Source organism: Lepisma saccharinum, chromosome 1 (assembly GCF_977018435.1).
Source record: "Lepisma saccharinum chromosome 1, izLepSacc3.1, whole genome shotgun sequence".
NCBI classification, from domain to species: domain Eukaryota; kingdom Metazoa; phylum Arthropoda; class Insecta; order Zygentoma; family Lepismatidae; genus Lepisma; species Lepisma saccharinum.
This window is the reverse complement of record NC_139229.1, coordinates 20,523,220-20,950,674: the sequence shown is the minus strand read 5'-3', so window position 1 is coordinate 20,950,674 and position 427,455 is coordinate 20,523,220. Positions and strand designations below refer to the sequence as shown.

The 427,455-nt window shown below is 39.5% G+C and overlaps 4 protein-coding genes across 9 annotated transcripts; 1 reads left to right on the top strand and 3 right to left on the bottom strand.

Moving 5' to 3' along the window:
- Positions 1-8,337: 8,337 nt before the first annotated feature.
- Positions 8,338-325,093, bottom strand: Syn1 (Syntrophin-like 1). 2 transcript variants are annotated; one of them, XM_083129446.1, is made up of 7 exons: positions 323,969-325,093; positions 147,582-147,794; positions 84,964-85,184; positions 38,246-38,397; positions 18,045-18,247; positions 16,021-16,211; positions 8,338-11,417 (listed from the first exon to the last, which is right to left on the bottom strand). In XM_083129446.1, exons 1-7 carry the CDS (start codon positions 324,414-324,416, stop codon positions 11,325-11,327), a joined length of 1,521 nt encoding a protein of 506 aa, XP_082985572.1. In that variant the 5' UTR covers positions 324,417-325,093; the 3' UTR covers positions 8,338-11,324. The 2 variants fall into 2 exon arrangements, with proteins under 2 accessions (XP_082985572.1, XP_082985573.1); XM_083129447.1 differs by having other exon boundaries at positions 147,582-147,770.
- A 381-nt stretch (positions 325,094-325,474) lies between these two features.
- Positions 325,475-345,680, top strand: LOC145993470 (Fanconi anemia core complex-associated protein 24-like). 4 transcript variants are annotated; one of them, XM_083129444.1, is made up of 5 exons: positions 325,475-325,592; positions 332,770-332,928; positions 336,327-336,466; positions 341,137-341,289; positions 344,551-345,680. In XM_083129444.1, exons 2-5 carry the CDS (start codon positions 332,808-332,810, stop codon positions 344,818-344,820), a joined length of 684 nt encoding a protein of 227 aa, XP_082985570.1. In that variant the 5' UTR covers positions 325,475-325,592; positions 332,770-332,807; the 3' UTR covers positions 344,821-345,680. The 4 variants fall into 4 exon arrangements, with proteins under 4 accessions (XP_082985570.1, XP_082985571.1, XP_082985569.1 ...); XM_083129445.1 differs by having other exon boundaries at positions 325,475-325,603; XM_083129443.1 differs by having other exon boundaries at positions 325,476-325,584; positions 332,733-332,928.
- A 2,801-nt stretch (positions 345,681-348,481) lies between these two features.
- LOC145993454 (purine nucleoside phosphorylase-like) lies at positions 348,482-370,192 on the bottom strand. The gene is made up of 6 exons (XM_083129441.1): positions 370,063-370,192; positions 359,326-359,420; positions 357,105-357,283; positions 351,678-351,853; positions 349,794-349,984; positions 348,482-348,857 (listed from the first exon to the last, which is right to left on the bottom strand). Exons 1-6 carry the CDS (start codon positions 370,140-370,142, stop codon positions 348,649-348,651), a joined length of 930 nt encoding a protein of 309 aa, XP_082985567.1. The 5' UTR covers positions 370,143-370,192; the 3' UTR covers positions 348,482-348,648.
- A 23,295-nt stretch (positions 370,193-393,487) lies between these two features.
- On the bottom strand, positions 393,488-426,291 carry LOC145986371 (purine nucleoside phosphorylase-like). 2 transcript variants are annotated; one of them, XR_014441592.1, is made up of 7 exons: positions 426,065-426,291; positions 401,734-401,828; positions 399,686-399,864; positions 397,507-397,682; positions 395,488-395,678; positions 393,626-393,948; positions 393,488-393,590 (listed from the first exon to the last, which is right to left on the bottom strand). XR_014441592.1 is itself a non-coding variant. In XM_083120328.1 (6 exons), the coding sequence occupies exons 1-6, from the start codon at positions 426,217-426,219 to the stop codon at positions 393,740-393,742; spliced, it is 1,005 nt and encodes a 334-aa protein (XP_082976454.1). In that variant the 5' UTR covers positions 426,220-426,291; the 3' UTR covers positions 393,621-393,739. The 2 variants fall into 2 exon arrangements, 1 of the variants encoding a protein (XP_082976454.1); XM_083120328.1 differs by lacking the exon at positions 393,488-393,590 and having other exon boundaries at positions 393,621-393,948.
- Between the last annotated feature and the right edge of the window lie 1,164 nt (positions 426,292-427,455).

Here is a 427,455-nt window from a genome sequence, read left to right as displayed (position 1 = left end):
CATATTTGTCTCTTACACATCTCAATCGCTTCGCATAATACGTAAATATTATTGAACTGAAAACTAATGCACTGCACGTACGTCATCTCTTTCCTTTTTTTTTTTTTTTTTTTTTTTTTTTTTTACAAAAACAGCCAACACTCTGAAGCCAGACAAAAAAATCCCCTTTGCAGACTCACAGATTATCTTCACATGGTCAAACTTTGCTCTGATTGGCTGTTCCACAGAATCCAGTAAACATGTCCTATTCCTCCAAACCAGTCAAGCTGGCAGCCATCACATCCAACCAGGTAACCAGTTCAGCACCAACTAACTATGTCCAGTTCCGTGTGATTCGGTCTTAAATTACTATTGTGACAGGAATTGTTTTTTTACTTGCACTGTAGGACCATGCACAAAATATAGCAATTTTTATGGTAAGATCACTCCATGTTCATTATTTTTGTTTACACTGTAGTACAGTAGGTTTTATTGAATTGTAGGTTTGTAGAATTTATTGAAATTCACATTTTTTCATATCCCTCGGGAGTTTGAATTAAAGTCCACTGTATTAAAAAATTGGATCAAAAACAGTATATAAAAATGACATTTTTGTTTTAAAATTGTGAATATAATCCTAAATTTGATTTAAAAACTGCACTTATTACACAAAATAAACTCCCTTCTAATAGCACATTTATGTAGTTACCAGAGCACGAAGGGGGTTTTGATAAGTTTCCGATAATGGTGTCAGTGGGAAATGAATGTCATTTTATTCATCATAGTTCCCTTTCAGGCTGACACACTTGGCACCATTCCTGCAGCTATTCTAACCCATGGTAATAGAAAGTTATATCTTGGTCTGCAAACCATGCCTCTTCTGATGAAATGACGTTACTGGTGTCCCTAAATTCAGTACTTTTGAGTTTGGGGAAAAAATCGTCTGAGGGGGCCAAATAGGGGGGATGGTCAGCGAGTTCATACTTTAAATCATGAAATGCATTATGATGCCTGCCTTGGGCAAAGAGCATTGCCTTGGAGGAAGGGGATGCCTTTTGACAGTTTCCTTCCTTCAAAGCTGAATGTAATTGGTGCAACAAGACCACATAACATTCAAGGTGGTGCCATTTTTCAGATATACAATGAATATTATCCTCTCACAATCCCAAAAGTCGCACCCGTTTCTTTTCCTGCAGATTTCTATCTGCGACATTTTTTGGGTCGTGATGATTCACTATGGTAGCACTGCATGGACTGATATTTGTCTCAGGATCATGCATGCAATGGAGTTTCATCCACTGTCACTCTTCGTTCAATAACACTGGCTGCACTGCGTGAAAAACAGCCCAACAGTGCCTCAGCACTTGTAACTAAAAAGTATTGCTTGCACTATGTCAAATTTTGCACATTTTCTGAAAGGTTGACTCACAACACACTAAAAGAATTTTCATCTATTCCGATACTTTCCCTGTCAGGCTGGAAACTTATCAAAAATCCCCTCTTATAAGTTTATTCCTGCATAAAGGGGGTCCATTTTTGCTTCTCAAAAATTTACAGCAGAATTAATAAATTTTCAGTGAATTGCGTAACTTGCAGGATATTCCAAACTTCAGAAAGTGTTGCGTCTGTAAATAAACTTCGAGTTTTAAGAGTCCATTTCACAACAAAACAGGTAGGAAATTCACCTCACCTTTCAGAAACATGAAAAATTAACATTACAATGTGTTATTTCACATTTCGTGTTTTCATCAAAAACAATATGCATGCCTCTACACATAGGTAAAAGATTTGCGATTAGCCAAAAGTGCCAGAAAAGCTAAGTAAAATAAACCAAATCAATAAACATGGTAAAAGAGCAGGAGCAAAAAATCAGGTGAAGCCAGGATTACCTCAATAGCTCGGCTGTATGCCACACACGCGCACACCTGTGTTTGAGGCCTGCTGGAGCTTATCACAGCTACTGAAAGTTCGAGGGTTACATTCCAGTTGGGGCATGGGTGTCAGTTTGCGAGTATGCCAATTGCACTTAATCATCACAAATAGCAAAAGTGGCACAAAGCAAATCAAATTAAGAAAAAAAGTGAATTGTGATGAGTTTCATCCAGAAGGTAATGAAATATTGACAGGTGCACTTATGTGTCCAAGAATGAGAAAATGTAACTACAAAGTTTCTCATCGGTGTTTTTATTGCATGAGCTGAAGGAGCTTTGCAGTCTTTATGAATCCTGTATTTCTTACAAAATTCTCGCTGGTCAGTCACAAAACAGTCTTCGTAAACTGATATTTCACTGCATTATCATTGCAGATTTACACCAATTTTTTTCCCCCAAAAGAGTGGGGTGAAGCTTTTTTTAAAAGGCTACAGGATGCACATAACAGTTGGGCTGAAAAGTTCATAGGCTGACTCATAGATGGCGTTACTAGAATTAAATCCATGTGATTTTTACTTAGTACTAACCTTCAAAAGATACGTGTATAAATTTCACAGCTGCCGGATAATTAGTTCGTGAGATATAGCATTGTGAGTGAAGCAGCTTTTGTTATTGTGAAAAAATGGATAAAAAAAGAATTTCGTGTGTTAATAAAGCATTGCTTTTTGGCGAAAAAAATACTGTTGAAGCCAAGGCTTGGCTTGATAAACATTATTCGGACTCTGCACCAGGAAAATCAACCGTTGAGAAGTGGTTTGCTAAATTTAAACGAGGCGAAATGAGCATCGAAGACGATGCACGCAGTGGACGCCCCAAAGAGGCTGTTACCGACGAAAACATCAAAAAAGTCCACAAAATAATTTTAAATAAGTCCACAAAATAATTTTAAATAATCTTAAAGTGAAGTTGATCGAGATAGCTGAGACTTTAAAAATATCAAAGGAACGTGTTGGACATATTGTGCATGAATATTTGAACATGCGAAAGCTGTGTGCAAAATGGGTGCCGCGCGTGCTCACAATCGATCAAAAGCAACAACGTTTTGATGATTCGGAGCAATGTTTAGCGATATTCAACCATAATAAACATGAATTTTTCCGTCGATATATTACAATGGATGCAACATGGCTCCATAACTACACTCCAGAGTCCAATCGACAGTCAGCCGAGTGGACTGCACGTGATGAACCGAATCCAAAGCGTGGAAAGACGCAACAGTTGGCTGGCAAGGTTATGGCATCAGTATTCTGGGATGCGCATGGTATTATATTCATCGATTACCTCAAAAAGGGCCAGACCATCAACAGCGATTATTACATAGCGTTGTTGGAGCGTTTAAAGGATGAAATCACGAAAAGACGGCCCCATTTGAAGAAGAAAAAAGTGCTGTTTCATCAAGACAATGCACCATGTCACAAATCAATTAAAACGATGGCAGAATTATATGAATTAGACTACGAATTACTTCCCCATCCACCATATTCTCCAGATCTGGCCCCCAGTGACTTTTTCCTGTTTGCAGACCTTAAAAGAATGCTCGCTGGAAAGAAATTTAGCACTGATGAAGAGGTAATCGCCGAAACTGAGGCCTATTTTGAGGCTAAAGAGAAATCGTACTATACAAATGGCATCGAAAAATTGTATGACCGCTATAATCGTTGTATCGCCCTCAAAGGCAACTATATTGAATAATAAAATCGAATTTTGTCAAAAAAATATTTTTTACTATGTTAGCCTACGAACTTTTCAGCCTAACTGTTAGGTTCAAGTTAAGTACTGGTACTTGAAATAATTTATTACGTCTTTGGTGGAAGATTAGGTATATTCAGGAGTATTCCATGCATCCTAAGTTGAAACTAAATAAGTCCAAATCGGTACATATCATTTCTTTGTGACAGTTTTGCAAACATTTTTTGGTCCGAAAAAAGTTAACACCATTAGTTATTGATTTGTGCATTATAGTCCAAATATTACACTTGTAAAAATGTGCTAGTGTTGGAAAATATGGACTTACAAAATTTAATGTATCCAAAGATCCTCTGCAGCTATCATTGGTTTTATTATCTGATGTGATGATTACACGATGAAAGGTTACAAACCAATTTTATTGACTGACAAAACAAGATGCGGCAATAATGCAGTGAAATATGGTATGTAGTGAACCAGTCCACAACTCTATTCTAAATACTGTGGAACGTCCTAGAAACTGGCAAGTCCCCCCCCCCTCCCTTTTCACTGGAAAGGGTGGGGAAATAAAGTTGTCAAATTATTTAATTCGCTCGTGGACCCTGTACAGTCGCCGACTCTTCTGGGTTGTAACAATTCAATTGAATCGTTACAATCCAGAAGTGTCTGTGATTGTACAACTGGTTTGTAGCAAACCCTTGCGATTTTTGCTCTAGGTATTGGTGAACTTCCATCTTTTTCAGCAATCAAATGTTGTCCAAGTGAACCAAAGTCTTGTACAGGGTCAACAAAGTTAGTAGTAAGTTGTGTTTTATACAGCGTATGTATATTGATACACTTGTAAGTTGAATTGAATCTTCTGCCAACATGCTGTATAAAGAAACAAACTGCTGGAGTACTAAGTGAGGTGAGTGTACAGTGCCAGAATCATCAATGGATAAAAATACATAAAGTACATTCACACCTCAAAACTGGAAAAACTTTACTTTCTCGTTAGCCAGATGCTTTCCACAGTCCAATATAGATTGAGACCTTGAGTTTTTGCAAACGTGATAACACCAAAAAAGGTTGTTGCAAAAACTGCAAAATAATGTGAATTTGGCATAAAATGTGAATAGTCCTTTTTTGCGAATTTCAACACGTCGTGATATTTAAAAATGAAAAATACCACAAATATCCATTCTTGTGTTTTAGGGTGTATATTGTCACTGATATGTGCAATGGGGAGGGGGGCTGATGGGGCTACAGCCCCTTCTGAAATTTTGATAAAAAAATCAAAATTTTCAAATAGTGTTAAAAATTTAAACATACATGAGCACTTGTTTTCATCAGTTTTTGTGACAATAGTGCCACAGACTGACGATAGTCAAGAAAAGTATTTACTCAAGTTTTACCATGAACTTGTTAAATCCTTTGGATGAGCAACTGCAGTGCAGATGATTAAAAAACAACGTTTCTTCTTTAAAAATAACAAAAGTGCTCCGATACGTTCAAAGTATTCAACGATAGTTCGACTTGCGTTGTACATTTTCAAACCTAAGGGGTAGATGGCAGCACTAATTATAGTCTAATTGCATGCCTATCTTTTCTACAACCTTACAAAATCTCATACGCTTGATCATACGGAAGTATTCTACAAACAAAATATAATAATTTGTTGTTCTGATAACTTCACAACAAAATGGTGATTTAATTAAGACTAAACCACATATATTTGTCTTGTAATGAGCAGGTGTTCATTTCATCAAGCAATATTTAAAGGTATGCTGTAGAGTTATTTGTTCAGGTATATTCAAACATACAAGTTCTCGTGTATTTATTCTCTCTCTGTCCTTCGGAAACCTATGAAGTGATATTTGACTCAATAAATTTGCAACCATATGCTGCACAGCTGGCACCCTTTTTCCTTGTAAAAGAATCTCCACTTCCTCGCTTCATATTAACGTCCATAGAACCGTCAGCGTAACTCGAGGTTTGAAGGGAACCAGATGAGTGTGCATGCTCAGCAGTAGCTCCGCTTTAACACCATCTATAAAAGCAATGAAACTAGTGTAGTAAATGCAAACCCCCTTAAAATGACCCACAATTGCAATTTTTGAGAGTAGAAAATTCTAAATATACATAATATATTACTGTGGATACTGTCCCCCTAGAAAGCAGATATGCAGTATCCACCTTTAGAATTTCAGCACCCCCAGAAAAAAAATTCTACGTATATCATGTATGTTTTCAAAAACATTATCCTCCCCCAAAAAGTATGGTGCACGTTATATATATATTTGGGAAAATTAACAACAAATACGTAGGTCTCTAGATATTGTCAGTGAACAACAGGGATAACCCTCTGTGGTTCGTGCATGGTGTCAGAGACAGGGTTTTCAAAATACATTCAATTAGTGGTCTAAAATGCCAGACCACCAATTATTACGATTAAATTTTTATTTACAAATAATTGAGATTGTATACAACTATGAAATGTATATTTTAGTAATAAAATAATTATAGAGGATAAAATAAGTAATTTTCCACATTATCACCATTTTCATGTTGCACGTGCGGCCCAGAACTATAGCCCGTGGGCAACCTATGCAGGGTTAAGGAACATTACACAAAAAATAAAACAACAAACAGCCTTCTTGAAAATTCTGTTATTACAACTTTTCTTATTGCTGTGACAGTAACAATTCTTATGGCTAGGATTTTTTTAATGCAGATTTTTTTTTACGTTAAAAGTCCACACAGGAGAAATAAGTTGCTCTTCGGTTTAAAAAGTATACATGCATACAACATTTTCACAGGGGGAAACCATTGTGAAATATAACAACAAACTTATAATAATGGTGTAACAATTATATACAGTAAGACAAGAGACCAGAAGAGATTCCGTAGAAGACAAAAAAAATTAAAGAGATTTCTTGTAATGCAAACATCAGTTTCGCTGTTCACCTGGGACAGAGAAGGCAGGCAGGAACAACGTTGTGCTACACACAAAGTCTCGCAGCGGAACATTCAACACGAAAGCCATACACGCACACAATTAACAACTTCTTTTGGAATTTTGCACCTCTACACTCTGCTTTCATTTATTACTTTGTAAACCAGTTTCATCCCTTCAAAACACTCATTTTTTTTTTTCTCAAAAATATCATTTCATCAATATCGTTAAAAATAATGTTGTCTTGAGAACATACAGATCGACCAAGACCATCACAATAATTTCACATATTTCAGAGACCTCTGTATCTGCTTTTGGTACATATTGCTAAGAAAAAGAACATTTGCGCATTTGAAAAATAATGCAGAAAAGAGTATTTAGGCAGTGAGGATCTTAATTGCAAATGAGAATACTTCAAAAGGAAATTGGCAAAGAAAAATAAAGGCTAAGATGGCACTTATTATTTTCGAGAAACTGAGTGTGTAGAGCTAGCCCTACATCAATGTGCCTGTATGGTGTAATGCTCAAGGGAGAACTTAGTTTTTACCTCGTTGAGCTTACCAATGAGATTTAATAGGATAAAGGTGCCATTTAGCTCAAGGCAACTGAGATTGCACTCACCATGTTTTATCTTGTCTACACATCCAAAATAACATGTGAGAACCTTGTGGGAGTGATTACATTATATTGAGGTGAAAAGATTTTGTTTTATGTTGGAAAACTGAATGAGAATATAGCAGACTTTACATGCATACTGCAGTGATTCAGTCAGTAGGGTGCCTGACAACCATGTGGGAGAACATGATCCTTACATAAAGTGGCTCTGAGGCTCACCCAGCCTCTAACTGTTCAGGCAGTCGGGGCATGGTGCTAGTTGCATCAACTTCAAAAATGGCCCAAGACAATGATTATCTAGGGCCCTACCTCCACATTTCCCTATGTATCTTCATGGCATGGCACAATGAACCCAAGACCTTCCCGATGGTAAACTGGTAACACCATTGCCTTGTAATGAAAGGGTACCAGGTTCAATACCCGGTGTAGGCACATAGTGGTTCACTCTATACTGTAGGTCATCCCAATTAGCCTATCAGTGCATTAAAAAAAACAATGAACACTGGGAACATTACCTTACACAAGTAGGTAGGGCCTCCATAATAGCATTGTGATTAACGTTCTCATCTTGTGATCAAGGATTTCGAGTTGGAAGCATGTTTCACTGGCTAGTATCCCATTTCAATCACTACATCCTGTCCTGATTAGCCTACCTAGTATGCATAATTGAGACTTAAAATAAGTTTTACGTGGACATATATATATATATATATATATATATATATATATATATATATATATATATAAAACACAGGAATAGGGTTAGAAATGGTGCCAGAAGGGCGGATAAATACAAATAATGAAGGAGACAGTAAACACTTACCACTCGAATAGAAATAATTCAATATTTCGCGATCTGAGTCGCATTTTCAAGAAGGTAGATAAAAGATCGACGACACTTTGTGTACAAAAAGTGCACTTAACCATTTTACAAGGAGTGCCAGTTTCCATGTAACAGCTGCTGTGAGCAGTCATAGACAATTTAACTTATGGCAGCTACACATTCGGTTCCCTACAACTAATTTTTGCAGATGTGGGCTTCATAGTGCTTCAAGTGTCGTCGATCTTTTATCTACCTTCTTGAAAATGCGACTCAGATCGCGAAATATTGAATTATTTCTATTCGTGTGGTAAGTGTTTACTGTCTCCTTCATTATTTGTGTATATATATATATATATATATATATATATATATATATATATATATATATATTGTTCTGTTATTTCTTGTTTCACTGAAATGACTAAAATGTGGTGTTCTGCATCAAACAAGTACAAAAAGTGCACTTAACCATTTTACAAGGAGTGCCAGTTTCCATGTAACAGCTGCTGTGAGCAGTCATAGACAAGTTAACTTATGGCAGCTACACATTCAGTTCCCTACAACTAATTTTTGCAGATATGGGCTTCATAGTGCTTCATACTCGTTAGCACTTCTTACATTTAATTATCCAGAGGACTAAAGCATTTGCGCCAATTCATATTTTCCCAATTTGCAATGTAAAGAAGGAAATATTTGCAATTTTAAAAAGGACCATATTCTTCTGTAAGAAAGTGTATCATAATGCGAGACTGAAATAGCCTGCAAATAAAAGTTTATTTTCAAAATTGATTTCTAGGTTTACAGAAAGAGTTTAGTTTTTTTTTAAAGTTTTAAGTAATAACAATCAAGTCTATAGAGCTGCAGTTGTAAACATAAATTGATTCAGTGTCTTAATTTGGTAAGTGGAACACAATCACATTAGCAAGTAATGAACTTCTCTCTTAATGGTCCCACTTACTCTTCCATTGCTATATGTTGATTCTGCAAGTAAATGTATTTTGTATGTAAAATCTAACAATGACCTTGGAAATGCAGTAACCGTTCTTGCTGCTATTAAGCACATTTGCACCATACATATACAATGAGCATTTGGATTACTTATTAAGAGTTAAAAAGAATAATGATGAGATTTTTTTCAGAGCATGAAACAAATTTAATTAATGCTAGCATCTACTGTACTTGTAAGACCAGTATCATCAGAACACTATGATAAAAACACACACCTTTCTCAGTGGATGCATAAGTCAACTGATATCTGGGAACTTTATGATATGTTTTCCTATACAGTGGAACCTTGATTTTACGTTTTTCAGGGGACCAAGTTAAAAGAACTTAAAATGCGGGAAAATGTAAAATCTGGGTAACTTTTATAGCAATTTGCTCTATTGGGACCATGAACATTGAATGTACAGTGCAGGAAAATGTAAAACCGGGGAATGTAAAATAGGGGTTCCACTGTAATTACGTATAAGCAAGACAAGTTCCTAGATCAATTCGTATCCTTATACTTGCCAAGCAAAATAGTGAAAACTTGATTGTATGCACACACACATACCCTGGATATTGTTTTCACACTAAAGGCCATTCTTTATTTGAGTATGAACATATAATACAATTAATCATATATATACTGAAGGATTACTCTTGAGAAATCTTTTTGTTTAAGATGAACCTTGAATGCCTTATCTGACTTCTGGGGATAACATGGACTCTATTAGGTTGTGGAAATAACAGAATTTATTGAAAACGTCTGTACTAATATATATAATATTGATTCTGGATATTCTGTGAAGTTTGCAACAAATGCCAGAACATTATAGCTAAATTGGTTTTCAAAGAATCATTATGGTAAATGAAGTGAATATGTGAAAAATTGAATGCAAAAAAAGACTGAGGGGCTATTGTGTTATGATGATGGTAGTTCTGGTTTAACAATAATTAATTACTTAGAGTAATTTTATACTGCTAAAATATTTATGTACCGACAGGAATTGGTTTCATTAAAAACGTACAATACAGCTGATAACAGTGTGTCAATATGAGTGTACCAAGTGAACACAATGCTATTGCAGAATGGGCATGTACTGTAACATAGGCACGTCGAACTCAGAATAACTAAATGAAAAACTGTGTTCAAAAATAGATTTATTTAAAAATAATAGATTTTGTATTATTTTGATGATATAAATTAATCTCATAGCAGCAGCAAAATTTTACTGTATTATACAAATCCATTAAGATTCATTCCAAAGTCTTTGAATGTTTAGAACAGAGGTGCCCAAACTTTTTATATGAAGGTCCAGTGAGGCTGTTTAAAAAAATGGGTCATGGGCCACGTTGCATCTTACAGGAGGGAAGATAATGCCTCAACATTATAGGAGGTTTTATAAGTCCTAAGATGGGCCACATAAAACACATTGGTGGGCTGCGTGTGGGGTGTGGGCTGTGGTCCATAGTTTGGATGCACCTGATTTAGATTTAGAAGTATTAGCAATAATTAATACAAATATTGGTGGTAGTGTCAGATCACAACGGTCAAACATCAAAATGACTTAATCATGGAAAAAAAAATGCAATACAAATTCAATAGAAAACTCCCGAGACATTTTTTTGAGGCTTGTGAATTGAGCATTCCTTTCCAGAGTTTTCACAACAAAAGCAGCAAATGAAGTGAAATTATTGTGTTGGCTGTAGTACACAGTAGATATGCTACTGCTGTACGTACACACCTTTTCCCCTTAATCTAAGAAAAAACCAGCATATAAAAAGAAAGTACCTTTGGCTTCCCCATGTTAATGGTCATCTTACCAGGAATAATAATAATAACTATAACTCCGTGTTTTATTATACATTACCGTGATTACTTCTGCCTCTTACGAATTGGCATAGCTTCATAAATAGAAAACACATTAATATCTTCTAATGCATGGCGAGTCCTAATGCCACACGACAAATGCTACTTTTTATTACAAGTAGACAGTAGCAGAATAGTCATCGTGTACTTAAAAAGCAAAAAATTATTTTCTTTTATGTTTAAATTTCTGGAAAAGTATAAAAGAGTTGAAAGTATAAAACACATGCAGCAAAGGCACAAAAATCCCACAGACAACCCATGGAGCTCACAGTAAAAAACTTGCTACCACAGAAGTTTTCTTTTTTCCCAGAGGAAATGGTATAATATACACTGTACATAAAGATCGAAGTGAGGTATGGGGGGGAAGACTGGATTTTGTACAAGGGGGTATGGACAGATAAAAATTTTCTGTTCTTCCTCAGTCGTCATTTCTCTCGGTTGAGTTTCTCTCACCCAGAGCATCGATTGGTTGCAAGTTGAGATGCCTCTGTGACAAGTTCACTATGCGTACAAACCAAGTCTGTGGATCTTCGCTGAGAGGAAATTGTGCAGAATGAAGACTATTGGTTTGGGGCAAGCTTCGAGATCCAGCTCCTGAAATAAGGATTAAAAAATTTGGATCACGTTATACACAGACCTCTGTGCATAATTATACCCTTTAGAGTTACATGGTGTATGAGTGAAAATAGGTACGTACCACAGTACTTCAGGCATATCTGCTTATTATCACTGTAAAGAGAATTAAGGGGGGGAAAAAAAATCTTAAAATTGGTTGGGACGTTTGTTAGTAACAGAGGTGAGTTTCATGTGATCAAAGGAAAGGAACCGAGTGCAATTGGTTCTGATGCTTGGGTTCCTGTCAATATAAAAAAGTACAAGAGATGGAGCTGTATAAATGGTGTTAGGTAATGGACATTGATGCACACCAATAAAAATGAAGGCTATTGGCTGAAGTATAAGAATCCAAAAACAGTCTGGGTTGACAGGATGGAACAGGACTACAGATTCAATGACAACATGATCAATTCAAATTTGGTTCTAGAATTAAAAGCCTTCATGTACCCCTCGCAGGTCATTTCATTCTCTGCAGTCGCTAAAATAACATGGACATCAACTTGCAGCAGGATGAATGCAAATTTGCCATTCTGTTTAAAATGTGCATATGGCATTATTTTCTTTGTTCTATTGGGTAATTTATAGTATTACAGAAAATGCTGTATATTTGCTTTAAATATAATAGAACTATATTTTATAATTGACATTAGTCAATACTAAGAATATTTTTATGGCTCTTAATGCAGCTGTAGTACTTTCATAAATAATCCTTCAAAATGCCAATTTCCAATTTCCTGATTTAGACCATCTTTGATTTCCAAAATACACCTTACCTTTAGCCATCACCATGATATGTAGTACCTTGCATATCCCATCATCACAAACAAATCACATACACTATCTGTATACCTGTATATCTGCAATAAATATACACTTGATGATCTTCTTGCAGAAATGTTAGCCAGTGAAACAAGCAAGATTTTTTTTCTCTTTTTACATTTATTAATATTCATTGGGTACTGAGCTGACCCTCCCTTTCCCTAGCTATGGCTCTGTAACACAATGGTGAAGGAAAGAAAGTTTCCTTTATTTTTTTTTTTTCAGAGTTGGAACTGATCGAAATTTTATCAGTATTGTCTAATACAGGTATATTATACTGTATTAGTTAATGGGTTACATTTAAGATATCCTTAGCTATCAAAGATTTCTGTATATTATTCAGAGCCATAGTCTTATGGGCATCATTAGTAGAGGAACAGGGAAGATGCATTCACTTCAATAAAATGGTAAAATGTACTATATACATGCAAGATACAGATGTATTTTACAGCATGTCCCTTTGCAATAACTCAAAGGTAACACTGCTTATACATGGTCACATACATTAATTGCAGAGGTGGGGAAATACTTTGTGAAATGTTGACATTTTATATTGAATCAGTATATCAGTTCTCAATGCTGTTATTACATTGGAGGTCTATTTGGTAGAGTGTCTGCAGTGGCGTATTCTCCCATGTTACTTGGTTTACTGGTGGTCAAGCATTTTTTTTCATGTGTGTAGAAATTGCCGGAAATTTTGGAAATGTTAGACTTCTGTTTTTGTTTTACTTGCAAGCCTGCATTTGTGTTTCATTTCCATTCTATGTAAGTAATACATAATAAATATATACAATAAAAAGGAATTGCTGAGGTAAACCAGGTCAAATTTTCAGAATACACCACTAGATGTCTGACCCAGGTTTGATTCCTGAGGTGGGTGATCTAAGGTCGGAATTTTTCCAGCCTTGTCCTTGCATAGAGAGGCTCTGGGGTTTACCTAGCCTCAAATAGATGGATACCTGGAGAAGTAAAGGTGCTAGTTACATCACTTCCACAAATGGCAGAGATCAAGAATCCCCCAAATGTGTCTTAATGGCATGGTGCAATATGCATAAGGAAATTTTTACCTTACCTTACTTATTATGAGTCAAATGAAATGTTCTAGATTTCAATCTGGTTTGATTGATTTCACTTCACTTTTCTGCCACTTTTGGCTAATCACGAAGATGAGGATGAGTGATGATATGGTGAAATTAATGAAGGGACACTCAAAAATAACACCCATGCACAAGCTGAGATTCGAACCTAGGACCCCTAGCATCATAGCATGCTGTGCTAACCACTCTGCCGCATAGGCTGGCCTTTTCAATCTGTTATTTGGCATAACAACATTCTTGCAACAATCAGTAGTAATCTGATTTCCAAAGGCAATATTTATTGATTATCTGAAGAAGAGATGTATGTGTCAAATATATGTTCTCTGTATATTAATATTATAAAATTAAAATTCCTTGTTTTTCTACAAGAGTAGTTTCACAAATGCCTTGTCTGCATCATTAGAGCTAATGGAATTGTAAGTAGAAATACATAAATGAATTTGGCAAACAATTAACAATCTTGGAAATGATTCAGTAAACTACGTAATTCATAGCAATTTTCTTCTTTTGACTTGTGGCAATACGGCTGTTCGTAAACTCCAGCCAAGTCAGCCGAAGCTGGCTACATCTGTTCTTAAACTCAATCCAAGTACGACTAGATCCGCCCACTTCCGGCTCCCTGACGTCACGGTGACGTATCCGGCTTACTTGGCTCGTAAGATTCGTAAGCCGTCCTCGATGCGACTGAGTTGGCTGACTGCAACAGCTTTCAATGGCCGGCAATCATTTATTTGATGCCTTCGTAAGTCAGAAAGGCAGCTGAAGGAAAAGATGTAATTAATATTATCTTATCATTCTTTCCGTAGATGTATATATATGGGAAAAATATGCAAAAACTGTTATCCGAAGAGAAAAAAGTATAAAACAATGAAAAAGTAGTTTTTGATCTGAACTGTAATGAAATAACTATTTTTGAAACCATTTCATTTACCATAATTCAACATTATTAGTTGGTGTTAACACACGGTATACTAAACTAAATTCACCAACCAATAAAATACTACAAAATAATTATTTTTGATGTGTAGGCATACGTATGATAATTTTTTTTCGGTTATTTTTTGTGTCAATTTCTAAATCTTGTCAAAATATTCTATTAATTTATATTAATGTAGCCGAGCTTTATATAGAAGTGAGATTTAGTGCCATTTACACCTAATACTACTTCCAAAGAAAGTCAACTGCTTTTAAACATGCTCAAGAGTCAAGCAGACGAGACGATCCACCACGCCATAATCCATGCTGTTCGTAAACTGCAGCGTGGAACAGCTTGGCTAGTGACGTCGACATGACGTTTTGTGTGACGTCTGCTTAATCCACTCGTAAGATCTGCGCTAAGTTGGCCGGAGTTTACGAACAGCCGTCATGTAAATACATAAAGAATCCATTCATCCATTAGGGAGCTTTCAGACTGAAGTAGCAGGCGACAAGCGACACATGTCACAATAAGCAAACCCTCAGTAGTCAATGCAACGTTTTGAACTGAAAGACCATGACATGGTGCATGTGTTGCTCAGACTGGTTCATTTTCTTGACACCACATTGTGTTGCCTCGGTCTGTTGTTCGTGCATGCACAGTGAATGCTCTCTCGTAGACTTGTTGCTTGTCTCTTTGGTGTGAACCACCGCTATTGATTTGATCTGAAATCTCCCTCAGAATTAAAAAAAATATGTAAATATATATTATCTTGATGAAACTGTGAAGAAAATTGTATTTCTGGAACTGGAAAAATCATACTTTTTTAAAAATTTTAATTTAGCCAGAGAAAATATAATTCTGGAATAAAAAACAATCTAAATGAACCTAATTAGAAGAAATTATGCCTGTCTGTATATTTTTTGTTATTAATTTTAAATATATATATAAAATGTGTATTAAACAAATGAGATGGGTTCGAACTAATTCATCCTCCCAATACATACAACCATGTTTCAACTCCTTTAGGTCTAATGACGCACAAGCTGCTGTAAGACATGATTCTCTCTTATAAATAGCATTCTGTAATAACTATTAGCCAACAGAAGTATGAAATGTTCACATCATAATTAATAGGAGATTTCTAGATGAAAAATCAGAAGTTCCTCACTTGTAGCACTTGCATATCTTAGTCAAATATAGAGAAGTTGGTAATAAACTTAGCATCCTCTTTATCTTCGAGAAATAGGCAATGTATTGTCTTAGCTGGTGTTATTCCTCCTGGGCCTAAGAGGCAAGTCTCACAAATTTCATTATCATGTTATTGAAAGGTGTTAAATAAGCAGTTACTTAAAAAAATTGCAGGATGTAAAAATTGCTCTTCGCAATCATTCATGTAACTTCATGGTAGAAAAACATTTGCCAAGTCAATAGTGCAAAGTAACAACTTCCTCCTTTCAGTAAATGCTGCCATTCAGCCTCACTGATGGTGCAGCAGTTACGTTGTAGCTGTGGAATCAATGGGTCCCAGATTCGATACCTGGTGGAGGAACATAGTGGTTTCGATCCCACTTTAAACTGCAGATACAGTCCCACTTAGCTTTTCTGTGCATAAAGTGGATTTTAAAATAAACTCAATAACAACAACATATGTTGCAATTCAAATGTCATAACTTGTTCGTCCAAGTTGATTTTGAAGAGTATACCAACAGCAATTAGTAGAGTTAACAAATAGAAGAGTGCCACATACTTGTTCACCATCCTCCCCTCCAAAATCTAGCCACAGCAGCCTCGCTCCATCATCTGCGGACGTCCGAAGCTTCTCGAATGGAAATTTCCAAAAGACTCTTGGTTCACGACCTGGGGCTGGCATCTCCGTCAAACTGAATCCATTGTCATAGTGCAGGATGAACTGAGCAGCTTGGCCTTGCCAAATACAACCTGTGAAATAATAATAATAATAATAATAAAAATACATGCTATAAATTTGTGCTTTTAGTTTTAAAGATGAATGCAACATATGCAAAATGAAATTACGTACAGCATTCATACTTGTATTTTTGCTATTTAGCGTAACTTTTCCACCACTTTTAGCTCAGTGCAACAATGAGCATGAGTAGAGATTAGATGAAATAAATGAAGGGACACTCAGATAGAACACACAGACCCAGGCTGGGGCCTGAACTTCTGTGGTGAGATTGAAAGCAGACCATCCAATGTGCCTGGCCACAAGGCAGCTAAAGCATTATGTAACCAATATTATATAATATCTGAAAATAATATATTAGCCTGAGAAGCCAAGCCATTATCAAACATACAATTCAAGAAAATACCACTTTGCAGTGTTAACCAGTCAATTAGTACTCTGCCAGTATGTTTCTTTATACAGCATCAGTGGCGGCGATTGGGTCCCAAAACAGGGGGGGGGGGGGGGCAAGGTGCCAAAACTAGGGGGGCAAAGACAGTATATTTCCCTTTGTAGATAAGATTTAGCATAGTGCGTGGGCAAAAATTGCGAAAATTCGGGAGCAACTGCCCCCCTTGCCCCCGCCACTCTACAGCATGTTTGCAGAAGATACAATTCAAAGTACAAGTGTTTCAATAAGATACAATTCAACATACAAGTGTTTCAATATATGCTGTATAAAACACAACTTATTAATAACTTCCTTGACCCTGTACAGGTAGCAATAGAGTGGCTACAAAATTTCCTGTGCAAATTTGAGTAGAAATAAGCTGACAAAAAAACCAAAGCTCCACAAGAGAGCATGTAGATTACAGCGGCAATAATAATAATAATAATAATAATAATAATAATAATAATAGGGGTGTAAGGGGTGACCTTCCACGTAGGCGCCCAAAAGTCAACCTCACTTCCACATAGTGCACCCTGGACTAAAGACTAACGAGGCTCTGGCGACTGGCACTATGGCCAGTATAATTTTGTGTGTGTTGTCCTGTTTGTTGTCCTTGTGTGTGCTGAGTGCCCGTTTACGGCCTCAGCTTTTAAAAGAAGTCAGAACATTTTAACATTTTTAGTTATGCAACGCTAGAGTTGTTATTTGTAATGATAAGGGGCTGGCCCCCGTATAATGTGACGGGAGCAAAATAGCCTAAGTGCTGATGCTCCCAAAATTTTAAATTCAAAATCAAAAAATCAAAAATAATAATAATAATAATAAAACTAGAGCAATTGTGCTGAAGAGCTGTGTCTATAATGTTATACAACATTTGAAAATGATTTCTAATATTACATGGCTGTAAATAAGTTCTTTCTACCTTGCTTGTAACATTACAATAATACCGGACATTTGCTCATGCAGGAAAAAAAAGATGCATGATTATGAATCAATGAACATCAAAAGATGCTGATACCAAATATTAAAAGTAAAGGATATTCTCTAATCATCAACACTTTCTGCAGCAATAGGCCTCCTAGATGGTACAGCGGTAACATCATCACCTTGTAATCAAGAGGTCCTGGGTTTGATAACTTGCAGAGGCACATAGTGGTTTAAATACCACTTTAAACTGTACGTCCAATTCTTATTACCCTATCTGTGAATAGAGTGTACTTAAAGCAAACTTCAAATTCAACTAGAATTCAAACATCCTGCACCAATAGAATGCAAAGTTACGATATTAAATCAAATTTCATACACCACCATAATTTGCTCCTTACATCTTAGTAAAGGGCTTTTGAAAGTATTCCATTATCTCTGTCAGCCACTAATTCCTCTTACTAATCCAGAATCTGATCTAAAGAAGACTTACGACAGGAGAGCTCCCTCTGGGCTGCCGCAGCCGTGTGGCTTCCTTGAACAAGAGCCCTCGCCCAGTTGGCCAAATCCCTGTGAGTCTCCACTCTGAACTGGTGCGTTAAAACTCCCTCTGCCGTCCCACATCGTAAACTAATAGTGATGACGTCTGTGATTCCTGGAACAAGGGCACTGCCTCTTCTGCTTGAGCTAACCAGCCTGAAAGAAAATGGAAAATGATAAGAATATAAAAGATTAGATGGTGTATTAGTCTACAGAATGATAAGCAACATCAATTAAAAGAAATGTTACAAAAAATTATATTATCTGGGTTTTCACTGCTGTACTAGTACGAGAATGAATTTTTCCCACATCTGCAAACAATAATTTGTTACATGTTTTTCCATGTAAGAAAAAAAAAAAAGAATACTGTAAATGCTGACTTGCAATTGGAGCCAATGCTTTAATAATATCAATACGTACTCTAAAAATTAGGGCTCAATCTATACCACTTTGAACTGATATCTATACCAATATTTTCACAGATTGCCACCGATATCAATACCAATGCTTCAAAATTATTGTAATTAAAAATTGTTCAAAATATTAATTAATATTAGTGAGTGAGTATTCTACACCAATTAAAAGCATCAATTTACCCGAGTTTTGTTTAAAATATTAAAAATTACATCAGAATATTAAAATACTTGGAATGGAATCACAAACTACAGATTTCCACTTAATATTGGTGCAAAATCAATAGAAACTTCGAATTTTCAATAACTTATAGGATAATTACACTCCGTGCAAATTTCAGGCGGCATTATTGCAGACCCCACAAACCATCAAATTGCCACAAAAGTATCACACAGTATAAGTAAATAAAATCTAACCGATACTTTCTAATACAATACCGATACATCAGTATTGGCTCATTCCTACCAAAAATATTCTGTATGAAAGTCACTGTAAAGTAAATTAAAACAATACAGGGTGGTTTGGAGATTTGGTCAAGAATAGAAGAAACTAATAATCACATTTTTTTTTTATGTGAGTGATAGATTAACTTCAACGATAGGACTAAATGAGCAACAAAGTGGCAGTAAGAAAAATGGGATACATGTTCACGGATTATCACTGCTGAGGTTAGTAATTGGCCTACATTATTTTCAATTTGATATATGGGGTGGACGAAGAAATCACACACTGATAAACGGGAGACTAAATTGGACCAGACCAAGGCTCTGCTACAAGATATCAAGTAAATATCTACCTGAACACATGTTGTCTTATGTCGTAACATAGTTAGCGTAGGGTGCAGATTTTCCTCTGCTTTTTTATTCCTTTGTATTAAAACACATACTTTTGTTTCATGTTGTTTTTGAGATGGATAACATATTTTAATAGTGCCTATGCATGCCTACATCTTTCCTAAAAATGTCACTTTGAGGATTTTCCCCTCATTTCTGCTTTCTTTCATTGCCTTGACTCTCTCTTCAGTATCTGTATTTTTGTTAATTTACTTTGTTTTTATTGGCTAATCGTGACAATGAAGATGGGTGATTAGATGAAACTGAAGAAAGAACACGTATGTCCAGACCTGGATTTGAACCGAGGACCTTTGGTGGCAATATCAAAAGCTGACCACTTAATGTGCTCGACCGCTGAGCCAGTACAACAGTACATTGTATGAAGTAATCTCTTGTTTGAGAATGTCACCAACCATTTAATCTAACCACCAATCATCACCACCTTTGCAATTACACACAATTAACAGAAAAGTGACACAAAGAGATTTTGGAGTTTTTGTTTTGAGTTCAATTTATGCACAGATAAGCTAATTGGGAGTGGAATTATAGTATAAAGTGGGATCCGAACCACTTGTGCCTCCACCAGGTATCGAACCCAGGCAGTGGCGGATTACCAACTAGGCCCACTAGGCACGTGCCTAGGGGCGGCAAATCTTTTTTTCAGAATATCAAGAATAATAAAAAGTGTCTTACGTACACAGTGACAATTTAGACCTATGAAACCAATGTTTCAAATCAACGGTTTGCAACACTTTCGCTTCATAGGAAAGAAACCTTGATGTATCGGACTTATGTGTTACCAAAAAATGTTTCGTTGCTCTGCCTCCTTCAGGCGCCAATCAATTTGTTTTTAACCCGTGCTGTGGCTTTTATCGCTTACAATGACAATGCAAGCCGCCCAGCCTTTGTTGATTTGTTTTTGTAAATACATACCCCTCGATCTTCCACTAAGCTTTTGTTAATGGCCAGGCAGGAAAGAAGACTAATTGTTTGAAACTCGCATCTGTAACAATGCCAGTCTTAAAAAAAAAAAACAACACATAAACAAGGCGAAAGGAAAAAGTGATTTCCGAAAGCAGTCCAAAAATTGAAGTGGAAGCGGCTACATCGAGTGACTCTGTGAAACGCAAAATGTCGAAAATATTTTGGGTTTAGTGGAGGAAGAAAGTGCACCTGAGGTTGTGTCCCCTCAGTTCGTAGGAGTTCCTGAATGTGACAGTGAGAGTGCAAATTTCGTTAGTGACGATCCTGCCGAGTGGTGTCTGAATGAGTCTACAATTGACATTCTTCTAAGACGTGGAATTAATCAGAATGCTTAAAACGATTTTTCTAAATCGCAAAGACTCATAGCAGGTAAGACAAGATTTTTAAATAATAGTGTTTTTTTCGTAAACTTGTAAATGGAGAATCAATTTTTGCGGAATTATTTGGTATATTCGTGCAGCACTGGTGCCGTTTATTGTGCATCATGCAGGTTGTTCAAGGGCAAGACAAACATCGCAACTCACGGCATTTCAGACTGGAAAAACATTTCAAATATTCTAGCATCACACGAAAATTTTGAAGAAACACAAAAACTGCGAGTTGGCACTCTTAACAAGGCAGAAATCTGTTGGGACCTTGGGGAACCATTTTCAATAACATATTCAGACGGAACTTACGTACTGGGTCAGTGCAAATAAGTTACTACTTTTCTTTTGAGAAGGGCGCACATTAAGTTTTGTGCCTAGGGGCGGCGAGGAAGCTTAATCCGCCACTGAACCCAGGATCCCTTGATTACAAGGTGACGACATTACCACAATGCCATCGGGGAGGCCCCAGACTGGGATGCAAACCTGGGACCCCTTGCATCATAGTATGCTCTGGTAACCACTCCACCACGAAAGTCGGCAACTGACTAAGAAAATAAATGACATGACACTGCCTATTTTGGTAGGTTTCTTTATTCTGTAGAGCCTAATTCCATAATTTTTTGTGTTTATTTGCCTATTTTACAGTTTTTAGTGTCTATGTATGCGCACTCTACACAACAAAGCCAGCGATACTTAGATTGAAATACTCTCTAGCCTTCTCAAACCCGAAGGTTCATGACTGCAGCAACACAGGCCTTCCATCTGTCCCTATCTTGAGCAAGATCTATATACTCTTTTCCATCCCTACCAATTTCCTTCATAAAATATTTATGTTCCTCTTCCAATTCGCCCTTGCAGTTACAATTAACCTAGGAAAGTGAATACAAGTTCTGCCAGTTACACCATTGTTCTGTTTCACACTTGATTCCCGAAAGAGGTCTAAGGCTACCTTAAATGGTAGCCTTCTTCCTTTCCAGTGATGGAATTCTGAATTATTTATTGCCTGTGCTGATGGAGAGATAATTGAGTTTGACAGAGCTCATCCGATTAGGTACCGTCTAAGTGCTGCAAAAGAAAACATTTGAGCACGTAATGATCGAGCTGGAGGCAAAATTTCTCCCTTGGTTCAATTGGATTTGAAGCCCCATATTTCTTTGTCGAAGAGGAACATACAACTTACTCAGCAATGGACAGTTGTGACAAAAAATGAGGTGGAGTTCTTTAGTAAAACAATACAGAAAAGTGAATTTTTGAGTTACATTCTGCATTGCACACAACTTGGAAAGATTTTGTTTCAGCGAAAAATGCATGCTTGACCAGGACTCGAATCCAGGTCTCTGGCATACAATGCCTTGCTCTACCAACTTAGCTAACGAGCTGGCCTGGTTTCACCTGATTTTTCGCTGCTGCTGTTTTACCGGTGTGGAACAGCTGCTAGTAGAGAAATGATATGCCAAATGTATGCCAGAGACCTGGGTTCGAGTCCTGGTCAAGCCTGCATTTTTTTGCTGGAATGTCTACATAGTACATCTCCTGTGTGTGCCAAATCTTAATTGTAAAAATTTGTGTTCTCTCTTCCATGCATCATCCGAGTATTTATCATAAAATGCAGATAACATCAAGCCAGGAAAATAATTCCCAACACAGTAAACACCACAGTACTGCTTGAGGTAGATAAATAATTTCATGAGGACTTACTTTGTCGAAGTGCCATTTTGGAGTTCTTCAGACATTTTACAATTGCCCTTCTAGTGGGGAAGAAATTCTAGTAAAAATACAGGCCATCTTCTGGTTTGTAAAATTTAAGTATGAATTTTCCTAAGTTTAATGCATTTTATTCATTAAGTACAACATACGAACAATACATAGAGAGTCATGAAACAAATATATTTACAAAATATGGAGAAACTTAAGATGCCAGATGGTATAAATTGTTATTCAGTTATTAGGAGATTTAATGTACATAAAGAAAGTGGCAGAAATAAAAGTTAGTCATTATGTAATTTTTAATGCAATGAGCAAAAGAAGATATTGTTGAAAAGATGACAAAGAAGGGCAGAATTACGTAGAAATTTCAGTGAAAAATTCAGACTCGAACAGGACTCAAACCCAGTATCTGGTATACAATGCCATTGCTTCACCAGCTGAACTACCGACCCAGCCTTGATTTCATCTGCACCTTTGTTCTTGCTCTTTTACATGTGTGTAGCTGTCTCTGCTAGTGTCACTTTCAACGAGTCCTGTTGCCTTTGAAACACTGATGATAGTGACTAGTTTCTCCCAGATGGAGCTCTATATTATCTTAGGACTGGGTACACCCAGGAGATGTACTACATAGAAATTTCAGCAAAAAATGCAGGCTAGACCAGGATTAGTATAGCAATGTCACAGTATGCCAGAGATACAGGTTCTAGTCCTGATTGAGCTTGCATTTTTCGCAGAAATTTATAGTCAAATAGTAAGGTAAGGTAACTAGGTTAGGGATAACCCTCTTTGGTGACACACATATTTGCAACAAGAAGGCAGATTCTCTCACATCCCCCTTACAAGTATCACTCTTGCTTCTCCATTGCAAGAGATATCCCAGCAGGCTATGTAATGTGCCAATTTGTGTGAGCAGGTGTGTAGAGCAGACTTCATAGCTTTCACACTCAACAGGAAAATAAGGCTGATTTTGTCACTGACCTACCTTTGTTTCATGTGACTTGAAATAAAATGTTCGTTAGAAATCTATAATAGACTAATCTCTGCTTGAAAGTTTCAAGTGCACAGCTAGACATGAAGAAACTGTCAGGCGGATATGCAGGCACACCCTTCTCACTAGAAGTTCAGCAAGGATTTACAATAAAAAACTCCAAAAGTGTACTTGAAAGTTTGTTTACAAACTTATTTTTGTTCTTTACTTTGTTTTCAACAACTCTGGAAAAATATATGAAAATTAAGCCAAATCAGGCAGCCAAAAAAAAAAATCCTACAAATCCACTCACTATTTGGAGAAAACCTATGGTGGGGGTACAGTGGAATCCATGAGTATTACCGTGCAAATTGTCCATGACTATTTTCATTAATTTTTATCTTACATCCTGTGTGTTTTTAAGCGATGGATTTTTAAGTATGCTGGTGCAGAAGTTGTCAACAGCTTGTTTTGAGTTTTTCTTTTAATTCTTGAAGCTCTTATTGTGTCAAATAAAGTGCACGAACATGGTGATGGACAATTTGCACGGTAATACTCATGGATCCCACTGTACATTAGATGTTTAGTTACGGCTAAAGGGCATAATTGGGGGGGGAGGGAGTTTGAGAACCTCTGGTTCAGTTGATGACTGCTATTGCAAGACTGTTTTGCCAGTGTTGTATCTGAATTGTATCATAATTGTGCAACAATCAATCACAGGTTCAATTTTATTAATCGAGGAAACTGGAATCTTTGATGGTAGTAGACAACTGCACAAACATAATGGTAATAGTGGTAACGTCATCGCCTTGTAATCAAGGGGTCCTAGGTTCAACACCACTTTAAACTGTAGGTCCAGTCCTGATTAGCCATCTGTGCATGAAGTGAACTTAAAACAATAACTCAAAACTCAAGCATAATGGTAACAAAGACAATTATTACACGAAGGTATTTTCCTTAAAACTAATTTTCATCGAATTATGTCAAACATTAATTATTCTTTGCATAAATAACATGATTTCATAAAATCGTCCAAAAGGAATGTGAAAACGTATTGAAAACACCAGGCCATACTAACTGAGGAGTTTCAGTATATCCAGTTTCCTGAGACATGGGAGAAATTGGAAACACAGCTTTCAAGTTATTAACTAATGTAGGGGTATGCGGGACAGAATTTTTTGGGTCGGGACGGGAATTCTTTTTAAAATTCCGACATTCGGGACGGAAAAAAATTGCAATTTCCCGAAGCTTTGGAAATCTCGAATTCTACACGTCATTTTCAATTTATGTGATTGTTTTTGTTTGAATTTCTAGAATAGAAATTTACAATTTCAAATTTCCGATAAGTTCCTGAAACGTACAATGCAGAAAACGTCGAGAATTAACGACTTTTTAAAGTGACCATTCGGTATTTCCCGTCTGCTCGGGATCCCGAAAAGTCGGGAAGTCATTTCCCGAAGTCAGGATCGGGACGGGAATTTTTTTTCCCGATCCCGGTCCCGACTTTTCGGGATCCCGTACACCCCTAAACTAATGTTGGGTTACTCGACTTTCGAATCGGTCTGCATAAATGATTCTCAAATAAAAGTTTCTCGTGCGGAATTTCTGCAAAGGCAACTTTAGACAACTTAGCATATCTTGGTTTGCATTTCTTTGCTAATTCCCGTATCTTTACTCATCGACCAATGCGAATTCTGAAAAGTAAGATAACACCAACAGTCCGTTCGTTTTCCTTCACGGATCGCAAATGAAAAAGCGAAAACTTGGTAAAAAAAGCGGCGATATTAGCATAGCATCCCCACACTATGTAAAAACACATTTGATATGCAAAGCTTAAAAAGAAGTTATGTTTATTTAAGATATTTTCTAGCCCTCGCAAGCAGTCGGGTACACGGTAATCATTTCCCATACTTGCTTACGTTTTCCCTTGCTGCGTTCTTATATTCAGCTTCTTCTGACGAAAAGGTTCTTTTGGTGTTCGTCCTTCATTAAAGTATCTCTTACAATACAAACGGCAAAGTTACAAAATTCGCTGGCATAATTTTGAGTTAATTCTGGAAAGCTCCTGAGATAGTGCAATTTTTTGACGAACTGTGTGTGAAAATGCGTACGTTGGTTCCAATCATTCATGCACATGTGCAGCACAAGTGCAAAAGTGTGTAAGATCTGTCAGAAGTGCCCAGTTCATTATGAAATTCCAATATGGTCAGAAAACTACGCAGATCGCAAAACTGTCAGGTTGCCCGATTTTAAAATCTCACAAACCATGGTTGTGTTTTTATTTGAAAAGAGAAAAAAATACAAATCTTTAACGACACATATTTAAATTGTTTTGCTATGCTGACCCTAACTTAGAGAGCACACGATGTAAAACTCTTTAAAACCAAGTGCATCACGATGGGACGGACAAAGGTATGCTGTAAAACACACCGTGAAATAGTGTTAGTGAAAACGTGAAAGGAGCGTATGAAGAAACACCTTAGGATAGGTGAAGAAGATAAAGATATGAATGGCATTAATAAATCAGCGAGGGTGGCAGAATAGACAAAGAACGTGAAAATGAAGTGTGAAGAAATGACCCGAGAAACGTGGGGAAAGATGAAGATCAAGGGTTAAATGGTAACAATGTGTCTTTGGGTCTATAGTCAAGGTGAAAAAAAGTGTGAAGAAATACTAGACGATAAGTTGGTGAGCTTCCAAAGTAGACAAAGACTGGAAAGTGAAACAAGGCTTTAGACAAGATGAGAAGAAGGCAAGTCCGTTAGGTGTCCAGAGTGCTTGAGAACTTAAGGCTCGGCTGGACCTTTGGCACGCAAATGGGCGATTTTTTTTCAAATTTTCCTCTCCATTCGAAAAACTTCTTGGATATTTCAAAACAAGAAACATTACATCAGCTTAGAATTCCTTCTAGAGCATTGACGTGAATTTTCATGTAGTTTCCTTTCATTGTTGTCTAGATATTATCAATAGTTTAATAGACTTATGTAATCACAAAACTATTGATAATATCTAAACAACAGTGAAAGAAAACTTCACGAAATTTCACGTCAATGCTCTAGAAGGAATTCTAAGCTGTTGTAATGTTTCATATTTTGAAATATCAAAGAAGTTTTTCTAATGGAGAGGAAAATTTGAAAAAAATCGCCCATTTGCATGTCAAAGGTCCAGCCGAGCCTTAAGACTGGCAAGAGACGACGATAGTTGAAGAATATGGATAGAAGTAAAAGTTGAAGAGGAAACTGAAAAAATTGACAAGTTGGTGAACTTGGAAAATGGACAAAGAACGGAAAGTGGAATGACAAGAAGGCAAATCTGTTAGGTTTCAAGAGTGCTCGAGAACTTAAGACTGGCAAGAGACGACGATAGTTGAAGAATATGGATAGAAGTAAAAGTTGAACAGGAAACCGAAAGATTTGACAAGTTGGTGAGCTTAGAAACTAAACAAAGAACGGAAAGTGGAATGATAAGAAGGTAAATCTGTTAGGTGTCAAGAGTGCTGGCAAAAGACGACGATAGTTGAAGAATATGGATAGAGGTAGAAGTTGAAGAGGCAGCCTAAGTAGCGATGACTGCAAATCACTCTACGAAGAGTTCTATCACCGTAGCGATCACTACTGTTAAATCACAAATCACGCACAACAATTCCATCCTCTTCGTCTTGCCGTACTTCCCCCAGAGTCGACCCGCCGGCTGCAAAGTGTTTCTGGAGCACCACAAGAGAGCCTCGACGGCGTTCGTGAGGAGCAGATAAAGAGCGCGATATGTTGATGGTTATGTACAGAACGTGTTTGGGAGACGTGCTCCCCTGCGACAAGCCAAACAGTTCCTTGACACGACGTGCAAACCCAACGCAAATTAACGACTCATCCCGGCGTTCTGGGGAAACCCGATAAGGCACATACTCCGGTCCTTTTCCTCAGACGACCTCCGAAGGAAATAGAAGATGGGAGAAAAGTGTTGTTACCTTTCTCCGAAGGTCGTTCTCTTCGCTTTTGCATTCGAAGCATGACCGAGGAAGAAAGGAAAGGGGGGGGGGGGGGCAGACTAACGTGAAGTTTCTTCCTCAGCTTTGGAGATCTTTTTTTTTTTTTTTTAAAGGAAAAAGTAGCTGCGGCAGCTGTGTGATAAGCTAGACGCTTCAACGCAGAAACTTTTTTGAGGAGAATTCAAGTGACGCCGATCATTTTCACTCTGTACACAGGAAGATCCAAAAGAGAGTTACAGGAATTTGGAAACAAGGTTATGATAAGTGTAGCTGTTCTTTACCATTTATATATAAAACAATAAAATAAAAATAAATATAGGGTGGGCCATCGGCTGATTTCTTTTTAAAAGTGCGATAAAATAAACACCGTGCAATATTTTTCCAAGTCTGTTGCTTTATTGACAAGAGTACACCTTCCGATTAGTTATGGAATATAATTTCATTCAAATGGCTGGCGCGGCTCGCTTCGCAGTAGCCCATCCTGGCAACCCAATTTTGCAGGACATTATCGATGGTTTGTGGCTCTATTGCACGAATAGCATGATCAATATTGTGCTTAAGTGCCTGAATCGTTTCTGGATTGTCAGCATAACATCGATCTTTAACGGCACCCCACAAAAAAAAGTCGAACGGCGTCAAATCGCAGCTTCGAGGAGGCCAGGCAACATCACCAAAACGGATGCTTACCCGCTCATTGAACTGAGTGCGCTAAAGAGCGATTGTTGGACGGCTTGTGCGGCACGTAGCGGCATCCTACTGGAACCAAAACTCGCCCACGTCTAAGTCAGCAATTGCTGGAAAAAATAAATCGGCTATCATGCCTCTGTAGCGCTCTCCGTTGACCGTAACGTTGTTGCCATCGTCATCCTCGAAGAAAAATGGACCAATAATGCCGCCACTCCATAAACCACACCAAACAGTCACACGCGGAGGATGCAGTGGCCTCCCTACGATGACGTGTGTGTTTTCCGAGCTCCAAATACGGCAGTTTTGCTTGTTGACATAGCCGCCCAGATGAAAATGCGCCTCATCCGAAAAGATGATTCTTTTTTAGCAAACTCGACGTCGCGTTCGAGCTGCTCTGAAGCCCACACAGAGAAGCGATAACGAAGCGGGTGGCCATTTTGCTGAGTAAGTTGCACCTTGTAAGCTAATAATCCAAGGTCTTTATGCAGAATTCTCCCCAGGCTAGTCCGGCTAATGTTCAGTTGCTGAGATCTGTGACGAGTTGAGGTTCTCGGGTTTCGGCGCACACTTTTGGCAATAGCAGCAATATTCTGCACTGAGCGCACTGGGCGAACACGAGGATAACTTGTGTTATCACATAGCATGCTACTCTCACGAAATTCCGTACAGCAGGCGCGGTTGGTGCATTATTTCGTCCGAAATTTCCTTTCAACATTCCTACTGTTTCGGCAACACAGCACTCACTTTGGATATAAGTTTTCAATATTTCCCACCGTTGTTCCAGCGTAAAATGATTCATTTCGTACCGCGGAGATATGCTTCTGTGTTTCTGTCAAGGTTTTGAGCGCGAATGAGTTGTCAGTGTCAAAATAACATGTACTTTAAAAAGAAACCTCCGGATGGGCGACCCATTATATGCATGGCATTATTAAGAAATAGCAGGCACTTTAATAGATCCTGAATTGTCATTCATACGTATTTAGTTAAAAGCACAGAACATTTGTAAGCGATGAATACATTATAAAATACAAATGTTTCCTTATTATAATGAATTCAACATATTTGTCACTATTTTAGTTAAAATCGTACACAAGATATCTTTCTCAGCCAAATTTCTTGACTTTTCTAGGATTTCCAGATATTTTCAAATAAATTTCCTGATCACTCTGTAATGCTTTAATGTAGTAACACATACAGGGTGATTCAAAAGTATTCAACAATGTTGGATATAAGAAAATATTTTAACATAAAATATGTGCAACCACGAAGTTAGTACGAGGATTTTTTTTTCATTCTGGTAATAGCAAAAAGGAAAAAAAAACTGTTCAATGTATCAAACTGTTGAATGTATTTAGAAAATTCTCTAACATTTTCAAAACTCTTCACTTCCAAGATGAATTGCAAGACTATTCCAGGATTTTATAATCAGTGGATAGAAATTCTTTATTGAAAAATTAACCCTTTTCAGTAGACCAAATGAACGTATGTAACATTTATCTTCTTGAGGTATATATTAGTCACGTAGGTATGAGTTTTCTCGCAAATATAGATAAAAATGGCTCCTGTTGAAAAAGAAAGTGATTTATTTGAAACTTAGATTCGAGATTGAGCAACCTCGCAGCGAGTGGAAGAAATTGGTGCTACAGAGAGGCAGCGAAGCTATCCGTCCACGGTGACCAATGAGGCGAGGAAGGGATTTCCGTGCGGTCAGTGGGCCCTTTCGACGATGCTTTTGGAACTGCCAACTACTACTGTACCTCTCTGGATGCCCACACACACTCTGCGGTGAAAAAAATAGGGGTTGTGGGGGGGGGGGGGGGTGAAAATAAACTCGAAGAGGAAACTCTGTGGAAACTTGGGTAATTGCATGCAAACAGGGCAAAAATCGAAGCCATTTTGAGAAGGCCAGACTCCATGAAGATTCAGTTCCCTAACAACCATGATGCGTGCTTCGCTTCACTAACAGGATGTTTTCGGCAATTCTCGAAAGTAAAGAAGAAATCTGGATTTCCCAGCTCTGAATAGCTTGCGTGGAATAATTTCGAGATTTAACAACCATTTCCACTTTTTAGTATTTTCCCGCCATCGGTAATATCGAATATACTGATATTACCTTACACCTGATTTGAAGAGCGAGAATAAATTATATGTAACACTGAGTGTGAATATGGATTATTCGTAACTTAATGGTAATTTCCAAGATGTGATTACTCCCTCCATATTTTCTCAAAATTAAATTTGTTTTGGAGGGAGATACAGCCACTTCACCACCCCATTGGGCATGCCCTTGCATTCACAACTGTGAATATGCAATTGATTGTCTTCAGGAAGGAACGAAAGGGGTATTGTTACCTTCAATCATAAAACACTTAGATGCTGGGTTCGATTCCCGACCTTGGCATAGGTAGTGATTGTACCTCCATCATTTTCATCATATCATCACTCATCAAATCAAAAATAAATAAATAAAATACTTAGAATAAAGACGGACTAATGAATGAATGAATTTGTTTATTTTACCTCGCTTTTCTGCCACTTTTGGATAATTGCGAAGCTGAAGATGAGTGATAATATGAAGGGACGCTAACAAAGAATACCCATGCCCAGGTCGGGATTCGAACCCGGGACCGCTGACGTGCTAACCACTTTGCCACGGAGGTCGGCGAAAGAGGGACTATAGAACGCAGATCTAGATAAATATGAAGATGATATCGCTGTGACATAACACGACTCAGGGGCATGTTTTGATTAAGCATCCGGTCCTATAAACGGAGCTCCAACACGATTTCCTTTGAAAAAGGTAAGGCTAATCACATTTCTTCCCTTACAATTCTCTCTTTAAAACCACTTCGCCGCCCCACCCCATTGCGCACGAAAACTTCCGATTCGCTGCATACGTCCCCCAGGCAAAGAGAAGCAGCAGGCATGTAAACACAATCTCAAACGGAAAATCGAATGGCAACCGTCTAATCTTAATCTAAAAATCTCAAAGGAAGATTGCATATGAAAGGGAAAAAAAACAGGCACGACTGTAATTTCTGTGTATTCTTTTTATGAACAGCACTCGGAAACTCGCCCGTCTCTCTCTCTCTCTCTCTCTCTCTCTCTCTCTCTCTCTCTCTCTCTCTCTCTCTCTCTCTCTCTCTCTCTCTCTCTCGTGTGGATAACAGCTGTAACCTGACAAAAAAAATTGGGGCTTTTACTTTGTTAAATATATTTGCTGTTGTTACTAGAGGCTCGGATCTTTATGTAGCCAAAACATGAGAAATATGTAGTACATAAGTATGTACAAAAAATCGCTGAAATATGTAAACATATCTAATATGCTTATTATTTCTCATTTCCAGGGTGCGAAATCATTGAAGACTGGTGGGGGAGAAAGATCTTAATCTACAACCCCCTCTCCACACAAACATATGTATAAATTATACGATAAATATATTTATAATGTTATTAAAAGTACAAAAATACTAAATTAAAAATATATTGTTATTATTATTAATTATAAATAAAGAAATCAATTTGTTACCTTTATATATCAGATATCATAAACTGGCAAATTAATTCCTTTATTACTAGTTAAGGATGTTAATAAATTATGAAATAGTTGAAGTGTTTTTATTATATGTAAGCTTTTAATTAGTTTTTGCTTTATGTTAATGCAAATCAATTAGATTTCATAATTATTACTGTCTTGCATTCTTGTTTTACTTTTATTGTGCATATTGGCATAGATATTGATTAGATCTCTTGAGAGAGAGAAGGATTGGACACTCACAACCACACTAATTTGTGTGTTTTCGATATTATTCGTAGTAAATTATATTTGAAATTAAAATTATTCCTGATCTTTTGTTGTAACAAAAACTCTCCTCCCCCGGATTTTTTTTGGTGGGGGGATTTTTGAGGCCAAGATTGTTGGTGGGGGGAAATCCCCCGTCCCCCCCAGGATTTCGCACCCTGCATTTCTCACATGCTTTTTTAGGTTCCTGGCAGTACTTATACTAAATTAAGTTTTCAATATTATTACACAGGGTGTACACACAGTCTCTGACACATTTTAAATATTAATAAATCAGAAACTAATGAAGATACAAATTAACTGGTGGCAACGATAGATGGATACACTCAAAAAGTTTTATGTCCTGTATTAGTACTTTATTTTATGTGCTAATTTTGTCACACGGAGAATGTCAAGACGATAATCGATTTTTTTCCACGTTCGGGTCGGCATGTCGACATCCACAGTGGCTATCGAGTTCTTTATTCTGGCTTCCAGTTCATCATCGCTTTTGTCTTGTAAACAATGTCTGTCACATGTTCCCAGAGAAAAAAAAATCCTATGGGATTGTGTCGGGTGACCTCGGGGGCCAAAGAACCTGACGCATTCACCTTCAATGCTTGTACTGGGACACTCCCCGTTTCTAAAGTCCATTTTCTTCAGTGAAGGATTGTGCTAATATGTTCTGAAGTTGATTTTTTTTTTAATTTAAAATTTTGGGTGCGTCAGCACTTAGGCTATGCTATTTTGCACCCGTCACTTTATACGGGATCCGGCCTCTTACCTGAACTACAATGTAACTAATAACATAACTGTAACGTTGGAAGACTAAACTATTCTGACTTAGGTTAACAGAACTAAAATAAACATAACTGTAATGTCATGTCGTAACTAAAATATTCTGACTTCCGTTAAAAGCTGAGGCTGTAAAGAGGCACTCAGCACACTTAAGGACACGACACAGGACAAAACACAGAATTATACTGGTCAGAGCCAGTCGCCAGAGCCTCGTTCGTCTGCAAAATGCAGTCCAGGGTGTATTACGTGGAAGTGAGGTTGACAATTGGGTGTACTACGTGGAAGGTCACCCCTTACACCCCGTGTTGTGAAGTTTATCTCCGTTTGTGTCACCGATTTTGTTTCTAGAAACCAGCACACAGCTTGAGCGTTCTCCTGCAGTCTTTCCATTTTCTTCAATTACAGTAAAATTTTCCTGGTAGCCTAGTCTATGGACAAACTTGTGATATGGAAAGAAAGAAATACATTTTTTGAGTTTTCTGTCGATTAATACCAATACTTCGCTTGTATCTACGTCTAGGCTGATATTATTCAACACTGAAAGGTGTCGCACACTTTGTGTACACCCCCTGTATTTTAAGAAGTATCTTCAAATAATGAAATTGCAATGTGCCAAATTACATTGTAAGATTCATAATCCGATAAATTGATAAGTGAATGACAACAGGCACTTTTTCAAGAATCGGCAGCAGCGAAGAACAAAGTCATCTTCAATATGAATTTCGCGATTTAAGTGACGTGAAGCGAAAGTAAGGTGTTTGCAAACATTGCAACAGGCTGTGAAAGCTTATGAGGGGATTCACGACATGGGACATTTCTGGAGGTGATGTTATCAGCACCACGCTCCAACCATCTTCTCCCGGTGCCCATTTATTAGAGCACCCTAGAACCGTTCCATGAAGGGTGCTTGAAAAATCCCACCTTCAGGAATCGAACCAGTCAGCCTCCCACTATAATAATAATAATAATAATAATAATAATAATAATAATAATACTGTGTCGAAGGTTCGAGTCAAAACTAAAAATTCACATTCATATCATAAATGTGGTAAGCTCAACCCAACGAGCTGAGACCATTCTTAGCATCTAAGAAAGGAAAGAAATAACTTTTGGAAATCCCATTAGACAAACTTCATCAGACGATGCTCCTAATTGTAGAACTCTGGAAAAGCCATTTCGCCGATTTCTTCGATTAAGAATGACTTTGTTTTACATCACCGAAGAGACCAGATATCCCCAGAATGAAAACCAAAGCACTCCCAAAACTTGTTCCAGTGACTTCATATAGATTGAAAAATCACCTACGAAATTGGGGGAGAATCTTAGATGGGTTTTGCAGACGAATATCGTACTGGTGATGAGGAAGGGGATGGGGGGTGTAGCTACATGCAAAATGTAGACGGTGGAGAAGGTTCAGGAATTTCGTTTTTGTTTTTAAATTTGTTAAAAAAACCTGTCACCACCTACCTGATAGAATGGAGGTACATAGGGGTTCGGATCCCACTTTAAACTGTAGCTCCAGTCCCGATTAGCCTTACTGTATATAAAGGGAACTCAACTCAAGTACCAGACAGATGTCTTAAGTCTTGCCAAAGCACAGCTTATGTATCCTTATCTGTGGCCAAAGTTTGTTTCAAGTTCAGTTTTGGCTCAAATAGGCCACAAGGGAATGAAACAGTTTCGGCACCAGTGTGTGTGTGTGAGGGGGAAGGGGGGTAGGCGAACAATCTCTGGTCGACCATAAGTGTCTCTACTATCGTATACTTTCTTTCTGGAAAATACAAGAAAACATCTTCATAGTATCTGCAATAGTGTAAGAAGAGAGGGGGGGCAAAATTTCGTCCCCTTAACACATTTTCGTACCTGGTGACCGTATTAAATTACGTACCAACTCTGAAATTTGACTTCACCTTCGTTAACTATCACTTTACCTGAAAACCAAGCCAAATCGCCTGTAAAATAATTTTCTAGTAGCAAAATAAATTAAATTCAAAAGTACATGTTCTCGGTAAAACCAAAAAAAGGTGTTCCTAATATCGTCCCTCCTAAAAAGTTCCCAAAGAATGAAGTAATTACGATTTTTCAATGTTTTTTTGTCAGCTTTAATAATAAAAAAAGGTAAAGTGCTCCCCTGTGCTTAGCACCACGCCATGAAGGCGTATAGGGGGTGTGGGGGTAACGCCCCACACTTTCTTGATCCGGTCGTGAGTGGGGGTGATGTGATCAGCATCACGCCCCTGACCGCCTTTACCCCCCAGGGTTTCGCCCAGGTACCCATGTTATTCGACGCTGGGTGGACGCCGGGGCCGCTTCCAACGTTAGAAAAGTTCCCGGATTTGAACCAGCCGGGGATCGAACCCGTTATCGACTGAGCCACCGCGGCCAGCTTTAATAATATCCCTATTATTTGCAAAAAAACATTACAAAAATGAACACAATTAGTGGGATGTAGTGAATTGATACAAAATTTTATAGGTATAGAAAATTAAAAACAGAAATTTATCAACATTCAGAAAGAATATTAGGTTTACTTAAAAAAATTAATAACCTTATCATTATTTCTTTAAGATCCCATGTTCGCAGGGCCCGTTTTAATCAAAAACGAAAAAATATGAGGGGACGAAATTAGGAACAAAACAACCTTCAAACTAACGCATTCTCAGCAAGTGAACCTCACACATCCTTAGCTACATTGGCAAAATACCCAAGCCGATGAAATGCAGATAATATAAAACAACGATTACATTAGACTAGACGTAAAGGACTTGTAATTATGATATTGCAATAACTCATCTTGCCAAGAAAACGAAAATCTTCGTAAACCCGGAACAGGAGCTTCCTGGATCACTAAAAGTTCACAACTGGCCCTGTTTGCCTTCCCCTACACACACGTGCTGGCGCCGATAGCGTTCTTAGCGGCAGGACCAATAAACTGAAGGGGACGAAATTTGGGCCCCTTACGTTATTGTCTTTTGGAAAATACAGTAAGGAAACACCACGAGGGTCTATCCAAGAGTGTAGTTTCCTATTGGAAAATACAGTAGGAAAACAAGATAAAAGTGGAGTTTCCTACTGGAAAATACAATAAATAAACACCACAGGAATCTCTACAAAAGTGCAGTCTCCTACAGGAAAATACAGTAAGAAAACATACGGGAAACTCTCCAAAAGTGTAGTTTCCTAATGGAAAATACAGTAAGAAAGCGCCATAGGAATCTCTCCAAAGGTGTAGTTTCCTAATGGAAAATACAGCAAGAAAATAACACGGGAATGTCTCCAAAAGTGTAGTTTCGTACTGAAAAATACAGTAAGAAAACACCATCGGAATCTCTCCAAAAGTGTAGTTTCCTAGTGAACAATACAGTAAGAAAACACCACTGGAATCTCTGCAACAGAGTCTTTTTTCTTTTAGAAAATATACGAGCCTCAGACATGTGAATATACACGATGATTTGATCGTAACTGGGGCTGACTATGACAGCTTGAGCTGTTCCGCTGTAATTCTGTCACCCCAGGCAGAAAAAAGTTGCGTTGCTATCTGTGCCAAAACCAGCAGTGCCTCGTTCGATTTTAAAGCCCTTTTGTTTGGTCCCATCCCTTCTTCCCAGCAGAATTTAACCTGATGTTATACATAAGCGAGATTCAATAAGCAAACAACTCATAATTTCATATTAGTTTAACCACATCAAATATATTTCTTCACCGAACAAATAATACACTGAAAGAAAAGACTGGGTAAACTCCTGAGGTGGTCATTCTGTTCCATGAACGTCACTGGCAGACATGATATTAAGCAAGGAGGTGTGTCTTTGTACCAAGAATCCATTTTCTTCTTCTTTGTCTCTCAGGGAAATAGACATTTTTGTTCCTCAGGCAATTCCTCTCTTTCCTCTGTCTTATTTTTAGATCATTCTACGAGATAACCCTTTTCTCTTCTAGGAGCGACGTCTTCTTTCTTTCCTTATTTAATTACCAGCTCCGATAAAGAAATCTTTCTTCCCAACAGCCTGCTTTGCTTTGTTTCTTTTTTTACATAAAAAAGAGCAAACTTATATAATTCACGAGAGCACAGAAAAAGGATTGTAGTTTTCATCGTAGATAACCCATTTCTTCTTCCTCTTCATGTTCTGGAATCTTAGGAAACGAGCTGTTTCTTCTCCCTTTTTAAGGAAGGAAGTTTCTAAGCAAGCGAAGAATATTGCAGACGAAGCATGTTCCATCATCGCTCTTCACTTTAAACTCGGATGTGCTGCCCTCTTTTGTTATTTTCATCTCGAACTGTACCTTTGATGATGGAAATGTTTGTGATAATTAGGACCCGGATAGTTATGCAAATGCAATGCATATCTTAAATATTGTTTTTAGGAGACAAGACTTCTTTCGTCCTGCTCATGGGAACACTCAACAACTACTCTTTTTTGAGAGAGAAAATACATCAATGCAATGAACTGTCTATAAATGATGTTGAACTTGACATGACATATATTGTAGCCTTAAAATATTGTCCAATTGTATCTTGTGCAGTAGAGCGAGTTTCTGGGTATAAAATATTCTTGCAGAAAACAGGAGTTTCAAGGTTGAAAATTTGAGATATCATGGTGCAATCAAGTGTAATCATGATATATATAAAGAGTTCGATTTTTACTTTCATTTATAAAACAGTTGTGTAAAGTATAAGAATGTGTGGAAGAATTTTTCATATTGATTGATTGAGTTGGTGTTTTAAGTCCACTTTATGCACAGTATGGCTAATAGGGACTGGACTTACAGTTTAGTGTCCACTATGTGACTCTTCCGCGTATCGAACCAGGGACCCTTTGATTACATGTTAAATCGTATGGGCTGAAAAAAAACATCTGTTTACATGTAGGGCTTTTGCGGTAACTGAAAGAAAAATCTAAGAAAAGGGTAAGGTGTTTTCAAAAATGCATATTTCTTTGCATATTTTTCACCTTTTTGGTGCTTATTTTCAGACATATTTTAGGTATTTTAAGTGCATAACTATCCGGACCCTAGCGATAATGTTTAGGTTCTGCTGTGAAGGCAGGGAGCCCGTTAGTCTAATACTTCTGTTCCAAACGCTGGGAAGCAGTCAAACGCTATACAGACTAGGCCACAGTGGCTCTAACACGCACAGGTACAGTGGTGGTTAAAAAAGTTCAAACAATTCTTCATCGAATTCGTTGTCAGTTACACTTCCACGAGCAAGGCATTATTATCCTTCTCTTGTCATCTTTGTAACATAAGTGACACAGATTTCAATATTAGCCCCAAACAGAGAATTGGGTTAGGGTCGAAATCATGGAATTTCGTTAATTTAGAGGAGGAATTCTATCGGTATAATGTTGGCAGCATTCTCTAAATATGCTCTCCAGGGACCACCGGCATCTCATCTTGCACAAGCGGGCGACGAGCGACTGCTATTTTTGTACTGGACTGGATTGAGCGCTGAACAATTGATTCAAATTTAACAATGGAAACAAACTTACATATCTAAAAGGGGCAGGTAAGAAGAGTAGGCACTATCTCACAGGGAAATAGGCTCAGCCGCCCCTCCAAGCCAGCCACGCAGCGTACACGAGAAACTGAAAATATATAGTGTGGAAACTGTGAGGGAAAGTACACGGTACCTGGTGGAGAGGAGAGGGCAGATCTCCCTCGGAGACAGCCACGCTTCCAGGCTCCAGGGCGCCGAACTGTAGAGGCGGAGTTCCCGGTCTGTGACGGCGGCGAAGATAGATTGCCACCGCTCTTCCTCGCTCTCCGAGTTTACTTCTCCATCCTGCAAGGGAAGACAAAAACTCTTAGCATCTTGTCGCTTGTCGGGAGCACCTGAAGGAAACAGACATTCAGTTTTTCCCTGCTAACTGGATCCCTCTTTCTTTCAAATACATGTGTCAGTAAGGTTTTCGAACAAGTTTTAAAGGGCATTTCATGAAGGGGGGATAGCTTCGAGCCTCCATTCAGAGTCTTGACAAAGCATAGCGTCGAGCCTCGACAGCATTGACAAAGCATATAGCGTCAAGCCTCGATACAGAGTATTGACAAAGCATAACATCGAGACTCGATACAGAGTATTAACAAAGCATAACGTCGAGCCTCGATACAGAGTATTGACAAAGCATAACGTCGAGCCTCGATACAGAGTACACAAAGCATAACGTCGAGCCTCAATGCAGTGTCTTGACAATGTACAGCGTCAAGCTTCAATACTGAGTTGACAAAGCACAGCATCAAGCCTCGATAGAGTTGATGAAGCATAGCGCCGAGACCTGACGGAGTCTTAACAAAGCATAGGATTAAGCCTCGACGAAACCTAATTCTAGACACGAATAGCTTCGAACCTGGGCACAGAATTCTGACAAAGCATATGGTCGAGATTTGGCACAGAATCCCGTCAAAGTCTAGCGTCGAGGCTTTGCATAAAGCATGAAAAAGAATAGTGCTGATCATTCGGCCAGAAAGTATAGCATCGAACCTCGGAACAGAAACTTGACAATGCATCCTCAGTCTCGAGATACGTTTCTCTTGTCCACGGAAAAAAGAGAAAAAAGAAAAGACATTTGAGAAACGTACCTCAATTAACATGAGCAAGCACCATTCATCTTAGCTGGCAGAAAACCCCCGGCAGATAAGGCGGAAGACTCTAAGGCAGTTACGGGTGTGACAAAAGTCCTTCTTGAATGCGTCTGGCAGTTTTACGTGTCGCTAAACGAGGCCATCAAAAGACAGATAGGCGATCATTAAGGAACAGAGGAACCTTTCGCTGTCTTCCGATCAACACTAGGGATTACACCCACCTAGCCCCTGCGCTGCCGAGTGAAATCTGATGTGATACTTCGCTGATTAGAGAGGGGGGGAAGTTCACATATCACCAATGACACACGATGTCCTAAGACTCCCGAGGGGACGAAGAAGTAGATTTCGCACCCCCAGACTACCGTGGAAATGGTGGAAGGGTGTGGATAACTTGAAGATGGCTCTGCCAAATCATATGACGGTCTTCTTTATTGATCATGGCGACTCCATCCTAACAGGGTGACTTTATGGAAGTAAAATTATGAGCATCTTACCACGGACACGTTGAAGAACTTCCTCGGTACTGGGAAATCAAAATTAAGGCCGAATCACACGGAACTGGATTTCCAGTATTGGCGTCAAACTGGCTACCTGGCTGGAAAAGATGGCTGTCACGCTGACTGCTAGACTGGTTTTGATGACTAAACCGTGTTCTAATTGCAACTGACTTTCTCTGCTAGATTCTGTTGAGCAGCCAATCAGTTTTTATTTTAATTTTTAATAACAGGATAGCTATTCAACTACAGCGTTCTACAAATCGCTCGTCCATCGTTTTAGCTTTGTCTGCTATGTGCAATGCTTTGTGGTAAAAGAAGTATACCGACAAGTATGGTAACAAGTATCGTGTGAGGTGAAAACTAGCACCCCACTATTACAAGTCCAACTGGAAAATCCAGCAGGAAATCGAGCCTCGTGTGATTTAGGCATTATATCTGTTGTGTTGGAGCTATGGAAAATCACCAAGCTCAACTGTTGTTAGTAATGGTAAGTCTGATCAAAATACTAGATTTATTGGCCGAAAGTTGTATTACACTTAGGATACATATCCAGTTCGCTTCCCTCTCCTCTTCTACAAAATATAGGAAAATATCCGAGTGACTCTCAAATCGTAAATCAACAAACTCAAGCAGGACTCATTCTGTGGAAAATATCAACATTGTGCGGCCAAGAAGCCTACCTACATAATGGGTAAGAAAAACGTAAGGGTGTTTTCTTTAACCTTCCTGTTATCCACAAAATAGGACTTTGATGTGCTGACCACGCGTCAACCAATCAAAAAGCCACTTGGCAAGTCTTAGCTCTAAAAGAGCTGTTGCGCCACGAAGTTTAGTTTCTTTAGTTTTTAGTAATAATATAAATGATATCAGAATTGTTATTATCAATTAATAATAGAAAATTACTATTAATGTTCTTCTCGGTCATTAGTATTTTTCAGTATGTTTGCATTTCACTCCACGGCCGTTTTAGTGGATTTTGTTCGTATTTAGAAACTTGTTAAATGAAAAATCATTTTTCTTCAACTTAAGTTGGGGAACAGAGAGCATTCACCCTTAAATTGTAGAGTTCAAGTTTAAAAATAAAATCCACGCTTTTCCTATTAATTTCAATAGTAAATTACTAAACATCCAGCTGTATCAAATTATTCAAATACTTTCACAAGGATGTGACTCTCACGTTTATGAGAAACTCGAAGCATTTTACTACACTGTCTACAAGTAACTTTACAGAAGATTTTCGTGGGTCAGCTTAGGTCCCTGTTGATAATTTTCAGGTCATTAAGTTCCGAGCCTCACTTATGAGGTAAAAATTAATATCGAGGGAGGGGCAATTTCCAGTTTGCCCCTTTCTGGACGCCCTTGACGGTACTTTCGTCGTTTAAGTGGGAAACGTTCCCGGTTAGAATCGTGGCATGTGTGATTTTGTGAGTGTCGCTTCACCAGTTTCATCATACCATCACTCACCTTCGCGGTTAGACAAAATTGGCAGAAAAACGAAGTGAAATAAACCAAATCAAGCAAAAGTGTTGCCAACTTATCGTGCATTTGACGTAGTTTCTGAAGAGAAGAGAAGCACAGATGGAAGGATGGGGGCATTAAGACCTGGTAACAAGAGATGAAGGCTGTTACCGCCCCGCGTAAAGCAGATGAGTCCTCTTTTCCCCCGGCTAATTGTCCCCGTGCAATAAATTACTCGTCAGGAGCTTGACAAATCATTTCGTTGACGGTGCAAATTACTTGACGGTTTGTTTCCCAGCGTTCATCTCTCGGCGACGTCACTGCGGTAGCCAGAATGGGGGAGAAGGTTACCGGCAATAAAAAATAATGGATGCCCCGTTCGCTCCCTACGTTACCTCGTTCCCGGGATCGGACCTAACGAATGGGGGAGATCATTGAATTCATTTGCCTCTCAAATGTCCCAAGATCGTGTCCCAGGCGTTTCTTCCGCCTCCTAGGACTTCCGGTTTCTGTAAGTGAATATTTGTTCATTTTATCTGTCAATATATAACCGCGTTTCCTTGATATATCTACGAACGAGTAATTTTATTTGCTTTTTCAGTTCAAACTTGTAAACAACCACTCAGGAAAACTAGGGAAGGCAGTGGCTTTGCATTAGTAGGAGTGCTGGTTCGAAGCCGTTACGGGTACGTTAAAAATAAATGATCTAAAATTTTGAATCTTGTCTCTGTTTTTACGTGTTTAAACATTTAAATTAAACATTTTCTGTAAGGAGTAGCCTTTCCAGACGACAGTCGTGTCAACTTCACTTCGACTGCATTTTGTAGACTAACGAGGCTATGGCGTCTGGACTCGCAGCCACTATAATCGTCTATCCATGCGTCTTTGTGATCATCCCTTCAACTATTTCATCCTATTCTTCGTGATTGGCCAAAAGTGACAGAAACGAAAAACTAAACCCAACGCTCCTCTGAGAGTCAGGGCCTGTTTAGCGACTGTTTTATTGGGTAGCGCGTGGTCAGCGCATCGAGTCCCACACCCGCGGTTTTCTGGCTTTGGAGAAAGGAGCTAGCTGCTACTTCTCTTCAAGTAGCTTCCCAAGCATCCTCACGATAATAGGTCAAAATCCGACATTTTGGGGTACTCGCCAGGAGTCGAACCCAAGATCGCTCGCGCCGAAAGCGAGAGCGCTAACCATTTGGCTGCGCGTGAGATAAATTAGCATAAAAGCGAAATAAAATTGAATTGAATTTACATTTGTCCACTTTATGCACAGATAGGCTAATCGGGACTGGGACCTGCCGTTTAAAGTGGGATCCCAACCACTGTGCAATGTGCCTCCACCAGGAACCGAACCCAGAGCCCCTTGATTACAAGGCGACGAAGTTACCACTACGCCATCGGGGAGGCCATTGCGAAGTACAATAAATCGAATCAATCAATCAACATTAACGCGTTGTTACTAGTATCAATGTATTTCATTTAGGACTGAGTCGATACAAGTGGTATCGGTATCGGTAACTGTAAGTTGAATTTTCGGTTTAATTGCAACACTTTAAAAAGGATTGCAACACTGAAAAACTTCTTCTTCTTCTTTTTCTTTCATCCTCCGGGGGTAGAAATAAGTTCACATAAAATGTCACAAGACATTCTAACGAGGTATAATGCTACATGAGAACAATTTGGGAGTAATTTAATGCCATTAATAGAATGTGATGTAGTGAGTTTTGTGACTCGCTAACTAGCCTTTGTTATTTTAAACTGGAATTATGCATGTATCAGTATCGGTTGGGACCGGTCATGCTATCGGTATCAGCAAATGGTGGGATCGGCTAAGCCCTAATTTTATTTCATTTCTAAACTGATCACATTCTGAGACAGGGCATGCTTAAAGCAGTAAACATTTAAACATTTTTAACATTTTTAAAAAAAAAATCACCAGTACAAAACTGGTCAAGTTCCTTGAACACCTCAATTTGTCAGTACACAAAGTCCTGTCAAAAGTAAAGCTATGTTCACAACGTCTCCAGCTTGCTGAGCAAGTTCCAGGCAAGCGAGCCTTGTTGAAGAGTAAAGCGTGCGCACGAGTGTGAGCGATTGGTACTGGATTGAGATGACGTCAGCGTCTCACCGGGATCCATGCTACCGATAGGACGATTCAAGATGTGCCACTCGCACCCAGGCTTCAAGTGCTAAAACGACCACATGGCACCCTACCTACATTCCGTCTCGGGAATCTGTAAAGCAAAGTCGTGCAGAACGGAGAGAAGGGGAGAAAGTGAGAGGCGGAGCAAAGTCGTGCGCTGCTGCAAACGGCTGGTAGCTGAAGGCACGTTTGTGCATTCGAACGTTACGTGTGTGACATTTCACACACAAAATGTAAAGTTCTAGACATGAGATTGAATTAAAATATTCAGAATGAAATTTGTGGTGTCTGCTAAGAAACGGGATAAAAAAAAACCTTGAGTATGATGACAGCGCGAATGCATGAAAAACAAAGAAAATGTGTTAGGTAATATAGTAAAGTTTGACTTCATTTGTCTGTGAAGCATATATTTGCTACGGATGCTAATAATTTTTGTTGGTGAAATATGCAAATTATATTCATTTACAAGTATTTAAACATTAATGCAATTAAAACCAATAATTAATTAATTTTGTTATTTACATGGAATAGGACAATTTTTCGTGGAATGCACAGTTTCTTTCTCCATGAACTCACTTCCTCTCTCACGGGTTCTTGGTCGAGCCCTCACGAGTCACTACTTGCACAGTGACTTGTTTTCGTTTGCTTGCTCCAGAGATACCCGGGACAGAGTATAGCAATATACACTACTCGATTCTTCATTTCGAGTTTCATCGTATAAAGATCATCTAAGCGAAGCCATTTACTTTTCTAAAAAATACAAATAAAACATGTCTGAAACAAAAGCACAATTTCACCTACGAAAGTTCAAACAGAATCTCCTCAGCTACTTTGCCTCGAGAACTCATAACCTTCCTGAATTGCTTTTTGGGAAGAATTTTGATAGCAAGCTGCTTGGCAACATACCAGCACAAAGTACAAAATAGATCATATTGTACGGAGTACGCAGGCGTTTCTTGTTTTAAAAAGCAATGCATAGCAAGCGTAATAATTTGGTAACCTTGGCAACGGCCTGCAGCATTTTCCCCACATGGCAGTTTGGATCCCGTTAAAAGAGATGTGTTACTTGGTTGCTGGTTGCGTGGTGATACGACTCCTGGAATGTGCACATTTCCTTCGCACCCATTAACCCATTCTATGAACCCATTTTACCCTGGAGAAATATCAACAGTCAACGCTTTTCGTAGGCCTCCCTCGTTTTATTCCTTGGTCGGACCCTCACTTAGTGAAGCAGTTAATGTGATCGTCTTGTAGATTACAAGACCGAAGTTCGTTTCTTCGTGAGAACAGATTTTAATAACTGAAATTTGTATTGTGTTTTTCCTGTAAGATTAGTCTCCAGTATTACTCTTCGTCGCTATCAGGGTGGATGAAAATAATCATTTTTATTTAAAAAAAAAAAAAAACATTTTTGATGATATTATTTATTTAAATTGAATATTTTTAAAATTTAAAACAAAAACACGCTTAAAATTGCTTGCATGTTTTCTGGCACCATAGATATACCGGTAGCAGTGGCGTATGCTGAGTGAAAGACCTGGAGTAGCTCACTATGACACCTGGTCCTAGGCTATGCAGGAAGCGAGAAGACTAGGCTCATTCTTGACGTCTTCAAGGAAACCACATTGCCATCTCAACGGTAGTCAGGTTGCAAACTTATAAAAATTCAGGTTGCCAACTTCTAAGAAATCAGGTTGCCAACTTCTAAGAAATCAGGTTGCCAACTTCTAAGAAATCGGGTTGCCAACCCCTAAGGATGCAGGTTGCCAACCCCTAAGGATGCAGGTTGCCAACTCCTAAAAATTCAGGTTGCCAACTCCTAAAAATTCAGGTTGCCAACTCCTAATAATTAAGGTTGCCAACTCCTAATAATTCAGGTTGCCAACTCCTAATAATTCAGGTTGCCAACTCCTAATAATTCAGGTTGCCAACTCCTAATAATTCAGGTTGCCAACCCCTAAGGATGCAGGTTGCCAACTCCTAAAAATTCAGGTTGCCAACTCCTAAAAATTCAGGTTGCCAACTCCTAAAAATTCAGGTTGCCAACTCCTAATAATTAAGGTTGCCAACTCCTAATAATTCAGGTTGCCAACTCCTAATAATTCAGGTTGCCAACTCCTAAAAATTCAGGTTGCCAACTCCTAATAATTCAGGTTGCCAACTTTAGTATTGCCATTTTCTTCTTTTGGAAATCAGCTTAATTCACAGTTTCTAATCGATTGTTCTTCAGTATTTTACTTTCTAGGATTCACGCTTCGCAGATAGCCTGGAATATACGCTCCTGACCGGTAGATATATCTTTTTTTATATACAAAGGCTATTTCCGGTAAACGGCCTATAAAATATTTGATTTGTTTTTGTTTCATTTGATGTTTTAAGTTCACTTGATCCACAGTAAGGCTAATCGGGACTGGACCTACAGTTTAAAGTGGGATCCGTACCATTTGTGCCTCCACGGGGTTTCGAACTCGGGACCGCTTGATTACAAGGCGACGACAAGAAACACTGCGCCATCGGGGAGACAGATGAAATATTTGAACAGTTTGATTAAAGCAAATAAAAATTACAGTAGAGTCTCGCTTATCCGACATAAACGGGCTGGCAGAACGTCGGATAAGCGAAAATGTCGGATAATAGGGAGATGTTAAGAAAAAGCCTACTAAACGTAAAACTAATGCTATAATTTTACACATTACGAACCTAATACAGTAATCATGTTTTACAACAATACAGAAAAAATTAACTGGAAAAATGAACTTACAGTTCTTGTTGCCGATTGATGATTTTTTCCGGTGGTATGTCGGATAATACGGAATGTCGGATAAGAGAAGGTCGGATAAACGAGACTCTACTGTATATGTAAATATACATTTTTCTGTTTCTGATATTGTATAGTATGTGAATGTAGCTACTATGGAAATATGTGTTGATGGTGTTAATGAAACTATAATTATTTCAGTAACTTATCTTCCAGTGAAAATAAACATTCTGGATGTACTATATAGTAATTGTAACTTAAAATAATTTTGTAGTCTTTTTAGCTGAATTCCGGCATTTTTTAATGACAGTTTGCAAAATATCAGCTGCCATGTTTATTCACAGCTCAATCATAACGACACTATTTAGCACTTAGCATGATTAGTATTTTGTTTATTATTATACACAAAATGTTTGCTATTTTTGCCTATAAAAATCATTGAATTTTAAATCACGAGAAATTTAAGTGTGTTTACAGTTAACATATTACATTTCCTTTCGTACGAGCTTCACCATCAGTATATATATTGTTCTCTTTCATAGAGCCCAATAAACACCATTTAATGATTACGAGCCACCTTGGTCGCTGTTGGTGTTACATGTTATTGGCTGGGTTAAGATCACCTGTGAGGCCTCCCCGATGGCGCAGTGGTAGCGTCGTTGCCTTGTAATCAAGGGGTCCCGGGTTCGTTACCCGGTGGAGGTACATAGTGGTTCGGATCCCACTTTAAACTGTAGGTCCAGTCCCGATTAGCCTTACTGTGCATAAAGTGGACTTAAACACTCAATCAATCAAGATCACATGTGCTCAGATAGGCTAATAAAGACTGGACCTACAGTTTAAAGTAAGTTCTGGAGCAATGTGCCTCCACAGGGAATCGAACCCGAGACGCATTGATCGGAAGGTGGCGTTCCGGGTTCAAATTCTGGGCAAGAGTGCGTTATCATTTGTTTAATTTCCATCGTTACGTTTAACATAACGAGGTAGAAAAAGAGGACGAATTAATATAAATACAGGGTGAGTCAATTAGGTAACATAGGAAAACAAATACGTGCACATTACTGACATGTTACGGTTACAGTATGTGTTCAGTGTGCGCAACATCTGCTTGAATGCATGCTTCAATGCTAGTGTGGTGGAAGTGCTTTGGGAGATGGCGTCTGTGATACTTTCTTTCAAGTGGCTGAGGCTATTAGTTTTCTTGGCGTACACGATGACCTTTACGTGTCAACGCAAGTAAAAATCCAGGAGTGTTAGGTCAGGCGACCGTGGTGGCCATTCTGCAATGTAACCTCACTTTTGGCTCACCCTGTACAAACAAATAGGAAACATTCAACATCAAAAGAAAAAATAAGCAATGATCAAAACAATTTAAGCTGGAATCAGAAATACCAGACAACCAACGATGACTATCCTAGATGAGGTTCCAGCGCCATATGAGCGTTAGGTATCTCCCCGAAATCATTTCGAAACTCCAGACGTTCGTTCTCTTTAAGAAACAGCGTCTCAAGGACGAACCAGGGATTTATCACCGCTGGGGAAAGTATTTCACCAATTCATCCCGTTTCTTCCAGAAATTTAAGAAGCCGGGGAGAGTTTAAAATCAAGATTTACTACCTTAATAAATTACGCTGCAGAAGCACGCGAATTACGGCCCTGGTAATCGCGGATAAATTGCAGAAATAGAAGATGTTGCCCCGAAATGTAGTATTTTAATAGCCCGCAATTCGCGAACCCAACATACATAGAATAGGATCGGTGGTATCGCGCAATATACTATCTTTTACATTTAATTGACACCAACCTATGGTGCCATCTACCTTACTTCTCACTCCTGAACATATTCTGGATATTATTTCGTCCCGGACAATTCATTTTAGAAATAAAACTTTTGCCGAGATTTTTCAAGCTTTTCACGCGGGCAGATTTATCGATATGACTCGTGTCTCAAACAATATTTGTGTATGCAGTTTCATATTTCTGGCTACTACAGTTCTTGGCTTGTGATGATGATTTAATCTAAGTGTGTGTGTGTTTTACAAAGGCTTCCCAGCAACTTTTTCCCGAAAGTATCTAACGTTCGGAAGAACTAAACAAATTCTACAGAAATACACCTGGGTACATAAATATATGTAGAAGGGATATTCGGAAAGTAAGTTTTGTTTACGCTTATAACCGCCACGGTCGCCATTTGCGCATGCGCAGTGACTTTCTTGTTCTCTGTCAAAGACAGTGCTGCAATTACAAGAACATCAGGCCATGTTATTGTAATGTTTTATCATGTTACAAATCAACAAGATTTCTCCACAAGAGGGTCTCCCTGATGGCTTATTAGTAACGCCGAGGCCTTGGAATCAAGGGCTCCAGGGTTCTATACACGGTGGAGGCACATAGTGGTTCGACTTTTACTTTAACGATAGGTCCAGTCTCGATTTGTCTATCTGTGCATAAAGTGGGTCTAAAAACTCTAAACCCATTTCTTAAAATAGATATGCATTGTTGTTGTTAGCTCACAGATCATGGTTCTCTTTCATCCATTGAGAACACAACACTAGTCTACATTTCAGTCTTACGGCAGGCGCCCGGAAAAAAAAATTAAACAAATCTTAAATGTCCTACACTTTTAACATCATATAAATTACATTAAGAAAAATCATTGAGAAAGCATTTATCTTCTGAGATGATTTAGTACTCTCATATAGATTTAGGAAAGCATACTATAGATAAATTTCACATAGGATCTCTAAAATGTTTGGTATTGGTTCAGTACAGTTTCAAATATATTAACTGTTCAGTGATTGATAATTACATTATGACCAAAACTGGAAACCTGAGTAAGATTAGTTTCACCGAGCTTTCTTGAAAACACACTTAGTAGTGTCATTAATTGTAAGCCTGTTTCTTTTTACTAGAGAAATCATTTTAAAAATTATTATTTTTTAATCGAAATTACATCCATTTCACATTGCACGGAAAATAGTCTAAGATTAAAAATTACTGACTTAATTGACAAAAATGCCACAAGAATTGACCAAAAACCTAAATACTGACTATTTACTTAACAATTTTAATATAGCATATCGATGAAAATAACATCTGAACAGTGAAACTGGGTTTTTTTTATCCAGCATCCAACATCCACATAGCCAGTGACAACAAACACTTTTACAAACACAAAACTAATATTTTTTATGGAGACAGGACAGGATTTTCATAATTGTACTCTATGTTTTTATTTTGCACCCAAGAAGATTAATACACTGTAAACATGATGAATAACATTAGGAAGCAGGGAAGAAACAAAATTTTCAGAAGGAAAACAAATGGCCAAGAAACTATTCTATAATTGGCCTACTTTGTCTGTACAAAAATAGCTATTAATAGGTTAGGAAAACTATAAAAAACAATGTCTTATTTTAATTGAACTGGAAAACAATTTCTCTCAGTGGGAAGTAGGCATTCGAATTGATTTGACTTTTGTCACTTATCGTCGCTTTCCTGCCATTTTTGGCAAATTTTGACGATAAGGATGAGCGATGATATGAGGTAATTGATGAAGAGATACTCACATGATCAGGCCGGGATTCGAACCCACAACGCTTGGTGGCAAACCGCGGTGTGTTAACCACTCAGCCACTGAGGTCGGCAGGGGTGTCGTCCCGTGTAGCTCAAACGGAATAACAAAAATTTTAAATTACAAATCGAAGCCATGAAAAGAAAACACATTAGTGGAATATGTTATGGGATGTCCATGAATATTTAAAATAATTATGATCACAAATCTGAAAATAACTTGAGTCGAAGATAGCAAAAATATTCCCTAAATACGAATAAATGAACGTTTCTGTCTACAGGTGCGAAAAAAATAATTTTTCATACCAGAGCACCAGAGCTGTAGCAAAAGATTCTGCTCCCGAAAAACTGATAAATTACAGACCAAGATAAAAAAAGCCAGACCACTTTCCATCCCTGTTACTGTGAATGACGGTGTCATAAATTTTGACTTTAAATCCCACATTTGGGGCTAGTGTTCCCTACTTTTTTCTTACAGTGATCTGGTGACCCTATACTGCACTTGTGGAGCGTCTGAGGATTGCGGTGACGCGTCAGTGCTCTTTAAGTGCAACAGGTTACCACACACGAGAACATTACTTGAAGAGTCACAAAACGGAGGACTGAAAGGTTGAGACAATTCACTTCCAGCGAGACTGGAATGCCGCCTGGAGCTTACGGGACGGAAAAGATCCACTAAAATCCTGCTCTACGGCGAAATGCGTCGCTGAGAAGCAGTGTTGCCATATGCTGGTTGCCCAATTTTCCGTACGCTTATAAATTATCAACATCATCCATCGCACGGCTATGTAATAGGACAAAGCTAGATGGGTGATATGGTTCATGCACGTAAGCAGACACGTACAAAGAATACTTTTATTGGAATTAAGTACTTTGAACCTCGAATTTCGGGTTTTTAATTGATAAATTTGTTCTCGAAGAGTACAAAACGACTGATTGATTGGTTTGGTTTATTTTACTTCGCTTTTCTGCCACTTTTGGCTAATCGCGAAGAAGAGGATAAGTGATGATACCATGGAATTCATAAAAGAACACTCACAAAGAAAACCCATGCCCAGGTCGGGATTCGAAACCGGGACTCCTAGATTTGTAGCGCGCTGTACTGATTATTATGTATTACGTACTGAGTATTATGCATTATGTAACCTTCTCTATTCGCCATTCTCTTTTCATTCAAATACATATATATATAGTATATTGATGTGTTATTGTAGGTTTAGTTTTACTTACGCCACAAGCTCTAATGTAGTAAATGGTTTAACTTACATATGATACAGTGTTTACACTTAATGATTTACCTTGCTATTTGCACGTAAGTTGTACAATTTTAACGTGCCTCATTGAATGAACTCTGTACTTTATAACACCGATAATGAATTACTAACTGATTGAGCCTGAATTGTGAGGGATTGAGCACCACTGACGAGGCAAGCAACTTCATATCAAGGGCGGATTTGGAGCCTCTATCCTGGGACAGGGATGGACTAATCTTATACGTCTATTGGCTTGACACGTTATCTCTGCCTACCCTCGTCACCTCAAAGTTTTACCGGTGCTGTCTGTGGCATTCCACATATCAAGAATACTCCAAGTCAATCGAGAATGAGATAATATCTTCCAAAATCTTGAAGGTTCCATCCAAGTTTAGCTTCAATATATGTGTTAAGGATTATTATTTTCAAGAAATCTTGTGTTTCTCTTTCGATGCAAGAGACCGCGGAAGAGAATTCACAATATTGAATTTCCAGTGCATTTATTCCACATATGGCAACATTGCTAAGAAGGATAAGAATGCCCGTTGTAGCTGGAGACCATGGCAGCATGGAGGCACACGAAATAACTCCCCAGACCGTTCCTTTAAACTCGGAGGCTACACAGCTACTTAATTATTGCCCCAACCAAGAGAACCCCGATGGTGGACAGATTGCGGCTTCCATTTCAGTGCCAGTTGCCGCCGCCTGCTGTTCCTCCGGGAAGGATTAAACCGAAAAGCTCTCAAAAGTACATTTCCTCAAGAACCACACCCTGGCCGGAACTTTCTCCCCGAGTGTTCGAAGTTACACTTGCAGACGCGGCGCGTAAGGCACTTTTTGCACAGACTAGCTCAATCGGGACTGGATGCGTAGTTTGCACTGTGATTCGGGTCGTTGGGATTTGAAGGCGGGTATTTTTTATTTATTTTTTTAGCCTCCCTGATGGCGTAGTGGTAATTCTGTCGCCTCGCATCGTAATCAAGGAGATCCGGTTCGATACCCGGTGGAGAGACATAGTGCTTTGGAGTCCACCTTAAACTGTAGGTCCAGTCCCGATTAGCTTATGCATGCATAATATAAAGCACCAAGATTTCAGTCTTGACCTAGCATAGTGAGGACAATTGGGAAGCTACTTGAAAAGAGGAAGTGAAATAGCGTACTTCAGTCTCCAAAGCCCGACCCTGCCCCCCCCAAAAAAAAAACAGCGGCGAATGGACTCGACGCGTTACCCAACGAAAAAGCTGCTCGGCAGGCCCTAGCCCTCAGAATATTAGAAGCAAGAAGTGCGCCTCGTGTTTATTTTCCACAACGAACATCAACGCTAAGAGGGGAAGTCGGTAAATAGATCACAAAGTGATATGGGATAGCCGAAAATACCAAAAAGTAGTTCCGGAAGGTGTCACTCGATGGCAGCACAATCCAACTTCATGATATTCAGTTAGCAGTCGCTAGATAGCAGACGCAGGCTTGAGCACCTCAGTTTAAAAATGACGACTTGTGGAGAAGGGACAGGTGAAGGGAATGCTTCGAGCTGACAGACTGGTAACGATAGGCAGCATAGCAACTGCAATAGGGTGTTCTCATGGTTTAGCCTACAGCATAATGCATGATCATTTGAATTTCCGAAAAGCGTGCGCACGGTGGCGGAAAACATTTCGCAGATGATGAAGATGTTGAACGTCAGGTGCGACTGTGGCTGGGACAGAAGGTCAAAAACATCTATGCAACAAGTCTTGGGGGACTGATAAAGCGATGGGATAAGTGTATCAATGTTGGTGGAGATTATGTTGAAAAATAAAAACTGTTTACAAGTCAGTATCTCACTTAGTATTTTTTAAATAAACGTTTGTGACGTACTTACTGACTTACCTATTTTAAAATTATTGCTCTCATACTTTGGTTACATTCCAGTATCATTCTTCAGTACATATTTTTATTAAGTTTAGGTACTAAGTTTACATATATGCGGCTGTGTCGAAAGTAGACACCGTTCATTCGCCATGATGATCCTCCCTGCAGGGGAGAGAGAGACAACCACTGTCCTGTCGAGCCATAATTGCAACCAACAAGCTTGTTTACATGCATCATAAAATCTCGGTCTGTCGCTTACCAACACTGTCACAACAAATGATGCATCAGCAATGAGCGCTCCGACATTATGCAAACGTTATCGTTTGCAATAATTACGTGTTGCATAGCTCTTGCTTGAACCGACTATGCCACACTTGAAGCTGACGGACTTGGAAGATCCAGCCCGGGGAAGGGACAACAGGAGCACTCGCCCGGGGTTTCACACATTACTGAAACTACAGTAAAAACTTAATCTACATGCTTCATTCTGTAGTGTAAACTACAGGGTGACACAAAAGTATGGACACATAGGTAATAATACGAATCACCTGAAGGAACGTATCATAAATGAATGTGGTAAGATAAATGAAAATGCAGATACCACGTCGTCTCAATGTGGAATTTCTAATGTAACTACTGGCAATACACTATACAGCTAAGCACATCCACCTGATTGTCCTCAAACCCTGATGCAATGGACCCTGCTTTATGGGCAAGGACAATATCGTGCTGATAGAGAAAAGTGTCCATTCCAAACTGTTGCCACAGTGTGAACAGCATGCTATTGCCTAAAATGTCCTCATCACCACCACTGTTCATGTTGCCATTGACCAAAACTAATGGCCCGAGACCAAACCAGGAAAAACAGCTCCAGACCATGACATTATTGCCACGTTCACTTGGGTGTCCGGTGACTTTTGGCTACATAGTGTACTCGGTATATCAAAGATTGATTTGGTGTTTTAAGTCCACTTTATGCACAGTACGGCTAATCGGGACTGGACTTACAGTTTAAAGTGGGATCCGAACCACTATGTGCCTCCACCGGGTATCGAACCCGGGACTCCTTGATTACAAGGCGACGACGCTACTACGCACCATCGGGGAGGACCAGGTATATCAAAGAAAAATACAGTTTGTCCACAATAAAAAAAATACTTGCATGTTCTTTTTTTCATTGTTCACAAACCTACTTTAAGTGCACTACAACAAAAATGTTGATTTCTCCAGAAACACAGTGAATTTCCATGACATTTCCAGGATTTCCAGACCGATAGACACCCTGATATCAGAATATAGTACGAGGTCGTTAGCGCAATAAGCTGGAAATGTTTCTCAAGCATGCCATTCCTTCCAGCGGCGAGAGAAGAGGCCATCCCCGCTCCGCTAGCGAAAGGAAGATTTAAGCGTCGTCGGCAGTTCCTAATGTTTTTTAACAAGCCGCGGCCGTTTCCCTGCTAACTAGCTTGACGTTAATTACCCGACCCTTGATGTGAATTTCAAGCAGACTCTTTCAAGCCGTGGATCATTTGGGAGGCGAGTCGCGTGTTTCTCCCCCAACCCCCACCCCCACCCTTCCTGCCAGTGTAACTCCTCTCGAGATAAAGACTCCGGATCCTTCGAATGAACCGGAAACGGAGGAAAAGTTTCCGTGTCCAGCACGACATCTCCGATTGACCACCCAGCGCACGCAAGGCGAATAAAAAGCGCATCGTTTCCCCGTCTAAGCTGATAAATCTGTTGCCATTATATGTCTGTGTGGGTAAAGGAATTCCACGTTAGGAAAATTAACACTCCTGGAAAAAAAAGTCAGTTCCCTCTTCCTGTATAATCCCCACAACTAATTGCTTCTACAGTGTGTTTCAAAAATCACACAACCAAAATTTCGACCTGCTGGTGTTGCCAGCTACGGAGACATGTCCCTAAAATGGCACTTTTTCACTCAACTCACAAAATAGCCAGTCATAAATCCATCAAATGCTGCACATATTGGCATGTCATCAGTAATCAGACGTCTAGTTATGATCCTTCGATAATTTCTTATGTATTTTTCTCACTCAAAAGTGCATTTCTGGAAAACTTTTAACGCTGTCTTCCACCAGTTATTAATTTATATAATTTCATGTATGGATTAAACTGATAAAGTTAAGCATTGAAAATTATCTCAATGGATGAGGCTTTATAATGAAGAAAACCCGGTGTAAATATCTCTTACGGTTTTCATGATATAAATTTTCAAACTTTGGGTTGCGAGACTTTTGAAACACACTGCATATACATCTCCACGCATGGAAATACTTGTATAATTTGTTGCTGCGACAAGCATTGTCAGGTAGTGCACCAAACACAGAAAAATACTAAATTTATCTGTTCCTTTGAATGTATTTTACGTGTAACTATCTCACAAGTTCTTGTGTTGATTAGCATGCGATATTAATTGAATATTATTCATTATCTAGGGCTTTTAACTATGTTTAATCTCACACTATGTTTCGAGAGAGCACCTCCTCTCTCCTTTTCAGGCCGAGCTCCATGGCGCAGTGGTTATCACTGCGTGTTTCGACGTCACGGATTCCGGTACGAATCTCGGCCAGGACATGAGTGTTCTTTGAGTGTCTCCCTTAATCAATTTCATATCATGACTTATCCTCATCGTCGCGATTACCAAAAGAGACAAGAATCAAATCACGTTCCGATAATTCGAAATGAACGGAACCAAGACTACAGCAGTTTTGCCTCTGATACGGAACATCGCATTATCGAGACTCTACTGGGGGTAGGAAGATGTTCATAGTGAGACGTTTGAAGCGACTGAGAGCAAAACTACGGAACAGCCTGTTTCGGGTTTGAACCAACGATCCACCGAATGCGAGTCCATTACCACGCCGATCAAAACCAGCTTTAATGTATTCACATTTCGCAATACAGAATTGACGAGAAGGGCGGGGAATGGCTGTATCAGGAAATTCCTTTCAGAAGGAAGGCATGCAGCTGCCTGGAACGGATGAGTTTATGAAACGCCATCCAGCAGCAGAAGTTCCCTTCCTCCTACCAAGCCCCCACCCCCAGCCTCTACAGGCAACTCACGGGAATCTCTTTTAATATAAACTTTGGCAATATTGCGCCCGCGCACCGCAACAAAGTTGCCCACGAAGAGAACTCAAGCGCAAAACAAAAGACGAAAGGTAAAAAAAGTTGGAGCGACAATGTTCGCGATCTGAAAACAAAAATCAAACCAAATTATTTTCACGAGATATCTTTCGGAAAGTTGCGTAGCGGTACCGCTCGAGACAACAAAGACATGTCTGACAAGTATTTTCTTCTTTGCAGAACGTGTCGGTGAAACATAACAGTGTTCATTCAAGAACATAGGTAAAGGTACAGTTCGTGGTGCATATAGCACCGTGCCATGAATGTACATTTAGGGAATGTGGGGGTAGGGCCCCACATATTCTCGATTTCGGCCATCTGTAGGGGTGATGCCATCAGCACCACGCTCCGGCCGCCTTTACCCCGCCGGATTGCCCCAGGTACTCATTGATTGACCACGCTGGGTGAGCCGTAGAGCCACTATATGCGGGGACAAGGCCGAAAAAATTCCGACCTTAGATTACCCACCCAGGGAATCGAACCCGGATGTCCGCATGGCAGTCAGACGTCTTACCGACTAGACCACCGCGGCTCTATTAAGAAGAACGGAACATAAAAGATTGATTATTGATTTAGTTTATTTTACTTCGCTTTCGGCTAATCGCGTCGATGAGTTTGAGTTTTATTAAGTTTTAAGTCCACTTTATGCACAATACGGCTAATCGGGACTGGACCTACAGTTTAATGTGGGATCTGAGTCACTATGTGGTCCCGGGTTCGATACCTGGTGGAGGCACATAGTGGTTCGGATACTACTTTAAACTGTAGGAAATGAGTCCCGATTAGCCTTACTGTGCATAAAGTGAACTTAAAACACAAATTCAATCAAACTCACCTGAGCCACTAAGTGCCTTCACCAGGTATCGAACCCGTGACCCCTAGGTTACAAAGCGTCGCTACCCCAACGCCACCGGGAAGGCCTGCGCGTCGATGATGATATTATGACACTGAGCCATTCACAAGGAACACCCATTCCCAGACCGGGCTTCGAACCAGGGACCCCTAGCGCCGTAGTGCGTGGTGCTAACCACTCCGCCACGGAGGTGAACATGATGTTGGTTGTACATGCAGTCCTGAATCAGAGTCTGCTTTTTTTCCTTTGGCAGATCCTCACCTTTTTTTTTTTTTTTTTTTTTTCAGCATCAAAAATCTGGAGCAAAAGACCTAACACGAGATTCAAACGCTTTCGCATAATGCTCAACGAACATTCATTTCTTAAATTGTATTTTCGTTAGTCGTTCCGCGTTGTTAATCGCGACGATCTGGATGAGTAATGGTAAGATGAAATTGATGAAGGGACACCCACGGCCAGGCCGGGACTTGAACCGGAGAACTTCGGTGGCGACGTCGAAAGCACTGGGCTGGATCGTCTGTATTGAATCCCGCTAGAAATAGCACAACGGAGCATTGCTTTCGAGACACGCTTCGGGATAATACCGCTTATCCCCTTACACAACGTCCACCAGCCAAACGCAAAGGAGAAGTCGGTTGCAGCACGATCAGGCGTACGCAATACCAGGAGACAAAGCGTTGAACGGATCTACTTTCTGATACGGTGAAGTTTCAAAAGAAACACAAGACCGTCAATCTCGAAGGCAGCTGCAGAAATTTATCCGTGGTTAGTGCCGATTTATGAAGAAACTGGATTGTCTTAGTGTTGCTATAATGGAAGAATTATGACCACTGTTAAATAGGGCTCCACAAAAAATAACTGAAGACTTTTTCTGCGTAAAAACAAAGTTCGATTAAGAATTAAAATTCATTAAAAACGTACAAGCAACGTGAGAGTGGTCCGCCAATTTTTAAGGGGAAAGACAGTAAATTTTACATACTGTTAGTGTTTATTTTCTTCCTTAGTATTACGCACTACAAGACGTGGAGACACGGGATGGGAAGGAAAACAAAGTCAAGGTAACTAAATACAAAGAAAAGGTGAGGAGATAAGAGGAAATGAAACTGAATGGGGTGCGATGAGTAGGAAAGGAATGAATGAAAGGAATCGTATCAAAAGGAGATAAAAATAATAGTAAAGAAAGGAAAAAGAAAAGAACTGCATGGAAATGAAATGAAAAGGAATAAAATAACATGGAAAGTTAACGAAAGAAAGGACATTGAAATGAAAGGAGAAGAATGACACGCAAATTAGAGGAAAGGAATGCATGAAAATAAAGAAAATGAAAGAAAAAGAATGCCATGAAAAAAAGAAAATGAACGGAATATAAAGAAAGCACAGCAAACAAAATAAAATTAAAGATATGGCAACAGGAGGAAAAGGAAAATAAAAGAAGAGGGAGAAAACAAAATAAAACGAGAAGAAAGGAAAAGTACTGAAAATCAAAGGAATCATATGGAAAGGAATACTAGCGAGAAAAGAAAAGACGCGTATGACATGGCATCGTAAGGGTAAAGAATGAAATGGCATGAAAATCAAAAGAAATAAATGCATGGAAATGAATCGAATGTATGAAAATGAATAAAAGGAACGATAAGGAATGGCATGGGAAAGAAAGCAGAGAGAAGTAATTAAAGAAATTGAAAGGAAAGAAAAATGAAAACAGGAGAAAAAGTAAGGAGAAGTGAAGAACAAGAATGAAAGAAGAGGAAGCAAAGAGAAAAATATTGAAAATGAAAGGAATTGCCTCGAAAGGAAATGAAAGGAATAGCACGGAAAAGAAAAAGAAAGGCATGGAAACGAAATGAAACAATAGGAAAGGAAAAGAAAGATATGAAATGGCATGACAAGGTAACGACATTACGTGGAAGTGAAAGGAATACCAGGTAGTAAAGAAGAAGGAACGGAAAGTAAAGAAAGCGCACGAAAAAGGAAATGAAAGATAACGAAAGGTAACAGGAATAAAAAGAAAGGAGAACCAAAGAAGAGGAAGGAAAGGCAATAAAACTAGAGGACAGATAAATATTGAAATAACAATCAGGAAAAACCCGAACCAACCCAACACCCGAATTCTATAGCGTCGCCCGGGAGCCAATCACCCATTTCATCCAACTGATTATGCCGTACAATGCCGTGTACGCACACTCCACAACCATGATCCGGTGCTCTTGTCAAATCAATAACCTTTCCACATGATCAACCAATAAAACATCGCAATAGAAGCCGAAAACTAGACAGAATGAAACATCCGAAAATAATTTCGAAAGCACAAAGCCGCATATTGTCGGGGGGAGATTGGCCTCAGTATACAAGAATATGATTGCGCCGCCCTCTAATAAAATTATGTCACGACAGCCATCCGATTGTCTGCCGGCGGTTGTCGGCATGAAAGGATTCGTGGCCCCTATCGTCTCCTACTGTCACATCCACGTGTCGGGAACAAAAGGGAGGAAATTTCACCGATGAGATGTCTGCGAACATGCGAGTGACGGAACAAAGAACAGTTCCATCTGAAGAGGAGAAAGAGGTGCCGCTCGGTGCATAGGCATGATGCGTATATGTGTTTGTGCTGTCGCTTCTTTTTCCCTCGTGGATATCTGCCTATACAGCCGTGGGACTCCCACAAGAACTCTTATTCGATTCTGGAAAAAGCGATGAGGAAAATTGAAAGGGGGAAGTAAATGAGGTTTTCAGCTGGTATGGCACGAGTATTGCATAATAGTGCATATCAAATAAAATTGATTTTTGGGCTTGGTAATTTATGCTACAAAGCTTTTGGTTGATTTAACTACACCAAAGTAGCTGTAGTTTCCGCTACTACATATATAGCTCAAGTTTCCGCATATGGTCGATTGAACTACACCAAAGTCCGCTAATGGTCGATTGAATTACACCAACGTCCGCTAATGGTCTATTTAACTACACCAAAGTCCGCTAATGCTCTACTTATCTACACCAAAGTCCGCTAATGGTTGATTGAATTATACCAACGTCCGCTAATGGTCTATTTAACTACACCAAAGTCCGCTAATGTTCGATTTTACTACACCAAAGTCCGATAATGGTCGATTTAACTACACCAAAATAACTAGTTTCCGTTAGTGATTGATTTAACTGCACTTTATGCACAGAAGGCTAGCCGGGACTGGACTTACAATTTAAAGTGGGATCCGAAAAAATAAGTACTTCCACCGGGTATCGAACCCGGACCCCCTTGGTTTCAAGGCGACGACGTTACCACTACGCTGTTGTTTCCGCACTCGCTATGAAAAAAAACATTTACAACCAAAATAGGATGAAATATCTTAATACAGTGCAATAATAGTCCATTTAACTGCACCAAAATAACTGGTTTATGCACTCCGTTGTTGGTCAATTAAATATTCCAAAGTAGCTGTAGTTTCGGCATTCTACTAATGGTCAATTTAAGTACAGCTGTCGCTGTCAATACTCCTCTAGAATGTCACAACATGACAATGGTCACTACTTAGACGTCACTGATACTCAACACTAAAACCCAAACCACTGTGTGACTCCGCCGAAGTATAGAAGCCAGATCCTTTGATTACAATGTGACGACTCCACTTCGCCAATGGGAAAACCGAGACAAGAATGAGGCAGGGGAGAGATTACAGTTACGGATGAAAACATAAATCGAAAAGACTTGAGAAAAAAAAGATAAACTTTCTAAAAAGGCTATTAAACTCAGGTGCAGTATGAGATTTTCCCAGTTGAAATGACCTTATTACAATACATACACAGGTAAACAGGCAAATTTCTTAGCCCGATCAAGAAGGAAATGATATAGAACCATGAAATTTCCCTGCTATTCCACTTATTTATCCGAACTTCAACACATTTATCACATCGTGTCTCAAGTTTCATTAACACTACTAAAATTAATTATGTTGTCTGATTCACAAAAATGTGCCTCTATTGCTAGTACCACCACTGAAAATGTCGGTTCTCTCAGTGTATTTTAATGATAGGAAACAGGAAATAGTCAGACAGAGCAAGATCTGGTGAGTAAGGTGGATGGCCTATGCACTGCAACCTCATATCCATCAGCCAGTGTTTTCCCAGCCTTACGTGAGGTAGCATTGTCCTGCAAACATCTAATACCTTTCCACGCCATTCTCTACCATGATTCCTTCAATGACTTAAAACAAATAAAAAAAAATAGTGTTGTGATCAAGGGAAGTGTCTCACTACTCTATGAACATTGTTTACGGCGACAGTGACAAAAAAATATACTTCTGAAAGGAGGTTGGGCCGAGAGCTTCTCAGCCTCCTTCGTAGATGTATTTTCTAAAGTGTGGGGCGAGTTCAAAGTTCGATGTCATTTTATTAAGATTGTTTGGAAATAAAAGAGGGGGAACTAAGGGGAAAAGAACGCCACTATCAAGTGGTCGCAGCTGGACGGCGGCGGAGGAAATAGAAGGGAAATTGCTGCCGCTCCCCCCCCCCCTTTCGACTTGAGCTTCAGGAGCAATTTTGCCGCTGCGAACCTTTGAACTCTAATATTGTGCCTGGTCAAGTGTGATTTTCCTCTCTGAAAGGGTTGCTACTGTCCTTCCCTTGGTCGGACACGATGCGAAGCACCGTCAGAAGTTCGATTTCTGCTTGTTTTAAAATAGAGTAATTCTTGAGTAGCAGTCTCATTGCCTTGCTGCATGTCCGTATTGTCATTGTTACATTCAGTGAAACGAAAAGCTTCATCGCTAGGATATTTTGGTGCTTGGTTTTATTATGTGAATTTGGCTACCTAGGTATGTGCTCGTAACTCACAAATAGTGAACATGGTAACTAGATTAATAACAAAATCTACTTTACACAGAAATTCTACCACTTCTCTACGACAATACACACTTCTGTTTACAGTAGTGTCTAGATAGTTTGATTCTTGATAACCCGTTCTTTCGTACAGTCCGAGGCAAAAATATAGCAAGTTTAATTTTGATGAATGCACAGGTAAGTGGGTTTGTCAATGAGATACGCTCGAGCGTATGCAATACAATATAATTTTAATGTGACAATAATACTACAGACCAGGCGCGGATCCACGGGGAGAGCGAAAGGGGGCATCACCCCTCCCAACTGCCATATTTATTGATATATCATTATGCCTAATAATATTCAGGACTCATTCGTTCTGTACTTTTATCACCACGTTTAACAGGCTCGAGAAGTCCACTCAATGCTCATGATACGCTAATCGGAACTGGACCTACAGTTTAAATTTGGATCAGAACGAGACTACAAGGTGCCTTAAAAGGGAATCGGATTTAGAGACCACCGAAGATAATGCATTTTTATCTCTTTGTTTATTCTTTTCACTCCTCATATCTGACCTTCTGTTTACCGTTACAATGGGAGGAATTATGATAAGAACAGAGGCGTAGCAAAGGGTGGGCGAAGGGGCCTAGTGTCCTATGGGTATATTATTTTCTTTAAAAAATATAATAAATAGAGGTGATAAAATAGATGGAAAGAGCTAATTTTTGTGAGTGATAAAACTACAACATTATGTTTTCAACCGGTTATAAATTCTACTTAAACATTACAATTTGAATGAATACGTCAAATATTTAATATTTTAAATATACCAGCGTCTGATTTTAGAATATTCAGGAAGCCAAACAACAACAATGAAACGTTCTCTTTGGTTTTGGTTTGATTTGAGTTGGTGTTTTAAGTCCACTCTATGCACAGTAAGGTTAATCGGGACTGGACATACAGTTCAAAGTGGGATCCGAACCACTATGTGCCTCCAACGGGTATCGAACCCGGGACCCCTTGATTACAAGGCAATGACGCTACCACTGCGCCATGGGGGAGGCCCCGAAACGTTCTCTTACAAAGGTTGATAAGCATAAACACAATTTTTGACTTCTCATAATTTAGCGGTTCGAGAACATCGAGAAACATTATACACAGCAGAAACAACAGAAAATTAAGGAAACCTCGCGTATTTGGTGAAATGTTTTTCGAAATATGACCAATTACCACAAGAACATTTCAGACGTACACAATAAAATGAGATTCATAATAATAATCCACGTTCTGAAATTCAAAATGAACTGATACAGGTAAAGAGCAACGATGTCACAATGGCTACATTAAAAAAAAGTAAAATTAGCTAAGTCCCGACATTTACCAACTTCACGTTCAGTTTCAATATTAACTTTCTTTGAGTTCGAAACCTCTTCTTTTACATTCTAGATACTTTTGTTAGTGAACGTGACCTAACACAAAACAGCACAACAATGTTTAACATGCAAGAGTTATTGTTCATTGTTGAAGCTCGTGACAGTCGCTATGAAACTACAACCAAAAACTGACGACCAGACACGCAATATCGGATTTCCATTCAAAAATTGAGATATGCTGGCAGCTGCAGGGTAGTACGTAAGTCTTTGAATTTTATTATTTTCAGTCGCTTTTCTGTAATTTCTGGCTAATAGCGACGATGCGATTTTAGTGATGTGATTAAATTAAAGACACTTACAAGGACACCCATTCCCAGATCAGAGATTCGAACACGGGAACTCCTGTAGCAAGATCGAAAGTCGGCCACTTAACACACTTGGCCACCGAACCGGCGTGCTTTTATGTTATTAATACTACACTGATTTGGCTTATTTTGGTTGATATTTCTGCCACTTTTGGCTACACGCGAAGATGAAGTTGATGGGACAGTCACGAAGAACACCCATACCCAGGCCGGCATTCTACCCAGGGACCCTTATTAATGCTATATATGTTCAAAGGTGTTGTCTGTAGAATAGATAAACCCTGTGGCCGACAGGTCATCGAGTGCCAAAGCCTGCCAACCAGATTTTAGTTAGATGGCGGGCGCCTAGTGAACTCATAGAATCCCATCACCGCTGCTGTATACAGCTTGATAGATTAGAGTGCAGAATTGCTAGTTATTCTCTTTATCTGCTAATTTATCTACTAGTTATATCCTGTGTCTTATATTTTGTTAGCACAAAATATAACACACAGGATTTTCCTGAAGTAACTTGGATTACACTGATGAACAAATTCAAACTTTTTTTTGCTCCTTTGAACGAAAATAGGTGATTATTTATAATTCGACCCCGCTGAATCCAAATCTGAAAGTAGAAATGCTGTATCACGTATCGTTTTCCCTGGATTTTCATTTTTTGTTTTTAATAAAAATTTAATTCCCTTTGTAATAATACATCGAAATTTGAAATTATTTTTGCTTGTTTGCTCATGAAATAAGATTTAAATATTGAAGTGAATAACTATGAAATATAAAAAAATTAAAAAATATATATAGGACCGATTTTGACTGTTCAATGAAGAAATTTCATGCAAAAAAAAAGGAAAAAAACACATTTTTACTCGCATTTTCAAAATTTCTTTCTTGAACTCTGCCGTTTGTAACTGCCACCAGAAACCTCTTCCTTGAGGTTCCAACTATAGTCTGCTAATATGGTCTGTACCGATTTTCCTGCATATCGTTTCTCCATGACAGAAATATCCTGGTGAAATCTCTCGCCGCATTCGTCACTAACCGCGCCCAAGTTAAGGGGGAAAATGTCCAAATGCGAATGTAAAAAGTGAATTTTCAAGGACATATTGCACCCCATGCGCTGATAACACTTCAACAAGTTCATAACAAGTTCCTTGTAGTTGTCAGCTTTCACATTTCCAAGAAAATTACAGCATACTTGTCTGAAAGCTAACCATGCGCATTTCTCTTTTTCTCAATTCCACAAAGTTGTCATCATGAATGATCTCACGGATTTGCGGCCCAATAAATATGCCTTCTTTTAACTTACTATCACTGAGTTTAGGAAATGTTTTTCTCAAGTACCCAAAACCCTCACAGTGTTTATCCAAAGCCTTAACAACATTTTTCATCAGCCCTAACTTTATATGCAACGGTGGTAACAAAATCTGGTCTTTCTCAAGTAGAGGGTGATTCCTAACACTCTTCTCTCTAGGACTTAAGTTTTTTTCGTATGGGCCAATCCACAGTGTTGTAATGTTTATCTTCTGCCCGGCTGTCCCATTCGCAAACAAAGCAACAAAATTTTGTAAACTCAGATTGCATGCCTAACAGTATACCAATCATTTTGAGGTCTCCGCATATCTGCCAACCATATTTTTCATAATTTATCACTTTTAATATTGTATCCATACTTTCATATGTTTCCTTCATGGTGGAAGAATAGGCAAGGGGTACTGATGGGTATATATTCACATTATGCAACAATACTACTTTTAAACTATTCTTAGATGAATCTAAATATAGTCTCCACAAAACAAGTTCGGGTTATTCACACATTTGCGTGACATGGCGAACTCATTAATTGACTTATAATATATTTCTTTAAAAAAAACAATTGTGGATGCTCTTATCGTCTTGTTAAGATACAACTTACACTTCACTTCACTATACAATATTACATTCACAATTTCACGAATCTACACAAACATGAAATACGGCTACTTGCGAAGTTATCGGAAAGGAAGTTAAGACTCGACTAACCCACAAAAGAACAAATTTTAACAGAGAAACAGGAAATTTCTCTACTGCCAGATGTTTCCTCCACTATATATTAAGTGCCAGTCATAAACACAAGGTCGCTGAAAAGTTCTTATCCATTTGTTTGCTAGGAACCAAACGTTAAACCGGAAGCGGAGCAGGGTGCGGAGACCTGAAACCATAAAACTATAAAATTTGGGTGTTCTGCAAAAAACTTAGGTGATACAGGAAAACGGATGCGATATTCGTTATCAGCACATCTGAATACATAAAGATCACTTAGTTTTATTTAAAGGAGTATTTCATTGTTTATCAGTGTTATTGCTGCAACAAGATTATGCCTGGTTTCCATATTAAACACACTAACTAGTTGATAACCAAGGCAGTTTTTTTTAAGCGCTTTACGCGTTACGTCTCCACCATATATCTCATGGATTATTGTTATTCGGATGGCAAGAAAAACTGTAGGATCTCTCCCGATAAGGTTTTTCCCTAACGTTTGGTAGGAGACCTCGTGGAAGTTCCACCTAGGACAATGGGCCTGCTTCTGCGTTGCTGGCCTTATTCTACGTGTGATAGTACATGAGGTTTTCCGAGCTAGTACGAGTTCGTATGCTCTGGAATATTGCTGGGTCGGGAAGGTCCTACTGTGGCTCAGCATTCACTGTTGTTATGCTGGGGTGAACTTGGCCAGCTTGCCACAGTAAAATTACAGTAATAACAGTAATCCCTGAGATTTTTCCATGTACTTCAGGCAAATGTAAGTGTGTAATGAAGTAAGTCTTGGCAATTTTTATTACGTACCTTAGATTTATGTATGTTAGTATTTGCAGACTCGAAAGGAAGAATGGTGTATTATAAGAGATCGCTGTGGACATGAAAGGGAGATCTTATTATACACAGATGCAATCGACATTTATATCGAGTGTATTTGCAAGCGATATATCAAGTCGATTGCAGTTGGTTCTCCGGCGCAAGGCTGTAAGGTACAATTGGCCTTGCGTCCCTCTTCCAACTGAAAAAAAGAGGCCATCACAGATGGTAGAGACGTTGACGGCGTTGTGAGGTTTTGAACTGACATCTACCTGTACCGACGCTAGTTGGCCCCATCTTTTCAGGACATTGAGAGACGTAGATTGACCACGAACCATATCAGACGGAAAGGACATCAGACGTCTAACTTCACGGCCTCAAAATCAACAACGCAAGGATCCATTTTAGGTCCCTAATTGTGGAATCTAAACATTGAGCCATCTCTCAAAAATTAGGAAATATTTCGGAGATAAAAAGCACAACAGACTTTGCAGATCACGTAATAATTGTTATGGAAGGTAATTCAAGAACAGAGTTTGAAAGATAGACCAGTATTGCGATAAACTCTTTCGAGGACTTCTGTGATACGGCGAAATTGACGATTGCCACACAGAAGACCCTAAAGAGTAAGCTGAATGCTAATCAACACCCACAGGTAAATTTCAGAGAAAAATCTTAGAAGAGTAAAGGAAGCTAAATATCTAGGTGTGAAATTAGGAGAAACGCAACGACGACATGGATTACGTAACTTCAAAAGCTGAGCCTGTAATAAATAAATTGATAGCAATAGGTTCGAACACATTCAGACCCCCTATGTCGCTTACAAACCCATACATATTCATAATCTAAAACTCGATAGGACCAATCTGAGAATACTACCTCAAATATACAACATATAACAAAAATAACATCATCACAAGTGAAGACCAAATACTCAAACACAGAAGAGAGAATTTAGAAATTAAATGGCAGATATGCCCTACCATTGCAGAATTAACTCCTAGATCATCCAGAAGTGGAAGTAGAGTGTACTACTTCTTTCCATGTATAAGAGAAAGAGTCTGATAACGACAGATTGCTGTCTTTGACCTCTCCAACGACGAACGAACACTTCACTTAAGGTAAACGGTCAACTGGATTCACAGTATCCAAATTCCTCAGCACACAAAATAATTTTATGTTTAAGTAATGAGTAATCATATGAGTAATGCTTCTGTCTCTCCATTTTTAATGTCAGTTTGATGCGCACTTTGCAAAATCTGGCTCACTGACTGCCTATTTACAGGAACACCAGCATAAGAACAAAGAACACAGTTCACTACTAAATATAGGCTGACTCTTTGTTGTGAAATGTTGATTGTTATAACACAACACATTTAAAGGAAACAAAATTTCGTTAAGGGTGATTTTTTTTTCCAATACTTGTACTTCGAGAAAACATCGAGAAAACTTGATTACTGAAATTTGCAATTGCTCAGGAGTCAGGAGCCAGCTCTTTTTTTTATTATTTGCAAATATGGTCTAAGAAAGCCATGAATCGAACTAAGATAAAGCTCCACATTTTTAAATATGATCTTAAAACATTTCATTTATTAATTGGATTGGATTAAAAGTAATTAACTCTTGCGCGACAGCGGCCTTCCTCAAAAAGGCTTAACTGGTAACATGAAAAACTATGCAATAATTCTAATAATGGCCGACTCTATCATATAGCCATATTCGGCTAGCAACAGTGAAAAAATTATAATGGCATGTTTATTATTATAATGTAATGTTACACGTGATACAGAAACCTACAAACATTGAAAAAATACATAATGTGCTCGTTATTTTTTTTTTAAAAAAAAGGTAATGGAAATTTCCATAAGCGAACTAGAAATATTAAAAAAAAAAACATTTCTTAGCACTGAATTTGAAAATTCATGCAGCAGGTGAAAATTTTCAGGCGTCCTGCATTCTTCTATCCGTGTTTATGCATACATACTCTGATCAATACGACATCGAATCCAAGGATCGCCTAAATTTTCAAGATCAAAGACCCAAGAAAAAGATGCGCCTGGAATTCGAAGAAACACGGTATTTAAATTTCATAATACCTTTGCTGACGTATGCCTGAAGATTTTGTATCTATGCACATTGAGATGTGAATTTTAAAGAAGGGATGGGGTTTTGCATTCCGATCTCGCCCAGGCCCCGCAATATGTTGCTACGCCATAACAATGTACAATAATAACCATCTATTCCACCCTGGACCCTTTAAAAGAGCTAATCCGTAGAACACAGTTGTCTCCTGCTAAAAGATTCATATAGCTATTGTTCATATAAAACAGTGCAGTTGTAGGTTCGGTGAGGTACCAGACTCTGAAATTCGACCCTCCCAACAGTAATTTCTGGATCCGCTATTGGTCGACACATATATGTAAAATCTCCGCCTTGGTAGTTTCAGCCCACATTCACCCAATTCATTTTCATATAACACTGTACGTACATTGGTAAGATAGCCTATAGTACAGGCTATTCGGTTTAGCTTGAGCTCTGGCTCTGAGCGCGACGATGGAGAGTTCCACCGAGAGCAGAGTTGCTAACTGCCTTAACAATTACCATAATCTGAATTCAGAACTTATTGGTATGTGTATTCGGTACTTATATACATTTTTTTTTTAAAAAAAAGCGACAGTTTGAGAAGGTGATAGTTCAAGGAAAAGAATGACAGGTGATTCATTTTGTCGGTGAAACCCCCATCGATTAAGCCCCTCGGCGAAAGAGGCATCTTCCCTCTCTGGAAGGAGGGGGGGGGGGCAGATCGTGTTACCACGAGTGCTGATTGTTGACCTGTGTTGCTTAGGGTGTTTTATTCAACGGAAGCTGAGGTGAAAACTGGAATGAATATTGGAGAAAGCAAAGTGATTCATAGTCAGAGTTGAGAAATTATCTTAACGCGCATAAGTTTATGAAGAAAGAAGCTGACAGTGGTCTTGCGTTGAACGTGAAACACGTGCAAAAGCGTGTTTCCGCATCTATTGATATGTCTGTAAGTGCTTTGAAATGAAACTGGAAAGATATTAGTAAAGCCTAACAAACCACGCAGAAGAAACAAATTTAAAGGTGATGTGGACGAATTTGACAATTTATTTTATTCTTAGAACATGTAACGATTTATGGCATGTTATTTCACATAAATCTTACAACTTCCAACTTTTTGGTTGGAAATGGCTACGCTCAAATACGCAATGTACAATCGCTTATTATTTAATTCTTACGATTCACGGCAGATGGCTCTACTAGTCACTTGCAAGTCATCAATCGTAAAATCACGCCCCCTGGTTCAACGGAAGTGAAAGTGTGCAGACATGTGCGTGGAGAGCATTTAGTCGTGTATTCCGTTTGGTACCACCAACAACTTTCTAGTCTAATCTGCGGAATGTCGTCGTCGGTAACGAAGTTTGAACTTTGATTGTCTGACTTGTAAATCGTAATACGCGATGAAATTGCCGAGCTTCGTTAAGTCTAATTCGATAAACTTTGTTGTAAAATTTGCAAGTATTACTTTGTAAATATGGTACCTAGTTGGTGAAATGGGCGCGTGTGTTTGAAAAAAGGCCGTTTGACAAAATGCTATTGGAAGTCGTATTGGATATCGTTGAACACGTACTACTTCGGAATTCCAGCCGAGACGTGCACTCATCAATGTGGATTTGACTGCCATTAATTGAAGGAATTTGTGTCCCATTTTCCAGGACCGAGAAGTTGCCACTATTAAAACAAGGTAGGCAAAAGTGGATTTTGATGTATTTTTGTGGTGAATAGTAGTGCGACGGAAAAAACCTGATTTTCTTATTTGACTACGAATTGTGTGAATAGCTTACGAAAGTGCGTCATGTTGCAAAATAAATCTTTCGTTAATCGAGTTGGTAAAAGCTCACTAAATTGCTAATCTGAATACCGCTCATCGTAAAAGTAATGGTTCATCACGATACCGTGATATACGTCTCCCAGTTTAAACGTGTGGACAAAAAGTTAAAAATGATAATATGAAACACGCGAGTGCAAAACTGCTTACTGTTTGATGATTGGCAAACGCTCCCCACATTTCCCTTTTGCTAAGAAAAGCCTTTACTTGGCATTTGTAAAGTACGTCGCAAATCAGTACTTAAGGTAAATCGCGACAATCGTCATTTAGCCCCCCCCCCCTTTTTGCACCACTTTCTTGTTCTTTATAATAAGATTTGATTAAGTTATTGTCGAACTGCACAAGGCAATAAATTATGTTGTTAGGGAATGAGCATCTAGGGAGAAACATTCTTCCTCGTACAAAAGATTTTTGTAAATTCTTTGCGCCGTCATTTCAAATGTGAATGTATACAGTTTTATGAATCTATAGTAATCATAATTGGTGGTTATTGTTATTAAATGATAAGAAACGTTTTTTGATTAAACAAGGTAATTTCGAGAAGGTTAAGCTTGGATAGAAACGGGAGTTGAATAAAATTGTAAGTTTCTTTGCACATTGAATCGAGGCGTTGTTCTTAGTAAAATCGTCTTGTTGAACAATTGATTAACATTGTGTGTGTTAAATAACATAGGCATTTAATTGACAAATGCGTTGAAAATTCTTATTGCACAAATTGTGTAGGTGTTCCGATTTTATGCGTATTTAAAAAAGAGGCATAACTTTGTACTTGACTTATATTTTACGGTATGATACTGGAAAACAAATATTGAATTGATTAATGTAATTATTGACGTAACCTGGTTTATGCTGTTACAAAGGAAGGGGTTAACCTCAAATTTATTGTTGATTGTTCAACGCCAAAAAAAAGTTGCATTGTTATTAAAAATTGTTAAAATTGGACAATTGCCTATTTCTTGACATAATTAACGCTAGTCACCTTCCCAATTTCTCCATGCGGTTAAGACGCATGTACGCAAGAATACATCAGGTATCGTAGTTAGTGATATTTGTAGAATAGCAAAAGTAGTAGTAGTGATATTGGAGTGTCATAAGCTAGTTTGGGTTACGGTGCGTAACGCATTTTTGGAAACTGAATAGTTGTACTATTTATGTTATTACATTACCCGATCTTACGAATCCTTCTTTGGTAAAATTTGTATTCTGTCGACCATTTACTAACCCCCCCCCCCTCTATAATTGTTTGCAATCCTGAAAACAAAGGATACTGAAGTTCATAGTAACTTGAGGCGTTGCGAACAACGCAACATTAACCTCCACCCGTTTGATTTTTGTGACGTTTACCGAGGTGCTTATAAAATAGATCCCGGCCTTAAGGTAAATATTGTAACAATGAGGTCCAGCAGCAATTAAACTAAAGAAAAGCTCTCGGCGAACTTGCACGTTACAAAATTCTGGCAGCAGAGCTTTGGTTGGAAAATTTTTTGGGGACAGACATAAAATTTTTTTTTTTGAAAGTTGTCACATTTTTTTTAATTAATCCTAAAAGATAAAGTTTTGGGGATTTTGTAATTGATTTCATACCTTTGAAATTTTGTAACGTATCAATAATTTTTTTTTTAACATGGCACCCCCGGATTCTCCCATTAAGGAAGACGTGACTATCGTGTCTCCAATGGATTCTGTTTCGCTCCCAAACCCTCCACCTCTACAAGGTCCTTATTTTCCATCCTCTTATCCTTCTCCTTTTCCTTTGACATTCACGCGGCCTGTTCCATCTTTAGTCCAGGCATCTGGGGCGAATATTAATTACACTTATAGTAATCCACTAGTAACTTTGTCAACTGCAATTCCAAACCCTATATCTTCTGCCTCGCCTTCTCCGCAGGCGTCGGTTGTTCCTAACCCTCTAACGCTTCCATCTTTCGCTAATTCACTGGAGAACAAAATGGACATCCGTAATCTAAATTTTGCGATTGATGACATCCCAATCTGTGATGGACAAACTCATGATGTTTTATTCGCCTTCATGAAGGCTTTACACTGTTTAGTGACATCTCAGCAATTTCCTCTCCAATGGATTTTGCGAAACGTCTTACGACGTACCAAGGGAGTTTTTAACTCATTATGGTTATCAATTTTGCCGACACATATGTCTTGGTGGGACATTAAGGTTTACGTTTGGCGTCAGTCTGTACCGATGTCCCTCTATTCCACCTTAGTTGATCATCATGTAAAACGTTCTCAGTATCCTAACGAAACTTTACATGTTTACGTATCAGATGTCAACAATTCTGCACAGGCTTTAGCACTTAATTGGGAGGATTCTATTCTCGTGACCTTCATTTTGCAACATCTTAATGCGGTTACTACGGCTTGCTTATTATTCTTCTCCCGTCCTCGTTCCATGCCGGAGTTGTTAAGTATGGCACAAGAAATTACTCCCATGGAAATGCAGAAGTTCTATGACAACCGTAATCCACGTTTACCTCATGTTTCTTTTCCTCACACTCAAGATGCTCGATTTGTTGAGACTACTCCATCACCATTTAATAGCCCTCAAACACCATTAATTTGTTCATTCTGCCGTAAAGCTGGACACAAAGTAAATACTTGTCGACTAAGACTTTCCAGAATGCGTACGCAACCTTGATCTATTTATGGGTACTGACTATACATAGAATATATACAACTCATGTTTTGAAGGATGTATGTATGAGTGTTCTAGTTGTTAAATGTTTCATTCTACAGATAATTTTTTTTTGTCATATTTAATGCTCTGTTTGACCATACTAGTGTATAGATTTCTTAAGGATTTTCTTATAATGAAATCCGGGTATTTATTATATAATGTATATATGTAATTTATTTTAATAATCTATGCCTTTACTATGTCATGTTATAATATGGTTTACAATTACCCTTTGTATAAAATCAATTTTCATAAAACGGCATCTTACAATTGATGATTTAATTGTTTGTTATCTGTTTACTAGGCTTTAAAATTAACTTCACTTGTTTTTGCATATATGTTTAATCATGACCTTACTACATTTGTAAAGATGCTCATTCCGTAAATGTCCCTTTTTTTTCAAATCAATCTTTCCTCTTTCTTTCCTATATCTTCTTCTTTTCATTATTTTAATTTAGGGTTATTTTTTTCTTTTCATGTATTTTTCGGAGGAAACATTCGTCTAACAAAATTGTTTTACCACAAATCGATCCAGGCATATTTTGGGACAACGTACGGATTACTACTCATTTTGCATCATTCTTCTGGTCTTCGTGTATGCAACTACAAATACAATAGTATGATTCTATACTGGATGTATTTAAACAATGTATATTTTACGCCTTGTCTTTTTCAGAACCAACATCATATTATTTGTATATATATATATATGTATTCTTATAATGTCACTGTGTGCTTTTTATGCTTATGCACAGGGTAATATAATACATGTCAAATTTTTTCCATCTAGTCTTTTTGGAATTGTAATTCCTTGTTGGTTTTTTTTTTTGTGCATACGCCATTAGTTTTTTATCATGTATATTATTTGTGTTCGAATATTCATATTTGTTGATAATTACCTAAGTTTTATCTATATTTATTTATATATCATGTTATAATTTTCTTATATTTGTTGTAAATAATTCTCTAATTGGATATTTAAATGCAACATATGTGTTTGTGGATACTAACTGTATGAGGTTCCCAAATTGTAAAGATGCTCACGCGCGAATCGTTTTCTTATTGCCAGTGGGGGGAGAATTTGTAACGATTTATGGCATGTTATTTCACATAAATCTTACAACTTCCAACTTTTTGGTTGGAAATGGCTACGCTCAAATACGCAATGTACAATCGCTTATTATTTAATTCTTACGATTCACGGCAGATGGCTCTACTAGTCACTTGCAAGTCATCAATCGTAAAATCACGCCCCCTGGTTCAACGGAAGTGAAAGTGTGCAGACATGTGCGTGGAGAGCATTTAGTCGTGTATTCCGTTTGGTACCACCAACAACTTTCTAGTCTAATCTGCGGAATGTCGTCGTCGGTAACGAAGTTTGAACTTTGATTGTCTGACTTGTAAATCGTAATACGCGATGAAATTGCCGAGCTTCGTTAAGTCTAATTCGATAAACTTTGTTGTAAAATTTGCAAGTATTACTTTGTAAATATGGTACCTAGTTGGTGAAATGGGCGCGTGTGTTTGAAAAAAGGCCGTTTGACAAAATGCTATTGGAAGTCGTATTGGATATCGTTGAACACGTACTACTTCGGAATTCCAGCCGAGACGTGCACTCATCAATGTGGATTTGACTGCCATTAATTGAAGGAATTTGTGTCCCATTTTCCAGGACCGAGAAGTTGCCACTATTAAAACAAGGTAGGCAAAAGTGGATTTTGATGTATTTTTGTGGTGAATAGTAGTGCGACGGAAAAAACCTGATTTTCTTATTTGACTACGAATTGTGTGAATAGCTTACGAAAGTGCGTCATGTTGCAAAATAAATCTTTCGTTAATCGAGTTGGTAAAAGCTCACTAAATTGCTAATCTGAATACCGCTCATCGTAAAAGTAATGGTTCATCACGATACCGTGATATACGTCTCCCAGTTTAAACGTGTGGACAAAAAGTTAAAAATGATAATATGAAACACGCGAGTGCAAAACTGCTTACTGTTTGATGATTGGCAAACGCTCCCCACATTTCCCTTTTGCTAAGAAAAGCAAAAGGTGTTCCGATTTTATGCGTATTTAAAAAAGAGGCATAACTTTGTACTTGACTTATATTTTACGGTATGCTACTGGAAAACAAATATTGAATTGATTAATGTAATTATTGACGTAACCTGGTTTATGCTGTTACAAAGGAAGGGGTTAACCTCAAATTTATTGTTGATTGTTCAACGCCAAAAAAAAAGTTGCATTGTTATTAAAAATTGTTAAAATTGGACAATTGCCTATTTCTTGACATAATTAACGCTAGTCACCTTCCCAATTTCTCCATGCGGTTAAGACGCATGTACGCAAGAATACATCAGGTATCGTAGTTAGTGATATTTGTAGAATAGCAAAAGTAGTAGTAGTGATATTGGAGTGTCATAAGCTAGTTTGGGTTACGGTGCGTAACGCATTTTTGGAAACTGAATAGTTGTACTATTTATGTTATTACATTACCCGATCTTACGAATCCTTCTTTGGTAAAATTTGTATTTTGTCGACCATTTACTAACCCCCCCCCTCTATAATTGTTTGCAATCCTGAAAACAAAGGATACTGAAGTTCATAGTAACTTGAGGCGTTGCGAACAACGCAACATTAACCTCCACCCGTTTGATTTTTGTGACGTTTACCGAGGTGCTTATAAAATAGATCCCGGCCTTAAGGTAAATATTGTAACAATGAGGTCCAGCAGCAATTAAACTAAAGAAAAGCTCTCGGCGAACTTGCACGTTACAAACAATTGACGAATTTCACGATCGTGAAGGACAGCGTGCTACTTCGTAAGTAATTCTTTTATTGAGACAACAACATATAGCTTTGTCTAGTAGAATTGTAACTTCCGCGTATTGCAACACTGCCCCTATGAGTTAGTTGACGTCTTCTGCAGACGACAAACATTTCCTGCCTTGCGCATGCCAGAGCTCAGGCTGTACATATTAGCATAGAGATGATGTCTTTAACTTCACGATACACATTTGAAGGGCAAATACCACACACAAAATACGGTTGGTTATACGTGTACAACTGGGCTTTGACGACTCATTTTCCCAATTCTAGCGTTATTCGCTTCAACGAAGAAGCTTACGCTATCTAGCGTCGTCCGTGCGAACTATCTAGCGCTCGAGCGAAATCCTCTCGTTGTAGCATGCAAGAGTATACACACCCGAAAAATTAACTCGCATCTTGGACAGGTTGGTATCCTCAAGGGATTTTTTAAAATTACCAAATTAGCGTGCAGACGGAGGAAGGCTAGTAAAATGGAAACAAAATTCACCTGATAATTATCACCGTCTGCTCTGCCGAAAGCAGATGAAAGAGAAGGACATACCCACCTGTTAGCTAGTAACCAAATTACTGGCAAGAGAAAACGGGATAGACATTAAACTGTGACGTAACGGAATGAAGTTGGCTGGGACTGGCGCGGGAAACGCCAAAGTTTAATGAAGTGGTAACAGTTCCCATCCCCAAGAGTGAAGAGGCTGAGAATACAAGAAAAAAATCAATGCCACGGAATAAAAATGTCCTCCCCGTAGTAAAACGGTCCGAAAACAGGAACATGTTTAAGAGAAAGGCGGTCGTAAGTTTGCACGCAAGAGGACAGGATGCCGAGGTAGACCCGCATCAAAATTTCATCGTCGCCGTCGAATTTTCAATGAACCACGTCGCGAAATGGAGAGGTTCCTTTCGGGCCCTGCTTGCGGTATTTAATGTGATAGCGACTACTATGGGAAGATAGGTGAGGGAATAAGCACAATGATATATCCACGTCTTATCCAGGAATCGAATTTGCCTCCCTTGGTTTCTTACTGCCTAGGCTTGCCATAAATACAGGGTGATTCATAAGTCCGTGAAACATTAGAAATATACAGCAGGTACAGTCGCCGGCAATAAAAATGGTACACCTAGATCCTAAAATACTCGCTTCCCTGCACGGCGTTAAGTGTGTTGCCCAACTCAACGGCGGTGGTAGAAGTTGCCACTGAAAATGTGTTATTAAAAACAACTTATTTGCGAAGAAGGGGATTGAAACTGATGAATGGACACTCACAAACATCCATACCCAGGCCGGGATTCGAACCCGGGACCGATGTGCTAACCACTCCGCAACGGGGGCCGGCAAAATCCACTTACTGCCGTAGAGTTAGGCAACACACTTAACGCCTTGCAGAGAAGCGAGTATTTTAGGATTTAGGTGTACTATTTTATTGCCGGTGACTGTACAAGATACAAATAACCGGAGGGTAGAATAATACAGAGCACCCGGTCGCCACTTTTCTGTACCATGTGTAACCTTAAATCAGAATATTATACATGCCATTATACATTCTTGCACTCTTTCTAGTCTATTTTTTAATCTGTGGAGATATTGTAGAGTCGTCCATATATTACAATGTATAGAGTGATCAAAATGTTACGCCACTCATGGAGGGACTATAAAAGATGTTGGAAATGGCCACCATTCAGTTCCTCACACATGTGCACCCTTTTGATCATGTTCCTCAAGACCCTCTGGAGTGTATCACATGAAATGTTGTCCACAGTACGTTGAATATTCGTCTTCAGTTCATCCAAAGTGTGTGGATGCGTTACGTAGGCCGCAGACTTCAGAAATCGCCAGAGGAATAAGTCCGGCGGAGTGAGATCGGGAGACCTGGGCGGCCACAGTGGCTTCGTAATGATGCGCCCAGGTAACACAATAAAAAACAAATGTTACATGGGTTGCGTGACTTTTTGATCACTCTGTATAATGTAGTTATTCGTGCTGTTACCGGTACAGTTTTCCTTTGGAAGGCCACCCCAGTGCAAGAATTAATTACTTTTAATCCAATCTTGAATTAATTAATAACATGTTTTAAGATCATATTTCAAAATGAGTAGCTTTTTGTTAGCTGGATTCAAAGCTTTCTTAGACAGTATTTATAAAAAAAGAAGAAGAAGAAGCTGGCTCCTGAGGAAAAGGGGCTGGTGCCTGATAATTCAAGTTTCTTGCAAATGACAGTGGTAATTCTGATGCTGATAGAACAACAAACTCTCTCGAAGTTCGAGTTTCTGTTTTTCAGACCACTTTATGCTCATAGAGACTAATCAGAACTGGAGTTTAAATTGGGATCCGAACCACTATGCGCATCCACCGCGTATCTAACCCGGGACAACTTGATTACAAGGCGACGACGACTCCACCACGGCACCGGAGAGGCGATTGGACAAACTCTCCAAGTTTTTTGTACACACCTCACAAATTCTCCATCGCAGTGGTTCCCAAAGTGTGCGCTGCGGCGCCCCGAGGTGCCTTGGCTGGCTTACCGGGGCACCGCGAAATGTTCCAATATTTTCACTGAAATCACACTTACTTGTAAATGTACACATGGTTTTAGATATGTTTGTTCCAAATATGTGCTTATTTAGTACTTTTACATGTAATATGTTTCTGAATTTGAAATATGTGTTCACTAACTGAGCACTGCAAGTGTTAGATAGGCCTACCTTCGCAATTGGGAACCGCGGGAAAATTTTGAAGTACTAAGGGCGCCGTGAAACGAAAAATTATGGGAACCCCTGCTCTATGGGTCAACCTTTGCTGATACGGCAGATATCTAACCGGCACTGCAATAGTGCGGTCCGTCACAGAGAAGCGAAGTAAAACAAAATCATTCATTCATTCACTTTACCGTCAACATTCGCTTACAGCCGTAACACCGTTAATGGGAACTTTGTCCTCGTCATTTTCAAGCGCTGAATGAATCTCCATAGTACTTCCCACAGTATATAATGTGCTAGTTCCAGTTTGCTTAAACCAATCTCTACAAAAACTCTGCTTGCTGACCGAATCGATAGCCATGCGTTTCAGCTAAGCATGCAAAATATTCATTACGTTAATTGTCCACTGGCCGAGCGGGTTGAATATAGGCCTACTGAACTCAAATAATCACTGGGAAACTTGAATTTCTGTGCAGTATACCATTTGTGGAAAATCGATAGAACTCGGAAGTTGACGACAAATCATCTTTTTCTTCTGAGCCTTGAAAAAATGCTAAACTTGGTATCACTCGGTTTCCCTTCAGTTAGAACCAAAAACATTATTTTATTTTGCATTTTTCGACCTTTTTTTACCATTAGGACATTTTCAGTATTTTTGCCGTTTTTATAGCATTTTCTTCATTTTTTATAACTTTTTTCTCCTCCTTTGTTGTTTCGTGAATTTTAAATGCATTTGCTAGCATGCGTTAAATATTCAGATTAGGTTACATATGGTTACATTAATCAAAAATACGGTGAATGGAAAGTAAAATATTATTTTAACTGAAATGTTTAGCAATGAATTAAATAACTTCTTGTTGTATATTTATTTTTCCTCCAGCAAACTTAAAATACTTTGTGTGTAGCAAACTTTGAAGTTTCCTTGATGGCCTCCATTATCGCTATAATCAGTGGTTTTGAAGTAAAAATTAGTCGCAATACAAAAATTATAATCTGGTGCATGCGATACACAAGTGTATACACTCTCTTGTAATTTATGAAAATCAAGCTTTAAAGAGCGAAAATTATTTTTCAGGTAATTTTCATTTTCAAAAAAATTTAGATCATTTTAAAGAATTTTAAGGTCATTCTATACGTCATTTTTTAGGTCATCAACTTCCGAGCACTAGCAATCGCAAAAATGGAGGTGAATAGTGACGAGGTGAAATTGATGAAAGGTAAATCAGAAACACACAAGCAAGTCCTACAGAGGATTATACTGGCTGTAGTTAAGATTACAGGGCTTTGTTAGTCTGCAAAATGCAGTCCACAGTGTACTAAGGTTGACATTTTGGTGCTGATAGGAGAGTCACCCCTACACCCAATGATAATTACTATTTCCCCCACCTCCGTGGCACAGCACGCCACGACGCCAGGGGTCCCGGTTTCGAATCCCGGCCTGGGCATTGGTGTTCTTTGTGAACGTCCCTTCATCAATTTCATCAAATCATAGCTCATCCTCATTAGCCAGAAGTGGCAGAAAAGCGAAGCTAAGCAACAGAAATCAAAATAAAAGATCAGATGATTATGATTTGCTTGATTTTACTTCGCTTTTCTGACACATTGTCTAATCCCGAAGATGAGGATGAATGATGGTAAGATCAAACTGATGAAAACTCGTATGGAAAGCAACAACTAAGGTACCACAGATGTCTGTCCAGACGCCCAAGCCTCGTCAGTCTGCAACGATGCAGCGCAGGGTGTACTACGTGGAAGTGACGTTAACATTTGGGTGTGTTCAGAAAGTCACCCTTTATACCCATCGGTATGATAAGAACATGCATCTTTATAAGGGGCCAGTTTAAGCACACGAAGAAAATAAATAAGCAAAAGCACATTATATTTTAAGTACGAAAAACTTAGGTAAGTGTGATGATAAACTAATTCAGGGTAATGGCATACCAAACTGTTCTTCAGCGGATGGAGCGTGGTCTGAGCATCGATTCCCATCATGCCTCTCTCCTTTTTCTCTTACTTCCTTTAGATTTCCTATTTCTTTCTTTGCTTCACGTTTGTCCATTCCTTTCAATGTATTTATTTATTTCTCTCTCTCCTTTCTGCTCTATTTCCCTTCACTCTCCTTTTCATTCTATCTTTACCTGTCCCTCGCTTTTCTTTCTTTTTCTGTATTACTCTCTCTCTCTCTCTCTTATCTTCCATTCTCACTTTTCCTTTAGTCTTTCATTTTTCTCTCTCTTCCATAGTTCTCCCTCTCTCTCTCTCTTAATTTCTGTCCTCGTTCCAATTCCTTTTCTAATTTCTCTTTCCTTGTCTCTTAATCTTGCGTATTTTCCTCTATTTTCTGTCTCTCATTCTCATTCTGAGTCTAGATTCATGTTTCAAGTTCATTCTGTGCAGCCTCCATATTTATAATGTTCTCACTCCTTTCGTGTGTGGATCTAGCTCCGCTACACTCGATTAACCGTAGAATAGTCCGGCAGACTATGCATGTGGTTCCGTTTTCTTGTTTCACCCCCTTCCACTTTAATCTTCCGCCCCCCGTCCCGTCTACCTTCGTTTGGATCGGAAAGACTGACAGGGAAGTATCGGTGCCCTTTTGCAAGCGTACCTTCAATGTGTTTTTAACGGTTTTCAATTGTGCGTGGTCTGGCAGACGGAACGTTAGTATCTACGTACACCAAATCTTCCACAACAACTTCGTAAGATTCTGCTATCATCCTGAATGTGGAAATGCGAAGAAACTAATGCAGACGCTCAAGAACAAAAAGGAAGGAAAATCTGTGCATTCTGATCCTCAAGCAAGAGGATGACCAGATTCTTCTGCTGCCATTGCTCCAAAGCCATGGATGGTGGATACCAGTCAAAGTGTTGTTTTGAGTGCACACAAAACTTATAAAAATGTAGTTTTGCATTCCTGCGATGCTATTTATGTATTTTGGAAGTAATTACTAACTGCTGTAGTAAATAACATAGATTTTGCAAAATTTTTGCTGTGTTTTAATTCTAAAGAAATCAGTAGTCCAGCAGACGAATGGTTAGCTTTAATGTTTGGCACAGGATAAGTTAGGTTTCTAGGGTTAAAAGATTAAAAAGCTTGTTGGAGTTCGGATCTACGTACGCGAGAAAGGTTCTTCAACCCACCCTAGCTTACCCAATGGCGATGTCCTCGAGAACAAGTTCATAGAAACCTTACGACTCTCAGGGCCACGTTACAATTTTCCGATAATTCCCGAACATTTCGACGCATCCTGTCTTTGAAGATGAGGCACAGCCCAGGAACTTGCAAGTCTTCTGCGAGAGCGGATAAGCTAATGCTGAGGTATTTCACAAAGCCCTCCACTCTTGTCTCAGAGTTCCATTGTCTCCCGAAAGAGGGCAGAGCTGGCACACGAGCGACGGTGTCGCCACCGCTCGGCATCTTAAAGAAAAAAATCCCCTGAAATCACTTGACGAGGAGACGGAGAAAGGAAGAAGGGACTACGGCCTCAAAACGAATCAAAAACGGGGAACCTTTTGCACTTGACAACTGCATTCTTCCTCGGCTCGGAGTCATTTCATTATCTACGAGATCCTTGTTCAATTATGCATGCTTAAATTACGATGAATGTAGTTCTCCGGGAACACAGCCACCGGGCCACAAAGCTTACACTAGGTGGCACGAACAAACGGAAGACGTAGGCAGGGAGAAGGGGCGAGGGAGGGATAGCTTTCGGGATTACTGAGCTAAGGCTGACACTAAAGATTTTAGCTAGGGCCACCTCCTCCTGAAAGCAACAGTGGTGAGTAACAGTACCGTGCCTTTGGTATGACGATGCGTGATGATTTCGTATTTCGGTCGTCGTAGCAACCGGTGTCCATTCACAGAGCAGAACGGTTATTTTGACAAAATCCTGTTTTCCTGCCGGCTGTTTTGAGGAGCGGGATTTTAACTTTGTCCCTTCTTGCCCGAGCATTAGGCCTAATTGGTTGTTTGACCGCGAGAACCTTCGTAGGTAAACGCGACAACTGAGGATCACTGCCATAAAGGTGCGCCGGATATAAGGACGGCGGGATTGTAGATGAAATTTATGAAGGTTTAGTTTCACTTGGTTTATCATACCTTGCTTTTCTTCCACCTTTTTCTAATCAAGAAGATGAGGATGAGTTATGATATGATGAAACTGATGAAGGGTCACTCACAAAGAACACCCACGGCCAGGCAGGGATTCGAGCCCGGGACCCCTGGCGCCGCAGCGTGCTACCACTCCGACACGGAGGTCGGATCGAAACTGATGAAGGAACGCTCACACAGAACACACACGCATGCCCAGGCTGTGACTCGAACCAGAGAACTCGATGGCGAGATCGAAAGATGGTCCTTTAACGCTCACTGCAACCGCATACGGTGCTGATCATACAGTCATCCGTGGATGATATCAAGAATAAGTGGATCCACATTCCCCCCTCCATTATACGCATTTGGAGAAAAAACTACAATTGACTCCATGCTTCAAAATCAAGCGATATGCACAACAACACGCGTACACGTCCAGTTAATGCCCCAAATGTACCTGCGAGGGTAGGCGTACTATTGTGTAATTATTCCGCAGTCAACGTTCCACACAGGCCAAACTGACACGCAGCGGAATATTCTCGATCGGTCGGTAATTGGCGTGAAACACAATTATTTGCATCGCGTGCGTGAGATGAATATGGTCATGAGTCATTGATGCCCATACGCTCCCATTTTCAGAAGAGGTTTTGTTGAAGATAATGATGCATGGCGACGAGAGTGAATTCCGAAACAAGTACATGATATTCGTATCAATGGCGTATTTACATTGTAATCAGCATGGATCGAAAGTGGTTGACCTTAAGGCGAAGAGTGACAGTTTCGCATTTATATCAACATCGTCAGAGAGAGTGAATTTCTCCCCATGTTGCAAGAGAAAGCTGTTTTTTAAGTTTATTATTAAGTATTAAGCTAAATGCAATGTTTAAAAGTATGATGAATAAGAATTTTCAGAATCCCATATACTCCTTATGGAGAAAAAAACACAACTTCAAGTTACGGCTAATCAAATTGCAGTTCTTTACTTTTTTCTACGACAAATCAAATCTTCAACGTGTCCTCTTTCCCCTCATGTGTTTTCTACGTCATCGGAAGTTTGGTATTCCCAAGAGAACACGTACAATAATACTCCCATAAGCATAATGCAAAGTTTTCTCCTCCTCCTACGATAATCTCTTTCCCTCAGTTCACCGCGAGGAAACGTCGGTGGAGGAGGATCAGTTAAGGTTCGTCGCGTCCGGATGGACACAAACGCTTCCTCATGCCCTATTTTTTTAAAAGTTGTTTTTAGGTATTAAATATCTACACTAGCATTTTCAAAAACAAGTCTATTTTGTTCCTTGGCCAGAAAATGTAAACTCTTAAGTTTAGAAAACATTTCAAGCTATTTCTGACGGGAATGCATGAGTTCTATAATGCCTGTTTTGCCTGTTTTAATCAGAAGTGCCTATTCTGAAGGTAACTGCCATTTCGAGTGCCTCAAGTGAAAAAAATGAAAAATCGATTGAATGTACGTATATTCGACTTCTTTTGCTTGCCTATTTTACCTTTTTCAGTACCTATCGATCTTCAGCCTATTTGAAGTAACATACGGATTTATTGTAAGAAAAACCTACCAAATATGAGCATAAATATGTAGAAAAATCACTAAAATATATAACATTAAAATTTGTAAAAATATTTTTGGTAGGCTTCTCCATTTCCATGTTTCCTAAACTTACTTTTTTTTGTTTCGAGTGTATTTCTCTAAAAATCCGCCAGTGGCACTACCTGAGGTGCTTAGATGTAGTCACTATCCCCAGGATTAGACATTATTTGCAAAATAATGGCAGTAGTGGAGAATAAAATTCACGTGGAGTGTGATATTTGCTGTGTGATTTTTGGCTTAAAGTGGACAAGAACGCAAAAATAAATATTAATTTATATATGAATAAAATACAATGAATAACCAAGGACAACAAAATGAAGTTAGGAAATCTAAAAAACGATTAAAATGGTACAAAAACCTGTCACAATACCCATTAATACCACAAAAAAAACAACATAGAAATTGACTGCCATTACGTTTAGCCTCGTCCCTCCACGCGCTCTTCAAGTGAATCAAATTTATTCAACAGTGTTGAAAATAAATGAACAACAAAGTAAAAATAAATATTCATTTATGTGTGAACTATATCCTAGAACAATATGAAATTTGACTTCAGTTTTCAATACTAACCAACAACCAAGAACAGAAAATTGCATTTCCCTGGGTTTTTCCACATTTTGTAAATGTATGTTTCTAGAGAATCCCTTATATTCCTGGTCTTCCAGATCAGTGAAGAACATTGAAATAATTGTCTCCAGCCACTCGTGACAAACCGGGCACTTTAGTCCTGTTCAGAGACAGAATTCAAAATGTCAGAGACGGAATTCAAAATGTCAACACAATCTTGTGTTGTGCCAATTGTAGGATACAGGTAATGCCCTCTGTGAACGGATACCTTATTCTAGACCAGCCATGGGCAACTCGCCCTATTTGTGTGAGAGCGCTCTTGTACGCATGCGTGGAACTCGGAGCGAACAGCGTTGTTAGAGGGATGCTAGGTATGAGCTGCCATTGCACGGAGCGCTCGCAATGCTCCACAAAAGCATACGAGTTGCCCAAGCCTATTATAAAAGCATAGACTACATGGTACATACCTGGTTGCCGACGCGACGAGCGAGCCATCCTATCTGCTGCAACTCGGATCCATCCAGCGAGGAAGAAAGCGCCTGATTGGTCGCGATCAGCGCTTGGTTTGTAAGGATGTTGAGCGCCGAGTGCAGCGTGTTGAACCAAGCCGCAGCTTCCGTGGGATCACTAGCTCTCAGCACGCAGCTATGAACACCATCTGGCGAGTGAAGCTCGAAAGTCCTGTTCTCTGAAACGAGAAACATAAAATCAGTTAGCAATGGATGAAATGCTCCTTTGGGAGTTTGAAACGATTCGCACGTTCCCGAAAAGAAACTCCTTGACGTAAACAAACCAGAAGGGGCAAGGAAGTTTACCGTTTGTGAAATATATTGTCCATTACACTTACTAACCTTTTCTCACTTTTTCCAACTCCCTATGATTATAAACCATTTTTGGTATCCCCAAATCCTCCTACATAAGCTTTTTAGCTTCGTTAATTTTGATAAAAAATATGCATAAATATAATTCATGAACTACCTTAATTCACTGTGACCAACTACCCATGACTATACACTATTTACAGTTACTCCAAATCCTGCTCTGATTATAAAAACTAGGCTATGAAATTCATGAACACGATTACTACAAATTATTCTTTAATATTCTAATCCACCGTCGACTTGTAATTAAGAGGTTCGATAACCGGTGCAGGCATATAGTGGTTCGGATTCCAATTTAAACTGTAGGTCCAGTCTTAAATTTTGCTCTTTCAAGTCAAAACCAAGACAACACACAATCCAAAGCCCGGATTTATTGGCATGGTGATCCTGTCGCACTGTAATCTTGTGTTTCTACTTTTATGTCGCTTTTCGGTCTCTTTAGGTCTAATCGAGATTACGAGGATGACTGATGTTTAGATGAAAGTGTTGAAAAGACGCTCACAAAGAAACACCTATGCTCTGACCTGGATTCGAACCGGAAACATCGGCCCGTTGACTTGCACCGAGGCTGCTTGTAATAAATGATGAAGGTTTCAATTCACGGTTTTAGTGTGATCAGAAACACGGTAGGTTTAGCTCAGTGTAAAGTATAATTTCCTAAAATTCCCTTACTACAGTATTTTTTCACCTTAAAATCTATTGGATGACTGACGAAAGGTAAAGGGCACCACACCATGAAGGCGTATAGGGGTGTAGGAGTAAGGCATTTCAGAATTGTACCATTTTTAGAATCATATTTCTGATGCCCTCTTATATGTATAATACTGTTTGTGCAGTAACGCAATGTAACGTAAAGTCAAATATGTATAATAATGCGGATTGCTGGCTGGGAGCTCTGAACGTTCCTACCAGAGCATAGGTAGGAATTGTAGCGATTTCGAAAAATATCGTTAAATTACCAAAAATGCTCACAATATTGGAGCACAGTCTCAGTTAAAATCAATGAGCAATATTTTATTAATCCTGTAAGTTTACACCATTTGCAGCAACACAATTGAATAGAAATTAAAATCAAACACAGCGACTCTTCCAGCAGACAATGGAGGTTATAATATTAAGTTTGCAAAATTCTTAGGATGCAGGGCAAAGTAAGTAGCCATGAAATACAAAATAAAAAAAATGATAAAACGAAAGGAGAACAAAAGCCAGAAAGTAGTTTGTTAAGGTGAGTGTGGAGCTTGTGGAGAATTCTCATCACAATCGGCATGGTCATTTGACACGAAAAGCAAAGCTTATTTCCAAAAATATTGTTAAGAATCCAGTTAGGTTAAAGCCGAAACCCAGCCATCATTTGGAGTAATAATAAAAAAAAGAACAGAAAATAACCGTACCTCTTTCCAATCATGTTTCCAAGGAAACCTGTTCTTGGAAAATTAAGCTCAGCCTTTATTGTGCAATAGAAGTTGCCTAATCCTTTATCTAAGGATACTTACTACATTTGTCGATAGGCTACTGCTTAGGTCTACGTATGTTGGTTGCGGTGCTCGCTTATGTAGACACTCGTAGATTGTATGTATATTATTGGTATACAGCTGATGTCAAAATATTTAAGGATATGTATTGATAAATAGTAGGCTTTTCCTTAATGAACATGAAGCTTGGTTTGAGATACGTAGTCTAAGAAAAAGCATATTAGACATTACGTGGAAAACTAAGCATGTGTGCCTATACGGCCCACCCCCTTCCCCTCCCTCGATTGACTCGCGTTTTGAGTACAGGACCACTCTATTGACAGCCTGAGGTTCGAGTCCTGATCTTCATGAGTGTCCCTTCATCAATTCAATCTACTCATAATTCATCCTCGTAATCACGATTAGCCTACATAAGCAGAAAAGTTATGTAAAATAAGAAAACTACACTTGATTTACTAAGGAAAACACTAAATACCTTCATACACATATACAATTTTTAACACAAATTTATGAGCCATAATTTTGCAACTTTTAACACGAAATGTCGAGGTACTACCTTGAATTTGAGCTACGAATATGAGGTTATCGCCTTGTAATCAATTGGGCAAGGGTTCAAATCTAAATAATAGTTCGGTTGCTACATGCCGAAGTAATAACTGATTTTGATTTTAACAGAGGAAGAGGGGTGAAACGGAAGATACAGAGGAGAGCTGAGACTTCAAAAACGGCATAACCTTTATGTATAAACAGTAACTGCAACAAAATAAAAAATGCGGGGTTCTTTACGTTAGCAAACATATATTTAATCTTCATTTACGACGTTAAGTATACCTTTTACCAAATAAACACATTCACCCGTTAATCCTCAAAAGTCAACGCGACAGTCATCTTATTATCAAAATGCAAATGCAATATCGCTTTAACATGATCAAGAGATGGTATATGGCGAGAAAACATCCACAAATATTAAAAAATACCCACATTTTGATGCATTTTGAAAGCCGTTTTAAGAGTTCGCTCTCCTTCAAACACTCTTTTCTTCTCGGCTGTTGTGGAAGTGACGAAATTGACAAGTTTATATTTTAATTCCCAAGGCTCTTCCCTTCAAGTCGACCACCTCGTCTCGACGTAACAGAATTTTTCATTCCCAAAGCCGAGCAGGCGACAAAAAAAGGGGAGGGGGGGGGATGGCGCCGGAAGAAATAGTGACAGCTACAAAATGAATTTGTGGCGCAAGTCGTCTACGCCGGCATCAATCACCGCCAGACTCTCAGACAAATTGGGCGAACGTGCTAGCACGCCTCACAATTCCTACGTTCATCTCGGTACGAAACATTTACGTTGTATAAAAAGTGCCTAAAGGACGTGAGAGATGTTATAAGTGCCTTCTGTTAATGTAAAGCCTTTTTAGGAAGTTTTCAGACCGAAGCGACACGTGTCTCTTGGTAAATTGGTCTAGTGTGGGGAACACCAATCTTCCACCACACGCCAAAACTAAATACTATAATGGCCGCGTGCACCAACGCCGATTATTTCGAAGTTCAGATGAACGAGATCAATTTTAACCCACTCTAAATGGACTTGGTTTAAAGATTTCCATTGCACCAACGAAAAACGACGTTCACGAGATTCCGTTCAACTGATCCCAGATTAATTTGTAAGGCTATACCTGATTGGTTGGCTAAAACAAATTACAATCAAGAACCGCATAGAGTAGTGTCATGTGCTAAAGTATCAACATGTTGGAAAATAAAGTAATTCGGGCTGCAAACTTCTCTGAATTTGAGATATGTACTAATCAACCTTGTCCACGAGTACAAGGATGTAGTAGAGTGTAGAAAAATAATAATATTAAAAAAGAACTGACGGCATAACACAAAAGGAGAAGGAAAAAGCATGGAATCTACTTCTACGGGACAAAATCTTAGCTCGTAACGCTTTAATGTCTTACGAAATGCATTCGATTTTGATGCTACTGATGATTTGAATTTTTCATTTCTTAATTCTTATATATTTATATTGTCGTGTCGTGTAAATAGCCAGTATACAAAAATATTTCCCACACCATGTAGCAATATCGTAATATTGTTTGGTTCTAATTTACCTTGCAAATGCACTTGCACGTAATATATGCTATTTATATATGTTTTGTGTTCTGGGGGCAGAAATGCACCACAGAACCACAAATTATAATAATAATAATAATTATTATTATTTTGGCAGTTTTTACACAGTTCTCGAATTATCAGCATTGTACGCCCAAAATCTCTAGCGTTTGCACGCAGTTGATATCACTTTCCACTCTTTATCTATTCAAAAACAACTGCCTACAGTCGAAGCGTCAGTATGGTGAACCAGGATCAGCCACCAAAACGGTGGCGAATGGCCGATCTGAAGATAAACTCGTTTTGATATTCCTAGATCGCGATCAAGTGTTGAACCGTCTTCGTGCAATGGAATTTTCCAATGATCCCTTCCCGATCCGAGTTTAAATTTTGATCTTCGTTGGTGCACTCGGCCATGCTAAGAGCTCTAAACGTGGTCCTCCTAACCTAACCACAGACCAAAGCGCAACTGTGGAAGCTGGGTGTGGCGCGGACTAGACCTTTTAGTAAATGACTCTCGGAAATAAATCCAACCTATCGAACCGAAGCGACACGACAAGCTGAACGTGTCGCTTGGGTGTCCCTCGGACTGGACGGTTTTCTAAATCAGTGAAACAGTCGTGTCCGTCTGTTGTTTGTGCGTATCTGGTGAATGCCTTTCTTGAGTGAGACATCAGACCGAAGTGGCAAGCAACACGGAGAATTCACAACAAAGCGACACGGGCTCCTTCAGTCTAAAGCAAAACATTCATAATGCATACGGGAACAGCAGACCCAGGCGACACAAAGCACAGTATTGAGAAATTGGCCCAGTCCGAGCGATACGTGCAGCTTGTCGTTACCATTCGGTTCGAAAGGTTGCAATTATTTCTGAGCCAACGAGCTTATCAGCAGCTACCAGCAGCTACGTTTCATGCCGTTAGGGCAAGACAGGCCAAGACAAAACTCCATCTTGCAGACTAAAGGGATGGCCATTTCATACAGATAATTTGCTATCGGCATATTGGATATTCTGATACACGGACATCCAAATTATTCGAACTGTCCGATCATCCGATATTCGGATTATCCGAACCATTATATGGTTCATCCGTTTTACGGGCTGTCAATATATTATTTTATTCCGTCATTTTCAAATTTCACTTTCGTTGCCTTGTAATCAAGAGGTCCCGGGTTCGATACCGGTGGAGGCACATAGTGGTTCGGATCCCACTTTAAACTGTAGGTCCAGTCCCAATTAACATTACTGTGCATAAAGTGGACTTAAAATACGAAATCAATCAAATTTCACTCTACGGGTCTTCTACAAATCCTTCATCTAATCTCTTCTCTCACGATATCCGAATTATCCACACATCCGAATTATCCGTTGCATCCAAAACGGATATCGGATAATTTGAAATCCGAATATCAGTTATCCGGATTTTGTGACCATCCCCAGTAGGCTTACATACAAGAAATTGGCCGTTGAAGACTAACCAAGATTTATTGCAATACACGAAACATGGTAATTAGCTAGGACCATTTCAGCTCCAATCACACTTCGAGTTTTCCAGCCAGTTCTTCGCTTCTATCTTTTGAACCCTCCATTCCTCCATTTCTTTTCGATCCAAAGCATAGGTAATGAGCAGCAATTTTTGACCCGGCTGATTATATTTAGATTATTGGTTGGCGAAGTGGAAAGAAAGGGGAGAGGGGGATTCAAGAAAAAAGAAAAAAAGAGGGAAAGGAGAAAAGAAAAGCAAATTAACTTCTTCCAGATTTTCAGATTTCCATGCACTTTTCGGAGAGCCCGTAATGAATTTCAACTTCCGTCTGAATATTTATCGCTCTTGTTAGCGTGGCTTTGATTCTCCGAAGAACACCCCTTGGGAAGGGGAAAGGGGGGGAGGGTAAGCTTTAAAAGGAAACGAACCTTACAGCGTTTCTCGACTTTTTGTGAGGGATAAGTGGGAAGAATTTTGGCTAACTATACAGGGTCTATCCCTTTCTATGATATTTATATAAACGAACACACTTAATGACTCAGTAAATCAGAGTACGACATTTTCAGATAATGGAATTCTGAAAATCAGGACTTCAGCCAGCAACTGATAAAAATACAAAAAATTAAGACTGCCTTCTGATTAGATTTTCATTTTTTTAATATTACTTCACTTTTCTGCTACGCTTGGCTAATCGCGAAGATAATGGTGATAAGATGAAATTGATAAAAGAACGATCACATACATATATAGACAGTACCTTACTGACACACGCAAGAGATGTAGAATTTTCAGCGAAAAATGCAGGCTTTACCAGGACTCGAGATTGGGTCCCTGGCATACCATATCGTACCCAAGGCGTTGGGTAAAAGTGCTAATATCCTTAACAGAGCAGGAAGCAGAGAAAGGAATGCTGAATAAGTAATTACTCAAACGTTAGGTGACTGACTTGAGAGAGCGGGAGTTGACGAGTGAACGGGATTGTGACAGGATCGGGGATGACGAGAGCAAGGGAGTGAGGAGATTGAATTCTATGATTGAGAGGACGATCTGTGGAAATAACCTTCATCCATACAAGAGGCAGGTAAAGTCCTTTTCCTAGAACTGTCCATATCGGTTCAGTCGTGGAGAGTACAAAACCCATTTACATGTTAATTCTTGCCACTCTTCTCAAGTGCGACCTTTCGCACATCATACTCTAGGCCAAGCGAGTAATGACTTTCGGAAGATGATGGATGAATAGCTACGCCACCCAAGAGACGATTCAGGGTATCTGGTTCGATCCCGACGCAAAAATAAGATTGCGTTACAATACCGCGACCAACGGAGCTACATAGCCAGCCTAAAAAAGTTATGACTAGGGTTAGGACTTAGCATATTTTTTTTTTCTGGAAGGGTGATGTGTTCCCTAAACATGTAGAAATTCATATTATGAAGAAACTAATTAAATTAAGGTGATTTTTAAGGGCATATTTTTGCATATTTGGCTATTTTACGTGATAGAGCATATTTTTGCATTTTCAAGAAATATACAGTCATTTTCGAAGTGGATTCGTTCTTACTCCCATTTTCACTAGTTTTTTTTTTTTGCACTGCTGCAAAATCCTTTTCATTTTTATTTGAAAATTTAGAAAAAGTATTCATTGTGCATTACAACTCAGGGCCCATAAAGTGAACTAAAAATAGTACATTTGTGATAATATCTCAGCAGTTAGATATTGATGTTTGAAACAGTCCAGTTTTAAGGGCATATTTTTCAAATTATAGTGCGCATTTTGTAAAATTTTAGATCATAAGAGCATATTTTATTTTGCATATTTTGGTGGTTTTTAGGCCATAAAAATCCTAGCCCTAGTTATGACATTCCAAAATCTGAAAAATTGCATCTGCTTAATTCCTTATGGAGCATTAATGTGAATCTTCGTGTTGTTTGCTTTCGTTGTTGTCCAGATATCCGAAATAGTTTAATAGGCTTACGGAACCATGAAACTAAGATGAATGTCTTGACAACAGCTAAATCACTCCACACAAAAATTCACGTGATTTATCTAGAAGAAATTCTAAGCGGGTGTAATTTTTCAGATTCCGGAATATCATAGTGGTTTCTCGTAAGGAGAGAATTATTCGAAAACAGCATCCTTGGAGTCTACCAAAGGTCCAGAGGTCTTTGATCTCTCCGCCGAAGATCCCGGTGTAGACATGGGTGCTATTCCTCAATTCCATCGCCCATCACCATCGTGCTCAAAAAGTGATGTTAATTAACAAACAGACAGACAGACAGACAGACAGACAGACACACACACACACACACACACAGACACTACAATTTAGAGCTTCTCCGATGGCGTAATAGATAACGCCAGGCTACAGCCGGATTGCGCACACTTTCCCGGTTTTATCAGTGGTATCTGATAAGCCGTTGACAAGCTGTCAGAATGTACAGGATTGCGCACAAAAAAATTAGGCGATGTTGTCAGATGTAAAATGTTCTCAAGCCGTTCTCACTTCTGTTGTGTGTGTTTGTGTGTGTGTAGACTTACACGTGTTTTTTTCCTGGAAGGGTAGCATTAGATAGGCATAGATAATGAACCTGATTGGTGGACTAGAATGTAATGGGTATCTCCGTATTTATACCCAAGGTCACGAGCTTCGATTGACAGAAGTGTTTGTTGTGCAGTCATTAACCCCTAACCTAACCTAACTTTTGAGTTAATTGGTATGAAAATTGTATCTTGAAAACATCAATAGTGACTTACTGTATTATGTAAATTGGTATGAAAATTGTATCTTGCCTTGCTACATTTACTGGTCAAATTATATTTTTTATTTAATCCTTAAGAGATTTTACTATTTTATTTCTAATTTCTCTCTCTCTCTTCTTGTCTAAAGAAAAAAAAACAGTTTTGCGCACAGACTTTAAAGCTATCAAAGTGGCAACGTTCGATCAAAATCTGTGTGCAAAACAGGTCAGTGAGATTTGTGTGTAATTCTGGATCTAAAGTGTGCGCAATTCGGTTGCGGTGTAACGCCGTTGCCTTGTAATCAAGGGATCCCCGGTTCGATCAACGCATAAATTGGACTTGAAACAACCTTTGAATTTTGACTGCATGGACTTTACAAGAGTAGGCCATAAGTTACCCTACAGGTGGCACCTCCTACATTGCAACGGAGGGCTAATACGGTGTGGCAATTTAAGCAGTGATATCATCGCTTTTGCATAATACATTCGAGGCGAAACGAGTTCTGAGTCACTAGGATGGAAAAGAGGGCGTTTCGATCTCCAACGTTGACGTGCGATGTGTAAGTGGGGAACCTACGCTGGCTGCTTCAAAAGCGGGCGCTGTGCAAGAAAACTGTAACAAAATGATGCAGAAGGAAACACAGTAGACGGAAATATCGTTATCAACTCGCGAAGTTAACCAACTGGTTTGCATATATACGAGGCTTATCCAGAAAGTAAGTTCCGATTAGACATATATAAATATATATATATATATATATATATATATATATATATATATATATATATATATATATATATATTTGTTTATTTTCGTTTTTTTTTGTAACATAGGCATGAAGTTGATGAAGGGACACTCACATATAATACCCACACCCCAGGATGGGATTCAAACCCGGCACCCTTGTCATCGTACCAGACTGTGCTAACCACTCCGCCTCGTAAGTCGGACGACAAGCGATAAAACAAGAACATCAGTAGTAATTGGCATTTATTGCATTAGTTACAGTGACTCACGGCCTACTTTTCGATGTATTCACCACTGTTGTTCAGGCATTTGTCGTACCGTGGCACTAAATTGTGTATGCCCGGGCCATGTGTGTGTGCCACCAGACTGGAACTTTCCGTACAGCACCGTCTCTCTCAAAACTCAAGTTCAGGGCTGTACGGTGGATGGTCGAAGATCTCCCACTTGAGGTGATGCAAAGAGCCCGCGTGCGTAGGGTAGTGCACATTGACTAGGCCTCCAAGGAATTGTTTGCACCAGATTAAAGTCACATAGCAAGTCATCCTTCCTGCCTACGATGTGCCTCGTATAAGAAAGAGGCAATGCTACCTTCTGCACATTGCAACATCATGCAGTGGGTGGAGGCATATAGTGGCAGGGCACCATACAGGCTCATTACAGAGGTGATGTGATCAGCAACACGCTTTAGCCGCTCTTGCCCCTACTCGCAGTTAGTGGTTGTGTGAACCCCAGATAGTTCAGTAATAATTATTGACTACAACGATCTAATATGCTCGTAACGGCTTCCACCTTATCCCTGTAGAGGGTACATCTACAGAGGGAAGAAGGTACAGTCTTGGACACAGCTGGCTTGTAACGAACCTATTGAAGAAGCAGTGAAGCAAGCCATCAATGTCTGACCACCAAGCGCCTTGTGACTAGACAACCCAAACAGCATTGCAATTTTGCGGCTTGTATACCAGTCACGGGTATACATCTCTGTAAATTGAGTAGTGATGCCAAAGAGAAATACGAGATGAAGATTGCCGATCGTAATGTCTCGTGTTCTCGACATGGAATAATACTCGGTCCACGTTACGTTCCATTATTTAATGTTGTTTGGGAATGAACATGACGGACTAGGTTTATATTTTCAATCCTTGCATTACAGTAAATTCCATATTTTACAATTATATTAATGCTTTGAACGAAAATAATGCCCAGAAAAACATCGAACACACGTTCACACCATTCTTCTCACACACATGCACGTGAAAACAAACACACAAAGCTAATTTTTAACTTCCAAGTGAATGTCCAAATAACAGTAAATGGAGAAGCACGATGTGCGAAACATGGGATTTTTCACAGAAAGAATGCGTCTATTTGTGACATACGTGGTTTCTATTAATAGACAATGAAACAATTATGAGAGAAATTAACATGCATTTTCGTCTTCAGGTGCTGAGGAAGGAAACAGACTGACTGGAAAAAAGAAAGCATGGTGCTATCGATAGGCTGTTGGTTAGCGTACAGAGCTTTCATCAGTGAGGTCTAGGTTCGATCCCCACCAAGGTCATTTATTTTTATTCTTTTCTATTAGTGAAGAAGTATTTAATATTGTTTTCTAGGCATTTTGACGAAAGGATACGCATCAAATTTGTTCGTTTAATCTGTATTTTCATTCTTCTAATAAGTTCTCTATCGCAATGGGATATAGAGATTCTCTATCTAGGCGATGGATATCTTCTCAATGGTTACGTAGCTGCGATTCTCCAGTCCCTTACACCCACTTGTCTTATTTATTTACTTCATTTCATATCTAACGAAAACACACAGATATAGTTAGAACAAGAAACACACCTCGCGTCGATGGGTCCCGGGTTCCAATCCCGGTCGGGCTTGGTTGTTTGTGAATGTCCATTCATCAATTTCATCATTTCATCATTTCATCACTCATCCCCATCTTCGCAAATTAGCCTAGAGGCACAAAACGCGAAGTAAAATAAATTAAATCAATCAATCAATCAAACACCTCGCGTCGAAGGTTCCAGACTCGAGTTCTGGCTTTTTTTTGCGAGGGTGATTATTCTTGTGTGTCTGTTTACCATCTTTGTCAAAAAAATATTCCTCATTATTGTCGTGATTAACCTAGGGAGAGACCAAAGCGACTGAAATAACAAAAGTACAGAAAATGCAAGACACATCTGCCTAGGCATGTTATACCTTAGGAATTAGCAATCTGAAAATTAACTTGCGTTTCAGTCGACTACTTGCGAAAGAGTTTCGTGTTGCCTCGTTTGGAGTGTTGGTTATCGTGTCGGACCAGCATGCGGGCAACCCGAGTTCGAGCCCAGCGAAAGGCAAGTTTTTTTGTTTTTTTTTTGTCTAATTTCATCCAACCTTATTTATAAAACTGAGGTTTCTGCAAAACCTTTTGAATTGCATGCCACTTCGTATGTTGGTAATCTGAAAGCATCAAAGATGAAAATTTGATGTTTCGAAGCGACGATGTATTTGCGTATGTGTTGAAAAAACGCAGTTATTTATTAACGAAAAACATGCAGCCACGTGATCATTGAGAGTGCTTCCTAGTTGTCAGTGCTAATATGGCAGTAACTACAGTCTGTCAACACACACCAACATTCACGTTTCCCGTAAAATTATTACCTTTCCACGTTTCAAAATTATGAGTGCTGTCTAAAGCAATACTTTGATACTTGCGTTTGCATGTTCGAATCTAAAGTAATACGAAACTTTTTTCCCAACAAATGACATTCAAACCATTAATAACTGTTTGAAATGTGATACTGATATCATATATGGAAAGAATAAAAATGGAGAATTTCGCTTAATACAACTTATAAATAGGGAGCGGAAGTTGATGAAATGTCATCTTTTTTTGACATCTCGGACACGATGCCCATTAAATATACACAATATTACACTTCATCTAGAACCCAAAAAAGGTAATTTTAAAGTGCATTTTTTTTTGCATTTGTTGCCATTTGTCAGGTTTTAGGTCATTTTCCCGGATTTTCGGCATTTACCCGTCATTTTTTGCAATATTCGGTATATTGTTCCATCATATTTTGTCACTTCTTTAATTTTGGTAATATTCTTGAATCTTTTCACCAAGGTATATATATCTCGCAGGATTGCAATTTACGAGCAAAAGAAATGCGGAACTAGTGACAGTCTTTGTTGTGTCGGGGGAAACCACCAGGTGCCCGCCTGGGGCAAACTCAGATTTAAGATCAGAAAAGGAAAGGCTTGAAATACCATAGCTAGACCCCGTTTGCACTGAAAATCCTCGTTGCATATTTTAATTGAATGTGCATGTGTTATCATTTGGTGCCCTTTTTTTAAAGCAAGATTGCATTTTGTTTAATTTCATTTTCATTTCAATTTTTAAACTGAAACTAACAAATTTGATGGTCATTTCTTGCATTTTACGTCATTTTTTCCCCATTTTTTAGGATATTCTATAGGTCATATACCTATATTTTTTAGGTCATCAACTTCCGCTCCCTACTTATAAATAAACTGCTCACAAAAAGTTTTGCATCACCAACAAAAACTGTATTCCTGGGAAGAAAATAAACATACAATTGCTCAATCAGTACAAGAAAGAAGAAAATATGGAAAACATGGGAATGGCATGAAAAAGAACGTTCACACTAATCCAAACAAAGAAAAAATGACACACTGCTGAAGTAGCAAAGGGAAACAAATGGCACAACAATGCTTTCTGCCTGTTTGTTATGTCAGACAGGATGTTTACCACCTGGTATGTCCCCCTCGAGCTGCAATGAGGTCTTCAACATGCCAGGGCATGCTCGAAATGAGATGATCAAGGTCATCCTGTGGTAAACGATCCCATTCCTCCTGTGCTGCCAAAAGAAGCTCACGTGGAGAGTCTGGGAGCACAGGACGGTGTGCCATTGCATTTCTCAACATGGCCGAAGCATGCTCGATACAATTCATGTCTGGGCTTCCTGGCGGCCAGGGCATTCTGTTAATTTGGGCCTGCTGCAGATAATCTTGCACCACCCCTGCACGATGTGGCCGGGCATTATCATCCATGAACACAAGAGTTGGACCAATGTTCCGACGGTATGGTTCCACAGTTGCTTGTAGGATGTCTCTGATGTAACGCGGTCCTGTCAGTGTAACTTGAATTGCAATTAGGGGCATTCGGCGGCCGTGCATAATCCCTGCCCAAACCATAATGCCACCTCCTTGGAATGGATGAACAGGTTGCACATGACGAAGTCTCTCCCGCGGTCCTACGCCTCTCCACACTCTCACACGTCTCGAATCAGGCCTCAGACAAAGGCTACATTCATCTGTAAAGAGTACACACGACCAATCTGCAGGTCCCCAATGCACATGTTTGCATGCCCACACCAAACGATAACGCTGTTGGTTTGCACTTAGAGGTTGCCAACGCATGGGTCTTCGGCAACGTAAGCCTCTTGCTCGCAGTCTATTGCGAACAGTTTGGGTCGAAACACGTATGCCTGAGGCTTGTTGGAGGTCATTTCGCAACTCATTTGCGGTCCTGGTATTGTTCCACAGGGCTGTGATTCCTAGCAAATGGTCCTGGGCTGGTGTTGTTACCCATGGTCGACCTGAACGGTGGCGATCTGCTACTGTCCCACTGTCTGTGTACCTTCTCCATGTTCTGCTGACATCGCTCTGTGCGATTCCCATCATCGCGGCTACCGCCCGTTGTGACATCCCACTCTGCACGAAGGCGATAACCCTTGCCCGATCGAACTGCGATATTGTACGCCTGGGCATGTCTACAATGCACCTTCACTACTTGAGTCTCTCTACGTAAGTGGGAGATATAGCCTTGACCATTACCACCCACAATACTGAGATGTTCGAACACACAAATATGCTCAGCTGGTCGTGGCTGTTGTCTGAAGAGCGAGTTATGCGGGGTTGAATGGGTATTTTACACAGCACAGTGTGCTTTCTCATAGCTGGCCCAGTGGGACATGTTGCGATTGTTCTTTCTATCATTTCTTGGGTGATGCAAAACTTTTTGTGAGCAGTTTATATTAAATTATGTGGATACCTGATGTGAAACGTACGATGCACGATCAGAGAGTCTGAATGTTGCATTGAAAACTGCAGAGAACAATGACTGACTTATGAACAGTGAAAGGTTTTTCCATGCTCCAATGGGATTTTATTTATAACTATAAATAAACAAGGGAGAAGGACACAGGTGGGTATGATGAACTAAATTGTAATCTAAAAGTTTTAATTGAAGAAACAAAACACGTTCGCGGTTAAAAATAGAGCATTCAATTTCAGACACATTACACTAACTGAAAGAGTATTTTCAAAATTAATAGTATCCTCGTTCTTCACCTTTTTCTCAGTTGTGACACATGTCAATTTCCTCTATATTATCTGTACTCTCATTGGGACAAACACCCACATCCATGCCCGAACCGAGTATTGGTAATATCGCACGCTAGCCAACAATTCCAGAGGAAAAGTTTGATACGCGGTTTAGTGGTTCCAAGTGGTTAAAATCCCACTTTAAACTATAGATCCAGTTTTCTTACTGTGCATAAAGTGGACTTAAAAGAAGGAAAAAATCGAGGAAAAGCGCTTGAAGGTTTCGATGAGTTCCAAGTGCCTTGATGAGGCGAAGCTATTATATGATTTTCAAGTGGTCAAGTGGCCCCGTGGTAGCGGATAAGTTTCACGTACAGAAGGCTTTGAGTTCGATTCCCGTTCTATTGCCCTATGTTTTTTTATATAACTCGAGCAACAAATTATTGCATTTTATTTAATAATTTATTTGAGTAAAAGTTAAATACATTTTTACTTTATTTTTGGGTGGAAATCTTTACTTTACTGTTTTAAATTTTATTTGTGAAAATTATTTTTTGCGATAGTTTTTTCCACATATCTCATCATTTTACAAACATACTCAACAAAATGTTATGCCTGGCGAAAAGTATACATTTATTTCGAGAAAATGATCCAGAAATACATATAATACTATTCACAAGAAATTATCGTAATCGTTTCGAAAACAAAATTCAACAATTCGCACAGCAAATAAAATAAGAATGTTCGCAATAAATAAATTCAAATATATAGTCGCTCGAGTTAAGAAAAAAATTGGAGGCAATCAAAGGGGAATCGAACCCAGTATCTCCTACGTGTCAAACTTAAACGCTACCAACCCACCACCTGGTCTTCTGTCAGTCGGACAATCTAATCGTCTTATGAGTAACGCTTGCTAAGTTTCTAATCTTTGAAGCGCTTGTAATTGTTGTTGTGTCTCACGGAGTTATGTTTACTGCAACATTTGAGCACACAATCCAAACATACGTAAATTTTATACACAGAAAACATGGGTTTTCTGCACATAATCACGGAGCATGCGCTCTGTCAAGGACTAGAAGGAACCTCGCAAAAGTTACTGAAGCTAGTCTTCGGTGCTGACAGTTGGCCCCGGATTCACGTGGTCTATCTCGTTATCAGTCGACATGACCTTGAGCCTGCAGAACCAGCACACTGAAGTGAACGAAGGTATTTTACGTGATTTGTAAGAAAACATGCCACGCGTTACAACAGACAGAGGTTTGTCTTCAGCTTCGGGACAGACAAACCACACTAGGCATACAGACAGAGTATAATGTAAGATAAAAGGAAATTATTTCTCCGTCTCCTCACACTGACAATTTTATTGCCTTTTTTTGGAGGTATTTGGCCACAGAAACGGGATTATATTATTGAAGTCGTATCTCGTGTGATGGCTTGGTTCAGTATGCTGATCAGGTTTTCTGACAAAAGCAGGACGAGCTACCCAAGAACAGTAATTGTCTATCTTTTATATCTGCTTCCTTCATCATCCGGTATAAGGCAGACAAGCACATACCACAAATATGTAAGAGAACTATTGCTAATTTGGTAACTTGTCTTGCAATTGAATTTCTGTCATGAACAGCTGCAAAGAAACAAAGGCTTTCCTTTTAAAGGATTACACTGAATAATTGTTATTTGATTAGGATACTAAAATGACTTCAGTATTTACATGCAGTACACAAGAGATTCTAAACACACACTAAAACATACTACTGTTCGTTTCAACGTATTATTTCAACAATCAAGACACAAAATAATGGGCATGCACAAGAAAAATTATGTTTCTTTGATTATCAAATGCATTACGTGGTTAACATCAATTTTGAAAATAGTCTTTCAGTTAGTGTAATGTGTCTGAAATTGAATGCCCTATTTTTAACCGATAACGTGTTTTGTTTCTTCAATTAAAACTTTTAGATTACAATTTAGTTAATACCAACCTGTGACCTTCTCCCTTGTTTATTTATAGTTATAAATAAAATCCCATTGGAGCATGGAAAAACCTTTCACTGTTCATAAGTCAGTCATTGTTCTCTGCAGTTTTCAATGCAACATTCAGACTCTCTGATCGTGCATCGTACGTTTCACATCAGGTATCCACATAATTTAATATATTTATAAGTAGGGAGCGGAAGTTGATGACCTAAAAAATATAGGTATATGACCTATAGAATATCCTAAAAAATGGGGAAAAAATGACGTAAAATGCAAGAAATGACCATCAAATTTGTTAGTTTCAGTTTAAAAATTGAAATGAAAATGAAATTAAACAAAATGCAATCTTGCTTTAAAAAAAAGGGCACCAAATGATAACACATGCACATTCAATTAAAATATGCAACGAGGATTTTCAGTGCAAACGGGGTCTAGCTATGGTATTTCAAGCCTTTCCTTTTCTGATCTTAAATCTGAGTTTGCCCCAGGCGGGCACCTGGTGGTTTCCCCCGACACAACAAAGACTGTCACTAGTTCAGCATTTCTTTTGCTCGTAAATTGCAATCCTGCGAGATATATATACCTTGGTGAAAAGATTCAAGAATATTACCAAAATTAAAGAAGTGACAAAATATGATGAAACAATATACCGAATATTGCAAAAAATGACGGGTAAATGCCGAAAATCCGGGAAAATGACCTAAAACCTGACAAATGGCAAAATATTTAATGGGCATCGTGTCCGAGATGTCAGAAAAAATATGACATTTCATCAACTTCCGCTCCCTATTTATAAGTTGTATTAAGCGAAATTCTCCATTTTTATTCTTTCTATATATATCAGTATCACATTTCAAACAGTTATTAATGGTTTGAATGTCATTTGTTGGGAAAAAAGTTTCGTATTACTTTAGATTCGAACATGCAAACGCAAATATCAAAGTATTGCTTTAGACAGCACTCATAATTTTGAAACGTGGAAAGGTAATAATTTTACGGGAAACGTGAATGTTGGTGTGTGTTGACAGACTGTAATTACTGCCATATTAGCACTGACAACTAGGAAGCGTTCTCAATGAACACGTGGCTGCATGTTTTTCGTTAATAAATAACTGCGTTTTTTTCAACACAAGCACAAATACATCGTCGCTTCGAAACATCAAATTTTCATCTTTGATGCTTTCAGATTACCAACATACGAAGTGGCATGCAATTCAAAAGGTTTTGCAGAAACCTCAGTTTTATAAATAAGGTTGGATGAAATTAGACAAAAAAAAACAAAAAAACTTGCCTTTCGCTGGGCTCGAACTCGGGTTGCCCGCATGCTGGTCCGACACGATAACCAACACTCCAAACGAGGCAACACGAAACTCTTTCGCAAGTAGTCGACTGAAACGCAAGTTAATTTTCAGATTGCTAATTCCTAAGGTATAACATGCCTAGGCAGATGTGTCTTGCATTTTCTGTACTTTTGTTATTTCAGTCGCTTTGGTCTCTCCCTAGGTTAATCACGTCAATAATGAGGAATATTTTTTTGACAAAGATGATAAACAAACACACAAGAATAATCACCCTCGCAAAAAAAAGCCAGAACTCGAGTCTGGAACCTTCGACGCGAGGTGTGTTTCTTGTTCTAACTATATCTGTGTGTTTTCGTTAGATATGAAATGAAGTAAATAAATAAGACAAGTGGGTGTAAGGGACTGGAGAATCGCAGCTACGTAACCATTGAGAAGATATCCATCGCCTAGATAGAGAATCTCTATATCCCATTGCGATAGAGAACTTATTAGAAGAATGAAAATACAGATTAAACGAACAAATTTGATGCGTATCCTTTCGTCAAAATGCCTAGAAAACAATATTAAATACTTCTTCACTAATAGAAAAGAATAAAAATAAATGACCTTGGTGGGGATCGAACCTAGACCTCACTGATGAAAGCTCTGTACGCTAACCAACAGCCTATCGATAGCACCATGCTTTCTTTTTTCCAGTCAGTCTGTTTCCTTCCTCAGCACCTGAAGACGAAAATGCATGTTAATTTCTCTCATAATTGTTTCATTGTCTATTAATAGAAACCACGTATGTCACAAATAGACGCATTCTTTCTGTGAAAAATCCCATGTTTCGCACATCGTGCTTCTCCATTTACTGTTATTTGGACATTCACTTGGAAGTTAAAAATTAGCTTTGTGTGTTTGTTTTCACGTGCATGTGTGTGAGAAGAATGGTGTGAACGTGTGTTCGATGTTTTTCTGGGCATTATTTTCGTTCAAAGCATTAATATAATTGTAAAATATGGAATTTACTGTAATGCAAGGATTGAAAATATAAACCTAGTCCGTCATGTTCATTCCCAAACAACATTAAATAATGGAACGTAACGTGGACCGAGTATTATTCCATGTCGAGAACACGAGACATTACGATCGGCAATCTTCATCTCGTATTTCTCTTTGGCATCACTACTCAATTTACAGAGATGTATACCCGTGACTGGTATACAAGCCGCAAAATTGCAATGCTGTTTGGGTTGTCTAGTCACAAGGCGCTTGGTGGTCAGACATTGATGGCTTGCTTCACTGCTTCTTCAATAGGTTCGTTACAAGCCAGCTGTGTCCAAGACTGTACAACCTAGTCAAACCTACGTTTGAATAGTCCATCATTACCACATAATATAGCAAATTGAATTCTTCGGAAAAGTGGGAGAAATCTTTGTGGTCAATTTTAAAAAAAAATCATGTTGCATATCGGCATGAATAATAAGAATAATACATAATATTGAGTCAGATCTACATAACAATATTGAGTCAGATCTACATAATAATATTGAATCAGATCTAAATACCTAATTAAGCACCAATGTCTCGTTGCTCCACATCGTTTAGCTTATTCAATACTAACGAGATAATATTAATGAATGCCGTATACGCAAATGTGGCTGAAAATTGAATGAAAATACATAGTTCCCAGAAACGAGGCAAGAACGGCGAGTGTATTAATGTTATTTATAAATATAAATGAGGATATTTGTGTGACAAATAATCACAAGCAATGTCACTGGCCCTCCATCCTGCAGATGATTTTTGTCATTTGAATATTTATGAATCGTTTGACTTCCCTGGAAATGTTTACAATCTGTGTACCAGATAATTTTAAAATTCACATCTAGTACAGTCGGAATAGCAAAGTGACTGTAGTTCGACAAAAAGAGAGGAATATATCAACATGTATCCTTAAACGGTAGACAACCAGAATTACACTGCAAGTTTATCAGGATAAACCTTACTAAAGGATGAACAGTGTGGGAAAGAGAACTGCAAGATGCATTTTCCTGTTGCACTTTTCTGCTACTTTTGGCTAAGATGAGGATGAGTAATGATATGATGAAATTGATGAAGGAACGTTCACAAAGAATACCCATGCCCAGGCCGGGATTCGAACACAGAACCCCTGGCGTCGTACTGCGCTGAATATAATATCATTGATTGATTTGGTGTTTTAAGTCCTCTTTATGCACAGTAAGGCTAATCGGGACAGGACCTACAGTTTAAAGTGAGATCTGAACCACAATGTGCCTCCACCGGGTATCGAGGCGACGACTATTATCACTGCGCCATCGGGGAGGCCGAATTGAGTGTATTATGTATTGTGTAACTTTTCCCACTCGACATTTCCTTCTTGTCATTAAAATTCATATTTATACACGTACTATATTGAAAAACACTAAGTTGCTGACCAAGGCAGTTTATTAAGATATAAAAACACTTAACAAGTAACGTTTCAACCCTGTATCAGGGTCTTCCTTAGACGAAGAACTAAACTAACTGCCTTGGTCAGCAACTTAGTGTTTTCTAATATGGAAACAAGGCTTAATTATATTACAATAGTATATTGATATGTTATTGTAAGTTTGGTTTTATTTACGCCACAAGCTATAATGTAAATTATTTATGTTAAACATGCTAGAGTGATTACATTGTATATATGTATGTATGATTAATATGATTATACTGTAAAAGTAATTACCACTCCTCCACGCAGGTAGGCGACTGCAGAATAAACACCTATGGAAAAGAGAACTGCAAGACTCATTTTTCTTTTGATAAATCGTAACATTTTTTACAACTATAACAAGCATTATGACACTAATGAAACATTCAAACCGCACTGACATCTCTCAGGCTTTCACTTTCTCTAGAAAAATAAAATATTGTGCTGTCTACGTCATCCCCACAAGACGCAAATTCAGGTCTCCAAGAAATTCATTGTGTCAAGAGATTTTAACGAAGGCAGCGAGGAAACCAGAAGTAGAAAAAGAACTTAACGAACGTATTACCATATTCAGACCAGATCCGTCCCGCCATCTCAACATGGCGCCTGACGACGGCCATGCTTGAAACGTGAGAGAGTGTTCCAGCACCTCATTTCACTTCCAAAAGAACTCTCCGGAACGCTCATAGTATCGCTGCAATTGCGTTAACTGAAAGCCGTGACATGTGCACACCCATTCTTCACAGAGAGGCAAGGCAGTGTGTCCTTTATGGACCGTAAACGCTTTAGGAAGTAGACTTCTTTTCCAGTTTGGGAATCCCGCTGGCTAACGGGCCAAGATGGAAATCACAACATTAATGGCGTCGTACGCGATAAGGCAAGAACGCTGAGGAGGAAGTTTGCACCGTGTTTAAGTGCGTTTGAAGGAACTCGTTAGACCCTGGAAACTGCCCGTATTCCAGTTGTCGTAATTCAGCTGTTATCTCTCAGTCTTTCTATTGTTGTCGTTGAAAGCAGTCTACAAATAAAAATAGCAGCCTGTTACAAGAGCGATAATTTAGGCTGGTTTTCAGCATATGCGCTTGCACACTCCAATTTGATGGCGCAGCTCCTGGTGACATTTTTTATTATTACAAACAAACTAAGCTTCAAAAGCGAAACAACACGTTTTGATACGTGTTACACTTTCTTCAATTTTATACCATCTAAAGTTAACCTATAAATATCACAGGACTAATAACTACAACATAGTATTGTACTTTTAGTGACTTGAAATTTTATCCGTCTCCTACGGCTAAATTTTGTACGTCCCGAAACACTCTTCTTCCGTGAGAATTCTGGAGATTTTGAGGTTTAAGTCAACTTTATTCACGGATAGGCTAATCGGGTCTGGGGCTACAAAAACCTAGAGGGGCACCAAAGCAAGCCCTCATCAACCCGCATACATTCGAGGATATGCGCTTCGTGTCCTGGTACCTTTATATAAACCAGGACGTCAGTTTCGGTGAATTTAGACGGTTTATTATACAACATATATATATATATATATATATATATATATATATATATATATATAATAAGAAAATGAATGATAATGCAATATATACTGTATTAATAATAAGAAAGAACATTTGTTATGTAATTAATTGGTTAGGGTGTCCAGAACAGATCTTATGTTATACTACTTGAGTAGCAGTCATTTAATTAACAGGTTAACTAATGTAAAAGTTAAGCTTAGTTACTATTCTGGGATCCAGAACAGAAAGGTCTGTAAAATTAAAGGAAATGGGGATTTCGGGGGTTGAATGATGGGATAGGGGTGTCATTTGGGGATGGGGTGGTTTGGTGAAGTTTAGTTGATGATGGTCTGGGCCTACAGTTTAAAAAGAGATCCGAACCACTATGTGCCTCCACAGAGTATCGAACCAGGAACCTCTTGATTACAAGGCGACGACCTTATTACGCCATCCAGTTTAAGTGTACTTTGTGCTCAGATAGACTTATCTATACGGAAACTACAGTTGAAAGTGGCATCCAGCCACTGGGGGGGATCGCACCAGAGATCCTTTGATGGCACGGCGACAGAATTACCACTACGCTATCATGGAGGTCCGAAACAAGAGATAAGGAGCCAATAGAAGCAAAAATATTGCTCGATGCTTTATTTAACTTCGCTTCTCTGTCACTTTTGGCTAATCGCAAAGATGAGGATGAATGATGCTATGATGAAACTTATGAAGGGACAATCATCAGGGTGGCTACAAACAAGCAGAAATTAAATTCCCTGACTTTTCCAGGTTTTCCAGGACAAAAATTTACATTTTTCCCTGACAATTACAAACTAAACTAAAATCGATGTTTTTACAAATAGAAATAATAAACTCACACAGATCCACGTATGGTTTTGTTAATTACCAATATTATCTTATATGAAATTGACTTAATTTCTCTATTCTCTATGATTTGAATTCAAACTGCAAAATAGTGAATTTGGAAAATTATTACAATTCACAAGCTAGGGAAGGATTACGGAATTTTGTCAGTAAGTTTAAAATAAAATACTTGATTATTTTCAAAGTTACGACTAAATGAGATAAGAGTGAAGAGTGAATGATTAAGAAATACAATTTGTAATTTATCAGTCTCCTTATACATTCTCGGTATTATATGTTGATATTTCCACTGAGGTTTGGAACCCTCTGCTTGCAAGAACCATGAGTGCGGACTCATTTTTCAATGCATAAAGCTACTTCTCTCTTCTCTGTAAAGCAAACAACTTAACTCTTGCATATAAGTGAAACAATTGAATCGAACAAAATAAAGTGTCATATTTCCTTACATTATCAATGGGATATCTGCTTCAGTACAGTATATCCAAGTGAAGTACTGCAGTTATATCATTAATGCTGACGAAAAGCGTATGTAGGTATTAGAAATTTAATGCAAGGAATTTATAGAATTGCATTGTATAGGTACCTGATTTAGCTAACCAACACATTAAAACAGGAACACTAATAATAAAAGCTCCTGAAAGTTCATATACGAGGGGCATCCTGAAAAAAGCTCCAATGGTGCCTATATGCAGCACTAGTTGTCGGAGAGCGACACACACACATGCAGGCAGGAAGAAATGTCATGTAGCTGTAATCTGGTACAGTTGCAATGCAGCCGTTTTAGGACAGTTCTAGGTTAAAGATTGCAGCTCTCATACAGTCTCCCACCGACTGTGATGTAGCCTACATTGCACGCTTAGAATTTGGCACAGAGCCACCAGCAATCGTGCGAGGTTTGCAGACCGGACGTCGTGAGTGATAGTATGGTCAGACGATGGTGCAGACAATTCACGGAAGGCCAATCGAATGTGCACAACCCTGAGTACACACGGGCCCTTTGCATCACTTCAGGTGAGAGATCTTGGACCACTCCCTGTACAGCCCTGGCCTTGAATGTACCAACTTTCATCTCTTTGTTTAACCGAAGAGGTTTCTGGCAGGACAAGGATTTGACAGCTACACTGCGGTAGAGATAGTTCCAGTCTTTGCTGTCAGACACATATACCATGGGCATACAAAATTTAGTGCCATGCTACGACAAATGCCAGAACAACAGTGGTGATTATGCCGAAAATTAGGATAGGACTCACTTACTAATGCAATAAATTACAACTGATATTCTTGTTTTATTTATGCCTAATCGGTAGGGACCTTGATTTCTTGTTATTTTTTTAAAATTGGTGTATATTTTTATTCTTTATTTGTTACTATTCGGTGTTATTTTCCCCAAAATTCACATTTTCATTTTAGCGCATTTTCTGGCAAATATCTGAAATTATACCTTCATGGTGTTTTTAAACTACTGTTTCAAATTGTATGTCACATGGCTTACGCCTCTTCGTGAGAGTTTGATATCTTGAAAGTTATTTTGGGAAAGTTATTTTCCATACCCCTTTTTTAATTTTAAGGTAAGGTTTTAGATAATGGAATTTTCCCTGTATATACTGAAGGGTGCATAATGACCATAAGTGGCGATGCACCCAAAAAATTAAAATCAATCAATCTCACGTGACAGATGCCGATATATTATGGTACCAAAAATTGGCATTATCTTCTTTTGACTTTTTAGTATTACGTTTCCCAAAATTCGCGTTTTTGTTTTAGAACATTAATCTGCCTATACCGCGTTTGTCACAACCTGTCCCGGTTCCCGCGCTAGTTGCTCCCTGGCTTTTCTCGGTGCTGGGGAAAGTCAAAACCAGGCAGCCAATTAAAATACGCAACGTCGCAACAGCGTCTACGTAAGCGCCTCTCTTCTGGCTTCCATTCGCTACTCGCTGCCCAGCAGACGATTTTTTCCTCGTTTCTCATTGGCACCGAAACTGTCGACCGCTCCCTAGCGCGGGAAAGGGGACAGGTTGTAACAAACGCGGTTTAATATACCGAAACGTAATACTCCATTGTGCTTTTAAACTATTATCTTAAATTGTAGGTCACATGGTCTACGTATTTTCGTGACAGTTTGATATGTTGGAACAAATTTTTGAGGAAGTAAAAGTAAAGTGATCCCCTGCAGTTTTCCATGAAGGTGTATAGTAGGGGTGTGGAGTTAGGGCCCTACACTTTCCTGATCACGGCTGAAGGTAGGGGTGACGTGGTCAGCACCACGCTCCTGGCTACCTTTAACCCTCAAAGTTTCCTCAAGGTACCAGTTTCATGAGATGCTGGCTCGGTACCGGAGCAGTTTGAATAGGTGGAAAACATCCCGGTTCTCCCCCGTAGGGGATCGACCCTGGGTCTCTCGCATAGTAGTCAGACGCCCTAACGACTGAGCTCCATTATTACTCACTCGACAAATGACGATGGTGCGAACTTAGCTTGGTAATTCAAAACATATCTCGTGCGACAAATACGAAGATGTGATGTTAGCACCCTGCCACTTTGCTCTGTGATGCAAATGGTTTTGATAGAAGTTGAAAAAATCGTGGGAAATACATGATTTAATGTGGCTGTCTGAATTATTCCATGTACGTACAACTCTAAAGTTTAGTCTTGAGTAAAATGTTGGAAAACTTGCATGTTCTATGTACACAAACATGGCCTAGAAAAGACAAGAATGTTGGATTTTATAGAATTTTTCGTTGTTTTAGGACATTTTGTTTAAAAAAAATAGCTAAAAACAGTTCGCATTTTATCCCAAATTCGCATTATTTCGATATTTCGCGGGCGAAAAATGTGTCCAGACATCATCACTGCACATTCCTAAACATAAATTCGCAGCAATTACCATTTTTCACGGTTTTGGCGTTTGCGAAAAATCAATGTCCCTACTAATTGGAAATTACTTTCTGGCCACCCGTCATATAAATCAGTAGATGGAAAGTGAAAATTTAGCAGGGCTGGCAGAGAAAAGTTAATTCTTGAAGAAAGTGATTTGCTTTTATGATTGAATGATTCGAGTAAATATGATATTAAAATATTTACGTATTTATTATTAGTATTTCATTTCATAATATTGGACATTAACCTTACTCAGTGAGAGATTAATGATCATCTCTCAGTAGTTTAAACAGACAGGACAGAGAATGGCGTTAATTTCATTGCAATACTAGTGTTGTTGTAAATTTTGAGGTTGGGAGCATGCACTTTCCAATTTTTATAACGTTCACCAATGCAGTTTATGTTTCGTGATAGTATTCAAGCACTGCACATTAAATAAGGTGAAGTGAGCCAGAAGAGTAATAAAATTTCAGCAGCATATTTGCAGTCTAAAGCTCTTCTTGTTTATCCATTCGATTTTTGTTGAATGTTGCAGTCCATGCAATTTCTGTCGCATGTTGTAGTGAGATACTTTGTCGGGTGGCGATATTCGACAAAAATCGTATGTATCAATGGAACCTATTTTTTCCATGTTCCTTCGGTTTACCCAACAAAATGCCTTACTACGACGTCCGACAACTATTGGACGGCGCCACCCGCTCTTATACCCTCCATCAGTTGACAGTCCCTTACTTCTCCCATACCGACAAGAAAAAAATGATAATTCAATGCATTTTCCACGTAATATTTAGAGGCTTAACCTTCACTGCCCCGATGATACCATATGGTATCATCAGAGTAAGGTCGTACTCGCCCGATGATACCATATGGTATCATGGTGCTGATTACGAAATGAATGTGCTTTTTGGACCTTCATACTCTTATGTTTGGGTGGAAACTCCGGCACAGGTCTGGAGCAAGCCTGGGAAATTCATATTGATGACCAACCTCCCCCCTCTCCGCAACATATCCATGCCACATTTCCGAACAGAATTTCACATTTTGGCTCGTTATTCTACTTATATGGCACCCAGGAACATGAAATATGTTTCAATCTCTTTGGAAACGTCCACTCTTTGAAGAGAATACTAAGGTTTGCGCCTTCTCCCCAAAATAGCGGGAGAAGAAGAGACAAACTCCAGATTTTTATGTCTCTTTCATTGAAATTGGGGGGTCGCGCCCCTCAAGCCCCTCTTCCTTGGTCTGGCGTTCTGAATTGTACACGTGCATGCTCTGATGTTATATCTGAAAAACAAAACTTATCCGAAGTATATTGCTCCCATAGTGCCAGAGTTATAACAATTTACCTCCAAAAATAAAAATTACTATTTATCGTAAAAAAAATCACATTTCGGCTTATTCTTCAACTTGTATGGCACCCAAGGACATGAAACATGTTACGTTCTCTTGAGAAATGTCCATTCTTTGAAAATACTAAAGTTCGCACCGTCTCCCCAAAATAGCGGGGGAAGAAGGAGCAAACTCCAGATTTTTTATTTTTCCATTGAAATTCGGGAGTTGTGCCCCCAAGCCCCCCTTCCTCGGTCCGGCGTTCTGAATTGTACACGGCTGCATGCTATGATCTTTTAGCTGAAAAACAAACCTTATCCGAAGTAGGTTGCTTCCTTAGTGCCCGAGTTATAACAATTTTCTGGGCAATATGCAAATTACTTATTTTTCGTAAAAAACAGAGTTTCACATTTTGGCTTATTATTTCACTTGTATGGCACCCAAGAACATAAAACATGTTTCCTTCTCTTGAGAAATATCCATTCTTTGAAAGGAATACTAAAGTTCGCGGCTTCTCCCCAAAATAGTGGGAGAAGAGGGGCAAACTCCAATTTTTGTTTTTTTTCCATTGAAATTCGGGGATCGCGCCCCCAAACACCCCCTTCCTCGGTCCGGTGTTCTGATTTGTACACGGTTACATGCGCTGACGATTTAGCTGAAAAACAAAACTTATCCGAAGTAGATTGCTCCCATAATGCCCCGAGTTATAACAATTTTCCTCCAAAGAGTGTGCGAATATAAAATTCCCGCCGAGAACCCCGGGCGAGAGAAATTTCTCTCTCTCTCTCTCTCTCCTCCTGCCATCACTGGTTTCTGGCGCCGTGGTTGTGTTGCGCATAAAAGGGGCCTAAAAGTTGAGGCCGAAACTTACGAACGAGATTTTTTGTTCCCGTGCAGAGTTCCATAACGATATTTTTAAATAAATAATAAAAAAAAGTCAATATAGACGAAATTCCCTGACATTTCCCTGACTTTTTTTGACACCTCAAATTCCCTGACTTTTCCCGGTTTTCCAGGTTTTCCAGGTCTGTCGCCACCCTGAATCATAAACCTACAGTATATGAACGACGCAACACATGCTCCACAGATAATTATACTGGCTGAACTAGGGATGGCTACAAATTCCAGATATCCGGATTTCTAATTATCCGATATCCGTTTCGTGTGCAACGGATAATCCGAATATTCGGATAGTATATATATACAGATGAAGGATTTGTAGAAAATCCGTACAGTGAAATGTGAACATGACGAATAAAAGAACATGTAGATAGCCCATAAAAAAATTAAAGTGTCCGGATAATGAACATATTTAGATATCGTATATCCAGATATATGAATACTTGAAATCCGGATAAAAAGATATCCGATATCAGGATTTGGCCATCCCTAGCTGAGATCAGGCGCCACAGCCTCACTTGTCTGCAAAATGCAGTCCAAGGTAGAAAAAAGACGAGAACAAGAGAGATGCGGTCTTCGTATTCACAGCACCATGAGACCTGAAGAGCAAGAGACCACAGACCAGCGCCCGGGTCCGAGAACCGCAACAATGAATGAAAGCTGTCTGTTGGCTCCGGCAACGAAGCGACACATGCATAAAGGCAGGCAGCGCGTCAAGCAGATTACCCGCAGGTGCAGGCCGAGAGCGCACGATCGATTACCGACCCAATCATGTGAAGATGCTGTCCTTGATTTTCGCATGTGCAGCAAAGCGTGGAACCGACCTACAATCGGACAGAGGCTCGCAACGAGTAATGGAGCATCCGATCGCAAGAGTCCAAGCGGGGGGACTACGCGTGCGATGCTAGCGGTCCAGCGGAGCGTGACGGAGCAGTACAAGGTGGGAAAATTAGCAACAAGTATGTTTTCCAAAGCCAAGCCTCGCTAAAACCACGCAAAAAGAACCGGGCTAGTGAACAGCGAGCGAAGGCGGGTAATCAGAGCTGAAGTTTTAACCTCTTTGTAAGCACAGCGGTATATTGGTCTCCTGCCATGCTTTGAAGCCAATGCTTCCTGATCCGACGGCATGGACCTTCGTTCACTCGTCACTGCACATGCATTGAAGCTGTTAACATTTGAACAGATAAAATAACACTAAATCACCAGTCCCTCTTTCCTTCCATTGATCGACTGAGTTTGTCTTTCAAGTCCACTTTATGCACAAATAGACTAATCGGGACTGGACCTACAGTTTAAAGTGGTATCCGAACCACTATGTTCCCCCAACGGGTATCGAACCCAGGAACCCTTCATTACAAGGCGACGACGTTATCATTACGCCATCGGGGAGCCCCCCCCCCTTTCCTTCGACATCTACTGAAGCGACACATGCTGCTTGCGAAACAAGCCAATCAGCAGCAACGTTTCACACCGTAGCGGCCAGGCCGCACAAGCCTTCGTTTGGCTGGTGAAATCGTCAAGCGCCTGTCGCTTCGGTGTGAATTCTCCCTAAAGCATATCGCCCACTCAGACGCGGGGAAACGCGGCCACAGAGCTTCTGTTGTCTGCAACTAGCCCCGTCTAGTTCGCTGCACTTTTCGACACTCGGTGTAGTGCAGGTGTACCCCGATGTCAGGCTGGTGCAAGGAAATGACGTTCGATCAAGTACACGAATAGCGGTGTTCAAGCACAGCCGATTCAACAAGTGCATGTCTGCTGCTTTAAAAGTTAATTTGATTATTTAGCATGCACCATGTGAGCATACACCACACGCTACACCGCTCCTGACATAGTGCAAATGGTGCAGACACCAAATACACTACTTGACACAAAATCGACGAAGTAGACGAGTCGGTGTTGCACGGTGTAACGCCCACTATAGCGAAACGTGCAGAACCGAATGGCGGAATTTCCATGCCAGAAGTCTGCAGGTTTCTAGGGGGGAAATTTTTCGTTGGCCGCGTGTCCAAATGCCCTCTCGTGTAATTCCGCGCCTGTTCGTTTAACTCCGGCTAGCGTCATGCTCGGCCCCGTTGTATCCGAGCATGGAAAATGTACCGCTCGGCGACGTGGTTCGGAGCGTGGAGCCGCGGTACATGGTCGGACTACCCTCGGAAAGATTGGCTGATTGATTGATTGAATTGGTGTTTTAAGCCCACTTTATGCACAGATAGGTTAATCGGAACTGGACCTACAGTTTAAAGTGGAATCCGAACCACTATGTGCCTCCACCGGGTATCGAACCCGGTCCCTCGGAAAGGGACATTCAATTTTCCACTCGGAGGTTTGGGGTGGGGAGTCCGGCGTCTCACTGGGAGTGAACTTTAACAGTCAGCGTAAGTTAGTCGCAGTTTTCCAAATCGCTCAGCACATCAAAACCGTACACCTGTGTAATATCAATGTATTTTTGGGATGCCCCTACGTGTGTGTGTGTGTGTTCTGCTTTCGAGTTTGTTTTTCTTAAGTCCACTTTATGCACAGAAAGGCTAATCGGGACTGGACCTATAGTTTAAAGTGGGATCTGAACCACTATGTGTGCCTCCATTGCGTATCAGAACTGGAACCCCTTGATGCAAAGTACAATTCAAATAAAACTGTCTCGCATTGATTGTTGGCCCAAGTATATTTTGTTATATCATAACGCTGAACTATTCATTCTGGTGAAAATTTAGTTTCAGAGTTCTTATTATTTGTGTGTATGAAAGAATTAGTTTGTCTGCTCTCTGGAACTGTGAGAGAACTCAGTCTGGTTACTGGGTGAAAGCTTACTGTTGTATGTGAACGATACACAGTTCACCATCTGGTAACAAAAACGTTTATATAAATTTTTTACCTGAAAAGACATGGAGCTATCATGAGGTATACTCACTAGTAAATTGATAAAACGCCTTGTTTATTGTTAACTCTTTCAAAAAATATCAATTTGCGTCATAGGTATACTTTACTAAATTGGTCTTCCAAGGTCTGGTGTCTTGCGTGGCCATAATTGTGATATTATGATGACATCTGTTATCACAAAATATAAAAGTAAAACTGAAAATCTCTCCTTAATATAAACACAATTTCCCGTTTCATAAAAGCTATTCCCTGTGCACTGCATCGAACCATCGCCACACATTTCATCTCAGCCATGGTGGAGTGATGTGATCAACACCACGTTCCAGTCGGTAAAAATCCCATGGAATTGGCACCGGAACGGTAAACAATGCAGCATTTCTAATGAACGCACACCGTAAATACTACTCGAGGCATGACTGGTGTAGATATGAACCCACGCCGCACTCTCGCTTGCCCTGATTGGTCGATTTCTTTCTCGGTTGCTGAACCGATGTCTGAAAGCAAATTATGCAGGAGGGACGGCGCAGTTTTAAGGAGGGCAGGATTTATTGTGCTTGAAAGGCTCTTAGGGATGCTGCGCCGGGTAAAGAATCAGTTTCAATATAACGCAATATCTCTCTTCCATATGCTTTCCTTAAGAAAATCTCCCCGGAGTGGATGGAGGGTTGGTCTTCGCTCCTTCCGAAGGAGAAACATGAACTCTATCCACCCATATATTTCCGCGGCGATCATAATTTACGCTCCTAGCCGAGATAAAGTTGGGGTGGTCCGTGGGAGCTTGGTCCATGAGATAACACCGGCGGACTAACTGGAGAAACCAAGCGACCGCATCAGCAGAAAATCCATCGCTCCCCGACATGCAAATGCCACCAGATAGTAAATTTCAGGTATTTCATTAGGGAACTTTTTTCTTTTGTTTCTTCGTCGCTACGGAACGGAGGGAGGAAAAGAAATCCGAAAAACTGGAAAACTATCGTGACTTTTCTCCTCTCTCTCTCTTCTCGTTGGAGAAACTCTCGAACGCCTGAATCGATCTTCTCTAGTCGACTCCCCTCGTTTCCGAGGATAAGAAGGGGGAGAAGGGGGCGCCCTCCTCCCCCAAACTCTGCACGAACATGATAAAGCAAGAGTATTTGTGAGATTTCGGGTCAGGTTTCCGAGAGGGAAAATCACCCTCCACTTCTTCCCGGAATGACTAAGGAAGGGAGTAAGTATCCACCGTCCTCTTCCCTCCCTCTTTCTCTTCCCCGGAAAAAGAAAAAGCGGAAAAATAGGAAAAGTACAAAGAAAAAAAAAGAAGAGTTCCGTGTGAAAAGTCTCTCGCTTATGCAAACTCGCTCTCCTCTCCGGAACCTTCCTTTATCCTCGAAAAGCATCAAATCGAGACCTGCCAATGCGAGCCTATATCGAGGATATCGACTTCGTACTGAGTGATTGAAGAGTCGCTTAAATGGCCATTATCTATATTGTGTATATGCTCTTTGAATAAAACAGGCGTTAAGTGGAAGAAAAATTCGTCCGTCCGATCACTTATTCAGCACATACATTCTCTCACCGATGGATCCATCACTTTTATCAGGAACAAGCACTGATGGATCGCTTTCGTAGAATCAGGATGGGAAATAGTACTATCTAGAGTGCTCTAGCGAGAAGTTTTCGCTCGAGCATCCAATAGTTCGCAAGAACGACGCTAGATAGCGTATGAAATTTGGAGCTCTTGGCTCATCGGTCTGTGGTAGGGATGGCCACAAAATCCCTTTCGGATGCAACGTATAATCCAAATATCCGGATAAGAATATTCTAATAGAACAAGTTTGATGCAGGATTTGTAAAAAATCAGTACAGTGAAATATTGAAATTCAAATAAAAACAATGCGTATATCCGAACATTTCGGATAATCCAAATATCAGGATAATTCGAATATCCGGATTATCCGATTTTAGGATAATCCGGATATCCAGATATCTGAATATCCGATATCCGGATATTTTAAATACGGATAGAAAATTATCCGATATCTGGATAAAATTTTATCCGGATTTATCCATCCCTAGTCTGTAGACATTGCATACTCTCGTATGTATCGTACTTGGGTAGAACATACAAATGCAATTACATGGAGTACTTTCCTTCCATGTATGGGTTTTAGGTTGACAGTGTGGCTTATTGGTTCTGTAATACGGGACAATCTCGCGCGTGGCGATAACACGAGCGTAACACGCTCGAAGGTGGGTACTCGATCGATTACGAGCGTGCGAAAGTGGTCCCCTGCAGGACTCTACTTCTGACAATATACAGGCCTGAATGATTGGTTCTGACAAAGGATAACATTCATTGCAGATGTGGGTTCCAATAACAACTATATTTTTCCAATGCACGATGTCCTAGAACCATTCTGCCTAAGTTAACGCAACTGTGGTAAATTAATCGCTACAATTTTGGCACGCACGTGACGTAAGATACAACCCTTGAGCGTATATGGAAATTCATTTTAATGTGACAATGATCGTAGACACATAGACTACATGTAAAATATACACATTGGTAATTTCAGCCCACAACCGTCTATTTCATTTTTACATACCAATGTGCATTGGTAAGATAGAGTACACTAGATTTTAGGGTGATGACTAGGGAACGTATTTTGAGGTGCACAATTATGGTCGGGTAAAGTGAACTTGTTTTCAAAAAGGTGCAAATAAAGTGCTGATAAAATGCCTTTACTCAATGCTCTCTTTTTCTGCGCCTTCTGTTTATAATGCGCGCGGACCGCATAGAGAACTGTGTATATAATGCGCGCGGACCGCAGAGAGAACTGTGTATATAATGCGCGCGGACCGCAGAGAGAACTGTGTATATAATGCGCGCGGACCACAGAGAGAACTGTGGTTCTGCCGAATAGGTTTTGTTGAAGTTTTTGTTTTCTCTCGCGGGTTTCGCTACATCATCTTGGGAATTATTGGGGCTGCAATGATTATATTATATTGTAGCTTTCGTTCTGCTCTACAAAATGAGACTATAGGATTTTAAGTAGCTGCTCGAGAAGAGTGAAAATAATTTATTTTTCTGTCCCATTTCTTAACAAAATATGAAAGGAAAGGAAGGAAAAAGGTGCTGAAGCATCAAAGAGGTGTAAAAAGGGGATAAACGTGCTAATCTCACGAAAAGGTGCAAAAAGGTGAAACAAAGTGTTTCCACCTTAAAATCCGTTCCCTACTGATGACTATATTCACTTGCGTATCAATTTCATTGCGTCTTTCACTTCGCGATTCGTATTTGAGGGCCCACTATCAGAGACAAGTTACGGTTATACGTGTACTGCTGCGATTCGAGTATATATCGCTTGTTTTGCCTATTCGAGCGTTATTCGCTCGAGCGAAGCAGCTGTCAATTTCGCATTGTCCGTGCCAACTATTTTGCGAAATCCTCTCCCTGCAGTACTCTATGGTCTACTATGTGTGGACATACACACACAAGAGCATATGTCAATCGTTTCGACTCTTCATATCCGTAGATATCATCAGTTGAGAGATTCCCATGCAATTTGCAAATGGAAATCCTGATCTGCCGAGCTCCAGTTACATGCAAGTAACCACATTCCTTTCGCTTAAACCGTACCGGCTTGATCAAAGACATTTTTAGCAACCCTTCTCCTTCTCTCTCTCTCTTTTTTTTTTTTTTAGCATGTTAGCATACCGGCACACTCCGTATCCAAGCCCTGAAAAGATCTCTCGTTCCCGGTACAGCTCTTCCAGGGGTTTCTAAAAGGACAACCTGTTGCTTTGTTGTCGGGGAATAGCCGGACTCTCAGAAGTCATTTCTTTTGTAAGAAACCCATTTCCTAGTCCTCTCCTTGGTGGATGGAGGCATAAAAAAAAGTTACCTTCCGGGCTTGTGGTGAATTACTGGAAGAAGACTGAACGTTACACTGAAGTTTCATTCGTGTGTTCCGAAAGAGTCAACTTGTACTAACATTTAATTTGTACTCTGGAGCGTACGACCGTGGCTGTATTTAAGGTTGATTGGGCTTCAACCCCCTCTCCACTCCTCTCTTAAAAAAAAAAAGCTGTTCAATTAATGCAAATTTCGAAACCAAAATCCGTAATCCATTGCCAAATACTTATTTAAGGTAACACTGTTAAGCCTTGTTTCCATGTTATTAAAACATTAAAATGCTGACCAAGGCGAACTTTTATAGTATAAACAAAAAATATACATAAAAACGTAACGTTTCCACCCTCTAACAGGATCTTATTCACACGAATATTCACAATAAAACCAAAATTTTCAAACGCTTGGAGGGCCTCCCCGACGGCTAGTGGTAACGTCGTAGCCTTATAGTCAAGTGGTGCCGGGTTCTGCTCTCGGTGGAAGCACATAGTGGTTTGGATTCCACATTAAACTGTAGGTTCAGTCCCGATGAGCATATTTGTGCATAAATTGGACCTAACCTAAAGAAACTCAAACGTTAGGAATCCTTGAAACTTGTGCGAAATATGTTCTATTTTTGGAATCACAATCTACCTGGAACCCCATCAGATTCATGTCTGGCCATCCTATTTCCAATGTTGCTCCTGGTTCAGACTGAAAATTCCCTTTCGGCCCTTTAAACTTCCCATATTTCTGGATAAGGTTTGAATCCCCTTTGACAAGAGTTCAACCCCGAGACTCCTGGCTTCGTATCGCGTTACGCCCCCACCCCCACTATCCGGGCGGTGAGGGTAGTATATATCAAGTAAATTTTATCATTGCTTTACTTATCCCTATTAAATAACCGATCGTTGATTTAGTACTGACGTTGATGTGCGAGACATTTAGAAGACTTGCATTCAGAGTACAAACTTGGGCATATATTCTTCAGAAATAAAGGCAAAGCTCTCTGCAGTGCACCGTGACCTGAAGTCCAATAGAGCAGTGGTATTCAACCTTTTCTCTCTGCGTACCCCTAAAGAAACTTTTCCACTCAAGTTATCCTTAATTCAGATTATACATATTTTATTTTATATATTATAAAATAAATTATGCAAATCGTTACCTATTAAATAATACAGTTTTACTATAAAAAGGAGAATTATAAAATAAATAAAACATATTATGAACTTTAATATTTCTTACCTGTTAACGAGATGGCTGAGCTTGTTTTCTGCACACCAGCTCCTCGATTCGTGGCTGAATCTTTGTTAGTGCGAGTATCAGTGGTGATTCTGGATTCAGGCGATTTCTGTGTTTCGTTTTGATGCAGAAAAACCCTGCTCACACAAATAAGTGGAGGGGAAGGGAAGAAGGTGTATGATGGCAGTGTCACTAAGTTCAATATACTTTTTGCATGCGTAACACCAGAACTTGGAAATAAGACACGTTTTCGAATTTTATTTCAAGTGATCTATCAGTGGACATTTCCAGCGGACTTTCTTTTAATTTTACAGGAAGATCAGAGGAATTGATGGTGGTGATAGAAAATGGATTTGTAATCCAATCTTGTGTGTTATCGTCTTTCTCAATTTCTGGAAAGTATTTCAAAAACTGTAACCTGAGATTTTCTAGGTGGAATTTGATTATTTCCAGAAGTTCACCAGCAATACTAACATCATTTTGTCCACAATATTCAAACACAGTTCGAAAAACTGCAATATTTCCTTCATTAATGCAATCAATCCAAAGTAATTCTTTCTTATAAAATCCCTTCACTTTCTCACGGACTTTAAAAATATTTTTGTCGAAGCCTTGGAGTTGAAGATTGAGATCGTTAAATTTGTTGAACATATCCGTCAAGTAAGTTAGTTGGCAAAGCCACTGTTCATTCTTAAAATACGTCATCAGATCGGATTTTAATTTTCAAAGGAAACATTTTATCTCATTTTTCAGTTCAAAAAGGAGAGTCAATACGCATCCTCGCGATAACCACCGCACCTCGGTGAGTATAAACAGTTGAGTGTGTGCGGATCCCATCTCCTCGCAATTTTTTTTGAAAATACCATTCGGAGCACGATTAGCAATGAGCGCAGCTGCAAGATTTCATTGTTGCAAAGAGTAAACAAAAGCGATTCTTGGAAATAGAGGATAATAAAAGTTCTGAGCATAATAATAAATCAGAGTTAGAATCCTTTAGTCTGGTGGTCGGTGAGGGGAGTAACATGAAATCCTCAATCGATTCCTTTTTATATTTACTTTGAGGAAAATGTTGACAGAAATGTCTATTTTCTTTGCTTCCCTTTATTACATTTTCAAGTTATCTCTGTCAGAAACAGTTTTCATTATTTATAATTATTTTAAATTGTGCCTACCCCCTAAAAAGTCTTCGCGTACCCCCAGGGGTACGAGTATCCCAGGTTCAATACCACTCCAATAGAGGGTTTGACTGATTGATTTATTTAGTTCATTTAACGTCACATTTCATCCACTTTTGGCTAATCGCGGTGATGTGGGTGAAAGGTGATAAGATGAAATGCATGAGAAAATTACAAACACGTATGACATGACGGATGATGGTCAAGATCGAGGACAGCCAACAATGTGGCCATCCTCACAAAGAGTACACAGAAATAAGTGTAATGAGGGTGACATGAAAATTGCCTCGCACGTTATGGAATTGACACAATTCTTATGAAAAGTATATATTTTAATCCATAGAAGCCACAGCAATTGTTTTATGACGACTGTGACACGAGGACGGCCTTTGAAAAAAAATTCTGTTATCACGTGTTGAATGGCCACGCTGTTTACAACATATTGTAGTCGGATGAGGCAGTATTTCACGTTGAGGGTTTTGTTATTTGTAGGGTTCAGATTTTTATGACCTAAAAACTTCTGTAATATGCATGCATTTATGCCCTTAAAATTAGCAAAATATGACCTTAAAAACTGAAAATATGACGAATAGGATATATGTAAAATTTAAAATGACTGACATTTACAAAATATATGAAACACAATTTACAAAATAAAAATCGGCCATCAGTACTGAAAAACTTTTCAACGAACTCTCTCACAAAACTTTTTAATTTCACACTCTCTGGGCACTTCACTTTCGGCATTTTGAAATTATAAAAACGTACGCGTTGCCTGCAAAAGTCGTTCCCCTACTTTCTGGATCAAAGATGGTGTCTGGATGCACTGCGAACTGGAAGCTTCAAACTCTAAACGACAGGATTCCTTTCTTCCCTTCCTTGGCACTGATACGCTCCCTCACTGAAAATAACCTACACTTCCAATGCTGTCTGTTTGCTGTGTATAGAAGGGGAGGGGAGGGGCAGAACAGCTAACGATAAGGAATGAACAATACCCTAACAATCTTTAAGCCGATTGCGGACAACGAAAGGAAGGATTGGAAAACAATTTCACTGTATATTTTTAAAGCACATGCAGGAAAAATACACCGTTGGTTATTTTCCAACCATGGTATAAAACAAACTGAAAAAAAAAAAAATCCGCCATTTAGATAAGTTTGCGAAACAAGCCAGGAATTTATTTTTAAACACTGGAAGTACTGTGTGTTGAACATAAAAATATGCTTTTATTCCATACTTTTGGGCCATAATATGCCCTAAACCGAAGATATAGTAGAAATATGCATTTATATGACCAATAAAAACAGTGTTATTGATTTCAAAACACCAAGAAACGTGCTTAAACTAACTTAAGTAACAGAAAACCAGCCCCTGAGAAAATATATGTCATAAAAATCCTAGCCCTAGTTATTAGGTACAACAATCAATATTGGGTGGGCGAGGATATTCACATTTGTGTTGAGAAGGCACAGGGACGTCCGGAGCTAACACTATGGAGTAGTACCATCCTCCACAGTTGTTGTACCTGTTCGATTATGAAAATTTGTTGGGAATGTTGTGGTTTACGCAAAGTTTTGAATTGTCTCGAACAAAGCCTCAGGGAGTGGATTGCATAACAACACTAGTTGGAACAGGATTGGTTAGCAAATAAAGAAGCTAATCTAATTATAAAATAGGGTGTGACTTGGTTGGTTTTACTTCGCCTTCTTAACTTTTGGTTAATCGCCATTGGCCATAGCGCGATGTGCGAGGAGAGCAGGGAGTGACTTTTCAGACACCCTATATACTTGTGGAAATTGATATACTTGGTAAGTGAAAAGTACGTGCATTGCAATTTGTTATTACAGTATTATTTTATACTAACAAGTATTCAACTCGCTGTTTTTTGGACACCCAAGATTTAGCTCCACCCGGAAAAATTCTCGCCATGTCGGTATCTTAACGGCGACAATCTAAAAGTCTTATATCCACATTCACCGCTCTGTAATTCTCAGTTTCCGAACAAATTAGGGAGGCATCAGATGAATAGAATAAAACCGAAGCCAAGGCCTGCGCCGAACTGCAGAGCTAGAGAAGCTTTCTTGCAGGTGGATCAGGGCGAAGAAAATGAGGTGAAAGGCCGACTTAATCCCCTCGAAAGACAAATTTCAATGCAGCATTCGCTCCGGCTTGCAGAACACTGGCAGTTCCAGCGCTCTCGTGTACCTGGAGCTTTCAGCAGTCGCTGGCTCGCCTCCAAGGTCCTTGTTTTCCAGATGCTCCTCAGATGACATCTGGCAAATCCAGCTCTTCTCTCCAACATGGAGATGCTTCGCGAGAGTTCAGTGCGCGATAATTTTTGCACCGTCTTTGAGCTGCGATGGAAAGTCTGTTACTTAGAGCTGCTGCTTCTTCTATCCCCCTTGACGAAATCTTTATGTCCCGGTGCATGTATTTCACCTCTCACATCTCGTCTCGGCTGTAGAGCAAACGGTACAGATAGGTGAAACAGCATTAAGGTAAAGTTGTACCGTTTGTAACCTTAGCTTTTTATTCTTTCAGCCACAATTAAGTGACACAATGTCAACACCAGGTGCTATTTCAGTGCTTCTACCATGGTCTTCTTGACAGTATGGGGTGTAAGGGGTGACCCTTTGCAAAGACACCCAAATGTCAACCTCAATCCACGTAGTATACCCTGAACTGCATTTTGCAGGCTAGAGAGGCTGTGGCGTCTGGACGTATGGCCAGTATATTCCTATATGGGACTTGTGTTGTGTGTTATCCATGTGTGCTTGTGATTGTCCCTTCATCTATTTCATCTTATCACCATTCATCCTCATCTTTACAATGTGTGTGTATATAGATATATATATAAGCTCACCGGACAAAAAATTAGTCACCCTCTGGAGACATCACTCTAATACGGAGTAACACCACCTCTGGCCCTGATAACCGCCTTGATTCGGCGAGGTAATTAGCCTACAAGGTTCTGCAGATTTTCCATATCCAGTTGACACCACTCGCTGATCAGAAGATCACGTAAAGCCTCCAAATTGACGGGATGCTGATTTCTGCGTTTCACCCGCTGTTCCAAAAAATCCCACAAATGTTCTATGGGGTTAAGATCAGGTGATTTAGCGGGTGAGGCGAGGTGCAACAGGGTGTCTTGAGTGTTCATCAAACCACTCACATACGCATGCTGCCCTGTGAAAACGCCAGTTGTCATCTTGGTAAATGAGGGTGTCCAAAGCGTGCTCATCAACAATATGTTGACTGAAGAGAAGCACCTGATCACCGAGAATGTTCAAATAAACATATTGGTTCATGTTCACGGTTATCTGAATGAGTGGGGCCAGTGCATAGTATGACCCCCCCCCCCCAACATCACAGACCCACCCCTCGCCTGAACTACACGCTCCACACACTGCAGATGAAATGCCTCATTTGACCATCGGTGCACTCGACGCCTTTCTTTTCAAAATCGCGTTTCATCAGACCACATTACACGCCTCCAGTCTGCCACTGTCAAAGTTCGGTGTTGTCTGGCCCATGTCAGACGTGCAACTTTATGTGTCGCTGTGAGCAAAGGCCTCTTTCGAGGTACCCAACTCCATATGTCCATGGCATGAAGTTCTCGTCACAATTTTCGCAAATTGGTTGGGATGGACCTTCATTCAATGACTGCAACAATTCCTGTCTTCTTTGAAACCTATTGTCATTCACAAGAAGTGACACTCGTCTCCGGTCCCTCTGGGTTAGGATCTTTTTCAGACCACAGTTCTCACGCCGTGTTTCATTGCCACCAGTGGTACACCATTCCTTGTACACACGTTGGACAGTTCGCGTCGATACACCTACAAATCCAACAACTTCACTCACTGTGTGACCATGCGCACGCCCAAACACGATAGCCCCTTTTTGCCACTCCCGACACATCCCTGGCTTTGCTCATCTTGACACAATATTCCCGTACTGGACAACGTCTTCCGCACTCAACGTTACTGCTATAGTCACACAGCACTAGGGTGACCAGATATTTGTTGACCAAAAAGATTGATTGATTGATATGTTGTTTTAAGTCCACTTTATGCACAGTAAGGCTAATCGGGACTGGACCTACAGTTTAAAGTGGGATCCGAACCACTTGTGCCTCCAACGGGTATCGAACCCGGGATGACCAAAAAGAGTATAGTCTATAGGTTGAAGGTGCGCATGCACAAAACATAAAAAGAAAACTAAAATAATGGTGGCTATTTGTTATTGCTTCTATTATAGCCCCTATAAAATAGGCCTACACTCTACAGATTCAAATTATTTATGGGTCTAATGTAATTAGCTAATTACAAATACTTCCTCACCAATGGGCACCATCATTCATACTTCTGGGATGATTTTGCTGTCTTGAGTATGTTCAAGTCGTCCTTTATTGCCAGTCCAACTCTTTACAGGTCATATCCACATTGAATTTCACTTTCATTACTTGTTCGAGTGTTGACACCAGGAGTGTACTTTTTCCTCTTGCCAATAAGTTTTCATAACACTGAAGAGTCTCACAATCAACATTTGTACCAGGCAGAGTAAACAAGAATTTTATAAGAGGCACAATCACTATTAAATTTTACTCAGCCTGTACTGACCTCCATTTACCCATCATTGTATCATTGTTTCTTTTCTTTCTGTGGATTTTAACGCATTGTCACGTGTAAAATAATAAATGAAATTAAATAGCAAGGAAAAGAGTATATTTGGGATTTTTGCACATTGAAAAGAGTATAGAGTATATGAACCTCTAAAAGTGTATAATACTCTTAAAAAGAGTATGTCTGGTCACCCTACACAGCACTGATGCACTACGCCACTCCTCTGCAACGCCATATGTAGGGGCATCAGGAAATCAAATTGCTTTTGCGCAGGGGTGACTAATTTTTTGTCCGGTGAGCTTATATATACCGTAGTTCTTCGAATCGAAGACGCCATCGAATCTAAGGCACACCTGCATTTTCGCCTCATTTTTAAAAAAAAAATCTTCGAATTTAAGGCGCGCGTCTGTCGACGAAACCTGACTACCGGTTTGTACCTCTATGTACCTTGGGTTTGTACTGGAAAACATCAAGATTCTATCTCCCGCGCTCTCCCGATTACGAAACTGATACCAATTGAATGACTACTTGTTGTAAAATGTTCATTGTTGTCCTAACAGCAAATTTAAAGTGGAAAAATTTTGTTGAGTATTTTTTTATCAGGAAAATGAAATGTTGATTGTTGTACTGCAGCTACCGGTAAATTTAAGGAAAGTTAAGAAAAAAATATTTACTCTTTGTAACTACCGGTATTACAGACTGCAGTAGATTCTATGTTGTACGTGCATGAAATACGTATATTGTAGTATATACGTAAAACGTTTTTTTTTTACGAAATTTGAACTTTGACGGACAATCACGTAGGCAATGCCAGAACGTGAGGGGAAATGCTACGATTTTTTTGTTTAATCACATTTCCATTTTTAATTGCTATATTTAAGTATAATAATAATAATAATAATAATAATAATAATAATAATCATAATAATACTCTTTTACATCGAAAAAGTGGATTTGTTTCAATGAACAAAAAAGATGAAAACAATTAAGCGCTATTGTACAATAAGACTTCTTACACACACTATAGTTTTCTCTCTTTGTGCTTGAGCAGAAGTGAAATATAAATTTCACATTGTTGAATTTTAGGACACTCAACTCGGACTAAATTGCACATGAAGCAGCAAAAACGTCAAAAATGATGAAAATGTAATAGGCAGATTTCAGACCGGTGACAGGCGACACACATTTGGAGACGAACCTTCAGAAATAAATGAAGGGTCAGAGGGGGAAAAGCAGGTAAATCAACGCTCGTCAAACTCCAGAATATGAAATTTTAGTTGCAAAAAGTTACTGAACATGTGAAAGAAAAAGTACAAAACACATGCTTTGGTGAATGGAAGTGAAAGTGCAGTACAGCTTCCACATGGCAGGAAATGACATCACTACCTCGCTTGTGACAGAAAATTGACTTACCTGGTTTTCCCCCCTTAACGCTTCCAATACAACCTTTCGTACCGAAGTTGTAAATGTCGCTCGGACTGGACCATTTCCTCAACAGTGTGCTTCCCTTTGACATTATTTTATTCAATTTTTGTTATCTAGAGTCGCTTTCTTCCACTTCTGGCTAATCGCGAGAATTAGGATGAGTGATGATTGATTTAGTTTATTTCTTTCGCGCGATTCTGCCACTTTTGGATATTCGCAAAGATTAGGATGAATGACGATAAGATTAAATGAATGGAAGGACAATCACAAACACACATGGACGACACAACACGAATCCCACGGAGAATTATACTAGCCGTCAGTCCAGACGCCAGAGCTTCGCTACTCTGAAAAATGCAGTCCTGCGTGTAGTATACTTTGTCCCGGGAATCTCTGGAGGGAGCATACGAAAACAAGTTTCTGCGCAAGCAGTGACGCGAGACGGCTCGACCAGTGAACACGTGCGAGGAAACGAGATTGGGTGAGGGAAAGCGACAGCAGTTACCAGCATTTGCAGCAGTGTGTAGTGCTTCAGCTCAGCCAATTCAATTTCTTCCATCACTGCCTTTATGCTCGGCCTTGTTCCAGAGACTCCCTGGATAGAGTATACGTGGAAGGGAGGCTGACATTTGGCTGTCTTTGGAAGCGGTCACCCCTTACAACGTAAATGATGATATGATGAAAGGATGTTCACAAAGAACACCCTTGCACAGACTGGAATTCGAACCCTGGAACCCTGGCGTCGTAGCACGCTGTGAACAGTGTGATTCGTGGTGCCACGGTCTGGTGTTCAGTGAATGCTTATTTATAGACTGAATGTGTCGCTGATCACTTCGGTGTGAAACCCTGTGTCGCTTCGGTTAAAGCTGCCATAAAAACTGCGAAAAAATACTGAAAATGACAAGAGACAAAAGTAAGTAAAGTTCCCAGTGCATATACCACCATGCCATGAAGGCACATTTAGGGGATGTGGAGGGTAGGGTTCCACATATTCTCGATATCGGCCATTTTGGAGGTAATGTGATCAGTACCACTCTCCGGCCGCCTCCAGGGTTGGCCGCAGGTACCCATTGATTCGAGCCCGAGTGAGCCCCAGAGCCTCTTTATGCGGGGACAAGGCCGGAAAAATCCCGACCTTAAAACACCCACCCCGGGAACCGTACGCGCGTGGCAGTCAGACGTCCTATCGACTACCACCGCGGCATAATGACAAAAGGGACCAAAAATATTTAATTAATTAAAAACATGTTATTTTAGTTCCAACCAAAGGGGAAAGTACTAAATATATTTGCTTCTTCTTCACGGTTGCGAAAAAAGGAAGAAAAACAAAAGCTTTTCATCCAACTTCCATGCTATATTCACAGTCTTAAAATCTCGACCATAAACACCCTTTACTTAGCGTGTCCATTATTCCTTCCCCATTTAGCCAAGTGTGGAATAGCCTACTCCTCTCCATATTTCCAGCGCCGTAATTAACAGTGGCCTATTTTAGAGCTTGTTTACGCATTTGGGAAGTTTAGGAATTCCGCAAACACGAGCTAAAAGGACCTAGCGACCACGCAGAAATCCCGCCCACTTCATTGGGCATCTTAAGAGGATAATTAGCTAGCTGCAGAGATGAGAAGGAGGAGGGGGGGGGCTGGTGCCCAAGGAGCAATGAAGTGAAAATTTTATCCCGTCATGAGCATGTAGAAACTGGGGCGTAAAGTACGTGTGTGAACTTAGCAACACATAGGAAACGAAACGCACATGGAGAATGGGCGTTTCTGTGCGCGAGTTCAGTTCTGACATTTTCCATATCTGCATGGTGAAACACTATCGAACAGCTTACCATGCCGGATTTCGTGGATAAGTTCGCCTTAGGACATGATTACATCACCGTAAAACAACAGCAAATATTTTGCAAGCATTCTTGACTGATTGATTAATTTGGTTTATTTTACTTCGATTTTCTGTCACTTTTGGCTAATCGCGAAGACGAAGATGAGCTATGAAAGGATGAAACTGATTAAGGGACACACACAAAGAGAACACATGTCCAGGCCGGGATTCGAACTCTAGTCCCCTGGCGTCGTAGAGCGCTGTGCTCATCACTCCGCTACGGAGGTCGCTAGGATGAATGATGATTTGATGCAACTGTCAAAGTGACTGATAAAGAGCAGACGAGGAGAAATTTAAAAAGAACAGCCAGCTCCTGGGTTCGAACGTAGAATCTCTAATATGCTGCGCGGTACGTTAACCTTAGGACTATGTTGAATTGTTGTTTTAAGTCCACTTTATGTATAGAAAGGATAATCTGGACTGGTCCTGCAGTTTAAAGGGGGATCCAAACCACTCTGCTATGTGCCTCAACCGGGTATCGAACCCGAGATTCATTGATTACAAGGCGACGACGTTACCACTACGCCATCAGGGATCCCCTTTAGGACTATGTGTAACAACTTTCAAACCTCTTCACTTCGTTGATTGACTTTACTGAATTTTTCTGCAACTTTTGGCTAATCGCGAAGATGAGGATGAATGGTGATACCATGAGATGGACGACACGACACAAGTCCTGAATAGGATTATCTTGGCTGTGGGTCCAGGCGCCAGAGCCTAGTTGGCCTGCAACATTGCAGTTACGGGGTATACTACGTGGAAGTGAGTTTGACTTTTGGGTCCACTCTCAAAATTCATCCCTTGCACCTGTATTAAGTTCCTTCCTTGGGTAAGTCCCACCGGATATTCTTGGGAAGAGGATATTATACGAAAAGAAGAAAGTTTCGCGACAAATTTTCCATCCCCGACATAAACTGCTGCTTTCTCCAGAGTTCCTCGGAAGCACCGAACGCCGAATCTAAATCATTGCCGCGCACGAATATCAGATAAGGTTTCTGAACAATCGATACGAAGTTCCGCTCTCTCTCTCTCTCTCTCTCTCAACAAAAGATACTTATTTGACGCCCTTCGTTCCAGATTGAAACTAGGGCTTTTTCCATCCCACGTCTACAGCGAACCCCCGGTTTCTACTTTTCTCCGCATCCTTGATTTCCCGCAAAAATAATCTCCAACACATCGACGTTTCTCTAGATGCGGAATTCCCTTCCTTGTTTTGTAGCTGTGTTTTTCTTTCTCGAGAAGATTTCAGCCTTGCTTAAAGTATATCTACTTCCATCTTTCTCCGTTTGATAGTTATGTATATAGACATGCTTCTTCCTCTTCAATCTTTCCATGTTCTGTTTGAAGAGCACTCACCACCAACAATGGAATATTAGTTTTTCTTCCGTATCGCGAGGGCGTGCGATCTTGTTTCCCAATATGAAACAGGCACTTTGTCAACTTTCAGGAAATTCCATCGCTCTCGGACCTCCAAGATGGAACGCCTCGTTCTTCACTTCGTTACATCGGTCTACCCTTCATCGTCAATATTCTTATAGCAGCTCGGATTATTTACCATAGCGAACAAGTTGTTGACGTTGCTAAGCATCCTTTTAACCTTAGATTACCCGAGGGGTGGGTGGGTGTTAGGGCCACCACCACTAGATTTTCGATTTTTAAACTGTGCATTTTTTTTAGAAAAAAATTGAAAATAAATTACATTGTTCCCTAGGGTGTTCCCAATATCTCTGTACTACTTTTGTTCATAAAAACATAAATGTAACGTACACAGCAGGAAGAAATCACTTTGTTGGACTATCAGGCAACCCCTTTGGATGCGTGTTATTCAAGACACATATGCCAGTGACAGTGTACAAATGGTTGGTAATTATGTTAATTTTTTGTAATTATTATATAGCTGCGCCTACATAAACAAGAAAGCACTGATGAGAAAATATGTTTGTTTCTTTAGGTTTAATGAATAATAAAATATGTGTGTGACACTCATGCAACAATTGGTTATTATTTTTATTAATGATAGTAATTATTGTAATTATTATAATTATTAAATAACTGCACTTATATACACAACAAAAGAAACATTGATTCAATAACAAAATGGTTTCTTGAAATACAGTGATAAAAAGTGTGAGCCTGTGAGACCCCCCCGTCAGGAAAGTAAGTTTCTCGTATGGCACAGGTAAGCTACGGTTAATAATTGCCAGCTCTTTAATATATGTGACAAAAGAGAAGCTCATGGGGAAAAAATCTCTTGGGTAACTGAAAGAAAATTGACCCGCATATTGATGTCGCTATCTGTTTTAATCCTTAGAAATGTCTTACTATTGTCTAGCAATTCTCTTTGTTATTAATATGCAAATTGTTTGATGATTGTTTCAAGTCTATTTATGCACAGAAAAGGAGAATTGTAATTACCCTAAAATTGAAAGTAGGATTCCAACTAGGGACCTTTTGATTACAAGGCGACAACGTTACCAATACACCGCCGGGATGGCCCACGAGCATACACCACATGGGAGTTGTAGAATATATGTCCTGAAAATATTCCTCCATCTTGTACAGGTTCGACTCTGGCACACATGGAAATAAAATTCTCTGGATTTTGTTTGCTTGATACATGACTGATTTGGTGTATTTTACTTCGCTTTTCTGCTGCTTTTGAATAATCGCGAAGACGAGCCACCCCGATGGCGTACTGGTAATGTTGTCGCCTTGTAATCAAGGAGTCCCGGGTTCGATACCCGGTGGAGGCACATAGTAGTCCGGATCCCACTTTAAACTGTACATCCAGTCCCGATTAGCCTTACTGTGAATAAAGTTTACTTTAAACACAAACTCACTCGTGATGATGAAGATGAGTGATGATATGACGAAATTGATGAAGCTCATGACTTTGACAAAGATCACCCATGCACAGACCAGGATTCGAACGCGAGACCCATCGCGTTATAGCGCGGTGTTTGGATTTGTTTGATTTGAGCTTTAAGTCCACTTTATGCACAGAAGGCTAATCGGGACTGGATCTACAGTTTAAAGTGGGATCCGAACCACTATGCGCCTCGACTGGGTATCGAATCCGCACTACGCCATGTGAAGATCCAATTACAGCGTGCTGTGCTAACCACTCCGCCACGGAGGTAGGTCCAAATCTGACGTGTTTTGTTTATTCAAACAAATCAGTTTCTTTCTTAGTGGTAGTAAACTGTAGCCTCTTATGAGACCATAGAATGGTTAACGGCACCTGTTGGAATATTTTAGCTTTTGTTTCAGTCGGTATGGCGTCTGATTACCACGTGGGAGACCCGGGTTCGATTCCCGAGGTGGGTTTGTCGCCGCAAGCGGCTCTGGGGTTCACCCAGCCTACAATCAATGGGTAACTGGGGGTAAAGGCAGCCGAAGCGTGGTGCTGATCACATCACCTAAAAAAAATTACAGAGATCGAGAATGTGCGGGGCCCTATCTCCTACATCCTTTAAATGTGCCTTAATGGAACGGTGCTATACGCACTGGGAACTTACCATTGTTTTAAATTCAATTTATGCACAGATAAGCTAATCGGTGATGGACGTATAGTTTAAAGTGGGTTGTGAACCACTGCATGCTCCATCGTACCCGGGATACTTTGACTACAATGTCAACATCCAAACTGAATTCTTCTCGTGAGATAATTGTGTTTCCTTCCTACGAACAGCCCTAAAGGAGTATGAAGAAAGATGCGAATTGCTGATTCTTTCCCGAAACTTCAACTTTTTATTTGTCTGTGTTCGCAGAGTGCTAATTAAAGAGGCACTTTTGCAGCAGCGACCGGCAAATAGTTTCAAAAGGAAAAGGAAGAGTCAGGTAAACTCCGTATTTTTCTTGAAAACTTTGCTTAAAAAAAGTGAAGATTCTAGGGGGGAAAAAAGGAAATGTTGCTCAATGCACAAGAGAGGACACACTGGCCTGCAATTAAAGGAAAATTAAAACACCGAAGCCGTGAATTCTCATGTGGAAAAGAAAAATACTCGTTAAAAAGAGCCTCTCTGGTATCGTCAAAGGAGCTTCCTGTTGAGAGGCACCCGGGAAGGGAGATTCCCTCTTGCGGAGATAATAGTAATCTTCTGGAGGAACCAGGGAAGCTAAGTTGCCCTTTCACCTCCTTCGTTTCCTTTCGCTTTGACGACGGGCCGAGGGAGAAAAAATAGTGGGACGAGGAGGAATCCTCAGCATGCCTAGAACTTGGCATCGGCTGCTTTTAATTACGTCACTAGAGCTCTTTTTAACAGTGAGGTGCATTGCAGAGTGGTTCTGATCTCAATATAAACTGTAGGCCCGGTCCCCATTAGTCAATCAGAGCATAAAGCGAACTTCAAGCAAGCGAAGGAAGGGCAATAAGCAGGGAACGGATATACATGTAGTAAAAATGTGCTAAAGATGTAAATACATATTTAGTTAATTTCACCAAAATATGAAGTTAAACATGGACTTAAAATTATAAACATTTCACCTTTTTAATAACATGACACTACACGAGCTACATAAAATACAGTACGCTTACATTGACATTAATTGTAAAACAACATAGAATGTGTTTTCGTTTTCTGTATCCAAAACAATAAATAACAAAATTTTGTTGTAAGTGTTCGAACGTGCTCTTAAGATGAATTTATATTCACTAAAACTGCGTTCAATGTCGCAAGAAGTAATGGGAGTGTATTTCAAATTTGTCAGTTATTCGCAAGAAATTCACTTAACTCTTTCGGTCACACGGGAACATGTAGCTATTGCGCGAATATGGAGTACAGGTTGAGAAATGTCCTGAAATATGGAAATAACATGTAAAAATAAATAAAATATGCAAGATATGAGCCAAAACCTAATATATTTATAGGGTAGGGTGGTACATTTTCGATATAGGTACTATTTCGATCACCCGTTCTAAAAAGTCGAATAATTTGCTTCCTACTGCCAACGCTGATTTGAGGAGTGGAGGTTCTTGCGTGGGGTGTCAGGTGTGTTGTGCAGAAACATCGAGAAATTCTACGGAAAACCCGGAGAACCAGACGTAATTTTGTATGGCAAGGTGAGTACGTTGTAGATAGAATAGGTGCTTTGTATATAAACGTCTGCCTGTCATTTTACGTGCCCCGTGTTTATGCTTGAACGTAGGACAGCGAAATTCAAGTCAAACGTGGACAAGCATGTGGTGGCTGTAGCATATGACATGTGTAGCCATGTGGTGAGAGATAAGGGAACTACAGAAATATTTATTTCCATGCACAAAGTTGTACATTTTCGAGCGGCGGAAATTGTACAATTTCGATCAGCGAGGTATACAGTTTGAGTTCCATTACCGTAACGCGTGCAACACATTACTTCACAAAGTTAGAGATGCCTCGCAAACGAACACCGAAGAAGGTATATCAACAGAATTCGTCCTGAGTTCTCGAAAATGCTGTGCAGAGTATTCTAGAGGGACACGTATCTATATGCGGAGCATCGCAACTTTATCATGCTCCATTTGCCACCCTCCAAAACAAAGTAGCGATGGCACGTCAAGAAGCAGCGGGTGTTCCTTCCCCTTCCAGGATTGACGTTGGCCATCCAACAGTTTTCTCTAAGCAGATGGAAGTCGCAATTGTGGAGAGACTGATGTATTTGGAAGGGTGAGGATTGGGATTGACACCGAAGGAAGTGCGGGTAGTTGAGTACCGTTTTGCAGTAGGAAATAATGTGACCCACCCTTGGGGTGAGAATAATATTGCTGGAATAGATTGGTTTCAGCGATTCATGAGATGACATCCCGCACTGACGTTAAGGTAACCGCAAGGCTTATGAAGATCTCGTGCTCAGGGATTAGAGAGAACATACACTGAACGATATTTCACATTACAATGTTATGGAAGTGAGTGGAGTGCTGGCAGAGTGTGTTTATAACATGGATGAATGTGGCTTCCAATTGAATAGCAGGCCTCCTAAAATTGTGTCCAGGAAAGGAAAACGAGAAGTTGTATCACTGACAAACGTGTAACTCGAAGAGAATGTCACGCTGTGTGCTTGTTGTAATGCAGTGGGGTGTTATGTACCCTCGTTAATAATTTTCAAAATATCATTTTCATACCGATCGTTTGAGATATGTATTTTAGAACATGAAATCAAGTAAAATGAACACACTCTGTTGGACCTTCTTACACCTTATCGTGAGATTAGTATATTTATTCCCTTTTTACACCCTCTTTGATACTTCAGCACCTTTTCCAATTCCTTTCTTTCATGTTTTGTTAAAAATATTAGACAGAAAAATAAATGATTTTTCACTCTTCTTGAGCAGCTACATAAAATCCTATAGTCCCATTTGCCAAATTCAAACATGGATTCAATTTGAGTAACAATCCGGCCTTTGCAACTTCGACTGAACTCCCTTTCCGTGTGCTTAGAATAGATGCTCCATTGGTTTTAGTTGATGTTGAGCGGACTTTCTCCATATGTAAGGATCTCCTGAGCTCAAAGTATCAGCAATTTACATTCGAAAACATAGAAATGTTGAGCGTACTCCGGTATACCAAGTTATTTGAAACCCAGTAAAATTCACGTTTACTTCCTAAATACTGGCCACTTTATGTAATTATTACTAATTATGTTATTTGATACAGTATTGAATAAAGATTGTTAATGTAACTGGTTGAGATCTGAATACAGGCATTTTATCAGCACCTTTTTTTGCACCATTTTGAAAGCATTTTCAGAACCTTTTTCATCTTTCCCGACCATAATTTCGCACCATAAAATCCTTTCCCTATTTAGTACAGTAAACAATATCGCACTGTTTTGGGGAGAGAGAGAGAGAGAGAGAGAGAGAGAGAGAGAGAGACAGCTGGGCATCTCAAATGAAACGAAACACTTACTTTCTTTTTTAACACGGATATTATAATTATTTTTATGGTAGTTTCTATACATGGATCAGAGGTACCATGAAGGAGAGAAGATTACGTGGTCTTTCTCTTTTTGATATTTGTGCTTCGTGAAAAAAGTACAAAAAGACATAGCTAAGAACTGTTCCTCAATACAGTGATAGATATTTATGGAAAGCAGCAAGTCGAAGTCGTTTCTATGTAAATAGTGGAGTCAAGTCTGATCTTGTCAACAACGCCATAGCATACTCAATTCATGTTTATGACTTGTATAATAATAATATTGTAATAATAACAAAAGTTTCGATGACTAAAGGCCGAGCTATGAAATGTTACTTTGCCCCCTTCCAAGGAAAAATCCTGCGGGCGCCCTTGCCCCTTACACCCCACCTATAATACTAAACATGTTTATGTGTGTGTGCATGTACACATATACATAATACAGTAATATGTTATATGTAAGTATATATACATGTTATGGTATAGATGCATTTGCAATACATGCTCCTTACCAAACGTGCATTCTGCACAACAGTTCCGTAGAGAGAACCCGCGATGATGACGTACACCGATGACGTCACGTTTCGCTATGCTAATTAAATCGACGCCCACCAGCTTGTGCAATTCGCAGTGGCAATCGGCACATTTCCCTAGCTTGCACGCATGCCGTCGCTGCGGAAAAATGCAAGCAACTGTTTCTGTTCGCTTCTTTAAAAAATAAAAATTGTAAAACATACATACCTACACCGCGGAATCGTTACTGAGTGCAGCAAGCTGTTATATACCCAGCGGCAAAACTGTATCTCCGGGTTTAGTGTCAATTTATTATATTCCCCTGCATAAACCGGGCGCTGGTTTGGTTCCATCATCGTCCACACGCCACCAAAGTGCAATTTGCATATTTTCCCGCTTTCCCACTTGAAAGGATGCGTCCCGCAGGTTGACTCGATGCATCCATCACTCTAACGAGGTCTGAGAGGTTGTTGTATCTGCACTTGGCATACTCATCTCGCGTTGGGCGTATTATGAAGTTTCATTATAGGAATTAACGCCTCGCGGAATTCCACAAGGAGTGCCTCTTGATTGAGTTGGAATTGTTAGTGTCCAGGCACGTCGACTTGCACAGGAGGGTAATCATGTTGGAGAAGGGCTTACTTCTCCTATATTATTATTATTATTATAACAAAGTTCAATAGATATATAATTTCTATTACATTTAAAAAAAAAAAGTAAAGTGCTCCCCTGTGCTTAGCACCAAGCCATGAAGGCGTATAGGGGGTGTGGGGGTAACGCCCCACACTTTCTGAATCCGGTCGTGAGTGGGGGTGATGTGATCAGCATCATGCCCCTGACCGCCTTTACCCCCCATGGTTTCCCCCAGGTACCCATGTCATTCGACGCTGGGTGAGCGCCGGGGCCGCTTCCAACGTTAGAAAAGTTCCCGTATTTGAACCGGCCGGGGATCGAACCCGGGACCTTTAGCATGGTAGTCAAACGCGTTACCGACTGAGCCACCGCGGCCACTAACTAATACATTTATCAAAGTAAAATCCAAGTGTGCCATAGGCATAAAGATTTGGGAATATTAATAGACTCCTCTCTATTGGTAATTGGCTGTTGGATAGGGGGATGGAAGCAACTAAGTATCAGGGGGTGACTTTTATGTAAAGGCCTCCCGGTGGCGCAGTCATCACCTTGTTATCAAGAGGTCCCGGATTCGATACTCGGTGGAGCCACATAGTGGTTCGGATGTCACTTTAAATTGTAGGTCCAGTTCCGATTAGCCTATCATGAGCATAAAGTGGACTTTATTATATTTTAATTATTTAATTCTTTAAACTTAAAAAGTATTCTCGAGCCTGTTAAACTTGCTGTTCAGAAAGAACATTCGAGTCTTCAAAAATACTAGGAATAAAAATATATATATATCCCATAAACTGGCACTTGGGATGGGCTACCACCGCTATCGTCCTCCCCGTGAATCTGCGCCTGAAGCAGATATAACTACTCAGAATCAGGTATATAATAGCGGGTTTTATAAAAGAGAGGGAATTTTTTAAAACGACTTGGACGGCATCGTCAAAAGTCCAATACACCATCAATCAGGACAATGTGAATAGATTAACAAATGAATCATTGGACATCAGTCGTAGAAAGTTCTGCAAGAACTCTAATATTTAATGAATGTCTTGCCTTACACACTTTTCCCACAATCTAGAAAGAATAGAATCTGATCATTATTAAAGAGGATTCTTCCAGGGATGAGACTAATTAAATCATATAGACCAATATGTATCTTAAGTTAGCTGGGCAAATTATTCGACAAACTCATACTCAAAAGAATCTAAGAATTCGGGGCACTCAGGGAAATCTCGGGACTGCAATACGATTTTACTGCGGGAACATCTACGGTGGACACACTTTGTCTCCTGACTGACAGCATCAAGGCAACCGATGCCAGATACATCCTAGGAATAATGATAGATATAGAAGGAGCGTTTGACAACCTGTGGTGGCCACGCCTTTTCAAAACCTTAAGAGATCTAGGACTGCCTGGATCCCTTTATAGACTACTGAAGACTACTGTTCAAACCGAAAAGTAAACATCAAATGTCCGGAATTTACTATCTCAAAAATTCCAACCAAAGGCTGTCAACAGGGGTCTATTTTAGGCCCCGAATTGTAAAACATCAATCTAGAACCGGCACTGACAACATTACAGGAATCACCAGAAATCCTGAAAACCATCGCCTATGCTGACGACATAATCATCATCATTTCAGCAAACTCACGAAGAGAATTGGAAACAAAATCAAACACTGGCATACACAGGTTGTCGAACTGGTGTGACCGTGCGAAACTAAAATTTCTCGGCAAAAAACAAAATTCATCTTTCTCAAAGGAAGCTTAAGTTTTTCGCAACAATTAAAGTTAATGGAGCAAGGGAAGTGACGTATCTAGGTGTTACTTTACAAGAAATGTTACTGTACGCCAAACATATGGAAACTTCACATACGTTAACCTCCACCAACAAAGTAGCTACAATGAACTCGACCACCTATAGACTTCCTATTTCCCATAGAAAAACATACTTAACAACTATTTACAATGCAATAGTCACATACGGAGGCCCGGTATGAGCCTGTAGTCTTTCAACAAAGATAAAAACCAAACTAAGATCATCCCAAAGGAAGATCATCCTTAGAAAGACGGGGGCGTTCAGCACAACATCAACAATGGCTCTCCTCGTGGTCACTGGTGTCTGACCCATTTACTTAATATTAACTTATCAAGCGAAGAAATACTGACTGAAGCTGGGACAGGAGGCTAGGTTGACGGAGGTTCTGGAAACGTTTTCACTAACGGCGGATGATATAACAACGGTTCTTCTCAACAGATGGCAGGAGGAGTGGGATAGGTCCCCAATATTCGCGAAAGACTGTGCTTGCACAATATAGATCCTACTAGAGACCTGATACACTACCTCACGGGACACGGTCCGTATAGCAAATACTTGGAAAGAATTCCAGCCAGACCCGATTCAACTTCCAGAGCCTGCCATAATACCCCAGACCACAAAATCTTTTACTGTCCCTACACAAATCTCCTAATACAAACTTTAAGAAATTTACTGCCTAACCTTGAAATCAACGACATCATCAGATCTAACCATTTCCAAACCCTCAACACACTAACAGACACTATCTCCAAAGAAGAACTACTCATATTTCGATCTCACAATCCTCATCCGGTTCCAGTACAAAATACACAGACTCCGCAGCCACAACAACCACAGCCACAGTTACGGCGATCCGAAAGGCTAAGACATAGGCAAATCCCTGCTACCCGTCCTCAAGAAGATGACCCAGTGTAAAGAGATGAACGACCTGAAGCGGAAGATCCGGAGCAAGCGCCGGGGGCTTCTGGTGGAGGGTCTCATACCATCTCAACTGGACGCCAGAAGGAAGTTGCGAGAAGGCGCACCAGACCACCAAGGCTTTCGGGAGAATCACATAAAGATTACATCCCAAGAATTCGAACTCGGGACACTTAGAATTTGAACCCAGAAAGGAAAAGTAACATGCCAAACGAATATCACAAATACCAAGACAGAATTACACACACATCTATAACTCTTTTAACTTACCCACTTCTAAATAATATTCTTCTATCATCTTCTTCTTCTTTCATAACCTCACCAAACATTAATACAACTCGTGAACACGTCTACACAACGTCCAAATGGTAAATACAAGTTGTCAAATTATTCTTGATATTGATTTGCTTTATCCTTTTCCTACCATTTTGCTTAATCGCGAAGATGAAGGGATGAGTGGTGATTAAATGAAATTTATGACAGACAATCACAAACACGCATGGACGCAGGCTTCACAGAGGATTATACTGGCTGTGAGTCCAGACGCCAGAGTCTCGTTAGTCTCCAAGTGTGACAAATTATAACACCATTAAGCCTTGTTTCCATGATATGAAAAACTCAATATGCTGACCAAGGCGAAATTTATTTTATTATAAAACATAAACTGAACGTAACGTTTCAACCTTCTAGCAAGGTCTTCTCCAGACTCTGCACCAAGTACAAATGTAACAAGGTACATTTGTGTATATGTATCGTCCTGTTTTGCAGCTTGTACTTGGTGCAGAGTCTGAAGAAGACCTTGATAGAAGGTTGAAACGTTACGTTTAGTTTATGTTTTATAATAAAATAAATTTCTGCCTTGGTCAGCATATTGAGTTTTTCATGACAAATTATGCAATTCTGATTTGGATTTTGTTATTTAGCGACTTTTGGCTAATCGCGACAATGAGGATGCGTAATAATACGATGAAATTGATAAAGACAGTCATAAAGAACACTCCATGCCCAGGCCGGCGAACACGGAGCCCCTGGCGTCCTAGCGCGACGTGCTAACCACGTTGCCATGGAGGTCGGCAAAATTATGCACTTCCACAGCATCATGCATCTATTTTACCTTACGAATCATACGTTTATTAACATGACTACGGAACTCCCTATTTCTGATCCGAATCAATGCGAGTGACTTTTTCGAAAACAACCCCCAACCCTCATCTTAGTATCCTTCCCGCTCACCCTTGTGTCATCGAATCTCAATTCCATATTCCTTTTCTTGTCTCGTCACAAAGAAAAATATTGTTCCCTGCGCAGGCAGACATCGGCATCTCATCTTCCAATTCTCTTTTGCCATGTCAAAGGCTTCCTTAAAAAATTCACGAACAGGGAAAGGACATCTTCTTTGTCGACTGGGTCACTGACAGGAAGATAAGAAAAACACACGCCCTTCTTTTTAATGGTGCGCGTTGCTTATTGAGCGTGTACTTCAAGACAATAAAATCATACACGGCGGGCCTCCCCGATGGCGCAGTGGTAGCGTCGACGCCTTGTAATCAAGGTGTCCCGGGTTCGATACTGGGTGGAGGCACATAGGGGTTCGGATCCCATTTAAACTGTAGGTCCAGTCCCGATTAGCCTTACTGTGCATAAAGTGGACTTAACACAAAATCAATCCAATCATACACGGTATGTGAAGAAACTATTACACAGAGAATTTTGTTTCGAGCAACCAATAAACAGTTTCTGGTAAAGAAACATTTGTGTTAATAATATTCGGGATGGCAACAAAATCTTGATAACGGATATCCGGATTTCAAATTATCCGATATCTGCTTCGGATTTGATGAAGGATTTGTGGAAAATGCGTACAGTGAAATACGAAAATGCCTAATAGAATAATAAGTGGATAGTTCGTAAAACGGATAAACTGTCCGGATAATCCAAATATCGGATAATTCCGACAATATATATATATATATATATATATATATATATCCGAATATCAAGATAATTCGAATATGCGAAAAATACGGATATCTGAATATCATGTATCCGGATAGCAAATTATCCGATAAATTTTATCCGGATTTGATCATCCCTAGAAAATAGGCGCCAAACAAATATCCAAATTCGCTTTGTAATTTCGACCATTTGTTTACGGATTACCACAAAAATTTCGTCAAAATTACGAAATTTAGTCAACGCTACCATTTTTGTTTGTTTATGGTAACGAAAAAGCTTAACCTAAATGTGTTTTGTTAATTAGAACAAATCAGTATTTTCTTTCGGGTATATTTCTTGAAATGGCATCGTTTTAATCCTAATATGGTATTTTTGTAAAGCTACGTAACTGACAGTACATCCTGGTAACAGTAGTTGAAATACAGTGTGTTTATAAAGTACCCATGCATTTTTGTTAAACACGTGGAATAATATAACGAAACCATTTCAATCCCGTTGAATTTCATTTAGCTTACTTCAGTTCATTTCGATGTTGCCAATCCGCACTCTTCCCAGAACTACTTTGTGGCACGAAACGCGCCTACTGCATAGCAGAGGTAATCATTGCAACATAATCCCAAATGCAATGAGAGAGTTAAAAATAAGGTCTTTCATATTTCCAGAAGTCACGAGTCACCTTGTTATGTTGCAGCAATTTTTTCATCCTCGCTTGGTGGGAGAAGGCATTGCTGAGACTAGTTTTCAGCAAGATGGAGCACCTCCACATTTTGCGATTGTCGTTCATGAGCATGACTACTTAAATGATGTGTTTCTAGACAACTACTATGGGTTGCACGTTCACCAGACCTAACATCCTTGGATTTTTCACTCATGAGTTTATGACACCCAACGTGTACTCAACTAAAGTTAATAATCTTGAGAACCTCAGGAACTGCATTAGTGACGTTGTCGCCAATATTACTCCAATTGTGCGAACAACATATAGAGTGAATATTACAGAGGGTAGTTTCGTCATGCACACTCAACAGAAAATTGTCGTTGTTAAGAGACGTATTGAAAAACAGACTGAAATTTCGATTACGTATATCCTACCCTGGAAAGCAATCTTACAGAGTGGGTTAAATGTTGATATTTAACATTATCAGGCTTGTCTAATAAAAACTATTAATTATAATAATGGTGAGTTTCAATGATTCAACAACAATGGCAATATTCTCATGACTGTATATCTGTGCACCATGATGGACACTTTCGGATGTTATATAAACATATACGCTATCTCATTTCTATCCATAAGGTTGTGTTACTTTATGAATACTGCATAGCTATATACCATGTGCCCTAGTTTAGTCACGTACATGAAAATAATAATAAAATGTTATTACTGGCTGCGTTAGTTTACGACCTCCAATTATTTACCATACAATTTGGTAGGCTATGTCCTCAGTCATGCTTATGCACAAAGTTTAATTAATAAAAACTTAACACGAGTGCAGAACAGAGAACAAAATATATTCACTGTTACCAAGCATATACTGAAGTAGATAAAACAGCAGTGACGTCACGTACCTGACTAATCTATATACAAGGACGGCTCCAATTCATTTTCCGGCTCTCTCTCTGATGTCGTGTGCGTGTGCGTGTGTATGAGAGAGAGAGAGAGAGAGATATTGCTGCAGCGTTTCGTAACCCAATTTCCATGCTCAAGCGTTCCGGGGGTTAATTTCAGCTGAAATGAATTACCTGTTGTGTCGAGTCGAGGATGTTGAAAAGAGGGAACGCTCGTCGAGGAGAATGAGACGCGTATGAATTTCAAAGCAGACCCGAGGGCATTGCTCATTGTGTCTGGAAAATATGCTCTCGATATGTTCGTGTTGTAGGAAAATCAGGTTTGGATCACTGATTCAATAACCTTTAAATTCGCAGGTTTCAATTGTTTCTTGTTGGATCGTTGAACATCACCACCACCTCTCAACAAATCAAGAATTTGTTTGAAATGTTCTTTTAAGTTCACTTTATACACAGATAAGCTAATTGGGACTGGGCCTACAGTTTAAAGTGGGGTCCGAAACACTGTGCAATGTGCCTCCGCCGGGTACCGAATCCGGGATCAAGAACTCAAAGATTGGATTCACGCATCCATCACCCTTTCAAGGGTGAAAATGTGTTAATAACCTCTTAATAAGCGTAAATGAAGTGTTTAACGGAAAAATAATTAACATTTTCTTTTTTACAAAAGACTGTACTGCCACAACATGTAAAAATAGGCAATTAAAGCTTTACTTTCGCCTATCCATTGCCGTAAAGGCGCATAGGGGAATGTGGAGGTGAGGGCTCCATACATTCACAATCCCGGACATTTGTGGAGATGAAGTGATCAGTATCACGCTCCGGCCGTATATACACCCCCAGGGTTGCTTCCAGGTATCTAGTTATTAGGCTAAATGAAACCACGAGACACTGAGAAAGAGGAAGAAATAAATAGATAAAAGTGATAGAAAAGTAGGACAAACAGACTATGAAGAAAGAGAAGATGGAAAAAATAGACAGATCAGGAAATAGAAAGACAATCTGAGGAAGAAAGAAAGAAAAGAGCAGATAATGAAACATGAGAAGAAAGAGAGATAGATATAAATGGAGAAACAGAGGTATGTAGAGAATCACAGTAGTGAATGGCCATCGAAGCAGGGGCCCACCTGCCACCACCTTCCGTGGTCAGCACCACACTCTTCGAAACCAGATTCCAAGGTTCATGTTTCTCCCATCGTCCCTTCCACCCATTCATACTCCATACTCGTCGTGGCGAATAAGGCTATGTGGGAGAGTTTAGCACCAGGTAGACAATTATTTCAATAACGTCGAAATGTGAAGCTACTGCAAAAAATTACAGAGGCAAAAGAGAGCATGAATTTCTCGCCACGTTGGAAGTTTTATTAAGTTGATTATTAAAACAGATACGATGAGTAAAAAGTATGATGAATAAGTATTTACCGGTATATTTCTTATGGACAGGCAATTTCAACTTCAAATTACGTATAATCAAATGGACATTTCCAACCGCAATTGAAATCTTGAGTCTGTTCTGTTTCCGTTCATATATTTTTCAACGCCATCGGAAGTTTGATATTCCCAAAAGAACTAATACAATAGTACTCATAAACGTAATGCTAAGTTTTCTCCTCCTCCTACGACCAGCTCGCCTCGGGGAAAGGTCGGGGCTCCTCGCGTCTGGCTGGACACAAACTGTTCGTTAACCCAAGAGGCGGAAAAGCGACGTGCGATAATAGATATAGAAGCAAAGTCCACATTGAAATTTTCCAGCCGCCCCGAAACTCCAGCGAAATTCCCTACCACAACGCTCGGTTGCACGGGAGAGAGATAGCACAGATTAGAACTACTATTTAAATCGGCGAAATAAGTTGTTTGTTTACCATCAGTCCCAGAATAAATTGAAAATCGGAAGCCAGGGGGTGCGACAGAGTCCTGTAATTAACCTACCACGCCACGAGTATCCTAATTTGAAAGCTATTGAAATTCCCAAAGCAATTTCGAATCCTGATTTGGCTTGCTGTTCGGAGAGAACCATGTACATTGGCTTTTCGATTAGGCCGGCTCACGGCGAGATATTTTCAACAACGACAAATCAAATAAAAGAATTACCAGGTTTAACACGATCTTTCAATTTAAAGGCATATTGCTTTGTTCACCGTGAAGGTCTGAGAATAAAAACATTAAAAGAAATATTAGCTCCAACGTACAAGAACATCAAATAACTATTTAAAGTGATATTCTCATGCATACCCTTCCTGGCTACTGGAATTTGGTTGGTTGAATGATGTGGTTCATTTTTACTTCGCTTTTCACAAACTTTTTCCTAATCGCGAAGATTAGGATGAATGATGATGTGATGGAACTTATGAAGCGAGACGCACAAAGAACGCGCACGCCCAGGCAGTGATTCGAACGCGAGACCCAAGGATTGTTTTAAGTCCAGCATAAAAGTGGGAGTATAGGTATCCCAACAAAAAAAGTCTGGCGCTGTCGTCTGTAAGCGAGCGAAAAAAAACTGCTTGCATTGTAATCCTGCTTGCGTTGCCAAAATATGCAATTTTTTTTCAACACATCATAGTCTTTATTCAGTGCCAAGGGTTTGTAACATCCGGATGGGGAAAAACGTACACAGCGAAAGTAGCTTGATTTGATTTGATCCTTGTTATTTAGCGTAGCTTTTCTGTCACCTTTGGGTAATTGCGACGATGAGGATTAGTGATGATATGATGCAATTGATGAAGGAACACTCACAAGCCGGGATTCGAACCCGGGACCCCTGGCGTTCTAGCGTGCTGCGCTAACCACTCAGCTACCGAGACTGGCGGTTGATTAAGTTCTTGACAACAAATGGAGGGAAGTTATACACAAGACGCTCGGGCACAATGAAGAGGAAGCCACTTGAGTTCGCGTTTTTCCAGGGTTTCTTCTCATCTTGGTTGGGTTGTAGCTACAAGGATGAATCACGTTCAAACATGTCTCCGATTTTCGAAAGCTTTTCGTAATAATGTTTCGTTCTATGCAAAGTTTATGCACCTATGGGAACCATATTTGGGATCACTGACGTAGAACTTCCTTCCAACTTTAACGTGGACGTCATGTATAAAACAGGGTTGTTAAAGGTCCAGGAATTTAAAATAAATCGAATTCCGGTCCAGGAGAAAAAAGCAGGACGCGTAAATGGGTTCTGGACCGTAAAGAACCTTTCTATCTATAAAGTATGTCAGTTTGGTCCAGGAACCTTTCTTCCGGATGAAATTAAATTAGGTCCAGGAACCTTTTTTTGGATGAATTTAAATTAGGTCCAGGAACCTTTTTTTCCGGATGAATTTAAATACGGTCTAGGAAACTTTTTCCGGATGAACTTAAATACGGTCCAGGAACAATTTTCCGGATGAATGTGAATACGGTCCACGGACCTTTTTTGGATCAATTTAAATACGGTCCAGGGATTTTTCCGGTTCAATTTAAATACGATTCAGAAACCTTTTTTTTCCAATGAAACAATACGTAATATGCACCGAATTTAAAGTGTGCGAGAAAGAGGTTCGAGTCCTGTTGCGGAACCCAATAGAACCCATTAGAATTTATGTGTTTCTGGACCTTCAACAACCCTGGTATAAAATACATGCAGATGCAAGTGCATTTTTTGATTAAGCTAAACGAAAGGTACATAATGAAAGATGCTCACTCACCTGGATCTGAGAATCTGAAGTTCCGGACGAGGTAGCACAGCTGGAGAGGGACGTACCGGGTGTCTGCACGCTGCGAGCGTCGGGGGCTGGGCGGATCTTGGGAGAGGAACCCCTTCTGCAGCTCCCAGCCGACTTCGCTGATGATGGTTGCCTTCCGGAAATACGGCGTCACCTCCCTCAGGTACTTCACTGTAACATAAAGCGACGTGACCACTAGGCGTTCCCCAGGGAAGATCGCAGGATGGTTGGTTCAACGATGCACACAGATGATTGACGAACATAGGGAAAGAAACAGGCATGCACAAGCAAATTAAAAACCAGCATTCGTACCCAGTCAAAAAACTAAGAAAAAAAATATAACAATGCCAGAACAAAGCTAACTCGTTAACAAAGAAAAAAGTTACATGTGTTAAACAAATTCAGAAGATGTTATTCTCGGTTGGTGTCAAATTTCATGTTTGGAAGCTGTATCCCACGAACCTATCGATAGTGACCAAATTAAATTACAAGCAATTATCTTTTGTGATCGTGAATAAATTAAGATTATTTCTGATCTCTCAAGAAAATTTCCTCATCACAAGATATTTATGTTTTTACTGTTACTTCTTTAGGTGGCCATTCTACAGAGTGTTCAAAAAATGTTTATCGTTTTTCTTTAGGTTTCAGTGATGAGAACAATTAACCACAAATAGCGATAATATTGCAATGTGATAACTCTGAGTATATCGTGTAATAAACTGCATTTAGTCTTTGAATGGTGCACAGAATGGTGACCATCATACAGAGCATTCAAAAAATATTTATAATTTTTCTTTAGGTGTCAGTGATGAGAAAAGTTGATTACGAATAACGATAATTACCAATATGTGATAACTCTATGAGTATATCGTGGCATTTTGTCTTCGAATGACACATTGAAATAGGCCGTGCTCCAATACAACACCAACAAATGTATTTTCCTTTTTTTAATATGTATGTATGTTATGTGCATGTATGCAAGAAATAAAAAAAAATATATGATTCTTGCTCCGTAAATAGTTCTTTTTGAGGTCTTAGGAGTCTCAAATGAAATTAATTTGGAATATGCTTAAAGTTTTGGTTCATGTAATGTTTATGCGATTGCACTGAGCCAACATTCTATTTAAATATTAACAAGAAAAGTGTTCCTCGTATCTCGTGTGGGCACTAAAATGGGTGTAATCAGTAGCATATCTATGTATTCGTATTTCGAATGTGGCTAAAGGTTTCCTTATAGACCACATCATCTCACTGTATAGCAGTTCTAGCTTACGACATTCATCTCGAAGTTCACAACTATGTCTATCTATGTATGTTCCAACGCAGGGGGGTATCCAGAAAGTAAATTTGGGGGCGGGTCCAGTCAGGGGTGCCCATCCCCAAGGTCAATGGCGCGTCACCCCCTCTGTAATAGTACGAGAATAATTATCTCGTTTTTTTTGTTTGTCTGTTTTTGTTTGTTTCTTGTTATTCTTGGAATCGTAATTTCAGAACTGAATGTCTGTTGACACTTTTCAGAAGCAGTTTGAAATATTTGGCTGAACTATTCATCTGAAATCTCCTGAAGTCTCTGAAGCAGTTCCGTGACGTCTCTTGGGTAAGAAAGAGCATAGGCTAAATTGTGATGAGGGCTCTAAACACTTTGACAACTTTACAGTGAAATTGAAAACCTTTCACAGAGTACAATTAACAAAGACCCCTTTTCAACTGCGGCTAGAAGATAATTTGCTTGGGATGATTGATTCACTCGCATAGCTCCATTTAACTGAAGTCAGATTTTTAGCTGGTGTATCACTACCCAGTGTGAAACTAAATAAAGAACTGTTAGTGGATGTGCACAAACAGTGCATACAGAAAGAATTTTCTATACCTGCAACATCAAGTGTCTCATTGGAAAGTATGCTGAATCTACCATAGTATTTTTTTACTATGGACCCCCTGGATAAGCCCTTGGTTCCAAGACATACTATCTGCATGTAATTAACCAATGCAAGTTGTTGTTTGACAAGAACTGATGACTTATTGGTGAACCAAAGTCTTAGCACTCATAGCTGAACATCAATAAAACCTTAAACGTCTGGTTTAAACCGCGCGGTTTTTAATAAAAGCAAATAAATATACGATTCACACCATCTTCTGAATTTACAGCAATTAAAACACAATAGCAACACTCGAGACAAAAATGAAGTTATTACACTGAAGATAAGACTAACACTAGAAAGACATGCGAACATCCTAAACTATTTCACTAAACGTTTTAAAAGAGTATTCGACACTAAATTAATAGCCAGCATTCCACTAAGCCTGCACATATCTTACGCACAGGAAACATGCGAATACAAGAAATCAACTACCATAGATCCACACACCGAACGCAGGCTACTCAATTTTTTCAAGTTCAAGAATCAACATCTGCACAGACAACATGTATATATTTACAAAATGTACAAAAGCAAGGTAACATGTTCACAAGTACACTTAGAAGAGGAGTCGAAACAGGAAATAGCAATGTAGGTGGAAAATACAATACAGGAATTTGAAATTACAAGAAAGTGTTCATTGAAGAAGTGAAAAGTTAATTTACAAACACTTGTTCACTTCCAATATAAACTAGTGCACTTAAAATTATTTGACACTTCCTGTTTCCGGTTTTCAAGAAAATTGGGTTTCGAAAACCGAAAATGGATGTAAAAATAGAAAAAGATAGAAACAAAAATATACTTTCTTGGGAGGAAGTGTAAGTGATGACAATTACCCCACACCTGAAACAATTTGAGCAGTGGATTGATTTTCTGTTCAAGCATTTTTTTTTCATTTTAATTTTTTTTTCATCGTTCGAGATGACTATACTATGGTTTGTATTGCGATTGAGAATAAAATTAATACATAATTGAATCTCATTTCTTCCATATATTTTCCACCTGCTTCCTTATGTCTTCACTGTGATCAACTGATAACTCTCCTTTGTTTTGACTCCTTTTAAATAGACATTCTAATATTTTGACCATTATTACTATGATGATAATCAATAAATAATTATATTCCAAACTATCAGAAACTATACACTGTGTCCAAAGAATATCGTATTTCTAAATCATCTATTCAGAACATTTCACCCCATACTTGTAATAAATTTAAAGAAATAATTATGAGACGTACTTTGAAAATAATTCGTACTCCCTCTGTCCCATAATTATTGTCCGGTACACCTTTGTTTGTTGTCTCATAATAATTGCCTGATATTCAAACTGTGGCATTGGTGTATACAGAAGAAGAACATGAAACAAGGGAATGAGTCATACAACTTTACTACTCAAGGATCAGTACAAATTGTGCTTTCCATCTGCCTCTTCCTCTGTCATTTCTGTACTACCATTTTGGCATACCGGACAATAATTATGGGACAGAGGGAGAAATAGGGAACACAATAAATGACTAGTCTTCTCTTATGCTCTGTCCCAGGAGTCGGTAGAGCAAGCGAACAAAAACAAGTTCTCCGCTCAAGTAGGACTCGAAAGGGCTCAACTAATGAACGCGTGAAAGGGGTTGCATGGAGGGGGCAACGCGTCTGCGTCTGCCATTGAAGTAGTGGCAGTGTGCACTGCCTTGCTCTGCTCATTTGCTTTCTCCACTTCTCTACTGTTATCAGCAGCGTTCCTCCACAGATTCCTGGGACAGACTATAATTATCTACTTTAGTACTACTTTACTTTCAGTTTTGAATATGATTTACCGTATACTTTTATTAATATTTTCATTTGGTCCACGTTTAGACACAAATACAGACATGTCTTAGACATACCAACTGGGTGGCTGGGCAGCTTATAATTGTTGTGTAATGTGTGCAAAATTATTATTTTTTTAGTTTTAATTAGTATCCGGGTTTGATTCCCGGGATGGATGATCTAAGGTGGGATTTTTTCCGACCATGTCTCTGGGGTTAACCAAGTCTCTAATAAAATGGCTAATCTTGAGAGGGATAAAAGGTGTTGTGTAATGTGTGCAAAATTCAAAAGATGTACAGTCACCGGCAATAAATATGGGACACCTTCACCTAGATCCTGAAATACTGGCTTCCCTGCAAAGCATTGTGTGTTGCCTAACTATACGGCGGTGGTAGAAGTTTATTAAAATCGTTTTTACTTTATCTTATCTTACTTTGTTTAAGTTTTAAAGTTTTAATAATCAATAATTGTTATACCTAGAAATTTTCAACGAAAAGTGCAGGTTTGACCAGGACTCGAACCCGGGTCTCTGGCATACCGTGCCATTGCTCTACCATTGAGCTACCGAGCCGGCCTGGCCTCGCCCTATTTTTCGCTATCGCTGTTTTACCTGCGTGGAATCGTCTCTGCCAGTGCTACCGCAAGGGGATCTGTTGCCTTTGAAACAAAGTAGATTGTGGCAATGGTATGGTATGAGAGAGACTCGGGTTCGAGTCCTGGTCGAGCCTGAATTTTTGTCGCTGAAAATTTCTACGTAGTACATCTCCTGTGTGTGCCTAATATTCAATTGTTATGTTTAAAACCTGTATATGTGAGGTCACACTTTCAAGAACTGACCAGACGTATTTTATTTTTAGATATCGCTTTCTATTTGGCTGCTGAGCTTGTGGAAGTATTTTCTGATTGGTGTGTGAGAGAGCACACCCATTTGTCATCTGTCCCGGAGCTACGCTTCTTGAATTTTCGCTTTGTTAAGTTTCTAGGAAATTCTTGATTGATTGAATTCATGTTTTAGGTCCACTTTATGCACAGTAAGGGTAATCAGGACTGGACCTACAGTTTAAAGTGGGATCCGAACCAGTATGTGCCTCCACCGGGACGCGTATTTACAAACCCTAAAGTGCTTCAGAACCAGATGTATATAACGCTTTCTGATTGGCTGTGCGCGTCCGGAAGTGTTTATGTTCAGTGTCCACCGTTCCTTGCTTGCTTGTTTACAGGAAAAGTATGGAAAAATTAGACTCGTGATTATTTCAACTAAGTTTGTAATTAAAATGTCGAAGTAATGTAAAGAAATATATATTTGTGTGGAAAAAATGTTAAAAATGGTATTCCATTGTTTTCTGATGATAAAATCAAAATGAAGCCTATGTAAAACAATAATGTTGAATATCTCTGAAAGTGCTTGTAATGTAATTTCTGCATTATGGGAGACGTTTTATAGCTTATGCTAAATAATACAATTTCTGTCCTGCACAACAACAATGTAGCAAGCAGTGAGTAATTAGAAGCATAATGTTGTTGAACAATAATTATGTTTCTCAGTGATCATAAGTAGTTACAATGTTTGTAATGATGTGACTTTAAATAGGAAAGCCATTCACTTCAAGACGAGTTCTGCCTTTCCTTCTTTTAAAACAATAATTCTAAAAATGTTCTAAAAATCATCTTCCGTTTAAAGGGGTTTCATATCTTATTAGGATGGAAATCTGAAATCTACACTGTGGTGCCATCTAGCGTTACCTTCAAGGAACACTGTAGTCTATTAAGTTCCGAAATGACAGCCAATCAGAAGTCAAATCTTTCTGGAGGTTCTGCAGCACTATAGGGTTTGTAAATACGCCACCGGGACCCCTTGATAACAAGGCGACGACGCTACCACGGCGCCATCTGGGAGGCCCACTCTTGGAAATTCTGTTTGTAACACAGTCAACGACACATTCACAAGACGTGGCAACCCGGTAAAACTTTAATCACATCTAACTCTTTGTGAGGTTTGACGAGAGAGCGGAAAACATGGTTAAAACAAAACAGAGCATGTACTACCTTTACAATCACTCTTGGCTGCGGGTCAACCTTTCAAGCCGACAGCATAATGGTCACAGGACCAGCAACCAAACACGTTGTAATTGATGACACGGGCACTTTGTGGGAGATAATTTACTACCTGCGATTTGCATGCGAGTGTAGCCTTGCGTCGCGGATCGAGAAGCCATTTAATACGTTCATTTACCAAACTGTAATTAATGCAGACTGGCACCGAACCGAGGATGAGGGGGAAAAAAGCAGCAGTGACGTTGCGCGTTTGTAATGTATGAAGCTCATTAATTTGCAGAACAATTCTAATAAAGGGGTTTTAATGTGTTCGTAATGAAAGGATTATTGATATGGACGTGGCATATGACACCCCCCACCCCTCCAGTGCAATAGCCACGAGAGGGGTCGCGAGTGGAACGGCAGCGGCGGAAGAGGAAGTTTCAATTCATCAGCAAGAATCAATGGTGATTCCTGAATCTCAGAGTCCATCTCTGGATGGTGTTGCAGATCCCTGTGGACCGATTCGTAGGCAATTCTCGAGGAATCACAAGGGGAGAGTACATTTCTTGGAGAGACTCTTGAAGGATGCCAATTAAAACTTGCCACTCCTACATAACATGTGACCGTAGTGGCCTACAAAAATATATTTGAAAACCCACTGGTAGTTTGAGGTCTAATAAGCCGCGTTCCCACCATGCCGATCGGCAAACCGAATAGATGGGTAAGTATCGTCGGTCTGTGCCGGACGATGATGTTATAGGGTGAGTCAAAAGACCCTTAACACCCTCCATGCTGTATGTATGTATGTATGTGCTGAGTACAATTGGTCTTGATAGAAACAGATTGGGCACAGGGGAAACCACATAAAGCCGAGGTTCGCCATATTGAATTCAACTCCAAAATTTTATATTGGAAAGAGGTGATATGGTATCAAATCAAGCTAGAATTCCAAGAGAAATGCAGTGTTGAAGGTTTCTTCGACGTATCTTTAACCAGTAAAAAGTTATGAACAAATGCTTGTACACATTCCTTCCCTCCTTTTCGAAGTGTCAGAAAAAACCCATTAAAATGCCTCTAACGAGTGAGTAACGCATCGAGATCATACTGACGTCTCGGGTGAAAAGTTTATGTGCCGCTACATCCCAGAAGAGTTGAATATTATGAATGGTTGTCTCAAACAATTACAGTCTGATGTTTCCACTGGAATGAAAGGTCTTTCACAGTGACAAGGCTTATGTTTACGTTCATGGGGAAGTTAAATAAACACAATATGGGAATTGTCCGACTAAATTTTTCCGACAATTTCTATATTTTTCATGACATTTTCTTTTTCACCCAAAATTGGATCCAGAAACGAGAAGGAAGGAGCAGTTTCCGCCAGCCAACGTTGTTTGCAGCGTTGGAGCTCAACACGTAGGGTGCGTATTTTTAAATATCCACTCGCACTCTTTCTTGTCGGTTCCATAGCCCTCCCCACGTACAATAAAGGTGGAAACCAGTTCCTCAAGAGATTGCGTTGGAGAACGATCAATGGGGTACACAAACAGGTCTCAGAGTTATTTAAATAATTGACTTAAATATGGGTTTGAAAGCTTGTTTCAATAGTTTGCATAATAGATAATGAGCGATTTCCCACATATTAGAGTTAAATGTATAGAAAATATACAGGGTGGACCATTGAAGTTGGTAACTCGAAATATCTTACAAACGAAGCGACTTCGAAAGAAATGTTTCTAATAAAAGTTAATTGACTTGAAGGGGAAAGAGAATGCCATTATACATGTTTTAATAGGCGGCCATTTTGAAGGCCATATGAAGGTCACTCATTTATTTAACAATGGTAACCAATATTTTTATACATACATTTTTAAAATTTTAATATTTTTATTTCGAAAACGCTTCGTTTGTAAGATATTTCGAGTTATCAACTTAAATGGTTCACCCTGTAGGTATATGATAGCAACGGCGGTAAACGCGGTAGCATAGAGAATACGCCACCGGAACAGACAAGAACTTGAGGATTTTCTTCAGTTCCTTCTGTGAATGGTTCAGTTCATTCTTTTCCTCCTGTATCATCCTCCTTGATGCCACACCATCATCTGTGCCATCAGTAGCGTACATCCTCTCTTTGAACAGGGCTTTTCTAGCTACGCATGAGAAGAAAGCACAATGCAGGGGCGTGACAGAAAGACGTAAGCCCCCTTACGAAACTTCTATACACGCCGTGGATAGTGAAATGCACAGAATCAAAATACGAGACTTATTTTAAGTTCTGTCGCTCTGGCCACGTAACGGAAGGAAGATCAGACGGTCCGACGGTCTACCCTTGAAGCCAGAAAGGGAGGTTGGAAGATGATGTAAACAAGGAATTGTAAAGAGAGAGATGGAACCTCCAAACAGAGCTAGTGAAAAGCTAAGGAACATTAAAGGGTTGCTCCACCCTCCTTTTGTTCAATTATTCAACGGAACCAAGGGAGAGGCCTCGGAACAAAATGACTGCGCAAGGAGACCTCAAGGCATATTTCATCGTTCTTTCAGAATCGATTCTTGGCGTCTCTTCCATTAATAAACACTCTGATGCACTTGGCGCTGTTTAATTTACATGACTTAATTATTGGCATAGTGTTACAGTTATGGGTGTTGGCCGAATATGCGCAGAGAATGAAAAACTGACTGCAGAATCAAATACTGGGTGGAACTCCATCTTGCCATCAGGGGGCAGAAAAACTTTAACCTCTACCGACTGACGCACCAAGCCGGCCTGGCTTCAGCTAATTTTTGCCTTCGGGTGTTTTACCTGACACACAGGCACGTATCTAGAAATGCATTTCGGGGTGGGTCCGACCAAGTGTCTCCAAAATAATAATAATAACAAGAAATTAGAAAGATTATATTAAATTAATTTAAAATACTATTAATTAAATATACAAATTAATTAATAGTGTATTGTTATTATTACGTGAATAGTGTAGATGGCTAGGGATGCTGGTGCACAACGTTTGCTTCCTGGTGTACTTCACATCCGGTTTCCTCCCGTCTGCTGGACTTGCATAGTAGAATTCCACAGGAAACGGAGGTTGCAAAGTACAGCGGAACTGGCTACTATTATAAGCGAAGGGTGCCCTGTAGCACGCTTTATTTTTAGTTACGAATTAGTTGGTGGATCATTGATAGTAGCAGCTAGTGCCGCCGCCAGGGAGCAAAAGGTAAGTGCTGGCACATCCCTCAGCCACATACCCTTCTCTCCCTCCTCTTATTTGTTTATCCAGTAAACAGTAAACACCATCTGACTTTTTCTCATTTCTCCCGAAGTAGGTGCTCAATCGATAATGGTAAAGTAAATGATTTAAGATAGATGAAAATATGGTAAAAGAATAGATATATAACAGCACGTATTCATTATCTAGCTTACGTGTAGTTAAGATCACCAAAATTTGTATAAAAACAACTGCCCTGGCAAGGAAATTAATGTCAAATAGATAAAGAATTGAATATTTATTGAAAAATAAAAAAAGGAGTTAAATCCAATTGACGTAATGTACAATCCCTGATTAATATTTTATGGATATTATCATAAGTAGTTGCATAAATCTTTGGAGCTGTCCCTCAAAGCCGTATTATTCCAATTCCTTGCCTTCCAATAAGTTAGGTGGAAATAAATAACAATCGATTATGTTAACAAATGCTAAAACGATTATACTTTCATTATTTAAGTATTTCGGGGAGGAGGGTCCGGACCCCCTGGACCCCCCTAAATACGTCATTGCTAATACAAACAACTTCGCACAGGTTTAACAGCGGAAGCGAGAAATCAGGTAAAGTCACGGCTGGTGGAGCTCAGCTGGTAGAGGAATAGTACGATATCCCAGAGTCCCAGGCATTTGGGCTTACATTTTTACGTCGTACCTCTTCTTTGTGTGACAAACCATAAGGTAATGCCTTACTTTCCATTTTAATTTCTTAAATGTACGAGGGTTCATTAAAGAAAACGGGACTGATTTGATTCTGTTTAAATAAGAGCGAGGCGCCACTGTTCAGTTGGTTACAGATGCAGCCATTCATTTAGGACGTGTTTACAGTACCCAGCACAGATTTGAAGCTACAGCAGCGCGTGGCAATCAGGCTTTGTTTGACAAAATTGTAATTGTTTAGGATCATGCGGTTCGTAAACAGTTTACAGTCAGCGCAGTACAACCCTGATGCTTCTCAAGCATCATGAGATAAAAGGGGTCTGTGGACGCCATTTTCAATCAGGCAATAAGCTGAACAGCACTGTCTCGGATGGGCTAAATATACCGTCCAAAAAAGGGCTTCAATTATTGTTTGAAAAGTGGACTGTACGTTGAAATCAATGTGTCACTTCAGAAGACAATTTGGAACTCTGTAATTGAAATTCAGTATAGAGAGCCAATAGTATTAAAATAATACCACTAAACCAGTTATTTTGATACCTCAATTCATAAACACTACAACGCCAGGGGTTCCGAGTTCAAATCCCGGCCTGGGCATGGGTGTTCTTTATGAGTGTCCCTGCATCAATTTCATCATATCGTCATCCATCATTATATTCGCGATGATGCAAAACATCTTAAGCAAAATAAACCAAATCAACTCTAAACATTCACAAACACATGGGTGTTGGTATAACAATGAGATGTATCTAATCAATATTTGTCTGTATACCACAGCGTTTTAAAAAGCACATATTTAGATATGTGAATCTTCCTATTCGAATGAACTTAACAGTTATCTTACCAAATGCATATATAAATGTGTAGGCCCTACTAGTGGACCCAAGAGAAGATGTCCACAAATGGTACGTACATTAAAGCCTTACCGATTCGAAGATCGCCGAAAACGGCAGCAGGAAAATAAAACGGATTTAGCCATACCTCCACATTCGACTACTTTACATGTGGCACCAACAGCACGGATGGTGGCGAATCCTCTTCCTTTATCCCTGCAGATGGAAACTTCACAAGAGTGCAAGCGTAACAGGTACATTAGGTCCATGTACTTTAAATCATTGAAGATGCCGAATGCATTTGAGTTCCCGAACATTCTTTCCTTTTACTTGCGGAGCCTTTTGAGCCCCGGATTCTAAAGTCCCTTTGCCGTGCACTCAATTTCCATCTCATTTCCCGGCCGAGTCCCCGGAATCAGATTACCCAGGTCACGTACGTCACGTGCAAGTCAATCCGGTCTTCTTCGACGCCGGACGGTTAATGCCCGAAAGGTTCCTACCATGCAGTAACACACAAACCAACTTTCCAAATTGATAATCTCTTTTTCTCTCCTATTTTTGAACACTCTCCAGAGTGTTTTTTTTACCTTCATTTTAAAACAAAACGAAAAATATACTACTGACGTTCACAAACACTTGGGTAATTTAATTAAGTTTTTAAAAGTGGCCGTAGAGCGTGTCGAGCAAGACGTCATAGCTCACCCACCTGATGAATCACCAATACGTCAAGATAAAGAAGTCATCTTAATGAAAAAAAACTGTACACTACACTGGATTATTTTCCAGTGTTCTGAGGGAGAAAATATGAAAATGAACTCTTCAGACAGCTAGTGATCGATTGACTCATTGAATTAAGTTATCTTACGTCGCTTTTCTGCAACCTTTTGGCTAATCGCGACGATAAGGATGAATGATGATATGATGAAACTGATGAAGGGACGCTCACAAAAAATACCCATGCCAAAGCCTAGATTCGAACCCAGAATCCCTTACGATAAAATACTATCCTTAGGATAACGTCTAGGTTCTACGGGGGCTTTCGAGAACTAACTAGCATCAATTTCATCTACAGGTACCGAAATGAAGAAAGTTCTTCGGGTTAACGCCCGAGGGAATTTTAAAGAGATAACGTCATTCTCATCTTTAAACACTAGTATCACTTTCCAGAGTCAAATTCACTCGCGTCTTCTCACTAGAAGATGTGAGCAGTATTAGCTCTCGAAATCTCAAAATCAGAATTTACCCGAGAAGTAGTAGGGCATTAGGTTGAACTTCGTCCAAGATTTTCTCACTTTAATTCTAATATCCATAACATAATTTCTCTCTCTGTGTATATATATATATGTGTGTGTGTGTGGGAGGGGAAGGGGGTGCGTGTGTGTGACTGTGGTACACCACAGAACTAAACACTTAGTCGAGTTCATGCGGCGACAAAACTGCAGACGTCTCTTTACAGGCATGTGCCAGCGAAAAACTATCAGATCAGCAAATCTACCTCCACATTTGACACAGCTAACCGAACGACCCCTTGGCAGGGTGATCGACTGCTAAATTTGCATGGTTGTTCCTCCTATTTTTTTACTGCGCATACACACTGTAACATATTCGGTTCGAATTCGAGGAAACGAATGCTGAATATACAGTAAAACATCGTTAATCCGGACCCCGATAAGCCGGACTTCGCTTAATTTGGACAAGCAAAAGGAAAAAAATAATCAGAATTCAAGATTTTAAATGTGGCTAGAAGTCAACAAGAGAACTTCACAAAGAAAAGGCAGTCAACCACTGATGAAATTCTGTTACCCAGAGACTTTGTACTGTACTGTATAGTGTATTTAGGCCTATACCCTTTAAATACACCATAATAAACGTGTTTTGTTGCCTATAAACGGAGTTTTGATGCACTTTCTACTGTCCTTTTAGGTTATTTCAGTTAATCCCGACTTTCGTTTAACCGGTCAACTTATTCCCCATTATTCCGGATTAACGAGGTTTTACTGTATACTCACATTGAAGATGATATAGAAATCAATGCTCGAAACAAACGTTTTGGTACTTTAAACTTTGTTCTGCGGACGAGGCGAATACGACGGCAACCGCGCTCATGTGACATAGCCAGTGGCGGGAACAGTACAAGGTTACATACAGCAAACAGTGTATAACAAGACAGTGCAGCCTGGAAGAACCGCGGTGGTCCGTCGGTATGCCGTCTGACCCCACTTCGATTCCCGGAATGAGTGATTGCAGTTCGGATTTCCATTTCAGCAGTGTCCCTTCATGCATCAGCTCTGGAGTTCACACAGCCTCTGTTAAATGCATTCCTGCTTTTTCTAAATTGTGCACACACATTACAGCAGGTTATTTATTTATTTATTTAAAGACATGACACTACAGGCAAATGCCCATTTGATTTTGATCAAACTATGGGGAAAAATCACCAAGGCCGTTTTAAAGTATTAATGGCTATTACATATTGAATCTAGAAATATAATTCTAATGGGCCAGTTTTCAAAATATATTAATGGTGTACTCAGATGTGATTTATAATTATTATCTCGTCCATAATCCAATATTCAGATTTAAATAAAAATCTGTTACGCCCGTTTATGTAAATTAACGTAAAGGCTTTTAAATTTTGACGGGGAAATAATACTGTACGAGGGGAGAGTGAAAAGTTTTGTACCTCACAGGGAAGGGGTGTGTAAGCTACAGTTTCTCCATTATGATTTCTCTACATAATCACACAATCTCTATAATAATCACCCCCCCCCCCCCCCAGATCAATGCACGTATGCACTCTGTGCTGCAATTTGTTTACAGTCATCCGGTAGAATGATTTGTCCTGACACTGAATGTCTGCCTTCGTTCGTGTGGAAGTGACGTTCTCGAAGTGAATTCTTCATAGCAGGGAAAAGATGAAAATCTGACGGGGGCAGGTCGGGGGAATAAGGTGGATGGGGAAGTGCGGTGAAGCCACACTCGACCAAAGCAGCCTGTGCATTGAGGTCCTTCCGACAGAGATACCCAATCACGGCCCTGTCGGCCACACTGCCACTTCATTCATTTTCAACCTGACAAAAAAATAGAAGAAAAACATGTGAATTTCATAAAAGTTCGCCCTAAAACTCACACCTTATATCTCCCAAAATTTTAACTACTGTACCTAGCATCACTCCTTCCATGTGAGGCTCAAAACTTTTCACTCTCCCCTCGTAAATTGTATGGTAAATTCTAACAATGTAGTAGGTACAGCGCTGAGGTTTAGAACAAAGAATTCAAATTTAAATTTGAATATTGTATCTTGAATCACGATAGGTAATGATTACAAATTGCAGTTGTCTGCAACATAAATATCTGCCTAAAAGTGAATAAGAAAAAATTATAGCTGTTATAAACTGAAACCGTCATTTTAAAAGTGCACAGTAAAAAGCTGACACGAGAAACAACGGTCTCAGACCGTTAATTTCCACTGCCATCCAAATACCGTTAAAAAATATATGGTCATTTGTAAAGTATTAATGGTAATTAGTTAATGGCAACATATTTATGGTTCTACCAACTGTAGTTTATGAAATCAAAAAACGGTCGTGCCTCGTTTTCCTCATTAATTTTAAATTTTAACGGTAAAATGTTGAAACTTCTAACAGTATAGCAGCGGAAACTGACGCCTTAGACCCTTCCCCCAGTCAACTTTTCACAGCGTTGACGCCACAACTCCAATTTTATTTCCAGGCATATCTTCACCCTGTAGCTTTTAGGGAAGGAATGAATTTTAACTAAGAGTTCATGAAACTCCGTCAGCTAATAAGAAGGCCCCTGGGGAGAAGAGGAAAAGACCGCCCCTTCACAATGAAGAGGCAGCTCTCAACGCAAGCCCAGCAGCTTGGCGGGGAGGGAGGGGACAACGCGCCATGCATTTAACAAGTTATCCCATTCGCACATTATCATCTCGAGACCCTTAATAAAATATAAGGTTTCTGGTGAGCGGCTGCGGGAGTTGACGTCGGGGTTCTATCTTTCGACAACAGGTCGCTTCAGCGGGCGGCTGAAACAAGGCAACGTTTTGTTTTTCTACACAGCGTGAAACTTTTATGTATTTATAACAAATATTAATAATCTAAAAGTAATACAAGGAAGTTAATAGTAGAAAATCTACGCTAAGAAATTGTCTTCCAATAATGATTCATTTGGTTTATTTTACTTCGCGTTTCTGTCAGTTTTGGCTAATCACGAGGATGAGAGATGATATGATGAAAGTGATTATGACAATGACAAAGAACACCCATTCCGGTACCATTAAAGAAAACAGTACCTTCTTCCTCAGTTGGAGGAATTCCAGCCAGCCATAATTTTTCAACAAGATGGGGCAACCCCTCATTGGTTCAAGGATGTTCGAGGTCTTCTGGATAGGCATTTCCCTGACAGATGGTTGGCTGATTGATTTGCACAGTAAGGCTAATCGGGACTGGACCTACAGTTTAAAGTGGGATCCGAACCACTGTGTGCCACCACCGGGTATCTAACCCGGGACCCCTTGATCACAAGGCAACGACGCTACCACTGCGCCATCGGGGAGGTCCCCCGACAGATGGATAGGCCGTAATGGACCTATTCCCTTGCCACCGCGCTCTCCTGATATCACACCCTTAGATTTCCTCTTCTGAGGGTATGTCAAAGATCGTGTTTACCGCACTCCTGTTACGGATGTTGCTACTCTTCGAAGAAGAATAACGGAGAGTATCCTAACTGTTACTGGTGACATGCTGGGGCGTGTATGGGCAGAAGTGAATTACCGCCTTGGTGTTCTGAGAGCAAATAGAGGAGTGCACACTGAGGTGTAAGGCATATAAAGGTGTAGAGTTTGTAGCTCATTCTGCAATCAACAGCATTGTTCTATTGTATGCAGTTTCAGAGCTACGTTTTCTTGTAATGGTACCGGGACTTTATGATCACCCAATATTTATTTCGACTCACTCCTAATGAATTGCAAAATAAGAAGGGCTTAAGCTTACTCAAAGGTGTGATTTATGTTCTGTGCAGTTTCATGGTTTAAAATTATGTATAGATGCTCGTGTAAACTACTTATAATTATTCGTTGCCTTCGAAATAGTTACCTAAGAAGAAAAAATCTATTAATTCATAAAATTATGTAGGACTATATGGAAAGGGCTTATCCAAAAGATGGCATTCACATAGAAACAAATTATACATACTGATTGATTGAATTAGGTTATTTCACGTTGCCTTTCTTTCACTTCTGGCTAATCGCGACGATGAGGATGGGTGGTGATGAAATTCAAGAAGTGACACTCACAAGATCGGGCAGGGATTCGAATCCGCGACCCCTGGCGTTATAGCGCGATGTGCTGACCACTCCGACACGGAGGTTGGCAGGGAAGTCGTCATGTAATATACACGTAGAATGCCTCCTGCATATCTCAACAAGAATATTCTTTTGGATGTACGGGTAGTTACTGCGAAGGTCTTTGCCGCCATCTGCCTGCGAGCTGAAGTCACCGTTGAACTCTCTCCACCATTCGTAAACTTGCTGGTGTGGTATAGAGATTCTAGATTTTCATTTGTCTGAGAATTTCTATTAAGTTGTAGGCTTCTAGAGGACAAGAAACCACTGTTCCTCACTGATGCGAGGCTGTGGAGAAGGCGTCATCTTAAAAATGGCATACTGAAGCTAACTTCATCAGTGTTGCAGCCTTGAGGTAGTTTTGTAAATAACAGTTTATACCTCACTTATAGTCTAGGCATTTTTAGGGTTGAACCTAGAAGTAATTGTAGACGGTATCTTATAGACAAATAAATGTCTAGAGCAAACAATGGCGAAAAGTCTACCACTCTTTGAGTTGACGTACATCCAGTACGGCGGATTTTCCAATATGGCCTGCATGTGTTGCCATATGCAATAAATCATTCCTGGCAGTGGTAAGAATTTATCATTATTGAAATGGATGCTTGAATCTGCGGAGAGACTGTACACGTCCTGTTAATTCGCACCGTGACCAACAGCCTGGGCAGGAATCGAGCCCGGGACCCTCGGAATGAAGGTAGAGTCGAACGTCCAAGCCGAGGTAAGGGGTGGGGGCACCGCTCTCGAGTGTGTACCGAAGATAATATTCCACTGATGAAATCCGCTTCTCTGCCCACACCCACAAAACGCCGAGAAACGTGGGAACAGCTTTCCCAATGAGGAAACTGAACATTCCAGCCCTCATCGCAAATAACAATCGGACGAATCCAGGGGTTCGAATTCTGGAACGGTGGCAAAACCGGCGTTTGGCAACTTTGAAAAGCGATCCGCGGCAACGTCAATCCAGACGATGGGTTACCCTCCAAACTTCTGCGAGCCACGGGATTCTCTTATGGCTGGGAATACGACGCGCAGGGGTGCTGTAGGGGGTCAATACGTGAGGATTTTCTGCGATGAGGCTGCGTGGGGTAGAAGAATTCGCAACATGCAGATATTAAACCCGAAGAGAAGGAAGGGCCAATCAGCATGCAGGGAGGAACTGATGTGCTCCACTTACAAACGTGACTGCAATAATGGACCATGGAATATTTGAATATTATTTCTTCCCAATGCCGAAGCGAGAGTACAAGTCCGTTTTTTCTAATGTCGGCGATATACAGTCCGTGATAACCATGGAAAAAGCTAAGTAACGGAGTAATGCTAGCTTCGGTTATAGAAGCTTAAAAGTGATGAGTAATGTAATTGGGAAATAAAATAAAATATTAACTTTGGTTTCATTGTTGCCAAGGTGAAATAAAAGATAAGTGGCGCTTAAGTGAAATAGCAGACGATGAATGCTTAGAATAAACTTGCACCCTACGTGCAAAAAAAGAAGAGATATTAACTTAGGCTTTAGTGCTGCCTAAGTGAGATAAAAGAGTAATAGTGCTCAAGTGAGGTAGTTAAGTTGCGCCTAAATGGAACAAGGAGGCGATATTTCGAGTTTGGGTTTTAAGTCAACTTTGCTAATAAATGCACACATAGGCTAATCAGGATTGGACTAGAGTTTAAAGTGGGATCTGAACCACTATGTGGAAAATGTAGTCGCTTTCCCCGCCTGGACGGAATTCCGTTCCTTTGCACGTATTCATTGGTCGAGCCTTCTCAAGTCACTACTTGCGCAGAAGCTTGCTTTCGTTCGATCGCTCCAGAGATTCCCGGGTCAGAGTATAATGTGAAGATCAGTCTGTACGCAACCGATTATACTTTAAGTCACTTTCTGTCGCAGGGTACGCTCCCAAAAGCCGGCCCTCCCGGTAAGTTGCCGTCCTCCCGTCAATCTTCACCGACAAACCCGGCCGTCCCCGACTCTTTCTGGACGAAATGACCAGCAACCGAGAAGCAAGTGTCCCAAAAAAGATGACAACAGGAACGATTCCTGGAAGAGGAACGTGCAAAAGCGCGCGGTTCCGGAGGCGAAGACGTTCCACTCCTGACCTCACCTTTCTCAATTCTTTTTCCGTCTCACTTGAGTCGGTCCCGGGCGAGAATTTCCTGCGGTCTGGTTCGTGAATTATTCAAGGAATCGATGACGACATGGGAAGGAGCAATCAGAAGGGAGGAGAATCTCCAGTTGCCCCAGCCTTAGCCGGCGAGAAGTTGTCGGCAAGGTCCAGAAGACGCCGGTTTGTGTTACCCGAGGAAGTGTTGCAGGGAAACTTCTGGTCTTCACGAGCGGGAAACCGGAGAAGGGTCCATCCATTCCAGCTTATTGCTACAGCAGGCGTACAAACTGGTTACACAGGGTGGGTTCTAGGACTACAGGGTAAAATTCAAGTACAGTTGCAGGAGTGGGGCATTGTACTAGTTAAATGATGGTTATGATTCCCCTTTTGTGTGTGTGTGTGTGTGTGTGTGTGTGTGTGTCTATATATATATATATATATATATATATATATATATATATATATATATGTATGTATGTATGTATGTATATAAAAAACTTTGCACCACGCCATGAAGGAGTAAAGGGGTGTGGAGTTAGGGCCCCACACTTTCTTGATCACGGCCGAAGATGGGGGTGATGTGATCAGCACCACGCCCCAGGCTGCCTTTACCCCCCAGTTTACTCCAGGTACCCAATTTATACGATTCTGGGTCGGCGCCGGAGCCGCTTGAACAGGTGGGAAAAATCAAGGTTCTCCCCCGCAGGAGATTGAACCCGGGTCTCTGGCATGGTGGTCAGACGCCATAACGGCTTTTTTGTAAAGTGTTATCCTCATACACCCCTCACAAAAAGTTTGGTATATTGTCATATTAGACAATAGGTAATTGTCTGGTGGACGTTTTCACAGACATATTCCACCGTGTACCACGCCAGGGGTCCCGGGTTCGAATCCCGGCATGGGCATGGATGTTTGTGAGTGTCCATTCATCAATTGCATCACATCATCACTCATCTCCATCTTCGCAATTAGCCAAAGGTAGTAGTAAAATAAAGCAAATCAATAAATCAATATGACACCGCGCCTATTGCCTAATATAATAATGTTCCAAACTCGTTGTGCTTAATATAACAAAATTCCAAACTTTTTGTGAGGAGTATATTATGAGTAGAATGATGAACCAACCATAGAATTACAAATACTTCTACACTGTAACGGCCCCATTCAACGCAGAAGTGTCCGAGACTGTGTAACTCCAAAACAATTGTGGGGTTTGCAGACTGAAGGGACATTTGCAAAGCTACACAGGAAACGAGAAAGGGAAAAGAAAAAAAGAATTGTAAATAATCCACTCATTCGGAATTTTCGAGGAGCCTCGATGACCAAGAGCATGGAGTCGTCTCACGAACTCGCTTCCGAAGGATCTGCGTTCGAGACCAAACATGGGTGTTCCTTTGCATCTTCGTCTCGCGATTAGCCAAAAGTGGCAAAAGGCCTTCCGCGGCCAATTTTCAACGTCATTTCTTTATGGAGTACATAATTATCAATTTCTAGAATATTAAATTTGAAATAACAACGATTAAAACCCATATTTACCACACCTTTAGTGTTCAGGCTAATTAGTGTAGTCTGAGAACTAAAGTGCACAGGATATTAGACGATGATAGCCAAAATCATCATTATATATTAATACGTTTTTATACAGAATATATAATGTTGTCGCCTTGTAGTCAAGGGGGCCCGGGTTCGATACCAGGTGGAGGCACATTGTACAGTACTGGAGTTTAAGATCCAGTAACGATTAGCCTATCTGTACTTACACTTGACTTAAAACAAAAATAAACAAAACAACAAAGAAGATCAGATCTATTACAGCGATGTTACTCCCATGTTTGATGCGTAGGAAGGCCTGGTCAAAAAAAATACCAAAACGTAATCTTAGAACATGAGATGAAAGAGATTGGCCTTGTGTATTATGAAAACAACCCATCATCTTACGGTAAACATACCTTTGCATGTACTTATTACACAGAAAGAGATCACACGTAATCGTGTAGTTAGCGCTCTCAGCTTTAGTGGGGGTTCTATTCCTGGTGGGGGCTCCAAACGGCTCCAGTCTAGAATGGCAGGAAGCAGCGGCGATTGGACTCGAATCACTGACCACTTGTCATCTTACGAAAAGCCGTTTGGAAAAGACCTACGCCATAAAAAGGCTGTTGTAGAGTTTAGTATTAGACAAACATGTAATGGCTATTAGTGTGAGTGCTATGGCTTCATATTCTGATACTCGTTGTTGCCCAGGGAGAAATCCATGGTGCCACCGTTTGATAACAATTTTAGTAAAAAATGCGAGAAGTTCCCCGAAAGACCTCAACGAACGTAGCTCGGAAACAATTCATCGACTGGATAGGGAAAATGCACTGGCTGGCCATACGTTCTTTGCTATGAATCTCGTGGATGGAATGTAACTACAATTCGTTACACTGTTGACTTTATGATTGAAGTAATCGCTTGACAAATGCAACAATAAAAAAATTATAGCAGTTATCTTCTGGCAGCCAGTAAATGATAAGTGTAAACACTTGGTGCAAATGCTTGAAATTTACGATGCTATCGAAGCGTTCATTGTTACCACAAGATAATGAATGTTACGGGTCATTTATTAAAGACAGGAGGACTCAAAGCAACAGAGAGAAATATAATTTACAATTTCCGCGTTCGGTCTCGTTAAACAATGGCATTGAAAGCAGAAGCCGTAAAATTAGCGTAATATAAATGTTAAGTGAAGGTTCGTGCCTTAATTTGAAATTCAAAACTTTTACAGGCACTGTAATGTTTGAACCTCTGCGAGCTATGACCTAAGGAGTTTATCCGAGTTCAATTTACAGAAAGAGAAGAGGGACAAACACTACATCATTACATCCACGAATAATTGATTTGAGTTTTTGTTTTAAATCCACACAGGAAGGCTAATCGGGACTGGACCTACAGCTTAAACTGGGATCGGAACCAGTATGTGCATCACCGGGTACAGAACCAGGGACCCGTTGATTACAACGCGACGACGTTACCACTACGCCATCGAGGAGACTCACATATCCACGAATAATAGTGACATAGAGCCAACCTCCGTGGCAGAGTGGTTAGCACAGCGCGCTACGACGCCAAGGTTCCCGCGTTCAAATCCCGGACTGGACATGGGTGTTCTTCGTCACTGTCCCTTCATCAATTTCATCATGTCATCACCCATCTTCATCTTCGCGATTTACCAAATGTGGCAGAAAAGCGAAGTAAAATAAACACAATCAATCAAAAGTGACAGTCAAAGATAAAAGTACGCAAAATAAGAATGTCGTTCTCTGTGTATTCCAATCACTGTTTCCGCATTGGTTACATACGCAAACATGATTTTTATCAATTATCACTTACATTCTGGAAAATATGGATAGGATGTACCATCCACGGAATGAAATGGTCACCACTTGGAGGCACTAGTGTCAATGTGAAAACGACACGGGAGCCTCTCTCTACTGTGTTCAATATAGCTCAAACTCTTACGGGTTTTTTGCCAGTTGGATTCAAGGAATGGAACGTATTCATTCCAACTTCACACTTAGTACCTTCAAATATATCGAATCAATTGTCCTGTTTATTTTATGGCTCTATAGCTACTGAATGTTGACTGGGACAGAACGTATGTACACGGTAAAATGAATGTAGTTGTATATTCATATTCATTAATAGTAATACAATCGAATCAAACTACTTGCCTAGTATATTGTATTTTATTAATGAGCAAACTACGAGGGTGGATTGAAAAGTTCGTGGCCTGACCTAGAAAATGAGAAGATATTTGGATAAGTTATGTTTTATTTTTCCACGTAATCCTCCTCGAGGGAGATACATTTACGCCACCTCTCCGGTAACGCTGCTATACCACTTTTAAAAATTGATTCCGCAAGGTCTGCAAAATACCCCAGTCCATCACTTTTCACCTCTTCATCCGAAGAAAATCGCTGACCCCCCAAAAACTTTTTCAGGTTTCCAAACAGGTGAAAGTCCGAGGGGGGCAGATCAGGCGAATAGGATGGGTGCGGCAACAGTTCGAACCCACAGGAATGAATTTCTGCCATGGATGCAAGGGACGTGTGAACGCGCGCATTATCCTGGTGAAACAACACCTTTCTTCGCAGCATTCCTGGCCTCTTAATTTTAATTTCCTCGCGTAAACGTCGCAGCAGGGTGCAGTAGTATTCAGAATTGATAGTCTTTCCTTTTTCCAAGAAATTGATTAAGATAACGCCCCTAGCATCCCAGAATATTGATGCCATAACCTTGTTTGCCGACAAAACCTGTTTGGCTTTCTTTGGGGTAGGAGATCCTTGTCGTTTCCATTGCTTTGATTGTTGTTTTGATTCCGGTGTATGATGGTGCACCCATGTCTCGTCCATAGTCACAAATCTGCCAATAAACTCCTCCGGATCACTTTCAAACAGTTCCAAACAATCACGGGAAAGGGTGAGTCGAGTGCGTTTGTGTTCAACTGAAAGCAACTTGGGTACCCATCTCGCAGACACCTTAGAAAACCCTAAATCGTTCACGATAATGTTTTGTGCTCGCTCATAGGAAATGCCCACAGTCTCAGCTATCTCCCGGATTTTGATTCTGCGGTCACTCGAAATCAGGTCACAAATTTTATTGACATTTTCTGTTGTGGTCGACGTTGCAGGCCTGCCACTGCGGGGGTCATCTTCAATGCTGTTTCTTCCACGCTTAAATTCAGCCACCCACTTTTTCACCATGGAATACGAGGGCGCGGAGTCTCCAAGCGTCTCTACCATGTCCGTATGAATTTGCTGTGGTGTTTAACCCTTTTTATGCAGGTACTTAATGACAGCGCGATGCTCTATTTTCTCCATGTCACAAATTTCCGTCACTTCTGCCCACTAAAAGTCCTCGCCTGAAACAATAGAGCAATGAAATGAAATGAAATTTTAACACGGTGACTACCAAAGGATATAGCTATGCAACTAATGTATGAAACTTAAAATTAAAAGCTTCCTTCCTACTCAGGCCACGAACTTTTCAATCCGCCCTCGTATTTCTCAAAGTCCTTATGTTGCTGTCGTTCTTTTAAATCCACAGGTAGGTTAATCAGTATTGGACTTACAGTTTAAAGTGCTAACAGGGAGGCCATTTGTTGTACCTGGGAAGGGGCTCATCACCCTAGTTTCACAAGGGCAGACGGTTAACTAATTCCGACCGTCACTGGCAAAGCATTATTCTTTGTGGTTGTCATTCATCCAATTCACTTCATCGTACGGTTGAATCGAAACCGTAGATAATGGAAGTAATGTAAACAAAGAAAGATACGAGGTGAACCCAGTTCTAACACGGATGTTTTCATAGATATTTGCACAGACACGACTCTCGGAAAGAATTAAGTTTCGTGAAAGTATCTAATGCATCGCGACAATGTCCGAGTCCACATATCATGCAACGTTAGTTATTTTATACTCAGTAACGACACAGCCTTCGTTACCAACTTCCCTACCGACCGGACTTGGTAATGTGAGTAACCTGTCCTATGATGGATAAAATATAGAGCTGTGCCCATTTGTAGATATTTGTGAACTTAAATGCAAGTGCTGGGTCCAATGCATCTCGTGTGGTTACGTAGTTAGCATTACCGTTGTCGAATGCGACGGTCCCGAGTTTGCACCGTCGAAACAACTCAGGGGACAAAACACTCATGCATCTTTCTAAAAACCACAGAATAATATAACCACGGCTTCAGTTCCAGAGAGGAGATACTTGGACAACGTGCAATATATTTCTTCCTCATCAGTCCAGGAATTTATTGACCGCCCCTCGTATAAATTTTTCTTCTATGAAGTCCTCGGCGACAAAAATTGACGCCTCCAGAACTAATGTGAGACTTTCTTGCACGGGGGGTAGGGGTATAGGGTAGCCACGCCTTACATACACAGAAAGACCATTCAAACGTCACATGAATCATCCCCATACATCATGCTACCTAGATATCACCTCTCCAAGGTGCCTTATGAATAATGCCTTCTGCTCCATGTCACACTGCGACACTGACATCAGCTTACATACTAAAAGCAAGCCGGCTAGATAAGAAACACGAAGGTAGTCGTTTACAAACCAGTGCACGGACAGACAATCGCCACGCGCAACATTAAAAGAAAAATAAACCTGTTAACAGGAACGCTAAAATACACAATTACGCTAGTTAATTGCGACCAGCCAAGATTCGAATTTTAGTTGGCTTATGGAAATTTCCCCATCGCACACGCACCCGGTGTGATTTTCGTGCGAACGGCCATGTGTGATGCGGAAATGCGCACAACACCATATGCGGCATTCAAATAACTTGTGTGCGCATTCTATTTCCACACACGAGCCACTTCCTATAAAAGCTGTATCCTCCCCCTGCATCCATCGTGGTACATCATTACCCACAGTAATTTCTTTTCTCATGCGTAGATGTATGCAAATTAATTTTACGGACGGTGGAAAAAAATGGGTTGAAAAATCAGTTTTATGGTTTGGAAATGGAAGCAAAAAAAAAAAAAAAAAAAAAAGGCTTGCTCGAAAATGCATAAAGTGTAACTTCCATCGCAAACATTGTGCAAATATCGTAACAGTTTCCGATTTATAGGATTACGATTGCGTGAAATCGATGCAGTTATAGATTCGAAACTCGTAACAAATATCCCTTCTTCCTATCAACTGCATTTGCGATTTTTAAATTTGTTTTGAGGTCGACTTCCTGCCCTTATAAGTTAATCTCGACAATGAACAACAGATTACACACCGCAGATGCAAGAAGAGGCATAAAGAAACATCCATGCCCTGTGTGGGACGCTGAACAAGGACCTTCATGGGTGAGTCAGTCACTGTGCCACTAGCAACGGTCTTTGATATCAGCCATAGTAATGTTCCGCCATTCTAATGAAGAATTTTCTTCGTACTTTCTGTAATAAAACACGCACAACAACAGTCAACAATATAATTTTATTCTCCAGAGTAGCAATTAGGGCTGAACGGATACTCTTGCCGAATCTCAAAGATACCCAACCGTTGCTTGAAAATTACAAGGGTCGTTCAAGGTTGACCGGGATTTTCGTACGTAAAAAATCGATGAATAGCCGGATCATGATGAAACGTGCGGGTGACGTAATGTATTCCTTCGCGAGTAACTAGCACCCGGCATGACGTTTTTCGCGCATGCGCAGCAGTTGCAGCGAACATGGTGGCAAGCAGTGTGTCTGTGGCTGTGGAGCAGCGGTGTGCAATCAAATTTCTCGTGAAGGAGAAAGTGAAACCAGCTGAGATTTTCAGACGATTGCAAGCACAGTATGGTGAACAAACGATGTCGCGGACAAGAGTGTACGAATGGTGTGAGCAGTTTCGCGAAGGACGGGAACTGGTGACAAATGAAGCGCATGGACACATTCGCCCGACTGCAGTCACACCAGTGAATATCGCACGTGTTGAGCAAATGATTCTTGAGAACCGGCGAGTAACAGTGCGGGATATTGCTGCCGAGGTGAATATCAGTGTCGGGAGTGTTGAGACAATCATTCACGACCACTTACGCTTCCGCAAAATCTGTGCAAGGTGGGTTCCCCGCCAGCTGACATTCGATCAGAAGTGGACACGCAGGACGGTCTGTGAACAGCTTCTGAATCGGTTTCGAGCAGAAGGTGATGAATTGTTGCAATCCATCATGACGTGTAATGAAACATGGTTGCACAATTCAACCCCAGAGACCAAAAGACGCAGCATGGAGTGGTGGCATAAAGGTTCCCCCCCCCCCAAGAAAAGCAAAACGCAGCCGTCCGCTGGAAAGATCATGGCAAGTGTCTTCTGGGATATGAAGGGCGTTATCCATGTGGATTTTCTGGACAAAGGGAGCACGATTAATGCCCAGTATTACTCCACATTGTTGAGTGGTGCTGTACGAAAGTCCATTCGCAAGAAAAGACCTGGGATGTTGTCTGGAAATGTCATTCTTCTCCATGACATTGCCCGCCCTCACACAGCCAATGTGACAACAACAACTCTGGCCGACATGCGCTGGGAAGTTCTGCCCCATCCCCCCTACAGTCCGGATTTAGCCCCCAGTGATTATAATTTGTTTGCACCCCTTAAAGACCATCTGGGAGGGAAGAAATTCACGACAGACGAAGCACTGCGGAGCGATGTCCTCCAGTGGCTACGACAACAACCAAGTTCTTTCTACGCCAAAGGAATTCGGGAGCTGCCAGAACGATGGCAACGGTGCCTCGGCGCGCACGGAGAATACTTTGAAAAACTGACATAGTTTGGTGTTTCTTCTGCTACCTATTTCCTCTGCAGAAATAAAAGTCCCGGTCAACCTTGAAGGACCCTTGTATTCAAAATATTGATTAGTATTAGTGTATACTATCGGATTAACGTGGCAACACCGCAAGAATTGAATCGCAGCGCCCGCCGGCAGTTTCAGCTATTCAACGGACATCGCTGTGTGACGCGTTGCCACGTTCCGAGAACAGATTTAGTCCGCTGTACAAAAATCTGTATAAAATCGGTTTCGCAATGTGAATTGACAATGATAGTGCATTTTGAAAACAGATGCAAAAACAAGACCAATATTGTATTTCTAGGACTACCAATACCAAAAAAAAAATTGTTTGGCAAAATTGAAAATAACGTGTTTTTTTTTTTTAGAAATTTGGAAAACCTAAAATTTTATAACGATCGGACAACCCGTTATTGATTTACAGAATTTCCAAGATAGCGATCGTTTGCAAAATAAAACAACCTTTTTTTGTTCTCACAACGATACAAAATAGAACGCATACTCGAAAAAAAAAAAAATTGCTACCATACAGGGCCAGATTAAGGTGGGTGTTATTGATGCTGCAGCATTCCTGAAATAGGCCCAGATGAAATCAGACGATAATTTTTCAAAAGCTGAACATTTTTCTTTTCCTGTATTAACATGAAAATAAATCTTAGAATGAAATTTGGAGCCCCAATTTCGGACGCCTAGATCCGGACCCTGTGGCAGAGTGGTTATCACATCGCGCTGCGACGCCAAGGGTCCCGGGTTCGAATCCCGCTCGGGCTTGGTTGTTTGTGAATGTCCATTCATCAATTTCATCATTTCATCACTCATCCCCATCTTCGTAACTTACCCATGAGGCACAAAACGCGAAGTAAAATAAACTAAATCAATCAATCGGACGCCTAGACACAGCTTACTATCATTCTTTGCGGTGTGGCGTAACTATAGCGTCGTTGTGTTTATTGTTCACCGAAGATTTCAAGCATCAGGCCCAATTTCGTCTTAATCCGGCCCTGCTAGTATAGATTAACGTAGAATTCAATAAGCTAAATTTTGATGAAGCTCGTTTTTACGTAGATGTAGTTCTACTGGTTAGTTTTTAATTGGAGTCCAAACTCGAGTATCTATAATTTATAATCCGATAGTAAGTATTGAATTCCAATTATAAGCATAAATGTATCAGTTTTTATTCAAGAATTCTATCAAATTATTAAAATACCTCTTATGTAATCACAAAATACAGTTTTCTCCACTCCATATTAGTGCAAAATAAATGTAAACTTCAAATTTTGTATAATTTCCAGAATAATTAGACTTAGCGAAAATGTCGCGTAGAATTTTCATGGATCTCTTGAAAGTATCAGCTGGAATTGGTAAATAAAATCCAACCGACACCGGTAATCGACATAGGTATCGGCTCAACCTAGTAGAAGTCGTATCATATCATCCAATTATTGCAAATATAATTATTCATTCGGATTAAAATGGTTGAATTTAATTTGCACACAAATAATTAGATTTGTGCATAAGTGTTCCGCTTTTAATTACTTGATGTTATTTCCTGTCCAAATCTCCATAAATGCAAAACGAAATTTCACGATTCACATAACATCATGACTCAAATTACCATGTCCAGCAAACATTATTCAATTTCTTAGTTATAGCCTACATTGGGTATAGTTATTTTGAATATTGGGTCATTCAATGTCAAATCAACAAATTCTAAAATAATTGGTTGCATGACCATTTTAGAAAAAAATAATTTTTAGTACATACGTTTGTACATGTTTCTAGATATCAAAACCAATGGTCAAAAAAAAAAATTGTCTATAGTTCTCCTGGGGCAGGCATTTTTCCAACATGGCGCATGGCTATATTTGCTCATGAAGCACTTTTCAGAAACCTTAATATCTCAAAAACCATTAGAGCTAGAGCCATGAAACAAAATTCATTTTGTATCTAATAAAGTATACTTTCTATGATATTCAAGTATGTTTTGCTTAAAATTGCATCGTAAGTATGAAAATTATGGTCGAAATTTGGGTAACAATAGTTAAAAAATTGGACTTTTAAGGCCGATTTTTTCAATGAAGGGGTTTATTCTAAGGCTTGATTTTTTTTTCATATGTAGACCTGCATGCAGGGTGTCTGTAAATAAAATATCAGTGCTTAGAAATTTCATTACAAAAGTTTGATTTATTAGGTAACCACGACCAATTGGTATTGTCAGCTCCAAAACTGAGCTTCCCCCACATTTTTTAAATATATCAGTGCATGCTCACGAATTTCGAAAGGGAGGGGAGGGGGTATTACAAATACATTTTTAGTATACAGCCCTGTTTTTGCCACATTATCCTGCCTTTGGCGTAATTGTTTGTGGAATACTAGGCCAAAAGTATTGGGTTATGACCCCCACCAACCCCTCTTTGGGCATTCCACTGAAAGTAGGCTATTGATTTTGGAGAGTCAAACCTGGTGGAATATATTATTTTTTGTTTCCTTTATTTTCCACGTTTCTTTCCCCTAAAAGAAAAGACATTCGTTGAAGTAGATGCGAGTCAAGCACAGCTGAAGATTCAGAGACATGTTTTGATAGGATGTGAGGCAAGCCTGGAATTGATCTGTGCATGGAGAATCTCTGCTGTCATTCTTCCTTTGCCTAATGTGCCGAGAGTAGGGACTTGTGAATGTTCGTTATCTGTGACTGGAAATGGAGTGTTCTGTAGGATTTTTAACAGGAGAGAACTGTCTTAATCTTAACAAACTTAGTGAAACTGATAAAACACTTCTTAGGTGAAGACTACAGGTGGATGGCTTAGAAACAATATGCAAAAATAATTGAGAAAAGTTTTTTATATGGTAAAGTATATTGTGATCTTCAGATGTACCACTTAAAGAAAAAGTTAAGTAAGGGAATTTTTAAAATCAATTTGCATCATATAATAAGGCAAAAAAGTGTCAAGTAAGCCTTATACCAGTTAAATCAATATGCCTGACATGTTGGAGTAAAATTTTCATATCTGGAGAAAGTGGCTCACTTAAATGACAGAATGCAAATGACGTCTTTGTGCCAACCCAAGAAAAACTAAAGGAAATGCATGAAGTCTGTTCTGTTTTTGATGTATCTCCTTTTTCAAAACTAAGGAGGCTGATGCAGAAAAACAATAAAGTGCTCTTGCTCGAAAAAACTATTCACATCATACAAGGAGTGCAAAGGAAACTGGAAAGTTGCTTTTCACAAAGTATTAGAACTGAAGAAAAGGAAGGCAAGTGTGACAATCCTTTGCATGGCCAGTACAATCACATAAAGGAAATTATAAGAAGAAAAATGTAAATTAGTGAAAACTAATGTTGAAAAGGTCAGAATCATGTTTGATTGCTACCAATTGGCCAAGAAAAATATATGTGATGAACTGAAGGTTTCTGATAATTTACTTAGGAACGTAGTGAAGGAACAAAGAATTCTGCCTGATTTGACAAAGAGAATGAATAGGAAACTGGAGCTGATAACACCAATAATAGCTACCTAATAAGTCAAACCTTTTGCAATGAGATTTCGCACCTTTTTAAATGTCATACATTGTAATTTCCATTTCTGGTAAGTCAAGTATTAAAACCTTATGTTACTATATTTCCTGAGACTTTATTTAACCCAAATTCAATAAAGAAAAATAAAAGACTTAATTATTCTAAGTATGGGATGTAGTTTGCAACGTCAGAAATTAGGTGACATACGTTACCTCATATTGACCAAAATGAGTTGAATCTAAAAGTTGGAGATTTTTACTGTGAGTTAGGTTCATCCAGGGCTTCCTTTGTGCAAAATTTCAGAATATTTCAAAATTACTCGTCTGAGATATTTAACCCCGAAAACTGTCAAAATTCAATGAACCACCATGTTTGAGCCCATGCTGTAAAAAAGGGTTGCATTTCTAAGCACTGATATTTTATTTACAGACAGCCTGCATGCAGGTCTACATATGAAAAAAATCAAGCCTTAGAATAAAACCCTTCACTGAAAAAATCGGCCTTAAAAATCCAATTTCTTAACTATTGTTACCCCAATTTCCACCATAATTTTCATACTTACGATGCAATTTTAAGCAAAACATACTTGAATATCATAGAAAGTATACTTCATTAGCTACAAAATGAATTTTTTTTTAGGTCTCTAGCTCTAATGGTTTTTGAGATATTAAGGTATCTGAAAAGTGCTACATGAGCAAAAATAGCCATGCGCCATGTTGGAAAAATGGCTGCCCCAGGAGAACTAAAGACAATATTTTTTTGAACATTGGTTTTGATATCTAGAAACATGTACAAACGTATGTACTAAAGATGAAAAATTTCTGAAATGGTAATGCAACCACCATTGGATGGTTTGGCATCGAATGACCCATACAGGGTGAGTCAAAAGTCAGGAACCATAGAACTAATGTGTGTTTCAGGTGCTGAGATTGTGCTGACCAGTTTCCGGGGAGATGGATAGGTCGGCGAAGCCCCATTGACCTCACACCCTACCTATAGGGTCACATGAAGGCAATGGTTTATTCCACACAGATTCGCAGCCTACACCATCTGCAAGGGAGGATAACGGAATGTACCGCGGAAATACCGCGTGCCACGATCCTCAGTGTCCTGGGACGTCTGAACATGCGCCTTGCTGAAGAGACATATTGAGGATATCATATAGGCAATATAAGCTGAAGTGAATCACACTATGGTTCCTGACTTTTGACTCACCCCGTATAATAAATTCGAGAGTTGTGGTGGTCCAGTCGGTGGTCCAGCCACGCGGGTTGGCTGATTTCAGGTAGAAATATTTCAAGCAATGTTCCAGCATAGAACGGCTCTGGGGTTCACCCAGCCTGTAATAAATGGGTATATGGGGGTAAAGGCGGCTGGAATATGGTGCTGATCACATCGTCCACGTTGAGATTGTGAATATGTGGGGTCCAACCTCAACATCACAGGAGGTAATTTTTCCTTTTAATAACATACGTAATTGTGGAATTATATGTAAATATGGTATTTCTGTGTAGTGGTTGGTGTTGGTCTACTTGTAAGAAATCTGATTATACAATATCGAAGAGGTGGTGATGGATTCACATTACCACTTTCTTTTTTAAGTCCCGAGTGATCTATATAATCTCACGGAAATACAAATGAAGAAGATAAAAAATTTCTCATTCAGGAAATTGTATCTGAGAAAGACTGGCGACTTCTATCACGAATATCACGCAACATTCAACAAACTGTTCTTTCACGATGCTATCCATCAAAAGTTTGTCCTAATTTTCCTGTTAAAAAGATTAACTAAACTAGACTCCTGGTTTAGCAGCACGATTTACCCAAAAACGGCGTCACAGAAGTAGGCTAAACTGAGGTTAAATATAGAAAATCAACTAGAAATTACAAACCAGAATTGTTCGGTGCAAAACAAAAGAAGTTAGTCTCACAGATTATATTTAGTTTTACACGTGAAGTTGCACAAATGAGAGATTAAGTTCGTCGTGCTGGAAAGAACAGCAAGGCCTTTTCTAAAAACCAAGGGTAGCAGAGTGCATGCACGTATCTAGAAATATGTTTCGGGGGGTCCGAACTAAGTGTCTCAAAATAACGTTTAAACAAAAATAATTATTATATTAAATTAATTAAAATAGTAGAAATTAAAATATTCAAATTAATTAATATTATATTTTTATAACATGAATATGTAAAAGGACGGTATAAGAATATTGATATAACAGCACGTATTCATTATCTAGCTTACGTGTAGTTAAGGTCGGCAAAGTTTGTAAAAGAAAAAAACTGCCGTAGCAAAGGAATTAATGTCAAATTGATAAAGAATTGAATATTTACTGAATATAAAAAAAGGATGTTATAGCCAGTTGACGCAAAGTAAAGTTCCTGGTGATATTTTATGAATGTTACGCTGCAAGTAGTAATAAATCTTACTCCCTCTGTCCCATAATTATTGTCCGGTACACTTTTGTTTGTTGTCAAAAATACTTGTCCGATATTCAAACTGTGACACTTGTGTATACAGAAGAAGAAAATGAAACACGGGAATGAGTCATACAACGTTATTACTCAAGGATCAGTACAAATTGGCCGATCAAGTATCCAAAAGAGCATAAATAAAAAGTTACCATTTTGGCATACCGGACTATAATTATGGGATAGAGAGAGTACATAAATCTACCTTACCGCTGCCATTCAAAGTCGTATGATCCCAAAATAACCCTTGCCTTCCATCAGTTTGGCAGAAATAAATACCCTCGATTCAAAAATAAGTATATTTTCATTATTTAATTATAGTATTATTATTATTTCATTATTTAATTTTTGTAATTAGTAATTCTTTCGGGGGGTTCGGACGCCCTGGACACCCCACCCCCCAAATACGTCCTTGGAAGAGTGTGTTGTTTGGTCAATGCATACGAACAAGCTACCGAAGGTTACGGATTGGAGTCCGTACTGGACATAGGTGTTGTTGCTTTGTAAGTGTCCCTTCATCAATTTAATTAAATCATCATTCATTATCATCTTTCCGAATAGCGTAAAGAGGCAAAAAAGTGACCTCAAACAACGAAAAAAATTAACAAACTAGGATTGATTGATTTAGTATATTGTTACCTCGCATTTCTGTCACATTTGGCTATTCGCGAGGATAAGGATGAATGTTGATAAGATTAGATTGATGAAGGGACAAATATATACGAACGACACAACACGAGTCTCACAGAGGACTATAATGGCTCTGAGTCCATACGCCAGAGCCTCGGTAGGCTACAAAATGCAACCAAGTGTGTACTACGTGGAAGGGAGATTGACATTTGGGTGACTTAAAAAAGGTTGATTGATTTTCTTATTCAGGTGGCCGCGGTGGCTCAGTCGGTAACGCGTCTGACTACCATGCTAAAGGTACCGGGTTCGATCCCCGGCCGGTTCAAATCCGGGAACTTTTCTAACGGTGGAAGCGGCCCCGGCGCCTACCCAGCGTCGAATAACATGGGTACCTGGGGGAAACCCTGGGGGGTAAAGGCGGTCAGGGGCGTGATGCTGATCACATCACCCCCACTCACGACCGGATCAAGAAAGTGTGGGGCGTTACCCCCACACCCCCTATACGCCTTCATGGCGTGGTGCTATGCACAGGGGAACACTTTACCTTTTTTTTTTATTCAGCGTCGTTTTTCTTCATTTTTGTTTAATCGCGACGATGAGGATAAGTGATGATATGATGAAATTGATGAAGGAACATTCACAAAGAATACCCGTTCATAGTCTGGGATTCGAACCCGGGACAGCTTGCGACGTAGCGCGCTGTGCGTCTTCGGAAAGGGTAGCACCTCACACCCCCATACAATGATTTGAGATAACAGAAAAATATAATTATTTCAGAAACATATACTAATCACTGTGCGATACCGATGTAAACTACACATAGAACTCAAAATATGTAAATTGACACAAATATGTATAATTATTTTCACTCCAGTAACATATTAGAGTGCCGTATTCGTGCATCTAATGGCACTTTTATCAGCCGTTGCTTCTTGTGATGCACTGGAATGCATCAATGGAACAGATAAGACACGATTATTTTAAATAAACCATATCTACACGTTTAGAGTGAGATTACTTTCGTAACATCTCTGGCCGTTTTGTATTGGCAGCTTTGGAGCGAGTCATAAGTACCGGAGCAGCCAATCAACAAACGAGCCGCTGGCGTCATCTCTACCCAGCAACTATCGCTATCCCTGTTGCACGCGCTCTGGACTGTTGGTAGGCTCACTAACTGGACTCGCGCAGTCAGCTTGAGTTGTTATAAAAATAATCTGACTAACTGTGGCAAGTGATGAAACAAAAGTGAGTTGATACGTTTCTGTTTGACCTTGCTTAGTTCAAGTAGAAACTACTGCAACAGTTTTCAGAGGAAGATTGCAATTTGATATTATATTCTGTGTTCTCTAACTAGTGAAACCGATATTATCAACATTGTTAAAATATTCCAGCAACAATCTCTGCGCATTATTGTAGAGGTGGACGTGTTGAAGTGGAAACAAAATTATTTATGAAGTTGATTATACTGAAGCGCTTTGTCGCAAACCGAATGTGAAATGTTCCCAGTGAATGCTTCATTACTCTTGTCACAAGTGTGAAGTGTACTGCTTCTCCGCTTTCCCTTAGCGTTAGTCCGAAGAGACGTACTCCAAAACTATGCTGAGCGATAATAGCGTACGTCAAACACATATACGTACCTAATAAGCAGGAAATGGATTTATATGTTAAGTACATATCTTCATATGATGTTAAAAATTAATGTTATTTTGTATTAACTTTGCGAATTCTGTACTTAAGCTCGAAAAAATGTTATTTTTATTTTCCATATTTTTACATACATTAGATTTTAGCACATATTTTAGTGATTTTTGCATACATTTACCATATTTTCAAACATTTTCCAGCATATATTCCATGTTCATGATATTCCTACACTTTCCCTTGTGTTAAATACCAAAGGTTTTCCGTTCATCTGTATTCTGTCCGTCTTGTTCTCTCAGCTCTTTATTTTAAATCTTGACAATATACATTCAATCTGTTCTTTTAATATTCCAGCCAACAATAAAATATGCACACTCAAATTTACGTGGTGAAATCCATTTTTTAAATATACCCCACCCCCATTACTTCACATGATATTGAACGCAGTTTCAGTCAATATAAATCTGTCTTTCGCGACAAGAGGAGACGCACGTTCCAGCACTTAAAATAAAGTTTGGTAAGCCATCGTTCTGATAACAAAAAATAAAGCTAATTTTGTATTACGTGCAATTAATGTAATGTAAACCTAGTTTGGTAATGTACTGTATTTATCCACAATCCTCTTTCGACGAATAGAACTCTGTATGCTTCAGCGGACATGTCTTCTTGACGATCTCTCTTGATTTCATGTGTTTCAGAGTATATAAACTGGGCTGTGTCAATCATCAGTCTCCTCCCATTCGCAATCTTCCTTCATTACATGCCCTCTACTTAGAGGGATGCGAGAACTTGCAGACATAGCAATTACCCTGCGGTCATACATTCCTCTACTAATTAGCAGACAGTGGGCGAGTCATGACCTCGCCACTTACACCGCACGCAATTTGTCCCTATCTGTTACCTCGTACTTCAGCATGCGCTTTACCTACCCGCTAAGATACCCGCTAAAGACCTATAGTGGGGAGCCCGTGGGACCGCGAAAATGATTAAGCGCGCGAAGCTTAAATTCTCGCTCTCCGCGTAGTATTGTAGTTAGCGGTATCTAAGAGAGATGAGGGTATATTCACCCACGTGAATACTCGCATCCTTCCTTCTGGTTGCAAATATTTACCCTCTGCGGTGATGATAATTGGGGGCGTGTCCCTAAGAGGTATTGGGGATTCCTATTCTTTAGTAGCTGATTACCCGGCGTTGCCCGAGTATTTATTTATCCCAGTGTTCTATTAGACAGGAAAATAATGAATTATAACTATAGTGTAAAACGTAAGTAATTTTATTTCATCCTGAATGTCACCAATTACCTTAGCGACTCCGAAAACTATGAATTCGAAACTAATGTAGGTCATTTTTCACCCCCACTCACTCCACACGTCGATAGGTGATGCACTTGGAGTTGAACGGCATTGGGAGTGTCACTATTCTTCTTAGCAACCCCGAAAACTATGGATTCCACATTAATATCGGTCGTTCTCGCAACACAAACTCATATCAGCCTGAATGTTAGACAACCCGAGAAACACTATCGCTGTGCGGGATGCGTAGGGTCACGGCTGATTTGTGCGGAATTTAATATCGGTCGTTTTCGATTATTTTTACATGTCATCCCTTCCCGCCTCCACCCCTATGCGTGCCAGGGGTGTCTTACCCTCATAGTATTTCTTTCCACATTGTAAGTGATACGTGTACCAAGTTTGGTTGAAATCGCTCCAGGCGTTCGAGAGTTATACTGGAACAAATATATATATATATATATATATATATATATATATTTAAAAATACATTATTTTATGTTACTTCGCTATTCTGCCACTTTTTGCAAATCTCAAAGATGAGAACAATTGTTGATGAGATGGATGAAGGGACAATACAATAAGAAACAGAGACAACACGAACCCCACAGAGGATTATACTGGCCATGAGTCCACACACGCCAGAGCCTCGCTAGTCTGGAAAATGCCGTGCAGGGTGTACTACCTAGAAGGGAGGTTGAAATTTGGGTGTCTTCGAAAAGAGTCAACCCTTACACACCAGGGATTCCAATCATAATAAGCCTTCCCGATCGCGTAGTGGTATTGCCGTCGCCTTGTAATCAAGGGGTTCAGGGTTCGATACCCGATGGAGGTACATAGTACTTAAACTGTAGATCCAGTCCCGATCAGCCTTTCTCTGCATCAAGTGAACTTAAAAAACAAATTCATAAGGGCTTCAAATTGCACAGTGAATGTGTGCTATATCCGTCACTTCCTCTACGAATAGTGTATCTTTCCCTTGGCTGCACGTAATTTAAAGATTTCTATAAATTGAATACGTTCCTCTCACACTAATAGGTAGGGACATTGAATTTTCGCGATGCGCGAAATGTGAAAAAAAAAAATGCAATTTTGAACATTCTGCACGTAACTACACCCCCAATGATGAAATATGCATGAGTTTTATTCGCGAAGTAGTGCGAAATGTGTGCTCTTCCACGAAATGAACGCTTTTTCGCTAAATAACTGTCAATTATCATCAAATTAAGTAGAAAACACGCAAAAACTGGCAATCGAGGTTGTGCGCGCAAACTGTCGATTTGTAACGAAACATTTGCCTAAAGTTTCCTACCACTTGCAGCTGAAGAACGTTTTATCTTCGATCACATCAGGAAGACGCTGAAAATTGGGGTTTCCCATGCACATAATCTCAGTTCGAAAACTCCGCTCCCTGTCAAGCTGCATTTCTTTCTTCCCCCGAATGTCTACTCAAATTCCAGTTTCATTGAACTTGCTAGCTGTAGCAGCGATAAGATTAGTCTTAGTCTGTTCCCGCACATCAAGGGAAACAATGGTGCCATTTGTGTTCAGTCATGAATTGAATTAAATTTTGTTTATCATCATGTGATTTTCAAAATGCGTTTGTATATTTGCAATAGTGATTATTTCATTTGTTGGACAGCAAGGATATCCTTAAAATACATACAATGAATAAATCACTTGAAATATGCAATTTAGAAATGAAGTGATTTTGTGTTGATGTTTTCTTTTTGGTTGGACAGCTAAGTACTTGTGTATGTGTACAGTATATAAAAATGAAGTACTTTATCAATTTATAGCTCTTTTGTATGTTGTTTCCTCTCATGATGAAAAAGTGTGTGCCAATTTTTTTTCCACCGCTGGTATATACCGCTGATCTAACATTTTATTTACTGCTCTCCTCAGTTTTTATTTACCATAAATTTGTCTCCCTACTAATAGGCAATGCACTGGTAAAATGTGTTAAGAAAAATTAATCGATTAAAAAGAAACGCATTATCCCACAAGTTATACAAATTGTAATAAATAAAGTGCATTAAAATTCTAACCAATTTCAGGGACGGCTGAAGTCAAATATGCCCTTTTATACACATGCGCACACACGTACCCCTATATATGTTGTTTCATAAGAAGTCACTGGAATATCTCCTCATTGGAAAATGTTTATAAGTGTATGACGCGGTCATACGAAAACCTGTGTCCAGTGCTATAAGTGCCTCAATACCATAGGTGCCTGTGTAGAAAAATAACAGAAGGTATGTACTGTCAGAGTAAAAATGTTTTTATCAACTTCCTTCGTCCTTTTTTTGATTAGCAAACTGGTACTAATCTTTGGACGTGCCTCGTATAATTACTATTATTATTAGGACTGTTCATTGCAAGTTGGGGAGTACCCAAAAATAGAAAATGACGTAGAAATATCCTCAACGACGATTCCCTAAAAATGCTCACGCACTTCGTACGTATATTTATTTGTATTTGATCATGCATGCGACGGTGGAAGTCCTCGGCCGCTAAAGAGGGAGGGAAATAAATGAGCGGAAAATTGGTTTCTGGCAAAAGCGCGTTCCCCGGAGGCGAACCGAGCACCTGCAAAAATCCCACAGCTCACAGGAACTTTCAGAGTAAGTTGTTGTGTTCTCGTGAAACAGAGCACCTCCCCCTTTCCTCTCCCAAGGCATTCTGTTCGGAAACTCGCACGAGGATGCGAATCTGTACAGGCGGGTTTTTAATTGCTTTTCATCTCAAACTCGCAAGAGATGGATAAGTATGCAAGTGAAACGACGTGTAATGGACTCCATTACTGTTTTACTTTAGTTTATTCTTCACGGAAAGAGCACATGGCGTGCCCGAAGGTAACGTCGTCGCCTTCTATTCAAGAGGTCCCGAGTTCGAGACCTGATGGAGTCACACAGTGTGTCGGATCTCACTTTGAACTGTACGTCCAGTCCCGATTAGCCTATCTGTGCATAAAGTAAACTTAAGCTCACAAACTTTCAAAAAAGAACAGAACAACTTCCCTTCACAAAAAAGTTAACAAATACAATTTATTGTTACTGACAACCAAGTTAGGATATAATTATCACGGTTTATAGCAGTTCAGAAATACAGATATTGAATACTTACTTAACTATCATCTGAATTATTTGGATATCTAGGATAATCGGAAATCCAAATTACCTGGATACTCAGTTTATCAGTGGCTTTCAAAACGGGACACAGCGTGATTTGAAAGCACAATATCCATCATCTGAATTTTCTGGCCATTCCTAAATTTTATATTCTTGAGATCTTGTTCGTCTGACTGCCACGCGGGAATCAAGGGTTCGATTCCCAGTCAATACAGCCCGAGACTTCGGTAGGAATAATATATAAGGATAATTCATATATATTAACATAGTGGCCACTTTGCACCTTATTTGCATTAATTTAGGATAAATTGCTGTTTTCGATGGCTCGTACTGTTGAAACGACACGCGGGGGGGGGGGAGTTAAGAAAAGTTGTTCCCCTTACTCAGTGCCACTTTGTGCTGTGACATCCTGTTTCGATTGACTGAAACAAGAATTTCGAGTGCATCAGCACTTGGGCTATTTGCACCAGTGACATTATAAGGGACCAAACTCCTTATCATAACTTAAATCAACTAAATTTTCTTTTCTTAGGTTAAAAGCTAGCGCTCAGCACACACACACACGCACACACAACACGGGACAACACACAGCTTTACAGAAGACTTTCTGACTGCGCAGACGCCAGAGCCTCGTTGGCCTGCACGACTGCAGTTACCAGGGTATACTACGAGGAAGTGACGTTGACTTTAGGGTGCCTTTTCAGGTCAACCCTTTCACACCGTCACGCTACTTTTGTCGCTTCTACTATGTTTCGAAACGATATCGAGAAAAAGACGAGGAGGACAATTCTTAATCGAGACGCGATCGACAATAAGACAATACTATCTTGTCTCGGGCTTGCATTCCAAATTGCCTCAAAATAAACATTTTGCGCGTACAGTAAAACCTCGTTAATCCGGACTAATGGGGGGGATAAGTTGACCGGTATAACGAAAGTCCGGATTAACTTAAAAAACCTAAAACAACAGTAGAAAGTGCATAAAACTCCGTTTATAGCAACAAAAAACGTTTATAATGGTGTATTTAAAGGGTATAGGCCTAAATACACTGTACAGTACAAACTCTGCGGGAAACGAAATTTCATCAGTGGTTTCTTTGGGAAGTTTTCTTGTTGACTTCTAGCCATATTTAAAACTTTGCATTCTGCTTTTTTTTCTATTTTGGCGTTTTGCCTGTCCGGATTAAGCGAAGTCCGGCTTATCGGGGTCCGGATTAACGAGGTTTTACTGTATTTACAGGTATAATGAATGTGACCATCCACTTCCCTATGCTCGTATAAATACTTTATTTCTCTGCCAGTGTCCCGCATTTACATTTAACAAAATTGGTTACTCACCCTGCGTCCATCTTTACGAATTCTTTTCAGCTCTATAGCAGTCTTTCTCAACCGCCGGGCCGCGGACAGGTACCGGGCCTTACCGTTACTTATACCAGGCCGCGAGAGGTTCTCGTGAAGTTTGCGACTTGCAGCCCGAGCTGGCAACCACGTTTTGGTTTTGACTATTCGAGGATAACAGGAAATACTTTCGCGACATTGGCGGTGATGGATCAAACTGTTTAACCGGTGAGCGTGTTGCTTCTCGCCTCCTAATTTGTAGATTGATGAACGGGCACCACGATTAAATTAGTTTGCGCAGCAATTTTCAATAACAAATAGCCTACGTATATTGAAGTGTTAATATTCGGATTAATTGGAATTTTTCGGCGTTCGAAATGAAACATGCCAATGAAAACCGACACTTTAAAAAATAATTTAACCTTTAGTACGCCGCGCGGGGCTGACGAAAGTAAGCCCAGTGTCGCCAGATTTTTTAACGCGAAATTTAAATTTGTATACTTAATGAATACAAATCGTAATAACTCTGGCACTATGGGATCAATCTACTTCGGATAATTTTGTTTTGCAGCTAGAACATCAGCGCATGCAAACTTGTAACCTTTGGAAGCCCCAACTGTCGGGGGGGGGGGGGTTGCGGGCGGGGGTCGCATCCACCGAATGTCAATGAAAAAAACATAAAAATGTGGAGTTTGCCCCCTCTTCTCCAGCTATTTTGGGAATAAAACCCGAACTTTTGCATTTCAACTAAAGGTTAAATACACCATAATATACGTGTTTTGTTGCTATAAACGGAGTTTTGATGCACTTTATACTCTTCTTTTAGGTTATTTCAGTTAATTCGGACTTTCGTTAAACCGGTCAACCGGATTAACGAGGTTTTACTGTAGTTGCCAACGACTGGATCTAATGGAATCTTTTAGTTTCCTCTGGCCAATATCATTAAAGGGCATAGGCCTAAATACAGTACAGTACAAAGTCTGCGGGAAACAGAATTTCATTAGTGGTTGACTGCCTTTTCTTTGGAAAGTTCTCTTGTTGACTTCTAGCTACATTTAAAACCTTCCATTCTGCTTTTTTTAAGGGGGGGCTTTTGCCTGTCCGGATTAACGAGGTTTTACAGTAATTTAAACCAAATTTTATATTTGACAAGCCTAGATATAATACAACTAACTCTACGATTATGCCATAATTTATTTATTAATATTAAATTTCAAGGGTACATATTAATTAACGAATACAAATTTTAAAAATTAGAAAGCTACTTAGGATTAAAATTGTTGGGATCAGGCATCGACTATTAAAAAACGAATTTACCGGGCCACGAGCTCACGAAGGTTGAGAACCACTGCTCTATAGTATAGCCAAGTACGACGAAATCCGTACATGAAATTACAAGGAGTTCCGTGTGAAACATCTGAAACGCGAGTATAACACAAAGCGAGCCTCAGCCAGACCTGAGGGAGGAACATGGTGATGCATCGCGTCCGGAGGAAAACGCGGGGATCTCGACTCAGGAAGCAATTCGGGGAAATTCCGGAACCGCCTTACCGGAATGAAAGAAAGAAATAAAAGCAAAAGCGGTCTCTGTATTGGAAGCTTCCTAACTTCGCCCGGTCCATGAATTAACGCCAACAAAAGCGCGCTCGAGAGAGAGAGGATGGAGGTGGTAATGTTTATCTCAGAGCGAAAAGCACACACAGCCGACTGTTTGCAAACCTACACCGCGATCGTAGCCCACTTACATTGTTCACTCCTCCCCCCCCCCCCCCAATCTCGCTCTCTCTGTAGAAAATATTATCCGTTACCTCCACGTTCCGACGCCCTAGGGATAGGAGAGCTCATTCAAACACAAACAATGCAGGAAATGTTAAGCTGTTAATACGTAAGCACAAGAAGGCCTTATCAGTTGAATAAACTAGAAGTGTGTGCTTCAAACTTTCTGGAACGTAGAACTGATTTTTGCGTCAGTGATATGCTTGCGGACATACGTATGTACGCGTGCGTGTAAGTACACAAGACAAATTCAAAAATATCCCGAAATTGTACCATAGATAGTTCAAATGTCTTGGGAAAACCCCTTCGTCTACTAATCGTTGCTTCGTGCAACAAGCCAACAATTTTCCCTGCCCCGCACCTCCACCACGTATCATTCCCAAGAATGATGGGGATCAAAACCAGTCACTCCCACAATAAGTCAATGGGTGATGTAACTTTTTCATCATTCATCCTCAATGATGAGAGCACTCGTCATTGACATGACAAGTCGTATGCTTGGCAGTGCGAAAGGCACAACTAAAACAAAATAGCTTAACAACTAGACAAGACAATGGTCACTCATTCGGTTTTATGAACCTTCGAACCTGAATCATAGCTGGGTTAGGATAATTACCTGTCTATCTGAACAGTGATGATTAATTCAAAGTAACGTCGAATAAAATAAAACTAAGACCTCTCTAGGCTTCGTTGCTCGTTGACCAGGCATCGCCTCACTTTCCCTCAACTCCTTTTCTCTAAGCTCCTCTCTCCTCAATCCAAAATAAAAGTCAGTCCCTTCTCAGTCTGTCTCACCTCTATATCACCCAGGCCATGGAGACCTTCCTCCATGCCGAATCGTGATTATTACTACCTCTATTGCAAACAGCTGAATCCATAGGCTGATGGAACTTCCTATGTCCTGAATGCATCAGGAAGTTTGCATAGGACAACACTGTGCATTATTCACATACAACAGAGGTTGAGACAACTGAAGTAAACAAGTGAATGCCCTGGTCAACATGAAGCATCCACAGAGAGTTTAAATAAAATATAATCTTATAGATGAATACGCAATATTGAGTTGCCTGATCTTGTACTGCTCCATGGAGAGAAAAAAATCATATTGTAAGGTGAATATGTGTGCTTGTGTGTGTGTATGGTTAGAATGGGACAAATATAGCTACTCATACGGCCAGAGAGAGTGAAGTTCTGTCTCGTGCGTGTGGTGGAAAGACGCAATTCGCAGACATGCAACGTCAGTTTCCTCGCGGATAAACATCACACTGGTACCGGAGTCGCCATACGCGCCTGATCTGGAAACTGGGGAATTTTCGCTGTTCCCTACTCTTACGATAGTGCTCCGCATTGTACGTTTCCCAACACTTGAAGACATCAAAGCGAGCACGACAGCTGGTATATAGTCCATACTAAAGCATGAAGGTATGGCAGGGTCAAGGGTGTCTGTGAAGAGGGACAGTACTTCCAGGATGATAAGACTTTCATTTGGACATTTATGAGCGAATTCTGGGAACTTTTTGATAATACCTCGTTAAATACTCTTTAGTAGAACAATTACATATTTGCGGAACTTTCTTTTACGATGCCAAATGTATAAACTACGTGAAATGTCTACGTCTGTTTTTAACAGTCTATCGATTTTCTGAGGCCATCTTTTTTACATACTTCTATCAACTCAATATTATCTCAGATGGGAAAACTTCTATAAATCAAAAGTTTTATCTTCTTGCGTGATCTTTGAGATATGATCAGCAGACATCTGCTCACCTTTCAATATTACAGATGAGAAGAGTTGGTACAAACTTCAAGCACAGATATAATCCTCTTAAAGGCTTAGACGCCACGAGGTAATGTAATAGTGTATGAACAAGAAAGCAAAGTTTCAAAATTAGCATACACTGGACAGTCGCACTGAGTACAGTAAACATGTCAAAATATTGTACAGTGAGCAGCAAACGTAGGTTGTACACACCCAGTAAAAATATTAATTTTGCTATGGCCCGTTCCAACGTGCATTGACTAATGACTACAGCGGAATCACACTATTAACATTCGTCAGGGTTTCCAACTCTAAAGTTATAACTCTTCAACTCTAGATCATTGATTTCTCTTCGCTATTGAAAAATCAATGCAGTTACTAACGACCGCTTATGTACTAAATGTTCACATGTTGGTACATGCTACAGGCTTAGGTTGCGACATGAATATCAAATACCAAATACTATTATAAACTAATAGTGTATATTTTGTAAATTTACTATTCTTATTGCTATATCCTTGGGAAACCTCTTGTATTCGCCACTGCAAGTGTTTTCTTTATTTGTTTACATAATTTAAGATACTGGAAAGCATAGTTGATCCATTAAGTTGTTTAACTTTTACACATCTTGTTCAACTAAAATATTTGAAGGTTATTGGAAATTTTTGACCACATAAAAAAAATCACTTTTGGAAATTGAAGCACTTCGTATTAAGGCCTTCCCGATGGCGTAGTGGTAGCGTCGTTGCCTTGTAATCAAGGGGTCCCAGGTTCGATACTTGATGGGGCACATACTGGTTGGGATCCCACTTTAAAATATAGGTACATTCCCAATTAGCCTCACTGTGCATAGAGTGGACTTAAAACACCAACTCTTTGGATTAAGTGGTAAAACATGTAACTCTAACTTGGTTCCTGTACTTTACACACATTGTTTTTTATCTGATGCATTCTTTTTATTTAGGTTAACCTACTGGAATACTATTCGGCTGAACTTTATTTTTGTTAGACGTTCTGATTATCACTTCGACACGGGAGATGGCTAGAGACATGCATGGATTATCCCTATCATTCACGAAAGATAATCTAATAAAAGCGATACAGGCTTTTACGCTCCTTGTCGCCTGAAACTGAAATCTAATTTAAGAAAAACGCGAGATAACTAGATACTCTCATAATGGGTTTCCACCCTGCTTTTTGGGGAGGGAGTGGGGAGGACCAAATTTAGATTTTTATCTTAAATGTTGACAAAGAGAGGTTTGCTTGCACCTGTTTTAGCTCGGCGAAATAATTGCAAAAGCTGCCAACCTCCTCTCCCCGTGTGTACAGATCTTTATTAAAATGTTCTGTCTGCTTTTCACATAATTATGAAAGGGCGTCCAAAGAATTTCTAATCTTCTTCCGTGTCTGCTTTTTTCAGAGGACGAGAGATGAAGCAGGAGGAGGGGTGAAGAAGACTAGGATGAAGGATACAATTAAGAAACTAACGCTACAAAAGAGCCCGGTTTACTTATAATCACATCTTCATGGATGTCGCTTTAAGGCATTGAGGAGCAGCTGATCGTTATCAGTTTCCTCTTGCATGTAATTTGTCTTTCAGTCGCTTGAAAAGATGTCGCTTGTATTGTGTCAACTCCGATGTAAGGAAAAGTAACAAAGGGCTTACTTTAAGTGACGCTGCTGAAGTTACCTTATTCACATCGAAACTCCGTCAGTCTGTCAATCCTATCCTTTCAGGGCTTTTAGTTTCTTGACTGAATGGCAGTCGCCGCTCTTTTCATGTAAATAGGCTACCGCGTGCTTGATGCGACAATAAATATCGACCATGTCGATATAAGTGCAATGGCTTATTGTGCGGCCAGAACGTGGCCCGTTTAGCGGCTGGAAACACGCCCCTTGCCGGCGGAATTCAGTTGTTCAAATGATGGGCACCGTGGTAGAATATGCAACCCGCGACTGCTCCCGCCTCTCCATACCCCTCTCCAAAGACTTTATGCTCAGTTAGGTTAATCGGGACTGGACATACACTTTACAGTGAAACTCGGACCACTGTGCATTGCACCTGTCAGGATTCAAACCCGGATACACGCACGATACTACTGATTGATTTGCTTTCTTTTTCTTCGCTTTTCTGGCACTTTTTGGGTAATCGCGAAGAAAAGAATTAGTGATCATATGATGAAGCTGATCAAGGGATAGATGCTCAGACCGGGAATAGAACTCGAGACCCATGGCGTTGCAGCGCACTGTGCTAATTACTCCGCCGTGGAGATGGACAAGGATATATTGTGCCTCTACCCTACCCCAACAGGCATAACCAATTATAAGTCACAAGTATAACAGATATTATCATTGGATTATCACCCCTTTCATACGCCATCAGTGCAATAGTTAACAACACAGTTGACAAATGTAGAACCAACAGCAAGTAACCAACATATTATCATCCAGAAATACCTAATATTTTAAGTTGAAGAGATTTTCTTCGGATATAGGTTCCAGAGTCTCCGAAGGCTATATTCACTCTCATTCTGAGAAACTCGCTTGATGAAGTTAAACATTTTAAGCATATATTTGTTATTCTTGACTAAAAGGTGTAATACTGTAATGCATTTAATGCCAGATTTCATAGGACTGGAAAAGAAGCACAATTAGAAAGCCTTACGTACATGACTGGAAGCATCAATTGTGTTGCCTAATTCTATGGCGTGATTAAATTTTAATAGTAAGTTCGGCCATTGCCATAGAGATAGGCAAAACAAAGGACTTTGCAGGGAAATAAGTATTTAAAGATCTAACGGAGCTCTCCAGAATCCATTAAGCTTTCCAGATTTCGCCAAATTTGATGTCATCTTTGGTTCACCAGTCTGATGCACGCTGGTGAATTCTCGAAAGCGCAGTAAATGTCCCAATTTTAATGCAGGTGACTGTACATTACAACCATATCAACATCTAAATTCACTTATTTTAACTGAAAAATATACACAGGCCCCCAACAATGCACTTTCATTGAGTTCAAAACTGCAGAGGCGGAAAATCTGATTACGCAGAGGATATTCCCCCGGCATGCAGCAGACCGAACAGGGGCACGCAGGTGCGAGGACGGATATATTGGAATTTACAGCATGGAATTTCCAAAGCCACATTAGCGCCGCGCGAATATCTCCCGAAAATCCAGCAGGATTCAAATAACTGCTAAGATCCTCATTTCCGGCCACAATCCTTGCGGATATCGAGACACTGAAACCCATCTGGCACCGGGTGGTGTCCGGTCCCTTGACGCGCATACCAATAAAACACAACGGGGTTTTCAGGTGGGGGAGGGCGATTCGGGAGAACAATTACAGGATGGATGCAGACCATTTCGGAACACTCTCATCCGCAATGGAGCAATAACGGAATTATCGGTCTGCCTTGTTTTTCCTACCCTTTCTCTTGTGCGATTGCCTGGTGGATGTGTGCGTGTGTGTGTGAAGTTCAATGCTGTGTTGAACGGGAAAAAGCGTCCACTTCTATAACCCTATTTGCAACAGATTTCGTGATGTTATAGGTTATCTCACTTGTGACAGTACTACGATCTACTACTTCTCCTTCCATTTCAGACTTGCTGCCGACCTCCGTGGTGGAGTGGTTATCACAGCGCGATACGACGGCAGAGATCCCAGATTCGAATCCCGGCCTGGGCATGTGTTCTTCGTGAGTGTTCCATCACCATATCGTCATTCATCCTCATCCTCGCGATTAACCAAAAGTAGCAGTACAGCGAAGTAAAATAAACCAAATCAATGCATTTGTCCTAGAATTAAAATTATGACATCTGACTACCATGCGAGAGACCCGAGTTCGAACACCGGCGGGAAAAACCAGAGATTTTCTTTCCACCAAGCGGCTCCGGCGCCCATCCAGCGTCGTATAAAGTGGGTACCTGGAAGAAACTCTGGGGGTAAAGGCGGCCAGGGTTGTGGTGCTCATCACATCACCCCCAACATTCGCCCGTGATCAAGAATAGGTTGAGGCCCTAACTCCACACCCACTATACGCACTCATGGCGTGGTGCAAAGCACAGGGGAGCACTTGACTTTAGTTTTCGAAAATTTGGAGAGGGCTGCCCAGGACAGGACTCGAACTCAGATCCTTCTAGCGATATTCTGAGTTATCCACTTAATAGGATCGGCCATCGAGGTGGCATAAAGTAATATGTAACTGTATTCCAGATACACCAAGGTTCACTCTTCATTCTGCACTGAAGGAATCATGTCAATCCTGGATTCAACATTTAGATAAATCGTAATAATTGTTGTCGTAACAATGCTTTACACAGGTTCCAACAAGCCACAATGAGCAAGAGAAACACGCGGTTCTTCAAAGCACTCCGGGTAGAACTGGAACACAGGGCCATCGAGAAATATCAATCATAAGAGAATATGAATGACGTAAAAGCTCCTCTGCTCGATTGCCAAGGAAAACACAAAGTCCCTGGCTCTGCCAACTGACAACAGCGAAGCGCCGACATCTTATGAGAAAAGCCAACAGACGGGCAGAGAGAGATTTCTGGCGCTCAGTCAAAAGAACTCCAAGTTGTCTCCCTCGGAGAAGTGTTTGGTAAACGAATACATCTGGAACAATCGTTCAAGAGTTTGTTTTCTGCTTAATCACCCTCACTCCAAAACCAATGCTTTTCAGCCGGAGCTGGTGGCTCTGAATTGGGTGTAACTATTGATCTAATTTTCTCTATTATCCCCATTTTCTTCCTACTACCTCCTCACCTAATTCACAACCAACACCCGCCGCTGGCATGTTTGATTTGTTGTTTTAAGTCCACTTTATGCACAGATAGGCTAAACGAGGATGGACCTACAGTTTAAAGTAGGATCCGAACCACCTTCACCGGGTATCGAACCCGAGACCCCTTGATTACAAGGCGAAGACGTTTCCACTACGCCATCGAGGAGGCCCAGCCACCGCTGGTGTGTTTACAGAAGTGCATAGGCGTTCGCAGACTAATTTATTTGTTCATTTTTATTTTTATTGCATATCTGGACAATGTTAGCCGAATTGTCGTAGTTTCATGTTTCTTTTTCACAGAAATTGTTAGATATATGAAGGAGAAATTTCAACATTATAATCTAGGTATTCATTAGCACAGGTTTTCCATCATTGTGACGACATTTACATTATTTAAATAACTAAATAAACAATTGAATATCAATATTGGTACAAGATTACCCACTGTAATCAATGTAATAAAATCCCTCTCATTAAACAAATCTGTAGAATGAGTATTTCCAGAATAGTCTGCTTTACTTCATTTAAAATTGCACCTGGTCACTTGATAGTTAATACCGTGTTACATATACGATTGTATAATTTTAAACGGTGGAGTTCCAGCTTGGCGTATCAAATTAAATGAATTTCCTTACTTTTTAACACGGATATTATTATCATTATTTTAATGGTAGTTTCTACATATTTTTTTATATATTTTGAGGACACATTAGGAGGTGCCCAGCACCTTGGCTCCCCTGTGCGCACGCCTATGCAGAAGTGGAAGAGTTTCCAATGTCTTCATTGCTCTTGAAGAGGCGAATCAATTAAAATCTGCCCCAAAGCACGCGGGCGGAATCCTATTGTCAAACGCACCCTGTGTAACCTGACCACAAAAAAATCACAGACGCTCTTTGTACTGCAGTACAAGCCAATATGACACGACATTCCGAAAGCGGGGGTTGAGGGGGGTGGGGGAGCAGAAGGAATGGGAACGAGAGGCAAAACATTTGCGCGCTAACGGCGCATGTTATCAAATAATTGGAATCGAATTGCTGGTAATAATTCTTTTGAAAGTCGGAACTTGGAATTCCAAGCAAGTAATTACAGGCCATTTTAGCAAATGAAAACGATATCAAAGGGAACATTAACAAAAACACATGTTCAATTTCGACCTACACGGTTACTTTCGAGTTTAAAAATGGATACCAAAGAGTAGCTTTTGTCTGTTAAGTACTGACAGAACAAACAGGCGTCTTGAGAGTCGAGGATTGTTTTTGTAATGGGCGAGCAGGACACTCATACGAAATTGATTTTACAGTATCAATAGCAGCAATAGTAGTAGTAATAAGACAATAAATTATCATCATCAATATATTCTTCAGAGAAACTTTTACTCGATGCACAAGACGACCGAATACCTGAATGAACAGTTTTACAAACCATTAATACACCGAAATACATCATTCTCATATTCTGTTACGACGTTTATACACTCAATCAAGGAAAATATTTGGAACTTAAAGGGGAATTGTATTCTGGAATCAAATATATGGTGTGAATTTTCCTGTTAGGAGTCGACTAAGTCATTAGGACAGGCCCTGCGAGACCTACATGTTATGAAATCACACACACACACACAAACACACAAACACACACAACTGAAATAATATTGTTCGAATTGAAAATCAACAGGGGAGATCGAAAGAGAGACAGCATTTGCTTGTTTTACATCAACTTTATGCACATACATGTACAGCGGGATTTGACCTACAGTTTTAATGGTCTTCGAACCACTATTTTTTCGCATGTCCATCTGCACTAACTCTTCAGGAGAGCTGATTGAAGTTGGATGTATGTGGATCTTGAATACACTACACGATTTGCACAAACATTTTATTAACTTTGGTAATTCACACCAATTTACATCCAAATACTTTGCTTCGGAAACTGGCTCATTAACTTGTACGGAACACGATAATGCCATCAACTCGTATCCCATGAAAAAAAGTGGAGATACGACAAAGTAGCATTCAGCCAGCGATATATCTATTTCCATGGTAAAGAAACATTTCTACTGACGATTTTAGAAACTTACTGAAATATGAAAAGTGAATTCTCTTTATATCTATCTCATAGTGGTATACGCTCTACCCTTGTAATCAAGGAGTCCTGGGTTCGATCTCCGATGAAGGCCTATAGTGGTTCGCCACTTAAATGTAGGTCAAGTCCCGATGTGCATGTATGTGCATAAATTTGACGTAAAACAAACAAATTCTGTCTCTCTTTCGATCTCACCTGTTGATTTTCAATTCCAACCATTGAAGTAAAGAAGGGGGGAAATGTTGCGAGGGTTCAGAACGCCCCTAAAAAATTAAATCCGAGATGAATCTGCAATTGGAATCTCCATATTAAGGATCGCAAATTCACACGAACGTAGTTTAGCCTCCCCGATGGCGTAGTGGTAACATCGTCGCCTAGTAATCAAGGGGTCCCGGGTTTGATACGCGGTGGACGCACATAGTGGATCGGATCCAACTTTAAATTGTATGTAAAGTTCCGATTAGCCTTGCTATGCATAAGTGGACTAAAAACAACAACTCAACTCAACTCAACGAACGCATTCTAACGTTCCTGGCCACTACTCAAGGAGAGGACACTTCAAGTACAGCATCTCCTTCCGACGACCTTTAACCTTACGGCCTATAAATGTTCAATTTGTACACCTGGGCAATTATTCAAACCGTGCTACCTTAGCTTGTCGCACATCATTAATCATTAGGCAAGAGAGGTGTGCTGGACTCTCGACAGCAGCTTGGGAAGCCTATGGAGGGGGCTTCACATCCTCTATCCCACCTGAGTCTCTTATGCTTCTCCAACCTGTTTCCTACTCCTCGTGAATCTCAAAGGAAATTAATTAATGCGACACACACTGCCCCGATAAATTCTCGCTCGTAATGTACGCACCGGTGTCACGATGTAATCGCTAGGATTAGACATGGTATCGAGACGAGACAAGACTTGATAGTCTCTCGGTTCCGTCTCGTTTATAAACATCCGTCAAGTCTCGTGCATAGTGCAAACAATATATACGGGGTTATTCAACAAAAATTCACTAGTTTCGTAGTCTTATTGTGGGAAACTTATGGAATATACAACCGAGGTTGATATATTCAGTTAGCAGTCGCTACATAGCAGACTCAGTTTTAAAATGGTGACCGTGCTCGAGGAGTGTACGTGGAGATGGCACAGGTGGACATGATTCGTTCTGACAGGTGAGTGACGATAGATAGAATAGGAACTGCAATAGGGTGTTTAGGCTGCAGAATAATGCATGATCATTTGAATTTACGGAAAGTGTGTGCACGGTGGCGGCAAACGTTTGATGAAGATGTCGAGCGTGAGGTGCGGCTGTGGTTGGGACAGTAGTTCAAAGACATTTAAGCAGCATGTTTTGTGGGACTGATACAGCAATGGATAAATGTATCATTGTTGGTGGTGGTTATGTTGAAAAATAAACTGTTTTCAAGTGAGTAACTCACTTAGTATTTTTCTAATAATCGTTTCAGACCTATTTACTAATTTACCTATGTACATGGGTCTACATCTGTGTCTGTTGTCACAAATTTGAATTTCGAATAGTCCCGCACACCGCTGTAAACAATAAAATTATTCATCACTGAATTAAGTGAAACATAATTTGAAGCATTTTATTTGATAACAAGTAACACAAAATGTTCATCTCCCTTAAGTGTTCACCATTACCCAACTCTCCCTTAGGTTGTCAAGATTCGTGTGGTTAATTGATTGATTGATGTGGTTTATTTTACTTGTTTTTCTGCCACTTTTGGATAATTGCAAAGATGAGGATGAGTGATTGATGATATGTTGGAACAGTCACAAAGAACACCACTGCGCAAGTCAGGATTCGAAGTGAAGACCCCTGGCGCCATACTGCGCTGTGCTAACCCTGCGCAACGGAGAACAGCTGTGATGTGTGTGTGTGTGTGTGTGTGGTCGAACAAAAAGAGAAAATGTCTACTAAGAAACGTTGTTTGGCTCAGTAAACCCTACATGTTGTGTGGTAATACGTTGCTTATACTATACTCTCGAGACAATACCGAGAACGAGTCAGGCACGTATGCTACAAGTCGAGACGAAACGAGATCTCGTCAATTCTTGTCAAGGTATCATCTCTAAAGGAGAAATACTGCCAATGTGGAACTTCAACTGTTTCGACGAGTGTTGCCAAAGCAGAGACGCAAGGCGAAGAGTCTTCAAACACTCCAAAATAAATTACAGGCAAAGGAGTCATCCCCGACACCCAAAGCAACTTTCTGACAGCGCAGAAATTACCTTTTCGGACGAGGTGGAGGCATTGTGGAGTCCCCGAGGAGCATAAAAGTGTGATGAAACAACCGTTCACAAGGAAGCAATTACGGAACTTCCATTCGGCCTGCCACTTCCGGAAGTTTACGAACACCTGGAGGAAATGGCTACACCGGATTTATGCAGTCAAAGGGGCATTTTGGACTTCGGAACTTTGGACGGCAAAAATCGAAAATACATCACGAAGCAAGATTTCTTGGCCGAGTGACCCGGGGCGTTCTGAAACTACAAGTTCCTTACACTCATAAAAAATATATGGTCTTGTGTGAATACGAAAATAGTTGGCTACACTGCAAGCTATATATCGGTAGACTGGGGATTTCCATACAAATGTATGTTTTTGTTCAAGTGGCACACCCAGAACCCAAAACATGTCAATTGACACATATTTTGACTCAAATAACATATTAGCTTGATTAAACTGCAAATGATGCACATTTAGGTGTGTCAATTGATACATAAAAAGTAAAATTTTGTTATCTTGGAAATGATCTTGTCTGATCTTCCCAATTGATGCATTCTAGTGCATCACATGGAACACTACCTGATAAAAGTGCCCTTTTGTGTATTTCTGTGTGTATTTTGACACACCTAATGTGCATCACTTGCACTTTCTGCAAGCTAATATGTTATTGGAGTCAAATATGTGTCAATTGACATGCTTTGGGTTCTACGTGCATATCTCAAAAATAATTTACACTGAAATATGCATTTTCATGTAATTTTTATAGTGAAAGTTCATATCTAAATTTTCCTTGTCTTAAGGGGTTCCAGGTGATGAAGATAAGAGACAAAATCGCATCACAAGTTCAAAATAAGGAACAAAACAGCAAAAAAACAGAATGTAACTAAAATAAGCTTTTCTATACAACTTTTGATCTTCAGAGCAGATGAAGAAAGTGAGTTATCGATCAGTTCTGAAGAAGATTTTATCTCCAGAATTTAAGACTACCACTTGTGAAAGCACACAATTCCTTGCAGTCTTCCACTCATATTTATAATTAACTGCGAATTCTGTTTATTAAAAGAATGATCAATTAGGATTCCTTTTCGTTGAAAGTGGATTCGAAATTAAGAATCTTATTCCCATACATTTGATCTTGGAAACTAGACTCTTCTCCAACGGAATCCAAAATGATTTTGAATAATTTCAGTATAATTAATTCATTCAGTAAAATGTCATAAATTAGCAAGAAATTCGACATCGTGAGTATAATAGATTGTGAAATAAAGTGCGAAGTTATGACTCAAAGTTGCTCGTGTTGGCATAAAAACCAAGGAAGTGGAGATAATATACTCTTGAATCGTATTCGTTGCATTAAACTTACATTACTTTTCAGGCACAAACTATTCATTAATGCACTGGTATTACAAAATGCGTTGAGCTCTTATTTCCGTTATTCATAAATCAAACAAAAGCACAAGAGACTGGGGAATGTGACAATGGCTATTCTTAAATGGATATTATCCATTGTCTAGCGCTCCTGTTACTTATGTTGCGAGTAGGGATGGACAAAATGCGGATAATGGATATCTGGATTTCAGATCATCCGAAATCCGTTTCGGATCCAACGGATAATCGAATATCCGGATAGTACAGATTTGATGAAGGATTTGCAGAAAATCTGCATAGTGAAATACGAACATGACGAATAAAAGAATGTGTGGATAGCCTGTAAAACGGATAAAAGACAAAACTGTCCGGATAATGCACACATTCGGATATCCGGATATTCCGAAAAATTCGGATAATCCGTACATCAGAATATCCGATATTCGGATATTTTTAGTCCGGATGAAAATTATCCGATATTCGGATAAAATTTTACCCGGATTTGGTCATCTCTAGTTGCGAGAGCGCATCTCTTCTCTCGTCTTCAGGGGAACAATATCTTATTGTCGGTGTTAGGGATCGAACCTACCGCAGACCTTTACTACAACACCTATTATTCTACGAGCCACCCCCCCCCCCCTCGAAATTCTATATTACTTTTCTGCTCCATTTAAGTTACTATTTCGTTTTAAAAAAAGGGGGACACCTTACTTGATTTTTACACCGAGATGGCTTATATGGCTTTTACAATACGTTTGGCAACATGCGGTGTATCCGACGCTCATCTGTTTTGTCCGACCAGCAACGTTCGGTGCCTTGTGACACGAAAATGCCCCATGTTAGTCGAAGAGAATTAAACTGATCGCTGATTAGTTGCTTCCCAGCCGCCAGCTGAAAATGCGAGCAGTATAGCTATGAAACGCACCAAGCAGAAGAACCAATCAGAGGCCGCCTCAGAAAACACGTGGCTGAAGCTGATTTGCTGCTTGAGCTATTACGTCCAACGTTTCGGCGGGAAGGGAAAACGTTAAATTGCACAAGGCTGTTGTGAGCGTGGGGACGAAGAAAAATAAATTACAGAAGAGGAAAACGATGATGTCTGAACCTTAGAATTCCATGTCCCCTGTCGCTTCGACAAACGGCGACTTACGACCTGCATTTTCTGCGCTGTTCCCAACGACGACGTGGAGAAAGCGGACAAATCTCTCCAAGAGTCAAGTCAGCTCTTTTATTTTATTTTCCTCGGCGCGGCCCTTCCGAGAAATGAGTCGATTTGTAATTTGATTAAAAAGTTCCAAAACTTCCGCCCCTTCCTCTCCAGGTTCTCCAGAGACGCCAGTCGCTGGAACTTCATTATCACATGACAACAGAAGACTTCGGCTGAAGGCTTAAGTGGAGCCACCTGGTGGCCAGGAACACGAAACGAGACCAACCTGCGAGCACGGTCGGAAGTCGATATTTCACACACCGCCCCGTCGGTTAAAATAACACGGCACGCTGCTCTTAATGGGGTTGAGTGCTACTACTGCTATTGTAAATTCCTTTACAGAATAGCCGCTGAACAGACTATTTTGGCACGTATAAATTTGGCTCATAATTATGGCAACTGTAAAACTGTTTATGTACACCCCTTTTCTAAGTCTGTAAAAAATCTAGGGGTGATAATGGATAAAAACATGACTTCATCTGATCATATTAATATACGTATGTAAGAAAGCCTGGGCATCTTTGTATCTAGTAACCAAATTTTACAAAAATCTTCCTCCTATCATTAAAGAGCGACTTGTACCAGCCTTCTTCATCTCTCACATTTTGACTACTGAGATGATGATTGTAGTAAGATGCTGGCAATGAGAATTCAATTGAATTGAATTGAATTGAATTAGTGCTTAAAGTCCACTTTATACACAGTAAGGCTAATCGGGACTGGACCTAGAGTTTAAAGTGGGATCCGAACAACTATGTGCCTCCACCGGATATCGAACCCGGGACCCCTTAATTACAAGGCACAACGACGCTACCACTGCACCATCGGAGAGGCAATGAGATTGTAACATATACATCCTTGTCTAAAAAGTTCGGTGAATGGTATCAGAAAAACAAAACAAATTATTTTTATTGGCCTTCAAAATAATCGCTATCCGCCACAACACACCTTTGGCAACGTTCATAAAGCGTCTGGAAACTGTCAGCAAAGACCTCTCGTAGAACCGATGTCACACGTTCTTCGATTGCCGCCACGTCCGCAAAACGTGCGATTTCATGACGATCTTCAGGGAATCTGGAGTAAGTGAACAAAATCAAGTTCTCTGCGCAAGTAGTGACTCGAGCGATGAACGCGTGATAGCGCAAGTGAATGCATGGAGGGGAAAACGCAGATGCAGCTACCAGCCGTTCGCAGCAGCGCCCGCCGTTTTGCTCCTCCCACTCGCTTTCTCTCCTTCCTCTACCGTTACGCGCGGCCTCGCTCCACACATTCCGGAGACAAGAGTGTAAGTAACCAGATTACCTAAAATCCTGCACCTAAGATTTCGCGCTTCCTCTCCGGGAAAATTAATGGACTTTGCGAATGAAAACGTCACGGGGACGACACCGTCTCGGTTCGCGGCGCGGGGTAGACGGATGACCACCCATTCATTCTCGACCCCCTTCCCTCCCCCTGGTCCCTTCCTCCTAGATCAGACCACGGGGGTTGCCATGGAAACGGGGGTGAGTTGACCGGGGTTTCCTCTGCCGCAAGTAGGCAAGGTCTTTCTTTTTCTCCGGATCTGGAACATCCTTCGCGGAAGCATATCCCACCCTTATTCCCAAGCCTGGCCCTCAAGCCACGGTGTTTCGCGCATCGATGCCCCGAATAAACTTCTATCCAACGCTGGGCATCCGAATAGGGATCCTTTACAAGAAACTGCTCGCTCGCTCTCTCTCTCTCTCTCTCTCTCTCTCTCTCTCTGGGACAAACGCAGTTATATATATACACACACGCACGCACACACTATGTATATGTGTGTGTGTGTGTGTGTGTGTGTGTGTGTGTGTGAGAGAGAGAGAGAGAGAGAGAGAGAGAGAGAGAGAGAGGGGGGGGGGGTTTGGAAAGAGAGGCCACATTAAGGTCGAGGTTTGGAGAAGGAATGGTTACAAAATCCGGATGTCAAATTATCCTATAACCGGCATAATCCGAATCGTCTCGTAGTAGGGATATCTGGATAATCCGAATATAGATAGTACAGATTTGATTACGGATTTTTATAAAATCCGTAAATACGCAGATGAAAAAAAAATATGTGCATAGCCCGTAAATCGGATAAACGATAAAGATTCTGTCAACCCCTATTACTAGGTTCTCTGCATTTTGTGTACGGAATATTAAAAAGAAGAGGAGCGTTGAATATCCATTATCAAAGCAACGATAGGTTCGGATAATATGAATATCTGGACGACGTACAAACGATGCACATTAATTACTTGGATATAAAAAAGTAATTGTTATTTTGGATATGAACTCGTAATATTGTAATCAAAGCGTTAAAGGTTTAATTCCCCGTTAAAGCCCTCTTCAGTGGTTGTAGCCTCACTTTAAAAGGCGTTAAATTCAGTTCAGATTAGTCCCATCAATGTAGGAAGTGTACTTAGAAGTAATAACGAACTCCGTAATTTGTACATTTATTTATGTCGCTTTTCTTCCACTCTTGGCTAATCGCGACGATGAGAATTACTGATGTGATGAAAATGATGAAGGAACACTCATAAAGAACGTTCGTGCCTTGGCCGGTAGTCGAACCCGGGAATTCCTATGGCGAGATCGAAATACGACCACTTAACGGCTCGGTCAACCATTCGGCTTAGTGACGTTTGCCTGTGGAACGTGTTTATTTCGAGTTTTATGTTTGCGTGTGTTCTAGTGAACTTCCTTGATAGCGTATACAGGGTGATTCAGTGAAAGCGTTCAAAAATTAAACAGGAAATAGGTGATGCGCCACTGAACGACTTGAGACAGGGAACCTCGGGTCAGACAAGCCAGCTTACCGAGATACGGAGCACCGCCTTACTTCAGTGTGGATATCCATAACCATCTGGGTGCTACCTTTCTTGTTCGCTGGATTAGCTGAGGAGGATCTATTCCCTGGACTGTGAGGTCACCCGACCTGAATCTACTACATTTTTCGTCTTGGCATATCTCAAATCACTTCTTTATGAAGTGCCAGTGGAAACGGATACGGAAGTCAGTTGCTAGGATTGTCGCTGCTTGTTATGTCATTCGTTAACAATCCGGGATATTTTAAACGGTGTGGTAGAATCTTGTACACCGCTGTCATGGTTGGTTGTCGTCATTTTGAACAACTCTTGTGAGGTGCATAATTGTACATAGTTAGCACCTGTTTGTCAAAGCTATGAAACTAGTTTCCAAACGTCAAGCCTTTAACTCATGCGCGTAAATCCATGTCAATAAATGGCGCTACTCATTGAACGTCAGCAATGTCCACACAGGTAACTTATTTGTCATTCCTATGGACAATAGTATAGGCTATACTAGAGATCGACATGTTCCAGCCTATATCTCGTTGTGGTGGCTTCTCGAACCCTAGGTTCCATATATCAAATTGTTCAGTGGTGCATCACCTCTCCCCTGTTTCATTCTTGCACGCTTTTACTGAATCACCCTGTATAGAGCAGTTTCATAAATGCATAGCAAAGGGAATACTAACACTCGAAATGAACACCTTCTAAAAAGTTTCTCTTTAAGATCACACCTCCAACAGCTCCAGCCTCTCTTTAATAATTCCGGCAGACAAATCGTTCTGATGCAATCTGCTATACAAGCGATGCAGAAGAATCGAAGATGAGGTGGGGGGATTGCGAGAAAGGAAATCGGGAAGGAGGGTGCCAAAAAGCAAAAAGGAACACCCCCGTTACCCTGGAAACTACGCCACCACCACAACACACGATTAAGCGGCGCGGTTTGTCCGTCAGGATTCCTTCCCCAGGCAGGCATGGAGATACATCAACTTTAATTTCTGCGCCCCCTCCCCCTTCCCGTGCTTCCACGAAAGCCTTACCGCACGCGATGGTCTCCCCCTCCCCCATACCTTTTCCCTTTCGCGATGTGTTATCCATACTCCCGGGGAACAAAAACAAGGTGTAATTACAGGCTGGAAACACGCGGAAGATATTGAAAGCAGGGTCGCTTGGAATAAATGATGAGTTTGGAATCCCTTAGCGCCGGCAAAAGATCTCTAGGCGGGGCTTTTTGGTTTAGGGAGCTGGTGCCTTATCAGGAGGGGGTGTCTTCTTTTCGCTTCTTGGCTAATTCAACGAATTAATAACGCAGTGGATGAATATTAAGGGGAAGAAGTACAGGAACGTCTTCATGGAAATCAAATTATTTCACTCTTGTTTGCTCCTCATTGGAACAGCTCTGATGTATCCATCCTTCAGGAATTCTTATACTGTTATCGGTGCAGAGGTGCCAACCCAAGAGTGTTGCCAGCAGGGTCATTTTTCTGCTTGTCCAAAGAGCCTGTGCGATACATATTCAACAGGCACTATTTTGACACAGAGTCCTGCAAGGGACCACTATCGCTCGCCCGTACTCGATCGACTCTCCCACCATCGAGCGTATACAATGGAATAGCATTTTAATGTGACAATAATCGTAGTCCCATATATGTAAAATATCCGTCCTGGCAGTTTCAGCCCACAATCATCTATTTCATTTTCAGATATCACTGTTTCAATTGATTGATTTGCTTGATTTTTCTTCGCTTTTTGGTGCCACTTTTGAATAATTTGCGAAGATGGGGATGTGATGATATGATGAAATTGATGAATGGACACTCACAAACATCCATGCCCAGGCCGGGATTCGAACCCGTGACCTTTGGCGTCGTAGCGCGATGTGCTAAGCACTCCGCCACGGGGGGCGGCATATATCACTGTGTACTGCTAAGATAGACTTAACTACATTCTAATTAAGTTTCAATTCCAATGCGTCTTTCGTTTCACAATCCATATTTGAAAGCCCACTGCCATACACAAATTACGGTTATACGTTTACTACTGGATTTCGAGTGTGTATCGCTCGTTTTGCAAGTTAGAGCGTTATTCGCTTGAGCGAAGAATCTCTCTATTCCGTACGCTATCTAGCGTCGCCCGTCCGAACTATTTGGTGCTCTGATGAAATCCTCTATCTGCAGCACTCTATAAAAAAAATAGAATAATCAATCATTAATAGTAGCTTTAGCAGAAGAACGCCTACACGCAAGGTTAGAGAGAGGGGAAAATAATTAGGCACATGTAGAAATACAGACGGGAAGAATAGAGAGAGAATTTTACGGGAGGGGAGGGAGGGAGAGTGAGAGAGAGAGAGAGAGAGAGAGAGAGAGAGAGAGAGAGAGAAAGAGAGAGAGAATGAACGAATTAAAATGTTTTGGTACGTCGGCACATTATGGCCATTTTGCACCTTTCAATGTATACGGGGAAATGTCCCCTTACGTAAAAACCTTCCCTCAGAGTTAAAAAGGGGGTGTAGAAACCCCCATAAGAAAGATTAAAAGTGGAAGATTGTAAAAGGACCTTCACAGGACAAACACAGCACAATAAAAAAGTAAGGATACATTAAAAACGTCCTCAGACACAAAGGAAAAGACCTATTCTTCTCAAAAATTTAAAACATTACTTAAAACACTGTCGTCATCTCCCAACAGGGATGATAAACAGTTGAGAAGTGAAAAGAAAATGGATTGATTTGGTGTTTTAAGTCCACTTTAGGCACAGTAAGGCTAATCGAAACTGTACCTATAGTTTATAGTGGGAACCGAACCACAATGTGCCGCCACAGGAATCGAACCCGGAACCCCTGTATTACAAGGCTACGACGCTACCACTGCGCCATAGGGGAGGCCGAAGTGGAAAGAAAAATAGGTAGATTCAATAAGAATATGAAATGGTCTTGTCTCGTTCATGTGTCAACCACCGAGACTTGTCTGGTGTTGGAACCATCCGAATATATTCTCGACTCAAATCACATCTTGTTAGTTTTATTCAAAATAAAGAACAGTGAAAACTGACAATTGAGTTTCGATCTTTGCGTAGTAGGAAAAAAGATTCATTCATTGCCTCTTAACTAAGAACAGTCCTACAGGTTCCCATCTTCGGACGTTTGTATATAATCTGCCAAAGGAGTCCGCTCACGTCGTTCAATACTTGGAAGCCACGAAGCTCAGCGAACTTAGAAGCTTACGTGAAGCCTCGCTCTTTATTCTTTTTAATGCTCTTACTCGCGTTTTTACTCAGTTTTCATTCTACTTCCTTGCAGAACGTCATTAGATTTCCTGAAGTGTATCGGACTCAAAAACAAAAGAAAAAGTCAAAACTCATATACCCGACAGAATGGAAGTTATCTAGTAAGGGCAGCAAAAACAGGAAAAGAGTTCAGATGGCATTTACCTTCAACCTCTACCTCTAGCGAGTGAATTTAAGTGAAAAATTCGGCACAGAGGTGGTTCTGCTGGAGTGGGCATCTCCATGTATCATCTTGACAGATCCCGAGAGAAAAGATTCATCTATGTAGGCAAGGCTCACACAAAAATTGCAGGTAAAGGTAAAATTCTCCTCCGTGTATTGGTAAACGTCTCATTACTCGTTGCACAGTGACACGAAGGCGTGTGCCTCCCCGATGGTGTAGTGTTAACTAACGTCGTCGCCTTGTAATCAAGGTGTACCGAGTTCGACACCCGGTGAAAGCACATAATGGTTCGGAAACCACTCTAAACTGTAGATCCAAATATGTAGTGCAAATAATATATAATTACAGTAAATGCTGTTCATACAAGGTTATTCAAAAAGAATGGTACAAAAGTAAAGTTAATTATTTTTAAGTGAAAAGAGATACAAAAGCAATTTTGGTGGAAAAGAAGAAGGGAAGGTTGTAAATTTATAGCTTTTGGTTGTAGTTGACGTAAAATCCGTTAGAGGCGCTACTTGTTGTTGATAGATAAAATGTCAACAACGAAGGTAGAGCACGCATATTGCGTAATGAAACCACCACATAAACACTGCATTACACGCAGGGTGCAGAAGTTTTTTTTATTGTAGGACGGGGGCAGTTGTTACAGTTCAGAGACACTTTAGTGCGTACCTCAATTCCACCAGACCAGGTCGTTGGGCCGTACCGTGGATCAAGATTTGGCAATGCTGACCTGGCCTCCACGATCCCCAGATCTTACTCCATGCGACTTCTTTTTATGGGGTATGTGAAAGACACTGTGTACGTTCCTCTGTACGTTCCTCCATTACCACAGGACCTGTATAATTTAAAGCAGTGCATATCTCATGCAGTGGAGCTGATAACCGAGGATAAGTTGGAACGCGTCTGGCAAGAAATGACTTATCGTTTTGACATCTGCCGTGTTACCCAGGGTGCTCATATCCAACATTTGTAATTGCCCAGGAAAATTTACAACCTTCCTTTCTTCTTTTCCACCAGAATTGCTTTTGTATCTCTTTTCACTTAAAAATAAATTAACTTTACTTTTGTACCATTTGAATAACCCTATAACTATCAACCTAAACCTCCTAAAACTTACAAGAAAGTTGAGTGATTGATTTGTTGTTTTAAGTCCACTTTATGCAAAGAAAGGCTAATCGGAACTGGACCTACATTTTAAAGTGAACTCCAAACCACTATGTGCCTCCACCGGGTATCGAACCCGGGACCCATTGATTACAAGGTGACGACGTTACCACTACGGCATCGGGGAGGCGCAACAAGAATGTGGTAAAACTAACAACTACTTATTGTAGTATACACGAGTTCAAAGCATAATCTCTTCTGCTAGTGTATTTAATATACAGGATGACCCAAAAAGGTAACCGAACACATGTACAACGGTTCTAAACTTCGGTTACATTTTTTGGACCACCCTGTACATTTCTACTCCAACTACCGATAATACTCAGTGTATCAAACTGAACAGCTGTTTGCCCACAACAAATTCCGTAAACCTACTTTTTACTCTAAAACAACGAAAATATTGATTTTTTTCACAATAAGAGTAAATTTCCCTGACATTTCCACTTTTCCAGAAAAAGTAATTTTCTTCAGTTTATTTTAAACTCTAGTTGCGAAAGGGAGTAGTAAGTGGAAGATAGAGTATGATCCTGAGCGAGATGTTCTAGAGAAAACCATAATGGAGCCTAAAGAACAAGGAGCTCTACGAGCTGAACGGAGATGTAGACAGCGTCGCGAACATCTGAGTAATAACGCCAATAAGGAAGGAACACCTGCGGCAAATGAACGTGGACAATGGATGTAGGAAACGGGTATATTCCACGGAAGATGGGGTTGGCCGCCCTGTGTTAAGGAAGACTACATCCAGATGGAGAGCAAAGGAATGTCACTAAAAGCTCACATCTGCATATTTAACGTTGGTAATAATTAAAGTGTGAGGCCGCTGTCACACGTGCGTTTCAACCACTGGTATAGCACGGCTCATGTAGTCCTCGTTCACATATTCTTTTTGCATTTGTCGCGAAAACGCTAACAAGGAAGCATCACGAGAGTAGCTCAAAGTTTTGAATCGAACCTTTCAAAATTATGTTAATGACATTAATATTCCAAAGCCTCTCCAAGTATAAAATAAATTATTAGTGAAATGCATGTCGTTACATGTATTATTCACATCAAGAGAATTATAAGAGTTAGTTTTAAGTCCAATTTATGGTTAGATAAACTAGCCGGGACTATGCCTTCAACGGGGAATCGCTCCACTGTACAATATAACTCCACCAGGAAACGAACCCAGTGCCCTTCGATTGTAAGGTGATAGCATTAGTAGATTTGTGTAATGGAAGAAGTTCCACGATGTTTATATTAACAATAACAACATAATAAAATAGATTGGTTGGAGAATTCATTTCCTCAGAAGAAACTGTCACAAACTTGGAAAATGTTTGACTTAGGCTCTGTCCGAAAGACCCAAAGTGCAGACTTGAAGTACGGTCTTGTCGGAAGTGACGTCACCTAGTGCAGTTCGAAAGCGTCATGTAAACGAGCATTCGAGTTCGCAGCACGCAGGACTCGGCAGTGCAGTCTTCTTTACTAGACTTCTGCACTCGTTGTTCACTTGTTTGAAATCTTGGAAGTCCAAAGTCAGCCAGTTGTTGGTTGAAGTTCTTCTAATGTGTGGAAATGTATGTTTAAGAATATTTGAAAATGCAACGTGATTTCTATGGTGAAAAACAAGTGTTTAAAACGCGGGGAAAGCAACGTGTCCTCAGTTTTATTTACTGATCGTATTTGGCGCTGCAGTCGAAGTGCAATTCGAAAGACTTTCATTTCCAGTCCACGGCTTCAAGACTGAACTGCGAGACCATTCTCGGAGGATGCTCGCTTCAAGTACGGTCTTGCACCTTTCGGACATGGCCATAGAATGCTCTCGGAGCTAACGTACCAACAAGTCCCGGATTCTATTTCCGGCATCGAATTACTTGTCTCGTAAATCGAGTCCCTATTTATGTATTTGTGCTAAACTTGGCTCTATTCTTTTACTATATGGAAAAGGATTGCTAGAGTATATTTTTGTTCTTTCTAACATAATGATATCAAAACTGTGTACAATTCTTAGTAACCCCTTTTTGGATGGTCACGTGCACCTGTGCCCCTCCCACTAAATCCGCCAACTATTGTAATGTTAATAAATGTAAGTAGGCTAGTCAGGTCAGGTTTGGTTACCATTCTTAATGCCCGTGGTGCATCAAGGCGAGGCTTGTGGAATATGGTTGTGCACGAAGACAGACCCGAATTAACGCTGATAAGGACGCATTCAACTCAACAATGTGAAAAACAACAATACTCGCAGAGAAGTTCTTTAATAGCCCAATATTATCTCTCTCTCTCTCCCTCTCTCTCTCTCTCTCTCTCTCTCTCTCTCTCTCTCTCTCTCTCTCTCTCTCTCTCTCTCTCTCTCTCTCTCTCGCTGGCGTCATTGTTCGTGAAGCAAAGGACGACAATGGCGAAATTACTTCCATCTTCCAGAGCCGATAATTATAACTTCAACCCCTACTCCATTCTTGAGAAGCACAGTGTTGATCCAAGCTTTGAGAGAAAATATACCCTTAGACGCTCCCCACAAACGAGCAGGTGGCCAATGAAAGACTAACGTAACGCTCCGTTTCTTTAGATTGGAATGAAACTATTCACGAAGGCATCGGAGCGTCAGATGACAACGCACTCTTGGTTACCAACTCGTTAGCACAAAAAACATTAACACACCGTCAATTTGATTTGATTTGAGTTAGTTTATTTTACTTCGCGTTTTGTGCCTCTTGGCTAATTTGCGAAGATGGGGATGAGTGATGAAATGATGAAATTGATGAATGGACATTCACAAACAACCAAGCCCGACCGGGATTCGAACCCGGGACCCTTGGCGTCGCAGCGCGATGTGCTAACCACTCGGCCACAGGGTCGGGCTAACACACCGTCAACAATGAGCCTATCGTAGGTCGAATTACAGCTTCAACTTGCAAAGCATACCATTGTTTCGATCTTTTAATGCGGGAAATATTTCCTGCAGATAAGGTTGGGTACTAGAGAAATATCAACTTGAAAGCTGTTACTGGCGAAACATAACAACCAATGGCCACATCAATGGAAAACAGACAAAACTGCTACCCTGCCGTACGCATGGGGGGAAGCTAATAGGGCTACAGCCCCTCCCGAAATGTTGAGAAAATCAAAATTGTCAAGGGCCTCCCCGATGGCGTAGTGTAAGGTAATCAAGGGGTCCCAGCTTCGTTACCATGTGGAGACATATTGCATAATGATTCGGATACCACCTTAAACTGTAGGTGCGGTCCCGATTGGCCTATCGGTGCATAACGTGGACTTTCAAAACAACAATTCAATCCAAAATTTTCAAATGAAAGTCGAAAAGAAGCCGGGAGAAAACAATGATAAATGCAAACTCCCCTTCCGGGTTCGAATCCCGGTCGGGTATGGTTGTTTGTGAATGTCCATTTTCATCCATTTCATCATTTCATCACTCATCCCCATCTTCGCAAATTAGCCAAGAGGCACAAAACGCGAAGTAAAATAAACTAAATCAATCAATCAATCAAGCAAACTCCCCTTAAAATGACGCCACATAATCCCCGTGAAAATGAGAAAAAAACATTCCTTAGCGCAGAGATCGAACTCAAGAACGTCTAAGTTAAAATCAGATAAGCGTGCAATGTTAACTAGACATTATCTATTGTCTAGTGCTTTAGCTATAAATATTCTGACACTATACGTTCAGAGAATTTGTGAAAATGAGATGCCTATGTGGATAATAAGAACTTGTGTCCCCGCAAATATCACCACGACCAAATGTTAAAAAAAAAATAGAGACTTCCTGTAACATTTGGCGATGAAAAAGAATGAATAAGATGATGCAAAGTAGAGACAGAAAACGAAATGTTTTCCTTGCAGTTCGAAGAAAGATCTCGTTCGGAAAAGAAGTGAGGTTGAGCTAGGTAAGAAATTAAATTAAAAGAGGAGCCGGAAGTTCTGTGAATTGCATTGCTAATTTCTCGATTTGCAAGTGCCTCATATCTTATGCTCCCTTTCGACTGGGGCCTTTGTTCTCTACACATTTCGTGCACAGAAAATTCTGCAACACTGTTTTTCGATCTCAGTTTCCTTCGCCAAATTTCAAGGGGGAGAGGGAGTGCAGAAATAGAGATGGATGCAGAAGTGGAAAATTATAAGGACAGAAAGAGAGAGAGGGGAGAGGGAGGTCCAAATGGACAGGAAAAGTGTGAGGGAGATAAATAAGAGATAAGAAGAAAGACAAATATGCGAGAGGGAGAAGGGTAGAAAGATATGTAAAAAAACAGGAGTAGAGAAAGAAAGAGATAAAAGGACAAAGAACGAGATAATGATAGGGAGTAGGGATGGCATCGAGACGAGACTTGGTCGTGTCTCGTTCTCGTCTCGAAGGGTAAGTCTCGGTTTTGTCTCGAAACATAATAGCATAAACAGCATATACAACATGTCATAACACAATTTTATTTTCGTTTGTTTGCTTTACAGCTCGTTTTGACGATACGAGCTCGAAAAAAAATATTTTACTGTGAATGTATGCAACCACGAAGCACAAGTTCAAAATTGTCACTAACTTGGTCTTTGCAAATTACTATCAACAAAAAAATATATAACCTATCCATAAATAAATAAACGCTTGGTACGCATAAGGAGTTGCAAAGTAAAGTCAATTTCGTTTAGGTAATAATTTTGATTGATTGATTTGGTATATTTTTACTTCGCTTTTCTGCATTCTTTTGGCTAATCGCGAAGATGAGGATGAGTGATATGACAAAATTCATGAAGGGGCACTCACAACGAATGGCCAGGCCAGGATTCGAACCAAGGACCACAAGCGTCGTAGGGCCGCTATACTAGCCACTTAGCCGTGGAGATTGGCGTAATAATTTTGAATATTACTCCAAAGTGTCGGACATTAAGTTTCAGGCAGATTTCCGTTGCGGAGTGGTTAGAACAGCGTCCAGCGAAGCCATGGGTTCATGGTTGAATCCCGGAATGGGAATGAGTGTTCATCATAACATCACTCATTCTTTTCTTCGCAATTAGCCAGAAGTGACAGATAAGCGAAGCAAAATAAATCACATCAATCAAAATCATCTCCAAGAAGTGATGTGTTTCTAGAAGAACATTTATACTGTACATTTCCCGTTCCGTTAACATGATGAACCGTTCCATATTGAGAGAATTCCCACGATCTTGAGGAACGTTGAGTGGAAAAACACATTGCGTGACGTATCTAGTCACAACAGTGCGTCTTCTGTAATTCATCTCAATGGCACGGAACACGGGTAAATATGGACCGTGCGACTTCTCAATGTCCAAAAGAAGGAAGACAGTATCTGCAACAGCGTTTCTTAATCGCCCGGCTCTGGCAACAATCATACAGGGTGGATAGAGGTTCTCTTGTCTCACTTTAGTTTGCTCACCAGTTTTCATTAACAAATATTTTGTAGTTGAAATACTCTGATTAAATGGAGCTTTTCGGTGTTCAAAATGCAATATGGCAATGAAAGTCAGCACTTAACTAATTTAATTAATGTTGGCCTGAGTAAACTTCAAAATTTCGTTAGATTCGGTGGTTGGCAACTAAATTAAACCTAATTTTATATTTGCCAACAAGACAACAGGATAGAACTATTACTGTTTATGATTATGCAGGGTATCTACCAAAATAACAAATCAAAAATTCTTGACTTAACTAATTTAATTAATTTTGGCCTGAGTAAACTTCAAAATTTCGTTAGATTCAGTGGTTGACAACTAAATTAAACCTAATTTTATATTTGCCAACAAGACAATAGGATAGAACTATTACTCTTTATGATTATGCAGGGTATCTACCAAAATAACAAATCAAAAATTATTGACTTTTTCATTACTTTTTCTTGATCTTCTTTTTCCTTTTTCTTAACACTTATTTAAATGACCCCTACTTAGGTATAGTTAGAAACTAAGAAAATATATATTTTTATTCAATGAAAAAACCCTACAACATGGCCGGTTAAGATAAAAACTGAAGCTGTGCTTAATTATTAATGCATGTAAAAATAAATGCATCAGACTTCATCGTGGAAGGAAAATGACCACGTTACTTTATTCAATATACAAAACTTAACTCACACAAGAATGTAAATCTTAAGCAACAAAGTGAACAAATCTTAACCACAACTCAATACAATTTTAGATTTCCAAATATTCAATTTTCTTCAAATCCCAGTACAGCAATATAACATTGTAAATTCACTATAGTGTAAAAAAAAAATAGTAAAATTTTTTGACCACAAGCATAATTTCTTGACTTTTTCTTGACTATCTTGACCTACCTATTGATTTCTTGACTTGTAGACACCCTGTTGTCTTAATTTACTTACTTTCAAGGGTACGTATTAATTAATGTATAAAGTTTTTTTTAGGACTGAGCCGATACCAGTTTGAACCGGTGCCGATACTCTTACCGATTCCCACCGATACCGACACTTGGAAATTGCAATAAATAACATTTGTTCAAAATAGTGATCAATATTGGTGTGTAAATTTTCTTCTCCAATTATATGCATCACTTTACAAAGAAATTTACTTTAGAATATTCAAGAATTGCATCAGAATATTAAAATAGATATTTTGTAATCTCAAAATATAGTTTTCCGTGCAAAAGTAGTGCAAAATGAAAAAAAAATTGAATTTTGCATAATTTCTAGGATAATTAGACTCCGCGAAAGTGTCGCGCGGCATTTTTGCGGATCCCGTGAATGACCAAAAATGCCGGAATACTATCGGCTGGTATCGGTACATGAATTCCAACCGATACCAATACATCGGCATCGGTATCGGCTCAGCCCTAGTTTTCTTTTAAAATTTAGAAAGTTATTTAGAAGTGAAATTGTTGGGATCGGGGCATCGACTTGTAAAAAAACTAATTTACTGGTCGCAGTCTCACGAAAGTTGAGAAAACACTAATACTGATATGAAACTTTTTTCTGGATCTAGTGTCACAAGTGGATTTCAAATTAGTACTGTACCATTACTTAAATTAATAAAATACCAATAGAAGATAAAAATGCAGGCGCTGCCAACGAGCAACATATCTAATCAAGATACTCTATTCTGCAACAGAGAGGATACATGGTAAGGCATAATAATGGGATCGAATTTCCGATCGTTAAAACCGTTGACGAGACCGCGTCTGCTATTAACGGTGTTTTTAGCATAAGGCTGAGTTTGCTTTATTTTTCATACGATTTCCGGTAGAATTCGTGTCAGCGGATTTTTCAAGATCCGTTGAAGATTACCGGTGTTATGTGCTTGAAAGAAGCTCTTTCCAGCTTCTTCAACCGGGCCCTTTATGAAGTGATTAGACTATCGAGTTATTACGTCAGGGGTCCCGGGTTCGAGTCAGGCCTTCGGCTAGAACACTGAACTGGAAAATCTAAAGCAACAATTTCGAAAAAAACTACGTTAATACAATAGACTGGGGTGAAGAAATTAAACGAGTTCCTACTATCGACATCATTATCATGAAGAATAAAAAAGGGAATATCGTACATAACAGAATGCCCAATAATTCGCAATAAAGAATTCGAAAAAATAACTTAGATGCATATCTGCCTTAGTTAGTGACAAGTGCAAAACTACCTATTAACATTTTATTATGTTTGAATTGAAGCAGACCCACCCAAATGCATATACGAAATACATTAAATAGGCCATATGCGTTTTAATTTGTAAACATGATATCGTCCGTTACTATTCACAAATCACAAGACTGCACTTAATTGTACCCAAGATACAGTTTACACAAGATTCCGACTACTACCATTTACGTGGTCGTGAATGCAATTCTTTGAGGGCTGATTTACCATAATAAAAATACAAAATTCATTTCAGTACGCTTCAGTTCATTGAATTAATACTAAATATATCGCAATTGATTACGTAAAATAATGTAATAATACGTCGGGGTATATATATTTCAAATACATGACACAAGTTGAATAACTTAATTTCAAATATGTGACATAAATTATATAGTTTAATTAGTTACTCTCAGGTGTCATCTAGCGCTAGATATCAAAACTACGTAATAACTAATAGTAACATTTTTGATAAAATTTCCAACCGGAGTGTCCAGTATAGCAGGTGGTGGGGTTATGCTCGTCTTTCCTCACATCTTACAAAAATTCGATCTGTGGGACGACGAAAATCAAAGAAGAGAGAGAGGGAAGGGGGGGGGGGTAGTGTCTACTCTTCTTTTATGAAATTCCTAACCACGTCTCAGCATTGAACTAGAACGGAAATACGTCTTCTTTAAAAATAGGAAAAGTAGCTAGGGCAATGTTTCAAGCAAAAGACTCGTTAGAAGACCGTCTCTAGAACGTGCTATTCTAATGTTCTAAAACGTTTTGAGCCTTGTATGCAGCCTTCCATTGGGAGTTGCGGTCTTCACCCCCAGGGGTGTATCAAGGATTCCCTTTCCGACGGAACACAACCTTCCATTAAGAGAAAATGGAAGTTTAATAACAACTTGCAATCAGGGTGCGAAATCATTGAAAACTGCTGGGGGGAGGAATAACTTAATTTACTCTCCCCATATACATACCTAGGTAGTATATATATATAAAGGAATTCATTTCTTACTTTTATACATATCACATATTTATAAAGTAGCAAACTAATTCTTTCATCAATATCAATAAATTACAAAATAGTGGAAATGTTTCTTTTATTATGTATATGTTTTTTTTAGTTTTTGCTTTATATTCACATCAATCAATTTCATACTTACATTTGTCTGGCATTTTTATTTTGCTTTATTATGCGTAGATATCTTAATGGTCGCTTGAAAGAAAAGAGAGATAGATAGAGGGGGGGATAAGCATGAAAAAACAAACACAGACATTATTATTCGTTCTTTGGTATGTTTTCGACATTACCTGTAAGGAAAGTAAGGCTATTTGAAGTCAAAACTAATTGCTTATCTTTGCTATAACAAAAACTCTCCCACCTGAGATTTTTTGTTGGGAAAATCCGTCTGCCCCCAGATTTCGCACCCTGATTGCAATGTATCTGTAACTACAACTACGAAAGCAGATTTGGCCAGAAGTTCTTGTCGTACCTAGCAGCGGTAACCTGGAATTCACTCCCGACGAAGGTCAAACTCAGTATCAGCAAAGCGCAGTTCTGTCGTCTTCTACATTCACACGCCTATAAATTCTAACTGACAGTAATATTATTTTCAGTGCTTACCCCCCCCCCCCCTAACGCACATATGCTTCAAAGTTTTCATCCCTATCCTTCCAACAGTAATTCTATACACACTCATATATCCAAACCCACACACCCGGACACCTTCGTTTCTTTAAAATAACACTCAAACTTTCTTTAATTCATTGCTACTATGTAACACCCTTACATATTAAAAAAAAAAAGTAAAGTGCTCCCCTGTGCTTTGCACCACGCCATGAAGGCAATACTCATGTAAATTCATCTCATTTTTCTTAGATGTAACTTTTGTATATTGTTTTACTACATAGGACATCAAGTCATTATTTGTATTAATATTGTTCTAAATTAAATGTTGTATGGCTTAATTGTAACCCTATTGATATAATAATAACATATCGATTATGACTACTGTATTCAGAACATACAACACACAGAAAAGTGAATGACTCCGTTCAAACAAAAAAATCATAAAGATGCAGTAAAGTGCAATTTGGCGTTACATTTACAAACGATATACAAAATTGCATAAAACAGTAAATCTTGTTCTTGGCAGAAACCAGAAGAATACAGTGTATCAATCAATCAATCTATGCATTTAATTTTATGTCAGAATTTTATTGAACTTGCAGAGCGGTGTTTTTCATAGGTATGTGCAAAATGTAGAATAATTTGTGAGAAACGCTAAAAAAAAAGCGTAAAAGTTACAGTTGCATTATTTCGCCACTTAGTGTGAATGACAAAATGTGTTTAGTATGTTATTTTATCAACTTATTAGCAATTTCAGACAACGGTTAATGTTTTTGGTGTTATTGCGAATGCAAAAAATACAGTCCTTTAATATGTATAAGGCAAGGCGTACGACACAAAATTTGATGATTCACGGTGGAACAGTTAGAGTGTAAAAGCAAAAAGAGACGAGGGGTTAACCCCTGACATTAGAATGTAATGTAACCCGCTAAATTATCCAACCTTGAATTAGCGATAAGCAATCACTGCCAGAGAACTGTAATTCAACCCGCAGTATCGTGTTCCTGGCCGGGTTAAGAATAGATTTAAACACGGGTCTCGGATGAACAAAAATTCTGCTTTATCTCCCAGCTCTATAATGGCTGGCTGTCGGTATCCTGGATCAATTCTTGGCTTCCTTTTGTCTATTCGCAGACAGCTCGTTTAGACGCACGTAATGAACGCGAAGAAGCGAATGAATGTAATGCTGACTCTTGCTTCTCCGCGAGCAGAGTGTCTTCACTGTACTTTCGTTTGTGATCACGTAATTATTTCCAGTGTAAAAAGAAACCAAATTTCCTACTTGGAAAACATACGTTTTGCTCAATCTTTTGTCATTCGGAAGGAAGTCTTGTCCACGAATGATTCCCGATAGTAAGGAAATATTATCCCCTTAAGTCATTTTTATTGGAGAAGAAATTTTGACCCGTACTAGTAAATATATACAGGGTGATTCAAAAGTCTCTTGACATTTTCCTTACATTGCTAATGAATGGTTGTCAGGATGGGATAAAAGACACTTGTTTTCCAGGAAGATGGTGCACCACCTCATTTCGCTAGAACCGTTCGGGACTACCTCGCCGACACCTTTCCCGATAGGTGGATCGGCCGTGGCTCACCAAGACTTTAGGCGGCTCGCTCTCAGACCTGACTTCCCTAGACTTTTTTGTCTGGGGTTTCATTAAGTTTAGGGTGTACCAAGTAAAGATCAACACCATAGAGCAACTGACAGCGAATAGACGCAAGAACAGGGGAGATCACGCCAGCTATGTTGGAGCATGTATTCCGGTCTACGCAAGAGAGGTTGGTGCTATGACTTGACTTCTAGGGCCACCACATTGAAATGTACTGAGTTTGCCTTCTATTCTAGAGTACTTTTCAACAGTACTGTCAAATTTGTCAATAAAATGCTTTTTTATTAATATGTTAAGCGACATCTGAATACATTTCAACTAATTTCTTCAAGTTAAATATATTCTGATATTGTCAATAGAAAGGAAATATTATCCTCGAAATTATGCTAGCTGATGGGAAAGTACCACAATTTCTTTCAAATCCTCTTCGTTGTGAAGGAATTATACCGTTCGCAAGGAAAAATATTTTCTCGAAATCTTGCTCATCTACATTCCTGAAAGTGGGAAACTCTACGGCGATAGATTTTAATAGATTTTCAATAGCAACTTCTACCACCGTCGTAAGGTTAGGCAACACACACAACGCCTTGCAGGGAAGCGAGTATTTCAGGATCTAGGTGTCCCATTTTTATTGCTGGTGACTGTACACTAGAACGACATGCGGAAGCTGTCCTCTCGGAGATATGACGATTGTAGAGTACGCAAACCAACCGACGAGTAGTTCCGCAGAGCAAATATTGCCACTGTTCGTTCTGTCCGAGTTAATCCATTTAATTAGAGATAAGTGGATTGAACGCGTCGCCATCCCGAATCTTCTTCACAACGTGGTCACTTGGGCGAGTGGTCTCTGTTTCTTAGCATCACTGCACCCTCAGAAGACATAAAGCTACATGTATGTCTAAACATGCATCAGACCGAAAGTATGACATGAAATGGACTGTGTAACTTGTACGCAACTAAACCAGGTCCCATATCAGCAGTTGTCTTGCACAAATCAGAGGAAAATTCCCTCAAAATATGACTACGAATAATGAGGTGATCAACAGTAAAACACGGACGGAGATTTTAATCTAGGTTTTATCCTTGTCAATTTCCATCAAACGAATTTAACGGTCCCAGAATCCCTTACGAGCCTCATAACGTCGGCTTTGCAGCACATACATGTAATTAATATTGACATAATAATAACAATATTTTTATGGATATAGCAAGTATGTTGTTATTATGTAGAGAGGTTAACTTTGGTGATCTATAAGCCTTAAGATAGTTGGAGAGACAGGGTTGGTTGGGAAAATATGAAACAATATAAGTGTCCGTCAATTTGAACATATCATAACTCATTCTCATCTTCGCGATTATCCAAAAGTGGCAGAAAAGTAGTGTTGCCCACGAGACGAGACGAGACGAGACTTTGGTCTGTCCCGTCCCGTCTCGTGTAAATGCTGTCTCGTCTCGTGTCTCGTCTCGAAAATATTCGTTTGTCCCGTCTCGTGTCCCGTCTCGAAGGGTTCTGTCTCGTCTCGTCTCGTCCCGTCTCGTTTTGTCCCGTCTCGTCTCGTAAAAGTGATCCGGGATATCATGCCAACAAAAGTCAAAAGTAGCAGAAACACGAAATATTTTTCCGGAAAGTGGGATAAAGCTCCAAATATTTTACTCATTGCGTGGTGAGAATAAATAAGGTTCGTTAATCATGAGGACATTAATATTAAAAATGTAGTTTGTTGGTTACTGATTGCTAGGTATCTTATGAAATCTACTTTGTGGTTTTTTCTCGCTTCATACAACTGTCTATGCATCGTACATTTATACCAAGTTTGTTAGAACCTGTCCCGTTTCCGCGCTAGCGATCGCTCGACAGTTTTGGTGCCAATGAGAAACGAGAAAAAAGTCGTCTGCTGGGCAGCGAGAAGCGAATGGAAGCCAGAAGAGAGGATCTTACGTAGACGTTGTTGCCACGTTGCGTATTTTAATTTGCTGCCTGGCTTTGGCTTTCCCCAGCACGGAGTTCAGGCGGTCTTCAGCAGCAACACCGCTTGGTTTATGCTAGAAAAGCCAGCGATCAGCTACCGCGGGAAGCCGGACAGGTTGTAACAAACACGGTATAAGTGAGTGCTCTTTTTCATTACTGCTATACCGTTTGGAAGTCTTGAAATGTTTTCCAATAGACCTTCTTTCTTTCTGAATGTCGAACTTCCATGCACTATGAAAATGTACATTTTTTTCTTTAAATTCTAAGCTTGGCGCTGGGGAGCAACAAAAAAGTTTTTAAATGTGTAGTACGAACACAAAAGACTATTTAAAATTTCAATATTTAGTATATTACAAATAGAAAGCATTTATTGTTCTTAATATTGTTAAACATCTTCTATGACATAAGTTTCAAAAAGTGTTTCTTTGTGATATTGTGCTGTTTCTTATGCCCAGCTTATGACGCACATACTTCTTTGTTTTCCCTTTAGCCTCTAATTCCGGTACCACCACCGCTTGATCTAATTTATCCTTCGGCAGGCACGCATCTAGAAATATATGTCGGGGGAGGGTGTCTGAGCCAAGTGTTTCAGAAAAAATGATAATAATAACATTAACGACAACAATTAAGCAAATGTTTAAATTAATGCATTAATATAATTCATAGGTCTATTCACTTGAATATGTAAATTAATCAATTCTATTATTGTTATTGCATGACATGTTACAAAGATGGTAGAAGAATAGTAATATAACAGCACGAATATTAGCTAATATCTAGCTTACGTGTAGTTAAGATCGTCCAAATCTGCATAAAAACAGCTGTCCTGGCAAGAAAATTAATGTCAAAAAAGGTGATGAATTGAATATTTGCTGAATAACAAAAAAAGATGTAACGTCCAGTTGACGAAAAATAAAGTTCCTGATTAATATTTTATGCTCATTATTATAAGTAGTAGCGTACATAAAACTTCATTGATACTGTCATTGAAAGCAGTATGATCTCAATAGAATCCTTGTTTTCTATTAAGTTCGGCAGGAATATGTAACCCTCGATTATGCTAAACAAATATATGTTTTGATTAGCTAGAGCAAGAAGCCTTTCCTGCAAAAGTGTATGTTTTACGAAGCGAAGAAACGTGACAAAACCACCACGTATGGAAGGCAAACCTGCATTAAGTTTATATCGCACGTTTACAGAGCCGTGCCTCCTGAAGTTATAAAAATCCCAACTTCAATGATTCTTTTAGACATGCTATAGTTGAAAAAAATATGTTTAGATGCACCCAAAGTGCATCATTATCAGATTATGCATATAACGTGTTATTGGAATCAACATATTTGTGTAAATTGGGTGCCTCCCCGATGGCGTAGTAATATTGTCGAGGTCTTGTAATGAAGTTTCCTCGCGTCGATACTTAATGGAGGCACAAAGTGGATCGGATCGCACTTTAAACTGTAGGTCGGTTCGCGATTTAGCCTATTTGCGAATCAAGTGGACTTAAAAAAAAAAAAAAAAAAAAAAAAAAAAAAAAAAAAAAAAAAAAAAACTATCAACCTTAAGAATATTAGAATAAACTAATTCACCCGCAGGTAAGTCAAATTTCACACATCCTTCTTCATCCTCGTTCATAGACTTCCTGCAATACTCTTGTGTTGCATCCCACCAGGTGCGAAAAATGTGAAGTTATTATTTCCCCGTACCACTTCTCTTTTCATAACAGTAAGGCTAAATTCTCGTTTTATCTGAACTTTTAAAAAATGTGCAAAATACGTCTCTATCTTTAAACAACCACCCTTACCCATGTATGTGTAAAATAATACCACTCTGTCTCAGAAAACCTCTTCCTACGATCAAATGAAGGAAACAACTCTCAAGTTTCAACAATTATAAATTTTTGCTTAAATTTCCTATCATTTATACAAACAGTAGCACATATCACGTCCTTTGGTGCAACACTGTCAACAGCTAATGTTACTTTCCTCGTCCTAATAAATGTACTTCCAATCAGTGACGGCGCCAGGGAAATATGACTGAGGGGGGGGGAAGGCTGGCAGCAAAATATTGTAAGGGGGCAGTCACATTAAAACGCCCGAAAACACTACACATATATATACTTATATAATAATAATTATAATAATAATAATTATTATTATTATAATTATTATTATATTCATGTATGGTGCTTTGTGTGTGTCTTTTATTTAGAGTGGACGTTTACTGCCTAAATTTACTTCTTGATTACGAGTTTATCTCCACATGATTCATTTTAATAAAGACATTAATTCTTTTTTTATTGGTAAGTTGCGTTGTCTCTATTGGCCTATTTCAGTATTGAAAGACATTCATAATTTTATAATTCATCGTCTTTCTTGAGATGAAACTACTGATATAAATATTTAAGTTATAAGATAATAATATAAATGATGAAAATAATGCTTCTAAGAGTTTAATTTTCTTGCAAAATAAACGTGACGTTGGAAGAAATGAATCTTCTTAAGTATTAGAAACAATGTGAGGCACTTAGTGAAGTGCAATTTTGCTTTGGAGAACACATTGCCCACCTTTGGTACGTCCAGGACTTGACATTTCTTCTCAATGTTAAGAACAGCCAAATGAGGCAGTTTGCATCCAGCATCCTGTTTCGAGCAAGCCTTTTCAAAGATTTTAAGGACAACCATCTTCGTAACGCTGAAGAGTTTTGGGCAAAATTTGTGTTTCACCTTTCAGGGAAATGATATCACAGGATAAAAAATCAGACAAAGGTTACAGTTATCTCATAATTCAAGAAATATTCTGACCCTGGCATTACTTACTCTTACTCTACAACTCCAACGTATGTCTGTGCTACCCAATTACAGGCACCTATGGAGTTCATGGGAAGAAGTTCTTCGATTTTGATATGTACGAGAAAGAGCGAACCTGCATTTAATGATTGAAGAGTGGCAAATCCTAATAAGCGTTCTTTTACCTGCCCGCGATATGTTTTGAATCGAATTTTAAGTGTAATTTGCATTTTAAGGTTCACGTTCAATATACATTTCCAAATAATATCCCCTCATTAGCTTCAAGAGTATCGAAGAAATCCCCTTTGTTAAGGTTTCCTCAGACTCATCATCTCGAAATTCAAGTCCCTGAATAGTAAGAAACCGCGATGAATCCACAACAACTGACATGTAGTGTCGGTTTTTCTCCGATCACCTTTGGTCCTGGGTTCGATACCCAGTGGATGCACTTTAAACTATAAGTCCAGTCCCGATTAGCCTTACTGTGCATAAAGTGGACTTCAAACGCCAAATCAACCAACCAACCAAATCTTGAATCAACTTTGAATGTATTTTAATAATTAGCGTTGTCACTAACGACCACGATTAGAATAATTTGCCCGTACTACAGATGATGTCTTGTGGTCCTGAAAATATTCGTGATGTTTTAAAATCATCCGCATTCAACACTTTTTTCCAGTTCTTAAGACTGGTTAAAACTTAGGTTAATCTCGGCTATTACAGGACATAAATGAATGAGAAATCACCTATGCCCAGGTCGGCGCTCGAATCTTTGACGAAGCAAATTAATATTTGTTAATCAAGTTGGTATTATAAGCATGAAAGTGATATCATGCAGAATACACCACTTTGAAAAGGTGAAAATCGTCATACTCTTATAAATTAACTCTCTTATTATTCGATATTTAATTAACTTCAGTTGGGGGGCCCGGGTGGGGGGGGGCGAAGTGTCTGACATGGGGCGTCCCCCTGCCCCTCTGGCGTCGTCACTGATTCCAACCCTCTAATAACCTTGCTGCTGATAGCCTCACCTTCGAAATGGAAGCTTGTGTGTCGGCGAATAATACAAGTAACTTGTGTTCACTGTCCCTCTTTCATTCAAAGTCTGCCGTTTTCCTTTTCAGCTTTTCCTGCAAAACTTCCTGTCAGCAAGCAAACCAAATTACATAATTTTTATTGCCCCTCCCTTGCATCAACTTTCATTCCTACTTTAGACCTGGATTTATGGCACGTACCCGCTACTGCAGGTCAACCTCGCCCTATGTTTGGTGTTTGCCCCCTGAAGCAACGGTGTCCATTGTTCAAAGCGAAACCTTTGTCAGTGGGGAACGGCGAAAAATAGTCTCGGAATACACCCTGGCCGTAAACAAGCTCCCGCCACCCTGACATTGCTGTCAGCTTCCCTCTGAAGTTCGATAAAACTACTTTGTGAAATGTGTTTAATAACGAGTGAAAATGTAGACAGTAGATACTACATGTATTTTGCTCATAAACTTGAAGGCTAAATTTACAGAATAAAAAGAACAGCTACAACATTCCTTCATCTGATTTACAGAAAGGCTAATCGGGACTGGACCCACAGTTTAAAGTGGGGTTCAAATCACAATGTGCCTTCACCGGGTATCGAACCCGGGACCCCTTGATTACAAGGCGACGATTCTACCACTGTACCATCGGGGAATCCCCTCATAGAACAAAGTTTCCTTCTACGACGATTATACAGAACTTAGTGCACTTCCTTCATTTGAAATCTATTCTATACTATCAGCCTCAGTATTTCGTTATTACAATCCAAGCAATAGTATTCTCCTTAAATAAGAAATAAAGAAATAAAAAAAAACATTGGAAATAATCTTGAAACTGACGTAAAAAAATCGAATCTAACCACCTGCAGAATGCCTGAGGGAAGCAACATATCCGAAATTTCCATAACATTCTAATAATTTCGCAACCCATGCAAATAATCATGTGGTAAAATCTTGTCGTGGTTCCCTGTAAACACTAAAATCACCAAATTACTTCTTTCCATATATCTCGTATTTTCTCCTCCTCTTTAGCTCTCAGCTGTTCGGAGTGGGATAATGCAAGATTATTTGTCCCTAATTATCTCCTTCTCTTGGTCTTGCTTATATCTTGGACTCCTTAATAACTTTCCCAACAACTCCTTATCAATTTGTACTGCCATGTTTCCTACAATGCTTTTCCTACTTCCTAATAACAATCACTTCTGTACACCCTTTGATGTAAAAATTAAATAATAAAAATAAACCATATCCGTCGGTCCGTTTATCTTTCCAACCTATAGAGCTGAGACTATTTTTACAAGATAAACCTCGGATGCAGACATTCCACGATCTTTTGGCCCCTCCTTCCACCTTCTCTACCTGCCCTTTTACTTGATGTTATTCAGAATTGTATTAGTATCTGGAGTACTATCGTAACATAAAGTTATTAACCTGGAATATTTTTTTTTAAAAAAAATGGGGAGTAACGCTGTGTTTCGAAAGAGTATAGGAAATAAGTTTAGGTATTTATTCATGCCTCTCTCTAGAATAGTCTTCTTATTTTGACTTAACACACGCTTATCAACGTTTCTAATTGAAATACTTTATTCCAAGCAAACAAGTATTTGCAACTGATTAAAAATTTTGCTTTTATTTTTTCGAGACATTCGAGACGAGACGAGACTTTTCAAAAGCCGTCCCGTCCCGTCTCGTGTCTCGTCTCGAAAACGAGACGAGAAAGGCATTCCGTCTCGTCCCGTCTCGAATTTTAAAAGTCTTGTCCCGTCTCGTGTCTCGTCTCGTTTTCGAGACGAGACACGAGACGAGACGGGACATGTCCCGTCCCGTGAGCAACACTACAGAAAAGCGAAGTAAAATAAACGAAACCAATGATTCATTTAAAATTTGTGCGTGTTTCGGCACTATGGCACTTTCTACACTGAATTTACGCGAGATTATGTTCCTACAAATTTTGCGCATTTTTAGTGGTGTGGCGTCACTCCGGCAAAGTAACTAATTTACATTTTATAACATACAGGTCACAACACATAATAAAAAATTACAAATGTGCATGTTTCTTAGTCCTGATTTATATGTATTTGTCCACTAATGCTGAAGAATCAAGTTTCTATTTTCATTATTTTGTGCAAATTAAAACAAAAACTCTTTACAGCTATACAATAACAATTAATTGCTTTGTACGAACTCCTATTATATCGGAATGAATGAATGAGATACGCGTATGCCGGAGCCGGGAGGATAATACAGAAACTAAAACGGGAGTTCCGCGAAATACGGGAGAATTGGTCACCCTATACGTGTGTATCCAAGACTATTAGAAGGAGAAGGCTGTGGCCATACCTGACCACGTGGTCCTTGACGAAAGCGTGACGTCACCCGGCGAACAGATCGCTCCGCGCCACGGTTTCGCAGCGGAATCAATGTAGAAATTATGGACCAAAGGAGCCGTCAATATGTCCAGAAGCTAGCTGGGACTGAATATACAGGTTCACTTAGAATCCGAGATAATGTATGTCTTCAGACTTGGATTATACAGCTATTAACACATGTATTGCATCGGTAGTTTTTAGGTCGTCACATTTCTCTCTGAAACCTAAAGTTTCATGTAAAATTGAAGTTAATATGCCTGGTCATGCGGTTTGTTAAATAAAGAACGGCAGAAAGTCAAAATTATGGATAAGTTGAATATGTAAACGAAAACAACCTCATCTATTGCTCTCTTTTAGGAGTGAAAGAGGAGCTGTTTTCACCAATTTGGTAACTTTGCTTCGACTATTGATATTTATTTCATCATTAATTTTCCTCATTCAGATTACAGTTCTGAGCTTTATGAATCTTTGAACTACACTAGGAGGAATGTGAGGAAGTTCCGTGTGTATTATATCACATACACTTCAAAAAATATGTCACGTACACTTCAAACAACTTTCGACTAAATGAAAACTTAGGACATAGAACTGAAGAAAGTCGAAGTTCACCAATATGTCAGTGGGATGTTGAACAGGGGGTGCCCACAGGCGGGTTTGTGGAAGCTGGTTGCGTCCACTTAACTTTGGGGGTAGGGGAGGCGATTGTGATGAAAATTTGACTCAATAAATAATAGCGCAATGGAGGACGGAAGTTGTACTACGTTGTCATTTAAGCATCACTCGTATATAAATAGCAAGTTGTGTATTTCCAAGGGAATTATAACAGTTACTATGTATTATTATTGTTGTTAACGAGACTAGACACGAGAAGAGATGAAATTTTCACGCGACGAGACAGACCAGCGTCGTCTCTCGGCAACACTGTATCTACTATTTGAGGTGCACAATATCCTACATATTAAACCTTCAATTGCCAAGTGAATTCTGGTGTGCAATTACCCTTGGTAGGGGAAGTTTCCAACTCTATAGTAAGGGAATTGAGCACTAGGCTGGGAGATAGCCGAGTCTTGAGTAATAATTACTATTGCGCTTAGACTGTTGTGGGAATTTTGGTGTGGCGATTGAGAATTAAATTTTTTGGACGGGGTCGAGATTCAACTCTTGAATACCAACGGTGAAACTAAAATTGACATAGGAATTTTGGTGGGGGACTGGATATTAAATTGGGGGGTGTGCTTGCAGTTCTTATCTTACTATAATCGTGAGAGTCTCTATTATAAATTACATTATTTTTTATTCTAATAATTGTAACCAAATTTAAGTGTATGGTAGCCTGATGTGTAATGAGACTATTGGTATTGCAATCCACTAACAAGTGTCGTTAGATGCGTTGTGTTGTGTTCAGTTATATATTATCACCCACTGTTTTTATTTTTTCATCGGGAATCACGACAGGTTGCAACACTTCACTGAAGACATTGTAAACTGCAACACTTCACAACTCAACAATCCAGAAATACAAGAAAAAAAGGAGCGAAAAAAACAAAACAGATCAGCCTTTCCACGTTTCTTTCCGTATAATCAGCTGGGTTTTGTCCGTCGATGACCGTCACACCCACGCTAGTCGCGAAAAGAGGCGTGTCTGACCCCAGCCTTTCCTTCTAGCCTTGGTGTGTATCACCTACGTCACAAATTGTTGTATTGTTGCTCCGAGCAGTCAGGATTGAGGCCAGTTCTTGTAAGCATTCGGAATTCAAGCGGGCGGGCCGGAGATATTAACGAATACGTTCGTGATTTAAAACAAAACGTGCAGGTGGCGCAGATGTAACGAACGCTATAAGTGGTGGAAATTTCCTTGCAAACGACAAAAAATTGGCCGCACACATGGCGGTTGTGTGCGTCTTGATATCACATGATACCCACCTATTCGGCATGGGTCTCCTTTATTATAAAACGTGTTTAGACGTCAGATGAGTTGTTAGGTTAGGTTTGTTTGGTTCCCTTAGCATAAATTCACAGCAAATATACATATTATTTATGCTGAACTAAACCTACCAAGCCTAACGTAACAACTTGGGCATTTAGCGTTATAACAATGAAAGCATTCCTCGGTGACGTCAGAACGCAAGGTTGCTCCCGCGTTGTGCGACAAGGGAGACCCATACGTATGGTCAGTTTGCCCATATACCAAACCAAACAAGTAAAATCCGACCCCTCTCAATTACTGTGGTATTTTTAAAGGTAAAAAAAAGGTAAAGTGCTCCCCTGTGCTTAGCACCACGCCATGAAGGCGTATAGGGGGTGTGGGGTAACGCCCCACACTTTCTTGATCCAGTCGTGACTGGGGGTGATGTGATCAGCACCACGCCCCTGACCGCCTTTACCCCCCAGGGTTTCCCCCAGGTACCCATGTTATTCGACGCTGGGTGGGCGCCGGCGCCAACGTTAGAAAAGTTCCCGGATTTGAACCGGCCGGGGATCGAACCCGGGACCTTTAGCATGGTAGTCTGACGCGTTACCGACTGAGCCACCGCGGCTCAGTATTTTTAGTAGTTCTAATTGCACAAACATAATAATTTGAAACGATGAAGCGGGCATATTTCACCATCTCCACACACCACACGAGAATAATCCCCAACCGCAGCGGCACCACGAAAGAGGCATCGTGAAAGAGCAAGCCTGTTGTCGGCGAACGAGGTCCCACTGACAGAACCCTGTCAGCCCTGGATCCCCGACGCAATTCGCACACGCTATCAAGTTTCGGCGCATCTGCTAGCGCTTAGCACTCGGGTCCCCACATCCCCGGCATTAATCAGAGCCAGTCACTCCGCCGGGCGCCGTAAACACGCGGCAACGTCGCACAAAATACGGAAGCAGCCTCCCTCTCGGGGCAGTCATCTGCAGCACAACGCACGCTACGTCACGCGATCGTATTTCAGTGGCCTGGAATGTTGAGCATGCTCTTCCTTTTTTACATTCTCATTTTTTCTCACTCAACTGTACTGGATGCAGGCTGGGTCTAGCTTTAGGATCAGTATGAACATATAGTTTCTGTCAAGGCTCGAAATGGATATTTTCATGAAACTGAACTATTTTTTTTCGTTAACATGGTGTTGTTTTTCTCTTGTCACTTATCTAGAGTGACGAGATAACGGCTAATGAAATTATGCGCTGTATTACAATTAATACTTAGTTATTAAAATATTTACATAATCATCAAATATTAAACCCGTGGCACAACAGCACACTGAGGGCCCTGACTAGTGTTGGGCGATATATAGTCTTTATTGAAAAAATATCGTCCAGTCAATATCATCCAGACGATATATCGTCACGATATTTCGGCGATATATATCATGTCGGCGATACATCGTTACGACATTTTGGCAATATATCGTCACGAAATTTTAGCGATATATATCGTGGAGATGATACCACGCTACGAAAATATGTCGTATCGTCTGTGACGATATTTTCTTGGCGATATATCGAGATATCAAATTTCCGATATCTTCCATCCCTTGCCCTGACCTACCTACCGACTGCCGGCCTCGCTCCCACCTGATGCTAGTCACTCACCCGAGGTGGGAGATCATGCAACCTGTTACAGCGTGAAGTGTGGTCAGCACGACGAACCCCAAGTCGTCGTTGTATGTTTCCATGACAGGGTTACGCTACTCATTCTTAGCTCCCCAATTTCCTCACGATGGTGGGTGGTCCCATACACAGGCCGAAATATCAGGAGATTCGAAAACGTCCGCGTTCCGTAGCCGGATCCCAAAGCATGGCGGCTTAGACCGCACTGCCACGGTGCGGGACATCATCAAACAGTAATGGTATAAAATGCATTTGACACGAGTCTTCTGGAAAACAGATGGAAATCGCGGATAGTAGTCAGCTCGCTCAACTGCCGATTTTCTTTAAATGTATTGAGCGGACACTTGTGGCTCATCGCGACGAAGCGGATGAATGATGAAGAGATGAAAATAGAGGAAAGTGATGAAAGGACAATCACAAACGCACATGGGCAGGGTACAACACATACCACACAGAGGAGATTGTACTTGGCTGTGAGTACAGATGCCAGAGCATCGTTAGTCTGCAACAATTTAGTATAGGGTTTGAGATTGATTGACACATGGGTGTCGTCCTCTTACACTCCAGAAACGAATTTTAAATACGCCGCTGATACAATGTGCTTATTTGAAAGTTAAAACAACGGCTCATACCACCTAAAAACAAAAAGGCAAAGTTCTCCTGAAACTAATACTTCTTGTGAAAATCTGGTAAATCTTGACAACAAAAGGTAAGGCTTTTAACCTGGGAACCCTCAACCAGTTATGAAGGTGAGTTCTCGGAGCGAGAAGGTGACTTAGATTGATTGATTGATTTGCTTTATTTTACGTCGTTTTTTGTGCCACTTTTGGATAAATTTGCGAAGATGGGGATGAGTGATGATATGATGAACTTGATGAATGGACACTCACTAACATCCATGGCCAGGCCGGGATTCGAACCCGGGAACCCTGGCGTCGTAGCGCGATGTGCGAACCACTCCGCAAAGGGGGCCGGCGAAATAACCGAAGGAAATACCACATGATTTTGCAAATCAGTTAAATGCTACTCTGTGCAGTAAAAATATATATATATATGCATTGGGGAACAAGACGCAACTAGTTGGCTATGCACCATTCTGCGACGTTACATGTCCGAACTGGCACGGCGGACCTCCTAATTCATGACGTGGTTCCTTGCTTGTGACTCAAGTATGCGATCCGCCGCCAGTTGCAGAATGAAGCGAACTTTGTTGTGCAGAACGTTAGCAAGATTCTTGGTTGGCTGTGATAACCCATAAAAAATAAAACAAAGGAAGAAACTCGACCTTCAAGCATTATTGTGGCGCCGGGCGTAGTGGCAGCAGGCCAATTGGAAAATGTCAGACTGCGGACGTAAACTTTCCCATGTGGAGACATCTGCATGCACTTCTTTCCTCTGCAGTAGGCTGAAAACTGACTGAATGCAGTGGCATGCTCAAGCCTTGCCGTGTACAGTCACGAACAAAAGTGGACTGAAGTTCAGATGAAGTTGGGACCATCCACCAAACGCTCACGTTATGCAACCCAAACTCGCACAGTAGATTAGCTGATTGCATACACCACCAGGATATTGGTTGCGGTGGATATTTTGGTTAAGAACATCGCATATCCATTCTCTAGCGTTGTGTCCCAAGATATTATATTGCGTTTTCGCTCTTTACTCATTCAGATAGTGCTCGATCGTTTTTCTCGTCGCCACTAGACTAAATCCTTGACGTTACAGCCATGGTCGTCCTCAAGGGATCCAGTGAGAGGTAGTACATCCAGCTGCTAACACGTCGGGAAAATGAGTTTCTAACAGCCTTAAACCTGGCCTCCTAACGTAACAACGCTGGCGTTATTAGAATTGTAATTGTAAAAATAATGCATGTACGTTGGTTAGGAGGGTTCAGTTTTGTGCTTTAAACAAATTTGAAAAACGTACTTTCGCGAAGTGTTAGCTGCTGGATTTTGCTTTGCACCAAACCCATATTACACATCTGCACTCCTGAGACAGAACTCGCTTCTGATTGGTTATGCTATGCTACGCAAAATGTTAAGAAAATTAGGACCGATTCTATCTGTGAAATATGCCATGGAATATGCTATGGCATCAAATGACTATAAAATTGCTTCACTTTACACGGTACAATTCGATCGTAGCACAAATGTTAAGAAAAGTGTCAAGGGAAATGAATTCGTCTAAAGCGGGTCTATCGCATCTTCTTTTACCATGAAAGTCAATTATGCCGGCATTTAAAAGCCTAATCGTTACAACGCCTATTAAGGCGAAAAGGCCATTACATATGCCCAGCTCCTGTTGTACTGGGTGTTGCCTCGTAACGGCTCAAGGATGAGTTGTGTGGATGTATACACACCCATAGAAAAAAAGAAAAAAAGTTTATGTGCTGTGTTAATGCTTGAAAAAACTACCGGATACGACAGAAGTTTTTGGAAACTTCGTGGCAGCAATTTCATGTTGGGGTGTCCCTCTACAAGTCCCAGCTCTACACGATTTACTGTCCTATTCACTCCGAATGGCCCGAAAGACCAACGCACACGCACATCTACGCACGTGTCTAGGAAGACTCGGTGGAGGTAGGTACTTTTCCTGCTCGAAAAGCAAAGTTTTCTTTCACGAAATCATTAAATCCCGAAACTTTCACTAATAAATTACGAAAGCTTTTTCTACAATCATACACATCCGACGTCAAAGCCACTGTTGCCAGGTATAGGAAAACGACGTCAACGACATGGTGATAATAGCTCTCTCGAACTTCCACACTAACACAACAGCTCCATTTTCTTTCTTTGTAGATCGAAACAGCTGAAATTATTTGAAAATTGGGTCCGTTTGTGTCACTCAAATGTGTGTGACAGTCAGATTTACCGTCATTATTATTATCATTATTATTCATGTATGTAGCGGTAAAAAGACGTGTTGATTCAAAGTGTTGAGTGTTTCAATTTGTAAGATTACATATTTGATTTTTGCCAAGCCGACGGGAGGAACGAGACATTCGCTTGTGTCAAGGGTGAGCACCTGAAGGGTCACGCTATGCGTGTAAAGCTTAGGAAATTCGACCGTAATGACAAACATTTAAATATCTCGGTTTCCAACGGTCAGATTCATGTGAAACTTATACCAGCGCAGCGGCATGTGTGCAAGGACGGATGTGTGGAGTTTCGACACGATCAAGCGACGATTACGGACGCCAGATCAAATCGGTTCTAATTGATCAGTTTGTGGACAGCGATTGCAATTGAGCTATGGGCGACAGCCAGGCGGAGGCTTAATCCCCACAAGTAAACTTCGGACACGGTCCGTCCTAGTTTGGAGACAATAGAGCGTGGTGGAATAACCTCTCCGGAAGCGTCGCTCCAACGTGCGCCTAGCGTCCTTTTTCAAAATCCAAATAAAACGAAGGACATGGTTTTTCGATACACAGTCTTACCGCGATCCTTGTAGTGAGAGCAGCTCCGTGCTAACTCTCCATATACAGTTTTGCCGCGATTCTTGGAACGAGAGCACCTTCGCGCTACCTTTCGTGTACAAGGGACTTTGTTGTGTTGTGCGAACACCAGTGTGTGTGATAGGCAGTAAGTCTACACGAGTGCGCCTACCTCAACCGCTGGGGGAAGTTGAAGCGAAACCGTGTTTCCGTGATTACCTTACGCCATTTATAATTTTTGAGAAACAAGGAACACCGGAAACTATGGCGGGCTAGAGGAAGAAAGGAGATGAGGGCGTTACGTCGATTCGCCCGACGTCAGAAGAAACTACGCCGATGATGCCTATCCGCCGCCATGGAGAGAGAGAGAACGTCGAACGCCGCCCTATTGATACGCCGACGACGCCTACCATCCGCCACGTTAACGCCCCGACGACGCCTACCAGCCGCGACAGAGAGACGTAGAGAGAGATGTTGACGCCCCGACGACGCCGACGACGCCTACAACGACCGCTCAGATGCGACGTCCGAACCGCGCCATACCACGGAGATCCACCGATCCCGAGAGGAAGAGGAGCCGGGGAACTAGGTGTTTGAATCCTTTTCGCATCTTCATCGTCGCGACCAAAGAAACCTTTCGCGTGGATACTATGTGTTTTCAATCGCCCATAAAGACGCCAGGATGCACCCCGGAAGCTGAGAGATGGTAAAGTATTCATCTGTGTGAACCTTAACACGTGACGGCCCGATTGATTTAGAGAACGCCCTTGAAATTCGTCGACATTTAGAAAACGCCCACTCAACTCGAACTTCATACCAAACTCCCGTCGCGCTTGTCATTTGTAATTTATTCGTCTCAGGTCAATTTTTCTTATTCCTTGTGATATTTTTTTATGATCTTAAATTCATTGTTGTTTGTGCTCCTTTGTATTTGTTTAAAGTGCGTACTATTAGAGAAAGCGCCGCCCACTTAATTGTTTAATCTACTGGAGGTTTGTTCATTTTTATGTGTCAATGCTAGCTACGTCAGGTCGCATATGTGATTGTTTGTTAAAGTATTTGACTGGTAATGTGAATTGCTCGTCGCGGCGAAGTGTTTAAGTCCCGCCTGCTAGAGAGTATATGTTTGCGTCACTCAACGGAGGTTATTTGTTATGTTTGGAACCACGTGAGGTCTTGTAAAAGGAAAACGTCCGCCCACGTGAATGTAATTGCCGTTGAGACGCCTTTGTTTATACTGGTCAAGTAATGTATTGTCACCGCGCCGACTAGTTTCTTTTTAAAAAACAAAAGGTGAACTTAAGTAAGGGCTGGCTAGGATTTAAGTAGCACTGGAGCAAAATCACAAATGACCTGATTAGACAAAAAGTAAGATAAAATTAATTGAGAATGCAATAATTAGGGCTTGTCGTCATAAAACCTGTACATGTCATGTATAATTTCTTGTGTCGATGACCCCATGAGGATTGAATCTGAGAGAGAATGTGAGAGTGCAAGTGTGGGGACCTGTAATAATTCCATTTTTTGTTGGTGATGAATAGAATATACTTTTTATTTTCATGTTAATTTTGGGCTATATCATTTTCGTATGCATGTCGCTACCCGTGATTTTCAGGTATGCAGCTAGCCGCTTCCCGGCTACAGGTAAAGAGGTGGTAATTTGAAAGTACATATGTCTTTGTTTTTATTCGATATGGCTTATCACTATGCACTGTCGGTCACCGGTTCCTACACACGAACTTAACCTGGACCGTAACGCTATTTCGCTTGTCCGAGGGAGATTATGCCGCCCCTATCTAGGTAGTGGTAGCATTTGTTTTCCCGGGCAAGGGAGGGCGTAACATACATTTTTGGCGCCGCGAACAGGGGACCGGTTTTTTTTAAAATCGAAAGCATCATCAGTGCAGGTGAACATTACATTTTTGGCGCCGCGAACAGGGGACCGGTTTTTTTTAAAATCGAAAGCATCATCAGTGCAGGTGAACATTACATTTTTGGCGCCGCGAACACAGGGACCGGTATATTTTAAATCGAAAGCACCCTCAGTGCAGGTGCATATGTCGTTTTTGTAAGGGCTACGTCAGGCGTATTTTGGTGTCATGTAACTGTGTTTCATTGTGAGATTTTATTGTGTTATTTTTGACGTGAGGTGGTAATTGAGATATTAGGCGTTTATTTTGTTAAGGTAGTAGGGCAGCTACTTAAGGCGTTAGGCATTTTAAAATTTTTGTTTGGCATACGGCATTAGGCGTTAAGTTGAGTTCTGGCAAAAGGGGAATCGACCGCCCTTATCTTTTTTCGTTTGTGAATTGTTTAAATACATATATTGGTATATATTGTGAGCGCTCACGTTTACGCTTGTCAGCGAGCATTGAGAACCGACCGAGGGTTGAATATTTGATTTCATGAAATTGCGCAACCGCCGCATCGAGAACTTAAACATGAGTGACGTAAGGGTGATTTGCGATATCTGCAGCGAGGAGTTCCCAGAAAGTGAATACGTCGGCACAGCTAGACAGGTTTGTTCCCGATGCGATCTCCCGTTAAGTCCACGTGAAGAAACCAGTCTACCGAACAGCGGGGGGCAAGCCAATGAGACCAGCGCGCAACAGGTATCTCCGGGAAGGGCAGAACGGGTCGATGAAGCAGCTAGCCTCAGTGGTACCAACTCCCAACAGATCATCGAGATGCTACTGCGGATGGAAGCGAAGATGGAGGCCACGCGAAGCGGAATCGAAGCTAAGATGGAAGCCACGCGAAGCGGGATGGAAGCCACGCGAAGCGGGATGGAAGCCACCCAAAGGAAGATAGAGGCCATCAGCACCCAGATGCAAGTGACGGAAGACCGCCTCCAGGAGACCATCCGTACTTCCGGTGAGGTGATAACGCAAGAACTCGTCACTCGGGTACAGGAATGCGAATCCCGTGTCGAAGCCAAAATCGCCGACACCAACGTGCGGATCGACCGGCAAGAGAACCAGATGGCAACACTGTCTCAGAGCGTGCGCGACCAGGAGGAAGGTATGCAGCAGATGGCCCGACAATGCGTGCAGCTGGAAGCGACATGTGACCGTGGCATAGACTCCCTGGGGCGACATGTGCGGGAAATTTCACTTCGAGCCGAAGGAAACTCCGAACGAATTGAGGACCTCGAGAGGAAAGTGCGTCAACTGAGCGTGACTAGCAGCGGCACTTCACAATCGTCGCGGGAGCCCAGATTGACGTCACCACCGGCAGCCGACGTCGCCACTTGTTCGAACGGGGAAAGCGACCAGCGAGCTCCAGGAACACCCCGCCCCCTTCGAAGAGAAGACGCTGCGTCACCACGGTTGAGTCCACGCCGCGAGCAGGGGGAGGAAAATTTACACTTTGACCCATCGTCCGCCAGGAGAGCTCTGTTTCCGCCCGAATACCGGAAGCACTTCAAAAAATTTTCGGGTGCTGACAGAATTCTTCCTTCCACGTACCTCGAGGAATTTAATTGTACCGCCCGTGAGTTAGGTCTGACAGACGAGGATAGGCTTCTGATTCTGAAAGGTTTAATGCAGGACCGGGCCAAGAACTGGATGGACAGGAACGAGGGGAACTTCAATTCATATGAAGAGTTCAAAGAAGCGTTTCTCACTTATTTTCAACGTCCCCTGCAGGTCGAGAGGATGCTGATGCAGGTGCGAAACGAACGATACGACAGGGGCCGAGGACTCACGTACGCCCAGTACTTTTGGAAACGTTACAATGAGTTCAAGTCTCTGCAACCCCAAATGACCACGGCGGAGATAATAGCCGCTCTGGTGTACCATTTCCCACACGAGATTCGTCGTCATCTCAATGGAGCATGCGTGTTTGACGCCGACGCGATGTCCCTCACACTGGAAAATCTGTTTCAGTGCGAGGAGGAGAGGCAGAAAACCAGGGGTGAGAAGTTTAGCAAGCGGCGCCGACCGGAAGATGATTCGTCGCACCGGAATAAACACCCGCGCGTTCATCTAGTCCAGCAGGGATGGAGAGGACAGCACCACGCTCCAGGGGTGAAAGGAACCGCCAGCTGCAAGATCCACCTTCACCGCGACGAAGACGCCCGTTCAGAGGCAGGAGACGGCGTGGAGGTCCGACTCGTGCGTCGCCAAGGAGAAACAACGGCTTCTTTCAGAACGGCCAAGTCCGAGACGGCTTTTATCAGCGCAACGCACATAGCAGGTCGGTCAGCCCGGAGTCAGATCGAGGAGATGCAGGACGCCGTGGAGCGAGAATCCCATGGAGCCCGGCGAGAGACACGAACAGGCCAAATTCGAGACAGGGTTCGCCCAGGTACGAGAGAGAGAGCGACGTAGGAATGCAAGCTGACACGTAAATGCTCACATCTTGTTCTTGTTTTGTGTACATACTCTTCGTGTTATGTTTATATTCAGGGTGTTATCATATATGTTATGTATCTGGAAGGTCACAGTGTCCGTACAGTCCAGAGGTCAATTTTTATATACAGGGTGTTAATGTATTTGTTCGTCAATTTATATACAGGGTGTTCATGTATTTGCTTGTCAATTTTTATATACAGGGTGTTCATATATTTCTTGGTCAATTTTATATACAGAGTGTTCAAGGATTTGTAAACCAAAAAAATTCTGTCCCTGTGTAGAGCGAATTTTTCACGCTTACGAAATCCTTGGAAGAAGGAGAGGGGCGAGGTTGTGACAGTCAGATTTACCGTCATTATTATTATCATTATTATTCATGTATGTAGCGGTAAAAAGACGTGTTGATTCAAAGTGTTGAGTGTTTCAATTTGTAAGATTACATATTTGATTTTTGCCAAGCCGACGGGAGGAACGAGACATTCGCTTGTGTTAAGGGTGAGCACCTGAAGGGTCACGCTATGCGTGTAAAGCTTAGGAAATTCGACCGTAATGACAAACATTTAAATATCTCGGTTTCCAACGGTCAGATTCATGTGAAACTTATACCAGCGCAGCGGCATGTGTGCAAGGACGGATGTGTGGAGTTTCGACACGATCAAGCGACGATTACGGACGCCAGATCAAATCGGTTCTAATTGATCAGTTTGTGGACAGCGATTGCAATTGAGCTATGGGCGACAGCCAGGCGGAGGCTTAATCCCCACAAGTAAACTTCGGACACGGTCCGTCCTAGTTTGGAGACAATAGAGCGTGGTGGAATAACCTCTCCGGAAGCGTCGCTCCAACGTGCGCCTAGCGTCCTTTTTCAAAATCCAAATAAAACGAAGGACATGGTTTTTCGATACACAGTCTTACCGCGATCCTTGTAGTGAGAGCAGCTCCGTGCTAACTCTCCATATACAGTTTTGCCGCGATTCTTGGAACGAGAGCACCTTCGCGCTACCTTTCGTGTACAAGGGACTTTGTTGTGTTGTGCGAACACCAGTGTGTGTGATAGGCAGTAAGTCTACACGAGTGCGCCTACCTCAACCGCTGGGGGAAGTTGAAGCGAAACCGTGTTTCCGTGATTACCTTACGCCATTTATAATTTTTGAGAAACAAGGAACACCGGAAACTATGGCGGGCTAGAGGAAGAAAGGAGATGAGGGCGTTACGTCGATTCGCCCGACGTCAGAAGAAACTACGCCGATGATGCCTATCCGCCGCCATGGAGAGAGAGAGAACGTCGAACGCCGCCCTATTGATACGCCGACGACGCCTACCATCCGCCACGTTAACGCCCCGACGACGCCGACGACGCCTACCAGCCGCGACAGAGAGACGTAGAGAGAGATGTTGACGCCCCGACGACGCCGACGACGCCTACAACGACCGCTCAGATGCGACGTCCGAACCGCGCCATACCACGGAGATCCACCGATCCCGAGAGGAAGAGGAGCCGGGGAACTAGGTGTTTGAATCCTTTTCGCATCTTCATCGTCGCGACCAAAGAAACCTTTCGCGTGGATACTATGTGTTTTCAATCGCCCATAAAGACGCCAGGATGCACCCCGGAAGCTGAGAGATGGTAAAGTATTCATCTGTGTGAACCTTAACACGTGACGGCCCGATTGATTTAGAGAACGCCCTTGAAATTCGTCGACATTTAGAAAACGCCCACTCAACTCGAACTTCATACCAAACTCCCGTCGCGCTTGTCATTTGTAATTTATTCGTCTCAGGTCAATTTTTCTTATTCCTTGTGATATTTTTTTATGATCTTAAATTCATTGTTGTTTGTGCTCCTTTGTATTTGTTTAAAGTGCGTACTATTAGAGAAAGCGCCGCCCACTTAATTGTTTAATCTACTGGAGGTTTGTTCATTTTTATGTGTCAATGCTAGCTACGTCAGGTCGCATATGTGATTGTTTGTTAAAGTATTTGCCTGGTAATGTGAATTGCTCGTCGCGGCGAAGTGTTTAAGTCCCGCCTGCTAGAGAGTATATGTTTGCGTCACTCAACGGAGGTTATTTGTTATGTTTGGAACCACGTGAGGTCTTGTAAAAGGAAAACGTCCGCCCACGTGAATGTAATTGCCGTTGAGACGCCTTTGTTTATACTGGTCAAGTAATGTATTGTCACCGCGCCGACTAGTTTCTTTTTAAAAAACAAAAGGTGAACTTAAGTAAGGGCTGGCTAGGATTTAAGTAGCACTGGAGCAAAATCACAAATGACCTGATTAGACAAAAAGTAAGATAAAATTAATTGAGAATGCAATAATTAGGGCTTGTCGTCATAAAACCTGTACATGTCATGTATAATTTCTTGTGTCGATGACCCCATGAGGATTGAATCTGAGAGAGAATGTGAGAGTGCAAGTGTGGGGACCTGTAATAATTCCATTTTTTGTTGGTGATGAATAGAATATACTTTTTATTTTCATGTTAATTTTGGGCTATATCATTTTCGTATGCATGTCGCTACCCGTGATTTTCAGGTATGCAGCTAGCCGCTTCCCGGCTACAGGTAAAGAGGTGGTAATTTGAAAGTACATATGTCTTTGTTTTTATTCGATATGGCTTATTACTATGCACTGTTGGTCACCGGTTCCTACACACGAACTTAACCTGGACCGTAACGCTATTTCGCTTGTCCGAGGGAGATTATGCCGCCTCTATCTAGGTAGTGGTAGCATTTGTTTTCCCGGGCAAGGGAGGGCGTAACATACATGTGACCGTTAATAGGTTTTGAAAACAGTAAGATATTTGTATTAAGATAAATCATAATACAACGTATCCATGAAGTTTGTTTAGAACTTAACACCCCAATAACATGACATGCAATTGACATACTGTGGTTCAGATGATGATGCATCAACTCAGATTATCTCAGATTCTAATAATATGTTTCGTTTCTTCCAGCTTAATTTGAAAATTAAATCCAACCTTTCCAGCATATTAGATCGAAAGGGAGAGTCCAATTGCTTGGCCTCCTAGGTGCCCTGATATGACACCCAGGGATCTTTTTATGTGTGAATTATAAATCTTGTTAATAAAGTGTTGAAATTATAACCAACATTTATAAACACGCTGTATTTTAATCTTCCACGCGCCACGTCATACTGAAACGTATGGAAATTAATGTGATTTATATCCACATATCAAAAATAAAGGTATTTAAAATATGCACATCCTTTTCTATATAGTAGGTTTAATTTGGTGATGACTGCAAAATACTTGTGGCTTAGGCATGCTACCAGCAAAGATGCTCTTGTTATTTTTATGAGATGGTGGTATTTAATCAATCATATATGTAGGGGAACTTTGCAGTCTAACTAGGCTCTGGCGTCTGGAATTAGCCAGCACAATCCTCTGTGGAGCTTGTGTACATGTATGGTTGATTTCGTGTTATAAGTCACTTTATGCACAGTAAGACTAATCGGGACTGGACCTAGAATTTAAAGTGGGATCCGAACCACTATGTGCCTCCACCATAGGCGCCGACTCCATGGGGCTTAGGGGGGCTCGAGCCCGCCCAATGATGTGGGGGCAGAGCCCCCCCCCCCCAAAAATTTTGCTTAAGAGGATCTAATGTATTATTTTTCTTCTCTTGTAAAGTTTACTGTGAATTGTGCCACATGAACTTAACTTTAAATACACATTTGAAATGTACTAGACCATCAACTTTGGGGGGCTGAGACCGCTAAACCATCAACTTTGGGGGGGCTATGACCGGAAACAGCAAAACATATGACATTACTATATACTAAGTATATAATTATTATTTACTATTATACATAAATTAATCAGAGACAATGAATTTAGCCAACGACTTGTTAAAGACTGTTTGGGAATCCCCTAAAAGAATGCAAATATTTAGGAATATTTTTGATGTGAATGAGAAGGCTGGCCATACTGGACTGCAACCACTTTGCCCTCGTCGGTGGACGTTGAGACCCTCCAGTATGCAACAGATCTTAAGGAACTATGAAAACCTTCTCAATTTTTTTGAGAAATTTCCTGAAGAAGATTCTACTGACGCAGCATTAAAATGTGCTGGATACCTGGAGACAATGCTTCACTTCAAGACATTTTTCTTTCTCTCCCTCTACTGCCATGTGATGGGTCCAATAGAAGAGGTAAACTGTAAGATTCAGTCTCCACGCATTGGTGCTACAGAAGTGGAATCAAAACTAAAATACTTGACTGACATCTTTCAAGAAAAGCGAATGTGTTTTGAGTAGTTCTGGCTGAAATGCACAGAGGGCAAACCGAGCCTCGTTGATGAGCCAGAATTGCCCCGGCAACGTCACGTCCCTAAGAGACTTGAAAATCCTGATGCTGCCAAACCTCACAAGTTTTACACTCCAAAATAGTATTATAAATCAATATACACTGACGTGTGTGACACAGAAAAATCATGTGTTAAACAAGGACATGAATCTACAGGACTACAAAAAGTAACAGCCATATAGATGCATCTTGGCTGTAAACAGTTGCACAACAAACTTTGAGCAAACTCGAGAATTCTTTCGCCAAGATTTGGATGCCATAGGCTCTCCTTACACATGTCCATGCTTGGTGATATCGCCAAACAGAAGAAAGTGGTTCTGACTACCATGCGTGACATAAGGAAGTTTCTTTTGGAAGATAGCATCCTCCAGGAGCCTTATTCATGATGGTCCTCCGCACTGTGCCAGTGACGACAGCCACAGCCGAAAGGTCATTCAGTGCTGCTATTAGCCGACTAAACACATATTTGAGATCTACAATGAGGCAGAAGAGACTAAGCAGCTTAGAAAGTACTCCACATACATCAAACTGTACTTGAAACCGCTCGTTAATGAGTTCATAAAAAAATAACCCACTGCGTAGAGCAACTTTTGCTTTATTTTTAAATCATGTTCATATGTTTTTGTTGTGTATGCCACTTTATATCTTAGTGTAGGCCTACATGCTATTTTTTTATTATTGCAAAATTAAATTTAAAAAGTAAAATATTGTAGCAACAACAAAAAAATAAAACTATTTTTCTGTAATTTGTGTTAGCATTTATGTAAATAATTAAATAAAACTGTTAAATATTGTAAATATTCGTTATTTTATGGGTTATTTGCAACCCATCAAATGTCTGTTGCGGGCATTAAAACACACCCATGCCCTCGAACCCGAAACCTCTGGATCAAAGCGAGTTGAGTCGACCACCCAATACGCTCGGCTACCGAGGCCGGCATAAATCTCTTAGGTTGGTCTCTTAATGTAAATACAGTAGAGCGTCGATTATCCGAACGTCGGTCAACCGAACGACCGCTTAACCGAACTGTGTACTCGCTCACTTTCAGATATCTGTAATGAAAAAAGTACGTGACTTAGCTGCTCGTAAGCGTGTAGGCTTGCTTAGACAGACCAAAATAAAGGATTTTTTTAAACGTTAATTTTGTGTACTGTGTGTATTGTTCATGCAAAATGCGTATGTAATATGTACATATTTTTGTTTAATAAACTGTACCACATACTATATATTCCTACTAAAGTTGCCTTTGTACGTTACTTTGTAATACATACTTAAAGAGATGCCTGTTTTTATGAATAAATTTACTGTACAGTACTTCTTTTTGGCAAATAAACATGTACAGTTCGATTATCCGAACAAACCAGTTTTCCGAACACCCATGTCCCCCAATTACTTCGGATAATCGACGCTCTACTGTACATACTTTTCAATAAAAACGTTAATTATCTAAAAAACAAATGAGCAGACACAAAAGACATAAAGAGACTTTGAAACATTTTCTAAACGTTTTTCATGTTACATTTCATTTGCATGAGGAATATAATAGCTGCTTAAAAACTGCTATACGAAGACTTAATTTTTATTTTTAAAAAGGGAGGGAGTGAGTCATTAATTCATTTCTTTCAGATCAGAGCCCCCCCAATAATTTTGACAAGTCGGCGCCCCTGGCCTCCACCGTGTATCGAACCCGAGACCCCTTGATTACAAGGCCACGGCGATACCACTGCGCCATCGGGGAGGCTTGTGTCCATATATGTTTGAGATTGCCTCTTCACCCAGCTCATCTTATCACCATTCAGCCTCATCTTTGCGATTAGCCAAAAGTGGCAAAAAAGCGAAGTGCAATACATGTAGAGATTCATAATGCCGCAAGTGTGTTAATGGCTGAAGGAATGAGATGCTATCGACACATTATTACAGATAAAATCAGTAACGAGTTTTTACAAATACAATTTATTGCATGATTGTAATAGAGCGAATGGATACAAATGCCTAATGAACAACGTGTGCTGGATGTAGTTCGTGACTACTTGTATCAAAACGCTTTCGACAATTCAAAGAAACGGTATCTGTAAGGGAAAATCGAAACAGGCTGTAAAGCGGCATGAAGAGTGTTTGTGTGAGGTGACGTAAACTTGCACAAGTTGCCTCTATTTTTTCGTGCGAAGAGAATCAGGGGAATGTCTGTGAGAAGGAACAAGAAGTCTCTCATTGCAGCTTCCAGGATAGAAGTGGCTCTGGCTTCCTTCCAAAAGCGAGGGAAGGAGGTTCCTGAAAAACATCTATTTAACAGTCCTATGCCACAAGTTTGGCAACTTTCCTCACAAGGGTGGTATGAATATTGTCAGGAAAAGATATGTTTTATAGAGTACCTCTGCAGCTTCATCAAGGGTTGCGGTAATTGATGGCATGTAGCTGAAGCAGACACTTTTGATATGCCAAAGGTTTTTTTGTTGTTTTTTTACCTGAAGATATCCTGAAGTTTCACATTACGTTCTCTGTGTTGCATTCGTTAGAAAATGAACACAGAAGCAAAAAAGTTAGACATTAAGAAGATTAATGCAATAGCAATACTATTGATTTTCTAAAAGTTTTTCATTAGGAAAAACCTTTCAATTACAAAGCATTTGAGGGAGATTTCAGACAGAACCGAAAAGCGATACGTACCACTTGAAACCGGAGGGAGGATGCTTTATGAAAATTTCCTTAAGGGGGCGAGGAACAGTTTCCATTTACAGCCAGATGCGAGGCCCTCCCTCACCACTGCGCTTATGGGAGTACTATTTTATTTGTTCTCTTGGGAATATCAAACTTCCGATAGTGTAAAAAAAAACACGAACGGAAAAAGGACAGGTTAAAGATTATGTTTGTCTTAGGAAAAGTTGACACTTTCGATTGATTAGCCGTAACTTTAAGTTGAAGTTGTTTGTCCACAAGGAATACATGGGAATCGATAAACGAATTCATCATATTTTGTACGGATCGCATTTCGCTTAATAATCATGGAAGGAGATTCAACATCTTGTGCTGTTGTTTTTTTTTCAATAGCAGTGCCAATTTCGACGATACTGAAATAAATGCACATCTGGTGCGAAAATGCCCTCAACGTTCACCCCACTTCGAGCACTTCTACCCCCCCCCCCCCGCCCCTTGCGAAAAAATCCTGCGGGCTCCCTTGTGTACATAATTATACAATCAATAATAACGACATTCTCCGTTATTAATAATGCAAATGTGTAAAAATATACAAATAAAAACTGAAACTACAACCTCAACCAAACAATGAAAACTCTTAAACATCCGTACATCCCAACTCCGCATGCAGAATCCTTCCTATTAGGGACCAAAAATAGACATGCAAATAATTCTCATACCACAATCTTCGCATATTAAAAGCTTCCGGTTTTTTCATGTCTGCATTTCTGGGAATCGTGCAAAAAAAATAATTCCATCCCAGAAATCAATTCCAAGTCAATTTTCTTCCCGGCCGCATCTTAAAAACGGCATTTATCAAGAGGATCTCCAATTTGCCGGCCTGACTGGCAATGCTGAACTTTTTCCTCGACATTTCGCTCACGTGACCTTTTCAATTATGACTTGGCCCTTTTGTTTCCTCCGACCGGATGTCTACTCTTGAAGAGGATCATTTTTCCGGTATTAACGTAGCAGGGAGTTCTTAACTTTCGACTTCACGATTGTCCATCATGTCGATAATAGAACATAAATGGAGTGAAATGTGCGCACACACACACACACACACACACACACACACACACACACACTCACTCACAAATATGTACATGCATGTTGACAGTACATGCTGAGTCGTCGTCCCCCAGAAAAGAAATATGGATCCTCCTATGTGTAGTGGTAATGTCGTAGCCTTGTAATCAAGGGATCCCTGATTCGATTTGCAGTGAAGGCACGTACTGGTTCGGACCAAACTTTAGATTAGCCTATCCGTACATAAAATGGACAAAAAATTTTCGACGAAAAGAGGCGTCAAACAAAACAACGTTATTAAAAAAGTTGTGTGTCTCACTTGGCTCCATATTCTGTGAAAGTTTGTGCGGTGAAACATTGTATATCCAGAGACTTGGAAAAACTTACAAAAACAATGTCAGTTGTTGTTACAGTTTTTGGACTTGATGCATGCATATTGGGCGCAAAATAATACTAGCTTTGCGAAGATGATAAAAAATTTCCTTCAATGAACACAAAACGTTTGGCTAAGCTTTTTGGTAACAGCAATAAAAAAAATTAATAGCCTTTATGAACTTCGGTACTTTTTTAACAAAATATTTTGGTAACTCTAGCACGCAAATGTGCAAGGTTACTGAAAGAATTTATTTCTGGTGAACAATCTTGTCTTTGTTGCCTATTTAAACAAATATTTGTTTACGAGTAGCTATTTGTTTGGTTATTCCAAACAAACATAACATTGTTTTTCTCTGTGTAGTAATATTTGCATATTTCTTACTTTGACTTATCGTGAAGAAAACTGACGAAGTAAGACACACACACAAACGAATCCAATTACCAGACCGGGACTCGAACCAGGGGCTTTTGGTAGTTAGATCGTAGGTTCAATACGCTCGAGCATCGAAGAGAGTATCTCATTTTTGGAACTTTAAGTTTGTTCATTTTTTCGATTTTCTTTTTCCGACTTACGTCAGGAAATAACGTGAGGTGCGATTATGCGATTGTGCTGGGTTGCCAGCATACAGGCGGCAATACGGGCTTCTTGAAAGTCTGTAGCGCCGAAAATACGCACCAACTACAAAAATGTTATTTGTTTTGATGTCCTCTATACTTTCCCGTGGTCCGCCATTGAAATGACACCTTGTATATAAGCTTCGGTGCAAAAATGTGATATACTGGGGACGAAGAAGAGGAGTCTGGATATTAAATTGGAGATTCGAACCTTATTTCTCCTGACAAGCTCAGCAGTTTCGTCATGCGGTATTCCTGCAGGAAACATTTGAAAGATCTCATGTTTACACACCCAACCTCTGTACCTGGCGCAGTGGTCGTTCGATATATTTCTTTTTTAACTTTAAAAAAAAAGTCTTGTAGAAGCCCCTCCCATGCCTGATGGATGTTGTGTACCAAGACTGATATTTCCGTCTGTTGATGTATGTGCTGTCAAGTGGCGTGAGACTTGCATGCACAGGGAAAGAATTCCGACGTTCTCCCTTGACCGGGTTATCGGAAGCTGATGCAAATGCCGCCGCTTTCCTTTGCCTTGTACGGCTCGGGAGTACGTGGGTGATTTGAGATCCGGTGAAAGCGGTATGCTTGTAGCGACATCGATAACCGTGTTGGCATTACTCTGGGAAAGATTACGATGCAAATATGAACTCGTGCCGGTGCTGCTGGGGACAGTATTTCACTGGCGAGAACCGCTGCACTTTCTGTTTTTGTTGCTATGAAGGTCGTTTTCTGAGTGTTTTGTGTAGGAGAGTCCCAACAGGAAGGGTGTCTACTCCGCAGTGAAATAGTTTCAGGTCACCCTATTGTGCATCAAAATGACCTGTATGAGAAATTTATCAGGATCATTAAAAGCAAGAATCGAGAGAGGGGCTGGGGGGAGAAATAGCCTTGCCGTATAGCGACTGATGCTGTGCGCCAGACCTGAACTATTTCATCGCTATTCGCCAGACCTGTTTAATGTACAGGGTGATTCTTATAGAACCGGCCTGATGATTTTGCTAATAATGCTGCAGGTGGTGCGTATAACAGCTCACAATTAAGACATAATAATCCGTGGGCTGTGCTGAGTAGAATGGTGTGCAGATGATCTGAAAGGTGGCAGCACTCATAGTGCAAGGTTAAAGGACACATAATGGTGCACGTACGAACGTGTTTGCAGTGTCAAGGCTTCAGGCCCCCAGCCAGCCCGAATTTTTCTTGTAGGGTTTACTGAAGGGTAGGGTGTACGCAAACAAACAGCGTACATTACAAGCTTTAAAGGACAACATTTCGGCTGAAATCGGGTACATCACCGGAGAACCACTGCGGCAAGTCACGGCGAATATGCAAACGCGGGTGGAGGAGCGCCTTCTTGAAAACGGCGGATGTTTTCAACATTTGCTCGGATCACAATCAAAGGCACACTATACAAGGTACGTCAGGAAGGTATCAGGAAAGGTCCGAAAGACGAGAGAGATTAAATAAGAAGTCAAATTATGACCTTAGGTGAACATTTACGCTCAGGAGATGCCAAGGCTGGAAGTAGAGAGTACTGTGCAATCTGCCTCCAAGGGAGTTCGAATCTGGGACTCTTTCATTATAACGCTACATCATCGGGGAGGCCGGAGAGATGGAATGATATATATATATAGAAGGTAAAACTACCCTTGAACATTTCAACATGCCGAGACACGAGAGACATTCCCAATCTCTGCTATTTGTGGAGATGTGATCACCACCATACTCAGACCGCCTTTACCACCTAAGGTCGCAGCCAGGTATCCATTTATTAGAGGCTAGGTGAGCCGTTCAATGCAGAGACATTGAGGGAAAAAATCACACCTGAAATTACCCAGCCAGGAGAATCGAACCCGGGTGTTCCGCGTGGCAGTCAGACGTCCTACCGACGACCGCGGCTCTCCACATATATATAACACAAGAAAGAGGTAAAGAAAGAAACACACAAAGACATACAGAGAGAGTGAGTGAGAGAAAGAAAGAATCTTTTTCAACAAATAATTGACCAACCAACGAATCAGAGCCTACCTGTAAACATTTCATCTACCCTTGAGCCCGCCACAAACAACATTCTATCGCAACGACACTTCAGGACTTGTTTATCTCTCCCGCTAACCTGGCTGGTTGCATTAATTAGGTTAGACGCAATGGAAAGGTCCCATCATCCGTGTCGGAGTGGTTAGCATAACGTTATGCCAAGCCAGGGATTCTAATCTGAAATTCCTGGATACGTCATGGGCATTTCACTGTGTTCGTTAGCTCATAAATTTCAACACTTCACCATCGTCATTATCAACCTAGAGAGAGAAACGCGGTGTAACATAGCCAAAAATACTATACACAAAGTTTTACAGCAGTATACCGGGTGTCCCAAAGGTCGCTTAACCGATTTGTATTTGTATTGTTGATTTAATAACACAAGTATTGTTTTCAAATACAAATATTTATTTCTCCGACAAGAGACTTTTGGGACACCCGTTGATTGCTGTATGTAAAATGCTGTATTCTTGGCATACGGTGTACTGAATGCAAGATCCACTGTCTCGAAAGAGTCTTGGCGTTCTCACTTCAATTATAGCGCCCAGAACGCATGATTGATTCATTAATTTGGTTTATTATACTTCGCTTTCCTGCCACTTTTAGCTAATCGCAAAGATGAGTGATGATATGATGAAGGGATACTTACAAAGAACACCCATACCAAGGACAGGATTTTACCCGGGACCCGTCGCACCGTCGCGCGGTGGGCTAACCACTCAGCAACGGAGACCGGTCCTGCACAATGCATAAGTCTTTCGAAGATAGTTTGCCCATATAGCGCACCGCTATTCAAAACCTCTGTCTGATGGGAAACTGTCAGCATTTGCCTTTTGGTTACCTCTACAGTGGATGCCGGAAGTACAGGAACACACCTAGAATGACACAAGCAAACAAGGTGCGGAGAACGGGAAACTTCTCTAGAAACATCCGCACTTCTGGCATAGAAATTCCGCAAGCCGCTGTAGTGAGAGTTGCAACAATTCATCAGAAGTTGAGCAAATTATAAATAGCCAAAGCGAGAACTAGAAAGTTTATTCGCGCGTTCAAAGTAACTATTATTAATTAAAGTCGTAGAGAATTAAGGATCGTGACGATTTGAGACCTTAGTTGTAAGAAAAATGAGAATCTAAACAAAATACGAGCACAACACAACCATTCTAAACTGATTCACTGATACATAAAAGATGCTTCTAAAAACATGAACGCCCGTTACAAGCTTCTGGAACAAAAACAAAACTCTTCGAAAAGAACAATAAAATTTCTTATGTCAGTCGTAAGATATCTAAATGAACTTCATGAAAACAACCAATCTATTACCTACACCTCACACCAAGCAGTCAGTACCAGTGAGACGGATGGAAAACTATTAAAGGAGGCAGCATTATAATGCGTCTACAGTATATCACAAGTAACCAAGAGGCAATAGACAAAGTTTTTAAAACCTTTGGATGAGCTAGAACTCGCTAAGCTGACTTAACCTGTCCTTGAGACATAAAAATGTCATTAAATAAAATGCAAACGTTTAGAACGAACATCAAGTCATTTAAGAGTTGAAATACGTCGACGCAAGCCTCTAAAGTCCATCGTAAAGTGAAAGTTACTCATGGCGTTAAAAACAAAGAAACAATGATTTGGCTGATATTGTTATGTAAATATCTAGATATGCACTAAACTCATTGCAGTCACCCGGTTGCACTTATTAGAAACTCTCTAGCACTCCTAAACCTGAAGGTTTATTGTCGCACCAACACATGTTTTCGATCTGTCCTTGTTCTGTTAGGAAGGTCAATCTCAACATTGCCTTGGGTCTTCGTAAATATCACTTACCATCAGGCTTCCCTGACAATGATCGTTAAACACTATCTTACTCATAAATGTACGCGCTTCCCCACTTCAGTCTTATTCATTTAATTACTCAAATAATATTAGGATATGAATAGATTGACTGATTGATTCATTTGGCTCATTCTGCCACTTTTGGCTAATCACGAAGATGAGGATTAGCGATGATATGATGAAGGGACACTCAGAAAGAACACCCATGCCGGGATTCGAACCCGAGGGCCTGCTGTGCTAACAATTCCGCGAGATGAATATAGCTCTCAATGCAACCTTCCCCACTCACCAGTTTCGTTCATCACTTTCGCGTTCAAAAATGTTCGCAGACGGTCTCTTTCTTTTCCTTTTTCTTCAGAAACTCTTTGTTTAGTTCCTCTTCCTCTTTTTACATTACACAAAGAAAATGACTGAACCATTCCGGCACTCCACGAAACATTTGCAAATTGATATCGGTAAACCTTGCCTTGGTATCAGTTTGTGTGTGTCCGTGTAGGTGCGCGCGCATACATCTTGGGCCACCGCGAGAGTGTAAACGTGACGCTTTCGCCCTGGAATCAAGGGGTTCCAGGTTCGATCCACGGTAGATCACAATGGTTCGGTCCAGGGCGGGAACTTTAGAAAAAAACAGTTAAGTTATACGTTCACAAAAATCTCATACATCCTTCCTTCCAGGTATCATGATATTAACACACTAACAATGTATTCTTAGTTATTATTTTTTTAAATGTTATTAACTGAATTCAACAAGCAATCTACCCCCATCTTTGGAATGATGATAACAAATGTAATAATAATAATAATAATAATAATAATTGTTAGACTAGGACCCCACGGGCCCATATGAGTTGACACCGCACGCAGTCTCACTTTAAACTGTACGTCGAGCTTCGATTAGCCCATCTGAGCATAAACTTGTATATTTCTGCACCTGTTCATCCAAACCAATCAAAACTTTATGACGGTGCGATTGCCTTAAGGTGTAGCCTTTTTTCACATCGATAGCATTCAATGCTATTGTAACGCACGTCCCGTAAGTTACCGTATATCACGTGCTGTGGCATACAGCAGCGCCTCTCCAGGAAAACACCTTCGCACGGTGAGGACCCCCTGCATCTCGGTGTACCGTGTCGTGGAATGCCGCCCCGTATCCCATCGGGAAACGGTAACCATGGCAACCAGGAGCGGGCATTCTTAGTCACCTCAGAGTTGGGGAACGAAGCAGTTGCCGATGCGTTAGGTGGAGTCTGTGCATATTTTCCCGTCGGCGTTTCGCGTTCTTACCAATTGAATGGTTATTCAGCCAATCCAATGACAATTACTGTCATCCACTGCTTAAAAGAAACTAACAAAAATGTATCCCCACTTCTATCTTCTTCTTCTTCCTCTCTCTCTCTCTCTCTCTCTCCCTCTCTCTCTCTCTCTCTCTCTCTCTCTCTCTCTCTCTCTCTCTCTTCAACCTATTTTCTTAGCAGTTTTCTATGCTTCCTTTCCTCTAATTTTTATTTCTATGTTACATCCTTAACTGTGACTACCCCCTCCCATCAACGGGAACGTTTTTAATATAAATATAATATAATATAAACATAAAACTTAAAAAATCTTAAGATACAAAAAATATGTAGCAATATAAGTTTGAGCCGATCTCCTTGCCGAACTGGTTAGCATAGCGCGCTACGACACCAGGGATCCTGGGTTCGAATCTCGGCCTGGGCATGGATGTTTTGCGAGTGTTCCTTCGTCAATTTCATCGCATCATCACTCATCCTCAACGTCACGATTAGCCAAAAGTGGCAGAAAAGCGGCGTCAAATATTATTTTTTTAAAATTCAGAAGTTAGTTCTGGTGTGACAGAAGACTCCCGGTAGTGGTTTCTGTGAGGCTAAAGATGTAAGAACATGGATCAGCAGCGTTCCGCTAGGGTTTGGCTTAATTGACATAACAATCCCCCTCCCCTCCACACACACACACACATACGCGCGCGTATAAGCTTTCCGAAAAAGGAAATAGTCGCCAACTTTCAAGTCAAATTATGCTCACCGAGACTAATCAGGACTGGACAGTTCATTAAATTAGAAGAGCAACCACTCTGGAATCGAACCCAGGACAACCTTCATTACAAGGCGACAGCTATGCCATTTCATTTTCATTTCTTTATTTGTCCATCACAGGATCGAAGTCCCATTTATGCTGAACATAATGTACACAAAGATAATTTTAATAATATACACAAATGTTAATAATGTTAATGTTAATACATAAAATAATGTTAAAATGTATGATAGTGTGACAACATATACAGTTACAACTCCTTTACAGACAAATCCGATAAAATATAATGTTTTAGAGAATTTTGCGCCTAATAGCATTACATGAATCGAAAAATATGTGCAAATCATGCACTAAGAATAACTCATTAAACGATTCCTGAACTCTTACTATTGGAGAGTTTTGTGTATGTTTATTTAACCTTGAGAATTCCATTACATTCATCGGTGAAGCCCTAGGGGAAAATGTCACATACCGGTACGTAATAAGATGGGGCAGAGTCACAGAAACTTATATAATTATTATTATTATTATTATTATTAATAATAATAATAATAATAGTAATACTGTTATTTTTGTTTTTATTTTTGTATTACATGACTACTACTTGTTTCTTTTAAAATTACATAGATTTGTAATTTCCACATTCTGTATACATATATACGTATATACAATTTACATAACAGTATACTTAACATTAATTCATGTAGGACAAAAAGCTGTTTTCTTATAGTTAGATCAGTTTTAAAATAGACTGTAAGCTTAAATGTAACCCTATTTCAAATAATAATAATAAATATAATAATAGTTGCTGTAAGTCACAGAAAACAATACATTTTGTAATAAAATATCTCTACAATTTCACCATTCGAATTACATTAACTCTTTCCAGAAATCTACGTGGGGGGGGGGGGGGGCAAGTGCCCCTTGCGGGCCTCCATGCTCGTCACAGTACCAAACTTCGTAACACACCACCATCGTTTTAACTCTGTAAAAATTCATTTCTCCCCCCGCACAAATCAAACAAACGAACAAGTAAGTTCGCGCCATTTGTAAGAACAGTTCTAATTAAAAACGTTTCGTATCGATAAACGCTGGTAAAAACAAAGACAAAAAAAAAAGTGGATAAATATGAGCAACGTTCCGCTTCGCATGTCACGTAATAGGGCATCGATTCGGCTGTCGCAACATTCTCGCAGCTATCGCAAACGGTCGCACTCGACGGAGCAAAAATTCCGTACGGAACAAAGAAGTTAATTTCTCCAGTGGATTCATTACGGCAGGTATATACGGGCGCTCGCAGCGTTCGGCAACGCAGATTAAACAAGCAGGATATTTTTGAGCCCCCAACGGAAATCAGACATTGTTTCCCATTCGGACGGGAAAGCGAGGGATACGACCCGATATTAATGCCTTCGCTCGCGAATTTCCACCGTCAGGTCTCGTGCGGCAATTACCTTAGCTTCATTTGCCCGTCCTTGCATCATTTCGAGCGCCATCTGTGGATACTTATGCTTCCCTCCTTCTCTTCAGCAACCCCCCCCCCCCCTTTACCCGTCGCTCCATCAGAGGTTTAAAAATGTAGCAGAAAACGGTTACACGAAAAGTCTCGATAACTCGAACGCACGTGAACTATCGATGTTCCTTCCGCGCTTTAAACCTCAAAGTAACTATACTCTGTCCCGGTTACCTCTGGAGCAAGCGAACGAAAACAAGTATCTGCGCAAGTAGTGGCGCGAGACGGCTCCGCCAATGAACACGTGAGAGGGAACGGGATTGCGTGGAGAGGGGAAGCGACTGCCGTTACCAGCCTTCGCAGCAGTGTGTACTGCTTCGCACTGCCCAGTCGATCCGCCCTTTTCTCCGCCGCTACGCGCGGCCTTGCTCCAGAGCAAAGGGACAGAGTATACAGGGTGTTTCAAAAATGTAACCACACTTCCACTCGCTGAAGGAATTGGTCATGCCATTCATTCAAAAGAAAGCACAGAGGTGAGAAGGTTTTGAATTGTTATTGAGCGTTGCTTTTGTTCCACTTTTGACTAATCTCGACGTTGAGGATGAGTGGCGTGCCCAAAGGGGGTTGATGGGGGTTATACGCTCCCATTTCGCCTAGTATCCCTCCCCCCAAAAGAACGTCAAAGGTAGGAAAATATCACAAAATGATGGCTAACTACCAAGAAAAAGTATACATAACCCCTCCCTTTCGAAAATCCTGGGCACGCCACTGAGGATGAGTGATGATATGATGAAAGTGATGAAGGGCGAGGCTGAGATTCCGACCCGGATCCTCTGGCTTCGTAGCGCGCTGTCCACTCACCTCACTTAGTACTCCGGCAGTTTGCTTTTTGTACAACATATTTGCAAACGATACAATTCAACCTACAATTGCATCAATATACGCTGTATAAAACACACCTTATTACTAACTTCGTTGACTGTACTAACACCTCCGCCACGGAGAAGAGATAGGGTGAGCAGAAGATTTACTTGAAGCAAGAAAGAGCCCCTCTTCACTACACCCTGAGAATAGAATAGAGCCAGACTTTTAGGTTCCAAATTGCGGGAGTTTCAAAGTGGAGAAAGCTTTGTTGGCATACACGTGATTTTCTCTCAGTTGTGGTCTCTCCAGGAGAGCTATTACTAAAGGATTCACGCGCTCTCTCCGGTCAACATAGTCGTCTGTTATTGGTAACATGGCGGACAGGGGCACGTGCAACACAGCTTTAAGAGTAAACTATAAACAAAGAGGTGGTTTCTTGTGAAAGTCATCAACTTTTACATAAATACAGTACATAACATTTTTCATGCCATTGATACACACATCGTCTGCTTAGCTTTCATAGACAGCTCATACAATTAGTCTAATCGCATTATTCGTTAAAGGGAAAAATTCAGAAATGTACCTAACGTGGCTGCTTGAGCAGACCACCACTACTTACACTAAATATATATATATATATATATATATATATATATATATATATATATATATATATATATATATATATATATATATATATATAGCCTATACTAATGAACTTAAGTTATTTCCAATGCAGTTTCTGAAGTATGGTCGGAATTTCCCCTCATACCCCCCCCCCCAAATAGCACGTCGGTTTGTTAATAACTGTTACATTTTACGTTTCTTGTACTTATGAATACTCGGAATCGTAGTGTGGACACCAGGAGATACGCATGTGTGCTAAAAGCCTTTCTGAGCATAATATATGCCTGCCGTTGTCAAGCGGTTAGCGTTACGAGCTTTGAATCAAGGATCAGTAGTTCGAATCCCGTGTAGCATCTCCTCCGTATTTGCTTTATCACCCATTTCATCAGTTTCCTTGGAGGCAGAAAACCAATATCATTACCGTCATGTCTACACCAACAATTCAAACTCAAGTCCAATTTTTGCGCGAAATACTCAAGCACTCTTCTGACACTGTGCACCAAATATCGAAGAAGTAATGGTCCATTCTCCCTCTCGCGAAAGCACTCTGGTTATCTCTCCCCATTGTGCACTTCCACTCCTTGCTTCATCTTCCAAGGAACATCCGCAAGGCTCCTTCGCGAAATCTCCTTCCCATCTCATTTCCATAAGCCACCTCTTCAATGTTCCCCTCTTGCTCAAACTCGATATATAAAACTAAACAGCCTCTTTTAACTACATCGTGGATCTCCTCTCGAGTGCAAGTCACGGCAAACTGCACAACTTTCCTTCGATGATGCTTCCTTTCCCTCCCGTACCTTGGTCGAAAACTCCGTTACGGTATTCCTCCCCATCTTGAGTACTTGTTGACTTCACGGCAACTCCGTTACCGCCAGGGATGGCTATCCGGATAAAATTTATCCGGACATCAGATAATTTTCTATCCGGATAACGGTTATTCTGATATCCGGATTATTCGGATATCTGAATTATCCGGATATCCGAATTGTGTGGATATCAAATATTCAGATTATCCGAATTATCCACATATTCGAATTATCCGGATTATCCGAAATGTCCGGATATCCGAATGTGTGCATTATCCTGACAGTTTAATCGTTTATCTGTATTACGGTTTATCGACATATTCTTTTAATTCGTTATTTTCGTATTTCACTGTATGTATATTCCTTAAATCCTCCATCAGATATTTTCTATCCGGATTATAGGGATATCCGAATATTAGGATTATCCATCCGGATGACCGAATTCTCCTGATATTCTGATTATCCAAATATCCGAATTCTCTAGATATCCTAATTAACATCCGAATATAGGATTATCCGAACATCGGATTATCCGTTGCATCCGAAACGGATATCTGATATTTGTGGCCATGCCTAGTTACCACCTCTTCCAACGAGGTGGTTCCTCATGTATGACCTCACAGGATGAGCATCTAAGAACCAAAATCGGCCGATCAATTTAAGGCGGTGAAGTTTTATTCTTCAGTTAGTAATTTCACACCTCTCCAAGTTCATCTCTTCATTAATAAGATCCCATTTTTTAAAAAAAAAAAAAAAGCTTGAAATGTTTGTTTTTGAGTTCGCTTAAGGCAGAGGTAAGCTTCGAAGTACTGGGCCTATAGTTTAAAGAGGATCGGGAGCTCTGAAAAATATAAGGTTTATATTTGAATTTGTAAGGGGACACAAACTAGATCCGAGTTCGTTTGGCAAGAGAACGAAACGAATGCCTCTGCGCAAGTAGTTACTCAAGGGTGCTCAACCAATGAGCGCATGAGAGGCGAGATTGCATGGAGGGGGCAACGCGGCTGTAGCTACCAGCCTTTTGAGCAGAGTGCGCTGCTTTGTTCCACCCACTTGCTTTCTCCCCTCCTCCAGCGTTATGCGCGACGTTGCTCCACAGACTCGTCGGATGTAGTGTAAGACCTAGCCTGTTGAGACGTTTCCGAGAAGCAAACCAGTTCCATTACCAAGACATTTTCTCTATTAACTTCGTGGCTTAGTGTTAGACGCCAGGGGTCCTGGTTGCACTTTGTTTAAGTCCACTTTATGCACAGAAAGGTCAATCCGGGCTGGACCTACAGTTTCAAATGGAATCCGAACGCCCTATGTGCATCCACCCAATATCAAACCCGGGACCGTCTGATTATAACGCGACAACGTTACCGCTACACCATCCTGGAGGCTCGGTCCCGGGTTCGAATCTGGGCATGGGTGTTCTTTGTAGAGAAGAATCAATTTCATCATATCGGCATTCATCCTCCTCTTCACGTTTAACCAAAATTGGCAGAGAAGCGACGCTAAATAACAAAATTATAAAATAAGAGCTACGAAGTCACCTTCGTCATTTGTCGCGGTCAACTTCAAAAGGCATGAATGCATGACTCCCAGCAGCTCATCCAACACGCCAGAGACCACGCAGTCCCCCTTTTGCACTTAGATACGCATGATCGCATGCTAATTGCGTCCCACCATCCCTTTCCCGAAGCTTATAAGGATGCAAATTATTGCTTTTGTAGTGCGAACAAGCGAAAAGATGGACCTTTCTGTTATCCATTGTGCGGAGGTAGTTCCGAATTCGGAAAGGGAATCAATTCCGCAAAACGCGTTTTCCCTCAGACACTGAAAGGAAGGTTCCGTTCGCATTCCCCGCCCAATCGAATTGAGGAATTCGGTTAGATGGGAACGTCCCTCGAGTATAGCCACAGGAGGAGCTCTCACAGAAGAGACGGCGGGCGAAAAAACAAAGATCTCGTACAGACAAATGCAAGGAATCGAGCCGGTGCCGTTACCAAAGCCGAATGGAACGTAGCCAATAGCGGTAACAGCCGTTCGACGGTATAAAATATTTACGTCGCTGCTCAGGATCTGAGAAACTCGATACTCCCTTGACACACGCTGTATGTTTGTCTAATGCCTTATTTTCTCCAAAGCGCTCCCGAAGCAAGATTAACAGCGACGATTGCCGTGGATGAATCAAAAGATGAGGATCAAAAAACCTAAAACGAGAGGTCCTTTCCTTTCATGTCACTTCGGTACGAAAGGTGGCATTTATTTCTAAATGTTGGTCTCCAAGTGATACGTGTAGCGCGTCGCTCCGGTCTGCAAGCTCCCTTAAGCAAGCAACCCAGTGCGAACGGTAGGCACGGCACAGATAGGTTCGGCTCAACACACACCGGAATTGAAAAATTAATTTTAATTTGATTTGGTTTATTTCACTTAACATTTCTGCCACTTTCGGCTAATCGCTAAGATGAGGATGAGTGAATGATACGACTAAATTGATGAACACTTACAAACACCCATCTCCAGACCGGGACTCGAACCCGGGATTCCTGGATTCGTAGCTCGCTTTGATAACCACTCATACACGGAGGCTTGCTTCAAAAAAATATTTAAAGGAAACTAAATAGGAAGTAAAGTAACCCATTATGTTCGCCCGATTCAATACACTTCGTTTTCATAGCCACATGAACAGAACAGCCGTAACGCTTCGCGGAGTATTAAAACCGGTCCGTTTACAACGGCCAGCTAGTTTTCTTGAACGGCCAGTACCACAGATCACGCTTAGGGTAAAAACACAGTGAAACACATCGCACATCACTAGAAACTCGCGAGGACAAGTTTCCGGTAATTCAAAACCATGGAGTTAAATGGGGAAAAACAGAGTAGAGCCCCGCTCATCGCGAGAGGTTCCCAAGAACAAACAAGGTTTGATCTTGGGTCCCTTGTTTCAGGTGGAAGGCTCTGTGATTGGTCCACTCAAGGTCAATTTTCCCTTTTTTGGAAGACAGCCTCCTTTTCCCCCAAAGGGTCCTTGTGCCTCACCGTGTTCTTACCCTTAGGGAAAAGGGAAAAGGAAGGTGTCTTCCAAAAAAGGGAGAACTCGGGATTCCTGACGTCGTACCTCATGCTAAACACTCTGCCACGGAAATATACTTTACTCTCGTAACTTATGATACACGTGTAGATTGAATTTTATCTTCTGCAAATATGCTGCATAAAGAAACAAACTGTCGGAGTACTTGTTGAGGCCAGTGTACAAGACTAATAGTATGTGCTACAGAAGAATGTGAAACTAATGCCTTTGAATCAACTTGTAGTATTCTCAAGTGTGAATACTAGTTTTATTTATTTACACAACAAACCTTACGCCAAATGAAATATGTCGCCTCCCCGATGGCGCAGTGCTTGCGTCGTCGCCATGCAATCAAGGGGTCCCGGCTTCGATTACCGGTGGCGGCACATAGTGGTTCGGATCCCACTATAAACTGTAGGTCCAGTCCCGATTAGCCTTACTGTGCACAAAGTGGGCTTAAAACACAAAATCAATGAAAACGAAATATTTAAATTAAGAGTAAAAATGTTAATAATAAATATAATTCCAATGCTACTCGTATTAGCAATACTATATCTATTCGTAGAATCATTGTTAATTCCATCCAATGATTATTTTATTCGTTAGATTTTATGTGTTGTTTCAACTTCCGTGGCGGAGTGGTTAGCGCAGCGCACCACAACGTCAGAGATACCGGGTTCGGATGCCGGCAAGGGCATGGATGTTCTTTGTGAGTGTCGTATTTGCACCCGTCACTTTATACGGAGTCCAGCCCCTTACCAGTACTAAAATAACACAACTGTAATGTCGTGTCGTAACTAAAATATTAAAATATTCTGACCGGTTAAAAGCTGAGGCTGTTAAGAGGCACTCAGCACACATAAGAACAAAACACAGAACAACACACAGAATTATACTAGCCATAGGGCCAGTCGCCAGAGGCTCGTTCGTCTGCAAAATACAGTCCAGGGTGCTCTACGTGGAAGTGAGGTTAACAATTGGGTGTACTACGTGGAAGGTCACCGATTACAACCCTGTCAATGGGCTGTTGTGCCACGGGTTATTAGTTATTATTAGGGCTAGGAAGTTGAGGAAATGTCCTTTTTTTCCCTAGTGTCCGAAGACGAGGCCGAACATTAATATATGTTCATTTTGGGTCATTGTAGGCCAGAAAAAGGTGGGTTTTATTTGTCCTTTTTTGCCTTTTTTAGGCGTTTTTTGGCTTATTGGTCCTTTTTTAGCCTTTTTTTAGGTCTAAACGGCTTTTTTTTTTTTGCAACTTCACCTTCTTTCGGCTACGTCTTTACTGCCCATTCTCAATTCGAATCATCATCAGTTCATCATCTCTTAAACATCCTTTCTGTAGTGAAGAAATAAAAATAAAGAAAGAAATATATTTGCATCCCTGAACCGAGAGAAAAACATTTTTGGACAACTGAAGCAGGTACGGTACAAGGTCCTTTAACCTTAACTTGTCTGGAAAGTGGCAACTTTCTCTGGTTTTGAACCTTTCAATTTTTTCGCACTGTGTGTTCCATACCACCAGAATTTTTTATTTTTTATTCATTAAATATGTAATTAAAACTGAAGTTATTAATTAATTTGGATCACATTTATACGTCCATTTTTCAGTTTTAAGGTCCTTTTTTTGATATTTTTAAGTCTTTTTATAGATCTTTTTTTTGGCAATTTATAGGTCTTCAACTTCCGAGCCCAAGTTATTATATTCAAACAAAGTGAGCCTAAATTTTGTAGGAACCTGAAATATCCGCTGCACTACGAAGGACTTCTCCACATATATTCGATCGCAGAATTAACAAACAATATATATGTTGTTGTAGGGAAGTTTGTTTGCTTCCTTACTACAAGTATAAGCAAAACAAAATTAGTTCTGTACGGATAGCTTCGTGAAGATTGCACAATAAGCATAACAAACTTCTAATATCTGCATTAACAAGACAAAAAAAGACGAGAGAGATAGAATGAGAGAGAAGTTAATGGAAATGTCAAATTAAAAGAGCAACATCAAAGAAACATACAAAAAAGATGACAAGACGGAAGAACATGAAAAGATAAGAACACAAAAAAGCGCCACGTTACAAACCGTGATGACGGTATGAAAAACAACATGGCTTCTTGAAAAGAAAAAAGAAACGGGACCATTTAAAAACTAGCAAAAAGTCATAAAAATAACTCAAACAAAACCTACAAAGAAGGATGAAAATACATTTAATTGGCAGAGGATCAACCTGAGAAAGGAAGATTAGAAACATATGAGAACGGAAAATAATTTTAAAGGGAGGATGGAACGTTACGTTCTCTTACTCGGGAAGATGCATTAATTTTTTTTCTATAGCATTAATAACACGAACAGAACTTGAAATTAATCAAATCAAAGTCGATGCTGCATCAACTGACACAGTTAAACTATATTTTGGTTTCATTGAAATTCTCTTGTCTGTTTTCATTTGATGCGTTTTTAGTGAATCACAGGGAACAGCAGCCGACAATAGCAACCTTAGATACATTTATGTGTTTTTTTATGCAAAAAAGTTAATCGTTATGCACGCAAACCTGTTAATGGATTGATTGGTTGATTTTTTAAGTATGGGTACAGCAGCACATGCGCTATTTTTCCCTGTCACGCCCCTAACAAACAAAATCGAGGACAGGCTCCAAAGAAGAAAATGAAATATGTCCGCTAAAAACGTCTTTACTGGATTCTTAAAACCAATTCATTCATTCACTAATAAAAACTAAAAACTATGATGTCCAAGGACTAAGATCTCCTCACCTAGATTATAGGCCGAGGCTGTAAAGGGGAACTCAGCACACACAGGAGCAAATACAGGACAACAAGGCCCGAACCCACAAAGATTGTGTTCTGGCGCAGGTCCAGACGCCAGAGCCTCGTTGGCCTGCAAGAAGTACACTCTTTCCCGGGAATCTCTGGAGAGAACAAACGAAAACAAATCGCAGCGTAAGTGGTGACTCGAGACTAGAGATAGACGATATCGGAAATTTGATATCGCGATATATCGTCACAGACGATACGATACGATATTTTTTGCGTATCGTGATATTAGCTATATATCGACTCCACGATATATAGGCTATCTCCAAATATTGTGACGATATATCGCCAAACATCGTGACGATTATGTAGCCAACACGATATACAGGGTGTTTCGTAAGTTCGTTTACAACGCTTGGGAGGTGATTGTACGAGTGAAAATAAGGTGGAAAGTTCATGTAACGAAATTCCGGAAACGGCTTTGTTGCCGAGTTATTGACGTTTGAAAACGTGGGAAAATGATTTTCCGAAGTGAATAATGGCAAAACGGGTGGAGAGAAGTCGTCCGTGTTGGGCGGTCCACTAAGAAATTGGGTACGCTCTTGTCAAAAAATCACGCGGCAATGTTGTGCAATGTCGGCGCAAGTGATTCCCCAAAGGACCGAACGAAGATGTTGACGGGAGTGGGGTGGGTGTGCGTTCTGCGTGAGCTGGTATCGACGAAAATTGGCATGTGTTGAATGGCACCAAAAAACAAAGAAAATTTCCTGAGCGAAGGGCACCATGACGTAAAAACGAAAAAATGAACTGTCATAGGTTGCATACCCTGAAGGGCACACAGTATGCTTAATGGAGATGTGAAGGGAACCTCATCACAGACGGTTTTCAAAGTGTCCACCATGTACTTCCAAGCAAGAGGCGACAACGGCGAATCAAGGATTGTCTAGTGCGACCCAACAACCCCGGCGTTTCTGCTATCGATGCTGCAGCTACATTGATACGGGCAACGAGGTCCTCGACTGACACGACAGGTGTTTCGTAAACGAGGCGTTTCATCTCTCCCCAGAGGAAGAAATACAGGGGCGTAATGTCAGGCGATCGAGGTGGCCATGGCACAGGCCCTCCCCTGCCAATGCACTGGTTATGGAATACGGTATTGAGGAAATGGCACACATTCCGATCGAAATGTGGGGGTGCACATAGGCGAACAGGGAGAATGTACGGTCCAATCAAATGGTCATGCAGTATCCCGCACCACACATCATTCAATGCAAATCTGTGCTGATGATGTGCCACTAGCAGTGCATGTGGATTTTCATGATCCCACACATGACTGTTTTTACTATTGAACACACCAGTTTTCGTGAAGATAGCCTCATCAGTCCATAGTACCGTATTCTGAAAATTGGGGATAGTTTCAATTTCATGAACAAACCATTGGCAAAAGTCCTCACGTGGGTCAAAGTCCCGAGGTGAAAGGTCTTGCACTTTCTTCAATTTGTACGGGTGCATCCCCTCTTCTGCCAGGACTCGCCACACATTCACATGGGAGGTGTTTCGTTCGTGGGCTAGTGCGAGCGTACGGGTGCCTGGATGATCCATCACTGCAGTTAGCACATCTTCCACAAACCGTCGTGTTCGCACACTTCGCGGTCGTCCAACTTCTCGACGAGGTGGCAACACTGATCCTGTTTCCCGAAGTCGAGTGTCTACAGTTTGAAATAAGGTGTGCGATGGTAACACCCTATTTGGAAAACGTGCCCCATACAGATGCCTTGCAGCACGGCTATTACCTCCAGCCTCCCCATAAATCAGATGCATGTCTGCCAGCTCTTGGGACGTGTATGCAGTCATCCCTTACACCGGGCTACAAGTGTTTATGGCCGTTAACACTAGTTCACTTCACAGAACACGATGGGCTGTGCCTAAGAATTAACACGTAACACTGCTGGGTCAAATGTTTGCCCAACACTATTGTCCAAGAACCTCGTGTCTTTCCATTCAACCGTGAATTTTTAACAACCTGCTGCTGGCACAGCACCTGAAGCACGAATGGCACAGACACGTGCGCTCCTTCATGAGGAAACCTACACTGTTGGCGCCCCTAGCGGGAAATGTAGTACTTAACGTCAGATCACACGGACACCCATCTGTCCTTCAGGGTATGCAACCTATGACAATTCATTTTTTCGGTTTTACGTCATGGTGCCCTTCGCTCAGGAAATTTTCTTTGTTTTTTGGTGCCATTCAACACATGCCAATTTTCGTCGATACCAGCTCACAAACAACGCACACCCACCCCCACTCCCGTCAACATCTTCGTTCGCGTCCTTTGGGGAATCCCTTGCGCCGACATTGCACAACATTGCCGCGTGATTTTTTGACAAGAGCGTACCCAACTTCTTAGTGGACCGCCCAACACGGACGACTTCTCTCCACCCGTTTTGCCATTATTCACTTCGGAAAATCATTTTCCCACGTATTCAAACGTCAATAACTCGGCAACAAAGCCGTTTCCGGAATTTCGTTACATGAAGTTTCCACCTTATTTTCACTCGTACAATCACCTCCCAAGCGTTGTAAACGAACTTACGAAACACCCTGTATATCGCCAAGCATCGTGACGATTCTATATCCAACACGATATATATCGCCAAACATCGTGAAGATTATATAGCCAACACGATATGTATCGCCAAACATCGTGACGATTATATAGCCAGCACGATATACAGTATATCGCCAAACATCGTGATGATATATCGCCGACACGATATATATCACCAAAATATCGTGACGATATATCGTCTAGTTCATATCGCGCGGACGAAATTTTTTCAATATTGCGATATCGCCCAACACTACTCGAGAGCGACCAATGAATTTGATAGAGGAGAAGTGGGTGCATCTACCAGCAGTGTGCAGCAGCGCGCACTGCTTCCTTTCTCAAGTTCGCTGTCTCCCATTCTCTACTTTCATGAGCGGCTCTGGTCAACAGATTTCTGAGACAGAATATAGGTACTGGGGTATATACTACGTGGTGTACCAGAAGGTCGCCCCTTCCGCCCTAATGTGTTGCTGGAATCAACACACTTGTGCCAATTGATAATTTTGGATTTTGCGTGTGGGATATCAGTATGCAATGTATTGTAGTAGCGTTCCATAAAGCAACACAATATCAAACACTACCCAAAGTAACAATATAATTTCGTGATAGGCCATAGAATTCCGTGCCTGGAATTGCAACTATCGACAAGCACTATGCCAATAAACAAGAATTTGACGCTCCTCTAATCCGAAATCGGACAACACAATAATGTTCACACATACATTAGAGTTGTACTGATGAGCAGAGTTAGGATTTTTAGGGGAAAATTTCATTGGGAAAAAGGAAGGGAAAAGGTGCTAAAATAAGACCCAAAAAGGGGCAAAAAAGGTGCTGATTGGGGCAAAAAAAGGTGCTGATAATTATACTACTTATTAAAACTTTCCCTCATATTTTATTAGTCTAAGCTATTCACTCGAAGCTGCGTACACATCACACACATATGTTGTGTTACAGTTATTCACCAGTCAGGGAAAAACACAAAGCATTTCCAAATTTTTAAAAGTGAGTTTGTTTCTTTTCGGAGATAAAATATCTTTATATAAGCTGAAGCTTCTCTCTACATCCACAGAAACAAGTGGAGCAAACTTAGTATTCACTCGGAATGGCAACTTTGTGCAAGTGGCAAATTCAACAACATCTGGATTCTTGTCAAGACTAGCCTCAAGTTTGTCTCTGGCAAAACCATCTAACTGCCCCCTCACAGTAGTAAAAATATCCAATTGTTTTTCCTTTTGGATGCCTTGTTCTTCTAAGCTTTGATGGCTGTCGACAGGTACATGTAGGAATGTACACAAAATAATTCTTTTTGCAAATCATCTATCTTGTCTGGGAGGAGAAGTTGCTGTGCGTGCATCGGTTGAATCCAGGGAAAGCATAAACTCCTTAATTTTTTCAAAATTTTCACACAGAAATGCAGCACACTCAATCCATAATCCCAGAGAGTAATGATGGGGAAATGGGGCAGGGGCAGGCAGGTAGTTCCTCTGTAGGCAAGAATGTGACTCGGGTCCTTAAGGAGTATTTTTTCAGATCATATATGAACTCATTTACAATGTTGTATTCGTTCCTAATAGATTCAGAAACCCTGTGAAGGGCATGAGCCAAATAGGTTACATGCTTTAACTTATGGAACAACGGCTTCAATTGGTTAAATGCCGAAAGCATGTAGGGAGCCTGGTCAGTAACTACAACAACAACTTTTTCGAACTGAATTCCACCAGGCCACAGTTTTTGACAGAAATCCATAAATGACTGCATCACAGTACTGGCATTGGTTTTCAGCAACTCTTACATGTTTAGTAACATGGGCTTAACTTCCTCACCTGTCAGAGGAAAACCAAAATGTTCAAAACATTGATTGAGTCTGTCGTCCCATCCAGTGCGACGGACTAAATAAGATTAGATTAAATTTAATAGTTTGAACCCAGCAGCAACGACTCAATAATTGAATCACATCAATCTTGCGACGAGCTACATGACATTCGTTCAAATTATTTGTTTAGCGAAAATTTGCCTGGTAACGCCGGTGACGCGCGCAGCGCACTGCGAAAGAAATTTTTATACCTTTGGATTTCAAAATAATTGATTTACAACTAACAATAACCACTTTCCATGGTAACAACACTAACCCAATTTACACATGCGAAATTCCCCCCTTCTGAAAAAGAAGAATTAATCATTTAAGCATTTACACATCAACGAAATACGAATGAAAGAAATGTTGAAGAACGCAAATAGAAACATAAGAAACAATGAACTTATTTATTGAGTTGAAAATAACAAATGTTTCTTGTTTATGAGAGCATTATAAATCAGTCCTTATTGTACTATGAGACGTGAAACAACTGTCTATACGTGACTAAAAAAATTACCATTTATGGTCATTGGGCATACACATTTTTATGTTATATAAAATGGGTTACAAAAGTCCATATTATTTCCTCAAATTGACGTAAAACCAATCTGGGAACATACTACTCATTTATTTTAGCATGTTTTGTACGTTTCTCGAACGAGAATAGTTCGTTTTGTGTGTGCACACAACCTTATTCAGACATGGCGTCGATGGCCATTTTGAAATTAACACATGGTTCGTAACGAGTACTAGTACCGTGTCAAATAAGTTCCAACACACGCGAGATAGCTATCTCTTAAACGAACTTTGCGTATCTGTAGATTCCACGATTTGCGAGAATTTTCTTCTTCTCAAAGTCACTTAAGGAAATTTAGTTCCCTTACCTTGTGTCTCCGGAACAAAGAATCCAGCATGCACGAGTTCACTCCTTACCTCCCTGGGAACCGAGAGTTCAACTCACTTCCAACGTTTTATCTGCGTTGTACTTTTACTCCATGCTTTTATCCGCCGTTTTATCCTAACAGCCGATGTCATAATCGTCCAGAAACCACTGAAAACAATTACAATTTCCTCAATCGTCGTGACATAACTTTCTTCACTCCATTTTTCTGTACCGGAAGTCCTTTTTCGATCACCACACCCCTATCGATAACTACCATTCTTTTTCGCAGAGCACAATTGTCTTTACCAAGCAACAATTTACATGATTTAGAACTCACACGTTAACAAATATGTGTATATGTTAAATAACCTATTATAATGCTTATTAAGATAAACTTTTTGCTGTTAATTAACCAATAGCATCTAGACCAAAACGCTGTAAATGTTATTATTTTGCGCCATTACCGCGAATTGTCCATGCGTGCAATGACCGACACATCAAAATGTCCTTGTGCATAAGGAAACCGCGAGAAAATCGGATATCAAACAAAGGAATTTACAATTTGAATGCGCACAACGGTCAGAGCCATCTAGCGATTCTTCGCGTAAGTACTAAAACAGCAAAGTTTTTATATTGCATAGGCATTCCACCTATCGTGAATTCTCTGCACTAGACGAGTTCATCGTCTTAGGATGTGAGATGGGCTACTTTACCCATACCCGAAACTCAAATTACGAGAAAGCCTTATGACAGCTCGTCATACCAGAATGACACCTATATCGCAATCTGACACTTTCACCTTAATTTTACGAACAGTTTCTTCACACACAGGTTAAATATAGTTTTTCTTTAACATACATGGCACTGACAACCATGTGTACTTTTCAAGGAACCCTTTCAAGGCCGGATGGTTCACCTTGTTGAGTGGAATCCCTGCCTGTGTAAAAGATGCACACAAGTCAACATTAAATTCCTTTAAATTTTGGTTCTTGGAAGAACACTGCTCAAATGCATTGCATAAGGGAGGCTGCCGAGATTTACTTCCTTGCAGATTCTTGTTCTTTTGATGCTTAGAGCTGGAAATATGTTGCTGGATGCGATCTCTCTGGTGTTTTTCATCTAATGTGATTCCCGTATCACAAACCGTGCATCGAATAACAGTTCCATCACCTTCCTTCTATCTTAATAAAAATAACGGCGATCTGGTGCATATCAGTAGCGGTCTTTCCATTGTTGATTTCAAATAGGCAACAATCAAGCACAGCTTAAATACATTCAATTTCAGTTAACAATGTGAAAACATCTTAAAGAGAAAAGTGTCGCGAAAAAAGAAAATAAAAATTCAATGATTTGCTGAGGAAATATATTTAACAACACCAGTAAAAGGACACAAAAAGGGGAGGAAAAGCGATTAAGAACACGAAAAAGGGGAAAAATAGATAAATGTCCCAGAAAAGGGAGGGAAGGGAAAAGGTTATCAAAAAAGGGGAAAAAAGGTGCCGGAAAATTAGCTCCATTCACACGTTGAGGCAACATTTCACACACTGAGTCCTTCCAGAGAGGTCTCACTTTCACTACGAAAAAAAGGTGCGCACCTAAAAATCCTAACTCTGCTGATGAGTCTTAAACACTGCCGTTAAACTTACATTATTAAACCGTACAAATTTACCAGTCTGCTTGTTAATTTACAAAATCGGGACGCAACAGTAGTACATGAAGCCCGGTTCAACGCCCTCATTTGGGGCTCGAATCATCATGTGGGGCTCAGTGTTGCCAACTCACCCCACGAAAATTTCACCAACTGATATTTTGAAGTTTTTTATGATGTATTTGAGGGCAGAGTTGGCAACACTGTGGGCCCACTGTAGCTTTTTATGTCTGGCAACACTGCCGTAGACAGAGTTGGCAACACTGTGGGCCCACAGTAGCTTTTTATAAGGGGGGTTTATTGCCCTGTTTACATCTGGCAACACTGCCGTAGACAGTGTTGGGTTCACTGTAATCAAAGGACCTGAGGGGTCCTGCCTTGTTTACATCTGGCAACACTGCCGTAGGAGTTGGCCTGTGGGCCCACTGTAGCTTTTTATGAGGGGTCTATTGCTCTGTTTACATCTGGCAACACTGCCGTATGACAGAGTTGGGTTCACTGTAATCAAAGGACCTGAGGGGCCCATGCACCTGTCTGCCAACACTGCCGTAGACAGAGTTGGCCTGTGGGCCCACTGTAGCCTTATGATGTATTTGAGGACAGAGTTGGCAACACTGTGTTACTGTAGCCTTTTATGAGGGGGGTCTATGGCTTTTTTACATTTGCCTACCCACTCTACAAAAATTCTACTATATGATCTTTCACAGGCTAAGCTAACCTACAAATAGTGGCAGCACTGACGAGGCTCGAATTATTATTTGAGGCTCGAAATCGAATCGCTAAATATAAAATAAAATAACAATGCCTATGAACCTGTTTGGCTTCAGGAAGCAGGCTATGGAGGTATTCGCCCAAAGTGCACCATCGCCACCTGCGAGCTGGGACCTGTTACCCTCCCTATCTAAACTCAACGGTTTGTTGATTATACACTTGAATAGCATCCTGACCCAGTACGACGAGGATGTGGGCAAGATTTTCTACATATTCAACAACAACTTGAATTATTACCAATTCCCCATCTCCGGCAAACTGCAGTTTGACATGAATCCCGAGAATAAAGGAGAGGCCAAAATTTCCTCCGGCAAGAACATCTATCGCATCAAACACTAGGATGATTTTTTACTGTAAACTTTTATTAAAGGGCCTGAGGGGCCCATGTACTCTTTATGTCTGGCAACACTGCCGTAGATTTTTTGACAGTGTTGTTAACCTACTAGGTTTTTTACTGTAAACTTTTATTAAAGGGCCTGAGGGGCCCATGTACTTTTTATGTCTGGCAACACTGTGGGCCCACTGTAGCTTTTTATGAGGGGGACCTATTGCCCTCCTGTTTATGTCTGGCAACACTGCTGTAGATTTTTTGACAGTGTTGTTAACCTACTGGTTTTTTTTTTACTGTAAATTTTCATCAAAGGACCTGAGGGGCCCATGTATTTTTTATGTCTGGCAACACTGTTGGGGGCACAGAGTTGGCAACTCTGTGTTACTGTAGTTTTTTATGAGGGGGGTCTATGGTTTTCTGTTTATGTCTGGCAACACTGCCGTGGATTTTCTGACAGAGTTGGCAACACTGTGGGCTTTTACTGTAGCTTTTTATGTCTGCCAACACTGTTGGGGGCCCAGTGTTGCAAACTCTGTGTTGTCGTAGTTTTTTATGAGGGGGGTCTATGGCCCCCTGTTTATGTCTGACAACACTGCCGTGGATTTTCTGACAGTGTTGTCAACCTGGGTTCACTGTAAATTTTCAAAGGGGCCTGAGGGGCCCATGTATTTTTTATGTCTGCCAACACTGTTGGGGGCACAGAGTTGGCGACACTGTGTTACTGTAGCTTTTTATGAGGGGGACCCATTGCCCTCTGTTTATATTTGGCAACGCATCCGAAGAAAATTCCACTATATGATCTTTCACTGGCTAAGCTAACCTACAAATAGGAATTGGCAACACGAGGCTCGAATTATTATTTGAGGCTCGAATTATTATTTGATGCTCGAATTATTATTTGAGGCTCGTCGGTGCTGCCTACCCATCCGAAGAAAATTCCACTATATGATTTTTCACTGGCTAAGCTAACCTACAAATAGGAATTGGCAGCACTGACTTATAAACCCACTGGGTCCTCTTGGCATGTTTTTTCATGATGTGTTGCTAGGCTATTGAGCATCTTGGCGTATACAATGTATATATTTTGAGAGGGGGGGGTTATGGCTTTTTATGCTGTACGAATACTGGAAGCTTGACAGTGACAACCAACAGAGTAGGTAAACCTACATCCAGGAACTGGCAACACTAGTTTCTGACAGTAAATTTGAAATAAAATATTAAACAAAATACACTGGGGGAAATAATTGTACAACAATTTGTACCTAATTGTACAACTTAGGCTGTGTCCCCTTGTAGTACGGTTGTTACTTTTCCCGCCAGGTGTCAGCCCGAATTTCACCCACAGCGCTCTGGGGCGCAGGCGCACAGTGTGGAAGCAGAAGGTAGACGCCAAACAAACGTCACAATGATTTCCACCTATTTACTAGTTATATTAAAAATGTAACGTGCTACTTTATCATTTACAATTTTTCTACATTCAGTATTATCGATAAACTGTTAAAGTTTTACATTGTTTAATTAGTAAATGTTAGAATATGACTGCCAAGCGCAGGGTCACAGCGAGTTCAAACGTGCATCTGTCGCGCCTCTCTGCTCTCCCCTTCAACTCCACGTTTGCCGCGAATTCGGACAACAATGAAAGCACATGTTTTTATGTTCTCGTAATACTAACCTTGCTCCATTGATTTTAAATTGCTTCCATCCGCTTTTTTTCTGTGTTATTTCTGTATGCACGCAACATTCGCTTTCAATAGTATTATCGCTCAGAAGCAGAAGGAGTGTTAGTATAGCAGGCTTCGAGTTTACAATTTATTAAATTAAACAATAATTTATGTAAGAATATACTTGTACTTACCGAACACAAAATAAAAGCACATGTGAATGTTTGCGTGTGTTTATGTTATATGACGACTGAGTAAAAAATAATGTTGACTCCTCGAAAAATAAAGTTTTTAGTTCGACATCAGATGGATGCAAATTTTATGTTCTCCAAAATCTTGATCATACAGCAAAGAAGAAGAGGGGAGAGAGAGAGGAGGTACTATTAGCGCCATCTATTAGCAAACAATAGAAATAAAAAGTAGGTCAAACTTTTCCAACACCCAAATATTTTAAACGTCCTCGCGTAGTAATACGATTTAGCTCAAGACGTTTAAAAGAGTACTCTTAGTCGACAAAGCTAATTGCTAGGGCCCTTATATTACTAAAATATTCTTTAATTTGCATATTTCTCATACCGCCATATGTTGTTCTAGTTGACTTCTTCCAAAAAAAATGCTAATTAGCGAGAGTTAATTAAGCAAGGCAAGTAAAAGAAGCAAAATAGAACATATGTGCCGGCGTGAGAATATGTAAAAAATCGATTCAGAGGTGGATCGGTTTAAAATTGGAGGATATTTTGCATTTTTCCCCCCTATAATGTACAAAACATTTACCGTACATAATTTTTTCTATTTACAACAGTATAAAATAAGAGGAATGTGTGACATGGCAAGGCAAGATAAGTGTGAATATTTTGTAGTAATATGCATTGTAATTTTCAATGAGCTTAGAGATTTGTGTACATAATAATATTTTATAACATTGTAGTGCAACTTAGTAATATTGCCTGACTTATCCTTAGAAAAATAACATGCCGAGTTCTGTGCGTGCGGGAAGGTCTCAGTGTTCTCCGAACTTGTTTTTAAAACACCAGCTAGGACAGCCTTTGAAAAGGGGTGAGAAACAGATTCTACTCAATATTTATGTAATGTTCTGTCAGTGGTATCCTGAGAAACCAGTAAATGAAGTGGCTAAGTTGGCATCCTAGTGCAGTGGTGTGTCAGTGTCTGCAGTTGTAAGGGTTATGAAAGAGAGAATGACCGGGAGAGTAACAATGTATGCGGCTGCATATTCGTCTGAAGTTTTGAGAGCGAGGTTCTCACATTCAGAGGCTTTTATATAAAATGAATAGGTGCAGCGAACTATGAGTGAGCAGATGATTGCGGTCATGGATCAGCTGACGCGGAGTGATACATTGAATCGGTGAGACCGTTTGTTTACAGAAGGTGTTAGGGTTTGTGATTTAGACCTTAGCTTGGATATGTTATAACCTTTTTTTTATAGAGAAAAGAGAGAGAGGGTCATGTAACTGGTGATTTGCTTGGCTAAGGGGAATTTTCTGAGAATTTTTTCTATTCCAAATATTTTTTGTATGTGTGTGTGTGTGAGTGTAGAGATTTATGCGCTTATGTATGTGTGTAAACATTAAGGTATTGATTTGTTAAGAATGTTACATCAATAATACTGTCTCGGGAATGTTATGCTTTTTTTTTCTATAAAAAAGAGAAATTTGTGTTGATTGTTTGGTTAAAAAGAATTTCCTAATTATTTGTTTTGTCACAAGAATTGTTTGCATTCCAAACATTCCTAAGTGTTTGCATAAAGATTGATACACTTACAGCTATATATGTGCATTAACTTGTTAAGAATATCACATCAATAATACCGGCTCGGAAGTATCATGTCCTCTTCCTCTATAGAAGGTTATATAAAATGTGCTAATTGGTTGGCTAAGGGGGATTTTCTGATTAGTAAATTGAGGTTATAAATACGTACGTATAAAGGTTTTGCTAATATGGAATGCTAAAGCTCAGTACTTGACTTTCTCAGGGATTCGAATTCTATTAGGTTAAACAGCATAGAAATTTCACAGCAAGAATTCTCATATTTACTGACGATATTCTTAACAACCTGTGTTGTGATTCCACTATAAACTGTATACAAAATATGCAGTTCCTAGAATGAGATGGACGAGGCTTATGAACCTCGACCTATACAACTTTGGCCTGTCTCGTCTCGTGGAAATGCTGTGAAATGCTGTCTGGTTTCGAAAATATTTGTTTGTCAAAGGGACACATGATCAATCTCGTCTCGTCTCGAATTTTTAAAAGCCTGTCCCGTCTCGTCCCGTGGGCAACACTAGCTCTGAGTACAGTTTTGTTCCAAAACAAAATGGCGCAAAATGTCCATGAGTATTTTCATTCACATTTCTTTCACATTGTATGTGCTTTTACTCTGTGGGTTTAGTACAGGTGGTATTACAAAATATACCCTGTGCTTTATCGACGGTTTTGTTTAGTTCTCGAGCCTAACATTGGGCACTCTGGATACACGTTTCTTTGGAACACGAGCGTCGTTTGTTAGCCATGCTTTCGAGTACTGCAAGGGCCTACATGTAAACTAATTGCACTCGATTTTCTAATGGGTAGAATTAGAGCACGTGATCATAAAATGCATGTTCAGCGTCTCCAACGTAGCTAATTTAGCACCCGAGACTAAATATGGCTGATAATTTTATTTCACATAAATGAGTGCGTGTTTTAATTTGAAATCCACCAAAAGTTGGTTTACGGATTTCAACACATGGTTATTTTGATACAGCGGTTGTGACAGATTTAACGTTGCGTCATTCTAATCGATTGCATTACAGGCGTCCGTCTGACTGCTACGTAGGAGAGACAGGTTCGATTCCCGGGGAGTGGGAATTTTTGCCTGCAATGTTGTTTTTAAGTCCACTATGGCAAATGTGTCAATTAACTGAAATTGAACAATATTTTCTTATTTCTTCATAAATGTACATGAACGTACAAAAAACTTAGGAAATGGTACACTGTTTTTTGTAAACATAAAGTGAAAAAGTAAAGTGTTCCCCCTGTGCATAGCACCACGCCATGAAGGCGTATAGGGGGTGTGGGAGGTAACGCCCCACACTTTTTTGATTCGGTTGTGAGTGGGGGTGATGTGATCAGCATCACGCCCCTGACTGCTTTTACCCCCCCCCAGGGTTTCCCCCAGGTACCCATGTTATTCGACGCTGGGTGGGCGCCGGGGCTGCTTCCATCGTTAGAAAAGTTCCCGGATTTGAACCGGCGGGGGATCGAACCCGGGACCTTTAGCATGGTAGTCAGATGCGTTACCGACTGAGCCACCGCGGTAAACATGCAGTAAATTTCTTGACAAGTAATTTTAGCTCACTATACTTTTGTTTTTTTACTCCATCGATACCAGGGACAGTGTAGAAATATCCGTACAATTCCCTCCATACAATCGGTGATGTGACAAGAAGTTCTCTGGGGAACTTTTGCTGATAATCTACGAGGTGCGGCAATTAAATAACGAGACTGCGCACCTCCTGTCGCGTAGGATAGTGGGGGGAGGTAGCTATTGATGTGTTGTTGATATTGAACCTTCACGCGCACCCACTGTTTGTTTTATGATTCTGAAACTTTTTCTTATTTTTGCAGGCTTGCTTGAAGAGGACAGTGTTTTGTACTAGAGCCGGAATCATGGTGGACAATAAAGTTGAGCAGCGCATTAACATCAAATTTCTGGTGAAATTTTAAAAAACACCGACGGAATGTTGTGCAATGTTAAAAGAGGTGTATGGTGATAATGCTATGTCACGTGCGCGAGTGTTCGAATGGCACAAACGATTTTCAGAAGGGAGGGAGGAGGGTGAAGATGATGAACGTCCCGGCCGCCCTGTGAGTTCAAGAAAGGACGACAATGTTCAAAAAATTCATGAACTTGTGCGGAAAGACAGACGTCTGAGCATTCGGATGCTCGCAGACATGATGAACATTAACAAAGAGACAGTAAGACAAATTTTGCATGAGAATTTAAACATGAGAAAAGTGTGTGCAAAAATTGTTTCGAAAAACCTCTCTCAGGACCAAAAAGACAATCGAAAGATCATTTGCTGTGATGTCATGGAACGACTCAAAGCAGACCCAGAATTGCTAACACGTGTCATCACTTGTGATGAAACATGGATTTTCCAATATGATCCCGAGACCAAGCGTCAATCCATGCACTGGAAGACTCCCACATCGCAAGAATGAAAAAAGCACGAATGAGCAAGTCGAAACTGAAGGCAATGCTCATTGTTTTTTTTTTCGATATCAGGGGTATCATCATGACTGAATGGGTGCCTCAGGGGTCAAACGGTGAATCAGACCTACTACAAAGAGACCAGATTTGTGGAAGAACGATGCATGGATCCTTCACCAGGACAATGCACCTGCCCATAATGCTCTTTCTGTGAAGCAATTTTTAGTCGCCAAGCGCATTCCTGTGCTCGATCATCTTCTGTATTCCCCAGACATGGACCCCTGTGACTATTTCTTCCCAAAAGTGAAAAGTGCATTGAAGGGAACACATTTTCACTCCGTGTAAGAGGTGAAACGAAAAACGGCAGAGTTGTTGAACAGTGTGACATTTGATGACCTACAGCATTGCTTTGAACAATGGAAGACACGTATGCAGCTGTGTATTGATAGGGGAGGGGAGTATATTGAAGGGGATACCAGTCAATTGTAACTTTTTTGCAATACATCACAGTTATGACACCAGTCTTGTTGTTGAATTGCCACACCTCGTATACTCCGGCCGTTGTAGCAACCGGTGTCCATTTACAGCGCAGATCGGTTATTTTGACAAAATCCTGTTTCCCTGCTGGCTGCTTTGGGGAGGGAGATTTATAATGTTGCCGCTTCTTGCCCAAGCATTAGGCCTAATTGACCGCGAGTTTCTTAGTAGGTAAACGCGACAACAGAGGGTCACTGCCATAAAAGCGGCCCCCGCGCCGCATATAAGGGCGGCGGGAATGTAGTGAAGACGAACGAAAAGAATGATCATATGGTAAGCGTCAGGGGTTGCAACGTTTAGAAAGTCGTTGATTTTGTTTCTGTATTTTCCGTCGTTGGGTTTCCTCGTCATGTCGATCGTCGCGAATCCGAAATCGTCACTGTTCCAGCAAGAAGAGCAGCGTTCCGAAAATTGATTGATCAACAGGCTGTTGAGTTTAGATAACATGGAAGGTAGAAATTCGTGATCTGCCGTGCGGTGTACAGTCTCCATTGTTTGCTTTCGGAAACCAAAGAGATTCATTGTCCTGAAAACAACGTTGAAACGTTTCGGTAAACGTTCTTAAACGTTGAAACGTAGCGTAACGTAGCGTAGCCTTTCACGGTGTATGTTAACCTCACAAGCAGTGTTGCCAACTCGGGGCGAGGCTCGAATCATCATTTGAGGCTCGCCCCGAGTTGGCAACACTGCTTGTGAGGTTAACATACACCGTGAAAGGCTACGCTACGTTACGCTACGTTTCAACGTTTAAGAACGTTTACCGAAACGTTTCAACGTTGTTTTCAGGACAATGAATCTCTTTGGTTTCCGAAAGCAAACAATGGAGACTGTACACCGCACGGCAGATCACGAATTTCTACCTTCCATGTTATCTAAACTCAACAGCCTGTTGATCAATCAATTTTCGGAACGCTGCTCTTCTTGCTGGAACAGTGACGATTTCGGATTCGCGACGATCGACATGACGAGGAAACCCAACGACGGAAAATACAGAAACAAAATCAACGACTTTCTAAACGTTGCAACCCCTGACGCTTACCATATGATCATTCTTTTCGTTCGTCTTCACTACATTCCCGCCGCCCTTATATGCGGCGCGGGGGCCGCTTTTATGGCAGTGACCCTCTGTTGTCGCGTTTACCTACTAAGAAACTCGCGGTCAATTAGGCCTAATGCTTGGGCAAGAAGCGGCAACATTATAAATCTCCCTCCCCAAAGCAGCCAGCAGGGAAACAGGATTTTGTCAAAATAACCGATCTGCGCGGTAAATGGACACCGGTTGCTACAACGGCCGGAGTATACGAGGTGTGGCAATTCAACAACGAGACTGGTGTCATAACTGTGATGTATTGCAAAAAAGTTACAATTGACTGGTATCCCCTTCAATATACTCCCCTCCCCTATCAATACACAGCTGCATACGTGTCTTCCATTGTTCAAAGCAATGCTGTAGGTCATCAAATGTCACACTGTTCAACAACTCTGCCGTTTTTCGTTTCACCTCTTACACGGAGTGAAAATGTGTTCCCTTCAATGCACTTTTCACTTTTGGGAAGAAATAGTCACAGGGGTCCATGTCTGGGGAATACAGAAGATGATCGAGCACAGGAATGCGCTTGGCGACTAAAAATTGCTTCACAGAAAGAGCATTATGGGCAGGTGCATTGTCCTGGTGAAGGATCCATGCATCGTTCTTCCACAAATCTGGTCTCTTTGTAGTAGGTCTGATTCACCGTTTGACCCCTGAGGCACCCATTCAGTCATGATGATACCCCTGATATCGAAAAAAAAAACAATGAGCATTGCCTTCAGTTTCGACTTGCTCATTCGTGCTTTTTTCATTCTTGCGATGTGGGAGTCTTCCAGTGCATGGATTGACGCTTGGTCTCGGGATCATATTGGAAAATCCATGTTTCATCACAAGTGATGACACGTGTTAGCAATTCTGGGTCTGCTTTGAGTCGTTCCATGACATCACAGCAAATGATCTTTCGATTGTCTTTTTGGTCCTGAGAGAGGTTTTTCGAAACAATTTTTGCACACACTTTTCTCATGTTTAAATTCTCATGCAAAATTTGTCTTACTGTCTCTTTGTTAATGTTCATCATGTCTGCGAGCATCCGAATGCTCAGACGTCTGTCTTTCCGCACAAGTTCATGAATTTTTTGAACATTGTCGTCCTTTCTTGAACTCACAGGGCGGCCGGGACGTTCATCATCTTCACCCTCCTCCCTCCCTTCTGAAAATCGTTTGTGCCATTCGAACACTCGCGCACGTGACATAGCATTATCACCATACACCTCTTTTAACATTGCACAACATTCCGTCGGTGTTTTTTAAAATTTCACCAGAAATTTGATGTTAATGCGCTGCTCAACTTTATTGTCCACCATGATTCCGGCTCTAGTACAAAACACTGTCCTCTTCAAGCAAGCCTGCAAAAAATAAGAAAAGGTTTCAGAATCATAAAACAAACAGTGGGTGCGCGTGAAGGTTCAATATCAACAACACATCAATAGCTACCTCCCCCCACTATCCTACGCGACAGGAGGTGCGCAGTCTCGTTATTTAATTGCCGCACCTCGTAGATTATCAGCAAAAGTTCCCCAGAGAACTTCTTGTCACATCACCGATTGTATGGAGGGAATTGTACGGATATTTCTACACTGTCCCTGGTATCGATGGAGTAAAAAACAAAAGTATAGTGAGCTAAAATTACTTGTCAAGAAATTTACTGCATGTTTACCGCGGTGGCTCAGTCGGTAACGCATCTGACTACCATGCTAAAGGTCCCGGGTTCGATCCCCCGCCGGTTCAAATCCGGGAACTTTTCTAACGATGGAAGCAGCCCCGGCGCCCACCCAGCGTCGAATAACATGGGTACCTGGGGGAAACCCTGGGGGGGTGTAAAAGCAGTCAGGGGCGTGATGCTGATCACATCACCCCCACTCACAACCGAATCAAAAAAGTGTGGGGCGTTACCTCCCACACCCCCTATACGCCTTCATGGCGTGGTGCTATGCACAGGGGGAACACTTAATTTTTTTACTTTATGTTTACAAAAAACAGTGTACCATTTCCTAAGTTTTTTTGTACGTTCATGTACATTTATGAAGAAATAAGAAAATATTGTTCAATTTCAGTTAATTGACACATTTGCCATAGTGGACTTAAAAAAACAACATTGCAGGCAAAAATTCCCACTCCCCGGGAATCGAACCTGTCTCTCCTACGTAGCAGTCAGACGGACGCCTGTAATGCAATCGATTAGAATAACGCAACGTTAAATCCGTCACAACCGCTGTATCAAAATAACCATGTGTTGAAATCCGTAAACCAACTTTTGGTGGATTTCAAATTAAAACACGCACTCATTTATGTGAAATAAAATTATCAGCCATATTTAGTCTCGGGTGCTAAATTAGCTACGTTGGAGACGCTGAACATGCATTTTATGATCACGTGCTCTAATTCTACCCATTAGAAAATCGAGTGCAATTAGTTTACATGTAGGCCCTTGCAGTACTCGAAAGCATGGCTAACAAACGACGCTCGTGTTCCAAAGAAACGTGTATCCAGAGTGCCCAATGTTAGGCTCGAGAACTAAACAAAACCGTCGATAAAGCACAGGGTATATTTTGTAATACCACCTGTACTAAACCCACAGAGTAAAAGCACATACAATGTGAAAGAAATGTGAATGAAAATACTCATGGACATTTTGCGCCATTTTGTTTTGGAACAAAACTGTACTCAGAGCTAGTGTTGCCCACGGGACGAGACGGGACAGGCTTTTAAAAAATTCGAGACGAGACGAGATTGATCATGTGTCCCTTTGACAAACAAATATTTTCGAAACCAGACAGCATTTCACAGCATTTCCACGAGACGAGACAAGCCAAAGTTGTATAGGTCGAGGTTCATAAGCCTCGTCCATCTCATTCTAGGAACTGCATATTTTGTATACAGTTTATAGTGGAATCACAACACAGGTTGTTAAGAATATCGTCAGTAAATATGAGAATTCTTGCTGTGAAATTTCTATGCTGTTTAACCTAATAGAATTCGAATCCCTGAGAAAGTCAAGTACTGAGCTTTAGCATTCCATATTAGCAAAACCTTTATACGTACGTATTTATAACCTCAATTTACTAATCAGAAAATCCCCCTTAGCCAACCAATTAGCACATTTTATATAACCTTCTATAGAGGAAGAGGACATGATATTTCCGAGCCGGTATTATTGATGTGATATTCTTAACAAGTTAATGCACATATATAGCTGTAAGTGTATCAATCTTTATGCAAACACTTAGGAATGTTTGGAATGCAAACAATTCTTGTGACAAAACAAATAATTAGGAAATTCTTTTTAACCAAACAATCAACACAAATTTCTCTTTTTTATAGAAAAAAAAAGCATAACATTCCCGAGACAGTATTATTGATGTAACATTCTTAACAAATCAATACCTTAATGTTTACACACATACATAAGCGCATAAATCTCTACACTCACACACACACACATACAAAAAATATTTGGAATAGAAAAAATTCTCAGAAAATTCCCCTTAGCCAAGCAAATCACCAGTTACATGACCCTCTCTCTCTTTTCTCTATAAAAAAAAGGTTATAACATATCCAAGCTAAGGTCTAAATCACAAACCCTAACACCTTCTGTAAACAAACGGTCTCACCGATTCAATGTATCACTCCGCGTCAGCTGATCCATGACCGCAATCATCTGCTCACTCATAGTTCGCTGCACCTATTCATTTTATATAAAAGCCTCTGAATGTGAGAACCCCGCTCTCAAAACTTCAGACGAATATGCAGCCGCATACATTGTTACTCTCCCGGTCATTCTCTCTTTCATAACCCTTACAACTGCAGACACTGACACACCACTGCACTAGGATGCCAACTTAGCCACTTCATTTACTGGTTTCTCAGGATACCACTGACAGAACATTACATAAATATTGAGTAGAATCTGTTTCTCACCCCTTTTCAAAGGCTGTCCTAGCTGGTGTTTTAAAAACAAGTTCGGAGAACACTGAGACCTTCCCGCACGCACAGAACTCGGCATGTTATTTTTCTAAGGATAAGTCAGGCAATATTACTAAGTTGCACTACAATGTTATAAAATATTATTATGTACACAAATCTCTAAGCTCATTGAAAATTACAATGCATATTACTACAAAATATTCACACTTATCTTGCCTTGCCATGTCACACATTCCTCTTATTTTATACTGTTGTAAATAGAAAAAATTATGTACGGTACATGTTTTGTACATTATAGGGGGGAAAAATGCAAAATATCCTCCAATTTTAAACCGATCCACCTCTGAATCGATTTTTTACATATTCTCACGCCGGCACATATGTTCTATTTTGCTTCTTTTACTTGCCTTGCTTAATTAACTCTCGCTAATTAGCATTTTTTTTGGAAGAAGTCAACTAGAACAACATATGGCGGTATGAGAAATATGCAAATTAAAGAATATTTTAGTAATATAAGGGCCCTAGCAATTAGCTTTGTCGACTAAGAGTACTCTTTTAAACGTCTTGAGCTAAATCGTATTACTACGCGAGGACGTTTAAAATATTTGGGTGTTGGAAAAGTTTGACCTACTTTTTATTTCTATTGTTTGCTAATAGATGGCGCTAATAGTACCTCCTCTCTCTCTCCCCTCTTCTTCTTTGCTGTATGATCAAGATTTTGGAGAACATAAAATTTGCATCCATCTGATGTCGAACTAAAAACTTTATTTTTCGAGGAGTCAACATTATTTTTTACTCAGTCGTCATATAACATAAACACACGCAAACATTCACATGTGCTTTTATTTTGTGTTCGGTAAGTACAAGTATATTCTTACATAAATTATTGTTTAATTTAATAAATTGTAAACTCGAAGCCTGCTATACTAACACTCCTTCTGCTTCTGAGCGATAATACTATTGAAAGCGAATGTTGCGTGCATACAGAAATAACACAGAAAAAAAGCGGATGGAAGCAATTTAAAATCAATGAAGCAAGGTTAGTATTACGAGAACATAAAAACATGTGCTTTCATTGTTGTCCGAATTCGCGGCAAACGTGGAGTTGAAGGGGAGAGCAGAGAGGCGCGACAGATGCACGTTTGAACTCGCTGTGACCCTGCGCTTGACAGTCATATTCTAACATTTACTAATTAAACAATATAAAACTTTAACAGTTTATCGATAATACTGAATGTAGAAAAATTGTAAATGATAAAGTAGCACGTTACATTTTTAATATAACTAGTAAATAGGTGGAAATCATTGTGACGTTTGTTTGGCGTCTACCTTCTGCTTCCACACTGTGCGCCTGCGCCCCAGAGCGCTGTGGGTGAAATTCGGGCTGACACCTGGCGGGAAAAGTAACAACCGTACTACAAGGGGACACAGCCTAAGTTGTACAATTAGGTACAAATTGTTGTACAATTATTTCCCCCAGTGTATTTTGTTTAATATTTTATTTCAAATTCACTGTCAGAAACTAGTGTTGCCAGTTCCTGGATGTAGGTTTACCTACTCTGTTGGTTGTCACTGTCAAGCTTCCAGTATTCGTACAGCATAAAAAGCCATAACCCCCCCCTCTCAAAATATATACATTGTATACGCCAAGATGCTCAATAGCCTAGCAACACATCATGAAAAAACATGCCAAGAGGACCCAGTGGGTTTATAAGTCAGTGCTGCCAATTCCTATTTGTAGGTTAGCTTAGCCAGTGAAAAATCATATAGTGGAATTTTCTTCGGATGGGTAGGCAGCACCGACGAGCCTCAAATAATAATTCGAGCATCAAATAATAATTCGAGCCTCAAATAATAATTCGAGCCTCGTGTTGCCAATTCCTATTTGTAGGTTAGCTTAGCCAGTGAAAGATCATATAGTGGAATTTTCTTCGGATGCGTTGCCAAATATAAACAGAGGGCAATGGGTCCCCCTCATAAAAAGCTACAGTAACACAGTGTCGCCAACTCTGTGCCCCCAACAGTGTTGGCAGACATAAAAAATACATGGGCCCCTCAGGCCCCTTTGAAAATTTACAGTGAACCCAGGTTGACAACACTGTCAGAAAATCCACGGCAGTGTTGTCAGACATAAACAGGGGGCCATAGACCCCCCTCATAAAAAACTACGACAACACAGAGTTTGCAACACTGGGCCCCCAACAGTGTTGGCAGACATAAAAAGCTACAGTAAAAGCCCACAGTGTTGCCAACTCTGTCAGAAAATCCACGGCAGTGTTGCCAGACATAAACAGAAAACCATAGACCCCCCTCATAAAAAACTACAGTAACACAGAGTTGCCAACTCTGTGCCCCCAACAGTGTTGCCAGACATAAAAAATACATGGGCCCCTCAGGTCCTTTGATGAAAATTTACAGTAAAAAAAACCCAGTAGGTTAACAACACTGTCAAAAAATCTACAGCAGTGTTGCCAGACATAAACAGGAGGGCAATAGGTCCCCCTCATAAAAAGCTACAGTGGGCCCACAGTGTTGCCAGACATAAAAAGTACATGGGCCCCTCAGGCCCTTTAATAAAAGTTTACAGTAAAAAACCTAGTAGGTTAACAACACCGTCAAAAAATCTACGGCAGTGTTGCCAGACATAAAGAGTACATGGGCCCCTCAGGCCCTTTAATAAAAGTTTACAGTAAAAAATCATCCTAGTGTTTGATGCGATAGATGTTCTTGCCGGAGGAAATTTTGGCCTCTCCTTTATTCTCGGGATTCATGTCAAACTGCAGTTTGCCGGAGATGGGGAATTGGTAATAATTCAAGTTGTTGTTGAATATGTAGAAAGTCTTGCCCACATCCTCGTCGTACTGGGTCAGGATGCTATTCAAGTGTATAATCAACAAACCGTTGAGTTTAGATAGGGAGGGTAACAGGTCCCAGCTCGCAGGTGGCGATGGTGCACTTTGGGCGGATACCTCCATAGCCTGCTTCCTGAAGCCAAACAGGTTCATAGGCATTGTTATTTTATTTTATATTTAGCGATTCGATTTCGAGCCTCAAATAATAATTCGAGCCTCGTCAGTGCTGCCACTATTTGTAGGTTAGCTTAGCCTGTGAAAGATCATATAGTAGAATTTTTGTAGAGTGGGTAGGCAAATGTAAAAAAGCCATAGACCCCCCTCATAAAAGGCTACAGTAACACAGTGTTGCCAACTCTGTCCTCAAATACATCATAAGGCTACAGTGGGCCCACAGGCCAACTCTGTCTACGGCAGTGTTGGCAGACAGGTGCATGGGCCCCTCAGGTCCTTTGATTACAGTGAACCCAACTCTGTCATACGGCAGTGTTGCCAGATGTAAACAGAGCAATAGACCCCTCATAAAAAGCTACAGTGGGCCCACAGGCCAACTCCTACGGCAGTGTTGCCAGATGTAAACAAGGCAGGACCCCTCAGGTCCTTTGATTACAGTGAACCCAACACTGTCTACGGCAGTGTTGCCAGATGTAAACAGGGCAATAAACCCCCCTTATAAAAAGCTACAGTGGGCCCACAGTGTTGCCAACTCTGTCTACGGCAGTGTTGCCAGACATAAAAAGCTACAGTGGGCCCACAGTGTTGCCAACTCTGCCCTCAAATACATCATAAAAAACTTCAAAATATCAGTTGGTGAAATTTTCGTGGGGGTGAGTTGGCAACACTGAGCCCCACATGATGATTCGAGCCCCAAATGAGGGCGTTGAACCGGGCTTCATGTACTACTCGCAACCGTTTTTATCGAGAAGGCATGCGCATTTATGTCGACACCTCTCTGTGTTGTTAAAATAAGAAGTAAGCATCGCATCGGTAATCGCTTGGAAACTGGAAGCACACTCATACAAGTTATACATATTGTAGAGATATGGAGACCATTAGACCGAGAAAACCTCGTCATGTTAATATTCACACTTGTTTATTTCCTGAACTTGTCCGACCAGCGAGTGATCCCAAGAATGCGCTAGCTTGTAACTTCCGTAAAACCAGGAACTGGAAAGGCAAACGCGTGGATCTAAACAGGATCTACCGCGTTTGAAAGGTTTAACAACCTTTCGACGCCTATAATGATAAAAGCAAGCTCCTATCCGGAGCTAGCTCTCTTTTGATTCTGACACTCATCGACGCTACATGGATAACTAGTCCGATTACTCTACAACACGTCACACTGCTAACTACGACGATGGAACACGGAGTTACCGCTGCCTAGCATGCTATAAGGCGCAAGGGATCGCTTGGCTTGGTGAACTGAGGGTCGCTGGATAGAACCTTGGAACTGTCACGATTCGGTCTGCGAGAAGCATTAGGACAAGACAACACACACATCTACCAGGTATGAACAAGCGTGAATAACCTTTTACACCAACTTTCCATATCTCTACCCTCCTACGGAGAAGGTTCAGCCATCAGACATTATTAAGCTCTACCTAAATGTTTAAATGAAACTTCCCTGTGACCTCAGAGCCTAGGTAAAACGGGCTTACAACATGGTGGAGGTGCTTCAGGCCCTTTTTTGCAATTAAGTACCCTCCTGTACGAATTGCTTTACATTAAATTATTCCCTCCCACCCCTCCCTCCCACTTTGGGAGCATTTTTAAAGTAAATTTTTAGTAATTCCAATTCATATTCCCACAGTACGCTTAAGATGCGTCAGACCCAGTGACAATTTTGTGTATTACCTTATGGAAAACAACCCCTCTTTTGCTTTTATGCCGAGCCCCCCCCCCCCCCTTTTTCAACAAAAATCTAGTTCTTCTGCATAACATGTATTCAAGCATCAGTCACACAGGAATGAGAACAATTGCTTATAATTATTTGACCAGCGATATATTAATGACATAAATAACTGTATACTCATACTTTCATTTGTTCTTTGGTCAGCACGACGAACCTTCGTTTATGAATAGGTCACAGATAGCGTTGCACGAACACCTAGATTCCTCCCTCGACCAAATCCTAGAGTTAGCAACTGCAATCACGGCAAATCCAATAAATTCACGACCTTTAACCCCAATTCCCTCCCCTCCACTAACACGGTTAAGGTCTGCTAATAGAAATTACCCTCAATTTGTCCTTGGACTACAAACACCCAACAAAAACCAACCCCAGCCCTTAGCAAGTACCCCAGGTGAAGTTCCTACTCCCTCTAAAGGTACTAATAACTCTGATCACTTAACTGTAGAAATTCCCACGACTAACATGGCTACCCCAATTCCAACTGCATTGTACCCGGCACCATTTAGCGGAAATGACCCTAAGCACATTGATTCATTTTTCCTTAAGTTTCAAAATGTAGCACACGCCGCAGGATGGTCGGAAGCTAAGCGTAAAGAGATGTTACCTTTATTTTTGACGGACACCGCTTTAACTTATTTTCATGACATACAGAAACGACCCAATTTTGTAGACTTGACATACACCCATATCAAAGACGAGCTAAGTACGCTATTTAAGGGATCATACTTGTCAGCAGATCCTGTACAGATAATACTCCAAAGAAAACAGGTGGTAACCGAACCCATTCACACCTACGTTATTGCTAAAAAAAGCATTAGTCCAGCAATACTTCCCGAACGCCACTGAAGAACAAACTCTCTCTTACATCATCACGGGACTGCGAGCCAAATACATTGGCTGTTTAACCAACAAGCATTTTGCCAGAACAGAAGAATTAATTGCCCACCTACAGAATTTCGAACGCCAGCAGTCATTAATTAATTCCCGTATGTTGGAAGAGAAATTGGAAATTGATCAGGCAGTCGCTCAGGCAAGCTTGCCCCAGACATTCACCCCGTCACCACTTCACAGCTGTTCGCATGCACAGGTCTATTCCCCCCTCCCCAGTAGTGCACACAACCCAGCTCAGCAGTTTGTGTCATACAACCAGTGTCCATCTCCTTCTCTCCCACCATTGACACATCAAGTCCAAAGTCTACAGTCCAATCCGGCTCTCGTAAATAGTTCCCACACAGTGTATCAAGGAATGTATCATATACCGAGTTCTGATAATGTCCGTTGCGCGGCGACACCAGCCGTACCCAGAGTAGAACACGCTCCAAATGCCGCCTCTGGTGATGAAATAAACAAACTCTCGTCACAAATATCGAGCATGTCTCTCTTTTCGAACGAAGAGATGAAAGCGAGTTCTCTCTTCAATCTTTGCTCAAATGTGCTGGAATTTGCGAAAACGGCTAATCAAAACGCACATAACAGAGGTTTCAACAAGGGGAATAATAAGTCCTCTTCCTACAGAAATAATAATAATTCTAGAGCTAATCACAGAGGTAACTTTCGATCGAACTCAAGAGGCCAGTTCAGAAGTAATGGTAACAAGAGGTTTCAACGTCGAGATCAGGCTAATCGCGACGATGCAAATACCTCAGCCTGCAAGTTTTGTGGTCGTTATAATCACGAGAGCGACAACTGCTTTTACAAGCCACAACGAGACAGTGTTTTAAACTAAAATCGTCTTCGACTTGCAGGAACGAAATCGAAGATAATACCAGATTAGATAAAGTTCCTATAATTGAGAGAAATGGCCTATACTTTATTAATAGTAGCATACAAGGAAAACAGGTAGATTTACTTATTGACGTGGGTTCCCAAATCTCAATTTATCCTTCCCATCTTCTCCCTACTGAAAGAAAAACATACAAAGTACAATCCACAATCCAAGGTGTGTCCGGATCGAAACTGAGTGTGTCTGAAATTGTCGTTCTTCCTATCATAATTGGAAAGCGTAAATATTCGCACCCATTTAGAATAGTAGATTCAACTAACGTCCCTCCCCTTTTAGGAAATGACTTTTTACGAACGCAGAGGTGCGAAATGTCGTTGAAAGACAACACAATAACTCTTTGTCATTTAGGACGTACTCCTAATTATAGTATTTTAAGATCAAAGTACAAGACTCACCAGCTGTCGCATGACATATTTACTCAAATTGAGAATGTAAATGTGTATGAGGGAAAAGCTACCCTTTCAAACACAGTTCAGTTAAGTCCACGATCCAAGACTTATATCAATTTGAACATTACCACTACGACACCTAATACCCATAAGCCTGTACTTTTTACACCATCTGCTTCCTTTATGAGCCAACATCCAGTAGTCCTTCCCAATGCTGCAGTAAACCCGCAGTCACCTGTCATTCACATACACAACCCTACGGAAACCACAATCACTTTGGAAAGTGACACAATATTAGGCGAAATATCGACATGTGAAATTTTAACTGACGTTACTTCCGTTTGGGAACATAAAAGTGAAGATGTTGCATTTTCATACTCTTGTAATGAAAATACTACAGTAAAGCAACAACTTAGTGAAAGTCAAAAGAAATTTGACCCCTCCCTCCTCACAGTTAACCCTGATATTCCCCGAGAAGAAAGAGAAAAAATCCTAAAGCTCGCATACACGTATGCAGATATTTTTCTCTGGCCAGGGGATAAATTGACTAAAACTAATGTTTTGGAATACGATATCAAACTGACAGATGACACCCCAGTGTATGCCAAAACCTACCCTATTCCTTTTCATTACCGAGAACCCATGAAACAGGAAGTTCAGAAATTACTAGACCAAGGTGTTATAGAGCGCTGTGAAGGGAGTCCCTATCGACACCCAGTCCAATTAGTTAAGAAACCCAATGGGACTTACCGTTTTATTTCTGATTTGAGAGCGCTTAATGACATAATAGCTCCGATTTCCTTGCAATCCCCAGACATAAAAACCATCATGACAGAGATGGCTGGAAAGAAATATTACTCAATTTTAGATATGTCCAGTGCATTTTTTCAAATTCCATTAACAGAGCGTTCTAAGGACATTACCGCCTTTTCTATTAACAATCTTGGCAGTTTTAGATATGCTAGGTTATGCCAGGGATTGAAAACATCCCCCGGTGTAATGAATCGCGTAAGTGAACTTGCCCTTAGCGGAATAGACAGTTCAGAACTTTCTGTTTACACTGATGATATTATTATTTACAGTTCAAATCTCCCACACATGCTTAACATACTGGACAGAGTGTTTCAAAAGTTACGAACAGCATCCCTTAAATTATCACCCTCTAAGTGTAGGCTAGCTTTTACCGAAGTAAAAGTCCTTGGTAACTTGGTATCTCAAAAGGGAGTTAAAATTTCAGAACACATTCTTAAAGCTATTTTGGAATATCCCACCCCTACCACCAAACGCAAGCTTCGAAGTTTTCTAGGACTTGTCAATTTCATTCGACGATTTGTGCAAGGTTTTGCAGGACCAACAGAATGTTTATTTAAGCTTCTTAAAAAGAATGTTAAGTTTCAATGGACTGATGAACACCAGAAAAGCTTCGAAACACTGAAAGAAATGATCACGTCCGCCCCTATCCTCCGCCCTTATGACCCTAAACGCCCCTCATATGTATACATTGATGCGAGCGGAATTGGCATCGGAGGATCGCTGTTACAGCCTGATGACGAAGGAAATTTACATCCATGTGCCTATTGTTCACGAGCCTTAACAGAAACAGAGAAAAGAGCTGACACATTTTCACTTGAAATTGCAGGTGCATATTATGTATTGAAAACTTTCAAATTTTTTCTTATGAATCAACATTTTGTGGTTCTCACAGACAACAAAGCCTTATCTTATCTTCGTTCAACTAAACACCATAGTTCTATTTTAGGAAGAAGAGCCCTTTATTTTCAGAATTTTGATTTCGAAATAAGGCATGTCAGCGCTAGTAAAAATGAACTTGCGGATGCACTCTCCCGTGCAAGTTTACCGCTTGACAAGACTAATCATGACAAGAAAGATGATGATGATGATGATGACTTATTCTTTCATCAAGTATTTCATGCACAAGCAGCAGATTTTGATATTAGTTCAGAACAACGTAAAGACCCCTATTTCAGAGACATTATTGACGTATTAGAAAACAAAGATAAAGCTAGTGACCCTAAACTAGAAAAGCTTTCGTATTCTTATGTACTCAAAAATGGAGTCTTATACAGGACTAATAAAATCAAAACTGGTAATAGGGATAGACTTTGTATTCCTCATGCATTAAGAAATCAAGTTTTCGATCTTATTCATGCACACAAAATGAATGGAAGTCATCAAGGTGCACAAAAGACATATAATTTAATGCTTATGCGTTACTTTTTCCCCAATATGAAGAAATTTGTGTACGATAAGGTTCGACATTGCATCCCTTGTCAGATTTCAAAGAAACCACAAGGTTCTAAACCGCATACGCTGCAAACATTTCAACCAGCCCAAATTCCTTTCCAACGAATCCATATTGACGTATGTGGTCCTTTAGTCTCTTCAAAAACGCACAAATACAAATATTTCCTATCAGTAGTCGATAGTTGTACAAGGTATGTAATTACAGCTCCTTTGGCTAATCACGATGCACAAAACATAGCAACAGCCCTAGTTGAGAAAGTCTTTTTAGTCCATGGCATCCCGGAAACGATCTATTTAGACCGTTCAACACCCAATTCAAGTTTACTCTTACGAGAGTTAGCTAATATTACAGGCGTACAACTAAAATATGTAGATACTTGTGCCCATTTCACGAATGGATTAGTTGAAAGTTCATTTAGTTACTTAAAGAAGGTTATGAGAGTCTTTGTGTTAGAAAAGAAAGCTTCGTGGTGTGACTATTTAGCTAGCGCAGCGTTCAGCCACAACGTTACAATCCATTCTGGATCCCTCCAGAGCCCGTACTTTACTTTGTTTGGCTACAATCCAAGGATCTTAGCTGACGCTGTCCTTCCTTCGAACCCCGACAATGTTTCCCAGACGAACGCACAGAGACTTGAACTCCTGACCTCCATACGTAAGACAGCACATGACAACCTGAACAAGCGTTACGAACAGCAGAAAAAGTACGTAGACCGCACTTCTAGGAAAATACAGTACTCACCAGGACAACATGTATGGATTCTAGATGCCACTCCAACTCCAGGCGTGTCAAAAGCCTTTGCGTCCTCTTATAAGTATAAAGGAACTATTCTTCGCAAAGTTAACGAGAATTCCTACGAAGTAACTTACATCGCCGGCAGGAATAAACAAAAGACTGACACTATCACTATTTCTAGACTCAAAGCCCGCTACGACTAGTGCCATGATAACTCCACTAACATTCATTAACACGCCATTCCGTTGTCACTCGCTTTAGCGTCCTCGCTCCTTGTTGCGTACATTGCACATGCTAGCATACCATGATCCAGCATTTTCTCACGCTCATCCACCTCCCCCCCCCCCTCCTTCCACTTCTCGTGCACGCACTTCATTTCTGCGATAGAACGAACTCATTTTTATTTTTAATACAACATGGTTATTTTTATTTTTAACAAGATCAGGATTACAGAATGCTATCTCAATCGTCGGAACATTTATAATACATCTCTTGCCTAATAATTATTTTTTTTTACAGATATTTTAATGTTATTTTATATTTTGCGTTTAAACGCATAGTAATAGTCAGAACATATCACTTAGCTGATTTGACTAATAAGTACTTAGTGTGTTTATGATTCTAACTAGCAAATATTTTTTTTCCCCATTTGCTGGTACATATACGCTCAAATGAAGAAAAGTACAAAGAAAGAAATAAATAAAGAACGAATGAACTAAGATAGAACAAGATCAATGATTTAAAGAACAAATGAACTGCGTAGAACTTGCTTGAACATTTGGCTTTTTGGCCATAGCAATTTTTTTTTATTTACGCTCAGGTGTACCGCGAACTGCTTCTTTGAAAGCTGCAATGCACTAAATATGTTAATAAAGCATATAATAAAAATAGGCAAATGTTCCCAATCTCTCCTTTAATTTTATAGTTCAAATATTGATAGCATACAACATGGTATAGCTCATATCCCATGAAATTACAACCTACTCTATTTTTCAGTGAACTATTACACAAATCTATTACTTACTCTTTTTCACTTCTTTTTCAATTTTTTTTATTAGCAGCGAATCGAAGGCGCTTGAACCTTTGTCCACAATACACGTAAAATTCTTGCAATTGCTTTTATAAACGACATTTACACATATTACAGAAGGAAATGTCTCGTAATCACTTAGTTCGTTCTATTATCGCTGAATTCTCCTTTCTTTTCTCATTTTATTCCCGGCTAAGCCAACTATTCTAATTCCCCCCCCCCCCCGTTGTGCCCCGGCGAACTTTCCTTACAACATGGAATTACTCCACCTACTCCCCCCCCCCCCCCCGTTGCCCCGGCGAACTTTTCTTCAGGTAAACCTGTTAATCATAAACAGGTCCCCTTAAAAACTCTACATCATACAAGTAATAACGCCCCTTCGCCGTCATTCAAATTAGATATTACCTCCCCTCCCCCCCAAAATAATTCACCAGTTTTAACTGAAAGTCCTTTTTCAATCGATTTTATAACCCGTCATCACTTATTGTAAAATCTGCTCCACTACCTTTTGCTTTTTCCTAATTTTTCCCTTCTTTTTGCGCTTGTTTCATTATCTCATCGCCACGGATGTTACTGGACCCATGACGACCACCGGCTTGTACCATCGAGCGACAGACCTAGGCTCATCGCAGAGACCAACATCGATCTTGTGGAGTTCCAGCACCAACCAGGACCCGTTCCCGTCTGGACCCATGGCTGATTTTTCCATCTCCCACGCCGCGACCCAGATGTGGAGCGCTTTACCCAGGACGTCTCTTGACCCAAAGCGCCATCGCAAATTTGACTTCCAGACGCAACTTCGCTGACGTCACGGCGATCTTCATCGACAGGCCCCGCCCACTCCGTGCATCCTGCTCTTGTTTACTGACGACACATGATACTTATTGTTATCTTACATCGGCTACAAGTGTTCCGGTGCTCAGCTACTTCAAGTACCGTAAGGCACACGCTATTAGTACAAACATATGTCATTTACAGTGCCAAAGTTTGTGCCCATGAATGCTACCCATATTGGATTAGAGATACGTCTCTTTCTTTTGTGTTTTTTTTTTATCGTCAGCTGCACAGCACGTCCAGCCTATGGCGGCATGCAGTTTACAGAGTTGCCATAGGTAACATACCTCAAGGCTCCGCCCAGCATTGTGTATGTTCCGCCGAGTGTACTTTGAACTCAGCAAACAGTGAATACCACCGCGTGTGGTTCCCGGCGTTTCCTCACACTGTGCTGACATGTGTTTTTTTTTTGTTTTTTTATTGTGCTGTCATCACTCAATCAAAACTAGTTCAGTGTTACACTTAAGCAATTATTTTATCCATGCCTCAAGACTTAGTTGTTGTGCTCGTACTTTTTGAGTTTATACGAGGCTATGACCTACAATTTAATTTTTTATTATTCTACGTGTTTTTCTATTTTTTTTTCTCAACGGTGTTTGGTGCCACGATATGATATGACTCTTCTGGTGATTTCAATTTTTTTTTTATGGTGATGCGATTCTTCTAGTGATTTACTATATTGGTTTCTCCGAGTTTTGATATGTTAATAAATCATAATTTTTAAATATAATCTACTCCGGCCGAGGTAGTCGACCATCACAGAGTGGTTCGATTATTTCAACAAGGGGAATGTAGAGATATGGAGACCATTAGACCGAGAAAACCTCGTCATGTTAATATTCACACTTGTTTATTTCCTGAACTTGTCCGACCAGCGAGTGATCCCAAGAATGCGCTAGCTTGTAACTTCCGTAAAACCAGGAACTGGAAAGGCAAACGCGTGGATCTAAACAGGATCTACCGCGTTTGAAAGGTTTAACAACCTTTCGACGCCTATAATGATAAAAGCAAGCTCCTATCCGGAGCTAGCTCTCTTTTGATTCTGACACTCATCGACGCTACATGGATAACTAGTCCGATTACTCTACAACACGTTACACTGCTAACTACGACGATGGAACACGGAGTTACCGCTGCCTAGCATGCTATAAGGCGCAAGGGATCGCTTGGCTTGGTGAACTGAGGATCGCTGGATAGAACCTTGGAACTGTCACGATTCGGTCTGCGAGAAGCATTAGGACAAGACAACACACACATCTACCAGGTATGAACAAGCGTGAATAACCTTTTACACCAACTTTCCATATCTCTACCCTCCTACGGAGCAGGTTCAGCCATCAGACATTATTAAGCTCTACCTAAATGTTTAAATGAAACTTCCCTGTGACCTCAGAGCCCAGGTAAAACGGGCTTACAACAATATACACATACACATGTATAAAGGCCTACACAGCAAAGCATTGAAACATACAAGAAAAACTTCCAATTTCGAATTTGAATATTTTATCGTGCATCAAAATATGTATATAATGGTTATAAATTGCAGTTGCATACCGTAAATATAATTTTCAAACACGAATCATTAAACAATTTTAGAAACAGTCACATTAATTCTTACGGTGTTTGTATGGCAGCAGGAATTGACGGTCTTGAACCGTCATTATCATTTTTTTCCCAGTTTAAAGTATATTATTTAGTGACAACATGTAACATAAACTTGATCTCCTCCCTCTTTCCTATCCACTGCCATTACCTGTTGTTTTTTTCTCCCTGAGTTTGTAATAATAAAATTCGAAAATGAATCTGTTCTCTTCCATGAAATGAAATATAATCAACAATATACGAAAATGGAACTTAATTTAATCACAATGGCAAGGATGAACTAAAAATCTCCGAAACCCATGCAAAAAGAACGTGATTCTAGCCCGGGCTCCCTAATGTCGTAATGTGCTATGAAATATCATAGTTTGGAATGTCGTAACGAATCTTCGACACCAAAGAAATTTCCAAAACAGGAGATAAATTTAGCAACATTTTTTTTATATTTTATATAGGCCTACATACATAAATGAGATATACGTATATATCATAATATCAAAATGCATTCAAATATTTTTAAAAGCCGCGGTGGCCTAGTTGTTACAACGTCTGAGGTCTGACTACCACTACCGATTTAAGGTGGGAACGTTTTTAGTAATACCCCACCATGGAGCGGCACTGGGATTCACCCAACCACTTACAAATATCTACTTGTGGGAAATTCTGGGGGATAAGGACGGCCGAAGCATCGTGCTGATCACGTCACCTCCACAAATGGCCGACTGATCATGACATGATAAGATGTGCAGGAGGTAGTTTTTACATCTACATTTAGCGTCGCGACGATGGGGATGATGACGATTAAACGGAGCTGACGAAGATGCAATGGCAAAGTACTCCCACGTCCATACCGGGACTGGAACCCGGCAATTTCGGTAGCGAGACCGAAGATCGATGACCTAACCGTGCACTGCCCAATCCCGGGTACGTATGGAATCCGTATAAAAACAAGAAGGGCGTTAATCTATCCACCGATATGAGAGCGGTTTGGACTGTCAAAAAATACGGACGGACCTTCGATTATATGCACGCTCATATATACACATGTGCTACTGGACACACAGAAAAACAACGAATAATGAAGTGTACATTTCTCTTTATTCTTTAGTTGACCATGCAGATTGCTGCTTTGAAATACTGCCAATTTATTATTTGCCAACGAACATTTCTTTTCCCTTGTCGCATCGTATGAGGTATATTTGCCCACAGCCAGATAGACAAAATGTGAGAGAGGGAAAGAGAGGGATGCGCACACGGGGAAGAGGGGGGGGGGGGGCAGACTATACACTGTAACACATTTATTGTTTCAAAAGCGCACAGACCGGCATGGATGGACAGCGAAGTCCAATTTGCAAGTAAAGCTAGTGTGCAAAAATGTTGCATACTTTTTTCTCGCATTCTCTCATGCGTGAAATTTTAGAAGATATTTACGCAGGGACAAAAAAAATCCCAGATTAACGCAAGCCGCGAAGCGAAATTGCAACAGTGTAAATGACGTGTTGAGGCAAAACCGCAAACAGTGAGAACATTTTCATTTGCTCGCTCTAACGACAGAAGAACGCTCCAAAACTTGGAAAACATTTATGAAAACCCATTATTAAGCAATGCTTTTGTCACGGTGCTGGGTTTCTTGCAGTACTTTTGCTAATGTAACTTGAAATGTGAGGTGCTTGTGTCATTCTTGCATGAAGTTTGACGATGTTGCTACATTACTCGGGCAGAAATCGCATCATCATGATCAAAATCTTAAGTGCCTACTTCAATTTCTTATGGGAAAACTGTTGTAAGTATGAAGTCCCTCCAACAAATTACGAAAAAGTAGTAATAGTGGCGAGTACGATAGCACCACACAGGCCGCTTTTTAAGCTCGCGACTGGAAAGCAACTACCAGTGATCGACGTTATTGTGTTCTACTTTCGTGTCTCCGGAAGCCGAACGCTGCTCGCGGACGAATCACGTGAGGGTCGGATACACCCACATGTTCCCAAACTTACAGAAAGCATTCATAGACAAAGTGGGACACAAAGCTCAGAAAATGTTTCAGGGAGGAAATGGTTAGTTTTACTCGAAGACGTAAACGACGTAACACCAGAATATGGCAGTATGGCGGCTGACTGCCACACGGAAGACCCGGGTTCAATTCTCGGGGTGGACGATATAAGGTCGGAATTTTTCCGGCCCTGTCCCCGCATAAAAGCGGCTCTGGGGGTTCACCCAGTCTCAATTAAATAGGTACCTATCAAACCTGGGGGGGTAACGGCGGCCGGAGCGTGGTGCTGATCAAATCACCTCCAACATCCAGATCCCCCCATGCCATGAGTGTACGGGGTGTACGGGGAACTTTATCTTACCTTTGCCTTGCATGGCGTTATGTGTGTTGGCTAACTCCACGGCGCTGGGCGAATTTAGTTTAGAACACAATTTCTTCATTTCTTTTATTTTTTTGGGTACGTCAACACTTTGGTTATTTGCGCCCAGGACCTTACCGTATGTAAAGTCTATCTCTGAGGACTAAAAATCTTCTTACCTACTTAAAAGCTGAGGCTGTAAAGGAACGCTCAGCAAAAATTAGGACAAAACATATGACAACACAGCGCCAGAGAGGATTACACTTGTCGTAGGACCAGACGCCAGAGCAGGTTGACTTTTGGGTGCCTGACCAGATCATCCCTTACACACCCGGGACCATGGAGGAGAAGAACGTGAAATGGCGTTCGTGGAAAAGCGTTATGTTCTTGGTACCTTGCCCAAGGCTGGGAAGACACTGGCTGCTTTGAAGGATTTGGAGATTCTATGTACAGACCTCCACCCTACTAACCAGATCTTGCTCCGTCTATTATCCATTTCCTAAAGACACTCGTAGAGTAGAAATTTTGCAAAGATTCAGGCCAGCCGCACACTGGTTCCGACGCGACGAGTCATTTTGTTGCAAACCGACTCGAGGGAAAGTTTAACATGTGGGGGGGGGGGGGGGGCTCTTATGAGCCGCCGCACACCGGGCGATACAATTGACTCGAGTCACATCGAGTCACGTTGCGACAAAACAGTGAAGTTCCCGGGAATTTGGTTTCGGAGGAGCACGATGCGACAAAACGCTCTGCGCATGCGCGAATCCTTTCCTCCCAGCACACCACCTGCGTGACTCATCACTGTATTGCTTGGCAGCACATATATGTAAGTTTGACAGTACGGTCAAGGTTATGGTACAATAATGACAAAATTGATGTGCTATGAAATGAGGTGGCACAGGAGCATAGGCGCCGACTCCATGCAGTTTGGGGGGTCTCGAAGCCCCCCCCCCCCAATGTTAACGATGTGGGGGCAGAGCCCCCCCCCCAAATAATTTTGCTTAAGAGGATCTAATGTACGATATTACTTTGCTTCTCTTGTAAAGTTTACTCTGAATTGTGCCACATGAACTTAACTTAAAATACACATTTGAAATGTTCTAGACCATCAACTTTGGGGGGCTGAGACCGCTAAACCATCAACTTTGGGGGGGGGGGGGCTATGACCAGAGTCAGCAAAACACATGACTTATTACTGAGTATTGTTAAAATGTTTACTAAAAAGAGTTTCAAAAGACGATGTGCATGAACTAGGGTAGTGGATGGGACGTTTGGGCTACAAATGGCTCTAATATGACATTCAGAACGAGATCATTGATATATTAGGGATATCTGTTTCGCGCTCCGTGGTAGCAGATATTAAAAGTCGGGAATATTTTGCTATTATGGTTGACAAAACTTGTGACATATCCATCCATGGACAATTAATATTCTGCATTTGAACTGTGAATAAAAAAATTGATATTTTTAAGGAATTCATGGGCTTTTATGAGATTCCGAACACTGAGGCGAAACCTTAAAAAAGTGAGAGAGTGAGTCATTCATTAATTTATTTCAGTGATCAGAGGCCACCTCCAATAATTTTGACAAGTCGATGCCCCTGCACAGGAGATGAATTACATTACAATTACATTACGTGAAAAAAATAGACTTATTAGAAATGATCTTGTAATGTACAAAACATTTCATAAATTGTACAAGAGAACGATGTTCAGGGTAGTTTGATATTTATTCCTCAAATAACTATGTCGTAGCAGTACGCGAATTAAACTTTTTTCCTTTTTTGAAGGGAAGCAGCGTTTAAAGTGAGCCGCAATGCACCGGAACTCCATTCTGGCAAAACTCAGTTCTTGCAGCGACATTGGACATCCATTTTATTTATTAATGCACCATACAAAAGTCCATTCTTTGTTACATTAATTCTTGTAAAGAATAGATGAAATTGATAAAAACTAAATTTTTCTCTTGTCGGTGGAAATGTAGAAGAAAAAAATATTGCGGTGAGCGCTATTCGTTTAAGATGTTAAGATGCAAATGAGAAGCTAATTTCCCTTAAATGACAGATGTCATAGATCTTGTGTTTATACATTTACTTTAGATGCAATAATAATAAAAATCAATGCTTTTTCAGGCGTACCGTTAACCTTTATATGTGAGAATGAAAGTAAAAAAAAAAATATTTTGTCGAAAGAAGTGTGTGTTTGTGGGTGTGTGTGTGTAAGTACATGTAAGTACATGATCATTAGATCTCGGATTTTTAGGTTCTAAAAATATACTTTTAGGTTCCTGGAATAGGTCCTAAAAATCATAAAATAGGTTTTAAAAATATTAAATTAGACTAAAAGAATCCTGAAGTAGGTTCCATAAAACTTAAAATGGTTCATAGTTCCTGAAAAATACTAATTAGATACAATTGTTAAAAACAAAATTTCAAAGGGACCGTGAGAAATTTTAATAGATATATAATCATCAAAAATATTAATTTTCTAACCAAACGTTTATTTATATGCATCATTTTCAAAATGATCCACTAATTGTTGTAAAACTAATACTTGTATCATTAGCAATTTTGCTCTCTAGAGTATGTTTCAAACAAGTTAGTCATTGAATTTTTTCGTTACGAAACAGAACTAATACCTCTGTGTGATGTAACAATAACATAAAACCTTAAAAAATATACAAAAGCTTAAGAAAAGGTTTGATTTGGGCACAAAAACCTAAAATAGGTTCTAACATGCAAAATAGGTTATTTTAGGCAGTATAAAACTTCATCAGTTGTAGCATTTTTTAATGAAACGCTGATGTAACTTTTATTTCTCATTTACCTGCAAAGGAAAAAATAGGTTAAATACCTAAAATTCGAGGTCTAATGATTATTTATTTACCACAATATTTAGAGCAGTTCTTATGATAAACACAATAACAAATAATAACAACAAATTAACTTTTACCGAAAACTTTCTTTCCAGAAAAAAACACTGATAAGAATAATTAATATTTGTTTCGTTTTGTCGGAAGCAAAGTGACCCGTCGTGTCAGATCCGGTGTGCGGCTGGCCTCAGAAGTAATAGCAGCAACAGAGCAGTTTTTTTCTGCAGACCAGAAAAAATAATTATTTTTATACGTTTAAAGAAACTTGAGACACGATATGCCAAGTGTGTTGAACTTCGGGGTGGAAATGCTGGGAAGTTCCATGGTTCTAGATCGTTTCCTTCTTAGTAGAGCCCACAACTTTTCAACCGACCCTCGTATCAAGTATGCTCATCACTGTAAAATTAGGCCACACACGTTCAGAGTGAGTATGCATCCGTTGATTAATTAATTCCCCAGTGTCACATCAAAATTATACTCAATGCTACTACAAACCATAAAATTAAAAACACACACAATATACTAGGGTGTAGTTACCCTAACAGAATTGTTAATTCACTCAAAACAGTGTCTCTACGTTTCCCAAGCTTGTCAATCAGACCTCTACATCAACGGAATTGAACGAAGTTTCCATCACAAACAAATCTCGGTGATGAAATAATGAAGTCACTAACTTTACACGAGGAACATTTACGTCTTCGGTGAAGACAATGGTGGCATTGAATGCGCCCGTACAAAGCTCATCCGGAACAAGCATTCCAGGAAAGCTCTTCGTCATCACAATCGAAAGCTGCGAGCATTCATCATTGTTACTTTCAGCGCTTGGATGCTCACTGTAGCTGAAATAATGCAGCAACCCATCACGAATGGATATGTTCAGTCACAACTTTGGTCCACTTCGAAATGGCAACGCGGATTTCCAGCTTCCGACGGTAGATGGCACCATGTTAGCAACGGCACGTTTAAGGGGAATTTTATGTATTTGGCACGTTTTTTCGCCTTATTTAAGGATCTAAAAAAAAAAATAGTAATAATATCAATACAGGGGCACAGTGTCCCATATACTATTACACATTATCCTTCATAATCAGTGGTTAACTCTCAGAAGTCACAAGTATTTACTTCTGACAGGTGGATAAAAGTACAAAACTGGAACCAAAAACTGCGCTCTTAGGATTACTGATCTCAATGTCACTTTCGGAAACTAAATACTTTAAACATCCTACAGGATTTCTCAGTTGATGTCTTCTTCAAAGAATGTAAACTCAGGCAGGGTTTACTTGACGCTTCCTGACGAAGAAGACTACTAAATACATTCAGTAAATGAGTCATATGAGCTTCTAACATCACATGAACATAATTAATTACTAACATAAGCCTAATGTTCAAATGCTGACCATTATGAGTAGTGCACAACAGGTATTAACCCTATCACTCACACTTAAACAAGTATAAGTTCAGAGTCGGAGAAAACTTCATAAATATCGAGTCTTCCAATTCTGGAATTGTGCTGAAGGGGAGGTCTTGTACACAAGGTATTTAATGACAAGAAACATAAAGAAGCACGGATGTTTCAAGCCCGGAAATAGTGGTGGCCAATGATGTGGTCCACGTCGACTTATCCATCTCTTGTAGAGTGAAGAATCGAATTATTAGTAAGTTAAAATTATTGGTTTGTTATCGGATGGGTCGACTTTACCTCGGGAATCTTAGAAAATAAAGAATAGAAACACACTGGTAAGAAAAGGACTTTGCTTCTGCAACACCCTACATATACCAAGAGAAACGTGGATTGTGTATGCCTCAGGGATATTTGAACGTTTGGAAACAATCATTTCCTTTGGGGGACAAACTTACAAATATAATGGAAAGAAATTGATTAATGCATATATCAGCTGAAGGCAAATATCACAATTGATATGCACAGAGATCTTGATATTCGCAAGAAAAAATCCTGATTTTTAAACTATATATATATATATATATATATATATATATATATATATATATATATATATATATATGACAACTCACTCACAACCTTACCCGTGTTTAGCTTCTTAATCATATTTTCTTTTCAGAAGACTGCTTATTGCCAAGGTGATAACTTCCAGGAGAATGGTTAATCATAGAATTCTCAATAGACAGAATAGCATAACTTAATCGCAACGTGCCCTGCCCTATTTAGCTTGCCCGCTCCACAAAAATTGCAAACAGCACAAGACCAAGTACTAACAGGAGGCTAGATCACAAAGTTAGCCAACTTTGTCGAGCGACCACTGTTATCTTAATGAGATGACAAGACTAGGAAGACGGTCATCAATTAACTCAGGAGAAAACAAATCGCGATGTTGAAACAGCATGCAGACTGAATCCAACAAATTCCACCAGACGAGCCAAACAAGACATCTAGAATACCAAGCTGCAGCGTGCTGAACGAACTCAAGTCTGAAACCATGGCATTCTCAACAGATCCAGGTCGAAGCTTCAACCCTAGGGAAACCTTCAGATGGAGTTTGGCACAGAGGACGCTACAGTTGGGAGAGAAATTGTGTCAGGCTGGCATGTGTGTTCAGTCAAATATTACGGGATTTCGAACGACTTTCTATTCCACGCAAGGCTTTCAGCCTTATCTTCTTGCAACCAATCCATTACAAGCACAATAATTATCTTCTATTCCAAGCTTTCTCAGGTGCACCCCAAGAATGCAATTATTCCTAAGAGATGACCAAAAATTCCCTTGTGTGCGTGCGCGCTCCATGCAAAGGAATAAACAACGAAACCTCAGAGTCTGGCTTCACGACAACGCCCGCCTTCATATGCCTGTGCATACAATACCCTGAAATCTGGGGCGTTGAAACATCCATCGTAGAGTACAGACTTGGCGCCGGCACCGGACTTTCACATGTGGAGTCGTAAGTTTGCAGGTGACAACGAGGTAATAGGTTGGTTCAATGCCACACCAAAAAGCTTTCTTTCAAGAGGGCATCCGCAATCTTGTAGACAGGTGGACCAAATGTGTTGTGAAGAAGAGGGACTATCTCAAAAAAGAATAAGACACAAACAAATTCTGTATGTACTGAGTTCGAATGGAAACAAAGGATTCTTTTTCGGGAGGGGCTGGAATTGTTAAGTGGATAGTACATAGCTTCGCATTTTGGGAGAAGGGGGATACATAATAAAATATTTGAATCTTTTCAGTCTATTAAAATTGTACTCAAAGACAAAAATGGTAATCGGTCTCTCGCAATTAAGAGTTTAAAGTATAGTGATTTCATCATAGGCACTGCAATTACTAAAACAATACAACAGAGTAAATACAAAAGATTTGCAGTTTGTCACATTATTTGTACGACTGGATACAAGTAATTTAACTCTGAAATTGCCCTGGATCGGATGGGATAATTGCAGATCCGCGTACAGCGCTTTGATTGGCTGACATTCGCGTGTTCCGTCTTATATATATCTGCAGCTGGGTTCGCGGATCATTTCAGGTTTCACCCGATTGTGACAGATGTGAGTGATGTGGTCGGACGAGGCGACGAGTTTCTTGCACATGTAGTTTAATTGGATGAACATTGACAAAGTGCGATACAACTGTGATGAAACACGACCCCAATGACGTACGACTGCACGCAATTGACTGAATTGAACGTCACACCCTGAGGGCTTTCGGTATGGTGGTTAGGTTTAGTAATTTCTCCTTGCGTATAAACCACACATACATAAATGTCTCCTACAACTTTACACCCCAACAACATGAACTGCAATTAACATACAAAAGCGTACTGTGGTTCATATAAAACGTTCTCATATCAGAGTTTTAATAATCTGTTGGTTCTTTCTGGTGACGAGAGGAGTATACTTTGCCAATGACGTCTACACAGGAAAAAAAGGCAGTATGTCGCATGGTTTGATGAAAGGAAATTGGACGCTCAGGTGCAAAGAAACTTCAAGGTGTGGAGTTTCTTTCGTGGAGTTATGTCAAGGACAGAGCGAACGTAATTCCTGTGATTAATTTCCATGATTTAAAGGTCAGAATAACCAATGCCGTTGCCACTGTTGAAGGTGGGGCATGCTTCAACGAGTAGGGAAAGTCTTCCACTACCGTTTAGATGTTTCACTGCAACCAGGGGTGCCGAATTGCAATTCTTATTGAAGTGTGAAATTGTAAACAATCTTTGTAAACACCCTGTACTTCTACTAAAGAACGCACAAAAAAACTGGATTTGAACCCGGGATCCCAGGCGTCGTAGCGTGCTGTGCTAACCACTCCAACATGGAGGCCGGTAAAAAGTACCTTGGGGAAACTGCCCAATCGCATGAGTTTCCTATTTCGGCAATCCCCAAAATAGCAACATTCAACTGATTCGACCAGCCTTAAGCCGTTCAATGCTCTTTTTTCGTAATTTAATCTGGAGGAGGCTGGAATTACCAAGAAACGTCTCTCCCGAGCCAGAAACAGAGACATTTTCCCTTGTTTCGGCAAATCCCTGGAGAATATAGAAAACTCACCGATCGCCAAAAGACGAAAGAAGATCTTCAACAATCGTCGTTCCCATGAACCCTCTGTCGCATTTGATGCCAACTAATAGATGTAGGCGACTTCATCCCGCAGGAGAGGGGGGATAGGGAAGGACACGGACGCGGGAGGCGCTAGACAACTTTATTGGAAGACGGGGGAAAGGGGGGACGTGACCGGTGTTGCATTATGGAAGGGACAGGGTGAAAACTGGCTCAAGTCTTCCCCGTTATCTCTTTTGCTTCCTGAATTTTTTCTCCAGTAGGGGTTGTCATTGGCGGGAAAAGAAGGGAAATTTAGTGAAACTCGGCATATTTACCGTAAAAACCGCCAGGGCATGAAACGAACACTTATTAAAGTTCTTATAAATTTCTTCTCTACTCTGTCCCGGGAATCTCTGGAGCAAGCGAACGAAACCAAGTCATCTGCCAGGGTGGCCACTCTAAGACCATGATACAATTCAAGTATAATTCCCGGGTTTCAAGGCGGGTTTCAAGGCGAACTCTCCAGAAAATAAAGCACGCAAGCAGATGTTTTCTCCATTTAAAATTAAAATTTACCTAATCTCTTCAAGATGTCTTATCTTGCAAGAATCTTCCGTCAGTCAGGTAGGTTTGTCTGACAAAATAAACGGATTGAATTTTATTTTCCACAAAGCTTTCTTTCCGTTCCTCGATAAAAATAAAAGCTAAACTGTGATAACTTCCTTCAGGCTAATGGGGTTTGGATTAATAGCTACAATTTTACACGTCTACGGAGAAAAATTCACGCAAAATGCAAGCGTAATTTCTGGAGCCAATAATTCAAGCATAATTCCTCGAATTCCCTGTCTGCGCAAGTAAGGCTCGACCAATGAACGCGTGAGTGCATGGAAAGGCTGCAGCAACCCGCCGATTGCAGCAGTGCACGCTGCTTTACTCCGCCTACTCGACGTCTCCCCTTCTTTGCAGTTATGCGCGTCCTTGCTCCACAAATTCCCGAGACAGAGTATATCTTTCTAGGAAGACCAAGCTAAAGATAAGTGGGAACTGTACGCAATCAGTTTTACTTGACTGAAGCCTATAAGGGGGTAAGATGTTCATACTGTAAAGAAATGGACCTCAAGAATAAACACAATCGTGAGTTCTAGGTTTGAGTCGTGCTTCTTCCTTGCGCGCATGCGCAGTGTGCAGCAGTACTTAAGGAACATACTCACTATTTAGAATACAATATACAGGGTGCGCATGTTGTACGTACCAAAATCAGTCGGCAACTCTGTCGGAAAACAGGTGCGCATGCGCGCAGATGCAAGTCTCGCAATCAGTCTGCCTTGGAACGTTCGCCTGTTCAGAGTAGACACAAATTGTGTTCATCCAAACGGGTTCCATCCAGGAGACGAAAGCGGGCACTGCACTGAGATAAAGCAGGACGAGAGGGAATACGCGGCCTCCGACCTGGAAACTTCTGTTTCTGCACGCTGCCATTGCCATTGGCTTTCTATTGTCTGACCAGTCGTATCGTGTTTTGACACACTGGCAGGGGTTGGTGGCGACCCTCATTGGACCATCGTGGCAGTTGACTACTCTTACACGGAGGCTATAATTTTAGCTGGATACAATTTAGTTTTAAGTATTTCGTGAGGGAATCATCTAATTTTAGAGCAAGAGGAAAGCGATCGGTTAATTTTAATTATAAGGATAGAAGGTCAAAACAAGGCAAAGCAATTGCCTGAACTCAGGGGGTGTGGAGTTGGGCTCCACACGCTCTCGATATGAGCCTCAATGGAGGTGATGTGATGAGTATCAAGCTCCGGCCGTCTCGTACGCATTGGTTAGAGGTCAGATGAGCCCCAGAGCTAGGATGAGACCACCCGACATAAGAATCGAACCCCGGGGCTCTTGCGTGGCGGCCAGGCTAGAGGGGAGGTGATCTCTATCTGTTAGTTCCATATGTCTGGAGGGGCATACACCTCCATTTAATCAGCCCATAATCTAATACGATATGCAAAGTGAGGAATGTTTTGTAAAGAAAAGAGGGAAATTTCAGCTACGTGGGTGGGAATTTCCGCGAGAAACGGGTTACCATCACTGAGCCTCGCTTTTCTATTCATTCCGCGCGCAGCCAGTTCCCCCAAAGACACGTTCTGGATCCTTGGCGGGAGCTGAAAGTGACCCGTAACGTATTATCCGCTAAACGGAAGGGAGGGAAACTTCAGGAACAGACGAGGCCTCCTTCGTCTTGGGAAGCCGCTCACGGTATTCACTTCCGGTCCGCCCGTGCCTCGGCAGTTCCGATGCAAACAGAATGGAAGGGGCTCCAAAACTACGGCGCTTCCTACCTAACGACCATAAAAGATCTCTCCTCTCGGCATCCTGTCATGATGGTGCGAGATATGTATCTGCAAAGCAGATGAGGAACTTAGAGACTCACACACGTGTAATTAGGTGTGTAGGCCGAGAAAAGGGGGTGTGGCTTATATTCGAAATAACTAAAAGCCACACCTCATTTTAAAACAGGAACCCATAAATTCTAATGCGTTCTATTGGGTTCCGCTGCAGGACCGGAACCCTTTTTTACCTCACAATTTAAATTCGGTCCAAGTTGCGTAGTTTCATTTAAAAAAAATACTCCTGGACCGTATTTTAATTGATCCTGAAAAAGATTCCTGGACCATATTAAAATTGTACGGGAAAAAAGGTTCCTGGACCGAACTTAAATTGATCCTGGAAAAAAGATTCCTGGACCGAATTTAAATTCATCCGAAAAAAAAAGGTTCCTGGATCGTATTAAGATTGATCCGGAAAAAGGTTCCTGGACCGAATTCAAATGCTTTAAATATGAAAAGGTTCTACACTGTCTAGAACTCATTTTCGTTTGCTGATTTTCTCTCCCAGTCCTGGACCTTTAAGAACCCTGCAATTTAGTGTTATAATTAGAGCCCGGAAGTTTGGCAAAATGCCTCTTTTTATCTACTGCATATATTGATAAAAATTTTCCGGATATACGTTTCTCATGTTGTTTCGAATGTTTTAGAAGCCTTTTCATTTTGCCTATTTTGGACCCACTGCCTATTTTTAATTATAATGCCTCTTTTTTGCCTTTTTCAATTAAATTTGACCATTTTTTTTAAAAAAAAATGTGTATATAAATTATTTTTCTCCCAAAAAAACGTTGTTGGCATTTATTTTTCTTTCGTTTATTATGTGAATAATTTTCGCCTTATTTAAGTAATATTGAACTCATGCATGTTTCAACATTGCTGAAGGAGAAAAGTGTGAGAAAAATGTATTTCATGCTCAGTTAGGACATTGCCTTTCGGTTAACATTTCCTTGTGCATGATTGACTGCTGAAGTGGACAGGTTGATTTCGAACACAAAGAAGATATTTCTGAAATCTCCCTCTCGAACCCGAAAATTTAAGGAAGTTGAATCTGAGCTTAGTTTACCTCCGCAACCAGTCTTGACCAGATGGGGAACCTGGATATCAGCAGCTATATATTATGCTAACAACCTTGAAAAAATCAGTGTGATGATAGATGCTCTTCCAGAAAATGAAGCGGCTTCAATTTGTGAAGTGAAAAAACTCCTGTGCTATTCAAGTTTATTTTTGCACATTATGGTGCATTCCCAGAGACAATTACAATTACAAAACTTAAAAAAACACCTTGTAGCATCCATGAAAATGTACGAGGAATCTATGCAGCAGATGATGGAAGTGCCAGGAGAAAAGGGGTCAGCTGTTGCGGAAAAGTGCAAGCGGGTAGTGAGTGCAAATGCTGAAAACAATTTGTGATATTCTAAAAGGTGAAAATGCTGTTACCGAAATGCGTCCAGCTACATTAGCTTGTTTTATGTATGCTCCAATAACTTCTGTCGAAGTAGAAATATCATTTTCTATTATGAAAAACATTCTCTCTGACAGACTACTATGTTGAGTAATTAAAAAAAACCACCTTGTAGTTATGTGCAATCAAGACGGAGAAAATTGATATGCTCTTCCCAATGTAGATTTTAACATGTTGCCAGAAAATATAGATAAAAGTAAGCGACATCCAAATGTGCCTTTTTTCGGTTTATTTTGCCTTTTTTTTTCATTTTTAGTGCCTATTTTCCACATTATAAATGCCTTTTTGCCTACCTATTTTAACGAAAATAAATGCCTGAACTTCCGGGCTCTAGTTATAATGAACAAAACACATCTTGAAAAAGGGCCTCCCGATGGCGTAGTGGCAGCGTCGTCGCCTTGTAATCAAGGGGTCCCGGGTTTGACACCCGGTGGAAGTACATAGTGGTTCGGATTCCACTTTAAACTGTAGGTCCAGTCCCAATTAGCCTTACTGTGCATAAAGTGGACTTAAAACACCAACTCAATCAATCAAAAGCAACAAATTTATGTGACAGATACTGCAACTTTCCGACATTTTCTTCTGTTCTCTCATGGCTGTCGGGAGGGGAAGTGGGGGTTGAACAGATCTGTCGAGCAACGTCCCCTAGAAACTGACATCGTTCATTTCAAGTTACAAAAGAGCAGAAAGCATGTTATTTTTATAGTTATTAACAGAAATAAAGTTCATTAAGTTCGTATTATAGCAGAATAATCTAAGTATAAATTCATGTTAAACCGAAAATTCAATGCTATCTCACAGGGTGAAAAGACGTGATAAATTTGTTTGGACTCAATCTTGCAGCGTGACGTCACGCTAATATGGTCCATTGGTTTTAATGGGAGTGTATATGGATATCATTTAGCTTTGCTTTATGGGGAAATGTTCAAACCTTCCCGACACTCCCACATAATTTCTCTCTGCTGTAATTATTTTCGGATTTCTTTCATTTTAAACTGACAATTCTCGAAGAACGTATGGAAAATATAGAGCGAAATAGTACCTCGCACACACACCTGGTTTATCTAACAAGTGTACCACGTCAACCTTTATTCGCCCTTGCACCAGCTGGTGACTTTGGAGTGTTGCTCACACTCCCCGATAATTCAATTAGTTTGAGCTTGTAGGTTGTCTAACTCACTTACGGCGGAATCACACGTTCCATCAATTCATCAACAGATGCGCACGTACGTGCATGCGCTCAGACCTCAACGCTGCTCTGCTGGTAAGACCCTTTTAACTCAATGATCTTTTCAATATGGTAGCTACCGAAGTGCTCCAGTATCAAAAGCAGTTGCAAGATCTTCGCTCTGCATGCTATGGTACATTGGCCCAGTACCTATAAAAAATTCATTTCTTTCTCTCTTGAAATCAACTGAAATACGATACTGACTTCCGCTTGCTTTCATATTGTTTATATACAGGATGATTCAGAATTCCTATTACACACTTCTAGAGGTTGTAGAGGGGACTTAGTAGATCAAGTTTTGATAAGGAACTAATCTCTATCATCATCTAATCGGGCAAAAATGCGGAAAACGCTCTGAATACAGCCGTTGCGCAGCTCCACCATTACGTCCAGTTTTGCCGTAAATTAACAACATGTTGGTGTTCTCGGCAAACATGTATTCAACCATACTGTACTGTCTTCCGAAACAACTAAATAACAACTGACGTGAAGGTTCAAGCACACCGGATTGTAAACAGAGGACGTTGGAAGCAGCTCACAGGACATCAGGTGACTGAAGACCTCCGTCAATGTGGGTTGCCTACCGTGAAGCGAGAGTTGTCAAATTTTGTGATCTTGTCATCTGTGTAGTACTAAAACAATACGTTTCCGGACATGAGTTCCTTATCAAAACTCGATCTACTAAGTCCCCTCTACAACCCCTAGAAGTGTGTAATACGAATTCTGAATCACCCTGTATATAAAGGGAGAACAATAATTCAAGCCGGAAATTTGATGAGTAAAATCTGCTCCACGTAGGAAAATATTCCTCTACACAAAGCCTCATCTGGATCATACATTTTGGGAATACAAAAAAATATTTTGAGTTTTGATTAATTTACGTGCGAAATCCTCGGTTGAGTTATTTAACGTCACTTTTCTACTTAACTAGCTTAATCGTGACGATGAGGGTGAAACAGACAATTGATGCCTGACCCAGGATTCGAATCCCTTGCTTTGTGGCACCCTTCGCTCCGACACGGGAGGCTACGGAGGGGAAATATAAAGGAAAATAAAGTAATTAACTATTCTGTGGCCTACAATTAATTTTAAAGTAAAGTAAAGCCAGTGTCAAAAGTCACACCCAAAAATTACAATCTTCGAACTTACTTACGGTATTAAAAAAAAAAAAAAAAATGGGATCTGATCCATTGTTCACAATCCAGCGAGAACTGAATCCGGACTGAAACCTCACCATTTCCATACTTTCAAGTTCGATTTCCAATTTTGAAGCGTAATGCAGACAAAATGAAAAATAAACGGGAAAACTGCCGTTACTTCCCTCCCTAGTTAATTCATTGTTGCACTATACAGTATTATGTAGTAGTTTAAATACAATAAAATATGCAATACAGTAATATTCAGCAGAGGGCCCTTCGGTGGTGGAATGGTGATGTCTTGTAATAACGGGATACCAGGTTCGATACTAGGTGCGGGAACATTGTCGTTCGGATCCAGCCTCTAAAACTGTTCGTCCAGTGCCGATTAGCCTATCTGTGCATAAAGCGGACTTGAATCAAACTTTTAAGCAACATTCAGCCATTCCTGAAGTAAATAACTCTACTCATCGCCGCCAGAGTTTGCGAATGCCTTATATAATTTCCAATAATACAACCGTTTGCCATCTGCGACAACCTGATGGCGTGACTCATCAGGTGTAGGAAATGGCAAGTGTGCCCCACTTGGTGTGCAATTAGTTGTAGTTGTCACACGTGGGCGAGGTTTAATGCTCGCCGTTCAAGGTCGAGTCAACACGAAACAACAATCGGCATGTATGGTACTGTCGCATGAATCACACTTCGTTTAAACGCCATATCTCGTATTGCATGTGCACACAAGTATGTGGGACTAGTAAGTGGTAGTGTGTTTGTAGTGAAAACAAGAGAGGAGGAGGAAGATGACGTAATTGGTTTGCGGGTGTAGATACCGGGATGCTGTTCTCCAAGAGGCGCCCAGCCCAAGAACATTCCTACATTTACTCTTCAGCTAAGTATGGACGAATCCAACCACGAAATGGGATGTAGGCAGAAACATGTACGAAACGGAGATGTTAAAGGTCCAGGCATACATAAATTCTATTGGGTTCCGCAGAACCTGGACCTTTTTTCTCCCACACTTTAAATTCGGTCCAAGTTGCGTATTGTTTCACTTCAATACGGAATTTGGACCGTATTGAAATACAGGGTGTATCATAAGTAATAGCGCAAACTGACACAGTTGAAACTACACGATAATAGAAGCAAAAAAGTCTCAGTAAACATGGGTCTGCAAACGAGCCGTTTTCGAGATAATTGCAAATGTGTGGTTACAAGCCGCCACTGACTTCATTGTTTGTAAACGTCGTCCTAGTTGGTATAATGCTAATAATGTGTGGTTAGAAGCAGTCACTGATTGCATTTTGTAAACACCGAGTGCTTTACTCCTTGCACGTTCCGAGGTTTGCTCTTTGTTTCCAAAACAGAACGTTTCCGAGAGGTGGCGTTGTAATCAAACAGGATGGATACAATCAGTACAGAGAATTGTACATGCTTGTGACCAATTCCGAAATGAACCGGGGGAGTTCGAAAGAATTCGAAACTCAATGCGTACAGTATTGCACCCACATGCAAGGACGACACTTTGAACACCTCCTTTAACAGGTACGAGTGTACAGTAATTGTAACATACTCACGTTCGTTGAAGTAAGTAGAATGTTCAATAAAAGTAATGAGATCTCCAATGACTTTTCTTACTGTATTATTAGCATTTTACCAACTAGGACGACGTTTACAAACAATGAAGTCAGTGGCGGCTTGTAACCACACATTCGTAATTATCTCGAAAACGGCTCGTTTCCAGATCCATGGTTACTGAGACTTTTTGCTTCTATTATCGTGTACTTTCAACTGAGTCAGTTTGCGCTATTACTTATGATACATTAGGAAAAAAAGGTTTCTGGACCGTAAATATATCCGGAAAAAAAAATCTTCTTATGGTGCTGCATGTCACGATATTCTCAATGTTTTTATGTATTTTAGCAAAAAGATATCACCATCTCAAAACCAGAAACAATACACGTAGATACTTCAAACTCGATCCACGATCTTTCCTACATCCAAGTCAAGATGGAGAAAAAACATACACTTAATAGAAAAAAGAAAACAATACAACTGCAGGTGGAAAATAATATTTCGTTCGAATCTCCGAATGACCGACACAGATACGAAATGAATCACCTGAGCTTCAGTAATTGATTGTTCTTTTAATTTGTTCCCCTAGCTTCAAGGTTGTCCGTGCGGTTGGTTACCCAATGCTCGACCTTGAACGAGAAACTGCATCGAAGTGGAAAATTAGTTGCGTTGCATAACGCAATGTCTGCAGGCAGCACCTACTGGTAATTCTTCACAAAGAAAAAGCAATTTCTAAATATAGGGACAGCTCTTGATTTACTTTACTTCGCTTGTCTGTTACTTTTGGGTAATCGCGAAGATGAGGATCAAGCACATATCTACAAATATTTTTCGGGGGGTCCGAACAAAGTGTCTCAAATAATAATAATAATAATGTTTACATTAAAATAATTATAACTATATTAAATTAATTAAAATATTCAAATTAATTAATATTATATCTATTACATGAATAGGTAAGAAGACTGTATAAGGAAAGTTACATAGCAGCACGTATTCATTTTCTAGTTTACGTATAGTTAAGGTCGACAAATTTGTAAAGAAAATAATAACTGCCATGGCAAGGAAACTAATGTGAAATAGATAAAGAATTGAATATTTATTTAATTTTTGTACTTAGTAAGTCTTTCGGGGGACCCCGGACCACCCCCCCCCCCCCCCGTTGCGGATAAGATGAAAGTGATGAAAAGACAAGCATTATCACAAATGGGCAGCACACAACACAAATCCCATTGAGGATTACACTGGCTGTGGGTGGGCCAGACGCCAGAGCCTTGTTAGTCTGTAAAAGACAGCCCGAGTTATGGAAAGAGGGGTTGACATTTGGGTGTCTTCATAAAGAGTCGGCCCTTACACTGCGAAGGGGAAGAGCACCTCCACATGTTGATCCATTCGTGGTAGCTTCGTATCTGTTCAGCGTGGTTGCATACATTCTTTTCTTTGTTGGACCATTCGCAGCGTCGAATCGACACGCCAAACAGAAAAAAAAGTTAAATTAAAATATGCTTGCCTTAATGAACATTATACGCTGTGCAAGTTTGTGCTGTGACACACAGCATGCATTATACTACATATGACGAGACGAGACAGTAATTTATTCACAACTCGAGACGTCGCCTTGTAATCAAGGGATCCCGGGTTCGATAACCCGTAGTGATTCGGATCCAAATGTAAAATGTAGGCTCTGTCCCGATTAGACTATTAAGTTGACTTACTCGAAAGAGTACACACCGCGATTTAGGTTTGGAATAAATATCTGTTAATAAAAAGAAACGGATTTCCAAACCTCTCCCAGCAGATATTGAACCCACGACCTATCTGAACACAATGAGACAACATTGGCTACTAAGCTATCGAAAAAATTCACTCTACAACAACTGCCACACTACATAGCATTACATTTTTGAATCAAAAGAAAGGCGTTAGTGTTGAAAGTGGTAGTAAACCCATTGCTTTATCCTTACCAACTTGCCAATCATTCTAGTCCAACTCCCAATTAAGAAACCACAAAAAAAAAGACAATGGGGGAAAGTTCTGCTTCATTCACTGGGCAATTCCCGTGGGGAGGCGCATTCCAGTGGTCCGTATCCAACCTAATCCGGCCGACTGGGCCCTGTGCATTAAAAAAAAAACAGACTTTTATAAACAAACTTCCAGCACAGAATTCCACCCGAAAACAGGAGACGAAAGACGGCTTCCATTTCGAGAACACTCCTCATCCTAGGCGGCCATGTTTCAATGATAACTCATCCCGAAAGATGCTATATAGCTCAGCACATCCAATAAATTCTGGCCTCGCGAAAAACTTTCCTATGTTATGTGCTGAATAAACTTAAAATACTATTCCCCAGAGTCGCATAATAGAAGCTTGCTTGGCGAAGATCACAAATCACAAGCCGTCCGACCTGGAGGTGAGCTTAGAATTCATCATATGTCTCTACTCTCTCCCCCATTCACCTGTTCTTCGTTTAAATTATGTCAGCCAGTTTTAGATACTGGCAGCGGTACAGCAAGAGCAAAGCATTATTTTCGGCAAACGAGTATCAACAATGCACTCCGAGTGATGCACAAAACAATACCATAATTTACAACTCATTGCCATCACTGCTTTGACCGGGCTGTTACAAAGGGCAATACTGAATGTGAGAGAAAGCTGAAATATCACGATAGTCGAAACTTTTCATTCTTACAGGAAGAAGTTGTGTTTGTAAAGAGTCCCACAATATTTTTAGAGGGCGGAAACATGTTAGATCTTTCAGCAAGGCTGCCCGCAGATTTTTCTTTCAGTGAGGGCAGCAGTGCTTAAAGGCGGTGTAAACATGTAGTGGTGCTTTCCCCCGGTTAAGAGAATTCTCATAAAGAATCCCTGCAACTAGGATAATTTGCGTAGGCACTTCATCTGCCGTCTTTCACGGCACCTCTCGTCTATGCTTTCACGCTACAATTTCAAAATTTGAATTGTACAAAGTCTTTCCAGAAATCTCAGGGGGGAGGGAGTTTTTTACAAGTGTATAACAAGTGGACAGCTTGCTGTAAGCATCGACTGTTAAGAACGGAATAAGCATTATGAAATGTATGTATTTTCCCTAAGAATGTCTTAATTCACAATACTTAGTTCAACCCGTAAATAAGAGTACTGGTGGGATTATAACAGACCACAAATAACTTTCTTATCTAATTCAAAAAAGTAGAAATGACCTTTATATGGTGTGCATTTTTCCATAATATTCCAAACGTTTCAATTTATATGTCTCCTTATATATATTTGGGCTCCCGCATAGCCAAATGAGTTATCTCTCTCGCCTTTGGTGCGAGAAGTCCGGGTTCGATTCCCGGTGTGGTACTTGAAAAGAAGTTCCGGTCTCGAAAGACAGAAAAGCAGCGGATATGGGACTCGACGCGCTGACCATGCGTCGCCCAATGAAAAGTCGCTTGCAAGGCAATTAGTTATCGATAAAGAACTATAGGGGTTGCGGTGACAATCGTCCACGCTTCTTTTCCATATATCACCTTCGAGCCTTTCTATAACACCAAAACAGCCTTTCAAAAAAGAATAATTCACCAGCGGCTGAAAACAGCTCCCTTCTGTGTAACAATCAGTAATCCACAATGACAGAAACACACAATTAACAACATTTTTTTTCCCGTAGGAATCTTTCGCTTTACAGCAGTACCGTTGGTAGTGTTGCCCACGGGACGAGACGGGACAGGCTTTTAAAAATTCGAGACGAGACGAGATTGACCATGTGTCATAAGACAAACGAATATTTTCGAGACGAGACAGCATTTCCACGAGACTCCACGAGACGAGACAGGCCAAAGTATCGTCTCGTGGGCAACACTAACCGTTGGGGATGGGGGGGGGGGAGAGTGGAGGCAGTGAGATGGGGACAGGACAATTACATCCCTAAATATCACACAAAAATGACTATTTGGAATAAAAGTTGGCTCCATTAACAAGTTTCCTCGTTGGCCGGGGGAGGAGAAGAGCGTCCGCCCTCCTGGCATCATCAATTACGGCAAAGTGTTGAAACACGAAAGGAAAAATGGTCTACAGAAGAAACTTCTATTGACGTGCTCGTTCAGTTAATGAAAAATAACTTCCCTCCAAGTTTCATCACCACGTGATAATTTTAGCATTTTTCAGGTAACCCTAGTTTCAGCCTTGTTATACATATACGAGGCACATGCCAAAAAAAAGGGCCGATATTTTTAACTTGGGACTGGCAACATTGACGAAGCTGCGCGTGCACGTAAGCATGCTTTAGTATTCTGTGCCTGCAACAGAGGTATATTTCTCAGTGTGTAGGTGCGTACGTGCGAGTAGTGGGAAGTGGAAATGGCTGCTGTGATAGGAAATCCCGTCAAATGCGAGGTGAAGTCGGTGATTAGATTTCTCAACGCAAAAGGACTGAGTGCAGCTGACATTCATCGGGAATGGTGTGCCATTTACGGACCAACAGTAATGAGTGAAGAAAAATAAGACAATGGTGCCTTGCTTTTTGGGAAGGACTGTCAAATGTTCATAATGACGAGCGGAGCGGGAGGCCTAGTGTTCAGACGGACGACCTTGTGCAACGTGTTGATGAGAAAGTGCGATCCAATCGCCGTTTCACCATTATTGATCTAGGCAAGGAGTTTCCTGAAGTGTCTGATAAAACATTGCACCGAATTATAACGGACAATCTGGATTATCGCAAAGTATGTGCGAGGTGGATGCCAAAAATGTTGACAAACACTCACAAAGATGAAAGAATGACATCAGCACGTGATTTTTTGGCCCGCTGGGAGAAGGATGGGGATGACTTGTTTTCTCACATAGTGACTGGAGACGAAACCTGGATATCGTACGTCACTGGTGAGTCGAAGCAGCAATCTATGCAATGATGTCACTCCGATTCACCGAAACCGAAGAAATTCAAGCAAACACCATCACATTGCAAAATCATGGCAACCATGTTTTGGGACCAAAATGGTGTAATCCTCGTGGAATTCCTGGAACCGGGACGAACCATCACAGCAGATGTGTATTGCCAAACACTGTCTAATCTGCGTCGTCCAAAACCAGCGAAGATGAATGGAATGTTACGGTCTGGAATTCTGCTTATTCATGACAACGCCCGCCCACACACAGCTGACCGTACTGTTGCGACAAATCAAAACTTCAGATGGGAATGTCCTAATCACCCACCATACAGTCCCGATCTTGCCCCAAGTGATTACTATCTGTTCCTTCACCTCAAACAATGGATTTCTTCGCAACGTTTCGATGATAGTGAAGTTCTCAAGACATCAGTTCTCGACTGACTGAGGTCCCAGACGGCAGATTTCTATGTAGAGGGTCTACGTAAACTTGTTCCACGGTACCAAAAATGCTTGGAGCGCCATGGTGACTATGTAGAAAAATAGCCAGGGTATACACTTGAATAGCATCAAAATAAAAATTCTCTCGCTTGATTTTTTCTCTGTAATAACCAATCGGCCCTTTTCTTTTACATGCCCCTCGTATATTAAAAAAACATATTTAGGTACACGGTCAAACACTGAATTGCAAGTTGCTTTTTAAAGCAAAACGTTAATATTAAGTATTGACGCCGGTTCGATGGCAGAGCCCGTTAAACCCTCAATTTTCGATCTCGCAGCCAAAGTTTTCGGAATCGAGTTCTGGTGCGCGCATGGGAACTCTTTGTGAATGTCCCTTCATCAATCTCATATGATGATCACTTAATCCTCACCATCGCGATTAACCAAAAGTGGTCGAAAAATAACAAAAATACATCAAGTGCTCTTGTATGTCGGCCATTTGCATTTTTACAGGGGGAAAAATGTTACAAGTGGTTATCAAAAACAGTAATAATGGTAAGTTGTTGTTACGATTATTTTCATATCACCTCACAAACTTAATCTAGTTAAAAATTCTTATAGGTATAGCAAAGGTTTATTAATCTCATCCACGTTAATTGGAAATATTACAATAAAAGTTAATAGGCATACTAAAATTCTGTTGTTTTTCTTTCAATTACTGCGTCTAGTCATAATATCGTCATTCGCTTGCTTTGAAGTTAGTGTGGTTTTTGCTACCGTTCACCAATGCAATAATGATATTTCCTTCATAAGGATCAGTAAGTCTCTTTTTACAACAAAACTTTATTGACTTGTTTTGCAACACAATATACTGCCGAAATGTACCAAGACATGTCTCGACTTGCAAGATTAATTGTGTGTTAGCCATAATTCCTGCTAAACAAGACGGGAACACACAGTGAGTCGATTACTTGAATTGGACGGCCATTCGTCAGAGGGAGGTGATATCACATGGAAGTGCGTGACCTGTTACAATTATTAGACCAACAAAGAGTTGAATTTCTGTTAATATGAATTAATTAGTCACGGACAAGTGCACTGATTTCACATCTAGACCACTCTAGGTGAAGAAAATTCAAGGGTAGATATACTTAAAATACAGGTGTAACTAACGAGGGAAGGGGTCTAAATTCATTAACAAACTCCCCTCTCCCCAATCCATTTTCTATCTGCAGGTTTTGGAATTTCTCAGTTGACATGTATGCAAAAAGTTATACATAAGATATGGATCAACTTGGATCCCCCAACAAAATAATAAATTCCGGTATGAGGAGTTAAGATGACCGGACTAAAACTATATGGTTGATTTAAAATGAATTATTTTTGGTCTTAGAGTATGCTAGAAAATAAGTTGACTGGAATAGTTTGCTCTAACAAAAATTTAAAAAATATTTTACAAAAGAAAATAACATATCCCTTCTCAATAATTTCCTGTGCACAGCATTTCCTACTGCTGAGCTGTGTGATATTTCAGTAACTTCTTCCCAAGACACAGAACTGCCACCCCAATGACATAGTAATCTGGACCCCAATTTAAACTGTAGAGCCAAGCCCAATTAACCTTCCTGTCCATAAACTTCCCCTTCTCCCCCTACAAATACCATGCTATATCTCAGATTTACATTTTGTAAAATGTTTTAAGTATTGTACATTTAATATCTAAAACTCGTGATCTCAATTCTGTCTTTATTATTACCAAATTGTTTGTGTATAATTGTTGTTGTTTTTTTTTTTAAGATAAAGGAGAGCAGAAAGCAATGTATGTTATTATGAAAGGCATGGACACCTTCAGCAATTATCACTCCTAATGTAATGTACTGTAATTGACATTATGTGTACAAAATATATAATTTTCAACTGAATTTAATTTTCTGTGATGGTATTAGCTATCCACTTTTCCATATGCATGTTCTTGATCTCAGGGTCAACGGCAGTGTGATTAGCACCAGAGTCACTTTAGCATGGGTTACCAATGGGGAAAAAATCCTGCCTAAGATTAAACATCCTTGGGAATGGAACTAAAGTCTAGCACATGACATTCAGACAGTCTACTGACTAGACATGGCTCCATGTTAATTCAACTTCTAATAATAATATCATGATGAGTCAAACATCATGTTCAAGTGTGGCAAAGAAGAAGAATTAGTTTCCACTGAAAGCAATGAGTGTGATTTTTTTCCAAATAATGATCAACAATAATAAAGCTTAATAGTTTTCTGATTGAACAAGGTCTACATAACCTTTTCATACAGCTATTACCAGGACATTATTACAAAAAATATATATATATATTACATTTGTATGGGTTTTGACAAAATTTAGTTGATACATTTTTTTCTAACTAGCACTTTGATTGCAGAAGGGCATAACTGATCAACAATGTCCTTGGAAATAAAATTACATATCACACAAAAAATATGTCCCCAGTTTCTTCCACATTGAAAGAAATACTGATTTAATATCGAAAATTTCAAAAATTGTGTGTGAAAAATGGGAGTTATAATTAAGTCATGCTTGTTTCCAGCAATGTCATTCAGTATTTCCTGGTTCAAAGACATACACTGTGATTATTTTATATATTTAAAACATAAAATTACCACATAAACAACAAATCTACATTATGATACCGGTACATATCCATGCATACTACAAAACAAAACCAGTTTATCTAAATCAATATGTAAAGCATGTACTGCATATACTTACTAATGGATACTTGAAATTATATGAAATTGCACCTACCTTCCAGTTCGACAACTTTTCCAGCTCTTTTCAATGCGCGGACGGCTTCATCATGAGTGGCATCCCTCAAGTCTTCTCCATTAACAGACAAAATTGCATCTCCCACATAGAGTTGTTCTGTCTGATCTGCAGCCATACCTTTGAATATCTTGGAGATTAAAATTGGCATTTTGTTTTCTTTTCCGCCTTTAATCGAGATTCCAAGGCCATTGTTATCTGATTTCACCACACGAACAATCCTCTTCTGGTTAGCTACCGATTCTGGAACTTCAGAATTATCCAACCCAGAATCATTAACTCCATTGACTGTGGATGAGTTTTCACAACTCTCATCTAAACTAATGCTTAAATAATCGTCTTCCAGTGTTACGAAGACACGGTACCATTGGTTACGGACGTTAGTCTCCAGTATACCTGAACGACCGTAACCAGCTGCTGCCATATCCATAATAAATTAATAAATTCAAATTACACAATGTAATTCAAACACAGGCATCAGATCTTCATATTTGTACTAGCAAAATTGATAATCTTTGGACAGGAGTAACGACCTGTAATACGCCTTCCTACTTGGTGCGTTCCGAAACCCCAGGATCCAAATTATTATTTTTAATAATATATCAATAATTTATTAGGCCTGTAATTGGCAAAAAATTAGCCGTTGTCCCTTCTGCAATATAAAAGTGTAAAACTAAAGTTTGAAAACAACACACGATCATAAGCAAAACACGTAGCACTACCCTTTCATGAATTATTGATAATGAGTAGTCATTAGTAATGTGATGTTTGGAGTACACTTAAATCATTTACAAATTGGCGACATTCTCTGCTTCTCATTCGCCAACCAATACTTCCTTTGAGTATGTACACTTCACAGCGGGAATTCACTAAAGAAAAACACTTGCGAAAGCACGTTTCGATTCCTACAGGTTACATCTCTTTCCTTATCGTTGAGCACTTGTAAAAGTAAATACGACCATTATTTTCAGACACAACATTCGACAGAATCTCGAAAATATAAGAACTACACCACCACTTCCTAGCTCCGACTCCTCGACTACCTTACATTACTCCTCCCTCTCGGCCTTACTACTAATGTTGATGCTCTTCTTCTACGATGCTAGCTCCTCTAGTGTCGGAGACACAAACTGTAATTTCGATCTTCGTTTGGAAGATTGAGCAGCGAGAGTTGAGTGCTTCCATAACAGCCAACATTAAAGAACGATTGAGTAACATGAGGGAAGATGGTATCCTCTAGCTAACAAAAATTTTGCAAAGCACCCCCTCCCCCAACTGTCTCATTGTCACCATGTTAAACCATAGAAGCATCACACCAGCTAATATTGGCTACTTCAAGCGCTGCGAAAATCCATCAATTTATAAAAAGACAACACAGTACATCACATTGTATTTTTTTTATTTTAAATATTTTGAACTTTGGGACTCCCTGTGATTTTCAATTGTTTGCGTCTGTGATATGCAACCCATCCAATGCAAGTCTCACTTCAACGTTGAGAGCTTCAGGAGGCGTCCGTCCATAGCAGAAATTCGAAGTGATGTCGGTAGAAGTTGTGAAGGCAAAATTAGCGATGAAAGAAAACATTTCATGATATATGGTACACAGGTTTTACTCGAGTAATAAAATATTGTATTTGATTTTAGCTTAGAGTAATGAATGACACCAGGCCAATGTATTTGTATGTACGAAGCGAAACGCGTAGGTTGGAATCCTGACCAAGTCGCGAACTTTTATAATATGTCATCAAGAATTTGTGTTATTTTATCTGTTTCATGAATCACCCATTCATACTCATCGTGGTAACACTTTACTATACCGGAGACGGATTTCTTCAAATTTACAGGAGAAAGTACTTACGCAAATCATTTTCTGTAGCGTTGTTGATGTTCGGGAATGTAGTTTTGATCCATTTTAATGCGTCGGGAATGTAGTTTTGATCCATTTTAATGCGTATGTATGTGGTTTCCTACGAAAATCTATTTCCGACGCGCTATTGCTGCTGCCGCCATTTGCTTTCTGCACGAGAGCACAATACGCTCTCGTATTGTCCGTATATGCTAAATTAAACGAAAGGAGTACTAATGGAACCTAACCTAACAGGCGTAACCTAACCTAGTAGGCATACCTTGTCCCCGTGATCGTTCGTGGGGCTTTCGTGAATTTTTGGGCTAACGTCATGGTTTTTGGGGCTACCCGTGGATGGTTTGTGGGAAATAAGGAACAACAGTAAGTACTCGTTAATGTAAGAAATAGACATTATTTTCGTTAGAAATTCATTATTTCACCTAAATAAATGTTCCGCAATGCAGAATAGTACGTTAGCAATGTAAAAAATTGCGAAATAAATCATTGATAGGTGTCTCCGGTATAGTAAAGTAGTACCCCTCATCGCTACAATTACCTTAGGTCGGTGTTTATTCAGATAAGATGTTATAATGGAAGGCTTTTGAGGTAAAATAAAACATTAAAAGCGGGTTTGGAGTGAATACGCTCTAGAATTTTCAGGAAATTATTTTTAGGGCGAGGTTTACATCATTACCAGCATTGTCCCCAATTCATAATTGAGATCAATTTAGGGTGACCAGATTTTCTGAAACGAAAAGCAAGACATCCATGGATGCATAAGGTGGGCATTGCAGTTATAACTAAAAGAGCACAGGGTCAAGTGCAACCCCTTTCTCTTATCTGTTATCTTCTTGATTTGAATTTTGGGTATACCGAATTTTGTTATTAACATCACTTTTCTGTCACTTTTGGCCAAATGCAGCAATGAATGCGAGTGATGGATGATATGATTAAATTCATGAATGGACACTCACAAAGAACATCCATTCCCAGGCTTGGATTCGACCCCAGGACCCCTGGCATCCTAGCATTCAACCACTCTGCCATGGAGGTCTTCCCTTGTTATATATTTTCCTTTCTCTCTTGTTTGTTCCTCCTTTAGCTTATCTTTTTTAACTTTCCATATTAACCTTCCTATCTCTGGAACGACTTGAGATGACCGGACACCCCTCAGATTTTCTTCATATTTGGCATACTCACTAATTGAGGCCTCCTAATGACGAATCTGAAGTTAAAATTTGTTGGAAACATCTAGAAATTGCAAAATAAACTAAAATAAGGCGTTAGTTTTCGGAATGGAAACTGTCGATTTTCGCGAAATTTTTTGTTTCAAAAGCAAATATATATATATTCCTGATACTACCACGACACCAAATTTTAAGTATGTTTGCCTAACCTAACCAAACTAACCTAACCACGTGCCAATGGTTCGTGAGGCTAGCGTCAATGGTTCGCAATTATTTGAAATTTCTAGATCCTGATACTACCACGACACCAAATTTTAACTATGTTTGCCTAACCTAACCTAACCGAAACTAACCTAACCACGTGCCAATAGTTCGAAATAGGAGAGCGGTCCGGTCGCGAAAATTGATTCGCTTATTTTGCAATTTCTAGACGTTTCAGACAAATTTTAACTTCAGATTCATGATTAGTAGGCCTCAATTAGTGAGTATGTCGAATATGAAGAAAATCGGAGAGGGGTCCGGTCATCTCAAGTTATACACTATCTTTCAAGTTCTTAATGTTTTTTCCCCTTACTTTCTTACCATACATTGTGAAATAATATTAAAATATTAATCAATACTGAGAATATATTTGTCTCTTGCAGCAGCTCTAGCAATCATCTCATCATTGCATCAAACATGCAAATCCCCAGAATTGGGCTATTTTCAATTTTCAAATTGCCCTTGCATATACTTGTAGTCATTACTTGGTGGCTTGCATATATTACTTACAATATCTATCTACTAATAAGCAATCAATGTAAGCTTTTCAGTAAGACTAAGGTCACGAGCAAAGCGAGTGTGAACATTTTTATATCTACAAGTATTTCTATGCAAAGTAACAATACTATTAATTTAAAAGGCACTAATAATTTTACAGACAAGAGGTAAACAATTCGTCTGGATGTTTTGCAGGTCATTTTGCAGGATGCTGTTGAAGAACCGGACATATTTGTTTTTGTTTTTTTGGAGTGATCGCAGTCTGCAGGACTTAACCCTCAAAGAAAGGACTGTCCTGCGAAAATCAGGATGTCTGATCACCCTAGATCAATTCAATGAAACCATAAAGCATGAGCCAAAATGAATTATGTACAGTAGCTCACAAAATTGGGTTTACACCTAGGTCAACATCTCCCATGAAAATGCAATTGCTTTTTTATGTATATTTATTATAATCATACGTAAATGTTTTCTTTGCATACTCCATAATTTTAGTCGGGTAACAGTTCGTTATATTGGAGACTCATTTCTTCATTTTTACAGAAGAAACTACTTACGGAAATGAGTTTCACCAAGCTTTCCAACATTCGTGGAGGTATTTTCTTTCATCGTGGAATCTATTTGACTGGCAAATCATATATTTTTCAAGTGAAATATTCCCGTAAGTGAACTGCATGCTCTGCACGTTCAATGACGTAACCCACTGTCAGTGTTTCAAACTCCTTTTTTTTTTTTTACTATGCTTGCCTAACCCAACCAAACCTAACCTACCCTTATGGAAATGGTTTGTGGAGCTATCCGTGAATGGTTCGTGGGGCTATCCGTCAGCTACCGTGCATAATGGTTCGTGGATCTATCCGTGAATGGTTTGTGGGGTTATCCATCAGCTACCGTGCATAATGTGTAATTTCCACAGGTGACGAACACGATAGTAGGTATTTTTCGGTGAAAAAGGTTGAAACACTGCATACCCACAACGTGAGTCAAGATGTGCCCGCCATATTGTGTGTTCCGGAAGCGAAGAAAGGAATAAAAAAATCACTCTGTATATGAAAAATTGTGTTTGTTTTCGTGTAAAAAGCATAATGGCACCTTTAACTATGTTCCGTAATACACAATTGGTAAGTACGAACCATGCGAAACACAAAATATCTGATTTAAATGTGTGTCTGATATAACAAACTGTTACCTTTTAGTCGTATTTCTCAAGCATTTTAAATTTTACAGCAGGCATAATAGGAAACAAAATCTAACTGCAAAATTCTTCACTGTAAAATTGAATGTACCATGATAAAAATCTATCATTAATTGAGAAAATAACCTTTAATGTGTAGTACAATTCAATTTGTTCACTTCGCTTGGCACAATCCAACAAGTTTATTGGTTGCAAAATGTAAATTAATACCCCTGTGTATTACGTTTCCTTCAATTTGACATTCCTCAGTTCCTTCAATTATGATGTAAAATTCATAATTTATCATGCTTTCCAGAATTCACCAGCGTGCATCAGACTGGTGCACCAAAAATGACATCAATTTGGTGAAATTCAGAAAGCTTCAACAACTGGAACTGGTTAGATTCGGAATGCACACGCATATTCACATTTATCAGGAAAAATCACCATCAGTGAATAAATCACAAAAGATATCATGAATATTATATATTTTACTTAACGACATCTTATTTTGCATGTACACTACGAATTATAAGTGGTATTGTGTAAAAAATATCGAATATTGCAAATGGATGCTTTTCTGCATGTTGCAGCAGAAATCAGACACATGTTTTGATGCATCAACATACTTTATTTCACTTTGTGTGCAAGTGAAGAAGCAATAGTATTAAAAATGTCAACAGTTTATGCCTGCAACTAGTTTATTCGCCATCCATGTAACAAAATCGGCGTGACATTCGGTACTATTGCCTACAGAATGCATCTCATTGGGTGCATTCCGAAAGTCTTAACGAAACTAATGCATTCAATGAAAATAACTGGCCTCGTGAATCTGGTGAAACCAGTTATTTTACAGAGTTATGGAACACACTAGGTGAAAGCGCAGACGCAGCGTTTTCTTTAGAGAAAGTTTTCACATGGCATCCATCGGAAGAAATGTTCTTATGGCAAAAATAAACTCTACTGTGGACACTGTTACTCATTTTAATCACATTCTAAGAACGGTTAAGGCATACTTATCTTGTGCATGTTGCTTCATATCGCTATCTGTTAAAATTATAATACATTTTCCGAACTAGTGCAGTTTGAATCCATCAGTACGCACGGTGTCTGTAGGCAGCAGACGATTCTCACTGAACAAACCAGCCTCCTGGCCTGTACGTTTGGTGAATCTCGTTCTTGCACGAAACGCACGGAATGTGATTTTTGGGACAACATAATGAAACTCACGAAATGCATGGAAGCACTTATGGGACAGCCAGTTACCATAACTCGTTCAACGCGTTAAACTCGTGTGACTGTCGGAATGGGCCCATGAATCAGAACAAGTTTCAGTGCAGACATCATTTTGATTCACCAGCCGCCGCACCAGCTCTTGAGGCCGGTGTAAAATAATGATTTTATGGTTTAACCTGGTGAAAGCTTTGGTGCGTCCCGGTGAAATACGGAACGCCGAAGCTTACATCAGCCGTGCACCAGCTTGTCGACTGGTGAAATCTGGAAAGCACAGTTAATGGTGCACCAGCTCGTCTACCGGTGAAATCTGGAAAGCACAGTTAATTAGAATCTAATGAATAATCTGTTGTTTCAAGCCATTTAGACACATTATGCCCTGATCATAGCCTAGCTGAAAATGATAAGAAAAGCCAAATCAAATTTATCTTTTGATTTTCTTCATCAATTTTCACCCAGAATGTGAATCTGTTGAGACTGAGTTATTGGAATAAAAAAATCATATTTACTACTGATACTAAATAGACTAGAACAAAAATACAATGATGATAATCACAAATTATGCATTTTTTTCCATTATAAACATCATCCTCTTTATCTTATTTATCCAAGGTTTTTGAAACACCTCTTAGCTATGATAGCCTGGTGTTGTGAAGAAACTTCACACACTCAATTTGACTTCATAATTGTAGGAACATCTGAAGTTAATTTCAGATTGCTTTCCCATGGGGCACTAGTAATGTGCCTTTGCAATTAGAAAAGGCATGTTAGCAAATCTTTTTCACTTCTTTACTTTTGGTGAATTTAGAAGAATCAGTTGAATTGAGGAACGAGCTTTTGAAGTAACCAACTTTCAATCTCACCACCAAGGTACTGTCCTAGACTTTTTTTTTTTTTAGTGCGCCTTCATCAGCTACATTTAATCGTCACTCATTCTCATCATCAGGATGATCAAAGGTAACAGGAAAGTGATGTAAAATATATATTTACAAAAATTACTAATCTTGTTTTTATGGAATTTTTAAAGCTTCTGTTGTGACGTGTGTGTAACATTATTTTGAGTATTTGACACATCCTTTGTGAATGCCAATTTTAATGTCGTCAGACAAACTTTTCATCTTCCCAACTCCTTCTTATCCGTGTTCGGAAAAGATGACTCTTTTAACAAATATTTTAAACTTTTTTAGAAGCATCCGAGCTGGAAATTTTTCCAATTGGTTCCAATATCCAATATGAGTTTTTAGATACATTATCAGAACCGATTAGTCTATCGGAACCGATTGGTCAATTGTAATGAATTGGTTTCTATTGGAAAGTATTTTATTGTTTTCAATATACTGCTTATGAAAAATTCTTATCTATACAACTGTAAATGCAATGGGGAAATCATATAAAACAACTGAAATAAATCTCTGGTAAAGCATGTGGAATTTGTAACTTAGAAAAAACTTTCACATACAATTTTTTTTCAAATATATGAACGTTTTTAACTCTGTAGCTTCATTGTGTTTAACACACTTATGGGAAATAAAAAAAGAATATGCTGCTTTAGTCATAAATTGACATGTTGTTCTTCCTTTATACATGCAAAAACAGGAAAAAAATAGGTTAAACAAAGACTCTGACCGACAACACTTGAAAAGGTGATGAACAAACAAAACACTGTTGAGATAGACTTAGTTGATCAAAAGATTGCTCATTTTTCAATTGCATTGCGTGCACATAAGATTAACCATGGAAATTCCATACTGAACTAATGTTCAGGAACTAATGTGAACATTTATTCCAACTACTAGCTTCTTTAAAGTTGAGTCGGTTATTAAGAAATAGTTTTTCTTGGGTATTTTTTAAGATAAATCTGACTTAAGTAGTATGCATTAGAATTCAGAAGAAATTCAGATCAAGTGTGTTGTTTTTCCCAAGAACTTCTAAATTACAGGAAATGTGGTGTCGTGAATTAAACTACCTGTGCTTTGAGTCAATAAATGAATTTATAACATATTGATTCTACAATATATACAAACTTCCAATTGAATACAATTCACCAATTGGAAATTGTCTTGATTTTCCAATTGGTTTCAGTTGAGATTCCGATTGAAACCAATACATTCCGATAGTTTTATCAGGCATCCAATAGAATCCGATTCATTCCAATGAAATTTCAATTGGAACCAAAAGAAAATCCCAACTGGGATTGGCCTTTTACACTGCCTCTGAGTATAATTGTAATGTTTCTTTGCCTCTTTTAACATATTGTCTTTGCTCTGTGCAGGCCCCTTAACAACGTTTCACTTTTAATGTATCTCAAGGGTTTTTGACATTTTTTTTTTCAGGTCTGTATTTTAGATACGGGGATCCTCCCTCATATAATTTGAAGTGTGTTGCCGAAGCACCCCAAAATTGTAATTCATTCATTTTTAACATTCATAAAGTATATTTGATCCTTTGTAATTTTGATGTGGGAAAGAGTGTTTTATTATTTTGCACTGTTTTGGTGATTTTTGTAACTAATTATACAGATATTGTACTTTCTATTTCCCTGCTAAGTGTTATACCAGTGTTACCCAGGTGCTTTTCTTCAAAGGGTGCTTTGTATAGCAGTGTGCCTCTAGTAACCACATAATGGCCCTTGAGAGCTCAATTGCCCAGACGCCTGCAGTGAAAGAATTGCCAAACATTCCAATTGGCCGTATATTGGCCAATGAAAGATGGCGACAGACAAATGTGGGCCGTGAACTATCTCGTGAGTATAATCTGAATTATAGAACTACGATATATTATTAGGCTTGTTTATTTCATGCTCGTAGAATCTAAGAAGCATTGTTTTCAACCTAAAGCATTTCTAGATACAATGTAATGTATAAAGGGTTCAGGAATAAAACATGGTGACATTTTGATTATTACTGAGTTACAAGTAAACAAGCCATCCTTCAATTTTCATGAAAAACTAAATATGCTGACCAAGGCAGTAATTTATTTTATTAAAAACATAAACTAAAACGTAACATTTCAACCTTCTAGCAAGGTCTTCATCAGACTCTGTATCAAGTAATTTGTATCAATTACAAATTACTTTTGTACTTGATACAGAATCTGATGAAGACCTTGCTAGAAGGTTGAAACGTTACATTTTAGTTTATGTTTTTAATAAAATAAATTACTGCCTTGGTCAGCATATTTAGTTTTTCATAATCATGGAAACAAGGCTTAATGGTGTTATAATTGTTTCAATTTTCATGTGGAATTGGCATGTCATGCAATTTGCATTGGACTCGTTGAATGCTTTTGAAATTGGTAAATGCAACACGAAAACAATTTATGTACAGTATAGCTTCTAATAATCTTTCTGCTTAATGAACTCAATAATGACCAAAATGTCACTTACCATGTTTTTCTCCCGAGCCTTGCAACCAGAACCTGCTAAAATGAAAATAACACTGACAGCAAGTGCTGCCACAAGATATACAGGTAATGGACAAAATAATATGAACACCTTGGTTTGCAAAGGCCTATATACAGGTAATGGACAAAATAATATGAACACCAATGCAATTGCAGAAAACTTGTATTAGTAGAGGGTTGGGCCCCCCCTTGCCTGAATGACAGCTTGTATCCTACGTGGGATAGACAAATAAAGGTCCTGTACAGTGTGAAGTGGAATACGTAACCACTTCTCGCACAAAACAGTCTCAAGTTCCGAAAGTGTCATTGGAGGTGGAAACCGATTACGCACTTTGGCCTCCAAAATACCCCAAAAAGGCTCAATGATGTTAAGATCGGGGGACTGTGGACACCAGATGAGATGTTCTACCTCATCACTGTGCTCATCAAACCATGCATCAACGCACCTAGCAGTGTGAATAGGGGCGTTATCATCTTGGAAGATGGGGCATGCATCGGGAAACAAAGTCTGAACCATGGGATGGAGGTGGTCACCCAGGATGGTGCAGTACTTCTCTGCGTTGATTCTCCCACGCAGGGCGACAAGTGGGCCAACATCATTCCAAGATATAACCCCCCAAACCATCACAGACCCCCCACCATGTTTCACGGTAGGCACTAAGCAGTCAATATCAAATGCTTCAGCAGGAGTTCTCCACACATAAACACGTCCTGTGGTCTGAAATAATGTGAAAGACGATTCGTCTGACCATATCACATGTTCCCATTGCTGCTGTGTCCAATTCTTGTGCTCTTGGCACCACCTTCTTCGTGTCACTGCATTACGTGGAGTCACCAACAGTTTGGGGATGGCAACTCTGCCATGAATGTTCACAGAATGAGCTCCCTTTGAATGGTTTTCGTTGATACAGGGTCCTGGAGGTGATTGTTCATCTCTGCGGTTATCTGGGACAGTGTTGTCTTGTGCTTTCGAGTCACTATTCGCTTCAACACACGTCGATCCCTGTTGGATAACTTTGTTTTTTGCCCACTATTCTCCTTTGCAGGCGTTGTCTTTCCATGTTGTCTGTAGGCTGTCAGAACAGTTGACACTGTGCTCCGTGCTACACCAACAAGTGTAGCTGTTTTTGTCACAGATGCTCCAACCAGGCGGGCTCCTATGATCATGCCTCTTTTGAAGTCTGAAAGGTCGGACATACCTGCATTTGACGGATAGCTGACTGCTCGCATGCAACTCTCACACCAGCTTCTGATAGACTGATATGTTTGCTTTCATCGCCACTAGATGGTTGAAATCTCTGCTGAGTGTTGTTCCTTTTCCACGACGGCGTATATAGGCCTTTGCAAACCAAGGTGTTCATATTATTTTGTCCATTACCTGTATGCCGTCGTGGAAAAGGAACAACACTCAGCAGAGATTTCAACCATCTAGTGGCGATGAAAGCAAACATATCAGTCTATCAGAAGCTGGTGTGAGAGTTGCATGCGAGCAGTCAGCTATCCGTCAAATGCAGGTATGTCCGACCTTTCAGACTTCAAAAGAGGCATGATCATAGGAGCCCGCCTGGCTGGAGCATCTGTGACAAAAACACTTGTTGGTGTAGCACGGAGCACAGTGTCAACTGTTCTGACAGCCTACAGACAACATGAAAAGACAACGTCTGCAAAGGCGAAAAACAAAGTTATCCAACAGGGATCAACGTGTGTTGAAGCGAATAGTGACTCGAAAGCACAAGACAACACTGTCCCAGATAACCGCAGAGATGAACAATCACCTCCAGGACCCTGTATCAACGAAAACCATTCAAAGGGAGCTGCATTCTGTGAACATTCATGGCAGAGTTGCCATCCCCAAACTGTTGGTGACTCCACGTAATGCAGTGACACGAAGAAAGTAGTGCGAAGAGCACAAGAATTTGACACAGCAGCAATGGGAACATGTGATATGGTCAGACGAATTGTCTTTCACATTATTTCAGACCACAGGACGTGTTTATGTGTGGAGAACTCTTGCTGAAGCATTTGATATTGACTGCTTAGTGCCTACCGTGAAAAATGGTGGGGGGTCTGTGATGGTTTGGGGGGCTATATCTTGGAATGGTGTTGCCCCACTTGTCGTCCTGCGTGGGAGAATCAACGCAGAGAAGTACTGCACCATCCTGGTTGACCACCTCTATCCCGTGGTTCAGACTTTGTTTCCCGATGCATGCCCCATCTTCCAAGATGATAACGCCCCTATTCACACTGCTAGGTGCGTTGATGCATGGTTTGATGAGCACAGTGATGAGGTAGAACATCTCATCTGGTGTCCACAGTCCCCCGATCTTAACATCATTGAGCCTTTTTGGGGTATTTTGGAGGCCAAAGTGCGTAATCGGTTTCCACCTCCAATGACACTTTCGGAACTTGAGACTGTTTTGTGCGAGGAGTGGTTATGTATTCCAATTCACACTGTACAGGACCTTTATTTGTCTATCCCACGTAGGATACAAGCTGTCATTCAGGCAAGGGGGGGGGGGGGGCCAACCCCCTACTAATACAAGTTTTCTGCAATTGCATTGGTGTTCATATTATTTTGTCCATTACCTGTACTTGCTTCATATTTTCTTTGCTGTGTGTTATTTGCTTTTAGTTGACATATTGCAACTTAACTTCTTGAACTATTGTCACATAGCCACTAACTGCCTTTGTCTACCTTCACACTATTTCTAATCAGAATGTTTAAAAAATTAATTGCAGGGCTTGTAAATATCTTGTACTCCGATGGTTTGGGAACTGTTGACTTCTACACATCCAATGAATGTGCAGTAGTTTACATAACAGAGGCTGAACTTACTACTGGATCAGCGTATAAAAGGAGAATAGAGAAATTAGTAAAGGTAGAACTGTTTTGGTACTTTTCTTCTCTGTTTCAAACCTTTGTATTGTTTAGTACTATATGCTAATGACTAGAGATATGCATGATGTTCATTTTTCCATGTTGTTAAAAGGTGTGGGGTGTGTTTTCCTACCTTGTTTTATAAGATGTAAGCGAGTTACTAAAGATATATCTGCGAAACTTACTTGTAAATGTTCTATTAATTTCTGTGTCCTCTACCACCATGCACTTGGGAACTCGCTTACACCTTATATTATCAACCACGTTGTTTATTCCCCTCAACATGAATACCTTGTTTTGTTACGAAATGATGCAAAATGAACTGCAAAATGCGAAATAAAGTCTTGCACTTGGAATTTAGAGTATGTTTACTCATGCAACACTTTCTGAAGTCTGAATTATCCTTCGAGTTATGGAAATTACGGAAAATTGATTAATTCTGCTGTAAATATTTCAGAAGCAGAAATGGACTCCTTTACACAGGAATAAACTTAATACTCTGATAATTGCATAAAACGTGATAGTAGAAAGGAACTGTTTATTTTGTATAATTAGTGTAGTTTGTAAATCAAATTTAGATTTTTATTCACTATTTTAACACTGAAATACAATTTTATATGCCACTTTTAATCCTGAAATGTGCCTAGTTTTTGTACCGAAATTTTGATATTTTATTCACCGTAAACATGTGACTAATGATAATGCATTGCTTTGTGCTGAGATTGTAGAAAATAGATTCAATTTAATGAGGGTTCTCATGTCTAGCCAATGATTAGCACTCTTGCCTTTGGTACAAGCAGTCCTGAATTCGATTCCTGGTGGGAGCTACTTGAAAGCAATAGGAGTGGAATTCGGTCTCGAAAGTGGGAAAACAGTGGCAATGGGACTTGGTGCACTGACAGTGCATCACCCAATGAAAAATTTGTTTGGCAGGGCTGTTGCACCATAGGGTTCAGATTTAATTTAATGCATTTTTGTTTATAAATTATGCAATTTGTTATATTGCCACAACATCAAAATACAGCAGTGAAACTTCCACTATATTTTATACACCCTGTATGTGGGTTAAGTCATAAGTCATGGCAACTATTTTTTTTTCATCGGGAACAGGGGACAACACGATAAATCTAAGATAAACATTTGAAAGTGTATGGAATGTACTTTTGAAAGAAGCTACCAGATGGTGTATGTGAACAACGGTGGTACAGTAAGCACGGGCCCATGTTCGGTCGGTGAGGGACAGCGTTCGAAAATGGAGGTCATGAAGCAGGAGCAACGTTCATACATTAAAATAGCAGATATCCGCGGCAGAAATGCACGGGAATGCCATACAGAGCTACGGGAAGCTCTGGGTGTGCATGCCATGCCCTATGTAACAGTGGCGAGGTGGATTGAGGCCTTCAAATGGGGTAGAGTGTCAACTGCCGATCTGCCTCGCAGTGGGCATCCTGTGTTCAAGGACAAAGATGTATCGCTGATGGTGATTGAACAGTGTTGACGTGAGGACAGGTGCTGGACTGTGGCGGAATTACAACTGCATACAGGAATAATGGTGTCGGCAGTGCATAGCATTTTACAGATGCGGGAAACTTCGTGCAAAGTAGGTGCCACATCACTTAACGAAGGTACAGAAGTGGACTCACTACGAAACATGTTCCATCAATCTGGTGATGTTTCAGAATGAAGGACATGCCATGTTGTATCGCATCATTGCAGTTTATGAAGCATGGGCACATGCGTATGAACCCGAACTCAAGTGACAGTCAAGTGAATGGCATCATCCTGGGTCACCACGGAAATAAGTTTTGACAAAATCCGTCGCCCACAAAAGTTATGGTCCTTCTGGCATACGACTGTCAAGGTGTTCTTGTGTACCATCCAGTGAGTGAGGGGCTCACTGTGAATACAGCATATTACATTTCATTTTTGGTGTCACAATTGCACCGTGCAGTATGGACCAAACATCCAGAACTTTTGGAGAATGCCATTATCCTACATGATAACGCGACAGCTCACACGGCTGATATTGTTAGGCATTGCTTACAGTGGTGGGGATGGGAGGTTCTTCTACACCCACCTTATTCTCCTGATCTAAGTCCATGTGACTATGATCTCATCGTCAAAGTGAAGAGGCCATTGCGTGGGAAACGGTTTGCCAACAAAGAAGAGATTGTAACAGTATTTCGGCGAGAGGTGGCACACGTTAGCGCTGCACATGCAGCGGATGGTATTCAGCACCTGCCCCATCGTTGGCAACGAACAGTGGATAACCTGGGTGAATACTTTGAAGGTTGCTAAAAAGTGTAGTCTTGTGTACTTGTTGTTCATGTCCTAATAAAACACTGTTGTCCAATGTCCTGTGTTCTGCCACTTCCCTACGAGAGTCTCCTGCATCCATACTTCATCTGGTGGCTTCATTCAAAGGTACATTCCATACACTTTCAAACGTATATCTTAGATTTTTGGTGTTGTCCCCTGTTCACAAGAAAAAGAAATAGTTGCCATGACTTAACCCTCGTAGTAAATGTGGCTTTATTTTTAAAACTACATAAGTTTTATATAGAGTTAACCCACTGAGTGAATTTGCAACAAGATTTAGAGAGGACCTGTGCTGTTTTTATTTATTTATTGTGTATTTCGTTCACCACTTTGCCTACTTTGAACATTTTGTACATTGTTAGTGTAGTGTGCTATGTCCAGGGGTCCTTGATTCATGTCAAGATTAGTAAGGCAAGGATGTTTTGCTTGTCACCTCATCAGAAAATTGATTCAAAATAAACAATGTAGAAATAGAGGCATTTGCACTAATGATTGAAGAAATTTTGTTTTCATACTTTTCCGGGCTTCCCCCATGGCGCAGTGGTAGCGTCCTTGCCTTGTTATCAAGGGGTCCCGGGTTCGATACCCGGTGGAGGCACAAGTGGTTCAGATCCCACTTTAAACTGTAGGTCCAGTCCCGATTAGCCTTACTGTGCATAAAGTGGACTTAAAACAGCAACTCAAGTTTTCATACTTTTCCCTTTTTAATTTTGCTCTTAATAAAAAATCCCCTGTTCACATGAAGATAATATAGGTATTTGATGCGTAATATTTAATTCTTTCAAATAATGTATTCCACAAAATTGAGGTGATATGAAGTAGTCTTTTGATATTGGGCATGTACCTTAAAATAATGCCACTATTAGTATTATACACAGTCCGTCCAGTAAAAAAGGTGACTAAAAAGAAATAAAAGACAAGACGTTGTGGACTGATAGTTTACAATAACGTTTATTCAAAATAGACACCTTGCCAGTCAATACATCACTGAACCGGTTGTAGAACTTTGTGAAGCAGTCTTGGTACTCCTGTTTCGGAATTGCCTCCAAAATCGCGGTTGAAGCCTTTTGGATGTCTGGAATGGTGTCGAAACGCATCCCTTTCAATGCCAATTTCAGTTTTGGAAATAGCCGGAAGTTGCATGGAGCTAAATCTGGAGAATACGGGGGTGATTGAGCTCCACAATTCCTTTTTTGGCCAGAAACTGGCGTACCAACCTGCTCTTGTGTACGGGTGCATTGTCGTGCAACAGAGACCATGAGCCCTGTTCCCGATATTCAGGCCGAACTCTACGAATCCTGGCCAATAGACGATGCAAAATACCCACGTAATACTCAGCGTTCACAGTGTGACCGTCTGGAGTGAATTCCTTGTAGATGATGCCTTTGGAATCGAAGAAAACAGAGAGCAGGGTTTTGATTTGGCTCTTCTGCATGCGCACTTTCTTCTGTTTTGGAGAGCCTGGACCATCACGAAATCTTGCATACCACTTAAACACGTTCTTACGACTCAATGCCTCACTACCGTAAACAGTTTGAATCATTTGAAACGTCTCTGTTGCACTTTTACCCAATGTGAAACAGAATTTAATGTTGGCACATTGTTCCGTTTCCGACCGACTTTCAGCAGGTACTGTCAGTCATAAGATCCGTATGCGTCGACCGTTGACACTAGTGCTTTGCAACTTTGCCGGAAGAAAGTCGAAATGTGTCGCTACGTAGTACATATACTTCTCCATAGATGGCACTGGTGGTTCCATGGCAAAAAAATCAGTCACCTTTCTACTGCACGGACTGTATGTAACTTTCTTTGTGTTTATGTTATTGTCACTTTTTATTAACTCTATTATTTTTATGTATTAACATTTTTCATGTATTTTTTTATTATTTCTATTTTATTTCTCTTATTTTGTTTTTCTTTAATATTATCATTATTATTTTTACCATAAAATATATCACTATTAGAATTAACTTAACTTTCTTTCTGGTTATATTATTTTCACTTTTTATTAATTCTATATGCACTTTTAAAATGTATTCTTCATGTATTTATTTTTTAAATTCTCTTTCTCACTTTCCTATGGACAAGGAAGGGTTGGTTGTAAGAGCATCCCAAGAAGCTGATACAAGCCTGCTTTAATAAAGATTAGTATTATTTTATCACTAAAATTGGTTGTGTGTAATATTACTAGTTCGCAACTTTTGTCTGATATTAATAGGGTGCCAATTAGTCTGTTCCATTGTTACGAAAATTATGGTTTTAAAAGTAGCAGTATTTTTTTTATTGTTCCTTTCAATATTTTATGTGTATCATTTATTCTTCCTTATGATGAAAAGTCCTTACTTTTTACAGGCCAAGCATCCCCGCAGTGTAGTCATAACTATCCGAAAGCCAGCTTGCATGGAACAGTTTAAGCAGCTGCAAGAATTTGCTGTGCTGGAACAGAAATTGAGCCTCATTCCCTTAGGAGAACAGGAGGAGATGCCTCAGCTTATCATGTCATTGGTATGTTATCAATGAAGGTGAATCCTTAGCAGACTACAAAATTCTGGAGGGTTCCCACTGATCTTGAAAATATGAAAAAGTTTTGGAAAGCAAAGCAAAGCAGGGTTGGCAAAAATTGTATTTTTTTAAAAAAAAATAAACAAAAAAACAGTTTTGTTTGTTTTAACCTTTTGTGAGTCTCGCGAGAAAGAAAAAATTACGTCATTGGTCGTGAACGAAGTTAGAGACCAGGTTTTTAAATACATTCAACTAATAGTCCAAAATGTCTAACTATTAATTATTAGATTAAATCTTTATTTACAAACAATCGAGATTGTATAAAACTATGAAATGTAAAATCAATATACAGGACAAAATAAATAATTTTCCACGTGAAAATTTCAATGTTATGTGTGTGACCCAGAATTAGAGACCATGCAGGGTTAAACATGCTTTAAATGTTTTAAACAAGTAAAATGTTTAAAATACTTATTTTCTAAGAATAATGGTTGATAAGGAATCTGTTCATCATCCAAGGAAAGTCTGTTATTTCTAGTTATAAAGTAAACACTAGACTTCTTAAAATATCTATTCATCTTACTTGTATATCTCACATGTAGGCTGTTCGAGAAGGTTACAGAGTGTTCCAGTTATCAGGTTCCATTCTATCCCCATTGTAGCTACTATGTTTTCCAAAATATTACATTTTATTGTGAATGTAACAATATATAATGACACTAACAACAATGTACGTTAAGTGCAGATCAAAACTGTTTCGTCCATGTACTGTTCAATTATGAAAGTGTTTTAAATGCATTATAACCCTGGGGTAAAGGGTATACAGTGGAACTCCGATTTTACATTTTTCACCTTATATATTCAATCTTGATGATCCCAATAAGCAAAATGTCACAAAATTTTCCTCGATTTTACATTTTCCTGCATTTTAAGTTCTTTTCAGCTAGGTAAAATAGATGTTCCACGGTAATTACCAACCTCCTAGCAAAAAGGACAGATGGCTGTAGGGGACTGCCTCAACGAAAACATCCACGTCGGTGGACCAGCCAGCCACTGCTGTTGTCAAAGCTCTTGAAGGGGGCAATGGCCTCAGTATGTTATGGCTAGAGCTAGGATCTTGTTGACCAATAAATTACCAAAAATGCCTGAAACAATATAACCTACAACTCGTCCGTTTTATAAGTTAGCTTGAAAGAAAAGTCTAAATTCGAGAGAAAAATTACTGAAAATGCTAATGTTGGAATTTTTAAACTAGCATTGTGAAAAAACAGCTGGACTGCGTTTCAAGTACTTTATAATAATCAATATGTTTCATTGTCGTTGATAACATTCTAGCAGACAGCAGTTTACTGTTACTGTTAAGTTAGCTCACGTCTCGAATTGTATATTTTGTGTGCGTTCCATTGTTTGTAGAGTAGTAAACAAGCATGACGGATAAGCGTAGTACAGTGGGATCCATGAGTATTACCATGCAAATTGTCCGTGGCTATTTTCATTAATTTTTCTCTTACACCCTATATGTTCTTAAGCGATGAATTTTTATGTATGCTGGTGCAGAAGTTGTCAACAGCTTGTTTTGAGTTTTATTTTAATTCTTGAAGCTCTTATTGGCTCAAATAAGGTGGTGCACGAACATGGTGATGGACAATTTGCAGGCTAATACTCATGGATCCCACTGTACATGTAGTTTCAATACGAACCTTCAACAAGAATTTTAATTCCTAATGTCAAAAGACAAGTCTATATTTTTGTTGTTTCAGATATGTGGGGTAAGTTTTTTGGGGAGTTTTATGAACGGTTGGTGAAGAATAAAGCTGCTGCTCAAGAAGATTGGATCTTCTAATAATAATTTACTTTTGGCACTCCTCAACTTCAGTGAGGACACACTTCAAAATTTGCTCAAAAGGGACCAGAAATACTATGCAAGTCATATCGAGATAATAATATATTTTTTTGACAACAGGAAATTATATTTTATTTATTGTTTATGATGTATCATTTATGTGATCCATACTTTAATAAATAATAATAATACATTAATAATAACAATACTTTTATAATTAGTCTTAACCAGTTTTTCAGGAGGGAGTAAACTGACCTCCTTGGGATATCCCATTTTGGGGACAAAATATTATGGTCACCCTACCTACAACAACACTTCAAAAAAATGAACTAAAAACTGAAAAAAATACCTAAAATAGTTTTTCTCATATTAAATAAGCTTGAAATAAAGAATTTGAATGAGCAAACTCATAATTGATGATCTAAAATGTAAGAATGATTGTTTTGTTAGCACTCCAGGTAGAATCAGTTGTAATAAGCTTACACTCTTGAGTTCAGAGTTTAACTTTGAGTTGGGCAGTGTAAGGGGTGCTCCTTCCACGTAGTGCACCCAATAGTCAACCTCACTTCCACATAGTACATCGTGGACTGCAGACTAACGAGGCTCTGGCGACTTGCCCCATGGCCAGTATAATTTTGTTTGTGTTGTCCTGTGTTTTGTCCTTATTCGTGATGAGTGCTCCTTTACAGCCTCAGCTTTTAACGAAAGTCAGAAATTTTAATATTTTATGATTTTAGTTATGCAATGTTAGAGTTGTTATGTGTAACGATGAGGGGCTGGACCCCATATAATGTGACGGGTGCAAAATAGTCTTAGTGCTGATGCACCAAAAATTTTAAATTCAAATTCAAATTAACTTTGAGTTGCTGTATGTTGCAATGATTTTAAAAAGATATGACCAATGATGTCATCTAGTACAGTGAAACCTCGATTTTACATTTTTATGGGGACCAAGCTGAGAAAACTTAAGGTGCAGGAAAATGTTAAATTAGGGAAAATGTTATAGCATTTTGTTCTATTGGGACCATAAATATTGAATGTATAATGCAGGAAAATGTAAAACTGGGGAACATAAAATTTGATTTCCACTGTATTAATAAATCGTTAAATATAAAAGGTAAGATAATGACCTAACAATGCCACAACAATTTATCTTGAGAGACTTAATTTGTCACAAAACAAGTAAATACTAAATCGGTATGATCATGGATCACCAGAAAGAATGCCTTGAACTTCAGCAGTCTTTCATTTAATTCCTGTTTGTAATTAACTGAAAAGGAAATTATGTGCACATTTTATCAGAATATTCCATTATGCACTACAGATATAAAATGCACTGTACTACACACATCATACCCTGTGTGTACTGTAATGATTACTGTTGTAGGTACATCATTTTCATTTTTTCCCTTTCTTTTTAGAGTTCTGTAGAGTGTAAGAAAGATTCTAACCCTTTCAAGAAGAAACGGAAGCTACCAGATCCTTCAAGATCGCAACAGGTAACTTTGCTTGCCATCATTCCTGGTGTCGGCGAGAAGAAAGCCGAAAAGTTACTGGACACATTTGGAAGCATTCAAAGTGTCTGCGATGCTTCCCAAGATAGGCTAACTCAAATTGTCGGAGCCGGGGGAGCGAGGGGAATAAGACAATTCTTTGACCTGAAAATCAATTGCGAAAGGACTGATTCTTGATATCTTTTGCGGAGTTTTCTTGTGTTTTCAGTTTAATTCATAAAATTAAAAATGTAGCAGATTGAAACCTTGTAGTGAATTAAGGTGCATTTGTTGGATAGACAAGGCAGAGAGAGAGAGAGAAAGAAAGGAGACAAGTTACGTAAGAAAATAATGTTAGTCATTGTTGGCATAAAAATATCACAGTTTGGAATATAAAGTTCAAAAGCAATGTGGAAGTGATACAAAACAAAATTAAATGATAGATAACCCAGGGTAAATATGCTCATGCTCCATACCATCATTATAATATAATAAAAGTTTCTCACCTTGACTTGCCTTGCCTTAAGGTTGTAATTCTATATTTCAGTTTCAGGCTTGTCGTAAGATTGTAATTCTATAATTCTAATTTCTGTATTAAGTTGTTCCTTTATTTTATCATTTGCTGATTTGCAAGCTTTGGCAACCACCTGACCAATCTCCATTTTGAGTGAGTTTCCTAACTCCTTTACATTAATAACCCGTGGCTCTACAGCCCGTAATGGCCTTGGCCTATCTCCCGACTGCCAGTCTCCCTCCCACAATCCTAGAGGTGTGGAGATCTTCATCCAGTAATGGGCTGACGTGGTGTTAGCACGTCGAACCCCCAGCGATTGTAGGAGATACCTGTGACCGGGTTATGGTACTCACTCCTAGCTCCCCAATTTCCTTACGGTGGTGGGTTGCTACCGGTCCTATACACAGGTCGATAACCCAGAGAACCCGAGACCCACACGGCCACGGAGGAGGGAGGACAACTCCTTTACATTGTTGTTCATATTTTTCATGCACTTTACGGTTTGTCTTCAAGTTCTGCCAACTGCTGTTTCACACTGGCATTTCATTTCTTTAATTCTCTAAACATGACCATCGAAGTACCTGTTGACAGTGGCACAATCGGAACATTCTTCATTGCCTTAGTACTAAATTGTATTCACGACCAGAAGACAAAAATACGAGGTACACAAAGGGAAGAACACTAAGTCTACAATTTATAACTCCTCAGTGTAACCCATTGAACTATGAGGGAAAGTCAATATATAAGTCGCAAAATGAAATATATCTTTGAATTGCTGCAATGTGAAATTGTTTTATGAATATCAGTCGTTGCACTGATCCTTTCTGCAAGTGTCGGTGTAGGTGGCAGCACCACTGTGTATCGTATACGGCGCTAGTAGTCACGTTCTCATGCGGCGATGAGTCATTTGAGTGCCAAGTGGGTAAGATGGCAGGTGTGTGAGCTGAGTTTACGAGTGGTGAGCATCGGGCCGTAATTCGATTTCTGTGGGTGCAGGACAAATCCGCTGAGCAAGTGCACAAGGAAATGTTACCTGTTTATGGTAACAAATGTTTATCCAGGAAAGCCGTTTACAACTGGGTGAAACATTTCAATCGTGGTCGAACCAGCATCAGTGATACCGTTCGTCCTACAGAATTTTGCAATGACGCTACCACGAGGAAAGTGGAAGACATGATCGTGAAACGCTGGGACAAGTTCATGGATATTACGTTGAAAAATAAACCACATTTCATCAGGTAAATATTTCAACTTTTCTTACTGTTACATTTTGCGACTTATATATTGACTTACCCTCGTATATATAACTGGAACGCTTGCTGCAACGCTGATCATCCGCGAAAACTAAAGCCACTTTTGCTATTAGTTTCTCCAGGGAACGGAAGAAGAAAAGTTGGTGATCCCATAAGGTAACGTGTATTTACTCTTCTTTTTACTTTCATATATCACAAAGAGAAACACAATTTTACAATACTTATGCATTCAGGGCTATAAGCGCATGTCTTATTAAGTGTTTCTTCGCTACATTAATGGTTGGCATGGTTTTTTTTTTCGAACAATTTATCCAGTCTTAAGTGGGTTGAACTTGGTACGGTCGTGTTCGCGTTTGGATGTAGAAATCGATTAGATAATTGCCCAGGTGTCCACTTTTATCGGTAAGTATTATTCTTACAATATATGTATACGCCTAAATGTATTTGTTAAAAGTTGATGACTGTAATTAAATGTTATAGCGAAAGCTTTCATACACTGTCACAAGAGATTAAACTTTGTAATAACCAATATCTTTGTACCTATTGTACTATATATGATTTAGAGGATGGAATCAATCAATCATAACTTATAAATATATGAAATTAACTGAGTCATGGAGAGAAGCTAACCAGAAGTAACAAAGTGAATTAAAAAATTCATCTCTGGATAGATGGTCGTAAAATATTAGTTTTATCTACATGCCATGCTTATGAGCAATTTGTGTATTGTTCGCATGTCAAGCAGTAGTTCCGAAATTTTAATAGTGCACAAAAAAAATGCCTCGATATTATGGCCCAACTTTAATTCAATGAATGTTTTTCGCAAGACGTACAGGAAGAAAAAAATTGTGTCGAAGCTTCAAAATGAGTGTTGAGTATTGTTTGAGATTTGTCGACCATGATTCAGTTGTGTGTGTGTTTTTTTTTACTGAAAGTGTTAATTGTGTATTAATTTTGTATCCAGCGCACATCCTTACGTCCTAGTAGAAAAACATGCATCCTGTCGGGTTAAAGTCTGCATTTTGTTTTACATTTTGTTAGATGTAGCTTCCTTGCACACACTTGCCGTATCCTTCATCTTTTCTCATTTTATGAAATTTAATTAAGATATTAGGTGCGAAATTTATATAATAAGCTATCGTGGTTGCACAGTAAGAGGAAGAATTAACGTGTCCAAAATATATACATTTATAACGATACCAAAATTTAGTCCAGTGTCCATTCATCATATCATTATTCATCACCATGTTTGCAAATAGCCAAAAGTGGCAAAAAAGTGAAGTAAAATAAACTAAATCAATCAACAATAATATTGTTGCAAGTTATAACACAATGCGGACAGCAGCTGCGGAGTTCACAATAATAATAAACTTTTACCAAGAAGTTCTTAAAATACATTGATATCGTTATTTTAATCTTTAATCCCGTGGTGTTTGAATATAGGTGACGTTCTCATGGTAATGTTTTCTCATAAAGTATAGCTTTTATTTCGTAAATAATCCATTTGCCCCCATAGAAAAATTTGTCCGCTTCAGCTTTTCTTCCCCCGTTTTCTGGTGTAAGCAATCCAGAGAATGGCTTCACTTTTGCGCCGTAAAGCAGTTATAGTTCAATGGTGTAACCAAAGTCCTGTTCCTGGCCACCAATTTCTTGCAACTGTAATTTAATTACACTGAGAATATTGTTCATACCATACGTGAACTGGGTTCATATTATACAAGTTAAAATTGCAAGAATTCCAAAAGACACAGCTTGTTCTTCTTAAATTCTTAACTTTGCTTGAAATAATTATTTAAAATTTAGTCTACATTTTTGACACGAAAACCCCTACAAAACAAAAATGAATCAAAATCAACAACTTTAAAACATTCACATTGATAAAGCATTTTTGAAATAAATAGCTCTCTGTTAATTTATGAACCTAAAGAACAATAGAAAAGATATGATTATTATTTGTGAGTGTAAGAGGCAGTCACACTTCTCAGAGAACGGATATAAATGTTCATTAACAAATCTCGCTCAACAGAACAAGAAGGAAATCAACTTACCAACAAAAATTCAAAGCCAGTGTAAGAAAATGCAAAAGAAAAGTGTCATAACCGTTTATTTTATCTTGTAATCTTGAATAAAAACCTGTTTTGTGAACATGATCCTGTAATCTTGAATAAAAACCTCTTTTGTAAACATGGATTCAGGTACTCTCATCGGTTGGAGTCAGTCTGGAAATTATCCTTCAGGCTGCCTGCATCTGTAGTAATTTCAAATCATGTTTCGAATTTCATGTACAAATTCCATGACAAATGTCTTCAGGACCTTCTCACGTGCTTTGGCTGCCTCAATTACCTCCTCGTGATTGGCGGTCTCCTTGACATCGTACTCCAGGACAGCCTTGTTCGTTACAAGACTGAAAGCAAAGACAGTCATCCCACAATGTATCGCTGTAATGACCTCTGGTACTGTGCTCATTCCTGTTTGGAAACAAAATATGTTAGCAACTATAATAATGTTCATTATTCATATTGCAAAGCACTAAGAGGCTATCTGAACAACATTGTGGAGAATGATCAGTAAGGTCACTGAAAGTCAGTTTTCTCACCTTGGTGTGTAATTGCTTAGTTTTTAAATATATCATTGAAGAATTTTACATTTAACAACACTCTTTGAAACACACTTGTGATTAGTATTCATTGCTTGCAGCAAAGTACTGTTTCTCAAAATTCAAGAAACGTTTTATAATTCTTAATGTGCAGAGTGAAGCTGTACATGGAACGTGGCAACTCGGCACACAGTGATGTCCGTTGAACAGTGGAAACTGCCGGCAGGCGCTGCAATTCAATGCTTGCGCTGTTGCCACGTTCCACATACATCTTCACTCTGCTGAATAAAAATCTGTATAAAATCTGTTTCGCAATGTGAATTCACAATGATAAACATTTTAAAAACAGATGCAAAGAACTTCAAAACAATACCGATATTGTATTTGTAGGACTACCCAATACTAAGAAAACATGGTTTTGCAAAATTGCTAAAAACTGTTTTTAAAGAAACTTTGAAAGCCTGAAAATTAATAATTGTGTTTAAAACCTTTCTGCCTGTACCCTACTAAAATTTCATAATGATCTGACAACCCATTTTTGATTTACAGAATTTCAAAGATGGTGATCATTTGCAAGACAAAAAAGGAAGGCCCTTTTATTGTTCTCACGACGATAAAAAACAGAAGGCATACTCGGAGAGAAAAATGGTTAGCATAGATTAACGCAGAATTGAATAAGCTAAATTTTTATGTAACTCTTTTTTATGTAGGTCTACTGCTTAATTTTTAATTGGACTTCAAACTCTAGTATCTATAATTTTTAATCTGACAGTAGTGCAAGTGTGTTCCAATGAAATCATCTGCTTACCAACAGCATCAACTCCACATATTCTGAGCATTCGCAGTTCTGCTATCGTCTCAAAGTTGGGTCCTCCAAGAGCAGCATAAACACCTTCATGCATCAAGTGCTCTATCTTAATCTTCTTTGCCACTTCCCAGCCCTTTCTTCTGAATACTTCACTATATGCTTTGCTCATTGCTGGAAAACGAGTTCCAAACCTAGAAGAAATTTTTGTCATTATTATCTGAAGCACAAGCATTCTGTGAAGTTATTTGGTACATTGCTTAGTGCATATACACTGCGATGCAAATGTAGTGTCAGGCTGTATAATATCATAGTATAATGTGGAAGGTCTCAATTTATTTCTCCCTCATTCGTAATCATCCAGAACAACAAATATAAAATTTTCTGCATAGGTCATCATAACTCAATTTTTACCTTTTACAGGTAAGTCTAATAGTGTTTAGTGTGCTGGAACGATATGTATTGCGGAGATGATATAAATATAAAAGTTCAAATCCGAGAACTTTTCTAACGTTGGAAGCGGCCCCGGCGCCCACCCATCGTCGAATGACATGGGTACCTGTGGGAAACCCTGGGGGATAAAGGCAGTCAGGGGCAAAGTCACTCACTCACTCTCTCCCTCTCCCTCCCTCCCTCCATCCCCCTCCATTACAGAAATCCCTTGACAATCAAAGATTTAACACTTTATCAAGAGCTTCCTATCTCCCCCTTTACATTTAATACTCAATCCTACCACCAAAATTTCCATGCCAATTTTAGACTTACTGTTGATATTGAAGAGTAGATATTGCCTCCTTCAAAAAAAATCAATTATGTCTCTACACCAGAATTTCCGCAACAGTCTAAGACAATAGTAATACACAAGAATTTGATACCCTCTCAATGTAAAGCTCAATCCCCATCTAGGTAAAATACCCACCATAATGTAAGACCTAGAGTTGGATACTGTCGGGATGCAAGCTAAGCTTATGTGACCATAGGTACGCCGATGGGTATGATGCTATGCACAATACTGCAACCATTATACGTTAAGAAATAAAGCTAGCCTAAGGATTAATTTGGAATAAAAGGCTAAAGAGCATATATTGGCTCAGTAATTATTGCATATCTCTTGGTGTGGTAGTTCGGGGCGCAAGCTAGGTCTGTGTGATCATAGTCATGCCGATAGCCACACATTGAGTGTATGCATTTTAGTTGAGTCAAGTCATCGACAAAGCGAAATCCTCACCTTCATACTAAGCCTGTTTGCATCATAATCGCAATAAATAAAGTATAAATTCTTTCGTTTTGTCTACTGCAATAATTTGGTTTTATTCCTCTGTGCTGTGAAGCATTGTCTTTGCCTAACACTATCCCTGTATCTGAGAGGAGTCTGTGTACTTCACCGAGTCTCATCGCTCACCGCTGGGTAATACTGAGTTATTATTAATAAGTATAATAATATGTTTAATAAATAAAGCAGCTTGAACGTATCAAATGCTCAAAGCACTTGCGAACGTTCAAGGCTAAAGCGGTAGGCATGGCAGAGGTTAGAGTTAGAGCTTAATGGAAGCTTGTGGTTCTGTTCAGTAAAGAAAGGATAAACTTCACATCATATGCCGCAAAAGCAAGATGATCCCATACTTCTGGGCACGAAATTGTAGCAAAAACCTCGTCTTGGATTCAGAAATATACGGTACTTTTGCATATTTCAATGATTTTTCTACATATTTATGTACATATTTTGCATGTTGTGGTTATATTAAAACCCAATCCTTAGTGACAAGTTATGCGTATTAATTCAATGAGGGGGGGAGGGACTCCACTCCTAAAGCAATGCGTTGAATTCACACCCTGTTGTATTGTGTACATTATTATTATTATGAAATAAATTTTATTCCAGCGTACCTTTCATCATTTGTACCCATCAGAGGGTTGTTGCCAGCAAAGCCCATGAGATTGATGTGGTCCTTGATTATCATAAGGTCACCAGCTTTCATCCGTGGATTTAAACCTCCTGCAGCATTGCTAACTATCAAGTGTGTTACACCAACCAGTTTCATCACTCGTACAGGCATTGTACACTAGAAACATAAAAAAATGTATTAATTTCTTAATATTAATTTACAGGTAGAATTACCATTCTTACCGATCCAATATTCCTGTAAATAATGGCAATTGAATACACTAATTAACCATTTTAAATTACAATATGAAATACCCTTTATTGATGCAAACGTCATCAAATCCATTATTACATGTGTTAATTACAGACACTAACGAGAATCAGCAAATTTCTACACAAAATATTTTGACATTTTATGTCTTAAAAGTATAAAGTTGGTCATCAGGGGTCAGAAGCTTCAAATTATTGGGGGATTCAATTGTAGGTGCCAATTTCTTTTTTTTTATTTCTGGGAAGGCCCAAAGCAAATACTAACTAATTTAAGCAATATGGTGACAAAAATATCCTTGAATTAATGTAAATTATTGTTGTTATTTTTATCAGTGTAATTTCCATCAATATTTTTACTAAAAATTATATACCTGCCGATATTGTATTTCAAGGTTATTTCATGACATTTTTATATATTTTTAGATAATTGCAATCAGTACATTAATCATATCGGAGAAGGATCATTCCAGTCTATATCGAATCAGTATAAAGTAGCTGGTCCATTGTAGAGTTTTACTAGTGTAGTAAGTTTTTATTTCTTTTTTAATGATTTTTATCCATTTGGATTTCCTTCTATGATAAATAAATTGTGAATATATTATTCACAAATTTCAGGAGATTATGCATCTGACTACGTGTGGTTATTATTTTGTTGCATGAAACATGGTGTTTTTTTTATTAGCATTGTACAGTACACTGCTCAATAAAACCATAATATTCCTGTAAAAATTCTAATCTTAATTTATACATCAAATTTCAAATGTATAGGCAAAAGATAACTAAAAATAAAAATACGTTAGAGAATTGAATTTCGTCTACTTACGTAAGTGAGTATATGTTCGTTGTAAACTAAACACAGTCAAAAAAGTTTTGCATCAGAACGGAAAATGACAAAACATATATGAAGCACAAGGTTTATTGCCAATGACAGTGGGAATACAAAAGAAAAGATGAAGAACAAGACATATTGAATGAAAAGGGAACAAAAAACGTACAATTTTCTCAGAAATGTGTTTAAAACGAAAATGGAAAAATTCATGATGCAGGCGAAAAAACAAAGAACTGTCACAAGAAGACTGTTCCGTCATAGCGGATCCACCAGAAACATTGTCTACCACCTGGTGTGTCCTCCCCTGTCTGCAAAAAGGTTTTGAACACGCTGTGGCATACTGAGGATGAGACGATCAAGGTGATCTTGCAGTAAGCGATCCCATTCGTCCTGTGCCGCAAGAAGAACTTCACGAAGATTGGTGGGAGCCACAGAACGGTTTGCAATGGCATTTTTTTAGCAATGCCCATGCATGTTCGATGCAATTCATGTTGGGACTTTGCGCTGGCCAGAGCATGCGACGGATATTCGCCGCCTGCAGATAATCGTGCACCATATGTGCATGGTGTGGACGGGCATTGTCATCTACCAAGACAAATTTGTCACCAATTTCCTGATGAAATGATTCCACAGTCGTCTGGAGAATGCCCCTGACATAACGAACAGCTGTTTGTGTCCCTCTAATTGGAATTAGGGGCGTTCGACGTCCGAGCATGATTCCTGCCCACACCATGATTCCTCCTCCTTGGTATGGATGGACCCCTTGGACACCACGAAGCCGCTCCTGCAGTCCAGGGCCTCGCTACACCCGTCCTCTTCATGAATCTGGTCTTACACATAGCCTACAGTCATCAGTGAAGAGCACATGGGCCCAATGACCGGGTCCCCAATTTCGATGTGCACGGGCCCAATGCACACGGTCACGCCGATGTCGTGGCACCAGAGAGGTCTTCTGGAATGTAAACCAGTTTCTCGGAGTCTGTTATGGACAGTTTGGTTTGGCACACGCACACCAGAGGCTGCCTGGAGGGCATGAGTGATGTTCCTTGCCGTTATGGTATTCTGTCGCCGAGCTGAGAGTCATACATAGCGGTCTTGTGCTGATGTTGTGACCCGTGGACGACCTGTCAGTTGACGATCTGCTACTGTTCCTGTGTCTGTATACCGCCTCCAGGTCCTACAGACATCGCTTTGCGCCACTCCAACAGCCCTAGCTACAACCCATTGTGACATGCCAGTCTGCAGTAGCGTGATGATCCTGGCCCGATCACACTGCACTAGCTCGCCTTCGCTAACTGGACACAAGGAACACCTAACCAACCTCCGCCGACTACCGTGGTGCTATGCTCGAACACACGCATGCGCTTGTCGACTCCGGTAGTCGTCTGTGGTGATCGGTATTGCACATCGACCACGTTACTTCGTACAATGAGCTCTGCTTCATCGTCTCTTGTCTGCTTCGGCATGTTGTGGACGCTATTTTCATCACTTCTCGGGTGATGCAAAACTTTTTTGACTGTGTTTTCGTTTCGGAAGCTTCACTGCTGCTTTCTTCAGGTGGTCGTATTATAGGCTCAGAACATCAAGCCACGTCGGAGAAGTGTCATGCGAGGATACTAGGTAAAAGGTTGGGTTAAAAACACTTCATGGTGCTCAACACATACAAATTTAAAACTACCTTTGTTAAAACCCTTAAAACTCACGAAAAACATGTTAAAACCACCCCCACGGTGTGCTTGAGTGACCGTTGAATGCCCTAGTTCCTTGCCAAAGTGAAGTATGCTAGCAGCTTACAACATAGTTTACAAAGAACATATACTCACTTACGTAAGTAGACAAAATTCAATTCTCTAACGTATTTTTATTTATAGATCGTGAGTAACATGCACGTAACCAATATGCAAAAGATAACTATCCCCAGAGCATTGTACCATGCTGTGAAGGCACATGTGGGTTGTGAGATAGGGCTCACACATTCTCGATCGTAGACACATGGTCAGTGCCTTTACCCCCATAGGTACCATTGAATGGTTGAATAAGTTAAAATTTTGGGGAGTTTCAGCACGTATGGTCATTTTGCACCCTTCATGGTATACGAGAAAAATCCTTTGTCTAAATAGTCCTATTTTCCTGTAGTTTACGGTTATTGCAAGCATAAGAAAACAGTTTTTCTTTGTGATGTTTCAGGATTATTTTTGTTTTAAAAATTACTAACCATTGTTATAACTGTATCTTTAGTCAAAATGAAAATAAATGTCTGATGAAAGGAGCGTGTGTTCTCCTGAAACATCACAAAGAAAAACTGTTTTCTTATGCTTGCAATACAGGTAAATAATTCTACAATGCAAGCATTGCGTACATTCAAGAAAAACTAAATATTCCTACCTGAAAGTTAAAAAAGGGATGCAAAAGCCCTTTGAGAAATGTTAAAAGTGCAATGTTCTAAAGAGACCTACACAGGATATACACCTGAAAGACATAGACACATTAAAAACTTCCTCAGAAACAGAGTAAAAGGCCTGTGTTTCTCACAAAGCTTAAAACATTACTTAAAACACTTCATCATCTCCCAATGGCCAATATCTGTGGTGGAGCAGTTAGCAGAGGATGCAATGATGCCAGAGGTCATGGGTTCGAATCCCAACCTGAGCATGGATGTTCTTTGTGAATGTCTCGTCATCAATTTCATCATTCATCCTCATTATTGCGATTAGCCAAAAGTGGCAGAAATGCAACTTACAATAACCTAATTCAATCAATAAAACTAGCCAAAATGTATTGTATAATATGAGGGGCAGTCAAATGAAAACCGAACACCTGCTACAAAGTGACAATGGAGTTTGTTTTATTCAAAAGTAATTGCCACAAGTGTTAAGACATTTATCCCAGTGGGAGACGAGATGATCAATTCCAGTCTTGTAAAAAGAGGTAGGTCGCTGACGGATCCACAACCTCACCCACTGTTGCACTTCCTCGTCCGAATGAAACCGACGTCCACAAATGTCTTTCTTGAGGTCACCAAAAATGTGGAAGTCACAAGGGAAAATATCAGGGCTGTACGGAGGATGTTCAAGCGTTTCCCAGCCAAATGTCTGAAGCTTATCCCTCACCCGATTGGCAGTATGGGGACGGGTGTTATCATGCAAAAGGATGATTCCGTCCGACAACATTCCAGGGCATTTTGACTTTATGGTGCATCGCAATTTTTGCAACATGTCTGCATAGCACTGCGCATTGATTGTGGCTCCACGCTCTAGGAAGTCGACAAGCAGAGGGCCCTTGCAGTCGAAGAAGAAGCTCATCATGACCTTACTGGAACTCATATGGACAGCTTTGGATTTCTTTGGCGGGGGGAAATCGACGTGTTTCCATTGTTGGCTTTGCCCTTTGCTCTCGGTCTCAAAATGGTGGCACCACGTTTTGTCCTCTATGACGATACGTGACAGAAATGCATACTCTTCCTCGTGGTACCGCTGCAAATGTCTCAGACATGCAGTCATTCTGTCAATCTTTTGTCCCTCTGCCAGTTGATGCGGAACCCACTGCATGCAAATTTTTCGGAACTGCAGGTGATCTTTAATAATGGCATGCACAGAGCCATGACTAATGCCAACCTGAACATGAATTTCTTCCTCTATGATTCGTCGGTCTTCCCGGATCAGACCACCAATCCTCGCAATCACATCAGGCGTAATGGCTCGATGGGCCTGTCCCGGGCACGGATCGTCTTGCAGTGATGTGCGTCCTTCGCGGAATCTCTTCTGCCACTCATGCACACTTGTCAGGGACATGCAGTGTTCGCCATACACTGCAGACATGCGACGATGAATTTCGCTTGTTCCAGCACCCTCAGCCACCAAGAAACGAACCACACCTATCTGCTCTTCTTTACTTGCCTCCATTTCCAATGCTGGACGAACACACTTTTCACTACGCTCACCTCCTGAGCAATGACGAAGCAAATGTGTCGACCTGTGCGTTTTCACTATGCATTTCTCCTACCCGACAGATGGTAGTATGGATACGTAACAACAGTGTTGCCAACTTTTGCAAGGAATGTGTTTTATGGTGGGTGTTTGGTTTTCATTTGACTGCCCCTCATAAATATACACTAAGAATGTAACGTTTCCACCCTCTAGCAGGGTCTTCTTCGGACGAAGATTCACAAAGTTGATTGTGAATTTTTTTATTAAAAAATAATTCAATTTTGCCTTGGTCAGCATTTTAATGTGTTATTAACATGGAAACAAGGCTTAACAGTGTTACTAATTCAGTCAATCAATCAATCTTCTCCCAATGATAAGAGGCTACATTTGTGGGTTAGGGTTACCTTCCACAGTGGATATCCCTCGTAATGGTGGAACCGCCCTTGCATGCATATTGTAGGGACTCCACTAAGAATACCGATCACAAGTTTTCCACTATGACTTTTCACTGTGGAAACTGGGAAGCATGGAATTTCATCATAGGTGAGGACCACACTATCTTCAATGGTCTCGGCGAGTGGCCCTGTAATGGAAACATAATACTCATCATAAATAATGTATGACCTGAAGTCCAAATAATCAGTAAGTTAGTAGTGCTCTATGTGCAACAAGCTATTCTAATAGCTAATTAAGTTAATCAGTTGTATAACCCCTTCCTAAATGATGCCAAAATTCATGAATACTTCAATTTTTTTTCTTCCTGACCAAGATGCTAGTTAATCCAAATAAAAATAATTGTCTAATTGGGTGTCATAAAGCAGTTTCATTTTGATAAAATAAAAATTCAGTGGTTATTTTAATCGTGACATCTCCAATGTTACGTGGTTTACCACCAACATTTTTCATACACACAGAAAGTGCCGGAAAATTTGTAGTTGTCAGACTTCTGTTTTTGTTTTGCATGCCTGCATTGGTGTTTCATTTCTATTGTATCTACCATATTTGCCAGCATATAAGACACTTTTTCCTTTGAAAATGGACCTGAATAACTGTTTACACCATCAGGAAAATGGAAGTTTGTTAGTGGGTCGAAGCTTCATGGGGTGTTGTGAAAACTAAGACAGTGGTTAAATCATTTAAGAAGCGTGGCATTAATAATTCATTCGATTGTACAGAAGACAATATCTTGTATGAGGACTCAGATTCTGATTTAGAAGAGGTTTCAAGTAACTCTTCATTTAGCTCTGAAGATAAATGTTTGTGTTTTGATGAAGATTAAAATGTATTTTTTCCTAGTTAGATTAGGTAAGTTATTTGTTGATGTACATATTACTTTATCTTTAAAATACTGTAAATTAATTATAATATTCAGTGATAAAGTTTTTCCTCAAAAATGTGTATGCCGGAAAATATGGTAATTAATATGTAATAAATATATGCAATAAATAAGAATTGTTGCAGTAAATCTGGTCAAATTTTCAAAATATGCCAGTGAATTGAAATGAATAGGGCTAGAATATTAATGCACAATGAAATAATGGAAAATACTCTATTAAAATGCAATATTGTCATAAAAAGCACAAAAAATGCTCTCGGTTTTTCAAAATGCTCTTTCAGAACAAACTTGTGTGTTCATTTCACCATTCGTGGACTGCAATGCACTCCTAGCAACATACAAAGGTTGTCAAAGCAAAGTGACTGCTGATTATCTCTTAATAAAGACTTGAACATTGATTTTTCCAAACAAAACATTAGTAGTTCAGCATAGAATACTAAACCCTTCATTTTTGTTCAAAATCAGAATTATTTATATAGCTACTTCCTTTCTCCCTTTCTCATTAACTTTTTCTAAGTCACTTTTTTCACTAGGTGTTTTTGTTCCAGAAGGAAGATTTTGCCACATTTCCTGGAACCAAAGTTGTTGATTGAGTGAGTATGAATTTTGGGGTGCTTCGGCACATATAGCCTTATTGTACCCTTCTAAGTATATGAGGAAAATCTCCTTCTCTAAAACCCTTACCTTAAAGTTAGAAAGGAGTGTAACAAACCCCTTGAAATAGGTTGCAAAAGGATCTGCACAGGACAAGCGCAACAGATTAAAAAAGGTAAGGATATTCTTAAAATCTTTCTCACAAACACTGTCATCGTCTCCCAACAGGGATGATAAATCATTAGGAAGGCTAAAACTTTGTCTGGGGAAATTATACATTCAAGAAGGATGTGCTGAACACTTAAAACAGTGTTACAAGCACATCACAGTAGAGGATCCAGCCGTTACCGGAAATGACAATGTGTGAGATGACTGTGTCCGATCCGAAGTCAAATTAAGGTGACTTCTTCCTTGATTGCACGGGGAATGCCATGCACCAATGGTGGACTTTTGATGTTTTTTAAGAAAGTAAACAAAAACACCAAGAAATGTCCCTTCTATTTGTTAAAACATAAGCAAGATAATGCTTTAAAAAAATGTTAAAATGCCATGAAACCCCCTGAAAATGCAATATCCTGCAAAACCATAAAAAAAATGCCCCATCAAAGATGCTTTGTGTGGCTCCTTTTGTTATGAAACGCATGATAATTTAAATGAAAAATGTACCGGGCTTTTCATAATAAAATCATCATTACCCAGTCCAGAGCCACAAATAACGCCAAGCTTGGGATGATGCTGTGTGCGATTTCGAATCCATGCTGCAATTTCTTCTATAATTTCATATGTAAATCTGCAAAAGAAAAGAGGTATATTAGTGATGGAGCAATATGAATTTTTTTGCCAATACCACTTAGTGATATTCTAAAGACTATATAATTACAATTGTTCCATGAGGAACCATAAATGGATAATTGACCCCAATATGTAATATAGTAAGCAGGAAAATGCAATAAGTTTTGCTTGGAAAAAGGAAAACTGTCTGTTTAGATATTTACTTTTCAGAACCAGGTTTTATACCTACAACTTCATTTCCAACAGAATGGCAGAATATTGCACTAACTAGCATGCTTTTTATGAAAACATTAGTATGTCATTTTACTGACAATTGCTCCATTGATATGTGTTATCAGGGTATACAGATAGAATGTGATTAATGTGTCCGATACCGCCGCTACTCCTTACACAGATATATACATACACTAAGATAAATTACGAGGGTCGTTTGAAAAGTTCTGAGAATGACAAAGGAAAAAACACAGTTTCCTGTTAAAATTGGTTTTATTTTACTACCTAGTCTCCCTTGGGAGCAATGCACTTCATCCAGTGATGTTTCAACGCCATGACCCCATCACGAAATGCAGATTCCTCAAGGCTTGCAAAATAGTCCTCCACTGCTGTTTTCGCATCTTCATCAGTTGAGAATTGCTTTCCACCGAGGAATTTTTATGCTGTGCTAAGAGATGAAAGTCTGATGATGCCAAGCCAGGCAAATAAGCAGGATGTGACATCAAATCATACTTCAATCTATTTTTGACATTGCAACAACACAAGTATGTGGGCAGGCATTGTCCTGATGCATGATGATTTTTTTCATGTTCAATTGTGGTCTTTTTGCAAGAGTATTTGTCAGTGACGTGCACTGAGGAGTAGCTAGTCTAGCAGAGATAGATCAACCAATCTCACGTCTCTAATTATTTTCAAATCACAATATTTATTATCTTGAAGCCTCAGTTCATATGCAACATTTCTTTCCACGCGCTTCTACAGTAGTCCCTCGATGTGATCAGCTGGCAAGGCTGGATACCCTAGCTGGCTCTTCTTCTGCCTTACCAGATCCAGGTATAGACAACTGCCCGAAGCGAAAGGAAGATTTTTTTGCCTGTACCTCCCTTGCTGCCTCGCCCCCCGCTCCCATGGTTGAAAGCCCGTGGTTTCAGGTCCCGCAGTCTATCTCCTATAGGACAGATAGGGGATAGGTTTCCTTTCGATTCCTTTGTAAATCCTCTAAAGAACTCAGGGGGAAATTTTCTGCAGCACTTATGTTCTCTGTATTTACACAACCTTTTAAACGTTGTACAATATGTATGTATAATATGGGATGTAGTTTTATTTGTATATGAATGGGAACGTACTTGTATTATGTGCAGACAAAAATGTTATGGTTTCTTTTCTTTTTCAAATATGGAATATATAATGATTAAATAACAAATATTTGCTCACGCTCTCTCTCTTGCTCTCGTTTTAGTAGTGTTTTATTTAAATATACTAATAATTTGGCCTCCAATAAAAAATGGGTAAGCTAAACAGTCATAAATACGGATGTATTAATTTGGGCAAGAAAACTAATTGTTGTTGTTGTTAGTTTGGTTTATTTTACTTCACCTTTCTGCCACATTTGGTTATCGCGAAAATGAGGATGAGTGATGATATAATGAAATTGATGAAGGGACCTCACAAAGAACAATTCAGGCCGGGATTCGAACCCGTGACGAGCGCGCATTCTTGTTCCTATGTGTTGTACTCTGCAGTGAATAATGAAATAATTTGGAGTGAAAAATGTATCCCAGAACTAAAAAAGCCAAATGAATATTTTTGAAGAAACTACAAAAAAGTGTGTTTTGTTACCTGTTCATCCCCTCTAATAGATTTAATTTTTGCCACCTTCCATCACTTTTTCTAGCTGTATAGATTTAATCGCTATAAGTAGCTAATGAGCTTATGGAAGTCACGAGGGACAATCATAAACAGAGAACTCTGGACTCCTGATTTCACAGTGCCCTGCAGATGCACTGGGAGGAAATTATTTGTATTTTCCCTCCTTTCTTTAGCGTTGTTATTCCATCACTTTACCTAAATTCTGCCATGACGGTGAACGTTGATTAAATTAAACGGATGAAAAGTTGTTACAAAGGAACACTCATGCACAGGCCAGGGCTCGAACCCGGATCCTTCAGTAACGAGATCTTGAGATGAAGAAATTAGGGAAATCAAGCAATGCAATTTTTTTTTGGAAAAACGTTAATCATATGCAAATATGGTGTTTCAAAAATCCAATTGAAATTTACGTACCACTGAGTAAATACGCAGTTTGCTTTACCGATACCCAAGTATCCGAATAATTACAGATTTCCACTCATCTTTGTTGTCGGCCGACCTCCGTGGGGAGTGCAAGTGGCCCAGGATCGGTACCAGGTGGACGCACATAGTGGTTTGGATCCCACTTTAAACTGTGTGTCCAGTCCCGATTAGCTTTTATGTACATAAAGTGGACTTAAACACCAAATCAACCAGCCGTGGGGGAGTGGTTATCACTGCACGCTATGACACCAGGAGTTCCGGGTTCGAACCCCGACCTCGGCATGGGTGTTTTTTTTTGTGTTTGTATCTTCATTAATTGTATTGTACCTTCTTCGCGATTAACCAAATGTGACAGCGATGCTAAGTAGCATAAATCAAATCATTGATTGATTGTTTCATTTGGTTTGTTTTACTTCGGTTTTCCTACACTTTTGGCTAATCGGCAAGATGGTACGATAAAATGGATGAAGGGGCAAACACAAATAACAACCATGCCCAAGTCGGGGTTCGAACCCGGGATCTCTGGCTTAATAGTCAAATCAACATGTTTTGGATTTTCGAAAGTGGGTGGGGTTAACACGTGCTTCTTTTCAGTAGTCCTTCCTCATTTTGCAATCCTTTCCTTTCTTTGATGTTCTATTTTTAGGAATACTGGGCCCTAAAGGGGGGAGGGAGATTATGACCCACACCAACCTCCCTTGGGCACGCCACTGATTGCTACCCCAACTGTCGACATCACCGCACATCACTGGTATTTGTGTCCAGTTGGTCGAGAAGGTTAGCTTAGTACTGCCCATTGATGTTGGATTCAGTTGGGAGATAATCTATCAACAGGATGCCATTTGCATTACAAAAAATCAACACCATGATTTATTTTTCCCACTGATTTAACCACCTTCGCCTTTGGTGGTAGTGAATCATGATGCTTCCTCTGTTTTGATTGTTCTTTTGTCTCTGTCGTGTAGTAGTGTATCGACGTTTCATCTGTAGTTATGAATCTGCACACAAAATCCATTGTGATCTTAAAATGGGCCAGACATTCATTGGACACTTGCATCCGTGTTCACTTTTGATCGACTGTCAACAGATGTGGCACCCATCTTGCAGACATTTTTCTCAGACCCAATTCTTCCTTTAAAATATGAAACACCCATTCACCTGAGATGCCTATAGCTTCAGCAATTTCATGCACCATCAGACGACGGTCCCCCCACACAATATCATGGACCTTTTTAGTCATTTTTGCCATCATTGCTGACTTTGGCCTTCAGCTACGTGAGTCATCGTCTAAGCTCTCACGGCCACGTTTAAATTCGGTAGTCCACTTTGACACAGTGGCAAATGAAGGAGCAGAGTCCTCTAAAGTGTCCTTCATATCGGCATGAATTTCTGTCGCCTTCATTCCATTTTTCGCGAAGTACTTTTATCACTGCACGGTACTCAATCTTCTCCATTTTGCACTACAGTCACAACGGCTCGGCTGTTCCTGCCTCTCGACACAAAGCAAAGGAAGGCACTCGGGTGATAAGTGCACATGTTCCCTTGAAGGTGGAGGATTCATCTGGCATGCATCGTTCCGAACTACTGTGGCCATCTGTCGGTCATTCTTAGATTTTTTTCAAATGGCCCTTGTATATAATACTTAAGATTTGCGAAGGAAAAATAATGTTATATCCATTTTTACTCATAGTTTCTCTCAAAAAAGAAAAGGTGCTTGCATACACCAAAAGTGCAATAGTGATGCAATTTGAATTTACTCCTTGAAGCTTGCTGATTACATTAACAATAAAGCATGTATTGCTTGGGAGAACAGGATAGGTAGCAGAGTACAAGATGGACCAGCTCCATGAGGTCACGGCAGTGGTGTTTGTAGAAAGAAGTCTCAACAGGATTTGAAGCCAAGGCAAGCAGCACCAAGGAATGGGGAGGGAATAGACTCTACAGCAACCCAAGCAGGTCAGAACAGAGTGGTATGGCTAGAGGCAGAGACAGCGAAGTTCGAACCCAACTAAAAGTGGTAACAGGTGGAAAGAGACAGGAAGCTCAAGGAATGTTCTGAAACAGGGCCAGGGGGAAGGAATGCAGACCTTGGATGGCGAGTAGTGCTTTTGAGATGTCATGTTGTGGGTCTGTGAGTGGACTTAGTAAGTGAAGGGAACAATTTATCAATCAAGTGTGAAATTTTCGTCAATGGGTTAATGTGTTTCTTATTGTATTTCTTTCCAGTTTATATCAGATATTATTTTCTGTGGGTGTTTTTTGTGTATTTCTTGTACTTGTAATCAAATCTGTGAGGGAGTGTCAAGCATGTTTACATTAACATTACGAGGCCAGCATACGACATACAGCTATTTTTGTTATTTCAGACAGTTGAGTTTTTAATTACTAAATAGGGTCAGGTGTTTTTCCATGTGGGAATTTTTTTGGTATATATAGTTGGCCAGGAAGTAAATAGTAAATATATTGTTAAAATGAATGTCTGGACAATAATTCAAGTATTAATTAAGTTTTCCCAATATTCATGGTCAGTAAAATAATAGTTTGATATGGCAACCTGTTTTAAATCTTTAGAACCATATTGTATTTAGATTTATATGCTCAATTACCATGCTAGAGGATTATAAGTAGTGAAGAGAACACATCGAGCAATCTTGGAATACATTTCCAAGGCTTGAAGTATAGAGGAGTCTTCCTGGTATAATTTACATTATCATATTGTAATCAAGGAGTTGTATTAGCATTCTTGTGTTTGATGCAAACATTTTGATCTCCAGTGGGAGCTTCAAAATTGCAGTGACCACCCAGCATAATGAGAACAATAGGGAGTTACTTGAAAGCAATAGTTGCACACTTCCATCTCAAAAGGCAAGAAAGTTGGGCACTGACCATACATTATTCACTAAAAAGCCACTGGACCAGTGGCGTGCGGTGACCATTTAGATAGCCGAAGCACTGAATATATAATTTTTAAGTAAACAATAGCAAATCAAGGGACAAGACTGCCTTCATAAAAATCAAAGCTGGTAATAGTTCATTTTATTTTTAAGCTGGTCATCAAGCGCAGTTTCTATTCTACTTTCCCTAAAAGCAGCTATAGCTACAGACGATTGTAGATGGTTAACAGACAGTCCGTGATCGGCTATTGACTTCACTAAATTTCCCAAATGCATGTACCCAGTTTTGGTTCAAGAAGTATTTCTATCCTTTCCAAACAACAGACAATACCAGTAAAACACCGCATTTAGCTCAGCGCTACCGGCTAACCAGTCATATTTGGTATATATATTACACTGAAAATGTCTAGTGAATTTACTGGTCTTTTGAACCAAGTTCGGTAGTTCTGGTGTTGGCCATCCATTTTTAATTATCTCATTTTTTTCTGAGAAAGAACGGGCAGAAAACGGCTTGGACAAAAGCTCTTTTATAGTACACATTGTACTATATTACTAGATACTAACTGGTACCTTCACATATTTTCATATACATTTGGCAAACGAAACCTGTAAACTGAGGAAAACCGAAAAAAAATACGAGCTGAAACACTCCGATACACCTTCAAACGCCCTATCCGATGCTAGCTTTGGTTGCAGAAGAAATACACGCACATGGCCTGTGACCTTGAGGTGCGCGCGCAACTGTCTGCCACTGCTTAACCAATGCGAGAGGAAGATTGCTTCAGCTCAACCTCAGTGCAGCCCTGCAGGGACTGGTATTTGTTCTATTTGTAGCGAAGAAATGTGACGGTTTTATCTAGATATTATTGAATAATCGTGTGATTATAATGACATAATATATTGTTACGTTATTGCATATTGTATTCCGAAGCAATGCCTCGGTAGCTTATCTTTTATACACGCCACTGCACTGGACAGTCCCTTTCCTTCAACGGGCTGTTGCACCAGGCTATTCAATTCTTTATTGAAGTACATTTCAGTGGTTCATATCCTACTATCTCTCTGTGCATGAGTACTTAAATTTTTTTTACAGTACGGTGTAAATAAAGGATGTAGTTAACCCATTGATCAGTACAGACATTCATTTACATCAGGCCTATTGCAGTATGAATGTGCATGGACGTTTTGAACTTTGCATGTAACATGACATTCAGCTTCAAATTTATTTGTAAGTGTTCTGACATCTGTCAGGCCTCTCCGATGGTGCAGTGGTAGCGTCGTCGCCTTGTAATCAATGGGTCCCCGGTTCGATTCCTGGTGGAGGCACATAGTGGTTCGGATCCCACTTTAAACTGTAGGTCCAGTCCCAATTAGCCTTACTGTGCATAAAGTGGACTTAACACTACAAATCAATTCAATCCAATTCTGACATCTGTCAGTCATACATTTGAACTTCATTCCCATTTAATTTTACTTTGAATGGGTGCTATGGTTTCTTTCATCTAAGCTTGTTCTGCAAAGAAAAAGATGTACCACACCCTTTCTGAAGACATATTGTCTTGACATAAATGATGAACAATAGTGCTGAAGGCTAGTGTATGTTACTGCATTTTATTTTATTGTGTAATACACATTGTTACAAAACTTCATGAAATAATTGAACACCTCTTAAAATTAACGGGAGAATATAGAAATACAGCATTTAGTACCAATTTTATTATTCCTGATGATGATAATAATAATAAAAAAAATTACTAGTTACAAAAAATGAATTGCTTGTAATCTAATTTTTTATTTCATGCAAGAATTACTGACTACGACAACTTATTTCAAATACTCAGCATGGCTTCCGCAAAATGAAATCAACTGAATCTGCTATCTTTCAATATTTGGAATATATAAGAGAAACGTTAGATAACGGGACAATGCACGGGACTCTTTCTAGATTTAACAAAAGCCTTCGACCTAGTACCACATGAAATACTATTACAAAAAATAAAACATTATGGCATAAGAGGCATCACACATGATTGGCTCACATCCTATTGTTTTTATTCTGTGAAAGAGTACCTGACAATAAATTGCAAATTGTCACATCCTAAATGAACTCCTAGGACATGTATATGTATGTATTGATTTTATCTATTATATGTATGTAAATTAATGTAAACCTTGCAACTAACACTAGCAAGAACAAGGAGAATCAATTATAATGTAATCAATGTTTTTTAAATGTTATGTATAATATCTTCATACTTGTACCTATTTGAAAATAATTATTAATTGTAATGTACTGACATGTTCCATACCATGTGTGGAAAACAACCACTGTACAATGGTCAAAGGAATTAAATAAATCATAAATCACAATAGGGTCAGTTACAAATGAACATATGTACTGCTCCATGGATTAAAATAGGTCATTATCAACAAAGGTACAATGTTAGCTCCAGTCCATTCAAATATGCACCGCATACATTATCCTCATCCCTGAATGGATGTTGATAGAAGTTTATAAGGCTTGACAAGAAAGGGGCAGAATTAAACTTAAATTAGTAACAAATAATCTAGCTTCATAGCATTGTCCGCGTATATCACTGTATCCTGAAATAGGTCTTGCAGATAGGCTAAATTCACACACACTACCCCCACACAAAAAACTTCTGCAAGGGACATCCATAGGATATACACAATGTCCAGATCACATCCATGGGTCTATGGGATATCCCATCCTGGATATCCATAGGATGTTCCATTCTGGATATTTATGGGATATGTGGTATTACGTCCACCTGTTATCACAAACTTTAGATAAATGTTTTGATATCCGTGTAAAGATTCAGTTATAGTATGTAGTCTCAATTGTGTTAACACTCAAACTCTGTTATGCAGTAATTAATTGTAAATTAAAAACAGCTCCCTAAGAGATGTAGGCCCATTGTCTTTTCAGCGAGTCATGCATGCATGCCAAGCAAGTCATGCATGCACGCCAAGCAAGTGAAAGTTGCCACAAGGCTTTCTTTGTGTCTCGTCTCGAATACAGCAGCAGTTTGCATGAGGACATTGCCTTGCGTGGTAGTGAAGAATAAACTCTGCTTATGTGTGTGAATACAAAGTACTTTTCAGATGTGTAGATGCGTGTGTTTGAATTGGTGCAAGTAAGTGTGTGTGTGTGTGTGTGTGTGTGTGTGTGTGAGTGAGAGAAAGAGGTAGAGTGGAGTGCTTGTTATAAGCATATGTGTACTCGAGGTCTTCAATATGTGTAAATCTAATCCAGGAATGTTCTTTTCGTATCCAACGTATGTGTGAAAAATATCAGCATAATGTCCAGCTTAGGTACAATTCTAGTCCAGAATATATCCACATCCATAAGATGTCCAAAACATGTTCAAAAATGATCCACAGAATGTCCAAAACATATCCAGAATTTCCAAAACACATACAAAAATTATCCACAAAATGCCAAAACACATCCTTCCTGGATATCCTATGGACGTCCCCTGGACAGACATATGGATATCCAGGGGGACATCGTATGGATGTCTACTGGACATTCCAGGACATCCTATGGATATCCAGAATTTCAGCATGAATATACAGAAGACGTCCATTAGATGCCTCCTGGATATGAGTGTGCTGTATGGGCCATTTCACTCAAAAATCAACAAATCAATTGCAACCTTTACATATTACCCTTCGGTTGGGTACAATGTAAGGAGTTACATCGTTGGTCGTAATGAGCCCACCAGGCACTTTCCACAAAAAAAGTTTTTTAACCATAAAACCATTTTTTAATTTTTTTTTCAAATCAACCTTTTATCAAAGTACAACATTCTGAGGCATTTTTTTAAAAATTAAAATGTAAAATTTAGTATTCAGTTTTCTTCTTTAGTAGGAACAATTTTGTGGTGACAACTGTCTTTTATTTTTTTTCAAAGTACAGACATAGAACAGTTTTTTTCTGTTTTAGTTCCTTGACAAGATCTAGGTTACTAAACAGGACAGTTTTTTTCTGTTTTAGTTCCTTGACAAGATCTAGGTTACTAAACCAATTGTTATGCAGTTATGTTACGACCAATATGAAATAAGGGCTCAGCTAATCTTTTAACCACAGCAGTTGGCTTCTTATTTCTTCAAGAAAGGCCCTTCATGTTGCTTCCCATGCATGATAAATTTCTAAATTATAGGAATAAAACAGTAGCCAGGCTAGGAAAACACATGTGTTATTATGAATATTGATATGTTCTAACATTATTTACATGTTAAATGAATAAGATAATTTAATTTACTGTATAGTTTTTGAAAATAATTGCATTACAAAAAGTTGCAAAATCAGGTGCAATGTACTTGACAGATCACTTTTGTCACTACAATCACTCAAGAAGATTTGAAGCAAACTGATTGATACGTATTGAAACATTATTAGAAAGAGACAGCTACTCAATAGTACACAGGGTGATCCGATCTAGGAAGGAAAGGAAGAGATAAAATGTGAAAGCTGTGTCTATTACGTAGATCAGTTGCACCCGACCAAATGTTAATGGCATAACATGCTGCATAAGCCACCATTACTTTGTTTGTATTTGCAAAAAAACACATGATGCATGCTACTTGTTACTTTCATGTAAACTCAGCCATAGTTTCATGCTGATTTCTCAGCATCAAAATAATTACCATTAAATATTGTTTGATCTTAGATTGTGCAACAACCTTCAAGTTCAAAAATATAACCCATGGCTCTACATCCCTAGAAGGGCCTTGGCTTATCTCCCGAGTGCCAGTCTGCCTCCCACAATGCTATCTAGAGGTGTGGAGATCTTCAACCGGTAATGGGGTGACGTGAAGTCAGCACGTCGAACCCTTAGCCGTTATAGGAGATTTTCCAGACCAGGCTACGCTACTCATTCGTAGCTCCCCAACTGCCTCACGATGGTGGGTTGCCAGTGGTCCTATACACAGGCCGAAAACCCAGAGACTGAACTCCGGCAGAATCGAACCCATGCCGTCCCGCAGTCAGAGTGCAAAGCACAGTGCCTTAGACCACATGGCCACTGAGGAGGACAGTTCAATATGTGTACTCAAAATTTTCCATCACAATATTCTTCCAGTTTGCTTTTTGTGATACAAAGTTTGCAAATTGAAACAAAAACAGTCAACAAGTCACAAGTTACTCTAATATAATCAGTACAAATTCACCACACATAATATTATAAGATAGTATTGTCAGCATATAATCAAGCTGTCCCATACCTGGTGCAGCCACATAGTAGTTCAGATCTTACTTTAAATTGGTGGTCCAGTCTCGATCAGTGCATAAAGTGGACTGAAAATGAAACTTTTGATGTGAGCTTCCAGGAAGTAACATTGTACTGCATGAAAATAGTTGTGGTTAATAACTTTTCCATCAAAGAAAATGTGCAAACTTTGTACAGCATTTGTTTACACACAGTATTTACTTACACATTATCCTGATTCCCATGATATTTTAGGTCTATGACATTGGCTACTATTAATTTGGAGTCTTCCTTAGCAGATTCCATGTTGAAGCACTCTAAATGATCTCAATGCATAACAACATCCTGGCAACAGCTGCACATTAGCAACTACATTGTTAAATTGCATTCAACTCGACAAAGATTTATTGGACTTACAGCTTTACAGGTGGCTGTTTATGCCCAGCATACATTATAAGTACATATATCTACATTAACTCATTCAGTAACAGAAACATATTATAATTTTATATCAGCTTTTCTCAAAAAAGCAAGTATAACATATCCAATTCTAACATCTGGAGCATACAACATTGAAGTTATATTAATGGGAAAAGGAACATTAATTTTTGACAAAGTTTTGTATAAGGTCTTTCTTTTCTCTGAGTGAATTGGACATTCCAAAATAATATGATGAGCATCACCCCTTAAATCACCACAGTCACAATTCGGAGATTTTAAAATGTGTATTTTAAATAAATGATGATATGTTCTCGCGTGACCACTTCTTGGTCTATTTATTAAAACAATTGTATTTCTTGAACCTTTACAATTATAAAACCAAGGTTTTTCCTAGTGTAATCATCATAAGGACGACAACTTTCACGAACACTTTCTAATGAATTATTACACCATAAGTTCCATTCTTCCAAAACTTTCTTCTTAACCCTCAGCAAAAGATCTGTGTAATGCAATGGTAACTGGATTGTTTCATTCATGTGAGCAGCTTGTTTTGCATATCTGTCTGCTTGTTCATTTCCGTAAATATTAATGTGTGATTTTACCCACACATAATGAACTACTTTTCCATTGCTAATTGTTGCACGAATACAATTGATGACATATGGTGATATTTTAAATAAATTTTTATAATTAGATTGTATTGCTTGTAAAACACTTTGCGAATCAACTAGTATTAGAAATTTCTGTTCAGGAACTGTACCAATATAAATCAAAGCTTGATATACCGCATATATTTCTGCTGTAAATATGGATGCCTCCACTGGTAACCTAAACATTTTTTATATATTTCTTTCAGTATTATAAAGAGCTGCTCCTACTCCATTTTCAGTTTTAGACCCATCTGTATATATGTGATAAAAGTCTTCCCAAGATTCTCTAAACTAAACTGAATGATTATATTTCGGAAAATATATATTTTGAATTAGTTGTGTGGGAAATTATAACGAGTACACTGGCAATGTTCTTGCTATGAGTACTTGACTACATTCATGGTGATATTTACTAAATATTTGTACCCAAAGCGTAGCTGATTTATCATTGGTTATTCCTGAATCATGCAGCTTTAAAAGATTTAATAAAACATCATTGAAAGGATGCCATGGTGAATGTTGAATTTTAAATAACATTTTTATTGCGATTAACTTTAGCCTCACAGAAACCGAACATTCTACTGACTCCATATATATCACTACATTAGGAGTACTGTTCATTAATCCCAAACATCTTTGTAGAATTTTTTGTTGCTGGACTTCTAGTGGAGAAAGTTTTGTTACTGGAAGATTACACAAGACCATAATCTAATACTGCTCGATAATAATTATTATAAAACATAAGCATGCTGGTAGGATGTGCTCCCCATTTGGTATTCGCCATAGCTTTAAATAAATGAAATATTTTATCGGATCTATTTTTCATCATATTTATTTGATACTGCCATGATAATGAAGCATCAAAGTATAGACCTAGATATTTTACTTGTGAAAGAATTGGAAGTTGCAATCTCCTAGGAATAATGTTGAAAATATTTTGAAGACCCTTGTGCTTAAATACTACTACAGAAGGTTGATCCGTCTATATGTGTCCGATTTTGACGTCTCACCTACTTTAGGAAAAACCATGGGACCACCAGCGGTTGCCCTCGATGTGAGCACCGTGGGTCCTGGAAACAGCCCTGCACCGTGGCTTCCATTGTAGGAGGCTCCGTTGAAATACAGGAACGAGAATCTTGAGCCACTCCTCCTGGCAGGCTTTCCAGAGGCTACGGACAGTGGTGACACTACGAGATGCAAGTCCTCTTTTCAATAGGCCAAACCCGCAAAAATCCATGGGACTGGCATGAGGTGACTTCACTGGTATGTCCTGGAAGGGAATAGCGTGGATGCCGGTGTCTGCTGCCATTTGTTGCAGAAATCTCTGTGCAGAACGAGATGTATGTGATGAGGCCTTATCCATATGCACACGGACCTGATTTATTGCATTTCCATACAATCGGGGCTGATCGTCTGTATAAATTGGTGCGAGGATATGTTGCTGATAAAATGCGGAGTTGATTTTGCAGTTTTTAGGCACCTGCCGAATCGTTAATTTGCCTTCATAGCAGTATCCCGCGACAACCACAAATCTCGTCGCGAAACTTGCTTTGCACTGATGGATGAAGTCAGGACAGGTTTTTGCGCCTTGTGGGGTGTACGTTACGGCTTGAATTTTGCCACAATTGGATAGATAAATCCATGCTTCATTGAGTGTGGCAACAAACTTCCACTTTTCCCCGGATAGATGGCGTTCGTAGAGGCGCCTGCAGTGAGTTTTTGTCTCCCTCCGGTGGGCCGCAGTGAGGAAGTGTCCATGACTTTTAGACACCATCCCGAGCCTTAATTTGTCACGTAGGTTGCAGTTCACAGTTGACTGTGCCACATGCATTCGTCTTGCCATCACACGTTGCGTAGGAGGGTTTTCCTGTAGGGCAATTTGGTGCAACTTCCGAGCTACAGGTGGAGTCACCGCAGTACACGGTCGCTTTCTACTCCCCTTTGTGGGTGAACGAAGTGCTGGAACGTTGTGGTGTTTATGTCTATTAATTATATTCTTGATGGTCGTTAACCCCAATGCACATCCATTTTCCCCGCACTGTTTTTGATTCTGTGTCACGGAAAACTTGGCGTGGAAAAGTGCTACGACGTAGCCTTCCCAAAATCAGTTCACCTTGGGAGTCATGATGCACACACCACACACACGCGAACTTGGCGCGATACTAGAGGCCTTTGGCTTTCACTTGCTGTTTGAATCATTCAGATCGGTCGATTCTGTAAGCAGGGGTGAAGGTTTAAAATCGGACACATATAGACGGATCAACCTTCTGTATTTTGGACTTTTCTAAAGATATTGATAATTTTTTCTGTTTTAACCATGCGTTAAATTCTATTAATTTATATTCAAACATTGAAAAATCTTTTAAGTGATTGTTTGAGTCTAAATATATACATACATCATCAGCATATTGTAGAAACTGAAATGGGGAATCTATTATTGTTTTAATATCTGATTAATAAACATTAAATAATAATGGGCTAAGAGGACTTCCCTGTGGTAGTCCTTGTCCAATATATATTGGACCTACCATTTCTGAACCAAAATGAAAATAAAGTTGTCTTTTAGATAAGAATTTCCATGTCAATATGAGTATACAATGTGGCACTTTTAGTAATTGTAGTTGTCTCAATAGAACAGTAATATCTACGTTGTTATATGCACTTTGAATATCAATAAAGGCTGAAAGTACTGATTGGTTTCTTTTAATAACACTATAAATATGAGAAGATAATGTTACTAATGCATCCTGGGTTCCATAACCTTTATGAAATCCCATTTGTCTGGGAAAATACCTTTTGACCTTTCATAAACCACTCTAATCTTTTTAATAAAAGCTTCTCGAAAATCTTTGCCAATACGGAACTAAGAGCTATTGGGCGATATGACTGACCCAACGAAGGATTTTTTTTCCTGGTTTTAGAATTGGCATAATAATTTGAGAGGTCCATGCAACGGGAATTTTACCCGATAGGAATATTTGATTGAAAATTTTACATAACATGCTTAGTGCATTCTGTGGAAGATTTTGTACCATAGAATACGTAATTCCATCAATGCCAGGAGTAGAATCTTTAGACCCTTGAAGAATTTCATGAATTTCACTTACAGTGATAGAGGATGTGAACCCGTTTGAGTATTTTGATGTAGATGAGAACCTGTAGAATATATTAGGAGGTTCACAGGCTGATGTAAAGGGTGTAGGAATTACTTTATTAATAAAATCTGTTTTCCATTCAGTGGACAAAGGTAAAGTCCGACTTCCATGTGCTTTTCTAAGTGATCTGAACTTGCACCATATGACGTCTAATTTTGTGTTAGAGTTTATCTCTTAGCCATTATAAACTGCTCGCCATTAAAAATGCAACACCCAGAAGGAGTAATCGGAATGGGACGAAATGTTCACAGGGTGTAGAGGAGAGGTGCAGAAGGAAATGATTAGGTGTTCAAGGCCGTCATGCGTCATGTGCACCTGCCACGCCATCTGGTAAGTGGTACCTGTAGCAGGTCAGATAGGTGCAGACGAGCAGTGAAAGTGCATGGTCGTGAGTGTAGTGTGTTAAAATCGGGCAGCAATGCCACGTCGTCGATTCCAGCAGGTTTCCCAGTTCGATTGTGGCCGAATTGTTGCATACCGTGAATGCGGATTATCCTACCGTGAGATCAGTGCCTGTGTAGGACGGAATGCATCCACAGTGATCCGTGTATGGAACCAGTGGGTCCAGGAAGGCACTGTAGAGCGATGTAGAGGTTCACAACGTCCGCGTTGGACGATGGAATGAGAGGACAGACATCTGATACGCATGGCCCTTACAGACAAAACGGCCACATCAATGAGGATTGCGCATGAAGTACGGGATGTTTTACAACGTAAAGTGTCCTCACGAACTGTGCTTCGTCGTTTGGCGAACCGGGGAATTTTTTCCCGGCGCCCACTGTTGCGGATACCTCTGACGCTAGAGCATAGACGTTTGCGTCTGAGATGGTGCCAAGACCGTCGTGCATGGATGGCGGAGTGGAATGCTGTAGTGTTATCTGATGAATCCCGCTTCTGTATACAACATCATGATGGACGTACACGCGTGTGGCGGCACTGTGGCACTAGGCTTCATGACGCCTGCATCATGCATCATCACACAGGGCCTTCATTGGGTATCATGGTATGGGGTGCCATCGCCATAGGTGTTCGTTCGCGTCTCGTACGCATTCAAGGGACATTGAACAGCCAACGGTACATCACACAGGTTCTCACCCCTGTTGATGTCCCATTAATCCATGCACTGCATAATGCTACTTTTCAACAGCATAACGTGCGCCCCCATGTTGCAAGGAATGTCCTCGCATTTATGGAAGCTAACCACGTGCCCCTGCTTCCTTGGCCAGCACGTTCACCGGATATGTCGCCAATTGAACATTTCTGGTCCATGGTGGGTTGCCGGCTGGCCCAACTCAGGTTTCCGGCACGTAATGTTGAAGACCTCTGGCACCGTGTGGAAGCCGCTTGGGATGCCATACCGCAAGCAGACATCGATAGCCTCATTCTGTCCATGCCTCGCCTTGTTGCAGCAGTTATTGCCGCCCGTGGAGGCTGTACACGCTACTAGCTCCTTGGGGTTATGCAACCATGTTCTATGTGTCACATGTCACACCACCGAGCTCTAACTGTAATCATTTTCTTATCTTATTATGAACTACATATTTGCCAAGTTTCGTGTTTCTATCTCATTTCCTTCTGGGTGTTGCAATTTTAATGGCGAGCAGTGTATATACTTTGCTAGATTTTGCAGCAGCTCGTTTTAAATTTATCAAAGTTGCAGGTGAAGGAGCACTTACAAATTGTTTCAATGCTTGTAATCGCTTCCTTTTTGCTTGAAAACATTCTTCATTCCACCAATCTATTTTAGGAAAATTTCGATCATATTGTGGTTTCAGATGGGGACAGGCATAATCCATAACTTGAGTTACAGCGCCTTGAATAACGTAGTGTGGAAAACGACCCAAGAAACTGGTTCCCCGAGACGATGACAAGTAGATGGCAGTGCGATCGACACAGCAGCTAATTTTGTTATGAAAGTAATGCGGCTTAGTTAGTTTTTGGAATATATTGTGTAGATTTGTTTCTCTAGAAAGGCGGTAAGTGAATTGATGGAAACAGTTATGTTTGTGGAGTGATTTGCAGTCACAAAATGGCATTAATTTACACAGAAAAGTAACATAAATGCATTTTATGTGCAACGCAACACGATCATCAACATATCGCATGTGAGGCTGGACGTCAAACGTTGGATTGTGTACACAAGTTTATTTTTGTATACTAATAAAATTGAAATAGTGTCATGAAGGAGAAAAAATGTTTCGTGGCGTACATATTATGAAGTCATTTTCCCGAAATGCAGATATTCGAAAGAATTTAATTTCATATTCCATGGAGTTGAAATAGCCGATTACGATGTACCTTGTCATCTCTATCAACAAATTGCTTTACATTCGTGTCGATTGGTAAGTAGAACTTTGGTGTTAAGGACTGTGCATTTTTACTCGTGACTTGGCTGTAAAATGTCTACCTTGTACTTGATGAAAATAAACTGCAAATTAATTAAATTAATTAATAATAAAATTAATTAATTAATTAATTAAAATAAACGAGTATTGTCTGTGTGAATTTCCATAAAAATAATATTTGTGACAATGACAATATTAATGAACCTTTCAGGATAATGCATACACAATACTAATTCTCGCAGCAATTGTCATGTTACGTGTTACAATCCATACCTATGTTTTCTTCCGTATTGTTACTAAAAAACTCAAGGACAGGTCATGATAGACGGTTCATAATATTCTTTAATATTTTCGCGACTACTGTACCAAATATCATAACAATTTTCTGATGCAAAGAAATGTTACAAGGAAAAGAATCAGACGTTGCAGCAAAAACCCCATTTACTTCCTTTATAAGCAGTCGAGCGCTGTACCCCGGTGTCAACACCAGCGCCTCTAGTGGATTTCATTTTCGAGTGGAACCAGCGAGAGAGAGCAAAACCATGCCGTTTTCCACACTACGTTATTCTAGGCGCTGTACTTGAGTTATTATATCCACAAATTTTTCATATTGTACAGTATATTGGTTTTGATATTCTGTAGTTGAAAATTTTAAGTCTAAAACTGAATTATATTTAATCCAATCTGCCCTCTGTACGCTCCACTTACAAATTGTTGTTTGTTTTATTAATTTTGGAAATTTTTCAGATGATGTTAGCGTGATGAAACATGGAAAATGATTGCTAGTTCATAAATCAAAGTCTATTTCCCACAGAAAATCAAAACACTGGTTATCAGATCTTAAAGTTAGATCAATTGAGGATATATTGTTTCCATTTGGTGGAACATCTGTTGGAGATCCATCATTTATAACTGTCAAGTTATGATAATCCATCCAATCTTCAACTGTCTTTCGCAAAGTATCAATTCTATGATCACCCCACAATGTATTATGACAATTAAAATCTCCTGTTATGATAAAGGGATGTTGAAAGCCAGATAAAAGAGAATTTAGATGAGAGCTTTGTATTTGTTGCGAAGTATAATGAGATGGAATATACAAGCTAATAATATTATAAAGTGGCCACGGTGGCTCAGTCGGTAATGCATCTGACTACCATACTAAAGGTCCCGGGTTCGATCCCCGGCCGGTTCAAATCCGGGAACTTTTCTAACGTTGGAAGCAGCCCCGGTGCCCACCCAGCATCGAATAACATCGGTACCTGGGGGGTAAAGGTGGTCAGGGGCGTGATGCTGATCACATCACCCCCACTCACGACCGGATCAAGAAAGTGTGGGGCGTTACCCCCACACCCCCTATACGCCTTCATGGCATGGTGCTAAGCACAGGGGAGCACTTTATCTTTTTTATAATATTATAAAGTAAGTTGTTTAACTGAATTTTTATACCGACCACTTCTACATTATATTTGGAAAATAAATCATGTGTTGAATTAAACTGGATTTGTTGAAATGGTACACTTTCATGAACAAAAATTCCCACACCCTTATTTCCCGCAATATGAATATTTTCTGATTTTAAACCCCATACCTCACTAATGCAAATAATTAACGGGTGACACTCATCTATCAATTTAATTAATTGAAGTTTCCTTGCAGAAAAGGATCTTAAATTCCATTGTATTATTAATGTCAAGAATTTTCTTTGCTGGTAACACATTGTTGTTTTAAATTAAGGGGTGTCCCCGAAATGTTGTAAGTCTTGAATTAGTTTTAAAATTTGTACATCGTTACATTTTAAGATTATTTTCCTAATATATAATAAATCATCACTCACTGAAATTATTGTGGTAAGTTCAGCTATTAGATGTAGCAGATTTACTAGCGATTCTTTCTGAGAAGGACTCTCTGCTGTTGTCTGGCGTCCAATCGAATCTGATTTTCTATCCTGTTCCTTAGAGGAACACGTCGTGCTCACAGGTTCACTTGAATTAGCCACTGCTGCTGATGTTGATGCAATTTGTGAATCCTTGTGCTTATTTTTGTCCTTTATCAAAACAGGTTTAATTGTTTCCTGTTTAATTGTTTTCCTCAATTGTGAAGCAGAATGCAGTCTAAAATTTTCCCCGTGTTGTTTTTTAAAACTTTCATAAGACCGGTCAGATTCTGGTGGCACTTTCTTCCAACAGAGGTTACTCAGATATGTGTCATTTCTTCTATTTTCCCAATCTGTAACAGAATTAAATCTGTTTGTAGTAGGACTTTCTGATGTGCAAGGGCTTTCCTTGTTTATTGATTCCTTTCTTATCTCTAGCAATTTAGGAAAGTCTTTAGCAGAGTCGCATATGTTCGCTGTTCATTTCGTGGATCAATTCCAAAAAGTACTTGTTTCCTTGCATCTTGATAGGAGATGATGTTATAAGCAATCAGCCTTTGTATTTCTCTCTCTTGCTCCCATCTTACACAAGACTTATCCGTAGATAAGTGGTTTCCCTTGCAATTAATACATTTAGGACTGGCATTGCAGATTCCATGTGCTGCTTGACCGCATCTAAAACACACGGGAGAGGATTTACACTGTGTTTGTGTGTGTGAGAAACGGAAACATTTCTTGCATAAAATCACAGATCTTACTTTTGGCTTCGGGCCTCCCCGATGGCGCAGTGGTAGCGTCGTCGCCTTGTAATCAAGGGGTCCCAGGTTCGATACCCAGTGGAGGCACAAGTGGTTCGGATCCCACTATAAACTGTAGGTCCAGTCCCAATTAGCCTTTCTGTGCATAAAGTGGACTTAAAACACCAAATCAACCAACCAACCAACTTACTTTTGGCTTCACTTCAAATATTTGGCTCCACAACTTAACTCATTTTGGTAACTGTTGAGATTGAAATGTACACTAAACAGTTTAGTAGGTTCTTGCCTTACTTCCCCCTCTTCATTGAAAAAAGTTTTATTCATCCTTATTACATCTATTATTGGAACTTCAGCTCTAATGTCTTCGATTATCTCGTCTACTGGAATGTCGGTAGGTACACCATATATTAATCCTTCTCTCACTAATAGACCTTTAGGGATTCTGGCTTCTAAATGGTATTTTTCCTTTATGAATTCATTTTTAGCAAATTTATTTGCATCATATGCTGTGCGAAATATCAATTTTGCCTGCTTCAAACCACTTTGTTTAACGAATTCAACATCAACCTTCTCCTTACACAAATTATAACCTAATTTTACCATATTCAAGCTCTGTGATCCAGGTAATGTACTGTCCATCAGCACGATATATGGGCCTTGATGTCCCTCATAACATAAAGACATATCATATGCCTCACTTCTATATTTAGCAACACCAACCTTTGTACTTGCACTTACTTTCGGATTTTTTGAGTTTTTCTCCACTTCAGGTTCCGTGCATTCTTCATTAGATCGACCTCTTTTGAAAGAAGTCTTATCACTAACTTCCATTTCTGCTAACTGTTCAGGTACAATCACATTCATTTCACTCTGGATTGCTTGCATTACATTTTCTTCATTAATCTTCACATCCTGAGCCATCTTTGGAAATCACAAGCGTTTTTATTTGGCTTTTCTCTTTCACATATCAAATGTATAGAGAGATTTAATCTAGTAACTCTAGAACTCTTATTCTCAAATCAAACTTCAATTAATTAGATCTCAAACTAGAAAAACAAACAATTCAACATGCTATTCACACAGAATCCAACAATTGTTTGTCTGCATGCACCTGGAGTGCATTTGCAAGTGAACTGTATAGTTTTCTTCTTCTTCTATAATTTTGCCTCACACCGCGTTTGCGATTGCTAGCCAAAGTTGCTGAGTTCAGGTACTATTGCTATTATATATGTTCCAAACATGTTGAATATTATTCACTTTTTTCGAAACACTAATGTCTTATTAAGTGTGGTAGTCCATTCTGTTCTTATGGTATAGCGGTTTTGCGAGGTCTTATTGGAATACTGTATTATGACAATGCCCTCTATAAATATTTATCATAGTTTCATGTACATAAAGGAAAACCTCCCCAGTTTTAGGTTGCGTTCTAATGTACATGACTATAATACAAGGCACAATCTCAATATAGAAATGCCATACGCTAGACTATGCAAGACTCAACAAATTTTAAACATAATGGAATGAGATTATTCAATTTGCTACCAGCTTCTATACGTAATTTAGAAAACAAGCAGTTTGCTAAACACATTAATAATATATTAGTACTATATTGTATATATAGTGTCACGGAATTTGAAGAACACTTCCGTCAGGGCCTGTAAAATGTAAATGTCTACTCATAATGCATCACAGAGCTGTAAAATGGGTTTTTGTACATGACTTGTATTGTAATCAAAATAGAGTACTATTTTCCAAAGGCTGTATAGTCTTGTCCAAAAAATTATCAAAAAAACAACAATGATGTAAATAATCCCAACATATTCTAACAGTACACGTTAGAATACAGGGCACATTGTGCGAGTGATTGTAAATAATCCCAACATATTCTAACAGTATCAATAACGATGTCCAAAGTCGACAAGATAATGCTGACAGGGACAAAAAAAAGAAGAAGTATTCTAACAGTACCACAGCATTTTGTCCATAGTCTTGTACATTATGCCATGTGGTTCAATGGTTTGAAATCAGCAGATTTTGAGCAAGAAATCTACTTTGGTTGGAAACTCTGATTATTTATTGGGGAATATGCAGTGGCCGAATTGGAAATAAATTACTGCCGGTATGCTCGCATGCACAGACCTGTCATTTGATACCATCCTTTTGTGTGATTTCTTAAATAATGCATCGATTAACATTCTTTTCCTTTTATCACCACAAATTGCGCTCCTTTTTTATTTGTGCTATGGATGAATTGTGATAACTTATAATGTATTAGACATTAAACCACTCACTACTGCAGAAGTTCCTAAGACAAGCTGCATAATATGAGTGATGGTGACATGTTCTTCCCAGACGTATGAACAGACTGTTGAAGTACACCATCCCACCTTATAGATATTAATCTTGTTGCTGGGGGTTAATGGAAGTGCATGAGAGAAAATTGTGCTGTTACTGTGATTGTTTTGTGCGTTTCATTATGATGTACAACTTTGTTGTTTTTTTTAAATTGCATAATCAAGATAAATAGATTCTGTGTTTTTGTTTCTATTTACTGCAAATTTTAATGTTTTCCCGTGCCCTGGGAGGTATCGTGTGTATACCAATATAGTCTCATGTTGCTCATTCTCAATATACAGGGTGTTTCGTAAGTTCATTTACAACACTTGGGAGGTGATTGTACGAGTGAAAATAAGGTGGAAAGTTCATGTAACGAAATTCCGGAAACGGCTTTGTTGAAGAGTTATTGACGTTTGAAAACATGGGAAAATGATTTTCCGAAGTGAATAATGGCAAAACGGTTGGAGAGAAGTCGTAGGTGTTGGGTGGTCCACTAAGAAACTGGGTACGCTCGTGTCAAAAAATCACACGGCAATGTTGTGCAATGTCGGTGCAAGGGATTCCCCAAAGGATGCAAACAAAGATGTTGATGGGAGTGGGGTGGGTGTGCGTTGTTTGTGAGCTGGTATCGACGAAAATTGGCATGTGTTGAATGGCACCAAAAAACAAAGAAAATTTCCTGAGCGAAGGGCACCATGATGTAAAAATGAAAAAAATGAACTGTCATAGGTTGCATACCCTGAAGGGCACACAGTATGCTTAATGGAGATGTGAAGGGAACCTCATCACAGACGGTTTTCAAAGTGTCCACCATGTACTTCCAAGCAGAGGCGACAACAGCGAATCAAGGATTATCTAGTGCGACCCAACAACCCCGGCGTTTCTGCTATCGATGCTGCAGCTACATTGATATGGGCAACGAGGTCCTCCACTGACACAACAGGTGTTTCGTAAACGAGGAGTTTCATCTCTCCCCAGAAGAAGATATCCAGGTGCGTAATATCAGGCGATCGAGGTGGCCATGGCACAGGTCCTTCCCTGCCAATGCACTGGTTGTGGAATATGGTATTGAGGAAATGGCGCACATTCCGATCGAAATGTGGGGGTAGCCTCGTCATGTTGAAACCACAGCCTTTGTCTCAGTGCCAAGGGCATGTCCTCTAGTAGTTCAGGCAAAACCTCAGAGAAATGCTTGATAAGTGGGTCCACATAGGCGAACAGGGAGAATGTACGGTCCAATCAAATGGTCATGCAGTATCCCGCACCACACATTCACTGCAAATCTGTGCTGATGATGTGCCACTAACAGTGCATGTGGATTTTCATGTTCCCACACATGACTGTTGTTACTATTGAACGCACCAGTTTTCGTGAAGATAGCCTCATCAGTCCATAGTACCGTATTCTGAAAATTGGGGATAGTTTCAATTTAATGAACAAACCATTGGCAAAAGTCCTCACGTGGGCCAATGTCCCGAGGTAAAAGATCTTGCACTTTCTTCAATTTGTATGGGTGCATACCCTCTTCTGCCTTCTCGATACACATTCATACGTTTGTGGGCTAGTGCGCGCGTACTGGTGCCTGGATGATCCATCACTACAGTTTGAAATAAGGTGTGCGATGATAACACCCTATTTGGAAAACGTGCCCCATACAGACGCCTTGCAGCACGGCTATTACCTCCAGCCTCCCCATAAATCAGATGCATGTCTGCCAGCTCTTGGAACGTGTATGCAGCTATCCCTTACACCGGGCTACAAGTGTTTATGGCCGTTAACATTAGTACACTTCACAGAACACGATGGGCTGTGGCTAAGAATTAACACTGCTAGGTCAAATGTTTGCCTAACACTACTGTCCAAGAACCTCACGTCTTTTCATTCAACCATGAATGTTTAACAACCTACTGCTGGCACAGCATCTGAAGCACGAATGGCACAGACACGTGCGCTCCTTCATGAGGAAACCTACACTGTTGGCGCCCCTAGCGGGAAATGTGGTACTTAACGTCAGATCACACGGACACCCATCTGCCCTTCAGGGTATGCAACCTACGACAGTTCATTTTTTTCGTTTTTACATCATGGTGCCCTTCGCTCAGGAAATTTTCTTTGTTTTTTGGTGCCATTCAACACATGCCAATTTTCGTCGATACCAGCTCACGAACAACGCACACCCACCCCACTCCCGTCAACATCTTCGTTCGCGTCCTTTGGGGAATCCCTTGCGCCGACATTGCACAACATTGCCGCATGATTTTTTGACAAGAGCTTACCCAATTTCTTAGTGGACCACCCAACACCGACGACTTCTCTCCACCCATTTTGCCATTATTCACTTCGGAAAATCATTTTCCCACGTTTTCAAACGTCAATAACTCTTAAACAAAACCGTTTCCGGAATTTCGTTACATGAACTTTCCACCTTATTTTCACTCGTACAATCACCTCCAGCTTTGTAAACGAACTTATGAAACACCCTGTATATTGAGATCAATATATTCTTATGGCTATTAATATCCTATGGTTGTGACCTATGTGTCAATGGACACATAATATTTTAAATATCAGCTCCAATAAATGAGTGCCAACTGAAAAAAATTACTGCTGGTATGCTTTTCGGCATCTTAATTTACTACCGGTATGCCATACCGGCCCAATTTGATCACTGGGAATATGAAAAGAGGTTTTCTTCTTTTATATCAGGATACAATTTATATTAGAAGCGTACATTTTTGTCAAATTGTTTTCTGTCAGAGAGTAACATTAATTCCTGTAGCATTTTAATGAAATATGTTTTTGACTGTATATTCTACAAGTTTCTAAACATATGAAATATGTTGTAGTATCTGTGATTATATTGTCCCACACCGTGTCCATGCAGTCTAAGGTTCAAGGTTTGGGCTGTGGCTACGGGATGCACAAAGGTTCGAGTCTCCTGGGGATAGCATAACAACTTTTCTCCTGTGATTTCAGCCTGTGTATTGGGCCAGTGGCCAACTACCATCATGAGGAAATTGAGGAGCTACGAGTGAGTAGCTTAACCCTGTCATGGAAACCTAGACCGACTGGAGGTTCATCATGCTTACCACACATCACTCCTAACTGGTTGGATGATTGGCGATCTCTGCTGAGGCATGTGGGAGTGAGCCCGGCAGTCGGTAGATAAGCCCTGGCCCTCGTTGACTTTTGCGCCATGGTTAATAAAACATATTTTTCAGAAGGTATACAATATATTATTGCATTGACATTCTATTTTCATGAAAACTCCTAAATAATAAATTAGACCTGCAATTTCAGAAATTTGAAAATATATGAATTCATATTTTTTTTTTTTTCAAAATGAATATACAAATACCTCTCTTGGGCTTGTGTTTTAATAGAATAGAATGGTCTTTATTTAAGCAGGCATTTTTCGGCCTCGTGGGCCGTTCTTACAACCAACCCTTGTCAAAGATACAATACATGAATAAAAACATAGGAAAAAAACACATTGATCATGATAATACAATAAAGATAATATAAAGATTATACAATAATAAAATGATACATTGAATTGATAAGTATAAAAGATAAGTAATAAGTCTTCAGTAGTTCATTGTGTGTGTGGGGGGGAATTAGGTATGTATTGTGTGATGTGTAAGTGCAGGTGCAATTGTTTACATATGAAGGTTAATGTAGTTGTTGGAACAATAGTAAGTTCTTTGTTGTTTCTTAAAACTTTGATGGCAAATAATGTTAGTCAATGGTGCAGGCAGTTTGTTCCATTCCCTTATCTCTGCAACAATGAAGGACTTGTTATAGGTGGCAGTTTTATGTTTGGGGACTTTTAGATTGTGTTTCTTGCGGATATTATGTTCGACCGAAGTTCTACGAGAGCAGAGTCCACTTTATACAGAGATAGGCTAATTGAGACTGGAGCTACAGTTTAGAGTGAGATCCGAGCCACTGTGTGCTCCCCTTCATATAAAACCTGTGACCCCTTACTTACAAGGCACGGACGTTGCCACTATGCCATCAGGAAAACCCAAATACCTCTCTCAGATAGTTGGCAGCACATGTAATAGTTGTAAATAAATTGCCTATTGCTATTTTATTTCTTTTTTCTTATATATCCTTTGATGTGAGGCAGATCCTCCATGTTTCATTGATGAAATTATTTCAATTCTTAATCGAGGTTAGGGAAAAAATGGCGTATTGGTTCAATAAGCAAAATTATTCGCTAGATTGAATCGAATGTTATGTGGATTTAATTGAAGGACTTGTGTAGTAAGATTAAGTAGTGTTTAGATTATTAGCTATTGTGATAGAAAAGGACAAAAGTTGATTGATAATAATCAAATCGATTACAATTTAAGACGTTCAATATCCCTTTGGATTGTATTAGAGATGTGCTTTAACTGTCTCGTTTATTTATCATAATGGATCAAAAGGGAAGCAATATTGTTGAGGACGGACATAGTGCTATATGCAATAATACTATAACCAGTGATAATATTGATATAATATCATCTGATTCAAAACATGAAGAAAATGATGTAAATGATGTCATGGACATTTCACACAAAGTAAATGGGCCGAATAAAAGAAAGAACAATACAATACAAAATGAAATGGGTAACAAAAGTTCTAGGATGGAACACACTACCAATCATGAAGAAAAAATATACCAGTATGACATAGGTGCCAACGAACCCTATTTAGTGATAATAGAAAGTAGAAACCAACAGTTAGGAAATTTGCATCCAGTTAAAGTTGGATATATGTTGATGGATAATAATGTGAAAGTAAAGTATGTAGATCAAAGTGGACGAAATAGAGTTCGAGCATTATTCAACACGTCACAAGAAGCTAATAACTTTGTGAAAAATAAAGTGTTATTAGACAAGTTAGGATTAAATGCCAGAATTCCTAAATCTTTAGTGGAGAATGAAAGCCTTGTGTTTGGAATACCCACAGAATTTGAAATGCAGTATTTGGAAAGCAGTATAGAAAGCCCAGTGCTAGTGACTAAGATGGAAAGAATGAAGAAGAAAATATGGCGGAATGATGGGTCATTTAAGCTTGAACCTACTCAAGTCTTATGCGTAACTTTTAAGGGGACAGTTTTACCACAATACATAGCAGTTGGAAAACAAATAGTTGAGGTAGTGCCACGTGTGAAACCAGTGTTGCAATGTAATAGATGTTTCAGATTTGCTCACACAGGTCAACAGTGCAAGGGTAAAAAATTGTGTTATAAATGTGGCCAAGATTATCACGAAGGAAACTGCGAAATGAGTGAAACATGTATAAATTGCAAAGGAGATCATAACGCTTGCAACAAAATGTGCTCAAAATATCAGGATGAAAGGCAAATTCAAATTATTATGGCCGAGAAAAACATCTCATACTATGAAGCAAAAGGTATTGTGACGGGAAATAATTCAAAAAATATATCATGTGAACAAAAAATTAAATTATTTAGGGATCAATTTCAACATGAAACTGTTCGAAGAAGCGGATTGGAATTCCCTCCCATCAAAAAGAGTTATGTGAATGAGAAGAATGCACCAACAAGTGATAGTTGCAAGGAGGGCAGAGAGAGTTATTGTGCGAGTTTTGTAACTCAAATGGCGGAACAAAAGAAAATATCAAAAGAGAATAGTGGTCAAAAAATGAGAGTACAATACAGCAAAGTTGTTACATCACCTCCAAAGAAGATTATGAAAATGGCTACAAGACGTATTGTACAACTCCCACGGGAAAACAAAAAGGATGTGAATGTGGATTCTTCATCCTCATCAGACACAGAAAAAGAACAAATAAAATACAAATATCCAGTATATTTGAGAGAATCCCCTTATAGTAAGCAAGAACAAGATATGGACAATATAAATTGCAGAAGATATTCGGATCGTAAATCAGTTTCTTGTAGACAAAAGGAAATATATCAGTCGTTGTTGGACCTTTTACCAGACATGATTGAATCAGTTCATGATTTAAATTATTCCAGGAAGAAACAGAAGATTTTAATTTCAATGCAACAAATTATAGGAAAGATAATTGCAATATTATCAGAAAGTTAAACTTGTAGAAGAGGATCAATAGGTATGTCTTTTATAGTGCAATGGAATATAAATTCATTTACAGCTAGAAGATTAGAAGTATTACAAATTATAGATGAGCATCATCCAGGTATATTGAGTTTGTCCGAATTTCGTGGTAGACAGCATCAATATTATCAAATACCTCATTACGAGTTAATATCTAATTTACATACTAAAGATACAAGAGGTGTAGGTTTATATATACATGAAAGTATAAAATTTAAGAGAGTAACATTACCAGAATCATTAGGGTTGATAAAATTATTTAATGTAGAATTAATAGCAGTGAAAATTAAGATGAACACATTAGAGTGTACAATAGTTTCAACTTATATTCCATCGAGTTATAAATCTCAACATATTAAAGTAACACACTTTAATGAATTATTATATTATGTCCACGACAATGTCATTATCACAGGTGATATGAATGCTCATCATGAAGCATGGGGTTGTAATTATAGAGATGCATTAGGATGTAGTATTTTGGACTGGATTAGTGATCGATCATTACATTTTATGAACGATGGGTCAGCTACTCATTATCCATGGAATGGTAAATCACCAACAGCCATAGATTTAACTATTGTGTCAAATAATATAATAAATAAATTGTTTTGGGAAGTAGATTTTGTGAATAGGGGTAGTGATCATTTGCCAATTTTCATTACACTGTTAAATGATGCACACTCAGTACCTAAAATATATTCATTACCAATTAGAAGGTGGCAGGTTAAAAACATCGATTGGGAATTATATTCTGTAATTTTGGACTCTTACATCTCAATGGAACAGGAACAAAACATAACGTGTCAACGTTATTTACAATTAATAACATATGCAATGGATATTGTAGCTAAACGGAAGAAAATTAATAATAAAAACAACTTTCCTACTATAAGTTGGTGGAATGATGAGTGTCAAGATGCAAAAGAAGAAAGAATAAGATTGTCTGAAATATTTTCTGAACAACCTTTGCCAAATAATTGGATAAATTTAAAACAAGTAATTGCTAAAGCAAAACGTATCTTTAATAAAGCAAAAAGGCAAGCATGGGAAGAATTCTGTGAATCATTATCACCATCTGTTAAAACAAACACAATTTGGAAAAAAATAAATTTTCTTAAAAAAGGACATAAAACTAGAGTTTCACCTATAACAACAATTTGGCAAGAACATTTTGAAAAAAAGTTTACACCTAGTTATGTAAGAAATAAAATACCCGAGATTATAAATAATATAAGTTCCACTGATGAAATTTATTCAAAAATAACATTACAAGAATTAAGAGAAACTCTAAGTAATATAAAATCAACTGCTCCAGGATACGACGGAATAACGTATGAAATGATAAAACATCAATCGGACAATGCATTAAAAGTACTTGTAAATATTTATAATAATATTCTGAGAAGTGGAAATGTGCCACAAAACTGGAAAACACATCTGATACTACCTATACTTAAATCAACTAAAGATCCGAAAGAAGCTGAATCATATCGACCTATTACGTTGGCTCCTACAATTGAGAAGATATTTGAAAGATTTATTATTAAAAAGATTAGAGTGGTATTTTGAGAAAGAACAATATTTTTATCCCTATCAGTTCGGTTTTAGGCTAAACAAGGGTTGTATTGATGCATTATCAACATTAACATTGCATGTTCAAAATGCAATGTATAAGAAACAATATACATTTGCTCACTTTATAGATATACAAGGTGCATATGATAGTGTTGATCCTCATATATTAATTGATATGTTAAATCAGACAAATACTCCGAAAATAATTATGAAGATAATATGGAACTTGATGATAAATAGGAAAATATTATTTTGGTTTAAGGACACACTTAGTGGGCCCCGTACCACTTCACAAGGATTACCTCAGGGAAGTCCACTGAGTCCATTATTATTTAATATATATATGAGAGGAATATTTCAATTTCATAATTCTACAATAAAAATAATTCAGTATGCAGACGACTTGTGTATATTAGGATCATTTTGTAATCCATATGAAGGTATTCAGAAAATAGAAAATAATTTTTATAAAGTGAAATGTTGGCTGGAGAGAATGAACTTTATCATATCACAGAACAAGTCAGCAGCTGTATGTTTTAATAACAAAAGTGAACATAAATATCCAAATACGTTGACACAAATTGCTGGTATTCCATTTCAAAATAAAATAAAATATTTAGGAATTAATTTTGATAGAAAATTAATGTGGATGGATCATATAAGGTATTTACAAGCTAAAGGTGAAAAATTTTTCAACATGCTTAAAATTTTAGGAAATACTAATTGGGGTGCTCACCCAAGAATAATGCTTTTATTTTACAAAAACTTTTTTAGGCCTAAGCTAGAATACGGATGCAGCATATATGGAAATGCTACAGAAAGAATTCTATCTAAGATAGATAGTTTAGAAAGAAAAGTCTTGAGGAGATCATTGGGTCTCATGAATTCAGCTCCCAATGTAGGAGTTTATTTAGAATCCATAGAAAAACCTTTTAAGTATAGATGCAAATGGATTACAAATAAATTCGTTTTCAAGTGCTGGGAAACACAAGAACATCCAGTAAATAAACTTATGCAAGACCAATGGATTTTATATCAAGAGAACAAAATAATGGGACAATATTCAACTTTCCTACAATGTAAAATAGAATTTCAAGATTTATTTTCTACAATAATAACGCATAGCAAACATCCAATTTATGAAATTTCATATGATCAAATACCGGTAAGGAATGTTTCATTAACAAGTTATGCAAATATTCAATTATATTTACAAAATTGGGAGAATTATAGATTCATATACACAGATGCATCAAAAAATAATGAAGAAGTAGGATGTGCTTTTATTGATTCTTCAAATGGAAATATTAAAAAGTTTAGACTACCTGGAGAGTGTTCTATTTTCTCGGCAAAAGCATATGGAATATATCGTGCATTGATGTACATTAATAATATTCCAGATAAAAGGATATTAATATTAACAGATGCTAAAAGTGTTTTGTACAGTGTGCAATCTTCATATAAAAAGTTATATAAGGCATCAGCATTGGTACTTTACATAATAAGATTGTATGGTAAGTTAACTACAGAGGGAAGGACAATTCATTTTGCATATATACCAGCACATTCAGGGTTTCATTATAATGAACTGGCAGATAAAAATGCTAAAGAAGCAAGAATTATGGATCACAGAACGAATATATTATTATCATATACAGATATGTTACCAAGAGTTAAAAACAAAATTCAACAAGATTGGGAGATATGGGTCAAACAAAAATTTGCATATATGGGTCATTCATATAAAAATGTACTAAATTTAAACAATAAGACTCCGTGGTTTTATACATTTAATATACCCAGAAAGTTTTTAGTTTTAATACTAAGATTGAGATCAGGTCACATACGTTTAAATCACCATTTATATAAAATTAATTTAGTAAATTCACCTATGTGCAAGTGCAATCTAGATCAGGAAGATGCTCATCATGTTATATTTCAATGTCCACTTTATACCACTCAAAGGGAGATGTTATTCAAGAATCTAATAAAGAAAGGAATACCTCTTCCAACTTCTTTATCCTGTTTAATATCGTCACCAGATGTAACAATTGTATTTATCATTTGTAGATTTTTTCATGATATTAATATAGACATATGAAAATTGTAAATATTCAAAATGTGTAACTTGATATAGTCACCAGATATAACAATTGTATTTATTATCAATTTTAAATTTGTATGATAATGATGTAGATCAATTATGTATAAGAAAACTGTATATATTCAAAATTTGTAATTTGTGTAACAGTGTCATGCATGACATATTTTTAGGACACTTGGTGTAGAGCTGGTATAACAGCTAAAACCAATAAAGTATGAATGAATGAATGAATCAATTCTTAATCCTTGTAACAAAATTAATATGTTTATCAGCAATTTGCCTATTACAATTTCTGCCTGCTGTACCATAATTTGAGTAAGAAAAAAAAGGGTTAACATACTAATAAAAATAACATATCTAAAATATAATATTTATTGTATAAAAAATAAAGGAAGTATGTACATATATAAAATTTTATGTAACCACAACTTGTGCTTCTACAGAGGAACAGTGTTCGTAACATTATATACATCAAATTACTAATGCTTACGAAGATATATAATCACAATATATTTTACAAATGTAATTTGAGCTTTAAAGAAAATTTTAATATCAAGTACAAAGATATACCAAAAAAGTAATGACATTACATAATGACGTACTGGTATTAGCAGGTTGAGTAGAATGTGAGGTAAAATTTCTTGCATGTGCTTGTGCTTATATGATAGGTGCCTCGTCTTTGGTCTAAGGATAAACTACTAAGGCAATGGAATATCTCTCCATGTTAATCTTTTTATTAAAGTATAGTTGTTAAACACCTGACCAGTGTTTCCAGAAGAAATAATTGCAATATGCTGTTTCGAAGTCTGGACAAAAAAGAGTCTGACAAAGAGAACACCATCTAAATGGTACGTGTTCATTTCAAAGGAACATGAGTTTAAGCTCATCTTTATATATCTTAAAATTTTGCAACAAGATGGATAAGAATATTTTCAAAATTGTTGTGATTACTCTTAATTCATGGTGGCAAATGTCAAACACCATGGACAGTGTAAGTTGCAACATAATAACACAGCTCCACCATCGATAAATATTAATTATTGATTTAAGAATGCAATTTAACATTGTGAAAATACTGTTAATGTACAAATAGTAGATGATGCTTCCTGTAAGCATGGTTGTATAGTGATAACAACTATCAATAAAAATATGTGCTTACACTCCTATATTTTTACTTTATACACATGTGATACCTTTCATAGAGTTAATTCTTTCAATATAGACTATATTTTGGATACTATTGTAGTGCCACCCTAAATTTATATATTTATATATTGGCTTTTCATTTTCTTTTATCACTTGTACAAGTTTGTAGGATTTTCTTTTTCTTGAAAGTCGCACCCAGTCCCTTGCTTGGCATGGCGAGAGGGAGAACCACGCCCGTCAGGCAAGTCACACTGGCTAGGGTGTTCTTTTTGTTATTTTTTCTTCTTTTTTGTGTGTATTAGTGTGTGTGTGTGTGTGTATGTGTTAGAGCCGCTGGACAAGGCTAAAAAAAACGGCAACACTTCAAGGACACAAGGGAATTTTTGGGGTCTTTGGGGAAGGACAACAAGATAGAGGTGAGAGGAGTGAGGGTGTATGTGACAAGGTGTGGAAAAACTTTGCGTACGTGTGCACAGGGATGCAGGGTGGTGCTTTAGAGGAGACAAGTAGGTGCAGTTCGACTGGTGAGCAGGTGGCAGTGGTGAGTGTGAGATATAGAATGATACCACTCTGCCCTGGCTGAGAGGACTAAGGTCGTTCCAAGCTCGAAGCTGGGACAACAACAGTCAGCCTAGAGGAAGGCACAAGGAAGCAGGGACCTGGAGCTGTGACCAGTATCCCCTTATCCCCCTCATCTAAAGGAAGAACAGTGCGTGAGTGAGGAATGGAAGTGATTCTATGTACAGTGCACCACATAAGTGACAAAAGATAAGGGATCCCGATAAACTTTACTCCATAAGAGTTACTTAATTTTGTGTTGTATGTGCTATGCCGGGTTATTGTATATATATATTTTTTTTTATTATCATTAATAATCTATTTACATGTTCAGAGCAAAATTTAAATTCTTTACATATTTCCCCCCACACTATCATTGGTACAAGTAAGAGCAACAATTGTTTTAATTTTTGTCTTACTTTCAGAACCTGAAGAGGGGGCATAGGAGGTAGGGGAATGGTAATATAGGGAAGTATTTTAAGATGCATGTTAGTATCAAATGCACTTTTTTTTTTGCCAGAGAATATAAATGTTTACATTCCACAAATTTTTTATATAAATACATATCTGTATCTGGCAGAACATTTTAGAACGATCTCATCTTTAGAAAGATCTCATCAGACCTTTTTATTATTTGGAATGTCATAAACGTGCTACGATGCATTGACAGAAAATTAATACTTTTATTACAGTCCTTTCTCAAAATTCACTTCGAAACTCGACATTTTCATAACACAACATAAAACCATGTTATATAGTTACATATTTTAATGGAATCTGTTTTCAGCTTGATAAATATGCCTAAAGCAAAATAATAACAATACAGTTTGTACTTTCCATGGTTCAGACAAATTTGCAGTTCAAACTATCTCTCCCATTTCTTTTACCATTTCTGAAACTAGATTCTTGAGGTCTTTTTCACGCATTTTCCCTGTATCCATAACTTCCTCATGGTTTGCTTCTTCCTTGCTGTCATAATCAGTGACGCAATTGTTTGTAATAAGAGCAAGAGCGAATACTGTCATACCACAATGCTGTGCTGTTATAACTTCTGGTACAGTGCTCATGCCTGTTGAGAATAGAAAAATAGTGGTTGTTGTAAAACCAGTAGCATATTTATAAATTTATAAAATAGACTTGAACAATTTATTGTACATGAATTTGCAGATAAATAATTTCTACAAGCCAGTAAAAATTGTAATATGGCATTAATAAAACTTCTTTCATAATAGTTTTTCTTGTATGTACGCATTGCTTGCATTATAGAATTATTTTCCTGTAGTTTACGGTTGTTTTCTTATGCTTCGTAAACTACAGGAAAATAAATACTTCTTTCATAAGTTTCAAGTTTGTCATTTTTATTTTTTAATATTTTTATTTGGAAATAATTAAATAAAGTTTATTTAAAAAATGAGAATAGATTAGAAACTAATGAAAGTTGATGTAGAAAGAGATTATAGTATAGGGTCATTCATAAAGTGCACAGGTTTTAAATCGCTTGTCATTTTTTTGTTTGAAGGTTGGCAACACTGTTCTTATCATTTTCTTTATTTCTTATCATTCTGATTATTAATTGAGCTTTTTTTTTCTTCCCTCCCCCAGATGTGCAGTTGAGTTGCCATGGAGCCGAACACATAACGGGTTGTTATTTTGAAAACATATTACACATATGGCAAGTGCTATGCAGAGACAGTTCCTAAACTTTGCACGATTTTCGGGGACATGACAATGCCCCACTGCAACAACAGTTACGAGGTTGGTGAAGAAATTAGAGTAATATCCGGGTCAGTTGCTACCATAAATTTGCCTGGGCGAAAACATAGTTGTCGCACAGAAGAAAACATTGCAGTACTCCAATGTGTGAATGTTAGCCCTGCAAAGTCCTTTGCCATCGTTCACAACAGTTGGGAATATCAGTATCCTCATTGCAACAAATACTGAAAAAAATACCTTCATATGCACCCGAACTGAAGAGGGTAAATTAAATGGGTAATTGGCAAAATCAACAGAGACGTCTGTAAAAGAGTTATCATGAACTTCACAGATCGAGTTACTGCCAGCATAGAAAATGGAGGTGGGCATATGCCAGATATCATTTTTCACTTTTAAATTGCTGGGCATGTGCCAGACATTTTCTCTTTTTCACTATGAAATCGTAGTGAATGTGGAAAATAATCAAAACGTTTTTCAAAACCTGCGCACTTTCTGAAACACCCTTTACATTAACCAACAGAACATGGAGGTGGGTACTTTTGTTTGTCATTTGTGTCTGTGTGTTGTTGAAAAAAAATGTTATCCATAAAATTTTAGAATCTTGCCTGATCTTTAAAAAAAAATTATAATAATATTAGTTTAAAAAAGTTTGCATACAGATGTTAAAAATGTTATTTTGCAATGTACATAGTCATCAGCCTGAAAAAGCTTAATCTTTTTTTCTTCTCTGGGGCATATTATTGTTCATTAACTGCGAGAGGCAATTTCACCTCATGCATGCCTATGGGTGTTGGGTTCTAATAATATTTATTTAATACATAAATATAATTAACAATACACAAGGTTGCAGAAATTTACTGAAGCTTGTTTCATAGGTGCACACATATACACTTACCAACAGCATCAGCTCCAACAATCTTCAGCATTTTTAACTCTGCTATTGTTTCAAAATTTGGTCCTCCCAGTACAGCATATACACCTTCTCGAATAATGTCCTTGAGGCCCACTCTCTGTGCCACCTCCTTGGCCTTCATCCTCAGCTTGGCATTGTAGGATCTGTTCATTGGAGGAAAGCGTGGTCCGAACCTAAGGGAAAAAGCCAATAGGAACAATAAATATAAAATCAAATACCACCGTAAAAAAATAATCTTATATTCATGCCAAGAACATGGTTAAAAATTCACTTTTGTGCAAATAATGACAATTCTTTGGAACATGTTAATTGAGAACAAGTATATTAATCAGCAAAAACATGGTTAAACATGCCATGTAAATCTGTATATATAAATGTCAAGGGGTCTCGGATTCGATACCTGGTGAAGCACACTGCACAGTGGTGCGGATCCCACTTTAAAACTACAGGCTGATCTGTGCATAAAGTGGACTTAAAACAACAATTCAAAAGATAGAAACAGATTTAGTCATAGATTGTAGTAATTGTTAAGATGCTGTAACATCTGAAAATATATCCAACTAATGACTGCCAATTATTTCCTGTTTCTTTCCTACATGATGGCCAAAAAGCTAGCACCCATTATTAACTCTAACCGGTCATGCCATAAATTTGAGATAATGCTGCTAAAATTGTTTATTTTCTTGGAAGCAATTAGGTATGCAGTTCTAAGTATCTCAGTAGCTTCTTTAAATAAAGATGACCACGATCTTTGCCTGATGCTCCTTCGTGTTCAATCCGGTTGCTGAATGGACATTTGTCTAGAACTTATCCGTTCCATGCTCTGTAGCAGAGATGGTGATTGCAGTGAAGATGATGATATCAGTGTTGAAGGATCTGTCTGCGATTGTCAGAGAAAGTGATTTGGAGACTGAACTGGAATATGCTGACGAGCGTGGTAAACTGCATAGTGTCACATGTAAATAAATTTTTCAGGGAAAAATGCAGGCTCGATGGTGACTCGAACCCAGGTCTCTGGCATACTGTACCATTAACTGTCAAGGCTGAAAAATAGGGCATGGTATGCCAGAGACCCGGGTTCATGTCCTGGTAGAGCCTGCTTTTTTCGCTGAAAAATGTATGTAGTACATCTCCTGTGTGTGTCTAATTTAATAAATGTGAATAAATGTTTATAAGGTGACAATAAATATCATATATAGTTATAAATATATATTTTAAAGATGTTGAAGAATCATTATATGCAGGACTAAAAGAAAATAAAGGGAAAATAGAAAGTAATCATGAATATATTAGTGGAATCGTACTAGTATATTGCAGATAGAGCAGGACCAATCGTGTTACTTTTCCAGACGTGACAGATGGAAGTGTTAAGCTAATCTTGTTATTAAAAACTATTCACTTTTAATGTGCATATGGTGATAAAGTTTTGCAGCTATCAAGTCTGTCCAGCTATAGTATATTTATTTTAGCAGATCAGATGTTAAATAATATTTTGACCAGTTAGATATATATTTTTACTGTCATGCTTTTCTTTGTTAGTTTGGTATCATTATATTTGCAGTTCATGAAGAGGATGGGTGCAGAAACTGTCAGTAAGAGCTTAGCTCACAATGCACAAGGAGTGGGAACAAGATCATTGGGGAAACCAAGATGTTGGTGGAGAGAGAAGATAGTGGAGAGTGTTAGGAGAAGAGGACAAGATTGAAACATCGTGGAAAGAGAGGAGTGGTGGAAGCCCAGAAAAAAATTGAGAGTCTCGACTTCTATGCTGGCCCAGCCAGAGGCAGGAAACGGCGAAGGATGACAATGATGATATTTGCAGTTGTTCTTTATATTAATTTGTTACAACTTCAGAAATGGAAGTTTTGTAATTAAAGATCCTTATCAAATTGTCAAAGAGTAAATTTAAAATAACACTGATTCATTCTGATTTAAATGTACACTCAGGTTCAATAAATACATCGTTCTCACAAAAAAAAGCACAATTTCATTTAAACTTGCCTTTCATCGTTGGTGCCCAACAGAGGATTGTTTCCGGCAAAACCCATCATATTGATGTGGTCCTTCAATACCATGATGTCTCCAACATTAAAGTCTGAGTTCAATCCTCCTGCTGCACATGTGACTATCAGGTGGGTTACTCCAACCAACTTCATTACTCTCACAGGCATTGAGCACTAGAAAGAAAACGGGAAGATGTTACAACATGTTACAATAATATCATGGAGTTTGGTAAAGTTTTCACTAATGCAATATCTTTTTATTGGCATCATTTATGAGTTGTATTTTGATTATTTTACAGTTAATTGTGGTGTTTTTAAGTTTGTCGTTCATAATATCTTTTAAACACTGACATAATGTTTTCAAATGTCTGAAAAAAACAATTACGGCTTTCATTACACATGCAAGTCATTTGCTATATTTTGGTTACATATTGATATTGTGTTTTTTATGTCTGATATCTATCGTCATATATCAGATACAAACACAAACATGTAGAATTTGGTGTATGAATAATTTAACTTGATGGATGATATTCAACATACTTATGTAACGAGATGAAGTGTTCCATGCTACTATAGACAGAAATATGAACAATGCACTTGGGGAAGAAATAGCATGAAGTCGGGCAAACAGATTTATGTGTGTTAAAGAAAGCATATGAGAAAATTTGCTATATTTTATGCATACACGTTCCTCATATGAACATGATAATCATACTTTGAAACACTTTGGCAAAGATCATACCTACAATGCTTACCCAGCATATTTTCAATGCAGGATCTGAACTGTTTGCCCAAAATATGCTGGCGGAGCATGATTTCATGCAATGAATTGTGAGGGAAGTTGTTCACAGAATATCATCTATTCAAAGATGATTGTCCAATGATAAGCAAAGTTACTTATACAAAATCATAGACTGAACTTATACAAGGAGTGTTTAAAATACTGGAATATAATTATACAATAAACTTCCATGTGAAAGTAATGAGAAAAAAATCTCAAACTATTCAAAACTAAAATTCAAAACTATCTATTAGAAATATCACCCTACAGTATAGAGGAATTTCTACACTGTATCACATATATGTAATCAAGTTGATGTAATATAAATATTGTAACTTCAACTATGCTGAAGCATGTTACATACTTATGTAATGAGATGAAGTGTTGCATGCTACTATAGATAGAAATATCAACAATGTAGTCCACAGAACAAAAATAAATTATAATTACAATGCTGAAACAGTTACTTAACATCCAATAAAATTTGACTACAATCCACTAAATACATAAATAATAACACCACAGAGAACAGATGTGAGACTTGGATAAACAGTTAAATGTAGTATGACAAACTAATGATAATGCATTACATTTTGATGGAAAGACCAGAAACAGTAACATATTATTTTTGGAAGCAAAGTCGTATCGCAATGCTACGGCTGCGTTGGGATCGAACCATGAACCTTTAGATTGTATTAGGTGATGTAGTTATTCCTCATTCATCTTTCAGATAGTTATCACTTGCTTGGCCTAAATGTGATAAATGCAAGAGGTTACATTTAAAGGAATGGTGATGGAAATTAACTTAAGTTAGATTTGGGTTTTGTACTCCCCATGACTGAACCAATATGGATTGGTTAGAAAAGGATATTACTTGCCTTACAAATAGATGAAGATTATTTCCACACTTGTCCTCTTAAATGTCACTTGTCTGATCTCCATGGCAGACATCAATCTCATCACACACCATTGTCCAATAATAGTTTTCCACTTTGCTTCTCTCTCACAATTTGCAGTCCTTACTCTCTCTCGTGTTCCCACCAACTGATCTCACTCCCTGTCAGTTCCAACACTCCAAGCCTCCTCGTCTCCCAACTCAATAACCTCACGTTTGCGTCATTGTTTATTCCACATTCTCAGTTTCCTACTTGTCATTTCTATCCAATACCTTGGGTACGATGTGAAGTAACCCAAACATTAATTTTCTTAGTAAGTAAAGCAACTCTAATTTAGCACCAATAAAGCTCCCAAATTAATTATTTAAACAAGGAACAAGCAACTTGCATAACCAATACAATTCTTACAATACTTGCAGCATTCCATTTCTCCATAAGGATTACAGTTTGGTATACTTTTAGATTTAGCTAAGAATTACTTCAATAGTTAAGTTTACCTTCCATAGGGGGTAGCCTTCATAGTAGTGAAATCGTCCTTGCATGCACATTGTAGGAACTCCATTCAGAAGACCAAACACAAGCCGTCCTGCATGACCTTTCACAGTTGATGCAGGAAAATGTGGAATTTCAGAGTAGGTGATGGTTACACTGTCAGTAATCATCTCTGCCAATGGTCCTGGAAAAGAGATTTGGATGTTCTTTTTATATGTAAAAATGAACTTTCCTTGGTAATTTTCCAAATTAAATATACATGTACCTTGGTAAAAAGAGATTTAAAAATTGTTGCTGTGATATTATAGCAATCATACTGATAATGATAAGCATCTCTGTTCTTACTACTTGAAGCAACAAGATAAAGTTTTTCTTCCACTTTAAGATGTTCATTTCTACAATGAAGTGAATGAAAGTTAATTAATTATTCATCATGAATTGATGTTCAGGTAGGTACAAGATCTAAAGTAGGAAGTACTGAAGGCAATAGGAAGTGGCTGCAGTGGCTCAGTCGGTAACGCGTCTGACTACCATACTAAAGGTCCCGGGTTCGATCCCCGGCCGGTTCAAATCCGGGAACTTTTCTAACATTGGAAGCGGCCCCGGCGCCCACCCAGCGTCGAATAACATGGGTACCTGGGGAAACCTGGGGGGTAAAGGCGGTCAGGGGCATGGTGCTGATCACATCACCCCCAATCACGACCGGATCAAGAAAGTGTGGGGCGTTACCCCCACACCCCCTATACGCCTTCATGGCGTGGTGCTAAGCACAGGGGAACACTTTTACTTTTTTTTTTTTTATATAGGAACAATAAAAACCTCTTGCTTTTTTTCTGTGTTCTACCATTTCTGGGTAATACAAACTACTGAATCAGTGTTGCCAGAAGTTGCTCATTCCACCTCCCCGTAGCATACAAGGAAAAAGTTGATATTAACTGATGCTCTTTAGTCCAGATATGCATTTTTTTGTATGGTATCTAGATGTATACTAAATGACTGTCTCTCCATTCATCTTTTTCTGGCACTGTCACTGTGTTGATTGTAAAATATTCACTGTCCGGTGCATACATGCAAAAGTGCAGTGGTTTTGACCATTTCTGCCACCTATGCTTATGTAGTATTACCCAACAAGGTAACCTTCAAGTTTGATTTTTACTACATATCTAAAAAATGTTAAATATTCTTGTTTGTGTTGTTGCATAATAATCTTATCTTTGCCTTGAGAAATGTGTATTATTTGCTTTATGATAACTGCATTTTCACACAATAAAAGTACATCAGCTTTTACATCAATCTATCTATTTGATCTCATTTCAGGGAACATTACATAAGTCTCACAAAAAGTTAAAATATGTCAGACTGAAGAAGGTAATCGTTTTGTTCTCCTTTTTCTGGACAGCTGTTATGAAAATAAACAGACACATTATTATTTCACACACCAGTAAATTTCCAGTGTTTGTAGATTTATTTAATTGGGCTATAAATGCTTGTTAAGTAAGAGTTTATAGCAGTTTCCTCATCTAGAGTTATTTATAGTTAAAAGGGAAGGTTGCCAATTATGCATAGTAGTGATCACTCTATTATCTATTAGATGTCAATCTTCAGTCTCTTCAGACCTAAAAATTAGCAATTAACCATATTTCAGTTTTCAAAAAGTCTCAGAATTGAATATCATTTTATAGAGCTATTTATGCATCATCTATGTGTTTCAAATAGTTTTTAATTCAAGTTATTTTAAGTCAACCTCTCTTCCATACAGTGCACAGTGGATTGTAATATGAGGTTCTGCTATCTGGACTCTGAGCCAATATAATCCTCTGTGGTGATTGTGTTGTGCTCTGTCCACGCACATAGCCCTTCCATCAATTTCATCTTCTAACCATGATTAGCCAAATTGGCAGAACAGCAATACAAAACAACCAACTCAATGAATCAATCGATTTATGCTTAAAACAAACTAAAAGTAATAATAAATAGAGAATGGAAACACTATTCAGTATTCCAGTAAAATGGTAACATTTATCAACACCTAAAAATGGAGAAGCATTCTTACCCATTCCAGAGCCACAGATAATGCCAATCTTGGGGGAATGATTTATCCTCTTCTTCAGCCATGTTGCAATTTCTTCTACTACTTCATAAGTGTATCTGAAAGATAAATAGAAATTTATAAAGTAGAGCATAATTTACTTCAAAGAACTATAAGTAATAGTAATTCCTAGAATTTGAAAAAGAAAACAGTACCTCACCTAGTGCTGAAGGAAATCTGTGTGAAACTTTCATTCCAATAAGGAATTAACAAGACCTTCATAGAAATATGCATCAATATTTTTTAATTAAATTCTTTAGTTTTAAAAATTTCAACTAGTTTTGAAAGTGCATATTAATGAGTTAGAGTAGACATGAGACTGTGGGCACCAGCAGGAAATTTCCTAAAGGAGGCCAAAATCAAAAACTTGTGTTCTAAAGTAACCAATGTTGCAAATGGAAAATGAATTAAAAGAACGACAAATAGTGAAAAAAAGGGTGTAGGTAAAAATTCAATTGTTGTGGGTGTGTGTGATGCATAGCTCGCAAAGCATTCTCTCAGTTATATCATTGTCACCATGTTAAACCATAGGAATATCCCCCAGCTACGGTCTGTCCCAGGAGTTTGTGGAGCAACACTGCACATAACAGTAGAGACAGGAAGAAATCGAGTGGGAGGAGTGAAGCAGTACACGCTACTGCAAACTGATGGTAGCTGCGGTCGCCTTGTCCCACCATTCCCTCTCATGCATTCATTGGCCAGCTCTCTCAAGTCACTACTTGTGAGGAGGACTTATTTTCGTTCACTTGCTCCACAGAATCCTGGGACAGAGTATAACCCCAAGGCTCAACCAAACATCATCCCCAGCTAACATTTTCCACTTCAGGTGCTATGTGAGGCCATGCGGCACAAATGGTAGAGAAAAGAAGAGTTTACAGTATTCTTGTTGGAAAACCTGATGGTAAGAGACCTGTAGGAAGGCCAATACGAAGATGGGGGGGGGGGGGGGGTAATGTTGAGATGGACCTAAAGGAAATCGATAAGGATGGAAAAGATTGGATTGACCTTTCCCAGGATAGAGACAGATGGAAGACTTGTGTTGCTGCAGCCATAAACCTTCAGGTTTAAGAAGGCTAGAGAGTTAGTTAGTACTATGTATGAGAGAAAAATGACAACATAAGCTCGAGAAAAAAAAAGAGAGAAATAAATGAACAGAAGAATGAAGACAGATCAATTAAAGATAGAAAATGTGATATGAATACTCAATAACGAAACCAAGAGAGCAAGCAAGAATAAATTAATATATTGTAGACAAATAAAACAAGGTGAAACTCTAGAAACAAAGAAAAACAAAAAGAGAGAGAGTAATACAAATGTGAGAAGATCTTTCAATAAAGAAGCAATTCCCTCATATTTAAACTTTCCCCATTTAATGAGAGTTGTATGGGTAGCGAAGTTGCTAACTAGTCCATCTTACTGTCATGTCAGTGACTTGAAGCGGGAGATCTGCCATAGGAATTTTCTCCCTATACCCCTTCACAAGCAGCTCTGGTGTGTATGAGAGTAAAGGTGGTCAAAGTTTCAAATCACTTCCACTGTAGCTGAGATTGAGAATATATGGAGCCCTACCTCCGTAGACCATATCTTCATGGCATGGTGCAATACACAGGATATTTTTCTCTTGTAAAGGATAACAATGATGATTGTCCTTTGCATTCTAAAGAAATAAATAGTAGATTTGTCATTCAAAAAATTAGTCCATTAAACATTTTTTGTATTGTCAAATGCTGTTAACTGATCCGTGACCATTTTCCATAATGTAAGAGTTTATCGTGCATCTGAAATAGAATCCAGCATAGTATTTTTATCGCTTTGGCTTTGATAACCCTGATGTTGCATCATGGCATATGGAATCTCCCTGGAATATTTACATTTCTTCCACTGAGAAAAAAAATGACCTTCAAGATAGCCTTACACATAACACATAATTACAATTAAGGTGGAAGAAAACCAAAGTTAATGAAGACATTTCATATCTTACAGTTACAGGATTTCATTTTGGGAGGTTGTGAAAGAGTGATTTATGTGAGTTTGAGTTGTAAGTCCATTTTATGCACATATAGGTTAATCGGGACTGGATCTACAGCTTAAAGTGGTGTCTGAACGACACTGTACCTCCCCCGAGTATCAATGACAATGCGACAATGAAATGCTTCATGCTGTATATTCCGCACTGTATATGATGATGCATGTATCCTAAATCATGTAAACTTGCACTTGGAATTATGTTTGTGGTTAGGTAGACCCACTGGCATATTCAGGGCGAAGCTGATGGGGCTACATCCCGTTACAAAATTTTGAAAAAATCCAAATTTTCAGAGGAAAGTAGTAAAGAACTGGGGTGGGGAGTTACCAAAGTGGTAAATACGAACCCTCTTAAAATGACACCCCAAATTACCAATTTTGGCTTTATACAACTTTTAAAACAAACTTTAAATATAGTCATGCCGAAATATTTTATTTTGTATCCCGTGCCCTTTAGAACTCAACTATGTAATAATTAACCTTTACAATTTCAGCCCCTTCGAAAAAAAAGTCCACAATACACTAATAGATCTATTGGCATCGTCAAAAAAATGTAGGGGCCTCTAATAATAGCTAATTACTATTACAAACGTGTATTATTATTATTATCTTTTTGTAATTTAGGGGAAGTTTATATTGTATATTCACATGTAATCCATTTTTTTACAATTTCGAATACTCTCACATGAAAACGTGTATTTTTTGGAATAAATTATAGAATATGAAAATATCAAGTTCTGGCCTATTTTCTACGTTTTACACACTACTTTTCGAATTATTAGTTCGGCTATTTTCTTCAATTACTAATTAATTAATGTTATCTGCTCTCCATGGACGTCCGCAGGATTTTTCCTGGGGAGAAGGAGCAAGACTAGGTATATTTTCTAGCAGTGGCAGCGATTAGGGGGAGCGTAAGGGGCAGTTCCCCCACACTTTTTTGCCAATTTTGCCCCCTCACTAAACCTTATATAGCAAGGAAAAATAAACTTGCCTTGCCCCCCTCCAATTTTGGAACCTTGCCACCTCTCTCCAGATTTGGAAGCCAATCGCCGCCACTGTTTTCTACCATAATAATATTGCACCTTAAAAAAACGCACATTCAATTTGAAGTTATCATGTCCAGCAATGCCCTTCTAATAACTAACATAAATTACTGTGACTGAAATGAAATAATATTTATGAAATGCATAATTTTAGAGTGACAGTTTGCAGGGGGTGTCCACCCTCTCCTCCCGTTCCAGACGTCCATGCTGTTATCATAACGTTTTAGCTTTTTTCTATAATCAAATATTGATGTCGGTTCGCAGAAGGACATTCGTGACACCCATGCGGATATCTCGGTCAAGACTCGATGATCCTCTTCCTCGAGAACACACACGGAACACATGACTGGGCGTCGCCATAGCAACAGAAAGGCCCCACGCGAAGTGTGTAGCAATGTGTAATGACGTAAAATGCGTGCTGGGAGTGCAAGAGCAAGCGATAACCCAATTAAAAGGTCGCACGATGTTTGACGGATTTGCTGTCGTTAATATTGCTTCATTTCCTCTTATCTCAGCTTATTTTGTATAATTGTCAAGGATAGCGTTGCACCTCGGGGTTAAAGTAATGCAATCGTGTTGTTAACAACCGGGTAGATAAGGGTTCGGGTCAAAGTGAAACGCCCAATTTAACCCATAACAAAACTCAAGTCGCGTGGTGACAGGCTTAGTACAGCTGTCTGCATGATGTTCATGAAGTAACAACTGCGTTTTTATCAAGCTTTTAACTTCTACCTTCAAATAGGTCTCCGAGAATGATTTAAGCCAGGCGTGGTCAATCACCCGTATTTGTGGTGGTTAGCACGTCGCGCACGCTAGAGGTCCCGGGTTCGAATTCCGGCCTTGTCATGGAGGTCCTTTGTGAGTGTCCCTTCATCAATTTCATCACTCATCTTGGCGATTATCCAAATGTGGCAGAAAAGCGCAGTAAAATAAACCAAATCAATCAACTGTGAAACAGCTCTCCCGTAAGCACGTTCGGACCACAGCGCGAGCAGCGGTACTGTACCGTTGTTTGATTGATTTAATGTATTTTACTTCGCTCTTCTGCCACTTTTCCCTAATCGCGAAGATGACGATGAGTGATGACATGATGGAATTGATGAAGGGACATTCACAACCCATGCCCAGGCCGGAATTCGAACCCGGAAAACAATTCCACTGATGACTGTTTTACATCTCCTTTCCACCTCTTGTGTTAATCGCGACGAACAGATGAAATTATAACAGGACTAACACGATGATACACTCACGCCTTGTCCAATGTTCGAAACTTGGACCCATGGCTTCGTCGCGCGTTACTCTAACCACTTCGCTACGAAAACAGGTGTGACGTAGCTACTTTTATGAAACAGTAGCGTACTTGTCTTCAAAAGCAGAATGTAGCAGTGATGGGGTCGATGCCCTGACACCAGAGTCCCGACCTAACCTTTAGTTTTCCTCTATGTGTCACTAGTGTGCAAGGACGTATTTAGGGGGGTCCAGGAGGTCCGGACCCCCCCCCCCCGAAAGACTTATCAGGTACTAAAATTAAGTAATGAATAATACAGTGCGTCCATTTCGATCTTCTGCCCAGAGATCGGGAGAAGCGTGGCGGGCGGCGCTGGCGGAGATGCCGACATTTGCGGCCTGTAATGCCCGCTTATTTTTATGGACATATGCAGACATTTATATAAATATTGCAAAACGAGCACTAACCTGTGTTATAATTTATCATCTGTAATTCATCCAAGTTCTGCCCTTATATGCACAAATAAATACGCTTTAAAAAACAATGTAAAGAGCCACAGATAATAAAACATTTTAATCATAGTTTTGACCAGTAACGTCCTGCTTATGTTTATATCCTTGAAAGAGTTTTGTGTCGATGGGGATCGTTTGGAGGTTTCGAATGTGCAACACTGTATCAAGATTTCGCTGTAGACGAAACCGTTAAAAGTCAATGCTGTTCGTGAGCTTCCTTGCAATCCGAAATATCCGAGCTCGAGTTTTTTGTTCCTTCGCGACAGAGCTGTGAATATAGTGGCGAGCAGATGTAAACCAAGAGCGTGTTAATTTCGTACTGTGCGCAAGAGTGTTATTATTGGTTACTTGCCGTTACTTGTTTGTGTTATTGCAGTGTGTATGTGTGTTGTGTCAGTAAGAGGATTGGAATGCCAGCCGCAAGGTTCACGTTACGAGGGGGGCTGATAAGTTCTCGGCCCGACCCAGAAGGACTTTAGCTACAGGCACGAAAGTTTCAGGCTATTCAACGTATTCTCCCCGAAAGTCTACACACTTGGCACTTGGTGGATATGAGTTTGAAGAACTCTTATAACACAGGTTAGTGCTCGTTTTGCAATGTTTATATAAATGTCTGCATATGTCCATAAAAATAAGCGGGCATTACAGGCCGCAAATGTCGGCATCTCCGTCAGCGCCGCCCGCCACGCTTCTCCCGATCTCTCGGCTGCAGATCGAAATGGACGCACGGTATATTCGTTTAGCCTTTGTTGTATAATTTCCTCTGAACTTATTGGAAGACAAGGATTATATTGGGATCATACGGCTTTGAAGAACAGGAAGGACGTATTTAGGGGGGCTCCAGGGATTCGGATCCCCCGAAAGACTGATCAAGTACTAAAATTAAGTAATGAAAATAATAACATTTGTTGCATAAACTATGGTTATTAATTTCCTCTGAACTTTTTGGAAGGCAAGGATTATATTGGGATCATACGGCTTTGAATGGCATTACAAAGAAGATTTATGTACACTACTACTCAAAATAATATGCATTAAATATTAATCAGAAACTTACTTTTTCCAACATCATTTTTGTTATTTGATAAATGTTTAATTATTCGTCTATTTGACATTAATTTCATTGCCAGGGCACTTGTTTTTATGTAAATTATTCCGATCTTAAGTACAGGTAAGCTACGTAATGAATATGCACTGTTATATATCTATTCTTATACAGTATTTTTACCTAATCGTGTAATAATAATATAATATTAATGTATGTATTGTAATTAGTAGTAATTTGATTTAATTTATTTTAAATTAAACATTACTATTACTATTCCTGAGACACTTTGTTCGGACCCCCCCCCCCGAAACATATTTCTAGATACGTGCCTGCTAGTGTGGTATATGAACAATTTCTAAATTTGAACAACCTCAACGAAGGTGACTTTTAAACTAAGTTATTAACTAACCACATAAACTCGTTTCTTATATCCACGCACGTGAGTCTACTTCACGTTCCAGTTTTCAGCTTTGATATTGCAGAAATGATGGTACTTTCGAGACACCCTATACTCATTACGTAACGCAACACGCTAATTGAATATTCATTGAGAGGTCGAACTGCCCTTAGTTATCAGCATGCTGCTCACAGTGGTACTCGATTAAGCTTGTGTTATCTTATCACAGAACTCCGAAGCTTGACAAGTAACAACCATCTTTCACTTTCTGTTTATCCAGTCTAGATTAGACCATCTGTGTATAATGTGAACCTGCAAACAAGCTCCAATAATATTTCTGCCAAGATCGTAAATGGGGGGCCGGAAGAACACCCCTCCTGGCCAAAGGAAAACTGGATTCATGTTAATGTCACCAGTACAAACAACGCCCGTTTGGTCGACTTTCTATCTCGCCAATGGCGAGTTCACGGGTTCGAGTCCTGGCTTGTGCAAGGGTGTTCTTTATTAGTGTCCCTTCATCAGTTTCATCTTATCATCACTCATCCTCATCGTTGCGATTAGCCAACAGTGGCAGAAAAGCGGCATACAATTACCAGTAGAAATGGGCAGCAGCAACACACGAATTTCATCAATTTGTTGTAGTTGAATAAAATGTGGTAGGTATCGGTGAAAAGCGGGGAAACTTTTATGTGATTTTAATTCTAGGAACCGAAAACAGGATTCCACAATATGGTTAAACATTTTTAAAAGCCTCCTACTCATAAACAAAAATCTTAACTGGGCAGATGGAAAATGTCGAGCCTACTATTAAGATTTCTAGGATTTTAGGGAAAAGACACAGTCACAAACTGCCATATTCTGTTTCTTTCATCTAAGCCACACTGAATAAATTAAAGAAAATATTATAAGTATAATTTTATATTGGGTATGTGTAAAAATTCAAAACAGTATCCTATTTGTAATGTTTGCTATTAAAGGAATAAACATAAATATCTGCCTGCTGACCAGACACATATATTCAAGAAAGAGGACAGTGCATGGCGAAAAAGGACAAAGCCCAAGAAAACAGGACACCGCAAAAAAACAAAAAAACAAAAAAAAAAAAAAAAAAAAAAAACAAATTGCACCACATTTGCAATTATTACTCTTAACACTAGTTTACCCGAATGAGGTGGAAAGGGGAGGGGTCTGTCAGGCCCCGAAATGGACCGGAGCTGACCGGAACGGCGTTCTGGTTTCATGAATATCTGGAAACTTTACCGTTCCGTCTCCGTCGTAATCGGGTATAAAAAACCGACAAGTGCATGATAACGAAAGTAAAGCGTTCAGTTTTGAGCAAATTTCCATTTTGAACCCTGGGCTGTGCCCGACAGAATTTTTTTTTTTTTTTTTTTTTGGTCGAGACGGGACCGGCACGAGAGATGTTTTTAAACCCTGCGTTCGGGACGGGAAAAAATTGCAATTTCGGGACGGAAAATATTTAAAATTGAGTGATCGTTTCTTTCTTTCTTTTCTTTTTTTGAATTTCTGAAATAGAAAAATATATCCAGAGAAGTTTCAGACACTTACAATGCAGAAAACATCAAGAATTTTTCACTTCTTAAAATGTCCATTTGGAATCCTGACTTTTCGGGATCCCGAAAGTCGGGATCGGGACGGGATTTTTTTTCCCGTTTAACCTATTTCCAAAACTGAATTAATATTTTACGAGGTTGGGACAAGAAATATAATTTTACTGGCACTCTTTCATCAACAGGGGAAAGTGACTGACTACTTTACACCCTGCCTCATATTCGTTTCTCCCATCCTTAAAACCTTAACATGTTCTTGCTTTCATTGTTGAATTTACACTTTCACTTCGGAATTTCATAAAAGTAAATATTACTCAATAATTAAAATTCTCACTACACGTTTCTGTATCGGGTACATATGACTCGTAACGGAAATGCAGAGACCCTGTGATAGCACACTCTCTTATAATACTGATGACGTGTTTGGATAAAGTGATGGTAGATCAGCTCCCAGATGTTCAGTGAGCATTCGAATATTCGAATATTTAACGCGCTCCAAGTGATATGATTTACGAGTAGATGTAAAATAACAAATGATGGTCCTTATGCATGGACACATTCTCTGTGCAGCACATTCGCTACGGCCGATGCTGTATACTCTTTCCGAAAGAGGAGGACATTTACGGATTTCTATAAAATCCGCCCGGACGCCGTACAGACACCTAATAATGAGTACATGTCCGGATAAAAGAGGACGTCTGATCACGTAAAAGTGATTTTTACCGAACAGCCTAGAATACAACCAGCGTCTTATCAAATGCTTTATCATTATAATAAGATGTGTTTACACGTTAGCGTTACGTTGCATGCAAACTATTGATACGATATGTTCCGATTCTCCCTTGACATTTCTGTACACATTGTATTGTTCTTAGTATGCACTGTTTCCACAAACATGGTCCCAAACTCCATAACTTATTGAAATAATTTTATGAGTGAGGACGTTGTTTCTTGCGCTGAAAAATTGCACCACGTTTAATTTTCTTTATTATATTATTATCTTTATTTTCCCTTCCTTGTTTGTATATTTATCTCTATTTCTCAACCTCCAACGTCCCTGTTTCTATTGCTATTTCTATTTTCACTCATTTTTTACATTTGTCACACAGAAGAAAACAAAGCAAAACTCATTAGGAAAGCAAATAAAGTTGACTTTGCTCATTATTAGTTTCTCCGGTGAAGCCTCCGGTTTTAGTTCGCTCTTTTTTCATTCTTTCCTGACCTGCTAACGTCACACAGCTACGCTAAACGGATGGGGGAGGGGGAGAGTCAAGTTTACTCGCACTTGTCTCTCGACTTCTTATCAAGATTAGTACTTGCTCTTACACTCAACAATTCCCGTCACGTCCCTTGGAGGCTCGTGTTTGTTTTCTGCACTGAAACAAACTGAAGTTGACACTGCAATGACTTTTTCAAGGATACGAACGTGGCAACTGGCAACTTGTGTAACATGATAGTACACATGCTTTCACCTTGGCATTACGAATTTAAACTTAAATCTGCGGGGACGTTCAAGGGCAAATTTTGTTGTTGCGAAGGAGAATTTTCTTGTCTAGTTATTCGAGAATTATTTTCGGCAGTAATTTAGTTCCTTAGCGAGGGAATCCTCATCCATTTTTTTTGTTACCCAAGTTTTATATTTTGAAGCAAAAAAAAAAAAAAACTGCGGACGGGAAAATGGACTCTGAAATTAACCACATAATTCAGAAAGCAAATAATCTGTACTATATTATTAGTAACACCATTATAGGCAAAAAGGAGATTAGTAAAGAAACAAATATGAAAATATATAAAACAGTCTATCTCCCTACGCTTTTACATGGATCAGAAAGTTGGATAATGCAAACCAAATCGGAGAGCAGACTTAGTGCTACAGAAATGAAATTCTTAAGAAAAACAGTCGGAAAGACAAGGAGAGATATGGTACGAAATACAATAATAATAAGAGAATGCTTGAATCAGGAACCACTGCTTGAAACCATCGAGAAGAGGGAATTGGGCTGGCTGGGACATCTCATTAGGATGAAGGAAGAGAGAAAACCAAAACAAATATTTGAGGCCTGACCAGAAGGAAGGAGAGGAAGGGGTTAAACTGGAAGCAGTGCATTTATGGACTGGCACAGAAGAGATGGAAAACACCATTCGAAGTGAAAAGACTGGCACAGGATAGAACTTCTTTTAACAAGTGGCTGAAAGGACCCGACGCCTAAATTGGCATAAGGGAGAAGAAGAAGAAGAAGAAGAAGAAGAAGCTTCATTCCACTCTTTAACTTGCAATTATTCTCAGTATAAGCCAAACGATTTTCTTTTCAAGGAAGGCAAGCATATTAAACCAGGGTTGTTAAAGGTCCAGGAAGCCATAAATTCTAATGGGTCCTTTTGGGTTCCGCTGCAGGACCGGAACCATTTTTCTCGCACAATTTAAATTAGGTCCAAGTTGCATATTTAAATTAATCCAGAAAAGGGTTTCTGGAACGTATTTAAATTGAGCCGGAAAAAAGGTTACTGGACCGTATTTAAAATCATCCGGGAAAAAGGTTCCTGGACCGTATTTAAATTGAACCAGAAAAAAGGTTCCTGGATCGAATTGAAATACTTTATACTAAAACGGTTCCTTACGGCCTAGAACCCATTTACACTTGCTGATTTTCTCTTCCGGACGGGAATTGAATTTCTTTACAATTCGTGGAAATTAACAACCCTGGGAGTATTAAGGATCCAGAAATCCATACATTGTAATGGGTTCTATTTGGTTCCGTAACAGGACGGGAACCTTTCTTCTCGCATAATTTATACGAGAAAGTTACGTAATTCCAAGTTGCGTCTGGATTGTATTTAAATTGATCCGGAAAGAAAGGTCCTGAACCGTATTTAAATTGATCTGGTAAAAATGTTCCTGGAACGAATTGAAATACTTTACAGATAAAAAGGTTCTTTACGGTCCAGAACCCATTTACGCTTGCTGATTTTCTCTCCTGGACCGGAATTGAATTCATTAAAAATTCCTGGATCTTAACAACCCTGTATTAAACTAGTATTAAAAATCTCTACAGGAAAAGTAAAAGTAACTTTTTAAAAGCAAGTAATTACATTTTAAGAAATAAACTGTTTTTCAATAAATATTCTTAATATTACATATTGTTGCAATTGTTATAGTAGGTAAATCGAAACAAAATTGAAAAGATTCTTACATTTTCTTACATTCGGACAATGTTTTAGTATAAGTATTGCATAGCAGTGGTTCTCAAACTGTATTCAGCTGAACCTCAAGGATTCTCGAACCGAAATCACGGGTTGCATGAGACAATTTATTTTTAATTTAATACAGTCGCAGTGTTTTATTTTTAATTTAATACAATCTTAAATATGGTAAAATATTATGTGTGTGTGTGTGTGTGTGTGTGTATCTTAGAGTAGATACCTATGTAACATTTCGAGATTATTTTACTTCTCCCATGCCAAACATGTAAATAACTTATTTTTGTTTCAGACTTAATTTATAACATGACCTTACAGTCAAATATAACTTTTTCGTTAAAGTTCGAAAACTTATCGGATAACAGTACACGTGCCTAGTGTGTTCGTAAAATGAATTTACGCCGATTGGTGATGGCGTCAAGTTTAGAAACGTTGTTAAAGAAATGACATTAGTATCAATCCAAGTTTTCATTCCGAAAAGGAATTCGTTCTGTTTTCAGTTATTCGTTATACCAAGTGCAAATTTATTTTTGTTTTATTTTTATCATTTTGTCTTATTTGGTTTCGCGGGGTTCGATCTCCGGATTTTCGCTGTTCTCCCATTGTCGTGAGAGCAATCGGAAGGCTAGGACGTCAGAAAACAGCGACCATGCACTGACCACACGTGACTCGACGAAAAACCTGCTGTCGGTAATTACTTTTGGCGAGGGAGGAAGTTATGACTCCCGACACCAAGTGTCAACACCACTGATCAGGTGCAAGATTTCGGATAATAAAAGAACGACGCAATTGATTTCGATTATTGTGAAAAGATAAGCACGTGTGAATGACTCAACCTGATGATGTACTCGTTGAGAGGCTAAACATTGCTTCATTATCCTCACTGGCTTGTGTGCTTCCAAAAATAACCCCCACATCTGCTGGATGGGTTACGTGGTGTCGAATCTTATGTTTGCATTCGGTTTGGCACGCGCTCAAGATCTCAAAGAAAACACACAACTGTCTGGTGCGTGCATTTGTGTCGCAGATGTGATAAACGAATTGCATCACGGAAACACAACGTTCTTTCATCTTATCAACCACAGCACGTTTATGCGAAAAAATCTTTTTAGGCTCAAGATTATATTTACCAATTGCTAACACGTATCATTTAATTTATAAACACATATTTTTAAACATTTCAGCTATAGCCTGAGAGAGAGAGAGTTAGCCCCCCTACTTTTCATCCTGTTACCCCTCAACTTTCTATCCTGGCCCCCCACCTTCCACTTTCTTCTAATATAAACATGACCATGGTTTATATTTACGGTTTTAATGATAAATAACACTGTTCAACAATGAAATTTTTACAGAAAGGAAAATGCCCAATCTTTATAGATTTTGGTACGCTGAATTCGAAAATGACAATAGTTTTTGTTTTTTAGCTCCCGTTTTTGAGATAAAGTAAAAAACAATCTTAGAGATTTTGGTACACTTTCGTACGTTTTCGTGCTATATGAAGTTTGTCACGTCCTTATCCTTCCACATCTAACGATCCCACCTTTACACCAACATCATATAGCGAAATGCACAAAATCACGCAAAGTGAACTCAATGATCTTGTTAGAGACTTGGACATTCCAAAACATAAAGCCGAAGTATTAGCTTCTCGTTTAATGGAGTGGAATCTTCTGGAAGATAAAGTTCGAGTATGTACTTTTCGCCAACGTCAAAAGTCACTCGAAAGGTTTTTCAACACAACAAACGAAATGACATACTGTACGGATGTTGAAGGTTTGATGCAAGAACTCAATATCTTATACAAACAGGACGATTGGAGACTTTTCATAGATGGTTCGAAAACTAGTTTGAAAGCCGTGCTATTACATAATGGCAATGTGCTTCCTTCCATCCCAGTGGCATATGCAGCCCTAGCAAAGGAAAGTTACATCATGATGAGAGGTATTTTAAACAGCATCGACTATGATAAGCATCAATGGCTCATATGTGCTGATTTAAAAGTCATCGGTATGCTTATGCGCCTACAAGGTGGGTACACTAAGTACTGCTGCTACATTTGTGAGTGGGACAGTCGTTCTAAGGATTTACATTACAAACAGAAGGACTGGCCACGACGACAAGCTTTATTGCCTGTCAAGAAAAATGTCTCATGGGAGACACTTTAAATCCCAGTAAAGTCCTGTTACCACCATTACATGTAAAGCTAGGATTGATGAAGTCATTTGTAACGTCATTGTTCTTGGGCAATAGGAGGGCTGAAAATTATATTGAACTTATGAATGACCTTATATGTGCCTATGAGAAACTGAAATGCAACATGCCACTCAGAATGCACTTCATTCACTCACATATCGATCGACGTTTTCCCTGAAGATTGTGGGGCGTTTAGTGATGAACATGGTGAGAGGTTTCACCAAGAAATCTCTGTAATGGAACATCGATACCAAGGAAGATTCAGTGCTTCAATGTTGGTAGATTTCTGCTGAACTTTGCAGAAAGACTCTCATCTTCCCCATAAGAGGCAGGCGAAGAGAAAACGCGTGTTGTAAACAAGGTAGCTGTTAATAATATCTTTAATTTAACTAAATTGACTAGCATTTCATGTACTTAGTCTAAAGCACTTTGATTTATTTTTTCACATGATTTGTGAATAGGTTACATTTTACTAGTTTGCATTGTAAAAACTAGTCTGACATAAATGATGTGATATATGGAATCAGCAAGCTTGTCATTCAAAAATTTTGAATAGAATATGAAAAATATATGTATCAGTATTTCAGTAGCAATATAAACTTCAACACCCTGTATATTAAAAACTAGAGCCATTCGAGAAAAACAAACTCCATATTTGTGATCAGTGCATCGAATTAACCCCAAAACCACTGTAAATTGTTTGGTAAGTAAATGTGTGTTAGGCAGTGCTACACTTGTTAGACTATGGCCCATTATAATATGTGAAGAACATAAAAGTTTCAATAACTTCCAAACCTGAGCTAATCTAGATTTTTAATTGTCATTTTCAACTTCAGCACACTCAAATCCATATAAATCAGCTATTTTGGCCTCTGTAAAAAACAAAAAGTTAAAATTTGTTGTCTAGTGTAATAGCCTTAATATAAAATATCTCAGGTGTTACCGTTAAAGAACAGCTATATAGTAGGTAGGTAGATTTTTGCAGCAGTAAATTGAATTAATTCATCCCTAAACCAATTCAAGCCTTTTAAAAATTAATAGGCACGCATATGTAATCAGAAAAAAGGTTTTCGCCAGTTTGGTGCCATTGCGAGGGCAACGCCCCGGGCATCGCCTGGCCCTTAAGCCGCCCCTAATGATCATTAAAATGTCTACATGTGACTTAACATAAATAAAAAACTGATACTTTTTCCCATCGTAACTGCAGTTCAAATAAATTCGGGACAGGGATCAACTGGACTGACTAAATCGGGACGTTCAGGAGCCTTACATCAATTATCTTCTGTGGAAAAATCACCACGCTTAAAGTTTGAGCACCATTTCTTCACAGTGAAGTGTGAAGGGCAATGTACACTCAATGTATCTAGTATGCAACCATGGATTTCCTTCGGCGACTTCTGTTACAGGAAAAAGAACTTCATGACACTTCGCAACTCCTTCTTGGTAAATTCCACATTTGGCTGCACCATGCTTCAATCAATGGCCTGTCAAGGACAAACCGTTAGTGATACGATCATCCCAGATGGCACTTAAACTTCCAAAAGATCAATGGTTCAAATGCAATGCATGATTTCAGGATGACATGTGCGGAAGGGGGTCAGGCCGAGAACTTATCAGCCCCCCCCCCCTCGTAGAACAAATAATTTTTATGTATGACCCTTACGTGAAAACAGACTCGTGTCGAGACGTGTGTAGGCAATTTGTACAGAAATTCCCAGGCGTTTCACCTCCACATAGAGATACGGTTAGACATCTTGTCATTAAACTACGAGAAACTGGATCGTTAAATTGTAAAACACCTAAGCAAAAACGACGGATTCTAACCGAAGCAAAACTCGATTAAATTGGTGCAGCGTTAGAACATTCTCCAAACAAACCTCTACGCCGTGTTTCACAGGAGATGGGCGTGTCAAAATCATCAGCACATACAGCCACTAAGCTACTAAAATTAAAACCGTACAGAGTTTCTATAGTGCAAGAATTACGGCCCTCTGACAACGTAACTAGAGTAAATTTCTGTAATTGGGTTTTGCAGAATATTGTAGATGGTATTGTTGATCCACAGAATATTTTTTTTCGGATGAGGCATGGTTTCACTTGCGTGGTCATGTTTGTTCACAGAACAATAGATACTGGAGCACTGAAAATCCCCGAATAATACACGAAGTTCAGTTACATGATGCAAAAATTGGTGTGTGGTGTGCTGTAAGTGCAAAAAAATAATAGGGCCTATATTTTTTGAAGACACAATAAATTCAGAGAGGTACCGCACATAAATACTCACGCCGTTTTTTCAGTTGTTATCAGATAATGAGAGACAATATGGGCATTTTCAACAAGATTCGGCCACAGCCCATACCGCCGCTGATTCTTTGGACGCTATAAAGGAGGTGTTTGATGACAGAATAATTTCTAGAGGTTTATGGCCTTCACGTTCGCCAGATCTTACCGTATGTGACTTTTATTTGTGGGTAACCTTAAAAAATAGTCTACCGAAATAACCCTCATAGCATCGACGAACTAAAAGGCAATATAAGGGCAGAACTTGGAAAATTACGGAAGAAGAACTTTTGCGTGTGTATCAAAATTTCATCAAACGATGCCAGGAATGTGTGAATGTAGGTTGACATCACTTTTGAACAACTCTTATAACACAGGTTAGTGCTCGTTCTGTAATATTTATATAAATGTCTGGATATGTCCATAAAAATAAGCGGGCATTACAAGCCGCAAATGTCGGCATCTCCGTCAGCGTCGCCCGCCACGCTTCTCCCGATCCCACGGCTGAAGATCGAAATGGACGCACGTTATATGTAGTTGTCCAATATTACCTCTATTTGTTCCATTAATTTCATTTGTACTTCTTACAAATATATCATAAGGCCCCAATTGGGTATTTTTGTACTTAATTGTTTCATGATCTTTAGATACTTTAACTTGATGTGTATTTTCTTTATCCTGTAAAAGGTTTTTCTGAGAGACATCACTTTTGTCTTGACAAGTTACGCTAGTAGGAACCCAAACTTCCATACATTCCGAAGTGTCTGTGTCATTTATTTTGGTATTCATTTTGTTTAATGGCGTCGACCCATATTAATCACTAATATCATATTAATCACTCGTGGCCGCGGTGGCTCAGTCGGTAACGCGTCTGACTACCATGCTAAGGTTCCCGGGTTCGATCCCCGGTCGGTTCAAATGCGGGAACTTTTCTAACGTTGGAAGTGGCCCCGGCGCCCACCCAGTACCTGGGGGAAACCCTGGGGGGTAAAGGCGGTCAGGGGCGTGATGCTGATCACTCACGACCGGATCAAGAAAGTGTGGGACGTTACCCCCTATACGCCTTCATGGTGTGGTGCTAAGCACAGGGGAGCACTTTACCTTTTACATATTAATCACTCTACCTCCACTTACTATTTCAAATCACTTAGTTCACACAGTTATTTTATTATATTTTACCTTTTTAAGTTTATACGTATATATTCAACTTAATCACAGAGCACAAGAAACACTAGTAGATTATCTATCCACTCGAGAATCCTATCCTCAATTCCTATATTTATCTTTAAAACAGTGAGTAATATTCAAAAGATGAGAATGTAAAGGTAAACAAATTTATAGCACCGCGTTTTTGCCGTTGTTAGCTGAATGGCGTCATATTGACACCGGATCTCGCTGTTTTGCTGTCTGTACACACAACGAGCGCCCTCTACGAAGAAGAGTTTGGCGGTAAGCCTCATACTGTGTGTGTTCCTTGTCAGTTTAGTCTGTTGCTCGAGTGCATTGTAAGTTTATAACAATTTCTGAAGTGTAACCGATATTTATCAATCAAGTGGAATAAATTTGAATAAACGTAGAACATTTCCTTCGTCCAGCAAGATAATTCTAATCTATGTTTTGGCCACACCGGTGCCCACCTTCCTTCTAAGATTATGACCAGAGCGAAACTTCAAGCAAGGTATGTGAGCATTTAATTCCTTTCATATGAGCACACTTTTTATTTTTAAACATTTCGTTCTCAGGTTCGTTTGAACTTTGATACTGCTTCACAGCAAACACACATTCCACTATTCAGTGACTGATATTATAGCATACCTACGCCTGCTTTGGGCGTAAAATATAAATCATGCAGTTGTCATGAGATTCGGCTGTACCTTCTTAACTTCCATTGTTTTTAACGCAATCTGTATTCAATTTCGTTAGCCTAGAAATTCACGTTCGTTTCAAGGTAGATTTCACGTTGAATAATGTCTGTCTTTAATCAGGTCTACTCTAACTCAAGTTACAAGTAATAATAGATACAATACAGAACACAGCCGATCAGTTTTAGCCTAACATGACCTTGATTTCACAAAGCGTGCATTAAATGTAACTGTCCCCCCCTAAAATATCTGCTCCTTGTTTGCTTCCCCATTCATTTTATTCTGGCGCCATTAAATGAACTTACTGAAATGTAGCTCCGAATGTAATTTTAAGCTAGAATTAATTTTTCAGGCTAGAATAGTAAGAATAATCAAACGTTCCCCACCCTTTTTTCCGGGCGTCCATTAATGGGGAGTACATGAAATTGGTGCAAGGTTAAAAAAAAAAAAAAGACAAATACCTCTGCGCTCTGCCTTAATTTGAAAACTCGATTGTGGCATCGTGACCACGTCGTTCAACGCCGTCTGCATCTGCCAAGGGGGCCTATGTGACCTGCAAACTTGTAAACACCGCGGAGAACAACCGAGAAAAACTACCTAAATAAGTAGGTGCGATTTTCTTGAAAAGGGGTTACCATAGGCGTGCGCAAAGGAGGGAGGGATGTAGAGAAATTTTATTACCGGTATTAAACGACATTATTCCCTTTAAAAAATAAAATATTTTCCTATGTAATTGGACTATCTCACTTCGTTCTCCAGCAAATTACTTATTCTTAAGGGAGAATTCACACTTAGGGACAGGCGACAAGAGAGTTTCACACCGTGAACTATGGATGGAGTACAGTTGTAAACTCTTGCAGACACCCACGGTCAACGAGAGAGAAGCAATCTGATCGCGTTTCAGCCAACCAGGAAAAACGCGCTTAACTCCTACTACTTCTGATCGAAAAACATTGATTTTGTTTATTCGCATTTCTGCCACTTTTGGCTAATCGCGAAGATGAGGATGATTGATGATGAAATTGATGAATTGACGCACAAAGAAAACCCATGCCCCGGCCGGGATTCGAACCTGAGATTCCTGTAAACCACTCCGCCACGGAGGCCAACTGATTGAAGGTTGATCGATTGATTTTGTTTAATGATAGTGGTAAAATTGATGAAGAGATACTCACAAAGAACACTCATGCCCAGGCCGGTATTCGAACCCGGAACCCCTGAACTGATTGAAAAAGATGTTTCAAAATGAATGTACTCGTAGATGACGTTTGAATTACAATTATTATGAAACATGAAGAAAAAAAGAAAGAAAAGTGTTTTTCTGTTGTCAACTTCTCAATTTTCGCCGAAAGAGATAAGATACAGTTTTTTGTTCAACCGAGTATGGTTGTTGCCTGGGGGGAGCTAACCCACGTATTATTAACACTTCATGATCATTATTATGTCACCTTTGCTTTCGAGGAAATGTCTGCCGAAACCTTGAGTTCTTGAGAGTAACTACTACCGTAAACGAGTATTGCAATCTGCCCGCGCGTGACAACTACGCGAAAGAAAACACTTCAACGAAGAAAGATATAGATTTTTTTAATACAGTTCTGGACTGCTTCCAAGAATTACGTATGAAAAACACTTGTCTGTCAGGTTGCATTCAATGTCAACAGCTTTGACATAACTAACGCTTGAACTAACATTGAAATGCAAATTTGTAGGCTTACAGGAAGAAGCAGTATGAATACAGGCCTGTGTTTACAAACGCCATACCTGCTTATCTTGCTGATGTAACAAAAACACGCGCCATGTCATACTTATCAACCTTGTTTAACTGACAATGAATACCTACAATCAGGGTGCTAAATCCTGGGAGGGGGGATTTCTCCCACCAACAATCTTGGCTTCAAAAATCCCCCCACCAAAATTTCCGGGGGGAGAGTGTTTGTTATAAAAACAAAAGGCGAGCAATTACTTTTTACTTCAAATATACACCGTGTCCCAAAAGTCCGGTAACACTTTTATTAATTCATTATACAAAAACTACAAGTGATATAGCTTTCGTGTATATGTCATATGAAAGAGTATCTCAAATGTTTTTTTTTAATGTATGAGTTCACAATGCCACGATATGGGAACCATGTGTAATACAACATATGTCTACACGGTAATAAAATTCTTGCCAGAGATATGCTCCAAAGAGTATGGCAAGAATTTTATTACCGTGTAGACATATGTTGTATTCACATGGTTCCCATATCAAGGCATTGTGAACTCAGACATTAAAAAAACCATTTGAGATACTCTTTCATATGACATATACACGAAAGCTATATCACTTGTAGTTTTTGTATAATGAATTAATAAAAGTGTTACCGGACTTTTGGGACACGGTGTACTTTACTAAGGATAGTATCGAAAACACACAAAGTAATTTGTTTGCGAGTGTTGCATACTTTCTCTCTCTCTCTCATTCAAGAAACCATTTACAGATCTTACACCAATTAACAAATGTTATACCTAGGTATTGATATAATATATTCATAATAAATGTAAAATAACAATCAAATACAAATATAACTATGAAATCTAATTGATTTATACTAATAGAAAGGAAAAACTAAACAAAAACTTGAAACATAATAAACATATTTAAACTATTTTGTAATTTATTGACATCCTTAATCAGTCAGTAAAGGAATTACTTTGCTACTTTTTAAACATCTGATATATATAAGTATATGTTTATACTTAATAATAATAATAATAATAATGTATTTTAAATATTAATTTACTTGTATATTTATTATTATTATGTATTATATGTATCAATACTTATATATTTGTATGTATGTGTGTGTGTATGTGTGTAGATTAAGATCTCCCTTCCCCGCCAACAATCTTCAATGATTTCGCACCCTGCCTATACTACAGCCAAGCTTTGAGGTTGTATAATTCTAAATAATAATACTCTAGATATGAGGCACGCATAGCATTTATTTCAGTTGCCACTGTTCATCACATACTTTTTTCCTGCATAAACTATCCTTACAAAAACAATATGTTGGGACACAAAAAGTACGACATCCGTCTACATCTAGATTTCCTGGTTAAACTGACGTCAGTCATTTCCTGCAGTTCGTGTTGAAATGAACGTATTAATGAACTCCTGATGCAACCACACCGAAAGATTTCTATATGTCAAATCACAAACCCTTACACCTTCTGTAAACAAAACCACCTGCATGCAGAAAGCATTGCAAACTCATACAAGTAAAATAATCCACACGAAAATCCAGCGTTGTTACAGGATTCATTACGTAAGGTAAAACAATGGCAAATTTGTAGTATGGGATACGCTGCCGCAAATGACGTCTCACTTTAAACCCAATGCTCTTTCTTTTTTTACTTATTGCTTCACCTTTATGGTTAACTCTTTGCACCAGTAATCATTTCCCATAAATTTGGCTTCTTTCTTGCATGCGATTTGAATATATTTTACTTGCATTTGTTTAGACAAAATGATATAACATGGTAATGTATATTTCTAAGGATGATATAGATAGGAGTGTATTTGAAATTTGTTTGTACATTTTAAATAAATTGTATCTTATGTAACTAAAATATATTATGGGCATAAACAGCCATATGAATTGCTGTAAGTCCAATAAATATATTGATGATGATCAAAACAAGACAAAAAGTTCGTAAATTTATTGCGGTTGGAAACTTTGACAAGCATCCTAATAACGATTTTTGTTCCGCCAAATATAATGCACTTCGTAAAATAACTTGGTGACATCGCAAGGCAAGATAAGTGTGAACATTTTGTAGTAATATAACTTTCAATGAGCTTAGAGATTTGTGTGCATAATGATATTTTATAACATTGGTTATTTTCTAAAAATAATCATGTGAACAGCAAGGAAGTAGTGCAACTTAGTAATATTGTCTGACTTAGCCTTAGAAAAATAACATGCCGAGTTCTATGCGTGAGGGGAAGTCTCCGTGTTCTCCGAGCTTGTTTTCAAAACACCAGCAAGGACAGCCTTTGCAAAGGGGTGAGAAACAGATTCTACTCAATATTTATGTAACGTTCTGTCAGTAGTATCCTGAGAAACCAGTAAATGAAGTGGTTAAGTTGGTATCCCAGTGCAGTGGTGTGTCAGTGTCTGCAGTTTTAAGGGTTATGAAAGAGAGAATGACCGGGAGAGTAACAATGTATGCGGCTGCATATTCGTCTGATGTTTTGAGAACGGGTTCTCACATTCAGAGGCTCTTATATAAAATGAATAGGTGCGGCGAACTATGAGTGTAACAGCAGATGATTGCGGTCATGGATCAGCTGACGCGGAGTGATACATCGAATCGGTGATCCGTTTGTTTACAGAAGGTCTCAGGGATTTTGATTTAGACCTTAGTTACATTTTGGAACAAATTAAAGATCCGAAATGTAATGACTCCTTGGTTTGGAGTCAGTTCTTTGCTTTTTTTTCGCTTGCAAGAACACAATAGTCATATACCCCCTCCGATTAGATGGGGTTAGGGACAAAAAACTTGGTGAAACTTCAGAGAGGAACTACATTGCATCTCTGTTTTACAAACTTTGATAAGTACAAAACAGGAGCGTATCTAGAGTTGGTCTAAATCCTCAGATAATCCCATTCCTGTGTACATTTACTGTTGGTAGGCTTACTTTATACTCGTGTCCTGCATCTGATGTAAATGCCGAATCTAAGCACAAATCAGGCTCTTCTTAAACAAAAAGTTTACGAATGGAATGCATATTTACATTTTCAAACTGAAAACTAATAGGCTATTTATTTTTCTTTAGATTAAAAGGCAAACTCTCTGAAAAATCAAAATGGAAATATTGGTATTCCTTCAGAAGTAGAATAAGGCAAAGTTTAAACAGTGTATGAAGTTTCTCTTCAAATCCGGGATATTTTATGGAACACATTAGGTTCATTTTTTATTAGTTTATTACGTGCGCATTACAATGACTCATCAACGATTGAGGCGATAAATTTGTTCTGGGAAAGCATTATGTTGACTCTAGACCTTCCATTCTGTGCCATAAGTTTGATTTCATTGAATGAATTAGGTTACTTTACGTATTTGTATTTAGAAATATTGAATAACATACAAAACACTGTTGGTACAACATTACAGTAGAATGAACTGCAGTCATACGAAAATATCCTATCCTACAATATTCGGCTCCTTTCAGGTGTTAAACGTTTTAAACACCTCTGCTTTGTCACTGTCACCAGGCCTCCCCGATAGCGCAGTGATAACGTCGCCACCTTGTAATCAAGGAGTCCTGGAGGCACATAGTGGTTCGGATTCCACTTTAAACTGTAGGTCCAGTCCCGATTAGCCTTACTGTGCATAAAGTGGACTCAAAACAGCAATTCAATCAATCACTGTCACCTAAAAGAATAATAACTTGTAACTTCGTAACTTGGAACTTACATCGGCTTGAAAATGTTTTATCTTTTTTCTTAAGGGTATAATGTTTTCTTTTTAACGGAGATAAAATCTCTCGACTCCAAAAATTTCAGTGTAAATATTAGGAAGGGCAACTCGCCCTTTTTCGCTCACGAGAGCTGCGTGGATATGTTAGCGCTGGGTGAGAGAATAGAATTTTGCGCTCTCTCCACCGAATTCGGTGCTCCCTTTAGTTCACAAAAAGGGTCCGCAATTGCGAGCGAATCGAGCATAGGATTTTTTTTTACCTCTATTTCCTGGCAAACTGACAACAATAATTTTAATAGGGCAGCGGCCCCTTTATCTCTGCGTCCGGTGTGCTAAAATTTAGTTACGGTCCTGTAACATAACATTGCTTACAGTTTCTATTCCGTTAGGATATATTGATACGCGGTATATAGTACTTTCCGAAATACTGATGCCAAAAAATTAGCAGTTTATATCCATATCAATAAAAATTTGAAAACATAATTTGAACCAGCCTTCACTCTTTAGTGAAGATAAATAAGTTTCGTACGTAGTTGTTGTTTTTCCTGTACGTAACTGTATATTGTCCCACCACTTTCCGCTAGCCGAGAGTAAAATAATAATAATAAAACGTAAACATTACGAAATTATTTTCACAGAGGCCTCTACTTTTATTTTCCTTGCCTTTTCGTACATTCATATCGCTTTTCTGCCACTTTTGGATAATCGAGGCGACGAGGATGATGAATTTCGTCCACCGAAAAAATATTATTATTATTAAAGATGGCAAGAAATTAGGTCACTCACTCAACGCGCAAGCAGACTTCCGACGTTTGTTTTTACATAAGAAAAACAGGTTTTAAAACCCTTTTGGGTCTTCAATTTAAAATGGTAATTATGTGTATCTTTTCCTGATGGGAAAAAAACACGCCATGAATCACAGGAATTTCAGGAACATTACCCACCATGATTCACCGGAATATCAGGACCACTTGCCAACTCGATTTTCATTCTGATACATTGAGTTTCACTTGAACATTTAACATGTGTTAACTAACATTCGGACTAGATTTAAAGTAATCAAGAAACATGTGAACTTACGATCCGGCCCGACTTTATGGAGGCTTGAGGGAGAGGGCTACAGTTGTTGGCATCCACCTGAAAAGGGCCCTCAACTGGGAAAGAGAATGCTTTGATAAAGAGCGCAAAAATGAAGAAACGATATATTTACAACCTGGTAAAAATAATTGGAAATAATTAACCAGCCGGCTTAACGTAACAATTCTAACTAAAAATTTTACGCACGCGCGCGACCTGATTACGATACTCATTCGGATTTTCAGGCGAGTCTTAAGTTTATAATTGAATGATGTCTTATATTTTTCGTGATCAAACGGACATTCTACGCAAAACGAATGTAACGTAAATATTGAAGCTTCCAAAGCGTGAAACTGTTTCAGTGCGCGAAGTTCTAGGAAGAAAAAAGTACTTACACGTTATCCTGATTTCCGCTGTAACTAAGGTCCCTATCGTTGTCCTCCACTATCAATTTGTGCTCGCTTCTAATACGTTCTGGTTTGTAGTGGCTGCCTCCATTTGCGAATGGACCTCCATTGGTGTGAACACCGTTTGTTGCTCTGTAACTCATTGTCTTTGCTGCGTGTTGCGTTAGCACCTTTCGATGGTGATTGTCTGAGTCAACTGTTTCTACGTTTTCCCGTACACGGCGCTATATACAGACTTCGGTCGCTTCGCGATCTTCATCTTGCAACAGAAAAAAAGAAGGCGTGGTCAAAGAGAGTACGTAATTACTGTTAACGTCAGGGACGGAAGCATGAACATAAGATATTTTTTTTGCCACCGCTGATAACCTTTCATGAACCAATTTGTGCGTTCATTATCTGGCCATAAAGGTCGTGCGAAAAGTAACAATGATGCATACAAGTTTATCTTTGAAGATCGTTCGCAGCACTATATTGAATAAAGTGATATAATAATGAGGTCAAATATTTTGTTACTATGTTTGTGTTCTGTCAAATTCTGCCGGCCTCCGTGACAGAGTGGTTATCACAGCTCGCTATGACTCTAGGGGGTCTCGAGTTCGAATCCAGGACTGGACATGAGTGTTCTTTGTGAGAGTGCCTTCATCAATGTCATCACTCATCCTCATCTTAACGATTAGCCAAAAGTGGCAAAGCGAAGTAAAATAAACTAAATCAATCAATCTGTAAAATTCTTTGGTTTCCAAGAATCTGTGATTGTCCTCTTTTAAACTGCATTAATTATATCAAAACAACTCAGTCATGCATTGCAAAATTTTCTTGCAAAATATGTACAGAATCTAATGGAAAACTAATATTTTTGTTTCTTTAGACATTTTTAAAAAAATATCTCCGGAATTCAAAATCAAAATGGAGTGGTGTTCCTTCAGAAATAAAATAAAGCAAAGTTTGTGCACTGTCGTAAGTTTCTTTTCAAATCCAGGATATTTTATGGAACACATTAGTTTTATTATTTATTAATTTATTACGTCCGTATTACGTATGAACGATTGATTGGTTTGGTTTATTTTACTTCGCATTTCTGGCACTTTGGCTAATCGCGACGATGAGGATGAGTGATGAAATTGAAATGTATACACTAATAGAATTACAGCTCTATATGCTGAATGATTATACTCGGATTTGATATTTATCATTAGCATTTTAACGAAAATTGATTTATCCTTATTAATTTGGAATTTAATTATTGAGGGTATTACAGTAAAATGAATTTCTTGTGGGTAGATGTCCTTGAACATATCAGCTATACAATTAACGTCTATTGAGAACAATTCAGTAAAAGAAGACAAAAGAATATCAAGTTGCTGGCCTTGAAACAACAT

Excerpts from the sequence above, each read along its gene's own strand:
- LOC145993454 (XM_083129441.1), bottom strand. The coding sequence starts at position 370,142 with ATGGAATCTGCTAAGGAAGACTCCAAATTAATAGTAGCCAATGTCATA. Across the intron at positions 357,284-359,325 it reads TATTTGTGGCTCTGGACTGG|GGCCACTCGCCGAGACCATT; the intron begins GTAATGATGATT and ends TTTCCATTACAG. Across the intron at positions 351,854-357,104 it reads AGGGATATCCACTGTGGAAG|TGTACAATGCCTGTACGAGT; the intron begins GTAACCCTAACC and ends TTATGTTTCTAG.
- LOC145986371 (XM_083120328.1), bottom strand. The coding sequence starts at position 426,219 with ATGAGTTACAGAGCAACAAACGGTGTTCACACCAATGGAGGTCCATTC. Across the intron at positions 401,829-426,064 it reads AGCGGAAATCAGGATAACGT|ATACACTTATGAAGTAGTAG; the intron begins GTAAGTACTTTT and ends TTTATCTTTCAG. Across the intron at positions 393,949-395,487 it reads TGTTGGAGCTGATGCTGTTG|GCATGAGCACTGTACCAGAA; the intron begins GTAAGTGTATAT and ends TATTCTCAACAG.
- LOC145993470 (XM_083129444.1), top strand. The coding sequence starts at position 332,808 with ATGGCCCTTGAGAGCTCAATTGCCCAGACGCCTGCAGTGAAAGAATTG. Across the intron at positions 336,467-341,136 it reads GAATAGAGAAATTAGTAAAG|GCCAAGCATCCCCGCAGTGT; the intron begins GTAGAACTGTTT and ends TACTTTTTACAG. Across the intron at positions 341,290-344,550 it reads CTCAGCTTATCATGTCATTG|AGTTCTGTAGAGTGTAAGAA; the intron begins GTATGTTATCAA and ends CTTTCTTTTTAG.
- Syn1 (XM_083129446.1), bottom strand. The coding sequence starts at position 324,416 with ATGGATATGGCAGCAGCTGGTTACGGTCGTTCAGGTATACTGGAGACT. Across the intron at positions 85,185-147,581 it reads CTTCAGATTCTCAGATCCAG|AGAACAGGACTTTCGAGCTT; the intron begins GTGAGTGAGCAT and ends TTCTCGTTTCAG. Across the intron at positions 16,212-18,044 it reads CCAGAGGGAGCTCTCCTGTC|GTTGTATTTGGCAAGGCCAA; the intron begins GTAAGTCTTCTT and ends ATTATTTCACAG.